This window comes from Schistocerca cancellata, chromosome 5, assembly GCF_023864275.1.
Source record: "Schistocerca cancellata isolate TAMUIC-IGC-003103 chromosome 5, iqSchCanc2.1, whole genome shotgun sequence".
NCBI lineage: Eukaryota > Metazoa > Arthropoda > Insecta > Orthoptera > Acrididae > Schistocerca > Schistocerca cancellata.
This window is the reverse complement of record NC_064630.1, coordinates 55,229,160-55,805,875: the sequence shown is the minus strand read 5'-3', so window position 1 is coordinate 55,805,875 and position 576,716 is coordinate 55,229,160. Positions and strand designations below refer to the sequence as shown.

The 576,716-nt window shown below is 44.4% G+C and overlaps 1 protein-coding gene and 2 non-coding genes across 3 annotated transcripts; 1 reads left to right on the top strand and 2 right to left on the bottom strand.

Annotated features, from left to right (window-relative positions):
• Nucleotides 1-155,891: 155,891 nt before the first annotated feature.
• On the bottom strand, nucleotides 155,892-507,214 carry LOC126188361 (protein apterous-like; the record flags this gene model as incomplete). Its single annotated transcript, XM_049929960.1, has 6 exons — nucleotides 155,892-157,599; nucleotides 193,269-193,483; nucleotides 273,648-273,798; nucleotides 273,910-273,966; nucleotides 274,057-274,294; nucleotides 507,006-507,214. Coding segments are annotated over 6 exons (1,086 nt in total), but the record flags the coding sequence as incomplete, so codon positions are not given.
• Trnat-ugu (transfer RNA threonine (anticodon UGU)) lies at nucleotides 161,847-161,921 on the bottom strand. The gene has a single exon. It is a non-coding gene; the product is annotated as a tRNA-Thr (tRNA).
• Nucleotides 279,173-279,246, top strand: Trnat-ugu (transfer RNA threonine (anticodon UGU)). The gene has a single exon. It is a non-coding gene; the product is annotated as a tRNA-Thr (tRNA).
• Nucleotides 507,215-576,716: the final 69,502 nt, after the last annotated feature.

The window sequence follows — 576,716 nt, the reverse complement described above, 5'->3', positions numbered from 1 at the left end:
TTAGGAATAAATGATTTTATCTACAATTTTCTCTTGTGTTCCGAGATTACGTTTTTGCACCTAAGCCACGCACCTCGTAGCTTTCCCGTTAGCACATCCAATGCGTTTACTTATGCACAGGTCCAGTGATTAGTCTCCTCTTGTATTTCATAACAAATTCCTTAGGTTAAGTCTTATTTTCAGGTGTGTTGCTGGGAGCTGATCTTATGCAGTGTTCATGCATTTTCTATTTTATTTTAAATGTTTGATTGTCGTGAACAGTGCACGGGCAATACTATTAATTACATCGTATCCGCTATGAGCGACCTCACAACGTATGCATTTTTGTGAGTTTTTGGTCTGTGATCAAATTAATTTATTTTCCGACTCGACCAAACCTTCGATTAATTGTATGGTTAGAGTCGGTGGCGACCCTAATCTTCTCAAGTTAACTTCACAAGCAATAAGCATTTACATTCCCAATAATAACGTAATAACCCGTAGTAACCGGTTAGTTACAGTGTGAGCGAAGAAACAGGACGATGGATTTGGGACGGGACAGGCGGAGAATACAACGGAAAAGAGCGGCGCTTAGCCACCAGCGCAACCGGTGCCTCAAGTGTTGTCTTCGTGGAAGCTGGGACGCCAGTTGCCGGGCTCAGCGGTAGCGGACTATTGTGTAGCCCTGCCCAGCAGCCAAACTGCGGCCGGGCTGGATCGCGAGCAGTAGGTGACCGCTACTTTCTCACGTTTTGCCGACAACTTTGTGAAGATAATTATCAGATGCTTTTTTAAAGATACGCAGAAAATAATGGCACAGTCTCATGAGCTTCTTTCTATTTTCACAGTGTCTCTGATGCGAGGCTAGTTGCTGGGGGCGAGGAAGCATCGTTGGTAAAGTAGTTAGTGACGTCACGGAGACGGAGATGAAGCGGCCGTTTTTTAGAAGCGGAAGGGCATTTTTTCGAGACGCGTTGTGTTGGTGAGATTTTGTGTTGGGAGGAACCGCGTTATAGGGCCATGGCGTTTTGCATTTTTTTTTTTCAGCGTGGGCGGGCAGGCTCTGTTTGGTGGGAATACATAGCAGAGCACAAGCACCAGCTAAAACTACAAAAGTCGGTGGATGGACATGCAGGTGAGTGCATCGAAGGGGTCCGAGCGAAGCCGCAAACGAGTGCGGACTGGAAGACTTCATACGAAGACGAAGCAGAGAGAGCATCTTAGCAGACGACCGGGAACAGGAGTTGTGGCAACAGCAGTGCACACTCGTAACACAATCGGACAGCTACTCGCACGACGGCGTGGGCCGCAACGGGCGTCGGTGAACAACTTAACGGCGAGTATAAATAGCAGCACCGACGTAATAGGACATTCTTGGTCCGCAATTCGGAATTCTGAACAATCCCCTGTCTCAGATCCAGCATCGCTGTACTGAGTATATAAGCTTCTTAATTTGCCAGTAGGTTTATACTCACTGTTTTTCGTTTGGGTTGAACGAGGTTTGAGACTAATTTTCTAATCGATATTTGCGTCAGGAGGGCACTGTTTCATCACTGAATCTGCTCCCATTAACTATGTCTTTACTCAGTAAATTATTGTATTAAGTGAAAGACTGTGTCTACTAGACACCTTCTGACGTATTAAAGTATTTATTTTGTGCAAATTCCCACATTAGTACCCGTAGCTAGGCCCTTAAAAAAACGAGTTATCCATTAAAGTTGCCGACTCACAGTTAGTTTTCTGAGTCAGGGTAACTTTCACATACAGTGGGTTTCACAACTTGTTACCGTTCGTGAGATATGGGTCCACAACTAAACGACAAAAATGAAACAGCAGTCGAAAGCCAGTAGCCCTCCACGAATACAGGGAAAGTCAGTTTCGTCTGCTGTGAAGTTTATTACTAGTGTTATTTGGAACGCAAAAGCAGTATTTTACTGTCCTGTAGAGGACAAAATAATAACTCTGGACTAATGGATCACTTGAATGAAACAAAACGCGACAAGAGACCTGAATCAGCGAAAGAAAAATGTCTTTGGGGATAAGAAAATTGGCGGATGTGAAGTACGAATTGTTCTAACATATAAACTATTTATTATGTTTATTGTACTGCGACTTCGACTTATTCCTAAGCCTAAAGGAATATGTGGCTCGAAAACGTTTAGAGCCCAACGGCAGCCGTAAATGGTGATTTTGGTTCAAATGGCTCTGAGCTCTATGGGACTTAACATCTATGGTCATCAGTCCCCTAGAACTTAGAACTACATAATCCTAACTAACCTAAGGATATCACACAACACCCAGTCATCACGAGGCAGAGAAAATCCCTGACCCCGCCGGGAATCGAACCCGGGAACCCCGGCGTGGGAAGCGAGAACGCTACCGCACGACCACGAGCTGCGGACTAGTGATTTTGCAGACCTTCTAGAATCCTACTACAAGGGTTGTGTCTTCCGACTAATAAGGCTTTGGAGAGAGTGCTTCGACCACAAAGAGACTATACGTTAAATAACAATTGGACTGTGGACCCTGAAAGGAGTAATCCACTGAATTAAGGCCCATATAATTAACGCCGATATGCAGCAGGACGCCCATTATGAATTACCTCGAAGAAAACGGCCCATTGAGACACAGTGAACACGGATTTAGAAAACATGGTACTTGTGAAACACAGCTAGCTGTTTACTCGCACGAAGACTTGAGTGCTATTGGCAATGTATTTCTGGATTTCCGGAAGGATTTTGACACTGTACCACACAAGCGGCTTGTAGTGAAATTGCGTGCTTATAGAATAGCGTCCCAGTTATGTGATTGGATTCGTGATTTCCTGTCAGAGAAATGGTTCAAATGGCTCTCAGCAGTATGGGACTTAACATCTATGGTCATCAGTCCCCTAGAACTTAGAACTACTTAAACCTAAATAACCTAAGGACATCACACAACACCCAGTCATCAGGAGGCAGAGAAAATACCTGACCCCGCCGGGAATCGAACCCAGGAACCCCGGCGTGGGAAGCGAGAACGCTACCGCACGACCACGAGCTGCGGACTCCTGTCAGAGAGGTGACAGTACGTAGTAACTGACGGAAAGTCATCGAATAACACAGAAGTGATTTCTGGCGTTGTCCAACGTAGCGTTATTGGCCCTTTGCTGTTCCTTATCTACATAAACGATTTGGGAGACAATCTGAGCAGCCTTCTCAGGTTGTTTGCAGATAACGCTCTCATTTGTCGACTAGTAAAGTCACCAGAGAACCAAAACAAATTGCAAAACGATTTAGAAAAGATATCTGTGTGGTTAAAAAACTGACAATTGACCCTAAATAATGAAACGTGAGAGGTCATGTGCATGAGTGCTAAAAGTAATCCGTTAAACTATGAATCAGTCAAATCTGAAGGCCGTAAATTCAACTAAGTACCTAAAAAAAAGCACTCAGTCTTCAGTCCACGAGTGGCCTATCGGGACCATCCGACCGCCGTGTCATCCTCAACAACACGTGAATATTTAACTAATGAGTTACATTAAATCGAATCGAAATGCCAAAAAGTCTGTAATGACGTAAAAACACAAATTTGTGAGCATTCCCAACCTATTTTTTCGCGTCATAATAATACGTTACAGAATCACGAAGCAGCCATAAAAGAACTGCGAACTATTGTTCATGAAAATCATGAGACCTTGCAAGCTAAAATTGACTCAGTTGCATCTACCGATTCGCTTACGCAACTTGCAAAAACTCAGGAAAACTTAAAGGACACAGTAGATTCGATTTCAACACAAATGGACACTCTGAAACTTGGTTCAGAAAAACACACTGAGGAAATAAGTACACTGTCGGAGAAAGTAGCCGAACTTTCGGATCAGTTCACTAACTTATCTACAAAGGTAGATGATGATGTGAATGACACAAGACCTGTAGCCATTACTGACACAGAAGAGTATGAACAAATTAAGAAATTCAAACAAAATCAGAATCAAATTAATACGCAACACAAAAGAGAAATCCGGGAAGTGCAAGATCAGTTGGCACAAGTAATACAAAAATTACATATTTTAGAGGACACTTGAGCTCCAACACGGGAAGAGGGACTTATAAATACGGAAAAGCTACAAAATAATAACACAGGGCATTTCGGAAATTATGAAAGAAATTGGCAAGGTGCACCGAATTTTGAGATGGAACCGCCGACACGACGTAACAATGACCGATATGCGACTCGCCGACACGATGATTTTGACTATAAGCTGTTCATTACTACACGTAAATTCAAAACATTTAAGAATTCTGGCAACGAGATTCATCCACTAGCGTGGCTCCATCAATTCTCTCATTGTTTTCCTCCCAACTGGTCATTAGAGCACAGATTAGAATTCATGTGTGGCTACTTAGAGACTGAACCAGCTGAAAGAATGCGATCGGTTATTCACGATTGTCACAGTGAAGGAGAATTTTATCATGCCTTCCTCTCAGCATATTGGTCTCAAGCTACACAAGACCGAGTAAAACATAGCATCATAATGATGAAACATTTCGAACAATCTGAGTTTTCCAGTCTTGTGAAATATTTTGAAGACACGTTGCACAAGAATCAGTACCTGTCAAACCCTTACAGCCCCTCAGAATTCATTCGCATTTGCTTAATGAAATTGCCTGAACATTTACGACATATTGTTTTGGCAGTACGTTGCAAAGACGACATTGAAGCTTTTCAGGGACTGTTACAAGAATTGGAAATTGACACTGACAATCGCAGAACGCGAAAACAGGAGCACAACAATTACAGATCACATCCGTCACAGTTCCGCGATGACAGAAATAACAAATGGACACAACAAGGCTATTCTTACAACGTAAATCGTGACCAAAACAGACACCACCCATATCACAACCGTTGGCAGAGTAGTAATAATTACAGGGAAAGATCACCTCTCCGCAGTAATGACTATCACAGAGACAATCAGAGAAACAGACAATATGGGAACCATAATACTTATTATCAAGGGAGACAGAATAACTTCAGGTGCAATGGTCCAGCGCGCAATTACGATTCAGGGAGAAATACTCCACCACGCGACCGACAAGAAAGAAACTATGGAATCTACCGACATGACGACAGACGATATGATCATAACGACAGACCTGAATTGCATCAGAACTGGCGGGATTCAAACAGGGCAGGGCCCTCTCGACAAGGTGAATTTGTAGAAGTTAGGCCTCCTAATGCCAATAACGATGCGCGCCAACAAAGAGACAGTAGGCAATGACTCACATAGCTGGCAGCTACAATATGTACTTATGAAGCTGACGACGTAGCTGCCGTGGCCAGTAATTACGTAAAAATGGAAGACATTAGGGACATCTTACTCCAGGAACACGATGTAAAACATAACAACATTGCATATCCTGTGATTCACATTACCGTAAATGACGTAAAATTAATTAAACAGCTTTTAGCAAATGCAACAAATCGAACGATTGCCCCACACTTCCTTTATGTAAGATTAAATTACAAGGTGCAATTTTTGGAAAAAGTGTAGATGTACGCCGACAAACCAAATTAGAATTCTTTTGTCAAAGCCACAGTTTCTCTATGAACTTTCTTATTGTTCCATTATTGTCGACGGAAATTATATTGGGAGTAGACTTTTTGAATGAATACAAAGCAATCTTAAACTTTCACGATGCTGAAATAAGTTTAGAGAAAGAAGGTAAGTCAATTGTTCTGAAATTTGAAGATTGGCTCTCAATCCATGACGAGGAAATTAATCGGCTTTACCTTCTGTTAGACAACAGTTCGGAATTTTCGACGGAACTAGACACTAACAATCACTCTGCAAGTACTGACAGGGATGATATCGATGGCGCGTTTGATACTAATGAGTTAATTCAGAATAAAATTCTAGCAATTGAGAACTGTAATGACATTGATAGGCAGGACCTTTTTGAGATTTTACAAGCACATTCCACAGTTTTTACTCACAAAACAGGAACAATCAAGGGATTTCAATACCAATTTCGTGTTTGTGAGCATACTAAATTTTGTGTTAGACCATACGTAATTCCAGCACATTATAGGGACCATGTTAGAACAGAAATACAATCTATGCTTGACGAGGGCATTATTGAGTCTGGAGTAAGCTCATACAACAATCCATTACATGTTGTTGAGAAGAAAAATGGATCAATCATACTTGTCTTAGATTCAAGTCAATACTATCATCATTCCTGAAAGACAGGCCGCAAACGTTGGAAGAATTTCTTCAAAATTTTAATGGTGTAAAAGTGTTGTCTTCTATTGATCTCAGATCTAGCTTTCATCAGATCGAACTCCATCCAGAATGTAAAAAATACACAGATTTTCCTTTGTTTCGGCGTTTGTTATCAGTTTCGGAAACTTACTTTTGGTTTGAACATTTCTTCGGCAGTGTTCATTCGCGGGCTAAATTCCATATTACCTGATTTCTTAAAACGTCACATCACCTTATATGTGGATGATATTCTAATAGCAGAAGCCTCATGGGAACAACATAATCGCATCCTCAACAGTTTGTTACGTATTTTTGCAAAATCTGGAATTACAGTTAACTTGGAAAAGTCTGAATTCGGTAGGTCAAAGGTGAGGTTATTGGGACATATTATTTTTTCTGAAGGCATTCAGCCAGCTCCTGAAAAGTTAGAAGCAATCAAAGCCATTCGAGTTCCATCCACAAAAAAACAAGTCTGCAGTTTTCTAGGTCTCGTAAATTTTTACCGTCGTTTTCTGAATATGCAAATTCTAGTGACACCAAAACTTTGTTCTCTCACTGGAAAAAATACTATTTGGAACTGGGACGAACAAGCACAGTTGGAATTCAATTCTTTGAAAGAATCACTACTTAACGCGCCAATACTAGCTCATCCAGATCTGTCACAAGATTTCTGCCTTAGCACGGATTCTTCTAAAGTCAGTCTTGGTGCCCATTTATTTCAAGAAGCCATAGAAAATGACGCTACTGTTCAGAAAACCATTGCTTTTGCTAGCCGAATGCTAACAAAACCTGAAAAAAATTATTCCGTTACTGAATTAGAAGCTTTAGCTATCGTTTGGGCATTTAACAAATACCGTTTCTTTCATTCTGGTAAGCACGTAAAAGTATACAGTGATTATCCTGCATTACAATTTCTTATGTCTTCAAAATTAAATCATGACAGGTTAAAACGTTGGGCATTTGGGCATTATTTCTGCAAGAATTCCACTTCACAATAGTCTACATTCCCGGCAAGGAGAACATTGTTGCGGACGCACTGTCACGCGCACCTGCTGGGCTTGCGAAAAGTAACACAGAAGGCAACCTCGAGAAAAATTTCAGTATTCTTTACATTCAAAAAGTCGCCTTTGATAACTTCATCACCACATCTTTAAAGGACATTGCTCATGAACAAGATAAAGATCCGATTTGGAAAGACATCAAAAGTAAATGGCATGAAAAGACACACAGATTCGGCATTATTATCTGGTTAGAAACAACATACTCTTCAAACGCTGCACTGTTGATGACAAGCTATGGGTACTTTGCATTCCACACGATTTTGTTAATAAGCTCATTTGGTACATTCATTTCAGCTACGCACATTTTGGTCCACGAAAATGTTATCATATTCTTCGAACGACTTGTTATTTTAACAATATGGAGAAGAGAATTCGAAGAGTCTTGTCTACAGGTAAACTTTGTCAAAAGGCGAAACCATCTACTATCTCACATCGTGATCCGTTGTTTCCTATCATTCCTTTTAAATTAAAAGAATTTGCTGCTGTTGATCTCTTGGGACCCCTTGTCAGAACATCGAATGGATTTTCGTACGTTCTAGTCGCTGTTGCACTTACTTCAAAATTTGTTTCTTTCACTCCGTTACGTAAAGCTACTGGACGGTCTGTATCCAACGCCTTTGTTAAAAATTTCTTACGTGAAGTTGGACACGTTAGTAAAGTCATTTCAGGTAACGGACCGCAATTCAGATCTGTTTGGTCACGCACGTTTCGGAATCATAGAATCAAACCAGTTTTTATTTCATTGTACTCACCACATTGTAACCCGCCTGAACGGATTATGAAAGAAATCAATAAGCTTTGCAGACTTTATTGTCACAGAAAGCATCAGCATTGGGACAGATATTTACACTTATTTCAAAACGTGCTGAATGAAATGCCTCATGACTCCACTGCTTTACCACCTATTCTTGTACTAAAGAATGAAGAACCACCGAACAGAATCAGAGAGCTTGTACCTTTTCCGAACACACGTAAACTTCGACACAAAGACATAATTGATTTGGCTATTAAAAATATAAAATCTGCAGCAGACAAAAGGAGAAAACTACACGGTAAAGCAAATGCAAAGAAATTATATATTGGTCAGAAAGTTCTCATTAAAGCTCGTTCATTGTCACATAAGAAGGAACACTAGAGTCACAAATTCTTTCTAGTTTACAATGGACCTTACAGAATCCGACGTATACCACATGATAATTGCGTTGAAGTTGAAACTCTGCGTACTAGGATGAGTAAAGGCTTACACCACATTTCACATGTAAAACCGTTTATTGAAGGATAATCTGCAATGTTTGAAGTTTAATATCCAGTCAAGAACCAAGAGAACTTATTTAAACAGAAATTACGAATGCATTGTTATAGTGAACAGACGACACAGTGTTGTTATTTGTACATTCTTGCTTGTTAGTTGCACGATCACGTAACGACTATAAGGCTCACATATTTAGAACATATACTGGCACTGCTAATGAGATTTTCATCCAACATTTTGGTTTACTTGAAAAGACATTCTTTATTTGAAGTACTTTCTGTGGGATTAAAGATTGCTTAGCATTTGGTTTCTTTGACAGCTACACGATTGTATCACGACGCTACTAATGTGTGACACAATTTACATTGTTGCTTTTGTGCTGTATCTGCTTTATATCTGCACAGTTTTTCTGAATTCTTCTGGAAAGTAAAACATGTTTTAGTAGTAACTTTGTGGTATAGCTACAATAAGACAGCCTTTTTTGTATCACAACAATACATTACAATGTAGTACTTTCTTGATCACGGTACTGTACGTAATAACTACGATATCTATATGCATAGCATTTCGCTTTTCTTTATTACGAGGTAAGTACATTGACTTCCACAGAACTTTGCTTACGGATGACGGTAATTACGACACTTGGTACATTTTTTTACCCTTAAGTAATGACAGAGATTATGTTACAACATGACGCACAATTTAGCGCTACAGGACACGCATTCGAGTGATTAATCTTGTACTTAAAACATTTATTTTTAAAGATTTTTGAATTACAAAGAAAGATTTCCGTGATTCATTTCATTCCATTGTTGTAATCTGTAACACCTGAGCGTATAATTACATTAATCCTCATGGGGTACACGCCTACTTTGTGTACCATGTGTCTGGCAAGCACAAGGAGCCCTAGCTGATATGGTATTTGCTTATACAACTTTACACATCGGTACCGTATTTCTCTAACACATAAATTACACAGCTATCTGATCATTTAACTGAGAGATAAACATTTTTTTTACTACATCAGTGAGACATGTTTACACAATTACACAGTTGGATAACTTCACACTTATGAAACTGTATTTTGTCTGTACTGTGTGAACTGTTCATATTTTTTCGGAACCATTGTGATACTATGAGAGCTTTGAATGATGTATTTGGTATGAGATCATGATTTTTAAAGTACGTTTGAGGTAGATGACACTACTGAAATGAGCAGAGAACTTTTTTTTTAGGTTTTGAAATTATTGCAGAAAGCTACGACGTTTTTGAGATTTGACTGAGGTGTTATGATGTTATTATTACGACGACGATGTGTATTATGCTATATGACGAACCTGATTATGCTATGTATTTATTATGATGAAATATTAAAGACATGTTGATGAATATGAATATGTACATGTGTAACAAGGTAAGGAATAAGGAGTAGTGGTTAGGGACTCTGATTTATGAAAAGGATGTTGGAAACCAAGAATTTTACTTTAAGAGTTGTGAAATTTGTGTACATATGTGAATGTTAGTTACCACAACACTGACAAAACTTTATGGACACTGTTATATATGAGATTTTGTTTCTACACACTTCTAATATAAATTTCTAACCTTTGAATTTTTTATTTTTTATGAGACTGTCACTGTAGTGGAAACTGCTGTCGTAAATATTTCGGTAAAGAAGGTAGATGACCTTGACGTAATGTGCTGTGGAGGCCCATCTGAGCGACAGTCACCTGGAAAAAAAGACATTAGTGTGTGCCTTTCAGAGGCACAGGTGGAGAAAAAAAGGAGGCCATTATCCCCGCTATTGATATTTCTTTGTAGAAAGCATCGCAAATACGACACGCTCAAACTTGAAAACATATGATTACACTATAGAGCTCTTAATTTATGATATTTACTAAAATGCCTAATGAAATGATGAGAAACATTTTACATCTATTGTCTTTCTAGTTGAGAGATATTTTTCGCCTTTGGAGACGCCATTTGCCGAGTGAATGACGTTTCATATGTTGCTTTATATATATATTTGCTCATTTTGTTTAATATCTAGTTTCTAGCTGCACTGCAGTGTTGGTTAAAATAAAATTTAATAGATGTACTAAAATCGTTATTTTATGCCTACAGATCCAGTAAATAATAATTTTATGATCTACTTCCAAGAAAACGAGGGGAACGTAAATATACATTTCCCTTCACAGGAATTGCATCAATAATTTTTTTACGATTGGTAACTTGTCTGCTAGAGTAAGTTATTGTGATGCACCACTCTAGTGTTAAGATGTGACATAGTTATTAAACATGGCAATTTTTACTGTAACATTTTTTCTGCTTAAGCTTTGTCGTGTTTAGATATAAGTTATTACATTTGCTGCTGCTGTTTGCCAGGCATAGTGCTACTGAATTTCACTTTGTATTACTCTGTTAAGCCAGTTTTACTACTGATTTATTTTTCTTGTTTGCTGCACATTGCTTTATATTAGGTGTAATGTTGCAATTACTTTGCTAATTTAGATATACTGCTGCTAGCTTTGCCAATTTGCATTTTTTTCATTGCTGTTTGTATTAATTGTTTTGTACTGCTGCATTGCTGCGTCCCTTAGTATATATACCTAAGCTCAGTAGATTTAAGTTAGTTTAAGAGGGGGTATACTATATAAGAAACTGACTATGGAGAATAGGGAAAGAATGCATTGAGAAGTTATATGAAAAAGATTTGGGCCAAAATGAGTATTGTACAACGAAGAATAATTATTTTAAAAGAGGATGAATGGAATACATACAGCAGGCTTAGATAGGACTTTTTGGGAATAATTATGAACGAAGGGAGATCTCCATGCAAAATACTACAGTAAAACAGACCCTGTCCTTTCCTTTTGTATTATACCGCTATGTGTTTGTGTACCCTTGTGTATTTGTGTTCTTCCTGTCTTTATGTGTTTAGCTGATACGAGTTATGTTGTAGAATTTTTCTAATACTATGTTATTTACTTTGTAAAGATATTTAGACATTATTTATCTGTTCTGTTTTGTTGCTCAAGTTGATGTTTCAAAAGTTATTCTGATCTTTTATGTATGTACTTTTGTCATAATTCCTGTAACACTGATGTATATGTTATTTCGATTCTTTTGTAAAGCCCGTATTACTACAAATGTTATCTGTATTATTATGTTCTTTAATGATGTATTTTGTACCTTTGTTATTGTATTCTCATGTTATAAAATTGTATAGAGACCAGTTCATCATATTAAGTTACATTTCACTGCACACTGTTTCTGTTGGTCATAGTATATGCACAATATGTAAAAAAAAAAACAGAGGACTGTTAGTGTTTGGACGTGTGTTAATAATTCAGCAAGGGACTGATTAACAGCATTGCTGGTTCTAAGGACAATTCCAAAGACTTTGTGCGTGCATAAGTGGTGGTTTATGGACTTGCTATATTGTCCGCAAGACTCTTCGATGGTGATTGTGCACCAGCACAGTCGTACCTAAAAATATTACAAACATCATCACTGTAACTTTTTAGCGCTTTGCAGGCACGCATAAGTTCTTGGAAGAAATACTGTCTAACACAGTGGGTCTGAATCTTTGATGGCCCATCAATGCCGTTATTTCTATAAGGACTGCAGTGGATCTGCACCTCTGGTGGCCCACCAATACCGTAATCTCTAACAAGACTACAGTGGTCTGCTCTGTGATGACCTACCTACCAATATTCATCAACTTCGACTGACTCTGCGCTGGCCGGAGTGGCCGAGCGGTTCTAGGCGCTACAGTCTGGAACCGCGCGACCGCTACGGTCGCAGGTTCGAATCCTGCCTCGGGCATGGATGTGTGTGATGTCCTTAGGTTAGTTAGGTTTAAGTAGTTCTAAGTTCTAGGGGACTGATGACCTCAGATGTTAAGTCCCATAGTGCTCAGAGCCATTTGAACCATTTGATTTGACTGACTCTGCTGTGGGTTTGCTCTGTTCTGGCCCCTTACCTGTCAGCATGTCAAGAGTCAGCACTGTCTTTCCGTCAGAAGGACTGTCTTTATGGACTGTGAGAAACTTTTAGCTTTTGATCAACATTGTATCGATAAGTGTGTTCATTTGATTTCTTTGTTACTGTAATTATGAAATTTTTTTTTTCAAATATGTATTGGCCACTGCCCGAGACAATTTGTACAATTTTTTGTGGGGAGCATGGGGGCTATGTAAGTAGACTGTTTAGGTTCTTATATTGGTAACGCCACCGCCACGTAGCGCTCTGTATGAAAATCACTGGGTGTGCTGTGTGCAGTCTGTGGCTAGTTTGCATTGTTGTTGGCTATAGTAGTGTTGGGCAGTTGACTGTTAACAGCGCGTAGCGTTGCGCAGTTGGAGGTGAGCCGCCAGCAGTGGTGGATGTGGGGATTGAGATGGCGGAGTTTTGAGAGCGGATGATCTGGACGTGTGTCCATCAGAGACAGTAAATTTGTAAAACTTGATGTCATGAACTGATTATATATATATATATATATATATATATATATATATATATATATATATATATATATATATAATGACTTCTGAACACTATTAAGGTAAATACATTGTTTGTTCTTTATCAAAATCTTTCATTTGCTAACTATGCCTATCAGTAGTTAGTCTCTTCAGTAGTTTGAATCTTTTATTTAGCTGGCAGTAGTGGCGCTCGCTGTATTGCAGTAGTTCGAGTAACTAAGATTTTTGTGAGGTAAGTGATTTGTGAAAGGTATAGGTTATTGTTAGTCAGGGCCATTCTTTAGTAGGGATTATTAAAAGTCAGACTGCGTTGCGCTAAAAATATTGTGTGTCAGTTTAAGCAGCCATTTATAATTTTTCTAAGGGTACGTTTCAGGTGATCGCACGGCAACCGGTGTAGCCACTGTGCCAAGGCCGTTGCCCAACTTAATACCTAGGAATTATAATTATGAACATCTTAAACTGGAAGGAAAATATACATAATGTCGTCGGGAAGGCTAACCAAGACTGAATTTTATTGGCAGGACACTTAGAAAATATAACAGATCTACTAAAGAGACTGCCTACACTATGATTTTCCGTCCTCTCTTTGAATATCACTGCGCGGTATGGGATACTTACCAGACAGGATTGACGGAGTACGTCGAAAAAGTTGAAATAAGGACAGCATGTTTTGTATCGGGTGAAATATGCGAAAGAGTGTCACTGAAATGATACAGGATGTGGGGTGGACATCATTGAAACAAAGGAGTTTTTCGTTGCGGCGAAGTTTTCTCACAAAATTTCATCACCAACTTTGTCCTCCAAAATCTAAAATATTTTGTTGACGCAGACCTACATGGGAAGGAACGATCATCATACTAAAATACGGGAAATCAGAGCTCGCACGGTAAGATATAGGTGTTCGTTTTTTTCCGCGCGCTATACGAGATTGTAATAATAGAAAAGTGTGAAGGTGGTTCGATGAACACTCTGCCAGTCACTGAAATGTGATTTGCAGAGTATTCATGTCGATGTAGATGCAAAAAACTTTTCGTCTTGTTCTCGTTGAGTGGAGAAATTATCGTGCATAAAGTCAGTGGAAACGTAGACAGTTCGTTCAGTCCTGTACGCTCTATGTGAAGTACCATCAGTACACTGCAAGAAAATATGGAGAGCGTCTTTATCTCTGCGGATGCCAGTGCGGCGAAATGATTTCGGATACAGTCTATAAAACGTCTAGTATTTGAAGAAATTTTAATCGCCAAAACTTAGCCTGCATAGAGAGCACAGTTAGTGAATAGACTGCATGTCACCGTCCTTAGACGGCAAATATCTGTGTGTATGAGCTGTATTCCAGATACAAATTTTAAGCTCTGTCTGTCAACTTTTTGTTTCGCCTGATGGGGAAGAAGAGGAAGGAGGAGGAGGAGGTGGGGGGGGGGGGTGGAGCTAAATATTAAAATTTTCAGCAGCATAAGAAAGCATTTCATGGTTGAATATGAGTCACCAGCTAACACGCACCCCTTAGTAATGCAAGCAGGTTCGTTACCCTCGCGTCGACAGTTTTACCGACGGATTAACACGAATTCATCTCTAACAATGATAGAGGTACCAGGTAACTGCTTTTGTAGCTGTGGCGACAATGTACAGTTTCCTAACACGCTAGGTAGGGTTGTTAGAGGATTCTGAGATTTTCCATTGGCCGTTGTGTACTATTTTGCAGGTGACATTGTATACACGTTCAGACAAGCAGTGGTGAATACGCGGTGTTCGGTCACGTGTGCGCCAGTGGCGCAGCCTGACATGGCATCGATGAATGGTAGCGACGACTCCTGTTGCACAGTTTTCTCGCCCCTTTTGTCTTACGGGGAACCAGGAAGTTTCCTGGCGGGCATGTCTAATTCGAGAGCGCTGAAGTATAATGCTGTTGATGAAGAGGGCAACAACGCGGCAGTGGCTCAGAAAGGCACCAACACACGCACACGCTACGTTTCCCCGGCTTTCGGCGTGCCACAGAGCCCCGTATGCATAATACCCCAAAGAGGTTTTGTGCCCACTTCACACACAGCTTATCCGTCTCCTCCGGGAAAGCAAGCCACACATATTCTCGTTTGCTGCACCCGTTACACCTGACCAACTGCGTACTGCTGTAGTTATTTAACAAAGATGGAGACACCAACGTGTTGAGTATTATGAGAATTAGTATTCTGACGAAAATTATCGATATGCACTGTTAAATTCCTGTTTCGATGGCCAACTTGCAGCACAGCTGTGTTATAAAAGTTATTGTTTAGCTTTCCTTTCGTCTTAAGCGTGCTGTAAATTGAAAATTTCTTTCCCTGGGACGCATAGTAACAACATTTGCTCATATTCAGGTTAGATATTTAATCAAAAATTACGGGCATTATTACTTGGTGTGATCTATCCTCAAGGGCAATTTAATCAGGAACACGTTTCGCTTTCAGCTATGTCGGCGGCCCGATTCGATGAGAAACCGAAATTTTTGAGGATCTTAACTTTAACTTTTGCGCTAGTCAAAACAATAGTAAACGTTTTTCTTTTCCAAATGTAAATCAGTGGTCTTGGGAGTTTTAATACCTGTAGGATTAACAACAGGACATAAATGTGCTGATAAATCTCCATAAATATTTCAGAACTACAGTAAATATTCATTAATAGTATCTGTCTCCAGTAGGTAATGACGGAATCGGTAATCATTTAATGCCTGTCTCTTAACAGTCACACCTAGATTATTGAAATTTCTTGCATGGATTGATAGCATAGAAAAGACTTAGCTCCAAATGACAAGCATAATCTATTTCATTTTCTGTTATTATTGGAATTACAATGGGTACACCCTTCTTACTTACATTCCGCATTGCCACTCCTGAGATGCTATAATAAGCTTGTTTAAAGTCGATATAAAGTCGGTCTATGTTAATTTGATGTTCGTAACATCTTTCAAGTATTATGCGTAATGTGAATACCTGGTCGGTTGTTGACCTACTTCTTCTAAAGTCACTCTGATAGTCTCCAACTCTCTCTTCACATAAGGAGTAAGCCTGTTGGTTAGTTGTTAGGAAATGGCTCTCTGCAATGCAAATGAAGACTAGAGTTGCCAAGAAGAAGCCATTTTCAACTTTTGCAGTTGGGGAAACAGAGGCTGGCATGGGCCAGACTGCACGTAAAAAGGGCAAGCGAGCAGTGGAGAACTGTGATATTTTCAGACGAAAGCCGATTTTCCATGATGAGTGACCGACCACATCTAGTCAGATGTGAGCTCAATGGAAGGACCCCGACTACCTTGTGCGAACCATGAAACATGCTCCATCGGTAATGGTGTGGGGCGTAATGACTTGTCAAGGTGTTGGAAGGCTGTAATTCGTTCAGGGAACACTGGACAGTCATCACTACGAAGTAATGGTTCGATGCCCTCTGGTTTTCGCTGCACGTGATGCTTTCCCGGATGTTCACTGGATTTTCCAACAGCATTTGGCTCTATGCCACACATAAAAAAAGGTTAGTTTTGGTTATTCTATTTTTGTAAAACAATTTCCAGAGTTACTGCTCTGAGCACTCCGTATTCTGGCCACAAGTGCCCCACCGGGATCGTCCGACCGCCTTGTCATCCTCAGATGAGGATGCGGATGGGAGGGCGTGTGGTCAGCACACCGCTCTCCCGGCGGTTATGATGGTTTTCTTTGACCGGAGCCGCTACTGCTCGGTCGAGTAGCTCCTCAGTTGGCATCACGAGGCTGAGTGCACCCCGAAAAACGGCAGCAGCTCATGGCGGCCCGGATGGTCACCGATCCAAGTTGGACAGCGTTTAACTTCGGTGATCTGATGGGAACCATCATTTCAGATTCGTTCTGTCATGACTGAATTAGGTATCACAGAACTTTTGTGGCTAAGCAATTCGGCGGATCTGGTTGCGAATGGGGCTCAGAAGAAGAGCCTGCAACAGAATAGGAGCTGTTGGACGAGAGTATGAAAGTATTCCTCCGCGAATCTGATACCAAAACCATTAGAAAATTGATCGACTTCATGCCTGACAGAGTGAAGCCTGTTGTAAGAGCCAAGAGGAGATCAACAAAATACAGGGTGATTCAAAAAGAATACCACAACTTTAGGAATTTAAAACTCTGCAACGACAAAAGGCAGAGCTAAGCACTATCTGTCGGCGAATTACGGAAGCTATAAAGTTTCATTTAGTTGTACATTTGTTCGCTTGAGGCGCTGTTGACTAGGTGTCAGCGTCAGTTGATGCTAAGATGGCGACCGCTCAACTGAAAGCTTTTTGTGTTATTGAGTACGGCAGGAGTGAATCGACGACAGTTGTTCAGCGTGCATTTCAGCAGGATGGAGCGCCACCACATTGGCACTTATCTGTCCGTAACTACCTGAACGTCAACTACCCGAGGCGATGGATCGGCCGCCAGGCAGCCCGTGACAGAGCACTTCATCACTGGCCTCCAAGAAGCCCTGATCTTACCCCCTGCGATTTTTTCTTATGGGGGTATGTTAAGGATAAAGTGTTTCGGCCACCTCTCCCAGCCACCAATGATGATTTGAAACGAGAAATAACAGCAGCTATCCAAACTGTTGCGCTTGATATGCTACAGAGAGTGTGGAACGAGTTGGAGTATCGGGTTGATATTGCTCGAGTGTCTGGAGGGGGCCATATTGAACATCTCTGAACTTGTTTTTGAGTGAAAAAAAACCTTTTTAAATACTCTTTGTAATGATGTATAACAGAAGGTTATATTATGTTTCTTTCATTAAATACACATTTTTAAAGTTGTGGTATTCTTTTTGAATCACCCTGTATTATAATCATTTAAATTATGACTACCGAATAATGCACTTATGATACACAATATTTTACACTGTGACCAAATTAAATGGATATTTCATCAAAATATCTTCGATATCATCAGTGCCATGGCATGTCACTGAACACATATGTACAAACTGTTAATATATTTTCTAGAATTAAAATATCAGAAATAGTCTTGTTCTTCATTATAAAGTCCATTCTCACTTGTAGCCTATCCTTCTTCTCAAATAGCCCGCATCTCGTGGTCGTGTGGTAGCGTTCTCGCTTCTCACGCCCGGGTTCCCGGGTTCGATTCCCGGCGGAGTCAGGGATTTTTCTGCCTCGTGATGGCTGGGTGTTGTGTGCTGTCCTTAGGTTAGTTAGGTTTAAGTAGTTCTAAGTTCTAGGGGACTGATGACCGTAGCAGTTAAGTCCCATAGTGCTCAGAGCCATTTGAGCCATTTTTTTCTTCTCAAATAGCGAGCAAAATTTATTCCAGAATCTTACTCGTAGTGCAAAACACTCGTTCTGCGTTCCATGCAGAAAAAGTACTAAAAGTTTTAAATTATTCATGCTGTTCATTCAAAGAAAATACAGATATATACAGATTATGTACTTTATCATTCACGATACATAGCTAATTCTTGTTTACTAGAAACCTATCTATAATCATATGTACCTGCCGGCACTTCAACACTTGGCGAAAATTCGACAGAGCTTATCGTCAAGTAAATTTGTAGCTTTATTGGGGTAATGATTTTCAACGTACGATGCAAAGGATTTCCATGCTTTGAGCATTTCTCGTATTGCGCGAGAATATTGCTGCTTTGCTGTTACCGCCTCCTCCTCCTCCTCTGAAGAACCCCTCTCCACAGCTTCGTGCTGTGAAACACACTGCAACTCCATAAGCTCTTCGGTGGTCATTTCTTGGTTTGATCTTCAACAAACTCATTAATATCGTTGTGAACCACTTCTACTGTAGTTCCATGCTCTTGACCAAAGACACAATCACGTTGACTACATGGCAACAGGTACTGACTCAAATGCCTCAGAGTCGCATCCGGCAACGCATTCTGGCCAAAGCTTCTTCCAAGCAGAAGTGAGAATTCTCTTGCTAGCCCGTTCCTACACCTTTCAATCATCTTGATGTAGGCAACGATATTAAAATGATGTTTCCAAAGCTCTCTAAGAAGGAGATTGGTAGCTTAGTCAACTCAAATTAATGCTCGAAGAGTACTTTAGAGTAGACCTTCTAACAGTTAGAAATAATCTGCTGGTCCTAGGTTGGAGGAACGAAGTGCTATTGGGAGCCAGAAATTGGATCTTGATGAACTGAAATTCTTCAAGGAGATGATCTTGTAAACCTGGAGAATGGGAAGGAGCATTGTCCATAATAAGCAAGACATGGAGTGGCAGATTCATCTCAAGTAAATATTTGATCACAAACACTTAATTGATACAATCACAAAAAAGATCACTTGTCAACCAAGCCTCGTTATTGTACGTGCACATTTAACCTGCTCTTCTGGAATTTACGGTTCTTCGAGGCTCGTGGAACCTCTGAATGGTAGATAAGCAACGGTTTAATTTTCAAGCCACCACTTGCATTGGCAGAGAATAGCAATGAGTCGGTATTTCATGATTAAGCTTATCCATTACGGATATTTTAGAACCTGTGACTGTTTATTGAATGTAAATACATAGAACTGCATCCAGTGACTTTGTTGAGCAGTTATTTATTATTCCACGAACTGCTTTTCGAAGCTTTTCAGGTTCATCTTCAGATGGTTTTCTGGAAGTTACATCACTATTTCTAGCACGATGCTGGATGGTGGCTTGCGACAGTATGGGCAGCTTTTTTCGTTAGTGTCATCTGTCTGATTCCATTTTGATGGCCAGCTGGTACATCTCTTCACACACTTTTACACAATCTGTATTCACTGTCACCGTGTACATGAATGTTTTATGTACTTACAGGTCTTTCATTGGCATGTGACCGGGAAATGCACTCTCTTCTGCTGGTATAACGGTGCGCTTTGGCATATTTTTACAGAACATATCCGTCTCGTCACAATTAAAAACCTGTTGCGGCAGATAACCCTCAGAATCTACGAGCATCTTCAAGTTGCTGATGAGGTTCCCTGCTGCCTTTGTGTCGGAGCTGGCTGCTTCGCCGTGCCTCACAACGCTGTGGATGCCGGTTCTCCTCTTAAACTCCTCGAACCACCCACGGCTTCCCTTAAACACTTCTTCCGCTGCTGTTGATCCAGGCGTCTTCTTAACGAGTTCGGCGAAATTAATTCTCACTTTCTCACAAATGATGGTTTCGTCAATAGTGTCACCTTGCACTTGCCTTTCATTTATCCATATAAGGATTAACCTTTCGACATCGTCCAGAATATGAAACCGTTGTTTAAATACTCTTATTACTCCCTTTGAACCATCTACCTCCTTAATCTTGTCCTTGGTCTTGAGGATAGTTCAAATAGGTGATGTAGACCGATTGTATGTGCGTTTTGCAATGATTTTACGTTTCATTGTGTGTACACATGTTTAGAAAAACGTGTGATCACGAGCTGCACTACGATGGTAGCAGAAAGAGCTCTAAACCCAGACTGCAGTACGTATTAAAGATATTTTTCATATGCCGCAGCCGACAACGAAAGTTGTTCATATTGCTGAACGTTTCTCCCGCCACGCGCGAATGGCTGGTGACGTCACACTAAATGCTCCTCACTCGTTATGCGAAAGATCACTCTTTATGGGAGTAACTTTTTTTACAATTTGTTCCGCTCGTTATGAGAAATGCGCTTTATGGGAGATGATCGGTAAGCCAGTTTCCATTGTATTTGAAATACAGTCCATATCTCAGTTTCATAGCTTCTTCTGATATATGGACTGTGGCGCTACAGAATCGATGAGAAGTCTTTATCTTTGAGCCACTGTGATCGATAGTTATATTTTATCCTTGAAAATGTTTATGTCTGCTATCACGTGAAATCCAGACCATGCCCACTTTCCACGGTGCTTAAGCCGTTCTTCGACGTCCGACCCGTCAGTCGGCAAGACTCAGCACAACCAGGAGCACCTCCGAAGATGTCCAACGTAGCTTTGGACGAAACGTCAGGGATAGAAGAGTTCTATGGACCACGGACATACAACCCGGAAGAATTCTCGGCAGCTGAAACATCCTGTTGGGAAAGCCTTCACTGTATGATCACATGCGTAGTAATAAGACAAGCTGTAAAGGGGCAATATGTGGTTACTGCACTGTACGAACTGGTAAGTATTCGGCTTCAACGTACAACTCCTTAAGGAATGATGAAAATATTGGCTTTTCAAAGAGACTGAAGTTAAAATTTTCAAAGAGGAAAGTCCGATAAACGAATAACAATCGAATGAATTGATGACATTTATCTTCTACCTGCATGTGTTGCTCATATTTCACCATCCATGTTTCTCAATGAATTTTCGTTTTTCACCTGTTACATTCAACGCCAATATACGATTCCCCAAATGATATAAATTATGTAATAGCATGAACAGAAAGAGTAAATATAGAAACCATCCAGTACGCTGATGATATGACTGTGCTAGCAGAAACGGAGAAAGAGTTCCAGGTAACAATGGAGAATACTGATGATGATGATGATGTTTGGTTTGTGGGGCGCTCAACTGCGTGGTTATCAGCGCCCGTACAATTATCCAATCTTTGCTCAGTCCAATTTCGCCACTTTCCTGGATGATGATGAAATGATGAGGACAACACAAACACCCAGTCATCTCGAGGCAGGTGAAAATCCCTGACCCCGCCGGGAATCGAACCCGGGACCCCGTGCTCGGGAAGCGAGAACGCTACCGCGAGACCACGAGCGGCGGACATGTAGAATACTATGAGTGTGGATGAAGAGTTTGGAATGAAGGTTAACATTGACAAGACGAAAGCGATGGGAATCAGAAAAGAAGACGACAGGGTTAATATATCACTAAGTGGAATGGTATTAGAACAGGTTCAGTCATTCCAGTCTTTGGGAAGCTTGATAATGAAAGCAAGACTAGCAGAAGTTGTACAGAGGAAGTGAGACGTAGGTACTTCATGGGACAGGGAGCTTTCGAGAGAGTAAAAGTTTTGCTAACAGCCAGAAGCACCCCCTCTACACTTCGGAAGAGGCTGACCAAATGTTTTATGTGTAGCGTGACGTCTTAAGGCCAGAACTGTTGACAGTCAGGCACAAAGAACAAAAATATCTAGAAAGTATTGAAATTTTATTGTAGAGAAAAGTGAAGTAAGGGAAACAGCTCGACAAAATGAGAAATATGGAGGCTCTGAGCAGGGTAGGAGAGGAGAGGAAATTCATGAGGATGATACAGAAGACGAAAATATCTTGGATGGGACACATACTACGGAGCATTTATCTACTACAGAGAATCATGGACGAAAAATTAGAAGGAAAAAGAACGAGAGGAAGAAGGAGAATTGAAATGCCCACAAATGTGAAGAGAGGAAGAAGTGGCAAGCTAACGAAGGAGGATTCTTAGGACAGAGAGACACTGAGAACGTCTAGTGGATTCTTGTCTGAGGACACATTTACTGAAACAAGAAGTAGGAGCGTAAGTAAAACACTTGTGTTTGGCGCACAGATAGCAAGAAAAAATATTAAAACATCTGAAGCAGTTCTTAAATTGAATAAGCTGGTACATGTGCTTTCCATGAATGTTCAATCGTGATTTCTGTTCACGTGTTTCTGCTTCACAGAAAACTGTGGGAAAATGTAACTGTTTGTCAGCCACAGTGATACATTACGACTCACTTTCATGAATTTATGATGACAAGTAACCTATTAACGGAAGAAACGGGTGAGTTTCAAAGACATGGAAAATGGCAAAACTCGAAGAGTCTTTCTGCCCCCATTGACGGGTCAGAAAGCGCAGCGTTCTAAATTTCCGAGTATGCTCCACGCAGCGCATGCGCAGAGCTAAGGGATTACATCGGCGCCTGCTAACGTCGGAATTTATGACGTATTCTGGTCGATCTCACTCCTATTATACAAAAGTATTATGTGCTTTCATGTCGCCTTAATCTTAAAATGCTGTTTGCTATGTTTCGTAGCACATTAAAAAGTTACACATGGTACTGCTATTTTTTTCTACCTGTTAGTGATCTCCTACAAGAGAGAAGCAAAAATGCTTTTACTTTTTTCAGAGAAAAAACCTGCACTACGCATGAATAAGAAAGTAAATTGATAAACGTGTTTTAATGAAAATTATTTCAGCTGTGAAAAAGTCTGAGTTATTGGACGATAAAAATAATTTTCATTGTTATTTGGCACTTAAGGGGCTCCGGAAAGGCTCAAAATCATGAAAAGTTCAATTTTTACTTTTTGCGTTTTCTGAATCTGCAGACTATTACCTTATAATAGATATATAATTTATTCAATTCCGAAGACTACAACTATTTTTAAATTTTTTTTGAAATGTGTTCTACATGGGCGTGACCCACTGTCGCGCTGTTAAACTGCTGTCAAATGGTGTTATTATTAACGTCCGTGTTCATCAGGTACATTTTAGTGATGTGAGATAAAGTATGTGTTGTGGCTAACCTGTGATGGTTCAATATATATCGCTGGTATGATTGTCGATTGTTTCATGTTTATTTACTCTGTCGTTATCTCGAAAATATTCGTAATTAATTCTGTTTCTTGAGTCTCTGTTTTGTTGAAATATAATAATGAGTAAAAGTAAAGTTGCTGTTGCGACTTTCAATGATGGCAACATTGTAAGGTGCAAGGTATTTAGAAATATGGGAATGAAGATAGGTTCTAACATGGTACGAGCGATGCTTGCTTTAGACAAGGAACTCCTTCGGGCTGCAGACAGGGCTGTAAAGAGTCTAGAAATACAAGCAAGAGTAAACAGGAGGAGGAACAAGAGAAAGCTGGAGGAGGAGTTTGCAGAGGATGAAGATAATCCATCCTATGGACCTGGAATGCACTAAAAAGTTAATCCAATCTTTGTCGCTCGATTCCCAAAACTTTTATTTTCTCATACTAATTACATGTTTTCTAAGGATCTTCCAAACATATTTGTTTCAAACTTTCAGTAAATGTTACACAGTACCTTCTGCATAATTTAACACAGCCTTTTTCCAAAAAACTGTATATTTTTGAATATATAAATAAAAAATTGCAAAAAAATGTTGTGAATTTTCATTACAATTGAAAAAAAATCATCTTTAATAACTGAACTAAAATTTTGTAAAATCCCTGCGTTAAGTTGTAGCCCATATTCCAATAAATAATCTGTAAAAGGTTCAACTTCCTACCTCAAATACTTTGTGAGGAAAGATGTAATTTATAAGCGTTATTTTAACATTGCAAGTATAGGGCGTTCCGGAGCCACTTAAGAAAAGATACAAAGGATAAAGCAAAATGCCGCTATTTACTGCGTTCTACATATCGTCTGATGTGTTTGCAAGTACTATTTTCTCGAGCAAGTACATGTATGTGTTCTGATATTTTTGGATGACACTTTTCCTATTCTTTAAGTTCTCAGGAGTGTAGAAAATTTACTACACGACTTTTGTCAAGAACTTCCACTATGAACTCTGCTTTGCTCACTGATAAACACTACTGTCACTGTCTGGACAGCAGACAGCTATCACAACACCGGCTATTTTTGCACTGACGTGTAAAGGAAAATTCCCACTCAAAACAGGCGAGATACGGGAATAACACGCCAGGGGAGCTGCAGTAGACGCCCTTGTCTCGAGCAGCCAACCGACAAGAAAGTCGATAGTGTAAAAGGGGCTTCACGGCAGCGTGAGTTTTCTTGCTGGGGCTGCGGCTCTAATTTTTTCTTTTTTGAGTCATCAGTTTTTTGACTGGTTTGATGCGACCCGCCACGAATTCCTCTCCTGTGTCAACCTCTTCATCTTAGAGTAGCACTTGCAACCTACGTCCTCAATTATTTGCTGGTTGTATTCATATCTCTATCTTTCTCTACTGTTTTTGCCCTCTAGTACCATGGAAGTCATTCCCCAATGTCTTAACAGATACCCTATCATCCTCTTCCTTCTCTACATCTACATCTACATCTACATCCATACTCCGCAAGCCACCTGACGGTGTGTGGCGGAGGGTACCTTCAGTACCTCTATCGGTTCTCCCTTCTGTTCCAGTCTCGTATTGTTCGTGGAAAGAAGGATTGTCGGTATGCCTCTGTGTGGGCTCTAATCTCTCTGATTTTATCCTCATGGTCTCTTCGCGAGATATACGTAGGAGGGAGCAATATATTGCTTGACTCCTCGGTGAAGGTATGTTCCCGAAACTTTGACAAAAGCCCGTACCGAGCTACTGAGCGTCTCTGCTGCAGAGTCTTCCACTGGAGTTTATCTATCATCTCCGTAACGCTTTCGCGATTACTAAATGATCCTGTAACGAAGCGCGCTGCTCTCCGTTGGATCTTCTCTATGTCTTGTATCAACCCTATCTGGTACGGATCCCACACTGCTGAGCAGTATTCAAGCAGTGGGCGAACAAGCGTACTGTAACCTACTTCCTTTGTTTTCGGATTGCATTTCCTTAGGATTCTTCCAATGAATCTCAGTCTGGCATCTGCTTTACCAACGATCAACATTATATGATCATTCCATTTTAAATCACTCCTAATGCGTACTCCCAGATAATTTATGGTATTAACTGCTTCCAGCTGCTGACCTGCTATTTTGTAGCTAAATGATAAAGGATCTATCTTTCTGTGTATTCGCAGCACATTACACTTGTCTACATTGAGATTCAATTGCCATTCCCTGCACCATGCGTCAATTCGCTGCAGATCCTCCTGCATTTCAGTACAATTTTCCATTGTTACAACCTCTCGATACACCACAGCATCACCTGCAAAAAGCCTCTCCTTCTCAGTGTCATCCACAAAGTCCTTTCCTCTCCGACTCTGCGCAGAACGTTCTCAGAATTTTCAGCATCCCTCTATGTCACCACACCTGAAATGCTTCGATTCTCTTCTATTCCCGTTTTCCCACAGCCCATGTTTCCCTGTCGTTTAATGCTGTTCTCCAAACGTACATTCTCAGCATTTTCTTTCTCAAATTAAGGTTCAAAATGGTTCAAATGGCTCTGAGCACTGTGGGACTTAACTTCTGATCTCATCAGTCCCCTAGAACTCAGAACTACTTAAACCTAACTAACCTAAGGACATCACACACATCCATGCCCGAGGCAGGATTCGGACCTGCGACCGTAGCGGTCGCGCAGTTCCAGACTGTAGCGCCTAGAACCGCTCGACCACTCCGGCCGGCTCAAATTAAGGCCTATGTTTGATACTAGTAGACTTCTCTTCGCCACAAACGAACTTTTTGCCAGTACTAGCCTGCTTTTGTGTCTCCTTACTCCGTCCGTCATTGATTATTTTGCTGCTCAGGCAGTAGAACTCCTTACCTTCATCTAATATTAAGTTTCCCGCTGTTCTCACTTATTTTCTTTGATTTACTCTCGATTCATATAATGTAGTAATTAGACTGTTCTTTCCATTCAGCAGATCATCAATTGCTTTTTCACTTTCTTTCAGGATACCAATGTCATCAGTGAACCGTTGTTGTTGTTGTTGTTGTGGTCTTCAGTCCTGAGACTGGTTTGATGCAGCTCTCCATGCTACTCTATTCTGTGCAAGCTTCTTCATCTCCCCGTACCTACTGCAACCTACATCCTTCTGAATCTGCTTAGTGTATTCATCTCTTGGTCTCCCCCTACGATTTTTACCCTCCACGCTGCCCTCCAATACTAAATTGGTGATCCCTTGATGCCTCAGAACATGTCCTACCAGCCGATCCCTTCTTCTGGTCAAGTTGTGCCACAAACTTTTCTTCTCCCCAATCCTATTCAATACTTCCTCATTAGTTATGTGATCTACCCATCTAATCTTCAGCATTCTTCTGTAGCACCACATTTCGAAAGCTTCTATTCTCTTCTTGTCCAGACTATTTACCGTCCATGTTTCACTTCCATACATGGCTACACTCCATACGAATACTTTCAGAAATGACTTCCTGACACTTAAATCTATACTCGATGTTAACAAATTTCTCTTCTTCAGAAACGCTTTCCTTGCCATTGCCAGTCTACATTTTATATCTTCTCTACTTCGACCATCATCAGTTATTTTGCTCCCCAAATAGCAAAACTCCTTTACTACTTTAAGTGTCTCATTTCCTAATCTAATTCCCTCAGCATCACCCGTCTTAATTCGACTACATTCCATTATCCTCGTTTTGCTTTTGTTGATGTTCATCTTATATCTTCCGTATCTCTCGTATATCCTTTCACCCTTAATTTTAATCCCACTCCTGAATATTTCTATTATTTCCATCATTGCTACTTCGACGTACAGATTGAACAGTAGGGGCGAAAGACTACACCCCTGTCTTACACCATTTTCTGCGAGCACTTCGTTCATGGTCGTCTTATTATTCCCTCTTTGGCTCTTGTACATCTTATATATTAGCCGTCTCTTCCTATAGCGTACCCCTCTCTTTCTCAGAATTTCGAACATCTAGCACCATTTTCCATAGTCGAACGCTTTTTGTGGGTCGACAAATCCTATGAACGACTCTTGATTTTTCTTTAGTCTTGCTTCCATTATCAACTACAACGTCAGAATGGCCTTTGGCTTCCTAAAGCCAAATTGATTGTCATGTGACACATCCTCAATTTTCTTTTACTTCCTTCTGTATATTATTCTTGTCAGCAACCTGGATACATGAGCTGCTAATCTCATTATGGGATAATTCTCGCACTTGTCAACTCTTACAGTCTTCACAACTGTGTGGTTGATAGTGTTTCGAAAGTCATATGGTACGTCGCCAGACTCATACATTCTACACATTGTAAGACGTCATAGTCTCCTGACCTTTATTGCTTACATATTCCGCCCTCACAATGATATTCCGCACATCAAGACGCTTCATTCGAACCCAAACCCGATAAGATAGTCAGTGTTGTATGAATTCATGCAAACGATATGCAAATAACTAATAAAGTGCGCACCGTGGTTGAAATACTCGAGGCTGGCGTACACACACATACAGGGTTATTACAAATGATTGAAGCGATTTCACAGCTCTACAATAACTTTATTATTTGAGATATTTTCACAATGCTTTGCACACACATACAAAAACTCAAAAAGTTTTTTAGGCGTTCACTAATATTCGATATGTGCCCCTTTAGTGATTCGGCAGACATCAAGCCAATAATCAAGTTCCTCCCACACTCGGCGCAGCATGTCCCCATCAATGAGTTCGAAAGCATCGTTGATGCGAGCTCGCAGTTCTGGCACGTTTCTTGATAAAGGAGATTTAGACACTGAATCTTTCACATAACCCCACAGAAAGAAATCGCATGGGGTTAAGTCGGGAGAGCGTGGAGGCCATGACATGAATTGCTGATCGTGATCTCCACCACGACCGATCCATCGGTTTTCCAATCTCCTGTTTAAGAAATGCCGAACTGGCATTCTGCTTTAGCCTTTTCCGTAAGATTTTCCAAACCGTCGGCTGTGGTACGTTTAGCTCCCTGCTTGCTTTATTCGTCGACTTCCGCGGGCTACGCGTGAAACTTGCCCGCACGCGTTCAACCGTTTCTTCACTCACTGCAGGCCGACCCGTTGATTTCCCCGTACAGAGGCATCCAGAAGCTTTAAACTGCGCATACCATCGCCGAATCGAGTTAGCAGTTGGTGGATCTTTGTTGAACTTCGTCCTGAAGTGTCGTTGCACTGTTATGACTGACTGATGTGAGTGGATTTCAAGCACGACATACGCTTTCTCGGTTCCTGTCGCCATTTTGTCTCACTGCGCTCTAGAGCGCTCTGGCAGCAGAAACCTGAAGTGCGGCTTCAGCCGAACAAAACTTTATGAGTTTTTCTACGTATCTGCAGTGTGTCGTGACCATATGTCAATGAATGGGGCTACAGTGAATTTATGAAATCGCTTCAATCATTTGTAATAGCCCTGTACATTCCAGACACGACGGTCACAGGAGCTTTTAGTTCGAGAGTGGCAACCACACTCCAGGAGGCCGGTCCCAAACCATCTACGTCGGCCGGTGACCGCCCGTAGAGCAGACAGCGTTTGCCCGAGTGAAAGGACGACCCCGTGTTCGGCTTAAAAGCAAATTCCGCTACATTGTGTGGGAGCGGCCAGCCTACGCATTCTTTACACATATCACGCAGTTTCAGAGATTTTCACAGGGAGACTGCAAACGCCAAATGCCGATACTATAGATTTCCGGATTTGTCGCCTTAAACGAAACGTCATTCCCCCGTTTTAGAAGAGCAATGCTGATTGGCAGACGATATTTCTGGCCGCTTGAGCTGAAGCAGTAATGGAAGAGACCGAAAGATATACCCCTTCACGTCTGGCGTGGAGAGGGCCCGTTCCGTTGTCGCTCTTGGAGCGAGAACACGTAACGAGAGCGTGTGCGCTCGTACGTGTACTCAAAGAGAGAGGTTTAGATTAGATTAGATTAGATTTCCAATTGATCCGTAGTGAGGAGGTCCTCCAGGATGTGGAACATGTCAGAAAAACAACATTACATGACAAATATTTACAACTAAAACAAATAAGCTAATGTACCATTCCACAGGTCCCATGTAGAATGATCGTCATTTTTTAATGAACACTAAGAGTCATTTTACAAATACTAATGCACTGAATTTAAAATAAAGTTTTTTATTTATTTATAAGGTAATAAACATGTAATACAACTACTGTAATACTTATTTACAATGAACACATTACTGCACTGAAATGGTGCAGGAGTTATATTATACTTACACACACATACACACACACACACACACACACACACACACACCACCCACCCACCCACCCACCCACCCCCCCCACACACACACCCACACACCCACACATCCACACACCAATTTTCAATGAAAACATTACTGCACTGAACTGAAATTGTGCAGAAGTTATGTTGTACTTTATATACAAATCAGTTGGTTTTACTAAGAAATTCATCAATGGAGTAGAAGGAGTTGGCCACCAATAAATCCTTTAGGCTTCTCTTAAACTGAATTTCATTGGGTGTTAAGCTTTTTATGGCTGCTGGCAAGTTATTGAAAATGTGTGTTCCTGATAATGCACACCTTTTTGTACAAGACTAAGTGACTTTAAATCCTTGTGAAGATTATTCTTATTTCTAGTATTGATTCCATGAATTGAGCTGTTGGTTTGAAAAAGTGATATATTTTTAATGACAAATTTCATTAAGGAATAAATATATTGGGAAGCAGTAGTTAGTATGCCTAGTTCCCTAAACAGGCTTCTGCAGGATGTTCTTGAGTTCACACCACATATAATTCTTACTGCACGTTTTTGTGCCCGGAAAACTTTAGCTTGGCTTGATGAATTACCCCAAAAAATAATCCCATATGACATTATGGAATGAAAGTAAGCATAGTATGCCAGCTTGTTCATTTTTATATCCCCTATGTCTGACAAAATTCGCATTGCAAACAGAGATTTGTTAAGACACTTCAGCAGTTCTGTGGTGTCCTCCTCCCAGTTGAATTTATTATCAAGCTGTAATCCCAAGAATTTAACAAGTCTCTCCTCAGTACTTCACTGGGAGAGCACCTCTGTCGAGAGCGAATCGAAGTGCGACTCTATATTGAGTCCTTGCAGTTAAGCGTTGTTCACTGTGTTGGCTGCCACACTTATTGTGCGGTGTGAATTGACAGAGTTATAGTTAAACGCCTGAGAGCAAATTTTTGAGTGGCATTGCGGTGGACTTGTTATCTGACTGGTGAACCACGCCAGCAGTTAGACTAGGGGCGAATAGGAGCCCTTGACTTCATCAAGGCGTAGGGAGAGTTTGATTGGCGAAGGTCAATCCAGATAGAACGAGAGTTATCTTATTTGTCAGTAGCGAGCGGCGCAGACAGCAGTTATCGCAGCTTACGGTATTGTGCGCTACAGCAATTTCGAGCCCCACATTTCCTCCACAACAGTACCCTTCACTGCATTTCACACGCGACAGCCTCGACTGTACCCAGCAACATTCTAACGGATAATTATTCAAGTTGAGTAGGCACTGCTCTCAGCCATTCTGCCAAGTCAATAACAATCTTAATATAACTTGTTCAATTCATAACTAAAAGTGCCATTGTGATTTCTCAGAATTTTTGCAAAATAAATGGTGGTTCATGGTGTGGGTTCCTGTAGTCATGTCCTAGTTCATGAACCACGGGCAACGTATGAGTGGCCAAGTAAGTGGTCCCGACAGTCGGGATACCAATTACTTTGGAATAAGGCTGGGCATCTCGGACATATTCTGAGTCGTGGTCACCTTTGTGCTCATACGGCAAAGACTACCAAATCCACCGGTTAGTCCCTCAGCCGTTAGGGGTAAAATCCAATGGGACTCGGGGCAAGTAAGGCTAGCAACCTGCTTCCCTGGTACTTTAAATATGATGCTGGCAACAATCAGAGCAAAGATGATGAATAATAATTTTCGTTAGTTTCATGTTTTTCTTACACTAACAAGCACTACTCCAGTACCCAAGTATCCCACTGGTTACGTAAGGAACTTTGTGAATTTTTGTGTCATTTCCTTACAGCGGACGACTCCAGAAGATATTTATTGCTGAAAGTTTTTCACGCATTTCTCTTTAGAACGTTAGGAGCGTCTGTATGACTTCTGTAGTAGTGTGGGGGTGGAAATTGCATCTTGCAGGAGTCACAGGGTAAAGAGTACATCTCAGATTAATCCGTTGCCCAGAATGACAGAATAGCCCCCCCACACACTCATCACAACATGAAGGTAAATTATCGTTTTGTTGCCACTTCCCCCAATTCTGATGTAATGTTATCTATCCCTTCTGCCTTATCTGATCTTAAATCCTCCAAAGCTCTCTTAAATTATGATTCCAATACTGGATCCCCTATCTCTTCTAAATCGACTCCTGTTTCTTCTTCTATTAGACAGACTAAACTTTGATCTCACAGAGGCCTTCAACGTATTCTTTCCACCTATCCGGTCTCTCCTCTGCATTTAACAGTGAAATTCTTAATGTTAACAGCCTTGATTTTAATTTCACCGAAGGTTACTTTGACGTTCCTACATGCTGAGTCTGTTCTTCCGACGATCATTTCTTTCTAAATTTCTTCACATTTTTCATGCAGCCATTTAATCTTAGCTCCCTTGCACTTCCTATTTATTTCATTCCTCAGCGTTTTGTATTTCTTTATTCCTGAATTTCCCTGCACATTGTTCTACTTCCTTCTTTCATCGATGAGCTGAATCATTTATTGAGTTACCCATGGTTTCTGCTCAGTTACCTTCTTTGTAGCTATGTTTTTCTTTCCAATTTCTGTGATTGACATTTTTAGAGATGGCCATTCCTCTTCAACTGCCTGCCTAACGAGCTATTCCTTATTGCTCTATCAATAGCCTTAGAGAAGTTCAAGCGTATCTCGCCATTCCTTAGTGCTTCCGTATCCCACTTGTATGCGTATTGATTCTTCCTCACTAATCTTAAACTTCAACCTACTCTTCATCATTAATACATTTTGATCTGAGTCCATATATGCCCGTGGGTACGCCTTACAATACAGTATCTCATTTCGGGATCTCTGTCTGACCATTATATGATCTAACTAAAATATTCCTGTATCACCCGGCCCTTTTACAAGTATACCTCCTCCTCTTGTGATTCTTGAACAGGGTATTCGCTATTACGAGCTGAAATTTGTTACAGAACTCAATCAGTCTATCTCCTCTCTCATTCCTCGTCCCAAGCCCATATTCTTCTGTAACCTTTTCCTCCTTGCGTTACCACTGCATTTCAGTCCCCCATGGCCATTAGATTTTCATCTCCGTTTACGTACTGTATCACCCTTTCAATACCCTCATATGCTTCCTCTATCTCTTCATCTTCAGCTTGTGACGTCGGCATAAATATCTGAACTATCGTTGTCGGTGTTGGTTTACTGTCGAATCTGATAAGAACAACCCTGTCACTGAACGGTTCTCAGTAACACACTCTCTGCCTTACTTTCCTATTCATAACGAATCGTACTCCCGTTAGACAATTTGCTGCTGCTGTTGATATTACATTATACTCATCTGACCAGAAATCCTAGTCTTCTTTTCACTTGACCTCACTGACCCCTATTATATCTATATTGAGCCTTTGCATTTCCCTTTTCAGATTTTCTAGCTTGCCTACCACGTTCAAGTTTGTGACATTCCACGCCCCGACTCGTAGAACGTTATCCTTCCGTTGATTATTCAATCTTCTTCTCATGGTCACGTCTCCTTTGGTAGTCCCCTCCCGGGTACTAATCCGGAACACTTTGTCAATGGACAGTGCATCATGACACTTCTTCAATTACAGGCCACATGTCCTGTGGGTACATGTTACGTGTCTTCAGTGCACTGGTTTCAGCTGCCTGCTGCATCCTCATGCCCTCGATAATTGGTGCTTCTTCCACCTCTAGGGGCAGTTTTCCACCCCAAGGCCATCTTTGACAAAGCCGTTGGCAGAACGAGGCAGAAGTCTTCGGCCGCCATTGCTGATTATTAATCACAATGTAAGGGGTGGCGGTTTTCCAACCCGGGACCGAGGACATTTTGATTATGAATCAAAGATCCTACCTCTTTTTTATCTCATTTTGTTCATTACTGCTCGTTGCTTTTGCACAGGACGGACGTCCCACGACACCCGTTCAAGATCATCACTCATCCGCTCACAAGGTTTTTTGCTGTACAGAGACCAGCTAACCCTCTCACCGGACACGCTGAACTATCGTGCCCGCATCCGGCTCGCTTGGTGCAGGTTGGCGTAATGTTCTTTACAGCCATTGTGCATCTTTAACATGCATTTCATCCACGTTGAAACCTAAAGTTCATTATTCAGTGAGGTGGTTAGTTTCGAAGTACTTCGTACAGAATTGGGTTTCCACTACCCCATCCGAATAACAGGCGTGTTGAACTCACTATACTGTTATTTATTAAATGTTTTCGGCACATTCCAATGCATACTGAATTCCTGTTGTTTCATTCTTTCTTTTGTGGTAGTCCACTGTGCCATGTGTTTCAGGCAAGGACGATTGTATCGATAACTATGTCTAAGATTGAACTGAAAATAGCTTATTATTTTATTGATATTCCTGTACCATTGATAAATTCTATTACTTAGGTACTATTGTATGCTTGTTGCAACCTGCATCTAATTACGGCACATTGTCTACCTTCGGCAACAATACTGTTCAGTGTGAGCCACGGTTACAATCAATATTTTAGTAGCTGCCTGCAGACCCGTTCTTGCCCCATTGGGCTTTACCGGTTTCGTGTATTAAACTCACGGGACATCACTTCCTAACCAACGCTGAGGTGGGGCAAGCTGTACGACAATTCCTTGTATCGCAGGCACTGTCTTACCAGAGTGTATTCTTCAAATTGATTGCACGCTACGACAAATGTCTCGGTCAAGATGAATAGTTTTTTGATGCCGTGGTGCATTTCTTTTTGGCAATAAAGTTTCCGCTTGAGAAACAATGACTAAACTCACTGGCGCCACGTCTTTCATAAGCTTGTGAGTAAACACGAAATGGAGATAAAAACGCTTCCTGTGTTCGCAGATGCCGGTGCGCTTTCTCTGAAGCGGCGCTATCTTGACGGCAGTGACGCGGCTGGTATTCACACGTCGGCCTGCCCTTTACCTGTCACAGACCCAGCCATGCTGGCGGCTCCCGATCATTTGTCGGCGGCGTGGCTCGTGAGATTCCATCGCCGAACGGTTCTCATCACGTCTTCCGCGCCAAGCAAGATTACGCCCCACGGAATCTGAAAATGATTGCTCACCACAGGAGATTAGCGGATGTGAAAGAAACGCAGAGACGGGTTCCCGGAAGGGGCAGGCGCGAGGAGTGACTCGCGAGCTCCCGTTGCGCCAGTTTAGATGCGGCTGCCGGCTGGGTCTGGTTCTCCATCTTCCTCCCACTCCTGCGTTCATGCTGGTCCAGTGAAGAGCACCTCTGGCACCATATGATGCAGACGGTTTGTGAGCTCAGTCTGGAGATTGCGACCGTAAGTGTGGTATCGCAATATGCACTTGGTGTGGACCACGAAATACACTCCTGGACATTGAAATAAGAACACCGTGAATTCATTGTCCCAGGAAGGGGAAACTTTATTGACACATTCCTGGGGTCAGATACATCACATGATCACACTGACAGAACCACAGGCACATAGACACAGGCAACACAGCATGCACAATGTCGGCACTAGTACAGTGTATATCCACCTTTCGCAGCAATGCAGGCTGCTATTCTCCCATGGAGACGATCGTAGAGATGCTGGATGTAGTCCTGTGGAACGGCTTGCCATGCCATTTCCACCTGGCGCCTCAGTTGGACCAGCGTTCGTGCTGGACGTGCAGACCGCGTGAGACGACGCTTCATCCAGTCCCAAACATGCTCAATGGGGGACAGATCCGGAGATCTTGCTGGCCAGGGTAGTTGACTTACACCTTCTAGAGCACGTTGGGTGGCACGGGATACATGCGGACGTGCATTGTCCTGTTGGAACAGCAAGTTCCCTTGCCGGTCTAGGAATGGTAGAACGATGGGTTCGATGACGGTTTGGATGTACCGTGCACTATTCAGTGTCCCCTCGACGATCACCAGTGGTGTACGGCCAGTGTAGGAGATCGCTCCCCACACCATGATGCCGGGTGTTGGCCCTGTGTGCCTCGGTCGTATGCAGTCCTGATTGTGGCGCTCACCTGCACGGCGCCAAACACGCATACGACCATCATTGGCACCAAGGCAGAAGCGACTCTCATCGCTGAAGACGACACGTCTCCATTCGTCCCTCCATTCACGCCTGTCGCGACACCACTGGAGGCGGGCTGCACGATGTTGGGGCGTGAGCGGAAGACGGCCTAACGGTGTGCGGGACCGTAGCCCAACTTCATGGAGACGGTTGCGAATGGTCCTCGCCGATACCCCAGGAGCAACAGTGTCCCTAATTTGCTGGGAAGTGGCGGTGCGGTCCCCTACGGCACTGCGTAGGACCCTACGGTCTTGGCGTGCATCCGTGCGTCGCTGCGGTCCGGTCCCAGGTCGACGGGCACGTGCACCTTCCGCCGACCACTGGCGACAACATCGATGTACTGTGGAGACCTCACGCCCCACGTGTTGAGCAATTCGGCGGTACGTCCACCCGGCCTCCCGCATGCCCACTATACGCCCTCGCTCAAAGTCCGTCAACTGCACATACGGTTCACGTCCACGCTGTTGCGGCATGCTACCAGTGTTAAAGACTGCGATGGAGTTCCGTATGCCACGGCAAACTGGCTGACACTGACGGCGGCGGTGCACAAATGCTGCGCAGCTAGCGCCATTCGACGGCCAACACCGCGGTTCCTGGTGTGTCCGCTGTGCCGTGCGTGTGATCATTGCTTGTACAGCCCTCTCGCAGTGTCCGGAGCAAGTATGGTGGGTCTGACACACCGGTGTCAATGTGTTCTTTTTTCCATTTCCAGGAGTGTATAACGCAATCTCTCTCAACAACTCGCCGGAAATGAAAGTTCTGAACTGTGCTCAAGTCCTTCATCAGCTCGGTGCTCGAACGTGTTGCAGTACGAAAAGATTTACCGACACATTACATAACACAATCACTTCAATGGACCCACGTAAACGTGGTTGGACTTACACATTTGGCTGCGTTTCGTCTATGGGACGCCAAGTCACATTCGATGCAATGTACCCAACGTTCCAAAAAAGTACCGGGTGATCAAAAAGTCAGAATAAATTTGAAAACTTAATAAACCATGGAATAATGTAGATAGAGAGGTAAAAATTGACACACATGCTTGGAATGACATTGGGTTTTATTAGAACAAAAAAAAGTTCACAAAATGTCCGACAGATGCGCGTCGTTTGGTGATGATCGAGCGATCAGCCGCCACTTTCGTTATGTTTGGCCTCCCAGCTCCCCAGACCTCAGTCCGTGCGATTATTGGCTTTGGGATTACCTGAAGTCGCAAGTGTATCGTGATCGACCGACATCTCTAGGGATGCTGAAAGACAACATCCGACGCCAATGCCTCACCATAACTCCGGACATGCTTTACAGTGCTGTTCACAACATTATTCCTCGACTACAGCTATTGTTGAGGAAGATGGTGGACATATTGAGCATTTCCTGTAAAGAACATCATCTTTGCTTTGTCTTACTTTGTTACGCTAATTATGGCTATTCTGATCAGATGAAGCGCCATCTGTCGGACATTTTTTGAACTTTTGTACTTTTTTCGGTTCTAATAAAACTCCATGTCATTCCAAGCATGTGTGTCAATTTGTACCTCTCTATCTACATTATTCCGTGATTCATTCAGTTTTCAAATTTATATTGTGTTCTAGCAGTAGTGGACACCAGAAGATCCTGAGGAATATCCCAGCAGAGGGGTCGAAACGTCGATCATTTTAGAAGAAACACGAAGCGGCCTAACAACCCGGGAGATTTTAACTTCAGTGACAACGGCCACGACAGCCTGCAGACTTACATATATACGAATTTCTTATCTCGGAGACGTCTTACTATAGTGGACAATCAATCATCTGCTACAGTCTGAAATTGGAAATTTGTGGTAAGGTCTTATGGGACCAAACTGCAGAGGTCATCGGTCCCTAAGCTTACCCACTACTTGATGTACCTTAAACTAACTGACGCAAAGGACAACACACACAGCCATGTCCGAGGGAGGACTCGAACCTCCGACGGGGGGGGGGGGGGGGGGGGGGGAGACGCGTGGGCCGTGAGAAGGCGCAGGCGCCTCAGACGGCACGGCTGCCCCGCGCGGCTGCTACAGTCTGACAATGGGTCACGCTTTGGATTATAAAAGAAAATCAATTATTTGTTAGAATATGCATTTCTTATTTGGAACTGGAAGATGACACTTAGCTGTGGATGGACTGTAATAAAACGTTACAACATCCTACTCAGTTTCTTTTCAGTTGGAGATGAAAAACGGCTGGTGTTGAAAAATATCGTTACATTGACAGATGTTTTTATGTCTAGGTTTGCCGGACACAGTGTAGATAAAATACTGGAGTCCATGACTGGGTGAAGTACACTACTAGCCATTAAAATTGCTACACCAAGAAGAATTTGCAGATGATAAACGGGTATTCGTTGGACAAGTATATTACACTAGAACTGACATGTGATTACATTTTCACACAATTTGGGTGCATAGATCCTGAGAAATCAGTTACCAGAACAACCACCTCTGGCCGAAGTAACGCCCTTGATACACCTGGGCATTGAGTCAAACAGAGCTTCCACAGTTCATCAAGAGTAGTGACTGGCGTATTGTGACGAGCCAGTTGCTCGGCCATCATTGACTAGACGTTTACAATTGGTGAGAGATTTGGAGAATGTGCTGGCCAGGGCAGCAGTCGAACATTTTCTGTATCCAGAAAGGCCCGTATAGAACCTGCAAGATGCGGTCGTGCATTATCCTGCTGAAATGTAGCGTTTCGAAGGGATCGAATGAAGGTAAGACACGGCTGGGGTGGCCGCGCTACAGTTTGGAACCGCGCGACCGCTACGGTCGCAGGTTCGAATCCTGCCTCGGGCATGGATGTGTGTGATGTCCTTAGGTTAGTTAGGTTTAAGTAGTTCTAAGTACTAGGGGACTGATAACCTTAGAAGTTAAGTCCCATAGTGCTCAGAGCCATTTGAACCACTGAAGGGTAGAGCCACGGGTCGTAACACATCTGAAATGCAGTGTCCACTGTTCAAAGTGCCGTCAATGACAACAAGAGGTGACCGAGACGTGTAACCAATGGCACCCCATACCATCATGCCGGGTGATACGCCACTATGGCTATGACGAATACACGCTTCCAAAGTGCGTTCAACGCGATGTCGCCAAACACGGATGCGACCATCATGATGCTGTAAACATAACCTGGATTCACCCTAAAAAATGACGTTTTTCCATTCGTGCACCCAGGTTCGTCGTTGACTACACCATCGCATGCGCTCCTGTCTGTGATGCAGCGTCAAGGGTAACCGCAGCCATGGTCTCCTAGCTGATAGCCCATGCTGCTGCAAACGTCGTCGAACTGTTCGTGCAGATGGTGGTTGTCTAGCAAACGTCCCCACCAGTTGACTCAGGGATCGAGACGCGGCTGCACGATTACAGCCATGCGGATAAGATGCCTGTCATCTGGGCTGCTAGTGATACGAAGCCGTTGGGACCCAGCACGGCGCTCCGTGTTACCCTCCTGAATCCACCGATTCCATATTCTGCTAACAGTCATTGGATCTGGACCAACGCGAGCAGCAATGTCGCGATACGATAAACCGCAATCGCGACAGGCTACAATCCGACCTTTATCAAAGTCGGAAACGTGACGGTACGCATTTCTCCTCCTTATACGAGGCATCACAACAACGTTTCACCAGGCAATGCCGGTCAACTGCTGTTTGTGTATGAGAAATCGGTGGGAAACTTTCCTCATGTCAGCACGTTGTAGGTGTCGTCACCGGCGCCAACCTTGTGTGAATGCTCTGAAAAGCTAATCAGTTGCATATCACAGAATCTTCTTCCTGTCGGTTAAATTTCGCGTATGTAACACGTCATCTTCGTGGTGTAGCAATTTTAATGGCCAGTAGTGTATAAAATGAGAGTAGTTCATGACTTTGTCCAGTGGAGTCCGGCCACACAGGAGCACTTTACGGACTACACAGACGGAGACAGGCGCCTCACATCAGAGGAGGCCGCGCTGTTTCTCCCGCTACCGCCGCAGCACCTTCCCCTGACTGTCGGCCCGCGGTTGCGTTGCGGGCCCGCCGGCTGGCGCACCGCTGTCACTCGAATCGGCGGACCGTCGCCGCGAGCGGTAAATCACCCGCGGGTCAGGTCAGCGCGCCATCCATCACGCGGCGCACACATGGAGGACACGTGTGTGCAGTGCGGCCACCTTGCGCGGGGGCGGCTAGCGCCATCCGCGGCCGCCGAGCTGGGCGGGTGTATCGCCATATTTCATCCCTGCGCTCGCGCTACGCTGAGGGGACGGATCGTTAAAGGCGTTTCGCCCTTTCGGCCGAGTGGAAAGAGCTGAACAGAAGAGGTCCCGAGGTTTCAGCTTTACGGGAGTCGGCAACGCGGCGTGTTTCCGGGGCGCCCCAAAGGTTGCCACGTCGGTCGAAGAATTACGAGGGCTATTCGGAAAATAAGGTCCGATGGGGTGCGAAATGGAAACCACGGTGATAATCCGATGAAGCTTTGCACAGATTTGTTGGGCAATGTCTCTAGTATGCCCGTCGCTCGCGTCAAGTCGCTCTTTTCAGTTCTGAGCGCACAGTGAGCACGTAAAGATGTCTAGAACAATAGTGTCTCTCACCAAGTATGAGGGCCTGGTGTGAGATTTCGCCTGATGTCATGCAGCCCACATAACATAGCTGTCATGCGTTTCCTTCTGCGTGACAATTCTCGGCCACCCTCTGCAGGGGCGATGAAGATGCTTCTGCAGCGTTTTCGATGGGAAGTGTTTGATCACCCACAACAGAGCCCGTAATCCGATGAAGCTTTGCACGTATTTGTTGGGCAGTGTCTCTAGTATGCCAGTCGATCGCGTCAGGTCGCACTTTTCAGTTCTTAGCACACAGTGAGCACGTAAGGCTGCTTAGAACAATAATGTCTACCGCCAAGTACGTATGAGGGCCTGGTGTGACATTTCGCCTGAAGTCATGCAGCCCACATAACATAGCTGTCATGAGTTTCCTTCTGCATGACAATTCTCGGCCACACTCTGAAGTGGCGATGAAGATGTTACTGCAGCGTTTTCGATGGGAAGTATTTGATCACCCACAACAGAGCACGTAAATGACTCTCCCTGAGTTTCATCTCTGCTCACATGAAGAAGACAACGTTCTGGCCCAGACGGCGAGCTGTAGACCAGAGTAGAGAATTGGCAGGAAGCACAAGCGGCTTCCTTTTATGACGAGGGTATTGGAAATTTGGTACAACCCTACGTTGTTGTTGTTGTGGTCTTCAGTCCTGAGACTGGTTTGATGCAGCTCTCCATGCTACCCTATCCTGTACAAGCTTCTTCATCTCCCAGTACTTACTGCAACCCACATCGTTCTGAATCTGTTTAGTGTATTCATCTCTTGGTCTCCCTCTACGATTTTTACCCTCCACACTGCCCTCCAATGCTAAATTTGTGATCCTTTGATGCCTCAGAGCATGTCCTACCAACCGGTCCCTTCTTCTTGTCAAGTTGTGCCACAAACTCCTCTTCTCCCCAGTTTTCTCAATACCTCCCCATTACTTATGTGATCTACCCATCTAATCTTCAGCATTCTTCTGTAGCACCACATTTCGAAAGCTTCTATTCTCTTCTTGTCCTAACTATTTATCGTCCATGTTTCACTTCCATACATGGCTACACTCCATACAAATACTTTCAGAAACGTCTTCCTGACACTTAAATCTATACTCGATATTAACAAATTTCTCTTCTTCAGAAACGCTTTTCTTGCCATTGCCAGTCTACATTTTATATCTTCTCTACTTCGACCATCATCAGTTATTTTGCTCCCCAAATAGCAAAACTCCTTTACTACTTTAAGTGTCTCATTTCCTAATCTAATTCCCTCAGCATCACCCTACTTAATTCGACTACATTCCATTATCCTTGTTTTGCTTTTGTTGATGTTCATCTTATATCCTCCTTTCAACCCACTGCTCTTCCATGTCCTTTGCTGTCTCTGACAGAATTACAATGTCATCGGCAGACCTCAAAGTTTTAATTTCATCTCCATGGATTTTAATACCTACTCCGAATTTTTCTTTTGTTTCCTTTTCTGCTTGTTCAATATACAGATTGAGTAACATCGGGGAGAGGCTACAACCCTGCCTCACTCCCTTCCCAACCACTGCTTCCCTTTCATATCCCTCGACTCTTATAACTGGTTTCTATACAAATTGTAAATAGCCTCCCTGTATTTTACCCCTGCCACCTTTAGAATTTGAAAGCGAGTATTCCAGTCAACATTGTCAAAAGCTTTCTCTAATCATATTAACAGAATCTTCCGTCGGTTCTTGGTAGAACAACATTATAATAATAAAGAAAAAGCACCAGTTTGCTTTTGTTCTACAATATTGTAGAACAAAAGCAAACTGGGGCTTTCTCTAAGTCTACAAATGCTAGAAACGTAGGTTTGCCTTTCCTTAATCTTTCTTCTAAGAGAAGTCGTAAGGTCAGTATTGCCTCACGTACTCCAATACGCTATAACGCTACGACAAATGTCTGAATCGGAGCGGCGACTATGCAGGGAAGTAGCTGGAAAGCGTAGCTAACTGTTGGAAATAAAACACTTTTTATTTTTACAGTGGTTTGCATTTTGCGTCCGATCGGACCCTACTTTCCGCATATTCGTCGTAGTTTTGTTCACTGTGGTTATCTAACTACACTGATGCTATTAGCTGGTCAAGGCAGCGACCGAAGACTTTGAAAGGTGATCTTCTTCCTCCGATGGTCTGGATCTGATAAATATGAACCAGGATGCTTATATCAATATTTTCGACGACCAAGTGCTGCCCTTTCTTCTTTATCTTCATGCTCAGTATGCTGTGGACGATCCTATCTACTAAGATGACAATAGTTGTATCCACAGCACTGTACGCATGCGTTTCTGGTTTGACGAACACTCAGGCACACTCGCAACTCCACTGGCGCGCTAAATCAACCGACGCTAATCCCATAAAAATATGCGGGACAATTTGGAACAGTAGCTGAAGTATGACAGTCGACTTTCTGAACCAGTTAGAAGGTCTGTGGGATCTAATGGCTTCTGATGTATAGGGCATACATGAATAAAGTTGTGGACTCTTCTCGTCGTCGAGTTGAGGCCGCTCTATAATTTCAGGTGATGTTTGAGCCCTTCAGGTGATGATTAATTTTTTCGTCTAACGTGCAAATTTAAACATTACGTTCTTTGAACGAATAGATGAATATTTATTTAAATCGTATCTTTGCGCCGGCTTTGGACACGTGACGTACCCAGGCGACTTTTCTCAGTGAGTACGACTTATGGCGGTAGCCGGGCATTTGTGAAAGTGACCTGAGGGGAAACCTGCTGAATCCCTTCAGCATACCAGGAGCTCTCCTCAGCTGCTACGAAGTCAACTGATGACTTCGTAGCAGCTGAGGAGAGCTCCACATACCATCCTCCAAGGAAGCTATGGGTCTGAAGATGGTTATATAAATATAACCGAAACCGGTCACCTATGTTATTGAGACATAAGTGTTGTGATCAAGACTGAACTTTAGTTAAAATATGATACTCTATTGATCACCGTTTCCAAAAATGTTTACCAAAATTGTAAAATGTAGACTTTCACGGCCGGAAAGTAGCGAGCCAGTGGGTGTGTTGGACTTTCCATCGAGCTACAGACCCCGTTGAAGATGTCCTCCGAAGACGGGGACGAAACGTTGGGAATTAGAATTCATCAACCGACCACGGCATAACAGCCTGGATAATCATAATGGACGTTCCTTCTTCTATCGCATCAGACAACTCTTCTCCCTCGTAGAAGCCACCAATAACTCTTTCGACCTATTCGCTCTCTTCTCTGCATTTAACAGTTGGATTCATGCGGCACTCTTACTGTTACCACCCTTTCTTTTAATTTCATCGAAGGTTGTTTTGGCTTTCCTATATGCTGAGTCATTCCTTTGAACAATCACTTCTTTTTTGATTTCTTCAAATTTTTCGTGCAACCGTTTCGTCTTAGCTTCCCTGCACGTCCTATTTATTTCATTCCTCAGCGACTTGGCCGCGGTAGTCTAGCGGTTCTAGGCGCTCAGTCCGGAACCGCGCGACTGCTACGGTCGCAGGTTCGAATCCTGCCTCGGGCATGGCTGTGTGTGATGTCCTTAGGTTAGTTAGGTTTAAGTAGTTCTACGTTCTAGGGGACTGATGACCACAGATGTTAAGTCCCATAGTGCTCAGAGCCATTTGAACCTCAGCGACTTGTATTTCTGTATTCCTGAATTTCCCTGAGCGTTTTTGTTCTTCCTCCTTTCATCGATCAGGTGAAGTATTTCTTCTGTTACCCACGCTTTCTCCACAATTACCTTCTTTGTACCTATATTTTTCTTTCCAACTTCTCTGACTGTCCTTTTCAGAGGTGTCCATTCCTCTTGAACTGTACTGCCTATTGAGCTATTCCTTATAGCTGTGTCTATCGCTTTAGAGAACTTCAAGCGTACCGCGTCATTCGATAGTACTTTCGTGTCCAACGTTACTTGTTGATTCTTCCTGAGTAATCTCTTAAACTTCAGCCTACTCTTCATCACTACTACACTGTGATCTAAGATTAAATCCTCTCCTGGTTGCACCTTACAATCCAGTATATGATTTCTGAATCTCTGTCTAACCATGATGTAATCTAACTGAAATCTTCCCTTATCACCCGGCCATATCCGTATACACTTTCTCCTCTTGTGATTCTCGAACAGAGTATTCGGTATTACTAGCTGCAGTTTCTTACAGAATTCAATTGGTGTTCTCCTCTCTCGTTCCTTGTCCCAAACCCATATTCTCCTGTAACCTCTCCCTACAACTGCATTCCAATCCCCAATGACTACTAGATTTTCATGTCCTTTTACGTATTGTATTAGCCTTTCAATATCCTCATACACTTTCTTATCTCTTTATCTTCAGCTTGCGATGTCGTACGTGTACCTGAACTATCTTGTTGGTGTTTGTTTGCTGTCTATTCTGATAAAAAGTACCCTATCACTGAACTCTTCACAGTAATACACTCTCTACCCTAGCGTCCTATTCATAATGAATGCTACTCCTGTTACACCATTTTCTGCTGCTGTTGACGTTACCCTGTACTCATCTGACCATAGATCCTTGTCTTCTTTCCATTTCACTTCACAGATCCCTTCTATATCTGTATTGAGTCTTAGCACTTCCCTTTTTAGATTTTCTAGCTTCTGTACTACGTTCAAGTTTCTGACATTCCACGCCCCGACTCGTAGAGCGTTATGCTTTCTTGGGTTATTAAATCTTTTCAATTTAAGTTGTTCGTAATTGTAATTCCTTGGTATAGTCGAATTGACAGGCTTTAAATTCGTGTGAGTTATCGCAACCTTTCTTTTTTTAATTCGTATGGATGACCTCACATTTTTTCTTGCTCCTTCTCCTAGCATTTAAGGGAGTTTTTTTATATCCTGTCCTTTTCCTATCCGTTTTCCTTTGTTTTTATTTTATAAACTTTCTTTAGCAGTCGCTTTCTGTCAGTTTGTGTGCTCAGATCACTTTTTGATTTGCTTCCTCTTTCTTTTTCCTTCCGGAATTTATGGTTTCTCTAATAATTCAAGATACGTTTTTAAAACTGTATTTAAAAACACCACTTTACTTTCTGCACTTACCGAGCTTTGAGCTTCATCGGATGAGGAGATCTTTAAACCACAGTGCACTTATGCACACTTGCAGCAGATAAAAAAAAGCACTCCGTCTTCAGGCCACGAGTGGCCAACCGAGACCATCCGACCGCCGTGTCATCCTCGGTGGAGGATGCGGATAGGAGGGGCGTGGGGTCAGCACACCGCTCTGTCGGTAGTAAGATGGTATTCTTGACCGAAGCCGCTACTATTCGGTCGAGTAGCTCCTCAATTGACAGCAAATAAAGCGAAAGGAAATTTTACAGCCAGCAAAATAGCTTTATGCCTGTCCTCATTTAACAAATGTTTCTGACAATGCTGACGAATCAGATAGCTTGAGGCTTATGCTTACGTGTTACAAATAAAGGGTACGAGGAAAAGATAAAGCTCATTCATACAGCAAGTACAGGCTCGGATTTCTACTTTTATTTTTGAAGCTTGTGCTTCAGTTATAGTTGTACGGCCAAAAACACACCATTTGTCTCCAATGTGTCCGTACCATGAAGCGGGAGAGATTTCGAAGTCATCCGATTCTCTAAATGATTTTAGATCCAAACAGTACATTTCTAACATGGGTTTCTCATCAAAACTTCATCTATAAGACCCCTCTACAACCACTAGAAGGCTGTAAAAGGAATTTTGAATCATCCTGTATATTGTTATAGATTCGGTTGCACCATTGCTCTTTCATTTGCACAGATTAATCTCAGAAATCTGTATTCCTACAAGTTACTTTGTTGTAATTAGAAAAACAAGTTCTCTGATTACTCAGAACTTCGTTACAATTCAGCTGACTGAAAATAGATTTACGATATCTTCAACGATTTCGGAAATACTTGTAGTTAACGATGGAGGTGACTAAGTGGCCGTTTTCATCGTTTGGGAAGAGTCCTCGCCTCGTGATCTACTTTCATAATCGCTGCAGGGAGGAGAGGGGGGAGGAGGGGGCAGTGTTACGCGCGGACAAGTGTGGTGTCGGCAGAGATCGGCCGCGGCGGCCAAACGCTGCCGGTGGCCCGGCACAGCACAGCTCAGCACGGCGCGGCGTGCTGCTTCGTTGCGTTGCGTTCCGTTCCGTTCTGTTTGCCGGCGGCAAATATTTGAGCTGCGGCCTGCGGCTGGACCGCAACCCCCGCCCCCGCCCCATTGCGGCCATCTAATACGTTTCGTTCGGCCGTGCTCTCTCAACCCTAAGCGCAGCGTCAATATTTATATACGGTCGGCTAATGAGAGAGCGACACACCGCAATTGACAGAGTGCGCCTCGCGGATCACCGATGATTCGCTGCGCAAAATTGTTGTTTGCCGTGTGCGTTACGTTACTGCGCTAAGCCCGCCCGTTCGCTGCCGCCGGTGTTTACCAATGCGCTCGGGCTAAAGAGATACGAGGCGGCAGGGGGATGGGGGTGGCAGGAAAAAAATGTTAAAAAAAAAAAAGAGAGAGTGAATACGGGACTCAGATCTATATGTGTGCCTCCGTTTCGCGCGATCTGTGAGCTGTACTAATGGATTTTGAGATGTGATATGCGGTCGTGTGTTGAAACCGTTCACGAGGAATGAAAGGCCGCTTTCAAAATGGGGTGAATGCGAGCCCGCCCTCTGCACATCTTTTACGCGATGAAAGCTCTGCATCAGCCAATTGATGTATGCTGCACTCGGTAAAACCGTATGCAGCCGCTCGGCTTCCTACGTTTGCTAGATACAGCCATCCACTCCGTGCGTCGGAATAAACGCTTTTATTTTGCTGCTCTTGCTTTATTTTCGAATATTTGTTGACCTGAACGTCCGAATTCCTATCGGAAATGCGGATCTTCCATAACACAAAAGACAGATGTGCAGAACAAGTGAACTCGACTCAAAGCAGTAAAATAACAAACAGAACTAAAGATCTATAGTGATTTTGGTTATAGTAAACTGTGGGTGACCTTTCGTTGAGACATAACATATTTCACATTATAACAGCTTTAGGAACATTCGTATGGAAACGTACAGCAATAGCGTTCTACCCAAAAATCTAGTTTTCATGAATACCAGACATCAATCAAGCGCAGGTGCGATGGGAAGGTGCATGGCCTGGAACATTCAGTTTTCAACCACCCGTCATTTCGTGAGACATATTTGAAAGTAATTTCGCATTTTTCCTGGACACAATCCCACATCACGGAATTTCCATGAACAAGTTATAGTCCGATATGACCAGCAAAACGGACCTAAAATTTAATAAATTCATATCAAAAGTATATACTGCTCCAGTGGTTTCATTTTGAAATCACTCATAACAGTAGAAGTAGAAACTCACATTTACGTTACAATACATTTAAATATACCTACTGTCACTGTCAATCATCTCCTCAATATGTCCGCTCAAAAAAAAAGTACGAAACACAGCCGTACAGTCACGTAGCACGATTTCCATGCCGAGTGTTGCTTTGCACGCTGTGACGGTTACAATCTTCGACCGTAGATGCTAGTAGACTGGCCTTGGTGTGCAGAAGCTATGGGGCTAGTGTGGCTCCAACATAAACCACGTGACTGTTGGCAAAACGTGGCGGGATTTCAAATCAGCGGTCTGCTATTCTATGTTTGTATCGGATTTTCCCCACATTTCTCAATTGACTGCCAAACGCTTCCAACAAAAACTACTTTTTTATTTGTGAAAAATTATGCCAGAACTGCATTTGACCTGGATTTGTTCAAAGTACCATTCACAAAATCTAACAAATACATCGAACGCCACTCTGGTGGGCAGCGGGACGAAATTACTACAAACTATCAATTATAGTAAAATGTCGTTAAAATTCTTTTAGAACAGTAAGAGTGGGTTCGTGTCAAAACTTTAAACATTGTATTCGCCACGTTTCGAGCTCTAGTCACTTATAAAAGAAAATGGGCTATGGGAATTATTTCAACTATAGGTGTCAAAATTGTTTACTTAGGAGCAGGTCCATTTTAGAGTATCAATTTTAGGTGCACTTCATAGGTTCAGTTCCCACTATTTTTACAAAAGTTTAAACTGTCGGTTTAAAAAAATGATATTTTAGATGAAAGGTGAGACTTTGCAGTTTCAGAAAAGAATTTTGGAGCCTAGGTTTAAAAATGACAGACACTGTAAATACAAATTAAAGATATACATTGTAAATAATAACTAACCTATCAAAACACTTCTCCGCGAAGTGCTTCGAGCAAATGGCTTAAAGTTTTTCCGTTTCAGGGCCCGTATCCAAAGCTGCCTTCGGTTTTCATCCTTACGGAACCTATGAGTAGGAACGAGAAACGATTATACTTACTTCTGTAACCGAATTATGACCGATACTTTCCGAAATGTAATATGAGTCTGACTTTACAGGCATCACTCTCAACACTTTAATTTACGTGATACTCTGTTTCAAGTGTAAAAAACATATAAAAGTCACTTCAGCAGATTTCAATAAACGCATCTGCACTATCATAGAAACACTTACACGTGAAATGTAATGCCATTTCCCCAACAAAACGCTGAGTACAGCCATAAGCACAACACGAAACAACCATGTTTTGCCAACATTCACGTGACTTCTGCCCAGAGATGTTGGAGCCACGAAAATGACGTCAGGGCCAGTCTATTATATTTATGGTCGAAGGTTACAATGCACTACATTCATAGAAGTACCTCTGTGTACCACTAGATGTCTCTGTCTTGCAGTAGCGTTGGTGGTTTGATGCGAAAGGCAGTGCTACTTTACAAAAAGATTAACGAACTAGTGGTTTCTCCGTCGACCGTATCTGGTAAGCGTCCCACACCACACAGCTGTACTCCAGAAGAGGATGGACAAGCGTAGTGCTGACAGTGTCTTTTAAAAGATCTGTTCTACCTCCTGTTTGCTCCATGAATAAAACGCAGTATTTGATTCATCTTCCCCATGAAATGATCGTATGGCATTTATTGGCTGGGATATCCCCTTCGGGGCTCCGCCGTCGTATTGCAAGTCTTTTTAGTTGACGCCACTTCAGCGACTTGCGTGTCAATGATGATGAAAATGATGATAAAAGACACACAACACCCAGTCCCCTGCCGGGAATCGAACCCAGGCCCCCTTGCGTGGTAGGCGGTAACGCTACCGCTGCGCTACTGAGGCGGACTTCCCCATAATTCTTTTTTTATGGTTCCAGCTTAAGGTGTTTGTATTTGTAGTCCCTAGGAATTCAATTAACCGATCGCTTCTGCGTTAGTGTAACTTATCCTATAACCGACATTTAATGGAAATTGGAGAATCGTTCAGGATCAGTTGTTACTTTTGGCAGTAACATGAACGTTTCTGATTAGTTACGAACAAGAAGTGCTCGAGATGGGAACCAACATGTTTGATGCGCTAATAGCCTCTGTGCACTAAGTACTGTTAAGGGGCTCCGGAAGGCCCTATACTTGCAATGTTAAAATAACGCTTATAAATTACATCTTTCCTCACAAAGTATTTGAGGTAGGAAGTTGAACTTTTTACAGATTATTTATTGGAATATGGGCTACAACTTAACACAGGGATTTTACAAAATTTTAGTTCAGTTATTAAAGATGATTTTTTTCAATTGTAATGAAAATTCACAACATTTTTTTGCAATTTTTTATTTATATATTCAAAAATATACAGTTTTTTGGAAAAAGGCTGTGTTAAATTATGCAGAAGGTACTGTGTAACATTTACTGAAAGTTTGAAACAAATATGTTTGGAAGATCCTTAGAAAACATGTAATTAGTATGAGAAAATAAAAGTTTTGGGAATCGAGCGACAAAGATTGGATTAACTTTTTAGTGCATTCCAGGTCCATAGGATGGATTATCTTCATCCTCTGCAAACTCTTCCTCCAGCTTCCTCTTGTTCCTCCTCCTGTTTACTCTTGCTTGTATTTCTAGACTCTTTACAGCCCTGTCTGCAGCCCGGAGGCGTTCCTTGTCTAAAGCAAGCATCGCTCGTACCATGTTAGAACCTATCTTCACTCCCATATTTCTAAATACCTTGCACCTTACAATGTTGCCATCACTGAAAGTCGCAACAGCAACTTTACTTTTACTCATTATTATACTTCAACAAAACAGAGACTCAAGAAACAGAATTAATTACGAATATTTTCGAGATAACGACAGAGTAAATAAACATGAAACAATCGACAATCACACCAGCGATATATATTGAACCATCACAGGTTAGCCACAACACATACTTTATCTCACATCACTAAAATGTACCTGATGAACACGGACGTTAATAATAACACCATTTGACAGCAGTTTAACAGCGCCACAGTGGGTCACGCCCATGTAGAACACATTTCAAAAAAAATTTAAAAATAGTTGTAGTCTTCGGAATTGAATAAATTATATATCTATTAAAAGGTAATAGTCTGCAGATTCAGAAAAAGCAAAAAAGTAAAAATTGAACTTTTCATGATTTTGAGCCTTTCCAGAGCCCCTTAAACGTATTCAAAAACATTGGGGGACTGCGAACCATTTATGCCATACCCATTATAACGCTTACTACCATGTCTGCCTCCTACTAGACACGATGATGATGATGATGATGTTTGGTTTGTGGGGCGCTCAACTGCGTGGTTATCAGCGCCCGTACAATTTCCCAACTTTTGCTCAGTCCAATTTCGCCACTTTCCTGGATGATGATGAAATGATGAGGACAACACAAACACCCAGTCATCTCGAGGCAGGTGAAAATCCCTGACCCCGCCGGGAATCGAACCCGGGACCCCGTGCTCGGGAAGCGAGAACGCTACCGCGAGACCACGAGCGGCGGACAACTAGACACGAGATTGATGGGTGTACAGTGTTCGTGGTACCATGCCTTTCTAGAACTGTACGAGAGTACAGTGAATCATCTCTGACTCCTACGCAGGGTACTCCTGGGTATACATGTTTTCTTCCTACTGTAGAAGAGACTCGTGGGTACACAGTGAACCATTTCCCCTGCACTCACCACGAGCCGTGCTATCATGACTCCCTCCCACTATATACGGAACTCTTGGACGTACGGTCGTGATGGTACTACGTTTTCCTGCTACTACAAAGGGGACTCGTAAAAAAGACTCCTCACGATTGTGTAATACCAAGAGAACGAATGCTTTTAAAATATAGTGTGACAAAAGAAAGCACAAGATTAGAGGGATTTATCTGATAACCATTAAAGAGGCATGAAATGTAATGAGAAGAAAAACTGCACAACTTGGTAAAAACAAGGAGTTGTAAGATATGTTCAGTTGGTAAGATGGGGTAAAAATTGTAGATGGAGACCAAGATTTTTATGCAACGACCACGTACAAACGGATGTAGGGGGCGGTTATAGTTAATCGCTTCTTAAGCCAGTGTAGATGGAAATTTTTTTACCCGATGGATACCCAGCTCTATAGGAATGATGTTCAGGCTCTGCACTGCAGGAATTGAGTTATTAGTAGTGCTAGTGTCATTACTTGCCGTTAGATGCCAGTACTGGTACGGCGACGTAGAGTTGAAATACAGGCATCAGTTGTGCTGCAAACAGTCAGCATGAGTATGGAGAAGGTGAGCAGGGCTTTACTCGTAAAGGTGTTTTATCAAGACAATAGTAACAGTGCTGCTGGTATTCGCGAATATCGACGCATTAAAGGAATAACAGAGAGATCCTCTTTCCACACCGGGATTGAGGTTTGAATAAACTTGCGATTTGGGAATTGCTCCTGGGACGACCGACGGCCAATTGCGCCATAAATTGTTGAAGAAGTTAGTGTTAACATGGCTGAGAATGCTGGACGCAATGTGCGATCTTCAAGCAGTGCACTTACTGTGTCATGGTAGCTGGACATTCCATGATCCACCATTGTTTTGGGCAGCAGTAGAGCAATCTTTGGTGCGGCTCAAGGCTGTCGTGGATGGAAATGGTTGTCACACTGTAACGTTAGTTCTTTAATTTGTGGTGTAAACGGTGCAGATTGACAATAAAAGCGGTTTAAAAGCTGTGAGCTATCTGAGGAAGTTAACCTTGCATTACGGCGCAACTGTTTCACCAGGTATCCAGTCTAGCTTATCAAATTCCCAACCAGACTAACATTAATTATAATCTTTTAATAGTCATACGGCAACCGGTGATTTATATATATATATATATATATATATATATATATATATATATATATATATAAGAGAAGTTAAATAAAAAGAAATAAATCAGTTTATATTTGGAAATTTATTTTAACATTGATCATTGAAATTTCAGCATATTAAACTTGAGTCGTAACTAAGCTGGTGCCTTATTTAGGATTGTGAAAATGTGAGATTGTAATCTTACGGAACACATCAAATATGGAGCCAAGATTGGGAGACTGCATACAACACTGCATTCATAAAATAACACACGAAGAACGTTGAAACATATGCAAGAGGAAATTAACGACAACCAACCGATTCAATTTACACCCAAAGAAGTTACATTCTTAGCACAGCCCTGTCCGTCATGTAATTATCACACACTGGTATACTAAATTCATACTAACTCTCTGTGAAATCTTCCCGAAAAGATTAGCTGAGGGCTACTTCGATGATTACACCACATGCTTCACCTGTTCAACTTGGTTTACACAAAGCGTGTAACTCCACAATAATTTTGATAATTAAAATAAATTAGATCGAAAAGCAATTTACAAAAGAAAAACCTCGAACTGGTTACTATCGTTTTACTATTAACCTGATGGGTCAAACAATTGAATAAGCACGTGGTACTGGTCTCACAAAGTACACCCCACGTGGGTTGAACATAAAGAAAAGTTGCTATATTGAAAAATATTGTCAAGACAAGACGTTATAATCTCATGCACATTTGCACTGAAGATTGATGATGCTAGTTAGAGTTACTGATCAACACGTGGTTCCACTTTACACACAAAGTAGTGACAAAGCAACTACCGGAATATATTCTGAACTTCACACTCGAATTACACTGCGTTGCAATTTAAGATAACATTGTATATTTTAGAGCTAAACCTGAAATAAAGGTGATTAAATTTTCAGTTAGGCTGAACTTAAGAAATCCATTGTCCTACGGACTTAGCAGACACGCGCTTAGCCGGAGATCTTACCACTTCAGACGCTCGCCACGGACAGACTGACCTGGTCCCTTCCTGAGGGTGGCTCACAAACAAACTGAAGTGGCCAGAGGGACAGCTTCCTATACCAACATGACAAGGGACGGACAGGACCATATTAAGGATAGAAACCTCTTTGCTTTTAGAAAGCGTAGCTACCTGTTCCGACGTTGGTCCTACTGTTCTCTGGCAGACAGGCTTGTCTGCTACCATCCAGCATGCAACTAGAAATACATTTGCTCATTCATCCTCTCACACAGAAGGGAAGGGGGATGACAGTACCTTATCATACACAGTATATGAAAGAAAGCGGATGTTGGTTCCGTATGAGACTGTGTGACATGAATTACATATAAACTGTGTTTTAAAGTGTAGTAGTGTGACAGATCGTTCTTGTTTATGTGTAAAAGTAATACGTTTCACTGCTCAGTCTCCGCCCAGATAGTCAGAAACCCCACAGTAAATTTAGAAGAGGAATTTATGCCGTAAATGACAACAGATTTAAGAAATTAACATGAAAGGAATCCAACAGAGACCTTTCAACACTGAGCATCATTTGTAACCGGAATGTAAACACGGTACGCTATTAACAAAGGTTATCCTCTCATGTGGAAATTTAAATATGTTTCTTTCAATGGTTTATTCGTTATCTCTCTCCAGCATGTCCCCGAGCGGTCTAAGGCGCTGCAGTCATGGACTGTGCGGCTGATCCCGGCGGAGGTTCGAGTCCTCCCTCGGGCATGGGTGTGTGTGTTTGTCCTTAGGATAATTTAGGTTAAGTAGTGTGTAAGCTTAGGGACTGATGACCTTAGCAGTTAAGTCCCATAAGATTTCACACACATTTGAACATTTTTTCCAGCATGTCCTTACAAATGTTTCTACAAAGTTTCGTTGTCCTACGATGACTCGTGTGTCATGGACACTCTCTCAAATACTGAAAATTTAACTATAAGTACCCTTTAGATTGCAGTTGCCACACAGAGATGTAAATAAGTACAAGGGCTAGACAAGTGTGGGGAGATTCATCATACCACTCTGTAGAGACTACAACACGACGTGATTGAGGGTTACAAAGTCGTGTGCCTATCCAGGATTCGAATATAATTTGAGCCCTCAGACGTCTTTGCATGACGTAATACAGAACGCGCTGCCCGGGAACGGAAGGGCTTCGAATCCCGGTTTGGCACACAATTTTGACTTTGCTCGTACAATCATTGCAACAAATACTCATCTGAGACAAAAGGAATTAAGTTGTCAACACCGCTTATGTCACATCACAAGAAAAAATCTAACGAAAACAAATCCTTGGATGACGACTACAAAGCATGTAGTCCACCTAAACCCACCCATCTTTCTCCAATTGCTGCATCGTCATGGTCCCAGATAGCAACTGCGAAAGCTGCTTGCGCGCCATTCTATTCAAATCACTTTTTTTCTCCAGTGTTCAAAGGCACATATTGCATGAACTACATCAGGGTTTCTTGCAGGAAAATCAGCTACCTCTGAAACTTAAGGAGGGGCTGGGGGGGGGGGGGGGGAGGAAATAGGTAAGATCTAATTGCAACACCAAATGTGTGCTGAATCCTAGGGACGGTTGGGTACGTGTGTTCATATCGTCGTAAATGTGACTGTTCCAACTACAGTAAAGAGCTCCCTGCTGATATGTATGGGTGGATATAATTCGCCTCGAAACTTGGGAACGTCCACACAATAATGGTGGAACAAACTACAGAAACTGAAAAGCGGATCAGTTATGATCCGTACGATCTGTCAGCAGTAAAGATAGAGTTGCTTCATATACAGTCCACCAGACAGTATTAAAGGGCACATTCGCGTTGTGTACAGTAGCTCAAGCTAATGGGGTCTGGTTCGCGTCAAACTACTTATCCTCCTTATTTCAGAACGATAAATTCTTAGGACCATAAAACATGTTTGTCGAAGTAGAAGAGGAATTAAAGAAGGCCAAATGGTAAGTAAAACAGAATTATCAGAAGTATATAGAGGAATTCAGAAACAAATAGATTTAAAATTAGGACAAAAGATTTCCCACAGATGAACTGAGCACCAAAGATATTCTTATGAGTGATTTATTGAATCAAAAAATTAAAAACTATGGTATAGATACTATAGTAATCGCAGTCGTAATAATAACTACACTCCTGGAAATTGAAATAAGAACACCGTGAATTCATTGTCCCAGGAAGGGGAAACTTTATTGACACATTCCTGGGGTCAGATACATCACATGATCACACTGACAGAACCACAGGCACATAGACACAGGCAACAGAGCATGCACAATGTCGCCACTAGTACAGTGTATATCCACCTTTCGCAGCAATGCAGGCTGCTATTCTCCCATGGAGACGATCGTAGAGATGCTGGATGTAGTCCTGTGGAACGGCTTGCCATGCCATTTCCACCTGGCGCCTCAGTTGGACCAGCGTTCGTGCTGGACGTGCAGACCGCGTGAGACGACGCTTCATCCAGTCCCAAACATGCTCAATGGGGGACAGATCCGGAGATCTTGCTGGCCAGGGTAGTTGACTTACACCTTCTAGAGCACGTTGGGTGGCACGGGATACATGCGGACGTGCATTGTCCTGTTGGAACAGCAAGTTCCCTTGCCGGTCTAGGAATGGTAGAACGATGGGTTCGATGACGGTTTGGATGTACCGTGCACTATTCAGTGTCCCCTCGACGATCACCAGTGGTGTACGGCCAGTGTAGGAGATCGCTCCCCACACCATGATACCGGGTGTTGGCCCTGTGTGCCTCGGTCGTATGCAGTCCTGATTGTGGCGCTCACCTGCACGGCGCCAAACACGCATACGACCATCATTGGCACCAAGGCAGAAGCGACTCTCATCGCTGAAGACGACACGTCTCCATTCGTCCCTCCATTCACGCCTGTCGCGACACCACTGGAGGCGGGCTGCACGATGTTGGGGCGTGAGCGGAAGACGGCCTAACGGTGTGCGGGACCGTAGCCCAGCTTCATGGAGACGGTTGCGAATGGTCCTCGCCGATACCCCAGGAGCAACAGTGTCCCTAATTTGCTGGGAAGTGGCGGTGCGGTCCCCTACGGCACTGCGTAGGATCCTACGGTCTTCGTGTGCATCCGTGCGTCGCTGCGGTCCGGTCCCAGGTCGACGGGCACGTGCACCTTCCGCCGACCACTGGCGACAACATCAATGTACTGTGGAGACCTCACGCCCCACGTGTTGAGCAATTCGGCGGTACGTCCACCCGGCCTCCCGCGTGCCCACTATACGCCCTCGCTCAAAGTCCGTCAACTGCACATACGGTTCACGTCCACGCTGTCGCGGCATGCTACCAGTGTTAAAGACTGCGATGGAGCTCCGTATGCCACGGCAAACTGGCTGACACTGACGGCGGCGGTGCACAAATGCTGCGCAGCTAGCGCCATTCGACGGCCAACACCGCGGTTCCTGGTGTGTCCGCTGTGCCGTGCGTGTGATCATTGCTTGTACAGCCCTCTCGCAGTGTCCGGAGCAAGTATGGTGGGTCTGACACACCGGTGTCAATGTGTTCTTTTTTCCTTTTCCAGGAGTGTATTTTTCTAAAAATAAACGAAAGACATTCCATTGTCACTGAAGCCTATACACCAACTTGCTGGTGAGTAGGTAAAGGTCTATAAAAAGAGTTACTGAAACTAGTTAATGGAAGAAAGTCTCTCAGATATTGAAGAAGAATTTGGAAAACTTCAGGTGTGATACCGGAAATGACAGAAGCCATATACTGTAATGTGTAGGGGAGAGTTGTGTATATTGTGCTGACTATTAATTTCTACAACTACCATAAAACAGCATGCTCTGACTCGTGTAATTCGCTCAGTCATTACGTTTGAGTGAGTGAGAGGCGCCGACTTGTTCAGAGAGCAGTTGGATGCAACAATAACTGTTGCTCGTGATAAAACAGCGAGTGTTACGGGAAGGTGGAACTGTTACCGCAAGAGCTTAGGACTGGAAGTATTCTAGCCAAAACTCCCGCAAACGCAGCACTGCAGAGGTTAGTGGCAAAACGGTGCGACACGAGCCCTGTAGCGAGTATAAACCATAACGATCCGAAAAGAGTTCGAAGACCAGAAAATAGTGTTAGAATGAAGTAACGACTGGAACGAAGTCCGACGAAATCTCAACACAGTTTATTTGTGCAAGTGAGAATTACGAGGCCGTCGTGTCGAAATATTATCAAGAACGACCTGAATCTGTATCCTTACAAATTTGGTGTTGAGTATGAGTTTCTGAGTGAAGTGGAGTCGGGACCTTCAGATCATCAGGTTTTCATTTCTTCAGATGAGACGTGGTTCAGCCTCTCAGGGTAAGTGAACTCACAGAACATACGCCATTACGAATGGTTCAAATGGCTCTGAGCACTATGGGACTTAACATCTGAGGACATCAGTCCCGTAGAACTTAGAACTACTTAAACCGAACTAACTTAAGGACAGTACACACAGCCATGCCCGAGGCAGGATTCGAACCTGCGACCGTAGCGGTCGAGCGGTTCCAGACTGAAGCGCCTAGAACCGCTCGGCCACACCGGCCGGCTACGCCATTACGCATCAGTACGAGGTGCATTCAAGTTCTAAGGCCTCCGATTTTTTTTCTCCGGACTGGAAAGAGATAGAAACATGCGCATTGTTTTAAAATGAGGCCGCGTTCATTATCAATACGTCCCAGAGATGGCAGCACCGTACGGCAGATGGAATTTTACAGCCAGCGGCGAGAATGAGAACTGTTTCAAATACTTAAAATGGCGACGTTTTCCTTACTTGAACAGCGTGCAATCATTCGTTTTCTGAATTTGCGTGGTGTGAAATCCATTGAAATTCATCGACAGTTGAAGGAGACATGTGGTGATGGAGTTATGGATGTGTCAAACGTGCGTTCGCAGGTGCGACAGTTTAATGAAGGCAGAACATCGTGTGACAACAAATCGAAACAACCTCTGGCTCGCACATGCCAGTCTGACGACATGATCGAGAAAGTGAAGAGAATTGTTTGGGGGATCGCCGAATGACTGTTGAACAGATCGCCTCCAGAGTTGGCATTTCTGTGGGTTCTGTGCACACAATCCTGCATGACGATCTGAAAATGCGAAAAGTGTCATCCAGTTGGGTGCCACGAATGCTGACGGACGACCACATGGCTGCCCGTGTGGCATATTGCCAAGCAATGTTGACGCGCAACGACAGCATGAATGGGACTTTCTTTTCGTCGGTTGTGACAATGGATGAGACGTGGATGCCATTTTTCAATCCAGAAACAAAGCGCCAGTCAGCTCAATGGAAGCACACAGATTCACCGCCACCAAAAAAATTTCGGGTAACCGCCAGAGCTGAAAAAATGATGGTGTCCATGTTTTGGGACAGCGAGGGCGTAATCCTTACCCATTGCGTTCCAAAGGGCACTACGGTAACAGGTGCATCCTACGAAAATGTTTTGAAAAACAAATTCCTTCCTCCACTGCAACAAAAACGTCCGGGGAGGGCTGCGCGTGTGCTGTTTCACCAAGACAACGCACCCGCACATCGAGCTAACGTTACGCAACAGTTTCTTCGTGATAACAACTTTGAAGTGATTGCTCATGCTCCCTACTCACCTGATCTGGCTCCTAGTGACTTTTGGCTTTTTCCAACAATGAAAGACGCTCTCTGTGGCCGCACATTCACCAGCCGTGCTGCTATTGCCTCAGCGATTTTCCAGTGGTCAAAAGAGACTCCTAAAGAAGCCTTCGCTGCTGCCATGGAATCATGGCGTCAGCGTTGTGAAAAATGTGTGCGTCAGCAGGGCGATTACGTCGAGAAGTAACGCCAGTTTCATTGATTTCGAGTGAGTAGTTAATTAGAAAAAAAATCGGAGGCCTTAGAACTTGAATGCACCTCGTACTTTGAGGAGCTGTTGCTTAATCTCAAGATTGGTGTTTGGTGTGCAATGTCTGGGATCCGTATAATAACATGACTTTATTTCCACCAAACCGATATGTCCAAAACCTGTTTAATCCATATGTGGATCAATTCAAGTAAGTAGAATGACTTCATCGATGTTTTCAGCAAGACAGAGCGCCAGCACACACTGCCTTGACAACCTCGTTAAAAGTGCATGAAGAGATCGGTGAGAAGAGGACAGTTAACAGAGGCAGTGCCGTCTCCTGGCCATCTCGATCACCTGATTTCACCTCCTCAGATTTTTACTTGTGGGTCAATCTGAAACGTTAGGTGTACCCAAATAATCCTCGCAAACTGGATGAGCTACAGCAAAACACTGAAATCCCTACTGCTGATACCCCTCTGGTAGGGCTACTACCCGCATCACACACTTTGATAAATCGAGTACAACTCTGCAGCGACGTCAACGGTGGCCATTTCCAGCAGCTTCGCTAATCATAGTATGAAGGTTTCACGACCGGATGACATATCTTCTGGTAAACCTTCCGCGATGTAAGGTCGTGGTCCATGAAACTCTTCAGCTCCTAACGTTTCGTCCAGAGCTGCGCTGGACATCTTCAGAGGGGTGTTTCTCCTCCGACAGTGGGCAAGACTCAACGGAGGAGAAACACCCCTCTGAAGATGTCCAGCGCAGCTCTGGACGAAACGTTAGGAGCTGAAGAGTTTCATGGACCACGACCTTACATCCCGGAAGGTTTACCAGAAGCTTCGCTAATGCTCATTAACAAAAGTCCATCACGCGTCACTTGTAAATACACTGACGGAAGTTGGTAGGCGTGTTTCTACATCTGAAAGATGAAACCTGTTAAAATTTCACCCCAGTCCCATAAGAGTAGTGCTAGGAGCGCTGCTATAAGGATGCAAATCAGGTTTGCTTTAAATACACGCCGTAATAGTCTCGAGCATATTAGTTATCTGCGAGACTGGACATGATGAGCTGATGTTAGCCAAGAATGCCTTTAAGTCGACGAAGGCGTCTTTGACAACACATGACGGAATTCGAAGGAGGTCGTGTAACGGGGTTACGAGAAGTTGGATGTTCCTTCTGCGATAATGCAAGAAGATTAGGCAGGAATGTAGTCGCTGTATGTGACTGCTGGTAGCGGTAATCACAGGAATCGTAAAATCCCCTTAGAAAAATTTATAACGACAGTGCTGGTAAAACTCATACGTTATTTGATTTTCAAACGGCTGAGCAAAACTGAACGTACTCTGACATTTCTCTCTTTACTTATTCTGATCAACAGTAAACTGACACACAACATTTTTTTTAGCGCAATGCAATCTGACTTTCAATAGTCCCTACAAAAGAATGGCCCTGACTGACAATAACCTATATCTTTCATGAAAAACTTACCTCTCAAAAAATCTTCATTACTCAAACTACTGTAATACAGCGTGCACCAATAGTGCCAGCTAAATAAAAGATTCTAACTACGGAAGGTACTAACTACTGATAGGTTCAGATGGCTCTGAGCACTATGGGACTTAACATCTATGGTCATCAGTCCCCTAGAATTTAGAACTACTGAAACCTAACTAACCTAAGGACATCACACACATCCATGTCCGAGGCAGGATTCGAACCTGCGACCGTAGCAGTCGCGCGGCTCCGGACTGAGCGCCTAGAACCGCTAGACCAACTGATAGGCACAGTCAGCAAATGAAAGATTTTGATAGAGAACAGCCAATGTATTTACCTTAATAATCAGTTTATGACATCCAGTCTTACAAATTTCCTTTTTCTGACGGACACACATCCAGATCGTCCGCTCTCAAAATTCTGCCATCTCTCTCGCCACATCCACCACTGCTGTCTCTCCCCTCACAACCACCACTGCTGGCGGCTCACCTCCAACTGCGCAACGCTGCGCGCTGTTCACATCCAACCTTCCCAACACTACAATAGCAACTATCCCAACAATGCAAACCAGCCACAGAGTGCACACAGCACAGTCAGTGATTTTCATACAGAGCGCTACGTGGCGTTACGAACATAAAAACCTAAACAGCCTACTTACAGAATGTACGGTCGCATGAAGATAGAGCTCCGAACAGCCACGGGGGTGGAGGGGTGAGGGGGGAGGGGGGGGAGATTATCGTGTTCGGGCCATGGTGCATCGTACTGCATCTGCAATAGCGTTTTGAGCAGAAGACGGGAACACGGTGACACAAAGAACGGTTACAAATCTGTTAGTCAAGGACAGCCCCGAGCCAGTTGTCCTGATGCGTGTATTCCACTAACGCAAACCACCACCATTTACGACTTCAATGTGTAACCTCCCCCCTCACTTAACGACGTTAATGACAGTGAAAAAAGAAACCGCGTGTACCTAATGGGAATTTGGGAAAAGCAATCGTCACCGAAGTTAATTTGTCGGTAAAGAGGGAGGAAAGGGTTACATCTAAATGAAACGAAAAATGCTAATGAAACTGGTGGAAATTAATTTTGAAATAGGGGTAAAGTTAATAAAGAAAGCAAATGTGCGGCCGTTACGTTAACAATCAACTAGCGGTAATTAGATATTTGAGATTTGGGGGAAATTACGGTCGCCAGTCCTAAGGACAATTACTATAGTAACTGAAAAGGAAAGATTATTACACATATAATTAGCACTAGAAGCGTGGCAACTGAAGGTTGACAAGTGTAGTGTGAAAACTGAAAGTTTGTCAGAAGTAATAAATTTCGCTACACCCTGACTTAATTTAGCAAAAGAATTAATAAAACCGGAAAATCGAAAGTTAATTTAGTGACTGAAGTTAATAGTGAGCTTTCTTTCTGCAGCACATCGAAATTCAGTAAAATTCGGTTAGTCTTGGACTACCTCAACAATCATTTCAAAAGCTACTTGAATCTACGCAATTTAGAAATAAGAAATTTAACTTTGAACTTGAATTAAATGATTCTGAACAATTAACAATAGTAACATTTAGTACGTACCAAGCTGAGCTGCAGTCACAGGTAAGCTAAAATATGGTAACAAAACTCGCACTCTTAATTTGTGCTTGTGTAATCTGAATATTGTAGCCAGCTATGAATACTTTAACTGAACTTTGAAATTAAAGCAGTGAAATAGAATTAGCTATATTACTTTAATGCTGGCGTTTGAATTTCAACGACACTCGGGTTCATTTCGGAAAAGGAAGGGACCCTGCTTGGTAATGCAACTGGGACAATGAGCAACAAAGGTTCATGCTACGTTGCTGTAATTTTGTGATTTGAACAGTTTTAAAAGCTGAGGTCTGCCATACAGTTCTAAAACTTTACGTGCGTCCAGTCTTCCTTGTTGGTTGATTGAAGGTTTGAAGCTGTCGATCGAGGAGGTGGCGACAATCACTCATTGTCGGCCGTCGCTGTTGCAGAAGCTGGATGTTGGCGCGCCTTCTTCTCGACACGGTCACAAGACGAAACGGGCTCTTGATGTGCGCCAGCTAATGCTTCCCGTCCGCAACACCACGTCAGAAACTATCATCGCAAGTCGAGTGCAATTACACGCTGCCAAACCCCGAAAGCGCGGCAACTCGCGGGAGCTTCACACAACACACCTGCTCCACTCGCTACTCCAGCCAGACTCTCTCTGCCCAGCCCGCGCTCCACGCGGCAGAGTTAACCCTACCAAAGATCCTAAACACTTTCGTTCTTCACATGACCTATCGATGTAATTGTTCGATAGCAGTTTTCCCTAGGCAAGACCCAGCGTAAAAATACAAATAATATTTACGAAACAAACCAATTATGCATCGACATAAATGCATAAATATATATATACAAATAGTAACACAATTACAATATACGAAGACACAGAAATGTTATATATTCAAGTAACAAAAATTAGGAAAACAAATTTATAGTACAATAGATGGAAATAGGAGGATATGCATTTCCGGCGTTACAAATGGCGTCAAACGAGAGCTCATTGTACGTCAGGGAAGGACCTTGTTGTGTTTCTTGATGAAAGCTGGTTCCGCCGCGGTGCCAGTGATGGCAATACGTTTGAAAGGACGAGGTCAGCTAAGGGCCTGCAGCCAACGTGTCTGCGTGCTAGACTCACTGCACCTACAAACCGCAGTTACGGTCTAGGGTGCGATTTCATATGACAGCAAGAGCACTCTCGTGGTTATCCCGCAGACTCTGAATGCAAATTTCTATGTCTAGTCTGGTGATCCGACTGTTGTGCTGCTATTCATGAACAGCTTTCCATGGGGTATTTTCTAAAAGGACGACGCTCGCCCAGGTATCGCTGTTGTAATCCAACGTGCTCTACACAGGGTCGATATTTTGCTTTGGCCTGCACGATCACGTGATTTGTCTCCAATCGAGCACGTATGGGACCTCATCGGAAGACAAATCCAGCGTCATCCATAAACAGCATTGACCGTTCCTGTGTTGACTGACCAATTGAGACAGGCGTAGAACTCTATCCCACGAACTGACACACAGCACCTCTACATCACAACGCATGCATGTGAACCGTAAAAATTTACTTTCAAAATCTTTTCTTTAAAAAGAAATTTACTTTATTTACTAGCGATTCATCAAGAACATTAACACACTATGTAAGCGTGGAAGTAGTTGCCGAGGAGTAATTGACGGAAACAAATTAAATTTCAACCAATAGAAATTTTATTCATAAAAGCTTTTTCAAAACAGATTTAATATTATAAGCAGAAAAGCACCCTCGAAATATCAAGTTACAATTATTCAGAGGCAGAATATATATATATATATACATATATATAATTTTTTTTTTGTTACAGTAGGAGCCTTCGGGCTGAGAAGCTTCCGCTCCCTTTGAACACGGCCGTAGTCGCGACCGCTCACAACGACCTCTGAAAAACTACACTAGTGCAAATTTGCAACACACCAGATTACTTTAAACTAAAAATTTTAACAACTCAAACATATTAACTATGCACGCCGTAAGAGGGATGTAAACGGATCAAACACTCACACTACGAAATTATTTTCCACCAAAAGCGCAATTTGTTTTTAAATGGGCTCTTACAGTGGAAAGGTTGGTTCAAATGGCTCTGAGCACTATGTGACTTAACTGCTGTGGTCATCAGTCCCCTAGAACTTAGAACTACTTAAACCTAACTAACCTAAGGACATCACACACACCCATGCCCAAGGCAGGATTCGAACCTGCGACCGTAGCGGTCGCGCGGTTCCAGACTGCAGCGCCTAGAACAGCTCGGCCACTCCGGCCACAGTGGAAAGGTGGCAACTTTATAAAAATGACTATTTAAATAAAACCCATGAAATTCAGACTTACATAAAATGTACAACATGCTCTACATTACACATTACCGCCCAGGAAGATGATAGGCAAGATAAAACATTTCAGGAATTCGGCCTATACCTTAATTCTATGTTAAGTTCCATAGTGCTCAGAACCATTTGAGCCTTAATTCTATAAATTCGTTAACACCGAATCCGACAAACATGACGTATGGCAGACCGACGGACAGACAGACAGACAGACTGCCTAACAAATGCGGACGAGAGGCTGACCAAGAAAACAAGTAGAATATAAGAAATAACTTGAAAAACGTATGAGCAATCACTTAACTTCTACTGAACTGCGATTTCTGGCGTACACCCGGCGCAGCAACCCAGAACGCTCTCCCGAACCGTCCGCTGCCAGCCGCTTCAACGGACGCAGGAAGGCGCGCCGATCTCCCGTCTCACGGCGTCGCAGCTCGCGCCGGCCAGACCGATGTCGTGGGTTGAATCCTGTTGCTCTCGTGTCGGCCGCGAAGCCACCACGCCTCGCTATACGGCGCGGCCACTGGACTCACGTGGCGACCTCACATGCGCCGACGCTCCAGGCGGACGAGTCATCTTGTGTCCCAGTGCGCGACCGACCAACCGATCGATCCAACGGCCAGTGCCCACTGCCTGAGCAAACTCGAGCAGACTGGCGGCCTAACACATACTAACACTCCGGACGACCGACAGACACTAACCGCCTCGCCAATGCGGACGAGAGACAGACCCAGACTAAGTTGGCTGACCATCTGACCAGACTCGCCGAGGCTGACAGACTGCCCTGGCTGACCAACGGCCTGCGACTGACTGACCTCAACGTACGGCAGACCGACAGACAGACAGACACTGACTGCCCGACACAGAGCCGACTGACCAACTGACTAGACTCAGACTGACAGACTGCTAGATTGCGGAGTTGTTTTTTTTTTTTTTCCTTTATTGATTTTCAGTTCTCCCCGAAGGGGGCGGACTGGCAGCAGCTTAGTACGCTTCTCCACAGCCTACAGACTTTTATTTTAAAAAACGGAAGAAGAAAAGAAACAAGAAAAACAGGCGATAAAACGGTGTCGTCAAGTGTAAAACGGCGGAAAAATGCGGAAAGTTAAAACAGAAAGCAAAAGGGGTTGGCAACGTTAATAAAAGACACAGGAATCAGACAAGTAACATAGTACACACGCAATTAAAAAACACGGCGACAGTCTGGTTTCTGAAACTCCCTGGCAGATTAAAACTGTGTGCCCGACCAAGACTCGAACTCGGGACTTTTGCCTTTCGCGGGCAAGTGCTCTACCATCTGAGCTAAACTGCAAGGTTCGCAGGAGAACTTCTGTAAAGTTTGGAAGGTAGGAGACGAGATACTGGCAGAAGTAAAGCTGTGAGACCGGGCGTGAGTCGTGCTTCGGTAGCTCAGATGGTAGAGCACTTGCCCGCGAAAGGCAAAGGTCCCGAGTTCGAGTCTCGGTCGGGCACACAGTTTTAATCTGCCAGGAAGTTTCATATCAGCGCACACTCCGCTGCAGAGTGAAAATCTCATTCTGGAAAAAGTCTGGTTTCTGTTCGCAAGAGATAAAAGGCACACCCAGCGACAGTATGATGGCCGTTCGCAACACTTCCCAAAAAAACACAACACGGAACACTCACTGTAAAACACTCACTGTAGAACACTCAATGTAGAACACTGCACGAAAGTGGCGGCACAAAGATGACACTCCTGAGCCAAAGGCAGATGGGGGGGGGGGGACCTGGAGTAGGGGGAAGAACAAGGAGGGAGGAAGGAAAAAAACGAAAAAGGGGGGGACCAAGGAGGGAGAGGACTAATAAAGGGGGAGAAGGGCAGACGCGAGGGAGAATGAGAGGAGGCAGAGGAGGGAAATGTAAAAGGACTCGGGGGAGAGAAGGGGGCAAAGAGAGGGGAAGTGGGGAAAAAAGAGGATGGAAGTGGGGGAGAGGGAGCTCAGGAAAATGACAGAGGAAAGGAGGGGGAGTGAGGATCAGAGTTGATAGGAGGGATAAATGGAGGGAGAGAGGGCATCATCCGGGAGGGGGAGTTGATGGAAGCCACCTTGGGAAAGGAGATGTAGGGTGTAGAGATTGGGGTAGGGGGGACACAACAGTGAAGACGTGGCAGGGGGCGGGGATGGGACAGGAGAGGAGCAACCAGGGGGTGAGGGGGTTCAAGGCGGCGGGAGGTGTAGAGGATGCGGATATGTTCGAGGAATAGGAGCAGATGGGGGAAAGGAATGAGATCATAGAGGATCTGCGTGGGGGACGGGAGGCGTATATGGAAGGCGAGGCGGAGTGCATGACGCTCAAGGATCTGGAGGGACTTATAGAATTTGGGGGGGGGGGGGGTAGCAGATATCCAGGCAGGACTGGCATAACAGAGGATGGGACAGGTTAAGGATTTGTAGGTGTGGAGGATGGTAGAGGGGTGCAACCCCCATGTCCGGCCAGAGAGGAGTTTGAGGAGTCAGAGGCGGTTGTGGGCTTTGGATTGGATGGAGCGGAGATAAGGGGTCCAGGTGAGGTGAAAGTCAATGGTGAGGCCAAGGTACGTGAGGGTGGGGGTGAGGCGGACAGGACGGGCGCAGACAATAAGGGAGAAATCCAGGAGCCGGAAGGAGCGAGTGGTACGACATATGATGATGGCCTGGGTCTTGGAAGGATTGATTGTCAGGAGCCACTGGTTACACCATGCAGCAAAAAGGTCAAGGTGATTCTGGAGAAGGCGTTGGGACCGTTGGAGGGTAGGAGCGAGGGCGAGGAATGCGGTGTCATCAGCATATTGCAAGAGGTGTACTGGAGGGGGGGGCGGGGTTGGGGCATATCTCCCATGTACAGGAGGTAGAGGAGAGGGGAGAGGACAGAGCCCTGGAGCACACCTGCAGAGGGGTAGAAGGTGAGGGAATTGGCATTATGGATGGTAACATAGGAGGGGCAGTGGGAGAGGAAGGTTGGTTGGTTGGTTTGGGGAAGGAGACCAGACAGCGTGGTCATCGGTCTCATCGGATTAGGGAGGGATTGGGAAGGAAGTCGGCCGTGCCCTTTCAGAGGAACCATCCCGGCATTTGCCTGGAGTGATTTAGGGAAATCACGGAAAACCTAAATCAGGATGACCGGACGCGGGATTGAACCGTCGTCCTCCCGAATGCGAGTCCAGTGTCTAACCACTGCGCCACCCCGCTCGGTGGAGAGGAAGGAGGCCATCAGACGGATGTAGTTGATAGGAAGGGCGTAGGTTTGGAGTTTAAACAGGAGACCGGGATGCCAGACACGGTCGTAGGCCTTTTCGAGGTCAAGGGAGACAAAAATGGCGGAGCGACGGGAGTTAAGCTGGAGGGAGAGGAGATGTGTGAGGCGGACGAGTTGGTCATCAGCAGAGAAGGAAGGTCGAAAGCTACATCGGGTGTTGGGGAGGAGGTGGTTGTGGCGGAGGTGGTGGTGGATGCGCCGGGAAGGGATGGATTCCAAGAGCTTGCTGAACACCGATGTGAGACAGATAGGACGATAGGAAGAGGCATCGGATGGAGGCTTGTTGGGTTTGGAGAACATCAGGATACGGGAGGTTTTCCACGGGTCAGGATAGAAGCCAGTGGCAAATGATGACATTGTAGAGGGTGGCAAGGATTGCGATTGCGGAGCTCATAGCGCCCCTTAAATGCACGTGAACAGGCAACCTTTCCCCTTTTCCATCAGAGGGAGATACCAAAGCTGCGACTGCCACAGCGGCGCCACCGCCAGAAACGGAGGGCGACTGCTTCACACTAGGCGCTGCGGCGTGCTCTTCAAAACAGCAGATGTTACCACGGCTCAGCATGTTTGCATGCTTGCACTCAACATTCTGGCGGTTGTACAGGTTATTATTGTGCCAGCGTTTCATATTTGCAGTGGATTAACTCGCGCTTACATTACCCTGTGACCGTGCAATACTAATCAGTTACATATGTTAGATACAGTAATTTACTCTCGTAATTTCATTACTGTACGTTAACTATTTTTTGGTGTTGCTTCTTTTCAAGTGGCTCTGAGCACTATGGGACTTAACTTCTAAGGTCATCACTCCCCTAGAACAGAACTACTTAAACCGAACTAACCTAAGGACATCACACACATCCGTGCCCGAGGCAGGATTCGAACCTGCGACTGTAGCGCCTTGAACCGCTTGGCCACCACGGCCGGCGCTTCTTTTTTCCATCAGTGTAATTTCCGTGCCAGTTGTATTTTGCCAACCTTATATAATATGTCCCCTTTTACGTTCTGCGTAGGACGACCCCAATTAAAAATTAACTCACCAGCTGGATGCTGAGGAGGCAGATGCACCCAAAGTAACATCTCTGTTACGCCTACACTGCCCAGGTTACGTGACAGATCCATTCGAACAGAGTGAAATGACAAATCTTGAACGAAAAAAAGTAGAATCGTATTTAATTAAAGCTTCACGTTAGTTGCCCACCCTTCAGCTGCGCTAAAAGAACGTTAAAACACGAGACAGAGTTTTGATTACTGGTATGAGATATGTCCAGCGATATTTCTGTACGCTGCGCAAGGTTTCTTCCTCTAAATAAATATTTAGGCGAATAGAATGGAGCTGCCAGGCGCGGCATTAAGAGAACAGATTGCAGAGCGCGGCCGCCAAGAGCCGTTACCGCTGAGAGATTGCGCGCTGCGCATCTCGTCTGTGAAAACAATAACTCGGCGACTATGAAACATAACTTAGCGAGCGTACGGCCGGGCCCGTGCAATTAACATCGCGGCCCTGTTAATGGGCGGCCCGCCGCGGGGGCTGACGCTCCCCGTCGTCAATATATCTCACTTAGGCCTCAGTATTTCACCACACGCCCACCGCCGTCCGGGGCGCCATAACCTTCCAGCCCCGTGGCCGTCTCGGTGAGGAAACTTTACAGCGCAGCGTTGAGGCACGCGGCGTCAACCCCTGCCGTGTAATAAGCTGCGGAGCCGATGTTGCGCAGGTGAGAACTCGACAAGATAAACAGAATTCTGTGGTCTCCGCATCATGACCCTGCGCGACCATCCTTGATGATGTGCACACCAGGCACCTGTCACATTGTTGGTTGGCGAAGGGGATTTGGAGCAGGTAGGGTGCAAATGAAATAATCGTATAGGAGCTTCACTTACATTGTTCAATAAAAAAAAAAAAGAAACCTTCGCTCAAAAGAGGAAAGGCCGCTGAACCTGATGGGATACCAGTTGGATTTTACACAGGAATCAGCGATCATAAAGTGGTTACGGCATCGATGATTTCAGCCGTAAATAGAAATATTAAAAAGGGTAGGAAGATTTTTCTGTTTAGAAAAAGTGACAAAAAGCAGATTTCAGAGTACCTGTGGGCTCAACACAAAAGTTTTGTCTCAAGTTCAGATAGTGTTGAGGATCAGTGGTCAAAGTTCAAAACCATCGCACATTATGCGTTAGATGAGTATGTGCAAGCAAGATCGTAAGAGATGGAAAAGAGCCACCGTGGTACAACAACCGAGTTAGAAAACTGCTGCGGAAGCAGAGGGAACTTCACAGCAAACATAAACATAGCCAAAGCCTTGCAGACAAACAAAAATTACGCGAAGCGATATGTAGTGTGAGGAGGGCTATGCGAGAGGCGTTCAATAAATTCGAAAGTAAAGTTCTATGTACTGACTTCGCAGAAAATCCTAAGAAATTTTGGTCTTATGTCAAAGCGGTAGGTGGATCAACACAAAATGTCCAGACACTCTGTGACCAAAATGGTACTGAAACAGAGGATGACAGACTAAAGGCCGAAATACTAAATGTCTTTTTCCAAAGTTGTTTCACAGAGGAAGACTGCACTGTAGTTCCTTCTCTAGATTGTCGCACAGATGACAAAATGGTAGATATAGAAATAGACGACAGAGGGATAGAGAAACAATTAAAATCGCTCAAAAGAGGAAAGACCTCTGGACCTGATGGGATACCAGTTCGATTTTACATAGAGTACGCGAAGGAACCTGCCCCCCTTCTTGCAGCGGTGTACCGTAGGTCTCTAGAAGAGCGTAGCGTTCCAAAGGATTGCAAAAGTACACAGGTCATCTCCGTTTTCAAGAAGGGACGTCGAACAGATGTGCAGAACTGTAGACCTATATTTCTAACGTCGATCAGTTGTAGAATTTTGGAACACGTATTACCTTCGAGTATAATGACTTTTCTGCAGACTAGAAATCTACTCTGTAGGAATCAGCATGGGTTTCGAAAAAGGCGATCGTGTGGAACCCAGGTCGCGCTGTTCGTCCACGAGACTCAGAGGGCCATAGACACGGCTTCCCAGATAGATGCTGTGTTTCTTGCCTTCCGCAAGGCTTTCGATACAGTTCCCCACAGTCGTTTAAGGAATAAATTAAGAGCATATGGACTATCAAACCAATTGTGTTATTGGATTGAAGAGTTCTTAGATAATAGAACGCAGCATGTCATTCTGAATGGAGAGAAGTCATCCGAAGTAAGAGTGATTTCAGGAGTGCCGCAGGGGAGTGTCGTAGGACCGTTTCACAGTATATATAAATGACCCTGTGGATAACATCGGTCGTTCACTGAGGCTCTTTGCGGATGATGCTGTAGTATATTGAGAGGTAGTAACAATGGAAAATTGTACTGAAATGCAGGAGGATCTGCAACGAATTGATGCCTGGTGCAGGAATGGCAACTGAATCTCAATGTAGACAAGTGTAATGTGCTGCGAATACATAGAAAGAAAGATCCCTTATCATTTAGCTACAATATAGCAGGTCAGCAACTGGAAGCAGTTAATTCCATAAATTATCTGGGAGTAGGCATTAGGAGTGATTTAAAATGGAATGGCCATATAAAATTAATCGTCGGTAATGCAGATTCCAGACTGAGATTCATTGGAAGAATCCTAAGAAAACGCAGACCAAAAATAAAGGAAGTAGGTTACAGTACACTTGTTCGCCCACTGCTTGAATACTGCTCACCGGTGTGGGATCCGTATCAGATAGGGTTGATAGAAGAGATAGATTCGACGGAGAGCAGCGCGCTTCGTTACAGGATCATTTAGTAATCGCGAAAGCGTTACGGCGATGGTAGATAAACTCCAGTGGAAGACTCTGCAGGAGAGACGCTCAGTAGCTCGGTACGGGCTTTTGTTGAAGTTTCGAGAACATATCTTCACCGAGGAGTCAAGCAATATATTGCTCCCCCCTAGGTATATCTCACGAAGAGACCATGAGGATAAAATCAGAGAGATTAGAGCCCACACAGAGGCATACCGACAATCTATCTTTCCACGAACAACACGAGACTGGAATAGAAGGGAGAACGGATAGAGGTACTCAAAGTACCCTCCGCCACACACCGTCAGGTGGCTTGCGAAGTATGGGTGTAGATGTAGATACTAGCGTCTCCAGAATTGTGCCATCTTGCGAAGCCACAATACTAGAGACGATTTCTACAAATTCTGCTCCTATATACCACGTGTATACCCTGGATATAAAGGCAAAGGTTGAAACTGGCGACAGAATGTTGGAAATCTGATAAAGCATATCTTAGGAATATTTTTGGTTGTAATAAATCGTCTATAGTCGCAGTATTTTATTACACTGTTAGCTGAGTGCTCAGCACTGCCCAGGTACGTATTTATTCCAAGCTTCTATTAGCTCATGTCCCTCTTCCTCGTCACTTCGTTCACCTTTTCCTCTCCCTTTATCTCCTCCTAACCCTCTCAAACCCCTTCACCTCCTCCCCCACTCCACCTCCTCCACACACATATATCTGTCCATCTCCTCCTCTCTCTGTCTACTCCTTTCCCCATTCTGGCTGTTCATATACTCCTCCTCCTCCTCCTCTGTTATTCTCATTTCTCTGTCCATCTCCTTTTCTTCCTTCTCTCTGTCCATCTCCTACTCTTCCCTCCAGCTGTCAATTTCCTCCTCCCTCTCTCTGCCCAACACCTCCATCTCATTCAATATCTGCTCAATCTGCTCCCCACCCCCTCAAAGTCCAAGCCCCTCTTTACCCCTATCTCCGTCCATCTTATCCTCTTTCTTTGCTCTGTTCATCTCATTCTCTCCTCTCTCACTGACCATCTCTTCCCCTTCTTTTTCTGTCCATTTCCCCCCTCCCATTCTCTCTGTTTATCTCTTACTCCCCCCCTGTCTGTGTCCATCTCCTTTCCACTCGCTGTCCTCCTTCCCCTTTCTCTCTCCATGTTATCACCTTACCCCCAACAGGAAATTGCTGCTTCTTAAACCCCACAGTATTTCTTTCCAGACAGAAATAAACATTGTGCCAAATTTTGGTTGATCTATCCAAGACTATAGGAGGACAGTTTTACCCTTGGTTTTGCCCGTGTACGAAAATGTCACATATATTTCACATGTTTCGCTCATGTTTCTACACATAGTTCACCTATAAACTTACCTAATTTCGCCTTGTAGAGTCGGTTTCATGTTTCTCAATGTTCATGACATCACATCTCCCTAAACTATGTGTCGTACTATGAGACCATTTTGTAGGTACATTCAGCGACATAGGTGAATACGGCCCGCGAAACGTGTTGCGAACAGAGTTAGCAGGAAAGCATAAATAAATTTAGATATCATGCATATTGCGGCAGTTTTTCGGGCATCTAAGTGTTTATGACATCATATCTCTATTTCTCGGACAATAATATAATTTTTCAGCTACATTCAGTGATGTATGCGAATACCTTCTGTTAATGAGTCGCGAGTACAGCTAATACTAAAGAAGTAATAGAGTAAAACGTCGCATCTGATGCGAAAGTACTAGTACATGAACAGCGAAAATCAAGTAAGGGCTTCAGATGGCTCTGAGCACTATGGGACTTAATTTCTGAGGTCATCAGTCCCCTAGAACTTAGAACTACTTAAACCTAACTAACCTAAGGACATCATACACACCCATGCCCGAGGCAGGATTCGAACCTGCGACCGTAACAGTCGCGCGGTTCCATGCTGCAGCGCCTAGAACCGCTCGGCCACCCCGGCCGGCTCAAGTAAGGGATAAACGTTTTTCGTTCCATCGTGTTGTGAGGATTTCCAGCGATAAGAAATTTCGTAAAGGATTGAAATTATGTACAAAGTTTGTTACAAGTCATAAAGTGCTCTCATTTTCAGATAATGGATGAATCAAGTCTCGGTATTCGAGCGTCTTGGCCTACGCTTCTTTCCCACCCCCGCCCCTACACCTCTAGTAGGTTGGCAGTTCTCACCCTACAGTGGCTCTTTCCAGACAGTAAGTGATATGTGGACCACGTTTGGTTGAAATCGGTGGAGTGGTTTAGGGGAAGATGTGCAACATAAATACACTCCTGGAAATGGAAAAAAGAACACATTGACGCCGGTGTGTCAGACCCACCATACTTGCTCCGGACACTGCGAGAGGGCTGTACAAGCAATGATCACACGCACGGCACAGCGGACACACCAGGAACCGCGGTGTTGGCCGTCGAATGGCGCTAGCTGCGCAGCATTTGTGCACCGCCGCCCTCAGTGTCAGCCAGTTTGCCGTGGCATACGGAGCTCCATCGCAGTCTTTAACACTGGTAGCATGCCGCGACAGCGTGGACGTGAACCGTATGTGCAGTTGACGGACTTTGAGCGATGGCGTATAGTGGGCATGCGGGAGGCCGGGTGGACGTACCGCCGAATTGCTCAACACGTGGGGCGTGAGGTCTCCACAGTACATCGATGTTGTCGCCAATGGTCGGCGGAAGGTGCACGTGCCCGTCGACCTGGGACCGGACCGCAGCGACGCACGGATGCACGCCAAGACCGTAGGATCCTACGCAGTGCCGTAGGGGACCGCACCGCCACTTCCCAGCAAATTAGGGACACTGTTGCTCCTGGGGTATCGGCGAGGACCATTCGCAACCGTCTCCATGAAGCTGGGCTACGGTCCCGCACACCGTTAGGCCGTCTTCCGCTCACGCCCCAACATCGTGCAGCCCGCCTCCAGTGGTGTCGCGACAGGCGTGAATGGAGGGACGAATGGAGACGTGTCGTCTTCAGCGATGAGAGTCGCTTCTGCCTTGGTGCCAATGATGGTCGTATGCGTGTTTGGCGCCGTGCAGGTGAGCGTCACAATCAGGACTGCATACGACCGAGGCACACAGGGCCAACACCCGGCATCATGGTGTGGGGAGCGATCTCCTACACTGGCCGTACACCACTGGTGATCGTCGAGGGGACACTGAATAGTGCACGGTACATCCAAACCGTCATCGAACCCATCGTTCTACCATTCCTAGACCGGCAAGGGAACTAGCTGTTCCAACAGGACAATGCACGTCCGCATGTATCCCGTGCCACCCAACGTGCTCTAGAAGGTGTAAGTCAACTACCCTGGCCAGCAAGATCTCCGGATCTGTCCCCCATTGAGCATGTTTGGGACTGGATGAAGCGTCGTCTCACGCGGTCTGCACGTCCAGCACGAACGCTGGTCCAACTGAGGCGCCAGGTGGAAATGGCATGGCAAGCCGTTCCACAGGACTACATCCAGCATCTCTACGATCGTCTCCATGGGAGAATAGCAGCCTGCATTGCTGCGAAAGGTGGATATACGCTGTACTAGTGCCGACATTGTGCATGCTCTGTTGCCTGTGTCTATGTGCCTGTGGTTCTGTCAGTGTGATCATGTGATGTATCTGACCCCAGGAATGTGTCAATAAAGTTTCCCCTTCCTGGGACAATGAATTCACGGTGTTCTTATTTCAATTTCCAGGAGTGTACATACATATGTTATACGTGCATCCATCTTTATACGTAATATGTATGGATATTAATCCAACACCATAGAAACTACATTTTCAAAGAAGACAGTGACGTTTCTTGGACGTTGCGTATGTTTAATTTTATCACCTAGTAGTAAATCAACGACCAACATGTATCGTGCACAACTTCAATGTAGTCATTGAAAATGGAACTGTACCTCCGTAGAACGTTGGACTAGAACAGGATAATAAAAGATAAGGCATTAATAATAAAAAGGTGCCTAACTTAGAGTCACGGACACTCCTTGATGAAATGTCTCTTAGTAAAGTTTATGTTGTTACAGGTTATAGTGTGACAGCCGGGTTGTCCATGAAACTATCAACGTCAAACTTATTAATCCGTAGTAAGACAGATATGAGAATACAGCGTCTGTTACAAACTAGCAGAAAACTGTTATGCCATTAGTAAGATATATTGACTGAGGTAACGCAATTAAGGTATTGCTCTAGTAATCGCAGGAAAGGGATTGGTCTGTCAATGACAGACCGTTCTTCTTAGTTACGTAATATAACGTAGGACTCCTCTAACGTTCAATATCAAACAAACAAACCAGAGAGAATAAGGTTTGCTCGTCACAAGTTGTGATTACTCCAAATATGTAAAGGGCAGTCAAATGAAAACGCGACAGACGGAAAAGTAAGTAAATTGTTCATTATTTCAAAAGTAATCACCATAACAGTTAATAAATTTATCCCAAGATGAGACCAGACAGCCAGTGCCATCATGGAAAAATGTTTGCGGTTGCCTACGGAACCATGATTGTACCCTGGCGTGCACTTCTTCATCTGAAGCAAATCGACGGCCACACTTCAACTCTGCAAAAATATGGAAATCGCTTGGGGAGAGATTGGGGCTGTACGGCGGATGTGTAAAGACTACCAAGTCAAACTTCTGCAGCTTAGTCAAAACAACAGCCAAGCCGTCTCCGGGAATATCATGACGACCTTTTCCTATGACTGCAAGGGCCGATTGCTCATTTCTGGAACACGGCGCTGCAATCAACGCACATCGGTACGTGGACACTTTGCAAAAATTAAAGCGCCCCATAATGTCCTAACACCGTAGAATGCTGACGGATGGCATCATTCTGTTGCAGAATACTGTCAGCTTGTGTGTTGCAAAGGCTACAGAAGTTTCGCTGGGAAGCCCTTTCACATCTGCCATACAATTCCATATTTCTGGTGCCCTGTAGAAAGACCGGCGTGGTCGTCGATTTGCTTCGGACGGAGAGATGCACGCCTGCGTACGCTCATCGATTTGTAGGCAACCGGAAGCATTTTACACTAAGGCCTTGACCGTGTTGTCTCACAGTGGGAAAAATGCATTAACAGTTACATCGTTTATTTTTGAAATAATGAACAGTCTACTTACTTCGTTTCTGTCTCATTTTCGTTTGATTGTGATTTATATTTCTTTGCAGCACTTTCCTGCACGCTGCTGACGAATTTTGAGCTACGAACCGATAGCGGCTACCCGACCGAGGCGTCTAATTGCGTTATTTCCGGAAAGACGCATTTCATTTTCCTGTGGTGCGCTCTCGGTTTTAGGTTTTTCCATGTTTTCCAAAATCCACAGAGGCTAATGGCGAATGCTTCCGTCAATAAGGCAATCAAGCGAGGTATAGTGCCACCTGTAATAACATCGTGTAGAGTGGGTGTTAAATTCAAGCCTTCCTTCGCTTCTTTTCTAATCGTACGATAATAAACGCAACATTCACGACAGCTGGCCATTTCCCTTCGTTCAGATGCTTTTAGTTAATCATCAGCTTATGTTTTTCTTGAAGAAGTACGGTGCTTTCTAATATAACTTTCAGCAGTCGTAGATAGCAATAAGAAAACATAAACAGCCTACTTACATAAAGAAAACATAAACAGCCTACTTACAACTTCAATAGGAATTATCTCAATAAACGGTGACTGGTAACAGTAAACTTGTTGTTTCATTTAATGTCAATAACAGTCACGGTAAAGCCTAACCTAAAATGTTCGCATTTAAAAAAAAAGTGTGTTAACAGGTGTTAACAAAGACAAACTGAAAGTAATATTCTCACCGTAGACCTCATGCATCTATTAACTACGAATATCAATAAACTGCATGTGCAATGTAGATGTTTTTGTCTCAGGACCCTACATGAGTGGAGACCGAGATTAGATGGCATAAGGGGCTAGTTCGCATATATCTTCTATTTCCCGCCACCGTCGAGCTAGAGCCCTGTCATCGTACTAGTGGAGAGTGTACCATCCACCGTAATTTCAGTGTGCTTGGAAACGTCATTGAAAAAGGACCCTTGTCTCATCGTTTCTCTGACTGGTGACGAAATTATTATTATTTTTCTTTTTTCCTTGGTGAACCTGTACATTGAACTGAGGTGTTACTAACGGCGGTTTCCGAAAGAGTGACTAACTGTGGTTCCATGCATGTACCATAACGTTTTGAGTCTGAGATTGTGTGGTATCCTTCAGGTTTCTGATACCCCCTGGGGCTATTTGTCATAGTTAGGCACAGCGGCCAGTTGGCATAGCTATGACAAATTGTCCCGCACCAATGCCAACTAACTCATCCATAATTGTTAGTTAAAAAAGAAAAAAATTCCTGTAAAAATGAATAAGTACACATCACCCCAGAAGAAATCCACCATTGACAGCTATCCAACCGTCAAATGTCTACCGCTATTCAGACATACCCATCCACGATAAAATCGCATCTGAAAAGGCCATTAAGAAGAAAAAGCCATGTACAGTCAAGAATGGCAACGTGGCTAAGATTGACAACTCGAAGAAGAAGAAAAAATTCCAGAAAACGTCGCTTTGAATTTTCTTCCACGGACTCTGATGGTGCTGTGGCGTGCATCAGATCTGCCGAAACTGACGACAGCTCGGCCTTCCTTAACGACGGTTCAGGGGCTGAAGAGCCCTTCCACAGTCAAAAGTTTTCACCCGCAGCCTCCTGACAATACGATAGCGAGGATTCTCGGTCGGCAATTCCCAACAACATTGGTCGGACAAGACCAATAACGAGCCCTCCACAGTCTCAAGGGTCCCCTGACCACCCTGAACGCCATGTAATTGACTACTTTTGTGAACTGCCATCCTCGCCAATACCCTGGGAAGATCGTAGAAACCTGTGACAACGTGACTCAGTGTCGACCATGGCCAGAAGGGAAAACATAGAGGTAAACAGACGAGGATGATTCAATTTAACATCTTATATTACTGCATTTCCGTAGCTAGCGATATGACAATAGTAACAAGCATTCGTGCAAACATTCACACAGCCTACATTACTTTACACGCACAAAATGACACTGTTATTAATATAAATTTATACCTTGCAGTTATTGAAAGTCTGATACGTGACTATAATGGCCTTAAGAAATATTGTCATAAATATTTCGTCCAGCGAAATAAGATAATTTTACAGCCAAATAGTATTACTTCATCAAACTTGTTTTTTCACTTCGAAGCGACAACTTATATTGTTTTATGGTGACACGTTTTAAAACAAATTATTAAGAAAAAGGTAATTTCGTCGTAATCACATTTTACTTGGTTAAAACCAAACAAGTTCAGCAGAAGTCATTTGGACGCTGCACTTTGCAAAAGTGCTACAAGTCAGTTGATCATGACATGTACATTTCGGAACCAACAAAAATAAAGTATTATAGATCTTAAAAATGATAGACAATTGATGTCGTCCACCCTCACCGTAAATGATTTCCTTGTCACTTTTGTTGATTTAAAATAAAATAAGAGCCACCTTAATTGAGCTGCCCTGCTGTACTCTTACTGCTGGAACCAAGGGAAATAGGTTTACCCACTGAGGATAGCCGATAAATACGAGGCACTGCACGTAAGGAACCTGATCCAAGAACAGAAACACAAGCACCGTAAGGTGACTGTCACGTTGGGCAGGTGTTCATCATAACGTCTACCTCTTAGCAGACGACAAATAAAGCAGCGATCTACGTTACTGCGGATCAATGCATGCCTATTTGTTTAGCCAAGTCTTTCTCTCTCTCTTGTGAAGTGCTTTTGTAAAGAATGGGTCGCTCTTTGGAAAGCTGGACTATCTCTGGCTTACACAAATGACAGTTGAGACCAGTTTGCGATAATGCATCATAATTCTTAAAACTAATACGGCGTGACGTCATAGGTACTTCTGCACTAGTCTATGCGACGAGCGAAAAGAGAACACAATTTGACGGGCTACGAACGAGGCAGACTGAGTCGGCAAATGAGTGCAGACGTCAGCGTGCGGTCCGACGTCCGTTAATTACGAGCATGGCTCAATAAGAATGTAATAAATTTTTTTCTGAAAGGAAATCGGGTTTGAAACTTCCTGGCAGATTAAAACTGTGTGTCGGACCGAGACTCGAACTCTGGACGTTTGCCTTTCACGGGCAAGTGCTCTACCATGTGAGCTACCCAAGCACGACTCACGCCCCGTCCTCACAGCTTTACTTCTGCCAGTACCTCGTCACCTACCTTCCAAACTTTGCAGAAGCTCTCCTACGAACCTTGCAGAACTAGCACCCCTGAAAGAAAGGATATTGCGGAGACATGGCTTAGCCGCAGCCTCGGGGATGTTTCGAGATAGAGATTTTCACTCTGCAGCGGAGTGTGCGCTGATATGAAACTTCCTGGCAAATTAAAACTGTGTGCCGTACCGAGAGTCGAACTCGGGACCTTTGCCTTTCGCGCGCAAATGTACCACTCTAGAGCACTCTAGAGCACTTGCCCGCGAATGAGATTTTCACTCTGCAGCGGAGCGTGCGCTGATATGAAACTTCCTGGCAGATTAAGACAGAGTGCCGGACCGAGACTCGAACTCGGGACCGTTGCCTTTCGCGGGCAAGTGCTCTACCACTCTACAGCACTCTAGAGCACTTGCTCGCGAAAGGCAAAGGTCCCGAGTTCGAGACTCGGTCCGGCACACAGTTTTAATCTGCCAGGAAGTTCCATATCAGCGCGCACTCGGCTGCAGAGTGAAAATCTCATTCCAGATTGGGTGTGTTCAGGATTCGAACCCATCATATTATTCCCCAATCTTTTGTGTAAAAGACATTTTTCAACGTATAATCTCCGTTCAGTGCAACGGTCGACCGCGACCTCACTGGGACGGCATCTATGCCTGCGTGGCACCGCTCTACTGGTCGACGTCGGCGCCAGCGTCTTGTTGTGTCAACAATTGGCCCGTCATCACGTACTGCTTCCCGCGAAGTGCGTGCTTCAATGGGCCAAACATATGGAAGACGCAAGGAGCGAGATCCAGGTTGTAGGGTGGATGAGTAAAAACAGTCCAATGAAGTTTTGGGAGCCCTCGGGCGCGCGGACTTGTGCGAAGCCTTGCATCGTCACCGAGAAGGGGAAGTTCGTTTGCGTTTTTGTGGCGAGTGACGTTGTTTCTTTAATTTCCTGATGGCAACACAAGACCCTTCAGATTTTATCGTTGGACCATGAGGGAGGACATCAAACAGAATAACTCCTTTAGAGTCCCAGAAGACCATCGGCATGACGTTCCCGGCTGAGGGTGCGACTTTGAACTTTTTCTTCGGAGGAGAGGTGATGTGGCTGCGTTGCATGGATCGCCGTTTTGTTTCCGGGTCGAAGTGATGAGCCCACGTTTCATTACCTATGACGATATTCGGCAAACGATTGTCGCATCAGCCTCGTATTGCGCAAGCAATTCCGCAAAGATGATGCTTCGTTGTTCTTTATGACCCTCAGTTAGGTAGCGAGGCACCCAACGGGCACACACTTTTGAGTACCTCAAAAGGTGGGCCGGCTGGAGTGGCCGAGCGGTTCTAGGCGCTTCAATCTCGAACCGCGTGATCGCTACGGTCGCAGGTTCAAATCCTGCCTCGGGCATGGGTGTGTGTGATGTCTTCAGATTAGTTAGGTTTAAGTATTTCTAAGTTCTAGGGGACTGATGACCTCAGCAGTTAAGTCCCATAGTGCTAAGAGGCATTTGAACCATTTCAACAGGTGGACGAGTGTGTCAGCAGTAGCAACAGACAAGTCCAGCTGAACAGCGATGTGTGTGATTCTGATCCGTTGATCACGTCGAATAAGAGTATCTACACATTCCAGCAATGCACGAGTCACAACTGTGTGAGGCTGACAGGCACGCGAGAGATCGAACAGGTTTGGTTCAAAATGGTTCAAATGGCTGTAAGCACTATGAGACTTACAATATTGGCTATTAAAATTGCTACACCAAGAAGAAATGCAGATGATAAACGGGTATTCATTGGACAAATATACTTCAATATTTTGACTAAAGTTCAGTCTTAAAAACACCATTTATGTTTCAATGACATAGGTAACCGGTTTCGGTTATTTTTACATAACCATCATCAGACCCATGGCTCCCTTAGGATGGTAGGCGGAGCTCTCCTCAGCTGCTACGAAGTCAACTGATCAAGACTGAACTTTAGTCAAAATATAATAATGTATTGATCACTGTATTCCAAAAATGTTTACCAAAATTGTAAATATATTATACTAGAACTGACATCTGATTACATTTTCACGCAATTTGGGTGCATAGATCCTGAGAAATCAGTATCCAGAACAACCACCTCTGGCCGTAATAACGGCCTTGATACGCCTGGGCATTGAGTCAAACAGAGCTTGGATGGCGTGTACAGGTACAGCTGCCCATGCATCTTCAACACGGTACCACAGTTCATCAAGAGTAGTGACTGTCGTATTGTGACGAGCCAGTTGCTCGGCCACCATTGACCAGAAGTTTCCAATTGGTGAGAGATCTGGAGAATGTTCGGCAGTCGAACTTTCTCTGCATCCAGAAAGACCGTACAGGACCTGCAACATGCGGTCGTGCATTATCCTGCTGTAATGTAGGGGTTCGAAGGAATCGACTGAAGGGTAGAGCCACGGGTCGTAAGACATCTGAAATGTAACGTCCACTGTTCAAAGTGCCGTCAATGCGAAGAAGAGGTGACCGAGATGTGTAACCAATGGCACCCCATACCATCACACCCGTTGACACGCCAGTATGGCGATGACGAATACACGCTTCCAATGTGCGTTCACCGCGATGTCGCCAAACACGGATGCGACCATCATGATGCTGTAAACAGAACCTGAATTCATCCGAAAAAGTGACGTTTTGCCATTCGTCCACCCAGATTGGTCGTTGAGTACACCATCGCAGGGGCTCCTGTCTGTGATGCAGCGTCAAGGATAACCGCAGCGGTGGTCTCCGAGCTGATAGTCCATGCTGCTGCAAACGTCGTCGAACTGTTCTTGGAGATGGTCGTTATCTTGCAAACGTCCCCATCTGTTGACTCAGGGATCGAGACGTGGGTGCACGATCCGTTACAGCCATGCGGATAAGATGCTTGTCGACTCGACTGCTAGTGATACGAGGCCGTTGGGATACAACATCTCGTTCCGTATTACCTTCCTGAACCCACAGTTTCCATATTCTGCTAACAGTCATTGGATCTCGACCAACGCGAGCAGCAATGTCGCGATACGGTAAACCGCAGTCGCGATATGCTACAATCCGACCTTTATCAAAGTCGGAAACGTGATGGTACGCATTTCTCCTCCTTAGACGAGGTACCACAAGAACGTTTCACCAGGCAACGCCGGTCAACTGCTGTTTGTGTATGAGAAATCGGTTGGAAGCTTTCCTCATGTCAGCACGTTGTAGATGTCGCCACCGGCGCCAAACTTGTGTGAATGCTCTGAAAAGCTAATCTTTTGCATATCACAGCATCTTCCTCCTGTCGGTTAAATTTCGCGTCTGTAGCACGTCATCTTCACGGTTTAGCAATTGTAATGGTTAGTAGTGTAACATCTGATGTCATCAGTCCCCTAGACTTAAAACTACTTAAACCTAACTAACCTACGGACATCACACACATCCATGCCCGACGCAGAATTCGAACCTGCAACCGTAGCATCAGCGCGGTTCCGGACTGACGCGCCTAGAACCGCGCGGCCACAGCGGCCGGGAACAGGTTTGCACGACCTTGTTAAGATGATGACAGACTTCTCGCCCAACGACTCAAAGTACTTTTGTTCACTGCCAGATGTCCTTCCTAGGAATACCTGCAGTGCTCTAGTTTTCCATCAAAAGAAACTGAATGACAGCTTTCTGCTTGGAGCGTACCTCCTTTACAGAAACCATTCTGAAAGTTACATACAGCGCCACTGCCTGTTGGAACTTGGTAAAACTGTAGAGGCTGAAGTGGGAATATTGAACGATGTCCCACAATAAACTCTGCATTTTTCGACCGAAATTGGCCGAGAAAAATATGTGTTGTATCGCCTATTGAACACCTCAAGTACTTTCTATGAGGACCAGGTAACCATAAATGAAAATAATCTGTTAAATCTGTTTCAGTGTTCAGTTGTATTTGTCGTGATATGATTTAAATTAAATATGGGAGTTTGTAGATTTGTTGGCAAAATCACGTGTGGCAGGCTATGGGAATTTCTGTTGCTTTATTTTTACTGACCCTCTCTTCAAGTTTAGTGTTGTCCCGAATGCCCTCACTCGCTCGCTCGCCGCCTCCGCGCTGCCCAGCCTCGTGATGCTCGAGGTCGCAGCGCACTTTTACGAGTAGTTCCTCCTGACGGCGGGCACTTGTTAGCCTGAAATCGGTGATGAATGTAAATACAAAAGCCTTGCAACTGAAGCGGTAATTTCCATGTACGAGGGCAGTTCAATAAGTAATGCAACACATTTTTTTTCTGAAACAGGGGTTGTTTTATTCAGCATTGAAATACACCAGGTTATTCCCCAATCTTTTAGCTACACAACACTATTTTTCAACGTAATCTCCATTCAATGCTACGGCCTTACGCCACCTTCAAATGAGGGCCTGTATGCCTGCACGGTACCATTCCACTGGTCGATGTCGGAGCCAACGTCGTACTGCATCAATAACTTCTTCATCATCCGCGTAGTGCCTCCCACGGATTGCGTCCTTCATTGGGCCAAACCTATGGAAATCCGACGATGCGAGATCGGGGCTGTAGGGTGAATGAGGAAGAACAGTCCACTGAAGTTTTGTGAGCTCCTCTCGGGTGCGAAGACTTGTGTGAGGTCTTGCGTTGTCATGAAGAAGGAGAAGTCCGTTCAGATTTTTGTGCCTACGAACACGCTGAAATCGTTTCTTCAATTTCTGAAGAGTAGCACGATACACTTCAGAGTTGATCGTTTGACCATGGGGAAGGATATCGAACAGAATAACCCCTTCAGCGTCCCAGAAGACTGTAACCGTGACTTTACCGGCTGAGGGTATGCCTTTAAACTTTTTCTTGGTAGGGGAGTGGGTGTGGCGCCACTCCATTGATTGCCGTTTTGTTTGAGGTTCGAAGTGATGAACCCATGTTTCATCGCCTGTAACAATCTTTGACAAGAAATTGTCACCCTCAGCCACATGACGAGCAAGCAATTCCGCACAGATGGTTCTCCTTTGCTCTTTATGGTGTTCGGTTAGACAACGAGGGACCCAGCGGGAACAAATCTTTGAATATCCCAACTGGTGAACAATTGTGACAGCACTACCAACAGAGATGTCAAGTTGAGCACTGAGTTGTTTGATGGTGATCCGTCGATCATCTCGAACGAGTGTGTTCGCACGCTCCGCCATTGCAGGAGTTAGCTGTGCACGGCCGGCCCGCACGCGGGAGATCAGACAGTCTTGCTTGACCTTGCGGCGATGATGACACACGCTTTGCCCAACGACTCACCGTGCTTTTGTCCACTGCCAGATCACCGTAGACATTCTGCAAGCGCCTATGAATATCTGAGATGCCCTGGTTTTCCGCCAAAAGAAACTCGATCACTGCCCGTTGTTTGCAACGCACATCCGTTACAGACGCCATTTTAACAGCTCCGTACAGCGCTGCCACCTGTCGGAAGTCAATGTAACTATACGAGACGAAGCGGGAATGTTTGAAAATATTCCACAAGAAATTTCCGGTTTTTTCAACCAAAATTGGCCGAGAAAAAAAATGTGTTGCATTACTTATTGAACTGCCCTCGTATATAGGCGTAAGGTTCCTTGATTGCTGCATCATTGCATTTTAACTCGATTCTGGTGTTGGTGTAAGTATTACAAGGCTTAGAGTAGCACTAAAACGCACGTGACGGTCAGAGTAGATTGAAGCTGTCAGCGTGCTTCCCTAGTGAAATTTGTACCACGCTATTCGAGATAAATATGTTTTATGTTCTGGCGATTTGTAGAATAAATGTGTGTGAGCCTCCAGCAGCAGTATCTATTTCGCTTTTTAAGTTGTCTAACAATTGTGGAGAGCGAATTAAAAAAAAATGTTTCAAAGTGAAAAATCAGACATTTCTTAGGAGAATGAAAGTAGAATGCATCTCTATTTGTACGCAATTGATTTCTATTCAAAAAATTGATTAGGCATTATAGACCACAGAATAATAGTGCTCATCGCATAAAAGCAGAAAACAATGACCCAAATAAGAAAATAAATACTTTATCAACAACGCTCTAATTGGCATAGACCGAGCGAGGTGGCGCGGTGGTTAGCACACTGGACTCGCATTCGGGAGGACGACGGTTCAATCCCGTCTCCGGCCATCCTGATTTAGGTTTTCCGTGATTTCCCTAAATCGTTTCAGGCAAATGCCGGGATGGTTCCTTTGAAAGGGCACGGCCGCTTTCCTTCCCAATCCTTCCCTAGCCCGAACTCGCGCTCCGTCTCTAATGACCTCGTTGTCGACGGGACGTGAAACTCTAATCACCACCACCACCTCTAATTGGCATACCAGGGAAATGACTAGTTTTAAGTGCCAGCAAGAAAGTTTTTACAAATTTATTGATGCAAGGAAGAAAACAGTAAAAATTTTCTGATCATAATGCTATTGTTTACACAAATGAAACCATTACGTATTGCGAACAGAACTAGGTTCATCTTCAGACTACTGTTCAAGTTTGTGTCATATTGTTGTTGTTTACTTATGGCTGTTTCTGTGCAATCTGACTTTCAAAAATCCCTACAAAAGAATAGGCCTGACTAACATTAACCTTTACCTTTCACAAATCACTTACCTCACCAAAAATCTTCGTTACTCGAACTACTGCAAAACAGCGAGCGCCACTACTGCCAGCTAAATAAAAGATTGAAACTACGGAAGGTACTAACTACTGATAGGCACAGTTAGCAAATGAAAGATTTTAATAGAGAACAAACAATGTACTTACCTTAATAGTGTTGAAAAACCATAATATACATGTTCATGACATCCAGTCTTACAAATTTCCAAACTCCGCCATCTCTCTCCCCACATCCACCACTGCTGGCGGCTCACCTCCAACTGCGCAATGCTACGCGCTGTTAACATCCAGCTGCCGCTGCCCAACACTACAATAGCAGACAACAATGCAAACTAGCCACAGACTGCACGCAGCACAGCCAGTGATTTTCATACAGAGCGCTATGTGGCGTTACCAATTAAAAAAACCTATACAGTCTACTTACACCATTACGTATTGCGAACAGAACTAGGTTCATCTTCAGACTACTGTTCAATTTTGTGTCATATTGTTGTTGTTTACTTATGGCTGTTTCTGTTCCAACAACTAATGTAAATAACAAGAAAGTAAGCTACTCCCATGCTTATCAGACCTGCAAATTTCTTATCCGCATCCGCAAATCTCTCACGCGCATCCGCGGATATTAAGATAACGTATACCAGGTTCACAGGAGATCTGACGGTAGGCTTTCGCCACATCCCAACGTTAGTCTGCTGAACACGGACGGAGCGAGACGGGTCACTGTTAACACACTAGTCTCTCATTCGAGAGAACGATGGTTCTAATCCTGGCCAGCTTTTACTTTTTCTTTTGCAGCCGAACTTGGTAATTATTCAATCTCCATAGAGCAATATAGAGGCCGTAGTGAGCACTTCTTAATACAACGTAGCGTGTCATATTGTTGAAACGATCCTTAAGTTACAAATTTATGTCGTAATCACTGAAATTGTGTGAAATTCTCTGCGGAATATTTCCTCGAAATTAGGAAGTAAAATGGAGTCATGTTTCAAATTGTCGTCGCAACGTGTGTACTGTTAAATATTATCTAATGCACGTTAATTCACCGTAATGTTAAATAATGTTCAGATGCTACACCTCTGAACTTAATAAGCTCTTCAAAAGAACCACTGATAGTATCTCTTATTTTATACTGAACATTACCTATGTAGTGTGGGATACACGGACAGGAGTCAAGATAATGTTTGCAGTGTATGGAGTGACCTCGAACAGCGTTCAGTTGGCTTTGTGGCATCTCTCGGCAGTTACGCAGGTCGCCCCCATTCATGCTAACGAAACAGGAATGACAGAAGAAAGGCAGCTGCCGGTATGTGTAAGAGTTGTGGAAAATCATAAATATCGCCAGGTCGCTTCTTTACTCCTTACAGATGTAAACAATGAATCTACCGTCTCTCGAATACAGCAATTATGAGTCAATATAGCAGCATCGCGTCCCAAGTGGTTAGTAATAAATGAATGAGACAGTAATAATCGTTACTATCAATGGACTTTAATGCAAAAGTAGAGAATCTTGAAGTTTTCACTGTCCTTTAACCTTTGAACACACAGGCGTGTATGGCTCAAATGGCTCTGAGCACTATGGGACTCAACATCTTAGGTCATAAGTCCCCAAGAACTTAGAACCTAAGGACATCACACACACCCATGCCCGAGGCAGGATTCGAACCTGCTACCGTAGCAGTCCCGCGGTTCCGGACTGCAGCGCCAGAACCGCTAGACCACCGCGGCCGGCGAGCTGCCTAAAGACCGACCGTCCGCTTTCGCGTCTGCATCCGAACTGTACGCTTTGGTGTCTCCAGCCGAAGTGTCCGCTTTCGCATCTGCACCCAGCACCTTTGATGTCTGGGACAGAACTGTCCACCTCGGTGTCTCCAGCCGAACTGTCCCTCTGGCCGTCCCCGGCCGCACTTCCCACGCGCCGAAGAAACTCACTAAACTGACTGGTGCAGTTCCCTTTCCTGAAGCCGCCCATCTGTTTGGCTACAGCTTATTCTACATTATTTTACATTTTAACATATTTAAATAATCAAAGCTCGACCACTTTCACGTTCTAAATGAAGTAACAATAATATCCATTACATAATAAAAGTTAAATTCTTTTACATAAAACCAATACAATTTCCTTCTTAGCTTTGAATGCCTCGGCCAGCAGACTTGCACCAGTATGGTTTCAGGCAAATAGATAGAGAACAAAAGTAACTATTATGCACTAAACTTTACAACAAATATTCTATTACCTAATGGTTCAATAAGGTGTCATGCTCTCATATTTCAATGTGTTTTGTGTGGAGGAAATGATGATCTGATGCTTAACTGTAAATACTGATAATTTAAATTTACTATATCTTTTAAACGAATAAAGTTACAGAGTTGATATTTACAACGTTTGTCATTTTAATGATGCGCTTCTACGTGAAATGCCGATCGTTAACATAGACCAAAGCGTTCAGATTTTAGCATTCAGGCCTTTGCTAATAAACTTGTTAATTTCACTTTAACAGTAAATCCTAAACTATGTAAGTAGGCTTTTTAGGTTTTTATATTGGTAACGCCACGTAGCGTTCTGTATGAATATCGCTGGCTGTGCTGTGTGCAGTCTGTGGCTAGTTTGCATTGTTGTCTGCCATTGTAGTGTTGGGCAGATGGATGTGAACAGCGCGTAGCGTTGAGCAGTTGGAGGTGAGCCGCCAGCAGTGGTGGATGTGGGGAGAGAGATGGCGGAGTTTTGAAATTTGTAAAACTGGATATCATGAACTGCTATATACATTATGACTTTTGAACACTATTGAGTAAATACATTGTTTGTTCTCTATTAAAATCTTTCATTTGCTAACTATACCTATTAGTAGTTAGTGCCTTCCGTAGTTTGAATCTTCTATTTAACTGGCAGTAGTGGCGCTCGCTGTATTGCTGTAGCTTGAGTAACGAAGATTTTTGTGAGGTAAGAGATTTGTGAAAGGTATAGGTTAATGTTAGTCAGGGCCATTGTTTTGTAGGGATTATTGAAAGTCAGATTGCGTTGCGCTAAAAATATTGTGTGTCAGTTTAAGCACAGTCTTGTATAAATTGTTCTAAGGGGACGTTTCAACTATTATGGATACAAACAATATTCAAGTTTTATTGGGATTACCATGAAAATTTATGAAGGATGGTAGATTAAAATTACTGCAGTTTCGTTCCCTGAATTACTACAGAATTAAATAGTTTTCGTTTCCCTTTATGGCCGATCTTAGGTCCGTCATATTTAACACTGCTACATCTCTCTGGCCACAAACGCCTTCTACCGGGTTTCTCTATGACGACTGTTCTCGTTTGTCTCACTCGCACACTACAGTGCTTAGGCTCAACAGACAATAAATGCCTGTAGGTTTCCCAAACTCGTTGTGAATCTGTGCACTTTGTGGCACACGGTCTTGGACGACAGGGTTCGTTTCACAGTTCCTGTAAGCTGACTCTTTCGGCAATATGAGGGAGCAGTGCTTATTAACTCTCAAACCCCTCTGGCCTGGATGCACGCACTGATTCGGTTGCGAAGGTTGTCGTCAAGCCGTTGTATCTCCTCTGCTGAGGCAAGTTGGCCAGCAGCTGTTGCAGCTGCTCCTTCACGACCTGGACGCTCGCACTGGTCCCAGACACGTTATGTCGGTGACAGATCTGGCGATCCTGCTGACCATGTGGGTACCTCACTAACGCGCACACAATTCATAGAGACACGTTCCACGTATAGCCGAGCATTGTGCAGTTGGAAAATGCCACCAATACTGTCCCACGGGAGGTAACACACGAGGACGCAAGATGTCCGCAATGTACCGTCAAGAGATCCCTCAGTTGCTACCAGCCGTGACCTGCAATCATACCCGATGCCTCACCATATCATGACGCCAGGGCTAACGTCGCTGTGCCTCTCCTAAACATTGGAAGAGTGGGACCTCACCCTCGGGTCGTGCACAATCGTGATTCATCGCTGAACGCCATTTATCAGCAGCCCGGTCACCACACCCGGTCACCACACCATTCGAAACGCATTCGTTTGCGTTGCTGTGTTAACTGCAGCCTACATTGTTGTTGTTGTGGTCTTCAGTCTTGAGACTGGTTTGATGCAGCTCTCCATGCTACTCTATCCTGTGCAAGCTTCTTCATCTCCCAGTACCTACTGCAGCCTACATCCTTCTGAATCTGCTTAGTGTATTCATCTCTTGGTCTCCCTCTACGATTTTTACCCTCCACACTGCCCTCCAATACTAAACTGGTGATCCCTCGATGCCTCAGAACATGTCCTACCAACCGATCCCTTCTCCTAGTCAAGTTGTGCCACAAACTCCTCTTCTCCCCAATTCTATTCAATACTTCATCATTAGTTATGTCATCTACCCATCTAATCTTCAGCATTCTTCTGTAGCACCACATTTCGAAAGCTTCTGTTCTCTTCTTGTCTAAACTATTTATCGTCCACGTTTCACTTCCATACATGGCTACACTCCATACAAATACTTTCAGAAACGACTTCCTGACACTTAAATCTATACTCGATGTTAACAAATTTCTCTTCTTTAGAAACGCTTTCCTTGCCATTGCCAGTCTACATTTTATATCCTCTCTACTTCGACCATCGTCAGTTATTTTGCTCCCCAAATAGCAAAACTCCTTTACTACTTTAAGTGTCTCATTTCCTAATCTAATTCCCTCAGCATCACCCGACTTAATTCGACTACATTCCATTATCGTTGTTTTGCTTTTGTTGATGTTCATCTTATATCCTCCTTTCAAGACACTGTCCACTCCGTTCAACTGCTCTTCCAAGTCCTTTGCTGTCTCTGACAGAATTACAATGTCATCGGCGAACCTCAAAGTTCTTATTTCTTCTCCATGGACTTTAATACCTACTCCGAACTTTTCTTTTGTTTCCTTTATTGCTTGCTCAATATACAGATTGAATAACATCAGGGATAGGCTACAACCCTGTCTCACTCCCTTCCCAACCGCTGCTTCCCTCTCATGTCCCTCTACTCTTATAACTGCCATCTGCTTTCTGTACAAATTGTAAACAGCCTTTCACTCCCTGTATTTTACCCCTGCCACCTTCAGAATTTGAAAGAGAGTATTCCAATCAACATTTTCAAAAGCTTTCTCTAAGTCTATAAAAGCTAGAAAGGTAGGTTTGCCTTTCCTTAATCTTTCTTCTAAGATAAGTCGTAGGGTCAGTATTGCCTCACGTGTTCCAACATTTCTACGGAATCCATACTGATCTTCCCCGAGGTCGGCTTCTATCAGTTTTTCCATATAGGATGGTAATTCTCTAGTCCGGCTGCTGTCAATCTCTGATGAACGGTGCGTGATGACATAGAATGTTGCAATGAGCCCATTACTAGTTCCCGGATGGCAGGCGCAGATGTGAATAGGTTATGGTGTGCCTGATACACAGTGCGGGCGTTACTTCCTTGTGGTGGGCAGAAGTGGTCTGTTGGCACCTAGACGTGTTGTATGTCCGCCCTCACGTTCCCAAGCAGTTCAATATCGGGCCCCTATGGCATCCGATGCACGATTCGACCAGCTGACCAAACGGAAGTCCACAATCAGACCCTTTTCCAACTCTGTCAGAAGCTTATAACGCTGTCTCACACGAGTATGCGATATCTCCGTGTCTCCCATGATTATGACTCAGCATCTGACCCTGTTAACTCCGTTTATGTACCGTGCCAAGTCTGGTAACAACATTACATACGTTAATGCATTCTAGTAGCCGTTCCAGCTTTTACAGAGAATTACGACTCATACCATTTGTATACCTAGAGATGGTGTGTACGTGTACAACTGTCACACTGACCTCCGACCATGTCTTTTTGATGCTTCATATTTTGTTTTTGTCAGGCAGTATATTTGCTCTTATCAGACCATTCTGATTTAACTCATTGTTTACCATTAAACATTCATTACAATTTTACCGTTTTCAACATATCTACAATCAGTTATACTCCAATTAACAGAAATACAAGTATTTTCAGCAAGTTATGTTTTACATCGTCTTTAATGTATATTTTTCACAGGGAAAGCAATGGCTCAGAAGAGATTGTTATGTCTCTCTCTCTTTCTCTCGCTCTCTCTCTCTCTCACTCTCTCCCTCTCTTTTTGTGGTATTTAATCTTTAGTCTGTAGTCTGTCAGAGTCCAACAACACATTTCTCGGATATACATTTACTACAACAGGGGTATCTCACTGTGCTACACGACGCATACTTCCTTGATGTTGCCTACGGCCGGTCGTTGGGACGAGCGGTTCTAGGCGCTTCTGTGCGGAACCGCGTTACTGCTGCGGTTGCAGGTTCGAATCCTGCATCGGGCATGGATGTGTGTGATGTCCTTAGGTTAGTTAGATTTAAGTAGTTGTAAGTCTAGGGGAGTGATGACATCAGATGTTAAGTCCCATAGTGCTCAGAGACATTTGAACCATTTTTTGTTGCCTACGTAGATGTATAGGGTGATTCATCTGCCCCTAACGATGTCGTTTCATGCAACCCCTCATGACAATAATTTTGTTGAGTAGTTCGTCCCGGAGACGTGAAGCACATTGTCAAAATTTCGCAGAATAACTGGTACAGTATACAAAGAGACCTCAGACCTATTGCACAAATTTTGTTTGTGAAACTACTTTAGCGCATTAATGCAGTGAGTCACGTATTCATCTTTTCATTGGGTTACTTACCAGAAACTTCCCATTTCGATATATCCTGTCAATTTCTTTGTTTCCGAAGGTGAAATACACTTTGTAAGGCAACGTCTCTGAGCCATTTACGAAAGTACCGAAAACTGTATGACTACGCCGCTAATTATACAAATGAATAAGTATGGCAGAAGTAACGTATATCTTGGTCCAAAAATACTGTGTCACTGATGGCCAGTCCTCACTTGTATTTTTAACATTATTACTCTGTTTGAAACTTCCTGGCACAGTGAAAATCTCATTCTGGATTACTCTGTTAACAGTCGCTCAAAACCCTGAGAGGGATTACGTGGCTGTAGCCTTTCTGGATATCGTTTCTGATAAAAGCATAGCGCAAGATGCATAAAACGACAATGGTAGGGACGACTGAATTACCTTGTGTATGCTGCCCCAGCAACCCGTTTAGTCTGTCGAATGTGCGCTTTGTAACAGCTGATGCTTACTGCTTTATTTGTTCTTGTTGTTGGCAATCAAATTGATATTCCTACAAGCTCTGCAGGGATAGAAACTCTAAAATCATTCTGTCATTTTCTGTCTTCTGCATTAATTTGGTTGAAGATAATGCTGGGAGTCTTTATAACCGTACCACGAAAATGCTAGATCTACGTTATGTGGTGCTACCATTTCACTTTCGTTGTCACTCTAGGCGGTTACTGACTTCTTATCACCTGGTAATTCATTCAGTACAGTACGTCAGTGACCAGGTCAGCAGCACACCGATTTCCATTCGTGAGGGGATGATTCGACTCTTAGTTTCCAATGACTGAAGACTGACATTACACATGATTATCTTGTTTAGTACGAAAGCTGACTCGTAGTAACGACTTTGGGTATACAAAACGTGATTTTAAAGACGCGTCAATACTTACTATCTACAAAATTCGAAATTGATTGAACTCTACAATCACAAACAAGAACCAACTTACAGACAGCGGACTGCTACAGAAGCTCGAGCTGCGCAGTCAGTCTCAACGCAGAAAAGGCGCCAAATGTGTGTTTTTCAACCTCGAATGGAGGAAGTGGCAGCTAGTGGTCAGTAGCTAATAGTAAATTATATGATAATAAATGAGATAATAAATGAAAAGCACCAGTTTGCTTTTGTCCTACAACATTATTTTTATTGCTAACCGGTTTTCGGCTTACAAGGCCATCTTCAGACATTTACTGAGTATTATCACCAAAGAAGTTAAATGTTAGCAGACAACATTGGAAGAGAAGTAACACATCTAGAGTGAAGTAGAAACATACAGTGAGTAACATCTTTGAAATGAAATAGTAAAAACTGAACAGTACATAAATAACAATGGAGTTGACCGCAAAACCTTTAGCACAAAATAGGAATAGCATGACTACATAACAGTTTCTATTAATAAACGAAACTAATGAAATAAGATAAAATTAGTACTAATAACAATGGAGTTGACAGGAAAACCTTTAGCACAAAATAGGAATAGCATTCCTACATAACTAATTTTATCTTATTTCGTTAGTTTTGTTTATTAATAGAAACTGTTATGTAGGCATGCTATTCCTATTTTGTGCTAAAGGTTTTCCTGTCAACTCCATTGTTATTTATGTACTGTTCAGTTTTTACTATTTCATTGCAAAGATGTTACTCACTGTATGTTTCTACTTCACTCTAGATGTGTTACTTCTCTTCCAATGTTGTCTGCTAACATTTAACTTCTTTGGTGATAATACTCAGTAAATGTCTGAAGATGGCCTTGTAAGCCGAAAACAAGTTAGCAATAAAAATAATATTGTAGAACAAAAGCAAACTGGTGCTTTTCATTTATTATTATAATGTTGTTCTACCAAGAACCGACGGAAGATCCTGTTAATATGGTAAATTATATGGTTCCGCATTCACACCGTGAGTAGGCTGGATAGTCGACGTGTAAATGATGGTGTTGCACAGTACCGCAGGCAAAAAAAGGAGTAAAGGAAGAACTGACATATCCATTTAGAATTGGATGTGCCATGTACTACACAGTGCAAAGTTTATTGGAAAGCACCAGACGTGGAGGAGGAGGAAATTGGTGTTTAACGTCCTGTCGGCAACGAGGTCATTAGAGACAGAGCCGAAGCTCGGATTAGGGAAGGATAAGGAAGGAAATAGGCTGTACCTGGGTTTGAACCGTCGTCCTCCCGTATGCGGTCCACCAGATGGGCACTTTCAATTTTTCCGTGTAAACAGAATCGAATCTATGATGATTCTACTATCTAGGGAGGCCCTTCCATTCACCTGCGACGCTGCGAATTCATTGCATTCAGCAGGACAGTCTGCTTGCTCGAGAAGCGTGTGATTCACCAGAGTCCAACATTCATGTGCCGCTAAAAGTACACTGCGGCATTGACTGGGCGGAATGCACACGTCTAACAACACACGATTGATGTCAAGCGTACTGATTGAGCCGCGCTGGTAGAGACAGCGGTCATAAGTTATATCTTGATTGGTTGGTTGATTTTGGGGGAGGGGACCGAACAGCGAGGTCATCGGTCCCATAAGATTAGGGAAGAATGGGGAAGGAAGTCGGCCGTGACCTTACAAAGGAACCATCCCGGCTTTACCTCAAGCGATTTAGGGAAATCACGGAAAACCTCAATCATGATGGCCGGACGTGGATTTGAGCCGTCGTCCTCCCGAGTGGGAGTCCAGCGCGCCACCTTGCTCGGTGATACACCTTAGATCAATACATTTTATAGTAACTCAAGAGTAAAAATTTCAGTATTCACGAAACCTCAATAAAAAATCCCGTTTTATGTGTAAATACCCAGGAAAGTAAAATCTTTTTGCCGATAGCTGGTATACGTCTCCGCACATTTGTTTACGTAACATTTATGACCTATCTTGGTTTGTAAACGTATGAGGCGTGTTTTTTAAGTAAGTACCGTTTTGAAATTAAAAAAAGACGTGCTAAGATTTCGCAATAATTTTTCTTTTTACATGAAAGCCTGTACCTTGAAAGGTCTCTGTTGGATTCCTTTCATGTTTAATTTCTTAAATCTGTTGCCATTTATGGAATAAATTCCTCTTCTAAATGTACTGTGGCGTTTCTGACTATCTGGGAGGAGACTGAGCAGTGGAACGTGTTACTTTTACACATAAACAAGAACGATCTGTCACACTACTACACTTTAAAGCACAGTTTATATGTAATTCTTATATGTAATTCATGTCACACAGTCTCATACGGAACCTACATCCGCTTTCTTTTATATACTGTATATGATAAGATACTGTCATCCCCCTTCCCTTTTGTGTGAGAGGATGAATGAGCATATGTATTTCTAGTTGCATGCTTGAGGGTAGCAGACAAGGCTGTCTGCTAGAGAACAGTAGGACCAACGTCGGAACAGGTAGCTACGCTTCCTAAAAGCAAAGAGGTTTCTATCCTTAGGATGGTCCTGTCCGTCCGTTGTCATGTTGGTATAGGAAGCTGCCCCTCTGGCCACTTCCGTTGGTCTTTGTGAGCCATCCCCAGGAAGCATGCTCGGCAGTAGGCAGTTGCAGTGTGGCCGTGGCGAGCGTCTGAAGTGGTAAGATCTCCGGCTAAGCGCGTGTCTGTTAAGTCCGTAGGACAATGGATTTCTTAAGTTCAGCCTAACTGAAAATTTAATCACCTTGATTTCAGGTTTAGCTCTAAAATATCTAATGCTATCTTAAAGTGCAGCGGAGTGTAATTCTCGTGTTAAATTCAGATTATTTTGCGGTAGTTGCTTTGTTACTACTTTGTGAGTAAAGTGGAACCACGTGTTGATCAGTAACTCTAATGTGTAATATTGTTACTTTAATGTGGTATGCTGGAATGTAATATTGTTACTTTAATTTGGTATTTCTCGCTTGTAAATTCCACTGTTTCGATCTAAGATAAAAATTTGTTTTGCGTGTGAAAAAGTGCGTACTAGGTTGGGTATCTTTCGTGTGACTGTCGTAATTTTTGTGGGACACATTTATTTTGATTAGTGTGTCGCATACCGGTTATAAATTGCACTAATGCAGACACGTAACCAAACTAAAAGTAAGCGGTCCGACAACCTAACCAACATGGACCAAGGGGATAATTTAATTTCGAATGTTAACGCGTCGGGCGGTTCCGAAAATGCAATGGGGAATACTTCAGACGAAATGCAAGACAGGACGAACGGGCTCACATCAGAACCACAAATTAATTTGCCTCCAACTAACCAAATTGATTTGGCAGAACTCATGAAAGCCTTATTGCAACAAAATAAAGAATCATTTGAAAAATCGTTCCGAGAACAAAAATAATCATCCGAAAAATCGATCCGGGATCTAGGGGAACAAATAGACGAAAAACTAATCCAGCAGACAAATAAAGTCGATGCAGAGAGTGTCCGATGATATCTCACAAAGAATAAACATTCTGGCAAGTGAGATAAAAAGTGATATTATGAAAGAATTAGGCCGTACATTTGAACAAATCGATGATCGTCTGCAAGCCTTAGAACAGAGCAAGCGGAGGGGCGATGCCGAATCTAAAGAAAGCGAAGAACGGCTGCTTAGGAATTTCCTAGAGCTGAGGGAAGAATGCCAAAGGGAGCACCAGCAGGTACTCTCGAGTGTCCAAGAGGCGGAAATGCATTGTCCCACGTCCGTTAGAAACACAATAGCGGACAACAGTTTAGCGATCCACGCGTTGGAACAGCAAATAGAACAATTGAAGCAGACTGGGGCGGAGGACAAGAGACAAATTGATGATAAGATTGCGGCATTAGCGGACATTGTAGGCAAGATGAAGCTGACGGAAAGCGAGAACAATACTACACCGGTAGCGGCCGCAGAGACCGAAGAAGTGCGTTCTCTTTTGAGATTTCAGAAGGGACAGTTCGAAGTGAACAGGCAAAACAGAGCTGTAACAGGCGAATTGCAAGAACGCGTGACGCATCTGGAAAACCGCATGGCGTGTGATTCCGAACTCGTCAATAGCATTAAAAATAGCCGTACGAACAGTGCAGAGAGGGACTCCGGCCATGAGGGAGATTTTGACGACAGGGAAGAATGTAATTTGAGGGGCAGACATGAGAATAATAGAAACATTCAAGGGCCTCGCCAGGAGGAAATGCGGGGATTTGATTTCAAACATTTCCTTACGGTGAGAAAGTTTGAGATATTCCGAAATTCGCAAAAAGGAATACATCCACGAGCATGGCTCGAGCAATTTGAGTTCTGTCTTCCTCCCGACTGGGCAAGTTCACATAAGATAGAATATATGTGTGGCTATTTGGAAGGCGAACCGGCGATTCGCATGAGGTCGGCAGCGCGTCACTGCAACTCCACTCGGGAGTTTCGACAAGCCTTTCTGTCCGCCTATTGGTCGGAAGCGGTACAAGATAGGGTCAAACATGGCATAATTATGCTGCCAAATTTGAACCAGTCTGGTTTCGGCAGCCCTGCACGTCTATTCGACCACATGCTGCAGGCAAATCAATTTTTATACGACCCATACGGGCCTGCGGAACTAATTAGGATATGCATCACCAAATTGCCGATGCACTTGCGTCACGTCATTCTTGCGGGACGATGCAAAGAGGACGTGGAAACGTTTAAAACACTTCTCCAAGATTTGGAATATAATACAGCAGAATGCCCGCCTAATCAGGCACAAAGTTATTACGGGGCACAGCAGCGCGATCGCAGTCGTGGCCGTAGTACTAATCAACGGCGTGACTGGTCGTCGCGACGCGAACGGAACAATAATCGGGACAGGCCGTATAGAAACTGGGGTAACAGTCGCAAACACAGGTGGAACAACAGAAATGATCGAGGACGTGGACAGGATCGTGAACGCTACAGGTACGGCAACCAGAATCGACACTATGATGAATACGGTGGGAATAGGACTGTAGGCGGAGCACCTCATGATGTGGAAATTCGGCCGGCTAACCCTAGACATAATCCAGCAAATGGAAATGAACGAAACCGGCAATGACAAACGATCAGCGCAGAAGGCGCCCAATCGGAACAAATGAGCGACATGGCAAATGACTAGAAAGGACAGTGAGAAGTAGAGAGGACGGTGAGGAGAAAGAATTGATTAGTTTAAATTTGTGACGAATGCATTTTGAATAATATGTTGGTAAAAATTAATGATAAAGATGTTTCTGTGTGATGTATTGAAGTGATGTTTTAATTTTTTTCTCTCCTTGTGCAATTAGGATTTAGCTTGATTCAAACGTGAAGATAAAAGGTTTCTTCGTGAACGAGGAAAATGCTGTTTATGTTTTTTTGTGTGTAAATTGAAAAGAGTCGCTCCTGAGGAAAGCAAGATCGTTGCTGAATTAGCGCATAAACTCAGGGGAATATCCGATCTGTGGGTATTATGGGTCTGGCAAACCCAGGTCCCCAGCTGTTAGTAGCCTTGTTTCCGATTTTCTGCTTTCAGTGCTACTATCTATCTATTACTATTCTATATCTGTCAGTATAAATGAGGATCTCTTACTATAGTATGCGTGCTGTATGAATATTTTAAGATAGGAGAACTCTGAGAAAGGAATGAGTAAGTTTGGAATCTTGAAAACAGGATGCGATAATACGATTGTTGAACCATTGGCTTCCAATATGCGATGATATGTTAATATTGATGATATATGTCTTTTTTGTTCTTTATAGCTGAGTACGTAAAGTGCTGTCTGTGGATTTCGTAAGTACATTGATTCCCTTCAAGGTGAAAGAAGAATTGTGGTTTGTGTAATTTACGTGGCTCTGAAATATTATTGTGGTAGTCAAATACGAGCAGCTTTTCAGGAAATGGAGAATGGAACGGAAATATGGATCCTTTTTGTAGTCTTGATTGATGTTGAGCCAAAGCCTAAAAAAAAAAAAAAAAAAAAAAAAAAAAAAAAAATTATTCTGCGTTAATACTTGTCCTGGAAAAGCGACGTTTATGTGTTTTGCTGATGCTGTGAGCATTACAGCTTACTGTTTTCGCTGGTGCGGGATGCACTGCAGCCTATATGATTTGTACTGAGGAAATTTCCCTCTTGAAGGTAGAGGATGATTAAATAATTTTGATTATGGGAACGAAGGAAAGCTTGGTTTAAGGTAATAAGGATAAAGCAAAACATTTGTCATTTAAACTACAGGAGGATTCGGATCTTTTGTGTCTGTTGTAAGTTCAATATGTTAAGATGATACTGTTTTACAGAATAGAGGTGACCACAATTTTGCCATTCATGAGAAATGAATCCAGAATAACCACCACAGGCGAAATAACTGATTTGGAAGCGAAAGGTAACGTAAAGAAGGAACGAAATCGCAGCAAAATGGGTAAGAAAATGTAATATAACCTGTATAATACAAATATTTTTAACCTTCTCAGAGTCATCTGCGTGATTAATTGTTGTGATAACGTAATTTTAGGTGAAATTTTCTTCTTGTTTTATGTGTGAATATATGAGTGTGATAAATGTATAATTGCGAGTCTCTTTTCAGGTGTGCGAACTGGTATAAATGTTTTGGCGTGTAAATAACCATTGTTCTTTTTAATGTGTATGTTTAAGGAAAGTTCTCCATATTTATCATGTGACAAGACGTATGCCACGAGCGTCAAGAAGAGGACGAATTAGAACAATGTTGTAGTGGTATATACACGGTGTTGAAATAGCATTGAAGTAGCTTATTGGGTTAACTAGTAGTGGATAGAAGTAGAATATTGAGTAATGCATGTTTATGGGTAGTTAGTTTGTAGAATAGACAACAGGTGTGCATGTATGTGTGTGTAAATAACATGTGAACCCTATGCTGTCCTGACCTATACTTGCACAAGGCATAATCCTATTCATTTTAGTGAATTAATAAGTAGCATTTGATTTATTAAAACGTAAGTGAACCACATTAGTGATGTGGATTTAAATATTATATTGTCAGTTTATTTAACTTTTATTTTTTTACATTGTAAAGTCATTTCACTTTTATTTTTTTTTTACATTGTCAAGTCATTTAAACTTTATTTTATATTATCGATTCATCTAATTTTTAATTTAAAAAAAAAATTAAGTCTCACTTTGTTCTTAAAAATTGTGAAAGACAATACTAAGTGGTATTATGTATGACATTGTGTAATCACATAAGGATGATGAATAATTTCTGTGAATGCAGTTGAGAACGTGAAAGCGAACCGGCAAAACTCTTAAGAGACAGCGGGAGCAGCCGGACTAGTTGTAAACTGGCGGGTTTCCCAGCGGGACACGCTGTCATCCGGGCCACTTTGGGAGCGCGGCCGACAACAAAAGGAGAGTAAGCGGCAAACACTTTCCCTTGTACCTGGAGCTAATGGGCGGCCGCCCCGGGCGACCCTTCCTCGAGGCGATGACCTGAGATGGGCGAGCGGTCCACCGCGCGGAAAACCATCTGCTGGCAACGCACCACACGCACGCGACCGTGACGAGACGGCCGCGGTGAAACAACACAAGGGGCGTGGAGCCTTTTGACAGGTACTGCCCAGAGAAACTTGCAGACGTCAACGACGCCTATCGACATTTCCTGATGGATGCCTACTGTCAAGCGACAGTAAATCATGGTTCGATGTTCTCTGGTCGCTAAGGGTGGCACAAAAGAAGAGCCATTAAGTGTCATCCTTGCCCAGGAATATCAAACCGGCGAGCCAATTGAGGATAACCCAAGAATGTAACAGCACAAAGGGCGTGGAGCCTTTTGACACATACTGTCCAGAGTAACTGGCAGACTTCAATGACGCCTATCAACATCTCCTGACGGATGCCCACTGTCAAGCGACAGTAAATCACGGTTCGATGTTCTCTGGTCGCTAAGGGTGGCACAAAAGAAGAGCCATTAAGTGTCATCCTTGCCCAGGAATATCAACCTGGCGTGTCAAACGAGGATACCGCACGAATTTGACAACACTAACATGGAACCAAATCGAGATGACGTGACACGGGAGAAACTTCATGAGAGGGCAGAGACGGCGGGATCGCACGCAACAGATGGACAAAAAAAATCCCTACTGACAGCTGCGGCGACGAACCCCCCCTCTTTCCCCCATATTGTGCCTCGGAACAGTGGAAGTACTGAGTGTGTCAGTGAACAGTGATTATACGGTTCTTAGTCCAGTGCATATATGTGTGTTTCTGTCAGAGAAACTCTGACTCGTGTGTTTTGCAGGAGTTCGATTTATTGGTGTTTATTAGACTGACTCTTGTATTTTGCAGGTGTTCTATTTATCTTTTTTAGACTCTGACTCTTGTATTTTGCAGGTGTTTTATTTATAGGTTTTTTTTGTTTTAGATGTTGACTATTGTACTGTTTTATTTATCAATGTTTATTTTTGTGTGATGTATTAGATTTGTGATATTTTGTTTCGTAAATTCATTGCTGTGGCATTGCTTCGTTTATCAGTCAGATAGCTTTTTATTCTCATTGAACTGTGATCGATTAGCCTTTGCATGGGGCATATTTACTGTGAGGAACCCCTTAAGAGTAGCAATCACATAATTATTGTAGTTTCAGTATAATGACACAGTGCTCATTGTTTGCTAGCTAATTGAAATATAGTAGAGTGATTAAATGAGTGCCACATAGTTATTTTAATTCTACAAATTATTAGTTTTATACGATATAGAATTTTTTTGCGATAACCACTTTGTAAAACATGTTTTTTTCTCTTATCATTTTGTTGCTTTTGCAGATTGTGCATTGTTATGTTCTGCTTTTTAATACCGATGTTATTTGATGTTCTTTTTTTAATTGCTGTGGCACCTATGCTATTTTCATAAATTTTGCTTGTTAATAAACAGTAATAAATTCTCCTGTGATCAGTTGGCTCTTGCAATGAACAAATACTGGTGAACTCCATAAGGGTAACAACCAGAAATTGTTTCCATATTAATGACACAGGAACCATTGTTTTTACTTGCTGACCGAATTAGGTCTACACTACCTTTTAAATAGGAGTCACAGATTGTGTTCTTTTTTTTTCTGTTTGAAATTGGTAGATTCTAAAGATGTGTTGAAATTATTGTGTTTTAGCAAGTAGCTGGTGTCCTTTTGCCTTTTCTTTTACACTTTTGGTTTAAGTAGGGTGTGAGAAGCCTGCTTGGGAATGTCCTAGCATGGCCAGAAAATTCCCTGCACAGTCTTTTCCCGGAGCGTTGGGGTTATGAAAGGTCTCTGTTGGATTCCTTTCATGTTTAATTTCTTAAATCTGTTGCCATTTATGGAATAAATTCCTCTTCTAAATGTACTGTGGCGTTTCTGACTATCTGGGAGGAGACTGAGCAGTGGAACGTGTTACTTTTACACATAAACAAGAACGATCTGTCACACTACTACACTTTAAAGCACAGTTTATATGTAATTCTTATATGTAATTCATGTCACACAGTCTCATACGGAACCTACATCCGCTTTCTTTTATATACTGTATATGATAAGATACTGTCATCCCCCTTCCCTTTTGTGTGAGAGGATGAATGAGCATATGTATTTCTAGTTGCATGCTTGAGGGTAGCAGACAAGGCTGTCTGCTAGAGAACAGTAGGACCAACGTCGGAACAGGTAGCTACGCTTCCTAAAAGCAAAGAGGTTTCTATCCTTAGGATGGTCCTGTCCGTCCGTTGTCATGTTGGTATAGGAAGCTGCCCCTCTGGCCACTTCCGTTGGTCTTTGTGAGCCATCCCCAGGAAGCATGCTCGGCAGTAGGCAGTTGCAGTGTGGCCGTGGCGAGCGTCTGAAGTGGTAAGATCTCCGGCTAAGCGCGTGTCTGTTAAGTCCGTAGGACAATGGATTTCTTAAGTTCAGCCTAACTGAAAATTTAATCACCTTGATTTCAGGTTTAGCTCTAAAATATCTAATGCTATCTTAAAGTGCAGCGGAGTGTAATTCTCGTGTTAAATTCAGATTATTTTGCGGTAGTTGCTTTGTTACTACTTTGTGAGTAAAGTGGAACCACGTGTTGATCAGTAACTCTAACTAAGTTCATCAATCTTAAATGCGAATGCTCGTGAGATTATAACGTCTCATCTTGAGAATATTTTTTTTAATATAGCAACTTTTCTTTATGCTTTTCTTTATGTTCAACCCACGTGGGGTGTACTTTGCGAGACCAGTACCACGTGCTTATATAACGGTTTGACCCATCAGGTTAATAGTAAGACGTTAGTAACCAGTTCAAGGTTTTTCTTTTGTCAATTGCTTTTCGATCTAATGTATTTTAATTATGAAAATTATTGTGGAGTTGTACGCTTTGTGTAAACCAAGTTGACCACGTGGAGCATGTGGTGTAATCATCAAAGTAGCCCTCAGCTATTCTTTTTGCGAAGACTTCACAAAGAGTTAATATGAATTTAGTATACCAGTGTGTGGTAATTACATGACGGACAGGATTGTGGTATGAACGTAATTTCTTTGGGTAAAAACTGAATCTGTTGGTTGTGGTTAATTTCTTCTTGCTTATGTTTCAATGTTCTTCGTGTGTTATTTTATGAATGGAGTGTTGTATGCAGTTTTCCAAATCTTGGCTCCATATTTTATGTGTTCCGTAAGATTACAATCTCACATTCTTTTCAATCGTAAATAAGGCACCAGCTCAGTTATAACTCACGTATAAGATGCTGGAATTTCAATGAACAATCTTATAATAAATTTCCAAATATAAACTGATTTCTTTCTTTTTATTTAAATTCTCCTTTTTATATATATATATTTTACCGGTTTTGTATGACTACTAAAAGATGATCATTAATGTTAGTCTGCTTGGTAAACCTAGACTAAATATCTGATGAAACAGTTGCCCAGTAATCCACGGTTAACGTCCCCAGACAGATCACGGCTTTTAACCCACTTTCATTGTCAATTAGCACCGATTTCAGCATACCAAATTAAAGTAACAATATTACATTCCAGCATACCACATTAAAGTAACAATATTACAACCTTAATCTACGCACTGACGCCGTTACAGTCTGATTCTTCCTTGTTTCCGTTGTGTACTGAGCGTTTAAAATGCCTCCGATAATCGTGAGTCCCGCCGACTGTGAAGTACGGGCTGTTCTAAGATTTCTTAGTGCTAAAGGCCTAAAAGCGATCGATATTCGTTGTGAGATCTATGCAGTTTACGGAGAAAACATTATGAGTGATGGAATGGTAAGAAAGTGGGAGAGAGCATTTAAAGATGGCCGCACAAACATGCATGACATGCATGATGAACAACTGAGTGGGCGTCCTTCGGTCGTTAATGGAAGTTTGGTGCAGGAAGCGGACAATAAGGTGAGAAAAAAGAGACGCTTTACGATTTCCTCCTTACGGGATGACTTTCCTAATGTTTGTCGTAGTGTTTTGTATGGCATTGTGACCGAGCACTTGAATTACCGAAAATTGTGCGCACGTTGGGTACCGAAAATGTTGACGGATGTGCACAAAACCAAACGTTTAGACAGTGCATTGACTTCCCTTGAGCGGTACCACAACGACGGTGATGATTTCTTAAGCCAAATTGTTACGGGCGGTGAAACATGGGTGGCCTACGTCACACCAGAATCAAAGCAACAGTCCATGGAACTTGAGCAAGGGCATCGTTTTGCTACAAGACAATGCCCGTCCGCATGTGGCGAATCAGACCAAAGATCTCATCACATCTTTCCGATGGGAAACTCTAGATCATCCTCCGTACAGCCCCGATCTTGCGCCCAGTGACTACCATCTGTTCCTGCACTTGAAGAAACACCTGGGCGGTCAGCGTCTTCAAGACGATGACGAAGTCAAAACAGTGGTGATGCAATGGTTAACAAGTAAGGCGGCGGACTTCTGTGAGGAGGGTATTCAAAAACTGGTACAACGTTATGAGAAGTGCCTCAATATTGACGGAAATTATGTAGAAAAGTAGATTAAGGTACAGGCTTTCATGTAAAAATAAAATTATTGAGATATCTTAGCACGTCTGTTTTTAATTTCAAAACGGTACTTACTTAAAGAAACACGCCTCGTATTTCGGACTCGACTGCTAAAGCGATCGCCGTATTTTGCAAGTGGCATGAAACTTACGAAACTTACTGCACGATACACGCTTCCTTTCATTTCGTTTCGAAAAAGACGAGTACTGTGAGAGGAAAACAGAGAGACAGAGAGAGAGAGAGAAAGAGAGAGAGAGATTGTTACGGGCGATGAAACATGGGTGGCCTACGTCACACCAGAATCAAAGCAACAGTCCATGGAAGTTGAGCAAGGGCATCGTTTTGCTACAAGACAATGCCCGTCCGTATGTGGCTAATCAGACCAAAGAGCTCATCACATCTTTCCGATGGGAAACTCTAGATCATCCTCCGTACAGCCCCGATCTTGCGCCCAGTGACTACCATCTATTCCTGCACTTGAAGAAATACCTGGGCGGTCAGCGTCTTCAAGACGATGACGAAGTCAAAACAGTGGTGATGCAGTGGTTAACAAGCCAGGCGGCAGACTTCTATGAGGAGGGTATTCAAAACTGGTACAACGTTATGAGAAGTGCCTCAATATTGACGGAAATTATGTAGAAAAGTAGATTAAGGTACAGGCTTTCATCATCATCATCATCATCATCATCATTTAAGACTGATTATGCCTTTCAGCGTTCAGTCTGGATCATAGCCCCCCTTATACAGTTCCTCCATGATCCCCTATTCAGTGCTAACATTGGTGCCTCTTCTGATGTTGAACCTATTACTTCGTAATCATTCTTAACCGAATCCAGGTACCTTCTCCTCGGTCTGCCCCGACTCCTCCTACCCTCTACTGCTGAATCCATGAGTCTCTTGGGTAACCTTGCTTCTCCCATGCGTGTAACATGACCCCACCATCTAAGCCTGTTCGCCCTGACTGCTACATCTATAGAGTTCATTCGCAGTTTTTCTATGATTTCCTCATTGTGGACACCCTCCTGCCATTGTTCCCATCTACTAGTACCTGCAATCATCCTAGCTACTTTCATATCCGTAACCTCAACCTTATTGATAAGGTAACCTGAATCCACCCAGCTTTCGCTCCCATACAACAAAGTTGGTCGAAAGATTGAACGGTGCACAGATAACTTAGTCTTGGTACTGACTTCCTTCTTGCAGAAGAGAGTAGATCGTAGCTGAGCGCTCACTGCATTAGCTTTGCTACACCTCGCTTCCAGTACTTTCACTATGTTGCCATCCTGTGAGAATATGCATCCTAAGTACTTGAAACCGTCCACCTGTTCTAACTTTGTTCCTCCTATTTGGCACTCAATCCGTTTATATTTCTTTCCCACTGACATTACTTTCGTTTTCGAGATGCTAATCTTCATACCATTGTCCTTACATTTCTGATCTAGCTCTGGCTTTCATGTAAGAATAAAATTATTGAGATATCTTAGCATGTCTGTTTTTAATTTCAAAACGGTACTTACTTAAAAAAACACGCCTCGTATTCGGACTCGAGTGCTAAAGCGATCGCCGTATTTCGCAAGTGACACGAAACTTACGAAACTTACTGCACGATACACGCTTCCTTTCGTTTCGCTTCGAAAAAGACGAGTACTGTGAGAAGAAGACAGAGAAAGAGAGAGAGAGAGAGAGAGAGAGAGAGAGAGAGAGAGCGCTTTCTGTGGTCCGTAGCGGCTCACGTTTTCTCCGCGGGAGGACTTTTGCACCTCAGGGGAGCAGAAGTAGACACCTGCGTAGGCGCTGCGCTGCCGGCAATAAATCCGGCACAGCGGCAACAAAGAATTTTCGACTGCAATTAATTGAGAGAGTGTTCCGCCAGCGGGGTGGGGGTGCGGCGGGGGTGTTTTATGGCGGTCGTGAGACGGCGCTTTAATGGATAAGCCGCCGCCGCCGCCGCCGCTTCGTTGCTCTCGGCCGGTCGGCAGCGGCAGCCGCGCACGAAAAACAAAATGCGGCGGGAATTACATATCGCGTGTGCGCCGGGCTCTTACCTCTGCCGCGGCGGCGCTCTCCTCGAATTTGTGTGTGAGTACCTCGGCGGTCCATCCGGCAGAGAGTGCAGGCAATGACGGAATTAGCGATGTCACGCTCCGTCATAGTCCTCTCCACTTCACCACATCGCCGGTGTCGGCGCGTTTCGACTGGTGCGAATTTTTTCAGCACTTTATATTCTGACGCTCTTCTGCAAGCTGTAGGGTCGGTCCACGAAGCAAAAATTTCCCCTGATAATAGTGCTCGCAACGACGGTCAGCGGAGATTTCCTTCTACCAGTCAATTTTCTTCCGGTAACAGCACTGACAGCTTCAATGCCAGAAAAGGAGAACAGCGCATCCAACGTGCACATTCTAGAATCAAAAGTTAATTTATCCTCCCAAGATAGCTACTTTTCGACATACACTCGGATAGCCGCCTGTGTTAGTACGCCGCTTCTGGGATTCGGTGAGATTCTCCGACAACCAGATCGAATCCACCTAGCGAATTAACGACGAGCTCATGTGTGCCAGCCTGCGTGCATGTAGGCTTTACATCTACATTTATACTCCGCAAGCCACCCAACGGTGTGTGCAGGAGGGCACATTACGTGCCACTGTCATTACGTCCCTTTCCTGTTCCAGTCGCGTACGGTTCGCGGCAAGAACGACTGCCGGAATGCCTCCGTGCGCGCTCGAATCTCTCTAATTTCACATTCGTGACCTCCTCGGGAGGTATAAGTACGGGGAAGCAATATATTCGATATCTCATCCAGAAACGCACCCTCTCGAAACCTGGACAGCAAGCTACACCGCGATGCAGAGCGCCTATCTTGCAGAATCTGCCACTTCAGGTTGCTAAACATATCCATAACGCTATCACGCTTACCAAATAACCCTGTGACGAAACGCTCCGCTCTTTTTTGGATCTTCTCTATCTCCTCTGTCAACCCGACCTGCTACGGATCCCAAACTGATGAGCAATACTCAAGTAAAGGTCGAATGAGTGTTTTGTAAGCCACCTCCTTTGTTGATGGACTACATTTTCTAAGGACTCTCCAAATGAATCTCAACCTGGCACCCGCCTTACCAACAATTAGTTTTATATTGTCATTCCACTTCAAATCGTTCCGTATGCATACTCCCAGATATTTTACAGCAGTAACTGCTACCAGTGTTTGTTCCCCTATCATATAATCATACAATAAAGGTTCAAATGGTTCAAATGGCTCTGAGCACTATGGGACTTAACTTCTGAGGTCATCAGTTCCCTATAACTTAGAACTACTTAAACCTAACTAACCTAAGGACATCACACATTTCCATGCCCGAGGCAGGATTCGAACCTGCGACCGTAGCGGTCGCGCGGTTCCAGACTGTAGCGCCTAGAACCGCTTGGCCACCACGGCCGGCTACAATAAAGGATCCTTCTTTCTATGTATTCGCAATACATTACATTTGTCTATGTTAAGGGTCAGTTGCAACTCCCTGCACCAAGTGCCTATCCGCTGCAGATCTTCCTGCATTTCGCTGCAATTTTCTAATGCTGCAACTTCTCTGTATACTACAGCATCATCCGCGAAAAGCCGCATGGAACTTCCGACACTATCTACTAGGTCATTTATATATATTGTACAAAGCAATGGTCCCATAACACTCCCCTGTGGCACGCCAGAGGTTACGTTAACGTCTGTAGACGTCTCTCCATTGAGAACAACATGCTGTGTTCTGTAACTCTTCAGGCTTTCCCGGCGATCTAATGACATCTTGGGTTGTCGGGTGTTCTGCCGGATATCAGCGTCGTACTTGCACGATATTTCTGTCACGTAGCTCGTGGCCTTCATCAGGTGCGACAGTCTCAGGTCGCACCTGATGAAGGCCACGAGCTACGTGACCGAAACATCGTGCAAGTACAACGCTGATATCCGGCAGAACACCCGACAACCCAAGATGTTATGCTGTGTTCTGTTTGCTAAAAACCCTTCAATCCAGCCACACACCTGGTCTGATATTCCGTAGGCTCTTACTTTGCCGGCCGGTGTGGCCGTGCGGTTTAGACGCTTCAGTCTGGAACCGCGTGACCGCTACGGTCGCAGGTTCGAATCCTGCCTCGGGCATGGATGTGTGTGATGTCCTTAGGTTAGTTAGGTTTAAGTAGTTCTAAGTTCTGGGCGACTGATGACCTCAGAAGTTAAGTCGCATAGTGCTCAGAGCCATTTGAACCATTTGAGCTCTTACTTTGTTTATCAGGGAAAGGTGCGGAACTGTATCGAACGCCTTCCGGAAGACAAGGAAAATGGCATCTACCTGGGAGCCTGTATCTAATAATATCTGGGTCTCATGAACAAATAAAGCCAGTTGGGTCTCACACGATCGCTGTTTCCGGAATCCATGTTGATTCCTACAGAGTAGATTCCGGGTTTCCAGAAACGACATGTTCTAAAACTCTACAACAGATCGATCTCACAGATATAGGCCTATAGTTTTGCGTATCTGCTCGACGACCCTTCTTGAAAACTGGAACCACCTGTGCTCTTTTCCAATCATTGGAACCTTCCATTCTAACGGCTGTTAGAAGGGGGGCAAGTTCTTTAAGTCGTTTCCCACGCGCGGCTGGTCCAGTACCAGGCTAGTACCCACATCTCGGCTCGCACGATTAGCAGACTTTCCGGAAACGTTCTCACAGTTTCACACGGACAGCGTTGGTTGGTTGGTTGATTAATTTGGGGGAAGGTACCATATAGCGAGGTCATCGGTCCCATTGAATTAGGGAAGGATGGGGAAGGAAGTCGTCCGTGCCCTTTCAATGGAACCACCCTTGCATATCCCTGAAGCGATTTAGGAAAGTCACGGAAGACCTAAATCGGGATGCCCGGACGCGGGTTTGAACAGCCGTCCTCCCGAATGCGAGGGATAGCATATGCCGAAGCAAGCTCTGTATCACTGTAAGAGATACAGAGGCGAGCAACTGTACGTGGACTTACCTCATTTCACTACGCCAGAGCCACGTCATCGTAACGCGCAAGTGCTTAACAGACAAAGGACTACAATTAATAAAATATTCCGGGCTATTATGCTGTGGTCGAACGGATTTCACTTTAAAACTCGACGTTTCAAAATGGCTCAAATGGTTCTGAGCACTATGGGCCTTAAATCTGAGGTCATCAGTCCCCTAGAACTTAGACTACTTAAACCTAACTAACCTAAGGACATCACACACATCCATGCCCGAGGCAGGATTCGAACCTGCGACCGTAGCGGTCGCGCGGTTCCAGGCTGAAGCGCCTAGAGCCGCTCGGTCACACCTTCCGGCACTCGACGTTTCGTCCCCACCTGCGGAGGACATTTTCAAGGGGGATTGTAGCTTTCTTGAATGTCCGATTCACACCCTGGCTCGCTACTGAATCAGTGACACTTTGTGCTAAAGGATTACAACAGCAGAAGGCCCTGTCATGCTGGAAGAACGTATCCAACCTTGAAGCCAAAGGAACGTCTGCCAGTAACGCAGTAAGCTCGTTCCAAAGAAAGTGTATATAACAATGGTCCATAAAATAGTGCAGTAACACAACAGGCCAGTCAGCTGACTGTCTGTCACGCCACACGACGCATCTGTCGAGAAGCGTTTCTGAAAATGTGCCTCCAGTGCCTCGCGTAGTTAATAGGATGAACCAGTCACTCAAAAAACGTGTAAAAATCTCCGTCCTGTTAAATTGGACTGAAGTTCTGACGCCTTAAAAATGTTAACAGTTTTATTGCTAATGTCTCACTATCGCCTAAAATTGAAGGTAAGTCTATTGATAGACCAAAGCCTTTCCTCTTGACAGCAAACAAAACACACGACCTTAAAACATGATGCGCCGTGAGTGTTACATCACATAAACTGCACTCCTGTGGATATTCGTGCTGCAAGAGATAAGCATGTGTCGTTGGGCATATCAAATAGGAAGGCGATTGTGGAGAGCTCTGTCCGTTCTTTGAATTCGAAAGGAAGTTTGCCTTAGTCGAATGGTTCATTTGACCGATTGCAGCTTCTTGTTGGCCACTTCCACCAACTCTGTTACACCCGAATGGGGTGTTGGGGGGGGGGGGGTGGAGGGGAGGAGGGAAGGAATGTAGCAGGTCGTTAGAACGATGTATGGTGTTTTCGTGGCAGGCTGCTTTTGCTCTTAGTCGGCTTGCACGATTCCATTGCGTCCAGGTAAGCGGCAGATTCCACCTCTTTCTTCTGTCCTGGACACTCTGGACAACACTCCCTAAAATGTTCACTATTCCTCCTGAAGAATCCTTTGTTTGGTGTCCCAACTCTTCGGGATCAAAGTATATTGACCGGACAGGATCCCAAACTGGCTATTTCGGAACAATGAACCAATGAAGATTTCAGGTGGTACGACGTTCTGGACGAGAAGTGAACGTAACGCACCCGGCTATTTCATGAGAGACAACTGTCTTCCAGAGTCACATTGCTGGTGGAAGCTTGGAAAACAACACACAGGCGCCTGTGATTTGTTCGCCGTGGGAATTACCACTGTTTACAGGTTTTGAATGATTGTGCAAGGTGCAGCATTTCTCGAGGCAGTAAATTACACACTTGCGTTTAGTGTATAGCGCCCCAGGATGTAATACCAGGACAGCACAGCGAAAACTTTCACGGTAGGCACCTCCTTAACCGGAAGATATTCATCGTCATGGGTAGAAACTTGAGAGAAACTGTGAGAGCGCTGGCCAAGGCATTACACGAAGAGTTCTTTGGAGAGTAGAATGTGAGGAAATGGTGTGGGAGAAGACCCATCTATAAGCACGCGTTAACTTTACAGTGAAAAGCACACTCCTAATAATACTGTGTGGGGACTGCTGATGGTTTAGCAGATATACCTCTGTCGTAAACAACGTATCCAAACATAGGTACCAAATTTTTATATGTACAGTTGTATTGCATGCAGTAAGACTTGTAGTTGTCGCTGAACGCCTCGTATGAGCGTATGTTGCTCAATATGGTTTAAGTTCTTTATGTTGTAAGCCGCCCTCCTACCTCGATTAGCTATGAGTGGTCATGTAAAGTGATGAAAACACTTTATGTCCTGAAGTTTATCCCCGTAAAGTGAATGTGGCCATATAATAAAGCGACTTCACTGTTTTACTAATGATAGATGTCAAGCTCACAAAAATCGCAATGAAACTGGAGAAGTTACTCGTAAGTAACACAACTAAATCAATCACATCAATGAAACTGTCACCAACATTCAACTCAACCTCCAGGTGTGATCACTCGCAAGCTATAGGTCCGATCTGTGAAAGAAAAAATGTCTCTTGTCTGTTGTCTACCTTGCTCAATACCATATAAATATTTAGTCTGAATAGTGAATGCAGTGGTTCGGAATTCACGTAGTCTCAGCTGTTGGATATCTCAGAGTAACTGCAGGAGCGTCGATCGACGTTGTTTCCTGAATATCGTTTGTAAATGAAGAAATCCTAACAGGGAATACATGTGCAATGTAATCCTGAATCAAGTCCAACACAAATGCAGGAGGTACACCATCAATGAAAGTACATGAAAATTCTTACATGGAGGCAAATACACATGACTGATATTGATAATACGAGGAAAACGTGTGAGTTAATGAAGTCACGAAATCTAAATGTAGTACATAAGAAGAGTAACTGACCAGCAGATCTGTTATACAACTTCGTAAAGATGGCAATGAAGAAACACAGAGTAACTCATATTCCTTCCGAACATCATCTCAGATTCCCAAAACAGATAACTTTACAGGTCCCGTGAAAATTTCGTCGCGAGCGGAGATAGTTACTTGGAAGTTACTTGAGTTTACAAATTCCTGGCATGGGAAATATTTATGGTAACCATGTGTTCTGCATCAAGTAAAATGTGAACAAGAATCCAGCGTTCTGCAGGTAAAATATGCACACAAGAAAACATACGGGAACGGGACAGCCTTAGCTAACCCGATTCCTATCAGTTCTCAGGCACATGATAGTTACTACAGTTTTTATACCGTTGCTTGCTGGTCGAGTGCGTTCATATTCACGCAACGTCTGCAATCCTGTTCTCTATAACGTGCTGCCCTGGGCGACGAGCAAGTAATAGAACGTGGGGGAATGGAACTGTATTCTGCCGTCTAGGATACTCATTGGCCGCAGCACTTCAAAACTCTCCCCTCAGGGTAAGACGCCTTTAGGCTTATATTTTCTCAGTTTCGCAAAGATCTACATCTACGTGATTACTCTGCTATTCACAATGGAGTGCCTGGAAGAGCGTTCAATGAACAACCTTCAAGCTGTCTCTCTACCGTTCCACTCTCGAACGGCACGCGGGAAAAAAGACATCTTAAATTTTTCTGTGCAAGCCCTGATTTCTCTTATTTTATCGTGATGATCATTTCTCCCTATGTAGGTGGGTGCCATCAGAATGTTTTCGCAATCGGAGGAGAAAACTGGTGATTGAAATTTCATGGGAAGATCCCGTCGCAACGAAAAACGCCTTTGTTTTAATGATTGCCACTCCAATTCACGTATCATGCTGTGACACTATGTCTCCTATTTCACGATAATACAAAACGAGCTGCCCTTCTTTGTACTTTCTCAATGTCATCCGTCAGTCCCGCCTGATGCGGATCCCACACCGCGCAGTAATACTCCAGAATAGGGCGGACAAGCGTGGTGTAAGCATTCTCTTTAGTAGACCTGTTGCTCCTTCTAAGTGTTCTGCCAATCAATCGCAGACTTCGGTTTGCTCTACCCACAATATTATCTATGTGATCGTTCCAATTTAGGTTACTTCGTTATAGCGGAAAGAGGCCAAGGTGACTGAATGTGATCAAACATTGACTTACCCCGAGCGTTGAGCAATCCTGCGATACGTGAAAGACGCCCCCCGTTCCCAAAACCACTGCCTTTCAACGTCAACAGAAAATGAAATACTGATTTCCGACTTTTACTTTCTCACTTAAAAGTACTCAATTCTGGTTCATCTATCCTGAGTAATTTTGACATAAGATTATAGGCTACACCTAGAAGCTGCCTACACATAAATTGTTCTATTAATGAAGGATCGCAGCTCTGCTCAGTGTATCGATGTGAATAACTGAATTCTCTCGTTGTTCATAAGAGTAGTTCGATGTCGTACCCTGAATGTGACACCGAAAATCACACTAGTCAAAATGCAGGTAAAGTGGAGTGTCTGTCGTCTTTCCACAGAAAACATTTGATGGCTCTACATCTACATCTACATCTACATCTACATGACTACTCTGCAATTCACATTTAAGTGCTTGGCAGAGGGTTCGTCGAACCACAATCATACTATCTCTCTACCATTCCACTCCCGAACAGCGCGCGGGAAAAACGAACACCTAAACCTTTCTGTTCGAGCTCTGATTTCTCTTATTTTATTTTGATGATCATTCCTACCTATGTAGGTTGGGCTCAACAAAATATTTTCGCAGTCGGAAGAGAAAGTTGGTGACTGAAATTTCGTAAATAGATCTCGCCGCGACGAAAAACGTCTTTGCTGTAATGACTTCCATCCCAAATCGCGTATCATATCTGCCACACTCTCTCCCCTACTACAAGATAATACAAAACGAGCTGCTCCCATTGTTTCCAGACATAAATGCACTCTTGCCTCTTTAAACTCAGTTTTGAAATCTGAAAACGGTAAGACGCGATTAGGGATACAGATCTATAAAACTTGCAAACAAAGAGTAAAACAACAATATCGTTACGGTATAGTACATAACAACATGATATCGGGTAATAGTACTGGCAAAGAGGCGCGTATCTTTCTTACATAGATAATACTTACAACGTTACGTCCATGTATGCGAGCTAATCGGCAGCCTAGAATTGCTACGAGGTGACATGACTTGCCGGCCGCTGTGGCCGAGCGGTTCTAGGCGGTTCAGTCTGGAACCGCGCTGCTGCTACGGTCGCAGGTTCGAATCCTGCCTCGGGCATGGATGTCTCTGATGTCCTTAGGTTAGTAAGGTTTAAGCTGTTCTAAGTTCTAGGGAACTGATGACCTCAGATGTTACGTCCCATTGTGCTCAGAGCCATTTGAACCATTTGAGATGAATTTGATGTACAACTGAACGCTAGCGGGCCCGGGGTTCAGGGCGGACCGCAGTGGACTCTCCATCACAGCCGGGGATGATGCGAGCAGCGCGTGGCCAGAAATGAGAATATCACTGAATGGGGAATTTGGACGGTGCGTCGATCGCTTCAGAGGGCCAGCTACGCTCCCAGCAATGGTGGGCTAAAACATCACCGATCTCAGATAAATGATGCACATCCAATGACACAAGAGCATTTCAATATCCTTAAAACAACAAAGTTAATATTTCACAGTGAATAAAAATTTACACAATGAGTCTGTGAATTAACAACATGCGATTTCAACAAACGATATCTCGGATGACAGCATTACACTTTAGCTATCATCCCTGAAATCTACATCTACAACTGCATATATACTCCGCTAGCCACCAAGGGGTGTGTGGTGGAGGGCACAAGTCGCGCCAAAGTCATATTCCCCACCTCTGTTCCACTCTCGAATCGCTCGAGGGAAAAACGACTGTCTGAACGCCTCAGTACGAGCTCTAATTTCCCTCATCTTTGAATGCAGATCATTGCGCAATTTGAAAGTTGGTGGTGATAATATATGCTCTACATCCTCGGCGAAGATCGGATTTTGGAATTTAGTGAGCAGCCCCTTCCGTTTAGCGCGCCGTATGTCTGCAAGTGTGTCCAACTTCAAACTTTCTATGAGATTTGTAACGCTCCCGCGATGGCTAATTGTACCAGTCACGAATCTTGCCGCTCTTCTCTGGACCTTCTCAATCTCTTGAATCAGACCCAACTGATATGGGTCCCATACAGACGAACAATACTCTAAGACTGAACGAACTAACGTATCGTAAGCTATTTCCTTTGTTGAAGGACTGCATCGCTTCGGGATTCTACCAGTAAACCGCAATCTAGAGTTTGCGTTACTCGTGTAATCTGATCATTCCATTTGAGATCATTTCGAGTAGTCACACCCAGATACTTGACGGATGTTACCGCTTCCAAAGACTAGGCATTTATTTTGTACTCGTACATTAATGGGGATTTTCGCCTTGTTATACACAGTAGGTTACACTTACTAATATTGAGAGGTAACTGCCAGTCATTACGTCACGCATTTATTTCCTGCAAATCCTAATTGATTTGTTCACAACATTCGTGTGATACTAATTTCCTGTAGACTACAGCATCATCGGCAAACGGTCTAATGCCGCTGTCAATACCATCAACCAGATCGTTTATGTAAATCGTAAAAAGCAGAGGACCTATTACGCTGCCCTGGGGCACACCTGAAGTTACGCCAGTTTCTGTTGAATCCACCCCTTTCAGGACGACATACTGCTCCCTGTATGTTAGAAAACTTTCTATCCAACCGCATATGTCATCGGATAGACCGTAAGCGCGCACTTTTGGCAGCAAGCGACAGTGCGGAACTGAGTCGAAAGCCTTTCGAAAGTCGAGAAATATAGCATCAACCGGGAGCCGGTATCCAGAGCCTGTTGTATATCATGCACAAAGAGGGCCAGCTGTGTCTCGCATGACCGCTGTTTCCTAAAACCATGCTGGTTTCTGCAGATGAGCTTCTCAGATTCTACAAAGGTCATTATGTCTGAACACAAAATATGTTCCATGATTCTACAACAAACCGATGTCAGTGAAATTGGCCGGTAATTATGTGCATCCGATTTTCTACCCTTTTTACAGATCTGTATCTATTTTATTTATTGAATTACGACGTCTTTTATATTTTCTTTGTGAAGCCGATGTTTGTCAGAACACCATATTCTACACATTTACACAGCCAATGAACACAGCATTACTACCACATAATTTGTCATACTTGTGTAGTTATTTAATGAACAGTTTACTATTTTGTCAGTAAATTTATTTAAATGTTGATTGTAAGTGTGCTTATTTAAGAGTAGTCATACGCATATTTCAGCGGACATCGCAATTGAAACGATGACCAAAGGACACATTTCTCAAGAAGGCATCAATAATTATTTAAATAATATTTAAGGACAGTGTGTTGTCATTTATTGTGAACACGAGAATTCTGGCTTAATTATTTATGAACCAACTATTACTTACATTTATTGTAAACTATCTGAGTATAACCGAACGTTTATTACATTTCTTTATTTAAATATTGTTGTAATATTTTAGTTTAGTCTAGGAAATGGTCAACTTGATGATGTATTTTTGCTGGGGATGGCCTTCAGACAACGGAAAAGCTGATAATAGCGGAGCACTACAGGAGTCAAGTGGAGACTGGGACGTTTCGAGTGAAGAGCTCAAGCGAGCGATTCTGCACACTTTATGTCGAGTTCTTAAAGAAGGCAGACCTCCCTGCAGTAACGTGCTTGATTCAATTGTGAAGGTGTTTGATTCTGGGTGGTAAACGTTCGCTGTCGTACTTCTGAGGGGACCATAATTCGAGAGGTCTGAATGTGCTCCAGAATAGGACCCTAACTTTTTCCGCTTGTAATATGGAACAGTGCATAGACTGAGTATGACTTACCATTCTTTATATCATATGTGTTAATTTATGAATCATCATGTTGAACTCTGAACTATTTTGAACTGGTGCTTTTCAGTTTTTGGATTTGCTATAATTCTTGTAACGCTCCCAACGTAACCTAACTGCATTTGATAAGGGTTACATTCTGTCTGTATTTTAAATTAATATCATAGAACCACTTTCTCTTTAATTGACATTTCCTTTCTTGAATAAACATTATTGAACATAATCCGCTGTCACCTTCACCAATTAAGACATTAGGATGGTACCCTTGTTATTAAATTATTCGTTTAACTTTATTTTGTATTTCTGTGTATTTTATTAACTCGCAATTCTAGGCAGTGCATAGCCTATCTGAGTACAGGATCACGGCTTCTGATTATTTTGCAACGAATTAGCTGTATGGCATGAAAGCAGGCGTGTGTGGCTCAACCTACGACTACATCGAGCTATTCTTTTTAAACAGAGCCGTGCATTGCCCAAGTATCTAAAGTACTGGTTTGCTGTTTGGAAGAGCAACAACTACACATCAGTTGTCCTTAGGTACAGTCACATATTTTAACTCCTGCCTCATCCTCGGTATTGAACATTTTTTTAAAATGGAACAATGTAGTTTTTCTGCAGATTCGAAATCTCTTCAAAAGACAAATACAATGATATAACACTAGTTAATGTTGGCGGATTTTTTTAAACATAAAAGTTTATTAACAAATAGTGATTACATACACGAAAAATCAGAATACAAACGTTAGCACTTCATCTTCAGACCACAAGTGGCCCATCGGGAGCATCCGACCGCCGTGTCATCCTCAGCTGAGGATGCGGATAGGAGGAGCGTGTGGTCAGCACACCGCTCTCCCGGTCGTTATGATGGTTTTCTTTGACCGGAGCCGCTACTATTCGATCGAGTAGCTCCTCAGTTGGCATCACGAGGCTGAGTACACCCCGAAAAATGGCAACAGCTCATGGCGGCCCGGATGGTGACCCATCCAAGTGCCAGCCTCGCCCGACAGCGCTTAACTTCGGTTATCTGACGAGAACCGGTGTGTCCACTGCGGTAAGGACAATACAAATGTGCCCTTAATAATTTAAATATAGCAATAAAATGTTTTTGAGCAATAGAACTAATTTGTTTGCAAACTTAAATTTCTTCTTGTAAAACATATTGCTCGCTTCTCTACATTGGTTCAGTCCTCGAATGGATTATCCGATTCCTAAGTAGTCAGCTGTTATTTCCAGCATATTGCCAAATTATTTTTTTGTGTTACCAACATGACGTGTCATGGACTCGACTAATGTCTGAAGTAGTGCTAGAGGGAACTGACACCATGAATCCAGCAGGGCCGTCCACAAATTCGTAAGAGTACGAGAGGCTGGTGTTCTCTTGTGAACAGTACGTTGCAAGGCATCCTGGACTTGCCCGGTAATGTTCATATCTGGGGGTTTGGTGGCCAGGGCAAGTGTTTAAGCTCAGAAGAGTGTTCCTGGAGCCACTGTGTGGCAATTGTGGACGTATGGGGTGTCGCATTGTGCTGCTGGAATGGCCCAAACTCGTCAGAATTCACAATGGACATCAATCGATGCAGTTGGTCAGACAGAATGCTTATGTAACTGTCACTTGTCAGGGTAGTAGCTAGACCTATCAGAGATCCCGTATCACACCAACTGCACACGCCCCACACCATTACAGAGCCTCCACCAGCTTGAATATCTTGAAGATTCCCCTGCTGACATGCAGGATCCATGGATTCACGAGGTTGTCTCCATACCCGTACACGTCCATCCACTCGATACAGTTTGAAACGAGACTCGTCCCACCAGGCAACATATTTCCAATCATCAACAGTCCAATGTTGTGTTAATGGGCCCAGACGAAGCGTAAAGCTTTGTGTCGTGTGGTCATCAAGGGTACACTAGTGGCCCTTTGGCTCCGAAATCCCGTATTGATGATGTTTTGTTGAATGGTTCATACACTGACACTTGTTGATGGCCCAGCACTGAAATCTACAGCAGTTGTGGAAGGGATGCACTTGTGTCGTGTTGAGAGATTGTCTTCAGTCGTCGTTGGTGCCGTTCTTGCAGGATCTTTCTCCGGCCGTGGCGATGTCGGAGATTTGATGTTTTACCTGGTTCCTGACATTCACAGTACACTCGTGAAGTTGTCGTGCCGGAAAACCCCCAATTCACCGCTACCTCGGAGGCGCTGTGTCCCATCGCTAGTGCGCCGACTATAACACCAGAGCCATTGTAGCAGCAGTAACCGATCTAACAACTGCGCCAGACACTTGTTGTCTTACATAGGCGTTGCCGACGGCAGCGCCATATTCGGTCCGTTTACATATCTCTGTGTTTGAATACGCACGCCTGTACCAGTTTCTCTGGCGCTTCAGTGTATTTCGCTAACGTATGGTGGTGGACATTTTTGTATGTTTCGCATCGATCTTTTTATAGACGCACGAATATGTACTACCTTTTATCTGTCGCCACTTCGGTGTCATTTTATTTTTTTTTTCAATCGAGAGCTTACAGTCTCCGCTTGCTCAGCATTTTCCGAATTTCGTTATTAAACCATGTCCGGTCTTTTCCGTCCTTAATGCACTTACTCGACACATAATTCTCCAGAACGCGTATTGCAGTTAGTTTAATCTTCGCCCATAATTCCCCTACGCCTGTCATACTGGAACTAAATGACGTGAAATTATAGTATGATGATAACAACTGCTCCATTGCTCGCTTCCTAAGATACTGCCAATGTAAATTCCTAGAGCGTGCTTTATCTGCTTCTTTATGAATCATGGGAACTATTTAAATAAACTATAGCAGTCTTTCAAAAAATGGCTCTGAGCACTATGGGACTTCACATCTGAGGTCATCAGTCCCCTAGAACTTAGAACTACGTAAACCTAACTAACCTGGCGTGATTCGAACCTGCGACCGTAGTGGTCGCACGGTTCCAGACTGAAGAGTCTAGAACCGCTCTGCCACACCGGCCGATCTAGCAGTCTTTCTTCACAAGTAAAAATAATACACTACTGGTCATTAAAATTGCTGCAACAACCAGAAATTCAGATGATAAATGGGTATTCACTGGACAAATATATTATACTAGAACTGACATGCGATTACATTTTCACGCAATTTGGGTGCATAGATCCTGAGAAATCAGTACCAAGAACAAGCACCTCTGGCCGTAATAACGGCCTTGATACGCCTGGGCATTGAGTCAAACAGAGCTTGGATGGCGTGTACAGGTACAGCTCCCCATGCAGCTTCAACACGATACCACAGTTCATCAAGAGTAGTGACTGGAGTATTCTGATGAGCCAGTTGCTCGGCCACCATTGACCAGACGTTTTCAATTGGTGAGAGATCTGGAGAATGTGATGGCCAGGGCAGCAGTTGAACATTTTCTGTATCCAGAATGGCCCATACAGGACCTGCAACATGCAGTCGTGCATTATCCCGCTGAAATGTAGGCTTCTGCAGGGACAGAATGAAGGGTAGAGCCACGGGTCGTAACAAATCTGAAATGTAACGTCCACTGTTCAGAGTGCCGTCAATGCGAACAAGAGGTAACAGGGACGTGTAACCAATGGCACCCATACCATCACTCCGGGTGATACGCCAGTATGGCGATGACTAATACACGCTTCCAATGTGCGTTCACCGCGATGTCGCCAAACACGGATGCGACCATCATGATGCTGTAAACAGAATGAACCTGGATTCATCCGAAAAAATGACGTTTTGCCATTCGTGCACCCAGGTTCGTCGTTGAGTACACCATCGCAGGCGCTCCTGTCTGTGATGCAGCGTCAAGGGTAACCGCAACCATGGTCTCCGAGCTGATAGTCCATGCTGCTGCTAACGTCGTCGAACTGTTCGTGTAGATGGTTGTTGTCTTGCAAACGTCCCCATCTGCTGATTCAGTAATCGAGACGTGGCTGCACGATCCGTTACAGCCATGCGGATAAGGCGCCTGTCATCTCGACAGCTAGTGATACCATAAACCGCAATCGCGATATGCTACAAGCCGACCTTTATCAAAGTCGGAAACGTGATGGTACGCATTTCTCCTCCTTACACGAGGCATCACAACAACGTTTCACCACGCAACGCCGGTCAACTGCTGTTTGTGTATGAGAAATCGGTTGGAAACTTTCCGCATGTCAGCACGTTGTAGGTGTCGTCACCAGCGCCAACCTTGTGTGAATGCTCTGAAAAGCTAATCATTTGCATATCACAGCATCTTCTTCCTGTCGGTTACATTTCGCGTCTGCAGCAAGTCATCTTCGTGGTGTAGCAATTTTAATGGCCAGTAGTGTAACTATGATATACACACCAACGTCCAATAATGTCATAAGGTATTTTAGCGAATGTGCTTATGATGGACCACGATTCATGTAGTAAACAATTATTTGACAAGGTTGATTTAAAAGCTGATGAGGTGCAAGGATAATTATTTGCACAAGAGGGAAAAATACAATACATAACGCAATTGAAGAGTCACTACTTTGAACCTAGTCATTTTCTCCCATTGCGACACCGGAGTTGGAAATTTGGCCCGAAGGTTCCTGCAAAAGTCTTCTGTAACGGTGCAAAAGCGTGGCCCCCTTTGACATCACCTTCGGGCGCGGCGACGCTGCAAACAATAAGGTGTCGACACACACGGAAAAAAGGGACAGAGCTGATAAGTCAATGTGGTCAATGTGAGGTGTGAGGTAGGCTTATGATGAAACATTGCACCAAATTTCACCACAATACTGCCCAATGTTACTGTAAGTGTGTAAATGTGTCACGCAATGGAAGGGTCGTCAAACCGTCCACCCTCCTAACCCAGCAAATACCCTATCGTTTGACGCCTCTGGGATGGAGGACAGAAATCACTTTGGTTCCTTGATTTTTTTTTCTTTTACTGCTTAAAGAGATTGCAGCCTGCCCTGACCATGCTAGTGGCGCCAGAAGAGATTTTGGTATAAATCGAGGATTTTTTGGTAATTTGCCTTTTTTCCTGTACGTAGTTCTTGCTTTCTTGCAAAAAATGGTTCAAATGGCTCTGAGCACTATGGGACTTAACTTCTGAGGTCATCAGTCCCCTAGAACTTAGAACTACTTAAACCTAACTAACCTAAGAACATCACACACATCCATGCCCGAGGCAGGATTCGAACCTGCGACCGTAGCGGGCGCGCGGTTCCAGACTGTAGCGCCTAGAAGCGTTCAGCCACTCCGGCCGGCGCTTTCTTGGACACTGGAGGGATTTTGCGAGGTTTGTGTATGCATACATTGGAAGTAATATTCATAATTCATATCTTTGTTGTGACCAGATACGTAATTATTGATTACAGACACTGTGCAATAATTACAGTGGTGTCTAAAATCAAAGCAACAAACCCCTACTTCCCCGTCCTGTGTTTAATTCACGATATAATCATACAAACTGTCAATAGATGTCCATACGATTGTGTTCTGCACGGAAGATGGCATTCCGGTCAACGGATAACCACGCCAACGATGGTGTCAGGCACCTCTCAAACGGCTTAGTCCCACATACACAACAGCCGTGTATACAGTCACAAACAGTGCACAATGACAGAGAAAGGCGTCTATCAGACTGTCTGTGGTGAAGGGTTCCAGGAAGAATGGAAGCAGGACAGTCGCAAATTGATGTGGTCCGATGGCTTAATGTGAATCATTCTGTTGTTTCTCAGATGAGGCGACAATTTATAGACACCGAAACTGTATGCCAAAGACTAGGACAGAGCAGACCATGTGTGATATCACAGAGAGAACCGCTTTTGGGCTGTAAGGGCATGGCGGTACTGCCTTAGTACTACACGGCAACTGGCTTCTGACCTCGCAGCATCCACTGGACGTGTTGTATCGAGACAACCGGTGTACAGTTGGCTTCGGCAGAGTGTCCTTTATTGTCGGAGACCCGCTGTATGTCAACCTCTGACGCGCCTTGAGAGAAGGCAACCTCTAGAGTGGAGTCGTCAACATGCCACCTGGACGGTCGAACGGTGGGCCGATGTTCTTCTCACAGATGAGTCCCGATTCCATCTGGAGAATGACTCTCGATGGATTCGCATCTCAAGTGAACGTGAAACACGATTTCTGGATTCGGACGTTGTGTTAACAGATCGGAATCGAGGCCGATCCTAGTGGTGCGGGCAGGCATCATGTTGAGCAGTGGGGCACCTCTCCATGAAATTGTATGGGTGAATCAGCAAGACTTGACTGCTGTCAGGTATAGCGACGGAATCTTGGGAACTTCATATGCTGTTGTCTCTAGGTGCTATGGGTCCTGACTTCGTATTGATGGACAATAATGTTCGACTTTATAGAGCACAGGTGGTTGATCTTGCCTTGGAAGATATTACACACACGGTGTGGCCTGCTCGCTCTCCCGATTTGAACCCCACGGAACATGTCTGGGATGCACTAAGGAGACGCGTTGCATCAAATCAGCATCCACCAACCACACTCCAAGAGTTGCGAGCAGCTCTGCAGGAAGAACGGGCGTTATTGCCTCAACGTGAGACTGATGACATCATTTACAGCACGTTCCGTCCTTGTCCGGCCTACACTGCTGCCAGAGGTGGTCACAACCCATACTGAGCATATTAACCAGTTGTCAGAATGAGTGTGCAGAACCAACAAGTTGGAAAAAACAAAGAACATGATTGTCCACTTTACTATCACCTGTGTATTCTGTTTGTAATGTTGTTGCTTTAATTTGTTATGAAAGCGGTGCTGATAGACAATAAAAGCGGGTTAAAAGCTGTGAGCTGTCTGGGGAAGTTAACCTTGCATTACTGAGCAACTGTTTCACCAGGTATCCAGTCTAGCTTACCAAATTCCCAACCAGACTAACATTAATTATAACCTTTCAATAGTCATACGACAACTGGTGATATATATATATATATATATATATATATATATATATATATATATATAAAAGAGAATTTAAATAAAAAGAAATAAATCAGTTTATATTTGGAAATTTATTTTAACATTGATCATTGAAATTTCTGCATATTAAACTTGATTCATTACTAAACTGGTGCCTTATTTAGGATTGTGAAAATGTGAGTTTGTAATCTTACGGAACACATCAAATATGGAGCCAAGATTGGGAGACTGCATACAACACTGCATTCATAAAATAACACACAAAGGACGTTGAAACATATGCAAGAGGAAATTAACCACAACCAACCGATTAGATTTTCACCCAAGGAAGTTACGTTCGTAGCACAATCCTGTCCGTCATGAAATTACCACACACTGGTATACTAAATTCACACTAACTCTCTGTGAAATCTCCCCGAAAAGAATAGCTGAGGGCTACTTTGATGCTTACGCCACATGCTTCACGTGGTCAACTTGGTTTACACAAAGAGTGTAACTCCACAATAATTTTGATAATTAAAATAAATTGCATCGAAAAGCAATTTACTAAAGAAAAACCTCGAACTGGTTACTATCGTCTTATTATTAACCTGATGGGTCAAACAATTGTATAAGCACGTGGTACTAGTCTCACAAAGTACACCCCACATGGGTTGAACATAAAGAAAAGTTACTGTATTGAAAAATATTGTCAAGACGAGACATTATAATCTCACGCACATTCGCATTTAAGATTGATGATCTTAGTTAGAGTTACTGATCAACATGTGGTTCCACTTTACTCACAATGTAGTGACAAAGCAACTACTTGAAGATATTCTGAACTTCACACTCGAAATACACTGCGTTGCAATTTAAGATAACATTAGACATTTTAGAGCTAAACCTGAAATAAAGGTGATTAAATTTTCAGTTAGGCTGAACTTAAGAAATCCATTGTCCTACGGACTTAGCAGAGACGCGCTTAGCCGGAGATCTTACCACTTCAGACGCTCGCCACGGACAGACTGACCTGGGCTCCTACCGAGCATGCTAACACATACAAACGGAAGTGACCAGAGAGGCAGCTTCCTATACCAACATGACAAGGGACGGACAGGATCATGCTAAGGATAGAAACCTCTTTGCTTTTAGAAAGCGTAGCTACCTGTTCCGACGTTGGTCCTACTGTTCTCTAGCAGACAGGCTTGTCTGCTACCCTCAAGCGTGCAACTAGAAATACATTTGCTCATTCATCCTCTCACACAGAAGGGAAGGGGGATGACAGTATCTTATCATATACAGTATATAAAAGAAAGCGGATGTAGGTTCCGTATGAGACTGTGTGACATGTATTACATATAAACTGTGTTTTTAAGTGTAGTAGTGTGACAGATCGTTCTTGTTTATGTGTAAAAGTAACACGTTCCACTACTCAGTGTCCTCCAGATAGTCAGAAACGCCACAGTAAATTTAGAAGAGGAATTTATGCCGTAAATGACAACAGATTTAAGAAATTAACATGAAAGGAATCCAACAGAGACCTTTCATGTTTTGTGGCAAAAAAACGTAACCTTGAAAAATTTCCGTTTGTTGCTTTAATTTTGGACACCAGTGTATTTTTTTTCTACTCAAACTGTCTACGGAAAAGAGAAGCCTGAGTAAAGGTTGTCAGTGTATGAATCTTCAGTTTTCAGAATATAATAAATTAAAAGTTTTTATTGATTCCTTTCATTTTCTGCACTGCTTAAGGCTTGTTGATCATTTGATCTTCATAAAAATAAAACAAAGGAATAGTTGAATCAGTAGTTGTGACCATGCATTGCACTCCGCATGGATCAGAGTATTTCTTTTCAAATATTTTAGCATGTTCCTGGATACAATATATTTATGCAGTTGCAGTGGCAAGATGATGTAAGTTGTCTGTTGCGTGCAGGAGCATTGCAGTATAATTGTTAGACGTTAGATAATATTTTTAAAAAAATACAGTCAGATTCTAGAGAATTGATTATCCATGGTTTACGGGCGAGTAATTAATTTCTGTTTTTGTTCTCCATCAGAATACCGACACGTCCGATAGCTGGTTCCAGAAAGTGTTTGAATACTGACATGTCGGAGTAAGAGTTTTCATAATCTAAGTTGTACGGCCACGTATCAGATTTTATGATAAAGATGACACAGTTTCACTAGACTGCGTTGCGGTTTTTAGAGAAAAAGCGCAGGTAACGATAATATTGTCAGAGATAGAACTTTAAACATTTCTGTACGTCTTTCACCACGCGAAAATAAAAATAATTACACTTCTTAATAGAAAAACACTGCCACTCAGAATCTGCACGAAAGGACCAGAGGTGGCACACAGGCCGTCAATCAAACCATCACCCCGTTGAGGCGTTGATTTACACACGTTTCGCAGCGGAAAACGACAGTTTGCAGTGCAAATTGCAGCAGAACGACGTTCTTGACAATCTTACACATTGCTGACACAACCTCTGACGATTCAGTCTGTCTCTGAGGACATCAGGAGGTGCAACGCCTTTGACTTTGACCGTGATTGCACCCGTTTGGAGTGGAGCGCGACCACAGCTTTCGTTCTGGTGTACGAGGTGGAAGCACTAGCGACGATTCCTAACGATTTGGCGAACGTGATCCGAAGCAGCAAATTGTGTTTATGCCTTTTCTTCGCTCCAGTTTCGCGTCCTCCTGTGGTCTGATCACAGTGAGTGCGATATTGACAAGCGCATGAATAAAAGACCGAAGAGTCCCTCTAATATCCCCAGTTTGGCAACACCGTCAGTGCCAGCCGCACACCTATGACGTGCTTATGAAAAATGTCCCCGTGCAGAGAATGTTTCAAATGGCTCTGAGCACTATGAAACTGAACATCTGATGTCATCAGTCCCCTAGAACTTAGAACTACTAAAACCTAACTAACCTAAGGACATCACACGCATCCATGCCCGAGGCAGGATTCGAACCCGCGACTGTAGCGGTCGCGCGGTTCCAGACTGAAGCAGAGACATGCATTGACCGATGACTGTGTGCCGGAGGATTACGCCACGCTATCGACGTAGCATCAGCTACGTATCTATGATTTAGCGCCTGCTGGCAGCATGCGAAATCCGAAGGGCGTCGAAAGTGTTGCCTGTCATGGCGGCTCGTAGTGATTGGTGACGGCATGTGTCCGTACAAGGAAATTTTTAAAGTGCTCAACAAAGGTGCGGGAATCGCATCGATGGAGTTGCCGGAGTGGGATGGAGCCTTTGAGAGAGTCTTTGGCGTTTTTTATTTTTTTTTTCATGCACACGTCAATGTGGCAGTCGCACGTGGTCATGCCAAAGGACGGCGCGAGACTTTACAAGGAGGTAAATGACAGGATTATCTGCAAACAGTCTAAGAGGACTGCTCAGTTTATCTTCTAAATCGTATATATTTATCGGGAACAGCAGAGGACACTTGCTTCAGGAACTCCGGACATCATTTCTGTTTTAATCGATGACTACGTCAGTTACATCGAATATTGATCTTTATGACAGGAAATCAGGAATCCAGTTGCACAACTGAGAAGATACTCCATAGGCAAGCAATCGCACTAGAAGTCACTTGCAGAGGAACGGTGTCAAAAACCTTCTAAAACTCTCGAAATACAGAATCAGTTTCAGGTCCCTTGTCATCAGAACTCATTACTTTGTGTGAATAAAGAGATAGTTATGTTCCACGAGAAAGGTAATAGATCGTTTGCTTCAAGCTAATTCATAATTTTCGAACACAGTATGGGTTCCAAAACCACACTGCAAATCGACGTCGCTGATATGGGTTTGTAATTCAGTGAATTACTCCTGTTACCTTTATTGAAGATTAATGTGACATGTGCAACTTTCCGATCTTTAGGTACGGATTATACGTCGAGCGAGTTTTCATATTTGAATGCTAAGTATGAAACTATTGTATGAGATGCTCTGCAAAGAGCGTAATCGGTATACAATATGTGCTGGAAGACTAGCCTTTATTCACTGACTTAAGCTGCTTCACTCACGGAGAATATCTACTTCTAATATACTCATGTTGGCAGATGATTCGAATTCTGGAGTATTAGCTCAGTCCTCCATGGTGAAAGAATTTTGAAAAACTGTGTTTAGTAACTCCTCTTTAGTGGCGTTGTCATTAGTAATATTACTGTTGCTATCATGCAGTGGTGGTGTTGATTGTGTCTTGCCACTGACGAAATATACTACAACCAGAGACTCTTTGGGTTCTTGTGTCAAATTCTGTCACAGTGTTTCGTTGTTGAAACATGAAAACATATGGCATTGGTGTCCGCGCTAAAGTTTGAGTTACAGTAACACATGGCTAATCTTGATAATATTACTTTCTATTAATTCGGTAGACTTTTTCATTGCTTCTGCAACAGTGTTATTGCATGTTTTGTAAACCAATTGGAGATCATTTCCGTCTCTTATTAATTTATTTGCTACCAATCTCTCCACTGCTGTCAATACAGATAGGAAGGAACGGAGGCTATCTTTTAGGAAGCCATGAAGCGAATTTTTATCTGCTTTTCCAAATAAAAATATTTTAGGTTTACTTCATGTGGGTGTGAATGTTAAGTTATTCAGTCTCACATCAGCGACCTTGTGGTCAGTAAACCCCGTATCTGTCATGATGCTCCTAATTTCCTCAGGATTATCTTTTGTTAAGTGCTCAAGTATGTTTTAGAAACCATTTACACTTCGAATGAACCCCTGAACTAAATGTTCAAACTAATTTTGAGGAAAAGCATTTAGTGTACACCAGATTTAAATACGTATATTCGAACCGGCCGTTGTGGCCGAGCGGTTCTCGGTGCTTCAGTCCGGCGCCGCGCGGCTGCTACGGCCGCAGGTTCGACTCCTGCCTCGGGCATGGATGTGTGTGATGTCCTTAGGTTAGTTAGGTTTAAGTAGTTCTAAGTCAAGGGGACTGATGACCTCAGATGTTACGTCCCATAGTGCTTAGAGCCATTTGAACCATAATATGTATATTCGCCATGATACCGAGGGCACATTGAAGTCACAACCAACTATAACTGTATGAGTAGTGTACCCATTTGAAATGAGACTCAAGCTTTCTTTGACCTGTTCGGCAGTTGCATCATTTTAGTCGGATGGTCGTTTGTCAAGTACAACTTCTAGCCATACTAAGTCACAGAACCATCTGCTTCAATTTCACCTCAAGACGGTTGGTTGTCAAGTACAATTTCTAGCGACACTAACGCACAGGAACTTTCTGCTTCAATTTCACTTCAAGACAAATTACCTCTAACAGCAATAAACACTCCACCATCAACTGTATTAAATCTAACCTATATGACGACCGTTAAATCCTTTTTTAAAAAATTCGGTTGAACTTATATCCAGTTCTATCCAGCTTTCAGTACCTATAATGGTTTGAATTCAGCGCTTTCTGTTAGCGATTGGAACTCTGGCGCTTTCACAGATGCAGTTTACAGCTACAAGACTTGTTGGTTTTAGGTCTATCCTCGTCCTTTGTTTGCTCCGCATACTTGGAGATGGGAGCCCTTTCTGTATTTTCCCCAAGACTCTGTAACCTAAAGAACCGCCCAGTCCACTGCACACAGCCCATGCTACCCGTGTAACTCCCTGCTGTGTGTAAATGACCCGAAACCTATTAAGCCGAACCTCCAACCCCACCGCCCTACGGTGCAAGTTAAGGAACCTTCAGACTACACAATCGCAGAAACGTCTGAGCTTCTGGTTCGGACCCTCCACTCGGCTCTGTGACAAAGATCACGGCTCTGTCCCTGAAAAGCTTACGCCTGGGACGTCGCTTATTAAGATTCTAATTGATAGAAATAATGCAATAACACCTCCTAGCTTATTAGGAATTGATCGAAGAATTGCGTATGCAAATAAGAAATATCATTCTGGTTGAATATGAACGGGGGTTACTAATGGGTTAGCAGGTACAAAATTATCTGGATCTCCTAGGAGGTAAGGATTAATCAAGCATTTATCTTTATCTCAATTTTTATTATAAGACTATTTAATAATTTTATAGGATTATTCCCTTACATCTTTACTAGAAGAGTTAAACTTCTAGTTTTATGTTTTCAAAACATATGCTTTTCCTAAGCTAATTAACTTATTATTCCTTAATTAGGTTATCTCATGCGTTTGCAACATGGACATTAATTAAGAAGTATGTAAAGTAAATAATTGTTAAGATTTGTCCTGTTATAATATAAGGTTCTTCAACAGGTCGTTTACCAATTCATGTTAATAAGCATACAACAACTACTATAATTCAGAATAAAATCCGATTAATAGGATGGAATTGAATACCTCGGAATGGTGTTTCATTATAAAATGGTAAAATTATTAAGATTCTAATTGATAGAAATAATGCAATAACACCTCCTAGCTTATTAGGAATTGATCGAAGAATTGCGTATGCAAATAAGAAATATCATTCTAGTTGCATATGAACGGGGGTTACTAATGGGTTAGCAGGTACAAAATTATCTGGATCTCCTAGGAGGTAAGGATTAATCAAGCATAGTATGATTAATAATGATGTTATTAATACAAATGTAACAGAATCCTTGAAAGTAAAGTATGGGTGAAATGGGATTTTTTTCGATATCTCCATTTAGGCCTAAGGGGTTATTTGACCCTGTTTGGTGGAGAAAAAATAAATGAATTGCTGCCATGGCAGCAATAATAAACGATAGTACAAAATGGAATGTAAAGAATCGATTTAATGTTGCGTTATCAACAGCAAACCCTCCCCACACTCATTGAACTAAATCTGTTCCTAAATATGGGATTGGTGATAATAAATTAGTAATTACTGTCGCACCTCAAAATGATATTTGACCTCAAGGTAAAACGTATCCTATAAATGCAGTTGCTATAACTAAGAATAAAATTACTGTGCCAATTATTCAGGTGTGTATGTATATGTAAGATCCATAGTAAATTCCTCGTCCTACATGCAAATAAATACAAATAAAAAATATAGAAGCCCCATTTGCATTATTAAACTGCTTACAGAAGTGAATATTTAACGAAGAGCAATGTATCTCAGTATACGTCTTCCAAGAGATAACTAAATTAAATAATGAATTAACTGAAACTGCTGCCCTAATTGCTACTGCTTCCGACTACTCCACATAAAAACTAGCTAACCTGAAGATTTTCCGTCTCGTTGACGGTGACAACGTTGGGGATCGAACGTGTTTCAGCCAGATAATGTTGTAAAATAAGGGACACGGGGAAGGCTACAGTTACGCAACAGAAATTTTGAAAATTTGTGGTAAGTTACTATGGTGGGACCAAACTGCTGAAGTCACTGGTCCCTATGGTCCCTAGGCTTACACACCCATACCTGAGGGAGGACTCGAACGTCCGACGGTGGTGGGGTGGGGGGGGGGGGTGGGGGGGGGGGGGAGCGGGGCGAACCGTACAAGGCGCCTTAGATCGTCCGGCTATCCCGCGCTGCACCACGCAACAGAAAGTTAATAGAATATATAAAGATACAGATCATTAAACGGAATAATAAGTCACAGGTGTTGACAGATGTGAGAATTACCGAACAATCAGTTTAATAAGCCACAGCTGCAAAATACTAACGCGAATTCTTTACAGACGTATGGAAAAACTGGTAGAAGCCGACCTCGGGGAATATCAGTTTGGATTCCGTAGAAATCTTGGAACACGTAAGGCAATACTGACCCTACGACTTATCTCAGAAAATAGATTAAGGAAAGGCAAACCTACGTTTGTAGCATTTGTAGTCTTAGAGAAATCTTTTGACAATGTTGACTGGAATACTCTCTTTCAAATTCTGAAGGTGGCAGGGGTAAAATACAGGGAGCGAAAGGCTATTTACAATTTGTACAGAAACCAGATGGCAGTTATAAGAGTCGAGGGGCATGAAAGGGAAGCAGTGGTTGGAAAGGGAGTGAGACAGGGTTGTAGCCTCTCCCCGATGTTGTTCAATCTGTATATTGAGCAAGCAATAAAGGAAACAAAAGAAAAATTCGGAGTAGGTATTAAAATCCATGGAGAAGAAATAAAAACTTTGAGGTTCGCAGATGACATTGTAATTCTGTCAGAGACAGCAAAGGACTTGGAAGAGCAGTTGAACGGAATGGACAGTGTCTTGAAAGGAGGATATAAGATGAACATCAACAAAAGCAAAACGAGGATAATGGAATGTAGTCAAATTAAATCGGGTGATGCTGAGGGAATTAGATTAGGAAATGAGACACTTAAAGTAGTAAAGGAGTTTTGCTATTTAGAGAGTAAAATAACTGATGATGGTCGAAGTAGAGAGGATATAAAATGTAGTCTGGCAATGGCAAGGAAAGCGTTTCTGAAGAAGAGAAATTTGTTAACGTCGAGTATAGATTTAAGTGTCAGGAAGTCGTTTCTGAAAGTATTTGTATGGAGTGTAGCCATGTATGGAAGTGAAACATGGACGATAAATAATTTGGACAAGAAGAGAATAGAAGCTTTCGAAATGTGGTGCTACAGAAGAATGCTGAAGATTAGATGGGTAGATCACATAACTAATGAGGAGGTATTGAATAGGATTGGGGAGAAGAGGAGTTTGTGGCACAACTTGACAAGAAGAAGGGACCGGTTGGCAGGACATGTTCTGAGGCATCAAGGGATCACAAATTTAGCATTGGAGGGCAGCGTGGAGGGTAAAAATCGTAGAGGGCGACCAAGAGATGAATACACTAAGCAGATTCAGAAGGATGTAGGCTGCAGTAGGTACTGGGAGATGAAGAAGCTTGCACAGGATAGAGTAGCATGGAGAGCTGCATCAAACCAGTCTAAGGTCTGAAGACCACAACAACAACAAAACGGAATAGAATGTGAGTCAGTCTTTACAGATTGGGATGACATAAATCTACAATTCCGGATTGTCTGTCGTATTCCCAACCCTCCAGTGGAAGAGTTTATAATATAGTATTATTAAAGATGAATAAAAGATTCGTCCAGCCCGTAGAGCGTCCTAATTAGTAAAAAAGGAGTGAAACCAGCTTAAGGAGAAGATTAGAGATATTGCTGAATACGAGAGAAACGAGATTCGAAAGCTGAGCAAGGCGGTCGCGCCGCCTCTTACCCAAGCACCATCGGTGTGTGATGCGCAGTCAGCTCACAGACCATAGACCGCGAAATTTCGACAATCGCGACAGTCTAGTGCAGCTCGCTGTACCGCGACCGGATTTCATCGATTGCTTTATACGCAACTGACTCGAAAATAATGTACACAAGTAGCTGGTAAGCAAATACGGCGGCAACTTCTATGCTAATTCTTAAGAGCAATCTCAAAACCAAACTGCACGATCTAGTAACTGCCTTAGAGTGGGCGCAGAGAGAGTGTGTCAGCTTTATTGTCTCGGTAAAGACACTGCACTGTGTCTCCACTGGTAAAAAGCAGTTCATGCAACCAACTATATAAGAGCAGGCTGCGCTGACCTCTATTGCAGCTTTTTAGGCGATATGCCGGGGCAGACTTCCCGGCTCTTAATGATCATTCAGCAGATGCCCAGCTTGGACACTCCAGAAAAAATAATTCCTCTGTCACAGCGTGGTTGTGGAACCATTTCGGCTCTTTTCTTCAACTATTTACTCGCCTTGGTGCTTTCCTGCTTGGTGGGTATTAAAATTACTTTGACGTCACCCTCCAATGGTCCTATACCTAAACAACTCATCACCAGATACGAAATAACCAATGAAATGGATATCATAGCGGAAATTTGTATGTTAAGTTTTCCGACCTATTAAATGCTCACGCAGAGTACCCACGATTGCAGTCATCAGATTTGTAATGAATCTGTGTTTGGATTAATTCTTAATCGAATACTTAGGTACAGTTTTTTATATGGGCTGGACGAAACAGCCGCTTAAATGGCTCTGAGCAGTATGGGACTTAACATCCGAGGTCATCAGTCCCCTAGAAAAATGGCTCTGAGCACTATGCGACGTAGCTTCTGAGGTCATCAGTCGCCTAGGACTTAGAACTAATTAAAGCTAACTAACCTAAGGACATCACACACTTCCAAGCCCGAGGCATAGACTGAAGCGCCTAGAACCGTTCGGCCACAACGGCCGGCGAAACAGTCGCTTAGGTATCTCCACTTGTCTGAGAAACACTGAGGAAAAGTCTCATATTTACTAGCAAAAAAATGGTTCAAATGGCTATGGGACTCAACATCTTAGGTCATAAGTCCCCTAGAACTTAGAATACTACTTAAACCTAACTAACCTAAGGACATCACACACACCCATGCCCGAGGCAGGATTCGAACCTGCGACCGTAGCAGTCCCGCGGTTCCGGACTGCAGCGCCAGAACCGGTAGACTACCGCGGCTGGCATTTACTAGAACAATCACTACTTTGGCGGCTGGTATCAAATACACTGCAAGACAAAAAGAAAAAAAAAACGACCCACCACGAATGAATTATCCAAATGGGGCGGAAATTGGTAGACACCATTTACATGTGCAGATATACGCTGGCTGCCGTCCATACTCTTTAATTATGCTGCTCACCTTATGGTATGAAATTTCACTCATCTAACTGTATAATTCCGACACGCCACTGTATGTCGTCTCTGGTGCATCCCATTTTATACAGTCGTGACAGCACCCCACTATCTCCCAGCACACTCTTACAAATCCTTCACTTCGGGCAAGTTGCCTGCTAGGGTGGCTGAAATTTACGTGTGTATGTAGCACTTTGGTGACTTAGGTGCTTGTGAGTCTTCCAAGTTGTATATCGTCGTTCAGGAAACTTTCCCGTTCCTAATGTTTCGTCCAGAGTTGCGTTGGACATCTTCAGAGCTACTCGTGGATCCGCTCAGCCTTGCCGACCGACGGGTCGAAGGTCTGAGAGCTCTCAGGCATTTCACGTTTCGTCCGGAACTACGTTGGACATCTTCAGAGCTACTCCTGGTTCCAATCAGACTTGCCGACTGAAGGGGCGAAGGTCTGAGATCTCTCAGACATCTCATCTGGCAAGGCTCAGCGGAGCAAGGAGTGTAGCCCTGAAGATGGCCAGCGCAGCGCTGGACGAAACATTAAGAACGGAAAAATTTCCTGAACCACGATAACACAACGCGGAAGATTCACCAGCAGCAAAGACATCTGGTCGTGAAAGCATTGTATGGCTGTGCTGACTTACTTTCTGGCCATCCAATTTACTGTGCAATGCCGCTCCGGTGTTTTGTAACTGATGCGAGGTAATTTGTGTCGTAATTTGCTGTTCCCAACTTCCACTAAGAGATGAGGGCTGTTCGGTAAACGAAGACTAAGAGTTGGGCCAGCAGCGAGGAGAGCTCAGCAGACGGATGCTCGGGCACTTTTTCGAAAGAGACGGGCGCATCTGTCCCTTGACGGGCGGCCATACGTCGGCTCCGGGGCATTTCAAATGAAGACAGAGCTTTAACAATGATGACGACGTGGTAGCGGCGGCGCTGATGACGGCGCGGCAAGAAGAGGCGCCTGGTCTGGCACCGGCGCGGCCGCTGCTGGCGGCAGCTGAAGGCGACACGCGTTATTTAGCCGCGGGGCGATACGTCACGCCGCCCCGCCCGGGAGTTTGCCCTCAAGTGAGCCGCGCCAATAATAAACAAGCGCAGCAGGTGGCGCGCTATACGTCTGGCGCGCCGGTGCCCGCGCCTTATTAATTCCCCCTTCACTGCTCTTAGCGCCCGGCTGCGGGCACACGTTGTTGCTTAAGCGCCAAGCAACCTCCCGGGGTCTGGCCGTAAGAAAAAGAGGCGCGCAGCATTGTTTCAAAAAGGGCGGATACGATAGGATAAGCGATATAATGGGCACAAAAGCCTCAGGGATCAATGAAATAAAGGCATGCATTGATAGCGGATGTTTGGTTGGTTGGTTGGTTGATTTGGTGGAAGGGACCAAAAACAACAAGCTCACATATCCCAACGGATTAGGGAAGGACGGGGAAGGAAGGCATGCCTCATGATGACTGGGTGTTGCGTGATGCCCTTAGGTTAGTTAGGTTTAAGTAGTATGAGGTATTAAGCGAAATTAGTGACTTGATTCAAGATTTTTTGGTAGGGAAGACACGGCGTGCAATCTTGAATAGAGAGTCATCGTCGGACGTAGAAGTAGGGGACTGATGACCATAGATGTTAAGTCTCATAGTGCTCAGAGCCATTTGAACAATTTTTTTTTTTTTTTTTTTTTTTTTTTTTTTGGAAGGAAGGCACCCGTGCCCTTTCAAACGAACCATCCTGGCATTTGCCTGAAGCGATTTAGGGTTGGTTGGTTGGATTGATTTCGAGGGAAGAGACCAGACTGCGAAGTCATCGATCTCATCAGATTATGGAAGGATGGGGAAGGAAGTCAGGCGTGCCCTTTCAAACGAACCATCCTGGCATTTGCTTGAAGCGATTTAGGGTTGGCTGGTTTGGTTGATTTCGGGGGAAGAGACCTAACTCCGAGGTCATTGGTCTCATCAGATTAGGGAAGGATGGGGAAGGAAGTTGGCCGTGCCCTTTCAAACGAACAATCCTGGCATTTGCCTGAAGCGATTTAGGTTTGGCTGGTTTGGTTGATTTCGGGGGAAGAGACCAAACTGTGAGGTCATCGGTCTCATCAGATTAGGGAAGGATGGGGAAGGAAGTCGGCCGTGCCCTTTCAAAGGAACCATCCCGGCATTTGCCTGAAGCGATTTAGGGAAATCACAGAAAACCTAAATCAGGATGGCCGGACGCGGGATTGAACCGTCGTCCTGCCAAATGCGATTTAGGGAAATCGCGGAAAACCTATAGCAGGATGGCTGGACGTGGGTTTCAACCATCGTCCTCCCTAAAGCAAGGCCAGAGTGCTAACCACTGCGCCACTTCTGTCGGTGATAGCGAATAGCAAGAAATCTGGCACTGAGTGGAAAACAGGGAGGAGAATCTACGAGTTCTTCCTGAACATAAAAAGAGGCAAAGGCTGTCATTCTTCCTTCCGACCAAGGGAGGTAGGCATTAACTGTCACGACATGATCCACGTCTCAACCATTTACTGAAAATACGACAGCTCATCACAGACACTTGAGAATTTAGAGCAGTTGGTTCAAACGGTTGTGAAATCTGATGGGACTTAACTGCTAATGTCATCAGTGCATAAGCCTACACACTACTTAACCTAAATTATCCTAAGGACAAACACACACACCCATGCCCGAGGGAGGACTCGAACCTCCGCCGGGACCAGCCGCACAGTCCATGATTCGAGCAGTTGGCAACCTGCGCCACGTCTTCTGACTATGCTTCCTAAAAAAGCCTTACGCAGTAGTTGAAAGAAAACACGGGTCACACCCGTTTACTAGAAGGATAGCAGAAGTGTTTCACAGAACTCCAGTGTCCATGACACTGAATTGTTGTAGAATTTTAGAACACACCCTGATCTGAAATTCTATGAGATATTTTAGTACTTCCAACATTGCAGCCCAGTCAGCAATCGTGATGATCTAACATATAAGAAACTATCAGCTTCGATTGCGGTAATGAAACCAACCTTTACCTACGTTTCAGCCCAAGTAATTGAGCCGTCTTCAGAAGATATACTTGATTCTATAATATGTCTATGAGGCCATGGTCTAGTAATAAAACTTAAAAAAGCCTGAATAGGCGTAGTCACATTTTAAAAATGCGGTAAATAGGTACTGAGTCACCACCAAGACTTAAGCTCCGGCGAGCGGCTCGTCTCCATGGACGCCGTGCAGTGGGCCTCGGGAGCTCACGTGAAACTGATAGTTTCTTACATATTCTATGAGATATCTCGAACATTCTCCATGACAACCAGCACGGATTCCGAAAACAACGTCCTTGTGAAACTCAACTCACATCCTTCTGACATTATATACTGAAAGCTTTGGATTAATGCAGTCAGGTAGACGCAGTATTATTTGATTTTCTAACAGCATTAGACACAGTTATAACAGTATGAGGTAATAAGCGAAATTAGTGACTTGATTCAAGATTTTGTGGTAGGGAAGACACGGTTTGCGATCTTGAATAGAGAGACGTAAAAGTCAGTTCAGGTGCGCCCCAGGGAAGTATGTTTATTCCCTTTATGTACATACTGAACAATAATCACCTTGTAGAGAATATTAAAAGTAAGCTCAGACTTTCTGCAGATGAAGCAGTTATCTATAATGAAATACTGTCTGAAAGAAGCTGCATAAATGTCCAGTCAGATCTTAGTAAGATTTCATAGTGGTGCAGAGATGGGAAATTGCTTTAAATGTTCAAAAGTGTAAAATTGTGTACTTCACAAAACGAAGAAACAGCATGTCAGCAGAGTACTGCCTAGTTAGATCTGAATATGGTATGGAGTGACCGAAACACGTCATCTAATTAAAAGAGCGCAACTGAGACTGAAGAACAAATGGCAATTATTTCAAATATCAATATAGTTGATGATCCTCTGAGGACGAATATATCAGTTGTACTGAAATCTGGTTTTGTTCCGATATCAAGTATGGTAGTGTGGTGCTGTGTGGAGTAATGTAGTCTAGAATCATCAATTACTGTAGATAGCATGGGCCTTCTGGATTCTGAATAAGCTTATATCAGTGCACCCCAGGTGCACAAAGGTCAGTATGTAAATTTTAGAATCATCCTTTTTTAAGTCAGTGTTTCATGTAGATTTATTTCCCTTCAATATCACAATGTTTAGTTATACTAATCCTTTGTTGTATTTATAAACAGGGTATCCAAATGATGCTGTGACAAACTTTGAGAGGAGGTAAAGCTTGTCACGAGGAAAAACTCTAGGATAGGAACGCATGTCCAGAGACGTCATCCGACGACTCTGCACACCGTCGAAGTTACAGGTGACGGCGCCTGCCAGTAGGCCAGCCCTTCGGCAGGAAACCTGACTTCGTATGCTGACGGGCCTCAGGCGCCACGCCTCGCAATGCTGTTTGTTATTCAGTGATCTGACTGACTGCCATGACCGCCTCTGGAGAAGATGGACCTACCTGTTGCGTGAAAATGGCTTGTCTCCTATGAATGCTACACTGCATTGCCTCTGTGGATAATGGTTTTGGACATGGGTATCCATCCACAGTTTATTTACTCCTGGAACGCTCCGAAATCTCCGATGTTTTTTGCTTTACAGAAGAAAAATCTACACCTACATGGATACTCTGCAAATCACATTTAAGTCCCTGGCAGAGGGTTCATCAAACCACCATCACAATTCTCCATTATTCCAATCTCGTATAGCGCTCGGAAAGAATGAACACCTATATCTTTCCGTACGAGCTCTGATTTCCCTTATTTTATCGTGATGATCGTTCCTTCCTATGTAAGTCGGTGTCAACAAAATATTTTCGCATTCGGAGGAGAAAGTTGGGACTGGAATTTCGTGAGAAGATTCTGTCGCAACAAAAGCGCCTTTCTTTTAATGATTTCCAGCCCAAACCCTACATCATTTCTGTGACACTCTCTCCCATATTTCGCGATAGTACAAAACGTGCTGCCTTTCTTTGAACTTTTTCGATGTACTCCGTCAGTCCTATCTGGTAAGGATCCCACATCGTGCAGCAGTTTTCTAAAAGAGGGCGGACAAGCGTAGTGTAGGCAGTCTCCTTAGTAGGTCTGTTACATTTTCTAAGTGTCCTGCCAATAAAACGGAGCCTTTGGTTAGCCTTCCCCACAACATTTTCTAAGTGTTCTTTCCAATTTAAGTTGTTCGTAATTGTAATACCTAGGTATTTAGTTGAGTTTATGGCTTTTAGATTAGACTCATTTATCGTAACCGAAGTTTAACGTGTTCCTTTTAGCACTCATGTGTATGACCTCACACTTTTCGTTATTTAGGGTCAACTGCCACTTTTCGCACCATTCAGATATTTTTTCTAAATCGTTTTGCAGTTTCTGTTGATCTTATGATGACTTTATTAGTCGATAAACGACAGCGTCATCTGGAAACAACCAAAGACGGCTACTCAGATTGCCTCCCAAATCATTTACATAGATAAGGAACAGCAAAGGGCCTATAACACTATCTTGGGGAACGTCTGAAATCACTTCTGTTTTACTCGATGACTTTCCGTCAATTACTACGAACTGTGACCTTTCTGACAGGAAATCGCAACACCAGTCACATAACTGAGCGATATTCCATAAGCTCGCAATTTCACTACGAGCCGCTTGTGTGGTACAGTGTCAAAAGCCTTCCGGAAATCCAGGAATTCGGAAGCGATATGAAATCCCTTGTCAATAGCACTCAGCACTTCACGCGAATAAAGAGCGAGTCGTGTTTCACAGGAACGATGTTTTCTAAACCCATGTTGACTGTGTGTCAATTGACCGTTCCCTTCGAGGTAATTCATAATGTTCGAGCATAGTATATGTTCTACAATCCTGCTGCATATCGACGTTAACGATATGGGCCTGTAATTTAGTGGACCACTCCTGCTACCTTTCTTGAATATTGGTGTGAGCTGTGCAACTTACCAGTCTTTGGGTACCGATCTTTCGTCGGGCGAACGGTGCATATGATAGTTAAGTATGGAGCTAATGCATCAGCATACTCGGAAAGGAACCTAATTGGTATACAGTCTGGACCAGAAGACTTGCTTTTATTAAGTGATTTGAGTTGCTTCACTACTCCGAGGATATTTCAAATGGTTCTGAGCACTATGGGACTTAACATCTATGGTCATCAGTCCCCTAGAACTTAGAACTACTTAAACCTAACTAACCTAAGGACATCACACACATCCATGCCCGAGGCAGGATTCGAACCTGCGACCGTAGCACCGAGGATATTTGCTTCTACACTACTCATGTTGGCAGTTGTTCTCGATTCGAATTCTGAAATATTTACTTCGTCTTCTTTTGTGAAGGCATTTCGTAAGGCTATGTTTAGTAACTCTACTTTGGCAGCACTGTCTTCGATAGTATCTTCATTGCTATCGTGCAGATGGAAACCCATGTCCGAAACCAGCATCCACCAAGGTATCAGAGTATCGCGTTCATATTAGACAAGCCCTGTGTATGCGGCAGCTAGCTCCATGATCTGCTCCACTGGCGATCGTCGTAGTCATTCGCGATCTCTGAACAACAAACAATATCGCGAGACGTTCCGTTTATTGTCTGTCGGCGAACGAAGTCGCACGTGCTGCCGAAGGGATGGCCGAGTGGCGGACGCCGGCGCCTAGAACTTCGACGCTCTGTATATACATACATACATTAATCCTTGTTCCATAGATCATGAATACGACATTTCGTAATGATGTGGAACGTGTCACTTTAACATAAATTTTCTTTACACAAAATAATTAATTAATTAATTAATTAATTTTTTACAGTTACTACTTCATATCTAGGAATTCATCTGTTGAGTGAAAGGAGTTGTCATTCAGAAATTCTTTTGATTTACTTTTAAATGTTGGTTGGCTATCTGTCAGACTTTTAATACTATTTGGCAAATAGGCAAAGATTTTTGTGGCAGCTTAATTTACCCCTTTCTCTGCAAAAGTGAGATTTCATCCAAAATAGTGAACATCACCCTTTCTTCTAGTGTTGTAGCTATGTACTTCGCTGTTATTTTTGAATTGGGTTGGGTTATTAATGACAAATTTCATTAGTGAATATATGTATTGCGAAGGTGCTGTGAATATCCCGAGTTCCTTAAATAAATGTCTGCAAGGTGATCTTGGGTGGGCTCCAGCTATTATTCTGATTACACGCCTCTGTGCAATGAATACTTACTCTCTTAATGACGAATTGCCCCAAGATATGATGCCACACCAAAGCAGTGAATGAAAATAGGCGTAGTAGCTAATTTACTGATACGTTTATCACCAAAATTTGCAATAACCCTAATAGCATAAGTAGCTGAACCTAACCGTTTCATCAGATCATCAATGTGTTTCTTGCAGCTCAATTTCTCATCAATGCACACACCCAGAAATTTTGAGTATTCTGCCTTAGCAACACACGTCTGTTCATAGTCTATATTTATCAATGGTGTTATGCCATTTACTATACGGAATTGTATAAACTGTGTTTTCTCAAAATTTAGTGAGAGCCCATTTGCAGATGACCACTTAATAATTTTCTGAAAAACGTTATTTGGAGTTTCCTCAGCTGATTCTTGCTTCTTGGGTGTGAGTACTATATTTGTATCATCAGCAAAAAGAACTAGCTTTGCATCTTCGTGAATATAGAGTGGCAACTCGTTAATATATATTAAGAACAATAAGGGACCCAAGACTGAACCCTGAGGGACACCATCTTGATACCTCTCCAATTGGAGGGCTCTGCTGAGTTTTGCAGACTATCTGTACTGTTAATTTCAAACTTCTGCATTCTTCCAGTTAAGTGTGAATTAAACCATTTGTGCGCTGTCCCGCTCACATCACAATACTTAAGCTTATCTAGAAGAATTTCGTGGTTCACACAATCAAAAGCTTCGTTGGTCGACGTTTCTGGACAACGGTTCCCACCCTCAGTTTCCTCCGCAAGAAAGTTTCTACAATCCATCGAAATTTGTATCAGCTTTTTGGGACAAGCTGTATATACCAATTAATGCTCAACATTCGTCTTTTCTTTCATTTAGATGACAGACAGAAATAAAATAGCAAACAAACAAATAATGATCCCCAAAGTCAGAAGTCTGGAGGCTGAACAATGACACGAGTAGAAGAGACATTCCGATCGTTGTCTACTTGGCAATGAAAATACAAGGTTAAAGACTTAATGGGAAAAATTACATTATGTCTGTGGTGAACCGTGATCGCAATGCTCACTGAAGGAAATATGCGTCACATCACGGACATCAAACTGATGTTCCAGTATTTTCTTGCCCCTGGGATATGTCGACTAAAGTTTCATCCTAATAAGCCTTTTCTGTGGAGGAAAAGGCCCCTACAAATGAAGAATGGGATGAGTACATCACGGCTGTTGAGTTCGTCTATCATTGCTGGAACTTTACAGGTGCAGATGGTAGCACAGCATGTCCAAAAGGCGTGCATGTGTTCTTTATCGCCAGCTCTGCGGTTTTGAGAAACGTCTAAGCAATGGCATGAGAGACATGAGAGCGTCATACCGACAGATTGTATACACAGTTAGCTATTGTGCAATCACTGCAGTACGAGTGCTGACGAAATGGACTTGAGACAAAAAGAGTAGCAAGTAGAGTGCTCATGGGTCCTTCTACGAAGACTAACCCACGAGAAAATCGAAAAATTTGTCAACTTACTCTGACGAACAGACAGGTGATAACAGCTTAAACCAGAGCAGACGCTACAGGCACTGTTTCCACCACGAACCGTCTAGAACATATTACTGAAAGATGAATCGAGATCTCGAAATGTCTTGCGACTTTCACGGCTTATATCCCACCACAGCCACCACACACGGACACACCGTACAAAGCTAGAATAAGTTGGAGCACTGACTGGCATTTTGTGCTGTTCAGCAATAAACGTTGCTTCTTTTTGTGGCGCTCAGATCATCGCGAACACTCGGTAGACGAGCTGGTGAAAGGTCGCAGGAAGCAGAAATTCTCGAGACCCATACCTCTGGAACTCCTGGAATCACGGTGTGTGACGCTATTCGATATTGCGACAGGACTGATTTCATAAATGTTGAAGGTGGACTGACCGTTCGCCGACATGTCACCAGAATGGTATGCCCTGTTGTCATACCACTCATAACTAGCGTAAGAAATGTCGTTAAAATATTTTAAAAAATAAAAAGATGCTACTTCTGTCTGCTGTGGCAAGTACAACATCAACAAAGTTTATCTCAATGAATAGAGCGATTGAAAGTCAAATATACTCGTAACAAAGCATACACAGTTTTATCTTCACAATTCTGGACTTCAGTTCAAGTTTGACCTTCTTATGTCCCTGACTGAAAAGTTAGTAAAAACACTGCGTAGTGCAAATTTTTGTAACTGTTTATATTGGATGATCTTGATGACATTTGACTACTTTTCCGAACTGAACGTATTTGCACATGTAAGTACGTGTCGTTCCAGCGCCATGCGAACCATTTAGGTACACTCCTGGAAATTGAAATAAGAACACCGTGAATTCATTGTCCCAGGAAGGGGAAACTTTATTGACACATTCCTGGGGTCAGATACATCACATGATCACACTGACAGAACCACAGGCACATAGACACAGGCAACAGAGCATGCACAATGTCGGCACTAGTACAGTGTATATCCACCTTTCGCAGCAATGCAGGCTGCTATTCTCCCATGGAGACGATCGTAGAGATGCTGGATGTAGTCCTGTGGAACGGCTTGCCATGCCATTTCCACCTGGCGCCTCAGTTGGACCAGCGTTCGTGCTGGACGTGCAGACCGCGTGAGACGACGCTTCATCCAGGCCCACACATGCTCAATGGGGGACAGATCCGGAGATCTTGCTGGCCAGGGTAGTTGACTTACACCTTCTAGAGCACGTTGGGTGGCACGGGATACATGCGGACATGCATTGTCCTGTTGGAACAGCAAGTTCCCTTGCCGGTCTAGGAATGGTAGAACGATGGGTTCGATGACGGTTTGGATGTACCGTGCACTATTCAGTGTCCCCTCGACGATCACCAGTGGTGTACGCCCAGTGTAGGAGATCGCTCCCCACACCATGATGCCGGGTGTTGGCCCTGTGTGCCTCGGTCGTATGCAGTCCTGATTGTGGCGCTCACCTGCACGGCGCCAAACACGCATACGACCATCATTGGCACCAAGGCAGAAGCGACTCTCATCGCTGAAGACGACACGTTCCATTCGTCCCTCCATTCATGCCTGTCGCGACACCACTGGAGGCGGGCTGCACGATGTTGGGGCGTGAGCGGAAGACAGCCTAACGGTGTGCGGGACCGTAGCCCAGCTTCATGGAGACGGTTGCGAATGGTCCTCGCCGATACCCCAGGAGCAACAGTGTCCCTAATTTGCTGGGAAGTGGCGGTGCGGTCCCCTACGGCACTGCGTAGGATCCTACGGTCTTGGCGTGCATCCGTGCGTCGCTGCAGTCCGGTCCCAGGTCGACGGGCACGTGCACCTTCCGCCGACCACTGGCGACAACATCGATGTACTGTGGAGACCTCACGCCCCACGTGTTGAGCAATTCGGCGGTACGTCCACCCGGCCTCCCGCATGCCCACTATACGCCCTCGCTCAAAGTCCGTCAACTGCACATACGGTTCACGTCCACGCTGTCGTGGCATGCTACCAGTGTTAAAGACTGCGATGGAGCTCCGTATGCCACGGCAAACTGTCTGACACTGACGGCGGCGGTGCACAAATGCTGCGCAGCTAGCGCCATTCGACGGCCAACACCGCGGTTCCTGGTGTGTCCGCTGTGCCGTGCGTGTGATCGTTGCTTGTACAGCCCTCTCGCAGTGTCAGGAGCAAGTATGGTGGGTCTGACACACCGGTGTCAATGTGTTCTTTTTTCCATTTCCAGGAGTGTATATTCCAACTATCATGAAGCGTCGTAAATCCTGTAACGTAATTCATTTGTTCTTTGGTTACCTTACGAGGACTTGAAATAATCTGTCGAAGGATTCCATTTAAACCTAAGAAATATCGATAGTCATATTGTTTATCGTTCTCTTTCTGATTTCCCTTTAGTTGTGACGCCGACTATTCCTCGGACATATCATTTCCTTATTGCACCATACTTCATTTCATTTATTCGAGAATAAACTTGTTCGCAACACTATACTCACACGTTAAGCCTCTCGTCATTTTCTTACATTGTGTTTCCTCTACCAGTTATCTATTCTTAACGCTCCTCATCTGTCCTACAGCCTCTTCTGACGTCAATCTGCCGCCAAACTTTCCAGTGTGTTCAATACCCGTCTCCGCCGTCCTCCGCCCATCTGGCGTGGCCGGCCGCTGTGACCGAGCGGTTCTAGGCGCTTCAGTCCAGAACGACACTGCTGCTACGGTCGCAGGTTCGAATCCTACCTCGGGCATGGATGTGTGTGATGACCTTAGGTTAGTTAGGTTTAAGTAATTCTAAGTCTAGGGGACTGATGTCCTCAGATGTTAAGTCCCACAGCGCTTAGAGCCATTTAAACCATATGGCGTGGACTCAGGATGTTCATACGTACGTAGGACGCTTCCGTGGCGTAATGACAACACCCAAGCCGCTTGTCACTTATTACACAATGTGTGTCCATTTCATACAACTGTGCCTTCTGTGTTTATTGTTATTAGTACTTGTCGTTTTTTGATGGTGCCTAATCCTATCTCAACTTCTACATAATTTGGAGTTTTGAGTTCAGGTTTGTTATATCTACTAAGACATCGGAGTTTAATGAAGATACTGGTCTGTTTAAACCGCATTCCTGCAGAATAATGCAAGACACCACATTGTAGTTCATACCACAAACCCTTGACTAACCTTTCTAGTCCCCTGATGTGCGACATGAAATTAAAGTTTAACCATTTAAAGCTCGTTATATGATCATCTCCACAATGTTTCATTAATATTGGACAGGTGCTTCATGGTGTAAAACTTCCTATTTCTATCACGTATATTTCTTTTAGACATAATCATGGAACATGTAATTTAATTAAACGTGATAGGTTTTCCCCATATGTTGGCTATCCTCAGCACGTATAGTGGGGAAATCAAAACAAAAGTCGACCCCAAAATCTTCCAAAATTTTGCCAGTTCTACCTAAAAGCGATATGTATTTTTATTTTACGCCACTTTTTGTTTTTTCTGGTGCACTAACGCAATTCCCACGTACTTAAACTTTTCCTCGTCTCTGGCGTGAGATGATACACTGATGACCACTGCCCATGTCGAGGGCGGATGTTGCCTGGTGCCGCTGCAGGCAATTGGCGCAGAAAGGACAATACGCAGGGTATTAATGGTATAAATGCAGTAATGTGATCATTGCTCTCTTACTATGTACCCACTTCAGTGTATTAGTTGTTTTTTCTCTGTGTCGAACATTCTTCTCGCAAACACGTCCCAACGGCACCACTAAGTAGACTACATCTCTCAGTAGAGACTTACCGTTCTGTGTCCACGTTTCAATACCTGAGGTTCTGCATATAATTGTATGAACTAACCAACTAAAAAACATAATACAACTAATGGCTATAATTATTAGTCTGCAAATAAGTAAATAGTAATATACGAGGTGTGGCTAGAAAAAAACCGGACTAGTACTGGTGAAACAATAAAACGAATGCAATAAGGCTGAAAGTCGCGTGGCCTGTCACGTGACTCTCGCTCCGCCTACTGCTCGAGTTTCATCTGCCTCCTGCACTCAATCTGCCCGTGGCGTCTGTTTTAAGTAGTTGACGTTTTGTCTGTGCGTCGGAAAATGTTGAGTGTACAGAAAGAACAGCGTGTTAATATCAAATTTTGTTTCAAACTAGGAAAATCTGCAAGTGAAACGTTTGTAATGTTACAACAAGTGTACGGCGATGATTGTTTATCGCGAACACAAGTGTTTGAGTGGTTTAAACGATTTCAAGATGGCCGCGAAGACACCAGTGATGACACTCGCACTGGCAGACCATTGTCAGCAAAAACTGATGCAAACATTGAAAAAATCGGTAAACTTGTTCGACAAGATCGCCGTTTAACAATCAGAGCAGTGTCTGAGTTAACAAGTGTGTTCAAAAATGGTTCCAAAGTGTCTCACAATTGAACAGAAGGAACGCCGAAGAATGATTTGTTCTGACATCCTGGAAAACATTGAAAGTGATCCCACCTTCTTACAAAATGTTATTACTTGCGATGAATCGTGGTTTTTTACTTACGATCCCGAAACTAAACGCCAATCGATGCATTGGAAAACTCCTGGTTCTCCACGACAAAAAAAGCACGAATGTCAAAATCGAAATTCAAGGCAATGATGATTGTTTTTTTTTGACATCAAAGGGATTGTGCACATTGATTGGGTACCAGAGGGACAAACAGTGAATCAGCATTACTACATTAGCGTCCTGGCTACCCTACGTGAGCGAGTACGGAGAAAACGGAACGATTTGTGGAGAAAAAAGTCATGGATCCTTCACCAAGACAATGCCCCAGCTCACAGTGCGTTGTCAGTGAAGACGTTTTTGGCAAAACACAACATTCCCATCTTAGATCATCCACCCTACTCACCTGATTTGGCCCCCTGTGACTTTTTTCTTTTCCCTAAAGTCAAGTCAGCTTTGAAAGGAACTAGATTTGAGACTGTTGAAGCAGTAAAAGAAAAAGCGACGGAAGTAATGTATGGACTTACCGAAAATGATCTGCAGCATTGCTATGAACACTGGAAAATTCGTATGGAGCGGTGTAGAGACCGAGGAGGAGAGCACATTGAAGTAGATAACATGAAATTGTAAATAATTGTAAATAAATGTTTTTTCCAGCATCAGTCCGGTTTTTTTCTAGCCACACCTCGTAATGTTGTTCAGTACACTGTCTTCAATCACTAATAAAAATGTTTCCACTTGTACCCGTAACACTTTGTATAAACAGAACAAAAATCAAATCGGGAAATGCAGTGACGTAAGCGACTCTGACAAAGGGCAGGTTGTTACGGGCCGCCGACTCGGAACAAGTATCTCACAAACGCCGAAGCTGGTCCTCTGTTTGCGTGCTATGGTCGTAAGCTTTTATGAAAAAGTGGTAGGACCCTACAACAACGAGTCAGGCAGAAAGAGGCTGAACGTCCATGTGGAGGTTGGAGACTTATCCACACTGTAAAGCAGGATAGGGCTATGTAAACATGATTGTGGACCACCTGCATCCCTCCGTCTTCCCGACGGTAATGGCATGCTCCCTCCACCAGGTTAAGTGTCCATGTCACAAGACCAGAATCGAGCTTCAGTTGTTTGAGAAACATGAGAGTGAACTCACGTTGATGTCTTGCCCACAAAAGTGTGCAAATCTGCACGGGATGGAACACATCTGAGGCGGTATCGAGTTCGCTGTCAAACATCACATTAGATGAATTTAAACAATGTTTTGAAAATGGAATAAAGGAATAGACAACTGCATTAGTTCAAGTGGAAACTACTTTGATGGAGATTGAAGCTTTGTGCTTAAAATTTGAATAAAGAAGTTAAAAAAGTAAGTTAAAAATAAGTTCGGTTTCTTTTTCGTACCCCTTCGTATATACCGGTGATTTCATTAACGTTCAAAAACCCACAAAGCAATGTAGATAAGCCAAGTAATTTGATATGACACATGGGGCCGCAAATGTGGGAGGACACCCCAAAAGTCGATGACAAATATTGATCATGTGATTTCACCGGGTAACATACCTCACCGTACATACCGCGGTTGGGTTTGTCAGTTCTACCCTCGTCGGTAGGGGGCAATGCTACACATAGGTCCACTAGGGTACTTTGTTTTCGTTGTTTCATTATCCGATGTGACAGGGCATTGCTCGCGATTGTGGTAATACGAGACTATGGTGAATCGGTTTACACTTAGGAACACGAAGTGTAGCCTAGCGGAGTGATGTGTAGCACTGCCCCCTACCAGCGACACGACGAACCGCTGCAGGTGGGGCTAGGTACGTCAGCTAGTGACGTCACATGTTCAAAATTTGTCATCCACTCTTGGGGTATTTCCTGGCATTTGCAGCCCTATGTGCCTTATATTAAATTATTTGTCTCAGCGTAATCTACGTCGCTTTCGGGGCTTTTAAACGTTAACAAGAATCACCCTTGGTAGTAAACTGTCGAATATTCGTGGCCAAATTATTTGTTTCGTGGGTTATCCAGACGTAACTCTCCCATATTTTCTCTCTTTTTGCTGAAATTTCTTCTTTAACCCGGAAGTGATCACGGGTGAGCGATAAGCTCACGTTACAGTGTGGCAATCAGTGTGTTTCTCAACATTGCATGCGCCTGACTGTAGTTGCATAAAATCAGCATTGGTTTCCGTTAGTGCCGAACAGTATCTTAAAAATAAAACCGCAGAACCTGGAAATAAAACACAAAATCGAAGACAGCAGTACTGCGATACGAGATCTGGCATTGATTTACAATGTGACAAACTACAACCGTGATATTCGGAAAAACAACGACAAAATAATTCATTTTGCTAGCAATTCTGACTCATATGAAGGTTTCTGAAAGCGGGAAGGTTCAAATGGCTCTGAGCACTATGGGACTCAACTGCTGTGGTCATAAGTCCCCTAGAACTTAGAACTACTTAAACCTAACTAAACTGAGAACATTACACACATCCATGCCCGAGGCAGGATTCGAACCTGCGACAGTAGCGGTCGTGCGGTTCCAGACTGTAGCGCCTTTAACCGCTCGGCCACTCCGGCCGGCGAAAGCGGAAAGCTATGAAAATGTCTACATACGCAGAACTGTTACAAGCCGTATTGGAATGGTTTCAACAGAGACGAGCAAAGGGCATACAATTATCTGGACCAATAGCCGCAAAAACAGGCCCAGTTATTCTGAAACTTCTTGGGGACTCAAGGAGATTTTAATGCATCTTCTGGCTGATAAACAAGATTCAAAGAGCGTCATGGTATCCGGGAGATTACCGTCCAAAGAGAAAATGCAAGTGTGGATGATAAGGCTGCTTCTCAATTTTGTAATCATTTCCTGGAGTTTATTGCACAAGAAAATCTAGCACTGAGACAATTGTACAATGCGGACGAAACCGCGTTGATCTGGAATCGTCTACCAACAAAGACAGTAGTCTTCGAGACAGAGTGTACAGCATTTGGTTATGCATCAAGCAAGGAAAGAATAACTGTGTTGTGTTGTGCTAATCGCACGGGATCCCCTAAAATAAAGCTTGTTGTATTAGGTAAAGCTAAATAACCGCGCTGTTTCAAAGCAAGAGAAATTTACGATTTACTTGTCCATTTTTCATCGGAAAGGGACCTGGACCGACTGCACAATATTTCAAACATGGTTCCGTAATTGCTTTATACCACATGTTCGAGCCCGCATCTCGTGGTCGTGCGGTAGCGTTCTCGCTTCCCACGCCCGGGTTCCCGGGTTCGATTCCCGGCGGGGTCAGGGATTTTCTCTGCCTCGTGATGGCTGGGTGTTGTGTGCTGTCCTTAGGTTAGTTAGGTTTAAGTAGTTCTAAGTTCCAGGGGACTTATGACCACAGCAGTTGAGTCCCATAGTGCTCAGAGCCATTTGAACCATTTGAACCACATGTTCGAGAACATTTAAGGCTGAACGGTCTACCTGCAAGCCCTGTATTGTTACTGGACACTGTGCCATCGGACTCTGAACGAAAATGTTCTGAAATCGTATTCCTAAAATATTTATCCCCTAATGTAACAGCCTTGTTCAGGATGGATCAGGGTGTCATCGCTGCCATGAAGAAAAGTTACAGAGGAAGCCGGCTACAAGAGCTTACCGGTCAGGGCAGCAAGTCTCAAACGTTTTGGAAACAACTGTACTAGACGTAATCTATAAAGCCTCGAAGGCGTGGTGAAAGGTAAAAAAGCAACTGCAGCCATGTCACGGAAAACTAATCCTAAACTTGTTGAAGTCAGTAATTTCTGATGACGAAGAAGACTGCTCATCAGCAATATTAGCTGCTGTTTTGGAAAGTACTCCAGGGTATGACAAAGAAAATATTATTCTTAATGGTTTGACATCGACCGCACAGAGTTAGACTATGAGATGTTGAGTGACAAGTGCTATTACTCAGTGATTACAAGAGAAATCGGAGGAGGTGAAAGACCATGACAAAGATGAACACTCTGCTCTAATTCCGGAAATAGTATTCAGTCATGTTATACATCAGTCATGTTATACATCAGTCCTTCAATAGACCAAATGGTTACTGGACTACTTGGAACAGCAAGAAGACGCTCCCCTTTCTGACAAGTTGGTGATGTGTAAAATTCTCAGTGCGATATGTAAAAGACGGGCCACCTCAGTGAGGCAGAAAACAATTCAAGAAGATTTTGTTTCATGAAACTGGATCCTACTGTATGCTTTCTAAGTACTGTATTTTCTCACATACTATGCTGTTTAAAGTAGAATTTATTGTAAATATTATTTTAATTGCTTATTCGTAATTAATTTTTGTTTTCGAGCAACCCGAATACATTACTGTGTACTTTAACTGTTGATTATCCATGAAATCGATTTTCCGCCATTTTCAAGGCCCAATTACCGGAGATATATGTACTCGTATCACCTGATTAAATTACTGATACAGTGTTCAACCAAGCGTATACAATTCTGAGCAATGTTGATTATAATTTGTGTGACAGTTAAAAGATTCAACATCCGTAGAGTGGAAAATTTTATTACACCCAAAATAGTATATTATCTGATGCACACCATCTGTCAAGACATCTGCAGTGTTAACGAAGTGCTTCAGTCTGAAACCGCGCGACTGCTACGGTCTCTGGTTCGAATACTGCCTCGGGCATGGATGTGTGTGATGTCCTTAGGTTAGTTAGTTTTAAGCAGTTCTAAATTCTAGGGGACTGATGACCTCGGATGTTAAGTCCCATAGTGCTCAGAGCCATTTGAACCATTTTTGTTAATGAAGTCGGCTATCTGTTGTGAATACATGCGTGACTTTACTACAATGTCGTTGGTAGTACAGACTTTAAATGTCCTGAATGAAAATCATCTTCAGTGGATGCACGACGATGGTTGAATTCAACAATCTACGTTTAACGGTAAAAAAAAAGTAGAGGATGAATTCTGAATTCTCTTTATGTCAAATGTCAATTCTGCTTACCCTTGTTCTCCTTAAAAGTTGTCACAGTATGTAAACCGCACACACACACACACACACACACACACACACACACACACACACACACACACACACACACACACGTAGTCTTTTTGTTCCGTGGCACGTCTTGAACTGTCCTCTGTAGCATCCCCCATTAAGACCAAAACACTAAACATCTATTGTAATACAACTATGTAATCCATGAGTTATTGTTTTCTTATTCTTAATTGTATCTTTTTACGTATTTCAATATGAGGAACTCTAAAAAAATGGTTCAAATGGCTCTGAGCACTGGAACTTAACTGCTGAGGTCATGCGACCGTAGTCGTCGCACGTTTCCAGACTGTAGCGCCTAGAACCGCTCGACCACCCCCGCCGGTGATGAATTCTAGCCAATCTTAAAAGCTGTAAGGGAGCTGTCTTTGTATATCTGATGGGTGTTGTTCGTATAGTTTCGTTATTTGTTGACTTTCAACCATAAAGAGAAATACATTACTTAGCTATGCCGCAACACTCAGTCTTCATCTGCGTAGTACATCTCGCCGCATTTAATGACGTTGTTCAGCGTCTTTGTCCATGCTGCCTATGGGATGATGGACATTTACATTGATGATCTAGTTCTCGTCGAGTCTGAGAAATCTTTTCAGTTGCCTTTGAAGTCTGCCAACGTTTGAAGAGTGTGGAAGTGTGTAGTGTGAGTGATGTACTTGACATGATGAACTCATCTAGCGAAATTGCCTGTGAATTGTACTACTATTTCCAATCATCCCAGTCATGTCATAATTTATTTTAAATTTAACATAATGTTATAAGTTTTAAGGTGTTTTACAACAAGGACATTTTTCAGGGCATATCATGTGGACTGAGAAGTGATAGTTATGTCGTGTCATCTTGTTAATGTAGGCATTTCACAGAAAAATAACTCTGACATAAATTTTGTATGAAACTTTAACAATAGAACTTTATTGCTTCGCTAAGAAAGATTAGCCACCTCCATTCGAATATCATGATATATTCATGTAACAGTTATTAATAAACTAGATGTGATAAATACTTACGATTATGATCATAGTGGGATGTAGCCTTTTTGCAAGAGAAGAATATTCGTAGTGTCGTAAAATTATCCACAGCGTAAAGAGGGAAAGGTGATAGGAAATTTCTTGCATAAACCATGTTTCAAAATTTACATTATAATTATTTCCTTTGACAAATTATTTAACAAAAAGATATGAAAAATCCCAAGTGAATAGGCCCTAAATAATAGTAACTGCAATAGTATGCACATATAAAATCAGTGTTAGGTTTGTGAGGTAGACCTATTCCAACTGGCGCCGGTTCTATCATTTTCATATCACTCAAGGAATCTATTATACATGAAGACACGTTCTTCATCCGAATTTACATGGAGTAATGTCATTAAATTAAATAGACAGTTATAAAAATCCGTACGTTGTTTTTTTCCGATATTTACACATGAATGCACGGCGTTCACAATTTCACCAAGTGTCCATAAATTCGTTGCCTTTTTTGTCGAACTACTGTAATCCAATGGATCTTCTTTGTTCACTGTTGCACACAAACCATTTTCGTCGGGAGTATCGTAAAAAGAAAACTACACACGCTCATTTATGTATCACAATAGACTGAATTTCATAGTAATCCCAAACGAATTGTTTTATAACGTAATCGAAAACAGCACAACAAAGTATGAATTACTCTTGGCGTCAATATGAAATTTCTCTTGTGACTTTTATTATTTACACGTTCTAAATTGCATTCTTATTTTGGGTAATTTAATGAAGGTGCACTATCGGATACATCTTAGATATCTAGATGTTATCTTCAGTAAATTAATAGAAATTTTACAGTAGATTGACATCAATGAAATTTCGTAACTATTCCTTGCACAATATTCTCTCGTTCAGGATTACTATAAAACCAATTTCTCAGTTGATAACAATTAATAAATAAGGTGAACGCACACGTGTGCTACACAATGTTATTACGGAAGCCTGTTCGTTCGTGTAACATCAGTATTTCGTAGTTAAATGTCTTCACCATCTTTCTTCTTCGTATTAAAGCTTAATGTCTCGGCGCCTGGACTGTCAGTGGATACTTTAGGATGACAGTTGTTCGTCGCACAGTCTTGGATTCTCCAGTCCGATCATCAAAACGAAGGCTTATAGCTGGCCTTCAAACCAGAAAAGAGCTGGAATGATAATGTTGTTAATACGTGTTAAGACTAACTATAGTCTTCTCCCTTCTTCACAGCGTCTGAAAGATTCTGCAGATATTCCGCACAACTGGATTACACTGATGGGTTTCAGGAACGAACTATTTCTTATCAGCGATATTTTGTTCCGCTAGGTGCAATGGTGTGGCCATCGATACTGATACCCTCAATGCTTGCTTCATGTGGTATTTGCGCCTCAAGCCGCAATTTCATCACCCGGCTGTTGAGGTCGGACATCACTCAACTGTCTGGTATTGCAGTACTACCTGGTACTGCAATGGAAGAATCACGAACAGCAAACATTCCGTTGGTGAGTGAGTGCGGATGTGTTGAAAACGATTTGGCTCCGAGGCGGATCATGAGGTGATGAACCTGGATTTTATTAATGCGTAAGTTAAATATTTTTACGCGATCAGTACCAGTCTCTTCATGTAGATACGATGAGCTCCACTGGTTAGCTGCAGGTCTCTCGAAGAACTTAGGCCAATTTTTCTTTGGCCGACACCGGACACTGTTGCGACTGTCGACAGAATGTGCATCTTGCTTCTTATAGTTCGTTCGAGAGCTATCGACTGTCGGTTAAACTAGATTAAGACCGATGGACTGCGTAGTTTCACCACCGCATTCTCTGTATCTGAGCCGAAGAGAGATGCTCCTGTCGGTGACGTGACGTCACTGTGCGGAGTGCTGCCGAGTGTCGCCGGGCAACGCTCGGTCAGTCTTGAAATACGTCCGGTGCGGTCCGGGCTTGGCGCCGGGGACTGGAGGCGCGGTCGGTGTGTGCTGGGCGGCCTAAGAGCACTCGAGAGGCGAGGGGCTGGTGCCCAGCATGAAGGGCGGGCTGATGGGCCCCTGCCGGTGGTAGTCGGCCGCCGCGGCCGCAGCCGCCGCTGCCTGGTAGGCGTCCAGGCCAGAGTCGCCGCCCCCGCACTTGTCACCACCGCCTCCTTTGCCTTCCTGCTTCAGCACCATGCGACGCCACTTGGCTCTCGCGTTCTGGAACCACACCTGCAACAAGTCATCAACCATGAATCACTCATGTATCAGGTCCAGTTGCTGCTGCTGCTGCTGCTGCTGCTGCTGAGTGGGGGCAGGAAGGTTACGTTCTGTGACCACCACAACACACACACACACACACACACGAGAGAGAGCGCACGCGTCGAAATATCTGATACATGTCTATGACAAAAAAATGGTTCAAACGGCTCTGAGCACTATGGGACTCGACATCTGTGGTCATCAGTCCCCTAGAACTTAGAACTACTTAAACCTAACTAACCTAAGGACATGACACACACCCATGCCCGAGGCAGGATTCGAACCTACGACCGTAGCGGTCACGCGGTTCCAGACTGAAGCGCCTAGAACCGCACGGTCACACAGGCCGGCCATGTCTATGACAACGGACAACACTGTTCTGCACTGGAAAAGGGATATTACAAATGATTGAAGCGATTTCATAAATTCACTGTAGCTCCATTCATTGACATATGGTCACGACACACTACAGATACGTAGAGAAACTCATAAAGTTTTGTTCGGCTGAAGCCGCACTTCAGGTTTCTGCCGCCAGAGCGCTCGAGAGCGCAGTGAGACAAAATGGCGACAGGAGCCGAGAAAGCGTATGTCGTGCTTGAAATGCACTCACATCAGTCAGTCATAACAGTCCAACGACACTTCAGGACCAAGTTCAACAAAGATCCACCAACTGCTAACTTCATTCGGCGATGGTATGCGCAGTTTAAAGCTTCTGGATGCCTCTGTAAAGGGAAATCAACGGGTCGGCCTGCAGTGAGCGAAGAAACGGTTGAACGCGTGCGGGCAAGTTTCAAGCGTAGCCCGCGGAAGTCGACGAATAAAGCAAGCAGGGAGCTAAACATACCACAGCCGACGGTTTGGAAAATCTTACGGAAAAGGCTAAAGCAGAAGCCTTACCGTTTACAATTGCTACAAGCCCTGACACCCGATGACAAAGTCATGTCGGTCGTGGTGGAGATCACGATCAGTAATTCATGTAATGGCCTTCACGCTCTCCCGACTTAACCCCATGCGATTTCTTTCTGTGGGGTTATGTGAAAGATTCAGTAATTAAACCTCCTCTACGAAGAAACGTGCCAGAACTGCGAGCTCGCATCAACGATGCTTTCGAACTCATTGATGGGGACATGCTGCGCCGAGTGTGGGAGGAACTTGAATATTGGCTTGATGTCTGCCGAATCACTAAAGGGGCACATATCGAACATTTGTGAATGCCTAAAAAAACTTTTCGAGTTTTTGTATGTGTGTGCAAAGCATTGTGAAAATATCTCAAATAATAAAGTTATTGTAGAGCTGTGAAATCGCTTCAATCATTTGTAATAACCCTGTACAATGAAGAGCCAAAGAAACTGGTACACCTGGCTAATATCGTGTAGGGCCCCCGCGATCATGCAGAGGTGCCGCAACACGACGTGGCATGGATCGACTAATGTCTCAAGTAGTACTGGAAGGAACTGACACCATGAATCCTGCAGGGCTGTCCGTAAGAGTACGAGCGATGGAAATCTCTTCTGAACAGCACGTTCCAAGGCATCTCAGATATGCTCAATAATAAAATTACCAAATAAGCAGCACCCAGTCGCAAAATCTTGTTTTATTTATTCACTTTTGCAAATCTCTTTCAACTGATTAACAGCCATTATCTGTCGTTTCAACGAATATGTGCCCTGAGTAGTAATACTGTCTTAAGCACAGGTCAACCATAAAGTGATCACTTTATGTTTGACGTGTGCTGAAGACAGTATTACTACTCGTTGAAAGCACCGATGATGGCTGTTAATCAGTTGAAATCGATCTGCAAATTGAATAAATAAAACAAGATTTTGGGAGTGGTTGCTGCCTATTTCGTAATTTTATGGTTTACGGTCGCTGCACAACTTTGGAACCACATGGAGCCCACCATTCATATCCTCAATAATGTTCATCTCTGGGCAGTTCGGTGGACAGCGGAGGTGCTGAAACTCAGAAGAGTGTTCCTGGAGCCACTCTGTTATTCTGGACGTGTGGGGTGTCGCCTTGTTCTGCTGGAATTGCCGAAGTCCGTCGGAATACATAATGGACATGAATGGATGCAGGTGATCAGGCAGGATGCTTACGTAAGTGTCACCTGTCACAATCGTATCTAGACGTATCAGGGGTCCCAAATCACTTCAGCTGCACACGTCCCACACAGAGCTTGAACAGTCCCCTGTCATCATCCAGGGTCGACGCATTCATGAGCTTGTCTCCATATCCGTACACTTCCATCCGCTCGATACAATCTGATACGAAACTCGTCCGACCAGTCAGCATGTTTCCATTCATCAACAGTCCACAGCCGGACGGTGTGGCCTAGCGGTTCTAGGCGCTTCAGTCCGGAACAGCGCGACCGCTACAGTCACAGGTTCGAATCCTGTCTCGGGCATGGCTGTGTGTGATGTCCTTAGGTTTAAGTAGTTCTAAGTTCTAGGGGACTGATGACCTCAAATGTTAAGTCCCATAGTGCTCAGAGCCATTTGAACCATTTTGAACTAAAAGGAATCTGCTGATATCGGTTACAGAATACAAGGACCGATAACTTCAGCAGTTTGGACCCATAAGACCTTACCACTACCTACCACTACTGAACACAACACACAAATCTACAGCTGTAAATTCAACTACATACTTATTGATTATAGCTGCGAATAATGTACGTTGGAACGATGACATAGATAATTTTGTAGGGAAAGCAAACCAAAAACTACGATTTATTGACAGAATACTTAGAAGATGCAATAGGTATACCAAAGACACTACTTATACTACGCTTGTCCGCCCTCTTCTGGAGCACTGCTGTGCGGTGTGGGATCCACATCAGGTGTAACTGACGGAGCACGTCGTAAAAGTTCAGCGGAGGGCAGCTCGTTTTGTATTATTGCGAAATAGGGGAAGAGAGGTGTCACCGGCGTGATACGCGATTTGGGGTTGGCAGTCATCAAAGGAAAGACGATTTTCGCTGTGGCAGGATCTTCGCACGAAATTTTAATCACGATCTTTGCCGTTAGAGTGTGAAAATATTTTGTTGGCGCCGACTACAAAGGAAGGAATGATCATCATGATAAAATAAGAGAAATCAGAGCGCCCATGAAAAGATTTAAGTGTTTATTTTTCGATACGCTCCTCGAGAGTGGAGCGGTAGAAAAACAGGTTGAAGATGGTTTGACGAACCCTCTGCCAGAGTGAATTGCTGAATTCACTTAATTGTGAATTGCTGTATGATCATACAGATATTGATGTACAGTGACTCAGCTCTCCCAACTTCTTCTTCTTCTTCTTCTTCTTCTTCTTTATCGTCGCCTTGTCCCACGTCACGTAGGGTCGGCGTTGCTCGTCTGGATCCTTCTCCTCCATAGTACTCTATCCATTACCTCTTCCTTCTTCCATCCTTTCTCCCTTAGGTCCCCGGATATCTTATCCTTCCACCTCATCTTCTCGCTTCTTCAATCTTTATATCTTCAACTCTGTTTCCGATCTACTCTTACCCTTTTCTCTTTAAGTGTCCGTTCCACCTTAGTCTGCTCTCTTGTATCTTTTTCCCCATGGGTCAGCTCCTCTAACAAATTCATTTCTAATCCTGTCCTTCCTTGTTACCCCACACATCCACTTCAGCATCCTCATTTCCACCACTTCCATCTTCCTTTCCTGGGCTACTGTGATTGGCCATGTCTCTGCCCCGTACATCGTAGCAGGCCTTACCACCGACTTGTACACTTTCCCTTTCAACCCAATTCTCCCCTTCTTGTCGCACAACACTCCACTCATGTTCCTCCAGTTGTTCCAACCGCAATTTATTCGGTGTTGTATCTCGCTTTCCAGTCCTTCGTCCTTCTGTATGTACGACCCCAGGTATTTAAATTTACAGACCGATTTTAGCTCATCATCCTGGATCTTGCAAGACCTCATCTGCACATCCTTCAGTGCTAAATATGCTGACTCAGCTCTCCCAACAGACCCACTCTGTTATCGCCGTTTCTCTACTGAGAATATGCTCCGCCCCCTTCTATAATGGGAGATCTGCCTCTCGTGGTCGTTACATAGAGATATTTACTAAGATGGTATCTGTTCTTTCGGACAGGTCCGAAAGAACAGATACCATCGGTGACCAAGCAGCTCGTTAGAATGAATTTACAATGAAATGAACACCCTTAGCTGCTTACAGGCGTTGATATACGTCGACGGGGACAGATGAAAATGTGTGCCCCGACCGGGACTCGAACCCGGGATCTCCTGCTTACATGGCAGACGCTCTATCCATCTGAGCTACCGAATGCACAAACAAAGCCCGAACTCTTACGGGAATCGGCAACGCGCCGCGAGTAATGAGTATAATGGGCGGGGGCACTACGAATGTAGTGCGGGACAATACGTTGAAAATGTGGGTTTCGCGGGAGGCGTGCCAGAGATAAATCCCTGCAGTCGCGATATCCTCTATGCGAGCGTCTGCCATGTAAGCAGGAGATACCGGGTTCGAGTGCCGGTCGGGGCACACATTTTCATCTGTCCCCGCCGATGTACGAGGCGTATTCAAGTTCTAAGGCCTCCGATTTTTTTTCTCCGGACTGGAAAGAGAGAGAAACATGCGCATTGTTTTAAAATGAGGCCGCGTTCGTTGTCAATACGTCCCAGAGATGGCAGCACCGTACGGCAGATGGAATTTTACCGCCAGCGGCGAGAATGAGAACTGTTTTAAATACTTAAAATGGCGACGTTTTCCTTACTTGAACAGCGTGCAATCATTCGTTTTCTGAATTTGCGTGGTGTGAAACCAATTGAAATTCATCGACAGTTGAAGGAGACATGTGGTGATGGAGTTATGGATGTGTCGAAAGTGCCTTCGTGGGTTCGACAGTTTAATGAAGGCAGAACATCGTGTGACAACAAACCGAAACAACCTCGGGCTCGCACAAGCCGGTCTGACGACATGATCGAGAAAGTGAAGAGAATTGTTTTGGGCGATCGCCGAATGATTGTTGAACTGATCGCCTCCAGAGTTGGTATTTCTGTGGGTTCTGTGCACACAATCCTGCATGACGACCTGAAAATGCGAAAAGTGTCATCCAGGTGGGTGCCACGAATGCTGACGGACGACCACACGGCTGCCCGTATGGCATGTTGCCAAGCAATGTTGACGCGCAACGTCAGCATGAATGGGACTTTCTTTTCGTCGGTTGTGTCAATGGATGAGACGTGGATGCCATTTTTCAATCCAGAAACAAAGAGCCAGTCAGCTCAATGGAAGCACACAGATTTACCGCCACCAAAAAAATTTCGGGTAACCGCCAGTGCTGAAAAAATGATGGTGTCCATGTTCTGGGACAGCGAGGGCGTAATCCTTACCCACTGCGTTCCAAAGGGCACTACGGTAACAGGTGCATCCTACGAAAATGTTTTGAAGAACAAATTCTTTCCTGCACTGCAACAAAAACGTCCGCGAAGGGCTGCGCGTGTGCTGTTTCACCAAGACAACGCACCCGCACATCGAGCTAACGTGACGCAACAGTTTCTTCGTGTTAACAACTTTGAAGTGATTCCTCATGCTCCCTACTCACCTGAACTGGCTCCTAATGACTTTTGGCTTTTTCCAACAGTGAAAGACACTCTCCGTGGCCGCACATTCACCAGTCGTGCTGCTATTGCCTCAGCGATTCTCCAGTGGTCAAAACAGACTCCTAAAGAAGCCTTCGCCGCTGCCATGGAATCATGGCGTCAGCGTTGTGAAAAACGTGTACGTCTGCAGGGCGATTACGTCGAGAAGTAACGCCAGTTTCATCGATTTCGGGAGAGTAGTTAATTAGAAAAAAAAAATCGGAGGCCTTAGAACTTGAATGCACCTCGTATGTCAACGCCTGTAAGCAGGTAAGGGTGTTCATTTCATTGTAAATTACATAGAGATGTCCGGTCACTTTCGATCAGATAGTGTACGTCTCGTGTCAATGTTTCTGCCTGCTGGCGAACCACGCTGAAAATCGCGTCCGCGTTCAGATCGCGTACGGGAACGGCTCTTCTCGTATTCTTACGGTTTCTGAGCGTTTCCTAACACGCTCCCACTGGTGTGGTGCAGTGTGAGAAGCAGGCGGCGTGTCCATCTGCGGACAGCGCCGTATTTCTGTGGACAAGGTAGTTTGCGCCCCGAGGCCCGCGCCGGCCGGAAGTGCGGCGTGCCTTCGCTGCAATTAGCGGAAATAGACGCCCGCGGCGGCGGAGGCGGCGGCGGCGGCGGCCATCCGTCACCGGCCGCCCTCGTTTGTCCGCGCCGCCGCCGCCGCGGGCGTCGTGCCAGGCACGCGCAGGCGACAACAGCCGCCGGCCGCCAGACGGGAATTACACGCGTTCGACAAAGTAGTGTAAACACCCGCCCGATGCCGAGCGAGGCCACCTTCGGCATCCACAACAGCCTCAACATTCCGACGGATCGGCGCATACGAGATGTCCCCGAGGCCTGTAGTCTGAAGGGACAAAATTATAGGGACGGCGGAAGGTCCTAAAGTAAGTTCGCCGGCCAAAAAAAAAACATCAGCCCAGTGCGCGCGTACGGCTGATTCGTTACGCCTTAAGCCGTCTGCACACGGACCGTGCATACGAACGTTCAGCGTTGAGCGTGCCGTGTTTCTCACATCATAGCGTGGAATAGCACGTTCGGGGGTCTTTCAGAACGTGCAGAGCAATATCTACCATGTCAGATATTGTGAGCGTGCGTCTGAGCGTTGACCAACGAGATGTCACTGTTTTGTTGGCTGAAGAGCCAACACCGTGTTACGAGAGGAGGCCAAAATGCACGCGTTTTAGCTCACGCAGGCTGGCATGAGGAGGGAAGGACTATACTGACGTGAGGTCTGGAACATGACAAGGAATTAGAATTCAGAAAGCGGACGTAATTAGTTTGATACTTAACTTTAATCCATTAATCATGAACGTCGCTCTTGACGGCACAGGTTTCACAATATTCTCTGTTCAGAATTAATTCTAATTAGTGAATATGGCGCCTTGCTAGGTCGTAGCAAATGACGTAGCTGAAGTCTATGCTAAACTATCGTCTCCAAATGAGAGCGTATGTAGGCAGTGACCCATCGCTAACCAAGTCGGCTGTACAATTGGGGCGAATGTTGGGGAGTCTCTCTAGACTAGACCTGCTCGGTCTGCAATCACTGATAGTGGCGACACGCGGGTCCAACGTATACTAACGGACCACGGCCGATTTAAAGGCTACCACCTAGCAAGTGTGGTGTCTGGCGGTGACACCACAGTCACAATGCCACCTACGTCACATGCACGCCATCTCCCTTCAGCACAGAGCTGTGAGGCGACATATTGACATTCAGTTCAAGCCTATACGTATATATGCCGTTTCTGAGCACCAGCAAATTGAGAATCACTCGAAAATCCGTTTTCAACTGTGTGATTCGTTGCAATAAAGTAATGGGAAACATCATATTCGTGGCAAAAAAATTATTGTAACTTGCGTATTATGGGAGTATGTCATTTGAAAGTAGCGACACATTGAGGACCCACCAAAAACACATTGTTCTTGCTACAATTTTTTATAATTAAATTTCAGTTAAACATAGCTACTATTAAAGCATTTAGCAAGTGGCAACACGGTAGACGTAGCCAGAGGCGATTTGTTACTCTAGTATGCCGGCACGGTAGCTCAGCGTGTCTGGTCAGAGGGTTAGCTGCCCTCTGTAATAAAAAAACTGAGTTAATAGATTAACAACGAACTTAAAAGGATGTCTTACGATCTTACGACGTCCGCCCCGATCAGATTCAACGAACAAAAAAAATACAGATTAAAAAAAGGCGTGTTCTGTCAGAGGGTTGCATGCTCTCTGTAATAAAAAAAAAACTGAGTCAAAGAATCAACGATCCAGTTGAACGGATGTCCTGTGACATCCGCCCAGACCAAACGCTACGAGCAATATCGAACAAAATGAAAAAAAGAAAAATAGTGTAGTGAGTAGCGTAAGTGATTCACAACTAGTTACTTGATATAATGATGGTTCACGACTCACCAAGTTTAAATTTTTTTGCCTCACATTCGCGTATTTAATAGGTTCTGATGCTTTATTATTAGTTTAATGTGAGGATATACTACAATATTTGATGTTATGTAAAAATAAGTTCACTCTTTTTTAGGAGTGAGTTTCATCGATTGACTTAATCTAAAGGATAGCTTGCGCTACTTGGATGAAGATATTTTGTTCCTATTTCTTTCGAGTTTCGTAATTCACACGTTGTAAAGATTCTGCTACTGGGTAGGAACAGTGATCAAGTAAGAATTACCTTAGGGTTTTACTAAAAGGTGGGAAAGATAAAATAATGTTTATCTTAATGTGGAGAACTATTGCAAATTTGTGTCGCACAGTTTGTAATGGAGCTCTTATAAGCCTGTGTCCTTATTGATTGGACATGGTACTTTCCTTTTTGTCTTAAAACATGTACATCGATATTGAAGTTTTTATTTGCCCGCATCTCGTGGTCGTGCGGTAGCGTTCTCGCTTCCCACGCCCGGGTTCCCGGGTTCCATTCCCGGCGGGGTCAGAGATTTTCTCTGCCTCGTGATGGTTGGGTGTTGTGTGCTGTCCTTAGGTTAGTTAGGTTTAAGTAGTTCTAAGTTCTAGGGGACTGATGACCATAGATGTTAAGTCCCATAGTGCTCAGCGCCATTTGAACCATTTTTGAAGTTTTTATTTGTGTATATTACAAACACAACAACGTGACTAGGATATGGACAATGGAGGAAATGTGCGTTTTAATAGAGCTAACGTGAGAATTTTACGCGCGCCCGTTGAGTAAACAGTGTGATTTACGAACTAGAAACATCCCACAACTGTCGCTGGAGTGCTTTGCGATCGCGTATATCACGTTGGGGCCCACGTACCGTATGCACAAGCTGCATCGTTCCTGAGCGTTCAGCAGCACGTTGAGCTCAGCACGCTCAACGTTGTTCGACAGCACGGTCCGTGTGCCGACGGCTTTATGGCGCAGCGATCCAGTCAGTTGCTGAATCGCACGCGCACTGCCTCTATGTGAAGCGTAAGACGGTAGCGATCAGTGACACATTTACGTTTGAAGCGGCCATTGTAGGTAAACGTGGGTAAGTGTAAGAACGTGACAGAGTGGCAAAAAGGGGCAAACGTATGAATTTGCTGGATTTATTGGTGTTTCACGGCGGGCTGCTTAACGTATCTAAGGCTGTGGTACAACACACATGACCACAAAAAGCGGCGTCAGAATTGTGATCTGGGAAAGCTCCCGACTCCGAGACAAACCTGGGAAGCTTGTGAATCAAAACCGTTTCCCAGGCCGACAGGATGGCTCTAGGTAGTGAATGAAGATCCATCTCAACCGGTCGGCGAGAGAACAATCGAAGGGAACTGCACGCAGTGAATACGTCTGGACTCCGTCGCCCTGCAAGAGGTCATTGCTCACAAGGACACATACAGACCACAACAGCCGTGTTCAGTGGGCTGGGTTTCTCAAGACTCCCCCACACCCGACGGGCCTGCAAAATCACCTGACTGGAACCCCGTAGGAAATATGTTGCAACAGCTGGTGAAACATCGACATCAGCATCCCCGAGATCAGATCCTTAGCCGGTGGTTTAACCTGGATGCGACGTAACTCAAAACCTTGAGAATTAACTTCCTACCCGAACCCAGGCAGTCATCGAGTCCAGGGGCGGAACTACAAGGTATTTATGACGCTTGTAATCATTTCTAGCGGTGACTAATCCTTTATGCGGTGAGCTTATTTTGAGATGTGTGGAGCCAGTGGTCATAAATGTATATGTCAGGTGGTACCAGCTTTTGAACGAGCAATGCGTGTCAGTTACAAATATGTTTTGAAAATTCGGCTTTGAACAAAACACAATATCTTGCCTTCCTCTCTCCACTCATGCACCTCTAAATGGTTCAAATGGCTCTGGGCAGTATGGGACTTAACATCTGAGGTCATCAGTCCCCTAGAACTTAGAACTACTTAAACCTAACTAACCTAGGGACATCACACACACCCATGCCTGAGGCAGGATTCGAACCTGCGACCGTAGCGGTCGCGCGGTTCCAGACTGTAGCGCCTAGAACCGCTCGGCCACTCTGGCCGGCAACAGACAGAAGGCCTCACTTCGTAAGACACCGTGGAGAGGTGTGGAATTTAATACAGGACACTGGCGCAAAGACGTGACCGGGAACCTTACACCACCACCTCTCCTCCCATTGTCCGTCAAATACTGAGAGCGAAAAATTTTCCACCGCCAAGATTCCAACCAGCGTACCCCTGAGTCGAGCGCCACCGCACAAGCGTGACTTACCGAACTCGGCTTTTTAAGTGGGTAATATGTGTGGTGAAGAGAGAAAATCAGGAAACTGTGTTTTACTCAACAGTAAATACTCAAGGGATATTTATTGATGAAAAAGGATGCGCATGGTGAGCTAACAAAGAAAAGCCACGTCTAGTGGAGTGCGTGTGAAGCTAGTCTCTAATCGCTTGTGATTCACGTACAGATTTACAAGAAACTGCGTCGTTAAAGTAACTGAGAACTGCACAAGTTTTTCGACACAACAGAATTAGAATATGCGCTGCAGGACCGTACAAGAGAAGAATCATCGATTTGCACCAGTTAGATTGCCGGTGAAGGGCACACTTAGAAGGCTGCAATTTGGAGAGTACTGATGGAGCTTTAGCTATAAACCTACCAGAAACAACGTCTCCAAGTACTAGGATCAAATAATTTTCGAACCCAATGTTGAATTCCGGAAATAATTCATCCAGTGCAGCACTGCAGTCCGTAAAATCCTAAAGCTTGTACTGTTCATAGAACTCCATAGCAATCGCCATAAATGTTTAGGGAATCCATAAATCTGGATGGATAGACGGATATCTGAACCACACTCCTACGAAATTTAGAGTTCAGTGTGTTAAAATCCACGAGAGATATTTGTAAAGTGTAATAGCTTTTTAATGGTGCTTCCAAAATAGACAACGATGATCCAGTACTGTTCAAAACAGGCGATGTTTCACGTCGTGGAACACATATTGCTTCATTCTATCGACCATGAGACTAACCTTTGAGATTTGCAGTATGTTACGCTGGAAAAAGTAATTAATTCTCTGCAGGCACGACTCTAGCACTACTAAGAAAACTTTGCTAGTCATATACCTTTCCGGTTACAACTGCATGATGTATTAGCACACAGAGTGAACAGAGAGTATTGGCGAGATCGCCGTTTGTCATATTTGTTCATATTTTTCGCGGCGTAATAAATGATTAGCTAAAACAGCAAAACACACCATAACCATTCACTGAGGTTTATATTTATCTGTGACAACGGGTGTAAGGTATCAACCTACCATTTTAATGCGACACAGTGTATCAGATGTTTACAATAATCGTATCCGCCAAAGAGTAAAGTGGGAAAACCGAACAACAGTACATTAGTATTGTAAAATACGGTTACGCAATATGATTCAAAAATATGCTTGGTTGTAAAATAAAGCACTAGTCTTGAGATTTGTGGCATGAGATTAATAGCAATTCAGTTTCTATACAAATCACCATGTCTGCGTTTTCCAGACGGGTTTGAACACGCATTTAGATCAATAAATTGCTGGATTCCCGGCCTCAATATAAAATACACTAAAGCATAAGAAGTGCAAAAAAACTAGTAAACTGTCAGTATGATGGATTGGTGTTTATGTTAGAAAGAAACCTGTTTTTACTTCTTCTAACAGTTTTTTTCAGTATTACGCTGACAGCTTCAGAGTAATGATATCGTCGTTACGGATTTCAGACTACTATGTCCCAATGACAGAGATCGCAGACACTTTATAAAGAATATTCTCCATTACAATATATTTTGCTTTCGAGGTGCCCAGAACTCATAAATCATTGAAAAATGTCAGGACCTGCTGACAAATAATTCTTTATTTACTTCCGGGTTCACTCTGAATTTTATCTTGAGACATCTTAAGGTTATTTATAAAGTCTTTCACTGCAATAATAATACCGTAGCGTCACACATAAAATAAACCCTAAATCGACTCGTTAACTTGGTCTACTGTAGTAATCCGGTTCCATCCTTTCGTCTGGTACGGAAGCATTCTACATACTGGCGATTACAAATGATTTCCGTTTACAAGTGGAACGTGATTATAGCGATAGACTAAGATGACAGTTGAAGCAGTACGGCTTTTATGCTATTTGACGCCACAGTATTAATTTTGCGATGTGGAATGTTGTAATAGCTATATATCGAAGATAATCTGAAAACCGAAACCGGTTGGGGACAAAGAATAATTCGTCAACCGCACTTGGTAGTTGACATAAGATGGTTTTCGCCACACCAGGGAAGGAGGTCAGTCTCGAAAACGACATTCGACAATAAATATTGTCACAGTTTTGTTTAAAGGTATACGTACGTACACGATCGCGTCGTAGACTGAGAAACAGCATTAAAGGATACTCGTACATCAAACTCCGGTAGGCTCCACATTGTTAGTTTATCAAAGTATGGGGGTTGATAAAGCCTAAAACGGTGTAGGGAAACCATTGGGATTCAAAACAGATTCCAGTCGACTTAGAATGAATAAATAGAGATCCTGTATGGTTTTCAAGGGAATGTTACACCATTCTTCGTGAAAAACAGTGTTAGTCTCAGGCAACGGTAATGTTGAAGGACAGCAATGGCGCACCCTCTCCAACGTAGACCACAAAGCCTCAGTTCAGTGATATCTAGTGACTATGATGCCCAGGGGAGAAGCGACAGTTTATCTTCGTACTCACAAACCAGTTCAGGATGAGAGCTGTGTGAACAGTGGACGTGATGTCTTGGAACACAGCATCGCCACTGGGGAATAAACACTGTACTATGGGAGAGGAGGGGTGTCTGATCAACCAAAATGGCCACGTAACACTCGGCAGTAATGCGATCTTCCAGAGTAACCATTGGGCCGACGAAGTACCGCGACATGGCTATCCAAATCGTCACCGAACCTGCGCCATGTTTCACTCTTGAGACGTATACACGGCCATAAGCTGCTGGCTGTGGTACAAAACTCATCTGAACAAATGACATTCTTCCATTGCCTCCATACTCTAAGTTTTACGGCTTCGACACCACGTCTTCCAGTTTTGGACATTTGCATCTCTGATGACTGAGGGGTTCTGGAATTCCAGTGCGGCTTGCAATTCGTTGCTTCTGGAGTTCCCCTCGTGGTGTTTTGGTGCTGACAGGGTTCGTAAGAGCGACATTCAGAGTTTTGCTATTGAAAGGTATGTGCTAAGGTATGATCAGGGTAGATCCAGAAAATAAAGTCGATAGTTGGCAACCGCAAGGTGAATAATATCTTTGAGTAGGAGGATCTTTGATGGTTAAGAGAGTCGGGCGCGCGCAGTAAAAAACAGAGTGGTCGCAGCTAGGTGCCCGGAGGAAGCAGACGTGTGGTGGCAGCTTTTAGGTAGGATTCGCGCTGCGCAGTTTACACTGATCAAACTTTAGCACGTTAATGGGAGAAGCTATATAATGATTTCAAAATGGTTTTTGTTAGATAATGTTCAGAGTTAGGATTTATATGTCCAAGGTTTGACGCAGTAAGCGTTTTGTAAAATTTTTTGTAAGAGTGATTCGTGCTACAAAAATATTGGAAATGGTAGTTTTTGTGTAGGACTTACATTTTTAACAAAATATATATGTATTGAGATTAACATTGTGTTTAAATCTAACAGCCTGAATCATAATCCACATCCTTTGCTTGTACTGAATATGAAAATGAGTAGTAAAGTTACCCAGCAATGAAAGAACGTAAAGAAAATGAGGCCTCTATGCAATATATATGTGCAGTTCATGGTTTGAAATCGATTTTCGTATAACTAAAGTTACCAGAGCATGGTTATTTCAAATAACAAATTTTATTCCATTTCACAACTGACATTATTCAAGGCAAGATATAATTTCATAAAGTAAACATCAGGACCAAAAGTTAATTTTTCAGTACCATATTAATGCCATTGTACAAACAACCTTATTCTCTTAAACTTCATTGATGAGTCAAATAGGGGTGGCCGAGCGGTTTTAGGTGCTACAGTCTGGTACCGTGCGACCCCTACGGTCGCAGGTTCGAATCCTGCCTCGGGCATGGATGTGTGTGATGTCCTTAACTTAGGTTTAAGTAGTTCTAAGTTCTAGGCGACTGATGACCTCAGAAGTTAAGTCCCGTAGTGCTCAGAGCCATTTGAACCATTTTTGAGTCAAATACATGATTTATTGCTGTCAAAATGGAGGAGTGCAAGAAACAAGTTCGCGGACGCAGTCAGACGCAGGTTTGTTGAATAATTAATTTGGAACAAATTTATCTTTGATACTCTCACTAATTAAAAAGGAAACAATTTTAGTTAGATAATGTCACTATTTAAGATAAAAATTATCTATGATACTTTCACTATGACTTTCGTAGTTGTGGTTTTTGTATTTTTCGTCACAATCTTCTTCAATGACCTTCCGTCACGATCTACTACACACACCGTTTTACCCCCATTCTGACTTTAGGCGATGCATTTTTTCCGCTTTGCTGTATGCAGTATGGATGATACGGTGCCTCTTGAAAGACTATACTACCTGGTTCACGGAAGCATCCACCCTACGAATACTAACAATCTGTCCACGTTCCAATTCACTTACCCGCGACATAATGCGCTTACACAGAGCCCTGTTGTGACCACAACTGACAGTTGCAAGGTATTGAGAGTACTGCACAAGTGTCGTTCGTGGTCGAACACAACAACAGAGCCGGCCGGGGTGGCCGAGCGGTTCTAGGCGCTACAGTCTGGAACCGCTCGACCGCTACGGTCGCAGGTTCGAATCCTGCCCCGGGCATGGATGTGTGTGATGTCCTTAGGTTAGTTAGGTTGAAGTAGTCCTAAGTTCTAGGGGACTGATCACCACAGCAGTTAAGTCCCATAGTGCTCAGAGCCATTTGAACCATTTTCTGAACAACAACAGAACTTGCCGGCTTGTATAGCATCCGCGTCTACGTTGAAGCACGCATTTATCGTGGTACTGCCATCTTTTTGTCCAAGCGACGGCGTGCTCCTACGGCTAGTGAAACAGAACTCTGCGCCACGTCTTTTCAGACGTATTAGCAGTGAAGTTTCGGAACAGCGGCCACAGAAAACTACGACATACGGGGGGGAAGACGTATGATAAACTGCTGTTTAGCCTTCACCGATTACTTGCTGTCTCGGGATATTTCACTGCGTCAGCTCCCGAACGTCTCGCGCTGTTATTTACCGGCGACGGCGCCGTTTCTCTTCGTCTCCTTGCCTCTTTTTCCTTCCTTCCTCCCTTCCTGCTCCCAGCCAGCTCCGCGCCCTCTGCGGGTCGGAACCAGCCGAGGAGCGGAAAGAAGGTGCCAGGGCGCGCCTCTAAGGCGGGTGAAATATGCGCGCCGGCGGCTGTTTTTGTGCGCGCGCCGCCTGCGGCGTGTCACTGATTATCCGCAGGCCGCGCGCGCGAGCGTGTGAGTGTGGGTGTGAGTGAGTGAGTGTGTGTGTGTGACACACGCGACGGCGAGATCAGACGGCGGGTGCGAGGCGCGGGCCGCCGCCCGTATAAACGGCGCTGCGCCCCATTGCGCCGCGGCGCTGCCCGCCTGCGGGCGTCGCGCCAGACGCCGACGCCGACGGCGACGTCGCAGGAGCTGCGGCCGAGGGCCCAATTACGCGACGCCCACGCGCCGACGCCTGACGCCGACCGGCTGCGGCTGTAGCGCCGAAGCGGGCTCTGCCGGCAAACTTTCCGTGCCTGTTTGGGGCTGCTGGCAGACTGTTTGGGTACAGCCTGACTCGCTGCAGAGCCGGTGCCGCGTTTCCTTCAACCGTGTCAGACGTTTTGGTAGACTAAAAGAAACAGAGAATCTTCCGACGTTTCTGACTGACATACCTTTGGATCACCTACCACGAACCACAGACCTGTCCCGCGAACAGATAGCGTAGTAGCATAGCTATCAGAGCGTCATCTTTGTGTAGCATTTAATAAGGAATGCTCACAGCCAGAAGGTTCACTTCGTACACGCCAGAGTAGCCGAGAGCGCTAATACGCTGCTCCCTGGACTCGCGTAGGCGCGCCAGCCCCGGATCGAATCCGCCCGGCGAATTAACGACGAGGTCCGGTACGCCGGACAGCCTGGATGTGGTTTTTAGGCGGTTTTCCACATCCAGATAGGTGAATACCGGGCTGGTCCCCAAGTTCCGCCTCAGTTAGACGACTCACAGACATGTTCGCACTCTTTCATGACTTACACTAGACGCAGACAGCTGGGGTTCACTACTTCCGTTCCAGGGGTTTGGGGTCGCGGCAGGAAGGGCACCCGGCCACCCTCTGCCCTTAACACTACCAAATCCGTCATAACGAAGCCGACCCCGCATTGGAGCGGGACAAAGGCCCGAGAAAGAAAGATAGAAAGAAACAGCCAGAAGGTTCACTTTGGCGCAAACGTGTGAAGCAAACAGGCAACCAAGCCACGGTTACGCACTCGTGCTTCGTACAGCCCACTGACCCACTTTGAAAGAGGTCAAATTGTCGCCTTCCAAGCGCCGGGATGGTCCTTTCGGAGAACTGCCATACAAGTTGGCCGAGCTGCGTCAGCAACGATGCTGGTATCACACGGACATTCTCGCAGCCGCAGACGATGCTGTTGACATCCACACAGCACAGTCCATGCAGCACTTGTCAACACGAACTGTTGCAAACCAGTTATTAGCAGTGGGACTACTGGCACGCACACGTCTACCCCATCTCCCACTCACGCCACACCATCGACGTGCACGACCCGACTGTTGCCGTCAGAGGATCACTTTGGAGGTGCAATGGCTCGCCATGGTCTTCAGTGACGAAAGCAGATTCTACCTGCAAGTGACGGTCGTTTGCTCGTACGACGTAGACCTGGTGAGCGTTATCCCATAGCGTGCATTCGTCCGAGGCACTCTGTTGTAACTTTTCGCACCCCAGGCCATTAGCCTTGCGGTGCGAAAGCTACAACACTCGTTCACCTTTGGTATTTCTGGAGGAGATGCAAACCACCACTCGGAACATACAGAATGTTGTTAGACCCGTTCTTTTGCCGTTCTTGCGACAGGAGGATGGTGTCTTATTCGAACAAGATAATACTCGCCCACACACTGTCCATGGGACCAAACGGGGTTCTGCAACACGTGCAGCAACTTCCCTGACAATTACGATCTCCGGAGTTGTCTCCAGTCGATATGATGGGACGAAAAGTTACTCGCGCGACTCGTCGGCCATCAACTGCGTGCACAGGTCGGGTAGATATGGAATAACGTATCCCAGGCCAGTTTTCGCCATCTCTACGAACGACTGGATGCCAGACTCTGAGCATGCACTGCCGCCCTTGGAGACTACACCACATACCAGTATGGGTGTCTCAGGAAGGGTCGATACCTCATATTTCGGAACTTCTTGTGCTGTTCATCTGTAAATGTAATCACTTCATGTACTCCATATGCACTGTTGCAACAATAAATCTTGGGTGAATTGGAAACCTCTAAAAAGGTATGCTAAATTTATGCGCGGCGGTGTATGACACAGGCGAAAAATCAATAGACTACAAGAGAAATGTGATCATTCCTACTCCAAAGAAGGCATTTGAAGGCAGGTGTGAGTGTTACCGAACCATAAGGCTTCAGAAAGAGACGTTCGTTTAACAATAATCTATTTATAATACGACAAATCGTTGAAAAACGTCGGAAATATTAGAATTTTTTTATTGATTAGAAGAAAGCCTTGATAAGGTAAAAGGATCCCTTTTGTGGAAAATACTGGCAATGGAAAGGTTTTCCTGTATACCCTTTTAATACCATAAAAGTCTTAATGTACATACGAAAATAACTGAAAATTCAGATACGAAGAAGTCTGATCTAATTTTAAGAAACCAGGGTGTTCGGCAAGGATATAGTCCGTCACCCACGACCTGGTTATGAACTCGAAAGACGAAATATAGGAATTAAAATAGGATCTAGCGTACCATTACATATTCTCTTACATGCAGATGACCATATCTTATCCAAAACGCAATGCACTACAGCTTAACTACACTCCTGTAAATTGAAATAAGAACACCGTGAATTCATTGTCCCAGGAAGGGGAAACTTTATTGACACATTCCTGGGGTCAGATATATCACATGATCACACTGACAGAACCACAGGCACATAGACACAGGCAACAGAGCATGCACAATGTCGGCACTAGTACAGTGTATATCCACCTTTCGCAGCAATGCAGGCTGCTATTCTCCCATGGAGACGATCGTAGAGATGCTGGATGTAGTCCTGTGGAACGGCTTGCCATGCCATTTCCACCTGGCGCCTCAGTTGGACCAGCGTTCGTGTTGGACGTGCAGACCGCGTGAGACGACGCTTCATCCAGTCCCAAACATGCTCAATGGGGGACAGATCCGGAGATCTTGCTGGCCAGGGTAGTTGACTTACACCTTCTAGAGCACGTTGGGTGGCACGGGGTACATGCGGACGTGCATTGTCCTGTTGGAACAGCAAGTTACCTTGCCGGTCTAGGAATGGTAGAACGATGGGTTCGATGACGGTTTGGATGTACCGTGCACTATTCAGTGTCCCCTCGACGATCACCAGTGGTGTACGGCCAGTGTAGGAGATCGCTCCCCACACCATGATGCCGGGTGTTGGCCCTGTGTGCCTCGGTCGTATGCAGTCCTGATTGTGGCGCTCACCTGCACGGCGCCAAACACGCATACGACCATCATTGGCACCAAGGCAGAAGCGACTCTCATCGCTGAAGACGACACGTCTCCATTCGTCCCTCCATTCACGCCTGTCGCGACACCACTGGAGGCGGGCTGCACGATGTTGGGGCGTGAGCGGAAGACGGCCTAATGGTGTGCGGGACCGTAGCCCAGCTTCATGGAGACGGTTGCGAATGGTCCTCGCCGATACCCCAGGAGCAACAGTGTCCCAAATTTGCTGGGAAGTGGCGGTGCGGTCCCCTACGGCACTGCGTAGGATCCTACGGTCTTGGCGTGCATCCGTGCGTCGCTGCGGTCCGGTCCCAGGTCGACGGGCACGTGCACCTTCCGCCGACCACTGGCGACAACATCGATGTACTGTGGAGACCTCACGCCCCACGTGTTGAGCAATTCGGCGGTACGTCCACCCGGCCTCCCGCATGCCCACTATACGCCCTCGCTCAAAGTCCGTCAACTGCACATACGGTTCACGTCCACGCTGTCGCGGCATGCTACCAGTGTTAAAGACTGCGATGGAGCTCCGTATGCCACGGCAAACTGGCTGACACTGACGGCGGCGGTGCACAAATGCTGCGCAGCTAGCGCCATTCGACGGCCAACACCGCGGTTCCTGGTGTGTCCGCTGTGCCGTGCGTGTGATCATTGCTTGTACAGCCCTCTCGCAGTGTCCGGAGCAAGTATGGTGGGTCTGACACACCGGTGTCAATGTGTTCTTTTTTCCATTTCCAGGAGTGTACATCCGCAAATAAGACGAAGATAACAACTTTCAAAGGGAAGAATGCAGCCAGATCCAAAATAATGATAATGAGAAAATTTTCGAACAAGTATCCTACTTCAGTCATGTAGGATGTGAAATTAGTTTTAAGTATGACAAAGACATTGCGAATAAGATTAATAAATATCAAGCTATCTGCGAAACAACTGAAAGAACCTTAAGACGAAATGAAATAAAGGCAACATTAATGAAGATTTATCAAGTTATCGTTGTACCTATTCTCGTATATGTTCCCCAATCATGGACGGCAACAAAGTAAGAAAAATCATGTGTACTGGCAGCAGAGGCGACGTTTATGAGGTATGTAAGGGGCTGTGATAAAATGGATGGAATAAGGAATGAAACGGTACTTTCAAATATAGAAATCTTTTCAGTTAATGACAAGAGAAAAGAGAAGAAAATGAAATGGAAGGATCATGTTGATAGAAGATGTTGTTGTTGTGGTATTCAGTCCTGAGACTGGTTTGATGCAGCTCTCCATGTTACTCTATCCTGTGCAAGCTTCTTCATCTCCCAGTACCTACTGCAACCTACATCCTTCTGAATCTGCTTAGTGTATTCATCGCTTGGTCTCCCTCTACGATTTTTACCCTCCACACTGCCCTCCAATACTAAACTGGTGATTCCTCGATGCCTCAGAACATGTCCTACCAACTGATCCCTTCTTCTAGTCAAGTTGTTCCACAAACTTCTCTTCTCCCCAATCCTATTCAATACCTCCTCATTAGTTATGTGATCTACCCATCTAATCTTCAGCATTCTTCTGTAGCACCACATTTCGAAAGCTTCTATTCTCTTCTTGTCCAAACTATTTACCGTCCATGTTTCACTTCCATACATGGCTACACTCCATACAAATACTTTCGGAAACGACTTCCTGACACTTAAACCTATACTCGATGTTAAGAAATTTCTCTTCTTCAGAAACGCTTTCCTTGCCATTGCCAGTCTACATTTTATATCCTCTCTACTTCAACCATCATCAGTTATTTTGCTCCTCAAATAGCAAAACTCCTTTACTACTTTGTCTCATTTCCTAATCCAATTCCATCAGCATCACCTGACTTAATTCGACTACATTCCATTATCCTTGTTTTGCTTTTGTTGATGTTCATCTTATATCCTCCTTTCAAGACACTATCCATTCCGTTCAACTGCTCTTCCAAGTCCTTTGCTGTTTCTGACAGAATTACAATGTCAGCGGCGAACCTCAACGGTTTTATTTCTTCTCCATGGATTTTGATACCTACTCCGAATTTTTCTTTTGTTTCCTTTACTGCTTGCTCAATATACAGATTGAACAACATCGGGGAGAGGCTACAACCCTGTCTCACTCCCTTCCCAACCACTGCTTCCCTTTCATGTCCCTCGACTCTTATAACTGCCATCTGGTTTCTGTACAAATTGCAAATAGCTTTTCGCTCCCTATATTTTTCTTTTGTTTCCTTTACTGCTTGCTCAATATACAGATTGAACAACATCGGGGAGAGGCTACAACCCTGTCTCACTCCCTTCCCAACCACTGCTTCCCTTTCATGTCCCTCGACTCTTATAACTGCCATCTGGTTTCTGTACAAATTGTAAATAGCTTTTCGCTCCCTATATTTTACCCCAGCCACCTTCAGAATTTGAAAGAGAGTATTCCAGTCAACATTGTCAAAAGCTTTCTCTAGGTCTACAAATGCTAGGAACGTAGGTTTGCCTTTCCTTAATCTGGTTTCTAAGATAAGTCGTAGGGTCAGTATTGCCTCACGTGTTCCAACATTTCTACGGAATCCAAACTGATCCTCCCCGAGGTCGGCTTCTATCAGTTTTTCCATTCGTCTGTAAAGAATTCGCGTTAGTATTTTGCAGCTGTGACGTTGATAGAAGACAGACTGCAGAAAAAGATAATGAATTATCGGCCAACTGAAAAAGAGAGAACTAAGTAGACCTCATAAGAGATGGCTGGATGATACAGACCGGAACAGGTGACAATACCACGTCAGTGGAAGGAGATGACGACGATCAGATTAACCTTTCTATTACCAGTCTTCTTTTTCAGTAAAAACCACTAACGTGCTGCTATTTTAATTATGGTTGTAGTCAGAAGAAACAATATTATAATATTTCCCGCCTTTTTGTTTTGAAATGTTGGGATGGATGGCACATACACAATAATCCACTGTTACCTCTGAGGATTTCGGAAGATTTCTGCTCAAAATCTACAAGACTTACAGCAAATATACACCCATCAGTGAGTGGGCAGAGTATCTAACCAAGTTCTCAGCTCATACTAGGGTGTTCAATACGGGCATCTTTTGTGACAAACGTTAATACATGTCTGAAAGAACGGACACCACCCAGATTCCGCAGGTGTTGTACATTATATGTAAACTGAAGATGGAGAGGGCAGCAAAGGAAAGGAAATGGAGGGGATCACTGCTGTCAGCCGGGTCGGGTCATTACGCGAAATCAGCGGCGGCGAGTGAAAATGAGTACTGGACCGGGATTCGAACCCGGGACCTCCTGCTTACTAGCCACGTGCGTTAACCACTGCGTCATCCGGGACACATTGTTATCGCAACTGCACGGACTGTCTCGACTCGCCTCACGATCGATCTATATTCCCATCGATCGCCACCTACCTGAAGGCCCTGTCCATTTCCTCCATGTTCGCTCTCTCTGACTCCCACGCAAGGTCGGATGTATCTGTGTATTCGGAATGAAGAAAGTGGATCCAATGCCCAGCTAGGCCAATCAAATAATATGAATGCATACTGTCTGTTCTTTGCAATTTCCTGAGGGAATCTCAGAGAGCGAACATGGAGGAAATGGGAAGGGGCTGCGGAAAGGTAGATATTCTCGTCATAAATAAAGCACACCAGTGGCAAGACGCAATCAATACCTTCACTGCGCGATAACAACGGTGAAGTCACTGATGACAGTGCCACCAAAGCAGAATTATTAAACACGGTTTTCCGAAACTCCTTCACCAAAGAAAACGAAGTAAATATTCCCGAGTTCCAATCAAGAACAACTGCCAAGATGAGAAACACAGAAATAGGTATCCTCGGTGTAACAAAGTAGCTTAAATCACTTAATAAAGGCAAGGCCCCCGGTCCAGATTGTGTACCAGTCAGGTTCCTTTCAGAGTTTGCTGATACAATAGCTCGATATTTAGCTATTACAACCGCTCGCTCACAGAAAGATCCGTACCTAAAGACTGGAAAATTGCTCAAGTCACACCAATACCCAAAAAGGGAAGTAGGATTAATCCGCTGAATTACAGGCCTATATCACTAACGTCGATTTGCAGTAGGATTTTGGAACATATACTGTATTCGAACATTATGAAATACCTCGAAGAAAAGGATTTATTGACACATAGTCAGCACGGTTTCAGAGAATATCGTTCTTGTGAAACACAACTAGCTCTTTATACTCATGAAGTAATAAGTGTTATCGGCAGGGGATGTCAAATTGATTCCATATTTTTAGATTTCCAGAAGGGTTTTCGACACCGTTCCTCACAGGCGTCTTCTAACCAAACCGCGTACCTACGGAATATCGCCACAGTTGCGCGACTGGATTCGTGATTTCCTGTCAGAAAGGTCACAGTTCGTAGTAATAGACGGAAAGTCATAGAATAAAACAGAAGTAATATCCGGCGTTCCCCAAGAAAGTGCTATAGGCCCTGTATTGTTCTTGATCTATATTAATGAGATAGCAGACAATCTGAGTAGCCGTCTTAGAGTGTTTGCAGATGATGCTATCATTTATCGTCTTGTAAAGTCATCAGATGATCAAAACGACTTGCAGAATGATTTATATAGGATATCTGTATGATGCGAAAAGTGGAAATTGACCCTGAATAAGAAAAAGTGTGAAGTTATTCACATGAGTACTAAAAGAAATCAGCTACATTTCGACTGCGCGGTAAGTCACACAAATCTGAAGGCTGTAAATTCAACTAAATAGTTAGGGATTACAATTACAAATAACCTAAATTGGAACGATCACATTTATAATATTGTGGGTAGAGCAAAAAATGGTTCAAATGGCTCTGAGCACTATGGGGCTTAACATCTATGGTCATCAGTCCCCTAGAACTTAGAACTACTTAAACCTAACTAACCTGAGGACATCACACACGTCCATGCCCGAGGCAGGATTCGAACCTGCGACCGTAGCAGTCGCGCGGCTCCGGACTGAGCGCCTAGAACCGCTAGGCAGGGTAGAGCAAACCAATGTATATAGCGTATCAGTTGTTCATTGTCAGATGACATCTGAATGCAAACTGACTCACTGTACGTACCGAAGTATTAGGTGAGAAAGACGGCAAGATGGCAGTACTATACAGGATTAATGAAAATATTTTTATGTTCCGAAATACTGAAAGTACTGCTACAATATACTGATAAAATGCAGTTTTAAATGACAAATAAAATTATTTTGTGTCTATTACATCATCCAGCTTATCATCTAAAAAAATGTGGATTCAAGTATCAGGTTTCTTGAGTCCCTTACAAAAATGGTCGCAACTTCTCACAAAGTATTTAGGATTTTGCTGCCATACAAACATAACTAACATCGCTACCCTGTTCGCACAATGTCTTGTTGATTCCATCCAGCAACAGCTTAAGACTGTTAGCTATACGTTTCTCGAACCACTGCTGACATCGTAGAGAAAGACAGCGGAAATAGACGAAAGAAAAAGTATCAGTCCCAAACAGTTGATCCTTGTTTTGCTTCAGGGAAGGGTTCTCTGGCCACTTTGATGCAGTATCTACCTTCTTCTCACGTCGTTCCACATTACTACAGGACGAAGTACGCTCGCTCCTCCACTCCTGCCAGTAACACAGCGGCGGAAGCTTTTCAAGGCACCATCACGCCGGGCCAAATGTACAGTGAAGAGAAACTTTATACGAAGAGGTCTCGTCCCCGGTCGGCCCAAACGACAGCTGTTATTTGTATACGTGTGCATTAGCAACCTCTAGCGGCCGAGGTCCTCTCCACACTCGTTTTTCTGTCAAAAAGAAAAAAAAAAAGAGCGAGGAAAACATTCGTACAAGAGGCAGGAAGAAATAAAAATGAAGGAGCGAAGCGGCGAGCGGCGGCGTATTATTTGTGGGGGCCGGAGCACTTAGCACAGTTTTACGGCGCCACTTGCCGGCCGCCGGCCCAGCTCCTTATCATTAAGGAAGGCCGTGCCGTCCGGTGCCCCTCCGCCTTCACTTATCGGGCGCTTGCCCACCCAACCGCGAGACTTTAATGGCGACATTATCCCTCGCGACGGCGGACCGGCCGGTGACGAAACCCCGTGCGCCCCGCGGCGCGCACTTTATACCCCCTTTTACTGTCGGCGCTTTCTCCAGAAATCAAACGAGCTGAAATGAAAAGAAAGGGGAGCAGGCCGCGAACGAGGCGAGCCCCGGCGCTTTGTCCGAACCGTGTCTCGTTTCGCCGACTGAGACACACTTCTTTTTCCTCTCTTCGTCTCTTTTTGCAGGTACGTATACCGCATCGGTTGCTACAAACAAACGATTCACGCTACCATCATAGACTCGGCGTATGATCCTTTATTGTATAATTATATGATAGTAGAACAAACACTGGTAGCAGTTACTTCTGTAAAATATCTGGGAGTGTGCGTGCGGAACGATTTGAAGTGGAATGATCATATAAAATTGTTGGTAAGGCGGGTACCAGGTTGAGATTCATTTGGAGAGTCCTTAGAAAATGTAGTCCATCAACAAAGGAGATGGCTTACAAAACACTCGTTCGACCTATACTTGAGTATTGCTCATCAGTGTGGGATCCGTACCAGGTCGGGTTGACAGAGGAGATAGAGAAGATCCAAAGAAGAGCGGCGCATTTCGTCACAGGGTTATTTGATAAGCGTGATAGCGTTACGGAGATGTTTAGCAAACTCAAGTGGCAGACTGTGCAAGAGAGGCGCTCTGCACCGCGGTGTAGCTTGCTGTCCAGGTTTCGAGAGAGTGTTTTTCTGGATGAGGTATCGAATATATTGCTTCCCCCTACTTATACCTCCCGAGGAGATCACGAATGTAAAATTAGAGAGATTCGAGCGCCACGGAGGCTTTCCGGCAGTCGTTCTTCCCGCGACTGGAACAAGAAAGGGAGGTAATGACAGTGGCACGTAAAGTGCCCTCCGCCACACACCCTTGGGTGGCTTGCGGAGAATAAATGTAGATGTAGGTGTATGTCGGCAGCGTGTTGTCCGTATGGTGAGTCATTCGGCACCGAGCCGGCCAGCCGCATACGCTATTCTTGTCTTTGCCAACGCTGCGAAGATTTACGCACTGACGAACGTGAATAAAATCGCTCCACATTCTCAAACGGCATGTTCCCAACCTTCACGTTTGCTTTCAGACAAGGTACTAGAGCAGCGGTTAAATGACTAAGCCAAAGTCATAACAATGATTCTACGGCACATAATTCGTCGCAAAGACGATAGGATTCCACATTTGACACTTCCATCTTCAGGTAAAAAAGACTCTGCGCGCTTTGTTTTATAAACCTATCCCACAATTACAATGGAGCGCTTACGAAGATCCACCTGCCTCGCGGTAGAACGCTAATGGAGGACAAACTACCTGGCATTTCTACACTTACATCTACATGGATGCTGTGCAAATCACACTTAAGTGCCTGGCACAGGGTTCACCGAACCACTTCCACAGTATTCTCTACTATTCCAATCTCGTACAGCCCACGGAAAAAACGAACACCTACATCTTTCCGTGCAAACTCTGATTTATCATACTTTATGATGATGATGATAGTTTCTCCCTATGTAGGTCGTTGTCAACGAAATATTTTGGTATTCTCAAGAGAAAGTTGGTGACTGAAATTTCGTGAGAAGATTCCGCCTCAACAGGAAACGCCTCTGTTTTAAAGATGTTCACGCCAAGTCCTGTAGTATACCAGTGACACTCTCTCCCCTGTTTCTCGATAGTACAAAACGTGCAGCTCTTCTTTGAACTTCCTCGATGTATCCTGTTAATGCTATAAGGATCCCAAATCGCACGGCAGTACTCCAAAAGAGGACGGACAAGCGTAGTGTAGGCAGTCTCTTTAGTATACCTCTAACATTTTCTAAGTGTTCTGCCAATAAGATGCAGTCTTTGGTTTGCCTTCCCCCGAACGTTTTCCACGTGGTTCTTTTTTTTCCAATTTCAGTTGTTTGTAATTGTAATTCCTAGGCACTTAGTTAGAATTTTCGGCCTTTAGATTGTCCTGTAACCGAACTGAACAACGTATGTACTTCTCGTCGCCATTGCAACTGACATTGCAAGCTATTTAATTTCAACTGTTTATATCAGCAGGAGCCAGAAATGGCAAAGAAGCCGTATCGTGAAGAAGCAAAATGGAGAGCGAAAGGAGAGGCTTATACGGGAGGAAGTAACCCTTAAAAAACAAAAATAGTGAGCAAGCGCCAGATTGCGGATCCAAGGGGCTGACGTTCGAGCCACATGTGTTCATAGATTTTTTTTACAGTTTTCTTTTATCACTTCTTTCACCTCTGGTAATGTTAATGTGAAATGCACCGTCGTCGGAGTTCGTGATAAACTTTACGCCCCCTATTACTAGCTGAGTAAGTCAGATCTAAAATCGAAGTAAATTACAGGTATATCACTCCAATAAAAGGCGCAGCATTGATGTGTACAAAATAACCTTCAGGATGATGGCAGTTTTACTTTCAAGTGTCCATTAAATCAGTTATATTTACAGTAGCTATAACTACTAAGTTTCATTAAGTGACTTGTTGCAACTGTTTGTAGATATAAATTAACCACCTGCTAAAGTTGTGGTGATTCCAGGAACGTAATCAGCCCATCAAGTGACACTAACACTGCCACACCTTGTATGACGATGCCGACCCTTTAGAGAAAATGGGACAAAGTAAAGCAGAAGAGAAAGAAGGAAGCTTAGGTGTTGAAATACTGCCGACAACGAGGTAGGTCATTAGAGACGGAGCAGAAGCTCGGATTGTTTCAAACATGGGAAGGAAATCGGCCGCGCCCTTTCGAAGAAACCATCCCGGCATTTGCCTGGAGTACAATTACCCTCTACCAAAACTAGAGGTCGGTCTTTTTGGTACAGTACATAACTGACGTAGTAAATGGTAGGATTACCGGTATTATTGGTAGCATTGGTAGGGAGAGAAACATAAATTAACGCGTGAGAGAGAAAGTGGGAGCAGACGACATCTGTTTGTTTTGCACATAATTAGACCCGCACAATAGCCGGCCGGGGTGACCGAGCAGTTCTAGGCGCTACAGTCTGGAACCGCGCGACCGCTACGGTTTTTTTTTATCTTTTTCGAAGAAACTGCGTTTTCTAGTTTACATGATATATGTCTTTTTTTTCTGCAACGTCCCCCCATTTCACGTTACAAATAAACACTTTTCGAATAAAATCTGAATTAAATACTGACAATTTCAATTTTGCTATAAATAGTGTTTATTTGTAACTATGTAGAACAAAAATTTTTCGTAGCTTATGTGGTCCTTTATTTATCCTCACACCGTTTGTAGATGGTTTACCACTTCCAGTTTCTTGGGGAATCTAATAAGACAGTGATCGCACAGGTTCAAATGGTTCTGAGCACTATGGGACTTAACTTCTTAGGTCATCAGTCCCCCAGAACTTAGAACTACTCAAACCTAACTAACCTAAGGACATCACACACATCCGTGCCCGAGGCAGGATTCAAACCTGCGACCGCAGCGGTCGCGCGGCTCCAGACTATAGCGCCTAGAACCGCTCGGCTACCCCGGCCGGCGATCGCACAGGCAAACAAAGCGTTCGAAATTAGGTAACACCCGATAGGTATACAACACACCTAACATATAGATACAGCGGCTACGATATTAACGGACCAAAGCTACTAGGAAGACTACCGTAGTCTACTGTAGCCTACGGTAGTTTTACAAATGTAGCCTAGAGCGATTTAGGTAAGCCACGAAAAGTCTAAATGTAGATGCTCAGATGAGGATTTGAACTGCCATCCTCCTGAATGCCAGCACTACCTGCTCAGGAAGAAAGGGAAGAAGAAGAAGAAGAAGAAGAGGAAGAGGAAAAGAAGAAGACTAAGGATTGCACTGAACCTTCGATGACTCCAGTAGTATAAGAAATCGAGTCTGCCTTAATGCAAAACACCCTGTTATTCGTTTATTTCTTTATTCTCACATACTAGCAATTCTGAATCAGGAACCAAGTGCGAAAGTTTTGTTTTTCTGTGTATAAAAGCAGCTACATACAATACAACGAAGATGGCATGATCTTCGACAAGTAAAAAAGGCAACAGACAGAAAAAAAGCCTACAGAAAATATGTCGCAAACAGTGACAATAATTGCTTAAAACATGCTGTAACATACAATAAATAAGAATTAAAAAAAACACTGATGATGGTGATATTTGTCGCCGAAACTAGTTTGGGAGAATAAAGAAATAAACGAATAACAAGGTGTTTTGCATCAAGGGGGACTCAATTTCTGATATTACTGTTTTTCTATGCAAACACGGACCAAATGGAAGAGTTCCAAGATAAAATTATTGTCTTCGATGACTAATATGTTTATGTCACTCACCACACTAAGTACTTTTGAATGTGCAGCATCTACATGAACATGGAAAATGAAACACGAGAGACGTGGCGAATTCAAAGAACGCAGAATTACGCTTATCTAGGTCACTAGAAAATTTTCGGCAAATTCAGGTGCAAGAGCGAGAAAATTAAGAGAAAAAATATTCCATGCCTAGAAGAAGCTAATTATGATAGGCATCGCTAAAGAAAAAAGATAGGAAGATTACGGTATGACATCCGGTAGATGATGCCATTAAAAACGAAGTACTGGCTAGGCTCAGAAGAATAGGGAAGTAAGTAGGCCATCTTCTGTGTCAAAAGACCGATTCCGGCATTTCCCTCAAGCAACGTAAGGAAACCATAGGAGACCTACATCTGAATTCCAATAGACGTCTTTAAGCAAGTATTCAAGCATGCACGTGTTCCGTTAACTCACTCCCATTGTGTGGGCCCGTTCGGGAAGCAGATACGCCAGGACCTTGGGGAGAGGATGTCAAGGGTCACGGAGGGCGGGGGATACGTAGCGTTCTTAGTCGCAATTTCTTGTGTGCCACACATTTAACACAGTGTTCCTAGTTCGTTAATCGTTATCTGTTACATGACAGTTGTTAAACCGGACTGCCTATTTTTTCACTGCCCGCGCTATTTTCGGCGCGTCGTAAGATTCGGCTTTCTCGTTAGGACCGGCAGGCCTTTCTTCCATCGCGTGGCGCCGCCACTGTGTGGGATGTTTTTGGCGCAGCGCGGCGCTTCTTTCGTAGGCAGCTCTGCTACGCGGGCGGGCCATTCGGGTCCTAACAAAGTAGCAGCTTTTTCGGGGACATTTTTCGGAAGGCTGATAACGGTTGTTTATGGTCCCAGCTGGCGATACAAAGACGCCTGTTATGTATAAGGCTACTTGACGTCAGAAACTGAAACACACTATCTCGAAAAGAGGAAAAGAAACGGAGAACACACTAGTAAGGATTACGAGCTTCTTGTGTTATTCTACAGGTATTCGACTGCTGTAGTCGCGCCATTTCTGACACTGGTGTGTCGAGACAAAATTCATGACGACACACTCAAATCTCTGTGGGATTACGCAGTGCGAAACATGTCGAGTAAAACTGGAAAGGTGTTCGTGGAAAAGTCTACCTGGTAATAACTTAAAGCTTCCAAACTATTTTTGATAAATTCTTTTTTCACATACTAAGTTCGTCAACAGTACTAATCAGTGGTCGTGGTTATTTAAAATCTATCCAGTCAGCAAGATGTTAACTTTTGGAGATTAATAGCACACATGTTAAAAGAATTACTAACATTAAGATACGTGAACACAAAATAAGCAATCTCGCATATGCGAATGACTTAGTTGTGATGGCAGATTCGATTGAAAGTTTGCGAAGTAATATTTCAGAGCTAGATCAGAAATGTAAGGGCTATGGTATGAAGATTAGCATCTCCAAAACGAAAGTAATGTCAGTGGGAAAGAGATATAAACGGGTTGAATGCCAAATAGGAGGAACAATGTTAGAACGGGTGGACGGTTTCAAGTACTTAGGATGCATATTCTCACAGGATGGGAACATGGTGAAAGAACTGGAAGCGAGGTGTAGCAAAGCTAATGCAGTGAGCGCTCAGCTACGATCTACTCTCTTGCGCAAGAAGGAAGTCAGTACCAAGACTAAGTTATCTGTGCACCGTTCAATCTTTCGACCAACTTTGTTGTAGGGGAGCGAAAGCTGGGTGGATTCAGGTTACCTTATCAACAAGGTTGAGGTTACGGAGATGAAAGTAGCTAGGATGATTGCAGGTACTAGTAGATGGGAACACGGGCAGGAGGGTGTCCACAATGAGGAAATCAAAGAAAAACTGGGAATAAAGTCTATAGATGTAGCAGTCAGGGCGAACAGGTTTAGATGGTGGGGTCATGTTACACGCATGGGAGAAGCAAGGTTACCCAAGAGACTCATGGGTTCAGCAGTAGAAGGTAGGAGGAGTCGGGGCAGACCAAGGAGAAGGTACCTGGATTCGGTTAAGAATGATTTTGAAGTGACAGGCTTAACATCAGAGGAGGCACCAATGTTAGCACTGAATAGGGGATCATGGAGGAATTTTATAAGGGGGACTATGTTCCAGATTGAACGCTGAAAGGCATAATCAGTCTTAAATGTTGTTGATGATGATGATGATGATGATGATGATGATAACATAATGAGGCAGCAACTGATTCACTTTTCAGTTGCAAAAGATTTTATCGACAGATATCCATCATGTTGCACCCTGTTTCAAATTCTCTTGAGCTTAGTTTTTTGCGATATCTCCTTTCAGTTGTGGCATGTAGAACAGTTCTAATAAAAATTTCTCCACAGTAAAACAATTTAGATGGGTGACATGAAAACATCGTAAGTTCCAACGAACATTAGCAATACAGAGCCAGGTTATGCTTTTGTTGGGAGCTACTTTAGTTGCTGGAAATTTGTCCCTATATCAAGTGTACTTACGTTATTTCGTTTAATGTGGGCGCGGTAGAAAATTAAAATTCCAAGTCTGGACTGAAAAGTAGTTTCAGGGAAGGTGAAAGTACCATACGTGCAAGTGATACTGCAGATAATATTAGAAGGGAAAGTGATGGAAACTCAGATCTTTACATGGCACATGTGGATTAAAAAAAGAGTTTTTGTCAGCACCATAAAGTGCATTTAAAATGTTTAATATCCAAACCGGTCTTTGGGTGTATAACCCACATTCACTGGCTTACACTAGTTTATGTATGTCTATATAAATGACATGTACAGTTCAACTCGATATTGCTGTGAAATCTTCAATGGCGACATTTCTTGGTCACACTGGACACAGTTGAAAACACTGAATTGAGCAAAATATTTATGACTGAAATGAGGGCTGGGAATAGACGAGTAATTTACTGGCTGGCTCTGAGCACTATGCGACTTAACTTCTGAGGTCATCAGTCGCCTAGAACTTAGAACTAATTAAACCTAACTAACCTAAGGACATCACACACAGCCATGCCCGAGGCAGGATTCGAACCTACGATCGTAGCGGTCGCTCGGTTCCAGACTGCAGCGCCTAGAACATCACGGCCACTCCGGCTGGGAGCAATTTACTGCACCTACAATAACTCCACTTCGGGGAAAAAATGACAGAGACGAGTCCGTGGCGGAAGCAAACTGATGGGTGGAAGTAAAAGAGCAGATGTTTAGGTTCACTAATGTTATTGCCTTTTTGTATGAAAGTAAAACAAAATATACGATTATGGCTAAGAAAAATTGTTCAAATGGCTCTGAGCACTATGGGACTTAACATCTGTGGTCATCAGTCCCCTAGAACTACTTAAACCTAACTAACCTAAGGACATCATACACATCCATGCCCGAGGCAGGATTCGAACCTGCGACCGTAACGGTCACGCGGTTCCAGACTGAAGCGCCTAGAACCGCACGGCCATACCGGCCAGCTTATGGCTAAGAGAAAGAAACAAAGAGGACCATAAAGGAGAGTAACAAACCGAACGAAATGGTGACGCTATGGTCAAAGTAGCAAAAACAAACCCTATTAGCTAGAGATGAAGGTTACACAAGTTGTGTGAAACGTGGAACACGTACGCAGCAAACTGGGACACGCGAAGAATGCGGAGTTTTGCTTCGAAAGAAAGTTGCTTGTACAAAACTCAGTGGAGAATTTCTGAAGCAATACGTGCAGAATTCAGTGCGTGCAGAAATTCCACGCAAGCGATTGGACAACTGAAAAAAGTAGATCAATTGGAATTGTGACGTTACAAGTACGCGTAAAGCTTGTTTTCCACATAAAGTGCAGAATTAGAAGATGTCCGGCGAAACAGGTGATAAAAGTACGACCGCAGAAAGAAGGGACGGGTGTACCGTTACGTTCTCCAGCAGCAAGAAATAAAATGAGATTGTAAGCGCACCATTTATACAGGAACCAGGGTGTTTCCATTGCTTGGTCACTGTGGTCCTGACTATGCGAAGTGTGGATATCGACCGCATGTGAGTTTTCAAGTAGTCATTGTGTCGCTGAAGTCTAGTGGACGTATTAAAAATGTTGAGAAACAGAGTTACTTGGATATAGCCTATTACTGGACACAAAATGTGAAATTAATGTAAACGAAAGATAAGCAGGGGAAAAGTGATGACAGGAAGAAGAGCAAGCAATAACACAGAGGAAAATATGGTAACAAGTAGCAGTTTAGCAAGTAGTTTTACGGGTGTAAATGATAAGACACAAGCACTGTATTATATGTTTCATATAACAGTTCTAGTTACTTGGCACTCACCAGTATGATTACAAAACTGTTGTCGTTCTTGTTAGTGTCGGTCTAGAATATTCTCCATGTGAATAATAATAACAGTATTGTAATCATACTGGTGAGTGTCAAGTAACTAGAACTGTTATATGAAACATATAATACAGTGCTTGTGTCTTATCATTTACACCCGTAAAAATAACATTATTATTATTCACATGGAGAATATTCTAGCCCGACACTAACAAGAACGACAACAGTATTGTAATCATACTGGTGAGTGCCAAGTAACTAGAACTGTTATTGTTGATTTATTCGCTGTCAGGCCTCGTATCCACAGTTGCAGTTATATACGTAATATAATGTAGATTGTACACTGTCTTTTACGACCATAACAAAAGCCTTATTTAGGCCGTACGTGTTTAGCTTCATTTCAAAGCATCTTCAGTGCTATAATTCTGTGGTTGTATTCCTAACGTTCTTTTACACGTAGGTTATCGATTTTTAATACCCTGCCCTTCACTGCATTATACTAAAAGTGAACACCTATGTGTAGAAGAATATTAGGAATGATGCAGGAAACGAAAAATCTAACCACTGAAGGTGGTATATACCTGAAAGTACTTGTACTTCATATTTTGTTCGTCTGAATTATTGAATGTAAACCATGTGCATTCCGTTATCTATATGCATTGAAAATAATAGTAAATGAAGCTGTATTTAAAGGGAACAAGGTTACTGGAAGGGTAGCTACTAGGCACATGGTCACAGCTCTTATCTTTCTCGTGTATCCCTGTGTGTGTGTGTGTCCCCTCTCCTCCAGTAAATAATTCTGAGCGTTGTTATGGTCTTCAATCCGAAGACTTGTTCGATGTACTCTCCATGCTACTCTATCCTGTGCAAACCTCTTCATCTCCAAATAACTATTGCAAACTACATCGTACTGGATCTACTTAATGCATTCATCTCTTGGTCTCCCTTTACGATTCCCTCCCCCCACCCCCCCCACCCCACCCCCCAATACCAAATTTGTGGTCCCCTGACGTCTCAGAATGCGCCCTATCAATCGATCTCTTCTTCTAGTCAGGATGTGCAACAACGTTCTTTTATCATCAGTTACATTCAGCATCTTCTTATTAGTTACGTGGTCTATCCATCTAATCTTCAAATATAACCAGTTTATCGTCGACGTTTCACTTCCATACATGGCTACACATCAGCCAAGTGCCTTCAGAAAAGATTTTCTAGCATTTTAATCTATATTCGATGTTAACAAATTTCTCTTCTACAGATCGCGAGGGATTAGCCGAGTGGTCTAGGGCGCTGCAGTCATGGACTGTGCGGCTGGTCCCGGCGGAGGTTCGAGTCCTCCCTCGGGAATGGGTGTGTGTGTTGTCCTTAGGATGATTTAGGTTAAGTAGTGTGTAAGGTTAGGGACTGATAGCCTTAGCAGTTAAGTCCCATAAGATTTCATACACGTTTGAACATTTTTCTTCTACAGGAACGCCTTTCTTGCCGTTGTCAGTCTACATTATATATCCTCTCTATTTCGGTCGTCATCAGTTCTTTTGCTCCCCAAATGGCTAAACTCATCTACTACCTTAAGTGTATCATTTCCTAATCTACTTCCCCCAGCATCGAAGGATTTAATTCGACAACATTCCGTTATCCTTGTTTTTCTTTTGTCGATGTTCATCTCACATCCTCCTTTCAAGACACTGTCTATTCCGGTTAACTGCTCTTCCAAGTCCTTTGCTGCCTCTAACAGAATTACAATGTCATCGGCAAACCTGAAAGTTTTTATTTGTTCTCCCTGAACTTTGATTCCTACTCTAAATATTTCTTTGGTTTCCTGTATTGCTAGCTCAATGTACAGATTAAATAACATCGGGGATAGGGCACAACCCTGTCCCACTGTCAATCACTGCTTCGCTTTCCATGCCCCTCGACTCTGATAGTCTTCAATTAAATTTGCGACTGGTGATAGGACTAGTTTGGGTTGAACTCTCCAAGCGGTGGAGTAGAATGGCAAATCCTGTAACTCAGTTGTATGTAGTATATACCGTGGGAAGAGGATGAAGCAGACGACAAAAGAAATCGTCATGTTTAAGCAGATGATGTGACTTTTGTGTGAAACGTTTAGCCCTTGCCCGCAAGGCGAGTGTTAGGAACACAGTCATAGTCAGCTCACCTGCAGCACCCTCTTGGGCAGCCCCGTCTTCTGCGACAGCTGCTTCAGGTCCTTGGCGTCGGGGTTGTGGTTGATGGCGAAGTAGGACTTCATGGTTCGCAGCTGGTGGTGCTTGAAGGAAGTGCGCATGCGCTTGGTGCGCTGCTGGCCGTTCACCACCCCGGGCGTGCCCGGCCCGCGGCCAAACGGCGTGTCCAGGTAGTCCGCGTTCAGATCTGCAACCGCGGGAACACAACAAGGTCAGGACGCGAATACCGTGCGCAAAGAACGGCACGTTTTTGACATAAGTGGCGCTTGCCCACGAAATACACTAAGGCAAACTACATTTAACAAACACTAAGAGCTGCTGGTGAAGTAAATCCCTACTCATTACTGCACTACTGGCCATTAAATTGCTACACCAAGAAGAAATGCAGATGATAAACGCGTATTCATCGGACAAATACATTATACTACAACTGACATGTGATTACATTTTCACGCAATTTGGGTGCATAGATTCTGAGAAATCAGTAGCCAGAACAACCACCTCTGGCTGTAATAACGGCCTTGATACGCCTGGGCATTGAGTCAAACAGAGCTTGGATGACGTGTACAGGTACAGCTGCCCATGCAGCTTCAACACGATACCACAGTTCATCAAGAGTAGTGACTGGCGTATTGTGACGAACCAGTTGCTAGGCCGCCATTGACCAAATGTTTCTCAATTGGTGAGAGGTCTGAAGAATGTACTAGCCAGGGCAGCAGTCGAACATTTTCTGTATCCACAAAGGCCCGTACAGGACTTCCAACATGCGGTCGTGCATTATCCTGTTGAAATGTAGGGTTTCGCAGGGATCGAATTAAGGGTAGAGCCACGGGTCGTAATACATCTGAAATGTAACGTCCATTGTTCAAAGTGCCGTCAATGCGAACAAGAGGTGACCGAGATGCGTAACCAATGGCACCCCATACCATCACGCCGGGTGATACGCCAGTATGGCGATGACGAATACACGCTTCCAATGTGCGTTCACCGCGATGTCGCCAAACACGGATGCGACCATCATGATGCTGTTAAGAGAACCTGGATTCATCCGAAAAAATGACGTTTTGCCATTCGTGCACCCAGGTTCGTCGTTGAGTTCACCATCGCAGGCGCTCCTGTCTGTGATGCAGCGTCAAGGGTAACCGCAGCCACGGTCTCCAAGCTGATAGTCCATGCTGCTGCAAACGTCGTCGAACTGTTCGTGCAGATGGTGGTTGCGTTGCAAACGTCCCCATCTGTTGACTCAGGGATCGATACGTGGCTGCACGATCCGTTACAGCCATGCGGATAAGATGCCTGTCATCTCGACTGCTAGTGATACGACGCCGTTGGGATCCAGCACGGCGTTCCGTATTACCCTCCTGAACCCACCGCTTCCATATTCTGCTAACAGTCATCGGATCCCGACCAACGCGAGCAACAATGTCGCGATATGATAAACCTCAATCGCGATAGGCTACAATCCTACCCTTATCAAAGTCGGAAACGTGATGGTACGCATTTCTCCTCCTTACACGAGGCATCACAACAACGTTTCACCAGGCAACGCCGGTCAACTGCTGTTTGTGTATGAGAAATCGGTTGGGAACTTTCCTCATGCCAGCACGTTGTAGGTGTCACCACCGGCACCAACCTTGTGTGAATGCTCTGAAAATCTAATCATTTGCATATCACAGCATCTTCTTCCTCTCGGTTAAATTTCGCGTCTGTAGCACGTCATCTTCGTGGTGTATCAATTTTAATGGCCAGTAGTGTAGATTTAACAAACACTAAGAGCTGCTACTGAAGTAAATCCCTACTATTTACTTGTTTCGATCAACAAAGCCTCATCAAGTAACACTTATCTACATCAGCTTGTAGGGTAGCCATCCTTCAACAGCGCAAAATAAATATATAAAATAAACGGCCATATTACGTCAATAAATATACTATCAACAGTAAAATGCACTTATAGCATTAAACAATGGAAAATCTAGGGTGGAATAATGACAATACTATGAAAAGGACAGAGTGCTATTCATCATATAGGGGAGATGCTGAGACGCAAATAGGCAGAACAAAAATAGTACTAAACATGTAAAATTTCTGTCAGAAGGCTTTCTTCCGAAACAAACATCATACACATATACATCCACATAAACGCAGCTCACACACAGTCTTTTTGTTATGCCTGTCCGCAACTCAACATCTCCTTTTCGTAATACTGTCACTAATAAAATTAACGACTTTAAGAACAGGTTCCTTTATCTGTGTTGAGTCCTTTCTTCTTCAAACGACTCTCTTCAAATACAGGATGGGCCAAACTGAAACTGACCCAGAAAATATTTCATGCATTTTAAAATAGGCAACCCAGCTTACAGCATCTGCCTTGGGAGAATATACTGTTAGTTGGGTTGCCTATCTTAAAGTGCTTCCCGGGCCAGTTTTAAAATGTTCAAATGTGTGCCAAATTTGAGGATAAAATAGAATTAAACGAAAGAATGATCTGACATACGAATATCTAAAAACATGGTATTTGCATGTATACGCGAACACATTTTAAGTTGCATAGTTACATTTTTCCGTAGGAATACTGCGGTGTTTCCTTGAAGAAAGTAACGCATGGTTTATACTCCTCTTTTTCTCAAACCTGAAAATGTTTTTCATCTTTAGAGACCTCACAACATACGAAATACAGAAGCATGGAACAGCTATCATAAACTTATTAGTGCAAAAATGCAATAGAAATATCTTCCATTCCGCCGGCCGACGTGGCCGAGCGGTTCTAGGTGCTACAGTCTGGAACCGCGCGACCGCTACGGTCGCAGGTTCGAATCCTGCCACGGGCATGGATGTGTGTGATATCCTTACGTTAGTTAGGTTTAAGTAGTTCTAAGTTCTAGGGGACTGATGACCTCAGCAGTTAAGTCCCATAGTGCTCAGAGCCATTTGAACCATTTTCTTCCATTCCTTATTAGTAAACGCACATGTCTTCATAAGTACCTGAAAGTGAATTACTTTTCAATTTTTTACTTGATGTTTAATGTGATTTAGCACATGGAGAATATTTTTGACAAGTTAAAACTGTCTGTGCAACCGGGACACGACCAACCACACTTATGTTACTTAGGAGGTGCTCCTGTAAAGCCACAGTTTATTACTGACTTTTTACGGGCAAGATCCCGGGTTCAAATTCCACTTCGTAGTACAGTTTTTATCTGGTCACAAAGGATGGAACAACATCTGCCTCATTTCTAGCCTTGATGGTTTGGTGGATACGCTCTACGCCTTTACTGGTCCCCTGGGAGTTTTATTCATGCAGAATAATGGATGAGACTCTACTTAAATCAGAATGAATCGAGAAGAGATAGCGTTACGCAGGAATTTGAGTTTCGGTCCATTGAGGATGGTCAGGTACGTCACTCAAGAAACGGGTGGGTATTAAAAACGGCTCACAGTTCTACTGGCCACAAACCGTCAGAAGCATTATGGAAACGCATCTTTCAGAAAATTAAATAAACTAAATCACAATAAACTAAAGCACGTGTAACCAGCTTCCTACAAGACACTGACCTGAAAACCGACCGATACATCGTCCTGTGCTCAAGGAGTTATTGAACGGCAGAGTTGAAGGTGTCTGTAATCTGCAAACCGCTTCCCCAAACACTAACATATGCTTTCAGAACAGGCCCACTATAATTTTTTTTAACAGCTCTTAAGTTACTCTTGCAAGTCTGAATGGACTCCTTTCCACTCCTCCAATCGAGGAAAAATTGGTTAGTGGTATTAGGAGCACAATACAAGTATCCATGGTGATGTCAGATATGCTGACCTTCCAGTCACGTATACCAGGTAAAGAAAATTAGCAAGGGTGGGAATCGACCCAAACCGTCACCCTCACTGGCTTCCTTCTACAGAGTGACCTGCGAGGGACGAAGACAGCGGACATACACTCCTGGAAATGGAAAAAAAGAACACATTGACACCGGTGTGTCAGACCCACCATACTTGCTCCGGACACTGCGAGAGGGCTGTACAAGCAATGATCACACTCACGACACAGCGGACACACCAGGAACCGCGGTGTTGGCCGTCGAATGGTGCTAGCTGCGCAGCATTTGTGCACCGCCGCCGTCAGTGTCAGCCAGTTTGCCGTGGCATACGGAGCTCCATCGCAGTCGTTAACACTGGTAGCATGCCGCGACAGCGTGGACGTGAACCGTATGTGCAGTTGACGGACTTTAAGCGAGGGCGTATAGTGGGCATGCGGGAGGCCGGGTGGACGTACCGCCGAATTGCTCAACACGTGGGGCGTGAGGACTCCACAGTACATCAATGTTGTCGCCAGTGGTCGGCGGAAGGTGCACGTGCCCGTCGACCTGGGACCGGACCGCAGCGACGCACGGATGCACGCCAAGACCGTAGGATCCTACGCAGTGCCGTAGGGGACCGCACCGCCACTTCCCAGCAAATTAGGGACACTGTTGCTCCTGGGGTATCGGCGAGGACCATTCGCAACCGTCTCCATGAAGCTGGGCTACGGTCCCGCACACCGTTAGGCCGTCTTCCGCTCACGCCCCAACATCGTGCAGCCCGCCTCCAGTGGTGTCGCGACAGGCGTGAATGGAGGGACGAATGGAGACGTGTCGTCTTCAGCGATGAGAGTCGCTTCTGCCTTGGTGCCAATGATGGTCGTATGCGTGTTTGGCGCCGTGCAGGTGAGCGCCACAATCAAGACTGCATACGACCGAGGCACACAGGGCCAACACCCGGCATCATGGTGTGGGGAGCGATCTCCTACACTGGCCGTACACCACTGGTGATCGTCGAGGGGACACTGAATAGTGCACGGTACATCCAAACCGTCATCGAACCCATCGTTCTACCATTCCTAGACCGGCAAGGGAACTTGCTGTTCCAACAGGACAATGCACGTCCGCATGTATCCCGTGCCACCCAACGTGCTCTAGAAGGTGTAAGTCAACTACCCTGGCCAGCAAGATCTCCGGATCTGTCCCCCATTGAGCATTTTTGGGACTGGATGAAGCGTCGTCTCACGCGGTCTGCACGTCCAGCACGAACGCTGGTCCAACTGAGGCGCCAGGTGGAAATGGCATGGCAAGCCGTTCCACAGGACTACATCCAGCATCTCTACGATCGTCTCCATGGGAGAATAGCAGCCTGCATTGCTGCCAAAGGTGGATATACACTGTACTAGTGCCGACATTGTGCATGCCTTGTTGCCTGTGTCTATGTGCCTGTGGTTCTGTCAGTGTGATCATGTGATGTATCTGACCCCAGGAATGTGTCAATAAAGTTTCCCCTTCCTGGGACGATGAATTCACGGTGTTCTTATTTCAATTTCCAGGAGTGTAGCTCAGATCTGGCACACGGGGTGGCTTGACATCAGCGGACACTTCGCTAATTAGTGAAGGTTTAGGTCCGGACTGCAGATGTATTTCATTACGGAGGTTTCACGACACATTTATTTCGCACACGAAACTTAGAAATGCTCTCAGTTAGCTACTGAAATGTGAGGAGGAAGGGGAGTTATTTAGATCCCTCGGGGCGCCACTGTAAGTTGTGGAGCAGACGTTAGGCAACAAGAGTTGTGACTACACGCCTATTAAATTAAGTTGAACGTTGTTCAGCTACGGGGCGCCTTGGGCAACTCCGAGGCGCCGGGCTCACGGGAACCAGCGGAGTCCTTTGATCCGTGATGTGTGTGAAACAAGTGTCGCAGCTGTATCCGCACGGGACCCGCTTCCATCACAGCTGACTTGTTTTCGGCGCGCGCCCTCGCGACAGCGCGAATGAAGACGGAGCATGCGGCGGTCTGGAAATGTGCCATCAAATCGATGTTTACTCACTTCTCTCTCTCCGCGGCTTGACGATTTAACAGCTCTCGCCGGCAGAGCTGCGTCCAAGCATCGCGCCACTGCTCCTGTGGGACTGCCCTGAGGAATACTGAGGTTGCAACTTTTGAAATGACAAAATTTTTGCCATGGATTGGAGTGTGAATAAATATTACACTTTGTAACACCACGCCATGTTTATTTGTCTGTATGTTAAGGCTGATCTCGGATGGTACTGTAGGAATTTTAATTCGGTTTTCATTAATAGGTAAGACTCATTCACAAGGAAGATTTGTGTGGCTGAGCGGTTCTAGGCGCTTCAGTCAGGAACCGCGCTCCTGCTACGGTCGCAGCTTAGAATCCAGCCTCCGGCATGGATGTGTGATGTCAAGTAGTTCAAATGGGTCTGAGAACTATGGGACTTAACTGCTGAGGTCATCAGTCCCCTAGAACTTAGAACTGCTTAAACCTAACTAACCTAAGGACATCACACACATCCATGTCCGAGCCAGGATTCGAACCTGCGACCGCAGCGGCCGCACGGTTCCAGACTGTAGCACCTAGAACCGCTCGGCCACCCCCGTGTGATGTCCTTAGGTTAGTTAGGTTTAAGTAGTTCTCAGTCTAGGGGACTGATGACCTCAGATGTTAAGTCCCATAGTGCTTAGAGCCATTTGAACCATTTTTTGAAGATTTGTGTACATAATTTATTAACGCTACACCGGAGATGTTGCCCAACCATACATACGAGGTGCATTCAAGTTCTAAGGCCTCCGATTTTTTTTTTCTCCGGACTGGAAAGAGATAGAAACATGCGCATTGTTTTAAAATGCCGCGTTCATTGTCAATACGTTCCAGAGATGGCAGCACCGTACGGCAGATGGAATTTTACCGCCAGCGGCGAGAATGAGAACTGTTTTAAATACTTAAAATGGCGACGTTTTCCTTACTTGAACAGCATGCAATCATTCGTTTTCTGAATTTGCGTGGTATGAAACCAATTGAAATTCATCGACAGTTGAAGGAGACATGTGGTGATGGAGTTATGGATGTGTCGAAAGTGCGTTCGTGGGTGCGACAGGTTAATGAAGCCAGAACATCGTGTGACAACAAACCGAAACAACCTCGGGCTCGCACTAGCCGGTCTGACGACATGATCGAGAAAGTGGAGAGAATTGTTTTGGGGGATCGCCGAATGACTGTTGAACAGATCGCCTCCAGAGTTGGCATTTCTGTGGGTTCTGTGCACACAATCCTGCATGAGGACCTGAAAATGCGAAAAGTGTCATCCAGGTGGATGCCACGAATGCTGACGGACGACCACACGGCTGCCCGTGTGGCATGTTGCCAAGCAATGTTGACGCGCAACGACAGCACGAATGGGACTTTCTTTTCATCGGTTGTGACAATGGATGAGACGTGGATGCCCTTTTTCAATCCAGAAACAAAGCGCCAGTCAGCTCAATGGAAGCACACAGATTCACCGTCACCAAAAAAATTTCGGGTAACCGCCAGTGCTGAAAAAATGATGGTGTCCATGTTCTGGGACAGCGAGGGCGTAATCCTTACCCATTGCGTTCCAAAGGGCACTGCGGTAACAGGTGCATCCCACGAAAGTGTTTTGAAGAACAAATTCCTCCCTGCACTGCAACAAAAACGTCCGGGAAGGGCTGCACGTGTGCTGTTTCACCAAGACAACGCACCCGCACATCGAGCTAACGTTACGCAACAGTTTCTTCGTGATAACAACTTTGAAGTGCTCCCTACTCACCTGACCTGGCTCCTAGTGACTTTTGGCTTTTTCCAACAATGAAAGACACTCTCCGTGGCTGCACATTCACCAGCCGTGCTGCTATTGCCTCAGCGATTTTCCAGTGGTCAAAACAGACTCCTAAAATAGCCTTCGCCGCTGCCATGGAATCATGGCGTCAGCGTTGTGAAAAATGTGTACGTCTGCAGGGCGATTACGTCGAGAAGTAACGCCAGTTTCATCGATTTCGGGTGAGTAGTTAATCAGAAAAAAAATCAGAGGCCTTAGAACTTGAATGCACCTCGTACTGCTACCCGTGCCAAGCCGTGGGAGGTCGCTAGTGCACCATAATTTCTACACGTTCAATTTTCACTTTTAATTTATTTTAAAATGCTTAAGATGCCGGAAACACTGCAGTTGTTAACAACAGTGAAATAACCACAAAAATTATGAGCTTATTTACTAATATTGACACCTCCTGTGTTTCCAGCACCGCGGTCACTTAGAAGTCGAAATTACAGTTATGGCAATTATAACGAATAGCGAAGTCCATCGCGAAAATGTTTTCATTTAATAAAATTCAACGAGACTATGAACCCACAAGAAATAGAATGACATCCGATCAGAATGGTCACTGAGATACATTATCAACATCCTTTCGCCTAATGATGGATAAAACCGTGGTATATCGCTCTAGCACTTCAAATGAGTACCGATCAGCGGATACAAAATTTCGATACGGGATCGTTCCGTGACGATGTTACAAACTTTCAGACATGATTGAGGAAGGGTAAATCTATCAATTTAAGGTAAGGGGGTGCTGGTTTGGGAACAACCGAGCCGGAAGTTACAAGCAAAATCATTTTGATCCCTCTGACAGAGGCACACATGTGCCGGTACTGTTGTTCCTAACATTGTAGGGTAGGATACTATCAGAGGTGATTTAGTATGCACCAAAACCAGAAAGACATCTCTGGTATACATGGGCATGGGCAGCTGTTCCTGTACACGCCATCCAAGCTCTGTATGACTCAATGCCCAGGCGTATCAACCCGTTATTACGGCCATAGGTGGTTGTTCTGGGTACTGATTTTGTGGTGTCACCGCCAGACACCACACTTGCTTGGTGGTAGCCTTTAAATCGGCCGCGGTCCGCTAGTATACGACGGACCCGCGTGTCGCCACTGTCAGTGATTGCAGACCTAGCGCCGCCACACGGCAGGTCTAGAGACACTTCCTAGAACTCGCCCCAACTGATAAAGGCGCCTTGCTAGGTCGTAGCAAATGACGTAGCTGAAGGGTATGCTAACTATCATCTCGGCAAATGAGAGCGTAATTTGTCAGTAACCATCTCTAGCAAAGTCGGCTGTACAACTGGGGCGAGTGCTAGGAAGTGTCTCTAGACCTGCCGTGTGGCGGCGCTCGGTCTGCAATCACTGACAGTGGCGACACGCGGATCCGTCGTATACTAGCGGACCGCGGCCGATTTAAAGGCTACCACCTAGCAAGTGTGGTGTCTGGCGGTGACACCACAGATTTCTCAGGATCTATGCACCCAAATTGCGTGAAAATGTAATCACATGTCAGTTCTAGTACAATATATTTGTCCAATGAATACCCGTGTATCATCTGCATTTCTTCTTGGTGTAGCAATTTTAATGGCCAGTAGTGTAGTAATGACACAAAATTTGTCCTTAAATGTATCTGTGGCTGGACGCATTCTTCGCCAACGGCCCTGTAAATTAACTGGTGTTTGACCGAGAGAATAAATGAAGCCGGAAATATGGCGAGAATTTAGTGAAATCCTCCGAAGCAAACTTCCGGAAGATCAACGCTATTTCAGCACCGGAGCACTCTCTCTCTCTCTCTCTCTCTCTCTCTCTCTCTGTGTGTGTGTGTGTGTGTGTGTGTGTGTGTCTGTGTGTGTCTGTCTGTCTGTCTGTCTGTCTCTTTCTAACAAAGGCACGAGAAGGGCTCGCCTGGCGGTATGAAGTCCCGGCTGCCAATTTCATGGCGCTCTGCAGGAAACGGCTATCGGCGATAGCTATGGAAGCCCGAGGGGAGCGGTGGGTCAGGTCTCGCGCCGGCTTCTGGAAGCGGCGACGTCGCCCGGCGGGACGCAAGTCGCCCCGCAGCGCGCGGCAGGGATTACCGGGCGCGCTGTCAGCGGCAGGGACAGGGGCAGCGGCTGGGTGGGGGCCTGCGACGCCGCGCCGGATACCGGCTAATTGGGCGCCGCGGCGGCCGGCGGATCAGCGCGACGCAAGCCGCTTTGCCAGCGCCGCGCGCTGATTGGTTCCGCTGTCAGCCGGATTAGGCGGGCGTCGCCGGGGGCGGCGCCGGCTGCAGGCGCGCCGCCGGAAGCTCCACTCTCTTCCGCCCCCTGACCTGCCGGCAGGCCGCAGCGTGCAGAGCCGCTTCCACGTTCTACTGGGCCGCCAATGCGATCAAAGTACGTGACGAGATCCCAGAAAAATACTCTAATCTTTCGCAGAAAAGACGTTCTGCCTAAGTGGACCACAGTGGCCAGTTTGTAAACAAAATTTGTTATTGTATTTTCGACTTAGTGTCTCGCAAATGGCTTCATTCATAGTGCCGACTTCTTAACAAGTCAACTGTGTACTTCCGGGCGTTTATGCGCAATATTTAAGGGGTCAACCCAGACCACTTCTTCACGGGCTGCGACTTAAGCCTCCCTCTGTGCCCGCAGCCTGGGCTTCTAACAATCTGTCTTTTTTTTTTTTTTTTTTTTTTTTTGTAGTTTTAGGGCGCAAAACTACAGTGGTCATTAGCGCCCAGACTAAGTTATGAATGCACTACGAGGTACAAGGTTAAAACAGCAACTAAAAAGGACAACACTATAAAAGGCACATTAACAGGCAATGGATTAAAAGAAAACAGCATAATCAAATGTCCTTAGACAGGTTTGTCAAGTGGATAAAACGAAGAACGCGAGCAGCTGCTCCTGGGTCACCCTCTAAAATGTCATCCAGAGTACTTGGCAGGCCAAGATCAACGCGCAGTGTATTAAAATTCGGACAGGACGTTAAAATGTGACGTACCGTCAGCAACTGCCCACATGGGTACAACGGCGCCGGCTCAGCCGTCAGCAGATGGCGATGGCTGAACCGGCAGTGTCCAATCCGTAACCGGGCCAAAACGACCTCCTCCCGCCGAGAAGGGCGTGAAGAGGTCGTCCAAGCCGTGGGGAGAGGTTTCAAAGCCCGAAGCTTGTTTTCAGTAAGTGTAGACCAATCGGCATGCCACGGCGATAAAATGCGCTGACAAATGATCCTGCTAAAATCAGATGGAGGTACACAACAAGAAGCTGTCCGAGGCTGGAGGACCGCAGCCTTGGCCGCGGCATCTGCAGCTTCGTTCCCAGGGATACCGACATGGCCAGGAACCCACATAAAGGTAACTGGAGAACCGTCGTCCGCCAGCTGCTGAAGAGAGCGTTGGATCCGGTGCACGAATTGGTGAACCGGATACGGATCACGGAGGCTCTGGATGGCGCTCAGGGTATCAGAGCAGATGACATAAGCAGAATGTCGGCGGCGGAGGATATAAAGAACAGCCTGATAGAGGGCAAATAGCTGTGAAGACCGAACAATGGCCATGGAGCCGCTATTTGAAACTGTGTGCCCCCAACAATAAAAGAACACCCGACACCGTCGTTGGTCTTACATCCATCTGTATAAATGATGATCGTATTAATGAACTTCGAACGAAGTTCGACAAACTGCGAGCGGTATACCGAAGCTGGGGTAACCTCCTTTGGGAGCGAGCTGAGGTCAAGGTGAACGCGAACCTGAGCCTGGAACCAAGGTGGCGTTTGGCACTCGCTCACTCTAAAGGTTGACCTCTTGCCCCCTGTTCACGGCTGAGTTTCACTCCCGATGCTCATTACGCCCTTTGACGCTCTCGTTTTCCAAAGACTAGGACTACTTAATGTGACTTTTCAGGCTTTCCCGACGGATCTGTTGTCAACAGGCTTCTCGAGTTTTCTGTCGGATCGTACCGTGTAAATACAATACCACCATATTTCATCGATGTAACCGCTCCATCTTCAGGTGGTGGTAGTGGGCGGGCCTTGCAGCGGTGACAGCAGCAGCTGCAGCTGCAGCTACCACCAGTTGCCTCGATTAAATATTGTGAGATTTACACAATACGATCGCCGGCCGCTGTGGCCGAGTGGTTCTAGGAGCTTCAGTCTGGAACCGCTACGGTCACAGGTTCGAATCCTGCCTCGGGCATGGATGTGTGTGATGTCCTTAGGTTAGTTAGGTTTAAGTAGTTGTAAGTTCTAGGGGACTGATAACCTCAGATGTTAAGTCCCATAGTGCCCAGAGCCATCTGAACCATTTGAACGATCCGGCGAAAAATCCGAGAAGCGTATTTGCGAGGACTACCTCGTAGTGTTAAAAGACGATCCTAATCTCCACAAGCTAGTTGTGTACCGGATACCGTACGGTAGTTGCATGTCTAACGTGCTTCGGCTGATCAGGGCAGACAAGAAGAGGCAAGGAATATCAGCGTCACACCCGACTAAACCAGCCAAGGAAATCAGCTGTCTCCGAGCCCTGTCTCGAATACACTATCAGACCAAAATGTCCTAGACTGATTTTATCCTCGGCTTGTACCCAACGCCAGCACCGCAACCAAGGTGGCAGCTTGAAGTAACAATTGTAAGCAGTTTATCTGCATTCCACCAGTCACATGTGAGCAGGCGGTATTAAGTAGTGGACGTGCGACTGTAGTATGTCAACGTTATGGTGTCACAAACCGCAGTATACCGACACCTCTAAACCAAGTGTTCAAGACATTCTCGACACCCAATACCTACCATCGGATCGCCAGATTGTATACCGTGATTCATCACTCCACACAACGTTTTTCCGCTGTTCAATCGTCCAATGCTTACAATCCTTACGCCAATCGAGGCGTCGTTTGGCATTTACCGGCGTGATGTGTGCAGCCCCTCGACCATGAAATCCAAGTTTTCTCACCTCCCGCCTAATTGTCATAGTACTTGCAGTGGATTCTAATGCAGTTTGGAAATCCTGTGTGATGGTGTGGATAGATGTCTGCCCACTACACATTACGACCCTCTTCAACTGTTGGCGATCTCTGTCAGTCAACAGTTGAGTTCGACCTGTACGCTCTTGTGCTTTACGTATCCCTGTACGTTTCCGCTTCACCATTACATCGGAAACAGTGGACCTACGGATGTTTAGGAGTGTGGAAACCTCGCGTACACACGTATGCCCACGTTCGAAGTCTGTGAGTTCTGCGGAGCGCCCCATTCTGCTCTCTCACGATGTCTAATGACTACTGAGGTCGCTGATATGGAGTACCTGGCAGTAGATGGTAGCACTATGCACCTAATTTGAAAAAACGTATGTTTTTGGGGTTGTCCGGATACTTTTGATCATATAGTGTAGCTTCTCAGCGTTGACATTTGAGATGTAGAACGAACACTTAAAACCCTTCTTTAGCAGTTTTGTACGTGGCATCAGCGTAAGAATATGATGAGTAAGAAAGTGTTTCATTCGCAATATTTGACAGTAGATATACGAGCCATATATACCTGTTGGTAGATTCTGTCGAAATGAATGTGCGATATGCATTGCATTCTACTCTTTATTTTAATAAACTTTCATTACTATCTTGTGAACCTACATAGTTAATTCGACATTGAAAATTGGAATGATTTGCCGCTTTATGCAGTTCACTGCGGCTGGGTGATACTACGAGGCCAATCCAAATAGAGGGATTCCTCGTTCGGCCAGCTGCTATAGCCCCCTTCCTTCCCAGATTTTTCAGGTTGTGTGTGCGTGTGTGTGTGTGTGTGTGTGTGTGTGTGTGTGTGTGTGTGTTGTGGCGGGGAGAGTTAGGGGCGCTTAACAATGAGGTTATCAGCGAAATTAGTAGAAAGGAAATGTTTAAAACGGAGAAAATGAGAGAAAAGGAGGGAAAAAAGTGTCTCAGATAAAATCGCTCTCACTTTCCCCAAATCTCACCCATGATCAGCCGCGCAATCACACTAACTCACATCATGAAAGACACGGCGCTGGGTCGCTGCATCTTGATGTTGATGACAGCCCTTAGTAAGTTATTGCTGTTGTCACTTTAGTGATCGGCCTGGTTGCGAACATTCACTATAGTTTTCTTTTATGAAGGCTGTGTTCGATTTTATGTTACTGACTGAGGAGAGTTGACAGAAAGCAGAACAATCGCATCCCGAAGGCTTTCCACGCCGATATCATCGGTCCCACTTTCACTGATAATGTCTCATCGTTTCGGATGACGAGACACGTGTCATCTGCCTCTACAGTTACGCCGTAAAATATTTTCACCCTAGTAGTGGCTCACGTTTCATCGAGCGTGCAGATGCAGTTGTAGTCCGTGGACCTGCACGACATTATGTATTCTTTTATATCGAGTTACGTTCCATTTTTTACACATTTTCACAAGAAAAAAAGACTCCGCATGCATCGATCGAAACAGTAGCACTAAGTTAACAGTCCTACAGAAAACAACTCTATACTTTTGCACTCGTTAGAAAAAAACTAGCAATACACATATTAGTAAATCTGTGAAAACAAACAACATACTTTACTATAGTCTACGAATACGGTACATCAGTATGGTACCTACGCTAACAGACCTGTGAAATAAATGTGTAAGATATCGCTTTGCCTGTTCCGTTGTCACGTACTTAGGCAAGGTCACAACACTAGGTAACATGCAACGGCTGAAGTTCAGGATCTTCAAGAAACATTTCATTTCCACGACATTCGTTTATCTGGGTGATATAGCTTATATAACCTTGACCTTCACGCCAAGTTACATCCCTAAGACCACAGACATTCGACGATATTTCATAGCCCGAGTTTTTCGAGTTACTGGGGCACAGGATTCAGTCTTCACATACGATCAGCTGAAAACTGGGTAGAATCTTATTATTGTGTTTAGGCTTTGCTGTGTTTGTACCCTAATACAAATATTCTCATCACGATCTCTTATTTCAGTTCTTTCATTATATCTCTGTGAGCTCACCAATACCACAGAAACAGAAATTTGGTGTTTCTTACACGTCGATAGCAATGGAATCGCCAAAGAACGGGATCTAAATCGATTTCAAAAATGCCCGTGGAAAGCAGTTTATAACTTCAATACTTATCTCTACATTCTACAACAATACAAAGTTGTAGTGTTAAGTCTTCAGCCGGCCGGTGTGGCCGTGCGGTTCTAAGCGCGTCAGTTTGGAACCGCGTGACCGCTACGGTCGCAGGTTCGAATCCTGCCTCGGGCATGGATGTGTGTGATGTCCTTAGGTTAGTTAGGTTTAAGTAGCTCTAAGTTCTAGGGGACTGATGACCTCAGTAGTTAAGTCCCATAGTGCTCAGAGCCGTTTGAACCATTTGTTAAGTCTTCGTGAATTAAGTAGCACGTTTCTAGGACCACAAGTAGAAAACACTGTCAGCTGATTAACGTTTTAATACAAGAGTACACGAAACTCAGGACAGAAATGTTGCTGATCAGATTCCTCCCTCTCTATTTCCTGTTTCATACTGTGAATTCCAGAGCGATGTAATTTCATAGATTATTCAGTAAGTGTTGGCTACAGCTACATTGTTTCTTTAATGCAACTAGGAACTTTTACAAGAATTTAGAAAGCGTAAATGATGAGTTGTCTGGAAGACGGACGTCTAGCGTGAAGAACACATCGCAGAGCAGATCTCACGTGCACGTCCGACCGAACCCGTCCGTTGCACTGCGCTTCAAAGCGCTCGGCCGTAAGGAACGGAGTATCTTCCGCCTCCTTTCGCTTGTGTTCTCATATTTCAAATAGTTGATACGTGAATATGTAACATTAATGTATAAGCCATTCAAGCTGCTGGTCGGATAAGTCGTCAATTATGCATTAATTGTCTTTGATAACGCATCATGTTTGCGTACGACATAATAAAATTCCAGAGATATTCGAATAAGTGATAGTTTTGCACGTGTATTAAAACAGGGCCAAACAGGCGTGTTGGCACACTCAGAGTCAAGCTGCTAACATTACAGTGTTTGCTGTGTTTAACGACCCATGGACGGCATCACTGGAGACGAAGCACAGGTGTCGGATTGGTAGAGGATGGACAAGGAAAGCGTTCCTGTCGTTTTCAAAGGGCTTGAACTATGTAGAGACGCCACACAAAACCTATATCTGGATGGACGGAGCGGGTTTGAAACGTAGTCCCCCCCGAATTCGAGTCCGCTGCCTTACCACGGTGCCAGCTCGCTCAGTAAGGTCTTGTACAAGGTATCTTACTCGGATTCGATTACTGGCTAATTCAGCGATTTGTGTGGAAACGTACATTGTAACATGGAATAGTAACCGAAGTGAACTTTTATTCACATACCCAAATCGCAGTACCACACGCATAACGTTTTTGAGTGCCAATAAAAGCCACAGTAGAGATCGCAAACAAACTTGTTTTTGATTCGCAATATGACTTCCCGGGAGTCACAGAACCACTACGTTGTAATTTCACCGACCTCACAGAGAGTACTTGTTATTCTATCAGGTTCTTGACGTCGGATATCACCGAAAATCCATATATAATGCAAAGCCAAGAAAACAGTTGCCATTGAAAAGTTGAAGATTAAGTTTTATTCGAAGCAAGGTATTTTCGTGATTGCCAAGCGAAAGTTGCCACTTTAATGTCTACATCCTTAGAATTGGAGATCGAGCTACGCGATATAAATACGCATACATTTCTCGGAGTTTGAGAACACCATCGCATAATAGTGCGCATCTGAAATCGATATTCGCTAAAGGACCACAAAGGGTAAATCTGATATGTTGCAAATCAAACGGACACATACCAATAGCTTCCCGCCCACTGTTCGCGAACAGAACTGGGACGGTAGGAGAAGCATCGTCCTCCACTTGCGGAATCTTAGTGCAGATTAAGGTACGGAAACCTCACTCCATTCTAAAATATCGGAGAAATATTTTATCTGTATAAAAATTCGGTTATTACTTTATTGCCTTTCGAACAGAAGTGTGTTGTTTAGAATTAACATCTATTCAAGACAAAACTCAATCGAAGAAAATGACGAAGAAGTGTCTTGTCTGTTTTTAACATTCTGTACTGTCGAACACTTTAAATGATTGCGCAAATTCACGGAAAAGAAACGAAATCAGGATGACGAGATTCGGACTCGAAGTTACCTCCAGTGGCATATGAGTCCATTGCTTAGCCACTGTACCAGGGTGCGCAGTTCAAGGTGCTGCCGTTATAGTCTCTGGGTTCAGACAGTCGAAATGTCTAGCTGAAATAAGCTTTCCTATTGAAAGTTTGATGCTACCAGTCGCTGTTTATTTATTTCTACAACGCGTTGCGGAGGTTTAAACCTCCCACCCAGCAGGTGTATTTATGATGTATTAATATGGCATGTATGGGTTGTATTACAACGTCGTTGGACCGCGTAGCTGCCCGATCTGTCGTTACGGTGTTGGACGAGTTGGCTTCCTCTGAGATGACGAATGGCTAATTCAGCGAATTGTATGGAAACGTAAACTGAACGTCAATTGCAAGGTGCAACAATAACCGAGATGAACGTTTATGCACATATCCAAAACGCATGTAAAACTTAGCCGAGTGCCAATAAAAACCACAGCAGAGAACGCAAACGAAATTGTTTTTGTTTGGTCATACGGCTTCCCGGAATCACAGAACCACGAAGCTGTAAATTCAGTTGCTCCCATTGTTCCCCAATGACATGGAGAGCGACACGTGTTATTCTATGCGTTTCCTGACGCCAGCTATAAGGAAGGACTCGTGTATAACGCAATGCCGAAAACAGTCGCCACTGAATTGATGATTTTAGCTTTAGTCTAAACATAGTTTTTTTTTTCCTGGCTGCCAATGTTAACGTACTTCGACGTGGAGATGGAGTTATGTAATGCTAATACAGATATTACTCGTGGTTTGAGTATCCCACCTGAAATCGATATTCGCTGAAAGACCACGAATTGCAGCTCAAGCGGAGATTTCCCGATAGTTTACCACGCACCAGCCGCGAATGGAACAAGAAGCGTGGGAATGATAATTGGTACCGGATGCATCATTTGTCACTTACAGAATGTAGGTGTCAATATAGATATAGATACATCTCTCCTTTCTAAAACATTGGCGAAATATTTCATTTGTGAGAGTAAAACGTCGATATAGATAAATCTTTCCATTCTAAAATATCTGTGAAATATTTTATTTGTGAGAAAATTTGCTTATTACTTCCTGCCTTTTCGCAGTCTTATGGTTTGAATGGAAGGACGCTGTCTGGGATTTAACGTCGCATATATTGCAGACAGAAAACCAACTCGGTTGAAGGAAAATGACAGTAAGTGCCCTGGCCTTTTTTAAGAGTCCATCCTGTCATAGACTTTATCTGATAATGTGAAACCATGGAAAAGAAAGTTAAACTGGACGACGAGAGCGAGATTTCAATGTACCTCACGTAGAAAGTGAGTGCAGTGCCTTAGCCACTGTACCACATTGCTCAGTATTCAGTGAAAGTTACTGTCATCATCATAGTCTCTGGGTTCATGTAAGTGAGGCTCTCCATTCGAATGAAACATCAAGATTACTGTTACAAGTCACTATTTATTTATTTCCAGAACGCGTTTCGGACGTTTAAAACTCCATCATGAGGTGGATTTATCTAGATTAATATGGCATGGATGTATGTATTGTGCTACGTCTTCGGGGTAACCTGTGGCACAGTCTACTAGAGAAAAAAATAGAACACTGTTATTTCTCTCTAGACAGTGTCACAGGTTACCACAAAGTCGTAAAACAGCATGAACGTATCATATTAATCCATCTAAACCCATCTGATGATTGATAATTAAACATCCGAAACGGGTTCAGGAAGCAAATAAATAGTGGCTGGTAGCAAAAAACTTACTGATTTGTTCCATATCGATAACAATCACAGAAAAAGCATAAACCAAAAGTTTTCGCGTTAAACGCTTTCCTAGAATTTGCTTCGACAGTATGGCACACAACGGAATAGCTCGAAGAGAGCAAAAAAATGAAAGTCGAATGGTTCAAATGGCTCTGAGCATTATGGGACTTAACATGTGAGGGCGTCAGTCCCCTAGAATTTACAACTACTTAAACCCAACTAACCTAAGGACATCACACACATCCATGCCCGAGGCAGGATTCGAACCTGCGACTGTAGCGGTCGCGCGGTTCCAGACTAAAGCGCCTAGAACAGCTCGGTCACTCCGGCCGGCTAATGAAAGTCAACATCTCTGCACAGTCTGGAATGGTATCAGGGTTTCTACTGTAGAGGCAAGCTGTCCTCGATTAGTGTTTTCAACGACAGGTGCTTACGATGCCTTCGCGTTATAAACCACATGGAAAGCTCTGCCGACCCAAAAGGGTCAGCGCACCTTCTACCGCCTGCCAAAAGCCCCCGCGATGATAATTACGGGTCCAGCGCAGCACCCACGTCGAGAGATGCGGGAAGAGCAGGAAGGCTCGGCCGCACACGCTGCCGGCGAGTGATGGGTTCTATGACCAAGTGCTGCAGTGGAATCTGACCGAGAGGCCGATATAAATAAACAGGGTCGGGCCCCGGGTTATCGGGGCGACGGCCAGCGCCTTGCACCGCGGCGGCGTCGGGCGAGCAGTTCCTGCCCGGAGATGCCAGCGGCTTGCTGAAACCGCCGCATCCCGAGTCTGGCGATGCCCATCCGTCCCACTCCGGATACGATCAGAACTGTTCACCCGTTCATTCCTGGGATCCGGGCAAAAAGCTCTCCCGTTCCCAGCACGGTGGCAGCGTTGAGAGGCCTCGACGTATTGGCAAGTGTCACAGCCATCATCTTCTCGCGAGGGAAAGACGGTGAACAAGACACTTGTTGGAATGTCGCGGAGTCTCAGCACATACCGTATTCTGTAATGGTCACGACAGTATCTACATCTCCACAGATACTCCGTGAGTCACCGTACGGTGCGTGGCAGAGGGTACCGTGTACCATTACTAGTCATTTGCTTTCCTGTTCCACTCGCAAATAGAATGAGGGAAAAACGGCTATCTATATGCCTCCATATGAGCCCTAATTTCTCGTATCTTGTCTTTGTGTCCTTACACGCTGTCTATGTTGGCGGCAGTAGAATCGTTCAACAGTCAGCTTCAAACGCCGGTTCTCTAAATTTTTTCGATACTGTTTCTCGAAATGAACGTCGCCTTCCCTCCAGGGATTCGAATTTGAGTTCTCGTAGCATTTCAGTAACACGTGTTGTTCGAACTACCCGTAACAAACCTGACAGTCCTCCTGTGAACTGCTTCGATGCCTTCCTTCAATTCGACCTGATACGGATCACAAACACCATTCAAGAATAGGTCGCACCAGGGTCCTATATGCGGTCTCCTTTGCAGATGAACCGCTCTTTCCTAAAATTCTCCCAATAAACCGAAGTCGACCATTCGCCTTCCCTACCACAAACCTGCAGCGAACCTGAAATGCCAGTCCTCCTTCCAACACCGTACCGAACTATGCGTGTTCCGTGTCAGTGACCGACAATGCCTCCATGCCTTAATGCAGGCACGAAATTAAAAGCTAAGGAGAAAAGCAGTGCTGTCATGAAACCTAAATTCAACATAAAGTGCCGAGAAAATTGATCCTAAAACCGTCCGATTAATGTGAGAAAAAAATGGCTCTCAGCGCTATGGGTCTTAACTGCTGAGATCATCAGTCCCCTAGAACTTGGAACTATACACCTAATTAACATAAGGACATCACACACATCCATGCCCAAGGCAGGATTCGAACCTGCGACCGTAGCGGTCGTGCGGTTCCAAACCGTAGCGCCTAGAACCGCTTGGCCACTCCGTCCGGCATTAATGTGATTAGCACATATCGATTTTCTCAATGAAACATTACATTAAGGATCAATAATCTAATCCAGAGCTCTCTTGAAACTTCCGATGATTATGGGTTGACCTCAGAGTAGCCTCCAGCCTTTCTGATAGCAGCGATACGATACTGATATTCTCCAAGTACCTCTACCTCCTTATTAAAGGCTGATCTGCCACGAAGGCGTATGTGGCTTGTGAGCAGCCAGTATGCCTTACTGTCAAGCGTTGCAGCTGCAATCGTCATCTTAAAACTTGGCAACAGCTAAATTATCGCCTCCATGTAACGTAACGCCGGCCGATGTGGCCGAGCGGTTCTAGGCGCTTCACTCTGGAACCGCGCAGCTGCTACTGTCGCAGGTTCGAATCCTGCCTCGGGCATGGATGTGTGTGATGTATTTAGGTTGGTTAGGTTTAAGTATTTCTAAGTTCTAGGGGACTGATGACCTTAGATATTAAGTCCCATAGTGCTCAGAGCCATAAGAACCATTTTTTGTAACGTAACGTAAGAAACACATCTTGCACGTCTGATTATGATTTGCATAATAGCTAACTTTGTCTTATTTTACCTTACGACTCGGTAGTTTCATTATATTAAAAATAGGTCTCCCTTTATCAACAGAAGGTCTTCAACCTTTCGTCACGTTAAAGCTCTGGCGGTGTGAAAACTTGGTTATTTATTCAAGTGCAGCAAAGAAAAACGCTACAGAGGAACGTATAACATTCTCTCTACCGCATATTAAAGCGTTCACTCATTTCATTGTGAAGTTAATTTTCAGATCTCTGGGGGTTTTGCACGACTTACAGAAGTCTTACAAATAGGGAAGGTTTAGTACGAAGAAAGCGGCTTTTGATTAACCTTGAATTGTGAGTGGTGTCCTGGTCGGAAGGAATTCCCAGAAATTCTATTTATAAATCCACATTAACAGAATCATTGCAAAGTGTGTAGCAGTGGGTAATTTTTACTGTACAATTCCTTGTGTCTGTGCATGGTCTATTCACGAACACAACGGAGCAGCTTGCGAGCTCTGACCTTCCTAATTTTATCTGCTCTGTACGGGGTCGATTAGTATAGAGGTCGGAAAAATTCGTTGTTTCTGTCCTAAAAGCTGATTCTTGGCGTTTTCTAAGCAAATTCTGGCGAGATGTGGGTGTCCTATCGAAGTGCATAAATTGAGCATCAGCGCCGAAAACCGTTGCACGTTTCTCTTACGTTATAGTAAAATAAACAATTACTGTTTCTACACGGCATTTCATCTACTTCTTTGTTATAATACTTTGAATATTAATCAGTCTTCTGACTTGTTTGATGCGATCCGCCAAGAATTTCTCTCCTGTGCCAACCTCTTCATCTCCGAGAAGTACTTGCATTCTGCGTTCTCATTTATTTGCTGCATGTATTCCAATGACTGTCTTCCTCTACTGGTTTTGCCCTCTACAGCCGCCTGTATTACCACGGAAGTTGTTCCCTGATGTCTTAACAGATGGCCTATCATCCTTTCCCTTCTCCTCGTCAGTGTTTTCCACAGATTCCTCTCCGATTCTGCACAGAACCTTGAACTGCTATCGTCGTATTTGAGAAAGGGCGCTCTTTTTTATGGGCTCTGACCTCCCTTCACCATCGCATTATGTATACCCAGGAGCAAAATGGACACCTGCTATCAATCTCAGGAGGTAAATACTTCAGTATGTGACACGTGTGGGTATGTTCTTGTAAGGCAGTAATAATATAACAGGTGCAGTCATTTGTATTCCAGCTAGCCGCCCGGGGTGGCCGAGCGGTTCTAGGCGTTACAGTCTGGAACCGTGCGACCGCTACGGTCGCAGGTTCGAATCCTGCCTCGGGGATGGATGTGTGTGATGTCCTTAGGGTAGTTAGGTTTAAGTAGTACTAAGTTTTACGAGACTGATGACCTCAGATGTTAAGTTCCATAGTGCTCAGAGCCATTTTTTGTATTCGAGCTGCCGTTGTTATAACAATAACAACTCAAATAAGATGAAAATTATCCGAAGAAAGGTACTGTACAATCCTTTTTTTCTGAATACCTAGACGTATGTCGACCATGTCTCAAGTTACTAATTGTATTGAAAATTTTTGAAACTGCAGAAGAGATCAAATGGTTCCGAGCACTATGGGACTCAACTGCTGTGGTCATCAGTCCCCTAGAACTTAGAACTACTTAAACCTAACTAACCTAATGACATCACACACACCCATGCCCGAGGCAGGATTCGAACCTGCGACCGTAGCAGCAGCGCGGCTCTGGACTGGAGCGCCTAGAACCGCACGGCCACCGCGGCCGGCGTAGAAGAGATCATTTGAAGTATTATGGGAATGAAAATCAGACCTATCTTATCTGATGCCTAGAGCACGGTTTTTGGGGAGTTTGTAAACTACGAAAAAAGGTTGACGGTGCGGGGAGTAGATAGTGGATTATGGATACGTCAGGTTCTGCAGATATTGAAGTGAAGAGAGACTTTGGCGGGCAGCGTCACTGGCTGCTACTGGCATAGAAGCGATTAAGTCGGACGTATCGAGCAGACTGGCAACACAACGAAATTATCCGGCACACGCTTTAGCCTGAATCGGCCCTCAAATCCGCAACACACAACACAAACACACGCTCGACGCACGTGAGCGGCGAAATCCCCGGTGGCAACAAACTCTATTCACTCGATCGCAATTTGTTCGGAGCTTACGGCCAACCGGCAAACCGTCCGCGCCAGACCGACGGCAGACCAGATCGGATTTCGGGAATTAATCACAGATTACAGGGACGGCAGATCGCTCCACTGCCGTGTGTATGAAAGCGGGCGCGAGGGCCGCGGCGTTGCAGCGGGACAGGTTGGCGGCATTGTGCCACGCTGCGGCGGCGCGCGGTCGAAAGTCGGGGGCGTCCACTGTACATATTTGCACGTTTTTGCTGCCGTTCGCTTTGTTACGCCAGCGCACGGCGCACTAGCCGTGTGGCTGGCGGAGGGGTTGTGACACACGGGGTGGGTTGGGGGCGGCGGGGGTGCTCGGGAAAGCGCAATTGTATTCATCGGCAGTCGGCTTAGCAGCTCTAATTGATGGGGCAGCCGTCAAGAGGCCGGTAATCCAGGGCGGCGCGGCCGAGCCGACACACCGCACAAAGCGACGCCGGCGGGCGCGCGTGCGTGAGCGCTGTTCCCTTGTTTGCGTACACGTCACGGGCACGTGATTCGGTCAGCGAAACCGGAGCTCCCGACAGCCCATCAGCTGTACTACTGGGGCACCGGCGCCACACCACTGATGTCATGAAACTGGAGGACGTCCACACGAGCAGTCTGTCAACAGTACTGAACATGGGACAAGAGGTTGGTTATTTAACATATTCGGCTAAGCAAAAGCTAGCCCGCCCTCCTTCAATCAACCGCTCACAAAGGAACCGCTTCAAAACATATTTTTTTTTTCCACGACGATTACCACTTTTGTTTTGTGGAAGATGGATCAGGTAGTTGGGTGGTCGAGGCAAGGTGGGCAGGGGTCGCAACCCGAGGCCTGACCACGATGTCTCCTCGCTCCCATGCTGGGGATATGGTACAAAGGATGCAGTTGGTGTACTATTGTGATTTTATTTATTTATTCATTTATTTATTTTTAATTCTTTTTTAACTTTCTTTTTAACAGTAAGGAACTGAAAATTAGTAAGTGCACTCGTCGCGTCAAGTTGGGGACGCACATAACTAAAAACATGCTAATAGTTGTAGAAAAAGGCATAAAGAAAGATGGCAAAGTGCGGGGCTAAGGAAACCACGAAACAAAACTCAAGGGTGGAATCCATACCACCATTAACCAGTGCTACGTCTTGCACCGGATGGGAAACAAAAACTGCGAAGACCCTCTCACACCGGGGACAAAAAGAGGAAAGGGGGCAAATACTGCTACAGAGTGTGAGGGTTCACGACGAAACTCTCCATTTGCTGTATCATCCAGGTACCACTTCTCGTAGTGACCAAGGTTGATCCCACGTTGTACCGTGTAGTGTTCTATCATCGTCTTGTAATGTTAGCTTCTCGTACCCGTGATGTTCCAGCTACATGGAGGGTCGCACTCCACAAAATTGGAAAAATATTGTCGATACTTTGAGTTACGGAGGATCTAGCGACGTCGTTCCTCCTGCAAATAGTTCCAAAAGTCTAAAGTGTCCTTACTACCGTCTTGAAACAAATAATGCACTGCATGTCCACGAAGCCACGTCACTGCATTAGTTGTTTTTTTTTTTTGTCATCAGTCTACTGACTGATTTGATGTGGCCCGCCACGAATTCCTTTCCTCTGCTAACCTCTTCATCTCAGAGTAGCACTTGCAACATACGTCCTAAATTATTTGCTTGACGTATTCCAATCTCTGGATTCCTCTACAGTTTTTGCCCTCTACCGCTCCCTCTAGTACCATGGAAGTCATTCCCTCATGTCTTAGCAGATGTCCTATCATCCTGTCCCGTCTCCTTATCAGTGTTTTCCACATATTCCTTTCCTCTCCTGATTCTGCGTAGAACCTCCTCATTCCTTACCTTATCAGTCTACCTAATTTTCAACATTCGTCTGTAGCACCACATCTCAAATGCTTCGATTGTCTTCTGTTCCGGTTTTCCCACAGTCCATGTTTCACTACCATACAATGCTGTACTCCAGACGTACATCCTCAGAAATTTCTTCCTCAAATTAAGGCCGGTATTTGATATTAGTAGACTTCTCTTGGCCAGAAATGCCTTTTGCCATAGCGAGTCTGCTTTTGATGTCCTCCTTGCTCCGTCCGTCATTGGTTATTTTACTGCCTAGGTAGCAGAATTCCTTAACTTCATTGACTTCGTGACCATCAATCCTGATGTTCTGTTTCTCGCTGTTCTCATCTCTACTACTTCTCATTACCTTCGTCTTTCTCCGATTTACTCTCAAACCATACTGTGTACTCATTAGACTGTTCATTCCGTTCAGCAGATCATTTAATTCTTCTTCACTTTCACTCAGGATAGCAATGTCATCAGCGAATCGTATCATTAATATCCTTTCACCTTGTATTTTAATTCCACTCCTGAACCTTTCTTTTATTTCCATCATTGCTTCCTCGATGTACAGATTGAAGAGTAGGGGCGAAAGGCTACAGCCTTGTCTTACACCCTTCTTAATACGAGCACTTCGTTCTTGATCGTCCACTCTTATTATTCCCTCTTGGTTGTTGTACATATTGTATATGACCCGTCTCTCCCTATAGCTTACCCCTACTTTTTTCAGAATCTCGAACAGCTTGCACCATTTTATATTGTCGAACGCTTTTTCCAGGTCGACAAATCCTATGAAAGTGTCTTGATTTTTCTTTAGCCTTGCTTCCATTATTAGCCGTAACGTCAGAATTGCCTCTCTCGTCCCTTTACTTTTCCTAAAGCCAAACTGATCGTCACCTAGCGCATTCTCAATTTTCTTTTCCATTCTTCTGTATATTATTCTTGTAAGCAGCTTCGATGCATGAGCTGTTAAGCTGATTGTGCGATAATTCTCGCACTTGTCAGCTCTTGCCGTCTTCGGAATTGTGTGGATGATGCTTTTCCGAAAGTCAGATGGTATATCGCCAGACTCATATATTCTACACACCAACGTGAATAGTCGTTTTGTTGCCACTTCCCCCAATGATTTTAGAAATTCTGATGGAATGTTATCTATCCCTTCTGCCTTATTTGACCGTAAGTCCTCCAAAGCTCTTTTAAATTCCGATTCTAATACTGGATCCCCTCTCTCTTCTAAATCGACTCCTGTTTCTTCTTCTATCACATCAGACAAAAGGCTTTGAATGTATTCTTTCCACCTATCTGCTCTCTCCTCTGCATTTAACAGTGGAATTCCCGTTGCACTCTTGATGTTACCACCGTTGCTTTTAATGTCACCGAAGGTTGTTTTGACTTTCCTGTATGCTGAGCCTGTCCTTCCGACAATCATATCTTTTTCGATGTCTTCACATTTTTCCTACAGCCATTTCGTCTTAGCTTCCCTGCACTTCCTATTTATTTCATTCCTCAGCGACTTGTATTTCTGTACTCCTGATTTTCCCGGAACATGTTTGCAATTCCTCCTTTCATCAATCAACTGAAGTATTTCTTCTGTTACCCATTAGTTTTAGTGCGTGGATAATACGTCTCATCTGGGAATAAGATAGTCTTGGATTCGATATGATTCGGCGTTACTCGAAGGAAGTATGCTGACATTTGCCTAACTAAGTGCCACACTGCCGCAGACTCGCCACAGCTAAGACGGTGTTCATCGTTGTCTTGAACGCCACAGCTCGTGCACGTGGGTGAGTCTACCACGTGGATCGCATGTAGCCTTGACTGGTCATCTGCTTACCGTTGACAGTGATATACCACAACGCCGTGACGTCAGTGTCCAGTATTACGTGGTGAATTGTCCTCCACACTACTCGCCAGTTCACTTTCGTGTGCTTCCTCTCCACGACGTTATCGGGTCGTCCACGTTGCAGGACCCTATAAACCGTCTTTGCCGTCGACAGTTGAGTCGCTGGTAAGTCAAGTCGAATGTAACTGAGTTCGAGGTAAAAGACACCGCTGTAGAAGAACGAGGAGGGGACGTGGTCTATCGGCACAGGTGGTCACAGGGAGGGTGGTGCTAGTTCTTCTGTTAACAAACTCGCCAGACTGTCCGGACGGCAGTGCCATAGTTTGACTAATGTGCTCACAAATAGGGCGACCGCTCTGTCATGAACGTGATAAAGGCCAAGCCTTCCCCGATCCGGGGGAAGGGTGCGAGTCTCATATTTGATCTTGACCTACTCAAGCACGACTCACGCCCCGTCCTCACAACTTTACTTCCGCCAGTATCCTTTCTTCCAGCAGTACTAGTTCTGCAAGGTTCACAGGAGAGCTTCTGTGAAGTTTCGAAGCTAGGAGACGAAATACTGGCGGAAGTAAAGCTGTGAGGACGGGGCGTGAGTCGTGCCTGAGTACCTCAGGTGGTAGAGCACTTGCCCGCGAAAGGCAAAGGTCCCGAGTTCGAGTCTCGGTCCGGCATGCAGTTTTAATCTGCCAGGAAGTTTCATATCAGCGCACACTCCGCTGCAGAGTGATAATCTCATTCTGCATCACAGCACTGTTTCTTATAGCGAAGATTCGAAACTCACTCAATGAGACAGATCCTAACAGTTTCATTACCCCCCTCTCCTTTCGCCGGCCGGAGTGGCCGAGCGGTTCTAGGCGCTACAGTCTGGGACCGCGCAACCGAATCCTGCCTCGGGAATGGATGTGTGTGATGTTCTTAGGCTAGGTTTAAGTAGTTCTAAGTTCTAGGGGACTGATGACCTCAGAAGTTAGGTCCCATAGTGCTCAGAGCCATTTGAACCCCCTCCTTTCCCCAATCAGTACTTCTACAACGGTGTGCCGCAAAATAGGGCAGGTGAGAGTAAAGCCTCGCCTGAAGTAAGAACACGCACCGAGTTTTTCAGCAGACTGCCATCGATTCAGCAGTTGACCTCCAGGTGGTAGGTCTATTTTATCGCACCTCATTGTTCGATGAAAGTTCGTCTCGGCAGGTCGCTCCAGAGGTAAAATGAGGTAAGTCTGCTTTTTGCTACTCGCTTGTCACTTTTCTCAAAAATGGTTCAAATGGCTCTGAGCACTATAGGACTTAACATCTGAGGTCATCAGTCCCCTAGAACTTAGAACTACTTAAACCTAACTAACCTAAGGACAGCACACACTGCCATGCCCGAGGCAGGATTCGAACCTACGACCGTAGCAGCAGCGCGGTTCCGGACTGAAGCGCCTAGAACCACTCGGCCGCAGCGGCCGGCCATCTATATTCTGAACATGTGTTTTCGTGGCACTTGGGTGACCATACTTTCAGTCTTTTAGTCCAAATTCTGTGTTTGTCTGTCTTCGCATGTGCCTCTGTTGCCCGATCTGCCACCGCTACTACTGTCGTCTGCCTCGCTAGTGTTTTCTGTAGAACCATTTGTAGCTTTAGTTCATTGCCGCCTCTACTCCCGCCGAAGCAAGTACTCTTTATTCAGCGCTGTAGATCCCGTCTGCACATTCCCTGAGATCGGTACACAAGGTCTGATTTCTAAGCGTGTTACGTAGTTGTGTGGGCTCGCTAGTCGTCTTTTCTCCGACCAACACACCGAACACAAACGTACGTGTGCTGCCGTCCCCCCCCCCCCCTCCCCGTCTCTCTCTCTCTCTCTCTCTCTCTCTCTCTCTCTCTCTCTCTCTCTCTCTCTCTCTCTCTTTCTCTCTCCCTCCCCACAAGTACTATTAGCCTATTAGCCCCTCGACCAAGATTTATCTGCAGCAAGCAAATGAGTGGGGGTATATCCCAGGTATATCCCTTTCTATTGCTAGTTGTGCTGTTCTGTGCTTTCAGTCATTCACTTTGCAGTTGTGAGACGTTTGACCCTGTCTCGCGGGTCAAAGCGAGGCTGGCGATCCTTAGTTAAGAGTGATTGATAGTGTAGTAAAGAAGAGAAGTAATCCAGCTCCGCCAATAAACATTTCCAGTTAAATCCCTGGACGAGGTCGCGAGTGTGACGCAACGCAATCGCCGAGGCACGGACGAAAGGAACGCTTCAACACTTTCTTGAATTAGCGAAATAAAGTGTTTTGAAAACTACCAAGCGAAAGAGATTTAATAAATGACCACTTCTACAGATAAAATAATGAACAAACGCTAATACGATGGAAATTTCTCCAGCGTGGGAGGTAGCGGGTAGTGGCACGTAGCAGACAACGGGTAAACGCCCTTGGCCAATTCTCTAGCCTCTCGGACCTGTTCCACGGAGCGGGGGCACGTAATACCAGTGGTCTGCATCCGACAGTCCGAGACGATGAGGGAAACAAAGGCAAATGTTGGGCGGTGCACAATCACTAAAACTACAGCGGGCCGGCGAGCGCCGTGCGGCCGCCGAAAGAAAGACCGATGAACGGCCAGTTGTCACAGCCGAGTGCCACTGACGGTGACAGCGGCTGAGGTCAGAAAAAGCGCCGTCCGGTACCCGCGGTAGTTCGGCAGGGCCTCCTGGAGTCCCGTTTTCCAGAAGACACCAGCAGTTCCAGAACAGCTACGCGACTTTTTCGATATCAAGAAAGTAATTTCTCAGCGACTGCTCCAACAATTAAAGTCTGATTACGTGTAAAACTGTGTCGATGATGACGTAATGGAGATGACAATGACGGCGGTAATTTTAACACTATTTTTGTTGCAAATGGGTCAAAGTCGAAGTATATTTTATGATAATAACTGATGATGGTCGAAGTAGAGAGGATATAAAATGTAGACTGGCAATGGCAAGGAAAGCGTTTCTGAAGAAGAGAAATTTGTTAACATCGAGTATAGATTTAAGTGTCAGGAAGTAATTTCTGAAAGTATTTGTATGGAGTGTAGCCATGTATGGAAGTGAAACATGGACGGTAAACAGTTTGGACAAGAAGAGAATAGAAGCTTTCGAAATGTGGTGCTACAGAAGAATGCTGAAGATTAGATGGGTAGATCACATAACTAATGAGGAAGTATTGAATAGGATTGGGGAGAGGAGAAGTTTGTGGCACAACTTGACCAGAAGAAGGTATCGGCTGGTAGGACATGTTCTGAGGCATCAAGGGATCACCAATTTAGTATTGGAGGGCAGCGTGGAGGGTAAAAATCGTAGGGGGAGACCAAGAGATGAATACACTAAGCAGATTCAGAAGGATGTAGGTTGCAGTAGGTATTGGGAGATGAAGAAGCTTGCGCAGGATAGAGTAGCATGGAGAGCTGCATCAAACCAGTCTCAGGACTGAAGACCACAACAACAACAATCTGCTGCAGTGCCTGTCGCAACAGTATTTTATCCTTTTCCATAGCGCGCAGTCACAAGTGTATAGCATAACCTGTCAGACGCACAACTCTCCATTATTGTATGACAAAAGTAAATTTTAAGTGTAAGCCAAAGGTGTCCGTTTAACGGATCGAATTGTAGCTCCTTCTACATCTTCCTCAGCATTTCTACATCTGCTTCTATCCTCCGCTAGCCAATTCACGGTTTGTGGCGGTTGGTACGTGGAGTACGGTTCCCCCTTCTCAAGCTCCAGGCGTCAGTGATCCGCTGGAAGAACGACCGGTAACCCTACTTAGGAGTCCGAATCTCTCTAACTTTACTTCCGTTGCTATATCGCAAGATACACGTAGAACGAATATATACTGGTGGACTTTTCCAGAAACGCGCACTCTCGGATCTTTCACAGTAAAGCACACATTGATACAGAGTGCCTCTATTGCATTGTCTACCACCGAAATTGGCTCAGCATCTCCGTAAGGCTTCCGGGCCTAGTAAATAAACCTGGAAGGAAAAGAGCTGTTCTCATTTGTATCTTCTCTGTTTTCTCTACCAGTAGTATCTGGTATGAATCCCAGGCTCACGAGCAATATTCAAGTTTACAGATCTCATGTCATCAATTGTCCGCCCCAACAGCTGAGTGGTCAGCATGACGGATTGACGTCCTAGGGGCCCGGATTCGATTCCCGGTTGGGTCGGGAATTTTCCCCGCTCAGGGACTGGGTGTTGTGTTGTCTTCATGATCATTTCATCCCCATCCGGCGCGCAGGTCGTCCAATGTGGCGTCGAATGTAATAAGACCTGCACCAAGGCGGCCGGACCTGCCACATAAGGGGCCTCCCGGGCAATGACGCCAAACGCTCATTTCCATCTCATCAATTGACAATATTCAGTTACTGGGTGAACGAGGATATTTTTTAAGCTACCTCATTTTCAGGACTACATTTCCTCGGGATTCTTCCAGTAAATCGGAGTTTGGCATCTGCCCTACCTGCATTTAGTTTTATATGATATTTCTACTTTGTCGCTCCATAGACATACACCAGGAACTATATGAATGTGAAACCTTCCAGTGATCGTTCTGCAATCGTATAACCATACAGTAATGAGATTTTCTGGCTGTTATCCGGAATATGGTAAATTCAATGTTGAGCATCAGCTGCTGCTACTCCTGCACCAAGCGTCTGTGTTGCTGCTCTTCTTGCACTTCCTTAAAATTGCCTACCGTCCCGACTTCACTGTGTACAACGGCTTTACCCACGAAAAGCCTCATGCAAATTCCGATGCCGTCCACTAGGTTTTTTAATATATATATATGGATGTGTGTGACGTCCTTAGATTGGTTAGGTTTAAGTAGTTCTAAGTCTAGGGGACAGATGATCTCCTCAGATGTTAAGTCCCATAGTGCTTAGAGCCATATGAACTATTTGAAGAGAGAATAGTGTAGAGAAATATGAGGAAATTGTCACTGATTAGAACAAAAATAATGCTCCATTAACGTTAATCTCCGATATAAAGAGTGATTTGAGGTGTTTTTTGAAATTCTCTTGTTTTCTTATTTCGGATTCCTATCAGTTTCAGCAATACTTTCCTGTCTTAACTTAGAAGCTGTTACAGATAAAGGGTACCGTCGGTACACCTACCAAGCAGATAAACGGATACAAATTCTTCCAATCCATATGTGGCATACAGCAAACTAGTGCTCAACAGTATTGGTTAAAAACAGTCTTGGTTGCAACCAAAACTGTTTTTAACCAATACAGATAAACGGATGTTATAAAGAAACCACTGTATAGAGTAATTTTTTTCTACCAGTAGTCAGACATCTTAAAACTGACTGTAGTAAACCATGCGCTTAAACTTGATATGGGCATGAGAATTTATGCGTAAGTTTAAATGCTGCTTACAGAATAACATACTTGGAAATTGTCAAGTTCTCTTAACATTTACCCGTCAAATGATTTTTCCGGTCTTAATCTTCTAACAGACTGAGCGGCTCTAGAGTAGTATACGTTACTCAGTTTCCTTCGTACATCAACTCGTTAAGCACAGGCGCTTGTTGAAAAGTAATGCCATCCAGATTTTTACGTTATAACTATTAAAACCTTTTTTTAATAAGACAAGCGTTACTAACATTCTACACCGTTACCCTTCATGTTTACAATGTGGTGTCACCACCAGACACCACACTTGCTAGGTGGTAGCCTTTAAATCGGCCGCGGTCCGCTAGTATACGTCGGACCCGCGTGTCGCCGCTGTCAGTGATTGCAGACCGAGCGCCGCCACACGGCAGGTCTAGAGACACTTCCTAGCACTCGCCCCAGTTGTACAGACGACTTTGCTAGCGATGCTACACTGACAAATACGCTCTCATTTGCCGAGACGATAGTTAGCATAGCCTTCAGCTACGTCATTTGCTACGACCTAGCAAGGCGCCATTACCAGTTAATATTGAGATTGTAAAACACTTACCTTCAAGAGTGATGTACACCAATTATGGAATAAAGTTAAGTATTACTTCAACTACGTACTTTATTTGCTACTATAATTTCCCTTAACTGTTCCAGACCTCACGCCAGTCTGCGTGAGCTTAACGCGTGCATTTCGGCCTCCTCTAGCAACACGGTGTTGGCTCTTCTGCCAACAGAATATACACTTTTTCAGCCCTCTGCCACTAGACGGCTCCGAATTGTAGCGTGGAACATGGCGGTGCGTAACGTAACTGAGTCGGTGCGTGACAAATAGGCTGCTGTAATCGAGCTTCGAATTGTCAGAGTTGGTCGACACGCGGAGCACCCGCCAGTTCATTATGACAACGCCGGGCCACACACGAGCGCGGTGTCATCACAGAGCACAGAAGATGCTCTGTGGGTGTCATCTGCCTTTGGTTCGCTGTCATCGGTCATCCTCTTTCAACTCCCGGCTTTGCCCCATGCGATTTTCATCTGTTTCCAAAACTTAAAGAACGGCTTCGAGTACTACACCATGACAGTGATGGAGCGTTACAAGCGGAGGAGAGTTTGTAGCACCGCCAACAAAGTTATTTTATAGTGACGCTATCAACAAAAAAGTCTCTCGTTGGGAGGAATATGTTCGTCGCCAGAGCAGCATTTTAATTAAGTTTGTTTTCTTTAAGAACTTTTAAGAATTTTCACCTAAAAAATTCTGAAGCATTATCTTTTAGCACGCCGTCGTACGAACACTGTGCCTTGAAGTTTATCTGTCATATGCAGATGGCTCTGCTGTAAAAGCGGGTTGTTCTGCCTTAACTGTACTTTATGTTGATGAAGGAAGAGAGTAAAACCCGATACCGACACATATCCTGCTCCTCTCGAATAGCCCCAAGACGGCCCACCGGTTTAATTTCCGGATGGATCACAAATACTGTCTTATGCACTCACTCACCAGGCAAGCGTTTGCAACTGTTATTTCATTCTATAAGAGTTCTGCACTTATGAGGTATACCAATAGTATCTCAATAATGCCTCACATATTTATTGTATATTATTTCTCTGCACATTATTCCCAACCCACGGCGCATGTCAAGTTCGAACGTGGACACGATGGTTTTCTCGTGTCATGACAACAAACTGTTTTAGTGCGTTACCTTGTTTTCTCTTGAACAGAGTATATTTCAACTAGTTTCGAATACGAAGCTCTTTCCTCCAAATAGCGGCAAATGCGAGATCCACGACGCAGTCATTCGTCCGAAAAAAGAAAGCGAAAGCGTTTCGAAGAGCAGGCTAGTTTCTGTATTTCGAAACTCAGTTCGCAGATAGAGAAATTCGTACTTTACAGGCGAAACTTGGACGCCGTCGTCATGAAAGGTGCGGAACACAGTCATTGAAATTAATGCTAGTGATTTATCACTCTCCTGTCAGATCCGGAATGTTTGCAACCTACTGACAAGAACTGAAATTATTTTTTGCTACAAATGAAAGAAAACAAACGTTTTCAAACCTGAAAAACTAGGTATGAGTGCGTGAGAAGATAAAATGCAGTTATTTTATAGCTAGCAAATTATTTAAAACCGGTTTAAGATGATGTGCTCTTCTTTTTGAGCCATGTAATTGACTCGGACTGTGGTTCAGCTGACAGTCAACTAATCTACATTATAAAGGGTTAGTAATGTTAATTGGCCACTGTATGCTTTCGTTATTATTCCAGCTAAATATTCTGAGGTCATGTGAGTTTACATTATCAATTACTGACCTTGTGTGACTAGAAATAGTATCGGTATGATAGTCATAGCTCTACGACGCCTATGCGTAAGATATGAAATTTAATCTAGCTGGTTCATTTGAGGAGAGATTCTAGATAGTTTTGTATCATAAAATATTTCCTTCTATCGCATAGAATATGCGCATAAAAATGAAAACAAATATTTTACATGTAGATTTTGATATAAGGGAGAGCGAATACCCGATGATCGAGAATCGTATCTAGGAACGAACGGAGGGAGTAAAATGAAATATTTAGAAAGACATTACGAGTTTCCTCCAGAATATTTTACTTCGTATGAATGACTGAATTAGTCACTGCTAGATGTTCGAAATCGCTGCACTGTTTTTATGTCGATGCCAGAAAGATCTCACGACTAAAAGGCAATGTAGAGAAGAAAATAATGTATCCCGTCCCACATTTTGATACTACTCAACTTCGCCCATACAACTTAATATTGTAAACGCATCAAAAATAATTTCTTAAATTTTCAATATGAGACATTCATTCGTTCAGCGTACTTTTAGTAAAGCTACTTTCTTGTTTTCACTAAACGTCAGATTTTCTCGGTCGCCTCATACCACTTAATACCTCAGAGTGCTGTTTAGTTGTTACAAAATACACGATGAACGGATGAACGTCGGTTCGGTTTCGTCAACAAAGCCACGAAATAAGCCTTCGATTACGCTCATATAAGCATTTCTAGAGTGGTGTACAAGTAAAACGGCAGGTGGGTAATGCACATCACGTAGAAATGAATAATACCACTAGTGCTGTCTGCCTCTGTGTCTCGCCACACACTCCTGCCATGGCTTACTCCGGTAACGGGTAATGCTGAGTGCCAAATCGGCCTCCCAATTTCTGCTTCCGACTCTCTCAAGAGAAATTCTATGCTACGAAATAGGTAGCCGCCCCTTTCTAACGCTACACTTGACATTTTTGCTTCATGCTACTCACAACGAACACTACAATTGCTAAATATCTTATGTCTAAGCTAACGTGAAAATCAATGGTTCATATTATACGCACACCCGAAGCGCACGATACAGACGGACGCGCCTGAATGATGCCATTGCATGGTGTCTCTCTCCTTAGTACGTCGCATAGCCCGCAACCTTCCTTCTTAGGTGCATCTCAGTATAGTGCTACGTCCCTAAAAACATCTGTGTCAAGGGTACCTTAAACTTCGTATTTCCGCTTCTTTGTCTCTCACCACAGGGCAAATGTGAAATATCATGAATATTCTGAATCAGACCGTGGCACGGCTCCAGAATACACACTGCAAGGCAAGACTGACTGATTCACGGAATGCTGTTTGTAAATAGCACTTGAAAACGAGTGTAGCGGTCATGGATTGGTGGCATAACGCTGATAACACGTCCACGAAAACGCGTCGGCGACACCTTGTCGCTGGCTGTTTTAGTGTTTGGTCCTGATCGGTCACAGAGGGCCACAAATAAACCTAATCCCCCAGAACTCATTCAGTTTCCTGGATAAACTCATATCTCAGGACTACTTCACAATGCGAATGCAATTCTACACTGAAGCACAAAGAAACTCGTCTAAGCATGCCTATTGAAATACATGTAAAATATGTAAACAGGCAGAATATGGCTCTGCCGGCCACTGTGGCCGAGCGGTTCTAGGCGCTTCAGTCCGGAACCACGCGACTGCTACGGTCGCAGGTTCGAATCCTGCCTCGGGCATGGATGTGTGTGATGTCATTAGGTCAGTCTGGTTTACGTAGTTATAAGTCTAGGGGACTGATAACTTCAGCTGTTAAGTCCCAAAGTGCTTAGAGGCATTTGAACCAAGAATACGGCTCTACCGTCGGCACACCCGTATAAGACAAGTGTCTGGCGCAGTTGTTAGATAGATCACTGAAGCTACAATGACGGGTTATCAAATTTAAGTGAGTCTGAACGTTGTGTTATAGTCGGCGCAAGAGCGATGGGACACAGTATCTCTGAGGTACCAATGGTGATTTTCCCTTTCTACCATTTCACAAGTGTACCGTGAATATCAGTAACCTGATAGAACATCAAATCTCTGACATCGCTGCCGCCGCAAAAAAGATCCTGCGAGAACGGTTCCGACGACGACTGAAGAGAATCGTTCAACGTGACAGAAGTGCAACCCTTCCGCAGATTGCTGCAGATTTCAATGCTGTATCATCAACAAGTGTTAGCGTGCGAAGCATACAACGAAACATCATCGATATGGGCTTTCGGAGCAGATGGACCACTCGTGTACCCTCGATGACTGATATGATACAAAGCTTTACGCCTCGCCTGAGCCCTTCAACACCGAAATTGCACTAATGATGATTGGAATCATGTTGCCTGGTCGGACGAGTCTCGTTTCAAATTGTATCGAGTGGATGGACGACGACGGCTATGATGACAACCTCATGAAACCATGGACCCTGCATGTCAGCAGGGGACTGTTCAAGCTGGTGGAGGCTCTGCAATGGCGAGGAGCGTGTGCAGTTGTAGTGATACGGGACCGCTGATACGTCTAGATACGACTCTGACAGGTGATACGTACGTAAGCATCTCGTCTGATTGGGAAATTCCAGCAGGATAATACAACATCCCACACGTCCAGAATTTCTACAGAGTGGCTGCAGGGACACTCTTCTGAGTTTAAACACTTCCGCTGGCCAGAGACCTCCCAAGACATGAACGTTATTGAGCATATCTGGAATGCCTCGCAACGTGCTGTTCAGAAGAGATCTCCACCTCCTCGAACTCTTACGGATTAATGGACAGCCCTGCAGGATTCATGGAGTCAGTTCCCTCTAGCACTACTTCAGACAACAATCGACTACACGTTGTCCGCCGCTCGTGGTCTCGCGGTAGCGTTCTCGCTTCCCGAGCACGGGGTCCCGGGTTCGATTCCCGGCGGGGTCATGGATTTTCACCTGCCTCGAGATGACTGGGTGTTTGTGTTGTCCTCATCATTTCATCATCATCCCGGAAAGTGGCGAAATTGGACTGAGCAAAGGTTGGGAAATTGTACGGGCGCTGATAACCACGCAGTTGAGCGCCCCACAAACCAAACATCATCATCATCATCCACGCCACATCATGTTGGGGCAGTTCTGTGCGCTCGCGGGTGCCCTTACACGTTATTAGCCAAATGTATCAGTTTCTTTGGCTCTTCAGTGTATATAAACTCTAAGGTACCTAGCCAGAGTGCGCCAGAGTGCTTCACTAGGCCAGTCGCGGATTAAAGAGCGTTGGGAGAGAGGGGGAAGGGGTTCATTTACTTTTACATGCAACGATTTCCAAATTTCTCAGCTAACTTTCGGCGAATAAAATGGCGGTAAATCTGTCTCGAGAATGGCAAGTAGTTCTAGAAATTACAACCGTCTTTGATCCTGGATACTTGGCCACTTGCTTGCGTGAGAGACTGCCCGTTCACGTAGATAGGTTTGTGGCGCACAGACAATTTTCCGGCCAGGAAAAGGTAGCCATTACCAGGTTTTCTGTATCTGCTCTCTACAACGATTCCGAGCTGAGTCCACAGGCAGAACTACACGAAGCTGACTACAATTACATAGTAAGCAAGTAACTCCCAGATTTAAAAAAGCAAAGGAAAACGTAGAAAGACAAACTTCCCGAACGAAGGTGGAAACGACTGGAAGGAACAGTACTTTCCCCTTAGTCATTAGTCTGCTGAGGTGTGTTCACAGTAATTATGATAAGTCTAGTACTGAGAACGAAAAACATCCAACGAAAGTGCTTTAATAACAAAATTCGAAAAATGCTGAGGAAGTAGAGAGTGTTGCGCTCTCGGTTCAAAAAAGGATTCAAATCCGTAAATGTCGACAGGCAAAAGTTAGTCGAAATTCATGCGTCTGTAAATCGATGCGACAGCCACACAGCTATCATCGTCATTTAGCGAAAGATATCGCGAGAACCTAAGAAAATTCTCATTATACATAAAATCGCTAAGCAGTTTGAAGGCCTCTATCCAGTCATTCTTTGACCAGTCTGCTGTGGCAATACTAGACAGTCATGCAGGATTCATGGGGTCAGTTCCCTCCAGCACTACTTCAGACATTAGACTAGCCCATGCCACGTGTTGCGGCACTTGTGCGAGCTCGCAGGGGCCCTACACGGTATTGGGCAGGTGTACCAGTTTCTATGGCTCTTCAGTTTAGATGTGTTATGGCCACAAGGCCCCCGGAGTAGACAACATTCCATTGGAACTACTGACGGCCTTGGGAGAGCCAGTCCTGACAAAACTCTACCATCTGGTGAGCAAGATGTATGAAACAGGCGAAATACCCTCAGACTTCAAGAAGAATATAATAATTCCAATCCCAAAGAAAGCAGGTGTGGACAGATGTGAAAATTACCGAACAATCAGTTTAATAAGCCACAGGTGCAAAATACTAACACGAATTCTTTACAGACGAATGGAAAAACTAGTAGAAGCCGACCTCGGGGAAGATCAGTTTGGATTCCGTAGAAATACTGGAACAAGTGAGGCAATACTGACCTTACGACTTATCTTAGAAGAAAGATTAAGGAAAGGCAAACCTACATTCCTAGCATTTGTAGACTTAGAGAAAGCTTTCGACAATGTTGACTGGAATACTCTCTTTCAAATTGTGAAGGTGGCAGGGGTAAAATACAGGGAGCGAAAGGCTATTTACAATTTGTATAGAAACCAGTTGGCAGTTATAAGAGTCGATGGGCATGAAAGAGAAGCAGTGGTTGGGAAGGGAGTAAGACAGGGTTGTAGCCTCTCCCCGATGCTATTCAATCTGTATATTGAGCAAGCAGTAAAGGAAACAAAAGAAAAATTCGGAGTAGGTATTAAAATCCATGGAGAAGAAATAAAAACGTTGAGGTTCGCCGATGACATTGTAATTCTGTGAGAGACAGCAAAGGACTTGGAAGAGCAGTTGAACGGAATGGATGGTATCTTGAAGGGAGGATATGAGATGAACATCAACAAAAGCAAAACGAGGATAATGGAATGTAGTCGAATTAAGTCGGGTGATGTTGAGGGTATTAGATTAGGAAATGAGACACTTAAAGTAGTAAAGGAGTTTTGCTATTTGGGGAGCAAAATAACTGATGATGGTCGAAGTAGAGAGGATATAAAATGTAGACTGGCAATGGCAAGGAAAGCGTTTCTGAAGAAGAGAAATTTGTTAACATCGAGTATAGATTTAAGTGTCAGGAAGTCATTTCTGAAAGTATTTGTATGGAGTGTAGCCATGTATGGAAGCGAAACATGGACGGTAAATAGTTTGGACAAGAAGAGAATAGAAGCTTTCGAAATGTGGTGCTACAGAAGAATGCTGAAGATTAGATGGGTAGATCACATAACTAATGAGGAGGCATTGTGTAGAATTGGGGAGAAGATGAGTTTGTGGCACAGCTTGACAAGAAGAAGGGACCGGTTAGTAGGACATGTTCTGAGGCATCAAGGGATCACAAATTTAGCATTGGAGGGCAGTGTGGAGGGTAAAAATCGTAGAGGGAGACAAAGAGATGAATACACTAAGGAGATTCAGAAGGATGTAGGTTGCAGTAGGTACTTGGAGATGAAGAAGCTTGCACAGGATAGAGTAGCATGGAGAGCTGCATCAAACCAGTCTCAGGACTGAAGACCACAACAACAACAACATGACCACAACGGCCAGAAGCCGCTATTCGCCGTCTTGTGTCGTGTCCGTCGCAATCGACTGTGGACACGGGCTCGGTAGCGGATCGGCGGACGCGTCCCGAGGTGGGAGCGCGCCGTGCTCGGCTGTGCCGCCTACGCCGTTGACGGGGGAGGCTGCCCGCCACAGATAGCATCTGCGGCCGCGAGTGAGAAAGCCGCCCGTGGATATCGGGAGGGTCAAGAGCGGGGCCCGGCCCCTGGTAATATACCTTTATAAAGCTCCATTCCGGGACAGGCAGTATAACGTTTATTGCGCGGGCTGTAAACTCGGGATAGCATCGGGTCGGCCGCGGAGCAAAGTGGACGCGAGGCCGTACAGCCGGCGCCCAACCATCCCCCGCACCCATACCCGATTTTTTTTACGACCAAACGTCCGAGCACTCTCGTTCCTCCCTCGCGTCCTCCTTTCTCTCATTGTCTTTTAGTTTCTCCCGTTTCTACAGACTGCGGTATTCGCCGGTGTAAAAGCCCTTGTAAAGATAAGAAGAGTTCTCGAGGTACCGACACCTATAGTACAACCTTGCCTTCGAGTAGCGACGAGATAAGAGATGTTTGGTCCAGACGCATTTGTTACCTAATAATTAAACCAGCAGCACTGGCAGCAAGAACATTTCGTTCTTGTGTATCTCTAAGACCAGGATGTGGGGGAATACAAAATCCTAGAAATTCCAATGCTTTTAGGAAAATGTTCCTGACGGTACCAGACTGCTATCATTCAACATATAAACCATACGTTACCTCTCGTGTAAAAGCCAAGTGTGGCACGTCAATTTCGGGTATCAATTTTGTGAGCGAATAATAACATAAATAAAAAAAGCAGTACGTAATCACACATTAAAGTTACTTTCTTATGGAGCGTCTTGGAGGATTCGTTGCATCGTCTTGTGGAAGTTCCAACATTTAGTTCAGGTGTTTTACTCCTGAGAAACGAACGACTTCAAAAAAATCTAGAACTTTTTAAGTTTATTACATTCTACATATTTTGCCATCGTCCGTTTTCCAGGAACAGTGCACCTGAACTAAACACCGTAACTGTCACATGATGGCTTGGTTCAAATGGCTCTGAGCACTACGGGACTTAACATCTTAGGTCATCAGTCCCCTAGAACTTAGAACTACTTAAACCTAGCTAACCTAAGGACATCACACACATCCATGCCCGAGGCAGGATTCGAACCTGCGACCGTAGCAATCGCGTGGTTCCGGACTGAGCGCCTAGAACCGCTAGACCTTCGCAGCCGGCTTGTATCACATGTCAAAGCTTACGAAACGAGCTGCAAACAACAAATTAAAAACGAATGACTGGTACTTTGCTTTGTTATTTGCAGTTTAAGCAGACAGTCACAAACAGCTTCCGGAAGCTGTTTCATATGCCTTTAACCAGAAACAGCCTAATAACACACTGGCAGGTTTCTATATTATTTCTATTTACAGTTGCCGTTTTCTGGTACCTTCCGGAGCATAATCGTTAAGAGATGTGCTAAAACTTTTCATTTCAACCGCTCATTTCTTAGTCAATGACACCGAGGTGATGTGACGTTAGAAACTCTCAGTAAAGTTATATGAATGTGCGTTGATGATAAACCATCCCAGAACAATAACGTTTTGATTGTTTGGTATGGTTCAAATGGTTCTGAGCACTATGGGACTTAACTGCTGTGGCCATCAGTCCCCTATAGCTTAGAACTACTTAAACCTAACTAACCTAAGGACAACACACACATCCATGCCCGAGGCAGGATTCGAACCTGCGACCGTAGCGGTTGCGCGGTTCCAGACTGTAGCGCCTAGAACCGCTCGGCCACTCCGGCCGGCGATTGTTCGGTATTTCGCCGAAGTGGCCGTGCGGTTCTAGGCGCTGCAGTCTGGAACCGCGCAACCGCTACGGTCGCAGGTTCGAATCCTGCCTCGGGCATGGATGTGTGTGATGTCCTTAGGTTAGTTCGGTTTAACTAGTTCTAAGTTATAGGGGACTAATGACCTCAGAAGTTGAGTCCCATAGCGCTCAGAGCCATTTGTTCAGTATTTCCATTTATCAATTTGAAAGAAGCACACACAACCCGACTGCTGTAAAAATCCGTTTAACAAAATTATTTCATAGATAATGTAGACACTTCAGTTAAGTTACTTCACGACTTGCAATCTCTGTGCCAGAGGATTTATCGTTGCCAAATAGTGGCAACAAATAAGCATCGGCTCCCACCCTTCACATTCGCGGGGAAGAATGAGTGGTGTAATTGACACTGCTACAAGATGTTAACACAACGGGAGAGGGCGTTTAGAGCCGAATTGTGAGGGCGACAAGCAAGTAGGGCAGTCGGTCCGGCTGAAAGCTGTCGCCAGTGTCGTCTACAGCTCCAGCTGCGGAACACGGCGACTGGAAAAAGCCCGCTCAGGGCGCTTCTTGCAGAGACGTCGGGGGCCTTTCCACGAGCCACGAGGCTCTTCTTGCTCCTCCCTCCCCACAGTGACTCTGCTTGCGACTCTGGCCAACCATGTCTCCACGTTGCCTTTTTCTTAAGTCCTTTATAGCAGCAGGGCAAGAGTGGTTCTGTGACACTTCCCTGGGGCACTGTCACGAGGAAGTTCTTTCGGATGAATATCCGCTGTCGGGGACAACACCCTCTGTTCTGTTACTTAAGAGGTCCTGGAAGCACTCATACATCTAGCGACACATTCCATATGCTCGGACCTTCGTTAAGAGTATGTAATGGGGCTCCGTGTCAAATGCTTTTCTGAAATGTATAAGTATGGAATTCGCTTGTTGCCTTTCATCAAGGACTGACGGATGTCGTGCGAGAAAACGGTAAGGTCAGTTTCACACGAGCGATGTTTTATAAAACCGTGATGATCTGTGAAGCTTTTCTGTCTCACTGAAATTTATTGTATTCAAACTTATGTATATACGTACGAGGATTTTACAGGATACCGATGTTAAGGATATGAGTCTGTATTTTTGGAGGTCCACTCTTTCAGTTTTTTTTGTATACAGGAGTCACATGGGCTTTTTTTAATCGCTTAGGTCTTTTCGCTGGGCGAGAGATCCGTTATAAATGCATGCTAAGTAAGGGGACAGTACCGTAGAGTAGTCTCCATCTGGACATGGCAACTTATTTATTTTCAACTCTTTCAGCTGCTTCTCTTGTTGCCTATTTCTACGTCCTCCATACTGGAGCCGTTGTGATGATTTGTCTCTGCTTCAGTTACCTATTTTCTTAGTGTGACACGTGGGCGCAATTCCACCAGGAAGTATTCAGTCTCATAATGGATAATGGTGATAATGTAGGGTGGGCAAAATAAAACTGAGGTAGAAAATATTTCAGGCACTTTCAGGTAGGTAACGTAACTTAACATCATCTGCCTTCCCCCACCTGCAGATGTTGTCACAAAAGTCGTTGTATCAAATGTCTAGCAGTGTTAGATCACATCTTGGGGAACAACTTCTATCTGAGACAAGATTTTCGCTGTCGCTTCTTGGCGTCATTAACGCCCCTCTTTTATTGGATATGACCCTGAAAGGCGATAGGGCGTGGGCACTGTGCAACATGTGTATGCCTTGTGTATTGCCTATAATCCAGTCATCTGCCCCGAATGAAAAAGGGTAGGCCCAATAAAATTAAAGATCTTCTAAAATACCTTTCTCCACTTAGAGACACACATTCTTTAGCTTTACTTGTTGAAAACCACTATCAGTTTACTGGGGAAGGTAGTATGGATCACACCTGGTTAGTAGGTCCTGGTAGTTTGGTCTCATGATGGATAACGGTGATAATGTCGGGTGGGCAAAATAAAACTGGGGCAGCTTGAGGTAGGTAATCCTGCCCTGCGCCGTCGTCCCAGGGCTACCGAATACTAAACCATGCCCAGCATCGGCGAGAAGCGTCAGCAAACATTTTGTCTCTAACAAAATGTGTCCTCCATGATATTATCTGTCACCCCGCAGGGTTAGCCGAGAGCCCCGGCCGGCACTGTAACTCAGCGTGTTCGGTCAGAGGGTTACGTGCCCTCTGTAATAAAAAAAACTGAGTTAATCGATCAACAACGAACTTCAATGGTTGTCTTACGACGTCCACCCCGAGCAGATGCAATGAACAAAAGCGAACAAAATGAGATTTTAATACGCTGCTTCCTGGACTCGGGTAGGCGCGCCGGCCCCGGTTCGAATCCGCCTGGCGGATTACCGACCTCGGTCGGTGTGCCTGCCAGCCTGGATGTGGTTTTTAGGCGGTTTTCCACATCCCGCTATGTGAATACCGGGCTGGTCCCCATGTTCCGCCTCAGTTACACGACTCGCAGATACAGGGTGTTTCAAAAATGACCAGTATATTTGAAACGGCAATAAAAACTAATCGAGCAGCGATAGAAATACACCGTTTGTTGCAATATGCTTGGGACAACAGTACATTTTCAGGCAGACAAACTTTCGAAATTACAGTAGTTACAATTTTCAACAACAGATGGCGCTGCGGTCTGGGAAACTCTATAGTACGATATTTTCCACATATCCACCATGCGTAGTAATAATATGGCGTAGTCTCTGAATGAAATTACCCGAAACCTTTGACAACGTGTCTGGCGGAATGGCTTCACATGCAGATGAGATGTACTGCTTCAGCTGTTCAATTGTTTCTGGATTCTGGCGGTACACCTGGTCTTTCAAGTGTCCCCACAGAAAGAAGTCACAGGGGTTCATGTCTGGCGAATAGGGAGGCCAATCCACGCCGCCTCCTGTATGTTTCGGATAGCCCAAAGCAATCACACGATCATCGAAATATTCATTCAGGAAATTAAAGACGTCGGCCGTGCGATGTGGCCGGGCACCATCTTGCGTAAACCACGAGGTGTTCGCAGTGTCGTCTAAGGCAGTTTGTACCGCCACAAATTCACGAAGAATGTCCAGATAGCGTGATGCAGTAATCGTTTCGGATCTGAAAAATGGGCTAATAATTCCTTTGGAAGAAATGGCGGCCCAGACCAGTACTTTTTGAGGATGCAGGGACGATGGGACTGCAACATGGGGCTTTTCGGTTCCCCATATGCGCCAGTTCTGTTTATTGATGAAGCCGTCCAGGTAAAAATAAGCTTCGTCAGTAAACCAAATGCTGCCCACATGCATATCGCCGTCATCAATCCTGTGCACTATATCGTTAGCGAATGTCTCTCGTGCAGCAATGGTAGCGGCGCTGAGGGGTTGCCGCGTTTGAATTTTGTATGGATAGAGGTGTAAACTCTGGCGCATGAGACGATACGTGGACGTACAGAATGGCGCACCCACAGACTGCGTTGTCTTCTATATCTTTCACATCACTTGCAACGCCATCTGTTGTTGAAAATTGTAACTACTGTAATTTCGAAAGTTTGTGCGCCTGAAAATGTACTGTTGTCCCAAGCATATTGCAACAAACGGTGTATTTCTCTCGCTGCTCGTTTAGTTTTTATTGCCGTTTCAAATATACCGGTCATTTTTGAAACACCCTGTATCTGCACACGTTCGCACTATTCCGTGAATTACACTAGACGCAGACAGCAGGGGTACACTAATTCCGTCCCGGGGGGTTCGGGGTGGCGGCAGGAAGGGCATCCGGCCACCCCTTTCCACTGACCTTGCCAAATCCGTTCCTAACAATGCCGACCCTGCGCCAGCGCGGGACATGGCACCAGTGAAAGAAAGAAAGAAAGATGACATTATCTATCACCCCCACACGCTTGATACCAATGCTTCCAAAAGCCCTTTATATTCAGTATACTGAATCTGTGTGGCTGGTACAATTGGAAGTACTGGTACGAAACACGCTTATCGTAACCAGGTAGCACCAAAGTGGTTCCTCGGGCTTCCAGTGGGCCTCTGAGGCGGCAGAGGCTCTCTGGAAATCGGGGTCCAGGCGGATTCCTTTCCGCAGAGGCGACAGTGCAGAACTGAAAGCTGCGGCCGCGGCGCGCGTGTGGGCGGCGGGCCCGGCAGGAGCCACGGAGCGCGTCGCCGCCCGCCCCCTGTTGGCTGTCGGCGGCCGCTGCCGCTGCCGGCCGGAGAAAACCTCGGCGAAACCGCGACGCTCCGGCGGTGCCCGAGCACCGTGCGCCACGGCCACACCGCCCGCTCTCTCGGGAGCGCTCCGCACGCATGTAAGAGGCATGCACGCATGCACTACAAGCACGTATACACACAAAATATACACTGGAGCGTCAAAGAAACTGGTACTGGCATGTGTTTTCAGGTACAGGTAATACGACACAGGCGGAATACGACACTGCGGTCGGCAACGCATGTATAAGACAGCAACTGTTGGCGCAGTTGTTAGATCAGTTCTGCTACAGTGGCAGGTTATCAATATTTAAGTGCGTTTCAACATGGTGTAGTAGTCGGCGCACGAGAGATGGGACACAAAAATGGCTCAAATCGCTCTGAGCACTATGGGACTTAACATCTAAGATCATCAGTCCCCTAGAACTTACAACTACTTAGATCTAACTAACCTACGGACGTCACACACATCCATGCCCGAGGCAGGATTCGAACCTGCGACACTATCGGTGGCGCGGTTCCAGACTGAAGCGCCTAGAACCGCTCGGCCACACAGAGATGGGACAGAGCACCTCCGAGGTAGCGATAAAGTGGAGATTTTCCCGTAGGACCATTTTACGAGCGTACCGCGATTATCAGGAATAAACATCAAATCTCCGACATCGCTGCGGCCGGAAAAAGATCCTGCAAGAACAAGACCAACGACCAATAAAGAGAATCGTTACAGCTAAAGAGAATTATTGTGACTTAAGTGCCACCCTTCCGCAGACTGCTCCTGATTTCAGTGCTGGGCCATCAATGTCAGCAGGCGAACTATTCATCGAAACGTCATCGATATGGGCTTTCGGAGCCGAAGGCCCACTCTTGCATCCATGATCACTGCACGCTGCGAAGCCTTACACCTCACCTAGGCCCGTCAACACCGACATTGGACTGTTGATGACTGGAAACGCGTTGCCTGGGCGGACAAGTCTAATTTAAAATTGTATCGAGCGGCTGGACGTGTTCGGGTATGGAGACGTCGTCATGAATCCATGAACTCTTCAAGCTGGTGGAGGCTTTGCATTGGTGTAGGACATGAGCAGCTGGAGTCTAGATATGTCTAGATATGACTGACAGGTGACACATACGTAACCATCCTTTCTGATCACTTGAATCCGTTCATTCCTATGTGCATTCAGATGGACTTGGGCAATTCCAGCAGGACAATGCGACACCCCACACGTCAAGAATTGCTAGAGAGTGGCTCCAGCAACACTCTTCTGAGTTTAAACACTTCCGCTGGCAACCAAACTCCCCAGACATGAACATTATTCATATCTGGCATGCCTTGCAACGTGCTGTTCAGAAGAGATCTCCACCCCCTCGTACTCTTATGGACAGCCCTGCAGGATTCATGGCGTCAATTCCCTTCAGAACTACTTCAGACGTTAGTCGAATCCATGACACGTAGTGTTGCGGCACTTTTGCATTTTCGCGGGGCCCCTACACGAAATTAAGCAGGTGTAACACTTTCTTTTGCTCTTCTGTGTAAGAAAATGTTCAAATGTGTGTGAGTTCCTAACGGACCAAACTGCTGAGATCATCGGTCCCCAGACTTACACGTTACTTAAACTTATGCTAAGAACAACACACACAGCTATGGCCGAGGGAAGACTCGACCCTCCGGCGGGATCAGTGTAAGAGAATAAATTGAAGAAAATGTGAAACATTTTATCAGATTCAGTCTGGCAATAATCAGTTTCTCTTCATAAACTTCGAAGTGTTTTTTCACAATTAATTTTTTTCCTTTCTTCTTTTTCTCCTTCCTTAGCCTATCATCTGAGCTGTAACACTTATTTTTGACTGCTCATACTCACAAACAGCCTCTCTGTTCCAGCACAGCCGAAGTGCACGCAGTTCGACAGCACAGACTGTCAAAGATAAGCGTTCCGGGTTAATGCCACCAGGACTGCCAATGCAGTTCGTCGCCCCGGAGGCAACAGATGACGCCAAATTTTTTAATCTTATTTTTCCAAGGCCTCCAGCAGGCCAGCAATGTGGCCAAAAGATGACGCCAAGGTCTCGACGGTCGACAGCGCCGACTGAGTCTCCACAACACGCCGCCTATCTCACAATGACCCGACGCTGCTGGTACTCAACTGACTGTCCGATAATCACCTCGCTGCGCGCCACACACTGCGTCGAAGGACACGCATTTCTTAAAGATATACTGTAATACGTCTATCGTATCTAAATGTATGGTGTTACCGGTATTAGAAATAATGTAGGATTTTGTAACAGGAACTACTGGTAATTACGATATTGGGGCTTAAAAGATCCCGCAGGTTTGAGTTTTACGCAAAAGATTTAGATACTACGCTCAATAATCTCGCGAATTAGCGACATGTTCAACACTGTTTACACTCGAAAGCCTTCGAGTTGATGAAAGGTTTACTTTTACTAATTATCATATTTATTTTCATTTATTTCACTCCAACTGTTTCTCTGTTGTGCAACCTATTGCTTTCTTAATCTCTAGTGCGGGCACAAATAAGACTTCCTGGCTTCTTAGAAGCCATGTGCCATAAGCTCTTGCAGAGACTACTCATTATAAAGCGTTTCTGTTTGAAATCATGTTCTGCCAACGAGAACTTAAATTCTTGATGTGAAGTTGCTTTCCTTGGTAACATTAAAATCATTGGAAGAGGAAAGTGGCGTAACAATTGGAGAAGAAAAGCTAATGATAATTATGTATGTGGTTGATCAAACAGTATTGGCTGGGCACGAGGGTAGGACTAGAATTTATGACGGAGGGTATCGTGAAAATGAGAAAAGCGTATGCAATAAGGATAAATGTCAGATAGACCAAACTAGTGAGATTTACAGAAATTAAGTTCTGTCTGTCATTTATCACTGGAAGGCGCCACTTTGGCACAAGAAAAACTTTTTAGACACTTGAGAAACTTGATGGTAGAAAAAAGGGAGCCGTTCGAAGTAGAATATCTGTGGGCAAAAGCGCTTTCGAAAAAGTGAAAGGAAGGTTTATAGACAGCAAAAAAAAATCTGAATGAATCAAACAAGTATTTCGCCAAGCCCGTTTGAGTGTAGTACTGTATGTCAGCGAGTAGTGAACAGTCAAAAACAAAAAATACTTGGAGAGTTTTCAAGTATGGTTATGTTGACAACAGTGTTGACAGTGAAACTGACAGATAGAATGATGAACGAAGAAGGACTTCTAGAAACTAGAGGAATAAGAAAACTAATGAGAATGATAAAAATTAGGAAGACATCTCTGATGGGACGTATAATATTCTGCGAAGTAATTTCCTGAAATGGAGAGTCACTGAAGCGAAAATCACAGGGAAGACACGAGAGTTGAAGCAAAAAGTTTGAAATGCTGGATGACGTGAAAAATGGACAAAGTTGTTAGGAGAGTAAGGAAGTTGCAGAGGACAGAAGAAGGAGGGGAGCGCCCACTCGGTACCTGTCGTAAAAAGTTAAAAGTCGTATGGCATGATTGCCTGGGAGATCCCGAATGGCTGCTTCCGTCGCCTTACTTGACATGTTTTTCCTATATTTTCCGCACGCCGACTCCTTTCTTTCTTGAAGCGTGAAAGTTGTGTGTTGAAGTCCAGCTGACTGGAAAGGGTGTATGTGGTATGGTGTCACGTTTGCGTTGGATGAGAACGATGAGGCAAGAGAGAGGGTGTAACACTGTGCTGGCACGTAACTTTCTCCTCTCGAACAGCACGAAGCTTATCGTTACCATCCAACGGTTGGTTCAATCCAGGATTATGCCGCAGACCGGTGGTCTGGAATTTTACGTCACCACCTCTCATCCCCCTCTGACGAGTTACCTGTCGTATGATGGATATAACAAAGAAGAAGAACAAGAAATCATCACTTATTGTTGCCGCAGCAGAAACGTTAAAGTACAGCTGTTTTCCAACGGTTTGAGCCCAGTTATTTCAGTTCTGATGGACATAAAGATAACAATTTAGGTTATTGATATTAACGCTCTTGCGCAATGTTAAAAACGTTTCACACGAAAAATGTTAGTAACCACGTAACAAAAAGTGTCTGTGCTGCGAAATCCCGGATCGCTGAGCGAAACCAGTAGCTCGCCTGTAATTTTTAAAAAACAAAGACAAGTGAGTTGCGCAAAGCTCTGATCATGAGACATTTCTTGTGTTAGTATTCTTCCCTGGGTGAACATTTCGAAGCTGTCATTCAGTGGAGAGGGGCAAGGTAGATTTGCGGAAGGAGTGAGTATCTTTTGGCAACGTCGAGAAACCAGGGTTCAGCAAGGTCTGACCGTTCTTAAATGGCTCGGAGCACTATGGGACTTAATTTCTGAAGTTATCAGTCCCCTATAACTTAGAACTACTTAAACCTAGCTAACCTAAGGACATCACACACATCCATACCCGAGGCAGGATTCGAACCTGCGACCGTAGCGGTCGCGTGGTTCCAGACTGTAGCGCCTAGAACCGCTCGGCCACCCCAGCCGGCTGACCGTTCTTAGTTCTTCCCTGTTCTCTATGTTACCTAAGTATGACTTCACCATGGAACAAACGTACACACACACACACACACACACACACACACACACACACACACACACACACACATATCTCCACTTGTTCAAAGAATAGCGCAGTAGTTTATATACCTCGCGAAATACCCGTGAGTCTAACATTAGAGAAACCTGAGATGGTACAGAAATGCTTACCTACAGTTGTTTCTTTCTCATTTTGACAAATGCAACAGGGAAAGGAGACGTACTAAAGTGACATGGAGGGTACAGACGCAGATGTAGAAGTAGACAGTGACAAATGATGGCATTTACTAATTTCAGTGTTGACTTTTAGACAAAAACGACTATAACATTTTCTTCTACAAAGAAGCTTACAGGTTGATTCAATATATAACAACTGGATGTACATATATTTTTATACATGTACATCTCCTCTTAAACCACTTTACCAAATTCAATCGAACTTCATATCACTTATTGTCTGAAACCACAGAAGGAGACCAACTGCGGCGTCATGTATGATACTTTAATTTATGAGTTCCTTACTATTAAATCTATTCGCATCACTTTTCTCAGTCTCCACATATGCCGCTGAATGTACCTAGAAAAGAATATATCATTGCACGATATATAGTTTAGGAAATATAGCGTCAGATACTGAGATGCACAAAAAACTGCACTATCGTGAATTATGTTTTAATTCATTAATTGTTTCCTATTAATTCTATTCACAACACATTTTGCAAACTGTATCCACATACACCGCTGGATGCATCTGCAAAATTATGTCACTGTACAGCAATTAGTTCAGCAGATACATCATAATTAATATCAACTAGCGTGAAAATGAAACTGCATGGCGAAATTCGCTAGAGATGCTGGTGAGCTGTATGTACATATACGTGTGAAATATGTTAAATATATATGAAATATGTTTGACATGAGCGTATGTGGGCAAAGCCATGGATAAAAAGGTCATTCTACACCCCTAGAGGCGTTTGACCAAAACTGGTACACATACTCGAATGAGTTACAATCTAAAAACGAAATACTGTGGTGGTAAGAACCACGAGCCTCCTATAGGGGGAGGGGAGGGGGGGGGGAAGAAAGGAAGAAGAGAAGATGGACAGACAGAAAAGGGGTTGAAGGAGATGAGCACAGACGTAGATGATGGGCAGAGAGAGTGGAGATGAGGAGATGGGCAGAGAAAGAATAGAGGAGGAGGTCACACAGACAGAGGAGAAGATGGATAGAGATATCAGGAATGAGGGGATTGACAGAGAGAGGGGAGGGGGAAATGAATAGACAGAGGGGAAGGAGGAAGTGGACAGAGAAATGAAAGCGGAGGAGATGAACAGGGGGAGGAGGAGATTAGAGTGGAGGAGGAGATTAGAGTGGAGGAGGAGATGGGAGAGGAGAAGATGGACAAAAAGAGGTGAATGTGGAGATGGAATTAGAGGGGGGAGAGAAGGAGATGGACAGAGGGGAAGAAGCAGACGGACAGAGGAGTGAGGAGCAGACTGATTGAGGGGGAAGGGAGAAGAACATAGCAAGAGATGATTGAGAGTGGGGTTGGAGGATCTCTACATACATAGAGGGTGGAAGAGATGGACAGGGATAGCGTAAAGGAGACTAATTAAAGATTAGAATAAATACGTACCCGGGCAACATCGGGTACTTCGCTAATGCTAGACTAAAGCGCGCAGTGTGTGTTGGAGCAAACAGAGCGTAAGCAGCCGTGGACAGTGTGAGGCGCCGCTAAACCACCATTTGCCCGCCGGCGTCGCGTCTGACACGGCAGGCGGAAGCAGTGTTTTAGCGTCCTGCGTCACAGTGGCCTGGTGATGCTGCACGTTTCACACAAAGGCGCGCAGCGGGGGGCATTATGCCGTAACAAAGACGGGGTCTCACTGCGCGGCGACACAGAGGCGCTGGTTTTGTTACACGGCCGGAAAACGGGCGGACATTTGAAAATCACTGCGCGCTTCTTCTTGTCGCAGATTCCCTCCTGCTCTCGTGCCCCGGTCTACGGGCTCTTCTTTACACTGCTACCGCCCGCCCACGAACATGACTCGGGACGGCTTGAGTGTACTTTTGAGTCCTTTTTAACACTAAGAGCGACAGCTGCTCAGCTGCTTTGTGAAAAACGTATCTAACGGATTTGCTGCGGTCCGTTCCAAGTTGATAACGAATAACATTTTACTCCAAGCACACATTTTGACTCTATTTCCTAATACCACATGCCCGATTAGTTTTTTTTTTTTCTCGTCTAATCGGGTTACACTATATGATCAAAAATATCCGGACACATATTAGTGGACATTAGCAATGGTTTGTCCTCTCTTCGCCGTTGTGACGCCTTGAACTCTGCTGCGGACATTTTAATGTCTACGGAGAAACGGCAGCCCAGTCTTCCCCAACAACCGAAACCAGAGAAAGTAGTACTGTTGGATGCCGGGGCTGGAGCAAATTCGACGCCCTGACTCATCCCTAAGCTGCACGACTGAGTTCAGGTCGCAACTCTGGGCAGGCCAGTACATTTCAGGAATGTTGCTGTCCACGCACCATTACCTAGCACACGTTGCTTTATGAATGGGTGCATTATCATCCTGATACAACCGTCGAGTCCGAACTGTTCCTCTACTGTACACAGTACACAATGCTACACAATGTGTTCATATCCTTCCGCATTTAGCGGCTTCTCGAGTGCAAGAACGGGACCTCACCCTAACCACGAAAACCACCCTCAAACTGTAACACTAACTCCTCTGTACTTCACCGTTGACACTACACATGTCCGCAGCTCGTGGTCGTGCGGTAGCGTTCTCGCTTCCCACGCCCGGGTTCCCGGGTTCGATTCCCGGCGGGGTTAAGGATTTTCTCTGCATCGTGATGACTGGGTGTTGTGTGATGTCCTTAGGTTAGTTAGGTTTAAGTAGTTCTAAGTTCTAGGGGACTGATGACCCATAGATGTTAAGTCCCATAGTGCTCAGAGCCATTTGAACCATTTTTGAACACTACACATGACAGCAGGTAAAGTTCTCCAGGTATTCTCCAAATCGAAAGCCCTGTATAGGACTTCCACTGGGTATAACGTGATTCATCATTCCTGATCTCTCGTATCCAGTAATCCACCGCCCAATGGCGACGCTCTTTCCACCAACTCAAGCTTAACTCAGCACTGCTAGCAGAAATACATGCCCTGTAAGGACCCTCTCGACAATTGTACGCCATTCTTTGCAACTCCCTAACCCCAGTCATTGTGCTACCTGGACTGCTGGTAGCACAATTGAGCTTTCGAGCGACTCCTTCCGCTGATTCCTCGTAAATTTCTTATTTCCACCCTCTACAATGCTCCACAGTCCCTGTCCAGCTCCACATGAGAGTTCTACCAGGTCCTCATTTATCACCAACAGTCGAACAGCTTTACAAGGGCTGAAATGTGCCTGATGGATTCGTTACTGTGATGGCATTCAATGACTAGACCACGTTGGAAGTCTCTTCCCGTTCCTGATCGGGCCGTTCTGCAGTTAGCACTTCTCCACTGACAACACAATAGGCCTACTCCGCGTCTCCTCATATATTGGCGGGTCCACCTCTCATTTCATCTCGTGGTAAACTTCGCATTACACAGGGATGTTCGCAAAGTTTTGATCAGATAGTGTGCGTCTTCTACGCTGTCGCAAACAGGAGTAACCTGTAGCCGGCCGTGGTGGCCGTGCGGTTCTAGGCGCTGCAATCCGGAACCGCGGGACTGCTACGGTCGCAGGTTCGAATCCTGCCTCGGGTATGGATGTTTGTGATGTCCTTAGGTTAATTAGGTTTAGTAGTTCTAAGTTCTAAGGGACTGATGACCTAAGATGTTAAGTCCCATAGTGCTCAGAGCCATTTGAGCCAGTAACCTGTATTTCATGCAATCGTTTGCGACTGTTATCTTTTTAAGAGACTGCAGACGTATGGGTAATCATTTGTGCAATATTCACCGCGCGAGGAGTCGCAGCGAACTTCCATTTGGAAGGGCTTCGGTTCAAACTCCTGATCGGCCACGCAAATTTATCGTGGTTTTTGTAAGCCAGTTAAGACGTACGCCGGAATGATTTGGTCTGAAAAGGATATGGTCGATTTACTTCACCATCCTCCCCAGTTCGAGTTTGTGCCTCTTGTCTAATGACCTTGTTGTTGACTGAATGTTAAACCCTAATCCTCATGGTGTCTCGAGAACCGTGTGTGACCTCCGGTCACTAATGGCTGTTACTGAGCGAACTCTGGCAGTACTCGTACAACAGTGCCACATGGACATAGTGCGTCCTCACGTGTTACCTCTCATGTGGCACTATCTTCGCACCATTTTTCTACAGGACAACGCTCGTCCACGCATGCCGCGTGGCTATGAAGAGTCTGCGTGACGCTCAGGTACAGTCGTGGCCAGCAAGACCCCCAGATCCGTCCCAAAAGCACACGCGTGGGAACCGCTCGGACGACGTCAAGTCTGTCCCAGCGATGGTATTCGGATTAAGGACCAGCTGCAACCGTTGTGAGGAAGCTAGACTCAGGAGGGTTTAAAACAGATTTATGGCACCCTTGCCTACGGAAACAGAGCATGCATCCAGGCCAAGTTCTTTCTAATCAATTTTATACTAACTCAACCATCGCATACCTTCTCAATCCGTTAAGTTTGATTTCCTTTACTACTCTCCTACATGTACATCTAGATACATGCACCGCAAGCCAGTGTATGGTGCGTGGCTAAGGGTAGCTTTTACCACTACTAGTGATTTCCTTTCCTGTTCAGCTCGCAAATAGAACGAGGGAAAGTCGAATGGCTGTATGCCTCGGCACGAGCCTCAATGCCTCTTTCTTTGTAGTTCTGACGTAGGCGGCAGTAGAGTAGTTCTGCAGTACAAGCTTCAAATGCCAGTTCTCTAAATTTTCTGAACAGTGTTCCTCGGAAACAACGTCGTCTTCCCTCCAAGGTCCCCATAAGAGTTCACAAAGCATCTAGCGAATACACGCGTCTTAATCGAACCTAAAGGTAGCAAATCTCGCAGAACTCTTGGGAACTACTTAGATGTCTTCCTTCAGTCCCAAAGACTCGAGAAGTACTCAAGAATGGGTCGTACTAGTGTCCTATACGCAGTCTCCTTTACAGATGAACCACACTTCCCTTAATATTCTCCCAATAAATCGAAGTACACCAATTACTTTCCCTACTATAATCCTTACACGCTCGTTCCATTCCGTATCAAATGAAACTTTATGGTTGCAGAGACATTTTCAAGTCTCAAACAACAATGATGTACACACGCAGTCTGAAGCGACGGATGAAAATTTGTACCAAGGTCGGGACTCGAAAGCGGGTCTCGTGCTTACTGGCAGAGGCACTGTGCCAGGGTGGCACAGTGGTTAAAGTATCCGCCTAGTGAGCAGAACAGCCGGGTTCGAAACCCGACCTTGGCACAAATTTTCATTCGTCGCTTCAGTCTGCGTTTCATATCGCGTTGCAGCTTTACGTCTAGCTATTTAATCGACATTACTGTATCAAGAAGTACACTACTAGTGCTGTATTCGAAAATTACTGGTTGTTTTTCCTATTCATGCGCATAACTTACATTTATTTTAATATAGAGCTCTAGCTGCCATTCATCACACCACCTAGAAATTTTTGCGAACAAGAGGTGGTCCCCAGTGGTGTTACAGACTTCTTGAAAGTATCTATACGTTGATGTAAGTTAATATCCCAGATATCACACATTGTAGCCATTCACCCTGGTGGGCCCCCATTTGCGAGTAACTAACGGAAAAAAACTAGCTTTGTTTGATGCTCAATAGCTATAAAAAAAAGTTGCGTCACATAACCTGGTTGTGTGGCGAACGCATAGGATAACAGCTTCCCATGCATAAGGTGGTCGGTTCGGATCTCATCAGGAGCAGTACGTGTTCTTTTATTTTTAAATCTTTATCGAAATGATTTTGATCATCAGTTTTATTCAGTTAATTGACTTACATGGATTTTTTTTAATTCCATACCACTGTCACACAGTTTTAATCATAATATCAACTTCTTCATTTGCTCTAATTTTTCTCCACCTGAACTCTTTGTTCAAGTAATTTTATGTATCAATTACGATTTAATTTCTTTTGTTTTATCACCGTGTTTTTTTCGTAAACATTATTGCGTTCGTTACATCTATTTCTCATTTGCCATGAATTTAGTTTTATTTATAAACCCGTTCTTCATTTGAGTTTTCATCTTCGTTAGTCTGTCCGTAGTGCAATAGGTATTTAGGTAATATTTTAAATGTTTGTATGACGATTACTGTGCAAAAAAAAAAATTGCCCATTTGGTAACAAAATATATTTTTCACATCATTGCACAGATATAAACAGATTATTTCGTCTTTTGTTTTTTAACAGATAGATCGGGATTTTCAAATAACTGAATGTTATACTAGACAAATTTAATAAAATTCATATTCGCAAAAATTCCGATTGGAAAAAGATTGAGACAAAGAAAAAATAAAAGAAATGAAAAAGTTCTTACAGTGATTAAAATGATGTCACAAAGCAACAGAAATAAAAAAAATTACATTTGAATCAGTCAATTGAATAAAATAATGTTCGAAATAATTTCGACAAAGATATAAAGTAAAAAAAAAGAATATATGCACCTGATGAGGTTCGAACCCACAATCCCCTGCATGTGATGCTGTCCGCCTTTTTTTTTAACATCCCAAGTTGGTTTATTTGTTACCACAGAGGACAATAATTTCACATGTTACAATTCTTTCAGTGATGAAAACATACATATAAACTGCATTGTGGTCAGAATATAATTAACTGCAGTATTAATATGCAATCATTCATACATTACTCATTTTGTCTCTATGAATAATCATAATCGTCTCATGGCATGTGACGGCTTTGGACTCCTCCTTGCGTTGACCGTCGCCCAGGTGACGATTCAGTACGGTGAAGGAGAAGAACAATAGTAGGCTGCTGTGTCATTTGTCCTTCCTAGCTACAGCTACAAAAAAGTTTCATTCGGGCCGGACTCGAACCGGCGACCTATGGATTTCTGCTTACAGAGTCTCTACAGTCCATCTAAATTCTTCAAGTCTTTGGTTCGAGTTTTAATTTCTTTATGAGTGTCATTTCCGTTTATACGAGAGTGAGTGAAATGAAGACCTTAAATATTTTTTTGAATATTATTTATTATGCGCAAGTGGTACAAAGCTGTATCACTTTTCAACATAATCTCCCCCACTCTCAATGCAAGTCCTCCAGCGCTTACAAAGTGCATAAATTCCTTTAGAAAAAAATTCTTTTTGTAGTCCGCGCAACCACTCATGCACCGCGTGGCGTACCTCTTCGTCAGAACGGAACTTCTTTCCTCCCACTGCGTCTTTGAGTGATCCAAACGTATGGAAATCACTTGGGGCAAGGTCTGGTGAGTATTGTTGGATGAGGAAGACACTCAAAATGCAGGTCTGTGATTGTTGCAACTGTTGTGCGGGCAGTGTGGGGCGTTGCATTGTCATGTTGCAAAAGGACACCTGCTGACAGCAATCCACGTCGCTTTGATTTGATTGCAGGCCGCAGATGATTTTTTAAGAGATCTGTGTATTATGCACTGGTGACAGTGGTCCCTCTAGGCATTTAATGCTCCAAAATTACGCCTTTTTCGTCCCAAAAGAGAGTCAGCATAACCTTCCCTGTTGATGGTTCTGTTCGAAACTTCTTTGGTTTTGGTGATGAGGAATGGCGTCTTTCCTTCCTCGCTCTCTTCGTATCCGGTTGGTGGGAGTGAACCCAGGTGTCGTCCCCAGTAACGATTCTTGCAAGGAAGCCATCACCTTCTCGTTCAAAGCGCCGAAGAAGTTCTTCATAAGCATCAACACGTCGTTCTCTCATTTCAGGAATCAGCTGCCGTGGCACCCATCTTGCAGACACTTTGTGAAACTGGAGCACATCACGCACAGTGTGGTGTGCTGACCCATGACTAATCTGTAAAAATGTTGCAATGTCATTCAGTGTCAGTCGGCGGTTTTCCTTCACTATGGCTTCAACTGCTGCAATGTTCTGCGGAGTCACAACTCGTTATGCCTGACCTGGACCAGGAGCATCTTCCACTGAAGTCATACCATTTGCGAACTTCCTACTCCATTCGTAGACTTGCTGCTGTGACAAACATGCATCACTGTACTGAACCTTCATTCGTCAATAGGTTTCACGCCTTCACTACGCAAAAACCGAATAACAAAAAAATGGTTCAAATGGCTCTGAGCACAATGGGACTTAACATCTGAGGTCATCAGTCCCCTAGAACTTAGAACTACTTAAACCTAACGAACCTAAGGACATCACACACATCCATGCCCGAGGCAGGATTCGAACCTGCGACCGTAGCGGTCTCGCGGTTCCAGACTGAAGCGCCTAGAACCGCTCGGCCACACTGGCCGGCACCGAATAACAGAACGCTGTTCTTCCCTGGTGCAAGTCGCAAATGGGGCGGCCATCTTTATACTGATACTGCGCCGGTTTGTGTGCATCTGCACTATGCTTCCACCTACAGGCCATTCTAAACGCTGTTTGTAGCACGCTTACCAACTTACAGGATAACGGCGCGAAATTTCGATTTGTTATTACAAATTTAAGGTTTTCATTTGACTCACCCTCGTAATCACTTCCAGTGTCGCCTGATCAGCGTGTAAGGACTGACATTTCAGGGTTCTGCTGAGGCCTTCACGGCTACCGTAACGGCCTCGGGGCGCACGAAGTCCCACCGTAATTCGCGCTCAGTAGCTATCCCCTACTTATTGCCGTCACCCCTACACGCTCCACCACAATAAATTGGGCAGCTACATGTTTCTTATCATTACACCAGGCAACCAGATTATTTAATGCAATTTGTAACGCTATTGAGTGTCACACATAATTCCGATTTTTTTTTTCGTCAGCTACTCGCAGTGACCCACCAGTGTGTGATACCTGGGATCTTAACCTACATCACCGGACAGTTAGTTTCAAAAAGTCGATCGTACCGCTAGGGACCTCTCCTGCTAAGTTATCTTATATCCCCCTCCAGTCATTCAGCGACGGTGACTTCCTCTACACCACAGCATCGTCAGCAAACAGCCGCCGACTGCTCCTCACCCCTTCTGGGTACTTGACTGTTCTTGAAACTTTCTGGCAGATTAAGACTGTGTGCCGGACGGAGACTCGAACTCGGGACCTTTGCCTTTCGCGGGCAAGTGCTCTACCGACTGAGTTACCCAAACACGACTCACGCCCCGTCCTCTGCAAGGTTCGCAGGAGAGCTTCTGTAAAGTTTGGAAGGTAGGAGACGAGATACTGGCAGAAGTAAAGCTGTGAGGACGGGGCGTGAGTCGTGCTTGGGTAGCTCAGATGGTAGAGCACTTGCCCGCGAAAGGCAGAGGTCTCGAGTTCGAGTCTCGGTCCGGCACACACTTTCAATCTGCCAGGAAGTTTCATATCAGCGCACACTCCGCTGCAGAGTGAAAATCTCATTCTGGAAACATCCCCCAGGCTGTGGTTAAGCCATGTCTCCGCAATATCCTTTCTTTCAGGAGTGCTAGTTCTACAGGATTCGCAGGAGAGCTTCTGTAAAGTTTGGAAGGTAGGAGGCGAGATACTGGCAGAAGTAAAGCTGTGAGGACGGGGCGTGAGTCGTGCTTGGGTAGCACAGATGGTAGAGCACTTGCCCGCTAAAGGCAAAGGTTCCGAGTTCGAGTCTCAGTCCGGCACACACTTTTAATCTGCCAGGAAGTTTCATATCAGCGCACACTCCGCTGCAGGGTGAAAATCTCATTCTGGAAACGTCCCCCAGGCTGTGGCTAAGCCATGTGTCTGAAATATCCTTTGTTTCAGGAGTGCTAGTTCTACAAGGTTCGCAGGAGAGCTTCTGTAAAGTTTGGAAGGTAGGAGACGAGGTACTGGCAGAAGTAAAGCTGTGAGGACGGGGCGTGAGTCGTGCTTGGGTAGCTCAGTTGGTAGAGCACTTGCCCGCGAAAGGCAAAGGTCTCGAGTTCGAGTCTCGATCCGGCACACACTTTTAATCTGCCAGGAAGTTTCATATCAGCGCACACTCCGCTGCAGGGTGAAAATCTCATTCTGGAAACGTCCCCCAGGCTGTGGCTAAGCCATGTGTCTGAAATATCCTTTGTTTCAGGAGTGCTAGTTCTACAAGGTTCGCAGGAGAGCTTCTGTAAAGTTTGGAAGGTAGGAGACGAGGTACTGGCAGAAGTAAAGCTGTGAGGACGGGGCGTGAGTCGTGCTTGGGTAGCTCAGTTGGTAGAGCACTTGCCCGCGAAAGGCAAAGGTCTCGAGTTCGAGTCTCGGTCCGGCACACACTTTTAATCTGCCAGGAAGTTTCATATCAGCGCACACTCCGCTGCAGAGTGAAAATCTCATTCTGGAAACTTCACTGTTCTTGTCGGGCAGTGCAGCTGTGGAGCGTCCGCTAGGCGAGGACCGAGGCAAAGGAGCGAGCCCTGAGCCCCGAGTCCTCAGGGCAGACGGGGTTCCCGGCCAGGGCTCGGCGGGGAGCCGGCGAGATAGCGCGCGCCGTGAAGCATTGGCTGCGATAGTGGCGGCACCCGGCAGCGAGCGGCGAGGAAGAAGCCGCCAGCCAGCCAGGAGCAGGGCAGCACCCCGCGGCTGGCCGCTATCTTATCCCGCGCCGTCGAGGACTATTCCTTACGCCGCCCGCGCCCTATCTCGACAACGGCGATAATATTTTGACTGAGGGGGCGCCTTTGTTTTTTCGCCTCGCGCAGTGGCCGCTTTTGTGCCCAACCTTCTCCACTCTGATAAATTTGTAAGCGCCTTATCTCCCAGTAAATAATGTTGATTTGTATCACGATACAGCTACTGAAACCCTATATCACGTAGCGTTTTTTGTTACGCCCGTATGTCTGAGTGTTAAGAAGGAAGACAAGCCCAGCACAAGTTGACTGCTGCATTAGCTGCTGTCTCGCTTCCCGCCTCATGCATTCTGTTCATCCGGTGTGCTTTACACTGCATAACAGAGCTTAGACAAGACGGAGGAGACCTTTTGATGTAATAATTTCTCGAGATTACTATCTTCTGTATGTCTTTTCTGTGTCTTTGCGTGTCGACTGCGACTGAGGAAACTAGGTTCCTCACAGGATCACAGAGGAAAAGACTTGGTCATACATGCTAATCGGATTTACAACGGGACAAGACCAGCAAGCGTGATCGACAGTTGTCCAAACCGAATGGCTGATCAACTACGCCAGAGCCTCGTCATGGTGAAACCACGTAGGCATACAAATCACAATATATATAAATGACCTAGTAAATAGTGTCGGAAGTTCCATGCGGCTTTTCGCGGATGATGCTGTAGTATACAGAGAAGTTGCAGCATTAGAAAATTGTAGCGAAATGCAGGAAGATCTGCAGCGGATAGGCACTTGGTGCAGAGAGTGGCAACTGACCCTTAACATAGACAGATGTAATGTATTGCGAATACATAGAAAGAAGGATCCTTTATTGTATGATTATATGATAGCGGAACAAACACTGGTAGCAGTTACTTCTGTAAAATATCTGGGAGTATGCGTGCGGAACGATTTGAAGTGCAATGATCATATAAAATTAATTGTTGGTAAGGCGGGTACCAGGTTGAGATTCATTGGAAGAGTCCTTAGAAAATGTAGTCCATCAACAAAGGAGGTGGCTTACAAAACACTCGTTCGACCTATACTTGAGTATTGCTCATCAGTGTGGGATCCGTACCAGATCGGGTTGACGGAGGAGATAGAGAAGATCCAAAGAAGAGCGGCGCGTTTCGTCACAGGGTTATTTAGTAACCGTGATAGCGTTACGGAGATGTTTAACAAACTCAAGTGGCAGACTCTGCAAGAGAGGCGCTCTGCATCGCGGTGTAGCTTGCTCGCCAGGTTTCGAGAGGGTGCGTTTCTGGATGAGGTATCGAATATATTGCTTCCCCCTACTTATACCTCCCGAGGAGATCACGAATGTAAAATTAGAGAGATTAGAGCGCGCACAGAGGCTTTCAGACAGTCGTTCTTCCCGCGAACCATACGCGACTGGAACAGAAAAGGGAGATAATGACAGTGGCACGTAAAGTGCCCTCCGCCACACACCGTTGGGTGGCTTGCGGAGTATAAATGTAGATATAGATGTAGAGTGAGGCACACGTTACAGTTAAGTATGGGAAGGCGTGGCCACAGAACGCTTTGTAGAATTCTCCGCTCAGTCTCTACAAACATACAACTACCACAATTGCATTTCTCATATCAAACAACGTACTGGACGAAAGTGGACAGCTGACGCTGTATACTTAACCTCCTGAGCCCCACGGTCCAGTATACTGGACTACGCACAAAAGCAATGCTTGAGACCCGAAGTTCAGTATACTGTACCAGCCATTCTGAAAAAAGTAAAATTACAAAAAAAGTCCTGATTTAATATGTATTTTAGGCATATCTGTCCCCAAACACAGTATATTCTAAATCAAATTAAAGAAAAACCCCTTTGGGCCTCAGGAGGTTAACATAATCCCCGTATTTTACATAATAAAAACCACTGTACCAACGTATTTCGACGGTCCCATTCCAGTTTCTACAGAAATACAACTACCGCAACTGCATTTCACATATCAAACTACGTATCGGACGACACTCAATAGCTGAAGCTGTACAGTTAACATACTCCCCGCATTTCACATAATTAAATCCGCTGTACCTTCGTATTCCGACGGTGCTATTTCAGTTTGTGTTATGGAAGCCACACTACCGCCGTGTTCAATAGCGCTGTAGCTTTTAACCGATCGGTCCAACACTAAAATTATCAAAACATAGTTTCTGAGAAGCTACAGTAAACGAAGGGCTGAATAAATAGCTGCATGGTAAATAATCGTTACTCCTTGGTCTATCCAAATACTGAAACAACAATCGCTCTTTTTACTCTGAATTATGAATTTACTTTGATGATTTTGTAGCTGACCTTTTCGTCAAATCCGCTCCCACAAAGAAGTGATCCTTTCAGTTAAAGCCGTGAAAATACTGCATGCATTTTCCACGTTGCCAACTTGACCGTACGAACTTTCTCTCTCCGGTTTCATTGATACTGACATGGGTGTGTAGGGCACGACAATACAGGGTGTGCATAAAATCCTGGAACACTTTCAATTATTTATTGCACAAGAACCAAAAATTGTACAGATATCATACATATGTGATTTTGAAGAGAAACCCTGGAAGTTTTTTTTTCTTTCATGTATACCGCCTCAGAGTTTTGGTAATTTGCCAGTAGTCAGCGCTAGTCGCAAATATGGCCAGTTCAGGTGCAGGGGCGAGCTTCCTGTGTGTTGGAATTCGACAAAAACAAGTGTGCTACAGCTGTCCAACGGATGTTTAGGACCAAGTATGGTACGAAGCCACCAACAAGGAAGGCGATTTACCACTGGCACAACAAATTCGTTACGACGAAACCTGTACGGGTCATTCTTCTTCGCCGACACCACTGTCACTGGATATTCCTACTTGGACTTTGTTGCAACAATGGCTGATGCCTCAAATGCAATCGGACTCCCCGTTCATCTGTCAGCAGGATGGGGCTCCAACCCATCTCCATCGTGAAGTTCGTGGGTACCTGAACACGGAGCAGCCGCATCGATGGATCGGCCGTGCTACAGAAGTGGACAGCTGTTTCATGAAATGGCCTCCCCGATCACCAGATCTCACTCCGTGTGATTTTTTTTCTGTGGGGACACATTAAAGATCTGGTGTATGTACCGCCTCTACCACGTGATGTAGCAGAGCCCAGGGAGAGAATAAGGGAAGCGATGCCATGCTTGGACGGGTATGGCAAGAATTAGATTACCGTATTGACGTCTGCCGGGTCACTCACGGTTAGCATATAGAATTTTTGTTAAAAAACTTTCAGAGTTTCTCTTCAAAACGCAATATGTAAGACATCTGTACAATGTTTAGTTCTTGTGCAATAAATAATTGAAAGTGTTCCCGGACTTTATGGTACACCCTGTATACAGGGTCATTTAGAAGTAAGTGTACACACTCCGCGCGTGTAATTACCAATCAAAATAAGAGTAAAAAGTTAAATAAAGTTTTGTCTGAAATTAAGTTATTTGAGAGCTATGGAGCAATGGAGGGATCACAAGTGCAACACAAATAACACAAAATAAATTATTCGTAGAAAGCATCGACACGCAGTTCAACTCAACGGCATACTGAACGTTTACCACAAGGCATGTTCAAAATGATGTCCATATAGACGAAGACAGTGCAGTGATCGACTTCTTACCACTCTCGGAATCTTGCAGGCTCCTTTCATCTCAAACGAAATTAGAATTATTTATTAATACCTTCAGCTGCTGACGGGCGTTGGTAAATATCAACGGGGACAGGTGAAAATGCGTGCCCCGACCGGGACTCGAAACCGGGATCTCCTGCTTACATGGCAGATGCTCTAGTCATCTGAGCCACCCAAGGGCATAGAGGATAGTGCGACTGCAGTCTCCAGCGAGACCCACATCTCTTATATGTCCACACACTACTCCTTTTCTTTCGGATTGTATTAAGCAAATCTAGATTTCGGTTAGTGCTTAATAAAACTCAAAAGAAAAGGACGACTGGTTGCTGTGCTCCACCATTTTGAAACCAGGTTTTATGGCTTCGGCGACAGGTTTTCCTATTTGGTTCAAATGGTTCAAATGGCTCTGAGCACTACGGGACTTAACATCTGCGGTCATCAGACCCTTAAAACTTAGAACTACTTAAACCTAACTAACCTAAGGACATCACACACACCCATGCCCGAGGCAGGATTCGAACCTGCGAGCGTAGCGGTTGCGCGGTTTCAGACTGAAGCGCCTAGAACCGCTCGGTCACAGCGGCCGGCTATTCCCACTTTTGTAGCGAGCATTTATGTTGAACATTTGTTTGAGTATTAGTAGTCAGGAGACCGAGCGAGGTGGCGCAGTGGTTAGGCACTGGACTCGCATTCGGGAGGACGACGGTTCAATCCCGCGTCCGGCCATCCTGATTTAGGTTTTCCGTGATTTCCCTAAATCGCTCCAGGCAAATGCTGGGATGGTTCCTTTCAAAGGGCACGGCCGACTTCCTTCCCCGTTCTTCCTTAATCCGATGAGGCCGATGACCTCGCTGTCTGGTCTCCTTCCCCAAACAACCCAACCCTAGTAGTCAGGGCAAAAATCAAGTTGGTAAGAACTTACCGTAGAGGTCGCATCTAAACTGCTAGTTGTGCTGTTAGAATAGAAAGATTTACTACAATTAAACGTAGTGAATTTCGAAGTGTTGTACGTGAGAGACATTACTCAAGGTTTGTACCAACTAGAACTTAATAGTTTCATTTAAAATCATAGTCCTGATCCCGCTAAGTAGAAGGAGAATAGAAACATTTCCTTCACTGGGCTGGACCAAAATGTGCCCGTGCAGACTGGAAACTAAGGTTAGTATGTTCTCCATCGCTTTCTGGCTGACCGCAAAATTAGTTGCCAGGCTCACCTGAGAAAGACGACGTACTACATACAACCAACTAACGTGTTATTCAAACCCGCCGCCCCACACGAGTCCTGTTTAGATGGGGTTTGATACGATGGTGTGTTGGTACTGTTGGGTCTTCCGAGATGTGTTCAGACGGAGTATAGTTTTCATTCGTTTCTCGCTTTGCTTCCATATTTTTGTCCAGCCCTCGTATATCGTATCAGGAAAGTAATAGTGTTCTGGATCTGTTTGTAAGCGGGGCAGTGACTACGTTTAAAACGACTGTGCAAAATTCTCTGCTTTCTCAGCAACTTCCTAATATTTTTGTTGTACCAAGGAGGATCCTTTTCCTCCCATATACTTTTGCTAGGCACCTACTTCTCTAGCACGTGGTGGACGATACCTTTAAATTCCGACCAGAGATGCTCAATATCTTTGTGTCCCGCTGTGACTGCTTGGAGCTGACTGTGAAGATATTCATTAATGACACCTTTATTTGCTTTCCCAAACAAGAAAACTCTACGCTGTTTCTGTGGTTTCTTTGGTTGTGTTTTTTTTTTTTTTTTTTTTTTTTTTTTTTTTTTTGGCAACTTCCACTGACATAGAAGCCACAACGACATTATGGTCGCTAATACCTTCTTCTAGATTAACTTTCTACAAAAGATAACGTCTGTATGTCGCCAAGGTATCTAGTATGTTCCTAAAATGGTTCAAATGGCTGTTAGCACTATGGAACTTAACATCTAAGGTCATCAGTCCCCTAGACTTAGAGCTACTTAAACCTAACTAACCTAAGGACGTCACACACATCCATGCCCGAGGCTGGATTCGAACCTGCGACCGTAGCAGCAACGCGGTTCCGGACTGAAGCGCCTAGAACTGCTCGGCCACTGCGGCCGGCAATATGTTCCCATTTCGAGTTGGTTTTCTAACCAATTGCTCAAGGTTGCCCCCCTGTGATAAACGTGTAATTTTCCCAGTCAAAATGGTTCAAATGGCTCTGAGCACTATGGGACTTAACATCTATGGTCATCAGTCCCCTAGAACTTAGAACTACTTAAACCTAACTAACCTAAGGACATCACACAACACCCAGCCAACACGAGGCAGAGAAAATCCCTGACGCCGCCGGGAATCGAACCCGGGAACCCGGACGCGGGATTTTCCCAGTCAGTGGATTCTAGATTTAAAGTCTCCACCTATAACTAATGGATAATTTGGATATTTACTTCCTATGTTCAAAATGGTTCAAATGGCTCTGAGCACTATGGGCCGGCCGGAGTGGCCGAGCGGTTAAAGGCGCTACAGTCTGGACCGCACGACCGCTACAATCGCAGGTTCGAATCCTGCCTCGGGCATGGATGGGTGTGATGTCCTTAGGTTAGTTAGGTTTAAGTAGTTCTAAGTTCTAGGTGACTTATGACCACAGCAGTTGAGTCCCATAGTGCTCAGAGCCATTTGAACCTTTTTTTTGAGCACTATGGGACTTAACATCTGTGGTCATCAGTCCCCTATAACTTAGAACTACTTAAACCTAACTAACCTAAAGACATCACACACATCCATGCCCGAGGCAGGATTCGAATCTGCGACCGTAGCAGTCGCGCGGTTCCGGACTGTACGCCTAGAACCGCTAGACCACCGCGGCCGGCACTTGCTATGTACTCAAGACTTTCCCTGAAACGTTCTGCGACGTTTGCTGCGGATGCTGGTGGTCTATAAAAACATCCTAATACAATGGTCAATCCTTGTCTAATTGACAGCTTTATCCAGACTATTTCACATTCCGACCCAGTATCGATCTCAACGGCGTTTGAACAGCTTTTAACTGCAGTGAACACACCACCTCCCATAGCATCAGTCCTATCCTTCCTAAACATTGTCCAATCCGAGTTCCAAATTTCACTGTTTTTTATGTCTGGTTTCAACCAGCTTTCGGTACCTAATACAATAATGGCATTGCTACTGTTTATTTCGGAGATTAGATCGGGGATCTTGCTACAGGTTACCGGTGTGATGTTTTCCGTGCCTAAGTATGATCGCTGAAGATCGAAAATGGGAGCTGAAAGGAAGTGAGTCGTGTTTGCTGCAAACGGTGTTGTTGATAATACTTTGCTGAAGTCTCTCGGTGTCTATGCGCAGTAACGAGGACGTGCAGAACCAACACCGACTCAAAGGAAGGCCTCGGCGCTTGTTCGTGACGTCACGTCAGCTAGGCACGGCGAACGCCAGGTCTATTGTAGGCATAGTCATAATGGTGGTGTCTCCCTCCCTGACACAGGAAAATGTGAAACTATTGGCGGTAGTTGACCAACACACATTGTTCTGAGAGATTTCTGCAATCAATTAACTGTGCAATTCATTACACTTCTTAATAAATAGTGTACCCGTGAACTTAAATTTCCACCTGTTTTAAGGATTGACATACAAAAACAATTTCATGGTCCAGCAGCAACAGAATTCGTGCTTCTTTACCTGATTTGTAAATGTGAGGAACTTACGTTTGTACTTGGTTGCTATTACAAGGAACTGTGAACATATTGGTGCTCTTCTTTAGGTATCTTGGTTGTACACGTTGGGGGAGGGGGTTGGGGACAGAAGAAGAGGCAAAAGAGAGATACTTGTTTTATCATATAAAATTTGTTTATCTTTTCTAATGGTCATGTTTAAAAAAGTTTAAGCTCAGCAGTATTTTCGATGTATGAAGCTATTTTGTTTCCTGTTTAGGATTCCTTTCGTTGAAAACGACTGTAGTCTAATGACTGGCAACAGTTGGACATTTACACATGTAAATTAGTTCACATTTCCAGTGACGATGTCAAATGAAAATAAATCAATAAAAGAAATGAGTTCATTGTAAGGGGGTTGGTAAGTTTCGATAACAAAATGGATCAAGTAAATATAGTTCCCTAGTGCTCAGAGCCATTTGACCCATTTTTTTTTATAGTGATAAGCACGCCCAGGCGTTTCTGCCTGCAACAGACCTGTCGTTCGCCGTGCCTAGCTGACGTGACGTCACCAACAAGCGCCGAGGCCTTCCTTTGAGTCGGTGTTGGCAGAACACGGCTGCGGGGCTGTGGTGGGCAGGTAGCGCGTGTGCTGGCCGCTTTTTCCCCGCCACGCTACGCCACCTCGGGGCAGACACGTCCGGCGCTGCGGTGGCGGTGCCCGCCCCACGTGTTGACAAAACACGCCACCCTGATTGCCCCGGCAGAGCTCGCACGCACCGCTTCTGCGGCCGCATCGCGGTTTCCGTATTTCCTTTTTTCTCCTCTCCCCGCCCGCCGAAAGTAGTTTACCGGGATGATAGTCTCAATCACCGGCATGTTTTGCTGCAGCTGGAAGGATCTGTTTCCACCGCAGTGCTTGCGGATAGCCCAATTGAAGATGTCAAAACGGATGTAAGACAAAAAGAAACCGGCGAGTCGAGGCAAAAGAGTACTAAACAAACACACGCTGCGATCCGTGGAGACAGGTAGCGCGGACTCCCGCGCTACGATCAGATGACGCCCTGCGTTTCACATTAAGCTGTCTCTCTTTATCACTCGGAGAACTTGAAGTTTCTTTGCTTCAGAGAACAAGAGAACATGATTGTAAATTCTGACGAGCTCATGTTTGGCGTGATTAAACTACACCACATTGTACTTTGCCATCATAAACGAGTAGTAAGAATCATCACAAACACCAGTTTCTTTCGTCATTCGCTCCAGCCAACTTCATTCTCAGTTTCATTAAATGATATACCGGGTGTTTCAGAAGTGGTGGTCAATATTCAGAGATATGACAGGAATGAGCATTCGAAACAAAAAAAGTCAATCAAACAAGGTCTTAAGAGCTATAAGCAATTCTTGATCTTCGGTGCTGTGAAACAAATCTTTTCTACTACACGCTCTCTGCTTTCCATATCTACATCTTCACCATACTCCGCAAACCAACTAATGATGTGTGGCGGAGGGTACTTTTGGTACCACTATCTGATCTCTCCAAGCCTGTTCCACTCGCGAATAGTGCGTGCGAAGAATTATTGTCGGTAAGCATCTGTATTGGCACTAATTTCTCGAATGTTCTCCTGATGTTCAATATGCGAGATGTATGTGAGAGGAAATAATACCGACTCCTCCTGAAAAGTGCTGTCCCGAAATTTCAATGGTAAATCTCTCCGTGATGCACAATGCCTCTCTTGTAACGTCTGTCAGCGGAGTTGGTTTAGCATCTCCGTAACGCTCCCTCGCCAGCTGAACGATCTTCGTTGGATATTCTCCTCTATCAGTCCTACCTGATAGGGATTACAGATAGATGAACAATACTTACAACATATTGGGAAAATTTCCAGTGCTCTAAAATGCATACCTTAAGAGCTATGAGCACTTGTTCATCTTCGCTACTTTGAAAAACAATTCTTTTAACGAACAAGTGCTCATAACTTTTAAGGTATGCATCTTTACTGGGCAATTTTTTCTTGTTTTGGTCCATACCCATACTTCCCAAAATATTAAAAGCAAATAGCTTGCAAAAGAAGAGATTTATTTCACAGTATCGAAGATCAAGAATTGCTTGTAAGATATGCCTTTTAGATCCCATGTTAACTTCTATCGTAACCCTGAATATTGACCATCACTTCTGAAACACCGTGTATAGGAAAAACTACCGTTGTACCTGCGTGAGTTGCAAACCATCACGACACGTTTCAAAGACCATTTCTACTTTACAGGCAGCTGTAATCAGACGCTTAATCAAATACCGATTAAGTTTTTCATTAATACTTTCAAGTATTTCAGGCTCAACTTGAGACGAGGGGTACAGTTATTCTTAATACATCTTACTAGGCACTAAACGTCCCTTAATGAAGAAAGACGGAAAAAACATTTAATGTAGCGTATTGTGTGGTAGTTATTACACAGTTAAGTCGAAATTTACATCTACTTACTCAGTGAAGTAGATGGAGCCTGAAATGGCTTTAAACTAATATTTTAACCTTTAACGGTATTTCTGTAGGTGGCAGCTACTATGTGTTTAAAAATATCGATAATGTGTAAGTTTAATTTATTTCTACCTTCTAAGTTGGGAGTAAAACCGACTACTGTTCTTGCTTTTCGGTTTTTATTGGGTGATGTTATCGATATGTTCTCATGGAGCGTGTATGAATGTCCTGCCCAAAATGGAGAAAGTGACATTCAGTAGGCATATCACACCATCCAACGCTTCTGGAGCGCCGGCCGCTTCAGTCTGGAACCGCGCGACCGCTTCGGTCGCAGGTTCGAATCCTGCCTCGGGCATGGATGTGTGTGATGCCCTTAAGTCTGTTAGGTTTAAGTAGTTCTAAGTTCTAGGGGACTTATGACCTCAGATGTTAAGCCCCATAGTGCCCACAGCCATTTGAACCTTCTGGTGCAGAATCATCGTGGGACGAGCGAACGAGAACCGTCTCAGACTACGAACAAGAGTAACTCTACAAAAAATTTTCTGCGTACGACGGTACACACACGTTGAGCAAGATTCCATGAAAAAAATCTTGATGGCGACTGCATTTCCACAGAAAACTGCAAGGATTTCAGCAAAAAAATATTTTCTTGAAAATGAAATACCTGCACATTTACCGAGCGCGTCACCACATTGCCCTTGACGTCCATTATCATTCTTTCATTGCCGATCTTAACTAATGCAGTCTAGTTATGCTGCTGTTTCCGCGATAATTGATGTGCTGAATTAATGAGAATTTTCACTCTACAGCAGAGAAAAGAATCTCAGACGAGTCGAAGTGTAGCAAGGACAGCGAGATAATGTCTGCAATACCTGGCACTGGGACATTAATGCTTCTGATCGTTATGCGAGGAGTACTTCCCGCTCTAGACTCATTTCACCTGTTCTGTAGGCTCAGTCGGTTTATAAGTTTCGCTGTTATTTCACTGCGTCCACATGCAGCGAGGACAATACAGAAAAAAAAATGTTCAAATGTGTGTGAAATCTTTGGGACTTAACTGCTAAGTCATCAGTAACTAAGCTTACACACTACTTAACCTAAATTATCCTAAGGACAAACACACACACCCATGCCCAAGGGAGGACTCGAACCTCCTCCGGGACCAGCCGCACAGTCCATGACTGTAGCGCCTAGGCCGCTCGGCTAATCCCGCGCGGCGACAATACAGAGGCAGCGTAAAATTTATAGGAGACAGGTTAGGATGCAATGAGCGGCGACCTTCCTTAAAGGGAATTCCAGGCATTCGCTTCTTTTATTTGGCAAACTTATGCAGTGCAAACTACGATTGGGACTCTCTAACCACTCTTCCTTAATTGTAATTATATGTCTTCACTGTGTACAATTTCACCCCGAGATCCGTCGTATGCACCATAGCAGCACACCCATGTTTGAGTGCAGCAAAAGCTACGTTCTGCGTTTGAGTTGCAGAAGGAACTGAGTCCAAGTCACTGAAGAACACCTCTAGTGACCCACGCGTCTCTACTAACAGCTTCCATCAACGACAAAAACAGCGACAAACCACGAAGTCCAAAGCTGCCGATTGACTGCGATTTTTATTACGGCCTACACTTAAACAGTACTCCATAGGCTCTACGTTTGGAAACGAGTTCAAAACTGCGATCGAACCTCGGTCTAGAGCGTTTCGCAACTATCCGCGCTGCGCTGCGTTGGCCCAGAAGTTTTATCTGTGAGAAGCCGCGACCTTACGCGTGACCACTCACCACGAATGGGTCTCACAAGTCAGAAAACGTCAAGCTGCACATCCCTCGTTCTTCCTATAGTCTGTCTCCGGAGACGCTTCGAGATTTGAATGCTCCTGCCCCAGTGTCAAGGAGGACACACAAAATACCTCACACCTCTGTATTTCTCAGAAAGAGGAACAACTACATTTTACACTTTTACCAGGCACAACTGTCAATAAGACTTGTAGAGGTAAGAAAGGCAAACCTATGTTTATAGCATTTGTAGACTTAGAGAAGGTTCCGACAATGTTGACTGGAGTGCTCTCTTTCAAATTCTGAAGATAGCATGGGTAAAATACAGGAAGCGAAAGGCTAAATAACTGGTACAGGAACCAGACGGCAGTTATAAGAGGTGAGGGGGATGAACAGGAAGTAGTGATTGAGAAGGGAGTGAAACGGGGCTGTAGCATATCCCCGATGTCATTTAATGTGTACACTGAGCAAGCAGTAAAAGGAAACCAAAGAAAAATTTGGAGTAGGAATTAAAGTTCAGGGAGAAGAAATGAAAACTTTCAGAGACAGCAAATGGCTTGGAAGGGCAAATAAACGGAATGAACAGCATCTTGAACGGGGCACGTAAGGTGAAAATCAACGAAAGCAACGAAAGGATAATGGAATGTAGTCGAATTAAATAAGGTGATGCTGAGGGAATTAGTTTAGGAAACGAGGTACTTGAAGTAGTGGATAGGTTTTGCTATTTGGGCAGCAAAATAACCAGCAGTGGTGGATGTGGGGAGAGAGATGGCGGAGTTTTGAAATTTGTAAGACTGGATGTCATGAACTGCTATACACATTATGACCTTTGAACACTATTGAGGTAAATACATTGTTTGTTCTCTATCAAAATCTTTCATTTGCTAACTATCCCTATCAGTAGTTAGTGCCTTCCGTAGTTTGAATCTTTTATTTAGCTGGAAGTAGTGGCGCTCGCTGTATTGCAGTAGTTCGAGTAACGAAGATTTTTGTGAGGTAAGTGATTTGTGAAACGTATAGGTTAATGTTAGACAGGGCCATTCTTTTGTAAGGATTTTTGGAAGTCAGATTGCGTTGCGCTAAAAATATTGTGTGTCAGTTTAAGCACAGTCGTGTATAAATTTTTCAAAGGGGACGTTTCACATGGAGTTCACCAGTAACGCCAACAGTCAATCTTCCCGCTCAAGATAACCAAACAAAAAGCCTGCTATCATCACATTATGAGTGATTATTGGGAAGGGCTTCGGGAGTGTGCGTTATTGATAATGTAAGCCGAATTAAGGAGATCCCATTTCAGCTGTAACTGTTCCTGATGTCCTGGAGGTGTGTGTGTGGGTATTTGAACTAAATTTGCTGTACGTTTCAGCTGACCTGTTCGTAGAGCATAAAGCGCAGCGCCATAGCTTATGGCAGGGAGGTGGGACGGACCTGGATCGAATCCGGTGGGGGGGGGGGGGGAGATTAACGATGGCGGTATCGTGTACGGGTCAACATGAGTATGGTTTTTTGGCGGTTTCCCAAGCTCGTTTGGACAGGCACTAGGCTGCTGCTCAACTTCCTCAGAGAACACAACACGCAAACAGTTGCAATACGATAACTCAGACATCAAAATTTTACACGATTCACTGAGAGAGGGAGCACAGGGCATCCCTCCCTTTGGTGACCTCGAAATCTGTGGAGTCAGATAGGGTATTCGGTTACAAAATTAAAGAATAAAAACTAAATTTACCAAATCCTGAAAAAGAGGACTGGTACTAGACTGCATAACCGCTAAGGAATAGAAGAAAGATAAATTTGCTTCAGATTTCAGACTGGCCTTTGTGATGTGCAATCCTTTCTACAATATACGCGCCAGAAGTTGCAGCATCTTGGAACTTGTATTGCACAGGGCGGTTCCCTGTTACCGTGCCTCCTCGAGATGTCTTTGACCTATAGAAATCACTGCAGTCAAGCTGTTACGAAAGGACAAACGAGGAGCAATACGTATTTTGAAGAAATCCACTGGCAGAAAATGGGGATCAAACACTACTGTTCTCAGAACTATTGATATGGCCCTGTACTTTTCCACTGCAGAGTACGCCTTCCCAGACTGGACTGGATCTGTCCATACGTGAAAAGTGAATGTCATCCTGAATGGAATATAACGTTTGATTTCAAGTTACGGATGCTCCAGCTGGCCGAGACAAAAAGACTGGTGCCTTTCAATATGCCATGATGGTCGGTACTTGGCTGCGGTCCAAACAGTAATCCGGTTTCGAAAATTTTACGCGAGAAGGAAGCTGATAACTCCATTGGAATGAATGCGTAGCAGCCACTCCCTCCAACTCACATGGCACAGGTTTCAAGGACTATCGTTTCTGAGAAAGGAATCAAGGACACGTCAATCACTTGCTGTTTTGCTGCAGTTTCTCCGAAGCTCAGCGCAACTGCTTACTGCAAAAACTGAGCCGTGGGGGCTCGGTTTGCTGGCCTACCCACCTCTGGAACCGGTATCGATAGTCAACTCCTGGGCTGTGAACGGCACGTGACGGAAGGAGGAGGCTGGAGCACCAGTGCCTGGCGAAGGGGTTTGGTTGGGCCGATTTGGGTTTGACAACTCATGTACCCAACCGGATCACCGAGCCACTTGTCGAAAGTTCGGCAGCGGCTAAGCAAGGCGACGAGGGTCCTGCTCTGGAAGTCTGGTGATGGGGACCTCCTTCTGTTATTTGAAAAGGAGTTAAAAGGATATTTGACGGTGGGGAGAGTGTACCGTAACATACTGCCTATTGATATTCTAGCCCTGTGGCTCTATTGTTTAAATTAAAATTGGGGCAATGTTATTGTGCCTTTTTCAGTGAGTAATGTGTATTTGTTTGTTCTGCAGTGTGCCTTGGCTTGAGAATGGTCAATGGTTGTTAGTGCGTCTTCTTTGAAGCCACGTGATTTTGTTGATTGGTAAACAGCTTGTATGCACCCGCTTGGGTGCAATGTTATGAACTGAAGTGGTAATATCGGTTAGTGGCACTGTACCCGGTGGCAATGTCATGCTACTGTACCATGTACTGGGTATGAATTTGAAATCTAATTGTGATTTAGTATAGTGTATTTATTCTAACCTACGTTCGTGTGTTTCAGTCACAATTGAACTACTACTGAGTGAAATTTTCTGCTTTGCTTAAGCTCACCTTAACCAGTGTTTCTTAAAGCGTTTCAGCAATTCTGATTCATTCCTCAAGGAGGTGGGGGAGGTTTAACTGCAACTGCTCTATTTGTACCTGCACTTTGTCGGTTACATGTACTCGCCTATCAACTTACCTAGACAGAGGGGTATGTATTTATTGTGTACGACAAAATCCATTCAATTATATCTGTCAATCTTGGCAAGTTTCCCCTGACCTGATTGAAAGCCTTGTGAAGGCGAATGGCTTTAACTATATGTTTTATCTAAAGTTTCGAGTTGTACTTAAATTGCTGAAGCAAGAGCAATCATTTCTGAGTGTAGATTCTGTTATAGTTTGAGGGTGCTGCCTCGCGTGTGATTTATGTTCACAGCTGATTGCAAAACAAGCGAGAGTACATTGGTGTTTGCAACCGTGACTTCTGGGTCGTTACCTTGGCGGCATCCAGCCCAACGCCCGAGGGGTAAGTTATTGCTGCGTGAGCGCTTTGCCGCGTCGTCTGTCATACCAAGCAAATGTTGAGAGGTTGTTTATTCCTTGGAGCTATACCTGGGTTGCGCGACTGCCACCCCGGTTGTAGGCCGTGGAGTTTAGCGGGATTAACTCATGAACTTTTGTAAATTACTGAACGATTCAAATTTCATTCTTACTGCCCATAAACTCAGAGGCTTTGTGTTTATTGAACACTGTTTCCTTTTGCTTATATTGGTAAATTTCAGTAGTATGTCTCTTTATGTCACTATAGTTCTAATGGTTTTCATGTTGTTATTAACCTGGAATTTTAGTTGATGAGTATGTTTTTCTTAAATAAATATTAATTTGGTGAAAACGACGAACTATCTGATGGGTCTCCCTCCCACGTGTTGATGTTTGATCGTTTTCTATCCTGAACCTCTTACCTGGGTTTCAAAAACTCTGTGAAATTGACGATGATCCTTCCAACAAATGCTCCTGATTCGTTAAGAGGTCACACAGTCACCTTGAAGACAACAGCACAGCTATCTATTGATTTCCAATATGTGGAAATTGAAACGGCCTATGATCGCAAATTTTTGTTATCACTGACTAATTTGACGTGCACATATTGCTCCTGAGTTATGCAAGGACCGACGGAGGTGGCGCAGTGGTCAGCACATTGGACTCGCATTCGGGAGGACGATGATTCAGGCCCGCGTATGGCCATCCTCATTTAGGTTATCCGCGATTTCCCTAAATCGCGTCAGGCAAATGCCGGCGTGGGTCCTTTGAAAGGGCACTGCCGATTTCCTTCTCCATCCTTCCCTAACCCTCGCTTGTGCTCTGTCTCTAATGACCTCGTTGTCGACGGGACATTAAACACTAATCTCGTCCATTTGTGCCAAGAAGATCCTCAAACATACAAAGCTCCTTTTGTTGTAACGTTTGTATATGAAATTTGGTATTATACTTGCTGTTGCATAATCACTCTGATCTCCAGTTGTATTTCGCAATCCATACCGAATTCTCTCTTTTATATTCTGATTGTTTTGTATTTGTATTCATCAACAGTCGCAGCCCTCATAACGCCGTCCCTTACAGACGAAATTTTCGTATAAAAATGGCTCTGAGCACTATGGGACTTAACATCTGTGGTCATCAGTCCCCTAGGACTTAGAACTACTTAAACCTAACTAACCTAAGGACATCACACACATCCATGCCCGAGGCAGGATTCGAACCTGCGACCGTAGCGGTCGCGCGGTTCCAGACTGTAGCGCCTAGAACGGCTTGGTCACACCGGCCGGCTGCAGCAGCAGTAAGCGATCTAACACCTGCCCAGACACTTGTTGTCTTATAGAGACGGGTGCCGACCGCAGCGCAGTATTCTGTCTGTTTACATACCTCTGTATTTGAATACGCTTTCCTATACGAGTTTCTCTGGCGCTTCAGTGCAGTTGCGTTACATGTCGTCCATCCCCGTATGATGCGCGCGTGGCCGGCACAGTCGCCGTGGCGGTATGAAGCCTCAAGCGCCACCCCAGGCTGTGGGTCGCCGCCACAGCCTGTGGGCAGCGCCCACGCCACGCGTTCCGTGCCAGCGGCTTCCTTCCTTTCCGGCCTGCCGAGCACGGCGGGACTTCTTGCCGACCGCTGGACAAACACTGCGGACGGAGGGTGCCTGCCGTGTTTTTCTGCCGCCACCACACGCGTCACGCTGGGCGCGTGTGCGGCCGACAGCGCCCACCCCCCGCTCGCTTTTTCGGGCGGCGTCACCCTCGGGCGCGCACAACGCGGGCTGCCCTCACCGCTGCCGCTGTATCCACTTCCGGTAAGAAGCCCGCGCAAGAACTCCCCCGACCGAGAAGTGGTGGTATGGCGAGGCATGTCGTGTGAAACTGACATCTCTCACCAGGGTGCACCTTTCGAGCCTAATATGTGAAACATTCCCTCTCCCCGAGCCTCGGAGTCTCCGTGGCATCGCGACCGCGGTATGAACCCACAGCCGGCCGAGGTGGACGAGCGGTTCTAGGCGCTACAGTCTGGAACCGCGCGACCGCTACGGTCGCAGGTTCGAATCCTGCCTCGGGCATGAATGTGTCTGATGTCCATAAGTTAGTTAGGTTTAAGTAGTTCTAAGTTCTAGGGGACTGATGACCTCAGAAGTTAAGTCCCATAGTGCTCAGAACCCACACCCCTTTCGCGATGTACGGTACGTGAGGGAAATTACGTGACGTGCTACTCCGTGGATCAGCTGGTAACGTTCACTTGCGGAGCCCCATTAATTATCTGCACTGCTACATCACCAAATCAGTCCGCAGCTCGTGGTCTCGCGGTCGCGTTCTCGCTTCCCGAGCACGGGGTCCCGGATTCGATTCCCGGCGGGGTCAGTGATTTTCACCTGCCTCGAGATAACTGGGTGTTTGTGTCGTCCTCATCATTTCATCATCATTCACGCACGTGGCAAGATTGGACTGTGAAAAGGTTGGGAATTTGTACGGGCGCTGATAACCGCGCAGTTGAGCGCCCCAAAATCCGAACATCATCATCATCTCTACATCACCAAATCAGTCCCTTGACCCTTTCAGAAGCTCTGGATACACTAACTTCCCCCTATGTATTTTTCCAAAGTGGAAACCCGAGCTACACATTTGTGAAATTTCAACATTTTCATCAAGTTAAAGTGCTGCACCATGAGTACTTGTATTTTAATCATTTCAGCCAGTTGCGCAGCAGTACGTAGCACGGAGGCTTTCCGGCAGTCGTTCTTCCCGCGAACCATACGCGACTGAAACCGGAAAGGGAGGTAATGACAGTTGCACGTACAGTGCCCTCCGCCACACACCGTTGGTTGGCTTGCGGAGCATAAATGTAGATGTAGATGAACCACCTGGAAATGTCACTGTGCCGTTTTGCCAGGTGACTTACAAAACTTAAGAGAAGCCTATCTGCCTGCATACGTTGGCGCTTTCCTAGTAATGTTAGTGTCATTACTGCAATGGTTTCCTTCGCAATGAGTGAATTCGCGAGTTCGACTCCAGTCCACCACCAGCAATGGAGGGGAAAGCATTGAGAATACTAGCCACTCGTGCTGTTATCAAAAAAGCGTCCGTATGAGAACTCGTGGCAGAAGCCAACAGGCAGTTTGTCAAAACCTTATCAATTAAAGCTTTATGATTAGCTATGTATGAAAGTGAAACATGGACAATAAATAGTTTGGACAAGAAGAGAATAGAAGCTTTCGAAATGTGGTGCTACAGAAGGATGCTGAAGATTAGATGGGAAGATCACATAACTAATGAGGAGTTACTGAATAGAATTGGGGAGGAGTTTGTGGCACAACTTGACAAGAAGAAGGGACCGGTTGGTAGGACATGTTCTGAGGCATCAAAGGATCACAAATTTAGCATTGGAGGGTAGCGTGGAGGGTAAAAATCGTAGAGGGAGACCAAGAGATGAATACACTAAGCAGATTCAGAAGAATGTAGGTTGCAGTAGGTACTGGGAGATGAAGCTTGCACAGGATAGGGTAGCATGGAGAGCTGCATCAAACCAGTCTCAGGATTGAAGACCACAACAACAACAACATCGTAGGTTTACGAGCCTCGTGTTAACTGGCTCTCTGGTTCAGTGCAGGACTACACGGGTTCGAGTGAGCGTTCACAAAGTGTTGCAGCAGCAGCAGGTAGCGGGTACTCACCGAGACTGGCGGTCATGTGCTCGAGCTCTTTGGTCTTGCGCTTCCGCGGCCGGCCCTTCTGGCGCGCCGTCGTCGCGCCGCCGCCCCCGCCGCCGTTGAAGAAGCCGAGCTTGCTGGGGTCGTGGACGGGGGGCGGCGCCGCCGCGGGCGGCGTCGGGACGGACAGGGGCGGCGGCCCGGCCAAGCCGTGCGGGTGGTGCGCGTGCGGGTGGGGGTGGACGTGCGGGTGCGTGTGCGTGTGCGTGTGGGGGTGAGCGTGGCCGTGGTGGTGCGGGTGGGGGTGCGCGTGCGGGAGGAACTCGGGCGACGGGAACGGCGGCTGCTGCGTCGGCGGCGGGGGCGGGGGCGGCGGTGGCGGCGGCGGCGGAGGGGCCGGGCAGGCGGGCGGCGCGAAGTGCGGGGGCGGCGCCGGCAGCGGGCCGGGGGCGGGCGCGGGGGCGGGCGGCGCCTCGCAGCGCAGCTCGTAGTGCAGCCGGCAGAAGACGGCCGCGTCGCGCATCCCGTAGTGGTCGCCCTTGGTGAGCAGCGCGTCGCACGCGGCGCACTTGAAGCAGTGCACGTGGAAGACCAGGTCGCGGGCGCGCAGCACCAGCTCCGTGGGCAGGATGGCCGCGTGGCAGCGCGCGCACCGCCGCACGCCGAACAGCCTGCCGGCAGAGAGGAGCGCACACTGAGCGCGGGCACAAGTCGTGCGGGCTCGTACGAACAGTAAACTAGACAGCTACGACAGCAAAACAGTCACAGATTTAAAAACAATGAAATCTAGGCACTGTCAGAAACAAATCGGAAAGAAGACAGGGAACGTACACATTGCAGTAGCATGACCGAAACATACTGTGAACGAGGAGCCCACAACACTGTGCAGTGGCGCACTGTTTGTATACATTTTAGGGACTAAAAAAAAAAGTCACGTGTGAGTAGGACTCGGGCTCAGACGTATAAACTTTATTATGTATATAGGGTGTGATTCTTGAGTTCCCTTAAGGGGGGGGGGGGGGGGGGGGTAGGACGTCAAACGGGCCGACTTGGAGCAGGAGGGGCACCACAGGACATTTTAATTTCCACTGTCTATACTTTTACAAGTAAATTCATAAAACTTTATCAGCATGACCAGGAAGGATTCACACTCGTAGCAGCGGAAGTTCAAAAACATAACAATATTTTTTTTAACACGTGAAATTTCATCATTTTTTTTCACTTACTATTGGCTGCATTTGTTGCTATAGGTACACTTTTCTTCATAAGTAAGAGAGACTGTTCGATGAATTTTGCACAGCATACAAACCATACTTACAGGTGTCCGAAACTCTAGAATCTATTTAATTTATGAAAAAATGAATGAGCTGTTACGTTTTAAACTTTATGTTTAGAAAAAATCAAATTTTGTAGTTAAATATCTCAATTTTTACCACAGTTTTTAATAGATTTGGAAAATTCTAGAGTTTCACACACCTGTAAGTATGGTTTGTATGCTGTGCAAAATTCATCAAAGAATTCTCTTATTTGTGAAGAAAAATGTACCTATAGCAACAAATGCAACCAACAGTAAGTGAAAAAATGATGAAATTTCATATCTAAAAATTTTATTTTGTTATGTTTTTGCACTTGCACTGCTACGAGTGAATCCTGAATCCTTCCTGGTCATGCTGACAAAGTTTTATGACTTGATTTGTAAAAGTATAGAGAGTAGAAAATAAAATGTCCTGTGGTGGCTCTCCTGCTCCAACTCGGCCCGTTTGACGTCCTACCCCCCTTAACGGACTTCTAGGACTTGTAGATATGAGTGACTATGTAGTATCTTGAATAGGAACTCATGTCTAGAAACGTGCCGTGGAAGAGGAAATTGTAGGACGGTTCAAATTCAGATGTTTAACTCATCTACTTGTGCTGAAGGAAAGAGAAAAGTCTCAAGAGTTGCTTGTCGTGGTTCGCAGTAGGATACATAGGATGACGTGCCACTGAATGTCCGTCAGGAAATGTGGTTTCAGCATGAGGATGTACCATCTCGATTCTCACGTGTGGTTCGGAGACACCTCAACACAGCATATGGTGAAAGATGGACACGCAGAAGTGGTCCCACCGCGTGTCCGCCGCAATCGCCGGGTTTACCTCCTGTGGACTGCTACTTGTTCAGACTGGTTCAAATGGCTCTGAGCGCTATGGGACTTAACATCTGAGGTCATCAGTCCCCTAGAACTTAGAACTACTTAAACCTAACTAACCTAACGACATCACACAGATCCATGCCCGACGCAGGGTTCGAACCTGCGACCGTGGCAGTCGCGTGGTTCCGGACTGAAGCCCTAGAACCGCTCGACTACAGCGGCCGGCGACTTCTTCTTGTGCGTACGCTAAGTTTACTTTACGAAACTCCTGTAGAGACATAGGAACATCTGCTGGCACGATTTTTGGCCGCTACACTAGGAAATGAAGAGACACCAAGAGGGATGGAGAGTACCAGAATACGCTTCGCAGGTACAATGTCTGTGACGCCGTTGGTAGTCGCCATATCGAGTCGTTGTTGTAATGCATCAGTACGGTCCGTACGTACAGTATGCTGGGTTCTTTTGTGATTTGCAATAATGTAAACACGTAATGTTCAAGTGTTAATAAAAACAAATATGATTACTTCTTAAATGGATGTTGCGTAATCTTTCCTTTCGAATTGTTACCAAATAATTGTGCTGCACTCGCCTAATTCAGTTCTTCAAGCAGTAGTGAATGAGTTAAACATCTGGACGGAAGCCGTCGTAGAACGAAAACGGCACGTTTCCGGAGATGGGTTCCTACTAAAAATATTATATACTCACTCCCCCTCTACAAGTGCTAGAAGTTGGTAACGGGAATTTTCGAACACACTGTATAGACAGTTAATCCACCCCGGGAATGCAGAACCTATCCTTGTTATCGAATTTGATACTGGCAAGATATCGGTCCTGGAAATGCTAAGACTTTCGAGGACTGAAGTCGGATAACGAATGACAAAAGAATTATTTGTTTCGTGTGATATAATTACAAATCAACAATTTTCTGATTATTTGCTTTACTTCTGCTGTAAAACCTTGCTTCTTGCCAAATTCCATGATTCTAGGCCATCTGTAAATACCCTATGGGTTTCGATGGCTTGAGTTTGCTAGTATCAAAATACCTGTCATAAATGGCCTCAACTTCTTATTACATTGACTTAGAATCTTCAGTTGTTTACTCTGCCAACACCTTAATGTGTGGCACTCGGACGAACAGCCCTCTTCCCCATAGAGAGAGAGAGAGAGAGAGAGAGAGAGAGAGAGAGAGAGAGAGAGAGAGAGAGAGAGAGCAGTGATTATCCACTTCGCAGCACTGTATAAGAAAATTTTGCACGTCCGTTCATTGTAAAAATACACACAGAAATGCTGAACATATTTTTAACAACCACTCTAGCCAAGGTACACAACTTCTAACCACACAAAAAAAGATGTTTATGTAGTCGTTGTGTGTTCGTCCCTGTATTACTTCAAAAATGGTTCAAATGGCTCTGAGTACTATGGGACATCTCAGGTCATCAGTCCCCTAGAACTTAGAACTACTTAAACCTAACTAACCTAAGGACATCACACACATCCATGCCCGAGGCAGGATTCGAACCTGCGACCGTAGCAGTCGCGCGGTTCCAGACTGTAGCGCCTAGAACCGCTCGGCCACATCGGCCGGCCTGTATTACTTGACCACAGTATTATTGGACTTGGGATTAGGGCGTTTCGTTCGGCTTGTCGCCGGTCAGTATCGGGGTTGGCAGTATACGCACAACTGATCTGCAAGCACTGACCGGTTGATACCTTCTCCTTATTCACATTTCTTTACGGCAATGTTACAGCCTGTTTCCAATAACGGCCAAGTGCAGTTATAACGTGGTTGAGTTATACATGTGCTGTTTTGTTTTCTTGTGAACTTTGTTTGGGGACTGAATTATGAATCAATTCTGTTAGTTGCGACAAAGGGCTTTTCTTCATTTACTTGTAATCCGATGAACCTCCTGCCAGGCACTTAATTGTGAATCGCAGCTTGCGTGTCGGAAGCGGTTACGTTTCCAGCTATTCCTCTAGCCCATTTTGTGAATAACACGCTACATGTTTACGTAGATGAATATATATTACGCTCCTAAAAGCTGATGATGACGTAGTGCGATTATTTTACCAAACACTGATCATGCCAGTCCAATAATAAAAAATTATGAAGTCAGAAAGTTTACTTACATCCATATAGTGCGATTTGCTCCATTTATGTACCTAAGGTTATATTTTAAAAATGACTCAAGTTAGTTTACGCAGCCTTCAGCGGCAACGCGATTCTTTCCGTAATGTCAAGTACAGTATATTTAACGGAAACATAGGTAAACATAATGAAAAGAACACACAAAAGTTACAAATAGAAATTAATAATTATTATCTTCGACTATTGCTACTCTGTAAAGTGATTTAAGCCCACTATTTTCAGTTTTTCCCCAGCTACGTACTTTCTTAAACTTGATATACTTAAAATGTATGCAGTTACAAAATAGCGGCACGACTTACAGATACGCTGAACTTAACATCATAAACAGAATCTCGTGCCCTCATTATAAATCTACATATACACTCCCCAAGCCACTGTAGGGAGTACGAGCGCTATCTAAATGTTTGGTATTTCACACGTGCACAACGAACGTTAACGATTTCGTCTACCAAGATTCGAAAGATCTACCTCCGGGCCGAACGCCATCACACAAAGGTAACTCCTTCAGCAGTGAATACCACGTAACATAATTTCGGCCGCAGAAGTTATATGTGAGAGATGATCTTGACAGCGTTACTAGAGTACGTCAGTATATTTGAGTACAAATGGCGGGGGGAGGTTGTGAGAGCGGGTTGTCGGGTAACACAAGGAGCACACATTGAAGGGCAGTAGACTGACAAGAAAAATATGTACGAGATTCACGTATTAAGTGAGGGAAAAATGACTGATTATATGACTCTGCACTCTCCCGAACCTCTCTTATCTCATACACATGACGAATACGCCAAGTGTACGAAGGTGACATCGTTCATCGAATACAGGTTCTCTAAATTCGTCCACCAGGGTTTCATGATACCTACATTGCGTTTCTACCAAGGATTTCCATTTAAATTCCGCGAGTATTTGTGATACTCCGAACTGTAACTACCCTGGCAGCGCGTTTTTAGATTTGTTCGATTTTTGTTGTGTCATGCCTGCTTGATAATTGCTCCAAATTCACGCTAAGATGGTATTTGTTCTCTCACACATGTCCGAGAGAACAGATACCATCTTAGTATATAGTTAAGGCTCCCCGGCCACTTTACCATCTTCTTCTTCTTCTGTGCGAATGCACAAACAGTGCCCGAACTCTTACGGGAATCGGCAACGCGCCGCGAGTAAGGAGTATAATGGGCGGGGGCACTACGAATGTAGTGCGGCACAATACGTTGAGAATGTGGGTTTCGCGGGAGGCGTGCCAGAGATAAATCCCTGCAGTCGCGCTCTCCTCTGTGTCCTCGGTGGCTCAGATGGATAGAGCGTCTGCCATGTAAGCAGGAGGTACCGGGTTCGAGTCCCGGTCGGGGCACACATTTTCGTCTGCCCCGTTGACGTATGTCAACGCCTGTAAGCAGCTAAGGATGTTCATTTCATTGTAATTACTCCAAAAACTGAAACAACAGAGCTGACCGCGCTAGAGTCTTATTTGCGGTTTCCTTTACAAAGCATTTCAGTTTCCCAGAAGGTTTCTTACAAATACGTTAACCATTCTCCTTCCCTAATACTGCTTTTAGGTGACTGTGCCAATTGAAATCCCTTCTTACAGTTAATATCACCTTCAAATACGTTTGATTCCAAGTGGTTCTTTTTCTTCGAAATCAAATGGCTCTGAGCACTATAGGACTTAACATCTGAGGTCATCAGTCCCCTAGAACTTAGAACTACGTAAACCTAACAAACCTAAGGACATCACACACGTCCATGCCCGAGGCAGGATTCGAACCTGTGACCGTAGCAGTCGCGCGGTTCCAGACTGAAGCGCCTAGAACCGCTCGGCCACACCGGCCGGCTCTTTTTCTTCGTTGCAGACATTTTTATTAAGCTTCGAAACTGCTGCAAAAGTCATGTAGTCTAATTTCCAATCACCACCGTTACCTTTTTATGAAGGTGCTCACTGATATTGTATCCCTTCATTAGGAAATATTACGTTCGCACGTCAGTCGTAAACGCGCTGTCAACAGCTGGTTACACGGCAAAGAGAAAGCATGAAAGAGCTGCTCCGACGCGGAGTGGCTCGGCGTCGGGCTGTCAGATTAGAATGAGAAGTGAAAAGGGAGGCGGGGGAAACGGCCGGCCGCCGCAGCCGGCCTGTGTTTCGTCAGGCGGGTAGCAAGTAGCCGGCACCCTGCAGAGCGGCCAGCGACCAGCAGGTAGGCCGAGGCTGCATCGCAGCACGCCGCCGCCACTGCCACCGCCGCGATTTAGAGCAGCTGTCTGCCGGCTCGAGACTGCATTTGCATACGTCCGTCCTATCGGCCGCCATCTGCCTCGTAAACCTGCGGCCGCTGTCCACTGGCCGATCTGGAAGCCAGGACCCCCGCGTACCGCAGTTTCCGCACACCTGTCGCCTCGCTGTCGGACACTGCTCACTTTCGGTCTGCTCAAAGTGCGATTTAAAGTAGTCGGGATCTGACAGGTAGCGCGCCTGCCTGCTGCCGCCAGGAATACACCAATGGGAGCCCGGTATTGTCTGTACCGACTTTACTGCTACTCAAAAATGGCTCTGAGCACTATGGGACTTAACTTCTATGGTCATCTGTCCCCTAGAACTATTTAAACCTAACTAACCTAAGGACATCACACACATCCATGCCCGAGGCAGGATTCGAACCTGCGACCGTAGCAGTCCCGCGGTTCCGGACTGCGCGCCTACAACCACTAGACCACCGCGGCCGGCTTTACTGCTACTCCTGCTGCGCAAAAAGAGCACTATTCTCTTCTCTAACCGTGAAGATAGACTCATATTAAAACATCCGTCCTTTGCCACACGTGTACAGTAGGCAAATCCTTTGTTTCCATTTTATTGTGCTTTACTGCATCGTAGACGACTCACATAACATGGACGATAAATAGTTTAGACAAGAACAGAATAGAAGATTTCGAAATGTGGTGCTACAGAAGAATGCTGAAGATTAGATGGGTAGATCACATAACTAATGAGGAAGTATTGAATAGGATTGGGGAGAAGAGAAGTTTGTGGCACAACTTGACCAGAAGAAGGGATCGGTTGGTAGGACATGTTCTGAGGCGTCAAGGGATCACCAGTTTAGTATTGGAGGGCAGCATGGAGGGTAAAAATCGTAGAGGGAGACCAAGAGATGAATACACCAAGCAGATTCAGAAGGATGTAGGTTGCAGTAGGTACTGGGAGATGAAGAAGCTTGCGCAGATAGAGTAGCATGGAGAGCTGCATCAAACCAGTCTCGACCACAACAACAAACAACAACAGACTACTCACACTAGAATCTTAACGTTCCGAAGTACAGCGGACAATTTAGAATTGTAGGTAGGCTGTTTAGGTTTTTATATTGGTAACGCCACGTAGCGCTCTGTATGAAAATCACTGACTGTGCCGTGTGCAGTCTGTGGCTGGTTTGCATTGTTGGAATATTCTAGTGCTGGGCAGTTGGATGTGAACAGCGCGTAGCGCTGCGCAGTTGGAGGTGAACCGCCAGCAGTGGTGGATGTGGGGAGAGAGATGGCGGAGTTTTGAGAGCGGATTATCTGGACGTGTGTCCATCAGAGAGAGTAAATTTGTAAGACTGGATGTCATGAACTGATTATACGTTTCAAAAAGGTACGGCCAAACTTTCAGGAAACATTCCTCACACACAATGAAAGAAAATATGTTATGTGGACATGTGCCCAGAAACGCTTACTTTCCATGTTAGAGCTCATTTTATTACTTCTCTTCAAATCACATTAATCATGGAATGGAAACACACAGCAACAGAACGTACCAGCGTGACTTCAAACACTTTGTTGGAGGAAATGTTCAAAATGTCCTCCGTTAGCGAGGATACATGCATCCACCCTCCGTCGCATGGAATCCCTGATGCGTTGATGCAGCCCTGGAGAATGGCGTATTGTATCACAGTCTCTACATTGGTACCGGGATTGCGTTGACAAGAGCTTTCAAATGCCCCCATAAATGAAAGTCAAGAGGGTTGAGGTCAGGAGATCGTGGAGGCCATGGAATTGGTCCGCCTCTACCAACCCATCGGTCACCGAATCTGTTGAGAAATGTACGAACACTTCGACTGAAATGTGCAGGAGCTCCATCCATCATGCATGAACCACATGTTGTGTCGTACTTGTAAAAGCACATGTTCTAGCAGCACACGTAGAGTATCCCGTATGAAATCATGATACCGTGCTCCATTGAGCGTAGGTGGAAGAACATGGGGCCCAATCAAGACATCACCAACAATGCCTGCCCAAACGTTCACAGAAAATCTGTGTTGATGACGTGATTGCACAATTGCGTGCGGATTATCGTCAGCCCACACATGTTGATTGTGAATCGAGGAAGTACAGTAGATACTGACGAAACTAAAATGAGCTCTAACATGGAAATTAAGCGTTTCCGGACACATGTCCACATAACATCTTTCCTTTGTGTGTGAGGAATGTTTCCTGTTATTATGACTTTTGAACACTACTAAGGTAAATACATTGTTTGTTCTTTATCAAAATCTTTCATTTGCTAACTATGCCTATCAGTAGTTGGTGACTTCAGTAGTTAGAATCTTTTACTTAGCTGGTAGTATTGGCGCTCGCTCTATTGCAGTAGTTGGACTAACGAAGATTTTCGTGAGGTAAGTGATTCATGAAAGGTATAGGTTATTGTTAGTCAGGGCCATTCTTTTGTAGGGATTATTGAAAGTCAGATTGAATTGCGCTAAAAATATTTTGTGTCAGTTTAGTGATGATCAGAATAAGTGAAGAGAGAGTAATGTCTGAGTACATTCAGTTTTGCTCAGCTGTTTAAAAATCAAATAACGTAAGAGGTTTATCAGCACAGTTGTTCACTTATTTTTCTAAGGGGACGTTTCAGAATGATTACAGGCATTACAAACGGCTGTAACTTCAACGCGATACATCGATCAGAATTTAAAAAAATTTAAAACAAAGTTCAGTTTTTCCCATACATTTTATAAGTGCTCTATACCGTCCATACGACTTCTCTTGGTTACACGGACAACATCAAAACGATAATGCCTTCCACACCATACGGTCTGACGTATGTAAGGAGCGATAGAGGGCGAGCGCCTTAGAAATGCGTATTTTAATGTCTAGAACTGTTTTCAACAACGAAGGCAAATACTCAAGGTCCTTCTGATAACCCCACAGAAAGAAAACAACGGGTTTCAGGACCGAGGATCTCGGTGACCAAGAGCAGGATACAGAGCTTTCGTGTCCAGTACATCCGATTTCACATTTCTGGAGATGTTGGTTTAAAATTGTGCCAGCTTGCATACTCGATCTTGTTGAAATATTTAATCCGTGGAATCGGTATCAAGCTGTGGCTTGTATATGTCCACTCACTGTCTTGCTAGCTAGCGCAATGGTCAAAAATTTTATGAAGTATCGCTATGCATTAAATAGTTATAACCGTTTGTAACCGCTATCTTAATTTAGAGCTGTTCTGTGTTTCAAATGAAGGCACAGCACACCATTCACGAATGCTCTGAAAGAATGTTTTGGATGCCTAGTTTAGGGCACTTCGTAATCCTGTCAAAATGTTCTTGACATCGTAACTTATGAAGTGAATTTTGTGTTTTTTATGCGTCGCATTGTTTGTCCTGGTAAGATTTCGTGATTAACTGCACTGGGAATCTCTATATTTTCGTATGAGATTCTCCCCACGAAACAAACACAATGTCTGAAAATGAAATATCGGTTTTGATTTACAAAGAATAAGCAGAGACAAAGCCTTGGCTGATAGTTAAAAGAACACAAACAGACGTCCTGATAAGCGTATTATGGGCATTTTTCGGCGTCGTAACAGTCGCCTCACTGTTAGACGGTTCACGTCAACACTGTTTCACATCTGAAAGACAACAAAACGCGAAAGATAAAAGGAACAAAGTGTACTGCTTTCGAGACATTTATGTTTTCTATTCTATATTTGTAATCCAAATAAATGTTTGTTCTAAGCTTTTCCTTTGCTTTTAACTCACTGCAATAGGTGAAATATCTCCTATGATATTCGTCAAGGGCATCGAGTGTGAATTTTGTTCTGGGTCCTATATGCAGCTTCAACCGCGGGTACTTTAATGTTGAAACTAGATTTGGATTTATTAAAAGACGAATTATCTTCCAAACCTTTCATTCTTCTCTTTTAATTACCTTTGTCATCTTGAAGGGACATACTTTCTTTAGGCTGCAATTTCATGCTGAAACAAACATCGCCTCAGGGACTCATATAGACGTCTGCACTTACAATATTCGGAAACGTAGCTTTAGCGATTGTGATGGCAGGGTCGATACAGCCACAGTAACTCACAGAGTCTGATGTTGTTCCCAGCTGGCCAAACATGGCAAACGCTAGAACGTTTTCTTTCAGTTTTGACTTCAACATAGCTGCTCTAAATTCTGACCGTTGCTTTTTAGCAATGTAACTTTCCGATTTATCATAATTTCATTCCGATGAAGGCACCCTTAGTAGGCGTCAAAACCTAGGACAATGTACCTACCAGTTATGTGCAAGCGGTTGGCTGTGTAATCCTATGTTGGACCTCACAGAGTACTTATCGCAGGTGGTATGAGACAACGTAATGTAAAGTAAGGGAGCTCATCTTTTTTACGATCCATACATTATTAAATACAATGTCAAAAATAGTTATTTTATACAAGCGCATGTCTACTCTGTTTGCAGCAAAGATAAAGATGCGAAACGGAGAGAAATTCTCAGGGACGACCCTGTTAGGTGAGTATATGCTTATGTTATCAATGAAGTGATCATCCTTTGTCCAATCTTTTAGTGTTTACAAGTGTTGCACTACGTAGGAGCGGTTTCCAAGCAGAAACTCAGGCTTCCGCGGTTGAAACTACGTGGGACGTACAGATAGGAAAGATTCGTATTCCACACGGCGCTCGTCAGAAGTTGAAAAGTGGCGTGTCCGCTTGCAAACGCGTAAGATTCTGTGAACTAAGCACCAGCTTGTAGAAGTAAAGGATCAATAACCGAAGCTCTACTTGAGGGCGGAGGAACGAAGATTGGAGTTTACCGTGCTATCGTCGGCAGCCTTATGCGAAATGGAGCACAAACTCCGATACGATAAGGATGGTGGAGGACTTCCATCGGTACCTTTCCAAAGATAGCACCCTGGCTTAAGCCTCGAAAGAGCGGATAAACTTGTACTGCACGGTCGGATGGAAATTTGAAGCTCGCTACCTACGAGTGTGAGCCCATGGCGTTACCAGAGCGCAGTCAGACTCGGTTCCGTGAATACCGCCACACTTACAAGGCTCTCGCAGCAAGTGTGTTACTGATGGTTTCTTAAGTCTGCTTCCTCCCAGAAGCGTGGTGCGACAACCAACAGAAAGCGCCGACAGGCAAAGGACGACAAATCACTGATAACTAATGAAGCTGTTAGCCACGAGTGAATAAACAAGCTCCGGAATGACGGCTGGTTGATGCGGCACTCTTTTCTGGAAAGAGGGTCCGTTATCAACGTCACCACAGGGATAATGAATCACGCTAACCACTGATAAATTCATAATTTTTTTTTCTGTAGCCATCTTGACCTCAGGCGTGGGGCGCAATATTTCCGGCCTCCTAAGGAAGGGCTAGTAGGTGATCTACGCGTCATTTTAATGTGTTGCTGCTATCTGAACGCACAAATGTAAGAGTGCGGCGCTTCGTTTTCAAACGTATCGTCGTTGCCATTTTCGAAATGAGAAACACAGCTACAGTTCATTAATAAGAGCATCCAAACTCTGCGTCTGTACAATTTGAAGCTTTCCTTGTCTCCGTAATCCATTTACTGAAAGAAATGTAATTTACCCACATTATATAATTACGACCCTCTACGATACCTTTTGGCTACGTTCCCGTTACGTACCAGAACGGCTCCGTATTGTATTTCCAACGGCAGAAACAATTTAAAATATTTCGTTGGGGCCGCTAAGTTTTCCCCGTGTTAAGTCGGGTGAACCCTGAGCTCTGTTCCCGTCAAATGCCAATTTGAGAATCAAACATCCTTAATTCGACTCAGTTTTACGTTTGTATGCTCGCACGCAAACGTCGGCGTGCCCATTCACGAAATTTTCAAGAGGTTTATAGCGTTAAGAACCCCCGTCGCGTGAACTGAATGATTTAGAGATCCCCACGTGATTTACTGCCGAATTCAGGAGGAGGATTTCTTTCACCATTGACTCCGCTACGTAGTACTGTATAGCACGACGGTACAAAAACTGCTAACAGTAGTTTCCACCTTACGGTCCATATCTTCACATCCTTGGGCTGCACTCACTCAGAATCACGCCAACTGACGGCTCCAACACGCGTATAAAATGCATTTCGTGAGGGTGAATTTTTATCAATTCCATTATCGTTGTCATATTTACAATCTCTACTAAGATGTCGTCAAAACTAGTCGCATTCGTTTTTGACGAATAAAAAGTCAATACAATGAGTAAAATTAAGATAATAATACACTATTGCCCATTAAATTGCTACACCACGAAAATGACGTGCTACAGACGCGAAATTTAACCGACAGGAAGAAGATGCTGTGATATGCAAATGATTTGTTCAGAGCATTCACACAAGGTTGGCGCCGGTGGCGACACCTACAACGTGCTGACATGAGGAAAGTTTCCAACCGATTTCTCATACACAAACAGCAGTTTACCGGCGCTGCCTGGTGAAATGTTGTTGTGATGCCTCGTGTAAGGAGGAGAAATGCGCACCATCACGTTTCCGACTTTGATAAAAGTCGGATTGCAGCCTATCGCGATTGCCGTTTATCGTATCGTGACATTGCAGCTCGCGTTGGTCGAGATCGAATGACTGTTAGCAGGATATGGAATCGGTGGGTAATACGGAACCGCCGTGCCGGATACCAACGGCCTCGTATCACTAGCAGTCGAGATGACAGGCATCTTATCCGCATGGATGTAACGGATCGTGCAGCCACGTCTCGATCCCTGAGTCAACAGATGGGGACGTTTGCAAGACAACAACCATCTACACGAACAGTTCCACGACGTTTGCAGCAGCATGGACTATCAGCTCGGAGGCCATGGCTGCGGTTACCCTTGACGGTGCATCACAGACAGGAGAGCCTGCGATGGTGTACTCAACAACAAACCTGGGTGCACGAATGGCAAAACGTCATTTTTTCGGATGAATCCAGGTTCTGTTTACAGCATCATGATGGTCGCGACCGTGTTTGGCGACATCGCGGTGAACGCATATTGGAAGCGTTTATTCGTCATCGCCATACTGGCGTATCATCCAGCGTGATGGTATGGGGTGTCGTAGGTTACACGTCTCGGTCACCTCTTGTTCGCACTGACGGCACTTTGAAAAGCGGACGTTACATTTCAGATGTGTTACGACCCGTGGCTCTAACCTTCATTCGATCCCTGAGAAACCCTACATTTCAGCAGGATAATGCACGACCGCATGTTGCAGGTCCTGTACGGGCCTTTCTGGATACAGAAAATTTTCGACTGCTGCCCTTGCCATCACATTCTCTAGATCTCTCACCAATTGAAAACGTCTGGTCAGTGGTGGCCGAGCAACTGGCTCGTCACAATACGCCAGTCACTATTCTTGATGAACTGTGGTATCGTGTTGAAGCTGCATAGGCAGCTGTACCTGTACACGCCATCCAAGCTCTGTCTGACTCAATGCCCAGGCGTATCAAGGCTGTTATTACGGCCAGAGGTGGTTGTTCTGGGTACTGATTTCTCAGGATCTATGCACCCAAATTGCGTGAAAATGTAATCATATGTCAGTTGTAGTATAATATATTTGTCCGATGAATAGCCGTTTATCATCTGCATTTCTTCTTGGTATAGCAATTTCAATGGCCAGTAGTGTAAGTACGCACAGTACAGAAGAGACTTTCTGTTCTTTTTTTCTTAATTGCAGGTGATAGCTGGTAGAATGCTCCCACGTGCTTCTACCAGCATCCTGTCGACGTTAAAGAACTTCGCAAGGAAGCAGGAAACGGAAATTGAGGAAGAGATTCGACATTCCGTTAAGGTATTAAAAAATGTGGAGGCTGAAGAGCTTTTTGTGCACCCAAACCGTAAGAACTCTTTGGTAGCTGAGTTTACGGAGAAAATAAAATGCCTGGGGTAGTTCTGCTTCACGGAAAAGGAGGAAAGTTTGAAATTTAAACAGGATGGAGGGGAACTTGCAGCGATAGCTTCCTCAAGTAAAATGCGCAAGAGAGAACATCAGGTAAAACGGACATTTTTTCTTACTCGTTACTTCTGCGTCGGTTAGAAGACGGCATTTTCCGTGAAATATTTTCTTTTTTTAATTTTTTTTCTCACAAGCGATTTCATACTTCGATTAAACTTGGTAATCAGCCTGTATAAAGCGAAAAACAACGCAATGTCTGGTGACATAGTTTCCCCATTACGTAGTTCTGTGCGTATCATAGAGTCCAGGCTACTGCTGGCTAATTAAACGTAAGCTCTTTAAGCAGGAGTGATTTAAACAAGCAACTACATCACAGTGAATGCAACTATTTACCAGAAGTGAGCCAGAAGATGTATCATAAATATTTAAGGGCTGGTCGTAAGATAACACGGAAGTTAAGAGTTGTGAAGGAGTGTGTGATTCCATCGATTTCATTACTGGGTTTTATATAATGGGGAAAATGGCGTTTGTACGTTTCAGGTGCTGACTAAGAAATTCCCTGACTGATATGAAGAGCTGTGGTATTGTTTTGATGCCACTGAGTTCGCAGGAAATGCAAAAATGATCATTCATGTCGATAAACCTCTGATTTCATACCTAAGAATAAATACGGAAAGAGGACATTACGAACGATGGTGGTTCTTCTTCTTTTTTCCTTCCGGCGAGCTGTGGGCCACGTTATTTCGACCGTGTCTTTCTTTGACCTTCAATACGCATCCACAACACATTCATTCGTTATCTGTGGGCCTGCTTTCCTTCTGTCTTGTCAGTTTTCTACTTTGCCTTTTCTCTGAAGTGCTAGTTTATTCCATGTTTCTTCTCGAATAGGTCATGGTCTTGGATGACTTCATTAGTGTTCCCGAGTACTTGACGACTCCGCTCAACCTCTGTGAAACAGGTGCTACTGATATTTTTGTGGAGAAAACAGGTAAGAATACACTTGCTCACTGCATTCTGGCTCATACGCGTTATCTGTCCATAGAAAGTAGTCCTATTCGCTTGGCGTCGACCACACTTTCCACATGCCAGCACAATTCGCCGTTGTGCCGTCTTATAAACCCAGTTTTCTCTTTTACTGGGGCTAAGATCTTCCTTAAAGTATTTCTTTCCTTTACTTCTAACTTCTCGTTCCGACCTTTCCCATTCATCGTGAGGCATTCTGCTGCGCTCACTGCATCAGACTGACTACCTCATCATGTGGTCTGTACAGGCACCACAACTCTACTTCTGTCAGTACTGTCCGTCGGTAGCTTGCGAAGCTTCATAGAAGTTCTACTGCGTACCTTGCGAGACTAGCACATCTGGAAGAAAGGATGTTGCTGAGAAATGATTCAGTCACAGCTTAGGTACGCAGGAAAATTTATGTGAGGTTTGGAAGGTTGGAGAGAGGCCCTTTTGGAAACAGAGCTGCTGGGATGTCTGGATAACGCGGCTATTCTCCTCGAAATGGCGTACACAATTATCAGTAATACTAACGACAACATAACTAAATATCTCTACGAATCTTTAGACGAGTAATTTGACCCATCACTGCCTCCACCCATCACTGTACGAGAATACGTTGTCATTTACTATGAAGCACTGAACAAACAGGGCGAGCGAATGCCAGGTAGCTCCACACCATTAATATAAATCATTAGTCCTCTTCCCCCCCCCCCCTACCCCAGCGACCAAGTTCCCGCAGATAAGTTGGACAATATATGGAGCAATGTTTTCCATCGAATGAAACCTTCGTACAGGCGATGTGGTATGAAGCCGTCACCAAAACGTGAGACGTTGAACCTGCCCGACCTTGCGCAGATGTGACTCTGCAACCATTGGCATATTCCAGACCCCATCGAACATCGTTTCTTGTATCGCAAGCAAAATGTAATTAGAAATTACGTGAAAGGAACTGGCTCTTATCACCAGGACGCCGCCTCACACTATGACGACATAACACTTGTTACAACCGCATTGGAGATTCTTCCCACTCGCGAAACATTACAGCTACGTTTGGCAGGCTGTTTACTTAGTGTACTACGCCCTAAGACTGCACAGTCCCATCCTGAAGACTGCAGCGCCCACCTTGAGTCAACTTTCTCTAATGAAGCGGTTACAGGTTATTGCTTGAAATAAGTTACGAAATAAATGTGTGAACGTACTTTTCCTGTATAGTTTCGTGTATAGTTCAACTATACTTGAACCGAAACAGGATCTTTATACGTTTTCCTCTTGTTAATATACAGATATGAAGGTGTGGCTATAACGCCATGGTTTCAGTTGGACCTCAAACAAATGTTTATCACACCGCTGAAGCGGTATTTTTCCATCATGATACAAATCTACAGCTGCGGACGCTCACAATACAAAATTTTCTGACTGCAAACGAGATACAAACCTACTTCCCAATCTCCATATCTACAACTGAAAAGAATTTGCGGCTTTAACTTTCTTTTCTTATAATTAATTCCAACACATTATGCATTTGGGCTATTACTGAACTGGCAAAAGGAGTGCAACGCATATTCGAAAATTCAACTTATCAAAGTGTTACTTTGCATCATTTTAACGCAAAATTTCTTTAATTCGAACATCATCAAAGCACCATCGACAGTGGTGGACGGAACTCCTTGCAGATGATGCAGTTACTTTTGAACACCTTGTTTGAATTGACGATCAAAAGTCTAGAATGGCATAAAAAGCCGATGTCGATGAAAGCTATTTTGGAGAGCGAAAAAAGAAAATAAAAAGATAGCTCAGTCCGTAAGAGCATTGTCCGTGAGATTTAAGGGTCCGCGTTCGCGTACCGATCTGCCACACACATTTAATCAGCACGTAAGTTGCAAAACACAGCACCGTTCAGTGCAAAGGGAGAGATACATCCTGGAAACTGTGCAACAGTGTCTCATTTGACAAACTGCCTGTTGGGTTCTCCCTCGTGTACTTCAGCCGACGTTTGTTTGGTGATTTTTCTCACGTTACGCCAGCACGAATGGCTGGCACTGTCAATGCTTCACCCTCCATTACTGGTGGTGGACTGGAGCCGAGCTGGTGGCCGCAGACCTGTCACATGATGCAACGCCCTTATCGACGTTCTCATGCATCGACCGAAAAAAAAGGAAGAAGACTGAATATGTTATATTTTGTTGTATTTAATGTTTTTTTTTAATTTTTTTAACTAACATTCATTTGTATATGTTTAAATGGTACCTTGAAGAACTCTTGCATAGTGAACATATATGTACTTTTAGTTTGTTCAATAAAGATTATTAAAAAAATAAAAAGGGAAGAAAATAGGATGTTATATTTCGTTGTATTTAATGTTATTCTAATAATTTGTTTACCTAACACTCATTTGTATATGTTTAACTGGTATCTTGAAGAACTGTTGCTTTGTGTATATACATGTACTCTCAGTTTGTTCAATAAAGATTTTTTTTAGAAAAAAAAAGCAAGGAAGAAGGTCTGGGTTCGAGTCCCGGTGGCAGCACAAATTTTAATTCATTTTGTCTGCTGCGATCATCATGATAGATAATAAAAAGAGACTTAAATGTCGAAGGGAAATATTTAATTATAAGACGTGAGGGCTGTTTACGTGGAACGGAGTGGGTCCTCTGGTCCAACTGAACCGATGGAGACCATTTGCAGCCATTCATGAAAAAAAGTTGGTAGAGCGCTTGCCCGCGAAAGGCAACGGTCCCGAGTTCGAGTCTCGGTCCGTCACACAGTTTTAATCTGCCAGGAAGTTTCATATCAGCGCACACTGCGCTGCAGAGTGAAAAAACCTCAATCATAGTGAGATTTTTGTTAGTAAAAAGCACATTTTATTATGTCTCTCTCACTTCTGACAAGTTGTAAACATACTCTTTTGGCTTCCTGTACTTCCTGGCTGTGTTCTAAGGAAGGGTGTGGCACTGTGGATAATTTACGGTCACTGTGTCTTCCTGCCGTAAAGCACGTCGGGGAACTGGCCTCGGGGAAGCGCGTCAGTTGACAATAAAAAGTAACGTTACATACGGCGACAGCCGAGTCGTCGCCGACAGCGGCGAGATACGTCTGACGCACGCCGTCTGCTTATGACGAGTGACAGCCGCGACAATTAATTTAGTCAACAACGCGGAAAATACCGTCCCCGGGGCGAGCGCCGGGCCCGTCCGCGAGCACTTGTTGAAGTCTGAATTAGGCGAGAATCCCGGCGCCGTAAAGCCGGGCACTTGATGGGGCGTCAGGGGCCGCGCACGCGCAGATAGCCATCAGCGACGCCCGTAATGGCCGCTCTAAATTACGCTGCGCCAGTCGTCGTCACCGAGGATCAAATTACTCGCGCGGTGGCGGCAGCAGGGAGGGGGAGGGGGGGGGGGAGAGCAACCGCCGCAAAAACACCACCGGCGGAAAATTAAATAGCAATTGTCTCTGTACGCGAGAGCAATTAGACGAGTACTTTACTTCCTTTTTTTTGCGTCTAACGAACGCGGGAGCAGGTTGTTCTTATCCCGTTGGGTAAGCTCGTCAGAAGCCGTGGGTCGCGACGTCACGGCGACGCCGCACGATAGCGTCTGGTGAGTGCTGCTGCCGGGGGCGGAGTACAGGAACACGGCAGAGTAGCGGGCGTTCAATTAAGATCGTCCACACGTGCATTTTATCTGCACAAGGGACCGCGCAGCTGGAGATGCAGATAAGTCGCCGCGTAAGGACTGCGGAACTATTACATTGCAACTGAGTGAAGAGGGAACATGCAGTTGCGGCGCTGAAGAAAATGACTTTACTGCACTGTGCAACGACGCAAAGAGCTTAAATGAGATTGTACTTTGTCTCTACTGCAGAATATAGAATTCAATACCGATCTGTGATTACGCTTTCTTTTTCTTTTCTTTTTTTTCCAATTTCTAGGTTCTGTCGGCTGTGGCTATACAGGGTGCTACATTGATAGTGACCGGGCCAAATATCTCACGAAATAAGCATCAAACGAAAAACTACAAATAACGAAACTCGTCTAGCTTGATGGGAGAAACCAGATGGCACTATGGTTGGCCCGCTAGATGGCGCCACCATAGGTCAAACGGATATCAAATGGTTCAAATGGCTCTGAGCACTATGGGACTCAACTGCTGAGGTCATAAGTCACCTAGAACTTAGAACTATTTAAACCTAACTAACCTAATGACATCACACACATACATGCCCGAGGCAGGATTCGAACCTGCGACCGTCGCGGTGGCGCGGTTCCAGACTGTAGCGCCTAGAACCGCTCGGCCACTACGGCCGGCAAACAGATATCAACTGCGTTTTTTTTTAATTAGGAACCCCCATTTCTTATTACATATTCGTGTAGTGCGTAAGAAATATGAATGTTTTAGTTGGACAACTTTTTCGCTTTGTGATAGATGGCGCTGTAATAGTCACAAACGTATAAGTACGTGGTATCACGTAACATTCCGCCAGTGCGGACGGTATTTGCTTCGTGATACATCACCCATGTTAAAATGGACGTTTACCAATTGCGGGAAAGGTCGATATCGTGTTGATGTATGGCTATTGTGATCAAAATGCCCAACGGGCGTATGCTATGTATGCTGCTCGGTATCCTGGACGACATCATCCAAGTGTCCGGACCGTTCGCCGGATAGTTACGTTATTTAAGGAAACAGGAAGTGTTCAGCCACATGTGAAAGAAGTGTTCAGCCACATGTTAAACGTCAACCACAACTTGCAGCAATGATGATGCCCAAGCAGGTGTTTTAGCTGCTGCCGCGGCTAATCCGCACATCAGTAGCAGACAAATTGCGCGAGAATTGGGAATCTCAGAAACGTCGGTATTGAGAATGCTACATCAACATCGATTGCACCCGTACCATATTTCTATGCACCAGTTATTGTATGGCGACGACTTTGAATGTCATTTACAGTTCTGTCACTAGGCACAAGAGAAATTACGGGACGGTGACAGATTTTTTGCACACGTTCTACTTAGCGACGAAGCGTCATTCACCAACAGCGGTAACGAAAACCGGCATAATATGCACTACTGGCAACGGAAAATCCACGATGATTGCGACAAGTGGAACATAAGCGACCTTGGCGAGTTAATGTATGGTGCGGCATTATCGTTTGTTTCAAATGGCTCTGAGCACTATGGGACTTAACATCTCTGGTCATCAGTCCCCTAGAACTTAGAACTACTTAAACCTAACTAACCTAAGGACATCACACACATCCATGCCCGAGGCAGGATTCGAACCTGCGCCCGTAGCAGTCGCGCGGTTCCGGACTGAGCGCCTAGAACCGCTAGACCACCGCGGCCGGCGCGGCATTATGGGAGGAAGGATAATTGGCCCCCATTTTATCGATGGCACTCTAAATGGTGCAATGTATGCTGATTTCCTACGTAATGTTCTACCGATGTTACTACTAGATGTTTCCACTGCATGACAGAATGGCGATGCACTTCCAACATAATGGATGTCCGGCACATAGCTCGCGTGCGGTTGAAGCGGTACTGAATAGCATATTTCATCACAGTGGATTGGTCGTCGAAGCACCATTCCATGGCCCACACGTTCTCCAGATCTGACGTCCCCGGATTTCTTTCTGTGGAGAAAGTTGAAGGATATTTGCTATCGCGATCCACCGACGACGCCTAACAACATGCGTCAGCGCATTATCAATGCATGTGCGAACATTACAGAAGACGAACTACTCGCTGTTGAGAGGAATGTCGTTACACGTATTGCCAAATGCATTGAGGTTGACGGACATCATTTTGAGCATTTATTGCATTAATGTGGTATTTACAGGTAATCACGCCTGTAACAGCATGTGTTGTCAGAAATGATAAGTTCACAAAGGTAACATCTATCACATTGGAACAACCGAAATAAAATGTTCAAACGTATCTACGTTCTGTATTTTAATTTGAAAAACCTACTCGTTACCAACTGTTCGTCTAAAATTATGAGCCATGTGTTTGTGACTATTACAGCGCCATCTATCACAAAGCGAAAAAGGTGGTCCACCTAAAACATTCATATTTCTTTACGTACTACGCGAATACGCAATAAAAAATGGGGGTACCTATTTCAAAAAACGCAGCTGATATCCGTTTGACCTATGGCAGCGCCATGTAGCGGGCCAACCATAGCGCCATCTGGTTTCCCCCTTCAAGCTACACGAGTTTCGTTCTTTGTAGTTTTTTCGTTTGACGCTTATTTCGTGGGATTCTTGACCCGGTCGCGATCAATGGACCACCCTGTACAATCCATGTACCTTCGATACTGAAAAGTGCTCTTTTTTTTAAATTTTGGTTCAGTTCCAGAGGAGACAAAACCTAGAGTTTCAATACAAAACTCTGAGCTTTCACTGTACTGTGCAGACGAAGGAACAGGTAAACTGAGCAGTGCGACGGCATAATTAGTAGGTTTTGGATCCGTGTGCAGCATGTGCTTGAGTCACGGAGTGTGGTGCCAGTGCGACCCCAAGTCCAGGGTTTTAATCGTCTAACACGTTTCTGGAGCGGCCCAGAGCGATTTTAGATTTGGTGCGGTACACGAGAGATAACACTCCTGCTTCCGTTTTTAATGCAGTCTTTTCTGCCGTTCTATCTGAGCACTACGACCATGTAGCTTCTTTTTACGGATGAGTCTAAGCAGGGTAACTCCGGTGGTTGCTCTGTTGCCTTCCCGGATCGTGTCCTCAAGGTCAGACTGCCTCCCGAATTTACCATCTTTGACGCAGAATTATATGCAATCTTGCGGGCACTGGAGCATGTGAGACATTCTCCAAGTGTTAGATTTCTCGTCTGCACAGATTCTTTGAGCGCCCTTTACTCTCTCCAGCATTTGTACCCAGTAGATAAAGGAACCCAGACTATCCAGGACGCCCTCATCCAGCGACTGGGGAAGGAGGTGTCTTTCTGCTGCGTATCAGGGCACGCGGCATTTCTGGGGAACGAAAGGGCTGATCGAGCAGCCAAGGAGGCGTGTCGTGACCGTCAGGTCTTTCAGTGTGCTATCCCACGGCATGCCCTCACCTCGCTGTTGCGGTATAATGTCCTGTGTCACTGGGGACATGAGTGGCTAGAGGTGACCGACAACAAGCTCCGTGTCGGCAAGCCCACAACTCGGCCGTGGCGTACTTCCTTCCAGCCACGTCGACGTGGTTTATCCATACGATAATGTAACAGAAATGCTTGTAGAACGTGAATCAGCGTTACAGGAGAAAATGGGACGTTGTTATCACAGAACTTCACTGGATAAATTTAGGGAATATTTACCAGACAAAGACTATGCGATCATCCTGCTGCCGTCATCGGTTATCATGAGAATAACGTTATGGCGCACACAGACCGCCATGTTTCCATCGCACAATATACAAAAACGAGGACGTGCAAAAACGTAATGCCTCCAAGTTATTTATTTGAAAACTCCAGACGCATTTTAAATAAAACCAAAGTTATTAACATTCTACATCTTCATTATTCACGTCTACATATTTGCAGCCTTCTGCCGCGAGAGGGATTCGTATTGTAGAATTTAACATAACGGTTTGTTGATTGATACAGGTGGTGGTGGTGGTGGGGAGAACCAAACAGCGAGGTCATCGGTCCTAATGGATTATGGAAGGATGGGGAAGGAAGTCGGCCGTACACTTTCAAAGGAACCATCCCGGCATTTGCCTGAAATGATTTAGGGAAATCGCGGAAAATCTAAATTGGGATGCCAGAATGAAATTTTCACTCTGCAGCGGAGTGTGCGCAGATATGAAACTTCCTGGCAGATTAAAACTGTGTGCCAGACCGAGACTCCAACTCCGCACCTTTACCTTCCGTGGGCAAGTGCTCTACCAACTGAGTTACGCAAGCACGACTCAAGACCCGTCCTCGCAGCTTTAGTTCCGCCCGCACCTCGTCTCCTACCTTCCAGACTTCACAGAAGCTCTCCCGCGAACCTTGCAGAACTAACACTCCTGGAAGAAAGGATTTTGCGGAGAATGGCCGGACGCGTCCTCCCGAATGCGAGTCCAGCGGTTTGTAGCATAACTAAGTCGGTGATTGAGAAACATCGTACTGCAATCGAGTTTAGAGTTCGAAGAGTTCGTACACGCATGGAGTGCTCTCTTGCTCAACACAGCAACGCCAGACCACACACGATCGTTGCGACATCTGCAACAATCCAAAGCCTTGGACACACAGTCCCGACTTGGCCACAACCGATATTCCTGTGCCTCCAAGACTTAAACATCTTCGACGTCTTCACTCTAAAAGAGATGAATCGGTGCACGCAGATGTAAGTTCTGGCTCTGTGAACAGACTCAAGGCCGGCCGCTGTGGTCGAATGGTTCTAGGTGCTTCAGTCCGGAACCGCGCTGCTGCTACGGTCGCAGGTTCGAATCCTGCCTCGGGCATGGGTGTGTGTGATGTCCTTAGGTTAGTTAGGTTTAAGAAGTTCTAAGTCTAAGGGACTGATGACTTCAAATGTTAATTCCCTTAGTGCTCAGAGCCATTGGAACCATTTGAACAGACTCAAACATTCTACAGTGACGGTATCAACAAAATGGGGTGTCTTCAGGGGAAATGAGTTCTTCAGCAGGGTAATTATGTTGAAAAACAAGTATGCAGGCATGAAGAATAAAGACGTACAATGTTAAGACCTTTTGTCTTATTTAAAAAAACTTGACGAGTTTTTACATTAAGAAATTCGGAGGCGTTACTTTTCAGCACGTCTTGGTAGACTGAGACCTAACACGACAGTCCAAAAAGTGTGGACTGTGCTGTGTTAATGAAAAATAGAGAACCGTTAACACAGTGGTTTTAATGCTTCAGGTTTTACACAGTATGCCTTCCCCCACATAACTACAACACTCAGAACGTTCATACTAATCCGAAATTGTTAGAAAAGTCATTATTTTGGATGTCGTTCAACTCGCGCCTCATATCGGCTTGAATGTCGGCTATGTCGTCACAGCGTTGACGCTTGATATAAATTTCTGCACTTCGTCGTTTTGTGATAGATTCATATTGAAAATACGAAGTCTCGTTACGCATTATAATTTTTTTTTCAGATTTTTCCCCGTTGTCCTTTGCACTGAAGTCGCGCGAGGCATCCAGGCGTCATTGTTTTTCTTCGGGATTCAAGACTGCTGAATAAATGTTTAAGGAGAGCAAACATCTAAGGTAACCAGTCTCCTACTAGCACCAAGTGATGGAATAAGTGTACTCTGTCTGCGTATAGACTAAATTCTGTGTGCTATGTTGAGAAAGTGTATTAATTGTGTAGCGTGTATTTGAGGCGAATCGCAGAACATGGGAACCATCCCAGTACTCACCTAGCGGTACGAGTGAAACAGTCTAAAACCACTTCCAGGCTGCCCGGCACGCTAATACCTCGCCGTTAATTCGCCGGAAGGATTCGATCCGGAGCTGGCATACCTCCCCGTCCAAAAAGTGGTGGCGTTAACACGCGCGGCTACCCATGCGGGTGGGAGACTGTGCGGGGAAAACTTTGCACACATTTTTCTCTTCTTCAAAACATTCTTGAACACCTAATTTAGAGACTTTGCTGCACTGCGAATTGTGACAGAAGAACTTTGACACGTCACGGTAGCACGTCCACTACTTAACAAATGGTTCAAATGGCTCTGAGCACGCCGGCCGTGGTGGCCGAATGGTTCTAGGAGTGGAGTCCGGAGCCGCGCGACTGCTACGGTCGCAGGTTCGAATCCTGCCTCGGGCGTGGATGTGTGTGCTGTCCTTAGGTTGGTTAGGTTTAAGTAGTTCTAAGTTCTAGGGGACCGATTACCTCAGCTGTTGAGTCCCATAGTGTTCAGAGCCATTTGAACCATTTTGGCTCTGAGCACGATGCGACTTAACTTCTGAAGTCATCAGTCGCCTACAACTTAGAACTAATTAAACCTAACTAACCTAAGGCCGTCATACACATCCATGCCCGAGGCAGGATTCTAACCTGCGACCGTAGCGGTCGCTCGGTTCCAGACTGTAGCGCCTAGAACCGCACGGCCACTCCGGCCGGCCACTACTTAACACTGGCTGATCCGAAGTGACTGGCAATGGACCTTTGTTGTTTACAGGTGTTAATTCAAGTTGCCGCCGTAGTTACTGCACTGAAGTGAGTTATACGCTAGAAATAAAATCAGTCTGGGAAGTTCTTGGACAGACGGTGTTAAATCGCTAGTTTTGGTGCGAATTACCCTCAGCCAGGCACTGTTCATTCGCTTGCGTAATGAACTGAAATCGTCTTATTAGCGCTTTCGAACAACGGACTACCGTGTCCAACTAGAAAGCTAAATTCACTGTAGTAGGTTTCAGTCAGCAGAAAAATTATGATGGTGTGAATGCTGGTAGCTACTTCCAACATTTGTTGCCCAGCCTACAAGCAGAAGTACATTGTTCTGACAACGATTAGACTTTCTCCGATAAAATTGCGCGCGCCGATCTGCGATGTATCGCGCCGATGACCTTACAAGGCGACCGGCGCTCCACTTTCCCTGAGTTACGGGTCACGAAGTCCGTTATAACATCTACCGGCGATGTAAAAGACGGTGTCAGCCGCTCTCGCATTTCAGAAACACGCGTCCAGCGCCGTGAAAGGCCGCAAGCGGGAAGGAGAGGGAAATGTAAAGCAAAATAAAACGTATTAACGTCAGAGGAGAGAGAAAATAAGGCCGGATAATGGTTTTACGGCGGCAGTAACTTATCGGGCGGGCTGACAGCAGATGGCCCGGTCGGCTGCGGCGCCGGCAGTAGGGCGAGATAACATCGGCACACACGCGGCGAGGCGCGGACTCGTACTTCACAGGCGCGCGACCGCCGCCGTGGCATGTCGGTCACGTGCTCACACGAGCCCGCCGCACACACACCGCATACGCGTCAATAAACCCTCAGGTGAGAGCGAGTCAGGTGTCACCCAACCCCAATGAACTGGTCGCCACGCAGCTAGAAACGAGACAGGTACCGCACTCTTTCCGGCAGCACTTGGAAAGCTCGCCGCCGACTCGGTTTGCAGGTCAGAGGCTACGAATATGGTCGGAAATATGCGCTTCACGTTATTACCACGTCTTTTTACACTGAAGCGCCATGAGTATTCGAATACAGAGAAATCTAAACCGGCAGAATACGGCACTGCCACGGCGCCCCTATAAAAGACAACAAGTTTCTGGCGCAGCTTCCGCATACTCTACACCTCCCGCCGCCTTGATCCCCATCATCCCCTTGTTGCTCCTCCACTCTCCAACCCCCGCCCTCTACCGCGCCGTCACTGTTGTGTCCCCCCTACCCTCCATCTCTACACCCTTCATCTCCTTTCCCAAGGTGGCTTCCCTCAACTCCCCCTCCCGGATGATGCCCTACCTCCCTCCATTTATCCCTCCTATCAACTCTGATCCTCGCCTCCCCCTCCCTTCCGCTGCTCTTTTCCTGCGCTCCCTCCCCCCCCCCTTCCATCCTGTATCTTCCTTGCCTACCATCTCTCTGCCTCCCTCCTCTCTCCCGAGTCCTTTTGCATTTCCCTCCTCTGACTTTCCCCATTCCCTCTCGCGTCTGCCCTCCCCCCTTATGAGTCCTCTCCCTCCGTTGGTCCCCCCCCCTTTTGTTTTTCCTCTCTTCCCCCTTTTTTCCCCTCATCTGTCCAGGCCGCCCCTGCCCCCCATCTGCCCTTCGCTGTGGTGTGTTATCTTCGTGCAGACTTTTTAGTGCAGTGTTTCCGGTGACTGTTAAGTCTTATGCGTCTTTTCCGAAATGTTGCGAACGGACATCATAGTGTCGCTGGGTGTGATTTTTATAGCTCTTGAGATCAGAAACCAGACTGTCGCCGTGTTTTTTAATTGTCTGTCTACTAATTTACCTGTCTGCTTCCTGTTCCTTTTATCAGCATCGCCCACCCTTTGGTTTATGTTTTAATTTTCCACAATTTTCCGCCGTTTTACAATTCAAGTCACCGTTTTATCGCCTGCTTTTATTGTTTCTTACCTTCTCATGTTTAAAAATTCTGTAGGCTGAAGAGCAGCGTACTAGGCTGCTGAGAGCCCGCTCCCTTGGGGGGGGGGGGGGTATCGAAATTCAATAAAGGAAAAAAAAATGGCGCAGTTGTTAGATCGGTTACTGCTGCTAAAATGGCAGGTTATCAAGATTTAAGTGAGTTTGAACGGGATGTTACAGTCAGCGCACGAGCGATGGGAGCCATCTCCGAGGCAGCGATGAAGTGAGGATTTTTCCGTACGACCATTTCACGAGTGCACCTTGAATTTCAGGAATCCGGTGAAAAATCGAATCTCCGACATCGCTGCGGTCGGAAAAAGATCCTGCAGGAACGGGACCAACGACGGCAGAAGAGAATCAAGCAACATTACACAAGTGCAATCCTTCCGCAGACTGCTGCAGATTTCAATGTTTTGCCATCAACAAGTGTCAGCGTGTGAACCATTCAACGAAACATCATCGATATGGGCTTTCGGAACCTTGACGACTGCGCGACACAAAGCTTTACGCCTCGCCTGGGCCCCTCAACATCGACACTGCATTGTTGATGACTGGAAACATGTCGTCTGGTCGGACAAGTCTCGTTTCAAATTGTACCGAGCCGATAGATTTGTACGGGTATGGAGACAACCTCATGAATCAACAGACCCTGCATGTCACGAGGGAACTGTTCAAGCTGATGGAGGCTCTGTAATCGTGGGGCGTGTACAGTTGGAGTGATGTTGTTGTTGTTGTGGTCTTCAGTCCTGAGACTGGTTTGATGCAGCTCTCCATGCTACTCTATCCTGTGCAAGCTTCTTCATCTCCCAGTACCTACTGCAACCTACATCCTTCTGAATCTGCTTAGTGTATTCATCTTTGGGTCTCCCCCTACGATTTTTACCCTCCACGCTGCCCTCCAATACTAAATTGGTGATCCCTTGATGCCTCAGAATATGTCCTACCAACCGATCCCTTCTTCTGGTCAAGTTGCGCCACAAACTTCTCTTCTCCCCAATCCTATTCAATACTTCCTCATTAGTTATGTGATCTACCCATCTAATCTTCAGCATTCTTCTGTAGCACCACATTTCGAAAGCTTCTATTCTCTTCTTGTCCAAACTATTTACCGTCCAGGTTTCGCTTCCATACATGGCTACACTCCACACAAATACTTTCAGAAATGACTTCCTGACACTTAAATCTATACTCGATGTTAACAAATTTCTCTTCTTCAGAAACGCTTTCCTTGCCATTGCCGGTCTACATTTTATATCCTCTCTACTTCGACCATCATCAGTTATTTTGCTCCCCAAATAGCAAAACTCCTTTACTACTTTAAGTGTCTCATTTGCTAATCTAATACCCTCAACATCACCCGACTTAATTCGACTACATTCCATTATTCTCGTTTTCTTTTTGTTGATGTTCATCTTATATCCTCCCTTCAAGACACCATCCATTCCGTTCAACTGCTCTTCCAAGTCCTTTGCTGTCTCTGACAGAATTACAATGTCATCGGCGAACCTCAAAGTTTTTATTTCTTCTCCATGGATTTTAATACCTACGCCGAATTTTTCTTTTGTTTCCTTTACTGCTTGCTCAATATACAGATTGAATAACATTGGGGAGAGGCTACAACCCTGTCTTACTCCCTTCCCAACCACTGCTTCCCTTTCATGTCCCTCGACTCTTGTAACTGCCATCTGGTTTCTGTACAAATTGTAAATAGTCTTTCGCTCCCTGTATTTTACCCCTGCCACCTTTAGAATTTGAAAGAGAGTAATCCAGTCAACATTGTCAAAAGCTTTCTCTAAGTCTACAAATGCTAGAAACGTAGGTTTGCCTTTCCTTAATCTTTCTTCTAAGATAAGTCGTAAGGTCAGTATTGCCTCACGTGTTCCAGTATTTCTACGGAATCCAAACTGATCTTCCCCGAGGTCGGCTTCTACTAGTTTTTCCATTCGTCTGTAAAGAATTCGTGTTAGTATTTTGCAGCTGTGGCTTATTAAACTGATTGTTCGGTAATTTTCACATCTGTAAACACCTGCTTTCTTTGGGATTGGAATTATTATATTCTTCTTGAAGTCTGAGGGTATTTCGCCTGTTTCATACATCTTGCTCACCAGATGGTAGAGTTTTGTCAGGACTGGCTCTCCCAAGGCCGTCAGTAGTTCCAATGTAATGTTGTCTACTCCGGGGGCCTTGTTTCGACTCAGGGCTTTCAGTGCTCTGTCAAACTATTCACACAGTATCGTATCTAGTTGGAGTGATATGGGACCCCTAATGGGTCTAGACACGACGCTGACAGGTGACACGTAAGCATCCCGACTGATCACCTGCATCCATTCTTGTCCATTGTGCATTTCGACGGACTTGGGCAATTCCAACACGACAATGCCACAACTCACACGGCCAGAATTGCTACAAAGTGGCTCCAGGAACACTCTTCTGATTTTAAACACATCCGCTGGCCACCAATCTCCACAAACATGAACATTATTGAGCAAATCTGGGATGCCTTGCAACGTGCTGTTCGAAAAATATGTCCACCCTCTCGTAGTCTTACGGATTTAAGGCCAGTCCTGCAGGATTCATGGTGTCAGTTACCTGCATTACTATTTCAGACATTGGTACAGTCCATGCCACGTCGTGTTGCGACACTTCTACGCGCTCGCCTGTGTCGTACACGATATTAAGCAGGTGTACCAGTTCCTTTGGCTCTTCAGTATATATTTTATTGTAAATGAAGAATTTACAATAACTACATATTTTCTTGTTATTATTGTTTATGTACCGGGCATCTATGCCACGCGATGACAAGTGATATTAGGAGTATAGAAGAGACAGCAACAAAATTGTCACAGAACAGTGCGCTAGACTGGCGTCTACAGGTATCTACGGTGCCACTGAGCTAGTACACTCTGTTCTTCCATCGACGTTCAACTGCTCTATCCAGCCCATAGCAGGGGAATGTACAGTTCAATGTCGACTGCAAACTACGGTGCAGCTTGTCATTTTCCACATTAACAAAAATGTTGTGTGGCGCGAAAGAAAAGAAATCCTAGGACTGACCGATGGTTGAACGCTGGATTGCTAGATTTGAATTGGGGCCCATATCCACTGAATCAGCGAGCCACATGACTATCCGGCACACTCTCAGTCATTTCAAAAGTAACTCAACAATACACTGCTCTCAACACAAACCATTTTATTCGCATTTTCTAGCCTCAGACCACACGGTACAAAAAGGGTTATTTGCAAGTACCTCTGGGGTTTCAGAAGACAGCTGTGCGAAAACTACAAAGCGTACAGAAAATAGGCACATTTCAGTGTATGTCGCAACTCTCCGAATTTTTAACTGGAGGTGCTAAGTATCGGCACTGTTCGTGGCGCGCGAGACGTCTATAGGTGGGAATGCAATGGTTTTATATCGTTAACCAGGGGAAAGGGCGACATAGTCCGCTGTTTACTTGGTTGCCTACCTGCAGGCGGGAACAAATTCAATGCGCAAATAAGGGCCACGTGATTTACTACTTGTTTTGACACGTCGGCTCGCTGGTGCAATTACATCAGAAATTTATCCTGTGGCACTTTACGATGACTACAGATGTTACGACGGTCGTAGAAACCCAAACCAGTCACTTTGTTATTGGCTTGAAAACGGGATGGCCAAGAACTATTATACCGCAAACGCCGCTGATGTATCTATGTTTGCCCTAAAAAATTACTTGTGTTTCGTATACGTTCCATCTAAGGACCTGACCCTTATACATGTCTGTCCTTACCGTCGGGTGACAGTCATGTTTCTGTGTGCTCTATATTACTGTAATGGATGCTTGCGTAGAGTAATTTTGTATTTGTGAGTTGGAAGATTACAGAAGTGAAGACAGACTGTGAAAGCTGATGCCGTTTCATAGTGAACTCTTAGCAAAAACCACCAAGAAGAGTGGCGAGCTTATTGCCGAGCAACCGATGATGTTATTTTGTGATATGTTGCAGGGATGTCTGTTGCTGAATAATGGACGTGGGTGCACGCGGACGATTCGTTGTCTTACTTTTATTAGAATACTCTCTTATACGATTATTACTGATGTAGTTAATGTAACATTCAGACGTAAGTCAAACAGCGAAACATGGAATACAGCCGCTTAAGGATTAAACTTTTCAGTGAAAAACAATAATTACAGAACTGGAAAGTTACAATAAAACTATCACTGTCGCAAAATAAGGCATCCAAAGCAAATACTCTACTAAATAATTCTGTCTAAAGTGACATACTTGTAATACAGAATATTATACGAACAGCAGCAAATCGTCAAATGAACCTAAGGAGAAAGAAGGCAACCTACGATTGTTTCTTGTCACACTAATCATAACAATTTTCCCCAACACCAATTATAACTCGGATGAATTTATAAACTGATGTAATTAAAAGGAAATCGTCCTCGATATCTAGAAAGTGGAACTGAAACGAAAAGTATAGTTACGTTTTGAATATCTGTATCATTGTGTTCTTGGCGAGAAATAAAATATACCAAACTTACGTCTCCAACAAAGTTTACAGTCCAACTTATTTTGTTCAAAAGAGCCACAGATCGACTTAAGTTCAGAGTGAAACACACGTAGCAAACTGTGCTGCTACCAAAGTTCATAAACCTTACAATCTATAGTCGGGCAGAAAGTTAAACTGATATTTCTATGTGAAATATGAGTTGAAAAGATGATATCACTGGTTGGACGAGACAGCCGTTACATGTAGCGACTATAAAGTTGTCCGATGTAATGGCCAGCGCCAACTGAATTCGTACTCCGGTGGAAAACGGAGACGCGTTGAGTGTCTGCCAAATGTGTCCGCTATTTTCTGTGTTGAAGTATATACAACAGCAGAAGAAAAATAAAAGAGAGTGAAAGAGAGGGCGAGTGTGAGGGGAAGGGAAGGGGGAGAGAGAAAGAGGGGACGGTGAGAAAACGACTGGTGCTGTTGAAAAGTGTAGCAGCTAGGAAGACCAATATGCGCCGTCAGACGTCATGCTTGGCTCACGCTATGGAATGGTGTTGGGAATTTATGGATGCGCCGCTATAATTTCACTTCACCGTTCTCACATATTTGTTGTTCGGTGCCTCTCGTGGCCCGTCCGCTATGTTTTTATTTTTCGTCGGTGAGGCCGGTCGCTAAATGAATGACTGGCGGGACGGTCTGCCTTCCAAGGGGCAGCAGGCACTGTGCCTTCCACACAGCCAGCCCAAAGAGCTAAGTGGGGATCGCGATTATCACTACAACAACCGGTTTTTGGTTACATTAGTTTTTTCAGCGCTAGTTTAACCGGACCATTAAAACCGCTCAAAACAGACGGTATGTAAAATAACTCATTTTCGATTCTTTATTCCTATTCTTACCCCTATTAAACGTAGATATCGAACAAAGATTGAAAAATTTTGACTCCATCAGTTTTGAGATACACAGATGCAAAATATTAAAATAAATAGGCACATAAAAGGAAACTTAGTCCGTCCATTGTCCGCTGCTTTTCTCGAAAACTGGTAAGTGGTTGACTACTACAAAAAATCACCAGTATTCTCCTATTGATTCTAGTCTCTTGAAGCTCTGCTCAAAATTCATGCTATCGAGGATCATGCCACTATTTGGACGTTACAAATAGTCAGTCTTAAAGAGTGAAAACTGAGGATGAAGAACTCTATATTTCGTACAAATTTATCCGTTTTCAATTACTGCAAGCAGTTAAACATATATTACAGAAACATAGGCAGCAGAACAGCTGCTTTCTCTTTTTATTGTAAACTTCGAATCAAATGTTGAGTTTTATGTTTTCTCGTAAAATTATAAACAAGTTAGCTGTGGCTCCTCCCGTTTGTAATCTTTTACAGCAGGTAGAGCATTGTAATTCATTGATAAAACTTCCAGACTACAGATGGCGCCATTCTGTAATACAACTGATGTCCGACGATGACAGTGAGAAGCTATAATATGGACCAGATGGGGCAAGTCTTACACACTGAGTGTACACATGTACCGTCTAATGTGACACACCACATGGTAACAGGTACATTAATGTCTCAGCAGTGCTGTATCAATTCTTATGTCATGTGTTTGTTGCTCGTTTCTGTCAGCAATGTTATTGAAATAGAACTGGTCGACTTTCCCATTTTCTATGACAGTGCAATAATTGAAACAACTCAAATTTTAAGAATATAAATTACTCGTTTTTTTTTTAAAAAAAAAGGTTTATTTAAAAGCGAAACATTTTAGCACTGCTGCTATGGCTAATTGATAATTCGGTTTTCTTGCCCAGTTATCACCAAAAAATAAAAATTCCTGTTATATCCGAGCGCAAACCACTACCGAAAAATACCGGTTATTTAGAACGAAAATACCGGTATCGTTTTTAACCGATCGATTTTCTTATCCCTAGGGCTAAGTCCGACTGCTGCCTTGTTAATTCAGTGAAGGCGAGGATAGCAGCGCGAGTGGTTGTAGGGAAACAAACCGCCACGTCGAATTATCCCTCCAAACTGTTCGAAATAACCGACTCACGTCTGTGTTCAGCAGAACTATGAAGTGGACAATGAAAATGATCCACTACAGTTAGCCCTCAATATAAAGAAGTCAACGTATTGCCCATGAATAGGCGGAAGGAAATATGTATGATGGCAACACTGCCGAATAGTCACTGTCAACAATCAGACGCATTAAGAATGTGTAAGGATGCAAACGGAACAATTTAAAATCGAATGACTGTACAATAGAATCATAAGGATGACAGATATTAAACTGCGACTGATTACAAAGCGTCCTCAGAAAGTATCTCATCCAAATACAGTGCCAGCCAGACGTTACAAGACACCTGTTAAGCATCACAGTATGGTTTACTGGAAAAAATTCTGAGAGCATCCGTCCCTACAAGACTGAACTAGAATGTTGCTGCAAACCTTAGTTTCCATCGCAGTTGTCGCAATCGTATGAAGTGAATTATCTCGCTTTTAGGTAGAGAGATTTGGACATTATACAATTTAAAATCATGAGCGGTTCGTTGAGGGCCGGCCGCGGTGGTCTCGCGGTCCTAGGCGCGCAGTCCGGAACCGTGCGACTGCTACGGTCGCAGGTTCGAATCCTGCCTCGGGCATGGATGTGTGTGATGTCCTTAGGTTAGTTAGGTTTAAGTAGTTCTAAGTTCTAGGGGACTGATGACCATAGACGTTAAGTCCCATAGTGCTCAGAGCCATTTGCACCATTTGGTTCGTTGAGGCCTAGTGAAATTATTGCCTAGTTTCATTTGGCAGAGTAAAACTGAGCCCTTGTCACAGCCCCATGTTACTATCGTTCTGTTAACAGTGTTGATTTTCTTCCATTTCGTAAAATTAATTGCTCTCTGTGAAATGGTCGTTATACTCAAGAACTCTCTAACTTATTTTCTGTCAACTCAAGTTCTGTGCAATTTTTACATTATCCTGGTACAAAACTGACTGAGTATCTTAATTTTTAAGCATTATCTTTCCCTTGCATCACTGTAGGGCTTGAGAGAACACTTAAGTCGCACGGAAGTCGAGACAGCTCGGCAGGAAATGAAGTATGAAAAGTTAGATGTTAGTGGCCCTCCGAGATCTAGGTCAGCAGATACGGTCGGCAGGAAATAATCAATTCAGCGATAAGGCTTCTACTACATTGTTAGACCGTGGACGATGTTGCAACTTTTTTAAGTTTTTGACATCATTTCTAGCAACATGAAGTCGTAAGTACAATTAGTTTTATTGGATATAGTGCGTGTTCGACTCATGTACGAGATTTTATGTTACATTGTGAGAGCGGTGCAGAACTGATCAGAAGTATGTCAGGTAAGTGTGATGCTTCAGAGAAAGCAAATTATCGTATGTTACCCGAAATTAATACTTACAAGAAATGGTTACATATTCACGACTTATCTTTCTCGAGGTTTTATTTCTGTCTTACCTCTCTATACCGAAGCATTGAGCCTTGAACGCTGTAGTTTGGAATTCTGTTATGGGAAATCGAATTGCTAAAACACACTATTCATTCATTCATTCATTCATTCATTCTAATATCCATATATTTTGTGGACATTTGTGGAATAGGCGGCATTGAATACTGGGATTCAAATTCCCGTCCTGACATCCGGATTGACCCTTTCCCCAAACGGCTTAACTAGAATGCCAGGATGGTTCGTTTGAACAGAACACGGGAGCTCACTGACCGTATCCAGTCCGGTGTTGCGTTCTGTATCTAACGACGTAGTCGACTAGACGTCAAACGCTAATGTTCCACTTTCTTCTTATCTGTTGCCGTTCTTGCGAGCTTTAGTCCGAATATTGGTTTGATGCAGCTCTACACGGTTGTCTGTCCTATGCAAACAAATGGTTCAAAATGGTTCAAATGGCTCTGAGCACTATGGGACTTAACTGCTACGGTCATCAGTCCCCTAGAACTTAGAACTACTTAAACCTAACTAACCTAAGGACAGCACACAACACCCAGCTATCACGAGGCAGAGAAAATCCCTGACCCCGCCGGGAATCGAACCCGGGAACCCGGGCGTGGGAAGCGAGAACGCTACCGCACGACCACGAGATGCGGGCCCTATGCAAACCTCTCAACCTCTACTTAACTATACAATCTACATACATTTAAATCTGCATGTTGTACTGAACCCTTAGCCCCTTCTATATTTTTAACCCTCACATTTCCTTCAGCTACCAAACCAACTACTGCTTGATACTTGAGAATGTGTTCTATCGACCGAAGCCTTCTTTCAATCAACTTCTGCCCCAAAGTGATTTTTTTCACAATATCTCCAGTGCTTCTTCAGTAATTTTTCGATCTACTTATCTAATCTTCAGAATTCTTCTGCAGCAACGCATTTCAGAAGCTTTAGTTCTGTTCTTGTCTGAACAGCTTATTGTCCACGTTTCAGTTCCGTACAAGGCTTCTCTCTAGACAAAATACTCCCAGAAAACACTTCCTAACATCCAAATTTATATTCGATGTAAAGAAACTTCTTTCTTTTTCAGAAACGCTTTTCTTGCTGTTGAAAACCTGTGTTTTCTATCCTCTCTGCCTCGTTCATCGTTAGTCACCTTGCTGCCCAGACACCAATACTGGTCTCCTACTTTTAGTGTCACGTTCCCTAATCCAATTCGCTCAGCATCAAGATTTAATTCGATTACATTCTACTACCCTTGTTTTCCTCTGGTTTGTCTTCATCTTATAATCTCCTTTCCCAGAAACTATCCATTCCGTTTAACTGTTCTTCCAAGTCCTTTGTCGTCTCAGAGGCACTCCCAATGTTACAGGTGTGGTATCAGCGTTCGATATCACACTTGTTAAGGGTTGCAGATATCGATCGCGGTCCGTAAAAGATATCGCTGGACCCGCGAGTCGCGATAAGCGCCGCTCCGCGAATTGTGACAAGGTTGGCATAAGTGATGCCTCTCTAGATATCAGTTTGTATTTACATGTATGCAGCATATAAAGCCGCCCGTAACACTAGTTAAATACAATATATATTATTTTTTACCAACGACTACTAATTATTTCAGTAGTTGCAGATACCGAAGTGCTGCCAGCTCCTTACCGACTTCAGTGCCAAACCTGCCACATATGTTTCTATTAAGCATTGGCCACATGTCCTCATAACAACTGACGACGAGAATCGTAACAACAGGCAAACTTCAAAGCTTTCATTTCTTCTCCCCACTATGTTATTCTCACCCCAAATTTTTCCTTGATTTCCTTTAGTGCTTGCTCTATGTACAGATCGAATAACACAGGCAGAAGCCACAACTCCGTTCCACTCCCTTCTCAACAGCTGTATTCCTTTCATGTACTTCAGCTCTTACCATTATCCCATTGAATGCGTGCGTATAGTTTGTGTGTGTGTGTGTGTGTGTGTGTGTGTGTGTGTTTGAATTATGTTTCACAAGCTGCGACATTGTCGCGAAGAAACAGTGACTCGTATATGTAGTAAGTTTCCTTTAATTTACGTCTATGGTCACAAACTTTTTGTCAAGGGGGGTAGGACGTCAAACGGGCCGACTTGGAGCAGGAGAGCCACCACAGGACATTTTATTTTCTACTGTCTATACTTTTACAAATCAAGTCATAAAACTTTGTCAGCATGACCAGGAAGGATTCAGGATGCACTCATAGTAGTGCAAGTGCAAAAACATAACAAAATAAATTTTTTATTTATGAAATTTCATCATTTTTTCACTTACTGTTGGCTGCATTTGTGGCTATAGGTACATTTTTCTTCACAAGTAAGAAAGATTCTTCAATGAATTTTGCACAGCATACAAACCATACTTACAGGTGTATGAAACGCTAGGATTTTCCAAATCTATTCAAAACTGTGGTAAAAATTGAGATAATTAACTACAAAATTTGATTTTTTCTAAAAATAAAGTTTAAAACGTAACAGTTCATTCATTTTTTCATAAATTAAATAGATTCTACAGTTTCAGACACCTATAAGTATGGTTTATATGCTGTGCAAAATTCATCGAACAGTATCTCTTACTTATGAAGAAAAGTGTACCTATAGCAATAAATGTAGCCCATAGTAAGTGAAAAACTGATGAAATTTCACATGTAAAAAAAAAATATTTTTGTTATGTTTCTGAACTTCCGCTGCTACGAGTGTGAATCCTGAATCCTTCCTGGTCATGCTGACAAAGTTTTATGAATGTACTTGTAAAAGTATAGACACTGGAAATTGAAATGTGCCTGTGGTGTCTCTGCTGCTCCAAGTCGGCCCGTTTGACGTCCTACCCCCCTTAACATACTACCGGTTGCGGTCTTTAATGACCATCATCAGATCTGCAGCAAAAATGTGAAAAACATAAATACACTCGCAAACTGTCTACAACTTGTCTATGTATTGTTCTTAAGTTGTAGACAGTTTGCGAGTGTATTTCTGTTTTTCACATTTTTGCTGCTGATCTGATGATGGTCATTAAAGACCGAAACCGATAATCTGCTAACAAAAAGACGTAAATTAAAGGAAACGTATTTGAATTATGTTGCATCGCAGGAAGGAAAAAGACGTAAATTAAAGGAAACGTATTTGAATTATGTTGCATCGCAGGAAGGAAGGAAAGTTTTTTAATGTCCTGCAGGTGATAAAGATGGCCGGTTGGAGCTTCTCCCAAATGCGAATCTAACGTTACCTCATATGAAGTTACATGTAGCAAGCTTCTAGGAAAATACTGTTGCTGCATTAGCTCTCGATAGAGAAGAATTTGACTGCCCACTGCGTGCAGACAAAGCACCATTCCGTCTGTTGTGGACTGGCGGTGACTGTCAGTCCTCGAAAATATTTTCGCGGTTTTGTGCCGCTCTCTAACGCCTTACAAAGTTGGGAACCGATCTGCACGACTGGAAACAGAACGGCCGGAAAGCGCGCCCCGCTGGAGTGGAGTAGAGTGACTGGAGAAGGCGCGCGGGGCGTTATCTCGTGCATCTGACGCGGGCTGCGGTTCCCAGAGCGTGTCTCCGTCAGCGCTGGCATGGGACCGCTCGCTCCCCGTGCGACCTCTCCAGACCCGAACCCACGAGCGTAGTCGCACTCCCAGTGTTCGACGGCCCCCACCAGCACGTCAAACATACAGAGGCAGTAATGTGGAAAATGTTAAACGGAGCGGAGCACGTGTCGCTGCAGGTATCTTCGCTGCTGGAACGACACTAAGATGTCAAGTAGGAGAGGAACACACTCAAGAGTCCTGTGTCACCGTACACTCCCGCACTTATCAAAACTACAACAAGGCTTGACTCAACAGCAGGTTAGGTTCCCTCTCACTTAATGGTATTAAGTAGTTGAGTGTCACTGAGTTAAAGGAGATTATTACTGCGCCTTCACAGAGAGTGTGATTGCGAACCACTCACCCGAACATTTTCGTTTTAGGATTCCGCCGCGCGGGATTAGCCGAGCGGTCTATGGCGCTGCAGTCATGGACTGTGCTGCTGATCCCGGAGGAGGTTCGAGTCCTCCCTCGGGCATGGGTGTGTGAGTTTGTCCTTAGGATAATTTAGGTTAAGTAGTGTGTAAGCTTAGGGACTGATGACCTTAGCAGTTAAGTCCCATAAGATTTCACACACATTTGAACATTTTTTTTTTTAGGATTCCTATCTCTCAGTGGCCACAGTATCAAACCGGTTAAATAAAGAGAAAACAATTTCATGCGAAGGTGACAGTAGGTGTGGACGCCCTGCCACCCAGGAATGTTGAATATACACACAGCGTATACCGTTCGTAAATACATCATAGTGAGCTGCTTGTGAATCCTGCGTAAGACATGATCAACCGAGGAATGCTGAACGAGCGCAGTAACTCACTTGAATGACTCCATTGTACACTTTTCTCTAATGCTACGGTGTGTGGCGGATACCAGTATAAGAAAAAAGAGATGGGAGAGTGTTCGAATGTGTGTGAAATCTTACGGGACTTAACTGCTAAGGTCATCAGTCCCTGAGCTTACACACTACTTCACCTAAATTATCCTAAGGACAAACACACACACATACACATACACCCATGCCCGAGGGGGGACTTGAACCTCCACCGGGACCAGATGGGAGAAGAAGGAAAGAATTGGAAAAGATTGGGGGGAGGGGGGTTAAGCGCAAATCTCCGTCTACACACTTCTATTTACATTTTCCATCATTTTCCTAAATTACACAAGCAAAATTTTGAATATACTCCCTGAAAAGGGTCAACGACCTAAACCCTGCCTCATCCTTGTACAACTGACCTGGTTCTCGTCACTAGTAACAACGACGTTGACGTGATGTTAAAACCTAAACTTCTCTAATTCGTTCTGACTCTTTTCTGTACAAAAGCGTTAGCTGCAAACAATTAGTTGACAGAATTCTTTGCACTTGCAAGCTCATGAAGAGAGTTATATCACTATATACAAGAAATCTGTTACGAGATCTGTGACCTTCTGGCCATGAATGGAAGACACGCTGGTCTTACTCGCCAACGTAATTTTTATTCATCATCTCATCTCACCATTACGCGTTTCGGCACAACCCCATCATCAGCTCTGTCAAAATCGTATACAGTACCCTATCGCATAATACAACATTCCAGAAGATCATCAGTGCCAAAACTAATGGACACCGATGGTCTTTCGGAATGTAGTAGGGAGCGAAAGGGTTCTATATATGGTTTTGACAGATCTGATGATGAGGTTGTACCGAAAAGCGTAATAATGAGATGATAAACAAAAACAATGCGACAGCAGCCACAGTGGGAAAAAGGACATGTAACATGGACGCCAGAGATGTGGAACAGAGCACTCTTTTCAGAGGAATCTAAATTTCATCTGCATGGGTCTGATGGCAAAGCGTTCGTGCATCCCAGAGTAGGTGAAGAATTTTTGCCTTCGCTAATAAGACATGTAGTCAAACATTCAGCAGAACAAAAGGTCAGGGGATGAATTTCTACCCACGGAATAGGACGTCTGGACTTCCATAAATGGCATAGTCACTGTAAATGTATACATCAGCAATCTTGAAAGGAAGCTTATGATCACATTAAGTAATGTTTCCAGTTGCATTTACCAAGTTGATTTTGCTCCTTGCCAGAAAGCACTGAAGGTAAGTCCTGTGATTAACGTTTGCATCAAGCGTTAGGCGGGTGATGTTTCAACTTAATAGTTACGCGTTTTTACATTTCTGTTAAAACCTTTCCGCCGGCTTGGTGGCCGAGCGGTTCTAGGCGCTACAGTCTGGAACCACGGGACCCCTACGGTCGCAGGTTCGAATCCTGCCTCGGGCATGGATGTGTGTGATGTCCTTAGGTTCGTTAGGTTTAAGTAGTTCTAAGTTCTAGGGGACTGATGACCTCAGAAGTTAAGTCCCATAGTGCTCAGAGCCATTTGAATCTTTACTAAGACAAAATGGAGTTCAGACGCTAGAATGGCCTGGAAATAGCCCCAATCTGAATCATATTGAGAACTGTTGGAAGGTTACAGGAAATGGTGTTGCGAAAAAGAAGCCACGGAATAAACGTGAACTGTTGGAGACACTTGTGCGTGTGTGGTTTCATGAACTGATTGAGAAGTCCATTAATACGTTAATTGTCTCAGTGCCCACAGGATGCAAAGCGGTCATTGAGGCACGTGGAGGACCGATTGACCGATTGAATGGCAACAGTGGGTACAGATGAGGTAACTGTTTGTGTACAAGCACTAAAAATAATCATTGTTAAGTCGTAAAATTGTGGCCGTGTGGTTAAAGGCGCTGCAGTCTGGAACCGCAGGACCGCTACGGTCGCAGGTTCGAATCCTGCCTCGGGCATGGATATATGTGATGTCCTTAGGTTAGTTAGGTTTAACTAGTTCTAAGTTCTAGGGGACTAATGACCTCAGCAGTTGAGTCCCATAGTGCTCAGAGCCATTTGAACCATTTGAAGTCGTAAAATTACAAGTCAGTATTTCTTACGTGATTAACACTTACAGTTCAAAAGAAAATACAGACCACACAATACATGCAATTCCACCCGTTCCTTAAAAAAGTGTTACAATGTAAATAACTCATTAGCCGGCTGGAGTGGCCGAGCGGTTCTAGGCCCTTCAGTGTGGAACCGCGCGACCGCTGCGGCCGCAGGTTCAAATCCTGCGTCGGGCATGGATGTATGTGATGTTCTTAGGCTAGTTAGGTTTAAGTAGTTCTAAGTTCTAGGGGACTGATCACCTCAGAGACATTTTTGAACAACTCATTTTATAGAAACAAAACAAGAGAATAAAAGAGAAATGATACAAATTATTGTGCATCATATTTTGTTCCTACAGAAAGAGAGGGAAATCAAACTAATTTACCTAAAATATTCCACGATTATATCATAAGTATTGAGTTATAGAAGGTGATGCAATAAATAATTGAACCACTGTACCATTATAGCTACTAACAGAGACACTGCTAGAAGATCACAGGATACATGCATCTCTTTCCTCGCAGCTGTCGAAACCGGAAGCCACGGTCACTGTGAGACTGGTTACAGCGGCTAGAGTTTCACCGTTTGCAGGGAAGCCCTCCACAGCAACTGATACAACAGTACGTCGAAACCATTAACTGCCGCTATTATGCCATCTCTTTGTGTGTTTCCAGACCACAAGCGAGTGCTCCCATTTTTTTGCGGTTTCACTGCCGGGGGAAACCCCTTCACCTCCCTCCTCCGGGAGGAGGACTGCGCGGGCACCACTTCGGTAGCAAGTGCTCCTCGACGGACGCTAAATGAACCGAACTCGATACACTTCTGTATATCGGATCTCCCCCCGCTCCGAGCGGGTCGCGGAAGAAACGAGGGGGCGTGTCGGCGGGGAAAGGAGCGAGATTACGCCGAGCAGGCGAAGTGATGTAAAAACGGCGGGCCGCCGCGACTGGTTCGCAAGGGCGTGTTTTTGTTGGCGGCACGGCGGCAGCGGCGCTACAGACAGGAAAAGCTGCCCCCGGGGCGAGGAAACAGAGGCCGTGGGGCGGTCTGCCCCCTGCGGGCAGGGGTGGCCTCTCAAAGCTGGCAGGGGGAGGGAGGGGGAGGGGGTGCGGCCGGACGGCGCTCCCCCGCGGCGCTTTTGTAGCTGCCGAATTGTTGCCACAAAGCGCATACCTCTCTTTGCATTTTAACGTACATTTTTATTGAGGTCTGCTACATAGTGGCGAGGACGCACTCGGCACACGTGTGTTCTGTAGCTGAAGCGATTTGGGCTCGCGCGCCGCGCACTGTGCGGCCGGAGAATAGGCGAAGTCTGTATGGGAGAGCGCAGCGACCGCGCCAGGGAATTCATACGTTTCCAATTCCTGCAACAGTTGCCGCTGCTAGCTTTTTTTAAGGGGCTCCGGAAAGGCTCAAAATCATGAAAAGTTCAATTTTTACTTTCTTGCGTTTTCTGAATCTGCAGACTATTACCTTTTAATAGATATATAATTTATACAGTTCCGAAGACTACAACTATTTTTAAATTTTTTTTTGAAATGTGTTCTACATGGGCGTGACCCACTGTGGCGCTGTTAAACTGCTGTCAAACGGTGTTATTATTAACGTCCGTGTTCATCAGGTACATTTTAGTGATGTGAGATAAATTATGTGTTGTGGCTAACCTGTGATGGTTCAATATATATCGCTGGTGTGATTGTCGATTGTTTCATGTTTATTTACTCTGTCGTTATCTCGAAAATATTCGTAATTAATTCTGTTTCTTGAGTCTCTGTTTTGTTGAAGTATAATAATGAGTGAAAGTAAAGTTATTAGAAATCCTCTGAAGGATGGCAACATTGTAAGGTGCAAGGTATTTAGAAATATGGGAATGAAGATAGGTTCTAACATGGTACGAGCGATGATTGCTTTAGACAAGGAACGCCTTCGGGCTGCAGACAGGGCTGTAAAGACTCTAGAAATACAAGCAAGAGTAAACAGGAGGAGGAACAAGAGGAAGCTGGAGGAGGAGTTTGCAGAGGATGAAGATAATCCATCCTATGGACCTGGAATGCACTAAAAAGTAAATCCAATCTTTGTCGCTCGATTCCCAAAACTTTTATTTTCTCATACTAATTACATGTTTTCTAAGGATCTTCCAAACATATTAGTTTCAAACTTTCAGTAAATGTTACACAGTACCTACTGCATAACTTAACACAGCCTTTTTCCAAAAAACTGTATATTTTTGAATATATAAATAAAAAATTGCAAAAAAAAGTTGTGAATTTTCATTACAATTGAAAAAAATCGTCTTTAATAACCGAACTAAAATTTTGTAAAAATCCTGGGTTAAGTTGTAGCCCATATTTCAATAAATAATCTGTAAAATGTTCAACTTCCTACCTCCAATACTTTGTGAGGAAAGATGTAATTTATAAGCGTTATTTTAACATTGCAAGTATAGGACGTTCGGGAGCCCCTTAAGGTTCTCCTCTATAGTATTTACTTGTGTCCTGTGAATATCACTGTACGATGACTAGGGAATGTAGGTCTTCACTGTACCGGTGCCGTACAGTACAGCTTCCTAGTGTTCCACTCACGGACGGAGATTTATTTTGTGTCATAAATTTTATGGTTCTTTACCTTCTAACAACCCTACCACAACAAAGGTCAAAAATTAATTATGATTGTAGTGTTGCTCACGCTGCTAAATATTGCATTTTCGGGCAACAAGAAAGTTATATTATGTGTCAGTTGTCATTAGAGCACAGGTAATAAAGTCATTTCTTGAAATAAAGGGTAAAGTAGGCACTCATCTTTCCGTGTTTCCCACGCTGGTCTCGTTGTAAACTCACGGCTCAATCGTCGAAAATCTAGGTAGTGATGATTCCACGCTCGGATGCAAAGAGGCCTAGGTGTTATTCTGCGATATTCAAAAGTTTTATAGATGTGTTTCATAAACGATTCTTGAAGATTAAACTTTTGCAAGTTAGGACAATGGTGATGTAAAAAAAATATCAGCACTCCGAATTTAAGTTACACTTCTTTTTAATTACTTTTGTTGCAACATCACTTCACAATATAAAACATACTTGAAAATATCTTCCTCACTGTTAAAATTCACATTTCATAAACTGACTATAATTTCAGTCTTTTCAACGTGACGACCAAGACTTGACTCTCCAATAACCGCTTACGCGCCCAAAATTCAGTGTTACAAGTACGTCAAAGATCATAGTGACAAAAGAAAGAATACACGTAAGAATATCATTGCAATATAAACATATCGATGTATCAAAGTACCTCTAAAATAATGAAATCAAATCTGAATGCTGTCACACAAATATGTTTATTATTATACAGCAACACAGTAGAATATTGCTGGTATCGAGAGGTTGAGGTGAGGTGCCGTAATGGTTACGTAATTCAAGTACCATTACAACCTATATTAAAGAGCAGGACACCTATTTTAAAACAATCATGGCATACTGATTCGTGGTTCATTTTACAATTATGTTTTCTTTACGATTTTATATGACAATTCTGAAACTTTTATTAAACGACTAGTAAGGGAAGTACTAGGTTAACACTGGTGTAATGACCGAATCATGAGGGGTTGCAAAACAAAAACAGAATCTTCTAACTGCGAATATTAGCTGAAAGCTTTGTAACTTAAGCAGATACGTACAGTGCAAGCCGCTTTCATCAATACACTCAAGAGGTCATTTCACGCTCACTGATTGCGAATTGGAGGTAAAAAGCGACGCAGTCACGTACAGTCTGTAAGCAAACAGCCTCCACTAAGGAGGACTTGCAAAGCTCGCCGTCGCATATCCCTGGGCTATGGTTATTAGTTTCCATCGTGCATCTGACTACCTTTTACCTACGTCTCTGTGTCACTTACACTGTGACGAGTACTTGAACCTAAAGGTTCGGTTAAAGGAGTAGAAACTGGCACTTCCGTGGTTCGTGGTCAGTAGTACCGTATGTCACTGCGTCGTTCCAAAGTTACAGGCTGGCATGGCCATCTGCTCTAGTAAGCCTTATTTGTGACTTTATAAAGCAGTTCCTGTACTCTCCTGCGTGTTCACTGCTAACACGGGAAGAAGCGATAAAAAGCAGACCAATAAGCCTAACCAAAGTCTCATTTTCCCTTTCATCACCTTATCTACCCACTTTACAGATCGCGCGGGATTAGCCGAGCGGTCAAAGCGCTGCAGTCATGGACTGTGTGGCTGGTCCCGGCGAGGTTCGAGTCCTCCTTCGGGCGTGGGTGTGTGTGTTTGTCCTTAGGATAATTTAGGTTAAGTAGCGTGAAAGCTTAGGGACTGATGACTTTAGCAGTTGTCCCATAAGATTACACACACACACACACACACACACACACACACACACACACACACACTTTACCCTGACCCTGACATACATCCAAGTCTTTCTGTCGCCAACCACAGAGATCTAAAAATCTCGGCTCCGTCACTGTTCCTCGTGTAGCTAGAAACGGATGACCAAAAATCTCGCGTCAATTCTGATCAGAGAGTCAGCTTACACAGTTAAGTATGTCGCGGCCCACGTCGGGTTACGACAATGCTGGTTGACTTTAAGAATAAAGAAGTCAGGAAAGGAAGAAGTTGTATTTTCCAGTGCTCGTAGAGCGGCCTTACAGAAACTTCTTCCCTGTGTTCCCGTGGACTACACTACTTTGTCCAATGTCGAATTTACACAAGGTTATTTCCTAAATGTCTGAGGGGCAAACTTATTTTCTGAAGAAAGATGCAAACGACGCTCCGCACAAAGTAAAAATATGAACTTGAGATTGGTGTAATTTGAGAGTGTGGGAGACTGCGTCAACAGAGTAGTTCGTCTCTGCTCCTTCAGCTTCTTCCGTTTGTGTGCATCTCAGACAAAGTAAAGGCGAATGCTGTTGAGTTTGTCCGTATACACAGGGCTCAGACCGGTATAACGAACAGCCATTCCGTCCGCAACAGCGAATCACTGTGACAAGCCATTGTTAGGCAAATGACCTCCACAACTTCAAACCGGCAGTACCAGCATGCGGTCGCACATGCAAAGATGCGGGTTCCGCGGCTTCTATTCAAAGGCTTTAGAATATTCCAGAGTAATAATGTGTCATTCTATGTACGCTACACGGAGAAAAAGAAAAAAAAGAAACACACGTTCTACATGCGGGCAGACAAGATGTTCATTCACCCCCACTTACGCCAACTATAGATGCAGCGAGAAATTATGTATTTCCTTCCTTTCATGTTTGAGTTCTGGTTACATGAGATTGAGTTCGATCCATTTTGCAGTAATAGATACATTTTTTGCCGTGCGTCAACAGCATGCTAGGTTTCTCATTTCTGAAAGTGACACAGAAGATCTGGTGTTGACCTGTTTCCTGCTCAGAAACAAAATGGTCATTCCTCATCACAAAAAAAACACAGCATGATAAAACTGTGTGACAGCTTCATCGCTTCTGAGAGAAGATACATTGTCCGCCTCTTGGATACAATGCTTCGGTAAGGCTTCACATATGAAGACTTAAGATAACTCTACCAACTAGCTTTCTTAAGGGGCAGCCAAATAAAAACAAAACCGGTGGAAAAAGTAAGAAACTGTTTATTATTACAAAAGTGATTCCGCTGTGAGACAAGACGATCAATGCCGTAATAGAGCCGACCGCCGTGGCCGAGCGGTTCTAGGCGCTTCAGTCCGGAACCACGCGGCTGCAACGGTCGCAGGTTCGAATCCAGTCTCGGGCATGGAGATGTGTGTGATGTCCTTAGGTTGGTTAGGTTTAAGTAGTCTAGGAGACTGATGACCCCTGATGTTAAATCCCATAGTGCTTAGAGCCATTTGCACCATCTGAACCTTGATGGAAAATTGTTTACAGTTACCTGCGGAACCATGATTGTGCCCATGCGTGGACCTCTTCATCCAAAACAAATCGACGGCCACTTACCTTCATGGCTCCAAAAACATGGAAATCGCACGAGGAGAGATCACAACTGTACGGAGGACGTGTAAAGGCTTTCCACTGAAACATCTGTAGCGTAGTCGAAGCGATCTTGGCAATACGCAGGAGGGCATCCCTAGGGATTTGAATCTGATGGCGCTCTTCAGTTGTGGTGCCGTGTTCCAGACAGTCAATGAGTGGCGTGCACTTGGAGTCAAAGAAAATGGTCATAATGGCTTTCCCGGAGATGGTTTCCACAACTCTGAATTTTTTTTGGGGGGTGGTAGGGGGAGGACGGGGTGAACCTGAATGCTCTTCTGTTCATAATGATGGCACCATGCTTCATCTCCAGCGACAATGTGGCACAAGAAACGATATTCTTCATTGTGATACCGTGCCAGGTGCTGCTAGGTGTGTATTCAACTTCTGCTCTTCCGTCAAGCTGTGGGGAACTCACTGTGCTCAGATTTACACTCCTGGAAATGGAAAAAAGAACACATTGACATCGGTGTGTCAGACCCACCATACTTGCTCCGGACACTGCGAGAGGGCTGTACAAGCAATGATCACACGCACGGCACAGCGGACACACCATGAACCGCGGTGTTGGCCGTCGAATGGCGCTAGCTGCGCAGCATTTGTGCACCGCCGCCGTCAGTGTCAGCCAGTTTGCCGTGGCATACGGAGCTCCATCGCAGTCTTTAACACTGGTAGCATGCCGCGACAGCGTGGACGTGAACCGTATGTGCAGTTGACGGACTTTGAGCGAGGGCGTATAGTGGGCATGCGGGAGGCCGGGTGGACGTACCGCCGAATTGCTCAACACGTGGGGCGTGAGGTCTCCACAGTACATCGATGTTGTCGCCAGTGGTCGGCGGAAGGTGCACGTGCCCGTCGACCTGCGACCGGACCGCAGCGACGCACGGATGCACGCCAAGACCGTAGGATCCTACGCAGTGCCGTAGGGGACCGCACCGCCACTTCCCAGCAAATTAGGGACACTGTTGCTCCTGGGGTATCGGCGAGGACCATTCGCAACCGTCTCCATGAAGCTGGGCTACGGTCCCGCACACCGTTAGGCCGTCTTCCGCTCACGCCCCAACATCGTGCAGCCCGCCTCCAGTGGTGTCGCGACAGGCGTGAATGGAGGGACGAATGGAGACGTGTCGTCTTCAGCGATGAGAGTCGCTTCTGCCTTGGTGCCAATGATGGTCGTATGCGTGTTTGGCGCCGTGCAGGTGAGCGCCACAATCAGGACTGCATACGACCGAGGCACACAGGGCCAACACCCGGCATCATGGTGTGGGGAGCGATCTCCTACAATGGCCGTACACCACTGGTGATCGTCGAGGGGACACTGAATAGTGCACGGTACATCCAAACCGTCATCGAACCCATCGTTCTACCATTCCTAGACCGGCAAGGGAACTTGCTGTTCCAACAGGACAATGCACGTCCGCATGTATCCCGTGCCACCCAACGTGCTCTAGAAGGTGTAAGTCAACTACCCTGGCCAGCAAGATCTCCGGATCTGTCCCCCATTGAGCATGTTTGGGACTGGATGAAGCGTCGCCTCACGCGGTCTGCACGTCCAGCACGAACGCTGGTCCAACTGAGGCGCCAGGTGGAAATGGCATGGCAAGCCGTTCCACAGGACTACATCCAGCATCTCTACGATCGTCTCCATGGGAGAATAGCAGCCTGCATTGCTGCGAAAGGTGGATATACACTGTACTAGTGCCGACATTGTGCATGCTCTGTTGCCTGTGTCTATGTGCCTGTGGTTCTGTCAGTGTGATCATGTGATGTATCTGACCCCAGGAATGTGTCAATAAAGTTTCCCCTTCCTGGGACAATGAATTCACGGTGTTCTTATTTCAATTTCCAGGAGTGTATTTTCCGGAACTTCGGTTGCTCTGTCAAGATGGCGTGAGCGGTACCATGAATGACGACTGCCCCTTACACATCGACGTAGAACATTATGAACGCCCATCTGATAGGCACAGTTGTAGGTGGGGCAACAACAGCTATGAGTATTCACCTTGGGTATTAATAACCGCTTCAGCTGTATTTGGTCCTCTATTACCTGTACTGGCACAGTAATAAAGGACCAAATACAGCTGAAGCGGTTATTAATACCCAAGATGCCCAATTAACAGCAGAACTAGAACAGCAGCATTTCGCCTATTCGCTGGTCTACGATCATTTTTCGCACGATTATGGGAGTAGGTTTCACCACTGACCAGTCTCACAGCCCAACACTATTTTTATAGGTTACGGTCATTTGGGGCGTACGCTCACACCTGAGCCTAATTACAATCCAGGTTTGTCAGATATGACTAATATGAGGTCGTTTTCAAGACCAGGATATCAACTGAATATGTTATTACATTTGACAGCCTACTGCATCGTGTTTCTGATTTTCTGGCATGAAAAAATCATTGAAAACACTGTAGAAGTGATCAGCAGTACGAATGGTGTGTTTGCAACGTTTGTAGTGCCACATGAGCAACCGTAGGTCTTAGGATGGCGCAGTGAATATCTGCCACAGCACAATCACTGTCAACTTCTCGCAAAATATGAGCACAGTTCCTACTTGTCTGCTGGAATGACTGATTTACTACTGTGGCGGTGGTAAGTGCGTTATAAACAATTGTACCTTCGAAACAGTACCCCGTTGTCAGTATCGTTACAGATAGTAAGCAAATGAAATGCTAGTTAAGAGTTTAACGTCCCGTCGATGTTGAAGGCTTCAGAAACCGTAAGCTTAAATGTGGCAAGGAATACGACGACGTAGGCTATGAATTTTGTAAGAAACCATTTTAGAATTTATCTCAAGCTGTTCACAGAAACTACAGAAAATCTAAACGTAGTTCGTATGACTGGTATTTAAACCACGCTGTTATTGAACATCCGTATCGTACTACTGCGTCACCTCGTCTGTGAAAGAGAAGTAAGGGTAGAATTTGACGTCTTGTCACCATCGTGGCAACACGGAGCACCAAATCAGATCACGCAGTGCTGAGATGGAAGCGACAGGATCTGTTGAAAGAAGTATTTCGGTTGGCATTCGCCTCGGTACGTGGGAGGTAAGAGTGACACCAGTCCAGATCCAACATACAGCTTTAAACACAATTCAGTTTAAATCAAGGACGGTGATTTAAACTCTACACCTCCAGAATACGAACTAATGCCTTGTGTTGCCTCTTTCTGTGCGTCGACTGCTGTGTCATTAGAGATGGCATGCTCCGAAAGTTTTACAGACAGCAAAAAATTAATCACGAGATGTGATTTGATTTATTGCACATTTCGAGACGTGTTGTCTTACATTTTATAACAGGTCATTCACTTTACAGCTTTCCACGTAGATTAAAAGAGATATTCCGTGTTACAAACAGCAGTTACTGTTTCCAGTAATTACAATGGAAGTAATAATAAATTAAAAATACATTAGGAATTGAAAGAAAGAAAACAGAAAACATATATTCAAATTTTAAGAAGATATAACGATAGATGATAGGAAAGAAAATGGTTCAAATGGCTCTGAGCACTATGGGACTCAACTTCTGAGGTCATCAGTCCCCTAGAACTTAGAACTACTTAAACCCAACTAACCTAAGGACATCACACAATCATGCCCGAGGCAGGATTCGAACCTACGACCGTAGCAGTCCCGCGGTTGCGGACTGTAGCGCCTAGAACCGCTCGGCCACTCCGGCCGGCGATAGGAAAGACTTGGATAGTAAGACAGAGATAGAAATGTTACTCTATCTGAGCCAGCCTGGTCTGAAAGCGTCGGAACTATTCGAGCCTTGCAGAACCCGTTCCGCACGAGAACAAAGTCTACGAAACTGCTGCTGCTGATTAAGGGTTTAAAAAGACTAAACGTCTACCGTCACTAGTGTAGTGTTTCACTTACAACAACCCCCCCCCCCTCCCGGCGCGTTCTCTCCGCCAGAAACCCAATTGTCTACGTCTAGTATGGCTCCATGTGAAAGTGTGAGAACGTTTTCTAAATATTTCCGTTGCGTGCATCTGAGGCTGGACGTGGGTACCAGCCCGGTATTCCCTCAGTGGAATATGGGACAGCGCTTAAAAATCACATCCAGCTGGTCGGCTCACCAGGAGCGGATTGGATCCGGGTCAGGCTCGGCCCCCCCCCCATGTCCCAGAAGCGGCGCGTTTGTGCGCTCGGCTATCCGGGCGGGTTCTAAAATACTGTTATAGCTATCATACACAGTTATTTAAAGCAATAGTGAGGACGCAAAATTAGGATGGATGCAACCTAATCCGATTCGTCGCATGACCAGTCACGAGATCAAATCACTCTGTCGCGCAATGGGAGAACGGAGGGTGAAACGGCACAGTAGCGCGAAAGCCAGTTTTAGTGGTGAATGCAAAACGATGACTAAGGATGCAATTGGGAAGATGGCACCGTAGAAAAATAAACCAAAGACGAAAACAAACTGCAAGAGGTGTACCAGGAGATTAAGAAAGATACTGTCCCGTTTATGACTGGATTATTCAGCAGAGACCCCCTGTGGCTTGAATTACTGCTCGAAAGACCTCAGCGCTAGGCACACACACACACTAACAAACACACACACAGAAAGGCGATGTGGTGGCATCCGTGTCAGTCTCCACTACTCCCCCAACGCGGGCCGCAATTTTACGTCGAGGAACAAAAAGAAAAAGACAAAAATTGTCCGGCCGGCACTTGTCATATCTGGACATCAGGTAAATTGTGTCGCGAGCAGTTATCGTATGACAGCTGAAACAAGAGCCCGGCGAGCGGCCGGAGATGCTTGTCTGTCCGGCGGGCGCGGAGTGGCGACCGCGCCAGGATAGCGAGCGAGCGGCCGGCGCATCGCGGAACCGCCGCGGCCGTGCATATTCATACCCGTCGGCAGGATTTGTGAGTGGCGCGCGGCGCTGTATCGCGTTACCTGGCTCGAGACCCGCCCTAGCTGCGCCCGCGCCCGCCCTAGCTGCGCCAGCGCCACCTACGTGCGGGCACGCCGCGCCGCCATGAGCGACGGCCTGCGCGCTCCGCGGGGAGTCCCCGTGGCCCGCGGCAGCTCCCACACAGATAAGCCGGCGGGCTGGGCAGTCCGTGGCACTGCGATAAGGGTGATCCGACCGCGAGCACGCAAAGCTCGGAGCTGGTGTTCCGTCACAGGGCACGCAGCATTCCACTGTCGGGCCGTGACTCGTTCCGTCACCCAATCCGGCCGGTCGTCAATGAACGGAGAAGCAAAAATCAAACAGCGATGTATACATTTGTATGATGAGTAATCAAGATTACTTCGCAAACTCAAGATGTTTTCATGAAACATGGTGACAGTGTACACGGCTACCCTACATGTTCAACCGTCAATGTGATACAACTGTCCCAACGACGAATAATTAGAGATCTCACAAGGAATCTGAGTTCGCAAGAGGTCAAAGATGTTTATGGCATTCAATTTCCCATATATTGTCTATCGCCCAACGACAATATTGGCTGAGGGGCAGTGGAGATATGCAATTGTTATTTAAAAAAATGTTCAAATGTGTGTGAAATCTTATGGGACTTAACTGCTAAGGTCATCAGCCCCTAAGCTTACATGCTACTTAACCTAAATTATCCTAAGGACAAACACATACACTCATGCCCATGGTTGCAGCGCCTGAGACCGCTCGGCTAATCCCGCGCGACGCAATTGTTATAATCAGGAATAACGCAATGAACACACTGCATTGCCAAAGAAACTGGTATAGGCATGCGTATTTAAATACACATTTGTAAAATAAAAATGGCTCTGAGTACTATTGGACTTAACATCTGAGATCATCAGTCCCCTAGAACTTAAAGCTACTTAAACCTAACTAAACTAAGGACATCGCGCCCGGGTTCCCGGGTTCGATTCCCGGCGGGGACAGGGATTTTCTCTGCCTCGTGATGACTGGGTGTTGTGTGATGGCCTTAGGTTAGATAGGTTTAAGTAGTTCTAAGTTCTAGGGGACTGATGACCATACATAAGTCCCATAGTGCTCAGAGTCATTTGAACCTAAGGACATCACACACATCCATGCCCGAGGCAGGATTCGAACCTGCGACCGTAGCAGTCGCGCGGTTCCGGACGGAAGCGCCTAGAACCGCTCGGCCACCGGGGCCGGCACAGATTTGTAGACAGGTACGGCGCTTCGGTCGGAAACGCCTACAGAACACAACAAGAGTCTGGCACAGTTGTCAGAACGGTTACTGCTGCTAAAATGGCAGGTTATCAAGATTTAAGTCAGTTTGAACTTTGTGTTATCGTGGGCGCATCTCCGAGGTAGCGATGACCTGGGGATTTTCCATTACGACCATTTCACGAGTGTACTGTGAATATCAGGAATCCGGTAAGACGCCAAATCTCCGACATCAATGCGGCCGGAAAATGATCCTGTTACAACGGGTCCAACGACGACTGAAGAGAATCGTTCAACGTGACAGAAATACACCCCTTCTTCAGATTGCTGCAGATTTCAGTCCTGGCCCACCAACAAGTGTCAACGTGCGAACCATTCAACGAAATATCATCGATTTGAGCTTTAGGAGCCGAAGGCCCACTCGTGTACCCTTGATGACAGCACGACACGAAGGTTTACGCCTCGCCTGCGCCCGTCGACACCGACTTGAGACATGTTGCCTGGTCGGACGAGTCTCGTTTCAAATTGTATCGAGCGGATGGACGTGCAAAGGTATGGAGACAACCTCAAGAATTCATAGAGCCCGCATGTCAGCAGGGAACTGTTCAGGCTGGTGGAGGCTCTGCAGTTGTGTGGGGGCGTGTGCAGTTGGAGTTATATGGGACCCTTGATACGTTTAGATACGGCTGTGACAGGTGACACGTACATAAGCATCCTGCCCGATCACCTGCATCCATTCATATCCATTGTGCATTCGAACGGACTAGCGCGCAATTCCAGCAGGACAATGCGACACCTAACAAGTCCTAACTGCTACATAGTGGCTCCAGGAACACTCTTCTGACCTTTTTTTCCAATAGTGAAGTCACAGTCACAGTACATAACATTTTTCTTATCAAAATTTAAATTATACAGGGTGATTCAAAAAGAATACCACAACTTTAAAAATGTGTATTTAATGAAATAAACATAATATAACCTTCTGTTATACATCATTACAAAGAGTATTTAAAAAGGTTTTTTTTTTCAATCACAAACAAGTTCAGAGATGTACAATATGGCCCCCTCCAGACACTCGAGCAATATCAACCCGATACTCCAACTCGTTCCACACTCTCTGTAGCATATCAGGCGTAACAGTTTGGATAGCTGCTGTTATTTCTCGTTTCAAATCATCAATGGTGGCTGGGAGAGGTGGCCGAAACACCATATCCTTAACATACCCCCATAAGAAAAAATCGCAGGGGGTAAGACCAGGGCTTCTTGGAGGCCAGTGATGAAGTGCTCTGTCACGGGCTGCCTGGCGTCCGATCCATCGGCTCGGGTAGTTGACGTTCAGGTAGTTACGGACAGATAAGTGCCAATGTGGTGGCGCTCCATCCTGCTGAAATATGAATTGTTGTGCTTCTTGTTCGAGCTGAGGGAACAGCCAATTCTCTAACACCTCCAGATACTGTAGTCCAGTTACAGTAGCTTTCTGTTGAGCGGTCGCCATCTTAGCATCAACTGACGCTGACGCCTAGTCAACAGCGCCTCAAGCGAACAAATGTATAACTAAATGAAACTTTATAGCTTCCTTAATTCGCCGACAGATAGTGCTTAGCTCTGCCTTTTGTCGTTGCAGAGTTTTAAATTCCTAAAGTTATGGTATTCTTTTTGAATCACCCTGTATTATATTCACACTCTTCTGAGTTAAAATATTTTCGCTGGCCACGAAATACCCCAGGCATGAACATATTGAGCATATCTGGAATGCCTTGCAACGTGCTGTTCAGAAGAGATCTCCACCCGCTTGCACTCTTACTGATTTATCGACAGCCGTGAAGGATTCGTGTTGCCAATTCCCTCCAGCATTACTTCATACATTAGTCGAGTCCACTCCACGTTGTCTTGTGCCACTTCTGCGTGCTATCTGGGGCCCTACATGATATTAGGCTGGTGTACCAGTTTCTTTCGCTCTTCAGTGTATACCACCGTTCTACTGTTGATTGTCACAGCACTGGTACAAAATATTTCTAATACCAAACGTCAAGCTGTTTAACAATTTATGGACATCATATAAGCAGAATTACGGCGGAAATCACAAGTCGGTGACGTACTAAGAGTAGGGAACGTTGTAGTTCCAGTATAACATTCGGATTCTAAATCCAGAGCGGAGCCAAATCAACATCGATCAGCAAGTCCACGCAGCGTAGCACTTCCTAGATGTGGAGTAAGAACACAGCACGATGAGAACTGGATTGTAGACGTCTGGAACAGCAGTACGTAAGGCTCCGTAGTTAACGGAACCGACGGCTGGACTCGCTGCATATTCTGGGCGGCCAATCGCTGAGTGTTATGGGTGGGCAAGGGCTGTGAATTGAACCACGCGTGCGCCAATGCAGCTCACGGGGAAATGCGGCCAACGATCCGTTTCTCGGCCGCGCATAGTGGAGGGCGACGCTGCTCGATGCGGAGACGTAGTAGTGCTGGACACTACACCAATATTGAGCACAGCACGAGGTTACGGAGCGTAGTTGAACTTCTTAGTCGACGAGTAACGCAGCAATGCTGCAGTGCTAGTGGTGTTGATACAAAAAAAAATGGTTCAAATGACTCTGAGCACTATGGGACTTAACATCTATGGTCATCAGTCCCCTAGAACTTAGAACTACGTAAACCTAACTAACCTAAGGACATCACACAACACCCAGTCATCACGAGGCAGAGAAAATCGCTGACCCCGGTGTTGATACAAAGCAGAGCAATGACGATAGACAAAGCAAACATCGCGTCATATCTATGACAACGACTGCCGAACTTGACAGTCCGTCAGAAAGGAACAAAAAGGAATTTCGCAGAGTGAGAAAGAAGTGGCGGATAAAATGTTAGAGTTTCTGCAAGATGCGTATACAGTCGACTAAGCGGACAGTATACATGAGGAGTACAATGATGCTTAACATGTGAAAGTGGTAACGAAACAGGTGTCGAGCATTGTAGTTCATTGTCCGCAGCTCGTGGTCGTGCGGTAGCGTTCTCGCTTCCCGCGCCCGGGTTCCCGGGTTCGATTCCCGGCGGGGTCAGGGATTTTCTCTGCCTCGTGATGACTGGGTGTTATGTGATGTCCTTAGGTTAGTTAGGTTTAAGTAGTTCTAAGTTCTAGGGGACTGAGGACCATAGATGTTAAGTCCCATAGTGCTCAGAGCCATTTGAACCATTTGAACCATTTTAGTTCATCCTCCTTGCCGGACAGGAAGCCACAAATCACGTCTCCTGTGAAAAGTAGTTAAGAACAGTCGTTGTCCAAGGCGCGACTATTAAAAATAATTACATACATGGAACGTCATCAGCAGTATAGCAAAAAAGAAGTTATGAACAGATGTCAAAGAAGTCCACCGCAATATGATCGTGTGGTGCATTAGGAAAACTACGAATATTCAACTGAGGAAAAGGCGCACTTGTTACAAAAAATGATGACTGCTCTTTTCAAGGATGTTCGATAGAATTTACAGGATGTGCATCATAGTGAGCTATTACGTTACGCACATCATTTTACAGCGACTTCAAGAGAGGAAGTGGAAGAATGTCTAACTGTAAACGATGCTGCAGTATTGGACGACGTAAGAAAACGAAATTTCAAACAAAGCGTCGACTCAATGATCCACAGCAAGCTGCGAAAGCGGCCAGAAAATTTGGAAATGAGATAAACAAACTTATCCCATCGTTCAGTAAGGAAACTGTTTTCAATTCAGATCAATCGGAATTTGAAGAGCGAATGCATATGGAATTTCAGATACCAAGAGAGTTGTATCAAAATCAACTAACATCAATACCTTACCGCATTTCTATACAATTTCGCCGATTGGTTATCTGGATGATAAACTGGCTGGAAAGTTATTTATTGTGCTGCGAAACGGTTGGAGGCGCTGTGCAGCCGACGATTCTTTCTCGCGTGCCTTATCTTTCAGGGGCAGTGGGGACATTTACGTCACAGCATGCAAGAGTGAGAAAGTGGGCGTAAGAGAACTACAACTATGGTATGAGTGCTGCCTTTGGTCAATAGCTGGTCAGAATAACTTTTGGTCAGCTTATAAAAACCATACTCCTTTAGAGCAAACGATCTCTCCTGAAAAGTGTGTGACATTACACTTCATGCCACCGGAAACGACTGGACAAATTCAGCCTCTGGATGTTTGTTTCTTCCGTGCCGTGCCAGTATCACGATAAGCACCACGACAGACTGTTTAAAATTCAGTTGCATGCCGTCACATTCCGTCTGTTTTCATCATCCCGTTACACGAACGTGACTTGTATGCAGTCTTTAAGAATGGATACATAGCTGAACATTCTGCACGGTTTGTAACTCCGAATGAGTTCGCCTTCGATCTTAAAGGGTGCAAACTTTCGTCATCACTGTGACGCGCTGTTTCTCATTCAATGTTCATGATGCAAGTTAACGGTTTGTTTTGAAAATTTTTTGAAGGTTTATGATGTCCATTTCGTGAAGTGTAATACGTACATTCTATAGAAGATTAATCTCTGCACCTCCCCGATACTCACTTCCAGCCACCCTCATGATGCACATGGTGAGTCATTAGCAGCTAATATCTTTCCTGTCATAACTGTTAACACAACACTTTGGAATGGGCCTTACTAAAGATTGAACTTTCGACCTCGCACTCATGGGTTCCTTGTCAGTTGCAGATGTATGCAGTTTCGATGTTCAGGAAACGTTCCAGCTTGAAAACTAACTAATCATCATTCTCGAAAAGCCTGCCACGAATTGGCGTTGTGCGCGCAAATCGAAGCTACCCACCATAAACGGTGTCCCCAAACGTGTTGGTCGTCTAATTTCATAACACCGAACACGAGAGTTATAAAAAAAAATTGGACATAGCACGGTAGCATGGATCAAACCCGAGCCAATGGTTGAGCAAAAAATGGTTCAAATGGCTCTGAGCACTATGGGACTTAACATCTGTGGTCATCAGTTCCCTAGAACTTAGAACTACTTAAACCTAACTAACCTAAGGACATCACAAACATCCATGCCCGAGGCAGGATTCGAACCTGCGACCGTAGCAGTCGCACGGTTCCGGACTGCGCGCCTAGAACCGCGAGACCACCGCGGCCGGCAATGGTTGAACAGCCTCGAGAGCTACCGCCTACGGTGTGAGAATAACTACATTAATTGCACTGGCAGGCTGCTTGAATCCGCGCATGTATCGACCTGACTGGCTAACTTCAGTCTCAACTAAATCGGAAGCGGGGCAACTTATCGAATTTTTTCTTAACAATTATTTCTCAGCGAAACATACCCTGCCACACCCTTCCAAGCTTTTCAGACTGTCTGTGGCCAATCGACTGTCCGTGGCCAACCTCTGCAAAGTGTTCTGAGTTCAAAAATGGTTCAAATGGCTCTGAGCAACTATGGGACTTAACATCTGAGGTCATCAGTCCCCTAGAACTTAGAACTACTTAAACCTAACTAACCTACGGACATCATACACATCCATGTCCGAGGCAGGATTCGAACCTGCGACCGTAGCGGACGCGAGGTTCCAGACTGAAGCGCCTTGAACCGCTCGGCCACACCGGCCGGCCTTATCTGAGTTACCGCGGACGCTTCATGGCCGTACTAACGATACCTCCCCGTTATAAACGACATTCTGTCTTCTGTTTGCTGGGACATACAACATTCGTTCCTATATTCCGTAGGCGCGTACTTTGCGTGATATTCATTTCTGATTATACTTAGATCAAGAAACGAGTGACTAAATCGCAATGCTCAGCTTTCCGTGATAGGAAAAAAATTCAGAAATTTCACTCTGTAATTTTGACTTCGCCTTGCTAGAATTTGTAATGTCCTCATATCAGTGAGACGTGTTTGTGTGTGTATATATATATATATATATATATATATATATATATATATATATATATATATATATGTGTGTGTGTGTGTGTGTGTGTGTGTGTGTGTGTGTTTTACAGCAAAGTGGAAGAGGTGATTTACGTTAATTATTTGAACACCTAGTACACTATACGAGCTAATTACTGACTCCATTACTCGCCTATGTATCGCGACAGTAAGCGCCATGCTTAGGCGCTGTAGAAAAACAACACTGAATTTTATGGGCAGTAAACATGCAGATTGAGATGCCTAGTTACGTCTACGGTGCAACTGTTAACACGCCGTTGTTTTATTATCACCTACTAAGCTTATCGAGCACCCATGACACGTCCGACAGCCTCATGACGTCACAGATACAAACTTATTGTCGCAAGGATATGGACATAACGGACTGTTACTAGTATTGCGACTTTGCGACTGGTACCTCCTTTCACGACTATAACAGGTATGTTATGACATTGATGATACTGAAGTGCCATACTCCTTGGGGGAACGGTGCGGGAGACCCTCACCGCCGTACTAGACAAGGTCCTAGTGGAGGTTGTTTGCCATTGCCTTCCTCCGACCGTAATGAGGATGAATGATGATGATGAAGACAACACAACAACATCCAGTCGTCTCGAGTCAGGCGAAAATCCCTGACTCCGCTGGGAAGCGAACTCGGGACCCCGTGCTCGGGAAGCGAGAATGTTACCGCGAGACGACGAGTGGTTATTCTGCCATATTTCGGTGTATGGTTACCACTGAATGAAAGGACTACTTTTTTTCTTTTTTCTGCTTTCTTTTTCTCAAAATCTCACTCGGATGATCGGGCGAAACTGGAAAGTAAGCAGATATGTAGCTTAAGATGAAACAGTCACATTATTAAATACTTTACGACGAACTGTGTTCTCTAAGCTGCAACTCCAACTGACGAGAAAGTTCTAGCAAAGCTACCTGCGTAACGAAGTGTGAATGTCTTTAGCCTTTGGAATTAACCCTGTGGACAGTTTTTAATGGTCCCTTTGTTGTGATTTTTAATCAGTCAGGAGGCTGGAGGCTGGAAATGCTTGCACGGCACAGCACCAGTAGTAAGTACCCACTGCAGTGGATTGTGCCCATTTGTAGCCTCAAACAGCCGGCCTAGGTGGCCTAGCGGTTCTAGGTTCTACCGTCTGGAACCACGCGACCGCTACGGTCGTAGGTTCGAAACCTGCCTCGGGCATGGATGTGTGTGATGTCCTTGGGTTAGTTAGGTTTAAGTAGTTGTAAGTTCTAGGGGACTGATGACCTTAGCAGTTAAGTTCCATAGTGCTCAGAGCCATTTGAACCATTTTTTTTGTAGCCTCAGGTCCGACTGGAAACGACAAAGAAGTGACTGTTAACAGCTGTTCACTGTAGTGGACGGTATGCACCACAGGAGTCATCTAAGAAGTATACTGTCACGTCATAACTCCGGTAAGTGTGTACGTTACACACTGAACGATATTAGTCTTTGCTGCAAACGCATTCCTCATGCTAAATTCCGACCGCTGGGAGGATTCCTACTATCCATATTTATACTCCGCAAACCACTTTATCGAGTATACCGCTAGGTACTTGTGGTACCATTATCAATTCTACCTTTAGGCCTATCTGTTCCGTTTACGAACGATGCCTGGAGATGAACGATTGGCGGCAAGCCTTCGTGTGAGCTCAAATTCCTCTTATTTTACCGTTGTGATCATTTCGCGAGATGTTTGCGGGAGGTATATTACCTAGCTCAGCGCCTCTTGGAAAGCAAGTTCGTGCAATTTTGGCAGTAAAAGCCGTGACGCGTAATGCCTCTGTAGTAGTCTCTGCCACTGGACGCTTAATGAGCATTTCTGCAACGCTCTCGTGCCTACTAAATGAAACCATGACTACATTAGCCTCTCTTCTTTACATTTTCTCTATTAAGATTAGCGTCTTCAGGTCGTGTTCTACTATATGAACTATCAAGATACTTCTCACAGTGCTTCAACACACAACCAAACATATAATCGCTTTTGTCTTGAACTATAATTTGAAGTGTTAGGAGAAACAGAGCTGCCAACTCAGTATTCTGAATAAATGTACTTTGCCGGGGTATCACTAAGAGACAACGCAATAGGAGGATGAAGGGTCAATTAAGAATGAATGCAGCTGTGGTGAGAATGACGGTCTTGAACCTTCCGAACTACGCAGGTTGTTGTTTCATCAATCAGGCTAACGAAATCTCACTTCGTTTCCAGGAATTTGAACTCCAAGGAATCCAAATATATCTTACTAGCTGTAAGTCATGGCTGTGCCCTCCATACCAGTAGTTTGTTTTACTATGATGAATGATGAAGAGTGAGCTAACAGTTTCTAAATATCTGGGTAGTCTGGGTATGCAGACCTATGTGTATATGTCTAAATGTATAATTGCCTGTGTATAGGTACATAGCGATTGTGTTTCTATTATTTTGCTATATGCTGAATGTTCCTAAAACGACTAATCGATGATTAACATAATCAGCTAGTAGATCATAATCAGATGCAGCATCACTAAAAGTCCCCAGTGTTCTACGTGTAAAGACACCCGTCCCTTTGTTGTAGTGAGTCTGCAAGCGGCTGAAGAAGCTGAAGAGACGCGTGATCTCAGAGTTTAAAACTGCGACGGGCTTGTGACTTCTCTGATGTATGTCTAGCTCTTACGGCCGCATAACGTTCTGCATCTAAGTTTGGATATCATATTGCTCCGAGATCTGTTGGGTTCGAGGAGCTTTTGCAGCTCGAGCTGTCTTACAACTATATGCTAAATCAGACATGTTTGCGAGGCATACAGTAAAATAAATAACATTAATAATATGTTTCTTAAGTCTTCCCAAACACAGTAGTCTTAAATATGGCTTAACGGCGAATTTTATTATTGTATTTCGACAATATTTCACCGAAAAAGTGTCTAGCTTCTCAAGGCGGTTTAGTGTAGCAATTTTTTTTTTTAATTTCGGAAACCGTACGCACGAGTATACATTGGATTCTCAATGTCATCGAATACTGTAATCGATAAACAGCAATGTATACCATATTTAAAAGTATCGATAATACTTATTACTTTCTTGCTTTCTAAAGTAGCCTATGTTCGTCAGTGTTCAAGCTACCACCTTAATAACTTTCATAAAAATCGATTCAACGGTTTGTTCGCGTAAATGTAACAGATTTACTTTCCCATTTATAATATTAGTATGAAAATAGGCATTAGTCAAGAATATTTTTACAATTTTCCTTCTTCGTGTCACAAGTAATTCAAAATGCCAAGGTGGTAGTACAGACAAGCGAAAATAACGCAACGTCTTTCCGGAAAGCAGCTGACAGAGTTCATTATTTCATATATATACAAAATTTATGATAATCAAGTGTCCAATGTGTTGATCTGTAGTCAATTTTTTTTTGTCTGTTTATTCTTATTCGCATTTGTTCTTTATTTTCGTCAGTTGTCGGCGTATCTGCTTGATAAAAGATGAAAACGACGATTTGCAATTCATTTCAAAAGAATAGAGAGTTTTAATATTGACTTTGATTTACTTCGTCGAGAAAATAAATTACCTCTTGCAAGCAAAGCTAGATGCATAGTTTCTGCAATTCTGACATACTCGTAAATATCTCCTTGCCTTTCAGCAAAAACCTTTTTCTAAAAAACTTAATAAAAAAAGGTTACATTAAGCGAACTGCGTTCTTGACTCTTGAAGTTATTTACGATTGTTCTTTCACCTACGAAGTCGAAAGACAGGTGCACTTAACTTTACAACGAGTGCTTCATTTCAGTCCAGGAACCGTATCTGAAGCGAAGCCGTGTTTCTTCAGGACGGAATCGCGGGTACTTCGCTCCGCGCACAAAGTGTGTTTAACGACTCAAGAACTGCCCTGGCCCACAGCACACGAAATGCGTTCCGCAATTAGCGGGTATTTAAATCAGAGTCTGCAGATTTACTGCTTCGCAACCGGTTCTTAAAGTCAGCCCTGCTTCTTTGTATCACTTCTTCGCTTTATCAGATCGAAAATCCAGTAAACTGCTGTAAAATGTCTGACTTTAAAGATTTCTCACCAGCAAGAAATCATTAGGGACACGTGAAATCTCTACCGCACAGGGCTAATACGTGGCGCTTGAATGTATCATAGAGGTTTCAAAACAAATGGCACACATATTACAGTTAAGCAGAAGAAGGCAGGTATGAGGTAGATAGATTTCACGTTCCGCCTATCAGAACTATTGCTTTCGGAAAATGACAAGTGATAGAAGCTGTTGGCTACTGATGTTGAGCCGGCCGCGGTGGTCTAGCGGTTCTGGCGCTGTAGTCCGGAACCGCGGGACTGCTACGGTCGCAGGTTCGAATCCTGCCTCGGGCATGGGTGTGTGTGATGTCCTTAGGTTAGTTAGGTTTAAGTAGTTCTAAGTTCTAGGGGACTTATGACCTAAGATGTTGAGTCCCATAGTGCTCAGAGCCATTTGAACCATTTTACTGATGTTGAGATCCTTCGTTTCCCAGTAATCTATGATTTTTCCGCGTTAGGAAGTTCTGGCATTGTTATACTGACTGAGATAGTACGACATTAACCATGCGATCTGCGGCAACTCGAAAGGCTTCCAACTGGCTGTAAGTTATACCACCTTCCTTTTAATTTTTTTTTTTTTTTTTCTGTGGCGATCAATGGCACGTAATGTCAGATTGATCTTAAAATTACTTGAACTGCCATAATAATGAGTAACTTACTTTTTAAAGTCCTCTCGTAGTTTGGAAAGAAAGATTATACATGTCAAGCAACGTGCCATGGAAGTCGTATATTTTAGATGAAAAAAGTAAAGCTGTCATGAAACCGGAGATTGGCTTGAATACCACAGTGTCTTTCTGTGCATGGTCCTGTTTGAGGTGGTTTGACGTTTCGTTTCTCCGACCTTTGGACGAACTTATCCAGCCATTTATAGGGGTACCTGCACTCCGAAACAGAGTGCAACTCGGCGTTTTTCAAACCAATAATTCTTGCCAGAGGTGAAAAATATCCTAAGTGAGAGATAAAAATCCTTGTGCTGACCAGAGAACGAATTCGAGACCTTTGGATTCCGACTGCGACACACCGAGCCACACATACACATACACATATTGCATAAATCCCCATAAATTTACTGCAAATGAGCGTACTTAGCCCCACAAGTCTTCCCGAGATAGATTCCTGAGAGTACGAACAAGTGGCAGCAGCTGAGACTGGTACTGACATTTTGTCTGTGCTCCGACAATCGAACGGTCAGTGTGTCTTGACAGCAGCAGGGAGGATCCGGGTTCTAGCCCCGACATCACAAAAAAAATTTCTCTCGAGGGAAATTTGGAACTGAAGGCAGCTGAAGAGCTAGCTTGAAGACAAAGATCACGCGAAGTCCCAATCCTTCTGTAAACAAGTGATTAAGTAGCAACTGTTTTTCCAATATATTTACTTCTTTACGAATCTTATCGTAAACATGCACTAAGGACGGCAAAAAATACTGCTTTTGTAAATGTAAAGCTATGAATAATTACACAATTTTAAACATGGCTGAGCAGTAACCGTGAAACAAATTTTCAATTATGAAATATACAGCCAACCTGTTTCATACGTTTAATGTGAAAACTCTGATCAGGTTTCGATAACACTAAGAGTATCTTCTTCAGAAAAAAGTCACATAAATTACTTGACGTTTACATTAAACTTATGCAATCAGTGGTCTGTATACTTCATATACTGAAAAGCTATGATCTTCAATACTTACGACTAGACTTTAGTATAGAAAGGAGCAAGATATCCACCCATAAAAGTGTCCGATTGTCTCCTAGTAAGACACGACAGAATGTCCTTCAAAATCAAATAGAAACAATTTTTATTTGACAGTTATCCTTATTTTATACAGGATATGTGGATATTCATTGCTCTTGTAGAGCAGCCGATACTTTCCACATAAGTGACAATTTATGAATAATATCCTCAGCTTCTGGCAACATTTGACACGCTAAGGGAGACAACAGCGAACGCTGTAATGACAGATTTTCTCCTAGGTACAGATTATGACGATAATGAAAATGAAGGTGAGATTTGCAAGACATTTGGCCCGGGGAAAGCATGCAGATTGATCCAGGAAGTTCTTTGACGCATTCCAGGAGTAAAAAAAAACTACAAGACGACACTAGAGAACATGCAGAACCAGCACGGATGTGTATCGCTAATGCAAGCACGAGTCTAGACGAGACATCCTCATCGTTAATTCTCGAAGGTACATGAGGCAAGGGAGGTCGGGCTTGAGATGTGGAACTTTAATGCACGGCAGTAATCAAACACACAAGAACGGCAGCGTGTTGCTGAAATTTGCCATACTAAACCCGTAAACAGTAACTGAAACAAAACAAAAAAGTCTTTAATTCATCTTAAATCACCTCATAGTGTCTCTTTTTATTTATTATGGATTCCTCACAGTCTAAGATTTTTCTACAGGCTCAGCGTATAAGTTTGACGAATACTGGCATGCGTGAACATATTTTTTGTTCTATAAGGTTGTTTTAATATGACTTATTATCTATTTTTAGCAAGTTTACTTTGCATCGCACTACTGGTGGAAGATTGCTTTACTCTGTTTGAGACAATATCTACCATAATACGGCAGAGTTGCTGCTAAAGTCGTATCTGACGAAATGTGTCAGGCAAAGGCTAAAATAAAACGAAATAAAATGCTTCTCGTATTCTCTCCTACAGGTAGGGAAGACTGGGACACGTTCGCAAACGGGGAACGTTCACGCAGAACGCTTTCCTCGGTAACCACTCTTGCTGGAGCGCTGCCGACAGTGGAAGATTGGTACTGACATCAATACAGAGGACTCTCACGAACGTCACAGCACCAGTTGAGTGAACGGCTCTGCGCAAAGATTATAGCTGTCTTTTTGTGATAAGTGAGTAAATTTGTTACTCAAATATCGAAGTTCCTAGGCAGCATACCTTTTAGAAGTGAAAATACATAAATACATGTTCGTTTGCAAGGGACTATTGTGCTTTATAAGGTACATTCGTATAGTTCGACTGACTGACAGTTATTGCCATAGGTTAGAAACCAGTTCAAACATGGCGATAGACCACTTTTACGAAGTTCCGTTGTGGCACGACTAAGCACTATGTTACGTTGCCATCCTAACTGATACACCACTCAGTTCGAAACGCCATCTAAAAAATTAGGGCACTGGAGAATAAAAGGTAGAAAGGCTGTTTGAATCAAGGGAATCTCATGTAGAAAGAATAAATTCTGTGAGAGCAAAGACCGGTAAGTGCAAGAAATTGGTAAAAGCGGGAACAAGGAAAAAAGCGGATAGGTCTACTTCTGACGTCATAATTAGTGTTTTTCCCAAAGGCAGGTTTTCATATGGTAACTCTCAATGCTCTGCCATCCTCCTTGGGTCCACGTAATTTCCGCTTCCCTTTATGACGTCTATTATCTTTTATCTCCTCCTTCCCCTCAACATCCTCTCACAATCTAGCCCTTTCAAACGGCCTGTTTTTAGCAACCACTCCCGCCTCTACGAGTGTTCCACACAGTTCTTCTTCATTTCTCTTATAACCTGCAGCAATCAGACGAAAAGGATGAAAATTGTAAACGTGAGCTTCCGACGACTGTGCCACAGAAAACACATTATTCTCTCTGTGTATAAATTGCACCTCGGACAATGATAGTGAATAGGCCTTTAATTAACATGCAGTCATCTGCAAATATGAACAACATTCAAACATCTACTTCGGCCATATCATGCTGGCAGGTTGAAGTTGCCAAAAAAAGTGTTTAATGCCAGTAAAATTATTATTTTTAACATGTTAATTGGTGTAAGAAAGACTGTAATTTTGCTTATCGCGAAGAAAATCAGCAGTGTGTTTTTTACACTTTACTGGGTTATGTGATATGAGTAAACGTGCTCCGGAAAGGTGCGTAAATGCCCCACACCCCGGACACGTTTAAGCGCCCGACTTGATCCTAAACAAAATTACTTTGCACTCTACACTATGTGACAAATGTCACGCCGTAGCGATATGCACGTATACGGATGGCGGCAGTATCGCATGCACAAGGTGTATGCATTGGCGAAACTGTCATTTGTTCTCAGGTAATTCATGTGAAAAGGTTTCCGACGCCATTAAGGCGCAACGGGAAGAGCCTTTGAACGCGAAATGGTAGTTGGAGCTAGGCGCATGGGAAATCCCATTTCGGAAATCGTTAGGTAATTCGATATTCAGAGATTTACAGTGTCGAGAGTGTGCTGAGAATACCGAATTTCAGGGATTACCTCTCACCACGGACAACGCAGTGGCCAATAGACTTCACTTAAGGGGCTCTGGAAAGGCTCAAAATCATGAAAAGTTCAATTTTTACTTTTTTGCGTTTTCTGAATCTGCAGACTATTACCTTTTAATAGATATATAATTTATTCAATTCCGAAGACTACAACTATTTTTAAATTTTTTTTGAAATGTGTTCTACATGGACGTGACCCACTGTGGCGCTGTTAAACTGCTGTCAAATGGTGTTATTATTAACGTCCGTGTTCATCAGGTACATTTTAGTGATGTGAGATAAAGTATGTGTTGTGGCTAACCTGTGATAGTTCAATATATATCGCTGGTGTGATTGTCGATTGTTTCATGTTACTCTGTCGTTATCTCGAAAATATTCGTAATTAATTCTGTTTCTTGAGTCTCTGTTTTGTTGGAGTATAATAATGAGTAAAAGTAAAGTTATTAGAAATCCTCTGAAGGCTTTTAAGAAAAGGAGAAATGTTGGAAAGCCAAATATGGGAATGAAGATAGGTTCTAACATGGTACGAGCGATGCTTGCTTTAGACAAGGAACGCCTTCGGGCGGCAGACAGGGCTGTAAAGAGTCTAGAAATACAAGCAAAAGTAAACAGGAGGAGGAACAAGAGGAAACTGGAGGAGGAGTTTGCAGAGGATGAAGATAATCCATCCTATGGACCTGGAATGCACTAAAAAGTTAATCCAATCTTTGTCGCTCGATTCCCAAAACTTTTATTTTCTCATACTAATTACATGTTTTCTAAGGATCTTCCACACATATTTGTTTCAAACTTTCAGTAAATGTTACGCAGTACCTTCTGCATAATTTAACACAGCCTTTTTGCAAAAAACTGTATTTTTTGAATATATAAATAAAAAATTGCAAAAAAATGTTGTGAATTTTCATTACAATTGAAAAAAAATCATCTTTAATAACTGAACTAAAATTTTGTAAAATCTCTGTGTTAAGTTGTAGCCCATATTCCAATAAATAATCTGTAAAAAGTTCAACTTCCTACCTCAAATACTTTGTGAGGAAAGATGTAATTTATAAGCGTTATTTTAACATTGCAAGTATAGGGCGTTCCGGAGCCACTTAAGGTGCAACGGGAAGAGCCTTTGAACGCGAAATGGTAGTTGGAGCTAGGCGCATGGGAAATCCCATTTCGGAAATCGTTAGGTAATTCGATATTCAGTGTGTGCTGAGAATACCGAATTTCAGGGATTACCTCTCACCACGGACAACACAGTGGCCACACTTAACGACCTAGCTCTTATCCTACCTGATGGTAGGACAAGACACTGTGTAAGCTACTGGTGGCTCCATAATAGTGTAGGCTGTGTTTACATGCAATGGAGTGGGCTCTCTTGTCCAACTGAACTGATCACTGACTGGAAACGGCTATGTTCAGCTACCTGGAGAGACCAATTGCAGCCATTTTTGAACTTCATGTTCCCAAACAACGATGGAATTTTTATGGATGACAAAGTATCATGTCACCTGGCCACAACTGTTCGCGACAGGTTTGAAGAACACTCTGTATAATTCGAGTGAACGAGCTGGCCGTCCAGATCGCCCAACATGGTTGGTTGATATGGGGAAGGAGACCAGACAGCGTGGTCATCGGTCTCATCGGATTAGGGAAGGATGGGGAAGGAAGTCGGCCGTGCTCTTTCAGAGGAACCATCCCCGCAATCGCCTGGAGTGATTTAGGGAATTCACGGAAAACCTAAATCAGGATGGCCGGACGCGGGATTGAACCGTCGTCCTCCCGAATGCGAGTCCAGTGTCTAACCACTGCGCCACCTCGCTCGGTCGCCCAACATGAATCCTATCAAACGTTTATGAGACATAATCAAGAAGTCGGCTCGTGCACAAAATCCTGCACCGGCAAATCCTGCACTTGCGGACGGCTCAATATTTCTGCAGGGGACTTGCAACGACGTGTCGAGTCCACGCCAAGTCGAGTTGTCGCACTACACCGGGCAAAAGAAGGTCCGACACGATATTAAAAAGCGTCCCATGACTTTTGTCTCCTCAGTGTAAAAGTCAATTTTGAGTTAGAAGCATATATACCAAATTACGCTTTTATAACAATGTTATTAGACCAAACAACCTTAAAAACGGTAAATATAGCCAAGCAGTTTAAAAAATTCAGAAAATAAATCCACGTAATGTGCTCCAGTCTACCTTACTTACCTCTCGGGGATGGGGGCGGGGTAGGGGTTTTGAGAGGAGAGAAGGCGTACTCAGAAGCCGAGACAGTGAAATAATATTGTCTCAGAAAGCACAGTCACCGTGGTGTAGTGGTTATGATACTAGACTGTTGCATGAAGGGTCGTGAGTTCAGAACTCACCTGTGTCTAGGGTACAAGCATTACTTAGTGGAAAGTGCCAACTACTCATAATTTTTTGTAATGATTTCCTTTACTATGTGCCCTATAAAATTTATACTGTTTACTCACACTTTCTTCTCTGCTTCTCTTATATAATATGACCTAATTTTTCTCTCTTCTTCAGTTTATGTATAATCTGTAGTATATGTAAAAAAGTTTTCATCCACTTCTGCTCCAACTATCATGGTGATGTTTCCCTCATACTGACCGACCTAACAGTGTAAACTAGAGGAAGAGATCAAACCAGAATGCACAATGTGCCTGTGGCAGCACAAGTGCATGACATACGCAAATTTGAACTCAAAATCAATGTGTCGATGCTACATATAAATTATTATGCCTGTCCTGCAATGTTTTACCCAAAAAAGACGACAATTGGCCATGTAAAAGGGTTTAAGGGACAACAATAAGAGAAAAACGAAGAAGAAAAGAATACACAAACGAAAACCTATAAAATGACAGTAATGTTAACCAATACTAGGAATATGACAGGTTAATAGAATGAAATGGTTTTTAAATGTATTGTTGATAATATATTTAAATAAACATACATGGTTACAAAAAAAACTGTAAAATTTTAATTTCTATATTCGGTTCGAGTACATTCTAGAAGAATCTACAAATTTGAAGTATCATTGTACTGGAATGTTCTGTAACTGTACATATACCGTATGTGTTTTGGCCGGAGGCAGTTCGCTCCGCGCTCTTGTATGTGCAAGTGCTCAATAAACCTTCAGTAAGTAAGGTTAGTGTTCGTCATTCATCTAATTACACCTTCTTCTACGTAACAATATCAGTAGAATAGGATCCCTTCATCAAAATGGACGGATTGTCCTTCTCGTCATTTCTGTCGTATTAATGACAGTTCTCGACTACCGTGAAAGATCATCGACTGTAATGACACTGTAAAAAAAACGATTCCAGGACACTGTGAAGTCCAAATTAGAAAGAACGCCTCCACTTGCAATTACCTTATCCTCCAAGAAGTCAAGATAGCTTTATGCGAATGCGCTACACGCTTTTTTCCAGGACGCAAGGACTGCCTCGCTCCGCACTATGATGAATGCTTACACTCCACTAAACGCGGCCGTAAATGTTTTAACGCACCACTGAGCAGGTGAAATTCCAGAGTTCAGGTTTAAGATTTAGAGCACTTCCGCAGCGTCCGCCCTGTTGCTTTTTTCCCGTTTCCCCCCCGTCTCGCTACTCATCTTCTATTACTTCTCTTCCTTTCTTCCTCTCTCCCCATTTTCTTCCGCTCTGCCCCAAACGCCTGCTCGCCTCTCGAGGTGGGCGCCCAGCCAATACGTCCCACTGACAGTCTAAATGGCTGCGCGCGGCGGCAACTGGGCCGTGTGTGCTACAAAACGCGCGACGTAGCAAGCTCGTGTTTCCCGTCATTTCTGCCTGCTCCGCATATGTTACGCCCTAGGAATCGGGCACTGCAGCGCTGTGTGACAGACGCTAGGCTCCTGCTGCCACCGCAATAACGGTGCACATTTATCTGGAGGCCCGTTTAGGTGTTGCCGATTTGTTCCACGTTACAGAGACCGATGTTGCCGGAGTAGCTTACAGGCTTACTACATTTCATGTAAATGAAGACGTTTTTGACGCGTATTTCGTCAAGTAGACATTACTCGACTCATATGTGAGAGAAATCTGACACAAATCGAAGTGCCCGCATCTCGTGGTCGTGCGGTAGCGTTCTCGCTTCCCACGCCCGGGTTCCCGGGTTCGATTCCCGGCGGGGTCAGGGATTTTCTCTGCCTCGTGATGGCTGGGTGTTGTGTGCTGTCCTTAGGTTAGTTAGCTTTAAGTAGTTCTAAGTTCTAGGGGACTGATGACCATAGATGTTAAGCCCCATAGTGCTCAGAGCCATTTGAACCATTTTTGAACAAATCGAACTACAGTGCTAGCATTCCAGGAGCTGTTTTCCAACAGGATAACGCTCGTCCACATACTGCTGTTGTAACTCAACATGCTCTACCGTTTAAAGCAGCAGATATTTTCTACAACGTTTCAGAAGACTATACAACAACAGAAGAAAATCACTGCAGCAAAAAATAATGCAGAGTAATGAAATTTAGGGAATACACCTGTCTAGGTAACATATTTAAGTGATTAACTTCGCAAGGTCACAGTACAATGTAAGCGCGAGATAACCCATTGCAAATGTGAAATGCTGGTTCATTAATAACCGGTGTAACCGTCAGAAATATGGATACAAGCATGCAAACGTGCATGCATTGCATTGTACAGGTGCTTGATGTCAGTTTGTGAGATGCAGATCCATACCTGACGCACTTGGTCGGTCAACACAGGGACGTTAATGCTGTTTCTGGGTGTCTCATACGTGCTCGATTGGAAGCAGATCTGGTGATCGCTCAGGCCGAGCCAACATTTCGACGCTCTGTAGAGCATGTTGAGGTACAACTGCAGTATGTGGGCGAGCGTTATCCTGTTGGAAAACAGCTCCTGGAATGGCAGCACAACAGGTGGAATTACCAGATCGACGTACAAATTTGCAGTCAGAGTGCGTGGGATAACCACAAAAGTGCTCCTGCTGTTATACGAAATCGCACCCCAGACTACAGCTCCAGGTGTAGATACAGTGTGTCTCATATGCACACAGGGTGGCAGCAGACTCTCATCTGGCCTGCTCCTAACGAACACACGGACACCACTGAAACCGAGGCAGAACCAGCTTTCATTCGAAAACTCAAGAGACCTACACCCTGTCTTCCAATGAGCTCTCGCTTGACACCACGGGAGTCGGTGTGGGGTCGGTCAGTGGAATGCACGCCAAACGGCGTCTGGGTCCGAGCTGCCTTGGAGTAACCGATTTATAACAGTTCTTTGTCCCATTGTGGCGTCAACTGCTGCTGAGATTGCTGCTGCTGATGCAGTACGATGCGCCAGAGTCATTCGCCGAACAGGATGGACTTCCTCCTCGGAAGTGCCACATGAGCGTCCGGAGCCCGATCTCCTTGGGACCGTAGATTTCCGTGACCACCGCTGCCATCACTCATGTACAGGGCTATTACAAATGATTGAAGCGATTTCATAAATTCAGCTCCATTCATTGACATATGGTCACGACACACTACAGATACGTAGAAAAACTCATAAAGTTTTGTTCGGCTGAAGCCGCACTTCAGGTTTCTGCCGCCAGAGCGCTCGAGAGCGCAGTGAGACAAAACGGCGACAGGAGCCGAGAAAGCGTATGTAGTGCTTGAAATGCACTCACATCAGTCAGTCATAACAGTGCAACGACACTTCAGGACGAAGTTCAACAAAGATCCACCAACTGATAACTCCATTCGGCGATGGTATGCGCAGTTTAAAGCTTCTGGATGCGTCAGTAAGGGGAAATCAACGGGTCGGCCTGCAGTGAGCGAAGAAACGGTTGAACGCGTGCGGGCAAGTTTCACGCGTAGCCCGCGGAAAATTGGCTCATGCCAGAACTGGAGACCGACAGCGCCGACATCATCTTTCAACAGGATGGTGCTCCACCGCACTTCCGTCATGATGTTCGGCATTTCTTAAACAGGAGATTGGAAAACCGATGGAACAGTCGTGGTGATCACGATCAGCAATTCATGTCATGGCCTCCACGCTCTCACGACTTAGCCCCATGCGATTTCTTTCTGTGGGGTTATGTGAAAGATTCAGTGTTTAAACCTCCTCTACCAAGAAACGTGCCAGAACTGCGAGCTCGCATCAACGATGCTTTCGAACTCATTGATGGGGACATGCTGCGCCGAGTGTGGGGGGAACTTGATTATCGGCTTGATGTCTGCCGAATCACTAAAGGGGCACATATCGAACATCTGTGAATGCCTAAAAAAACTTTTTGAGTTTTTGTATGTGTGTGCAAAGCATTGTGAAAATATCTCAAATAATAAAGTTATTGTAGAGCTGTGAAATCGCTTCAATCATTTGTAATAACCCTGTATATGGCATAACGGCTTCTTTATAGCATTTAGTCTCTTCTGCTTAACAGTACTCATTACATAAAAGAAGTGATGCCTTATGCAACTGATAATCATTCGAGCATGATTTTATTTTATTGTACGCCAGTACAGCTTTAACAAATTATAAGTAGGCCTATAGACATCCGATCATTGTAGGACTAATAACACAGTAAATTCCATTATAGCGGATTCCAGTAGAAGATTCAGTTTTAGTTCGTACGGACGTGCGCAGTTACGATGATACAAGTATAGCTATCACACCCGACAGACAAGAATTAACTGTTTTTCAGAAAATCATTGAGTGGTTCTCTGCAAATGGGCTCTCATTAAACTTTGACAAAACACAGTATATACAGTTCCACACTGTAAATGCAATGACCCCATTAATAAATATAGACTTCGATCAGAAATCGGTAGCTACGGTAGAATATTCAAAATTTCTATGTGTATGCATTGATGAGGGGTTGAACTGGAAAAAACACACTGAGGATCTGCTGAAACGTTTGAGTTCAGCTACTTATGCTATTAGAGTCATTGCAAATTTTGGCGATATACATCAGAGTAAATTAGCTTACCACTCCTATTTTCATTCTCTGCTTTCGTATGGCATGGGGTAACTCATCATTGAGTAAAAGAGTGTTCATTGCACAAAAGCGTGTAATCAGAATAATTGCTGGAGCTCATCCAAGATCATCCTGCAGACAGTTATTTAAAGAACTAGAAATCTTCACTGTAGCCTCACAATATATATATTCACTTATGAAATTTGTTGTTAATAATCCGAACGAATTCAAAAGTAATAGCAGTGTACATGGCTACAACACTAGGAGAAAGGGATGATCTTCACTACTCAAGGTTAAATCTAACTTTGGCTCAGAAGGGGGTAAATTATGCTGCCACAAAAGTCTTTGGCCACTTACCTAATAGCATCAAAAGTCTGACAGATAGCCATATAGCATTTAAAAGGAAATTAAAAGAATTTCTTATGGCAACTCCTTCTACTCATTAGATGAATTTTTGGATATAGTAAGTGGGTAATTTCCCAACCTCCACAAAAAAAATATTGTCATGTAATATTTTGTCTAATGTAATATCTTGTATAGATACCTTTTATTAACCTGACACGTTCCACATCATTACGAAGTGTCGTATTCATGATCTATGGAACAAGTACTAATCTAATCTAGTCTAGTTAACAGGAGTAGAAACGTAGTTTGCCTGCTGACGTGAGCGAGTGAGCGAGCAAAGGTCTACCTTCATGACGTACGAGCTGCGACCTGTCTTTCTCGTAGGCCTCGGAAACTACCGTACAGACCAGGTGCGGGCGAGTCTTGCACTTTGCACGTACACACGTACCTTGAGCCACGACACGCGGCAACAGGGACATGCTGTACCAATTCTTACCATACGCCATGTGTTTGTTGATCATTTCTCTCGGCATTGTTATTAAAATAGCACCGATCACTTTTCCTATTTTCTATAAAAAATATATTTCATAGATATGCAAATTTTGCGAATGAAAGTTACTTAATAAAAAAAATAAAAAAGCATCTGTTATAACAGAGACCATACAAATACCGAATAATAATACCGGTTACTCGAAAATTAAATACTGTTAACGGTTTTACCGGGTCGGTTTTTCCCATCCGTACTACCGCTAAGGATGAAGAAGTCTACAGAGCACACAGTTATACATCGTTGCTCATGATGCTGTGATGTACGGGAAGCTGTCGTCGTTGAGTGACTGTAGGAGGATACGAGATGACTTGGACAGAATTTGTGGTTGGTGTAAAGAATGGCAGCTAACTCTAAATATAGATAAATGTAAATTAATGCAGATGAATAGGAAAAAGAATCCTGTAATGTTCGAATACACCATTAGTAGTGCTGCGCTTGACACAGTCACGTCGATTAAATATTTGGGCGTAACATTGCAGAGCGATATGAAGTGGGACATGGGACAAGCATGTAATGGCAGTTGTGGGGAAGGCGGATGGTCGTCTTCGGTTCATTGGTAGAATTTTGGGAAGATGTGGTTCACCTGTAAAGGAGACCGCTTATAGAACGCTGGTGCGACCTATTCTTGAGTACTGCTCGAGTGTTTGGGATCCCTGTCAGGTCGGATTGAGGGAGGACGTGGAAGCAATTCAGAGGCGGGCTGCTAGATTTGTTACTGGTAGGTTTGATCATCACGCAAGTGTTACGGAAATGCTTCAGGAACTCGGGTGGGAGTCTCTAGAGGAAAGGAGGCGTTCTTTTCGTGAATCGCTACTGAGGGAATTTTGGAGAAGCAGCATTTGAGGCTGACTGCAGTACAATTTTACTGCCGCCAACTTACATTTAGCGGAAAGACCACAAAGATAAGAGAGATTAGGGCTCGTACAGAGGCATATAGGGCGTCATTTTTCCCTCGTTCTGTTTTTGAGTGGAACAGGGAGAGAAGATGCTAGTTGTGGTACGAGGTACCCACCGCCACGCACCGTGTGGTGGATTGCGGAGTATGTATGTACGAGGGCAGTTCAATAAGTAATGCAACACATTTTTTTCTGAAACGGGGGTTGTTTTATTCAGCATTGAATACACCAGGTTATTCCCCAATCTTTTAGCTACACAACACTATTTTTCAACGTAATCTCCATTCAATGCTACGGCCTTACGCCACCTTGAAATGAGGGCCTGTATGCCTGCACGGTACCATTCCACTGGTCGGTGTCGGAGCCAACGTCGTACTGCATCAATAACTTCTTCATCATCCGCGTAGTGCCTCCCACGGATTGCGTCCTTCATTGGGCCAAACATACGGAAATCCGACGGTGCGAGGTCGGGGCTGTAGGGTGCATGAGGAAGAACAGTCCATTGAAGTTTTGTGAGCTCCTCTCGGGTGCGAAGACTTGTGTGAGGTCTTGCGTTGTCATGAAGAAGGAGAAATTCGTTCAGATTTTTGTGCCTACGAACACGCTGAAGTCGTTTCTTCAATTTCTGAAGAGTAGCACGATACACTTCAGAGTTGATCGTTTGACCATGGGGAAGGACATCGAACAGAATAACCCCTTCAGCGTCCCAGAAGAATGTAACCATGACTTTACTGGCTGAGGGTATGGCTTTAAACTTTTTCTTGTTAGGGGAGTGGGTGTGGCGCCACTCCATTGATTGCCGTTTTGTTTCAGGTTCGAAGTGATGAACCCATGTTTCATCGCCTGTAACAATCTTTGACAAGAAATTGTCACCCTCAGCCACATGACGAGCAAGCAATTCCGCACAGATGGTTCTCCTTTGCTCTTTATGGTGTTCGGTTAGACAACGAGGGACCCAGCGGGAACAAACCTTTGAATATCCCAACTGGTGAACAATTGTGACAGCACTACCAACAGAGATGTCAAGTTGAGCACTGAGTTGTTTGATGGTGATCCGTCGATCATCTCGAACGAGTGTGTTCGCACGCTCCGCCATCGCAGGAGTCACAGCTGTGCACGGCCGGCCCGCACGCGGGAGATCCGACAGTCTTGCTTGACCTTGCGGCGATGATGACACACGCTTTGCCCAACGACTCACCGTGCTTTTGTCCACTGCCAGATCACCGTAGACATTCTGCAAGCGCCTATGAATATCTGAGATGCCCTGGTTTTCCGCCAAAAGAAACTCGATCACTGCCCGTTGTTTGCAACGCACATCCGTTACAGACGCCATTTTAACAGCTCCGTACAGCGCTGCCACCTGTCGGAAGTCAATGAAACTATACGAGACGAAGCGGGAATGTTTGAAAATATTCCACAAGCAATTTCCGGTTTTCTCAACCAAAATTGGCCGAGAAAAAAAATGTGTTGCATTACTTATTGAACTGCCCTCGTAGATGTAGACGACAGTCACTCGTACTAAGGCGGATGCTTTTTGGCGAATTTCCCTGGAAGTTAGAGGAACAACTTCAGGTCGCTTGCTGATGACGGACGGCCACAGTCGACCGCCAGTAGGTGCAGGAGGCGGCCAGAAGACGAAAACCGGCCCGGGCTGTCGGCGGCTATGACAAGTATCGGAGGAAAGCAGGCTTCGGGCGGCAGGTGGGGCCGCATCTGCCGCGACACGTGCGCTTCCGCAGGTGGCCGGCGGCTTAGCGCTGCTGACACCGCAAAGCACTCTCCAACCTGACCGGCAGCCGGAGCTGGACTGCAATGGGCTGCTGCCTTTGTGCGCAGGGAGATGCTGTCCACTATTAACGACGCTCTTAACAACGTGCCTGTATTACACTACACGACGCGAAACGCCGTCTCACCAGCTCTCCTTCGTAGCACTGCGTTAATGGTCATAATAGAAATAAGCGACAACGTCTATATCTGTTAACCCAGTAAAGCTTCACATCTGCTAAACACAATCAAAAAAATGGTTCAAATGGTTCTGGGCACTATGGAACTTAACATCTGAGGTCATCAGTCCCCTAGACTTAGAACTACTTAAACCTAACTAACCTAAGGAGATCACACACATCCACGCCCGAGGCAGGATTCGAACCTGCGGCCGTAGCCGGCCGCAGTGGCCGTGCGGTTAAAGGCGCTGCAGTCTGGAACCGCAAGACCGCTACGGTCGCAGGTTCGAATCCTGCCTCGGGCATGGATGTTTGTGATGTCCTTAGGTTAGTTAGGTTTAACTAGTTCTAAGTTCTAGGGGACTAATGACCTCAGCAGTTGAGTCCCATAGTGCTCAGAGCCATTTGAACCATTTTCCGACCGTAGCAGCGGCGTGGTTCCGGACTGAAGCGCCTAGAACCGCTCGGCCACAACGGCCGGCTAAACACAATCGTGAATCCCTTTTTTTGTGCAGCTTACACTCTACACTTCTTTCTTAACCTTCATTGATTTCATTTCTGCTCTCTAAACTACGTTTTATCATTTTCATTCCGTGCCAATCCTCCCAGAAGTACCTGCAATACATGCACCAGTCCACAATATTGCCAGTTAGGATGAGCATCATTCTGAAGAATACTGACCTTCGCAAGGAAATATAGCATTAAGAATGGTTTACATTTAATAAACTAGTTAACGTTCCAACAAATGCAACATTAGTCTCTCTTGATCTACAGGGTTGTTTTGGGGGAGGGGACCAGATAGTGAGGTCATCGGTGTCTTCGGATGAGGGAAGGAAGTCGGTCGTCCCCTTTGAAAGGAACCATCACGGCATTTGCCTGGAGCGATTTAGGGAAATCACGCTTAACCTAAATCAGGATGGCCGGACGTGGGATTGAACCGTCGTCCTCCCGAATGCGAGTCCAGGGTGCTAACCACTGCGCCACCTCGCTCGGTTTTTGATGTACAAAGCTTGTTCTGTAGCATTCCTGTGAAAGACCGTCTAAATACTGTGTCACGATCATTGTATTTACACATTAATGCAGAAGAACAACCGAGCAAAATTAGTTCAGTGGGATGTTGTTTAAATCCAAATATTTCTGCTTTCAAGCGAGCCATTATAAGCAAGCAGATGGTATGGCACTGAACTCACCATTATCCCCCTTGCTAGTGGGCACATAATTTTTTTAAGATTGAATCATTGGCAAAACATGTTGCGTACATATGTTGATGACATTCTCAGTATGGGGAAAGGTTCCACTAGACAACTCCGTAAGTTCGTGGATAACGAATCAGTGGCACAATGTACACAGCAAACAGCAACGTCAAATTTAATATTTAGCGAAGAGGCTTCTTTATCCTCACTTTCATCAACATCCTACAAACATGCGGCATTTCACATAGTCCACCATCTCCTTTCTATCCCCATTTCTGTCCAAAAGTCAAGCCGTCGTTCTGCCTTTGCTCAACGTAGAAACCGTTAAAGTTGTTCGTCGGTCATTTGTACTTTTATCGAGAGATGTCTTCCTGATTCACTTCAATGTTATTGAGGTCCTTCCTTACTTCCTTGAACCATTTACCACAAACTTTAGGTCCGTTGCCCAATACCTTATAAAAAACTGCTTCGTTAACCGGGTTGCACCCTTTCTGAACGGATGTACTTACAACTTCAGTCGTAGAGGCACAGCGAATGATACAATTTAGTCAGTGATATAGATACTGTTCTTGCAAGGAGTATCTGCTAGTACCGACAATATTTCTTGTTTAGCAAGAGTAAGATAATTAGGACGTAAGACTGTTTTTGTAAACTAAATGTTAATTTTAAAAGCTCTTTGTTTCCTGTATATCTTTCCGGTAAAAACATTCTAGGTTTCTAGAAGATTAAATCAACATCCTTCTTCCTCCTACATATCTCGCTGAAAGACCGTAAAGGAAAGAAGCAAAGGTTCGAGATTAATCGGTGGCTTATCAACGGTCGTTCGTTCATCGTAGCCATTCATTCGTGATTGGGACGGAAAAGGGATGAAGTGGCAATGGTACGTGAAGTAGCCTCCACCACACACTTTAAGACGGCTTGAGGAATGTAGACATGGATACAGATAGAAAAATCGTCGGTACTACCAGAAATCCAAATACACAGCTTGCTATTAATACTGCAACACCAGGAAGGAAGCAAATAACGAACATTTACTTGAAGATCGAGTATACTACAAAAAGAGGACTGCATGTATATGATTTAGGGGTATACAGGAGCTGAATTTAGTACATGCAGCTGGCAGCAACAATTGCTCAAATCCGTCTTGGATGACAGATACCGGTACGTCGCTCCAAGCTGCTTCAGTTATATGTTCACTTCATCAATTATAGTAGCTAATTAGGGTAAATTTCCGGATATGAGTTACTTATCAAGACTTGATCCGCTAAGCCCCCTCCACAACACCTAGAAGCGTGTAATAAGAATTTTGAATCAGCCTGTATAAAGCAAGATTCCTTGACGGTGTTAGAAACTTTCAGGGATGATCGAGATCCGTAAATGTATCAGTTGAGGTAGGGGGCCAACTCGAAGATTTTAACCGAAAATCCTTCTGATATCTACAACAGTGGATCTCTTACAGTGCAAGATTTCTTCCTTTCCGTATTATCACAGGTGGTTGTAGGGACCAAAACCAGAAAGCGATGTCCAGTAAACATGGACTCCAAAGTGCATATCCTAAAAGCTACGAGCGCTGGTTCATCTTCGCTACTGTGAAACACTTGTCTTTTACTGAAGAAATCCTCACAGCTCTTAAGATATGCATTATAGAGCTTATGTGTAATAGATAATTGTTTCTCGTTTTGGTCCATACAGCCTCCTCCCAATATATGGAAAGCAAAGAGCTTGCAGCAGATGTGGTTTAACGTCAGAACCATCAGAACGAATTTCACTTATAATTTTTGAGTCGGTCGTTTACGGGCCAGGGTCACTTACCTCTTACTCTCCGCATCATCCCTCAAAAGTTTGTAACATCATCACGGAATCACCTAGTAGGCAACTTAATTGCCGGCCGCTGTGGCCGACCGATTCTAGGCGCTTCACTCTGGAACCGTGCGACCGCTACGGTCGCAGGTTCGAATCCTGCCTCGGGCATGGATGTGTGTGATGTCCTTAGGTTAGTTAGGTTTAAGTAGTTCTAACAAGGGAACCTCCCCATCGCACCCCCGTCAGATTTAGTTATAAGTTGGCACAGTGGATAGGCCTTGATAAACTGAACGCAAATCAATCGAGAAAACAGGAAGAAGTTGTGAAAACTATGAAAAAATAAGTAAAATATACAAACTGAGTAGCCTATGCGCAAGATAGGCAATATCAAGGATAATCTGAGCTAAGGAGCGCCGTGGTCCCGTGGTTACCGTGAGGTCCTTGGTTCAAGTCTTCCCTCCAGTGAAATGTTTATTTTTTTTATTTTCAGTTTATGTGACGAACTCTTATGTTTTCATCACTTTTTTGGGAGTGAGTATCACATGCACAAGAAAACCTAAATCGGGCAAGGTAGAAGAATCTTTTTACCATTCGCCAAGTCTACAAGTTAGGTAGGTCGACAACATATTCCTGTCATGTGACGCACATGCCGTCACCAGTGTCGTATAGAACATATCAGACGTGTTTTCCTGTGGAGGAATCGGTTGACCTATGACCTTGCGATCAAATGTTTTCGGTTCCCATGGGAGAGACAGGTCCTTTCGTCTACTAATCGCACGGTTTTGCTGTGCGGTCGCAAAACACAGACATTAAACTTATTACAGTGAACAGAGACGTCAATGAACGAACAGACAGATCACAACTTTGCGAAAATAAAGAAAGTACACTTCTGACTCGGGAAAACTTGAACCAAGGACCTCTCGTTCCGCAGCTGCTCACGCTAACCACGGGACCGCGGCACTCCTGCGCTCACACTATCCTTGATGTTGCCTATCTTGCGCATAGACTACTCAGTTTGTATATTTTGCTTATTTTTTCATAGTTCCACACAACTTCTTCCTGTTTTCTCGATTGAACTGTGTTCAGTTTTTCAAGGCCTATCCACTGTGCCAACTTATAACTAAATCTGACGGGGGTGCGATGGGGAGGTTCCCTTGTAAGTTCTAGGGGGCTGATGACCTCAGATGTTGAGTCCCATAGTGCTCAGAGCCATTTGAACCAACCTAAGGACATCCCACACATGCATGCCCGAGGCAGGATTCGAACCTGCGACCGTAGTGGTCGCTCGGTTCCAGACTGTAGCGCTTAGAACCGCTCTCTGTACCCTTACACGGCACCAGTTTCTCCTTGTTGCACACAGGGTAAGACGATCTACTCACAAACATAAATGGTTCAAATGGCTCTGAGCACTATGGGACTTAACATCTATGGTCATCAGTCCTCTAGAACTTAGAACTACGTAAATCTAACGGCATCACACAACACCCAATCATCACGAGGCAGAGAAAATCCCTGACGCCGCCGGGAATCGAACCCAGGAACCCGGGCATGGGGAACGAGAACGCTACCGCACGACCACGAGCTGCGGACACTTACAAACATCCAACATTCAAGTACAATACCTGAATCAGAAACTAGATGCAAATAAATCCTTACATACAGACTGTACAAGGCGTTACTTCCAAGTACAAATGATATCAATTCATGATGCACATTTCATGCAGATTTGACGTTCCTTGCAATTTTAACTAAGTTATCTGTGCACCGTTCAATCTTTCGACCAACTTTGTTGTATGGGAGCGAAAGCTGGGTGGATTCAGGTTACCTTATCAACAAGGTTGAGGTGACGGATATGAAAGTAGCTAGGATGATTGCAGGTACTAGTAGATGGGAACAATGGCAGGAGGGTGTCCACAATGAGGAAATCAAAGAAAAACTGGGAATGAACTCTATAGATGTAGCAGTCAGGGCGAACAGGCTTAAATGGTGGGGTCATGTTACGCGCATGGGAGAAGCAAGGTTACCCAAGGGACTCATGGATTCAGCCGTAGAGGGTAGGAGGAGTCGGGGCAGACCGAGGAGAAGGTACCTGGATTCGGTTAAGAATGATTTTGAAGTAATAGGTTTAACATCAGAAGAGGGACCAATGTTAGCACTGAATAGGGGGATCATGGAGGAACTGTATAAGGGGGGCTATGCTCCAGACTGAACGCTGAAAGGCATAATCAGTCTTAAATGATGATGATGATGATGATGATGATGCAATTTTAATGACGAACACTTCAGTTCGCCATGGGTTCTAGTAAGTCTTATTTGTTGTGCGCCTGTACGGTAGTAAGATGAACCATACCGTGCAGCATCCGAACACGGAAGGCAGCGAGCGAACGACCGTGCCGAGCGGAGCTGGTGGCCGTTGCGTGCGCACAGTAGATGAGGGAGGGGAGGGGGAATGGCTGCGCCAGTTCCGGTGAGCGGCCGACGCGCCCCCCGTTGCGCGCGGCCGCCGCGATAAATAGCGCAAAGTCGCGGCGCAGCGATTATTATTAAATTAGATGTCCGCCGCGGCGGGGAAACACCTTGTAGTTATTAGGCGGCTCCGCAGGCGGCCCCCCTGGGCCGGCACCTGTCCTTGCGTGTCTCTACGGCGGCGCCGCGGCTGCCGACTATGTCGATCGCGAGCGCCCTATATCACTTTCACCCGCCGAGCAGCGCCGCTGAACACTGCACATGTCGGTGGTGAATTTTCCGGAATGTATGTGTAGTATCACGTATCGATACCACATCCTCCCCCCCCCCCCCCCAGGCGTAATAGCAATGGAGTTGCAAGTTTTCTTTAGATGTAGGCAGATGTCGTGTGGGATCCGGCGAACCCAATGGAGCACGCCCGCTGAGCCACACCTCCGTTGGGTCCGTCTCAGTAAAGGACGGCTGGCGACAGCCTCTCAGCACCCTCGCGCTTGGAGCCTCATCCTTGTTGCTACTGTATGAGATGGACTCCATTTCTTGTTGCATCATTTTTAATGAGGCTATCTACAGGGTGTTTAAAAAATGACCGGTATATCTGAAACGGCAATACAAACTAAACGAGCAGCGATAGAAATACACCATTTGTTGCAATATGTTTGGGACAACAATACATCTTCAGGCAGACAAACTTTCGAAATTACAGTAGTTACAATTTTCAACAACAGATGGCGCTGCGGTCTGGGAAACTCTATAGTACGATATTTTCCACATATCCACTATGCGTAGCAATAATATGGCGTAGTCTCTCAATGAAATTATCCGAACCCTTTGACAACGTGTCTGGCGGAATGGCTTCACATGCAGATCAGATGTACTGCTTCAGCTGTTCAATTGTTTCCGGATTCTGGCGGTACACCTGGTCTTTCAAGTGTCCCCACAGAAAGAAGTCACAGGGGTTCATGTCTGGCGAATAGGGAGGCCAATCCACGCCGCCTCCTGTATGTTTCGGATAGCCCAAAGCAATCACACGATCATCGAAATATTCATTCCGGAAATTATAGACGTCGGCCATGCGATGTGGCCGGGCACCATCTTGCATAAACCACGAGGTGTTCGCAGTGTCGTCTAAGGCAGTTTGTACCGCCACAAATTTACGAAGAATGTCCAGATAGCGTGATGCAGTAATCGTTTCGGTTCTGAAAAATGTGCCAACGATTCCTTTGGAAGAAATGGCGGCCCAGACCAGTACTTTTTGAGGATGCAGGGACGATGGGACTGCAACATGGGGCTTTTCGGTTCCCCATATGCGCCAGTTCTGTTTATTGACGAAGCCGTCCAGGTAAAAATTAGCTTCGTCAGTAAACCAAATGCTGCCCACATGCATATCGCCGTCATCAATCCTGTGCACTATATCGTTAGCGAATGTCTCTCGTGCAGCAATGGTAGCGGCGCTGAGGGGTTGCCGCGTTTGAATTTTGTATGGATAGAGGTGTAAACTCTGGCGCATGAGACGATACGTGGACGTTGCCATCATTTGGACCGCAGCTGCAACACGGCGAACGGAAACCCGAGGCCGCTGTCGGATCACCTGCTGCACTAGCTGCGCGTTGCCCTCTGTGGTTGCCGTACGCGGTCGCCCTACCTTTCCAGCACGTTCATCCGTCACGTTCCCAGTCCGTTGAAATTTTTCAAACAGATCCTTTATTGTATCGCTTTTCGGTCCTTTGGTTACATTAAACCTCCGTTGAAAACTTCGTCTTGTTGCAACAACACTGTGTTCTAGGCGGTGGAATTCCAACACCAGAAAAATCCTCTGTTCTAAGGAATAAACCATGTTGTCCACAGCACACTTGCACGTTGTGAACAGCACACGCTTACAGCAGAAAGACGACGTACAGAATGGCGCACCCACAGACTGCGTTGTCTTCTATATCTTTCACATCACTTGCAGCGCCATCTGTTGTTGAAAATTGTAACTACTGTAATTTCGAAAGTTTGTCCGCCTGAAAATGTACTGTTGTCCCAAGCATATTGCAACAAAAGGTGTATTTCTATCGCTGCTCGTTTAGTTTTTATTGCCGTTTCAAATATACCGGTCATTTTTGAAACACCCTGTATATTTGGAGAAATACAAGTTGGGCAATTCTTCTGTTTTCTGTGTTACTTGTTCAGTAATCATTTGTGCTCCTGTCCAGCTTTCCTACGAGACAGTTGCCACATCACTCTGTGGTCCACATCCCCCTACCGTTGTGTACCAGGTCGTACACGATGGTATGTTCAGGGCCCGTCGAACTTCCATCACGTTATGTCCAGACCAATACCAGAGTCGGCGAGACTCAGACGAACCAGCAAAACCTCTGACATCGTCCAAGGCAGCTCTCGGTGGAACGTCAGGTACAAAAGTGTTTCATGGACCGTGACCACAAAATCCAGAAAACTCACCATCGACTGAGACAAGCGGTTGTGTAAGGCTTCACTGTGTAGCCTGCATACATTTCCAACCTGTGATCTGTTTAATGAGACAATGGTGACATGTGGAGGTAGCTTATGGGGAACTGGCATTGGAGTGCTGCAGTGATAGAAAGTGTGGATGCAGATTCCTGGTCCTGATTCAGACAAGCAAATCCTGATCTGATTGTCTCACAGTCCCATGCTTTAATACACCCACATGCGCTGGTTACAGGGAGAGACAGGGGGCTGTGCCAGGACCAGGGGCTGAAACGGAGTGCTGCATGTAGAAACATCGACGTACTTAGAATGAGATTTTCACTCTGCAGCGGAGTGTGCGCTCATCTGGAACTTCCTGCCAGATTAAAACTGTGTGCCGGTACGAGACTCGAACTCGGGATCTTTCCCTTTCGCAGGCAAGTGCTCTACCAACTGAGCTACCCAAGCACGACTCACGATCCGTCCTCACAGCTTCAATTCTGCCAGTACCTCGTCTCCTACTTTCCAAACGTCACAGAAGCACTTCTGCGAACCTTGCAGAAGTAGCACTCCTGGAAGAAAAGATATTGCGGAGACATGGCTTAGCCTCAGCCTGGGGGATGTTTCCAGAGTGAGATTTTCACTCTGCAGCGGAGTGTGCGCTGATATGAAACATCTTGGTAGAGCACTTGCCCGCGAAAAGCGAAGGTCCCGAGTTCGTGTCTCGGTCTGGCACACAGTTTTAGTGTGCCATATCAGCGCACACTCCGCTGCAGAGTGTAAATCACATTCTGAAAACATCCCCCAGGCTGTGGCTTAATAGTTTCATCCATCGTTTAACCAGTATTCATGTTATGTACTTCATAATAGGTTTGTTCCTTGCTGAGCTTGTTACTTGTGCAAATTCCCTCACAATGACCAATCCGCTATAAAAATATCTGAATTATCTGTCGTTCTACCGTGCCTATATAAGAAATGAGGTTACTCAGTTTGTGTATGTATGTTTATTATAAGACGTATAAATACATCAAAAATATTCCTCTCCACTTTCCCATTGGTGAAAACACCAAAGGAATCGAAAAATTTTGAGACGAACTGCTTAAGTACTATTTAATTTTATCCGTATTTCGGAGCTTCAAACGTGACTGTATTGAATATAATGGAACTATGAATTAAAAAACGCCTTCAGTCACAACTTTTCCTGTTTTATTAAGTACACGATGCATTTCGGACCGTGTGGCATTTCGGACTGTGTGGACCCATCATCAGGTGTAATTTGTCTTAATTCATGCTTAAAACAAATTACATCTCATGATGGACCCACAGGGTCCGAAATGTATTGTGTACTTAATAAAACACGAAAAGTTGTGACTGAAGGCGTTTTTTAATTGATAGTGCCAGTGCTTCAGTACGGTTTTCGACTTGGAAGAAAAGCATTTGCACAAAACTGGTTTGATGTTAATAACTACTTTCATTAACGTACATTTACAGTACACAACTGAGCGCCGGCTGATTCCTAATTGTTTCTGCCGCAGTCTATGACCCATCTTTTTCTTCGTTTGGGGTCATTAGGAAATCTAAACATGCGAAAATCATTTCTGCAGCAGTTAGTGCAGTTCACCCATATTTACGACGAATTCTTCGATATATGTAATTGGTAATTACCACTCGCATCGTGAATCGTATATAAACAAGTATGAATATCCTATACCTTAGGTGAAAATGTGGCGGACAGTTCAGCTCAAGTTACAGAAGTCTTAGCCGTGGCTCGTACGTCACAGCACGTGACACTGCATATCTTACGAGTGCCAGCAGCCATCTCCGGCGGGGAGGGAGTAACGATTTCAGACGAATTCAGCAATTTTTGACTGTGTGTGTAGATCCTTGGATGCTCTCGACAGCACGCGACAAACTTAAGAACTTTATTGGCGCTTTTTCAATTGAATGCTGGTTTCCCGTGAGCCCTGCGCGCAGCCGAACGTTCACGAAGTGTGGCAGAGAAGCCGCCTAGTGTGACGTCCCAAGTTCGTAGCGGGATCCGTATATCTCGTTGGCCCCGGGCTCGGTATAGAACCTGCATCACTATTGGATACAGTAACTTCGATCCGGCCATCCTGATTTAGGTTTGTTTGTGACTTCCCTATATCGCTTAGGTAGAGTGACTGGATAGTTCTGCCGATTTCTTTCCGCAATCCGAACGCGCCGTCTTTCTTTAATGGTGCTATTGCCGACGGGACCGGTCGATGTCGTCAGCGGTGTGCGAACATTTGCCACGATTTTACCTGCTCCGAAAGGTTGGGTTCCTTGTCTCTCCCCCCCCCCTGCCCCCCTCCCCCCTCCTGCTCCTCACTCGCCGCCCGACCCGCAGTACAGGTACTTACTGAACCTTTCCTCTGGTTTTCTTAACATAGGACCAGAATGTCTATGGATTTTTCGCCACATTTCTAGAGAGAGTTTCGTTGTGGGGAAACTATTAAATGCATCTCGCATTGAAATCCGCACCAATTTTGAGCCACAGTAAAACTTCGCCAATCTCGGAAATTTTGCGCTCGTCTAAATTATACGTGCCTTTTTCGGTGCTCCTGCAGCAGCTTTCTGTCGTGTTTTGTGTACCATGGGGTCAGATCCGTCTGATATTAATTTATTTGGTATGAATCTCTCGAGTGCTGTTGATACTATTTCTTTGAACCTAAGCCACATATGGTCTTCACTTACATAGTTTGGAAGGATTGGAGACTGTCTCTTAGAAAGACGCCAACCGAATTTTTAGTTGCTTTTAAATATATATATATTTCGCGTTTAGTTTTGGTAAATTTCTTTGTTACGGAATTGAGCCTCGCTACGACTGTGTGTTCACTAATCCCTGCACCCGTCGTGATGATCAGGATTATTTGTGGCTAAGAGGTCAAGTGTGTTTTCGTAACCATTTACAATTTGAATGGCCTCGTGAACTAATTGTTCAAAATAATTTTGAAAAAAAGCATTTATAACAATTATGGAAGTTGTTTTCTGTCTACAGTATGGTCTGAAAATGTATTTTTGTCAACATACGGGAGGTAGATTGAAGTCACTGCCAACTGTAATTGTATGAGTAGGGTACCTATTTGCGATGAGACACGAGTTTTCTTTAAAATGTTCAGCAACTGTTTCATCTGAGCCTGGGGTTGGTAAAAGAACCCAGTCATTAATTTATTCCGGTTGTCGAATATAACCTCTGTGCATACTAAGTTACAGGAACTATCTGCTTCAATGTCGCTTGTGAGCTGGAACACGAATTACATTACTTTTCCGTAAGTTGTGCTTCTTGTTTCTGTTGTAGAGGAGATCATTACAATTACGGCTTTTCCCTCCAAAACCTAGGATGCTTTCTCTGTGACCCTGTAAATACCAGAGCTAAACAATGTAGAAGAACAACGTACGATACAAGCACAGCATTCTGTATTACTTCATTTCCTTATTTCTAACATTTTAAAATTGTACGTCGACTTTAGATGACATGAAAATCATAGATGTTCTTATCTCTGTTCATGAACGTGCTTTCAGTCATGTTTTGAACATTGTCCAGGTACACTTTATTAACTAATGTTTCGCCGAAAGGGATATCGGATTTTGAGTCAATTAATATGGAGTATGTCGTCCTTCTTTTCAAACATTCACATAGCCATTTCTTCTTTCCTTGTTGTCTTTTGGGCATGCAGTTGTAGTAATTAAAGTAGGCACAAATGCAGCGATCAAAAAGAAATGATTAGCGTACATTCGCATTCGGTTTACAGCGTTCCTTTCTTGTTGCTCCCATGGCGATGGACTGTTTCTTTCATCGCAATCAGTAAGCGTGAAAGGAAGCTACCGTACAGACAGAGGAATCTATATTTATACTTGGTAGAACTAATTACACACTGACATAATCATCGGAATCGCTTTCGTTTCCCAAAAGATATAAATATTTTGATTTCGGAAAAGAAGCTCTGTATTTGGCGAAGATGTCGAAGAAGAAGGTCCCTTAAGGCCGGTCCACACGCAACGATCTGTCTGCGCAGACATCGGGGCAGATGTCTGTACATGCAAAAGATCGCTGCAGATGTGGTGTGTTCACTCGACACAAACCCCAATCTGCTACTCGCCCGCCATCTGTCGGCGTAGAAAAGAAATATCAGTGGCAAGCGTCTACGCTCCCCGTAAACGTCAAAAATTTAATTCAGTTATTTTGAAATATAGAAATGGAGGAAGTTGTGTTGCAAAAATCATTCAGACCAACCGCAGGAAACAGAGAAAGCGGTCAAAATGGTGTAGACAGTGGCTGCTAAAGCGAAAGCAGTTTTCTCACGTAAATTTACTGCGAGCGTTGCAGGGCGAACCTAACGATTGGCGAAATTATTTGCGGATGGATGTCGAAACTTATAATTATCTCTTAAAGCTTGTAACCCCTCATAATATGAGAAAAAATTCTTGTTCGAGAAGGGCAATTTCTCCTCGTGAACGGCTGGCGGTAGCATTAAGATTCCTATCAACAGGAAGGAGCTACAAGGATTTGGAATTTTCAACTGCAATATCGAAACAAGCGTTGAGTGAAATAATACCCAACACATGTGAAGCTATTTACGCTGTCCTGAAGGATGAGTTCTTGAAGGCAAGTCAAGTAAATTAAGTCTGTCAAGTTACAGATAATATTTTTGGTGTTGTAGACGTATTTGAAACACAGTAGGCCTATATTATTAGAGAGCCAATGAGCTATTGTTTACTTTGTTTCTAAGTAGGCATTTTCAGTTCGCTACTGTGTAGAAGCAACCTGTTACAAACTTTTGTTCCAGGATACAAAACTCCACTCTGAATTCTAGACAGAGATTCGTTATCTGCCTGAAAAGTTTCACTTGTAGTACTGTGGTTATGAATACTATATTTAATCTCTAAGTTACTACTGTTATGAACTTCTTCCACAGACATGGGTGGTTTCTATATATTTCAATGAATTCACTTACAAACTCTCGAGAACACTGAGTATTAACCATTTTAATGCCCTGTGCGCACAAATACAAACACTAGACTGAGCAAACAGCTGTTTCGCGTCAGATTTGCGGCGATCTCCTGTCCACACGCTCCAACTTGTCTGCGCAGATGTGGTTTGAACCCACAGATTTGAGAGGTTTCGCTCAAACCTCCAACTCCAACTTCCAGGTTTGCACACACCTCAGGTTGGTACAAATCTTCTGTCACACGCAACGATCTGTCTGCGCAGATGTGATGTGCGCAGTCGTTGCGTGTGGACGGGCCTTTACGTACTGGTTGTATCGAGTAATATGTAGCGACGGCGGTTTGAAAGCGGACGGAAGAATTACGAGGAAGGGCGTCCTTTTTTTTTGTTATTTGGCCTTTGAGTTTCTACTCAATTTAGCCATCGGCGACACATAGTGACAATGTACACATAATTGAACAAGCAAATACAGAAATGCATATTTACAAGAGTAAAAAGCTTAACTGTTACAGTTTTTACGTAATGTTTTAAAAATTGAATTGGAAAATAATTAAAACTGTCTTTGCTTACAATTCACACCAATTCTCAAATATCTTCATCAGCAAGACATACTTAGAATTTACGTACACCAGTAAAACCTACAGATTGTAACCAGTACTCTTGAATAAGTTAACTATCACTTTATAGAGACGAACGTCTTTAGGCCACAAAAGAGAAGAAGCTGATTGAGGAAGATGGTAGCCCATACTCAGCAATGTCTTCAGAAAGACCAACCGTTCACGGTCAAATTTGGGGCACATAAATGTGGTTGACATCAGCTTCCGACTCAGGATCACACTCACATGCTGGTGAACTGTAAACGTTGATCCGATGTAGATGTTGTGGGAAAGAGGCACGATTGAAGCGGAGTCTTACGATGGTAGAAATCGTGGATCGGTCCAGATGTGTCCTCATGAACCACGGCTGTGAAGGAATCCGAGGTTGGAGCACTGCGTAATAACCGCCTTTTGTCTGTTGAGAAACGTTCCACATTTCCTGCCATTGTTGTCTTGCGTGAACCTTGACTTCACGTAAGTAGTCTGTATAAGGAAGGTGCAGATCCAGGACGGTGCCTAAGGTTGCCGCTTGTTTGGCTAATGCATCAACTTCATCATTATAGAGGATACCAGAGTGGGAAGGTACCCACGACAAATGGATCGTACGGCCCGTGCGTCTGCTGCGAACATACACTCCTGGAAATTGAAATAAGAACACCGTGAATTCATTGTCCCAGGAAGGGGAAACTTTATTGACACATTCCTGGGGTCAGATACATCACATGATCACACTGACAGAACCACAGGCACATAGACACAGGCAACGGAGCATGCACAATGTCGGCACTAGTGCAGTGTATATCCACCTTTCGCAGCAATGCAGGCTGCTATTCTCCCATGGAGACGATCGTAGAGATGCTGGATGTAGTCCTGTGGAACGGCTTGCCATGCCATTTCCACCTGGCGCCTCAGTTGGACCAGCGTTCGTGCTGGACGTGCAGACCGCGTGAGACGACGCTTCATCCAGTCCCAAACATGCTCAATAGGGGACAGATCCGGAGATCTTGCTGGCCAGGGTAGTTGACTTACACCTTCTAGAGCACGTTGGGTGGCACAGGATACATGCGGACGTGCATTGTCCTGTTGGAACAGCAAGTTCCCTTGCCGGTCTAGGAATGGTAGAACGATGGGTTCGATGACGGTTTGGATGTACCGTGCACTATTCAGTGTCCCCTCGACGACCAGTGGTGTACGGCCAGTGTAGGAGATCGCTCCCCACACCATGATGCCGGGTGTTGGCCCTGTGTGCCTCGGTCGTATGCAGTCCTGATTGTGGCGCTCACCTGCACGGCGCCAAACACGCATACGACCATCATTGGCACCAAGGCAGAAGCGACTCTCATCGCTGAAGACGACACGTCTCCATTCGTCCCTCCATTCACGCCTGTCGCGACGCCACTGGAGGCGGGCTGCACGATGTTGGGGCGTGAGCGGAAGACGGCCTAACGGTGTGCGGGACCGTAGCCCAGCTTCATGGAGACGGTTGCGAATGGTCCTCGCCGATACCCCAGGAGCTACAGTGTCCCTAATTTGCTGGGAAGTGGCGGTGCGGTCCCCTACGGCACTGCGTAGGATCCTACGGTCTTGGCGTGCATCCGTTCGTCGCTGCGGTCCGGTCCCAGGTCGACGGGCACGTGCACCTTCCGCCGACCACTGGCGACAACATCGATGTACTGTGGAGACCTCACGCCTCACGTGTTGAGCAATTCGGCGGTACGTCCACCCGGCCTCCCGCATGCCCACTATACGCCCTCGCTCAAAGTCCGTCAACTGTACATACGGTTCACGTCCACGCTGTCGCGGCATGCTACCAGTGTTAAAGACTGCGATGGAGCTCCGTATGCCACGGCAAACTGGCCGACACTGACGGCGGCGGTGCACAAATGCTGCGCAGCTAGCGCCATTCGACGGCCAACACCGCGGTTCCTGGTGTGTCCGCTGTGCCGTGCGTGTGATCATTGCTTGTACAGCCCTCTCGCAGTGTCCGGAGCAAGTATGGTGGGTCTGACACACCGGTGTCAATGTGTTCTTTTTCCCATTTCCAGGAGTGTATTCAGATATCACATCCAAGAAGGGGCGTCCCTTACCTGAGGGATCGCTACCTGGCGAGAGGGCAAATGTGGCAAATGTCCGGCATTCGTCGTCAGCGCGGCTCGGCGTAGAGCTGGGGGAAGCCTACTCTTCCCTTCCAGCTGCGGTCGCCGGGAGACAGGCGCCCAGCGCAGAGCAGCGCAGCTCGCGTGCGCCGGCGTGCCGGAAGCGAAGGCGGCGGGCGGGCAGGCGCGGCGTGGCGCGGGCCACATTCCGCGCATGGGCGGCCGCGCACGGAGGCCGTGTTGCTGTAGCCCGGCCAAGCCGGCGCCCGGCGCTGCTGCCCGCGAGACACGTTTACGGCGCCGCCGGCCACCGGCCGTGTCCGCCGACAAGGCACGTGCGCCGCCCGCAAACTCTGCCCTCGGCCGCACCATCGCAGCCATCGGCGTTTTCGTACGTTGTCTGCTCAAATGTGTCCGGACACTAATACGGGCTGTGTCCACCTTTGGCCTTAGTTCTTGTTGTTGTGGTCTTCAGTCCTGAGACTGGTTTGATGCAGCTCTCCATGCTATTCTATCCTGTGCAAGATTCTTAATCTCCCAGTACCTACTACAACCTACATCCTTCTGAATCTGCTTAGTGTATTCATCTCTTGGTCTCCCCCTACGATGTTTACCCTCCACGCTGCCCTCCAATACTAAATTGGTGATCCCTTGATGCCTCAGAACATGTCCTACCAACCGATCCCTTCTTCTGGTCAAGTTGTGCCACAAACTTCTCTTCTCCCCAATCCTATTCAATACTTCCTCATTAGTTATGTGGTCTACCAATCTAATCTTCAGCATTCTTCTGTAGCACCACATTTCGAAAGCTTCTATTCTCTTCTTGTCCAAACTATTTACCGTCCATGTTTCACTTCCATACGTGGCTACACTCCATACAAATACTTCCAGAAACGACTTCCTGACACTTAAATCTATACCCGATGTTAGCAAATTTCTCTTCTTCAGAAACGCTTTCCTTGCCATTGCCACTCTACATTTTATATCCTCTCTACTTCGACCATTATCAGTTATTTTGCTCCCCAAATAGCAAAACTCCTTTACTACTTTAAGTGTCTCATTTCCTCATCTAATACCCTCAACATCACCCGACTTAATTCGACTACATTCCATTATCCTCGTTTTGCTTTTCTTGATGTTCATCTTATATCCTCCCTTCAAGACACCATCCATTCCGTTCAACTGCTCTTCCAAGTCCTTTGCTGTCTCTGATAGAATTACAATGTCATCGGCGAACCTCAAACTTTTTATTTCTTCTCCATGGATTTTAACACCTACTCCAAATTTTTCTTTTGTTTCCTTTACTGCTTGCTCAATATACAGATTGAATAACATCGGGGATACGCTACAACCCTGTCTTACTCCCTTCCCAACGACTGCTTCCCTTTCATGTCCTTCGACTCTTATAACTGCCATCTGGTTTCTGTACAAATTGTAAATAGCCTTTCGCTCCCTGTATTTTACCCCTGCCACGTTCAGAATTTGAAAGAGAGTATTGCAGTTAACATTGTCAAAAGCTTTCTCTAAATATAAAAATGCTAGAAACGTAGGTTTGCCTTTCCTTAATCTTTCTTCTAAGATAAGTCGTAAGGTCAGTATTGCCTCACGTGTTCCAACATTTCTACGGAATCCAAACTGATCATCCCCGAGGTCAGCTTCTACTAGTTTTTCGATTCGTCTGTAAAGAATTCGTGTTAGTATTTTGCAGCTGTGGCTTATTAAACTGATTGTTCGGTAATTTTCACATCTGTCAACACCTGCTTTCTTTGGGATTGGAATTATTATATTCTTCTTGAAGTCGGAGGGTATTTCGCCTGTTTCATACATCTTGCTCACCAGATGGTAGAGTTTTGTCAGGACTGGCTCTCCCAAGGCCGTCAGTAGTTCCAATGGAATTTTGTCTACTCCGGGGGCCTTGTTTCGACTCAGGTCTTTCAGTGCTCTGTCAAACTCTTCACGCAGTATCGTATCTCCCATTTCATCTTCATCTATATCCTCTTCCATTTCCATAATATTGTCCTCAAGTACATCACCCTTGTATAGACCCTCTTGGCCTTAGTAACGAAAAAAAATCTACTGGGGACACGTTCAATAAGCTGCCTGGAGGTCTGTGGAGGGTTAGTCATCCATTCTCCTCAAGAGCAGAAACCAGAGGCAGTAGTGGTGTAGGACGTTCCATTCGGTTCAGGTTGGCACTCTGGGGAGGCCAGATTTAGCATTTTCTTAAGCACGGTAAGGAGACGACACTCCAACCACGAAAACCATTCCCAAACTATAAGACTACTGAGCCGTGGTAAAAGTTGCTGTTTTGAAGAGCGCGCCGCAGCGCGTAGTGTGAAGCAGTCGCCCTCCGTTTCTCGCGGTGGCGCCGCAATCGCAGCTTTGGTGTCTCCCTCTGGTGGGAAAGGCGAAAGGTTGCCTGTTCACGTGCATTTAAGGGGCGCTATGAGCTCGCCAGGCGGTCAGTATGGGTCTGTCTCTCGTCCGCATTTGTTAGGCAGTTTGTGTCTGTCTGTCGTTCGGTCAACCTTTAAAGCCGGCAAAATGAGAGTCTTTCCACAAGTTAAGAGTACCGTGGAGAGCTGCAGCACATTATTCTTCGGACTGAAGACCACGACAAGTACAGGGTTATTACAAATGATTGAAACGATTTCACAGCTCTACAATAACTTAATTACTTGAGATATTTTCACAATGCTTTGCACACACATACAAAAACTCAAAAAGTTTTTTTAGGCATTCACAAATGTTCTATATGTGCCCCTTTAGTGATTCGGCAGACATCAAGCCGATAATCAAGTTCCTCCCACACTCGGCGCAGCATGTCCCCATCAATGAGTTCGAAAGCATCGTTGATGCGAGCTCGCAGTTCTGGTACGTTTCTTGGTAGAGGAGGTTTAAACACTGAATCTTTCACATAACCCCACAGAAAGAAATCGCATGGGGTTAAGTCGGGAGAGCGTGGAGGCCATGACATGAATTGCTGATCATCATCTCCACCACGACCGATCCATTGGTTTTCCAATCTCCTGTTTAAGAAATGCCGAACATCATGATGGAAGTGCGGTGGATCACCATCCTGTTGAAGTCGGCGCTGTCGGTCTCCAGTTGTGGCATGAGCCAATTTTCCAGCATGTCCAGATACACGTGTCCTGTAACGTTTTTTCCGCAGAAGAAAAAGTGGCGGTAAACTTTAAACCGTGAGATTGCACAAAACACGTTAACTTTTGGTGAGTTGCGAATTTGCTGCACGAGGATTCTCTACCGCCCAGATTCGCACATTGTGTCTGTTCACTTCACCATTAAGAAAAAATGTTGCTTCATCACTGAAAACAAGTTTCGCACTGAACGCATCCCTTTCCATGAGCTGTTGCAACCGCGCCGAAAATTCAAAGCCTTTGACTTTGTCATCGGGTGTCAGGGCTTGTAGCAATTGTAAACGGAAAGGCTTCTGCTTTAGCCTTTTCCGTAAGATTTTCCAAACCGTCGGCTGTGGTGCGTTTAGCTCCCTGCTTGCTTTATTCGTCGACTTCCGCGGGCTACGCGTGAAACTTGCCCGCACGCATTCAACCGTTTCTTCGCTCACTGCAGGCCGACACGTTGATTTCCCCTTAGAGAGGCATCCAGAAGCTTTAAACTGCGCACACCATCGCCGAATGGAGTTAGCAGTTGGTGGATCTTTGTTGAACTTCGTACTGAAGTGTCGTTGCACTGTTGACTGACTGATGTGAGTGCATTTCAAGCACGACATACGCTTTCTCGGCTCCTGTCGCCATTTTATCTCAGTGCGCTCTCGAGCGCTCTGGCGGCTTCAGCCGAACAAAACTTTATGAGTTTTTCTACGTATCTGTAGTGTGTCGTGACCATATGTCAATGAATGGAGCTACAGTGAATTTATAAAATCGTTTCAATCATTTCTAATAGCTCTGTATATCAACATTGGGTAACAAAGATACCACATGGGAATCGGTTTTTTGTAGATTTTTATATTTACAGTACGTGGAGTTCAGAAATTAAATTCCAATCAGCCAAAGCAGTTAAACGCAACTTTCAAACATTTTCGAGGAAACAGACTTTGAATGAAGTTTTGCGAGCAACTTTAATAAAACGAAGTGCGGATGATGTTTTGACAGGTACCGTGGCTCTGTGGTAGGAAGCTCGCGTCATGGGTGGGTGTCCCTGGTTCTGTTCTCAGCAATAGTAATTTTTAAACAAAGGTGCTCGTTCCATAAGTATTTACGTGAAGCACGAAGATGAAGAAATTTAAATTGTATTCTTTACAAATCTGTATTAACAACCTTTTATAAAATCTCGGTAATTAAGAATTTATATTTACAGGAAAACTGTTTTCTGTGCAATATGTCCTCTACATATATGTAATAAAACTGTAACCGGCCGATGTCTGTACACTGGACTAGATATATAGATAACACCACACCTATGTATACAAATGTACTCTATAGGTTCACTACTTTCAACTAATGAAGCGAAAGCAGACTTACAAAAGAAAAGTGCTATAAACTTTGATACGTCCTTTTAGATGTCAGAAAAACGTTCTCCCTTATAACAATTCACGCGTAAACTGTTAAAAAAATACCCACTCAATGGGTATTGAACTCGGGACCGTCAATCCGACAAAAAAATGGTTCTGAGCACTATGGGACTTAACATCTGTGGTCATCAGTCCCCTAGAACTTAGAACTACTCAAACCCAACTAACCTAAGGACATCACAAACATCCATGCCCGAGGCAGGATTCGAACCTGCGACCGTAGCAGTCGCGCGGTTCCGGACTGAGCGCCTGAACCGCTAGACCACCGCGGCCGGCGTCAATCCGACAATCTGACACACTGTCAACTCACCTATCAGAGACCTCCATGCTGGATGTTGAGAGATACGCTTCACTTATACTCCGTAGTTCTGGCGTTACTTTTAATTTTCGTTTACGTATGTTCTATTGGACGACAGTACACAGCACTAACTAAATCGGTGTTTTGATTGATTATCGACAAACAACGTCTGATACCTATCTGAGTGTCTGACATCTGGAGGTTTGGGTGTGAGCGCTCTGCTCTGAGTGCCGTAGCTAATGCGAACATTACATATCGTAGCGAGCTGTTCAGTGAATTTTTGTTACATCTGTTACGAGCTGTCATCGCTGATGTTGGTAGTAAGAGATACATTCAGAATCGAGGGACTTAATTTGCAGGACACAAGCTTTTTTCAAGCGCAACGCCTGCGCGTACCACAAGTGTTGCTTGGAATGGTCAAGAGTGGGGAGCTCGCCCGTGCCTCGACGTGCGCCAACTGCCGCGCTATACCACCGTAGCAGAGCACAGCACCTAATACACTACTGGCCATTAAAATTGCTACACCACGAAGATGACGTCCTACAGACGTGAAATTTAACCGACAGGAAGTTGATGCTCTGATATGCAAATGATTAGCTTTTCAGAGCATTCGCACAAGGTTGGCGCCGGTGGCGACACCTACAACGTGCTGATATGAGGAAAGTTTCCAACCGGTTTCTCATACAAAAACAGCAGTTGACCGGCGTTGCGTGGTGAAACGTTGTTGTGATGCCTCGTGTATGGAGGAGAAATGCGTACCATCACGTTTCCGACTTTGATAAAGGTCGGATTGTAGCCTATCGCGATTGCGGTTTATCGTATCGCGACACTGATGCTCGCGTTGGTCAAGATGGTGGTTTCAGGAGGGTAATACGGAACGCCGTGCTAGATCCCGACGGCCTCGTATGACTAGCAGTCGAGATGACAGGCATCTTATCCGCATGGCTGTAGCGGATCGTGCAGCCACGTCTCGATCCCTGAGTCAACAAATGGCGACGTTTGCAAGACAACAACCATCTGCACGAACAGTTCGACGACGTTTGCAGCACCATGGGCTATCAGCTCGGAGACCATGGCTGCGGTTACCCTTGACGCTGCATCACAGACAGGAGCGCCTGCGATGGTGTACTCAACGACGAACCTGGGTGCACGACTGTCAAAACTTCATTTTTTCGTATAAATCCCTGCGAAACCCTACATTTCAGCAGGATAATGCACGACCGCATGTTGCAGGTCATGTACTAGCTTTTCTGGATACAGAAAATATTCGACTGCTGCCCTGGCCAGCACATTCTCCAGATCTGTCACCAACTGAAAACGTCTGGTCAATGGCGGCCAAGCAACTGGCTCGTCACAACACGCCAGCCACTACTCTTGATGAACTGTGGTATCGCGTTGAAGCTGCATGGGCAGCTGTACCTGTACACGCCATCCAAGCTCTGTTTGACTCAATGCCCAGGCGTATCAAGGCCGTTATTACGGCCAGACGTGGTTGTTCTGGGTACTGATTTCTCAGGATCTGTGCACCCAAACTGCGTGAAAATGTAATCACATGTCAGTTCTAGTATAATTGTCCAATGAATACCCGTTTATCATCTGCATTTCTTCTTGGTGTAGCAGTTTTAATGGCCAGTAGTGTAGGTTCAGAATAGGAATAGCGTAGTCACAGAAACACGCTTCACATTGAGCGCGCGCGCCGCTGACGACTCCATTGCGGCTGGGCAAGGGCTCTAGGTAGAGTTGCTCGCCGGACGCGGAAGTCCGCAACAGCTGCCGGACGAGGTGTGGAAGGCGGCCGTTCGCGGGCGCTCATCTCCGCGGAGATGTCCCTGAGCTCGTAAATCACGGCGCTGCGTAATGCGGAAGGCGCCGGAGCGGTGGCGTGCGGCGCTGTGCAGCGGCGCGTAGGCGGAGGCGGAGGCGGCGCTGGCCCGCAGATGTCGGCCAGGTGCGGCCGTGACGCGGCGGCCCACAGCAGACGGCCTGCTGCAGCCCCTGTCCGGCCCGGTCCGGCCTCATCAAACAGCGCTTAGCCGCCCGCGCCGCCGCCGCCGCCGTAACGCTCTCCCACGCTCTCAATCCGACACACCGCTGGCCGCCTAAACACGGCGACTCGCAGTGGAGACGCAGAAACGGTGTTCTGCATTCGATGGCCATTTAATGGCACACAGAACAGTGCAGCGCTACCTTCCTCCATTATGAACTAATTCATTTGCTGCAGGGCGTATTCGGGAAGTAAGGTCCGATTAGGTCCAAAACGGGAACCACTGTAAAACTCCGATGGAACTTCGCATTGTAGCAGTGTCTTTACTGTGCCTGTCGATCGCTTCACATCACTCTTTTCAGTTCAGAGCGCAAAGTGATCACATACAAATGCCTAAAACTACAGAATCTCCCACCAAGTATGTGGACCTGGTGAGAGATTTCGCCAGAAGAAGAACAAGAAGAAGAAGAAGAAGAAGAAGAAGGAGATGATGATGAGTTTTGGAGCACTCAACTGTGCAGTCATCAGCACCCGTACCAACTCCCAATTTTCTACACAGTCCAGTTTCTCTACACAGTCCAGTTTCTCTACACAGTCCAGTTTCTCTACACAGTCCAGTTTCTCTACACAGTCCAGTTTCTCTACACAGTCCAGTTTCTCTACACAGTCCAGTTTCTCTACACAGTCCAGTTTCTCTACACAGTCCAGTTTCTCTACACAGTCCAGTTTTTCTACACAGTCCAGCGCAAAGTGATCACATACAAATGCCTAAAACTACAGAATCTCCCACCAAGTATGTGGACCTGGTGAGAGATTTCGCCAGAAGAAGAACAAGAAGAAGAAGAAGAAGGAGATGATGATGAGTTTTGGAGCACTCAACTGTGCAGTCATCAGCACCCGTACCAACTCCCAATTTTCTACACAGTCCAGTTTCTCTACACAGTCCAGTTTCTCTACACAGTCCAGTTTCTCTACACAGTCCAGTTTCTCTACACAGTCCAGTTTCTCTACACAGTCCAGTTTTTCTACACAGTCCAGCGCAAAGTGATCACATACAAATGCCTAAAACTACAGAATCTCCCACCAAGTATGTGGACCTGGTGAGAGATTTCGCCAGAAGAAGAAGAAGAAGAAGAAGAAGAAGAAGAAGAAGGAGATGATGATGAGTTTTGGGGCACTCAACTGTGCAGTCATCAGCACCCGTACCAACTCCCAATTTTCTACACAGTCCAGTTTCTCTACACAATCCAGTTTTTTGCACAGTCCAGTTTTTTGCACAGTCCAATCTTTTGCACAGTCCAATCTTTTGCACAGTCCAATCTTTTGCACAGTCCAATCTTTTACACAGTCCAATCTTTTACACAGTCCAATCTTTTACACAGTCCAATCTTTTACACAGTCCAATCTTTTACACAGTCCAATCTTCCTGCTGTCACGACTGATGATGATGAAATGATGAGGACAACACAAACACCCAGTCCCCGGGCAGAAAAAAAATCTTCATTCCGTCCAGGAATCGAACCTGGGACCGATTTCGCCTGAAGCTAAGCAGCCCACATAACACGAATGTCCCGCTTTTCTTTCTTCCAGACATTTTTCAGTCGAATTCTGCTGGTTCTACGATGGGAAGTGTTTGATCACTCACAATACAGCCTTAATTGGCTCCCTCATCTCTGCTCACACGTACTGCTGTCACAAATAACGAAAGTCAGACCTGCGTAGAGAATTGGCGGAAAGCACAGGTGGCTGCTTCCTGTGACGGGGGTACTGGAAAGTTTGTACAACGCCACGACAAACGTTTAAGTCGGAGCGGCGACTATTTAGAGAGATAGCTGGAAGGTGTGGCTAACTGTTGGGAATAAAATAATTTTGATTTTTCACTGTGGTTTCCATTTCGCGACCGATCGGACCTTACTGTCCGAACAGCCCTAGTACAACGTACTCGGATGGTGCATAAGTTCGTAGCGAAGTTTAATAAACAGAACAGATACAAAATTGTTCAGGCTTTCGTGGCCAGTTGTTGACAAACTGCCTATTTGCTTGTGTCTCGAGTTCTTCGGCCGACGTTCGTCTGATGATTTTACCGACGGTTCGCCAGCACGAGTGGCTAGCATTGTCAAAGCTTCACCCTCCATTGCCGGTGGTGAACTGGAGCTCCAATTCCTAGTTTGCTAACCCTCTGAATACTTTCATAGGGGAAATGTGACCGCCTCATGATGTACAATTTCCTTTCGGTTCGGCTACTGATGCAAGTGTCATCTTGAAGAAGGCCGCACGTAATTACGGTCGAACTGTTGGAACATCATACACGCCCGCATCTCGTGGTCGTGCGGTAGCGTTCTCGCTTCCCACGCCCGGGTTCCCGGGATCGATTCCCGGCGGGGTCAGGGATTTTCTCTGCCTCGTGATGGCTGGGTGTTGTGTGCTGTCCTTAGGTTAGTTAGGTTTAAGTAGTTCTAAGTTCTAGGGGACTGATGACCATAGATGTTAAGTCCCATAGTGCTCAGAGCCATTTTTTTGAACATCATACACGATGAAGTCCGACAGCAAACAAAGAATCTACGACCTTATTAAAAGCAACCACAGCTAGCACGCTATTAGTGCTTAGACATACTTTTCACTTCATTAAAACATGCCGAGGATGGCCATCGGTAATGAGACCTTCCCAGGGCCATCACGGCAGCAAATAAAAAATGGCTCTAAGCACTATGGGACTTAACATCTGAGGTCATCAGTCCCCTAGACTTAGAACTACTTAAACCTAACTAACCTAAGGACATCACACAGATCCATGCCCGAGGCAGGATTCGCACCTGCGACCGTAGCAGCAGCGCGGTTCCGGACTGAAGCGCCTAGAACCGCTCGGTCACAAAGGGTCGGGGTTGGTTTGGGGAAGGAGACCAGACAGCGAGGTCATCGGTCTCATCGGTTTAGGTAAGGACGGGGAAGGAAGTCGGCCATGCCCTTTGAAAGGAACCATCCCGGCATTTGCCTGGAGCGATTTAGAGAAATCACGGAAAACCTAAATCAGGATGGCCGGACGCGGGATTGAACCGTCGTCCTCCCGAATGCGAGTCCAGTGTCTAATCGGTCACAAGGGCCGGCGGCAGCAAATAAGAAGAGAATAAACTATACGGCTGAAAATAACAGTTCTGTAATAATTCTTTTGACGGAAACGGAGGGCTTAAAAATTCCCGCGAGCATACAAGCATTGCATCGCTCCAGAATACGGACGCCATAACGTTAGGTCTCTTATGTATCGAAGCACTGTGCACTCACGGGCGCTGCGGGCAAACATTCGACCTCATTCCGTGCAAACAATCGAGGATCCGGCTGACGCGAGACGCCGCCATACTGTTCCGAAAGACAATGGTGCGGATTCCACGGCGCAAGCGGCGCGATTCTTCCAGCCAGCGGGCCTATTTCGCATCCTGAAGGGCGCAGCGAAAGAACAAGGAAGCAGAGCACTACGCCTGCGGCATTCACTGCGCACTACAAAAGGCCCGTGGCCGCCGGCTGGTTGGTCTCGCCTGTCTTCCGCGGGACCGCAGCGCAGCGCCGGGGCGTCAGCTGATGACGGAGGCTATGGCGGCGGAGAAAGAGGCGGCGACCGCCCCGGGCTTTCTGGACAGCCGGCCGCGCTCGTTTGTCCGTGTTTACCAGACCGGACAGGTGCTGTACCGCCGCTCCGTCTAATGCGGCTCGACGCGACGGACAAATTGAGGAGGATGACGGCGGTGAGATGCTGTTAGGTTTTTGTCGTCGCGATTCAGCTGAGGAGCCAACCTATTCCGCTACAGTCTTTTCTTATACAAACAGAATAAGATGACAAGCGTCTGGTGCCCATCTGCTTCGTTCACGAACAGCTGTTGAAAGTCTGCAAGTCCGGGATCTGCGCAAAGTCACTGAAGTGAGGGAGCTTCTCGGTGTAAGACCTTTCACGCTGGGGAAGTACTTCAAACAGATGCGTCTGCAAGCATGGATAGGGAGTAACAGCAAAAGCGGTTATACTGCGAACAGCGATGTTATGACTCCACTGTGTGAGAGGTTATAGAGTACAGGAAAGAAAATAACCTGACTCTAGCAGATGTTAGAAGACCAATCACCTCTTGGCACTTCTGGGCCCCAGTCAGCAACTACCTGAAGGCGAATCGAAACTGGACTACCAGAATTGCTGCAATCTCATCCGAAATGTTCTGCTGTACTTCTAGAAGACTAAGACGGTTGTTGCGATACACTTTAGACTCGAGGACTCCCCACACAAACTAATCGTACTCTGACAGGTCAGGTGACCTCGGTGGCCAGACTGCCCTTCAGTAACAACACTGTCAAGCGTGAAGACTGTGTAAATGTGCTCCGAAGTTCGTTTGGTTGTACGAGGGTCACTTCAAAAGAAATGCACACTATTTTTGTAAATCCCTCTTTTAGTCTACACCTTTGAAAGTTTTACAGTGTGTAGATATATCCTTTAGGAACAATATTTTCATTTCTCCACATAATTTCCATCCCTCTCAACTGTCTTACGCCATCTTGGAACCAGCGCCTGTATACCCGCACGGTAAAATTCTGGACCAAACTGTTTGGCAGCGTGCACAACGGAGTCATCATCTTCAAACCTTGTTCCACGAAGAGAGTCTTTCAGTTTCCCAAAGAGATGATAGTCACATGGAGCAGGTCAGGACTGTAAGGCGGGTGTTTCAGTGTTGTCCATCCGAGTTTTGTGATCGCTTCCATGGTTTTTTAACTGACATGTGGCCGTGCATTGTCGTGCAACAGCAAAACATCCTGCTTTTGCCGATGTGGTCGAATAAGAACCCACTCGAGCTTGAAGTTTCTTCAGTGTCATCATGTATGCATCAGAATTTATGGTCGTTCCACTTAGCATGATGTCCACAAGCAAGAGTCCTTCGGAATCGAAAAACACCGTAACCATAACTTTTCCAGCAGAAGGTGTGTTCTGAATTTTTTTTTCTTGGGTGAATTTGCATGATGCCACTGCATTGATTGCCTCTTCGTCTCTGGTGAAAAATGATGGAGCCATGTTTCATCACCTGTCACAATTCTTCCAAGAAATTCTGAAACATTCTCGTACTGTTCCAAAACTTCGCTGCATACCGTTTTTCTTGTTTCTTTGTGAGCCACTGTCAACATCCTGGGAACCCACCTGGCACAAACCTTTTTTAACGCAAACACTTTCAGTATTCTGCGTAGCGTGACAATTCGTTCACTGTGATGCGTCTGTCAGCAGTCACCAATTCGTTAACTCTCAGCACATTGTCTGGAGTTGCGCAGTACGAGGCCGGCCGCTGCGAGGACAATCCTCAATATTGCCGTGCCCGCTTTCATCACGTAACCAGCTTGCCCACCGACTGACTATACTGCCATCGACAGCAGGATCTCCATACACCTTTTTCAACCTCTTGTAGATGTTTCCCACTGTCTCGTTTTCACAGCACAGGAGTTCTACAACGGCTCGTTGCTTCTGACGAACGTCAAGTGTAGCAGCCATCTTGAAGACATGCTGTGACGGTGCCACTCACGGGAACAGGTTGAACTAAGTTTGAAAACAAGCGGGAAGGATGTCTCTACACACTGTAAAATTTTCACACATGCAGAATGAAAACTGTATTTTTACGAAAATAGTGTGCATTTCTTTTGGAGTGACCCTCGTATAATCAGTTGCTCCATCCTGTTGGGAGTAACTGTAGGTCTTTTCCTCCTCCGTTAATGGTGCCACAAATTTGACAATGTAACGCACCGAAATCAGCATCTGATGAAACAAGAAGAGACCAATAATGCTTTATAACTACTTAAACCTAACTAACCTAAGGACATCACAGAACACCCAGTTATCACGAGGCAGAGAAAACCCCTGATCCGCCTGGAATCGAACCCGGGAACCCGGGCGTGGGAAGCGAGAACGCTACCGCACGACCACGAGCTGCGGACTTCGCCGGTTTAAGCTAGGATGCTGATGCTCGACTGTGAAATAGTTGTAGGAAACATAAGATATATTCATCACCATAATTTAATGTGATCTGTCTGTCAGATGAGGACGCTGAAACAGACAACACTCTCGGAGCTTCTATAATGCTGTAGACTACATCAGGATCGCGTTTTGCTTCCCCTACCCCTCCACTCGCGCTTCAATGCTGAACTCGAATCATTTCAGCTACATCACAGCATACAGCTCTCCACTGCATAAAGTCACACATCGGGCATCTACATGATACAGACGCATACTTCATGACAGTTCACAGGAAGGCAAAGAGAAATCGCTGTGACTGTGACCTTATCTATATCGGCCGTGAGCGATGCCTCTATCCTCAAGGCCGAGTGACAACTATCGGACACATTGACTGGGTGTGACCTTTTCCTTCTCTCCCAAGTTCAACCACCAAGTGAGCTGACTCAATGGGAATACACTGAACTCGCATTTAGCAGGTCGGCGTTTCGAATCCTCATCCATGTACACAGACTTAAGTTTTCCGTAATTTCTCCAAATCAGCTAAGGTAAATCTAGGGATGGTTTAATTAAAGAGGACACGCCCATTGTCGTTCCCCGTTCTTTCTCGGTTCGACCGTATGTTTCCTCTCTAATGAACTCTTAGTCCAACGTACGATAAGACCGTAGCAGTCCTCCTTATAATGTTGGTGACTGAGAGACTTCTGCCTAGTCGTGTGCTTCCTTTGGATCATAGGTGTGCGTAATATGAGCAGACGAATACTTTCTCCAAGGCGGACGGAAGAATGAGCAGTTTCTCTGGAAGGCTCCTTCCTTTCGGAAGTAACTGCGCTTATCGTGATCGGCGGCCCCACTTTGCACCGATGCGCCAGTTTTGATAGCGCCGGCTCGCGCAAAGAAGGATCGGGCAGTGGCCCAGTAAATAACGGGGAAAAACTGGTGGGCCCTGACAGCGACATGCGCCTCGGCGCTTGTGACGTTACGTGCCGAGCGTCGGAAGTCTGTTTCTACGCCTTTAAGGGAAAGGCCGCAGCGGCATCAGGAAGCGGGCGGCGTGCGAGCCGGCCGCATCGCACGCATAGTGAGCCCTCATCAACGACACTGCACCAGGGACGTTCACTAAGCAATGCAATAATTTTTTTCCGAAACCAGTTCCGGTGGAAAAAATGCGGAGTTTGTTGTGGTACACCGTGGAATAATCCCGCTTCAGCCCCTCTTTCATGAAGTCCCAGCAAGTGGCGGCTATATAACCTCCGTATGGCTTCTATAAGAGGGGGGTGTTTCAAGCAAACAGCTGTCATCGAGTTTCTTTTGGTGGAAAACCAGACAATGCAGATATTCATAGTCGTTTGCAAAATGTCTACGGAGACCGGACAGTGAAGAAAAGCACGGTGAGTCGTTGGGCGAGGCCTCTGTCGTCATCGTGAAGAGGTCGTGCAAACATGTCCGATCTCCCACGTGCCGACCGGCCGCACACACCTGTGATTTCTGCACTTTTGGAACGTGGCTCAAATGGCTCTGAGCACTATGGGACTTAACATCTTAGGTCATCAATCCCCTAGAACTTAGAACTACTTAAACCTAACTAACCTAAGGACACCACACACATCCATGCCCGAGGCAGGATTCGAACCTGCGACCGTAGAAGTCCCGCGGTTCCGGACTGCAGCGCCTAGAACCGCAAGACCACCGCGGCCGGCTGTTGGAACGTGCGGACATTCTCACTCGGGATGATGTACGGATCACAGTCAAACACCTGCACAGCTGGACGTCCGTGTTGATATCGCTGACACTCTCATCTAGCAGTTGGTGTACTCAAACCTGTATGCCCGCTGGGTTCGTCGCCGCCCAATAGAAGACCATGAAGAGCGACGAAGGAACTGCTTGCGCGTTAGGAGGCTGACAGTGACAATTTTTGTCGAATATCGTCACAAGCGATGAAACATGGGTTTATCACTTGGAACCGGAAAAAAACGGTAATCTATGTAGCTTCGCCACGCCACCTGTCCTCATAAGAAGAAGTTCAACGCCGCACCTTCAGCCGGTAAAGTCATGCTGACGTTGTTCCCTGAAGCGATTATTTTGCTCGATGTCCTCCCTTGCAGTGCAACGATCAACTCTCAAGTGTACTGCGATGTGAAGAACCGACTTCAGCATGTTTGTAGCCGGCCGGAGTGGCCGTGCGGTTCTAGGCGCTACAGTCTGGAGCCACGTGAACGCTACGGTCGCAGGTTCGAATCCTGCCTCGGGCATGGATGTGTGTGATGTCCTTAGGTTAGTTAGGTTTAAGTAGTTCTAAGTTCTAGGGGACTGATGACCACAGCAGTTAAGTCCCGTAGTGCTCAGAGCCATTTCAGCATGTTTGTGGCCACGAAAATGTAAACGAACTTTTTCGCCTCCATATCGTAAGGCCTCACAGAAGTCTACGCACCAGAGAGAAGTTCACGAAACTCACTGGACTGTTCTACCTTATCCACCCTACAGCTACGATCTCTCACCTGCCGACTTTTATCTGTTTAAAAAAATATGGCATTTCAGTCTTTGATCACTATTTTTTATTTTCAATGACCGGTTTCAGGCTAGCTGCCCATCTTCAGATCATATATTGCAGTTACACAGTAACTTGTCGGTACAGAACTATCGGTTCACTGTCATGCCGGGTTGGTAGCCATTTTCACTCTCGGATACACGCCACACAAGCATCTGGGAAACCTTCTCGCATTTGAACATGAGACTTGCTATTCATGCAAGCACATGGGGCACACACGGAGGGCATCTGGTCACAGCCACTGCCAAAACCCGTATAAATTAAAAATTTGTGGTAAGATCTAATGGGACCAAACTGCTGAGGTCATCAGTCCCTAAGCTTACACACTACTTAATCGAACTTAAACTAACTTACGCTAAGGACGGTACACAACACCCATGCCCGAGGGAGGACTCGAACCTCCGACGGGGGGAGCCGCGCGGACCGTGACATGACACCTTAGACCACGCGGCTACCCCGTCGGAAAAAAAAAAACGAAAAAAAAAAACGATGCCGACCCTTTAGACGCTCTGCAGTCGCACATGGGAATATTTGGAAGAAAAGACCGCGGTTTCGTCCTTAGCGGTGAATCCGTTGCCTTGTAGATGTCAGCGCAGCACACAAAGGTGGGGGGGGGGGGGGGAAAGAAAAACAAAAGTAAAAAATAAAACAAAGATATCGCAGAGGACGATGTCACCCCTGAAGGACCTGTGGATCATTAGAACATGAAGTGAAGCTGTTAAAGCGCAGGGATGTGGGCTTAACAGAATGGCTACGCCGTGCCATTAACTTCGCATGCTTATTGTTGAACTCCGTTTGTAAACGAAAAGTTACAAAATGTGGGATGGGTTTGATAATAACATCGAAAAAAGGTGGCCAGGGAAAAATGTCGCGTCCGTATTTTCTGCAGTTTTCCTTTTCTTCGGTATACCTCGTACGCCACGGAACCAAACGCGGAGAAGCTTGCGCTAAATGGCTCACGAAGGTCTCCACTAAGGAAGTAAACACGAAAGCCACGCCGCGTAGCTCAGGTGGAGCAACGTCGTCACGTCTGCGTCATCAAACCCGCTCCTGAAAAAACCGACCGCGACGGATCGCACAATTGCCTGCAGCCCGCTGCCATTGTTCAGTCACGCACCCGGCTGTCCATACAGAGGCGAATGCGGCGCCTTTGATGGTTCGGCGGAGGCCGGAGATGGGTTTTGCAGCCGCGGCGTGCCGCTCTGCACACCGTTAGCGGCTTTTTGCCCTTTATATTTCCTTTGCTGCTATGATATCATCGCACAAATAAATATTTGAAGCATCTTTGCTGATTGAAAAGTATAAAACGTCCAGCCACGGAGAGAGAAGATCTCAAGGAACGAGTAGTAGGTTTACTACTTGTTCATCGCAAGAGTAGCTTTCAGTAACATTACGTGGTCATAAACTTACAACCATTTTCTTTGAACGTCAGCATTTCTATGACAGTGTAGTTCAAATACAAATTTCACTATTTTTATACTGCTCCTTCTGTGATACTTGATACCTCAATGGCTAGTTGTTAATTAGCTTACTAATAATAATGTCGTGTGACTAGGGCCTCCCATCAGGTAGACCGTTCGCCGGGTGCAAGTCTTTCGATTTGACGCCACTTCGGCGACTTGCGCGCCGATGGGGATGAAATGATGATGATGATGATTAGGACAACACCCAGTCCCTGAGCGGAGAAAATCTGACCCAGCCGGGAATCGAACCCGGGCCCTTAGGATTGACAGTCTGTCGCGCTGACCACTCAGCTACCGGAGGCGGAACTAGCTTACTGATAATCTGTCGGACTGCTTGTATATTATCATTTACTGCCTTACGAAAATCCTGATTTAAACTTTCGAGCAAGAGGCTACAGTTACGAATCACGTCCTAATTGCTAAGGTTTCGTTGCAGACCTATTACGTGAAAGCGAGGGTGTTCTAACGGCATGGAGCACAACCACCGTACGCATACTGTGAGGAATGTTGTGAATTCAGTTAACTCAGACTAACTTCGTTACGTTGCAACAGAGACTACAGTGTGACTGTTACAACACTGTGCATCAAAAAGAGCGGCATCAATGAACACTCGGTGCATATGTTAACCACAGAGAGCAAAATTCGTTATTTTCATGAGTGCCTAAGAAATATATTTAGAATACGAATAAATCATTAAGCAAGCTATAAAATACATCTTATTAAATACTTTGCTTGGGCATGTAATAGAATGCCGCGTATGTTTAAGGCAAAGTATGAGAGAAAGACAATTTAAATATTTCGACAGTTGCAGGGTCCTCAGACTTCATTCAAATAACTGTTTGAGTCCCCGTCAGGTTGAGTTCGTTGTGTAACAGTGACACTTACTCTAAAATGAAGGTTTCATGTGATGAGCGTGAAAATGTTATGGTTGAATGGCTGATGGTCGTGCAAATGCAATAAAATAAAAAATTTATAGGGAGTTACAGGTAATGAGGAGTAATTGTCCAAGAAACACTTGTTCACTAACACACGATACCTATAAGGAAATAATAAGGATATGAATACGGCTCAAGACGTGGAAAAGAAGCAATCTCGTCATTATTGCTTAATGAAAAAGTACAGTGTGATAAACGTCCAGCGAACAAGTAAATTGACAAAACCGCTGAATCAAATATGTGATGCAATCAAATTTTATGCGCTGAACTAAATATGAGGTGCAATAAAAATTTTACATACCGGATGGCGAACTGTTTAACACACTTTACGAGATCATTTTTTCTATTGGCCATGGGGGGGGGGGGGGGAGCGACAATATCACAAAGGAGTTTCTCTACTAGGTTTGCTAATTAAAACTTTATTAGACTATTAATACTTACTAAAATAACTAATAAAACACATCTGCTACAGGATAAATCAATTTTCAGACACACACAATTGTGATAATTTTTATTTTTAATTTAAATTCCGTGAAATACATAAATCTTTAGTCTGAAACTGTTATTTCATTGTAATATTATGATTTGGCTGTGTCCAAAAAAATGGTTCAAATGGCTCTGAGCACTTTGGGACTTAACATCTGAGGTCATCAGCCCCCTACAATGCAGAACCACTTAAACCTAACGACATCACACACAACCATGCCCGAGGCAGGATTCGAACCTGCGACCGTAGCGGTCGCGCGGTTCCAGACTGAAGTGCCTAGAACCGCTCGGCCACTCCGGCCGGCGGCTGTGTCCATTTCGCATTTTAAAAAATACTTGGGCATTTTATGAATTTCTTAGGAAAAAGTGGTAAATTATAACTGAACAGCTTCCCAGAAAGGTCTAGCATTCTACACTGAGAATCAAACAAACTGGTACACCTACCTAACATCGCGTAGGACCCCCGCGAGTACGCCGAAGTGCCGCAACATGACGCGGCATGTACACGACTAATGTCTGAAGTAGTGCTGGAGGGAACTGACACCATGAATCCTGCAGGGCTGTCCATAAATCCCCAAGAGTACGAGAGGGTGGAGATCTCTTCTGAACACCACGTTGCAAGGCGTCTCAGGTATGCTCAATGATGTTAACGTCTGTGGAGGTTGGTGGCCGGCTGAAGTGTTTAAACTCGGAAGAGTGTTCATGGAGCCACTCTGTAGGAATTCTGGACATGTGGGATATCGCATTTTCCTGCTGGAATTGCCCCGTCGGAATGCACAATGAACATAAATGAATGGATGCAAGTGATCGGACAGGATGCTTACGTATGTGTCACCTGTCAGAGTCGTATCTAGACGTATCAGGGGTCCCATATCACTCCACCTGCACACGCCCCATGCCATTACAGAGACTCCACCAGCTTAAACAGTCCCCTGCTGACATACAGGGTCTATGGATTCATGATCCGCTTGATACAATTTGAAACGGGATGCGTTCGACCACGCAACATGTTTCGAGTCATCAACAGCCCAATGTCGGTGTTGACGGGCCCAGGCGAGGCGTAAAGTTTTGTGTCGTGCAGTCATCAAGGGTACATGAGTGGGCCTTCGGTTCCGAAAACCCATATCGGTGATGTTTCGTTGATGGTTTGCACGCTGACATCGATGGCCCAGCGCTGAAATCTGCAGCTATTTGCGGAAGGGTTGAAATTCTGTCACGCTGAACGATTCTCTTGAAGTCGTCGTTGGTCTTGTTCTTGCAGGATCTTTTTACGGCCGCGGCGTTGTCGGAGATTTGATACTCACAGTACACTCTTGAAATGGCCGTATGGGAGAATCCCCACTTCATCGCTACTTCGGAGATGCTGTTGTCCCATCGCTCGTGCGCCGACTGTAACACCACGTGCAAACTCGGTTAGATCTTGAAACTTCCTGGCAGTTTAAAACTGTGTGCCAGACCGAGACTCAAACTCGGGACCTTTGCTTTCGCGGGCAAGCGCTCTTCCAACTGAGCTATCCAAGCACTGATGTGTGACCCTAGACTCCAGCTGCAAAACCATAGTCGAGGATTAGTTGCCGGATGCTGCTTGCACAGTACCTGAAGTGCGACCTGGTGGTGGTATAAGTAAATCCGCGGGTCAAGGACCAAACAGTGAGGATACAAAAATATTATATTTTTTATAATATTTGATGAACAAAACTGGTATACTGGTACTACTGTACTCAAAAAGTAATGTCCTGCTCATCAAAATAAATAACTTTTGGGAGGTGATAATAATAAATATGTTGCATAAAATAAAATTTGGTCTTTCATTAGCTTCCATCAGCTCTATGACTCATAGGATTGTCTACGAAAACAATTTTAACACAAATAAATCGCGCATTAAGGGATTAAGTATGAAGAAATACAAGCATAAAAAAGAACTGTATGCTTTGTGATTTTTTAAAAAAGCTAATGAAACTTTAAAACGTAAGACGGGGCAATGTTTAGGCTCGTTAGTGTAGTTACTTAACATAGCTAACTAGCATATAGTTCGGTTCAGACTGTTTGTATTTAGTGTCTTTCGAAATATATGCATATCCTGTATATTACTTACCAGGTTGTGATTGAGTGAACTGCGAAAGCCGACACGCACAGTGCACACATCTAAAAGCGACTTGCCTCCTACATTCCGTTTTTCACTACAAACGTAACCACAACTCATGGATTATGCCTTACGTTAGTTCCGACTGGCTGAGAGCTGCCTACAAGCTAGTACAAGGAGCGGTCCATGGTGGTGTGACATGTGACCAGCATGTCGCCAATCCCTCCAGCCGTTATTGCCAGTACATAAATATTGCTGATGCCACTGATTCTTCACTCAAGCAACTTCTCAGTGGGCATGATGAGGGTGAGTGGACCCCGTACCAGACCACCCAACCATAGAGTATCTAAGGTGGTATCAGCTACCGGAAATCGAAATCAGGTCCTTCAGTACCGAAGGCCGCGAAACTAACCATTCAGCTATGGAGGCGATTCTCACTACATACGACGACAGCATGAAACGAACAAGCGGGCAGGTGTGTGGGGTGATACTACCCTGGAATAGAGGTCGCTGCCTGTCAGTACTTGAGAGAGGGGTAGAAGTTTAGACACTGTTAAGAAAACAGTGACGTGGCAGTAATATTACAACAATTTAATTCATGCAGCCTTGTGTTCTTGAAATGTACAGTTGCAGCATGTACTGAGATTATCTGTAGTTCATTGGCTGAACGACTTTCTATCGTTCTGTATTCTGTCTTGGTTACTGCCTTTGACATGTTCAGAGACCTAATTTGGAACTTTCATGTACTCGTCCATTTTGTAATCAAATATGCTTAACATTTCGAATTGTTTGGACATTTGATATCGCATGTAAGACTTATGCAGTACAGGTTATGACATCTGTCAAAGTCGAGATATTCCGCCAAAATCGGGACGTCTGGTAACACTAGATAGGAATGACATCCCCATCCAGCTAACCAGATTCATGTTTCAAACAGTTTCCAAGATACTCTTCAGAGTGAATGCCTAGATACTCATTGTTCACATGTAATTTCCCCAGATCATTTGTTTTACACACACACACACACACACACACACACACACACACACACACACATGTACACATTGTATATATGAAGAAGAGTGTAGGTGTGTATGTCCAGAATCTCCTCCAAAATCTGTGAACCAATTTCAACCACATTTGGCTCAGAAACAGCGTGCCTCACGAGCATCAGTGCTGTGGTGTTCGTAATCTACTAGCTCAAACAGGAGCAGAGGTACGGGCAAATATGTGTAGTTTCCAGCCCCTGGTGTATAGACTCCCATGCACAACAGGAGTGTTGTGTGAGAACAGTATCAGCCTGTCAAATCAACCTGCTTTGTAGGGCAGCCTAAATGCCAGGGGCAAAAAGCTGTTTTCCAGGTCCTGACATATAGGCAGCCCTTCATGACAGGTATGTCATGTTGGAGTTAAATTGGCGCACTTTATCGACCTGTTCTACAGGGCGGCCTATATGTGGATGGTGAATAAATGATTCTCAAGCCACTGATGTGTAGCCTGCCTTTTGTGATGGGTGTGTAGTGGGAGTAGTATTGGCTTGCTTTGTCAGCTGCACTGCAAGGGCTCCACATGCTGATGAGTATGACTGGCGTCAGGTTGAAATGTATACAGGACAGGATGGGCAGAAGAGGAGGAGGAGGAGAGGGATAGAGTGAGGGGATGAGGGAGGGGTATTTGAGTCAGATGGAAGGTGTAGAGGGGTAGTGAGCAGGTAGAAAAGGAGGCAAAACAAAGATATAAGGCAGGGGAGAATGGGAGGGGAGGAAGATATGGTCAGAGAGAGGGGATGGAGGAAAAAGGCCAACAGAGGGAGAGGAAGATATGCACAGACAGAGTGAGTGGGGAGGAGAGGACAGATAGAGGTGAGGAGATGAGGTGGACAGACAGACAGGTAGGAAGAGGTGGACACAGAGGTGGGGAGTAGGAGGTGTGTTCAGCAAATATGTCGAAAGCATAAGCGCGCGAAGCTGTGCAGTAAAAGGCTAGTTAAGGTATAAATCCCTTCTATGTAAAAGTTTCTGCGGCAATGTATTACGTGTTCCTTTTAACGTCTTTCTGCTCGAATGTTAAGACTCTGGCACACAATATTGCCGAGTAACAGCACAACCTATCCCTCCCTCACTATCACTGCGTGTTTTACGACGAACTGAAGCGACAGCCTTCCACAGGCACTTCCAATGCGGACACGGTTCACGACTGCGGTGCGTATTCGACGGGAAAAATTTTAGGTGCAGTAAACACTTATCTTTGCTACAAAAACACTGGCGAGCGGACATTCTGTCCGACAGATCTCAGTAACGGCTCGAAACAAGGCGCGCGAGGAAGACATTAAGACGCTGAAATAGCTATATATAACGCGCGGATTAACGGCCCGCGTTATCTGGAGATTAAAATAACCAGTAATTAAAAGTCGATTTATACGCGGGGAGGCGAGTACAATGTAACATCAAGACGCTGTAACTGTAAATCTGAGCGGACATTTACGCGTGGCTCTTCGGGCGAGATAAGAGCGCTAACGCCCGCAGTTCGCCGTCAGCACGGTAGGGCAGCCACTGCTAAAGTGGCTCGCAGAAGTTACTGGCCACAGCCGCGCAGATGTATTTCTTTTTCTTTCTTGGCGTTCATTCACTCCGCTGTTCCGTTCGCTAGCTCGTACAGCTGGAAGATCATTCAGATTTCCCTCGCATTCGGTGAAGTCCAATTTTATTTTCCGTCTCAGCGGGTGAAAACCGCGATGTCAATTTGAGACCATTATAAGAGGAATCGCCACGAACGAGGAGATGATAGTTCGTGGAACGCAATTCCCATCGACTGTACTCTCCAACGCTGTTCAGGATTACATTCCTTACGTCCCAATACTGTGCCCTCCGTGTCCCACCCTGGGCAGGAGCCGTATGCCGTCGCGTCTTTGGCATGTTTCACACTACATTAGCAGCCTGGTTAATCTAGTGGATAAAGAGAGATCAGGATTCGACGTCCCGTCGGCTACGTGATCACTCTCACCGCACAGCTGTGGTTGACCGTATTCTTCGCCCCGTTTTGTTGCCCTTTATTGCCAGCCATCCTGGGCTTACGTTTCAGCAAGATAATGCCCGACCGCACACGGCCAGATTTTCTACTGCTTGTCTTCGGAATTTCCAAACTCTTGACTTGGCCAGCAAGGTCGCCGGATCACGTTCGCAGCATTGTGGGCAGGGCACTCCAACCAGCTCGTGACTGTCTAACGCGCCATTTGGATAGAATGTGGCACGATATCCCTCAGGAGGGCATCCAAGTCAATGAATGCCAAGCCGAATAACTGCTTGCGTAAGGACCACAGGTGAACCAACGCGTCAGAGTCTTACTCAATTTATGAAGCTCTTTCCCTTGAATAAATTATCCAATTTTTATGAAATTTTTTGTTTGTCAGCACATGTTCGTGACATCCACCGATTCCCCTGCGAGAAATCGCTCCGTGGTGAGTCTTTTTTTTTACGTTGCCTGTAGGACGGCCACTGTAGACTCGTACTGTGCTATCCTAACTCTTTCCCGCCTGCCCACGTGATTGGTGAGTTAAATCCGCCAATCACTCGCAGCATTAAATTATTACCCTTATTAATCTTTGTAGGTCGATTTTGAATAACTGAAATTGAAATTGTATAAATTGGATAAAGTCTAGACAGTTTCCTAATCATTTAAATGTTAACCAAATCCAACAGAATTACCTGCTATTTGTTGACGCTCCCCGGACAACGGCGGTGTACCCGCATAGCTTTCCGACGCTCCCAATCCATATGGCATGACCACTTGTTACTTGTGAAGTGGGTAACGTCTCGTTCCTACCGATTCGCACAGTTACAACAGCTGTAGCAGTTACATATCATATGATAGTCATCGCCCACTACTTACTTGGTCACAAGCGTCTCAGACGGCTGTTGACACGAAATTGAGCATTTGTCTGGGTGTGTTTCGCTGATGCTGTACTCTGCCTCCTTTGACTTTCCTGTACGGCGGATGCGAAAAATGTTGTATGAGCTGCACAAGGTCCTGAGAGATAACAGCTTTGCGTCTAGTTGATATACAGGGTGATTCAAAAAGAATACCACAACTTTAAAAATGTGTATTTAATGAAAGAAACATAATATAACCTTCTGTTATACATCATTACAAAGAGTATTTAAAAAGGTTTTTTTTCACTCAAAAACAAGTTCAGAGATGTTCAATATGGCCCCCTCCAGACACTCGACCAATATCAACCCGATACTCCAACTCGTTCCACACTCTCTGTAGCATATCAGGCGTAACAGTTTGGATAGCTGCTGTTATTTCTCGTTTCAAATCATCAATGGTGTCTGGGAGAGGTGGCCGAAACACCATATCCTTAACATACCCCCATAAGAAAAAATCGCGGGGGGTAAGATCAGGGCTTCTTGGAGGCCAGTGATGAAGTGCTCTGTCACGGGCTGCCTGGCGGCCGATCCATCGCCTCGGGTAGTTGACGTTCAGGTAGTTACGGACAGATAAGTGACAATGTGGTGGCGTTCCATCCTGCTGAAATATGAATTGTTGTGCTTCTTGTTCGAGCTGAGGGAACAGCCAATTCTCTAACATCTCCAGATACTGTAGTCCAGTTACAGTAGCACCTTCGAAGAAAAAGGGACCAAAAACTTTATTGGCTGAAGTGGCACAGAAAACGTTCACCTTAGGCGAGTCACTTTCATACTGAGTTGTTTCCCGCGGATTCTCAGTGCCCCATATACAGACATCGTGACGGTTGACTTTCTCGTTAGTGCGGAAAGTTGCTTCATCACTAAACACAATCTTTGAAACGAAACATTCATCTGTTTCCATTTGAGCAAGGATAAAATCACAGAAATCGATTCTTTTAATCTTATCAGCTGCAGACAGTGCTTGAACCAATTTCAGACGATAAGGTTTCATAACTAACCTTTTTCGTAGGACTCTCCATACAGTTGATTGTGGAATTTGCAGCTCTCTGCTAGCTCTGCGAGTCGATTTTCCTGCGCTGCGAACAAATGCTTGCTGGAAGCGTGCTACATTTTCATCACTCGTTCTCGGCCGTCCAGAACTTTTCCCTTTGCACAAACACCCATTCTCTGTAAACTGTTTATACCAACGTTTAATACACCACCTATCAGGAGGTTTAACACCATACTTCGTTCGAAATGCACGCTGAACAACTGTCGTCGATTCACTTCTGCCGTACTCAATAACACAAAAAGCTTTCTGTTGAGCGGTCGCTATCTTAGCATCAACTGACGCTGACGCCTAGTCAACAGCGCCTCAAGCGAACAAATGTACAACTAAATGAAACTTTATAGCTCCCTTAATTCGCCGACAGATAGTGCTTAGCTCTGCCTTTTGTCGTTGCAGAGTTTTAAATTCCTAAAGTTGTGGTATTCTTTTTGAATCACCCTGTACTTTCCGTGCCAAATCCTTGAAGCTACGAGCTTCGTGGTTCACCGACCCAGGACGTAAAAGATGAGTAGTGGTTTCAACTACCCAAGCCACATCTACATCTACATCTACATCTACATCTACATCCATACTCCGCAAGCCACCTGACGGTGCGTGGCGGAGGGTACCTTGAGTACCTCTATCGGTTCTCCCTTCTATTCCAGTCTCGTATTGTTCGTGGAAAGAAGGATTGTCGGTATGCCTCTGTGTGGGCTCTAATCTCTCTGATTTTATCCTCATGGTCTCTTCGCGAGATATACGTAGGAGGGAGCAATATACTGCTTGACTCTTCGGTGAAGGTATGTTCTCGAAACTTTGACAAAAGCCCGTACCGAGCTACTCAGCGTCTCTCCTGCAGAGTCTTCCACTGGAGTTTATCTATCATCTCCGTAACGCTTTCGCGATTACTAAATGATCCTGTAACGAAGCACACTGCTCTCCGTTGGATCTTCTCTATCTCTTCTATCAATCCAATCTGGTACGTATCCCACACCGGTGAGCAGTATTCAAGCAGTTGGTGAACAAGTGTACTGTAACCTACTTCCTTTGTTTTCGGACTGCATTTCCTTAGGACTCTCCCAAAGAATCTCAGCCTGGCATCTGCTTTACCGACGATCAACATTATATGATCGTTCCATTTTAAATCACTCCTAATGCGTACTCCCAGATAATTTATGTTATTAACTGCTTCCAGTTGCTGACCTGCTATTTTGTAGCTAAATGATAAAGGATCTATCTTTCTGTGTATTCGTAGCACATTACACTTGTCTACATTGAGATTCAATTGCCATTCCCTGCACCATGCGTCAATTAGCTGCAGATCCTCCTGCATTTCAGTACAATTTTCCATTGTTACAACCTCTCGATACACCACAGCATCATCTGCAAAAAGCCTCAGTGAACTTCCGATGTCATCCACCAGGTCATTTATGTATATTGTGAATAGCAACGGTCCTATGACACTCCCCTGCGGCACACCTGAAATCACTCTTACTTCGGAGGACTTCTCTCCATTGAGAATACCATGCTGCGTCCTGTTATTTAGGAACATTCATGTTGTGTGGTTCGCCGTTGAGGGAAGTTGTCCTGTGAGCAACACTGAGTGTTTCTATTGCTGAAATTTAGCCGCCATGTGGTGCAATTAACTATGTTGGTTGACTACAATTCAAGTGCACCAGCTGCATTTTTAGCCTTGTGGCCGTTAATAATTTGGTTACGTGCCCTGGCCACTAACGTAAATTCAGGCAGTGTTCCTTTTGGATGAAGTTAACTATGTTACCATATTTCAAATTCAAGTATACCAGCGGAATTTTCTGCTTTGTGGCCGTTAGTGTTCGGGTTACCTGCCCTGGCCACTAACGTAATTTCAGGCAGCGACCTTTCCTCACCTGTTGTCACTGTCCAACATGGCGTGTAGTTTTGACAGCTAATAAATATTTCATTGTGGATAATCACGTTCGTAACTTTTGTGTTTGAGTTCTCATGTAGCGATTGGTGGCAAGCAAGTCTTTGTGTCGGTCGGTCCGCGGCTGCCCCCTGGTTGGGTTCCGACGGATCAAGTGTAGCTGGGCTCGCCACCTGTCTCACCTACGTGAACGAGGGCAGACCGACCGCCCCGGAGGCTTCTGAGTGCCGTTTTATTTATTGTCCTTCTCACCGGTGTTTAATTGCCTGTTTATAATCTATCATAGTCAATGATTTTTTTAAAAATCTTGTTTTACAGGAGTTTATGTATTTCTGAATTTTGGAAAATCAGTTGTGGGCCTTAAGCCGCTTAAAACCTTATGCCAGATACCAGACTGAGCTTCACTGGAAGAATCCTAAGGAAAAGCAATCCGGAAACAAAGGAAGAGGTTACAGTACGCTTGTTCGCCAACTGCTTGAATACTGCTCAGCAGTGTGGGATCCGTACCAGATAGGGTTGATAGAAGATATAGAGAAGATCCAACGGAGAGCAGCGCGCTTCGTTACAGGATCATTTAGTAATCGTGAAAGCGTTACGGAGATGATAGATAAACTCCAGTGGAAGACTCTGCAGGAGAGACGCTGAGTAGCTCGGTACGGGCTTTTGTCAAAGTTTCGAGAACATACCTTCACCGAAGAGTCAAGCAGTATATTGCTCCCTCCTACGTATATCTCGCGAAGAGACCATGAGAATAAAATCAAAGAGATTAGAGCCCACACAGAGGCATACCGACAATCCTTCTTTCCACGAACAATACGAGACTGGAATAGAAGGGAGAACCGATAGAGGTACTCAAGGTACCCTCCGCCACACACCGTCAGGTGGCGTGCGGAGTATCGATGTAGATAAAGATATTCTTGAAATTACCCTTTAAACAAAAACATTGCGCCCTTCTGCCTTAAACGATTATGGTAATATATTTTAAAATTTTAAAATTTAATTGTGGCCCTCAGCAGCTTGTATTGCACCTTGCATATGTTTGTTCTATCTACTTTTGCCCTGAGACTTTCCAGCCTAGCTGTGATACCATGTATATTTTATTTGCTACTTTAACTGCATTTTTATTTTGTTGATTTTTAAGATTTCTTGTTTGGAGGCATTCAGAAGTGAAATAAATGCCTTTTAGAAACTCGTAGTTCTAAAGGTTTGGCTATGTGCCGTTTTGGTTTAAAGGTGTTATTAAATTACAATAAATTACAAGTTTGAGTGAACCTGACCAACAGCTTATTTGGCCCTTTCCACAATCCTAATCACCTGTTCTGCCTTGCGGGTTTACCGGGCGTCTCACCCTTTATGTCCTCAGTTTTGCATGTTGAATACCATACGACGTTGTTACTATACTGATAACCAGGAAGATTCCACCGAACATTTTATGTGTTAATCTTCACTAAGAGCGTGCTCAGCGCTTGGGGATTGAGATAGTTTGAACCGTGAGATTATTTTGATAGCGTCAATATCAAACAGTAGTCCCACGGAAGAAAAGCGCTTTCGGAGGGAACGACATTTTATTTTTTGAGTTGTTCGCAGCTCCTCAGCCGGGTGGTGTCGTCCAAACACTGCAGCATTTACACATTATCATGCAACTGAATACTCGATAAAAACTGAAAAACGTCGCGAAAGACTAAAATCACACGACATTTTAAGGGGCTCCGGAACGCCCCATACTTGCAATGTTAAAATAACGCTTATAAATTACATCTTTCCTCACAAAGTATTTGAGGTAGGAAGTTGAACTTTTTACAGATTATTTATTGGAATATGGGCTACAACTTAACACAGGGATTTTACAAAATTTTAGCTCAGTTATTAAAGATGATTTTTTTTCAATTGTAATGAAAATTCACAACATTTTTTTGCAATTTTTTATTTATATATTCAAAAATATACAGTTTTTTGGAAAATGGCTGTGTTAAATTATGCAGAAGGTACTGTGTAACATTTACTGAAAGTTTACTCCTGGAAATGGAAAAAAGAACACATTGACACCGGTGTGTCAGACCCACCATACTTGCTCCGGACACTGCGAGAGGGCTGTACAAGCAATGATCACACGCACGGCACAGCGGACACACCAGGAACCGCGGTGTTGGCCGTCGAATGGCGCTAGCTGCGCAGCGTTTGTGCACCGCCGCCGTCAGTATCAGCCAGTTTGCCGTGGCATACGGAGCTCCATCGCAGTCTTTAACACTGGTAGCATGCCGCGACAGCGTGGACGTGAACCGTACGTGCAGTTGACGGACTTTGAGCGAGGGCGTATAGTGGGCATGCGGGAGGCCGGGTGGACGTACCGCCGAATTGCTCAACACGTGGGGCGTGAGGTCTCCACAGTACATCGATGTTGTCGCCAGTGGTCGGCGGAAGGTGCACGTGCCCGTCGACCTGGGACCGGACCGCAGCGACGCACGGATGCACGCCAAGACCGTAGGATCCTACGCAGTGCCGTAGGGGACCGCACCGCCACTTCCCAGCAAATTAGGGACACTGTTGCTCCTGGGGTATCGGCGAGGACCATTCGCAACCGTCTCCATGAAGCTGGGCTACGGTCCCGCACACCGTTAGGCCGTCTTCCGCTCACGCCCCAACATCGTGCAGCCCGCCTCCAGTGGTGTCGCGACAGGCGTGAATGGAGGGACGAATGGAGACGTGTCGTCTTCAGCGATGAGAGTCGCTTCTGTCTTGGTGCCAATTATGGTCGTATGCGTGTTTGGCTCCGTGCAGGTGAGCGCCACAACCAGGACTGCGTACGACCGAGGCACACAGGGCCAACACCCGGCATCATGGTGTGGGGAGCGATCTCCTACGCTGGCCGTACACCACTGGTGATCGTCGAGGGGACACTGAATAGTGCACGGTACATCCAAACCGTCATCGAACCCATCGTTCTACCATTCCTAGACCGGCAAGGGAACTTGCTGTTCCAACAGGACAATGCACGTCCGCATGTATCCCGCACCACCCAACGTGCTCTAGAAGGTGTACGTCAACTACCCTGGCCAGCAAGATCTCCGGATCTGTCCCCCATTGAGCATGTTTGGGACTGGATGAAGCGTCGTCTCACGCGGTCTGCACGTCCAGCACGAACGCTGGTCCAACTGAGGCGCCAGGTGGAAATGGCATGGCAAGCCGTTCCACAGGACTACATCCAGCATCTCTACGATCGTCTCCATGGGAGAATAGCAGCCTGCATTGCTGCGAAAGGTGGATATACACTGTACTAGTGCCGACATTGTGCATGCTCTGTTGCCTGTGTCTATGTGCCTGTGGTTCTGTCAGTGTGATCATGTGATGTATCTGACCCCAGGAATGTGTCAATAAAGTTTCCCCTTCCTGGGACAATGAATTCACGGTGTTCTTATTTCAATTTCCAGGAGTGTATGTTTGGAAGATCCTTACAAAACATGTAATTAGTATGAGAAAATAAAAGTTTTGGGAATCGAGCGACAAAGATTGGATTAACGTTTTAGTGCATTCCAGGTCCATAGGATGGATTATCTTCATCCTCTGCAAACTACTCCTCCAGCTTCCTCTTGTTCCTCCTCCTGTTTACTCTTGCTTGTATTTCTAGACTCTTTACAGCCCTGTCTGCAGCCCGCAGGCGTTCCTTGTCTAAAGCAAGCAACGCTCGTAACATGTTAGAACCTGTCCTCATTCCCATATTTCTAAATACCTTGCACCTTACAATGTTGCCATCATTGGAAGTCGCAACAGCATCATACACACCAAAGTGAAGTGTTTCTATTCTAACAAATACAGTCTTGGAGATTCTCGACCATATAACACTATTTACACTTTCATTGGGGTTTTGAGTTTTTCCGTGAATACACTTTTTCAACAGTTCAGGTGCTGCTAAGTCTCTGAAAATAGGTTAGCCACAACACATACTTTATCTCACGTCACTAAAATGTACCTGATGAACACGGACGTTAACAATAACACCATTTGACAGCAGTTTAACAGCGCCACAGTGGGTCACGCCCATGTAGAACACATTTCAAAAAAAATTTAAAAATAGTTGTAGTCTTCGGAATTGAATAAATTATATATCTATTAAAAGGTAATACGAGCACAGTTCAATAAGTAATGCAACACTTTTTTTTTCTGAAACAGGGGTTGTTTTATTCAGCATTGAAATACACCAGGTTATTCCCCAATCTTTTAGCTATACAACACTATTTTTCAACGTAATTTCCATTCAATGCTACGGCCTTACGCCACCTTGAAATGAGGGCCTGTATGCCTGCACGGTACCATTCCACTGGTCGATGTCGGAGCCAACGTCGTACTGCATCAATAACTTCTTCATCATCCGCGTAGTGCCTCCCACGGATTGCGTCCTTCATTGGGCCAAACATATGGAAATCCGACGGTGCGAGATCGGGACTGTAGGGTGCATGAGGAAGAACAGTCCACTGAAGTTTTGTGAGCTCCTCTCGGGTGCGAAGACTTGTGTGAGGTCTTGCGTTGTCATGAAGAAGGAGAAGTTCGTTCAGATTTTTGTGCCTACGAACACGCTGAAGTCGTTTCTTCAATTTCTGAAGAATAGCACAATACACTTCAGAGTTGATCGTTTGACCATGGGGAAGGACACCGAACAGAATAACCCCTTCAGCGTCCCAGAAGACTGTAACCATGACTTTACCGGCTGAGGGTATGGCTTTAAACTTTTTCTTGGTAGGGGAGTGGGTGTGGCGCCACTCCATTGATTGCCGTTTTGTTTCAGGTTCGAAGTGATGAACCCATGTTTCATCGCCTGTAACAATCTTTGACAAGAAATTGTCACCCTCAACCAAATGACGAGCAAGCAATTCCGCACAGATGGTTCTCCTTTGCTCTTTATGGTGTTCGGTTAGACAACGAGGGACCCAGCGGGAACAAACCTTTGAATATCCCAACTGGTGAACAATTGTGACAGCACTACCAACAGAGATGTCAAGTTGAGCACTGAGTTGTTTGATGGTGATCCGTCGATCATCTCGAACGAGTGTGTTCGCACGCTCCGCCATTGCAGGAGTCACAGCTGTGCACGGCCGGCCCGCACGCGGGAGATCAGACAGTCTTGCTTGACCTTGCGGCGATGATGACACACGCTTTGCCCAACGACTCACCGTGCTTTTGTCCACCGCCAGATCACCGTAGACATTCTGCAAGCGCCTATGAATATCTCAGATGCCCTGGTTTTCCGCCAAAAGAAACTCGATCACTGCCCGTTGTTTGCAACGCACATCCGTTACAAACGCCATTTTAACAGCTCCGTACAGCGCTGCCACCTGTCGGAAGTCAATGAAACTATACGAGACGAAGCGGGAATGTTTGAAAATATTCCACAAGAAATATCCGGTTTTTTCAACCAAAATTTGCCGAGAAAAAAAATGTGTTGCATTACTTATTGAACTGCCCTCGTAGTCTGCAGATTCAGAAAACGCAAAAAAGTAAAAATTGAACTTTTCATGATTTTGAGCCTTTCCGGAGCCCCGTAACTCGCTTGGGGTGCAAATGACGTAAGGTAGTGTCAGGAAGATCCTGCGACACGCGGTTACGGCTGGCTGCAAGGTAGTCCCCTGGAGGAGCAGGAGTGACGTAGTGTAATGTCCGCCGGTGGCCGCGACTCGGCCCGCAGGCATGCCACCCGTCACGGCGGACGCGTCGTAAGCAAGCTGAGGAACGCGCCGTGGGCGCCGATGGAGACGCGGGGCGCATCTGCCACCGGCCACCCGGGAAGCCGGCCGCTGTTAAAGGCGGTAGGCGCACAGCACGCGGCCTGCCGTGGACACCCACCACAGCGCGAGGCGCGGTCGGAAAGGACCAGGTTACTACTCGTACAAACTACTGAAGAGATTTCACAGATACGCTGCTGATCTGCTGCTATATTATTTCACATATTGTCTCATATTATGTACACACACAGAAAAACAAAAATTTGATTCACGAGGCGTGTTTTTTACATAACTACTGTTTTGAAATTAAAAAAAAAAAGACGTGCTAAGATACATCAATAATTTTATTTTTACATGAAAGCCTGCCCCTTAATCTACGCACTGACGCCATTACAATCTGATTCTTCCAATTCGGTTTTACAGAGAGTACTCTACTGCATTGGCTCCTTACTTAGCTTTCATTTATCGCGAATCTCTTGCCCAACGTAAACTCCAGAGCGGCTGGAAAAAAACGCAGGTTCAAATGGCTCTGAGCACTATGGGACTTAACATCTTAGGTCATCAGTCCCCTAGAACTACTTAAACCTAACTAACCTAAGGACATCACACACATCCATGCCCCAGGCAGGATTCGAACCTGCGACCGTAGCAGTCCCGCGGTTCCGGACTACAGAAAGCGCAGGTGACGCCTGTATATAAGAAGGGTAGAAGGACGGATCCTCAAAATTACTGACCATTATCCTTAACATCGGTTTGTTGCAGGATTCTCGAACATATTCTCAGTTCCAATATAATGAATTTCCTTGAGACAGAGAAGTTGCTGTCCATGCATCAGCACGGCTTTAGAAAGCATCGCTCCTGCGAAACGCAACTCGCCCTTTTTTCACATGATATCTTGCGAACCTTGGATGAAGGGTATTAGACGGATGCCATATTCCGGAAAGCGTTTGACTCGGTGCCCCACTGCAGACTCCGAACTAAGGTAAGAGCATATGGGATTGGTTCCCAAATATGTGAGTGGCTCGAAGACTTCTTAAGTAATAGAACCCAGTACGTTGTCCTCGATGGTGAGTGTTCATCGGAGGTGACGGTATCATCTCGAGTACCCCAGGGAAGTGTGGTACGTCCGCTGTTGTTTTCTAGCTACATAAATGATCTTTTGGATAGGGTGGATAGCAATGTGCGGCTATTTGCTGATGATGCTGTGGTGTACTGGAAGGTGTCGTCGTTGAGTGACTGTAGGAGAATACAATATGGCATGGACAGGATTTGTGATTGATGTAAAGAATGGCAGCTAACTCTAAATATAGATAAATGTAATTTAATGCAGATGAACAGGAAAAAAGAATCCTGTAATATTTGAATACTGCATTAGTAGTGTAGCACTTGACACAGTCACGTCGATTAAATATTTGGGCGTAACATTGCAGAGCGATATGAAGTGGGACAAGCATGCAATGGCAGTTGTGGGGAAGCCGGATAGTCGTCTTCGGTTCATTGGTAGAATTTTGGGAAGATGTGGTTCATCTGCAAAGGACACCTATTATAAAACACTAATACGACCTATTCTTGAGTACTGCTCGACCCTAAACGGGTCCCTATCAGGTCGGATTGAGGAAGGACATAGAAACAATTCAGAGGCGGGCTGCTAGATTTGTTACTGGTAGGTTTGATCATCACGCGAGTGGGAAATGCTTCAGGAACTCGGGTGGGAGTTTCTAGAGGAAAGGAGACGTTCTTTTCGTGAATCGCTACTGAGGAAATTTAGAGAACCAGCATTTGAGGCTGACTGCAGTACAATTTTACTGCCGCCATTTAGCGGAACGACAACAAAGATAAGAAGAGAGAGATTAGGGCTCGTACAGAGGCATAGAGGCAGTCAGTTTTCCCTCGCTCTGTTTGGGAGTGGAACAGGGAGAGAAGATGCTAGTTGTGGTACGAGGTACCCTCCGCCACGCACCGGATGGTAGATTGCGGAGTATGTATGTAGATGTAGATGTTTACGTTGTGTACTGAGTGTTTAAAATGCCTCCGATAATCGCGAGTCCCGCCGACTGTAAAGTACGGGCGGTTATAAGATTTCTTAGTGATAAAGGTCTAAAAGCGATCGATATTCGCCGGCTGGAGTGGCTGAGCGGTTCTAGGCTCTACAGTCTGGAACCGTGCGACCGCTACGGTCGCAGGTTCGAATCCTGTCTCGGGCATGGATGTGTGTGACGTCCTTAGGTTAGTTAGGTTGAAGTAGTTCTAAGTTCTAGGAGGCTGATGACCTCAGAAGTTAAGTCCCATAGTGCTCAGAGCCATTGAACCATTTGATCGATATTCATCGTGAGATCTGTGCAGTTAACGGAGAAAACATTATGAGTGATGGAATGGTAAGAAAGTGGGTGAGAGCACTTAAAAGATGGCCGCACAAATGTGCATGATGACCACGGAGTGGGCGTCTTCAGTCGTTAATGAAAGTTTGGTGCAGGAAGTGGACAATGAGGTGAGAGAAAACAGACGCTTTACTATTTCCTCCTTGCGCGATGACTTTCCTAATGTTTCTCGTAGTGTTTTGTATGGCATTATGACCGAGCACTTGAATTACCGAAAATTGTGCGCACGTTGGGTACCGAAAATGTTGACGGATGTGCACAAAACCAGACGTTTAGACAGTGCATTGACTTTTTTCTTGAGCGGTACCACAACGACGGTAATGATTTCTTAAGCCAAATTTTTACGGGCGATGAAACATGGGTGGCCTACGTCACACCAGAACCAAAGCAACAGTCCATGGAAGTTGAGCAAGGGCATCGTTTTGCTGCAAGACAATGCCCGTCCGCATGTGGCGAATCAGACCAAAGATCTCATCACATCTTTTCGATGGGAAACTCTAGATCATCCTCCGTACAGCCCCGGTCTTGCGCCCAGTGACTACCATCTGTTCTTGCACTTGAAGAAACACCTGGGCGGTCAGCGTCTTCGAGACGATGACGAAGTCAAAACAGTGGCGATGCAGTGGTTAACAAGTCAGGCGGCAGACTTCTGTGAGGAGGGTATTAAAAAAATGGTACAACGTTATGATAAGTGCCTCAGTATTGAAGGAAATTATGTAGAAAAGTAGATTAAGGTACAGACTTTCATGTAAAAATAAAATTATCGAGATATTTTAGCACGTCTTTTTTTTAAATTTCAAAACGGTACTTACTTAAAAAAAACACGCCTCGTATTACAAGGGTGGATCTCAACGGGCGGATGTCCGCCCCGGTAGCTGAGTGGTCAGCGTGACAGACTGTCAATCCTAAGGGCCCGGGTTCGATTCCCGGCTGGGTCGGAGATTTTCTCCGCTCAGGGACTGGGTGTTGTGTTTGTCCTAATCATCATCATTTCATCCCCATCGACGCGCAGGTCGCCGAAGTGGCGTCAAATCGAAAGACCTGCACCCGGCGAACGGTCTACCCGCGGGAGGCCCTAGCCACACGACATTTCCAACGGGCGGATAACCAGTGTGCGACGACAGAGTGTCGTGCAAAGACCGGTTGTGGTGTTCAAGCTGAGTTAATAAATCCTAGCACATTTCAAGGCTACATGTTAGGAAAATGCGCTTCTCCTCTTTTTAATGAAAGTGGTATTGAGAATTGGTTTGCTACTTCTGCGGCGTTTTGGGAATTAGTTTTGCTGCTGTTGCGGCATTTTTAACTGTTATAAGACAACAATGTAAGCTAGTTTCAAATTTATTCTGTCCCACTTGACCCGTTGCTGCAAATTTCACAGATTGTGTGAGATTTTTGCTACGAAACACTTCTTCCTCCGTTTCGCTTTCGCAGTACAAGCTGCAATAAGAACCATCAGGATTTTCTCATTCTTGCAAAATGTTGACAGGGTCCCGACAGACGTGCTTTACAATTACATTCACCTGTGGTCACCTTCTTGTCACAGCCTACCCGAAAAAATGACATACTGCAGATGCCACTTATTAATGCTATATATAACATCGTCATAATATGCAATTCCCATAAACATATTTACGCAACTGACTTTGTTTTTAACCGCATAACGTTGCTGATTAACCTTAGCTTCTCTTAAACATTTCACAGACACTTCCTCCTCAGCATTTCCTTAACTTAAAAAACAACTGTTTTGAAGGTCTATGCCTTTCTTTATAATGGAAGACCTGGAATACGACGAGTTACATACTCGAAGCCATAATAAACTATTCCTGTGCTGTCACACGCCATACCCAAGGCATGCACTGGAACACAACTGACCTGGTCTCTCATTCACAAAGTTTTCCGCTCCTGTCGCTAGAGGTGCTCAAAGTCACAAATACTGCATTCGCACGCGCCCTGTAACAGCGGTCCCGACAAAATACTGATTAAAGTCATCCGTTTTTCTTTTAACACGACCAAAAATTGTGTAAAACGAGAAGGTTTCGCTCCTCGGACCAACAAATATGCCTGCTGTGTGCAGTCGCCAGAAAACTCTGATTATTTTTAACCTTATTTGAAACGAACAGTAGCTCCTACTGTTACTATGTTACCGCTTCGAATTAGGTGCTGCCACTGGAACAACATTTGAATTAGATGATAAGCGTGTCGACGTCGATAAAGTGCGCCAAAATCAGTGAGTTTGGTGTGGAATATTTAATTCATTTCAAGCAGTTACAGGGAATGTATTTTTTATGGCACATTGCAAGGAAATCGATACCCGCCGGAATAGCTGCGCGCGCTTGCACGCCGCTTCCGGGATTCCGGAGGTGCCCCGGTTCCCGATCGAGTCTGCCCGGCGGATTAACGACGAGGACCGGCCAGCCCGGATGTGGGTTTTAGGCGGTTTCCAACATCTGACTAAATGAATACCGCGTTAGTTACACGATTCGCAAATATTTGAAAACGTTGAGACACTTTCACATTGAGTAACACTCGACGCAGTATACAAATTACGTCTAGGGTGGGAGGGGGGACGGTGGGGGGGGGGGGGGGGTGGTAACAAGAACATCTGGCTACCTCAGCTAACACTGCCCAATCCGAACATGCCGACCCCGTCAAGATACGAGATAAGACCAGAAAAAAAAGAGCGGCAGAGAACTCGGAGAAGTTTCTGCAACATTAGTGTTCTACAGTACAACAGATTAATTAGGTGCAGTCAATGATGAACGTGCGTCAACTGCACCGACTATAAAATGCGATGAGGTTCTGGAGATCGTTCAGAGCCCAGAAGGTAGTATCAGTATGGATAAAGACAAATAATTTAACAATTAAATCAACAATACAGTTCATGTTCTCACTGCAACAGAAACGCGGAGAATCGTGAAAAGTACGTCCAGATATTTAAATGCACATTCGAATGAAGAGAAGGATTATACGATGGTCGATATCAAACGGTTAATCCAGTTTTATGCTGAAAGTGAAGCAGGGAAAAAAAACAGATATTTTCCAAAAAACAATAAATACTGAATAGCGACTTTCAATCTACAGTACATACCTACAACAATAAATTTTAGAAGAAAATCGGATTACTGTATGGTACTACAACGAAATTCAATGACATCGAAAGCAGTTCTTTTTTTCGTGTGCATCACTTAACACGCAATTCCTGTAACACGAATAAATGCATCTGTATCCCAAAAAGAGTTACATGTTAAACTTTTTCACTGTACATACACTGTACGGCGGCAGGGCAAAAGGCTTGCGACAAAATTAAGTAGCAGCCAACATACTAAGCTACTATGGTGGCAGAACGAGAAATGCGCTGTCAGGGGGCGGGGGGGGGGGGGGGTGAGAAAGAGGCGAGAATCAGAGACCTAGCGACAAACGTCACCCATCGCATTGTAAGTGTGGTGATGATGATGATGATGATGATGATGATTATGATGTGATGATTATTATGATGTCTAGTTTGTGGGGCGCTCAACTGCGCGGTCATCAGCGCCCGTACAAAACCCCAATCTTTACACAATCCAATGTAGCCACTTTCATGAATTATGGTGAAATGATGAGGACAGCACAAGCATTCTGTCCGCGGGCGCAGAAAATCCTCACCAGACTGGGAATCGAACCCCGGACGCCATGATCCAGAGGCAGTAAGTGTGGTAAGTGGAGCAATGTTACAGGTAGTTGAGGCCGTAGCGCCAGTGCAAGCCATCAGCACTGCAAGCTGCAGCGACTTCCCGCGCTACTTGAGACGGGAAAAAAGATTCACGAAAAGCTATAGTTTAAGACAGCTGTGTATGGGTGCAATTCATGGGCAATTGGGAATACAGAAAAAAACTATTAGAAGTCTTTGCAGTGTGAAGTTACACGACACTGCTAGGGACCGGTCGAATACGGAATGTAGATATTCTGCAACGAGTTTGCGAGAAAAAGTGTGTAAGAGAAACACAACGTATCGGAGATATCAAGAATTCCTGAAAACTGTAGCGGCAAGATAGTGGAAAACAGCTATTTCAGGGGCTGGTGGTCTATATGTGGGTATGTACTGGAGAATGTCGATTATGTGGAATGCAGCGGAAAAACTGAACTCAAGACGATACCAACAAAGGTGTAAGACTGCACCAAACCAACCCTGGCCTTGATTAGCGAGACAGCAAATGCACAGTTAGTTATTAAACTTAAATGGCATTACTCTGTTACACCTTTATCTTCACCGTCTTTGTGGCTGGCTCTGACCACTATGGGACTCAACATCTTATGTCATAAGTCCCCTAGAACTTAGAACTACTTAAACCTAACTAACCTAAGGACATCACACACACCCATGCCCGAGGCAGGATTCGAACCTGCGACCGTAGCAGTCCCGCGGTTCCGGACTGCAGCGCCAGAACCGCTAGACCACCGCGGCCGGCCACCGTCTTTGTGTTCTAAACATCTGTTGAGCTGGGGTATACATACTCGCGTATCTGCAGCTAACGGCCTTCCTCTTTCAAACATGACATCCGTCAATTCATTGTCGTTTGAAAAATTCTTTCCGTGCAGATGCCCCTTAAAAAGGTGAACAGGTAACCATCACAAAAACAGTAACTTTGTCGTCAACTGGGAGGTTGGTTTAATCACCACCAGTCCCTCACTAGGCGTTGTCCTACTGGAGACGGATTTTTCATAATGACCCAGGCAATTGTAAGGGCACCTGGAGCTTGCCTGCGACTCCAAACCATAGCGGAACTTGGCATTCTTCAAACTAACTAACTCTGCCAGAGGTGGAAGGAGTGGTAAGTCACAGATAAAAATCCGACGGCTGGCCGGGGATCCAGCTCGAGATCTCTAAATCCGTTGTATGATTCTTTACCACTGAGCACCGAGCCACAAGAAAACATGTGAAAATCGAGTTAGATGGTCGTAGCGATCTATAAACTACGGATCTGTACGGCGGTGCAGGCGTGGGACGGGACGGCAAAGGCGTTCACACCGCCTTGCCACTTTCTCGCGGGTGCAGCTCCCGCCGACGCAACGCGATGCTCAGCTGGAAAAGCAGCCGATAACATCGCCACGGCGCTCCCTGACTTAACGTCAGCAGCTTCCGCCCGCAGACCTCCGTCGCGCTCGTCAAGATAGACGTGCCTCATTCTACTCGTTCATGGGTTCCACTGCGCAGCGGATGGCGGCGTCCAGCAGCTCGATTCCTGTTCAAAGAGACTTCTCTGCCAGGCTGTTGTTGAGTGGCACGGAGACTTCTTAAATAACAGAACGCAGTATGTTGTCCTCGACAGCGAGTGTTCAACACACAAAAGCATGCCGTCAGGTGTGTGATAGGACCGCCGCTGTTCTCTATTAAAATTGATACACTACTGGCCATTAAGGGTCTCCGGAAAGGCTCAAAATCATGAAAAGTTCAATTTTTACTTTTTTGCGTTTTCTGAATTTGCAGACTATTATCTTTTAATAGATATATAATTTATTCAATTCCGAAGACTACAACTATTTTTAAATTTTTTTTTGAAATGTGTTCTACATGGGCGTGACCCACTGTGGCGCTGTTAAACTGCTGTCAAATGGTGTTATTATTAACGCCCGTGTTCATCAGGTACATTTTAGTGATGTGAGATAAAGTATGTGTTGTGGCTAACCTATTTTCAGAGACTTAGCAGCAGCTGAACTGTTTAAAAAGTGTATTCACGGAAAAACTCAAAACCCCAATGAAAGTGTAAATAGTGTTATATGGTCGAGAGTCCCCTGTATTTGTTGGAATAGAAACACTTCACTTTAGTGTGTATGATGCTGTTGCGACTTTCAATGATGGCAACATTGTAAGGTGCAAGGTATTTAGAAATATGGGAATGAAGATAGGTTCTAACATGGTACGAGGGGTGCTTGCTTTAGACAAGGAACGCCTTCGGGCTGCAGACAGGGCTGTAAAGAGTCTAGAAATACAAGCAAGAGTAAACGGGAGGAGGAACAAGAGGAAGCTGGAGGAGGAGTTTGCAGAGGATGAAGATAATCCATCCTATGGACCTGGAATGCACTAAAAAGTTAATCCAATCTTTGTCGCTCGATTCCCAAAACTTTTATTTTCTCATACTAATTACATGTTTTCTAAGGATCTTCCAAACATATTTGTTTCAAACTTTCAGTAAATGTTACACAGTACCTTCTGCATAATTTAACACAGCCTTTTTCCAAAAAACTGTATATTTTTGAATATATAAATAAAAAATAGCAAAAAAATGTTGTGAATTTTCATTACAATTGAAAAAAAAAATCATCTTTAATAACTGAACTAAAATTTTGTAAAATCCCTGTGTTAAGTTGTAGCCCATATTCCAATAAATAATCTGTAAAAAGTTCAACTTCCTACCTCAAATACTTTGTGAGGAAAGATGTAATTTATAAGCGTTATTTTAACATTGCAAGTATAGGGCGTTCCGGAGCCACTTAAAATTGATACACCACGAAGATGACGTGCTACAGACGCGAAATTTAACCGACAGGAAGAAGGTGCTGTGATATGGAAACAGGTTAGATTTTCAGAGCATTCACACAAGGTTGGCACAGGTGGTGACACCTACAACGTGCTGACATGAGGAAAGCTTCCAACCGATTTCTCATACACAAACAGCAGTTGACCGGCGTTACCTGGTAAAACTTCGTTGTGATGCCTCGTGTAAGGAGGCGAAATGCGCACCATCACGATTCCGACTTTGATAAAGGTCAGATTGTAGCATATCGCGATTGCGGTTTATCGTATCGCGACAGTGCTGCTCGCGTTGGTCGAGATCCAATGACTGTTAGCAGAATATGGAATCGGTGGGTTCAGGAGGGTAATACGGAACGCCGTGCTGGATCCCGACGGCCTCGTATCACTAGCAGTCGAGATGACGGGCATCTTATCCGCATGGCTGTAACGGATCGTGCAGCCACGTCTCGATCCCTGAGTCAACAGATGGGGACGTTAGCAAGACAACAACCATCTGCACGAACAGTTCGACGACGTTTGCAGCTGCATGGACTATTAGCTCGGAGACCGTGGCTGCGGTTACCCTTGACGCTGCATCACAGACAGGAGCGCCTGCGATGGTGTACTCAGCGACGAACCTGGGTGCACGAATGGGAAAACGTCATTTTTTCGGATGAATCCAGGTTCTTTTTACAGCATCGTGATGGTCGCATCCGTGTTTGGCGACATCGCGGTGAACGCACATTGGAGCCGTGTATTCGTTATCGCCATACTGGGGTATCACGCGGCATGATGGTATCGGGTGCCATTGGTTACACGTCTCGGTCACCTCTTGTTCGCATTGACGGCACTTTGAACAGTATACGTTACATTTCAGATGTACCCGTGGCTCTACCCTTCATTCGGTCCCTGCGAAACGCTACATTTCAGCAGGATAATGCACGGCCGCATGTTGCAGGTCCTGTACGGGCCTTTCTGGATACAGAAAATGTTCGATTGCTGTCCTGGCCAGCACATTCTCCAGACCTCTCACCAATTGAAAACGTCTGGCCAATGGTGGCCGAACAACTGGCTCGTCACAATACGCCAGTCACTACTCTTGATGAACTGTGGTATCGTGTTGAAGCTGCATGGGCAGCTCTACTTGAACATGCCATCCAAGCTCTGTTTGAGTCAATGCCCAGGCGTATAAAGGCCGTTATTACGACCATAGGTGGTTGTTCTGGTTACTGATTTCTCAGGATCTGTGCACCCAAATTGCGTGAAAATGTAATCACATGTCAGTTCTAGTATAATATATTTGTCCAATGAATATTCGTTTATCATCTGCATTTCTTCTTGGTGTAGCAATTTTAATGGCCAGTAGTGTACATACTCAGGCAGCCTCGGATACCCGGCCAGTAATTAATAAAATACCTAACGAGCCCCACACAGAAATATATCGCACACCATGGGTCATGCACAAAACCAAGGAACACCATTTCTGATACGTAAATGCGAATGCTGTCATTTCATGTCATCCGTTCCTCATCACTTCGAGACTAGACAATAAAATTCACGCCAAACTTCGCCTTGTACTTTCACTGTGATCATTCAATAGACGCTCATTCTGTCTGATGAATGTGTAAGTTTCGTTTAAGTTTTCCTTGGTTTCGCTGAACTGCTGCAAGCGAGACTCACGGTGATGTCGTCTAAAAACATAAACACTGTAAGAAGTGTGTCTGCAATTAGATAACGATTAAAATCTTTGGCGAGAGGCTAAAACACGAAGAAAAAATTCTCAATCAAGTTACGAGATTGCAATCGTACGAAGTTACCAAACAAGTCAATGTCATTCGTGGAGTAATATGGGCGACCCGGTATAGTAGCGATACGCTTACGCACTAGTTCGAACTCCAACTTTCTATCCATTATGTAATGTGTGATTTTGACGAATACTTACATGGAGAACCCTTTTGACATTTCATAGTCTGCACGTATTAAATAACAGTAATGAGACCGTCGAATTTGACGTCCCAATCTGATAAATGAATCATCATCAACAGCGTCACTGATGAATATGAATCGGAACGCCATCACACTTGAGCATTCCAGCAAATTCAACTGCGGCAGCAAGCGTACTGACAAACCGTTACTTTCGTTTTACGTATGTTTCAGATAAATGACATTTCAGTTCAGAAAAAGTCTCACAAACAAAGGTGCCTTAGCATTTGCACAACTAGAACTATTGTCTTCAGCGACCATCAAGAAAATGAAACGGAAAAAATTAGCTTCCGTAAATAAGAAAATGTTTCTACGTATAGTATACGGTGACCGGAGAGCTGGGTAGCGAAGCGAGAGCAACGGAATGCCGGCAGGAAGCGGCGTAGTTGGTGCTCCCCAACGCGTGGCGGCAGGCACTTCATTCCCTGTCTACCCGTTAACTCTGACCGATCTCGTACAATTCTTTACAGCCGGCGCATTAAATCGCTTAATTGTTCGTTACTAAAGTGCTGGTGTAGAGCAAAGACATAGTTCAGGCGCAGGGGGTTTCATTGTAACGTAGCTACTATCTCATTCAAATATGAAATCTTCGTCAAATGAGAAAAATAAATTTAGTGCACTAAGTGACAGCTTCTCCGATACGAGAAACAACACTGACAGCATCAAAAATTCGTTTACTGTCTCAAACGATGAGAAGTCAAAAAGTAAAGGAATTACTGTGAAAAGGAATATTTATTCTAAAGACAGAAAACTGAAACGTGCATTGGTTTTCTACATAACCTCCCTGCACTTCAACGCACTTTGTCCAACGTTTCACAAGTTTGTTGATTCCGTCGGAAAAAAGTTTTTAGTTGCAACTGTAATCAACTTGGCACCGCATCAATGACGTCTGCATCGGTTGCAAATCTTCCTTCCCTGAGCGCTTCCTTCAATGGTAAAAACGTATAGAAATCGCTTGGAGCCTGGTCTCGACTGTACACCCCTATGGCTGGTGTTGCAGCAATTCGAATCCCAACTCCTTTACTGTTTCGACCGTCAGTTGGACAGGATGCGGTCGAGCATTATCTTGCTGCAGGATGACACTATTTTGCACTTTTCCGCGACTTTTGGATCTGATTGCAGATTTCAGTTTAGTTCGCAACACATCACAATAATTCTCAGAGCTGTTCTGAGTTTCATCTGTTGGGGTGAAAGGAACGGCTCTTCCACGTCCCAGAATAGTGTTAGCATTACCTTACCAGCTGATGGCTGAAGTTTAAGCTTCTTAACTTCTGGTAGTGATGGATGTTTGCAAATCATGCTCGCAGCCTTTCTTCCCAGTTCGTGATGATGCATCCAGTTTCATTTACAGTAACGATTTCCTGTAAAAATCTATCTCCCTGGTGATGATAACAGCCCAGATGTTTGCTAGAGATGTCCATTCTTTGCGTCTTACGCTGCGCTGAAAATTCTTTCTCAATCCACCTTGCACACACTTTCCGAAAATTTAAGCTGTCGTTTAAGATGGAATACGCTGAACCGTGACTGGTATGTGAAGTACTGGCGATTTCGTCCATTGTGATTCGTTTGTTTCCCGTCACGATACCCTCAACAAATTCCAAATTGTCTTCAGTTGATGACATCGACGGCTTGCCCGATCGTTACTCGTCACGTGGGGAAGTTTTTCCCTGTTTGAAGCGCTCTATCCATTCGAAGATCTTGTTTCGCGATCAACAGCTGTCACCGTACTGAGCTTACATTTGACGAATAATTTCCGCAGGTTTAACAACTTCCGCAAACAAAAAGCGAATCATTGCCCTCACTTCCTCTTTGGTGCAGATCGACAATGGAGCTGACATATTTCACGGTCTGCTACAATACGACGACTAACGCGGAAATAAGAGTAACACGTTGTATAGAACTGTTGCCTAAGGCCATACATCAACTCTGGATACTGGCAGTGTTACCATCGCCGGCCGCTGTGGCCGAGCGGTTCTAGACGCTTCTGTCCGGAACCGCGCTGCTGCTACGGTCGCAGGTTCTAATCCTGCCTCGGGCATGGATGTGTGTTAGTTAGGTTTAAGTAGTTCTAAGTTCTGGGGGACTGATGACCTCAGATGTTAAGTCCCATAGTGCTCAGAGCCATTTGAACCAACACTGTTTGTGAATCAATTGCGAGTGATGTAACTTCAACTGCCAGATGTCTTTGAAAAGCCAAACCTGACTTGCAGTACAATTTTGCTAGAACTCTTGGTGTTAGTAATTCACTATAATAAATACCCTTTGTAGGTAATATGTTTTTCTAAGAAGTTGGATTTCATTTATCAGCCAAAAGAATTTCATGTGCATTTAAAGTATTTTGGACAGCATTGCACACCGGCTGAGCCTGTAGCTACCATTCATATTTTGTTTTATGACAGACCAGAATATATCGCGTCACTCCATTGCTGCTTTAGAGGTAATACGTACAATTTCATTTGTGTGTTACGTGCACAGGGACCAAAGTTATAAGTTTTGTAGAGGGCCATAGGATTCAGTGCCTAAGGTGCTGAATGTATTTTGCAGTGACTATATTTCTTTATTGCTATTGGGAGTTGCATTGCCCAATCGATTCGTATAAAGTTTTGCTACCAATAACACAGAGTAAGCACACTACTTGCAGTTACAACACGCTGCACGATAATTCGAGTTCAGTACTCATTCCACGGATCAGACATTCATTCAACGTAATAATAAACTTCTATTTCTTTTTAAAAGAACGTTGCAAGTTATTTGGCTACTTTTATATGAAAACAATTTCTTTGCAAACAAGTTAATGTAGGAAGATTGGAATTTAACTTTCCGTCGACGGCGAGACCATTAGATTCTGAACATATGCTCCACGGGAAAAAAAAAAAAAAAATCGGCCACACATTTTCATCCCACCATTTGACCAGAGTGATTAACCAAGCCTAAATCTGGACGACCGAATGGTAATTTGCGCCGCTGTTCTCTCGAATACTAGTTAAGTCTTAGCCTTGCGGCACATAGCTAGACGTTAGTATAGGTTTTTGAACAGCTGCGATTTTGTATGGTGCTCCAAATACGATTTTGAGTAGTTCTCTTGATACATTTTTTTAATAATGGAACTGTGTCCGGTTTTCCTGTACAAATGTCCTAATCTTACCGTTTTCGTACATACTTCATCACGTATACATCGCATTTTTAAAGATTCGCTTCTGAAAATGTTGCTGTTTACTCTGAGTATTTACTATCTGTTGTGTGACCTACGGTCGTGGTGCGGTGGTCTCTTTTGCCTGCGTTATTGTTGGCTGTACAAAAAATATGCGGTTCATTTTTCATTTATTTGTTTGTTCGTATGTGAGTGTGTGTGTTGGCTGTACAAAAATATGCGGTTCATTTTTCATTTATTTGTTTGTGCGTATATATATATATATATATATATATATATATATATATATATATATATATATATATATATATGTGTGTGTGTGTGTGTGTGTGTGTGTTTGGGGGACAAAGGTTTGATGGAGGTACCGAGGGAAGAAGAAGAGGAAATCGCTAATATTGTTTTTGTGGCAATCTGTGTTCTAATTTTATGTAAGAATGATACTAATGGCGCTGAGACTGAATGAGTTATAACTTAGTCTGGCTTTGTTCTACATCCCGGTTCGGTATGACTTCCGTAGCTTGTCTACAGTAAAATACTAGATACTGTAGCAGAAACAGAAATCGTGTTCGGAATAGGACTGGAGGGCGTGTAACACTATTCTCGCGCTCTGGTCGCAGCAGCTTGAACGCAGATCAGTTCGCGCCGAAAGGAACTGCCTCAGCTACAAACATTGGTTCGCCTCCACCAACACTAGCCCACTTAACCACACCAACAATGAGACAGAGATTGTTTGCCGCTAGGACACTGCTACTCGTGTTGTAGGTGCTCACGTGGTACTTTGATCGTACCGTGCCCCTTGCTACTCAAGACAGCCCGAGAACAGGTGCTTTGATGGAGTGTTATTTACTGTTATTTAATGGATAGTAAACAGCTGTGAAAATACACTTGACCTCTTAACAACAAGTAATCCTGAGCTAATAACGAGCATGAAAATTGATACAGACATTAGTGAACACAGGAGTGTCGTAGCGAGACTGAATATATTAACTCCCAAATCCTCCAAAAATAAACGAAAAATATATCTACTCAAAAAATCAGATGAAAATTGGCTTGACGCCTTCCTGAGAGACACTCTCCACTTCTTCTAATGCAGTCATGGACTGTGCGGCCAATCCTGGCGGAGGTTCGAGTCCTCCCTCGGGCATGGGTGTGTGTGTTTGTCCTTAAGATAATTTAGGTTAAGTAGTGTGTAAGCTTAGGGACTGATGACCTTTGCAGTTAAGTCCCATAAGATTTCACACACATTTGAACATTTGTTGTTCCTTACTTTTATAAACGATTTAGGAGACAATCAGGGCAGTCGTGTGAGGTGTTTGCAGATGATCCGTCGTCTATCGACTAGTAAAGGCTTCAGATGATCAAAACACATTGCAAAACGATTTTGGAAAGATATCTGTATGTTTGGGGAAATTGGCAATTGACCCTAAGTAAAGAAAAGTGTGAGGTGATCCACCTGAGTGCTAAATAGAATCCGTTAAACTTCGGTTACGTGATAAATAAGTGAAATCTAAGGCCGTAAATTAAACTAAATAGCTAGTAATTATAATTATGAACAACTTAAACTGAAAAGTACACACACAAAATGTTACTGGGAAGCCGAACCAAAGACTGCGTTATTGGCAGGACACTTAGAAAATGTAAAACATCTACTAAAGAAACTATCTATACTACACTTGTCCGTCCTCCTTTAGAGTATTGCTGCGCGGTGTGGCATCCTTACCAGATACGATTAACGGAGTACATCCAGAAAGTTCAAAGAAGAGCAGCACGTTTAGTACTATCTCAAAGTAGGGGAAAAGAGTGTCACTGAAATGATACAGGATTTGGGGTGGACATTGTTAACACAGAGGCGTTTTTCGTTGGGGCGGAATGTTATCATGACATTTCAATCACAAACTTTCTCCACCGAATGCGAAAACATTTTGTTGACGCCGACTTACATAGAGAGAAACGAGAATCATAATAAAGTAAAGGAAATCGGAGCTCGCACCAAAAGATGTGGGTGTTCGTTTTTTTCCGCGCGCTGTTCAAGATCGGAATAACAGAGAATGATTGCGAAGATGGTTCGATGAACCCTCTGCCAGGGATTTAAGTGTGATTTGCTCCATTTAGATGTAGTACCAGTCAGTGTCACCAAAATTGTGTGCATATCTTCTGAGCTGGCATCCAATATTCTCTGTGATATGATAAGAATTGCAAGCACGAGGCACTGACAGGAGCACTGTCCTAGTAGGCGAGTGTCCAGCTCCATGTTCAGTATGGCTCTATTTGAGAGGAGTAAGTACTCGGGAAGGAGTATACGGCATCATCTAAATGTAAGCTACAAACGCGCACGTGTGATGTTGTCGACAGAAAAACGAATATAAGTACATAATACCAGTAAATTTTACTTCTGTTTATCACGACATATTGCAGTTACTTTAATAGGGTAAACGTCATACGAAAGGGCGAATCTTACGTCATTTATGGTTTGAAGGGTGTCGTAATTCTGTGAATTCTCGGAAAAGTGGAGCCTAGATTGGCCTAATTAATAAAATAACAGTCATTATTTACAGCCTGAAATTGCTTTTAATAATCTCCAAGTGGGAGGAGGATTTAGAGGTACGCACTTGCGTAGACGCTCGGCAGCACATGACGAAGGCTAATTACACATTTCGTTCTGCTATGCACGGCGCACGGGAAACCGTAGCAGCAGCAGCGTGAGATGCTCCGCGTGTCACGACAGCCTGGTCACGAGCGTCTGCTCTACGTCTTGTTTATACTCCGGAGCAAACACGGGCGCACCGCCGTTGCGCTAATGCTGCAGAGTAGGATAATCTATGGCGCCTGCACTCACAAGTGAAGAGCAGAATTTTTGACGCCAACTTAAAACGCCTCCAAATTCACATATTATATGGCCTAAGGTTTGCCACTAAGCGTCCTGTATATTTTCAGTGTCGTTAGACCACTAGCACAGGTACGGTGGATTTTGTTCACAAGTCCCATAAACATCCTAACAATTTGCTTTTTGTGGAAAGGAAGGTATTTCATTTTACATTTTGTTAAATATGTTACCTATAATCCGTCTGGATTGCAAAATATTGATTCAAATGACAGGTTTCGGTCCCTCTAGAATAGGGTGACCAAATTATTTTCGTTGAAAACCGGGACACATTCACCCGGGTGCCAATGGACACCTCATTCCACATGTACCCAGGTTTCTTAATTTTAAATATTAATGTTTTGTTGATACATTTCGTTAACCCGATTATTATAACTAATAAGAGGATACAAAAGATTGATATTATCTAGATTATCTGTATAATTAATGACATTTAGAAAGCGTATACAGTAATAAAGAAATGTATTACGATTTTACAAAATTTTACAGCCATTCAACTTTTAATCAATTAATATTAACATGAGCGTTAATATTACTGAGCACTTGTAGATGGAATTGACTGTCCTTGGAGAAAAGGCTATTTTTCACTGCCTCCAGCCTTCTTGATCATGTCTCTGTTCTTTGAGACACAGTGATAAAACTCGGCACAATCCATTTTGTAGTTGTACAGGATCTGCAGGATTGCTTCAAGAGAGTCGACCTCCATTCTGTTTCTTTCATCAGTCCACTGGATATTCATGAACGAAAATATTCTTTCCACATTGGCATTATGGGCTGGGATTGCAAATAAATACCTTGCAATTATTACCAACTCAGAGTAATGCTGAAGACAGTCACAGCTTTTAAAAATACTCACCCACTTCTCATGACATTCCAATGGTGTTTTTCCTTTTCATCATTCCACTTGTGAAGACTTTCTTCAACAAAATTTGTCAGTATGCCGAACTGACCAAAGAGAATAGAATCATCGATTTCAATCTCTTTACTCTTCAAATAAGAAACTGTCTCTTCAACACTTTTCCATTTTGGCACTCTCTTCAGTAACATCCAATCAAACACCGGCGATGAGGGCAAATATGAAACGCTCCACTTGCTGAGAAATTCTACGCAAGTGTCATAAAACTAGTTAACTTCTCTAAAACTCCTTTCCGCTGCTTCTGATACTTCTGCTCTTTTAAGGACAGATTTAACATTAAAAGAAATGAACTGCTGTTCTCTCCTCTTAGTAACAGTTTCCAGAGTATTTTTCAAAACATCATTTACCTCTATTACACTTTTGGTGCTTCCCTCAATTTCCTGTATCCCATGCTGCAAAGTGCTAAGCTGACTGTGAATGAACCATAAGTAGGCTTCACTTAAAGGGTTACTGAAAAACTGAACCAATATTTTGGGGGCTTTGTCTTCATTTAGGGAAAAATCTTTTAACGGTTCAAACAGGCGGATTACTCTTTCAACTGCTGGAAACAGTGATAACCAGCGAGTTTTCGAGTGACACTTTACATTCATATATTCAGTTCCCACATAATCACAGAACTCCTTAAACCTCTCTGTTCTAACAGTATATATGTAAAAGTGTGAGTATACCTTCATGACGATAGTTTAAACATCACAGCTTAAACTGTCAGCAGATGTCTGCACGCTATTCTGTAAAACATGTGCAGGGCACCCTATGCCTTCAATTTTTTCATGCAATGTTGCGTTTAATTTGGTAAATACGTTGCATTTGCCTTGTCTTTTTAAACCACCAAAGTTTGCGTTGGTGTTGTCTCCACAAAATGCCACACATTTATTTTTCTCAAGATCAAACATTTCGATAGTATTCATACAAAATCCTGAAATTTCGTCAGATGTTTCATTAGGTAGGGAACTCACCTTCAAAAGTTTGGTCTGAATTCCCTGATTAATATCAAAAAACTGAACAACAAACGGAAATATTTTAGTGGTCTTTTGATTGCTGGCGTCAGTGGATATCCCGTAGAAAGAAGACTTTTTGATGTATTCAAGGCTTTCCTTTACACTCTGGGGAGCAATAACTACTTTCACTAAGGCTGACACTTTAGTTCTTGCTGAACTAAACTTTTTTGCAATGGAACAATCATCAAACATAATGCTGTTAAGCTTATTAGTACAGTCACTAGATCTATAAGTTTGGTGATGTTTTACCGTGCTAGTGTAAGCTCCGCTGCTCGAACTTTCGTCTCTTCACTTGACCGATGTTTCACAAAATAATTTTGTAGAATTTTACTGCAGCTCGGTGCACTGTATTTGTTAACGTGTTTCTTTGACCTGACGTGATCAACTATATCGGAACGTCCACCATGACTTATACTAATAAAACAGTTACATACGGAACACTCTGCTTCGTAATCAAAACGACCTTTCTTAATGAAATCCCATTCCTTGGAATAACAGTCACTGAACTTGCAGGCACGTTTCGGCATTGCGTTTCACGGTACTGCAGCAATAATACCACTAATATTAGAAAAAACTATTGCAGTTTCTCTGACAAAACATCAACTACTACACTGTTCTGACAATGAGTGTGTGAGTAAGTGGCGCGACAATCGGACGGTTTCATAGCTCTGTTACAATAATACAACTTACTACTTGATGGGCAGCAACTACAGCACACAATGAGGAGAATGGGCGCAGAGGAAGAAGACTCACAAGATCGAAACACCTGGAGAAATATTTTGAGAATATAGTTTAAGAACGTTTATTGTTTGTATTGTAATTTCCAAGTAAATTATTATGTTGGAGATAAGCCTCTGTAATGAGGAAAAGCTCAAAATAATAATAAATAATAATATACTTGATGGCCAAAGTACTGCTCAAAGTAAATTATTGCCTGAGTGTATCAATACTGATACTGTGATTACTAGTATGGGCCAATGGAGGTTTTAGACAAATAAGCTAAAATATATTAATTTCTTGTGTTGTATTCCCTTTAATATAGCGAAATCCCAAAAATTTGATAAAGTTTCACGAAATGTATTTAAAAACTGAATTCCGGGACTTTTGAGCGTCCCGAAACAAATTTTCGGGACACCGGAACACAGGGATGAAAACCGGGACAAACCCGGTTTTCCGGGACATTTGGTCACCCTACTCTAGAACCATCTTCTGATCTGCAAATTTCTGTTACAAGAGTAACCCGTCCATACTCAGCAACTTTCACATGCGAATGTGACGCAGCATGTGAAGGTTGCTGAGTATGGACGGGTTACTCCTGTAACCGAAATTTGCAAATCTGAAGATGGTTCTAGAGGAACCGAAACCTGTCATTTGAATAAACATTTTGCAATCGAGATGGATTATAAGTAACATTACATAAAAAAGTGATTGCGGTATCCCTGCAGACATTATGCCTGTTTTTTGCAAAATTTTGTTAACTGACTGAGACCACGCCTGGTGGACGGCTGCGCGCGCTTTCTGCTTGGAGTTTCATGGGAAATGATTATTGGTTGACAAGATATTGTTGACCTATCTGCAAGCACTCAGCCCTTTGTCCTTGAGATCCCATAGTTGTTTGTAGCAGTGTGTGCACTATTTGTGAAAATTTGGTATATATCAATGAAGTTAAGAGCAAAAACTACATATCACTTTTTAAGCCAATAATGTTGCCCACTCGTTATGCATCGCACTTACTTTTCTAACTTACGTAACAAAAGCTACAGCTTAAATTCTGCAAGGAAATTCTTAGCACCTGTGTTTGTGAAGGTCAAGTTAGGCGAAGTCCGCCGTTTTGCGATACAGCTAGTGTTGCCAGATGTCCCGCAATTCCCGGAACGTTCCGCTTGCCCGCTATAATTTTAAATGTCTCGCAGGGACAGGCTCTGTCCCGTATTTCAGTCTTGCTCGATTATTATTGCGATGTCCCGTATTTCAGTCTTGCTCGATTATTATTGCGAAATCTTTCGTGATACGGTTGACAAGTACGTATTATCTACGCACGCACCGCATGAAGATACGACTAGCTCGGTTATTAGTCTATGATTGTGCAGGGCGGGGCCGATATTCGCCGATTCATACGCTTTTGCGTGGGGCCGTGCGTCTCTTGTTTTCCTCTGTTTTACATTTTTTTACTTGTTTATTATGCATCTTACTATCTGTCAATAATTCTGTGTTTAACATTTTCGTTCGTTTGTTAACTCGTTTAAAAGCTTTGCCAGTGCGTGTTAACAATACTGGGAGGATTTTTTAATTCCATTTTTGATTGTCATTCTACTTTAAAATTTCGTTCATTGTTTTGCGAGAACTGCTGAGTGGTGAACGTTTTACGCTTGTGAATTATTTATAATACTACAGACGAATGAGTGATTTAAGCGACAGTTCCACAAAGTTGTGGAATACCTTAAATCAAAAGGTTTAGTAATTATAATCCTAACTGGGAAAACAGTTAGTCCTGGTCAAGACAAGTAAAAGAAAACTCGTACAAGGCGTACTGTGCAATATAAATTATTCGTGTTCCCATGGAGTTCGTGCTGATGTTAAAAACAGCCGTCTACTAAATCTCGCATGACTGTTGTTACCAATAGCGCATCAAATACCTTATTCAAATAGTCCTCGAAGCCTGAACATCTGCCTCGGGGACGGACAAAATTACTCCTGGAGCACTCGCATCTGTTTATCACACGGTAAAGCATTTTAGTTACGATAGTATGGATTGTTCATAGAAATATTATCATTATCTGCCGTTATTCGAAATTCGATCAAACCTTTACCTGCGGAATAACAAAAGCGGAAGATATTGTATGCGAAGTATTGGCCAAAGAATCTTAAAATATTTTAAGATCATCCAAGAAAAAAATCTATGCGTTTCTATAGCGACAGATGCGAGTAATTAAAACATAGGAAAATGTGTCCAATTTGCTTACGATTCTTTAATTACGAAACTGGTGTTGTAAACCGTCTACTGGAATTTGCGGAATGTAAAGATGAACGCGCATACCAAGATTCGAAGTCATTAGTAGACAAATTGGAACAGAATATATTGTCTTTAAACAAAGTTTCGGCATTCGCCGCTGACAACACTAATGTAAACTTCGGCAGAAACCGTTCCATTGAAACACTTCTTTTAGCTGAAAATGATAACATTATCAAAGCTGGTTGCCCGTCCTTATTCTCCAGAACGCTGCAAAATACAGAACTGATAAACTGGATGCGGATGTAGGAAGTTAGATACTGAAAATATGTAGTCACTTCAATAGATCTTCGAAATGAAGAACGGACTTGCAACTCCAATTTGAAGCGAGTGAGATGCAATGGGAAGACATTATAAAACATGTTGCCACGAGATTTTCGCCATCTCTTGGTCCTGCTGTCGAAAAAGGTATTAAAAATATGGCCTGTACTAAAACTCATTCCCTGAATCCCTCGTCTATTATAAAACGTAATCACATGTGGAGAAGAAGAGGAAAAAACTTCAATAATTTGTAAACAACGGGAGAAGGTCGGTCTTGCGTTAGCGCAAAATGTGGACAGAGGTATCAGAAAGCAAGGGGCCTAACCAAGTTTGATAGTACGATCTGCTCACTCTATGTATGTTGCTAAGCCTCGGATCAGTGAAATGTTTTATCTTACGGAACTAAAAATTTTCTATTAGAAAAAATATCTGTTAAAAGTCTTCTCTCTCTGAGAACATAGCACACACAAATACACAGCAATACAGAGAAATATTTTAACATATAAAATTATTTTAATGCATTATTGACCCTGCTTCTGTGAGGATGTGGAGTCACAATTGGTATATCGCAATTCGCAACAGCGGTAAAGAATGTGGTCTTATGTATTTGTGTATCCGTCTGTCTGGAGGGGGCAAAAACTAATGGCGACTGAACTATCAATCCGCTCACGCAAAGGGAAAAAAAAGGATAACCAAACTGTTACTTTAGAAAGACTTTGTTCGGAGAGAAGTGTATATGTGTCGAACTCGGCATTTACATTGTGAAACACGGTTTTCATGATTTTTCCATATCCACTGCATATTTTTCTTTGTGGCTTATGAACGGGTCGTATTTACACTGCTAAATAACGACAGTGGTAAGGGATTATTTGCATCTTAGTAACATTTCACCAGACAACCCCCCTCCTCCAACAAAAAAAAGAACAAAGAGAAACACACTAGAAAACGATACGTACAAGTGTCTTAAAAACATAAGAAATTCCATTGCTCGACTTCTAAGTACTATGCTGTACAGCTTGACACAACAGCTAAAAATGAAATGAGTGCGAGTCAACATTGTTGAAATACGTTACAGTGAAGAGTATTTTACGATAAATATTAAAATGCGACATACGTAAAATTTTACATTACTGATGCCATGAATGATGGCAACAGACGACAGATCATGCGAAATCATGACAGTTACAAAACGATAATTACACATTTTGCATTCTAGTACATACAAAATTTTATACCTCGATGATAAAATTCAGGTCGTTTCGAAAACGTTATTATCGACTGTCGTAATCGACAATCCGTTGTTTCTCAATCTCGCAACCGGTTTGTACCGTTGGACGGTATGTCTTTGCCACTGAAGCTATTTTATACTAAGCAATGGTGAATACTACGTGTATTTAAGTTTGTTTGGAAAGGTTTTACGATGAATGATTGTGCGTATATGAGTAACTTTCGTTCATATGAAACCGCTTTAGTTACTCCTTTAGCGTAAACAACGGAAGCACATAAATTTCATCAGCAAAGCGCGTGTTTCAAGAGAAAAGTAAGCATCGAAACTTCGGACCGTATGCTTAATTTGTCAGTGTTTTCTGTAGATATTATCACTAAGAAGAACCTATTATGCGGAATTAATCAAGGTAACATCAATAGAAAGAAGCAGTTCTCAGAAATTAATAAAGCTGTCTTTGTTAATCATTAGCTACAGATAATCTGGTATACTCTGAGCTTACAGTAGCGATAAAACAACACAATAAAATTATCAGAAATACGCTATTAAAAACTGCTGTCGATTTTCAATTAATACTAAGAGGATGTTTTTGTTTTACATTTTCTTTCTTATAACCATGTGCATGAAATATTAATGAGAGACAGAATAGGGAATGTGAAAGACGCTATTTCTAAATTATCTGAGTGCAGAATAGTAATATTACGGCATGCTATAGACAATTCAAAAATGCTGTGGCCACTGTTTTACTTTAAACGGGAAGTAGAAAGAGGAAATTGAAAAGAAAAAGTTTTAATATCTGTTGTGAGAAAACTACTGTCTGCGACTCGATCGAAATACAATTACATCGGAGATAATAATTTCAGCTGCTGCGATTACTTTGAATCCACTGCCGCTTCATCTTAAGATCAGAGTAAAAATGATTCAGATAAATCTATCTAATCCTCTATATAATCCGTGGCAACCTATTTGGCTATGGTCAGGTAATCTAAATTATACGTAGTAAATAGCATTACAGACTATTTACAAAACAATGTTGTATATTAAAAAGCATACACATTTCCTTTCCTTTCAAGTTAAATTTTAAAATAAAATCTTTTGTCCGTCTTCCTCGGAAACTGCCTTTGTCAGCAATTTTGTAGAACCAGTACATATCTTTTGCAGAGCCGAGGCATCGGGGCTTCTTGGCAGAGTAGTGAATAAAGTCCTCGAATTGAATGAGACTAAAATGTGGAGAGGACCGTACTTTTCGCAAAGCAGACTGTATTTGTTCCCCGCGGACTACATCACTTATAGCAAGGTAATGTCACATGGATTTATTTTGCAACAATAATGATTCATAGTTCACAGTAATATTTACGGGATATCTGTTTGTCACTAATTTTGTTTATACTTTTCTGCTTGAAAAACAGTGCTCGCTATTCAGCGGTGCTATTTTCTATAATAATGAGGTCACTATTTTGGAACAGATTGAATCACTGTGTTGAAAGAATGTAGAACATGTCATTATCGTTTCTTCTCTGTAACGCTCTATGAATTTTAACATTATTAGCAATTATACAGCAACACCAATGTATGAATCTGTGTTGCCTTTAAATTAAAATAGAATTCTATTACTGCTCGAAAAAACAAAATTTTATTACTGAGACACTTTCGATCTGAATCGACGGAAACGTAATTAGAGGGCACACTGAGCATTTTTTGCTGAAGATTTTTATAGAATTGATGAAGTCGCTCTCAGATGTTAATAGTGTCTTGTCTCCGCGCATAGTAGCACCTCGTTTCCTCTATGTATCTAATTTTTAAATGAACACACCTCCAATTGACGGTTTGCTGTTTATTTAATTACGACCCCGGTTTCGGCCTTTTATGTCATTTTCAAGTGATTGAGTTTTTGTCATTAACATACATTGCAGGTCATCAAGTTCACAATTGCACATAAAATTGGGAAAAATTGTCGCTGCCCCTGAAATGCCAGATGTAAAGCCATTACCTAGTAAAAAGATGAGTAAAAAATAATGGGAGCACGTCATTACTGATCTTTTTTACAAGTTGTTGATGTTACGTCTGGCGTTTCGTGCAGATCGAAAATGTTTCCTAATTTTATGGCCAATTTTGAACTTGATGCTCTGCAATATATGTTAATGATATAATGGGTCGTAATTAAATAAACTGCAATACCGTCAAGTGGTGGTGTGTTCATTTAAAATTTATTGTATGACTGTGGGTCAGCTACATCATAATCTGTCTAAGTGTAATGACGTTTCCAGTGAAATAAAATTCTTCTTTCGTGGTAACACCTCATGGTTTACAAGGCTTCATCAAAGTCGAAAGAAGAGGGATGAGAATTAGCATTATTGCTTTTGTATTTAGATATTCATGATTTCTGAAATCACTTCCGGTAGATGAGGTACCTCTGTTTCTTCAAGAAGGCCACTACCCCTAGCTTGCCGTATCTTTCTCCATGTGAACTAAGATTCTATTTATGGCCTCCTTGTTAACAAAGGATTAAAATCTAACAATCTTGCTTTTCTTCTTCGAGTAGGACTGCTGTCCACAATGCTTATCGTTTCATGGTAATGATTATTTTGCATTTGTTTGTTGATACAAATTTTTTAATATTTCTCTGAGTGGTGCCATTACTGAAAATTTTATGTCAAGTTTTTGACGAATACGTATTTAGAATTTTTAAATCTTAAAGTGTACCTCAAAGTTGGTTTACAAGTGGCAAAATGGGACAGACACAAAAAAACTCTGAATATAAATGCACCAAATCGTATACTGCAGGCCACTGTAGAAGAAAATACATAATGTAGACTTATGAAATCATGAATTTAATCGTAGAGACTACTCCTATACAAAAGGAAAAATCACAATTTATTTCGTTGATTAAAATGACATTATTAAGTCATGTATCACAAGCATGCAATGACTGTTGGAAGCCCGTTTTCCAGCGACATCACATGACCTCCATAGCGACGTCACAAAGAACATACCTAATTGCCCACATACACATTGTTGTCGCGTATTCTGAATAGTAATGCGTCTTTTGTAGGCAGGCAGTCAATAAGGAAACAATGTGCTCGTTGAGCCTAAAACAAACTTTCATATTTGCGGTGGAATTATTTCGAAATGACTGAAGGTTAAAAGCAAGACAGAGAGCCTTTGACTTGAGATATAAGGGACGTCTCCTCAGATCCCGCGACACGGGTAAGATCTAGCGGACAAGGCAGAACCTGCAAGTACGAGCTATTGTCTAGACTTACGTGAATGAAAAAGAGGCAGAATTATGAAATTTCCTATTTCATCGTCGGATGACAGCTAAACTCTATTAACGCTCTATCCATTCGTCTGACTATACAGCAAAAGGCGACGTTCCCCGACACATAAGCCAGTTGCAGCACGCAATTAACGTTATTTGCTGCCCACCGCAACATGTGCAGTGCGTAAACTGCGCAGTAATTGCAAGGCGTAATCAGGCAATGTGTTTGCCGACGCGTCGTTAAGCGCATCAGCACGTGCTTTACGCCGAGACTCTGCCAGCGCTTAATGAGACAAATTATTTTTTAATTGTCGTACATAGCGCGCTTGTTGAACACACCGGACCGACAGTTTAGAGTGTGCCCCTCCGCCAGGGCCAGTTTTTGGAATGAATGTGTTCGCATTTACATTTTGTGGCCGTAAAGATAACACTACGTGTTCTGAGTAACAGGCGGAAACGTAATTGTTTGTGTGGTTGTGAACAGGTCTTAGATGTGTTTTACGGGCGGCAGTGGCAATATTTTCGTACCGCAGCGCGCTGGGAGGAATTTTTCTGAAAACTCTTTCGTGGAAGTGAAAAAAATATTATCAAATCTCTAATCCAGTGGGGAGCGCGTACGAGGTTATGGTAATCAGTGAATACATTTCAATTTCAGATCCATTCACGTGTAGCTTTAAGAACTGTTCAGTGATTACTTTTAATGAATGTTTACAGGTGGAGTCTACAGAAAGAAAACTTTTACTGACAGGTCACTAACTTAAATATATTGATTTACTGACCAGAGTTCGAAGTCGACAGTGTCCAGAATAATACCATGATTGGTAAAACCTGAATCCAATTTTATTTCTCGTTTAAGAGGATATTCTGCACCACATTTACTCTTGTCCTATGATTAATAACATTTGGATAAAAAGATAAGAGTTGGTTAGCAAAAAGTTTCGGATGGAGAGCCGTCTTACACGGACATTATGAAGGCACGAAAAACATTTAGTGTATGATTCCAAGATGCAGATCTGGAAGAAAATCAAAGGGGGTGATCTGGAAGTAAGGATTGAGTAGCTTTTAAAAATTTCAGGGAAGGCAGTGACGAAGGACAATAAAAAAAATGATGAGCGAGGTATTCGGTAAGAGTAACCTGTATAGTGAACGATTGTTTAAACGGAAATAAAAAAAAATTATGGGCGAGGTATTCGGTAAGAGTAACGCCGCTTTCACACTATACGGTTTTGACCGTACGGCAAAAAGCCGTACGAGTTTTAGCCGTGCCTGTGTTGCTTTCACATTACACGGCTTTTTGACGTGACCAGTTGTTGGTGTCTATTCAGTTTGCTTAATGTGTGTATCAAGATGAACCGTAAACGAGTTGTTGCTTTGTGGTTGCTTCATCGTCGCCGCAAAAGAAAAGGTCGTCTTTTGTGGGTACACCCCATTAACCAGAGAAGAGACGAAGTGGGTTTATTTTATACACTCTTTGAAGATTTGAGGAACGACGGAAATAAATTCTTTAACTATTTCCGAATGTCTATTACCTCGTTTGACGAATTACATAGAAAACTAAAGGATGTGTTACAACGACAAAACACACAATTCCGCAATTGCATCCAACCTGTTCAAATGCTGGCTATCACGTTAAGGTAATTTAATACATAAAAACTAGTTCTGTTTATTTACTTATTTATTTGTGTTTTACATTTTTATTACGCTCAGATTATGAAGTAGAAAAGTCAATATCAATATCAGCAGTTGAAACCAAAGAGTTTGTAGCAGGACTGACTGTACTGTCACTTTGTGGCGACAGGCTCTCTGCAAAAACGTTGTAGAACTGCGTTGTTGATGGTGGGCCTTCATGGCTACTTGTGGAAGGCGAAGGGTATGGTGGTGGCACTTTATTAATTCGTTGATAAGAACTGCGACCTTGAGAAGTCTGTAATGGTTGTTCGAGAAAAGTAGTTGGGTTTGGTGCAGCTGGAGGAGGACGAATCTGATGCGTATGGTAAGAGGATATTGGAGCAGCATTTTCCATAGGTGAATAAGAATAAGCTTGAAATCTATTATTATAGGGCATGGGAGGTGTGTAATGGGTAAATGGAGGAGGTTGAGCTGTCAATATATTTCTCCTTTCATATATATTTTCTATAACTTTGAGGACTCCCATCTGAAACTGAAGATAATCCTGTTCATCAAATTTTTCCAGATGAGGCTTCAGACTAAGTAAAAATGACATTTTGCTGCAAGGTTTGTCTTCTTCCAGAGCTCGTAATATTTTCATTTCGATTGCATCAGGTTTTCTATGTTTTCTGTTTGTATGGCACTCGCTTTTGGATGTTTGTTGTGTGGGTGCTGTATCAAATGGCCCAGAAACATTCTCAGTATTTTCGACGGAGCCCTGCGTTTCTATATCTTCTTCCAGTCTGGCGGTGCGTTCCGATTGAAAACTGTCCTCCGTCTCTCGAGCATCATACAGCTTTTTTAGAAACTGCAGCTGATCAGAATATACATACTTTTTCTTTTTCTTTGCTGCTGAGCCACTTTTTTTCGCAGCTTGAATTTTTATGTTTGACTTCACAAAGGAGTCTCGTAGATTGGTCCACCTCCGTATTACTTCTATACCTACATCAAAAGGAAACAAAACTGTATGAAAACATTTTAATTTTGTATAGAAAAAAGCAAAACTGTAACAAAAAATGTCCACTGCAAACTAAATGTCACTGATTTTTTTTCGTTTTGTTCAGGTATCTGGCAAGCGGTTGTTCCTTCACTGACTTACATTTCCAGTACAGAATTGGGATTTCTACAGCAAGTAAAGTGGTTAATGATGTATGCACAGCAATTTGGTCATCACTGCGGGAAGAATGTATACAAAGACCGACCAAAGAGGTATGGGAATCAATAGCGGCTGGATTTGAACGTACTGCTAATTTCCCCCACTGCTTAGGAGCGGTGGATGGAAAACATATCCGTCTTACTGCCCCATTTAATAGCGGATCAATGTACTTCAATTACAAAGAATACTTTTCTGTGGTTCTGATGGCTGTAGCGGATTCCAACTACAGGTTCATTTATGTCGACGTAGGAAGTTATGGCAAAGACTGTGACTCTTCAGTGTTCAGACGGTCCAGTTTATGGAAGTCAATAGAAAGTAATTCCCTGGAATTTCCAGACGTCCAATGTCTGCCTGGTACGGAAGGTCCAAAAGTACCCTACTTCTTCGTGGGAGACGCAGCATTTGGCCTACACACGCATTTGCTCCGGCCTTTTGGGGGAACAAACTTGACAGTTGAGAAACGTGTATTTAATTACCGTTTGTGCAGAGCAAGGAGGTATGTGGAATGTGCTTTTGGCATCCTCACCAATAAGTGGCGGTTGTTTCACCGACCTTTAAATGTTCATCCAGATTTTGCAGTAAAAATGGTTAAAGCTTGCATTGTTTTACACAATTTTGTACGTCAGAGAGATGGATTTATAATTGAAGACACCACATCCTTCACTGGTTTGGAAGACTTAGCCCAAGATGCCAACATAAGAGGAGGACTGACAGCCAACGCCATAAGGAACACTCTTTGTAAATATTTTATGACAAATGCTGGAAGCGTGTCATGGCAGATGTCAAAGATATAAATTAACAAGCCTTTTCCTTTTTGTAGATTGTTTGTGAAAGCCTGCGACTGTATAGTAAATAGTTTTCTTTATAAATAAATTACTGCTACCACTCACGTTTTTAATCGTTTTGTTTATATTTTGTACGACGCGTTTCGGGAAATAATTCCGATCTTCAAGTGCGTTTTTTTCTCTAAGTTTTCATTATGTGTAGTGTTTTTTTATTTGTGAGGTCTTGTGCGTGTTTCTCTTATAAATTACAGTAAAGAAAACAGAATGCAAGACCTGACACATAAAAAGACACCACACATGATGAAAACTTAGAGAAAAACGCACTTAAGGATGGGAATTATTTCCCGAAACGCGTCGTGCAAAATATAAACAAAACAAAAAAAACGTGACTGGTAGCAGTAATTTACTTATAAACAAACGATTTACTTTTAGAATAAAATTTATAACGTTAAATAAAAACTGTTTAAAACGTATTAAATGTAATATTAATATATTAAATAAATACTTACCAAACGCATTTTTATCTTTGTCTTCCATCTCATCAAAATCTTGCTTCAGTGCTACGCAAACTTCCCGCCAAGCATTCTTTGTAGCAATACGATCTCTATACGCATCTAGAGTTTTGTCCCACAGAACAGGTCTTACTTCCACCAAGGTTATCAAAAGTTCAGTATCAATTTCATCCATTCTTCTACACTTTTCAGTAAACAAGAATAAACACAAATGAATAAAACGACACTACAACGAACTAGTCGACGCCGTACGGCTCAAAACCGTCCAGTGTGAAAGCATGCACTTAGTCACGTAGGCCACTGTTGTCGAACTTGCCGTACGGCGACCGTCTGTTGTAGTGGCAAGACACGGCTGCAGCACGGCACGGCAGCGGCATTTTGCCGTCGCCGTATAATGTGAAAGGCGCCATACATTTCTTCACACCTACAGCCGTACGGCTTTTTGCCGTACGGTCAAAACCGTATAGTGTGAAAGCGGCGTAACCTGTATAGTGAACGATAGTTTAGACGACAATGTCAAAAATAGAGAATATATGAACTAATAGCTTATTGCTAAACTAAAAGGACTACGGAGAAGAGGATACAATGGAGAAAGCTAAGTTGGCCGGCCGGAGTAGCCGAGCGGTTCTAGGCGCTACAGTCTGGAACCGCCCGACGGCTACGGTCGCAGGTTCGAATCCTGCCTCGGGCATGGATGTGTGTGTTGTCCTTAGGTTAGTTAGGTTTAAGTAGTTCTAAGTTCTAGGGGACTGATGACCTCAGAAGTTAAGTCCCATAGTGCTCAGAGCCTAAGCTAAGTTGGCAGTGATAGACATTCTCCTAGGACAGTAGTAATGGTGATGGTTATGATGGTGTTTTTTACTCGTAAGGTCATTCTGATTAGGGAGCTCTGAAAAAGCCAGAAAGTGCAGGCAGTTTCCCACTATAATAAAATTAATAATTACTAATTTTAAATGAAACGAGTAGCTGACAAAGATGCTTTCATTATTCAGATGTCGGGTGACCAAATCGAGAAACGAAGGGTGAAAATCAATAATTCGATACGTGCTGCCAGTAGTGTAGTTTTACAGAAACACACCGAAAAATTAGAACAACTCGGACATGTTTAAACAATGATAGACGCTTTCTAATAATTTTGTATCATTCCGTATATTTAAAACTCAAAACCTTTACAAAAGTTGTGGATGAGAATACATGTTATTATGTAAACACTGCTGTACAGTGATTCCCTATGCAAACTGACTGGCTCGCTTTCGGCTTATATATCCTGTGTGATTTAAGAGGGATAAAGGCGTTTAATGATATGCAGCCTATTGCCAAGATACAAATATCAATCCCAAAAATAAACAGCATTAAGAATCAACATCCAACAATGGCGCTACGGTATTTAATGCGTGAAGATGCTGTTCATACAGTGGTCCCACTTCTGCCGACTGAGAACTGTGGGCCGAAGGCAAATAATGTTCACGGACAATGTTTTACTCACTAATATCGATGGATACCGTTATAAATATTCTCTCTTTTGAATTGTAAGTAGTCGCGCGAACGGCCAGATCGTTGCAGCATAGACGCTCTATGTTTCGACAGCAAATGGATTTACCATCAGCGCTGCCTCTGCTTGTTCATCTACATCTACATCCATACTCCGCAAGCCACCTGACGGTGTGTTGTCGAACTACTGTGCACGCATGCTATCAGGTTCCGGCAGTTCATCCAATATCCAATTCCGGAGAAACTGAAGAAGTACATTCACTCAGAGTAGGGGTAAAATGGGCACACAAAAGAAATTTCATTCTGAAGCTCACTACTAATAAAACAGCAGAATTACTTAGTTTGGTCGTTCATGAGAGACGACACAGATGTTCGCGGGTTTATCGGTAATAACAGCACGAAGAATTGCTAACAGAAAGAATTAAACTAAATGAGTTTGCAGTTGGAAGACTCTTACATTGACACTTGAGGCGTAGCGCCTTCGCATCGCTCCTGTCACTTGTTAGGACGATATCGTTATAGGCATGAGTCATCGACAGATGTCACCAGCTGACATGGACCTGAGTTACAGAGCTGCACGTAGTTGTACTAGGAGGCGGCAGAGGTCAGCAGTTGTCGGACAGTGCTAGCAGTCGTAATCAAAACAATGTTGTAAAGTTATGTTTGATTAATATTTAATGTATTTCCATAATTATAATTGTTTTATATGTGTAGTAATTAGCAGTGTGAGTGTTGTATGAGTGAAGAAGAACAGAAGTAAATGAAAATTGTTTTGTTTATTCACGAAGTACCAGTTAATCTATACAGGGGATTTACTATAATTAAACGTGCAGTCAGTTTATGGTACTAATAAATCGCGAGTAAAACACAAGTTAACCGATAATTTCAGAAGGAGGAAATTTTATATTTGATACTTTTCTAAATTTATTTATTTAGCAATTGCCATAGAAAGATATGTTTTACTATCATTGGTCATTGAAGTAAAGCGGGGGATAATACTGCAAACTGATTTGCTGTTTGTGATATCAGCCAATCAGAAAAATGCAGGCTCGCGCCAATCTATGCTGGGAACAAAGCCTTAGGTGTGATCTAGGGGAGTCGGGGGCTGAGGGTTCGAAGTAGTAACATCTCATTGAAAGCAGCTCCGACGAAAGTACTGTAAAATCGCGGAAAAATGCTAATTACGAGTTCGCGAAGTAGTACAAAGTGTATTTAAGTGAATGGTATAGTGGAAGTCGTGTGGAATTTCGGACGGAATATCAAAATTATTGCTTTTGACAGTTAGTTAAAACCGCGTGGCGTGTTATGCGATCTAAGACTGGAACAGGTATTACGTGTAGAGCAGAGCGCACAACATTTGAGCGGGCATTTTCATAACTAAACAATCCTGTGAACTCTATTATCTTCGGTAACGGGTGTAAATACCATAAACTGGCTACGTGTGTGATTGCGGTGTGCGTGTGAACTTCACATTGTATTGCCACTTAGTACGGACTTGGCAGTATTAACTGTGATCTTTATCGTAAAAATGCACCTGAGAATTTACATTGCCAAGTTAAAACTTTTATTTCAGTAGCTAGCCACATCCAGTTTACTGGACAATTCTATGTATGTTGCGACCTGCAATAGACAGTAGTGGTCTAGTATTTTCTACTACAGCTTTTAGCTAGACAAATGAACATTGCTGGACACTGGCAGGGCGGTAAAATAGTAACGTGCCGCACTGCACACTCTTTAGAGTGTTCTGGGCATCTCATTACCTCGAGGATTAAAGAACAAATTATATATAGTTAATGATCATGTATAAGAATATTTTGAAATTTTTGTCAGACATTGTAGCTTTCATTACAGTTTCCCTTGTAATCATTCGAATTTGAAGGTTTTTTCTGTGCAAATTTTCCAACGTTAACAAGATTACTAAAGTTCCATTGTTTGTATTCATGTGTTTCGCCCTGCCAACAACGCTGGGTGCATCGGGACTACCACACATGGTTCTCTCAATTTTGTGCTGGCATAGTCACAACAGCACACCTGAATTCTATTTTCAGCAATAAAATTACTCCGTCTTCTTTTGTTCGTATTCCTGTATCTTTTGCACCACACTCTACTGCTCTGTCCATCTCGCACAATGCATCAGTTTAAATGCTAGGTGTGTGTATCCATGTTATCGAAATGTGCTGTGAAGAGATTTTTCGCAGGCACTGACTGGACTCTGCTGGGCCTAATCTACAGACGGCCCTCAATGCTTCCTCTGCGGCGAGTCTATGTACGTGATAACAGCAGATTATGTGAGACGATGTGTCATGCTAGATACGAAATCCTGTCAAGGTCTCATAGTTGAAAAGTTACCATCAGGGAGCCTATGGATACTGGTCTGGTAAAGAAAGTAGACGACACATGTCCTCATTAGTGACACTTGCAAGCTCTGAGGTATAGTAAACAGTTTCTGTATGACTTATTTGAAAATTCACATCAGAAGGTCTTCATTTAAGAGAACTATAACAATTTACTTTGTGTTCTTCCCCTGTCGTTAAACAAATTATCTCTCGCAAAACATCAATGGTAACACAAATGGTGAATTGTTTCACAATTCGCTCATTTCATCCATATGTGGGAGCTATAAACATGAAAACAACAATATAAAAATGAATTTTTGTAATGAAATAACTGCTCGTGCGATTGTAATGGGAGGAACTACTCCCTCAGGGGTCGTTTCATTACTATAACGGCTACTTCTTTTAAAGTAATATGGTAGCCGTTGTTTCCCGGTTTTCATATATTAAAAATATTTTTTTAGCATAGAAAGGGTTTATAAGAAACAAGAGGTCATGCTAAAGGACGAGGCAGCAAGCTCGTTCAAATAATGTGAGCGTAAATTTTCTTCGGGCGTATGTTTGAATCATACAACAAAGGATATAATCGCTCTGCAACCGGTACTGCGCCCTACTTGTTCCGCAGGGAAGAGACAGGAGCGCGCAGTTTTTTCTGACATTCAAAGGATGACAACACGAGACACATACGGCGAGAGGAATGTACGGACGAGGAAAAAATTTACAGTTCCGTGTACACCGTCGTGCGCCAGACTTCACCGCATACAGCAGCAACGCAAAGGAAGCAGCCTATTTTGCGTTTTTTTTTCCCTAAAAAAGGCTGCCTCGTCCTCAGTTACCGTTTCGTGTGTGTTTGTATTTTGTGCAGAAGTGACCGAGCGAAAACGGGAGACGGCCATGGTAGGAGGGGACCACCCCTTGCTGCCATTTTCGTGTGTAAAATTGTAGGCTGTGGACTTACGCAAGAGCGACAAGGGGCCGACCGACCGCGAAGCGTGTTCAGGCAGCAAACATCTGACAGGCGCGGCAAATCGTAGAATAGAGGGCGCTGTCGGGGCTTGCTTCATCCATTCCTCTCCCTCCCGCCGGGACGTATATATGTGCAGATCGCGTGCGTGTGCGTAATGTGCGGACGGCTTTTTCTTTCACGTAAATGACCGAGTATGTTCGGTTTCGTATCAAGTACGCCTCTTTCTTCCACGCCGATAGCCGGTTTGCCATTCGTGAGCGCGATTAGGAACACATCGGCAAGCTTCAGACGGCATTTTGAAAGCTGTGGCGTACAATTTATCACGTGACTTCTTCTCTATAAGGCTGGGAATCGCATTTCCTTGGCTCTCTCTCATTAGCCATTCGAAAATATGGCTACTCGTTTAACTGACTTGGACTCACCTTGACGGTGTACAGAAATGAAATACGCCAGTGTACAGAATGTATCGTGTTACGTGGTAACCCATATATTTAATAAATTACTCAAACTATAAATTATTGTCTTTGGACAAATGATATTTCTTCTTTATTTACTGAAGCGATTATGATTTCCTTTGTAATACAACAATGTTCTCTTCTCAGACATTCATTAAGTCTTAAAACTACTCTCAGTCGTACAGACCATACCAGTCTTCACACAGGAACTTTTCTCACAAAATAGGTGGGAAACGTGTTATTCCGTACGATCACTTCTTGAACGTACCACGAATACTTACGTCGTTCATCTAACTTCTGTGATAAAAATGGCGATTTAAAAAGACAACATTGACTCGCCGATGTAAGTTTATGTTCTCCTGGAGATAAATTTCACACGATTAAAGAGAACTGATAAATCTTCCGCAGGAATGATCTCTGGCTCCTACAGTCTTTGAGTAAGGGTAATACTTTTTTGGCGGCACCTGCTACTGATCTCCATTAATGTTGTGAGTACACAGAATACAGTGGGAAATAAGTCACTTAAAAACAAACATTTCGCTATTTCCTCTGCGATGACGCCATTTTATGAAGACATAACCTCCATTGGAAAAATTGCAGGTAGAATCCCGCCTCGCCTCATAGAATACATCAACCCATCAACTTACTAGCTATTGGCTCTGAGCACTATGGGACTCAACTGCTGAGGTCATTAGTCCCCTAGAACTTAGAACTAGTTAAACCGAACTAACCTAAGGACATCACAAACATCCATGCCCGAGGCAGGATTCGAACCTGCGACCGTAGCGGTCTTGCGGTTCCAGACTGCAGCGCCTTTAACCGCACGGCCACTGCGGCCGGATTACTAGCTATTGATTTTTGCAAATGATAGAAACAGAGTTATGTAGTACTCCTGCTGTTTAACGCACTGGTAAGGACAAGATTGTGGTGACTAGAAATTTCCGCCCTACGTAGATGGTAGGTCAGGTGTTAACTCTGGCTACCTTTTCATCAACTTTTGTCCGTAAAATGTACATGAAACCATGCTTCGATATTTGGGGTGGCCATGGAGTGCTACATTACCTTCTTCTTCATCTTCGTCTTTCTTCGAGTTTTGTAAAACATGCAGCGTCTCTCGCATCCATGTTTCCATCTCCTATATTGCCAGTTGGATTCTTGCATGAGTTTTCCTCTTTTTTTGTGTGTGTGTCGTGGAAGCCTCCAGTGCGATATTTTTCAAGGCCATCTTTCCTCTGGCACTAATCTGAGATGTCCATACCATATTAGGAATATGTTTTCAACTGTGTCTACAATATCCCTCGTAACTCCCATCTGTTCTCATAGCAATTCATTTCCTATTTAGTGTCTTCTAGTTACTTCTCAACCTAGTCTCCTAAAATCCAGTTTCATTGCTTTTAATTTCTTCTCACTGACCCTGGAGCTTACACAGAGCAATGATCTCAACCATAGTTTTGCGTATCCTCCTTTTCAAATTTTTTGACGTGTTTTATTCCAAATAATGGAATGCAGCTGTCTAATGGTCACCTTTGCCTTTCCTATTCTGTGTTTTATTACCTAGCTGCTTCCACCTTATGATTGTCCCTAAACATTTATGACCCACTACACTTTACTATAGCCCCATCATACACAACAGGGTCCCTTCCTATACCACCGACGGCAAAGTACACTGTCTTTGCGAAGTTTATATTCACAGCCCACTGCTCATATTCTCCTTTAAGCTCTCTTAACATATAACATACGTCCTCCTCTTCCGCGGAAAAAAGGCTGACTGTCGGTGATATTTAGGAAGAACATGTTGTCTTCATCCATTTTAAATCCCACGTTTTAGTTTCCTTTTCCAGTACTTCGTTCAAAAATATTTTAAGGAGGGTACGCGGTAAGAAGCATTCTTGTCTCATTCCTTTGGTAACCTAACATTTACGGATGTTCTGATTGTTCATCGCTTCCCACATCCTAGAAAGTGGTTTTTACACGTTATGTGCCATTCTCTTGTCAGTCACCTGTCCACCTTTCCAAACACACTAATAAGGAAAAAAAGACGCATCATGAAGCAGTTATCCGTACATGTACAGACAAACAGATGATTACAATTTCAGAAAAATTTGTTGACTTATTCACGAGAAAGAGTTTAAAAAATTGGAGAAATCAGTAACGCACTGATCCACATCTACCCCTTATGCATGCAGTTTCTCGACTTGACATTAATTGATAAAGTTGTTGGATGACCTGAGGGATATCGTGCCGAATTCTGTCCAACTGGCTCTTTATATCGTCAAAATCCCGAGCTGGTTGGAGACTCCTGCCGATAACGCTACCAATGTTCTCCACTGGGGAGAGATCGGGCAACTTTGGTGTCCCACGTAGGTCGTGGCAAGACGTCGCCGTATGCGGCCAGGCGCTATCTTGCTGAAATGTAAACCTAGGATGGGTTGTCATGAGGGGCAACAAAACGGGGCGCAGAATATGATCGATTTACCCTTATTCTGTAAGGGTGTCTCGAATGACAACCAAAGAAACTCTGCAAGGAAAAGAAGCGACATCACAGACCAACAGTCCTGGCTGTCGAGCCAGGAAGACTGGTATCCTATAGGTGTCCAGGACGTGTCCTGATACGTCTTAGGACTAGAATCTGAGTGGCTAGAATCCAGTTTTTTTACAGTGATGAGTGCTGCTTCAAACCAGCGAAGACCTTACTGGAGAAGCACTATACAGCGGTGGGGTACCAACCTGACTGTCGCCCACCTTATGACCCAATAACCAGGAGTAATGGTCTGGGATGCCACTTCTTTTCATAATAGGGCCACTTTGGTTGTCATCCGCGGCACTTTAAAGCACAGCGGTACGTTTATGATATTTCTGCCCCGTTTCGTTGCTCTTCATGACAAGCCATCCTGGACATACACTCCAGCAAGATAACGGCTGCTCGTCAACGGCGAGAGATTCTACTTTTTTTCTTTTTTGGTCAAGCTTTTCAAACTCTACCTTGACCAGAAAGTTCATCAAATCTGTACCCAACTGAGAACGTTTGGAACATTATGGGAAGGACCCTCCAAACCAGCTCGGGATTTTGACGATCCAACGAGGCAAGTGGTCAGAATTTGGTACGATATCCCTAAGATGCACATGCAAAAACTCTGTCAATGCCAAATCCAATAACTGCTTGCGTAAGGGCCAGAGGTGGACCAACACGTTAGTGACTTGTTCATGTTTTGAAAGTCTTTCTCGTGAATAAATCCTGCAGTTTTTTCTGAATTGTAATCATTTGTTTGCATCCACGTGTACATCGTATCCACAGTTTTGCGTCCTATTCGTGGTGCGTCGTTTCCTTTTGCCTTACAGTGTATTATCAATACAAGACCAGCCTGCCCAGAAGCGACTCTGTTCTTCCGCTTCCTCAGTTTCCCCATCAGTTCAAGTTGCATGCTACCATATAATCTCTATACAGAACTGAGAAATGTGATGCCGCATTTAATCTGGAAACATACCATACGTTTCCGGTAACTCATGTAATCAGTGCATTAAAATTCTCCATCGTTTTAGTTGACATTATCAATGCGCCATTTCAGCATGTGTGAGGTCTCGCATCAGAACCGACGAAACGGACGTAAACGATTCGTATTCCACGTCTCTCGGTGAGACCTCCAGCGGAGCTAGCCCAAGTACCCCACAGCGCGCTGAGAGCTGCGAGGCAGACAGCTCGGGCTTCACACGGAGCCAGGGAGAAGCGTTTCTCCGGCGCGCTGAGAAGCCCTCGCCCGCCGGGGTCACACACTCACGGTCCACATATCACCACCATCTGTGCCACATTCCCCGCACCGCTGTGTCGCGTCTCCCAGGTGGGCCAGCTTTCCTAACACCAGCCACCGTACGTTTAGCTGGTCCGCGCCTCTCACCGACAACGTACAGGCGAGCAACACACACGGTCTCTCGGCTGACCGAAAAGTGTTCCTCAAACATTCTGCTGGCTCCGTGTGAAGTGACACTACGAGGGCAGTTCAATAAGTAATGCAACACATTTTTTTTCTCTGCCAATTTTGGTTGAAAAAACCGGAAATTTCTTGTGGAATATTTTCAAACATTCCCGCTTCGTCTCGTATAGTTTCATTGACTTCCGACAGGTGACAGCGCTGTACGGAGCTGTTAAAATGGCGTCTGTAACGGATGTGCGTTGCAAACAACGGGCAGTGATCGAGTTTCTTTTGGCGGAAAACCAGGGCATCTCAGATATTCATAGGCGCTTGCAGAATGTCTACGGTGATCTGGCAGTGGACAAAAGCACGGTGAGTCGTTGGTCAAAGCGTGTGTCATCATCGCTGCAAGGTCAAGCAAGACTGATCTCCCGCGTGCGGGCTGGCCGTGCACAGCTGTGACTCCTGCAATGGCGGAGCGTGCGAACACACTCGTTCGTGATGATCGACGGATCACCATCAAACAACTCAGTGCTCAACTTGACATCTCTGTTGGTAGTGCTGTCACAATTGTTCACCAGTTGGGATATTCAAAGGTTTGTTTCCGCTGGGTCCCTCGTTGTCTAACCGAACACCATAAAGAGCAAAGGAGAACCATCTGTGCGGAATTGCTTGCTCATCATGTGGCTGAGGGTGACAATTTCTTGTCAAAGATTGTTACAGGCGATGAAACATGGGTTCATCACTTCGAACCTGAAACAAAACGGCAATCAATGGAGTGGCGCCACACCCAAAAAAAAGTTTAAAGCCATACCCTCAGCCGGTAAAGTCATGGTTACAGTCTTCTGGGACGCTGAAGGGGTTATTCTGTTCGATGTCCTTCCCCATGGTCATACGATCAACTCTGAAGTGTATTGTGCTACTCTTCAGAAATTGAAGAAACGACTTCAGCGTGTTCGTAGGCACAAAAATCTGAACGAACTTCTCCTTCTTCATGACAACGCAAGACCGCACACAATTCTTCGCACCCGAGAGGAGCTCACAAAACTTCAGTGGACTGTTCTTCCTCATGCACCCTACAGCCCCGATCTCGCACCGTCGGATTTCCATATGTTTGGCCCAATGAAGGACGCAATCCGTGGGAGGCACTACGCGGATGATGAAGAAGTTATTGATGCAGTACGACGTTGGCTCCGACATCGACCAGTGGAATGGTACCGTGCAGGCATACAGGCCCTCATTTCAAGGTGGCGTAAGGCCGTAGCATTGAATGGAGATTATGTAGAAAAATAGTGTTACGTAGCTAAAAGATTGGGGAATAACCTGGTGTATTTCAATGCTGAATAAAACAACCCCTGTTTCAGAAAAAAAATGTGTTGCATTACTTATTGAACTGCCCTCGTAGTTAGACGTTCGACGCTGCACCACATCGTCGATTGTTAACGAAGTTTGTGGCGGGGGCCGATATGGGGAAAAAAATACCCTGGGCCCTCCAACCAGTGTAGCACAAGAACGCCACAAACCCTACTCGCAGCTTTCATCGATGCGATGATGGCTGCAATCGACTCGAGGTCTCCGGTCCTGTAGGTCACTTGTGCTGTCAGCTTGTGTAACCATGTGTTGTTGTTGTCTTCAGTCCAGAGACTGGTTGGATGCAGCTCTCCATGCTGCTCTATCCTGTGCAAGCTTCTTCATCTCCCAGTACCTACTGCAGCCTACATCCTTCTGAATCTGTTTAATGTGTTCATCTCTTGGCCTCCCTCTGCGATTTTTAACCTCTACGCTTCCCTCCAATACGAAACTGGTGATTTGTTGATGCCTCAGAACGTATCCTGCCAACCCATCCCATCTTTAGTCAAGTTCTGCCACAAATTCCTCTTCACCCCACTTCTATTCAGTACTTCCTCATTAAGGAAGCATTCTTCTGTATCGCCACATTTTGACAGCTTCTACTGTATTCTTGTCTAAACCATTTATCTTCCATATTTCACTTCCATACATTGCAACACGCAATACAAGTATTTTCAGAAAGGACTTAGTGACCAATCTATACTCGATGTTAGCAAATTTCTCTTCTTCAGAAACGCTTTTGTTGCCATAGCCAGTCTACATTTTATATCCTTTCTACTTCGACCATCATCAGCTATTTTGCTCCCCAAATAGCAAAACTCATCTACTACTTAAATTGCCTCATTTCCTAATCTAATTCCCTCAGCATCACCTGATTTAATTTGACTACATTCCATTATCCTCGCTTTACTCTTATTGATGTTTTTATTCTTGTTGATGTTCATGTGTAATCATGTAAATACTAATAAACTCAAACACGTCTTTACAGCGTCGTATTTCTAGTGTAAACAACTTCTAGAAGTCGTTCATGACTGGCGTTGGACTTATTTTTACACTATTCCCATCCTTAATTTCATTGGCATTCACAAAAATTAAGAGTATTGCAGATCTACGTGATCTAGCGGCGTCTACTCAAAATATATTCATTACTGTGGACATCGTGTCCTTCAATGTACTTGCGACCATGCTTAGCTCAAATAATATTTAATCTTGTTTTAGCCGCCAAAACTGTTTCGCTTTCACTCCCTACCCGTTTCACTATGCAAAATCTTGAGGTCTTGATTAGATACGCAGTACCTAGTCAACAATTAAAATCAGTAGCCAAACACTGACTAATTACTGTGTACCCATCGAGAGCTGAAAATGCTATATAGCGAAATGCGTCAGGGGTAAAAATAAATCAATTTTGGAGACTAAGACAAAAGTAAATTACTTCAGCAAAATTTATTTAAAGACATCCGTCTCCCCACCAGTTTACAGGATGTTATATCACATAATGACAACTAAAATTTTACTTAATAATAGAATTAAACTCTCTGAAGGCTAACTCTATTTTCATTTATATTAGTTTTAACTTAGAAGAGTTTTCTGTGTTTATGTGTAAAGTGTCTCAGCTTGAAGAAATTTTCGTGTTGAGGCCAAAACTGTTCTTCGATTTCGATTTTACAAGCCCGTAATATATCTGAAGTATGGAATATTTAATATTCTGATTTATATTATAGTAATATTAATTCGTCTTATTCGTTTAGATTGCAGCTGCATATATAAAACATCATCCTTGCCCTTCGGCGTCTGCTGAATGAACGTTACTTGAACACAACAGCTTTCCTTCCTCCCATACGATAAAATTTTGGAAAACTCCTATGAAATCTGTTATCCGACTGTGGTCTTTAGTTGCTATCGTTCCTCAATTCGCGATAGCGAAATATGGGGTGATCAGTTAAATTGGTTTCAATATTCGAGATATGAATTTCTGACAGGAGTCCAAACATACGCTTTCGAAAGGATTTGGTGGTATCAATGGGTTCAGCAATCAATCAAGAATGTTATACTGTTATCATAAATATATAGTATGCACAAGGAAAAATGAAATTCACTTCAAACAAATTTCTGTTGGGTTTAGCGAGTTTGTTGTTAGATATCTCGGTCGACTTTGCTTCGAAATCGATTACGAAATTATGTAACAACATACAGTCATACAATCTTTGCAGATATGTGACTGTGTCGAAGAATATTTGACCAATAGAACAGAGTACGTTCTACTGGACAGTACACGCTCCACACAAACAAAAGCAATAACAGATGTCTCCCGAGAAAGCGTAATAGGAACTTAAATAGGTGCAGGATACGTAAATGTTTATCAGAAAGGATGAGCAATACTGTAAGATTGCTCCCTGACAAAGCTGTTGTCTACAGGGAAGTATTGCCGATGAACTGTCGTAAGGAACTGCAGAAAGACTTGCCCAAAGCTTTCACGTGGTGCATGAATAGCAGTTCTCTTTTAAATGTCGTTAAATGTAACGAAGTGCCTGTCGCAAAAGAAAGAAATCGATGGTATCTGATTACAAGATTAGTGGACATCATCTTTAGCCTGTCATATTGTAGACTCATTTAAGGATATTGCTAAGAAGCGACGTGAAGTATCATATACAATCAGTATTCGAGAATGTGTACGGTAAACTTAGATTTGTTGGAATGGTTCCGCGAAAATTCACTGGATCTGTGAACTAATTCGCATGCGAGATCGTTGTGGAAGCGCGTAGAAAGTTGTGTTCCAGCGTTTGGAGTCTTTTCAAGTAGGCATGACAGAACACATCGAAAGCTGCAGAGACGACGTAACAGGTCAACATAGCTCACACAAAAGTGTGACAGAAATTCTCGGGGAAATTAAACGCGAATCAGTGGAAGAAAGATTACGTTGGTCTCCGAAACCCTTGTGAAACATTTAGAGCCTGCATTCGAAGAGGGCACTGGAACTATTATGCTACCACCGTCGCATACCTCGCGTACGGTTCGAGAGAAAAATATACGAGAATTAAGATGCGTAGAGACCCATATACACAGTCAGTTTAATTCGCTCAATACTCATATGAAATAGAAAGAAAATTATAATGTTGATGCGATTTACCCTCTGTCATATGCTACAGCGGCTTAGTCGTGTCAGCTATTAATATTTATTGCTGTCTGATATTACGATTTTTGTAAGTGTACATAGCAGTCAGTAACACTGACTACACGCCGGGGGTCCCGGGTTCGATTCCCGGCGAGGTCTGGGATTTTCTCTGCCTCGTGATGACTGGGTGTTGTGTGCTGTCCTTAGGTTAGTTAGGTTTAAGTAGTTCTAAGTTCTAGGGGACTGATGACCATAGCTGTTAAGTCCCATAGTGCTCAGAGCCATTTGAACCATTTGAACACTGACTACGGTATCCTCCGATTCTAGTCTCTTTCAGTGACTTTAATTGCTTGCAGGTGCTTGCAGTAATTTAATTAGTTATCACGATACTCGATGGTTAGTGAACTATAAATGGAAGACGCAGCATGTTACCATATGAGCAAATTGTGTAAATAACGCAAGGGTGATGTGGAAATAAATTATTGACTAACGTTGCAACACATGAGCCCTTGCCAAGAGCTTCTCTAGTTAAATGATTTGCTCAGTTATGCAATGGTCGTTCCATTTCAACTACGACAATAAGAACAGATATTAAACTTAACGATGCATAAAGCATCATATTGACATAGAAACGAGCACGTTTCGCGGTGCGCGTTTCAAACCATTAGCTGGTGTTAAGTTCCCATGGGACCAAACTGTTGAGGTCATCGGTCCCTCGGCTTACACACTACTTATTCTAACTTAAACTAACTTACGCTAAGGACAACATACACACCCATCCCCGTGGGAGGACTCGAACCTCCGACGGGGGCAGCCACGCGAATAGTGGCAAGACGCCCCAAACCGCGCGGTTACCCCAAGTGGCGACAACCACTAGTAGTTCAGTTTACAAGAAATAGAGAAGAAGAAATGTGAGAAAGAAAAGTGTTACACAACGTGATATGAAACCGTTGGAGGTTTTCGATGATTTCAGTTGAAGTAAACATTGGTTCTACGTTGAAGCCTTGCCCTCCTGCACAAGCCGGCCGGTGTGGCCGTGCGGTTAAAGGCGCTTCAGTCTGGAACCGCGTGACCGCTACGGTCGCAGGTTCGAATCCAGCCTCCGGCATGGATGTGTGTGATGTCCTTAGGTTAGTTAGGTTTAATTAGTTCTAAGTTCTAGGCGACTGATGACCTCAGAAGTTAAGTCGCATAGTGCTCAGAGCCATTTGAACCATTTGAACCTCCTGCACAAAACCCGTTCTTGTAAAAAAAATAATGTTATTATTGTCATGTTTGTATCGTAGGATGTGAGGTATCTCTTTTTGTCTGCTTAAAGTAGTTGGTGAAATAATTTAAGCTACGTCTGGAACTAATTTGAAGATTAGTTTGCGATTCACCTGAATGACTCAGAAAAATCACTAACCTTAATTTTTAACTGGTTTACGTTGTTTCCTTTAATTTGTATTTAAGTCCAAGGAATTTAGACAAGTTTGATTCCACCTTCAATCTCCATACTTGTGTAATCTTCTCTCTTATATCGTGAACGGTAACACGCCTTTGGGTTTATAAGTCCTGAGTCTGGTAACGTTCCAAACGTAGTATTTTGTAATAAGCGAATTACCTCATGACTCTTATGGACGCTCGCATTTCTCCAGCGAGTTCTACTGCTGGAAAATGACCTTTGGAGCGGAAGTCACGTGAGTTACAAATTAAAAATGCTTTATTTTAATCCGCTATTAAAAACGATTTCAGAGTTTTAGCGGCGCTTCGGAGAAGGTATTTTCATCCCGCAGCGGGTAAAGCGAGGCACAACCTCGGTGCTACACATATTCGAAAATGATAGCTGCTCCATCCGGTGTTACGGCTGAAAACACGCGGCCACGCCGCGAGCGTACGCGGCCAGCGCTTAATCCCCGTGGCGGCCGGCCGCTGCGCCAGGCCGTATCGCGCCGTTGACATTTGCGTCCAAATGGCCTCCGCCGCGCCGTCTATCTGAATTTGATTGCGCAAAGTGGAATACGATTGCGGCCTTCCCGGCGCAGACGCGGCCGGCGTACATCTCCATTTGATGAGCGCGCCGCTGCGAAACTTCCTTCCCAAAGTGCCCGGGCGGACAAACGGTTTGCCAGAGCAAGCAGAGCGGGTTCCCAGCGACCGGCGCGCGTCCGCAAACTGCCGTCGCTCCCGCGAACAAACTGCCGCCTAAAGTCGCCTCACGCAGATGCAATAAAGCTATTTACTAGACCAGCTGCGGATGGAAGCAGCCATCAGCAAGCGCTACTGTCCGTCTGCAACCTTTCTGCAGCGCAGCTTCGAGGACGTTCAGTAAACGTTACCGGAGTCATGCCGCTGCACGAATGTAATCGACAGTAAATTACCGGATAAGCGGACATCTACGAGCCATGCATCATGCAAACAGTCGACAGGACGGAAAGCATGACTCGTTACATCTTACCAGCTTACGTTGGCGCACTACTATACGCATATCTGCACAGCCAGTTCAGCCGAAGTTTCCCGCGCTGTTCCTCCGTTCTCTTTGGTTGACAAAATGACCTGGCGGATACGATAATCGCCATTCAGAAAAGGTCGAGGAAAGGTCATCTAATATGCCTACAGGTAGAAGGGCGAGTATATGAAATAAAATGATCGTGTGGCACTGATGGCCTGGAGACACCGTCCGGGGCAGTTCGGCCGTCGGGTTGCAAAAAAAAAAAAGGTTCAATTCAAATGGCTCTGAGCACTATGGGACTCAACTGCTGTGGTCATAAGTCCCCTAGAACTTAGAACTACTTAAACCTAACTAACCTAAGGACATCACACACAGCCATACCCGAGGCAGGATTCGAACCTGCGACCGTAGCGGTCGTGCGGTTCCAGACTGTAGCGCCTTTAACCGCTCGGCCACTCCGGCCGGCGTCGGGTTGCAAGTCTTGTTTCAGGTGACGCCACATTGGGCGATTTAGGTGTTGGTGATGATGAGATGTTGATGAGGACAAATGGTTCAAATGGCTCTGAGCACTATGGGACTTAACATCTGAGATGATCAGTCACCTAGAACTTAGAACTACTTAAACCTTACTAACCTAAGGACATCACACACATCCATGCCCGAGGGAGAATTCGAACCTGCGACCGTAGCAGCAGCGCGGTTCCAGACTGTAGCGCCTAGAACCGCTCGTTCAGTGGTGTTCCGTAAAAATATTGTATAATTTCAACGACATATCCGCCGAGAATCTTAGCAACATTAATTAGATAGGACGAGTCTTAAATTGCGCAAACAGCATCTGTCGTTCAGAGCCGATGATCGGAAAACCAGCCTGAAATTGTCATGACAGTTATATACATACCGACTAAATACAGTATAGTGTATTGAGACAGTTCGGTTTTGGCAACTTACCTCTCCTACCGCCATTATCTGACTATCTGTTCGTAAGCGACAGGAATGGCCTGTCACTTGGCGTTCTGAAGAGAGGAAATGTTTCAAAACTGTAATTCTGGAATGACTGACATCCTAAGCGACTCAACTGTGTTCAGAGAATTCAAAAATAATGCACTCTGTCACCCTTGTTTGGATAACCACGATAGCTATGTGCATAAATGAGAAGGGAGTGCATCGTTCAGTATCTTATAATAAATTTCTGACCAATATGTTTCCTTACTCTATATCGGCCCTTATTTTGAGACGTTTGAGGCTCTCAGACTGCAAATTCAAAGGTACTAATCCAAGGGTAGGTACTATGATTGTTTCTGTTACCTAATTTTTTTCTTTCTTCTCTAGCGCGGAATATATATGTGAAAGAGTTGCCCCTTATTGCACTATCTTGGACTGTCGACTTAAGTCCACACGCTGCAAGCAAATATATTTCTTGTAGGGATAGTCTTTGTGAAATTCGTCTTTTTTAATATTTAATATTGAACAACAGTTAAAGTTTCCCACTGACACTGTGTTATAATACACTACTGAATATGGATACTACATTATGGTGCGAGGGAATTTCTCGCTTAATTAAACCGCCTTAGGTAAGCTATAACATCACGTACAAATTCCGTAATAGCCACAAATTACTGTTTCATTTACGCCGTTTCTGTGAACTTCTCCGTAAATTGAACTGGGTAATCAATGTTATCAACACCGCAGAGATATCGATATTTCACATTTGTACTTTTAACAAAAATTTAGTACGAATTATGATCTGTCTTACGTATCAATGTCAAACGCTGCAGATGCTGTGCACATAATTTTCTCCCGGTCATAACGTTCAGATTTCGATATTTTCAAATGCTTGTCCTCGAACCTGACTTCTTTTGACGAGGCAATTTGTAGTTATATTACCTTCGTTTGTTGTTTTTAGAGTAACTGCAGTGTGAATCCGAACTCCACCGACAACATTTTTTTTTTTTTTTCGTGGTTGTTCAGGGGTATTTACTGAGTAGTTTTTAATAAGAGGCCTTTTCTCCCCGATGTCTCCTTACATAGTGATTTCTAACCCCCATTTATCTCTACATTTGGAGAGATATTAAAACATACGCACATCATTGCAAATGTCGACGGGATGCGCTGTGTATCATAAATGAAAACAAACTCAATCCATTCACGATGTAGCGCAGTGTGTAAGCGTACTGTCATATCGCTGGCTTAGCTGCGGAGTATCTTTGCGGGCAGCGCGTTTGCAGAGTCGAACACGGAACTCTTGTGTTGTGGGTAGCTCTGCATGTGAGAGGCATTGTTATCATGGAAGTTCAAGTGTTACTACAAGTGCTATTACAGTAAGGTGATGAAATATGGAAGTGATTCAGAGGAAAGTGCGTAATATGTAATCAAAAATGAGCAATGCTGCCGATAACGTATTTGTGAATCCTCTCGTTGCGTGTCGCACAGCATCAATCATCCACGCCGGGTTCGGTCTCTCAGACTGAACTAATGTGAATCAATAAAAATTAGTTACCATAAAAGAGTGCGATCAAGTGCCAGTGTCTTGAAGCGAACGTGAGAACATCCGTTCGGTCATCGCGTTTCCGCATCATCAACAATCAGCCGCGCCGCGACGGTTACGCGCAAGCTCGTACAAGTGAGAAATGAGAACCGAAAAATTAACTCTATGAACAGTGTTATATCATTACTAATGTCAAGGAGGACTGGTACCAAATATCTGTGCATGCGTGACAGGCGTAAGAACTTTCGTTCGATCATTCGGCTTCCGCATCATTAACCATCACCCGCGTCGCTTCGGTTCCGCGTACGCTCGTCCAAGTGATATTGTGGATAGATAATCATCAAGAATGTTAATTGGGATAAGCAGTTATAAGTTAGAATCTAAACAGTGCAACCTGTGATATCTTATCGTCTCGGAATATAGATGTTAATACCAGACGTAGGACAGTGTTGTGCTTAACGTTGAGTGGCTCCGCTAAGCCCGCTTGCATGTTTGGATACGTAATTCAGGCAAGTCAGCAGCAGTGTGGAGCAGAATAGTACGACCCCCGCGGAATCAACGGCCGGGGTGGCCGAGCGGTTCTAGGCACTTCAGTCCGGAACCGCGCGACCGCTACGCTCGCAGGTACGAATCCTGCCTCGGGCATGGATGTGTGTGATGTCCTTGGGTTAGTTAGTTAGGTTTAAGTAGTTCTAAGTTCTAGGGGACTCATGACCACTGATAGTAAGTCCCATAGTGCTCAGAGCCATTTGAACAGGCGGAATTATTAGGTACGTTGTGTGGACAGGGCGCGGTCAAGAAACGAGAAGCAGCAAGCACCCATAACAATTAAGGGACCCCCCACCATTTGTACCCCCGCTAGTGTTACAAGTGGATAGCACACTGGACTCGTGGGAGGGCGACGGTTCACGTCCGGCCATCCAGATTTAGGTTTCCCCTGATTTCCCTAAATCGCTTAAGGCAAATGCCGGGATGATTGGCCGGCCGCTGTGACCGAGTTCTAGGGGACTGATGACTTCAGATGTTAAGTCCCAAAGTGCTCAGAGCCATTTGAACCATTTTTTCAACCGGGATGATTCCTCCGAAAGGGCACGGCCGCTTTCCTTCTCCATCATGATGACCTCTTTGTCGACGGGATGCTAAACTCTGATCCCCTCCTTCTCTTTCCATTCACTCGATGTACTTGGTATTGCCAATAGTAACGCCCACTGTATTCTTCGCTCTAAAATTTGCATTCGTTCCTCATCGTGTGCGTCTCGGGTTTGTTTTTGCGGCGCTATTGTACATTAAGAGAGATATAAGCAGTTTAGCCTACAGGAAAATTAAAGAGACCTTTGGAGAAAAGAGAGCCACTTGTATGAATATCAAGAGCTCAGATGGAAACCCAGTTCTAAGCAAAGAGGGGAAAGCAGAAAGGTGGAAGGAGTATATAGAGGGTCTACACAAGGGCGATGTACTTGAGGACAATATCATGGAAATGGAAGAGCATATAGATGAAGATGAAATGGGAGATACATTACTGCGTGAAGAGTTTGACAGAGCACTGAAAGATCTGAGACGAAACAAGGCCCCCGGAGTAGACAACATTCCATTGGAACTACTGACGGCCTTGGGAGAGCCAGTCCTGACAAAACTCTACCATCTGGTGAGCAAGATGTACGAGACAGGCGAAATACCCTCAGACTTCAAGAAGAATATAATAATTCCAATCCTAAAGAAAGCTGGTGTTGACAGATCTGAAAATTACCGAACTATCAGTTTAATGAGCCACAGCTGCAAAATACTAACGCGAATTATTTACAGACGAATGAAAAAAACTGGTAGAAGCCAACCTCGGGGAACATCAGTTTGGATTCCGTAGAAATGTTGGAGCACGTGAGGCAATACGACCTTACGACTTATCTTAGAAGAAAGATTAAGGAAAGGCAAACCTACGTTTCTAGCATTTGTAGACTTAGAGAATTTTGACTGGAATACTCTCTTTCAAATTCTAAAGGGCAGGGGTAAAATACAGGGAACGAAAGGCTATTTACAATTTGTACAGAAAGCAGATGGCAGTTGTAAGAGTCGAGGGGCATGAAAGGGAAGCAGTGGTTGGGAATGGAGTGAGACAGGGTTGTAGCATCTCCCCGATATTATTCGATCTGTATATTGAGCAAGCAGTAAAGGAAACAAAAGAAAAATTCGGAGTAGGTATTAAAATCCATGGAGAAGAAATAAAAACTTTCAGGTTCGCCGATGACACTGTAATTCTGTCAGAGACAGCAAAGGATTTGGATGAGCAGTTGAACGGAATGGATAGTGTCTTGAAAGGAGGATATTAGATGAACATCAACAAAAGCAAAACGAGGATCATGGAATGTAGTCTAATGAAGTCGGGTGATGCTGAGGGAATTAGATTAGAAAATGAGACACTTAAAGTAGTAAAGGAGGTTTGCTATTTGGGGAGCAAAATAACTGATGGTGGTCGAAGTGAGAGGATATAAAAATGTAGACTGGCAATGGCAAGGAAAGCGTTTCTGAAGAAGCGAAATTTGTTAACATCGAGTATAGATTTAAGTGTCAGGAAGTCATTTCTGAAAGTATTTGTATGGAGTGTAGCCATGTATGGAAGTGAAACATGGACAATAAATAGTTTGGACAAGAAGAGAATAGAAGCTTTTGAAATGTGGTGCTACAGAAGAATGTTGAAGATTAGGTGGGTAGATCACGTAACTAATGAGGAGGTATTGAATAGGATTGGGGAGAAGAGAAGTTTGTGCCACAACTTGACAAGAAGAAGGGATCGGTTGGTAGGAAATGTCCTGAGGCATCAAGGGATCACAAATTTAGCATTGGAGGGCAGCGTGGAGGGTAAAAATCGTAGAGGGAGACCAAGAGATGAATACACTAAGCAGATTCAGAAGGATGTCGGTTGCAGTAGGTACTGGGAGATGAAGGAGCTTGCACAGGATAGATTAGCATGGAGAGCTGCATCAAACCAGTCTCAGGACTGAAAACCACAACACAAGCAGTTTAGACCAGTTTACTGATTAAGAGTTAACAGATAAATACTTGGTGTGTAGGTTCACTGAATGCAATGGAATATAGGCCATTGAGAGCTGTTCCTCAGCGGCGGTAATCACGTCACGATTCTGATTCTGTGCATACTCACTCTGTGTTTGTGCTGCACGTTTTTTGGTGGTTGCCTATCACACGCTATTTCGCTGTCGCTATTTGGACAGAAACATAAGGTAACTTGGGTAACACATCGCATAAATCATATCTGTTTTATCTCTGTAACGTGACAACACCAGAGACCACGAGTCCCTGATAGGAGGGAAAAAAACATCCCACTTGATATATCTACCCCTTATCTACATTAGAAACTGTGTCTGTGGAGTTCGGGTTCACTTTAAATAAAATACATGAAACTTAGATATGGATAACTTATATGACCTCAGGGATACGGCACGAACCAATTTTTTCACGTATATTGACTGAGTGGGGGAGATAGGGAGGGGGGGGGGGGAGGGTTGGGCGGGATTGAAGCAACGTCGCGCACGCGACGCCGTACCAAGCCCCGAGACACACACGCGGCAGCGGCGGCGGCGATTGTCTTCCAGGAAGGCTTGCATTTGCGTGGCGCGCTCAATTACACACCTCGCTGCTGGCCGCGAGGCAACAGCGGCGCCGCTGGAAAAACGAAGGAAAGCTGAGGGAGGGCGCGGGCGGCCTCAGTTCCCACGCGACCCCGCTACCTGGCTACCTGTGTCCTACCGGCGACCGCTCCTCTCCCCGAAACACTGGTGGCGGCGCCACCGGCGCACAGAGGTTCAGAACGGCGCAATCCCTGGCCAAAAGTCGAAAAGTGAGAATAATAATTCCAAAATCTCCAGTTTTAGGTTTTTGGGGTCGCTGATTACGAATTTGGTATCAGCCTTATGAAACCCAAAATGGGGGACAAAAAAATGGTGGGACATTTTGGAATAGTAATCACTTTATGGGTCCGAAAATTTGCACCAATATGTAGCAACTTGCTACGAATTTCTCGTCCAAATTTAAAATTTCTGCTGTTGACGCAGCGTTCTCAAAAAAACGTCTGGCTGTATTGTCGTCGTTTGTGTGCTACAGAAGAATGCTGAAGATTAGATGGGTAGGTCACGTAACTAATGAGGACGTATTGAACAGAATTGGGGAGAAGAGGAGTTTGTGGCACAACTTGACGAGAAGTAGGGACCGGTTGGTAGGACATGTTCTGAGGCATCAAGGGATCACCAATCTAGTGTTGGAGGGCAGCGTGGAGGGTAAAAATCGTAGAGGGAGACCAAGAGATGAATACACTAAGCAGATTCAGAAGGATACAGGTTGCAGTAGGTAATGGGAGATGAAAAAGCTTGCACATGATAGAGTAACATGGAGAGCTGCATCTAACCAGTCTCAGACCTGAAGCCACAACAACAACAACAACAACAACAACAACAACATGTATTCGAGGTCGCTGATTACGAATCTGATATCAAAATTATGAAATCAAAATGGCGGACATTTTGGAAAACTTATCACTTCATCGGTCCGAAAATTTGCACCATTGGGTTTTCGTAGTCGCTGATTATGAATTTGATATAGATTCATGAGATTCGAAATACCAAAATGAAAAACAATATTGTAGAAAATGTAAATTTCTATTTTATTTGACGTACATAATTCCATACAATACATTGGATTAATTATAAATCATCATCTGGGTCAGATGGATCCGTCGTATATGTTTCGATTTGTGCTGAGGCTAAGCTATTATTTGTGACATACTCTTCTGGTGTTTCCAGTAGACGTTCTAGTACATCAGAAGGTAATAATGGACTATTTGTCATTTTTAGTTTTTGAAAATTAGTTAACAGTGGGTCCGAGGATGCAAGAAGCCGACGAAGACGGTCAGACATTGTCTTCTCTTTGGTACATTTTCGAGAAAAAATCTCGCGGTACTGACGATTGTCCTTGTTCCTTGCTTCTTGAATGTCCTCAGAAACTTGTCCGATTGGCAAGGCACTCATTTCAATTATTGCGTAGCCATGAATTAAAACGGGATGTACCAATGTTGGCATTCGGGTACCACGAATATAGCTCACCATATAGTTTCGCGAGGTCTAAGCAAAAAACCCTGAACTTTTAGATACGTACAGCGAAACCGCTCGTCATTGTCTGCAAAACTACTTTGCAACTTGCTACGAATTTCTCGTCCAAATTCAAAATTTCTGCTGTTGAGGCAACGTTCTCAAAAAAACGTCGGGCTGTATTGCCGTCCTAACTGCCAAATCCTTGCTTAGGCATATCGATATTTAAACCTAAAGCAGCCTTAAATTTCTTTTGTATTTGAGCCTTACGATCTTCAACTACTTTCTTTTCATCCACTGATCGCGCCTACCATTTTCTCGTTCCGCCATTCAGTTTATATCCAATGTGAAGCAGCCATTCCATAAACCTTATCCACGCGTGTAAGGAAGAAATTCCAAAATTTTGTTTCGAGCTATCACATTCTGTTTGTTACACCAATTGTAATTTGTTCAACATTTTTCGACATCAAATTACATAAATAACATCTTTGCGCAGATTTAGTGTCAATAATAGCATTTCTCACCTTTCCATCTATCGCTGTAAACGATAAGTCATATTTTACTTCAACGTTAATACCCTCCGTTACTGTAGCGAATGTGACGAGAGATGCTACTTGCTTATGAACGATACTTTTTTCATCAACAATTGACTGCAAAACGGTTTCGTTCAAAAATTGCAATTTCAACGGTCTGCAGTAACGGGGTGAAGAAGGCCTTGGGTTCTTCGAAACGACAAGTTGCTGCTCAGATTTGTCGTCTGAAGCTAGCATTTGTAACGGAACCACGGAAGTAAAAAATACGTGAGCGTCATTGTGTGTGTGTGTGTGTGTGTGTGTGTGTGTGTGTGTGTGTGTGTGTTTGTGTGTAATCTTATGGGACTTATCAGTCCCTAAGCTTACACACTACTTAACCTAAGGACAAACACACACACCCATGCCCGAGGGAGGACTCGATCCTCCGCCGGGACCAGCCGCACTTTCCTCATGTCAGCACGTTGTAAGTGTCGCCACCGGCGCCAACCTTGTGTGAATGCTCTGAAATGCTAAACATTTGCATATCACAGCATCTTCTTCCTGTCGGTTAAATTTTGCGTCTGTAGGACGTCATCTTCGTGGTGTAGCAATTTTAATGGCCAGTAGTGTATACTCATCCAGTATTTTTGATCACTACTTACAACAAACTTCATACATAATTTGAAACCTTTATGAAACTTTTTCGCGCTTACACCCCCCTGTTGTATCACCTCCTCAAAGTAATCACGAGACTGTTCTGTGTGATTTCTTCTCCAAGATAAAAATCAAGTTGAAGAGGCAAATAATTGATACAGTGGACGAGATTTAAGCAGAATCGCACAACTTATTAAGGCGAAATCCAAGAATGCATTCCAAAAGTGGCAGAAACGTTCGAATGGCTGATCTGCTCACGAATGGACTACCTCGACGGTGACGGTGCAGAATAACATATTGGTAGCACGCAAGAATTTTCTTTAATATTTTACGGGAACATTTTTTATCACGTATTATCTGAATCATTTTCACATCCAGGAAAACGTGAATACCTGAGTATACAAGCCGTGTCAATGAACTAAACGGCTGCAGGGCTCGCTTCGAATCGGTTGCTTCCCGCCTTTCGAGGGGAGTTCAAAATGGTTCAAATGGCTCTGAGCACTATGGGACTTAACATCTGAGGTCAACAGTCCCCTAGAACTTAGAACTACTTAAACCTAACTAACCTAAGGACATGACACACGTCCATGCTCGAGGCAGGATTCGAACCTGCGACCGTAGCGGTCGCGCGGTTCCAAACTGAAGCGCCTAGAACCGCTCAGCCACTCCGGCCGGCTCTAGGGGAGTGAACTCCGGTGACTCCTTACCGTTTTTTCTTCATTTGCTCACACGCAGCTGAAACGTGGCACGATATTACTTTTCCTTCCAGCCCCGCCTTCCGTGTTCTACGTGCGTGGTCACTCAGCTGTGACCTCAACAAACAATGCTCTGGCGTTCACCCAACCTCGTAATATTTCGGCCAATTACGTGGGGGGGGGGGGGGCACCCCGCGCGGGTTTTCAATAGAAGCCTCACCTGAGCGGTCGCTGTCACGGAAGCTCAGGGAGGCGTCACGCGAACTTCCGTAAGGCGTGCCAGCTGCCGCCGATAAGGCGCGAGTCGCGGTCTGGCGCGTTTTTGTCGCTGGGGTTGGCGTGCTGTCCGCCGCCGGGGCCTACCTGCCGACAGAGTTCGGCGCGCCATTAACCCACGCCACGAGTGAGACCTCAAGCGGACAGTGCTCTGCGGGGTGCGTGATCTGGCGGCGGCGGCGTCACACGGGTTCTGGCCTCATTATGTAGTTGACAATTATTTGATGTTTCTCATACGGTACGCTATCTGCTTTTTTGGGACGCTCCGGGATCGCAGGTGCATAATTTGCGGTTTCCGGAACCGAAAGAATCTACTAATGTTCGGTGTTAGTCGCTGCAGTCTATTTACCGAGAGCTGGGACGAAACATGAACAGTGTCACGTGAGCGACTACGCTCGTTTCCAGAGAAAGCATTCGGTGTTCACGTGATAGGTAGGGGTGTGGAAAATCCTAGGCGCACGCTTTGCGGCTGGCGGCGTCCGGCTGGCTGCCGAGTTGTCAGAGCGGACTGTGAGAAACCTGGGCAACAACGTACGAAATAAATTTAACAATAATGTTACACTGAGTTCATTCTGTCGAAGCAGATTTATTTTCATTCAGGTTGCTAACAAAACGCTACATTCAAACACAACTAATTGTTAATTTTAATAACAATACCAGTAATAATAATGATAAAGGACGAAACAAGGTTCACTCTGTCGAACTTGAACTGTTTTCATTGAGGTTTATAACAAACCGCTCATCTCTCTCCTCTATAATGCAGTCTAATTTCCACATTTGAGTTTCCACTCATAAAGGGAAAACGGTTGCACCCATCGCATTCGGAAAAAACTACAAAATTAAATTCCAACCTTTCTGAAACTTTTTTCGCTTACACCCCCACAAAAAAATTTAAAGAGGAAAAATTTGTCGCGTACTATATTTCGGATGATGATTTGGTAAAAGTTTTGCATCAGACATGAGATTTTAATTTATTACTTCACTATTACTGACTCTATTGCGCAGAAAATTTGCGGACGTCATCAACATACGGTACTGAAGGGAATTATAAAAATATTTTGCTGTGCGGCACACAGTTTAGGAGATATGGCGTGATGAATATAGAGTAACGCGAAAAAACAACTTTTCCTGAAAGCTTAAATATTTCTCTTTTTCAATGACAATAAATTTTAATGTAATGTAAAAAATGGTGTCGGAAGGTAGTTCTCGGATTACTTTATCATGTTCAGGTGCCAAATTAAAAAAAAAAAAAAACACGACTTTCATTTTTTAATTTCTGACGCCCCTGCCTTGTACACCCTTCGATGGCAGCGCTGTGGTCACGCGCCTTGCCGTGTTTACGGTACGTCTCTTGTTTCGGTGAATGGAGATAGCTAATTCGGTTGCCTGTCTGTCGCGTGGTAGAACACACACGAACAGCACTATGGTGGTCGTAAACGGCAACAATTAGCTAGAGGTATCTGCATAAGAACACTGAATCGTAAGTCCCACCTAAAAAAATCACCCTCCCTTCCCGTCTGTAGTACGAGCACTAATACCAATGTATCCATTTCGGAATGGTTCCAGACCTGCCACACAATAAATACGCAGCGTACATTAGCGAAATTTGACTTCTTTCTAGAACTACACATAATATATTCCATTTCTGCCGGCCAGTCTGGCCGAGCGGTTCTAGGCGCATCAGTCTGGAATCGCGCGACCGCTACGGTCGCAGGTTCGAAACCTGCCTCGGGCATGATTGTGTGTGATGTCCTTAGGTTAGTTAGGTTGAAGTAGTTCTAAGTTCTAGGGGACTGAGCCGGCCGGTGTGGCCGTGCGGTTCTAAGCGCGTCAGTTTGGAACCGCGTGACCGCTACGGTTTAAGTAGTTCTAAGTTCTAGGGGACTGATGACCTCAGTAGTTAAGTCCCATAGTGCTCAGAGCCATTTGACCATTTTCTAGGGGACTGATGACCTCAGATGTTAAGTCCCGTAGTGCTCAGAGCCATTTGAACCATATCCCATTTCTCCTGACCTCTCATTTAGCTGATGAATAAGCTTTATTTTAATTATGATAAAATATTAAAAATGTAAATGACGAATGGCATTGTTGTCTGGGAAATTCCATAAGGGTTCAATAGTCTACCCTCTGTATGTACGACCCCAGGTATTTAAATTTGCAGACCGATTTCAGCTCATCATCCTGGATCTTGCAAGACCTCATCTGCACATCCTTCAATGCGAAATATTAGGACAAAGTCAGAATATTTAGCACTGAAGGATGTACAGATGAGGTCTGGCAAGATCCAGGATGATGAGCTGAAATCGGTCTGCAGATTTAAATACCTGGGGTCGTAAATACAGAGGGACGGAGGACTGGAAAGCGAGATACAACACCGAATAAATTGCGGTTGGAACAACTGGAGGAAAATGAGTGGAGTGTTGTGTGACAAGAAGGTGAGCATTGGGTTGAAACGGAAAGTGTACAAGTCGGTGGTAAGGCCTGCTATGATGTACGGGGCAGAGACATGGCCAATCACAGTAGCCCAGGAAAGGAGGATGGAAGTGGCGGAAATGAGGATGCTGAGGTGGATGTGTGGGGTGACAAGGAAGGACAGGATTAGAAATGAATGTGATAGAGGAGCTGTGAAAGTGGGACCCGTGGGGAAAAAGATACAAGGTGGTACGGGGGAAAAAGATACAAGGTGGTACGGACACTTACAGAGAAAAGGGGAAGAGTATATCGGAAACAGAGTTGAAGATACAGTATAAAGATTGAAGGAGCAAGGAGGAGAGCAAGACCGAAGATGAGGTGGAAGGATAAGATATCCGGGGACCTAAGGGAGAAAGGATGGAAGAAGGAAGAGGCAATGGAGGAGAAGGATCAGAATAGCAACGCCGACCTTAAGTGACGTGAGACAAAGCGACGATAAAGAAGAAGAAGAAGAAGAAGAAGAAGAAGAAGAAGAAGTAGAAGTAGAAGTCTACACGAGAAATACTTTCTAAATTTCATCCAGTGGGAACGTATTTTTGCAACTTTGACAGCTAAGGGTAGCTGACTGATGAATCCATGTGTCTGTCCTCTCTCAAGGGAGAGGATGCAACTATATGTCGATGCGTAGCAACAAAGAAGCTACCGAGCGTAACGCTCCTACCTGAGGACGAGTCACCATCAACAGTGTCCTATGCCGGAGAAATACTAGTGGTGAAAATTTCTTCCACCCTCGGAAATCGCATGTGGAGCTCGGTTTTACAAGTTACATTAGCGTCAGGACTTAAGGAGGAAAGTGGACTAAACACAGCTCTTTTTGTTGTTGCGGTCTTCAGTCGGAGACAAGTTTAATTTAATTCTCCACGCTTTACTATCTTGGACAAGTCTCTACATTTTTGAGTAACTACGGCAACCTACGTTCACATGAATATGTTTACCGCAGTAACATCTTGGTTTCGCTACACAATTTTTAACTCTAGCTTCTTCCTTCACATAAATTAATGATTTCTGAATGCCTCAAAATATGACCTGTTACCCTACCTCTTATTTCAATCAAGTTATACCATAAATTTCTTTTCTCTCCGATTCGATTCAGTACCTCTCCGTTAGTTATCTGATCTATCCATCTACTCTCCGTGCTCTTCTCTAACTCCTCGCTTTTCAAAAGTAATTACATTTTTCTTATCTGGACTGCTTATCATCCAAGGATAGCTTCCGTAGGAGACATTCCTACAGACAAAAACGTTCAAAAATACTTCTTACCACTAAAACTTGTGTTCGATGTTAACAGGTTTCTCTTCTTCAAAAAAGGTTGTCCTAGATACTTCAGTCTGCATTCCATATCCTCTTCGGTCGTCTCACTTATTTGCCTGGCCAAATTGCATATCTCACGTACTACTTTTAGTGTCTCATGTCGTAATTCAGTAACTTCAGCATCATCCGATCTAATTCAACTACATTCCATTAACCTTTTATTAATTTCATTATTGTCTAATTTGTTTTCGAAACCTAACAATTCCTTTCAACTGATCTTCCAAATCTTTTGCCATCTGAGACAAAATTATAATTTCATCTGCAGACCTCAAACCTTTTATTTCTTCCTCTTAACTATATCTCCTCGGTTTACACTAAGCAGAGGCTGAATAACATGGGTGAGAGGGTACAACTCCATTTAACTCTCTTCTCAATACTATCTTTCATATTCTTCGACTCTTATAATTGCGGTATGATTATATGGTAGCGTACGACTTGAAGTATTCGTTACGATAGAGAGACGCACAAGGTCATGATTCTGCAACCGTACGACATAAACAGAGGTCTGTCAAGACTTGTTTGTTAAAGAAACTGAAATGTTCCTCATACAAGTAAGAAATACGAAACGCTACATTTACCTCATAAGAGCACAAAGCCGCCTTAAACAGTCGTATTGTGAAGGTAAATCATCACGATCTTTGATGACGTTAATTAACGTAGTTTATTTCTATATTACTTTCTAACACCATCTTCAATGTTACCAGCTACAAAAGTTATTAACAGTGAAAATTTAATCATTTGTATGTGTTTCAAGCGAGTGAAGGCATTTATTATCCAGACTTTGCATATCTCCTGTACTGATTCTATATTCTAAATTAACTTGTTCGTTCCAGTTTTGGGCAAGTGTCGTTGACAAAGTCTTGTACTATAATAAAGTTCATTGCTCTTTTATAGCCTCTTTGTAGGTCTCTGCTATTACGTAGTATAAAAGAGAAATGTCGGTCCTATTCATGCAGGGCCACTCAGTTTCCTGACACTCCTAAAACCAATCGCCTAAGTCAACATAGCAGGAACAAGAGCTTAATAAATGCTGATGTGCAGGTGAGCGTGGTAGCCGCCAGCTGTGGAAACGGCGGACATCAGCCACACTGCGAGAAATGTCGGCGTACTGTGAAATTACAGTAAGTAGCGAGCAGCCGAGGCTGTCATTTGGCCCGCTTCGCGGAAGGCTCCGCTCACGTCGACGTGAACTAAAAGCGAAAGTAGAAATAACTACACTGACGGAAGTGCTCGATGACGACAATCCCTCATATCGTTTCAAAGAGTCAATATAATCAGTCTAGTATGGTTTCCAGGTTAACTGCTGCTTACCCATACTACCACGGTGACCCCTCTACGTACCACAAAATTATGTTCGTTACTTATGTTATAAATGGCATATACGATCCGCCACAGTATCTAGACGGCTGCTCGCCAAGCTCATGCGGTAAATACAATCTTAAGGCTGTCTTGTTATCGGGACCGGATACTTGGTCGTCAGTTTTCGACCTAAACTATCCGTGGGCGTCAACGAAAGCTGTTTCTTTTTGTGTTCCTAGTCTGGAATCGGCGAACGCCTTGACGTCTCCTACATCAATCGATGAGTTGAGCGAATACTTGAAGATCATTTATAAGCGCGGGGGCATTTCAGTTGGGAGAGAAACAATGAAAATGGATGAGGGGGTAATTCTGCTGAGCTCCTAAAATTAATCTAGAAATGACGAAACATTGTTATCATAGGATAGGAAGTGAATGTGCATGGACCATTCTTAGCCGCTCAACAACGCAGATTTTGATATCCGGAAGACATGTACAGTGGCATAAAACCAGTTAGTTAGATGTTCCATAGCCCATTTGAACGATTCTTTTACCGAAATGATGTGGAACGAGTCAGTTGTTCAGGAGAAATGATTTTACACTAGATTTGAAACTTGCTTCGCTGCCTGTCAGACACTTTACGTTATTAGACAAATTATCAAAAAAATTTTATCGCTGCATATTGAACTTCTCTCTGAGCCACTGACGGCTTTAACAAAGGGTAATAAAGGTCATTTTCCTTCTAGTGTTGTAGGTATGTGCCTCACTGTTCTCAAATTGTGATAGATTGTTTATGACGAATTTCATTAGCGAAAATGTGTATTGTGACGGCACTTTTAAAATGGCTAGCTCTGTAAAGAGGTACCTACATGACGCCCGTGGGTGAACATCACATTTTATTCTTCCTGCTCGCTTTCTTTCTAATGATGAGTTACCCCAGAAAAGTATTCCGTACGACATTATTTAGTGGAAATATGCAAAATTTACTTCCAAGATTAGCAATTATACGAAGATCGAAAGCAGATGAATATAATTGTTTGAGAAGCTCAACAATATGCTTCATTCAAGTTTTCATCAATATGTATACCCAAAAACTATGAGCATTCCACCCATTTATTGACTGCAGCTCATATGCTGCATCAGTTGCTGGTATTACTCTATTTGTTGTAAGAAATTGAATGTAGTGTGATTTTACAAAATTAAAGGAGAGTCCATTTTCCGAAAACCACGCAATAATTTCTTTCTTCGAATAGCCATCTTCCGGATTAAGCTTACTGCAATTTCATTAAAGAGAGCTTTACACCAGATGCGTTTCGCTTTTATTTATAAAGCGTCTTCTGTGGTTATTCTGTAAATTGGATACATATGTTTGTAAATCTTTGGTTGTTTTAGAGTAATTTGTATGTCAACGTTATACACAAAATTCTATTTTTAATCTAAAACAACCAAAAATTTACAAACATATGTATCCAATTTGCAGAATGACCACAGGGGATGCTTTGTAAATAAAGGGCGAAACGTATCTGCCCTAAAATTCTCTTTAATGAAATTATTCCAAGATTAAAACCGAGAAACCAACAACTAACACTAAATAATTCTTTGGAAAATATCATTTACCACCCCTTCTACTGCTTTCTCTGTTTCGGGACGAATTACAACAATAATATTGCCTGCAAAAGTGCCAGTTTTGCTTGTTGAATATTAATTGGAAGGTCGTTCACATATTTAAGGAATAGGAGTGGCCCCAGAATTGAACCTTGCGATACTCCATTATTTTATCCCATTCACTAAAATTTTCCACCTATCCGGTGCTTACTGAATTATTCAACACATCCTTTTGCATTCTGTTTGTCAAGTATGGTCCAAACCAGCTGTGTGTAAAGCCATCAATTTCATAAAACGTCAGTTTTCTGAGAGAGTATCGCTCTCTAGACAATAGAAGCCCTTTGAGAGATCACAAGAAATGCCAACTGGGCATGTATTATTATTATTATTATTTAAGGCTTTTACTATTTGATGAGTGAATGTATAAATACCATTCTCAGAAGAGCAACCTTTCTGGAATCCAAACTAAGATGTGCTAAGTAAATAGTTTCCACTTAAATGTGCTACTACTTTTGAATACATTACTTTTTCGGAGCAAAAATCGATTACACGGAGTTCATTAAAAAGGAGAAAAAAAGAATCAAAACATGTCACTCCTACTAACATTAGCAACGGGCTCATGCTGCCGTGCGAGCAGACCTGAAGTTCGTTTCAGGGCTCTCGCAAACGAGACGACTGATGGTCGGTATCTGTAGGTTAACTTCTTTTACTTCTTATCTTGGTTTTATTCATATGGCAGTTCATTTTTTACCGTCAAGGTTGATTATTAGTTTTTTTCTGTTAGTTTTGTTAATCCTTAGTGTAATAAGATGTACCATGGAAGTCATTCCCCGACGTCTTAACAAATGTCCTATCATCCTGTCCCTTCTCCTTGTCAGTGTTTTCCACATATCCCTTTCCTCTCCGATTATGCGCAGAACCTCCTCATTCGTCACCTTACCAATCTACCTTATTTTCACAAGTCGTCTATAGCACCACATCTCAAATGCTATGATTCTCTTCTGTTCCGGTTTTCCGACAGTTCATATTTCGGTATCATACTATGCTGTGCTCCAAACGTACTTTCTCAGAAATTTCTTCCTCAAATAAAGGTCTCTGTTTGATACTAGTAGACCCCTCTTGGCCAGGAATGTCCTTTTTGCCAGTACGAGTCTGCTTTATTTTTCTGAGTATGTAGTAGAATTCCTTAACTTCATTTACTTCGTGACAGTCAGTCATGATGTTAAGTTTCTCGCTGTTCTCATCTCTGCTACTTCTCGTTACTTTCGTCTTTCTTCAAATGGTTCAAATGGCTCTGAGCAGTATGGGACTTAACTTATGAGGTCATCAGTTCCCTAGAACTTAGAACTACTTAAACCTAACTAACCTAAGGACATCACACACATCCATGCCCGAGGCAGGATTCGAACCTGCGATCGTAGCGGTCGCGCGGTTCCAGATTGTAGCGACTAGAACCGTTCGGCCACTACGGCCGGCCGTCTTTCTTCGATTTACTCTCAATTCATATTCTGTACTCAAAAGACTGTTCATTCCATTCAGCAGATCATGTAATTCTTCTTTCTACACCTGTTTTGTGTTGTTACTTCGTTTCACATACTGCTGTGTTACACCTCGAAAAGGACAAGTGTATTCGAATTCGCTCTGGATGCGCTGAACAGTCCGTTGTGGGTCTGAAGCCACGCGTTCCGTGCCGATGTTCTGATGATAGTTACACGAGTACCTCTTGTAATTGCAATCTCGCGCTCTAATTACACACGACTACACACAACCGGACGCGTACACCGGGAGTTGTGTGTGCTCCGCGTCCGTCGCAGTAACGTAATCCCCTCCCCCCCCCCCCTCCATCTGAACCTCCTCCCTCACGCTCCACCAGCAATCTTTCACAGTAAATAATCGAGTGATTTATTCATCCTGTACGCACAGAATACTGTCTACAGCGCGGCAGATGTGTGTATCGGCATGTGCGAATGTGTTCACACACTATGCGGAGCGCAAACGGCCTGAGACGTGTGTTCGCAGTAGCCGCTGAGGAGCACGCCTTGGACGCTGCTCGCGCTCGGAAGCTGAATAACCGGTCTGGGGACTCGAACCCACGCCTACTACCGCGTCCAAGAGAAAAAGAAGAGGAGACGAAAGCCGTACAGGATTGGACAGCTGTCGCGCCGGCCTCGGCCGGGCGACACGGTGTAACAGACGACGAGCGACCACAGGCGCGCGCCCCGCCAAACTCCCCGCGGTCTCTGCCGGCGGCTGGTCGCTCGGCTAGTTCATCACGCGCCTTGGCTCAGCTGAATTACGACGGAAGACCGAGCAACGGTTATGGCATCGACCGGCAAATTCCCCTCTCGCACGCGATCCTCTACAATTTTTTTTCTATCTTCTTCATTTCAAGGTCAACTTACTCCCTACAAGTGAAATTCAGTAAAACTTTACGCGATCACGCGCGGTCAATAAACAGTCCGTCGCTCTTAACTTTTTCCCCTTATTCATTTATCTCAACAGTTAACTTTCCTAGACATTTATGTTTATGACCACAGCGCACGTTCGGTCATAAGTCTACAGACTGGTTGAAGGCCTCTGCGGAGACTTAAATGGCGCTGCAAGAATATTGAAAGCACGTGAAAGCGCACGTACATAAAACTGCTTCGTTTTTAGGTTTTTTGGCTCCTGTAAAGCGATTTTTCTCATTTTCTTTCCTCTTTTGAAGGTTCACTACGCTGTTATCAAAGAAACCAGTTTCCACGGTGGTCCCAAGCAGACGCTGCAGCAGACTTTTATATGAATATACTGGCCAAAGCAGGCTGGTATTAACTTCTTCTTAACACGACGTTATCCTTCTTATCTGTTGTTTTATGGTATGGTAATCAAGAAAAATTCTCGTTTAGTGTTTCATCTATTCAAATTAGCTTCTGGTTTTATGACAGCGCCGGTCGTTGTGGCCGAGCGGGACTAGGCGCTTCAGTCCGGAATCGCGCTGCTGCTACGGTCACAGGTTCGAATCCTGCCTCGGGCATGGATGTGTGTGATGTCCTTAGGTTAGTTAGGTTTAAGTAGTTCTAAGTCTAGAGGACTGGTGACCTCAGATGTTAAGTCCCATGGTGCTTACATCCATTTGAACCATTTTTTTGTGACAGAAATAGAAAAAGAGAAATCTCAATCTTAATTTAGACAAATAAGAACATCTCTATTTTAGGAAGACGAATATTTTCAGCGCTATTCATATAGAAGAGAAATTCATCTTATAGTTTTTCGTAAGACTGTGTTATAATATTGTATGAAATACCGTTCCTTAGGCTAGTTCTTGGGTTACATTTGTCCTTTTTCATGTTTCATCCCATGACAGGGGGAATTCTGGCAGTTTTCCACCTCATATAATGCAGTTAAAAGCAGATATCAATTGCCAAGGGGATATATATATTTCCATAAATAAAAGCCTGATACAAATTATAGCGCGAAATTAAACACTGCTAATGATATTCCGATTGAATATGAAAAAAAGGTGGATACTTCTGTAGATGTTCCAACTACTAGTGGTCACGGGTTTATTTATCATGTCGATTGCATTAAGAAGGAAAGTGAAAAAATTAAAGTGAGAAATGGTCACAACAAAAAAGCAAGTATGGATTATGAAAAATCTAAGTACTGTATCAAACCCGGATACTAATATTATGAAACATGGAAGTGTTAGTCTAAATCAGGCTTCTAATTTTCAAAATTTTCCCCGGAAGGGCCGGAACCCCGCCTTCCTCCTCCCTCCCCTGCCCCCTCCCCCTACCTCCATATTTGCCATGTGGTTTCGAAAGCCTCTTCTCAAGGTTGGTAAACCATTATCTTTTTTGTGTGATTCATCTTCTCGGATGGAACGCTAAAGACAGTCATCAGTATTTTATTAGTGTACTGTACCTGGTCAATCCACTCAGCTACTTCATGGGTGATATTTAATTCGCACGATCGATTTAGAAATTATACAATTTAATCTTCACACATCCTTGTAGCAGTTCACTTCAGTCGGAACAACGAAGTAAATAAAATTATTCAAAACGTAACGACATCAAAAATCGGTAGTTCTGCTACAAGCTTACGATACACCAGTTGTGTGCACCCATTATGAAGGACGAACACAGTTTCATGCCTGTCCAACGAAAACTTTAGTCGGGACAAATATAAAAAATGTCGGTTACTGGCGTAATTTATGCTTACAATAGTAATTTTTCGACGTTGTAACGTTTTGGATCACTTACTTCACGTCCGTAGTCAGATGGGTTTGTCTAGCACAAGTATGTCTAAAAATCAGACTGTGTAATTTCGAAGTCGATCATTTGAGTCAATTACCATTAATGAAACGGATTATCCATTAATAGTAAATTAACCACTTCTATACCTTCAGCGATTTGGCGGAGAAGCACCCTGTATACATTCACAAGAATTTGTAATGGACGCTCATTAAAAAAAAGGTCGGCAAGAGAACTGGCCGAAATTCTATCACAATTAGAGAGATTTTGTTGCAACTTTCAACGGAAAACAAGGTGTTCAACAAAAAAAAATGGCTCTGAGCACTATGGGACTTAACATCTATGGTCATCAGTCCCCTAGAACTTAGAACTACTTAAACCTAACTAACCTAAGGACAGCACACAACACCCAGCCATCACGAGGCAGAGAAAATCCCTGACCCCGCCGGGAATCGAACCCGGGAACCCGGGCGTGGGAAGCGAGAACGCTACCGCACGACCACGAGATGCGGGCAGGTGTTCAACAACAGCAGGAACAAAAGCGGTAGAGGTTGTAATGTAAAGCGGGGATAGCACTGACATTGCATTAACAAGGGTAGCGACGCTTTTCTTGTAACAGAAAACACAGCTGGGAACCTTTTCGTGTGTGAAGAAAGCGGTAAATGGTGAGCAAGTAGCGCCCGCTGAGGCCGTCCTGATGAAGTTATTAGGCGCCCGGGGCAGAGCCAGGCGCTATTGTTCGGCTGGCCACAATGCCTCGATGCGCGGATAAAGCAGGACGCGAGCAGCTCAGTTCTGAGACTCCGTCCATCCGCCAGCGCTCTGCGAATGCCGTGGCGCCTGCCGAACGACGAGTCGCCCGGCGGAATCCTACCGGCGCTATTCCGAAGCTCGCCAAGCAAAAATATCTCACTCATTTCGAACTTTATTCACCTAATAATATTTTACCCAAGAGGGTAAAATATTCCGGAGGTAAAATAGTCCCCCATTCGGATCTCCGGGCGGGGACTACTCAGGAGGATGTCGTTATCAGGAGAAAGAAAACTGGCGTTCTACAGATCGGAGCGTGGAATGTCAGATCCCTTAATCGGGCAGGTAGGTTAGAAAATTTAAAAAGGGAAATGGATAGGTTAAAGTTAGATATAGTGGGAATTAGTGAAGTTCGGTGGCAGGAGGAACAAGACTTCTGGTCAGGTGACTACAGGGTTATAAACACAAAGTCAAAAAGGGGTAATGCAGGAGTAGGTTTAATAATGAATAGGAAAATAGGAATGCGGGTAAGCTACTACAAACAGCATAGTGAACGCATTATTGTGGCCAAGATAGATACGAAGCCCACACCTACTACAGTAGTACAAGTTTGTATGCCAACTACCTCTGCAGATGACGAAGAAATTGAAGAAATGAATGATGAAATAAAAGGAATTATTCAGATAGTGAAGGGAGACGAAAATTTAATAGTCATGGGTGACTGGAATTCGAGTGTAGGAAAAGGGAGAGAAGGAAACGTAGTAGGTGAATATGGATTGGGGCTAAGAAATGAAAGAGGAAGCCGCCTGGTAGAATTTTGCACAGAGCACAACTTAATCATAGCTAACACTTGGTTTAAGAATCATGATAGAAGGTTGTATACATGGAAGAAACCTGGAGATACTAAAAGGTATCAGATAGATTATATAATGGTAAGACAGAGATTTAGAAACCAGGTTTTAAATTGTAAGACATTTCCAGGGGCAGATGTGGACTCTGACCACAATCTATTGGTTATGACCTGTAAATTAAAACTGAAGAAACTGCAAAAAGGTGGGAATTTAAGGAGATGGGACCTGGATAAACTGAAAGAAACAGAAGTTGTACAGAGTTTCAGGGAGAGCATAAGGGAACAATTGACAGGAATGGGGGAAAGAAATACAGTAGAAGAAGAATGGGATGAAGTAGTGAAGGCAGCAGAGGATCAAGTAGGTAAAAAGACGAGGGCTAGTAGAAATCCTTGGGTAACAGAAGAAATATTGAATTTAATTGATGAAAGGAGAAAATATAAAAATGCAGTAAATGAAGCAGGCAAAAAGGAATACAAACGTCTCAAAAATGAGATTGACAAGAAGTGCAAAATGGCTAAGCAGGGATGGCTAGAGGACAAATGTAAGGATGTAGAGGCTTTAATAGGATTGGGGAGAAGAGAAGTTTGTGGCACAACTTGACCAGAAGAAGGGATCGGTTGGTAGGACATGTTCTGAGGCATCAAGGGATCACCAATTTAGTATTGGAGGGCAGCGTGGAGGGTAAAAATCGTAGGGGGAGACCAAGAGATGAATACACTAAGCAGATTCAGAAGGATGTAGGTTGCAGTAGGTACTGGGAGATGAAGAAGCTTGCACAGGATAGAGTAGCATGGAGAGCTGCATCAAACCAGTCTCAGGACTGAAGACCACAACAACAACAACAACAACAACACCTAATAATACGACCGTTTTACATTACGTAATTTACGCGTTCCATCCATCTCACGGAGAGTGGCCCCTGGAATGTGGAAAGAAGTAAAAAATCTATGTTTCATTTATTTCAGGTACGATACAGTGAAACAGGTAATCTATTTGGCGTAGATGCGAAGTTCAAACCTCTGCTCAGCGCAAAGATGATTCGTTCGTCAAGATTCTTGTATGACAAGTTGGTGATCGCGTGCTGATCTCGCTAGGTAACACTCGTGCTTGTTCCTGCTGAAGGTGCTCAGATATGTTTTTTCTCCGTAATTTTGCTAACGAGGAGAACACGGCAAGTGCCATAACTCGATTTCCCACAAACTTAGCTAAGTGGAAGAGGAGTCAAAATAACCGAACACGGGTGTCGGTTTATCCGTAGATACTTGTCCGTTTCTGAGAAAAAGACGGTCAAAGTTTTCGAAATACTCTGTGCACCTATTAGTACACGGTAAGTTCGACGGAAGGGGTGGCACAGTGGCCAGATTTGCGGCTTCACAGTTTTGCAGCACGTGTTCGAAACCCGAATATTGTTTTTAATTTATCCACCCACGTCCGTAAAAAATTACTTTACGAATATTTTCCAATGTATGTTGAACTAACATTGTCCTTACTTTTCTGCTAATTGTCTGTCTGTTGAGTGAATTATAAAATAAATAAATAAATAAAAGAATAAGAATTGTTTTCGGTAAAATTCTTGTAGTGTATCTTGATTCATAATCAATTGTAAACACCAGTTTTGGGGAACATGATCCGTTATGCGTGGTTTACCGCGAAATATTTATCAACGTATGAAATTTGCAGCAATGTGAACGACATTTATTTCCAGCGATTCATCGGAGAAATGACGCTGCGGTAAACCTGCCTTCGCGCAATGCTCGTAGTGTTCGTAATTTGTATGTTCCCAATGTTCCTACGATCGCTGTCACTCAAGGGAAAATGCACCACATTTTCCTGAAGAATAAATATAAGAATGAAATGAAAGAATTAATATAAGAATATCTATATACGAACGAAATTTAAAAGTACGACAATTTAAAACCAGAAAATAGCATACACCCGTATTTTATATAATGTGTGAAACTTTTTGTAAAACACAACTGTAACTTTTTAGTTATGTAACGCCCTTGTATTCCCTCATTTGATATAAAACATTCCTGTAAAAACTTTCCACGAACATGGGTAAATAAAATAAAATTAAAAACTGCGTCTCGCACAAAGGGCACAAAAGGGTGAAACTGCGGCGCTAGCCCCTACGCCATCAATTTGGCTAAATTACTCATGTGCGAAAAGTCCTGTAATAACGGCGTAAGATCTGGCCGTCATTTTCTCAGGAACGGTCGAATATCTACGGATAAGCCGAGATACATGTTCGCATATTTTGACGCCTCTTCTAATGAAAGAAGTTACAGGGAAATTGGGTGATGGCAGTTGTTGTGTATCCGTAACATAAGCCGCGGTCATACCAACCATTCCCAGTCGATATGGCTGGAGCGGAGCTGAAATTGTTTCTGATAGGGGCAGCTTAACTGCGAGATCAGATACGTGGAAACTGTATTGCGACAGATCGGCAATAGTGAAGGAGATACTGAATGAGTCATCTCTATAAACGAAAACACGGAGATAATCATCAAAAATACATACAGACTATAGCACTCTTTTCTTTCTCCGGTGCTACAAGAAATAAAATAGTCAGAATCCTGGGTAGACACGGAATTCAACTATCCAAGAAAGCTGAAAAGAGAGCCTTGGTCTCCTTTTCTTTTGAATGCGGCAGCAGTTACATTGGTCAATCAATACGAACGATATCACAACGCTGCAAAGAGCACCAAGGTCATAAATATCACTATTTCCTTAAATCTGCTGTTGCCTAACATTATCTCATGAACAACTATACCATTATGTTTGACGAAACGGAAATCATATCCCGTGCATCTTCCTTCCGAAATTGTGTCCTCAAAGAAGACGTTGAGATCACCGGGACAGCGGCAATATCTTTAGTGATAGATGAAAACGCGCGCTTGATGCTGAAAGGCTACAGAGAAATCAGCTGAGTAGTTCACCATCAATTACATCAGCATCACCGCCAACGTGTCTATCACACTCATCGACATAATATCCACTGATGCTGAATAAGTATTTAACGAGACCTAACAGCGAAGGTCATCACTTCGTCAGTCTCCTATTCACCCCCCCCCCCCCAACTCCATCTCCCCTAGGAATAGAAGCGCTATACCCAATCTGTCTGCGAATAGAGTAAATTTTGTATGCAAGTGTGAGAAAGGGTTGTTCTAAATCGTTGCGTAGCGTGAATCTGAGGTGGAACATGGGAACGAGTCCAGCATTCACCTAATGGGAAGTGGGAACACGCCTAACAATACATACAGACTGGCCGGAACACTGACCCCTGTGGTCGCGTTAAAACAAGTGGCTACCTGAGCGAATGACACATTATCGTAACATGTATCGTAACATGTATCGTAACATGCGGAAGATCCGTGACCTCGTGACCGCTCCGTAACATAATTCGGCCAACTGAAGAACGACATGGCCTACCGATGGAGACAGAAGAAGTCGAAAGCTTGAGATTACATATGACACTGACGCAGCAACAGATCCGACAAGCATTTATCCAAGCCCTGGTTCCGTTTAACCAGTCTCTGGAATCGCTCATAGCTTTCTAAAATTTGTGGATGTCCATAGTGAATAATGTAAGATGGACAAAGATGTCAATATAGTTGTAATTATAGCAGATATCACATACATTCATTTGAAAAATGAAAGAAGATGGCAGTAAAGAATGCTGAAGACATCACTTGCAGAACTCTAGTTTTCTCTACTGTTACGAAATTTTCGTTGGTCCAAGACGATACCAACCTGGACTACCAGAAGCGATGGTGAAAGTGGAAAAGAACAGTTGTCTCCGGTATGTTTAGCCATCTAGAGAGCATGGCAGAAACATTCAATAATCTCCACAGCGAGACTCTCCAGAAATCTACGTGCGTCACGAAAATTGAATTTTGGAGAGCTTAGAAAATTAAATGGGCGAGAGCTTGTACGGGTGTATATTGATAATCGCTCTTCGCACGCTTCATTCGCGAATCGATTAGGAGGGCGTAAAATGATAACCTAGACAGCAAGACCATAATGTGTGTGTTTTTCCTTGCCTACAACACAGGATAACGAAACAGGAACTAAATTTGCAGAATAGTCCGTCCCTAAATTTCCAAAGTTGCCAGGCAGATGAAACGAAGTCCGTAGAGTGCTATTATTTCTAATTTGCGACGAACACAGATTGACGTTTTTGCACTGCAGAAGTCTCATTTTGGCAATAATGTAGTGTAATCATTCTCCTCATGGTAACTTTATCTTCATACCACATAACAAGCATCCTAGACTGATCAGGGTTTCATCACACTGTGTACCGAAGCGGCTGAAGAGCTATCTGTGTGGCGATAGAGCTGGAATCCGGTTCGTAAAGTCTTAAAGTAACTGCGTGTCTGCCCGTGCCAACACTCCACGATATAAAAGACAAAATTATCACATAATATTAACTGGATACTCGAACCATCGAAACATGACTGTATACTCTCGTTGCGATCATAAAACATATCAGAATGTTCTGATGTAATTTGAAAGCTATTTTCTATATACTACTACTACTAGTAGTAATGCTGTCACGCCAAGAAATACTAGAGTAGTAACAACATATTTTAGAATATTTGTCGTACTAATTTTTACGTAAGTAGATGTACCATTCGTGATGGTAATGATTCGTTCTGTCCAGTAACATACGCACAAAAAGGTAAGTGTTAACGGTTGCATTAAAATATGTGATTTGTGCTTTTGCGATTGTCGCTTCGAACTAGAGCAGAAAATTGCAGTATATATTGTATCAGCAATGTAAAGCAAATTTGTATCTAGGAGTAAACATCCAAGCGAGCTAAGTAACTGTCAAAACTTTAAAATTCAGCGACTTATTAGAAAAATGTTATTCGAAAAGCGACGGTTTATGAATTATTATTGCAAATACGTTCCGAAAAAGATAATATTACTTTTTCTAATATTTAGGTGATATATTAAGACTTGATTTAACATTTTACTGAAAGAGATGAGTTTGATGTCTTTATGTTCTTGTTGTAAGACATGTATTTAAATTCTTTCATGTGTAAAATGTTGTCTCGTAGGGAAAGATATGTTTCTTGTGAGCATAGTCCGCAGAACAGCCAAGGGTGTCTGCTTCAATCAAATGTCAGGATATGTTCCCATCTCACGCACATCAGAGCTAATTATTAAACAATGTTTGTTTACAGGGCAAAACATGTTTCTCCAATCAATAGCAGCAGTTATTGATCTTTTTTATCACGTAAGGCAAACATGAATTCTAGCACAATCAAGGGTTGTATAAGAAACAAAAATCGTTACAATGATAGAAATGTCGGGTATCTAACCCGAGAGTTGTCAGGCGCCCGTTCGACAGAGCGGTCCTAAGTTATTCTAGTGCGATATTCGTATTAACAGCGACAGTAAAACACGAGAAACAATCAATACTCCAGCAGCATCGCTGCATTATGACGGAAAGCCCACAGACGTCGCTACTGGAGTATTCATTATTCTTCTCGTTTACTGTTGCTGTTGATACATACCTATAAAACGAACACCGTGGTAGACTAATCTGGGGCCGCTCTATCGAATGGGCACGTAAAACTACGCTCTAAAAGTAATTTTACTCGTAACAGGAAACGAACCGATGTTTTTGGTCAACACTGGGCGACGTATGAAAGTCGTAATGAGCACTATTTGTTTGGGAAGATTGCGGGTATACACTGCAACAACAAAATTGCACATATCTGCCGAAACACCAGAGAAAATGTGACGATGACTATTAGGAGAAACACCCTGTATTAACTACGAAATTTGTGCGGTGCTTACCGCACTTTTTTGAATTTGTTAACTTAGCGAAGTGGTGCTGACATACAAATTAGAACTTTCTTCTGTTCTCAACAATAAGCGCAATCAAGGTTTAAATTACGTCCTCCGTCCTGCGGCTACTGCACACTTTCGGTAGTGAGTCAGCAAACGGTAACTACTTAGTAAACTGTTCTCTGTGGTACATTATATTCAGTTTGTGCTATGTCCTCATTGGACTGTTTTCAGAAATATTCTCGATAATGGTGTAACAGGTGTCATCTTCGCATGAAGGCTCCAGAATTTGTGGCCGTAGTGGTAAGATCCTCGTTGTGCATTCTGAACGTGACTGGAGAACATTTGAGAACACGATTACCGTTGAGCAGGGTCTGGTCCCGTGCGCCTCGCAGATGGCAGTCTTTCTTTACCAGGAGGCGGGTACGCGGCTGTCATCTCGCGAGCAGGTGCTTCGCAATGGACGAGGGCACTTGCAGTGCAGCACACCCACCGACCACCTGCCGCGGGTAAACGCATCACTGAAATTCTTTGTTACCGCTCAAGAGCCGTTTCCACTGAAAGGAGGCGCGGAATAAGATTCAACGAGTCTTGACACCAAGATTTCAAGAAGTAAATATGACATTTTGTTAAGGGTGGAGAAAGAGAACGTGATGATACTGTCACAGTGGGATAATGTAAGTAGGCTGTTTAGGTTCTTATATTGGTAACGCCGCCGCCACGTAGCGCTCTCTGTATGAAAATCACTGGCTGTGCTGTGTGCAGTCTGTGGCTAGTTTGCATTGTTGTCTGCCATTGTAGTGTTGGGCAGCGGCAGCTGGATGTGAACAGCGCGTAGCGTTCCGCAGTTGGAGGTGAGCCGCCAGCAGTGGTGGATGTGAGGAGAGAGATGGCGGAGTTTTGAAATTTGCAATACTGGATGTCATGAACTGCTGTATATGTTATGACTTTTGATGACTATTAAGGTAAATACATTGTTTGTTCTCTATTAAAATCTTTCATTTGCTAACTATGCCTATCAGTAGTTAGTGCCTTCCGTAGTTTGAATCTTTTATTTAGCTGGCAGTAGTGGCGCTCGCTGTATTGCTGTAGCTTGAGTAACGAAGATTTTTGTGAGGTAAGTGATTTGTGAAAGGTATAGGTTAATGTTAGTCAGGGCCATTCTTTTGTAGGGATTTTTGAAAGTCAGATTGCGTTGCGCTAAAAACATTGTGTGTGAGTTTAAGCACAGTCTTGTATAATTGTACAAAGGGGACGTTTCAATAGGATACGGTGAATCGAGCAATATTATCCAGACAGAACCTTGTCCCACAAGAGAAACAGAGAAAACACTGAAGCAAAGCTAAGAGATCGCGCAATAACATAGTACAGAACCAATAACATAGTACAGAACATTAGGGTGTTCTTCCTTAGGACTTGTCTGCTCAACTGCCGAATACAATGCTGCGTAGGGCTTAATAATTCACATGTCAGAAAAATCAGTGTTCAGTTAAATGCAGCAATGAGGCCTGTAACAGGAAGTATCAAGCCTACTTCTCTTCACTGGTAACCAACTCTAAGCATCAATGCCTCAGCAAATCTGCGAAGTCAGAATGACATTCTGAAGGAATTTGAATAATTATTAAAAATTCCCCAGTTTCCAATTCATTCTGAAGCCCCTGCCCTTGGAATGAGCCGACCAAAAATCCGGACAGTACGTTGCCCTTGACGATCAGTGTTCATCAGAACAAGGGTATCGTCAGTAGTGTCGCAAAGAAGTGTGATAGGACGGCTCTTCTTCTCTCTATATACGTATAAATGGTCTGAGGCTCGGGGTGAGCACAATTCTGCGGCTGTTAGCTGATGACGCTGGGGTGTACCGGAAGCTATCGTCGTTGTGTGACCGTAGGAGGATACAGGAATACGTACACTGGCGGCGTGCTCTAAACGTAAAGTGTTGTTGTTGTTGTGGTCTTCAGTCCTGAGACTGGTTTGATGCAGCTCTCCATGCTACTCTATCCTGTGCAAGCTTCTTCATCTCCCAGTATCTACTGCAACCTACATCCTTCTGAATCTGCTTAGTGTATTCATCTCTTGGTCTCCCTCTACGATTTTTACCCTCCACACTGCCCTCCAATGCTAAATTTGTGATCCCTTGATGCCTCAAAACATGTCCTACCAACCGATCCCTTCTTCTGGTCAAGTTGTGCCACAAACTTCTCTTCTCCCCAATCCTATTCAATACCTCCTCATTAGTTACGTGATCTACCCACCTTATCTTCAGCATTCTTCTGTAGCACCACATTTCGAAAGCTTCTATTCTCTTCTTGTCCAAACTAGTTATCGTCCATGTTTCACTTCCATACATGGCTACACTCCATACAAATACTTTCAGAAACGACTTCCTGACACTTAAATCTATACTCGATGTTAACAAATTCCTCTTCTTGAGAAACGCTTTCCTTGCCATTGCCAGTCTACATTTTATATCCTCTCTACTTCGACCATCATCGGTTATTTTACTCCCTAAATAGCAAAACTCCTTTGTGTGTAAGTTAATGAAAGTGTGTAGGAAGAACAAACCTGTAAAATTTGAGTACAGTATTACTGACTGGAATACTCTCTTTCAAATTCTAAAGCTGGCAGGGGTAAAATACAGGGAGCGAAAGGCTATTTACAATTTGTACAGAAACCAGATGGCAGTTACAAGAGTTGAGGGACATGAAAGGGAAGCAGTGGTTGGGAAGGGAGTAAGACAGGGTTGTAGCCTCTCCCCGATGTTATTCAATCTGTATATTGAGCAAGCAGTAAAGGAAACAAAAGAAAAATTCGGAGTATGTATTAAAATCCATGGAGAAGAAATAAAAACTTTGAAGTTCGCTGATGACATTGTAATTCTGTCAGAGACAGCAAAGGACTTGGAAGAGCAGTTGAACGGAATGGATGGGGTCTTGAAGGGAGGATATAAGATGAACATCAACAAAAGCAAAACGAGGATAATGTAATGTAGTCGAATTAAGTCGGGTGATGTTGAGGGTATTAGATTAGGAAATGAGACACTTAAAGTAGTAAAGGAGTTTTGCTATTTGGGGAGCAAAATAACTGATGATGGTCGAAGTAGAGAGGATATAAAATGTAGACTGGCAATGGCAAGGAAAGCGTTTCTGAAAAAGAGAAATTTGCTAACATCGAGTATAGATTTAAGTGTCAGGAAGTCGTTTCTGAAAGTATTTGTATGGAGTGTAGCCATGTATGGAAGTGAAACATGGACAATAAATAGTTTGGACAAGAAGAAAATAGAAGCTTTCGAAATGTGGTGCTACAGAAGAATGCTGAAGATTAGATGGGTAGATCACATAACTAATGAGGAAGTATTGAATAGGATTGGGGAGAAGAGAAGTTTGTGGCACAACTTGACCAGAAGAAGGGATCGGTTGATAGGAAATGTTCTGAGGCATCAAGGGATCACCAATTTAGTATTGGAGGGCAGCGTGGAGGGTAAAAATCGTAGGGGGAGACCAAGAGATGAATACACTAAGCAGATTCAGAAGGATGTAGGTTGCATTAGGTACTGGGAGATGAAGAAGCTTGCACAGGATAGAGTAGCATGGAGAGCTGCAACAAACCAGTCTCAGGACTGAAGACCACAACAACAACAACAATTACTGGTGTGCTGCTGGACACAGGCACATCGATTAAATATTCAGGCGTAGCGTTGCAGAGCGACAGCGGAGAGCCCCAGGGCTAACGGAGTCTTTAGGGCCATACGAAAGGTCCAGAAGAATCTGCAGCCTAGGTGTACAACACGGAGATGTACGTGAATAGATCTCGAGGAGAGGTGGTAAAGGGAAGGACTCTAGTTCAGACAGAAGGCACCCGACGCGAACCGCAATTGTAAGCCCTAACGGGCCGCCAATACGGGAGACGAACTGCCGTGGTTGGGACAAGGAGACAGTAACTCGGATGCGCAGGAGAACGACGAACGTGTGCAATGTAAGTGGCTTGCAGTTGTGCATGGCTAAACTTCAATGGACGGACTCCGGCCTCTACCAGGACACAGGTCACCGGACTCGTTGTAATAGCTCCCATCGCAGGCGAACGCCACAGTGGTGCACTGGATAGAGTAAACTTAACGCTGAGGGCGCCGCCGAACCGTAAACCAGACTCCCGTAGTCAAGGTGGGATTGAACAAGGGCTTTGTAGAGCTGCAGCAGCGCAGAGCGATCTGCACCCCAGTTGGTGTTGCTCAGGCAGCGAAGGGCATTGAGGTGCTGCCAGCACTTCCGCTTAAGCTGACGAAGGTGAGGTAGCCAAGTGGATCGGGTGTCGAAAACCAGGCCTAAGAATCGATATGTCTCCACAACAGTGAGTGGATCGTCATTAAGGTAAAGTTCAGGTTCTGGATGAACGGTACGAGGCCGACAGAAATGCTGAAAACTGGAAGCCGTGGGCTAGAGCCCATTACTGTGGCTTGTGAATGGATCACTGAAGCGCCGCTAAGCAACACTAGTATTGGAGGAGCAGTACGAAATGCAGAAGTCATCCGCAACAGAGAAAGTGAAAGCGACGGCCATAGAGCTGCTTCTAAACAGTTAATAGCCACTAAAAATAGAGACACTCAATACTGAGCCATTCTCCTGAATATGGGGGGAACTATGGGAAGCACCGACTTGGACATGGAAAGTACGGAGCAAGTTTTGGATAAAAGTTGGGAGTGGGCCCCGGAGGCCACACTTATACAATGTGGTAAGGATATAATGTCGCCAGGTCCTTCGGTTGCTTTACGTAAGTAAAAAAAGACAGCAACCAGATGTTGGCGTCTGGAAAAGGCTGTTTGGATGGCTGACTCGAAGGACACACTATTATCAGTGGAAGAGCGACCCTGGTGGAAGCCGCCCTGACATGGAGCCAGCAGGCCACGTGACTCCAGGACCCAACCCAACCGCCGACACACCACACGTTCCAGCAGCTTGCAAAGAAAGTTGGTGAGGCTGATGGGCCGGTTGCTATCCACAGCAAGCGGGTTTTGACTGGGTTTGAGCACCGCAATGATGATGCTCTTCCGCCATTGCGATGGAAAGACGCCATCGCCACCAGATCCAGTTGAATATGACGAGGAGCTGTCGCTTGTTGTCAGAGGAGAGGTGTTTAATCATATGACTGTGGATCCGATCCGGCCTAGGAGCTGTGTTGGGGTAATGTGCAAGAGCGCTGAGGAGCTCCCACTCTGTAAATGGGGCGTTAGGGGGTTCACTGTGGCGTGTAATGAACGAGAGGACTTTCCTTTCCATCCGCCGTTTGACCACCAGCAAGAGACGACGTACTACGCTTTAAGGCGTGTCATCCGCCCTGATGCCACCCACTCCGACCAGTGGCCCTCCCCATGGGCGCCATCCAGCCGCAGCAAAGGCTACCTGGCAGGGTTGCCATTGCCGGGAGTCCCAATGCCCAGGGTGACGGGCATCTACTCCTTGGCATACGTGGGGAGTTAACGGCGCAGGCATCAGCAGAGCGATCCCTGTGTGGTCAGGGGGCTACAACCAACAGGGTACATGGCGACCCCACCACAACGGACTGGCTACCGTGCTGGATATCAGGCGCAAACGAGCTAAGAAGTCCTTTATCGTCGACAGCGCAGAAAGTGATACTGCACATAGGATTGAGGAAAACGCACCCAGGAGGGTGACCTCGCTCAATCGCTGGAGGATGAGCGGAAGTGCAGATCCACGCCGACGAAGGATGCGAGAGGTCTCAGCGCATGATGGACACTATGCACCATGTAAGGCGCGCTGCCCCACTTGGCTCGCTCTTCGGGAAAATTTTGAAAAATGGAGTTTAAACCTACAGCGGACCATCACACAAAGGTTGAAAGGTGTGAGACTCCTTTTAGTTGCCTCTTACGACAGGCAGAAATACCTCGGGCCTATTCTGACCCCAGGTCCCGCCGGGGGGAGAACAATTTGTAACAGTGCGTTGAGTTACTGTAGTGCCAACTGATGCTCAAATTGCTGCTGCAGATGGATTACGATGCGCCAGAGCTATACGCAGAACGCGATGGTCTTCCTTCTCGTTAGTGTCAAAAAAAGCACTATGGGACTTAACATCTATGGTCATCAGTCCCCTAGAACTTAGAACTACTTAAACCTATATAACCTAAGGACATCACACAACACCCAGTCATCACGAGGCAGAGAAAATCCCTGACCCCGACGGGAATCGAACCCGGGAATCCGGGCGCGGGAAGCGAGAACGCTACCGCACGACCACGAGCTGCGGACTCGTTAGTGTCACTTGGCCGTCCGGAGCCCAGTCTTCTTACGACCGTGAATTCTCGCGACTGTCGCTGCCTGTTATCATGTCCAGTGGCTACGTTCCTACTAAGTCTTTCTGCTTTATCGTAGAAGGAACATCCAGGTTCTCCTAGCTTTATTACACGTCCTCATTCAAACTCTGCGAGGTACTGATAATCTCGTCTGTGTCGCCCTAAAGGCTTTGTTGATTAACTCATCACGTGCATTCTCAAAGGTAACGAACTCTCACGATCGTTGCAGCGTATATATAAAGCAAACCTGATTTGCATCCTCATAGTGGCACTACTAGCGCCAATCTTCCGTGACTTTCGCCGAATTTCATTAGACATCAGATTTCATAAGCAGCGAGATGCCTACTACCTTCCGGTTGTGCCGCACAACTCCTTCCCCGTGTTGTGATTTTTTTGTCCGTCACTGTACTGTATATACAATCATTCAAGTGCACATAGTTTTGCTTTCGTGTACAAAGAAGGGCAGCAGGTGTGGTGATAAGATGTTTCGCACATGGGAGTGCGTCTCGAATAAAAACTGAACTAGCACCCATTTGAAGATGGGGACAAACAATCACGTTACAGCCTACTTACAAAATTTCGAGGAGCTCCTTTGAGTGAGCAGTCAGCTAACATTAGCCCCTGAGTATCGCGCTAGAACGGTAAGAAACCTTAGCTGTAGTCTTAATAAACATGAATTAAACTACACAGCCACCGAAAAAGAACTATTGGCAGTAGTATAGAGTATTCAAAAATTCCAAACACTAGTATGGAGGTCAGAAATATATGTATATACATATCGTCAAGCTCTATCCTTTTCAATGAGTAGTCGATTGTTACATAGTAGATTAATGCGAGGGATGTTATTCCTACAGAAATGTGACATTAGGATACGGTATGTAAAAATTGTACCTGACGATTTGTCTTGGTTACCTGTAGGCATGGACGAATTAAAACGTACGGAAGGACTCGGCGTAATTTTTGCAATACATTTTATGACAGTAGTATATCTGCATACCAGGGTACGAGAGATGGCCCAAAGAATAACCGAAAACATCCATCATGATCCCTACTTTATAGAAATATTTGCTGTGTGTATTAGGAAGTCTTTACCTCCTTATCAGGCAGGGAGAAGAAGGTTATAGGGAATAATTTGTTTTGGAGATACAGTATAACATCGCAACGTTGGTGTTTATGCATCCCGAAGTCAATGAAGGACGAGATTGTGTGGTATGTTCATACTGGATATGGACACTTTGGTATAAAGAAATGTATAAGCTCATATGAATAAATTCTATTATTTTAAGAAGCTAGGACATAAAGTAGCATCTTTAATTAGGACTTGTGAAATCTGTTAGAAGTTGAAAGAGAGGAACACTCATGTTAAATACAAAATGTATCCACTCATTCCTAAGGCGTTACAAGATCTAACAGCTGCAGATTTCTTTGGACCAATTCCGAAAGGAGAGGGAGGATTGTTGTACATTTTTGTCCTCATAGAGTGTTGGTCAAAGTATGTTAAGTTGTATCATATCAAGAAAGCAAATACACCAACCGTGATCCACTGTCTGCAACAACACCTTCTCGAGGTAGGCAAACCAAAATGATTTCTCACAGACAATGGGCCACAGTTTTTCAGTAACGAATTTAAAGAACTTCTAGCATGGGAAGATATTTGTCAAGTATTAATATCCAATTATAACCCATCTTTGAATCCATGTTAACGAGTAATGAAGGGGATTGGAAAATTGTGCTGCAATGAGAAGTACCCTCTGCCATACACTTCACGGGTCATTTGCTGAGTATAGCTGTAGATGAAGATGTAGGAACACAGCCAGGTCCATTTGCCTTTCCTCTACTGAGTGACTCCTGCGCAGACCTTCTAAAATGCGACACATCGAATGCAAAAAAAAACATAGGAAAGGATGCACAGATAAGCAGCAGACAGGCGTGGGCGGCGCTGCAGCTCAGCGGCGGCTGCCGGCTCGCTTCTCGGTGTCCGCGGCTTCGGTGCCCGACTGCGACGCAAAAAACGCCCGCAGACGGCGTGGGACGGAGGATTCGCATCTCGTACGGGCCGCCGCTGCGCGCGCGCATTAAGGGCGCTAATCACGTGTATCTGCTATGTAAATGGACGGCGGGCTCGTGTAATTGGGACTGCCCCTCTCTCTGATTAATGCGGCGACCGAGCAAGACGTATTGGGCGGGCGGTCTGCCTCGTGGGAGGTACGGTGGCGGCGCGACCCGGCGGTGCTGTACTGCGGAGGGCCGGCGAGTCGGCTCCAGGGGGCGCCACCGTATTAATCATGCGCCTCCAGATACCGCGGCCCGTAACGGGGCGCAGCCGCTCACTTCCCAGTTCGAGGACGGGCTTCGAACCTAGGTTCGCACAGTGTTGCATCCATTACGGGTACAATATTTCGGTTCTGTTTCTGGTATCATTTTTACAAAACACGATGTTTGCGTATGTGAGCCATGAGATCTATCCCTACCAATACATTTTTCATCGCACGTGAAGACACGTCGCCGGCCGCGGTGGTCTAGCGGTTCTAGCGCTGCAGTCCGGAACCGCGGTACTGCTACGGTCGCAGGTTCGAATCCTGCCTCGGGCATGGGTGTGTGTGATGTCCTTAGGTTAGTTAGGTTTAAGTAGTTCTATGTTCTAGGGGACTTATGACCTAAGATGTTGAGTCCCATAGTGCTCAGAGCCATTTGAACCATTTTTTGAAGACACGTCACTGCCGGGAGAAAATGCAACACCTTCAAGGGCAAGGTCATCTTATTGATAAGTGAGTTGACATTTAGTGCCTCATTTGCAAGATTGTACAATAACAAATTCAGGCCAAGTGAAACAGAAACGTCACAGTAAAGGGTGCCCAAACAGTGGCATCGATAGGCAATGTGCCCTATGGCGACAACGTAGCCCTGTTTTCTCGCACGCGAACGATCATAAAGCTGCCGAATGTCATCCTGCGATAGATCGTCCCAAGCACCTTTCGTTTTTTCTTCAGTTCGGGCATGGTTCTTGCAGGCTCTGGAGAACGAGTACGTTCAAGGTACATCATGCGCTATCATTTCCAACAGGAGAGAGATCTGGCCATGTTGCCGGCCACGTCAATTGTTGTACACCACGATAAGGACGTTGCGTAGCAGCAGTAAGCGACCGTGCTAGTACTACCGAAAAAGCATGTCGCCTTCGTGCACGAGGATTATGTCTGTTCCTTTGGACATGTCTGGAAGAGAAGACAACACACATTCATATAACTAATTAGCCAAGCTGGGCAACGAATCCACCTTCTTCTGTGCGGATGCGCACATACGTCCGACGGGTCTAGTGCAGCAGGGGATACAACCCGTCGGCTTTGAACAATGACGTCACAAGTCGCCAGAGAGCATGTATTACAAAGATGAAAGAGCTGAGGGGAATGTTGAGAAACAAAGGAATGCGAGAGAGATAAACATTGATCTTGTCAAAAGCCGAGAAGCGATTCTTCTTAGTGTTGTAGCTCCCTTCAGTAGCTAATAAGTGTTTTTTTGGCTTTTTTTAAAAAAAATCTCACGAGATAGAATAAACTGATCCTACTTTATTAAGCAATTAGTAAAAAAACGAAATTGAAACATAACAGCAAAAGCTGTTATGTTTTAGTTTAGTTTTTTTTATTGATTGCTTAATAAAGTAGGATCAGTTTATTCTATCTCGTGAGATTTTTTTTAAAGCCAAAAAACACAATCCACATTACCTCAATATCATTACGAAAAATATTAAGTACCGGCCGAATAAAAAACAAACAATTAAGTTAATTAAATCACACGTTTAATGATGTACCGAATATCAAGCGATCGCTATTATCTATGCCTCGAAGTGAAGACATTACGATCTATGACTAAGGAATGACGTCACTGTTCAAAGCCGACGTGTTGTATCCCCTGCTGCACTAGACCCCGTCCGACCTGCTGTGGGAAACTCAGAGTACCGATCTTGGAGGATATGGACAGGGACTGCGGATAGCTGGTGCTCGTTGGGAATGCGGATAGGCCGTGAAGCGTGTCGAGATAATCCGCGCAGTTGCGATAATGCTGTATCCCAGATGGTACAGTGGTTAACGCACCTTCCCAGCAAGCAGAAGATCCCGGGTTCGAATCCCAGTCCGGTACACATTCTCACTCGTCGTCACTGAAACCGCGTAATATCCCGATGCAGCTGACAGCTGTTACCCCCTCCCCTACCTTTCCTTTCTTCCCCTATCCACCTTCAATTTAGCCGGCCGCGGTGGCCGAGCGGTTCTAGGCGCTTCAGTCTGGAACCACGCGACGGCTACGGTCGGAGGTTCGCATCCTGCCTCGGACATGGATGTGTGTGATGATGTCCTTAGGTTAGTTATGCTTAAGTAGTTCTACGTTCTAGGGGACTGATGACCACAGAAGTTAAATCCCTTAGTGCTCAGAGCCAGAGCCACCTTCAATTTACATACGGAGACAAACGCCTGTGCAATGCAGAGGGCACTGGTTAGTTTACCAGTAAATGTGACCAAGAGCTGTAGGTGATAGTCCCCTACCCCACGAAGCCTCGGGTGGAACCTGTGTGTCGTGGGTGAATGCACTCTTGGATCGGTGTCCGCCGCTCGTGGTCTCGCGGTAGCGTTCTCGCTTCCCGAGCACGGGGTCCCTGGTTCGATTCCCGGCGTGGTCAGGGATTTTCACCTGCCTCGAGATGTCTGGGTGTTTGTGTTGTCCTCATCATTTCATCATCATCCAGGACAGTGGTGAAATTGGACTGAGCAAAGATTGGGTAATTGTACGGGCGCTGATAACCACGCAGTTGAGCGCCCCACAAACCAAACATCATTAACACACTCTTGGATCGGCGGCTCACTAGGTCTACGCCATTCACTGTACGTCCATCGCTCGGATGCAGACAGAGCCTGCTCTGATGTCAACATTGTGTCATTCCACTCTCCAGGCAACTGTTTCGCGACGCCAGATGAGCCTGCTTGGGGATGTCGTTGTGTCAGTGGTTGCCTGACCAGAACCACGCGTGATCACAGTCGTGCTGTAAGCAGACGGCTGCGATGGTCCTCGGTGATACAGCAGGTCTAACATTTGTTCTGATTTACTCCCTGAATGATACTGGCCACCACTGTGCACACAGTGCGGCGATCCTGACGCTCATCTGCACTACGCGGACCTCCAGAACCTGGTCTACAGGTATGGGAATGTTTCACAGACCGCCTCTGAAATCAGTGATACACCGCCGATACATTGTTACCAACATGTGCAGCTATCCGCCGATACCCCCATCCAGCTTTACACAGGTCCACAATACGAACCTGTTCAAATGTCTGACACTGGTCAAGAGCACTAGTCAGTTGGGCACGGTTGTGTCGTAGAATGAAGGTTGCAAAACCTTGTTCACCTTCTAAACTCAGCACAGCTACTTCCTGCAGAGTTAAAGCAGGACGAGGAGATCAGTGTTGAACGTCCCGTCTACAACTAGGTTATCAGAGACGGAGCACAAGCTCGTATTAGGGAAAGATGAGGAAGGAAATCAGCCGTGCCCTTTCGAAGGAACCATCCCGACATCTGTCTGAAGCGATTTAGGAAAATCTATATCAGGATCGCCGGACGCTGATTTGAACCGTCGTTCTCCCGAATGCGAGTCCAGTGTGCTAACCACTGCTCCACCTAGCTCGGTCCTGCAGAGTTAAAACACACAGGTCCTAAGTGCCACCTGATCGCCGATGACAGTGGCAAATCTACTGCTAATGCTACAGCGCCTTAGTTCCCCATACTACGTCCCAGTGCCACTGGACACAGTCCTTGCAGGTGTTCCTTTTTTTTCGGCAGCGTATATACATACAAAATAATAGCACTAGGTAAAAAATTTCTCCCCGAGGCCCATGGCTTGGAAATTTGGCAGTGCGTGGTGAGATACTGGCAGGTTTTATTAGCTATATACCGGTAAGATGATATCAGACGCGTCATTATCATCCAAGACTGATAGGTCGTGCACGGCCTTACCTTGGCCTCCAACATCATCTGACCTCAACCCCCGGGACTTTTCTGTCTCGCGTTATCTCGAAAGTGAAGCGCACAGCAGTCCTGCTGATTCTGTCGAAGAACTAGGGCAGCGAACTGTAAATGGGTGAAATCAGAGCCCAGTTACTTAATCGAAAAGCGTTTGTACAAACTAGGACAACATTTCGTATTTATTTCGGAAGTACGTTGCGAACGACACGTCTGCGGGCGGACTAGTGTTGACTGGAACGATTTTGCTTTTCTTGTCGTATGTTTTCACCACAGTGAGGCCGACCGCGGTGGCCGCGCGGTTCTAGGAGCTTCAGTCCGGAACCACGCGGCTGCTGCGGTCACAGGTTCGAATCCTGCCTCGGGCATGGATGTGTGTGATGTCCTTAGGTTAGTTAGGTTTAAGTAATTATAAGTCTAGAGAACTGATGACCTGAAATGTTAAGTCCCATAGTGCTTAGAGCCATTTGAACCAGTGTGAGCTTTCATTGTCAACACTCTTTACTGCACTACGTGTACTGCCTCACAGAAAAAGTGAAGCACGCAGATGACGCGGCTGCATGTCAATGTAACTCCGAATACGTACTCACCATCGACAGGTATGTAAGTGACAAGACATGCAATTCCCTGTGGCACGCGTAACGGCCACCACACTGCGTTAGTGTTGTTCGTGTTTATTGTTGTTACCAGACCTGGTAGCGTACATATGGTACCGACATATATTATTGAATGATAACTGTGAAGTACCGCGTACTGATGTGAGACAGCATTATCAGTACCTGACATTTTCTGAAAGGACCGTCATTGTGAGTCCCCATGAGGCCGGCTGATCGAGTCGTGCAATATCCATATTTATGGGCATACAGGAGTGACAGCGGCCCAATGCTGAACGTGAGGGCAGGCATACGCATCGTCAAGCTTCCAGTAGACAACTTCTCATTACTGCAAAGGACTATGCCGTGTTGTGCCCCAGACACATGGAAAACCTTTGACTTCTGCATCTGGCGTCCGAGAGCATATAATGAACTACTGCAGCATTCTGTCTCATGCCGCACCACTGGTCGCAGACAGGTAGTGGCCGGACCATGGTACGGTACTACCACCCCACGCGTGGCCTGCCATTAACACAACACAACCGGTTGCGTTTGGCATGCCTACGATGAAGCACGTACTACTGATGATACTACTGATGAATGGCGTTGCATTGTGTTCAGTGATGATGCGCGATTCTACACTACTGCGGGTGACCATCGACAGAAAGTACAGCGGCGACCTGGGGAGAGGTCCCATTCTTGCAGTATTTTGGAGAAGCACAATGGTGTTTCTCCTAGCGTTATGGGTGGGGAGCAATCGGGTATGACTTCAGGTCACGGCTGGTAATGACGACACAACGGTACACCGTGGACATTCTGCGTCTACGTGTGTTACCCCTCATGCGCCAGATTTCAACAGGACCATGCTATTCCACACTTGGTATTTGTTTCAAAAATGGTTCAAATGGCTCTGAGCACAATGGGACTTAACTTCTGAGGTCATCAGTCCCCTAGAACTTAGAACTACTTAAACCTAACTAACCTAAGGACATCACACACATCCATGCCCGAGGCAGGATAAAAACCTGCGACCGTAGCGGTCGCGCGGTTCCAGACTGAAGCGCCTAGAACCGCTCGGCCACTCCGGCCGGCCGGGTATTTGTTTATACGAACTGACTGTGTGATGTCGAGGGACTCACCTGTCTGGCAAGATCCCGTACACAACATGCATTGGATCACGTCGGACGTCAACCCCACTCCACCGCCAGTAGTCACGATATGAAGGACCATTTACAACTGTTGCTGGCCAGCTTACCTCAGGAGAGGATCCGTCGGCCTTATGACACCCTTTCCAACCGAATCACTGGATGCTTCCAGGCCACAGGGGGTGGAACGTCATACTGACGAGTGGGCCTATACTCTCCAAGTTCTTTCAAAATGTGACTCGATACTTTCATCACTGAAATAAAATCACATTCCCTCTCCACGCGTGAAGTTTCATTTCATTTCCTCCTCCCATTTTTGGTGATTCAATTTTGTCAGGCAGTGACGTAGGGGAGTGTACGTAGTGCCTTTATTATCAGTTTTCTGTCCTGATCCACTCGCGCAGGAGCTATAATCGACCGTGGCAGCAGATTGGTCGTACTATCTTCCTCGAATATATAGCAGCGCGCCCGTGAGTTTTTCCGATGTTTGCTATCGTGTCTATTTAATAAGGACCTCAAACGCTTCAACAGAACTTTATATAACTGGTCGAATTAAGATCTTGTGTGCGATTTTCTTCACTGCACTTTCCAGAACCCTTCCAACAAAACGAAGCCTCTTATTCACCTTCCATTTCGCTTTATCCCCAAGTACTTATTCGTGGTCAAGATGTTAATCTCCTATCTTGTTATCCGATTCTCTCTGTTTGGTATACGTATTATCATGCATTTATACATATTAAAAGGAAGCTGCCATTCATTACACCAACTTATGGTTCAAATAGCTCTGAGCACTATGGGACTTAACATCTATGGTCATCAGTCCCCTAGAACTTAGAACTGCTTAAACGTAACTAACCTAAGGACATCACACAACACCCAGTCATCACGAGGCAGAGAAAATCCCTGACCCCGCCGGGAATCGAACCCGGGAACCCGGGCGCACACCAACTTATGCATGCAAGAAATGGGAACGAAGATGTAATATTGATCCTCTAGGTGCCATACTTCGCAATACTTTCCAGTTATAGTACTAATAATTATTTCGTTTGAGATGCTACAACGGATACACTACTTTTAAATGCATAACAAAATAGCTGCCGTGCTCTGGATTAAAGTACTGTGCGGAAATATCGACAATAAAACGGTAGAGCCACTGGTTTAAGAGAGCTGTCTGAATCGGCGAATTAAAATATCGTAGATAGCAGTTCACTTCCTTTACATCAGCCGACCGGTGTGGGCGAGCTGTTCTAGGCGCTACGGTCGCAGGTTCGAATCCTGCCTCGGGCATGGATGTGTGTGATGTCCTTAGGTTAGTTAGGTTTAAGTAGTTCTAGGTTCTAGGGGACTGATGCCCTCAGCAGTTAAGTCCCATAGTGCTCAGGCCATTTGAACCAACCTTTCATCACTGAGGTGCATTCCGGGACAAATTTGAACTGTCTGTTAAAATACTACAGTAAGGGTATACGAAACGAAGCCAAATTTTCACAGTAACATTTTCTCCATGACGCTTTAACCATGCGAACGCCCCTTCTTATAGTCTCTGAAGCCTGAAGAGCTATGGATTACTGTTTGGCATGCACATATTAATTCGTTTCTCTATGTCCTTAATTAAGTTGGCCGAATGTCACGCACATAAAGTGATAATCGTATCTCCCTTCTCAGTCCTAAGCATCAAGTGTTATTCAGCCGAGTACATGACTGTTGTACCGCTTGAGACGCAAATGATGATTGTAGTTGCTGGGGTGCTCAATGTCTTAATGACTCATTAAGAGAAACTATACTAATAAACATTTTTTCAATTGTAAAAAAGCGAATATCTTAGAATTAATTTTTAAGTTGTATAATATGGAAATTAAAATTTGTGTGTGAGCAGTCTACAGAATATTAGTGGACAGCAAAACAACTAACAAAAGTTGAAGTGTGTATCAGATAAAGCGTTTCCAGTCACAGCTGAGCAGGAAGACGAAAAGACAATACCAAAAAGAGCAATGAGAGGACATGGCGGCGCGAATCCGTTCCACGCTCACTGGTTTCCTTCTATTATTGTGTTAGCCACTTCTCAGTACAGATGGATCTACTGTCGTCTCACTCCTTTGTCCTCTGATGTGCGCTTATTCTTTTGGCTGTTGATGTTTTACAGGTCAGTGTGAGTACAACTGCTATAGCCGTTTATGGTGTTACTCTTCTTTCTTGGACATCCTCGTCTTTTTATGATCACTTTTATTGTTTCTTACAATAGTGCTTTGAGATGAAAGAAAGTATTTTTTTTTAAATAAATTCTGTTAGTACATTCCTGGCGGTTTACTTACGCATGCAGAGCACTATACACTATTTGATTATTATATGATACACAAAGATTCGACAGGTTACCAACGGACGTGAACCTTTATTGTATTTCTAAAATCGTATGTTGAAGAGGGAGCACTGAGTCGAAGAAATCTCGACGGAATGCACGATGTCCAAGTCACGCACACGGACGCGTTCGGGCGCACACACACACACACACACACACACACACACAGAGAGAGAGAGAGAGAGAGAGAGAGAGAGCGAGCGAGAGGCAGTACTCTTCAACAAGTCACGCTACACGCAGACTACCGCCCAGAAAGGTGCCATTACGGCACTGTCAACTAACTGCCTGTAACTGAACGCAATGTGAATGCACCACTTTTCGGCAGCGACTTGGAATTTAAGACACGGTGAGCAAAGGCACTGCCCACTCACTAGAGAGGAGAGGGATGACAGCCATCTTTGATGTCAGAAGATGAATACGACGCTATTACAAACTTTATCTATCGGGAAGAGCATCGCCATACGGACAAGTGGAAATAAACGGCGTTCGGACAGATCTCCGAAGTAGAAAGGCGAGCCAGGATGACAAGTGAATTGCAACGTAAATAACCTGTTCATTGGAAGACCACCACACGGGAAGGTAACTGCTTAAAGGCGTGCACACACACACACACACACACACACACACACACACAGGCGCGTGCAAGCAACTTCTTGCAGAAAAAGAGAAAGCCTGTAAAATAAATAGGCCCAGAGAAAAAATAAGCAGCCTATCGCAGAGAAGGGCCCGAGTTCTCCCCACAAAGAAAAAGTTGCCTTCAAAGACGAGCTGAGTTAAAGAAAAATAGAAACAGAAACAAAATAGCAGGGCATGGAAGAAAAATAAATGCCGGTCTTGGCGCGTTCAAAGAAAAGTGCGCGCGGCGGCCTCACACGCCCAAAATCCCCCCCCCCCCCCCCCGCACCTTTTACGTCTTCCACAAGACAAAAGACCGGACGCGCAGAGAGGAAGAGCGTGCGCACAAGTTTATGGAGAGAGAGAGAGAGGTGGGAGAGGGAGTGGGGGGGGGGAGAGGGAGAGAGAGAGAGAGAGAGAGAGAGCATAAAGCTCTGCTGCGTGACGTAGCCGTGGAGGCCCGACTTTGAGACCCACCGGGCGGCAAAACTAACTCGCATTCGGCTCGCCGCTCCGCCTTTCGCGGCTGTGTAGGCAACGTGCATGTCCCGAGTTTCAACTGTTCCGGTCCGCTGCCGTCGTTTATGGGGGCCCGGGTCTCGTTCAGCCGCCGCTGCGGTAACCGGGCCTCCGCCGTGTGCTCACGTCGGGACACGCGTGTCTTCAGGTCAGCCGAGCTCCGAGCAGCTGTCACGTGCCCGGTTGGATTTCCTGCTTAGCGTCTAGTCAGTGCGGTGTGCCCAGCAGAGGCAGCTTAAGAAACTAAATAGTATGCAGTGTGCGGAACCGTAGGTCGCTCTTAATTTCCCCACGATATCGGTGGTTGGTTCCCTGGCCGTCGGCCACACAGCATATGTTGCGCTGCATCAGTGAAACTAGACCTGTCTTTGCCACGCATATGAATGTGGAAACAAGAGCTACGAGTTAAGAATAAAACGCAGCTGCAGTAGACAAAAACTTTTGTGTTGGTGAATATATAAATGTACTACGACAACGCAGATGTCTGAAACTCGTCTAGGCGTAAATAAAGTCTTGTGAATAGTGAGTGGTTGCTGTATTTCAAGTAACATAGCTCACTATCGCTATTCCCGGAAAAGTCCATAGTTATCGCTACACACTACTCTTATGGCAAGGAGATTCATTCCGTTTATTATCCGGTGCAAATGCACACCTAACTGTTCTGGTTTTTCATCACGAAACAACATAGTAAATTTTGTGTCCGTATACAGTAGGCCTTAAAGGGACATACACACCGTAAGTTTCACTGTGGACTTTATCTACATCTACATTTACATTTATACTCCGCAAGCCACCCAACGGTGTGTGGCGGAGGGCACTTAACGTGCCACTGTCATTACCTCCCTTTCCTGTTCCAGTCGCGTATAGTTCGCGGGAAGAACGACTGCCGGGAAGCCTCCGTGCGCACTCGAATCTCTCTAACTTTACATTCGTGATCTCCTCGCGAGGTATAAATAGGAGGAAGCAATATATTCGATACCTCATCCAGAAACGCACCCTCTCGAAACCTGGACAGCAAGCTTCACCGCGATGCAGAGCGCCTCTCTTGCTGAATCTGCCACTTGAGTTTGCTAAACATCTCCGTAACGCTATCACGCATACCAAAACCTGTGACGAAACGTGCCTTTCTTCTTTGGATCTTCTCTATCGCCTCAGTGTGACACCATGTCTGTGCGATTAATTGTACTATTATCCCGGATAATAGTACAAATCAGACAGGTCGTCCGCCGTCTGGAAAAGACACTTGCCTTTTGCGACGACAACTGCGCAGTTCTCTCCGGTAACCGCACAGTTTGCACAGACTTGTCGTTACCAGTCACTTGAACCTCCACCTGTTGTCAACATGACCTCCCTGAAAAAGAGGGAGGGAGGGGAAGAGAGAGAGAGAGAGAGAGAGAGAGAGAGAGAGAGAGAGAGAGAGAGAGAGAGATATGGTGTTTTTAGAAAGAGAAGGAAAAGCAGCCACGTACGAAGTTTTATTAGAAGGAACTGATATTCCTGAAGCCTGACTTGACTGGTGGTAGTGAATGAAGGAAACGAACGATCTTCGAATCGCTCTTCGAAAAGAATTATGAAGACGCAGCGTAGCTGCAACGAGGCGAGGCAAGGAACTTGAGCTCTTCTTTTTCTATCACCGCTCGTCTCTTTATTCCGAGGGACAGTGCGCAGAATGACAGAACTGAGAGAAAAATGACTGTAGCTTGTCAGATTTCAGTTCTGGCACCTACAGGTTTTGACTTGGACGGATAACTGGGCAGCTGGACTTCAGATGTGTAGGCTCCTTAGCGCGAGGCTGTTAAGTCGGAGAAAGCAACAAGCAAGCATCATCCCCATTTTTTCTTTGATCGTTTCAGTTTAGCAAGAAGTTAAATCGTCCCATGTATAGATGTGGTGTAAATGTGGGAAATGCAAAAACCGAAGACAGTTTTTTAAAATGTAGGTTTTTACCAATTTCATCTACAAATTTAGTTAAGTATATCGACATCAGGGACCGCCAGTTGGCTTTAAGCACTATATGTCTTAACATCTGAGGTCATCAGTCCCATAGGCTTATAACTACTTAAACCTAACTAACCTACTAAGTACATCACACGCATCCATGCCCGAGGCAGGATTCGAACCTGCGACCGTAGCGGTCGCGCGGTTCGAGACTGAAGCGCCTAGAACCGCTCGGCCACAACGGCCGGCCGGCTACCTGGACTTTCAGCCACTCTCAGAGTAAAATTAACGTAAGATGTGTCCACTCTACTTGATTACTTGTATTTACACCTGTGACGAGTAAACTAAAAGTCAAGGAAATGACAAATCTTTAAATGTTGAGTGATAAATCAAGTGAGATAACGGAGTGTGACATAGTTCTCTGTTCCTAAGATGTAAAGAGCAAATTCAGATCAAAATGTGAAATAAAGCCCTTTCTTTTAGTTTATATATGAGCTTAAAATAATGTTTAGTCATATCTGGACATCCAACAGTGCGGCATACTTAATTTTCCGGGAACTGCAAATTAAAAAATAATGATTGGCCGTCATCAATATAAATTTTAGTGTCTGCTAGTACCACATACTGTAGTACTGTACAACTGCATAATAAATGATTTTCGCAATACGCTAGAAAAAAAAATCGTGTTTAGGAAAAGGTATAAAAGTCATAGGAAATGTTAGTCTGTAATCGTACAATGCAATCCTAAAATTCAGTTTAAAGAAATCGTAGAGAATATCATGATTAACCGGCTACGCTGTTCAACAGAGTATGAATGATACCCACTGGTAGTAGAATACCCCGGCAAAATGACGTCAGTCAATCACATCCTTGTGGTCCATTACTAAAACAGCAAATGATTCATACAGGTCCTGATGATAAGAGTTACTGATTTAGACAGCAGTCGTTTGAAGATTTACATTTTCTTGTACCTTTGTCACTGAATTTTACTGGAAAACAATATTGTGCAAATCATAGAAATTTTGCTGAAATTAAATGATTTTTTATTGTTTTTGATAAAAACATGACGTTAGGCATGGAACTGTAGAGCAGGCGGTAGGGTGGAAAAGATCACGAAATCTTTGTAGGGAAGAAAAGCCTGTTAAGACTCTACATAAATAAAAAATAGCATGTAACTCCTTAGCCCCGATATCTAATCATATCAAACCTCTTGCAATACTTTTCAGCTATCATCTTAAAGTCGACTCTATTAATGACTCTTCTGGGAGTGGTATTTGATTCAAGCGCCACTTCCAAAAACTAATCCGAGGAAAGACAATGAACGAGAAAGACTTTAAAACGAACAAACCTGCTCTTTGATGACCGCGAGTGATTCAAGAGGATTCTCAAATTACGGAACAGGAAGAGAAATACGACTCTCATGAATCTCGTTACTGCTGGTGCAGCGAGCGATTTTATGTATTCCGCCCGCTTACTCTCAAACGCGTAATACTTACAGAAATCAGGTACTCTCGGATACGGTTACCATAATAAACAGCGGCGGGCATGTTTACTTTAATAGCGACCTAATAATCACAATTTATTTTACATTGTAGATTAATCAATTTAATTTTGAAATTCCCATCAGATGCCGGCGGGCCGCAGCCGCCGCGCCGTAGCGCACTCCGTGCGTAACGCGGGGCATTTCCCGATCGCCTCCGAATCGATAGGAGGAACTGGTTCTTCCCTATCCCATTAACGAGCACTCTGAATTTAGATTAATCTAACAGCTACTCGACCGGCGTATTAACATACGATTATTATAATTGTGATTATTACTGACGCGGCGATTATGGTAATTTTGACAGACGACGTGGCACGAGGAGGAAGTCATCCCGTCCGTGTTCTCTGTGACGTAACGGGAATCTCTGGCTGCGCGACCTTGAAGAGGCCGACCCGCCTTCCCGAGGAGTGGGCCGCTACTTGATTTCCGCTGGGAAGTGATTATACGTAAAAGCCTTCAGTTCCTCCCGAAGCTAGGTCGCTGTATTTTTAACCTCGTGTCCTTTTTTCCTAGTGTACATAAATGACAAAAGTAATGGCATGCGACAAAGAAGATCAAGTGAAAGTCCAAGTTCATGTAGGCAATGAACTGCTTGAACAAGTTGATAAATTTACTTATCTGGGCAGTAATATTACCAGGGATGGAAGGAGCAAGGCAGAAGTGAGAAGTAGAATAGCTCAAGCAAAGGCTGCTGTTAACAAGAAGAAAAACATATTAACGTCTAAGAGCATCAGCCTTGAAACCAGGAAAAGATTTTTGAAATCATATGTGTGGAGTGTGGCATGCTATGGGTGTGAAACATGGACTCTCGGGACAGAGGAACAGCAGAAGCTAAATTCTTTTGAAATGTGGTGCTATAGACGCATGCTCAAAATAAAATGGATTGACAAGGTCACCAACGAAGTGGTTCTGGAAAGAGCAGGTGAGAAGAGAAGCTTCCGGAGTTTCATTGTTAAAAGAAGAGTGCAATTTACAGGCCATCTATTACGACATAAAGGACTCCTGAACACAATCATAGAGGGATATGTCGAGGGAAAAAGACCAAGAGGAAGACCACGACTGAGGTACATGGATCAAATCGTGAAAGATGTGGGATGTGACACCTATAAAGAAATGAAGAGAAAAGCTGAAAGACGCACAGAATGGAGACAAGCTGCCATTGTAGCTGTTGCAAACCAATCCTTGGATTGACCACTACAGAAGAAGAAGAAGACATAAATGACGTTACTGGTCCTGCCTAAGTAAAAATAAGTCAGTATAACATTCCGGAAACAATTACGCAGAGAAAGTGAATGTGTTTTACAATACCTTTGAGCTGAAACTTGATCCGTATTGTCGCCTCTTCAGATTCATAGACAATGCTGTATCTTGGGTACATTTTGTGCGTTTTATTTAAAGATACATATTAGGGCATATACGTCTGCGGCATTTCTTTCGCACACAGTTCGGAAAGTTTAAGTTCATGCTCTATAAAACGCCCTGTACTTAAGACACAAGACTCGCATTTGGGAGAACGGAGCATCAAATCCCTAAACAGACGTCCAGGTTTAGGTTTCGCGTTGCTTCTCTAAATGACAAAATGCAAATTCGGGCATGATTCTTTGAAAAAGAGACAGCCGATTTCCTTTCAAATTCTAGTCCAGTTCTGCCCTCAAAGGGGCGTTAAATCCCAATTTCCCTTCGTTCTTCCATGAGAAGAATATCTGTTGATTAAGGTCTAGAAGGCTTCGAATAATGCCCACCCACCCACACAGTCAGACATCTGTAAAAGAAGTAACTCGGCGGATAGATAGCAGACAGGATCTCACATTTGAGACTACTGTCGGAGACTTTAGTAACCTCAGGTAGCGTCGTTACCCATCACAAACCGAATGGTATTAAGTTCACGTTCCGCTTGTGACGCGAGTAGCTGATCTGCAGAGTTGTACAATGAAGAGACAGCTGTGTGTGTGTGTGTGTGTGTGTGTGTGTGTGTGTGTGTGTGTGTGTGTACAGAAAACGACATAACTGAATGTAGTATTAGTGTGTAAAGCACATCTGTGGTTAGTGACACTTTGACACCCTTTAGTTCAAAATGGTTCAAATGGCTCTGAGCACTATGGGACTAAACATCTGAGGTCATCAGTTCCCTACAACTTAGAACTACTTAAACCTAACTAACCTAAGGACATCACACACATCCATGCCCGAGGCAGGATTCGAACCTGCGACCGTAGCAGCAGCGCGGTTCCGGATTCAAGAGCCTAGAACCGCTCTGCCACAACGGCCGGCTGATATTTTGTTCATTTCAAAAATGTTTATTATCTTCTGTCTATTCATCTAAAACGAAAGAATCTTGTTTACTTTAGAAAACGTTATCCGAATTTATTATATGCCTTCAAGTTACAATATGTCATACGCTCTTCTCTGTCTTCATAAATTCCTGTCTTCCATGCATAAATCGCAAATTTTAAGATTTTTGTTTCTTAATTTCTTTTAAGTTTATAAGTATTTAGAGCTGCAATATTATTGATCCTTACTAAAAGTAACAGCCGGCCGATGTGGCCCTGCGGTTCTAGGCGCTACAGTCTGGAACTGCGTGACCGCTACGGTCGCAGGTTCGAATCCTGCCTCGGACATGGATGTGTGTGATGTCCTTATGTTAGTTAGGTTTAAGTAGTTCTAAGTTGTAGGGTACTGATGACCACAGATGTTAAGTCCCATAGTGCTCAGAACCATTTGAATCATTTGAACCTTGAAGACATGCTGTGACGGCGCCACTCGCGGGAACAGGTTGAACTAAGTTTGAAAACAAGCGGGAAGGATGTATCTACACACTGTAAAACTTTCACACATGCGGAATGAAAACTGTATTTTTACAAAAATAGAGTGCATTTCTTTTGGAGTGGACCTCGTATGTCCCAACTTTTCCTCTGCGCATCTCACGTCCATATAGTTTCTGTCTTGCGCAGTGAAGCTGCAAATGTGAAACATTTGGACACTAGGATGCGGCCGCGGAATGAGCCTTGGCGGTGTGTGGTTCCACGGATTCCGTCACGGCGTCGCGGGACAATCATGTTAAGGGGCTCCGGAACGTCCTATACTTGCAATGTTAAAATAACGCTTATAAATTACATCTTTCCTCACAAAGTATTTGATGTAGGAAGTTGAACTTTTTACAGATTATTTATTGGAATATGGGCTACAACTTAACAGAGGGATTTTACAAAATTTTAGTTCAGTTATTAAAGATGATTTTTTTCGATTGTAATGAAAATTCACAACATTTTATTGCAATTTTTTATTTATATATTCAAAAATATACAGTTTTTTTGGAAAAAAGGCTGTGTTAAATTATGCAGAAGGTACTGTGTAACATTTACTGAAAGTTTGAAACAAATATGTTTGATAGATCCTTAGAAAACATGTAATTAGTATGAGAAAATAAAAGTTTTGGGAATCGAGCGACAAAGATTGGATTAACTTTTTAGTGCATTCCAGGTCCATAGGATGGATTATCTTCATCCTCTGCAAACTCCTCCTCCAGCTTCCTCTTGTTCCTCCTCCTGTTTACTCTCGCTTGTATTTCTAGACTCTTTACAGCCCTGTCTGCAGCCCGAAGGCGTTCCTTGTCTAAAGCAAGCATCGCTCGTACCATATTAGAACCTAACTTCATTCCCATATTTCTAAATACCTTGCACCTTACAATGTTGCCATCATTGAAAGTCGCAACAGCGTCATACACACCAAAGTGAAGTGTTTCTATTCCAACAAATACAGTCTTGGGGATTCTCGACCATATAACACTATTTACACTTTCATTGGGGTTTTGAGTTTTTCCGTGAATACACTTTTTCAACAGTTCACGTGCTGCTAAGTCTCTGAATATAGGTTAGCCACAACACATACTTTATCGCACATCACTAAAATGTACCTGATGAACACGGACGTTAATAATAACACCATTTGACAGCAGTTTAACAGCGCCACAGTGGGTCACGCCCATGTAGAACACATTTCAAAAAAAAATTTAAAAATAGTTGTAGTCTTCGGAATTGAATAAATTATATATCTATTAAAAGGTAATAGTCTGCAGATTCAGAAAACGCAAAGAAGTAAAAATTGAACTTTTCGTGGTTTTGAGCCTTTCCGGAGCCCCTTAACGGTCGCGGCAGAATCCCCTCGCGAGCGACCGGCAAGCGTGCAGGTGATAAAGGAGCGCTGCTTCGTAATAACCGTAACTCGCGACCGCAGCCGCAACAGAGAGAGAGAGAGCGGCGCCTCGAGACAATGCCGATCAGAGGGCGCTGGCGGACCGGCCCGGGCTGCGCTGCGCTAGCCGAGTCGCTTCTTGCGGCGTCCGCCGCAGCCACGGCGGCCGTGGATCCGGCTCGGCCGTCGGTAATAACAAGGCGGGCGTTTGTCGGCTCGGCGCATTATGGAAAAACAAACACGATGGCGATAGCATCGCGCGGACAATGGGCCCCCCGGGGGCCGCCACGCGGGCTGCAGAAGGATCGGGATAGCGAAGGGGGGGGGGGGGGGGTGATGGACATAGCGACGGCGCGCGTGCCCTCCCCACACACGGCGCGCCCGGCGCCGTTTCCCTCCATTTAACACGCTATCTCCGCGGACGGACGAGGAAGAGCGAGCGCGGCGCGCGCATGCGAGATCTCCGTCCGGCGGGCCGCTGCCTGGAAACGGCGGCCCGGCGGGTCCGCGATCCTGCTCCCCTGATACCGCAACATCGCGATTGCTAAAAATGTACTGCGCGCCCGCGGACGGCCCCGCGCGGCCAGTCTATCTCTCTGTCTGTTGTTACGGCCTCGAGCTGTCTGCCCCGTGCCGTGCTGGGTCTCGTCCGTCATTAAATTCGGCGACTGTCGCCTGATACCTATCGTGCATGAGGTTCCACTCCATTTCCAGTTAAAACACTTAATCTGCTACTTACCTCTCAATCCAACATAAAATTAATCCGTCCCTCGAAATAATGGAACGCTACGGTGCACGCTCCTGACTAAGCAAAATAATATTTTTATTCAGTCATGATTGCTAGTTAATACCAAAATTGACAAACTGCCTATTGGCTTCTGTCTCGGGTTCTTCGGCCGACGTTCATCTAATGATTTTTCTGACGTTTCGCCAGCGCGAGTGGCTGGCATTGTCAAAGATTCACCCTCCATTGCCGGTGGTGAACTGGAGCCGAGCTCGCGGGCGCAGACTATATGTCCCTGGCGCGCCAACGTCAGAAAAATCATTAGATGAACGTCGGCCGAAGAACCCGAGACAGAAGCCAATAGGCAGTTTGTCAACAAGTGGCCACGAAAGCCTCAACAATTTGGTAATACCAAAATGTTCAGCAAGTGTTTGTCATCAACAAATGCGATATGAATATCCACGGAAACATTCGCCCAAAACTAAAAAAAAAGTTGAACGAAACATTTTGTAAATACTAAATCGACATTTTTCGATGACAATGACTTCCTGCAAACAGCAGTGTCAAGTTTTCTGTAAGAATTAGTGACACAGACAAAACGGCCCGCCAGGATAGACGAGAGCGCTAACCCGCTGCTTTCTGGACTCGTGCAGGTTCCCTAAAACTAACATTGCCAAATCCATTGTAACCACGCCGACCCTGCGATCGCTGCGGGACTATGGCGTATGCGAAAGAAAGAAAGAAAGAGACAGACAAAATAACAAAAATAAATGAAAATAGTTTTCTGTAGGCAAATTGGAAGTTGTGACATGCGGATAACAGTATACTAGTCTTTAGAATTTCCAAAATATACGTAAAGAACTGGTTGGTTCGCACAGTAAATTCACGACAGATTGAATGTTCCACCCCTATTCGCCTGAACTAATTAATGGCGTCTAATGATCTCGGTGCAAAGGCGATGTATCCTGTTATCCTTCCTTTTTACAGGGGCTGATGCCGCGGATCAGGATGATGAAACTCCTGACCCTTTGGGTGCATGTACGATTAGACTTCCCACATACCCTCTCGATTATCTACCTGCTTATTATCGCTTTCTGGTTCGCCGTAAGAAGATGTCTCCAGTAAATTGCTAGCCAGCTTCTACTAAGTAGATTGATCTTGAATAAATTTTTCGCTGGTAAAAGTCGAGAAAGAGTAGCCGATTATCTCTCTAAGACAAATATTTCCTTTGTAGTACACCGACGGAAAAAAAAATCTTAACACAAAGAGGGAGTTGTGCGACAAAACGAAGCTGGCACTGCCACTACAAGGATGCAAATCATTCTTTCCTTTAAATCCACGTGTTAGTTAACTTTAAGATTGGACGTGGTGAGTTGATGTTAGCCAAGAATACCTTTAAGGCAATAAACATGCCCTTATCAACATCTCACAGAATTTTAACAAGAGATCTACGAGAACTGGATATTCCCTCTGTGTTACTGCAGAAAGACTTGGCAGGAATGTAGCCACTGTTCGTGACTACTGGCAGCGGTAGTCACGAAAACGTAAAGTGCCAAGATGGCCAGGCTCCGGACCGCGACGTGGCACAACCGAGAGGAAAGACCATAGTGTTCGGGGTATGGGTCTGGCCTATCGTACTGCATGTGCAGCAGCAATTTGAAAATAGCAGTTGGCAGCAGAGTGACACAACGAACTGTTACATCAAGGACAGCTCCGAGTTAGACGCCCTGTAGCGTGAATTTCACTGACTCCAAATCACCACCATTTGGTTCAGGGGTGTCAAGCGAGATCTCACTAGAGGGCAGCGTATAGGTTTGTTGTGTTTTCTGATGAAAGCTGCATCTGTCTCGGTGCCAGTGACGGCCGTATGTTGGCTAGGGGGAGGCCAGATGACGACCTACAACCACCCCATCTGCGTGCTGGACACACTGGACTTAACACCTGTGTAAGTAGGCTGTTTATGTTTTCTTATTGGCAACGTTACGTAGCGCTCTGTACGAAAATCACTGGCTGTGCTGTGTGCAGTCTGTGGCTATTTTGCATTGTTGTCTGCCATTGTAGTGTTGGGCAGCGGCAGCTGGATGTGAACAGCGCGTAGCGTTGCGCAGTTGGAGGTGAGCCGCCAGCAGTGGTGGATGTGGGGAGAGAGAGCGCGGAGTTTTGTAATTTGTCATGAACTGCTATATATATTATGACTATTAAGCTAAATACATTGTTTGTTCTCTATTAATATCTTTCATTTGCTAACTATGCCTATCAGTAGTTAGTGCCTTCCGTAGTTTGAATCTTTTATTTAGCTGGCAATAGTGGCGCTCGCTGTATTGCAGTAGTTCCAGTAACGAAGATTTTTGTGAGGTAAGTGATTTGTGAAAGGTATAGGTTAATGTTAGTCAGGGCCATTCTTTTGTAGGGATTTTTGAAAGTCAGATTGCGTTGCGCTAAAAATATTGTGTGTCAGTTTAAGCATAGTCTTGTATAAATTGTTCTAAGGGGACGTTTCATATGTCGACCCTTAGCCGAGGATACCTCACTCGAATCTTCTGATTTTTTTTGTAGTTTGTGTAATTAGTGTAGCTTTTGTTTATTGCTAGCGCGTAATTATAGACAGAATTTCCTTGGTAGTTGTGGTTTTTCATTGTTGCGCAGTAAAACAGTTGTGGCATGCATGTAGATTTGCACCAAGTATTTCGCAGCTGCAATTAATTAGATATTATTTTCAGTGCTATGTTAATGTGTTCTCTTATTTTTGCTCTTCAGATTGTGCTTTTCTGTGTTGTCGTGTGAAATATTGTGACAATAATGGCGTGTGAAAAACGTAATACTAGGCTCCAAAGTAAACTGAGAAATGACAGTGAAGACGAAAGCAGTGTGTTAGCGCCACTATTGCCAGCTAAAGAAAAGATTCAAACTACGGAAGGCACTAACTACTGATAGGGATAGTTAGCAAATGAAAGATATTAATAGAGAACAAACAATGTATTTACCTTAATAGTCATAATATATATAGCAGTTCATGACAAATTACAAAACTCTGCCATCTCTCTCCCCACATCCACCACTGCTGGCGGCTCACCTCCAACTGCGCAACGCTGCGCGCTGTTCACATCCAGCTGCCGCTGCCCAACACTACAATGGCAGACAACAATGCAAACTAGCCACAGACTGCACACAGCACAGCCAGTGATTTTCGTACAGAGCGCTACGTAACGTTGCCAATAAGAAAACATAAACAGCCTACTTACACCTGGAGTAATGGTGTGGGGTGCGATTTCGGGTGACAGCGGGGACAGTCTCATGTTTACTCCACGCACCCTGACTGCAAAGTCTGTTGACTGGACCTGGCGTGCTGCCACTCACGAACAGCATTTGTTCTCTAACGCTCGGCGACATACCTCTGTTGTAACCCAACATGATCCAAAGAGTGTCGATGTGCTGCCCAGGAGTGCTCGATCACCATATACGTCCCCAATCGAGCAGTCCCCAATGGAGCACATATCGTTGGACGACAACTGCACCATCGTCCACAACCAAGTGTATTGACCAACCAAGTGCAACAGGCATGGAACTCCATCCAACAGATATTCGGCACGCATGAGCGTTTGCATGCTTGCATTTAACATCCTGCCGGTTACATCGGTTATTAATGTACCAGCTTTTCACATGTCCAGTGGCTTATATCGCGCTTAACCTGTGATCTTCTAATATTAATCGCTTAAATATGTTGCATATATCTTTCCGGTAATGTGATTAATGCCTGTTGTAGACCGCCCCCCCCCCCCCCCCCACACACACACACACAGAGAGAGAGAGAGAGAGAGAGAGAGAGAATGGTTCAAATGGCTCTGAGCACTATGGGACTTACCATCTGAGGTCATCAGTCCCTTAGAACTTAGAACTACTTAAACCTACCTAACCTAAGCACATCACACACATCCATGCCCGAGGCAGGATTCGAACCTGCGACCGCAGCAGTCACGCGGTTCCGGACTGAAGCGCCTAGAACCGCACGGCCACCGCGGCCGGCAGAGAGAGAGAGAGAGAGAGAGAGAGAGAGAGAGAGAGAGAGAGAGAGGGAAACAGGTATCACTTTAACGACAAATCGATTGGCATTGATGATGTATGTGAAGAAACGGTCTCTCTGCTATAAGCAATAAAAAGGGAAGAGTGGGAGAAACAAGAAGGAAACGGAAAATAGAAAACTTTGCGCTGTAGTTTTTCGGGGGTGCTCTCGTGAAAGCAGCAACACACATCATTAGTTCGTTTATTTCGTGCAGTACATTCATATAAACCTGTCGGTAAATGGCATTAATGCGGAAATTCAATATACTCGCGACTTCAGCATTTAAGAACACGGAGGCGACGCTAGCGTAAAAAAAGTTCTTAATCTCGCTATCGAGCGTAAGGGAAAATTTTTTCTGCGGAACCTTTTAGATTTAATTTGTAACGATCGAATTTCTGAAGACGTAGATGCATTCATAATGGAATTTAGTGGCGAAGTACTGATCGAACCATCTGTTATTAGTTTGGCAAGTTTCGTATCATTGTCAATACTTTTGTAATCGAGCAGGTAGTAAGTACCAGGTGGTCAAAAAGTCAGTATAAATTTGAAAACTAAATAAATCACGGAATAATGTAGGTAGAGAGGTACAAATTGACACACATGCTTGGAATGGCATGGGGTTTTATTGGAACAAAAAAAAAAAAGTAGTTCAGAAAATGTCCGACAGATGCACGTAATTTGGTGATGATCGTGTGCTCAGCCGCCACTTTCGTCATGCTTGGCCTCCCAGGTCCCCAGACCTCAGTCCGTGCGATTATTGGCTTTGGGGTTACCTGAAGTTGCAAGTGTATCGTGATCGACCGACGTCTCTAGGGATGCTGAAAGACAACATCCGACGCCAATGCCTCACCACAACACCGGACATGCTTTACAGTGCTGTTCACAACATTATTCCTCGACTACAGCTATTGTTGAGGAATGATGGTGGACATATTGAGCATTTCCTGTAAAGAACATCATCATTGCATTGTCGTAATTTCTTATGCTAATTATTGCTATTCTGATCAGATGAAGCGCCATCTGTCGGACATGTTTTGAACTTTTGTAATATTTTTTTTTTGTTCTAACAAAACCCCATGTCATTCCAAGCATGTATGTCAATTTGTACCTCCTTATCTACATTATTCCGTGATTTATTCAGCATTCAAATTTATACTGACTTTTTGATCACCCGGTAGATCTTACAACCCTGGCGGTAACCTGTTCTAGAGCATCCCAGTGCGGAAATATTTAAGACGATATGAGAAAAGGGAATGGCGACCCTCTCTTCCCTCGATGGCGCCGCTTATAAGTAGGCACAGACGGCGTCCTACCTGTGGTAGTCCTTCTTGCAGTAGATGGAGCCGTCCTTGGCGAAGCAGGTGCCCTCGCCGTCGAGCGGCCTGCGGCAGGCGTAGCATATGAGGCAGTTGGCGTGCCACCGGCGGTCCACGGCCAGCAGGTAGTAGCGGTCGCAGATGCGCCTGCCGCAGCCGGCGCACACCACCGCGTCCGCCTGCGGCGTCGCCGGCGGCGGCTGCGGCGCCTGCGACGGCGGCTGCGGGGGCGGCGTCGACGACGCGTCGTCGAGGCCGCGCCGGCCGGCGCTCAGCTGCGACGCCGCCGACGAGGAGGAGGGCGTGCTGCAGCCGCTGCTGCTCGCCTCGGCGTCGCCCATCGAGGACGAGTCGCACGAGGTGAGGGGCAGGTTGGGCGACAGATCGCGCGACGGGTCGTACGCTGCGCCGGCCGCCTGCTGCTGGTGCTGCTGCTGCTGGAACACAAAAAACGCGCCACGTCACAGCTTGGCCTAATGACGACGGTGATACTCGTTGAAGCCTTAAATGTCCAAGCTACTTGCAGATTGAGCTGTGCGTGGCTCATGTTCCCGCCATAATGTATTTTACACCCTGTTTATAACGTACTTCCACCTCACAAATTACTACAGTCACTGAGTTGCTGCTTTGCCTGACCGTGACCGGCGCCAGCGCGTATCGATATATTCCTTTCTAGTAGTACCTTAGCCAGACTGCTATTACTTCCCGGTCGTTGTCTGTCATGATTGAGTTCGGGTTGCGAGTTCGCGTCTACCAGTCAGTTGGAATGCGGCTGGAGCGCAGTCAGGACCTGCCAGTCGGGGAGTTGTAATGAGGCACTAGCGCAGTCGGGTTGGAGCAGTGAGGTCTGCGTCGACGTGGCTCGCCCGACAAATGCCGCCACGCATCACTTGAGCCCACTTGAGCCGGGCCACGCCCTTGGTGGATCGTCGGTCAGTCGTCCTATCGGACGATGCGTTTTGGCTCACCGATCGTTCATGAGTCGGCTGTGTGTGTGTGTGTGTGGGGGGGGGGGGGGGGTGCATCGACTCCCTATTTGTCTTCGTGCGTGCTTAGTTACGGTTGGGTATCGTTTAGGTCTTCGCGCAAGTATTTGTCAGGTTCTGTGCGTGTATTTGGCGTTATTTCCACTGACGACTTGTTTAGATGTCGGCATTCTGTGAGAGTCGGTCGGTTGCTGCGGACCGGGGAAGTTACCTACGTGCGGTGCAGTCGGCTGCGTCCGCTGGCGGTTCTTACGCAGTGTCGGAGCGTGTGGGGAGCTGTCCGATCGCTATGAGCTTCGTGGTTCACCGACCCAGGACGTCAAAGTTGAGTAGTTCTTGCAACTACCGAAGCCACGTCCATTCATGTTGTGTGGTTCGTTTCGGTGGTTCGCTGTTGGGGAGGTTTTCCTGTGAGCAACACTGAGTGTTTCTATTGCTGAAATTTAGCCGCCATGTGGTGCAATTAACTATATTGGCTGACTACAATTCAAGTGCACCAGCGGAATTTTCTGCCTTGTGGCCGTTAGTGTTTCGGTTATCTGCCCTGGCCACTAACGTAATTTCAGGTAGCGTCCTTTCCTCACCTGTTGTCGCTGTACAACATGGCGTGTAGTTTTGACAGCTAATACATATGTCATTGTGGATAATCACGTTCGTAACCTTTTGTGTTTGAGTTCTCATGTACCGATTGGTGGCAAGCAAGTCGTTTCGTCGGTCGGTCCGTCGCTGCCCCCTGGTTGGGTTCCGACAGATCAAGTGTAGTTGGGCTCACCACCTGTCTCACCTACGGGAACGAGGGCAGGCCGAGGTGTTTAATTGTCTGTTTATAATCTATCATAGCCATCGATTCCAAAAAATTATTGGTTTTACTAGATTTTATGTACTTTTGAATTTTAGAAAATCAATTGTGGGCCTTCAGCCACTTAAGACCATATTAAAAAAAATTTTATATATATATATATATATATATATATATATATATATATATATATATAAATTTTAAAATCTTGAAAATTTTATTGTGGGCCTTCAGCCGTTTGTATTGCATCTTGTTTGTGTTTGTCTGTTCACGCTTGCCTTGAGGCACTCAGCCTCGATGCGTTAATTATTTTATTTGCAATTTTATCTGCATGTTTTTACCACTTGAGATTTATCTTGTTGCTTTAAGATTTCTTGTTTGGAGATGTTACTAATTACAATAAATTACAACTCTGAGTGAACCTGACCGATACCTTACTTGGCCCTTTCCACAATCCTAATCACGTGTTCAGCCCAGCGGGTTTCGCGTGCGGTTCACAGATTACGAGCTTTTTTTTTTTCTTTCTTCTTCCTTGAAGTAAGAATAGAAACCTAGAAAAAAATAGGGTCGCGAATACTCACGGCTGAGAAACGCTGCTGCACGGAATTACAAACGGGAGTAGAGCTTCACGCACAGGTCAGTACTTCGCTGACATGAACGCTTCTGCACAAGGGTGACCACTGACAAAAAGAAAAAAAAAGGTAAGTGTAAAAAAATCTGTTACTTCAGATATGTTAAGACTCATCTCTGCTTTTTTTCCTTGTCCACGTTAATCTTGATCGCTTTCCTCAGGATTCATGCTCTCTAAAGGAAAGGCGAACAAGTGATCGTCCGCCCCCGTTTATCTTAATATTCCTCTCCACTCTCGCACAATAACAGAGCATCACAGAGGATCAAAAATACTATGCTCTTCGTAACAGACTAAGAAATTCGTATTTCATGGCAGACTTGTCATATCAGCCGAAATGGATCTAATTTCACATATATGTGGTATCAAAACTAGAGTCTCCAGATGAGATGATGTTCAAAGTGATAAATACGTGAGGAATTATGATAATTGTTAGACGTCCCTCTTGGATTATGGAAAGATTAGAGAAAATGGAAACCTACTTTCGAGAGAATCATTCTGGGATTTGCGTTAATCCTTTCGGGAAATTACTGGAAACGTGATACCGAATGCCTAGATAGGAAATGAATTACTATCCATCCGAATACGATTACACACTAGCGATATACAAGGATGTTCTGATATACTCTTACCATTCGTTAGCTGTTATGGTGAAAATTTAACCATGACTATTAGGAGAAAGAACAATTGTCCTTGTCTGTTTTGGACACCTCTGCTTGGTTTCATAGGAACTGATGGAGATATCCAACATTACTTCATTTTAAATTATCTTGTGAACGATGGAAACAAGTAATATTTTGTTTATTACTTAACTTCCTAAACCTAAATGTAATCACATCGACGGAAAGCGTGTAGAAGTTTTTTAAAACCATAGAGTAAAAGTTTTATGAAATTATTGCGTGAATCGCAAGGAAAGCCATAGCTCATAATTTCTTGAATTGCCAGGCTGCTTTAAAAATTATATGGATGTTATCTCCCTTCATATTTATTCTTTTAATACAGGGAAGTAGTCAAAGGTAAAAACAGAGTTACAAGATCATAGTGTTAAACATTCGATTTCATTGTTATATAATGAAACGCAGGTGATTTACCAAATGCTTGATAGACTCACGTAAGTTCATGTTCGTCACAAGATGGCAAGCGTTGAAATGTGTTAGTATAGAAAATCATTAACCGTATTACGCCTCAGTGAATCCTAGAAAATGTAAGGTTATCGCTGTACCGTGAAACTGCTTCGAAATGCGAGTACACGCTCCATTTGTTGGATCAAACACTCGGCCCTGTTTCCATGAATTATGAGCTGTTTTCTAGCTCGAATGGAAGTAGCGCACTATTTCATTCTCTGGATGTTAAATTTTTGTTTGTTTTTCCTTCGTCTCATTAACTCCGGCTACATTTTCGCCACAAGCAACGACTGCGATGTTCTCCACTGGCATGGCGGGGACCGGTATGCCGAATACGGGCTTGCTTGCAGCCGTACAGGAGCAGCTCGTGTTCACGTTGCTCCACGTTTTCCTGCCGTGTCTTTCCTGTGCCCTTCAGGCGGATTACACCACACTCACTGCTCTCTCTCGTCAGCGTTTGCTTCTGTAAATCTCTCTCTGCAAATTCACTGGGATTTTCCATGAGGCTTAAAAAATTGCACTTAATTAATATAATGTGCTGTCCAGAGTTCCGTGTATGCGCTGTATGTGTAAGTATATATCTGAAATTGAGATCCAAATAACTAGCGATTAAGTATAGAGAGATTCTGGGTCGCTCATAGTCCAGTTTCTATTTCTGACTTGGACAAAGCATTGGAAAACTTCGTAATCGAATAAAATAAATTTCATTTAAGCATACATTATTTTCTATAACACAATACTGAATTACGTATTTTTGTACTCTGTGCCTGATCGAGTGATTTACAGCAAAGATGAAGAGAACAACAGGATGTCAAGAGGTTGCAGATTCCGAGTGGTTGCCTCGTCGACACAGAGGTCATTAACGTTGCAACAATTTTGTTTCTGAGGGATGTTTCTCAAAAGACAATGCCGAAATTTAGAGTTAAATGAATAATGAAAATGTAATTGTCTGCAGCTGAATAGAAAAGTGGAGAAGGCGTGGAGCTTCAAAATAATTTCCTTTCCTATTTAAGACGCACGACTTATCCGTATATCTGGGATTCATCCAATAGTTATCTGTATGTTTAGATTGATACTATTTAGCAAGTGTTGTAGCTAGGGATGTTATAAGAGTCTGCAGGTATTTGCGATGTTTGAAAGTAATAACAAGCCACCGAGCGAGAGGTCGTTCGGAAATTCAGAACGAAACGCAAATTCCACCATAGGAGTGCTTTTTTAAGGAAAGATGTTTAACTGCTTCATCTTCATCATCCTTGCCTTTTACCGTTACCATACAAGGTGAAAGGATATCAATGATACGATTCGCTGATGACATTGCTATGCTGAGTGAAAGTGAAGAAGAATTAAATGGTCTGCTGAACGGAATGAACAGTATAATGAGTACACAGTATGGTTTGAGAGTAAATCGGAGAAAGACGAAGGTAATGAGAAGTAGTAGAAATGAGAACAGCGAGAAACTTAACATCAGGATTGATGGTCACGAAGTCAATGAAGTTAAGGAATTCTGCTACCTAGGCAGTAAAATAACCAATGACTGACGGAGCAAGGAGGACATCAAAAGCAGACTCGCTATGGCAAAAAAGGCATTTCTGGCCAAGAGATGTCTACTAATATCAAATACCGGCCTTAATTTGAGGAAGAAATTTCTGAGGATGTACGTCTGGAGTACAGCATTGTATGGTAGTGAAACATGGTCTGTGGGAAAACCGGAACAGAAGACAATCGAAGCATTTGAGATTTGGTGCTATAGACGAATGTTGAAAATTAGGTGGACTGATAAGGTAAGGAATGAGCAGGTTCGACACAGAATCGGTGAGGAAAGGAATATGTGGAAAACACTGATAAGGAGAAGGGACAGGATGATAGGACATCTGCTAAGACATGAGGGAATGACTTCCATGGTACTAGAGGGAGCTGTAGAGGGCAAAAACTGTAGAGGAAGACAGAGATAGGAATACGTCAAGCAAATAATTGAGGACATAGGTTGCAAATGCTACTCTGAGATGAAAAGGTTAGCACAGGAAAGGAATTCGTGGCGGGCCGCATCAAACCAGTCCGTAGACTGATGAAAAAAAAAAAGAAAAACGGGGTCTGCACTGATATATATGGGCTGAAGCAATGTTAGCGTGACAATGATTGGCCGGATGCTGTCCCTAACGTGACCACTCAGTCACCCCCCCCCCTCCCCCTCTCGGGCATTTCGAACTGATCTACTGTACCTCACCTGTCTGCGTATGGAGGAAATCTCATCTTCTAGAGGTAGATAATTTTACAAATGTGTGCCTATCGTATTATGGAGGCAGGACGTGGACAACGGGTCAGTGTTTATATAGCTGGCTGTTGGAAACCGCCGGCCGGTGTGGCCGAACGGTTCTAGGCGCTTCAGTCTGGAAACGCGCAACTACTACGGCCGCAGGTTCGATTCTTGCTAGCGGTAGCAGGTTCGAATCCTGCCTCGGGCATGGATGTGTGTGATGTCCTTAGGTTAGTTAGGTTTAATTAGTTCTAAGTTCTAGGGGATTGAAGACCTCAGATGTTAAGTCCCATAGTGCTCAGAGCCATTTGAACCATTTTTGTTGGAAACTACCTAAACATCACAAACCACATCCAAGATGACCAGCACGCCGTCTTTTGTCGTTGATTTTCCGTACGGATTCGATCCGGTGTCGGCGTAACTCCCCGAATCCCGTTAGCGGAGCGTTAACGCAGTCTGGGCGGGTGCCTAACTACTCTCTCTCGTGAAACCCTGCATTACATCAAAATCTATTCACAACAATATAATGAAGATACGGCCTGGACCACTACTTCTGAAAATAAGTAAACCTAGATTAGGTTCTCCACAAATTACCATATGCTATTATTGTGTTCTTATAAGAAACGTATGGGGACGAGGGATGGGGGAAGGTCGGAACCTGCCAAGCAATGTACGTTTTATTAACTTTTTGGCATTGCCGAGGGCGTGCTGAAAAGTAATGCCTCCGAAGTTTTTATGTCAAAATTCTTAAAGCTTTTTAAATAAAACGAACGTCATTAAAAGAGTACGTCTTTATTCTTCATGTCTACCTATTTGAAGCCCGCTGTCATTAGAGTGCTCAGAATTGTAGCGTGTAACATTGCAGTGTAACGGAACTATGTACGTGCGTGAGAACCGGCGTGCTGTAATCCAGTTTCGAATACCAAAAGTTTGTCCACATATGGAGCAACCTCTCCTTCAGAATGACAACATCAAACTACACACAAGCGCTGGGACAGTCTCAGCAGCTCGATGCCTTGGGTTCACTGTCTTCGATCACCCTCCATACAGTCGCGACATGGCCCCATCCGATTTTCATCTGTTTCCAGAACTTAAAGAACACATTCGAAGACTTGACTTTGATAGTTATGAAGCGGTGCAACCAGGATCGAGGTTGTGGCCCTCTCAATGAAGTCAGATATTCTACAGTGGAGGGAGGCATCATCTCTCGGTGGGACGAAGGTGTTCGTCGCCATGGAGAATATGTTGAGAAATAAATACACTCACTTGACGAATAAAGATGTAGAAAGTAAATTTTTTATTCAGAAACCTTTAAGAATTTTCGTATTAAAAATTCGGAGACATTACTTTTCAGCACGCACTCGTACGTCCAGAACCTTGAAATGCAGAAGAATAGGTAATGAAATGTAACTGAATTGTTCGATAATGTACTGTCTCATTTTCACAACACGCGGAAGTTGCTAAGACCATCAAGATGGTATCACAAAACAGATTAGAAACTAAGCACGGCCTAAAATTTTCATTGTGCAGCCTCACCCTTAGTGTTCTCTGTCCTAACGCAGTGTGTAATACCGCCGGACAACTACACTCCTGGAAATGGAAAAAAGAACACATTGACACCGGTGTGTCAGACCCACCATACTTGCTCCGGACACTGCGAGAGGGCTGTACAAGCAATGATCACACGCACGGCACAGCGGACACACCAGGAACCGCGGTGTTGGCCGTCGAATGGCGCTAGCTGCGCAGCATTTGTGCACCGCCGCCGTCAGTGTCAGCCAGTTTGCCGTGGCATACGGAGCTCCATCGCAGTCATTAACACTGGTAGCATGCCGCGACAGCGTGGACGTGAACCGTATGTGCAGTTGACGGACTTTGAGCGAGGGCGTATAGTGGGCATGCGGGAGGCCGGGTGGACGTACCGCCGAATTGCTCAACACGTGGGGCGTGAGGTCTCCACAGTACATCGATGTTGTCGCCAGTGGTCGGCGGAAGGTGCACGTGCCCGTCGACCTGGGACCGGACCGCAGCGACGCACGGATGCACGCCAAGACCGTAGGATCCTACGCAGTGCCGTAGGGGACCGCACCGCCACTTCCCAGCAAATTAGGGACACTGTTGCTCCTGGGGTATCGGCGAGGACCATTCGCAACCGTCTCCATGAAGCTGGGCTACGGTCCCGCACACCGTTAGGCCGTCTTCCGCTCACGCCCCAACATCGTGCAGCCCGCCTCCAGTGGTGTCGCGACAGGCGTGAATGGAGGGACGAATGGAGACGTGTCGTCTTCAGCGATGAGAGTCGCTTCTGCCTTGGTGCCAATGATGGTCGTATGCGTGTTTGGCGCCGTGCAGGTGAGCGCCACAATCAGGACTGCATACGACCGAGGCACACAGGGCCAACACCCGGCATCATGGTGTGGGGAGCGATCTCCTACACTGGCCGTACACCACTGGTGATCGTCGAGGGGACACTGAATAGTGCACGGTACATCCAAACCGTCATCGAACCCATCGTTCTACCATTCCTAGACCGGCAAGGGAACTTGCTGTACCAACAGGACAATGCACGTCCGCATGTATCCCGTGCCACCCAACGTGCTCTAGAAGGTGTAAGTCAACTACCCTGGTCAGCAAGATCTCCGGATCTGTCCCCCATTGAGCATGTTTGGGACTGGATGAAGCGTCGTCTCACGCGGTCTGCACGTCCAGCACGAACGCTAGTCCAACTGAGGCGCCAGGTGGAAATGGCATGGCAAGCCGTTCCACAGGACTACATCCAGCATCTCTACGATCGTCTCCATGGGAGAATAGCAGCCTGCATTGCTGCGAAAGGTGGATATACACTGTACTAGTGCCGACATTGTGCATGCTCTGTTGCCTGTGTCTATGTGCCTGTGGTTCTGTCAGTGTGATCATGTGATGTATCTGACCCCAGGAATGTGTCAATAAAGTTTCCCCTTCCTGGGACAAATAATTCACGGTGTTCTTATTTCAATTTCCAGGAGTGTATATGGTGCCTGCAGTAGTATTCAGCTGTGCCCTAATATTACGATTTTTCTGCGATTTGCTTTAAATAGTTTCTGTCAAATATTAAAATGATGCCTTCACGAAATACGCAGCCACGTTCCTGCTCCATTTCTGTCAAAAAAGTTTAAATGTGTGTGGAATTTTTTGGGACTTAACTGCTAAGGTCATCAGTCCCTAAGCTTACATTCTACTTAACCTAAATTATCCTAAGGACAAACACACACACTCATGCCCGAGGGAGGACTCGAACCTCCGCCGGCATCAGCCGCACAGTCTATAACTGCATTTCTGTGAAATTCGAGGTAAAGCTATTTCACGAACGACATCGTCGCAGACGGGACGTTATACTCCACAACCCATCCACATTCAACCCAGGCAGCCTGATAACTGAGGACCCCCGTTGGCGCCCCTCATGTGGACAGCCGAGGACAAATTACACGACCCAAATGCCACCTGTTGCTGGGAGGCTTTCAGCCCGTGATTGATGGAAGCCGCATGCACGCACGCCCCGTGTGGCTTCACCCCAGTGGCAATCACCGTACAAGTCAATTACTTGGCGTTTGGTTTCCTTAAGTACTGTACCGGTGTCGATAAACCAGTATGGGGCACAGTGTGGGTGTCATAATGCGAAAGGACGGCAACACCACGATTTGACACCTGATCGACGACGAGATCGCTGATTACAGAGATTCATTTCGCAATGCGGTCATCCTCATTCACGCTTATTTATATTGATTGAGAGGAATGTCGAGATAGTTCTCCTGAAAAGAAAATGGCCAATTTACTTCTCATCCTTACCTAACATGAGTTTGATCTCCATCTGTGCTAAATGAAGAACGATCTGCAGAGAATCGACGGTAGATCAAGAACTAGCACTTGACACTGAACGTAAGTACGTATAACCTATTGCGCGTAAATTGGCGAAGTCAGCCTAATGGCTGCCAGCTCAAGCTATTGGTGAAAAAATACTGGCAATGGCAACGAACGTAAAATACCTAGGAGTAACCGTCTGGGGTGAGACAACTGTAATGACTGTATAAAAGAAAATTTAGAAAACCAAATATCCAGGCTGTAATTCCTGCCGGCCGGGGTGGCCGAGCGGTTCTAGGCGCTACAGTCTGGAACCGCGCGACGAGCTACGGTCGCAGGTTCGAATCCTGCCTCGGGCGTCGATGTGTGTGATGTCCTAAGGTTAGTTAGGTTTAAGTAGTTCTAAGTTCTAGGGGACTGATGACCTCAGCCATTTTTGAACCTGTAATTCCACCGATTCTGTACTGTTCATTAGTCTGGGGCACTTAACAAATAAGAGTAACAGAAGAGATTGAGAAGATTCAACACTGCAGAGGGGCGCGTTTTGCCTCGGGAGCGGTTAGCAAGTTCGAGAACATTACGAAGCTGTTCAACAGACTCCAATGGCAGAAGCTACAAGAAAGGCGTTGGAGAAGTTGCTGTTCGAATACCGAGAAAATAAGTATGAATAAGAATTGTGCAACATATTACTTCCTCCTACACACGTCTAGCCGCGGTGGTCTGGTGGTTCTAGGCGCGCAGTCCGGAACCGCGGGACTGCTACGGTCGCAGGTTCGAATCCTGCCTCGGGCATGAATGTGTGTGATGTCCTTAGGTTAGTTAGGTTTAAGTAGTTCTAAGTTCTGGGGGACTTATGACCACAGAAGTTAAGTCCCATAGTGCTCAGAGCCATTTGAACACATGTCTAGCGAAATGACCACGACGAAAAAAATTCAGAGAAATTAGAGCTCAGGCGGAAGATTATCAATAGTCGTTCTTCCCACGATTAGAAAATGAAACAAAGAAGGGGGAAAATATTAGTGGCACCGAAGGTACCGTCCACCACACACCGCAAGGTGGCTTCCGGAACAAACATAACTTCCTCGTTAAACCCTTATTTTTCTTCCTTTAGAAACGGAACTCAAGTAATGATGGTGGGGAACGTAAGTGACCGTGATCTTTCGAAAGCAACCCATCTGGTATTTGTCTGAATTGATTTAGGGGAAACCACTATACCCTAAATCTAGACGGTCGCATGGCTGTCAGAACCCCGTTTATCCACATGTGCGACCAGTGCACTGACGATTGACACATCTTGCCCGGTAGAGCAATGAGGACCTCGTAAAATGATGCAAAGGGAATCATTCAAGGAAATGTACAGAATAACAGATGGCAGTAAGTGTAAGGTTCAAATGGTTCAAATGGCTCTGAGCACTATGGGACTTAACATCTATGGTCATCAGTCCCCTAGAACTTAGAACTACTTAAACCTAACTAACCTAAGAACAGCACACAACACCCAGCCATCACGAGGCAGAGAAAATCCCTGACCCCGCCGGGAATCGAACCCAGGAACCCGGGCGTGGGAAAGTAAGTGTAAGTTAATGAAAGTACTTCTCATGTTCTCTCTGGTGTGCCTAAGATTCTGACTGGTACACTGGTACGCTGTTCGATGTTATCTTTTCTAATTTACTCCGAAGATGGCTGAAATTTTCCATCTCGTTATACGAGAGTCACAAAATTCTTCTGCATTTTACACCGCGTCATATTACGAAATGTTGAAGCAAAGTGTCGACAATTATTGCAAGTGGCATTACTACGTTACATATAGTGACAAAGACTACGTAGAGTAGTGACTGAGACGTTTGTTGATCGTATAAGAATAAGACGCGCTCTGCAACCCAGAAGAGTTTTATGGAAACTGACACGGGCTGCGAAAGCTTACGAACGGACACAGTATACGACTGCTCACAATCAACGTACACAAACTGAGTGAATATGCAACATGTTGCATGAAAAGTAATATCCCATTCTTTGTAGATGTTGTTCCACAATTAGACACAACAAAGTCAAATTCCACCTTTCGAATAGCAATGGCCGTAACACCAACCACCGACTAAAAGCCTGACGAATATTATGAGTGTTCTCTAAGAGCAGTGTACATCATTTGAGACAGAGATTAGACTCAGAACCACACGAAAACCGACGGGGAAAATATTAGTAATCTTTAGATTTAGTGGTCATCAGGGAAAAAATTTTCTGCCCGCTAGCTTTATCCGGATCATTCATATTTTCATAAGAGCACCAAATTTGGGCAACAGTAGCAAAGATGCTGAAAAAATATAACTTTTCCGTTCATTTGTCGCTCCTCTGCTCTGCAGCTAATAAACTGAAAAGCTAACTACGGGTTTCACAGAATTTGTGTTCATGTGTGTTTTCAGTAGGCAATAAAGGTGAATATTGACCACGCAGCCACAGTACACTTTAAGTACACAATAAGAGTTCTCAATATTGAGAGCGATGTATTTTGCCGTCGGAGGAATTCTGTCCACTTTTGGTAGGCTTCCCCCAACCACAAATCTCGCCCAAACGACACCCACTTCATCACAAACGATTTCCTATAAAGACGGCAATTTACTATGTCTAATTTTGCTTGTTTCGTAAATCAATTTTACTCTTCACCCAAATTCCAGTGTTCCTGACAGGTGCTGTTTGCAGGTTTCTGATAAATTTTCTTCGTAAATATTAACTGGAGCGGTGGATTAAGAATTAATACGACTGTAAAGCTTGAATCGGAGATAAAGACTTCTCTAAGCAACTGCCGTTTGGTTTTAAAGCTGTTTCTGTGGTTCGTGAAGTGACTTTCAGTTTCCGAAGTATTTCGCGTAAGAGAGAAACGACAGCGTAGAATGCAAAGTAAACTGTTGGTTTTTTGGTCTTCCTATGCACACTGCACATACGATCGATTTAACACTCTACACACACAAACAAAATACACTTTCGCACACACTAGGCTTTCATGTTTTTTGACTCAGTCGTGAGGAGTAATAAAAAACAGCTCACATCCCGCGGTTTTGACCTGTTTTCGGGAGGTCGCCTTTCAAATATTCGCGGTTGGGACTCCGTCTGCCCCTATAGTAGTTCGCCGAGTATTCGGCTGAGAAGTCTGGTTCTGTCATGGCCGCTCTACGTGCAGAATGAACAGTACTTGGGTAATGGATGAGTTAGGTGGTTCTCATGTCACAGAAACACAAGGCGACTATCACCTTCAATCGAACCAACGTTGGAAAAGCATTGCTGGTTTCAAACCAACCTCCGGATTTCTAATCTTCTTTACTTCATAATCTTTCTTCCTATATGGGGAACCGTGTCGGCAGATGTCGTAATGTGTTCGTCAGTCAGTCTTTTGAACGGTGCCGCGGAACGTCAAAAGTTCACCGGGTCACGGTTTGTGGCCAGCGCTCCCCCGGCGCCCGCTTCACATCGTCACGGTGTTTCTGCTTGACGAGAGGCTTATGCACTCCCGCGTCCGGAGTGATTTTCGTTGCAGTTGCGCGCCCCTTGGGGGAGAGCGGCTCCCCTGCGTGTTTTGGACTACATTATATACGTTCTGACAAATGATCACCCGCGGCCACACGGGTCAGTGGGCACAGTGGGTTGGTGCTACTGGGGGGGTTCCCGTTGTGTGCTGTGTGCGGCGGCCCGGCCCGGGCGCACCAGGTACGTGGCGCAGGGTAGAGGGTGCTCACAACGGCGAAACCGGCATTCACGAGCCGTCACCGCACTTCATCAGTCACAACACGATTACCGCTGTGGCGATGCACGACGCCCTCTGTCGCACGCCGCCGTTTCTTTTCCCCTAAGCCTGACATTTCACTTATGCGTTGAACTTCACAACTCACCAACGACAGCTGGACTGAAAGTTACTTTTTTCCAGCGCTTACAAGAGGCCTAGGTAACAGTTCAGGTCCTGGCGGTAAAAAGCTGTAGCTTTCAGCCGCAAAATGCACAATCTTTTTTACATTATTCCGTTTCAGGCACTTTGGCCAGTGTTTTTCCTTTCAATAAATAAATGCCAATCCTCCAGAGCGATTCTCTAGCGCCCAAAAGTTGTTAGTTACAATTTCAGTAACCCATCTGAACAGCTTTTTTATCGAAATGACGTGGAACGAGTGACTTTATGGGTATGTTTATATGATTAGTATCAACAGTAACGAACATATAATATTTCAGTCATATTCAAGCAGCTACAATTAAATTTTTTTCTTGCTTTTCTTATTTTTTATAGCCTACTAGTTTTTAAATAAAAAAATCGTCTGTTGAATAGGAATAGTCCAACGAAACAGTTTTAGATTAGATTTAAATCTTACTTTGCTACCCGTCGAACTCTGTGTTGCTGGGCATCAGATCAAAAATATTTGTTGATACATATTGAACTCACAATTAATAAAACGTTCCGGTCTATTATGCCGTGGTCGAACGGATTTCACTTCAAAACATACTGAACGCCTTTCTGAGCGACTGACAGTTTCCGTGGGTAAAAAGTAATTTTTTCCTCTAGTGTTGTAGTTATAGATATCACCATTCTTCTCAAATTGTGATTGATTGGTTACAACAGATTTCATTAGCGAATACCTATGTTGTGAAGGCACAGTTAAAATGCCTGCTCGAAGACATACCTGCTAGATGGCTGCAGGAGAACATCACATACGTATTACTATTCTTGCCGTTAGTTTTATGCAAGCAGTATTTTCTTTCTAAGTTATGGGTTACCCGAGAAAATTATTCCGTAAGACGTTACTGACTGGAAATGTTCATAATACGTTAGAAGACTGTTTCAAGACTAGCAACTATAGAAAGAGCAAATCACATAAAGTTGCTAATTTGTCGAAACTTGACATGGTGCAACCGTGGCTGTATACAAATACAATTTCATTTTTAGAAAATACAGTAATCATTTTAATAATGCTATATCTTAAGAACAATTAGAGCCGTTACCATTATCGAAACGACAGGTTTACAAACAGACGACTGTTCACGTTCAAAATTACACATAGTTTGTCCTATACATGTGATGTTGGCTGATTTTCACTGAGGCGAAAGTTTTTTGGACTGTTACCACAACCTTTTCACTTGACGTGTTCTAGCCCTCAATTTGTTACTAGTAGGTGGAAGCAAGAGGCTGCCGAGTCTGGTCAATATCGTAGACACTCCCACAGTTCGTACACCAAATTCTCAAGTTTTCCCGTTGCCAAGACAATTTTTGATATTCTGGTGAATGAAGATTAATTTTTGTTGTTAAACAATCAACGTCCTTTCTCGCGTATTTATTGATATATTTGATGTAAGAGACCTGCATCGCCTCCATTTATTTTTTGATGCTTTACAGCGTATCAAAACAGACGAATCGAAATTTCAGCCAACAAATTACTGTGCATAATCTTTCCGATAGTTGAGGTCGAGTTTGCCTTGTTTATTTCATGGAGTGCGGATCCTGCCCGCCCATTTGATCGCTGCGACGTGATGAACGCTTGTGTCCTCCTCGCAGTAGCAAATTGGCTGTGAATGGTCGTTGACGTCCAACATGGGCGGTGGTCATGCTACTGTGAGTGGAGCATACGGACTATATGTGCAGATTTGTGACAGGATTCGCGACAGGACCAAACTGATAGATGTAAAAAGTTCCAATGTATCTCAAGGGAATGTTATAGGATCATTACTGTTTACAAAATACAGAGTGATTTGAAATTCCTATTACAAATGTCTAACGGTCGTAGTGTTTATACGGAACGCAGGAACGGAAATGTACCGTTTGGATATAGAATAAATTTGAAGATCGGTTCGCTATCAGATCTCCCATTTCAACGTAGACACACAAGATAAGAGAACACTGTCATCTGCCCCTTTTCTAATTATGACATCACGTGACACCTTCGTCCGACAACCACTGCTGAGAGAAACTGTTATGTTCGAAACTAGATAGGTTCACTGTGGCCCTTCACAGCCGCGCTACAGTCCGGTAGAAGAGAACCTGAGGAGAGATACTGGAAACATTGCCATGCCATGTACTCCTACAGAACACAGATCAGAGTCCAGTATCTCCGGGGTGTGCATACCGTGAAGCGGGAGATTCTGATGTGATCCGATCCACAAACTGATTTTATGTCCGAACGGTACATTTTCGGACATCGGCTTCTGATAAAAACCTCATCTACTAAGTACCCTCTACAACTTCTAGAAGCCACAGAAAAAGTGGGCCGCGCGGGAATAGCCGAGAGGTCTTAAGCGCTGCAGTCATGGACTGTGCGGCTAGTCCCGGCGGAGGTTCAAGTCCTCCCTCGGGCATGGGTGTGTGTGTTGTCCTTAGGATAATTTAGGTTAAGTAGTGTGTAAGCTTAGGGACTGATGACCTAACAGTTAAGTCGCATAAGATGTCACGCACATTTGAACATTTTTTAGAAAAAGTGGCTTACAAAATAATCCACCGATTCTGGAGGACTGTTCAGAACAGATAGGAAAGATTTTAGAAGAGTTGCACGTTTCGTAACGGGGTTATTGGTAGGTCGCTTGATTTGGAAGAGGGACCAAACAGCGAGGTCATCGGTCTCATCGGATTAGGGAAGGAAGACGGCCGTGCCCTTTCAAGAAAACCAGCCCGGCATTTGCCTAAAGCGATTTAGGGAAATCATAGAAAACCTCAATCAGGATGACCGGACGCGATTTTGAACCGTCGTCCTCCCGAAAGCGAGTCCAGTGTGCTAACCGTTGCACCACCTCTCTCGGTCGGGTTTACTTGTCGGTGCGAGAGCGTTATGGGGAGCTATGCAAAGTGCATTGGTAGTCCCTGTAAGAAATCAAATCAAATGGCTCTAAGCACTATGGGACTTAACATCTGAGGTCATCAGTCCCCTAGACTTAGAACTACTTAAACCTAACTAACCTAAGGACATCACACACAGCCATGCCCGAGGCAGGATTCGAACCTGCGACCGTAGCAGCAGCGCGGTTCCGGACTGAAGCGCCTGGAACCGGCCGGCTGTCGCTGTAAGGGAGCATGAGTGACAGCAGTAGTGATGAAAGACCAAGAGTCGGGTAACATATTACTTCCACCCACATATGTCTCGCGAAATGACAAGGACCAGAAAATTAAAGAAATTGTAGTATATATTAAAGTTTGGGTGGGGGGGGGGGGGGTTTGATTTGATGGGAAGAGACCAAACAGCGAGGTCATCGGTCTCATCGGAATAGGAAAGGATGGGGAAGGAAGTCGGCCGTGCCCTATCAATGGAACCATCCCAGCATTTGCCTGAAGCGATTTAGGGATATCATGGAATACCTAAATGAGGATGGTCGGACGCGGGATTGAACCAGAGTCCTCCCAAATGCGAGTGCAGTGTGCTGATAGCTGCAACACCTCGCTCGGTTTATATGTGTTGTGTACATAGTTCCACGTAGTCAGCGCGTACACAACTTTCCCAGTAGAGCGTGCCCCGGTAAGCACAACAGCGCAGGCGCAGCGCTCGTCCGTCTCCGCACTACGAGATGGCGCTGCCATAGAGACGGACCAAATTCTGTTTCCGCCGATCCGCGTATTAATATGTAACGCAGCCAATGAGATTGCTGCTAACGTAGAACTTTTTCTCCTCGCGTATCACACTCGCGCAGTGATACATGAATGCGCGAGGTATTATAGCGAGTGTACAGACCTCCGATTAGTCAGTCTGCATTTGTCTGCACTAGTCTGTACCAGTCTGTACGAGTTCTACATTCGTCTGTACTAGTCTATAGTCAAGTTTTAGTCTGCGCCTAATAAGATTACCATATTTCTGTACATAGCCATGAAGATAAATGTATAGACACTTTTGTCAGGTATCAGAGATATATGTGAGAATAAGATTAACGTACCAATACCAAAGGAACTTCAGATTGTCAATTTAAATAGGATCCAGAACCAAGTTAAGTAATTTTTATGCTTGTTATTATTTTAATAAATGTGTGTGAAAATTAATCAAGTTCTGTTTAAAGTTGGTCACCGTCAATCTGCTACTCTAAGCGTGCAAGTGGCATTTCTATCGTCTGACCTAACGGCACAAGATAAACACGCCACGATAAGACCACGAGACATATTGCTAACACTCGCCTACTTCGTTAGAGCGACAAGTCAAATAATGTGATGGTGTGTGTACAGAAAGTCTTACAGTACGCACACCACAATATGAAAGTTTACATGCAGTCGGGTTATTCCTACGCACCATTCGCGAACGGACCAGAGAAGGGGGAAAATGGTGGTTGTGCAAGAGGTATCTTCCGGCACACACCATACGGTGATATGTGTAGTATGGATGTAGATGTAGGTGACGTGATGGAGAAGAACAAGAGTAGCTTGTTCAAGTGTAGAATGGGCAGGTTTGAAGCCAGCAAGTTGTACGCACGAGTTCGCCGTGCCAGCCTCGACGCGAGTTGTTTTCCAGTACCGCGGGCGAGTGGTCTGTGGAGAGGTAACAAGAGGTTTCCGCCAGATACACACTGGGACAGCATTCGCAAACAGCCGCAAACCCGGCGATCGCCTTTCACGCCGGAACAGAACCCTGGGTGTGCGCCGGAGCGGACAGCTATCGCCCACACGCACCAAGTCGAGCACACAGCAGTGAGGCTCGGCCGCGTTTCGCATTTCGCGTATCGCTTCAGAAACGCCGGCCGGCCGGGCCGCGGCTTCCGCCCGCCGCGTCCCGCCGAGTCAATGACGGTGTTTGGGGGCTCAAGTGGCGCGAGCTGAATGAGCCGGCTGGCGCAGGGCCCATTGTGGCGGCTGAAAGCGCGGCGCCCCGCGGCCGCTGATACCCCCGCAAGTTATTCTATAAACGCGCCGCGCACCGCCTCAAAGCCCGCATTGTCGACACTGTCGTCGGAGGTCCGCCCGCCGACGACTCACTCACTCCCCTCCCCACCCCGCCGCGCCGCGCCGCGCCCAGCGCTGGGAACCGGCGCAAACACGCCACCTCCGTATTATAATCCGCGGGGAGCACATGTCGAACGTGGGAAAAGCCTCGCACTTGACGCGTAGGGCCCTCCGCATTGACGCGACATCAATATCGCACCCCTGTACGCTGCGCAGGAACAGTGAACATAAAAGTCAAATTGTGATTACTCCTAAGCGTCACGAATCCACTTAATGCAGGGTGCCGACTTTGTTCTGACAGTAGACATCCCCGAGATTTCCAGGCGTTTCCAAGACCAGATTCCAAATTAACAAGCACCAACTTTTTTGTAGGTGAGAGCGAGTTTTAATTTTATTGATTGGCGACTCCATGTTGTCCTGTGCACTACGACCAGATAACAGGTATACTTGAAAAAAGAGACAGCATTGGTCGTAATTTTTTACTATCGCAAAATCGATTTTCTGTCACTGAGTGACCATCTTCAGTGCTATATTGTATAACTTAAATTAGGATGCACTGTTGTCAATAAGCTTACGGCAATCACATAGTTTTGATTTAGTAATTTTCACAGCAACAAAAGATTTCTGAGTTGCAATTGTAACACGTCCGTATTTTATGTATCCCGTACGATCGGGATCTAATAGCAGCCCAAATAAATTATTAATTAATGTGACCGTGTACCTAATGGGGCTGGCAATCGCAATGGACTGCTACGGAGTTGTTACATTCCATTTTCTCCTTCTCAAATGCTGCAACAATGATATGTCTGGGAACAAGAAGAACACCAACACAATTTCACTAATCAAGAACCTATATTCGTCTCAAAGGCACAAAAAGAAGGAGACAGCCACTGCCTTCGTCATACACTTCTAAATACGGCTAATCTCAGCACAGGCTTCTCCGTTATTCAATATCGTCACACCCTAATCCCATCACTGCAATCCAACACTGCAATCCAAATGATGCCGGCGCGGTCGACGCGAAACCAAGATATCGGCACTGAAATAACACTGACCACTCTCGTAATTATACTTCCTCACTTTCCCGTATTATTCTAACACAAAGGGGTTAAACCGCGGCGATGGCCACTCCCTTTGTCGGTAAACCTTGCATTACAACAACTGCTGGCTTCCGCACAGCTCGGCCCGCCACACGGGATTACTCCCTCAACTCTCCACTCGCTCTCGCAACACGACACACTAATCGATAGTTTGCCCTGTCGACCTGTGCCGAGTGCAAGCTTATAGTAAGGGCCTACGGACCCCTTACACAATATAACTTATTCTTAACGGAGAGAAATTTTCTTGAATGAAAGTAACTACTAGCGTGCGCCATGGGAGCGTTATAGGACTATTATTTATCGCTATAGGCACAATGTGTTCATAAATCTTGCGCAAACTAACGGATACGATGAAACTTCCTGGCAGATTAAAACTATGTGCCGGACCGAGACTCGAACTCTGGACCCTTGTCTTTCGCGGGCAAGTGCTCTACCGACTGAGCTACCCGAGCACGACTCACGCCTCGTCCTCACAGCTTTACTTCTGCCAGTACCTCGTCTCCTACCTTCCAAACTTTACAGAAGCTCTCCTGCGAACCTTGCAGAACAAGGGAACATCCCCCACGCTGTGGCTAAGCTATGTCTCCGCAATATCCTTTCTTTCAGAAGTGCTTGTTCTGCAAGGTTCGCAGGAGAGCTTCTGTAAAGTTTGGAAGGTAGGAGACGAGGTACTGGCAGAAGTAAAGCTGTGAGGACGGGGCATGAGTCGTGCTCGGGTAGCTCTTGTCCGCGACAGGCAAAGGTCCCGAGTTCGAGTCTCGGTCCGGCACACAGTTTTAAGCTGCCAGGAAGTTTCATATCAGTGCACACTCCGCTGCAGAGTGAAAATCTCATTCTGGTAACGGATATGATACCGGACACAACAACACAGCCGGCCGCCGGTGTGGCCGAGCGGTTCTAGGCGCATCAGTCTGCAACCGCGCGACCGCTACGGTCGCAGGTTCGAATCCTGCCTCGGGCGTGGATGTGTGTGATGTCCTTAGGTTAGTTAGGTTTAAATAGTTCTAAGTTCTAGGGGACTGATGACCTCAGATGTTAAGTCCCATAGTGCTCAGAGCCATTTGAACAACAACACTCCATTAAACAACCAGGTGTCGGATATTGACGGAAAAATAGCTCGTTCTATCCTTGGTTAAGGCTGTCATTGGCTCGGTAAGGAGTTCAGTATGCAGCCACCAAAATTTCTCTTATATACCCAATGACATATGTCTGTCAGGTAGCGAAGCAAGTATTAAATTTAATTTGCAATCATGTATCCCGGACACCACCTTCAATTTCAGTGACGAATTTTTTCCTAAAAACTGGTAGCCAGTAAAAATTGCCTACATGTCCTGTGAACTGACTCGTTCCTCATCATTTTGATAAAAAAATTGTTCAAATGGGAGATGTAACTAAGTACGGAGTATCAGGCAGGTTGCTGGGTGTGATTGAGAATAATACAACGTTAAATGTACATCACTTTATTATGGACTTCTTACATCTTTAAGGCAAGCGACCTTTTCATATTTGGCAGAAAATACAATTATGGAAATTTCTTGGTCGAAAATTAATTTAATCAGCAGTACGCCTTTCGATACATCTGCATCGGAGCACAGAATAAAATAGAAAGCAAACCTCGCGAAAATGAGCACATAAGTCGTTGAAAATAAGATTCTCACACCTAAGGAGTCAAGTGCCAAATGTTACATGTGTTTAAGCCCTTTATTGTACTGTCCAATGCCACAATAAATGTTCTAAATGATTATCATTAGCCGCGCGGGATTAGCCGAGCAGTCTAGGGCGCTGCAGTCATGGACTGTGCGGCTGATCCCAGCGGAGATGCGAGTCCTCCCTCGGGCATGGGTGTGTGTGTGTGTGTTTTTGTCCTTAGGATAATTTAGGTTAAATAGTGTGTAAGGTTAGGGACTGATGACCTTTTTGAAAGCATACGACGCTGTTGATACTGATCTGATCTTCGCAATGCTCGATGGCCCCCACAGTGCCTTTCGAGAAAAGAAGGCTAAATGCCTGGACCCGTAACCACTGTAACTCAGATTAAAAAAAAAAAAATGGTTCAAATGGCTCTCAGCACTATGGGACTTAAGATCTATTGTCATCAGTCCCCTAGAACCTAGAACTACTTAAACCTAACTAACCTAAGGACAGCACACAACACCCAGTCATCACGAGGCAGAGAAAATCCCTGACCCCGCCGAGAATCGAACCCGGGAACCAGGGCGCGGGAAGCGAGAGCGCTACCGCACGACCACGAGCTGCGGACCTCAGATTTCATCAACGACAGAAACATGGTATCGTACGCTGCATGCACTCGTGGCAGCCAGTGACACAGAAGAGATTCGTTCATCATACAGTACTCAACGTGACGCCACAGTACGCGAAGGGTTACACTTTCCAGTTTGGCGGGTGAACGATACCCCAGCCAGCAATACCACACCACTCTATTTTATTTCCGAAAGTCGTACTTCCTACACCAGCACAACATTCTGTTCTGAAGCCAATGGAATTCATGGAAACCTAAGACAGTGGTTACTTCGACTATGTATTCACGTAGGTTTTTCAGCCAAGAAGACATAGATTTCTATTTACAAGACAACGAACAGTAAATGATGGTGTAGTCGATGTAGTTGATAATGCCTCACCTCAACTACAAACCGATCACTTTTTTGATCATTTGTCCCAATTCATTATGGAAAACAGCTGAAATAAATACATTTTAATTTGGTTATTTGGTTGCAGTTTTGTCAGTAAAGCACTTCGATTGCTAATGACATAAAAGTTTTTATCGGAAACAGAATTACAAGCGGTATCTCTTTGCTAAGCCTATGGAAGCTACACAGCGCGGAAAAAAAATCGCCGTATATACCTATACAACCAGCCGTTTAGGCGAACAAACAGAAACATCAGCCCCTTTTACACCACCACACAGCAAACAAAATCGGGCTATTAACAGTGGCGATAATTAGGTGCAGACTAATTCTGTTTGGCGAACGCGGGTGGGAGCTTTATCAAAAAGAGTCGAGACGGGGGTGGGGTGCGGGAAGAGGAGGCGCCAATCAGTAACGTAAACAACAGCGGACCGTCCGGCTGTTTATCTGATGCCTCGCTTATGTGGCGGGCACGCATTCTGCGCTCTGTGTGCGCGTGCGTAAGCGTTATGCCTACGATCTTCCACAAATACTCGAGCAGCGCCGGCAGTTTTTGTACATAACCCCCTTATTTATTACCGAATCGTGAGCGCTCTTAAGAAATAAATCTCGTCGGCGATATGTACAATTTATTTATGAACACCGGCCGGACGAGGTGTCGGGGTCTTCGTTTTTCGCCCGCAGCTCCCCTCCCGAGACAATTTCTTTCCATTACGTAATCGTTCCCGGTCTGAGATTCGGGCGGCGAGCACAGCGGAGCTATCTCCCGCGCGCCGGCCGCAGCGCGGATAGGGAAATCGTTTACGAAATTGTTAGCGTCCGTCCGGAGAGGCAACGGGCGGAGCGGCTAAAGAGGGCATCGCCAGCCCACAAGAATTCCCGGCCGGCATTGCACAATCGGAATATTCGATCGCGCCGTTCCGTTGCGCCAACGGCCGCACTGCTCGCGTCTCGGACCGGGCGCTGGCAGCTGGCGGGGCGCGGGTGGTCCCGGGGCCTTGCTTGCGGAGCACGGCTGTCCCCCTCCGCCGTGACTAGCCCTCCTGCACAGTTACAGCCAAAAGTTACGCGTTACATTTTAACTGTGCTGTTTTTAAGTTGCAGTCATGTGAAAGCCGACGATTAAAAGAAAATTAATCTCCATCTACATACAAGCTGTATGCAATTGAAAAGGAGACTACAATAACATGAAAATAATTTTTAATAACAATATTACAATCAACAATATTACAACAACAATATCATTTACGTATAAATAAATTTTAATAACAATATTACAATCAACAATATTGCAGTCAAGTTCAATCGCTCTCCTAAAGGGGAACAATCGTTATAATAATAATAATATTGCAGTCAACAAAAGCAAAACGAGGACAATGGAATATAGTCGAATTAAATCGGGTGATGCTGAAGGAATTTTTAAAAAAATTAATGACAGTTAATATACATTACTAGATATGCGCAAGGCTGCTTCTTTACCTTCTAGAATAATACTTATCCTCCATAGTCCCGACCAGAGCAGACTGCCGACACGCGCAGGCACGCGCCGACTCCTGTCCACGACAGCAGAGTACTCAAGTCTACTGCCGACTAGCGAAAAGCAACAACTAACTACATACTACTCTCTGGTCAGAGACTCTGCCATGCCTCGCCCATCGCCGGCAACGCATACACAGTTCATGTCGGTAGCGCCGAGCGCCGATTACGCGAGAATTTCCCCTCTCACGTCTCCGCCCACCGCAAACGACCAATCTTGTCAATTAGATTTTTGTTCATGATTTTCGGCAACTGTTTTCGAAAAATGTCGATGTAAAGAAATAAGACACTATGTGGGTAAATTTTCTTTTTTTTAACGCAACTTGTAGGCTGTTTCTTCACATCGGAAATCATCTTATTCAATTCACACCGCCACCCCTTCAGAGCGATCGGTGTTGTTCTTTTGTGTCGCATATACTTACTTCACACAGTTAGGTTAGGTTAGGTTACTGTTGTTTAACGTCCCGTCGACAACGAGGTCATTAGAGACGTAGCGCTAGCTCGGGTTAGGGAAGGATGGGGAAGGAAATTGGCCGTGCCCTTTGAAAGGAACCATCCCGGCATTTGCCTGAAACGATTTAGGGAAATCACGGAAAACCTAAATCAGGATGGCTGGAGACGGGATTGAACCGTCGTCCTCCCGAATGCGAGTCCAGTGTGCTAACCACTGCGCCACCTCGCTCGGTACTTCACACAGTCAAAGAGAAAGATTGGACGTCATGAAAGCTCAGAAAGTGGTAAAAATCCTTCCACACTGAAAGTAAAATCATATCCTATTACAATTTAAAAAGAACAACTTCAAATATTTTCCGAAAATTGTGAAAAAATATGATATAAAATGATAACACCTGCGCTCGATACTGCCGTTTTGATATAGATCTATCGATATTTCCGTGGAAAGGTATCGCCCTTAAAAATCGATAAATCAACTGCTCTTCGTACACCTCTTTCCTGTTGCCATAAATGTGTGAAGCATGCTTCCTTTCTGCGCGAATAAACTGGATAACTGTTCTTTGTGCTGACTAGGAGAAAACCCATCATGCAAAGGACGGCGGGAACAACCCTCCAGAAATGAGGAAATTGTAATGAGGTCATTGACTCCCCTAGTGCAAGTGGAACTACAGTGTTGTGTCCCCCCCCCCACACACACACACACACGCACACACCATCTCTCGGTAAAAACATTCACTTACTGAGATTCCATATACCTATGGCGCTGCGAAGGTCTTTTGAATTGGGCATACCTTATACGAACAATGGAAATGTCAGACATCCCAAGTGCTATTTTTTCAAAAACCTGTTTTGATGCTATTGTGTTCTTGCTACTCTGTTACATGTCCCTTGACTTGTTTCAGTGCTAAATCATGGAAAAAATGTTTCAGACAACCGTTGCTAAATGTCGCACGGTCTTTGTATCAAGCAGTACTCCCTCTGGAGTTCCAAGCATGCGCCCGGGTCTACTCCATTCAGTTAATGCCCAACCTGTGGTGGTTTCACGAGATAAGACACAAATCTTGGTAGGTGGTCACAGCTTTTTGATCTGTGACGAAGATTTTGCAATTAAAGAGAAATGAAGAAAGGTAAGCAAGGCCTTTGTTTCGAAAGGTTTACACAAGATTGTTGAGTCAACCAAAGCTACGAACCCATTCCAATGGAATTCCAGTACACACAACCGACTTGTTTCCAGAATAAATTTTCTCTCTTCAGGCTGTGGCTAAGCCGTGACTCGGCAATATAGCTTCTGCATAGAGTGCTAGTCCGGCAGGGTACGCAACAGGAATCTCGTGAAATTTGGAATGTGTGACACGTATTTGCGAAAGGAAAGCTTGATTGAGTATCATAGAGGGCCCTCAGGTAGCTCTGTGTCAGCTTTTGGTACTTCTATACGTAACCTCAGTTACAGCAAACAAAACAGGAATAACTCAGAAGTAAAGGAACTGCTGGTACGATGGCAGTACAATGTGCATGCAATTCTGTGCAAGGCCACTATGGGGCACGTGTCAGCAGCTTTAGCCCTTGCAGATCTCAACAAATCATCTACCGTCTAGTGCATAGACACATCGATGCCAATATACTGGCACTTCGCCTGAAGTGGGAAGTTCAAAAAAATGTTCAAATGTGTGTGGAATCTTATGGGACTTAACGGATAAGGTCATCAGTCCCTAAGCTTACACACTACTTAACCTGAATTATCCTAAGGGCAAACACACACACCCATGCCCGAGGGACGACTCGAACCTCCGCCGGGACGAGTCGCACAGTCCATGACTGCAGCGCCTCAGACCGCTCGGCTAATCCCGCGCGGCGAAGTGGGAAGTTCAAATGGTTCAAATGGCTCTGAGCACTATGGGACTCAACTGCTGTGGTCATAAGTCCCCTAGAACTTAGAACTACTTAAACCTAACTAACCTAAGGACAGCACACAACACCCAGCCATCACGAGGCAGAGAAAATCCCTGACCCCGCCGGGAATCGAACCCGAGAACCCGGGCGTGGGAAGCGAGAACGCTACCGCACGACCACGAGATGCGGGCTAAGTGGGAAGTAATAATGACTTAGAACAAATGTTATTATTACTAGATGACAAACTCAGAATTGCCCTCGTATTTATTTTGCTAATTTCCTATATTAGGAACGAAAACAAAAAATGAACTTCGTAGTGAAGCATCGAAAAACTTTCCGACGTATTCCTGAAAACACCTTTGAAATTATGAGTCGTAAAAACAAATACGCATAGCGCGCAAATGTATAAGCACAGTATGCAGATTAAGAAACAAGACCCCGGACGCAGCTGCTTCGCTTGTCTTGAAAGCCATTTTTGTAAACGTCTTTACGGCAACGCCTCTTCATAACTCTACAGACGGCTATTGTTTTCACGTACAACCGTTTCCGCTTCGCAGTTGTAAGGTGTCATACGCGCTGCCAGGTGTCAAATTTCCTTAATGTTACTGGACTGTACGAATGTCTTACCAGTAAAGAATAAATATTTTAAAACTTCGTGCATGATGCGGCAATTTTTCACACATCACACAGTTTATGGCGTCAATACCTCAAACTATGTCTCATAGAAGGATGTATTTGCGTAGGTACATTCAGCAGCGTATGTGGATACTGTCTGCGAAGTATGTTTTTAACTAGAAAGTACAGGGTGTATGAAAAAGAATCATCCGATTAAAAAATCATCACTATTATTTTATTTGAGGTATGTGTTGGAAAGAGCAAACTCTCGAGCTTTACATGGTTCCCGCTAGGTAGCAGCAATGTGCGCTCACTTTAGTTCTACTAAAAATGGCGTCGGGACAACAGAAAGCGTTTTGTTTTCTATGTTTTGCGCAGTGCGGGTAAGTATTAACTGTTCAGTGTGACTTTCGTACTAAGTATAGTGTGGATCCTCCTACACCACAGAGCATTAGTCGCTGCCACGAACAATTCCGAGGAACAGGTGGTCTGTGTAAAGGCAAATCGCCAGGCAATACCTGAGTGTGTGACGCAGACGTCGAACGCATCCGCCATAGTTTCACAAGCAGTCCGCAGAAATCCGTTCGCTGTTCGACATGCGGCTCCCCCCCCCCCCCCCCGCGATGTCCGTCTGCGGTGTGATGCGTCTACGTGTACACATGAACCCATACAAAATTCAGCTACTGCACGCCCTTCGTGAAGGTGACAAACTACAACGTGTAGAGTTCTGTAATTTCGTTCTTGGCAAGATGGAGGATGACAGTTTTCTTCCGCGCTTAGTGTTGAGTGACGATGCAACATCCCATTTAAATGGGAAGGTGAACCGTCATAATGTGAAAACATGGGATTCGGAGCAACCACATGAAGTTGTACAACATGAAAGGGACTGTCCAAAATTGAATGTGTTTTGTGCAGTTTCACGGGAAAAGGTGGATGGTCCATTTTTCTTTGCCGAGAGCACTGTTACAGGAAGCACATTATCTCGTAAAGCTTGAGTACTTTCTTTTCCCACAGTTGGAAGCTGATTCAAACAACTCAATTTACCAACAGAATGGGGAACCGCCACGCTGGGTCTGAAAGTATGGAAATTTTTAAATCAAAGGATTACTGAACGATGGATCGGTCGTACTGGACCAAATGATTCTGCCTTCGTCACTGGCCTCCAAGATCAGCGGACCTGACTACATGTGATTATTTCTTGTGGGCCGGCCGGTGTGGCCGAGCGGTTCTAGGCGCTACAGTCTGGAACCGCGTGACCCCTACGGTCGCAGGTTCGAATCCTGCCTCGGGCATGGCTGTGTGTGATGTCCTTAGGTTAGTTAGGTGTAAGTAGTTCTAAGTTCTAGGGGACTGATGACCTCAGTAGTTACGTCCCATGGTGCTCAGGGCCATTTGAACCATTTGAATTTCTTGTGGGGGTATGTAGAAGACACTGTTTATGTGCCTCAGGTACCAGCAACAATAAATGAACTGAGATATGGCGTAACAGCAGCTGTGGAAGCTGTAACTCAAGACACGCTCGATGCAGTGTGGAACAATTTGAATACCGCATTGACATATTCCGTGCATCTCAAGTGGGGGCATATTTAACACCCATGAAAAAGCATGAAAAAAAAAAAACTTTTTGAGCGCCCCGTTCATCAAAAAGCAAAATTCAGTGTGTATGTTCATCAGTCTCAGAAATATAGACGTGCCAAATCGGATGGTTCTTTTTGAAACACCCTGTATTACTGCGGATATCTGCTTTCAGGAAGATGTATAATTATCGTTATTCCAGTTGCCACGATGCGCAGAGAGGAGAACTCGGAGTCGTCTCTGAGAAACGCGGAGGTGGTGGCTCGTTACGCGCGCCAAGGTCCCGGGCGCTCGGGGAGCGCGTGTGGTCCGTGTCGGCTTCCGGGCTCCCTGACGAACAGCTGACAGACAGCCGCGAGCATTAACCGCCAGGAATGTCGACGCGGCCCGTTCCGTAGGCCTCGCCGTTTTAATTAGACACGTTGCCAACCTAAGTACAAGTTCTCCGTAGAACGTACGAAAAAAAGAGTCAAATGAGGACAGGAACGGGCCGGTTTATTTTTGTTCTTCTGACCGCCCCGAGCACGCTTGAATGTAAAAAACTGGAGCAGCGAGTTTTCATTAAAGGGACGAGCCCGCATTCTGAATGGGACGAAACTGTGCTTGGAGTACGCGTGATGCTACCGTTAGACCTGTCAAGACCAGCAGAAACAACTGCCTGCGCGGTCTGTGACGCTCTCATCGCAGTCACAAACAAAACTACGCGATGACGCGCCACGTAGTGAGATATCCACAGCACGCGAAGCTGCGAGAGTGTAGCAGCATCTTGGGCGACGTTAATTTCACTGCTGACATTCTAGCTAACAGCGAAGGCAGAGAGATTGAAGTTTAACGTCCTGTCGGTGATGAAATCATTATAGATGGTACGCTAAATTATTTTGAAAACGAGTGAGGCAAACAATGAGGTAATTTCGAACCAAGGAGGCTACGTCTAGAACGGGGTCATCAGAATTGGATTTCGGAAATTTACAATCTGGCATTTGATTCAGAAAATATTGGGGATACGAACCCTGTTCTTCCTTAATATGAGGACGGAACAGACCAGAAGCACTCCTCAGAACACGTATTGTCAGTTTAGTACAGTGAGATACGTCACATAACACTGTTTCGGGGAGCAGAAGAAAAGTTTTATCATCACCTCCAGGAATAGTGCTACGTAATTAAACCTTTGTTAAAAAGCTGGTTCAAATGGCTCTGAGCACTATGGGACTTGACGTCTGAGGTCATCAGTCCCCTACAACTTAGAACTACTTGAACCTAACTAATCTAAGGACATCACACACATCCATGCCCGAGGCAGGATTCGAACCTCCGACCGTAGCGGTCGCGCGGTTTCAGACTGAAGCGCCTAGAACCGCGCGGCCACTCCGGCCGGCGTTAAAAAGCTGGAAGCTTTAGTTAGTCTATAGGTTCACGTGAAAAGTCATGGCATATACTGAGATCCCCACGCCGTTACAGGAGCCCACTTACTAAGTCGAGATAATCGACGCCAGTTTCGGCTCTCCTAGCGCCTTAGTAAGGTATTGTGGCGCAGGGATCTCGATGTCTGTCCTGTGACTACTCACGTGTCCTATTAACTAACACATTATATACACAACTTTATTTTTGCAAGGTGACACTTCAAAACTTTACGACTACCTCGTGTCAACATAAGGGAATTATGCGACGTCATGCATCGCTGTTATCAGCTGTTTTAACCGTCTTGGTTTGACCGTTTATGAAAATATTTGCTTATTTGTGTGAGAAGGGTGTGAAAGAAAGGGTAAACGCATATTTTCCTAGCCTACTATTTTTGCAAAGTGTCGGCTTCAAGTGAAACATTATAGAGCAATAGACCGTCGATTACTGCACGGTTCCGTTCAACATTCACTATGCTCTGAAAAGTAATAGTACAACAGTCTCGTAAATTAAAAACTTGATCAGCCAGCAGCTGTTTTACTTAATGACACAGTACACCTAAAGCAATCTCTAAACTGGTCAAATACACAGTGCCGTATGACGAATACTCATGTTTCATTAGCCACACATCTCAGCCCCTCTAATCGCGAAACATCTTCTCTGTTCGTTATCCGCAGAATGAGCACATTAAATATAAACCAAACTACTGTTTAACTTTATTATATGTGACACAATCAGCGCCTCCTTCAAGGTGAAAATTTCTGTAAACATTACCTACTGAGAAGAAAAGTTTTATGTCTACCCGTAAGCTGGATGAAGTCTTTACACGTAATTTCGACAGATCCTTTATCTTTCAACAAGCCTTATCCTGTAAGAACAGCATATGTAGCATATGTAGAAAGAAAATTAAAGTCTTTTAACGACGATAGAAGAGTAACACTGAGCACTTCTAGGCGTTAAAAGACGGAGATCTTACTCAGTGAAATAAATATGGATGAAGAACTGAGAAATGGTACTTTCAAACGAAGTATTCCGACAGTATGGTATTGCCTGAGGATCGACAGGAAATCCAAATCACCATTATATGCTGATGAGTTGAATCATGCTTCGCCTATAGAGTCGAGTAGCGAACATCTGCGTCAGTCAAGAGCACCCACCTTGACAGAAAAATTTTACGTTCGTTGTCTATTGGTGCACGCTCCTACGATGGTGATATGTGATTTTATCTGTTGAGATATATTACAGACAGAAAATCCTTTCAGTAACTCCATGACTCCTGCTTCACCTGGAATTATGTCAACACTCAGAGCAATGACACCGAAGTGCTGCGCTTTTGAATGACATTTCAAGAATTGGGGCCAATAGTCCAGCCGCGACGCAAATGCTGGATAGTGTTGTCCTTTCCAAGCCATTTAAAATGGTATTATAGTGAAGGGGATTCTGCAACAGCCAAGCTGATCGCGATGGAGCAGTAGTACAAGGTCGGCACGGCAATTACAGATCGTGATGAAAGCTCCGTCTGTCGATCACGCAGACGGCTGCGGTCGAATTCCTCCTGCAGGGATCCATATTCCCAGCTGGCCAACAAGTCTTGGCGTTATCCTTTAGCGAAACGCGAATATGCAGCAAGACCCCGTCCACTATGCCTGCACGTGAATGTGACAAAGGTTGGCTTACAACTTCAGCAATTAAGTAACTGCATATTCTCGCTTTACGGCCTACGGTTCCCGTTGTGAGACGATGTCATACAAGTGGTTCAACCGTTTTTCGAGATCCACAGACGCATGATATTAAAAATACATAAAATCATTTTGTTTCAGCACTTCAAGGCGTGTGTTGACGATGGTTTTGTCTGCTGTTGCTATATGAGTTAATAAACCATGATCGGAGTCTGAAAAAAATGAGAATAGTTCAGTGTCGACAGCAACGATGACGTCTAATGAAGCGCTTGAAGTAGAACAGACCCTTCGGCAAAACTAAAAAGATCTGCTGTGTTGATTTGAAGTTTGTCTAATTCTCGGACAGACTGAAGTATAGCTCACTTTCATTCCAGAGTGACATTTCGTACGTCGGATGAAATATAAACTACAGAACAAATACATACCAATGTTAAACCTCACTCAAATGGCCAACTGAATCATCCGTCAACTGCCTCAAGTGTCAAGACGAAATAAGGAGATACTACGATCATGGTGCAGGCACTGACTTAGTGTAATATGAGGGTGATAGAGATTAGAAAGTCAGGTAATTTAATCAACAGGAGCCTTTGATTTCGAGTAAATCGAGACCAGGTGCTTGCTTTGATTTGATCTCGTCGGTAAATCATAGCATCAGTCCTATACAGAGGACGCTGAGACATAACTGCAATGAAAATTCTTACCTGGAAGTCAAAAAAATGGCTCTGAGCACTATGGGACTTAACATCTATGGTCATCAGTCCCCTAGAACTTAGAACTACTTAAACCTACCTAACGTAAGGACATCACACAACACCCAGTCATCACGAGGCAGAGAAAATCCCTGACCCCGCCGGGAATCGAACCCGGGAATCCGGGCGCGGGAAGCGAGAACGCTACCGCATGACCACGAGCTGCGGATTACCCGGAAGTCAAAAACAATCATAGTTATTGTGCAGCTTGTCCAGTTTATAGAGAAAAAAACGGAATTCTACAACAGTGCGCGCTGATTCGTTAACAAGGAGTGAAAGATAAAGGTAAGAAAGCTTGGACGGACTCCAGAAAACGGGCACCGAAATTACACCTGAAGACTACAGATATGGAAACTGTCGACATTTAGTGAAAAACGACGAAATTATTTTGGGTATAAACTTGTAGATCTGGAGATGAAAATTTACTTTGCGACATGTTCAACATCATTTTCATACTGCCTGCAGATCTTAATTTCTAGTTTGTTTTCGCATTTTTGTACAATTTCGGCCTCAGACTAATTTCAAGCACCCTGTGAAAAGTTTTTATAAAACAAAATAAGATTTTCACATCATTTTTAGTTAAAAACAATGAGTAAATAGCACGTCATTTGTGACAAACGGAATAACATATTAGATACATTAGTTAGCTGTCTGAAAACAAAAAATTCGCAGTGGCAGATGTTGGCAATTCAGCGGAAGGTGCTGTTACAAAGAACGTATTCCAGTGATAGAATGCACAGTTACTATGATGATAGACATATGCCTCATAGATATTCCAAACCCATCTCATAGTGCGGCTACTTTAATAACCTTGTAAGTAGAGCGGTGTACGATCTACTGTACGATCTACCGGTGACAATAAAATGATAAAACGTATGGTAGTTATTTTACGTCCATGTATTAAAACAACGTATTAAGATTAAGGCAACTTCATAACCTTATGTACCGTGTCTGTCTAACGGTGCTCCAAAACTTGGTCGTGTAACGTATACACTTACGGAGAGGTTTCTAATTTCGTAATATTTTCAGACTAATCTCTAAGATGGTTGTAAATTTCCATTTCTTCCATTAATATAGCTTTGTCTATTTCCTGTAGAACCTACATCAAGTCAGTGATGTCAGTGCTTTGTGTTCTGACGCCTTCAGTTGTGCTACAAACTTTGTCCTGAGGGTCTGAGGCTGTTAATTTGGGCCCCATCGGACTCCGCGATGCAGCGTCAAAGGGCCAAGTTGTTCCGCTCTTGTAGAATTTTGCTGCCGGGTCAACGATGATGGGTTTGCAGCCCTGTCCGTCCCGGTAGTTGCGGGGTGAGCGCGGCGGTTTGCTAGCCGAAGTGGCCGGGGTTCGACTCCCGGCAGGGTCGCAGATTTTCTCCGGTGGGGGATTTGGCGTTGTGTTGTCCCTACGTTTGTATCGCCGTAACTGACAAGACAATCGAATCCAATACACTGCCGAATCGTCTGCTTACTGAGGTGGCTGAATGGGCGCATACCGAGAGCCAATAAATTTAAATTAAAAAAAACTACCTAATTTTTTTTCTGTCTCATATATCAGGTTATGTATTCCTGCATCCTTCCGATTTTCTGTTATTGTGACGATCAATTTTATTACTTCGAGTTTAGCTTTACTAAGACATTAGTCGACTTCCCACAGCATAAATAGTTAATATGATAGGCTCTATTCTTTTAACAGCGAACAGAAATTTTATCTCGTGTGCTCTTATTTCTGAATAAATGTGGGTCTTTTATATAATAATTTTCAACAGGGTACTTAAAAATGGTCTTAGTCCGAAACTGTAAAGTGCAACAAAAATAAACAATAAAGTAAACTTCCAATCTGTATAGAATTATTCAAAACATTCTTAGCGACTGTGTGCCGAGGGTCAGAGAAAATCGTGGATTCTGACTTACGTGTAGGAAGGAACTTTTCGTACTATCCTAGTGGCACTGCTTACCTTTCATAATGTCACAAGGCATTGTTATTCTTCCACCGCTTTTTTGTGGATGGTAATGAATCTCGAGTGGTCGGGAACAGAAGCTGATTTATGAATGTTGTAGGAATAGTCACTAAGCGCATGTTGTGGTTAGATGTAAATGAGCTGCATGGGACCCTACTTAATGTCGAGAGAGAGAGATGTTAGGCAGCAGACCGTCGAAACAGAAAAATAATATAGCAGGAGGCACACAAAGCAAGTACCTGCCGCGGCGCTGTCCATGTAATGACGTGGCGAGGGGTAGGTGTGACAATGGCTTGTGTTTACGCTGGCCGGCCGCCAATGGACGCAGGCGGCGGGCACTCGACGCCGCCGCGCGGCTGGAGCAGGTCCTCACGAGCTCTCGACAAAGGGCGCTCCAGGTAGCGCCTCCAGGATTAGGGGCCCCGCGGACACTTCCACCCGGCGGGTTTCCCCAGGGACGGGCGCCTCCTGTCCTGTTGATGTCCACAGTTCAGGGAATTTCGTGTGTAACAAATACCACCAGCGATTTCCCCACTCTGGTCTTCCCGCAGCTCCCTGCGATGCGACCGCCGGTCCAACACTGGAGACAGTCAAAACGACCACACTCGCATACGACTTTCGCGCTCGAATCTAAAACGCTGTTCCTTGAATTTCTTTGTGATTCCTAGAGAAACAACGAATGGCTTCTTTGTCTTTCTCTTCCAGTCCTCCTAGGAGTCAGTGAGTGTCGTAATTGTACATCTGCCTCGACGAACGACATGGTCTATGCTTTTCTGCGACAGTATGCCGGCGCAACATTAACACTCGAAGCAGGCAGCTGCGGCTGTTGTATAAGAGCACAAGGGCACGTGAACACCCTAACTTTTTACACCTTCCGGATTTACTGGTTACTTTTCTTTGATGTGGTTAGCCACGCGGGATTAGCCGAGCGGTCTAAAGCCGTCGGCACACGGACCGTGCATCCGAACGTTGAGCGTGCCGTGTTTCTGACGTCATAGCGTGAAATAGCACGTTCGGGAGTCTTTCCGAACGTGCAGAGCAATATCTGGCATGTCAGATATTCTGAGCGTGCGTCTGAGCGTTGACCAATGATATGGCACAATGCCACCTACGTCACACGCACGCTGTCTCCCTTCAGTACAGAGTTGTGAGGCGCCATATTGGCATTCATTTCAAGCCAATATGTATATATGCCGCTTCTGAACAGCAGCAAATTGAGAATCACTGGAAAACTCGTTGTTAGTTGTGTGATTCGTTCCAATGAAATAATGAGAAAGTTCATATTCGTGGCAAAAGAATTATTGTAACTTGCGTATTATGAGAGTAGGCTATTTGAAGGCAGCGACACACTGAACATCCACCCAAAACGCATTGTTCTTGGTACAATTTGCTATAATTAAATTTAAATTAGTAACATAATTATCTACGATTAACGTTTTAGCAAGGCAAGTATAACTTGTCTCTTGTTGGTTTAGCGTAATGAATAGCGTCTCTGTCCGATAATGAGTCTTTGGAGGTGCGGTGGTTCGCGTTTTTATTAGGTTCCGATACTTTATTATTAGTTTAATGTAAGTATCTACTATAATATTTGATGTTATGTATATATAAGTTTACCTTTTTTGAGGGGTGACTTTGTTCGATTGGCTTAATCTACAGGACAGCTTGCGCTACTTGTATAAAGATATTTTGCTCCTTTTTCTTTTACGCTTCGTAATTCACTTGTTGCAAAGATTCTGCTACTGGGTAAGAACAGCGATCAAGTAAGACTGACCTTGGAGTTTTACTAAAATGTGGGAATGATGAAATAATGTATATCTTATGCGAAGAAGTATTCCAAATTTGTACCGCACTGTTTGTAATTAAACTTTTATAAGCCTGTGTTATTATTAGTTGGACATGGTACTTTCCTTTTCGTGGACGATGGAGGAAATGTGCGTTTTAATAGAGCTAACTTGGGAATTTTAAGCGCGCCCGTTGAGTAAACAGTGTAATTTACGAACTAGAAACATCCCTCAACTGTCGCTTGAGTGCGTTACGATCGCGTATACCACGTTGGGGCCCACGTACCGTATGCACAAGTCGCATCGTTCCTGAGCGTTCAGCAGCACGTTGAACTTGGCATGCTCAACGTTAACGTTGGACAGCACGGTCCGTGTGCCGATGGCTTAAGGCGCTGCAGTCGTGGACTGTGCGGCTGGTCCCGGGGGAGGTTCGAGTCCTCCCTAGGGCATGGGTGTGTGTGGTTGTCCTTAGGATAATTTAGGTTAAGCAGTGTGTAAGCGTAGGGACTGATGACCTTAGCAGTTAAGTCTCATAAGTTTTCACACACATTTGAACATTTTGTTCTTTGATGTGGTTAAACGTAACGTAGATGCGGTAATTTGGAATACACAGCACTAGACCTACCGCGCTGTGATACATTTCTTCTCTAAGACTCGTTGAAACCTGGCAACAGGGTCGCAAGCACATCTTTATTTGTGCACGCTTTAAGGAGATTCTGCGCATGCGCAAATGGAGTGACGTAATTGCCCTACCAGCCAAATACGTATGGATTTGATATACTATGTGCACGGTTCACGGCGTGCACTAACCCTTACCACGCAACTACAAGTTTACGTCAATGCCACCAGGTGGCAGCACACTGCAGCAGACTTCAGCAGACTTTTATCCACGTTCATTTAGCCTAAATCCCGGTAGGTGGTAGCGTACTCCACAGATACGCCAATTCACTCGCTATATACTAAAATTAGTTTGGTCATCAGTATATATCATAGTTATACTGATAGAAGAACCTATTTTGTGGGATTCTGAATGGGATATGGTACATTAATTTTTGGAGTTTATGATAAGTAATCCATTTGAGGCGCTGAGAACGATAAAGCACATCACTGTAGATGTGCGACTGTAACATTTATTCACGCTTCTGACATCAATCTTATGGTGAGTCAGGTTTATCTGTATTATAGGCCCACTTTGAACCTCATCTGAACATTCACGAAAAGCTGTCTCACTCGTTTCTCTGATATTCACTTAATATGAGGGAGTCGAAGACGGTGTGCTTTTGGCCCTTATGTCTGTCAGTGCCTCATTTGCATTCTAATGAAGTGTCCTTGTTCGTAGAGAGTACTATTTGAATTTAATAATATCCGCAAACGGCTTAAGTTGTTTGTTTACTGTGCAGATATTGGCTTTCCTGTACAATGCCAACGTGGACTCTGTTGAATCCGTATTAAGCGCTAACAGAAAAGAAAACTGCCAGGAAAAGTTAGCCGCAAAGTAAATAGGGCCTCTCAGGCAAGAACCGTTGCCTGAGAAAGTGACGAAATCAATTAAGCGAGACTACAAGCGAACATTTAACCAGGAATTGTGTAATAACCTTAAGTTGTGTGCGTGCAACGTAAGAACGCCTGATTTTCAGCCCGGAAATTGATTCGTTAACTAATACATGAATTTGGGATCTTATACGTTTGTCCAAAGAAATAAAAACAGCACGAAATCTCCCACTTACACAGAAATGCAAACCGGGAGCAGCGACAGCTTAAACATTATTTCGTTCTTGCCATAAACTGTACTTAATCGTGTACAAAAAAAAGAAAAATCCACAAAAACAATTCTTCCTTTCTTCAGACAAATTATGCATATTATTATTATTCTTTCCTTTCTCAGACGTTATGTCTGGTTAAAAAGTGACGTGGACCTTGATCAAGCGTGACTTCCTTTTAACTGTACGGTATGTGTTACATTACATTTAGGAACTTTCGGGTAATTGAACATGTATCAATAATTTCAGATTTCTGTAGTTGTATATATGTGTTTGGATGTAGCCGTATTGCGTTGATGTACTGGTGGATATTTTGTGGTATGACTCATGTACTTGATAGTATAATTGGTATAATGTCAACTTTATCCTGATGCCACATGTCCTTGACTTCCTCAGCCAGTTAGATGTATTTTTCAATTTTTTCTCCTGTTTTCTTCTGCATATTTGTTGTATTGGGTATGGATATTTCAATTTGTTGTGTTAATTTCTTCTTTTTATTGGTGGGTATGATGTCAGGTTTGTTATGTGGTGTTGTTTTGTCTGTTATAATGGTTCTGTTCCAGTATTATTTGTATTCATCATTCTCCAGTACATTTTGTGGTGCATAATTGTATGTGGGAACTTGTTGTTTTATTAGTTTATGTTGTACGGCAAGTTGTTGATGTATTATTTTTGCTACATTGTCATGTCTTCTGGGGGTATTCTGTATTTGCTAGTATTGTACATCCGCTTGTGATGTGATCTACTGTTTCTATTTATTGTTTGCAAAGTCGGCATATATCTGTTGTGTTATTGGGATCTTTAATAATATGCTTGCTGTAATATCTGGTGTTTATTGTTTGATCCTGTATTGCGATCATGAATCCTTCCGTCTCACTGTATATACTGCCTTTTCTTAGCCATGTGTTGGATGCGTCTTGATCGATGTGTGGCTGCGTTAGATGATACGGGTGCTTGCCATGTAGTTTTCTTTTTCCAATTTACTTTCTTTGTATCTATTGATGTTATGTGATCTAAAGGGTTGTAGAAGTGGTTATGAAATTGCAATGGTGTAGCCGATGTATTTATATGAGTGATTCCTTTGTTATTATTATTATTATTATTATTATTATTGTTATTGACAGCGGCTGAAGTACATATATGTTGATAAGCATAACTGTTATACAACAGATGCTATTAATTTCCCACTCTGATATTTATCTGAAATTCAAAATTTGTGAACTCCCAGAACCTATACCTACGAGCCGCCACTGGAAGCAGAGCACCTGGTGTAGGATCACTGAGAATTCTGTGGGAACAAATTTCAAAATTTGTGATCACTCAGAACCTGTACGTACCAGCCGCCACTGGGAGCAGGACACCTGGTGCAGGCTTATTGAGATCCCTGGGAGAACAAAACTATTCCACCTGTCACGCAATATACTGATATTGTCGGAATGGTACTGATGTTAAACGCATTATTAACATTCTACATCGATATTGTCGGAATGGTACTGATGTTAAACGCATTATTAACATTCTACATCTTTATTCTTCATGTCTACATACTCATTTATCACATTTCTCAATGTGGTTACCCTGACGACGAACAATCCCAATGAGTGACCAGTTTGTTGATATCTTCACTGCTGAATGTTTGCCTTCGCTGACGGCGCCACATCACCTCTGCCGGCACCGCTTCATTACTATCGAAGTGAGGTCCTTGAAGATGTTTTTTAAGCTATGGAAACCGGAGATAAACGGATGGGGCCAGGTCGGGACTGTATGGAGGATGATCGACGACCGTGGACCCAAGGCATAGTTGTAGCAGTCGGACCGCTCGTGTATGGTCTGGCATTGTCGTGCTGAAGGATGGGGTACTGCATGTGTGGACGAACTCTTCGAATTCGAAAGTCGATTACAGCACGAGAGTTTCTCATGCACCAGCACGATTACGTTACACACCTTCGTGTTACACATTACAATTCGGACCCCTATAGTGGCAGAGGGCTGCAAACATGTAGACGGGAAGAATAAAGATGCAGAATTAGTAACGTTTGTTGTACATAAAAAGCTATAAGATATATCACATAAGAAATTGGAGGTATTCTTCAGCACGCCCTCGTATTTTTGCCTTGCGTAAGGAATCAAGATACGATGATGTGACGGTTTCACAGTAGAAATAATGGGTCGTTGATCTAAAAATTTACGACAGTGCTTAACAAATAACTGCACAGTGTTGGTGACTGCCATTTGCTAAGGAATATTCCTCGTCATGAATGATGGTATTCGAACTAATTAATGCGAAGATGAAGAGGAGGATGAGGAGCGTGTCATCAGTAATGATAATGAATAGGACGAGGAGGAGGAGGAGGAGGAGGAAGATGAAGGAAAATTGGAAAATTAGGGAGAAACATGAAGAGAATGACCAGCAGACATTCTGGACGTTTTTCTTTGTGGTTGCCCTGCCAGTAACGGACAGAAAGAGATCGGATGGCGGACGATGTCTTCTGCATTGGCATTCATTCGAATGCAGATGCAGCAGCTCCCGGAATCTGTTCTGTTAGTTCAGCGACTTCGGTATGTCTGTTGAGACCACGAAGGACAGACCAGGTACCGAGTCTGAATATTCAAGGCCTCGTTACCGCCGCTGACTTCCACGGAAAACTCGACGTGCCAGCAGCTGCGTGCATAGCGAGCGGCGACGTTCGCAGGGGAGGAGGCATTTGTGGGGCGTCCTGTACTGACGGCGCACAGCGCAACCCACAGGGTGACACACAAGTCACGCAGTAAAACGCAGAAGGCAATCTGCGAAGTTGAATGAGAAGACAAATTGCTTGAGGAAAGAAAACAAGTGTTTCTGTGTCGTTGCGGTTGCATTAATATCGTAAAATATGCTTGATTGGTGACTCTATAGAGTGCTGTGTGCAGAACGACCATATACGTGAAATTAGAAGGAAGGTTAGCGTTGGCCGTAATATTGACGGTTTATTGACAGCAAAATGGATCTTCAATCACATAGTGATCATTTTCAGTGCTGTGGTGTACAAATTCTTACCTTTAGTTACTGATAACTTGACACCAGTGCCTATGAGTTTAATTTGTACAGCCGGCCGGAGTGGCCGTGCGGTTCTAGGCGCTACAGTCTAAAGTCGAGCGACCGCTACGGTCGCAGGTTCGAACCCTGCCTCGGGCATGGATGTGTGTGATGTCCTTAGGTTAGTTAGGTTTAATTAGTTCTAAGTTCTAGGCGACTGATGACCTCAGAAGCTAAGTCGCATAGTGCTCAGAGCCATTTGAACCATTTTTTAATTTGTACACCACAGCACTGAAAATGATCACTATGTGATTGAAAATCGATTTGGCTGTCAATAAACCATCAATATTAGGGCCAATGCTGACCTTCCTTCTAATAAAGTAAAATATGCTCTTAGCTGCTGCTTATAGTCCCATGGTAATTTTCATAGCCGGCGTTGTTAACGTTTGTGAGAAACGCATCAGATGAGTTCGAAATTGCGAATAATGACGTTGTGCTTGAAAGTCGCATGCCCGACACCGTATGATCAGTACAGGAATACACCTAATGGATTTGGGAGTATAGCTCGTAGACGTATGGTTGACGACACATGGAAGTCTGGGTCTTGCCGTGAGTCGTGCATGGATAGCCAAATGGTGCCGGCACGGTAGCTCAGCGTGTTCTGTCAGAGAGCTGGTTGGCCTCTGTAATAAAATACTGAGGGGAAGGATCATAAAAAAACGAAATTTAACGGATGTCGTGTGACGTCCGCAACGACCAAAAAAAAAAAAAAAAAAAAAAAAAAAGAACCGGGTTCGTGTCCCGGTCCGACACAAATTTTCATTGTCGTCATTCCATTCTACAGCTGATGGTACTCATTCTTTCGTGTGTGTAATTCTCATTATGTTCAATAAAGAACCGTTGAAGAAAAAAATGCGGTGTATTACTTTAGAGCGAATTACAAGCGTATGTTCAGCCTGGTATTAAAAGAAACTAAACTTTGAAATGATAAACTTCTCGCGATCAGCACCCTTAATGTTAGACGTAAACATTTATTTTAGCTGAACGAGAAGCGTAAAAATAGATATTCTGTAACATCAATCACATGCCAGAATCTGACCACTGTCTGGTGCAAGTCGTTGACTTGCTTGGTTCTTATCTCGGAACATCCGCCGTCGAAAAGTCCGTTTCCTATATCATTCTGAATTGGTTCCTTGGACGAGTTTCATTATCGCTCCGTAAGACCAAGCGATTTTCAAACTATGCAGTGACAGTAAAATATTAATTTCGAACAAAAGTGGACATGTCTGGCTATTGCACCAATGCCTTCAATAATCAGAAGGAAAGAGGCAAAGGCAATCATTCAAAACCTACTGAAGCTCGAGCCAAGTCACACAACTGAACTGAAGTTAGAAGTCTGAGGTATACGTGAGCGACGTAGTAAGAACATATGAAAATACAGAGTGATCCGTTTGAGATTTCAGAAAAGTATAACGTTATGTTTGTGGTTTCCGGGATGATTCTGCAAGAGCATGTTGGAACTGGGAATATTCCATCCCATCCACTCCCCCCACCCCCTGTAAATACTCCCACTTGAGAACCCATTTTTCACGCTCCAGTCTCGCTGGAATAAGATGCAAAGAATCGTGTTCTGCAAATGCTTGGTAAGAACTGGGAAAAGGAAAGAGTGATTTATGCTTGACAGAAGTATCCCAATTAACCTGGATGCGTAATACGTAAGCGCGGGTAACGAGATGTATTTACTTGCTTAGTTCACTTCTTTCCTTGTTCCTCGAGCGTAAATGTGGTTTGGAAAACGTTGCCAATCCAGCGAATGAATCGTGTGGATCAGGATTGTAGACCGCGTATGAAGACCAAGTACACAGGCTATTTTGTACCTGCTCAGTATTTGTCTCGTTAGAATTTTATCACCTGTATTACAGCGCGCTCAGCTTAACACAGAATAATTCTGAGAATTAAAAGCGTCGAAGTCCGTTTCTCAAGTTAACTATTGTAAATATTTTGCAGTTATCAAAATTGTTAGTATTTACGATGGTCCTCTGGGAATGTCCATAAAGCAACAGAAGTTACTGATTTTAGCAGCATTAATATCGACAGTAAGGTGTGCAAACTGTTAGCTGTTGCATTAAAAGCAAATTAACATGGGCAACAAATCATAATGATTTGTTAACAACGTACTGCCCGTTTAGAGATTCTCATTAGCAGGTGCTCCCAATGTATATTTGACCAACAGTGTCTACATTAATGTCCATCTGAGTGATGTCACCGTTTTTGATGAAATGCGCATACTGTTTTTCAGTGTAAGGTGTTCAAATGGTTCTGAGCACTATGGGACTTAACATCTGTGGTCATCAGTGGCCTAGAACTTAGAACTACTTAAACCTAACTAACCTAAGGACATCACACACATCCGTGCCCGAGGCAGGATTCGAACCTGCGACCGTAGCGGTCACGCGGTTCCAGACTGAAGCGCCTAGAACCGCACGGCCACACTGGCCGGCGACACAAGTGTATAGCATCAGTGCCGTCTTACCACTCACAGGGACTGATAATATTGCGCTGTGGAATCTCGATGCCAGAAGGAGGAGGAAAACCTAACAGCAACGTCAGGAAAAGCACTAGTCTGTTGACCAGAGTTACGTCATCATTTATTGTGTGTTCAGTTATGTTCTTGTAATGACTCAAGTTGACTGTAGCAGTAATCTTCTGCTGCTGTGGAAAAATTTGAAAGACGCGTCTTCTTCTACTTTACAGCGCGAAACGCCTTGCATGTATGAGGTACGATTAACGACGGTGGTCGAGGTACGATAGTCGTGTCGATATCTCTACAACGCTGTTGCAAAGCAAGCCTAGCACTAATTTAGATCTGCACTGAACTTCATTAATTTTATCCTAGTTTTGCTCCACTCGGTCCATTTTCTGAAGTCGAAATTGTTCTCCAGTCAGAGAAGTTTATGTAATCAGTCGTTACATTATTTCATGTCGTATAGTTGTAATATAATCCTAGCAGTAGTTTTAACGACACGAAAGATGGAATCGGTTTACATTTAACGGAGAGGCTAAACATCATCAAGTTAAGAAACTTATAGTTTAGACGAGAAGAGCATAAAAGCTTTTGAAATGTGCTGCTACAGAAGAACGCTGAAGATTAGATGGGTAGATCACGTGACTAATAGACTTGGGGAGCAAAGAAATTTGTGGTACAACATGAGCAAAAGAAGCGACCGGTTGGTAAAACACATTGTGAGACATCAAGGGATCAGCAATTTAGTACTGGAGGGAAGCGTGGGGGAGGGGGGGGATAAAAATAGTGGAGGGAGATCAGGAGATGGATACAGTAAGCAGATTCAGAGAGATGTAGGCTGCAGTAGACTCGCAGATGAAATGGCCTGCACAGGAGAGAATAGCGTGGAGAGCTGCATCAAAACAGTCTTCGGGTTCAAATGGTTCAAATGGTTCTGAGCACTATGGGACTCAACTGCTGTGGTCATAAGTCCCCTAGAACTTAGAACTACTTAAACCTACCTAACCTAAGGACATCACACACATCCATGTCCGAGGCAGCATTCGAACCTGCGACCGTAGCGGTCGTGCGGTTCCAGATTGTAGCGCCTTTAACCGCTCGGCCACTCCGGTCGGCACAGTCTTTGGGCTGAAGACCACAACAACAGTAGTGTTGACAATTTAATTTACCCGATAATAAATATGCGAACAGTCGTTTTTCTTAGTTTTTTGATACGATTTATTCAACCATAAACAAGTTTGCAAGCCACTGCACGCTCATCAGCAGATGGAGTTGTTACAAGAAAATAATGTTGTTTTCCAAGTGTAGGTAGGTGCAGTGCTGCTTTAAGTCACAGTCGCAGTTCGTCATCCACAACAGAGATACTGAAATCATAGTGTTGAGTAAATTGAGCTGTTGTCTGCTTTGAGTACAGTACGAGACTGAAGTAGGTGATCGATCCTCCGTTCGACTAGGTCGCGCCTCGTACAGACCGAGCGCGGCTTCTCGGCGCACGGCTCGGACTGTTGTGAAGCGAGCTGGGGCAGGCAGCAGGCGTAGGAAGGGCACCCTGAATACCTGTCAAAGTCGGCGGCCGGCCGCTCCGAACCCTTTTGAGGAGGATCCGCTTTTTGACAGTGTCACAACGACCCGGCAGTGGTCCGGCCGGTCGGCCCATCGGTCGACTTGTTGCGAGTGATCGATCCCGGCGCCCGCCGCCCGCCCTCTCCATCAACGTCGGGCGGCCGCAGCTGCCGCGGCAACACCTGCAGCTGCAGCGCGGCGCGCTCCTAGGAGCCTCCGCTGTCGCTTTCCCCTTCTACAGCCCGCCTCTCGCCGCGCAACAGCCGTTTCGCACTGCCCAGCGACCACTACGTAGAATACCTGTTCTGCAAGCTGAAGCGGCGTCATCGTGGTGTATATTATTTACGTCTCTTTTTTAGCCGAACGTGCTGCGCCAAAGCGATAAGCGTCTCAACTCGGTGGTAACGTATTCACCTGCTTTAGACTCCCTGTGGTGCAGTAGTCTCTAGCTGTGGCAGAACCATATTCCGACTCCAGTTTTTCCTCGTTCGCTCAACCGGGATGAATATTGTGATGGCTGAATAAAAGAAAGCGTTTACGTCTAGCTTCTCGCGATAAAACAGGAAGTACCTCCCTATTAGCCCACAAATGTGGTAAAAACTTTGGCTAGCCTGATACTACAGCTGTCTGTAATAATTTTTGACAGCATGCAGATCTACTTTTGAACCCTTCCGTAAACCCCTTACAAACATTTAAATGGCGACTTAAAATTGATCTACGCAAATGCTTCGAATTTCAAAACATTTAAAAGAATCATAAACGTTTTAATTTCAATTTCCGTAAGTCCAATCAGTGATTACAAACAAACTGTTGTCCGACTGCCGATTCTAGTCCTTTTTAATGACCATCTTCAGATCTGATTAAAACAGAAGAAGCCTTACATTGTCCTAATACGACTAAGCCAAAATGACGTATTAGGCTAATATAAGACTCCTTCTATTTTAATCAGCTTTGAAGGTGGTCATTATGGATCGAAATCGATAATCCGACGACAATTTGTTTGTGATACTTGTTTTAACTACAGAATTTCTGTACTTCCTGGATCACTGTGCTTGTTCATGATCATGTCACAGTTTCTTTCTTTCTTTTTTTTTTTAAGAATACTTAAATCATTCTCTTCCTTTACTGATATTTCTACCGTCTAACGTAGACGCTTTTGTTCCAAAGTAAGTAATTTCAAGACCTGTGACTGACTAGTCAGAAGCTATTGTAGGTGGCTTCCATTGACCTGAGAGCCAGTTTCTACAGTCGACAATACGACAAAAAACATTTTCATGCGCACAGACCGCCAGGAAAAGGAGATCCTAGTACCGACATAAAACTGATCCTTAATCTTGAAATGGTAAAGAAACCAAGCAACCACCAACCTGTAAGCAAATACTAAATTTCTGATCCATGGGAATACTTCTCTGCTGATTGCAACTTGCTGAAGCAGTGAAAAGTGAACATATGATAAAAATATAAAAAAATGGCTCTGAGTACTATGGGACTTAACATCTCAGGTCATCAGTCCCCTAGAACTTAGAACTACTTAAACCTAACTAACCTAAGGACATCACACACATCCATGCCCGAGGCAGGATTCGAACCTGCGACCGTAGCGGTTCCAGACTGAAGCGCCTAGAACTGCTCGGCCACCAGCGGCCGGTGATAAAAATATACGAAGAGCACCTTTTAACAAGAAGTTCTATAAATTTACTAGTGAACATGCTTAAGATTTGAAGAAGGTTTCTTCTGAACAGTAAAAATAAATTAGGAAAACAGTTCTGTAGGACTGCGACGTTATGTTCTCCTAGATGTGATGTTGTTTTGAACGCTGTCCAACGGTTCCGTTGTATACTGGCCGTTATAACACTGTAACATAGCGAAAGGCCTTTGCCTAAACATTTAGACCTGTCCCAGGCAAAAAAAAGACACTGCCTGGGCATGCATTAAGATCATTCTGGCTTCTCAGCGTTAATGGTTTTTCCTGTTAGGAGAACTAGAACTGTGTCCAGACTCGTGAGAATAGCTGAGCAGCTAAATGGAGGGCCAGAGATACTACCGGTTTAAAAAGCCTTCATTTATAGCTTGGAAACAAGTGTGAGAGTTACATGTCCGTCAAGTATTGGCGTCCAATGACGCCAAAAGAATAAGATGAAGCAGTGGTCCATCAGCTGTCTCGTAGGCTGTAATTGTACCGATAGCATCGTTTCTTTTTCAGTTCATGCTGTACCGTATGAAACAGTAGTTGGCCTTTGAAGTATAAGTATAATGACCAAATGGAGACAAACTGTCTCCCGCAAATTTCTTCTAAACTTGTGCATGTAAGTGCAGCTACTTTCATTATGCACGTTAACCTCGTGGTTGCTCCATTGGTCTCTCAAGTGCACAGCCATGTTTTCTTTGCTTGCAGTCTCATTGCCTTGCCATCTATATTCTATACAGCGATGAGCTTTTCGAGCACCACCCATAGGCCCATTGTCAACACCGAATGGGCTGGTGACCCCATTCGTTCCGCCATGTTTCCGTTGCAACAACGTAAGAAAGACGAAATCCAACTCGTCTTACGGCTACTCAAGGCTGTAAGCTGCACGTCTCTCTGACTTAAATGCCGCTGAGGTACTGGTCACTCAGTTGTCAGCCCGCCATGGCGTAACCTCCACGGTCGCGTGCAACACGACTTCCTACAATTGAAACAATGTTCTAAGGTAAAGTTCACCCATCGGCGATTGTATTATGCACGTTGCGACTTTCAAGCATGCTAGGAAAAGAAATATCTAGTTATAAAGGAAAAAGGAGTCTGTGCATAATTAGAAAGCGTTACGTAGTATCCTGTTCAATTTGTGTATCCATTCAGAGATGTCTAACTGGAAAGGGTTTTTGTCTATTCGTCCCCCCTCCCCACGCCTCTCATGCCCGCGCAATAGCGCCTTTGCGCATGGCACGTGAGATCTATATTTCAAGTGTAGGGGGCCGTAATGGGTGTGTGTATACCGCGAGGTCATTTTTAAAAGTAATGGTTGTGTGGATATTGCGGTGTCATGTTTATCATTTTATCATGATGAGAAGGGGACCCCCGAGATTAACGTCCATATTGAACGCACAGAACACCATCATCAATGTCTTCCAAATACTTGACAGGGCCACTGGAAGACTCCTAAGAAACGTAATTTATACGCAAAAGAGATGTCTTATGAAACTCTCATTCGCCCGAGTCTTAATACGGCTTTGTGCGTTCTTACTGTGTATGATTAATAGAGGAAATGGACACATTTCAACACTGATCTGTTTAGTAAACTCCAGGCCACCACGGAGATGTTCGTCCAGTTATACACTGAAGCGCCAAAGAAACTGGTATAGACATGCGTATTCAGAGATATGTAAACAGGCAGAATATGGCTCTACGGTCAGCAACGCCTATATAAGGCAACAAGTGTCTGGCTGATCATTAGATCTGTTACAGCTGCTACAATGGAAGGGTATCAAGATTTAAGGGAGTCAGAACGTGGTGTTATAGTCGGCGCACGAGCGATGGGACACAGCACCTCCGAGGTAAGGAGGAAGTGGAGATTTTCCCATTCGACCATTTCACGAGTGTAACGTGAATATCAGGAATCCGATAAAACATCAAATCTCTCGACAGAAGTGCAGCCCTTCCGCAAATTGCCGCATACTTCAGTGCTGGGCCATCAACAAGTGTCAGCGTGCGAACCATTCAACGAAATACCATCGATATGGGCTTTCGGAGCCGAAGGTCCACTCGAGTTGCCTTGATGACTAGACGAGTCAAAGCTTTACACCTCGCCCGGGGCCCGTCAACACCGACATTGGACTGTTGATGACTGGAAACATGTTACCTGGTCGGACGACGCCTAGATACGACTCTGAAAGGTGACGCATATGTAATCATCCTGTCTGATCACCTGCATCCATTCATGTACATTGTGCATTCAGACGGACTTGGGCAATTCCAGCAGGACATTGTGACACCCTACACGTCCAGAATTGGTACAGACTGGCTCCAGGAGCACTCTTCTCAGTTTAAACACTTCCGCTGGCCACCGAACTCCCCAGACACGAACATTATTGAGGATATCTGAGATGCTTTGCAACGTGTTTTTCCACCCCTTCTTACCCTTATGGATTTAAGGTGTCAGCTCCCTCCAGCACTACTTCAGACATTATTCGAGTCCATGCCACGTGGTTTTGCGGCGTTTCTGCGTGCCCGCGGGGTCCCTACACGATATTAGGCAGGTGTACCAGTTTATTTGGCTCTTCAGTAGTACAGCGTAAAGGACCATAAAACTATTTGCTACTGCAATGTCCCTAAAACCGAATCGTCCAAGAATGGTCAAAGATCCCTGTCGCTTTTCTCACCGCGTAACATACTTCACCATATACAGTAACGTGGATGAATGTCGGCAGTTACAATCGACTGTAATCGTCGATCGTCCAGTACTCGGTGCTTCCATCTGTGGTTGCAGTTTTGGGACGTCCTTCGTTCATGTCGATAACATTCAAAATGGTTCAAATGGCTCTGAGCACTATGGGACTCAACTGCTGTGGTCATAAGTCCCCTAGAACTTAGAACTACTTAAACCTAACTAACCTAAGGACATCACACACATCCATGCCCGAGGCAGGATTCGAACCTGCGACCGTAGCGGTCGTGCGGTTTCAGACTGTAGCGCCTTTAACCGCTTGGCCACTCCGGCCGGCCTCGATAACATTCGACGTTGGGATGAGCTTCTCATAAGACAAAGATTTTCTGTTAGTCACATTGTGAAAATTTGCTCAAATGAATATCGACTTTTAAGAGGAGGCTTACCAAAGCTATTCAGCATGTCAAGCTATCGCTTACTTATTGCGCAGCACGTGCTAAAAAGCAAATACAAACTTGATATCGACTTCATCTGTGAGGAACAATATTTTCATTTTGGTCTCGTAGTTTGGTGAGACGCAGGGAAGGAAGGAACCGCTGGAAAAGGCTCGCTCCAGAACTGGACGTGGCCGATCGGAGTGTGCGGAGCGGCGCTGTGAGCGGGGCGCGGGTGTAGCGACCTGGTGAGCAAAGGTCGGCCTGCCCGAGTCTTGGCCACTGCGACCGCTCAAGGCCGCCCCACCGCCAGGGGAACCCGCCTCGCCGGCGGGGTCATCCATCACGACGCCTCTGACATTTTCAGATTCGATTTTCTCCGTATCACCGGAGACAACAACTTAACGCTGAGAAAGTGAAACAAAGCGTAATTCCGAGCCGATAAGCGCATCCCCCGGCACGGCCGGCGCGCGGCTGGTTCCAAGCTCGCCCCGCTTAGTCGCTGTTTAGCCGCGTCTCTTCTTTTGAAGTTGTACGCAGCAATCTCTTGTCGCCGTATCTGTCATCGGAGACACTCGACAGGATGCATTAGCGATGAACTTATCCGAATACCCCTAAACGTGTACGAGAGCTAAATTGTACTCTTAAGTTAGTAACGTAATCCACTCACGCTCGTCGGGCGTAATTATTCCGCTACTTGTTAAACATGTGAGACGTCTAGCTAGACGGCACGCCTCTGGTTGCATGTACGAAGAGCTCCTGAAGACGTTAGACAAATAAGGAGGAGAATATTTATGGCTTATAAACTAATGATCAGTTGAACTACCAAGTTATTAAATGAAACAGCAAGTTTACTGTTACCAGTCACCGTTTTATTTATTTCCACGACGCGTCTCGAACGTTTAAACCTCCATCATCGGGTGGATTTACATTAGTTAGTATTACATATTTGCGTGTGTGTTGTGTTACGATTTTTGGAGGTACTTGTGGCACTGCCTAGTGGAGAAACAAGACACTATTTCACAATATGGTTTAGGATTACTTTTGACAAAAAATTAAACTGATATCTAATGGTTCATGGTGTGGGTTCCTGTAGTCATGTCCTAGTTTATGAACCACGGGCAACGTATGAGTGGCCAAGTAAGTGGTCCCGACAGTCGGGATACCAGTTACTTTGGAATAAGGCTGGGCATCTCGGACATATTCTGAGTCGTGGTCACTTTTGTGCTCATACGGCATAGACTACCAGATCCACCGGTTAGTCCCTCAACCGTTAGGGGTAAAACCCAATGGGACCCGGGGCAAGTAAGGCTAGCAACCTGCTTCCCTGGTACTTTAAATATGATGCTGGCAACAATCAGAACAAAATGCCTAGGACCTTTGGAGGTGACGGAGTCCCACCTCTAATTGACAAACCAGGGACTCCTAAGATACGACTCGGCAAACGAATGGTAACGAGATGGGGAGCTATTAATATCAAGAAGGTAGAGCTGGGAAGAAGGTAGAGCTGGCAGAGGCTGCAAGTAAGATGGGGTTGGAAGTTTTAGCTGTTAGTGACTTTCGGGTAAGGGGTGAGAAAGAAGAGGAAGTGGGAGAATACAAGGTTTACCTGTCAGGAGTCAAAGCAGGAATAGCACAAGGGGGTGTAGGGCTTTACATCAGGAAAGAAATGGAACCCAGCGTAGTTGCAATAAGGTATGTAAACGAACGACTGATGTCGATAGATTTGACAGCGTCTAGCAAGAAAATTAGGATTGTGTCAGTATATTCGCATTGTGAAGGGACAGATCAAGATAAGATGGATAGTTTTTATGAGGCACTCAGTGATGTAGTTGTTAGAGTAAAGGACAAGGACAGTGTTCTGCTCATGGGTGATTTTAACGCCAGGATTGGAAATCGAACAGAAGGGTATGAAAAGGTCATGGGTAAATTTGGAGAGGATATGGAGGTCAACAGGAACGGGAAACAACTCTTGGATTTCTGTGCCAGTATGGGCTTAGTAATCACAAACTCCATTTTTAAACATAAGAACATTCACCGGTATACTTGGGAAGGCAGGGGAACCAGATCTGTCTTTGACTATATAATAACAGATCAAGAATTCAGGAAGGTTGTGAGGGACACACGTGTATTCAGGGGATTCTTTGATGACACTGATCATTATTTAATCTGCAGTGAAATTGGGATTGTGAGGCCGAAAGTGCAGGAGGTCAGGTCCATATGTAGGAGGATAAGAGTGGAGAAACTTCAGGATAAGGAAATCAGGCGCAAGTACATAACAGCGATCTCAGAAAGGTACCAGTTAGTTGAATGTAGTCAATTACAGTCATTGGAAAAGTAATGGACAAGGTACAGGGACACAGTACTAGACGTGGCTAAAGAATGTCTTGGAACAGTAGTGTGTAAAAGTAGGATGAATCAAACAGCTTGGTGGAATGACACAGTCAAGGCAGCCTGTTAAAGGAAAAAGAAGGCGTATCAAAAATGGCTACATACCAGAACCCAGGTAGACAGAGAAAGTTATGTTGAAGAAAGAAACAAAGCCAAACAGATAATTGCAGCATCCAAGAAGGAATCTTGGGAAGACTTTGGAAACAGGTTGGAGACTATGGGTCAAGCTCCTGGAAAACCATTCTGGAGTGTAATTAGCAGTCTTCGAAAGGAAGGTAAGAAGGAAATGACAAATATTTTGGACAGGTCAGGAAAACTGCTGGTGAATACTGTGGATGCCTTGGGCAGATGGAGGGAATATTTTGAAGAGATGCTCAAGGTAGGTGAAAATACGATCAGTAATGTTTCAGATTTCGAGGTAGAATGGGATAGGAATGATGATGGAAATAGGATCACATTTGAGGAAGTGGAGAAAATGGTCAATAGATTGCAGTGCAATAAAGCAGCTGGGGTGGATGAAATTACGTCGGAACTCATCAAATACAGAGGAATGTCAGGTCTTAAATGGCTACACAGGATACTTGAAATGGCCTGGGAGTCGGGACAGGTTCCATCAGACTGGACAAAAGCAGTAATCACACCAATCTTTAAACATGGAAACAGAAAAGATTGTAACAACTACAGAGGTATCTCTTTAATCAGCGTTGTGGGTAAAATCTTCTCAGGTATTGTTGAAAGGAAAGTGCGAGTATTAGTTGAGGACCAATTGGATGAAAATAAGTGTGGGTTTAGGCCTCTTAGAGGTTGTCAGGACCAGATCTTTAGCTTACGGCAAATAATGGAGAAGTGTTATGAGTGGAACAGGGAATTGTATCTATGCTTTATAGATCTAGAAAAGGCATATGACCGGGTTCCCAGGAGGAAGTTATTGTCTGTTCTACAAGATTATGGAATAGGAGGCAAACTTTTGCAAGCAATTAAAGGTCTTTACATGGATAGTCAGGCAGCAGTTAGAGTTGACGGTAAATTGAGTTCATGGTTCAGAGTAGTTTCAGGGGTAAGACAAGGCTGCAACCTGTCTCCATTGTTGTTCATATTATTTATGGATCATATGTTGAAAACAATAGACTGGCTGGGTGAGATTACGATATGTGAACACAAAATAAGCAGCCTTCATATGCGGATGACTTAGTTGTGATGGCAGATTCGATTGAAACTTTGCAAAGTAATATTTCAGAGCTAGATCAGAAATGTAAGGACTATGGTATGAAGATTAGCATCTCCAAACCGAAAGTAATGTCAGTGGGAAAGAAATATAAACGGATTGAGTGCGAAATAGTAGGAACAAAGTTAGAACAGGTGGACGGTTTCAAGTACTTAGGATGCATATTCTCACAGGATGGCAACATAGTGAAAGAACTGGAAGCGAGGTGTAGCAAAGCTAATGCAGTGAGCGCTCAGCTACGATCTACTCTCTTCTGCAAGAAGGAAGTCAGTACCAAGACTAAGTTATCTGTGCACCGTTCAATCTTTCGACCAACTTTGTTGTATGGGAGCGAAAGCTGGGTGGATTCAGGTTACCTTATCAACAAGGTTGAGGTTACGGATATGAAAGTAGCTAGGATGATTGCAGGTACTAGTAGATGGGAACAATGGCAGGAGGGTGTCCACAATGAGGAAATCAAAGAAAAACTGGGAATGAACTCTATAGATGTAGCAGTCAGGGCGAACAGGCTTAGATGGTGGTGTCATGTTACACGCATGGGAGAAGCAAGGTTACCCAAGAGACTCATGGGTTCAGCAGTAGAGGGTAGGAGGAGTCGGGGCAGACCAAGGAGAAGGTACCTGGATTCGGTTAAGAATGATTTTGAAGTAATAGGTTTAACATCAGAAGAGGCACCAATGTTAGCACTGAATAGGGGATCATGGAGGAATTTTATAAGGTGGCTATGCGCCAGACTGAACGCTGAAAGGCTTAATCAGTCTTAAATGATGATGATGATGATCTAATGGTAAACATTAAATAAGTAAACTACAGTACGTCCAGTGGTCACAGGTTCCTTTTGCTGTCGTAACACATCACATGTCGCTACGGTCGCAGGTTCGAATCCTGCCCCGGGCATGGATGTGTGTGATGTCCTTGGGTTAGTTAGGTTTAAGTAGTTCTAAGTTCTAGGGGACTGATGACCACAGATGTTAAGTCCCATAGTGCTCAGAGCCATTTGAACCATTTTGAACCATGGATGTGTGTGATGTCCTTAGGTTAGTTGGGTTTAAGTAGTTCTAAGTTCTAGGGGACTCATGACCTCAGATGTTAAGTCCCGTAGTGCTCAGAGCCATTTGAACCATTTTTAGCGTTTTGGTTCAACATGGTTCAAATGGCTCTGAGCACTATGGGACTTAACATCTAGGGTCATCAGTCCCCTAGAACTTAGAACCACTTAAACCTAACTAACCTAAGGACATCACACAACACCCAGTCATCACGAGGCAGAGAAAATCCCTGACACCGCCGGGAATCGAACCCGGGAACCCGGGCGCGGGAAGCGAGAACGCTACCGCACGACCACGAGCTGCGGACTAGCGTTTTGGTTCAGTGATGAGTATTTATTAGTGCTGTAAGCATAGCCTACATAACATTTTATCGCTTTCTTACACTGATCAGAATTGGTGACAGTTATGAGTATTTCATTCGGTAAAACTATTACTTGCCTGCAAGTGTTTGGTAGAGAAGAAGTTATGAGAATGGTCCTGCTGTGAGCTAAAATGTAGGTTTAGGATGGGTGGAACTTTGGTGAAGGAGGTGAATTTTGCGAGACAAACGAGTGTTTATAAATATTTATTTAATGACCTTGATTGGACGAAAGAGGTCATTGAGCGCCCCACAACCCGTAGTCATCATCGTGAACAACATCAACGAAAGAGGCAGAAAGTTGGTAAATAAATACCTTAGCCTGGGCTAGCATACCTACTCTCCATAACTGTTATGCTAATACTTCGAATCTGTAAACTTGATATTTCTAATTATTAAAGTTATTTACTGAAGTTGGGTACCACGTTTTAAAAACACAGATGCCATGTTTGTAATAACATGGTTAAATTTTTGGCTATTATGAAGCATCATTTTACTAACGAAATTCTACAGTCAGCAGAGTCGCACTAAACATCGAAGCTCAGACAGAGAGCATAAAATAATTACGGATCTCATCTGCGTTAGATAACGTGACGATTACTTTAAAATTTGATTTTCAATTCACGCAGTGATTTACCCTCAATGCCTTTACACATAGTTTAGAAACTAAGCTGCTTATTGTACCAACAGCTATGTGCCACAAATTTGCCGGCGAAATTAAATATCAATATTTGAAATAGGGGACTCATGAAAGACGAAACGCTTGCCCACAGACGGTGGTGTTAAAATGATTTTGCCGATGTAAAGTGTTGAGCCTCTTTAATGCCGGAGAGCCGTGAAATATGAGACGAAAAGGTAGCGTAGGGAGGAATAAGAGAAATAAGAGAAGCGATGCGCGGCTAATGTATTGTAAATGGAAATGTGCGTACGACATTGTGGGCCGGGAGTCCCCCATTCAGGGAAATTCGGCCGCCGAGGGCAAATACTTATTGCATTCGACGCCACATTGAGCGACTTGCTTGTAGGAGATGGGGATGACATGATGATGAGGACAACACAACACCCTGTCCCTGAGCGGAGAAAATCTCCTGCTCCAGTCGAGAATCGAACCCGGGTCCCCTTGGCCTGGTATTCTGTCGCGCTGACCACTCAGCTACCGGGGGCGGACAATTAATTGTAATTTCATGTGTATGGAGACGAGAAAAATATACAGGGTATCCCATGAGAAAAGGTTGATATTCAGGGTTATGACAGGAACGATCTTTCGAAGCAAAAATGTCCATTCAACATATGCTCTAAAGTCTATACGTTAAGAGCTACGAGAACTCGTTCATCTTTGCTATGTGAAATACATCTCTTTACGTAACAAGTCCTCACAGCTCTTAAAGTATGCATTTTAAAAATGGTTCAAATGGCTCTGAGCACTATGGGACTCAACATCTTAGGTCATAAGTCCCCTAGAACTTAGAACTACTTAAACCTAACTAGTCTAAGGACATCACACACACCCATGCCCGAGGCAGGATTCGAACCAGCGACCGTAGCAGTCCCGCGGTTCCGGACTGCAGCGCCAGAACCGCACGGCCACCGCGGCCGGCAAAGTATGCATTTTAGAACCCGCGTTTATCAGACTATTCTGCTTCGAATAATCGTTCCTGTAATATCTCTCTAAATATTGACCATTTCTTCTGGGACACACTGTACGTGATGTTGCTCTGATTCGTGAACCTTTATGTTGGGAGTCAGCAATGTGCGCCCTTCAGCCGAGATAATGTCCACTGGGGATAGCCGTGTCTAGCCCGCTCTGGCTCTTCGGGCGCCCAGGACCGCCTCTCGATGAGCAAAACAGGCTGTTGCTATGCTCGGGTGACATCGGTTTTCGCTTTTCGTCCGAGAGGCACCCGGGCGAGAAGAATGCATGCCCTGGCGGGGGACTGTGTATTAAGACTTAGCTCAACCGAGCGTCGCAGCCACGTCTTATTTGGGCTTTTTTCGTCCATTGTTACTGGCTGAGACAACAGCATTCACAAAACATTGATTGAGGCAACGTACACTCGCGCTAGCGTCCACAATTGACCAGAGCCTCGGAGCTATGAATATTCGTTCGCGAAGTTCGTTGATCTTATTCAGTACATTTCAAAATACATTCGCTTAAGAATGTAACCATAATTGAATGTTGCTGAATAATTAGATGAACGATTAAGAAACTACATTTTACATATTTTTCTTGAGCAGGATTCACAGTCATGTAGAAAGTTTTGAAGAACAATATTTTTGTGACTGACTCAAATTTTAACCACTGCGACTGTATTTTCGGTATTGTGGTCATTTGCAATTGTACGAATTAGTACCTGCACACCTGTCAAAAGATAAATCTTGGCTACACAGACATTTCATGCCGTAGCACACACAGTACGAGCAGTGGAATCCCAACATTCCCGTACAATCTGTGAGTACGCAGGACTGCTGGATAACTACTGGAGAGGGATACTTGACAAATTGAGGGGAAAAAAAGAAAATACCGCGATATTCTCGTTTATGGTGGAAGTTCTAACAGGCCTTTGACATCTAAGTCACCAGCGTCTAGAAATGATTCCAGTAATGTGAAGTGGGTCGGTCGTGACATACCTGAAATCAGCAACTATCAAAGAAAGCCGCAGAGTGATTGATGTTCGAAAAGATTTTGGTGAAACGAAACAAAATGCAGAGTCAAGTAACATATTTTTATATTTATTTTTATTTTGTAAATCAGTATTTTTAAATACTTCAGTATCTTATTATTAGAAGTAAACTGAGGTGTATCCAACTGTACAAAAAAAAAAGAGTCTATTTCACTTTCAATGCCTTCAAATGGGGCGAATCTTTGTAGAAAAAAAGAACAATCGCTGACACCCAAACCTCCAGCGGTTCAGATGAACGCACTTCAAATTGGCCTTGTTTAGCGCTGGAAGAAGGCCATAGAACGGGATGGAGATTACGTGGAAAAATGGGATGCATAGGTAAGACACCATTCTTTCATGTGTGTAATTCCCATCATGTTCAATACAGAATTGTTGAAAAAAAAAAGGATATACGGTGCATTACTTTCTGGGCAACCCCCGTATGTTATAAGGAGGCAGTTGGGCGATAAAAATTGCGTTGTAAATTGGTGTGCCAATACTGTAAGGTTGAGAAACGCTGCTATCTATGCAAACTCGAAGACGACAAGTCTAACAATGTTCGCCTTTGAGTGTAGGCATGCGTACGACAGCGAATGACATCTTTCGTGTGTGTGGGGGGGTTGGGGTATTTGTTTTCTTCTCTGCTCGAAGGAGTGGAGCGTGTTGTCCTGTTCATGGGATGCAGCTCTTCTTAGCCAACATCGCAGGCTTCGGGTGTGGGCAGAGCGAGTCACAGTTGGGATTTTTGTAGATCACGACTTGTAGTTCCGGCATTTGGCGACTAACGAGGAAACCTCACAAAAACAACGATCGGAGCTGTGTCACGAGAATTGTTGTTGTTTGTGGTCTTCAGTCCTGAGACTAGTTTGATGCAGCTCTCCATGCTACTCTATCCTGTGCAAGCTTCTTCATCTCCCAGTACCTACTGCAGCTTACATCCTTCTGAATCTGCTTAGCGTATTCATCTCTTGGTCTCCCTCTGCGACTTTCACCCTCCACGCTGCCCTCCAATGCTAAATTTGTGATCCCCTGATGCCACAGAACATGAGAACTACACAAATCTATTTCTGGGTTGGTTTTATCCACAGTCACACATAAAAATCAAAATTTTATGTGCACAAGAGCGTGTTTATCTTGAGTGACTGACGGGTGGTTTTGCAGCTGGCTAAGTACGAGTGTAGCGAAGATGCGACTGGAAAGAATATGGGCTGGAGTGGTGGCGGGCGAGGCTGGTGAATCAGCAACTCCGTACTGGCGATGAATCGGCTGGCGCCGCGGCCGAACAATGTCGCGGGGAAACAGGTAGCTTAATCGATGCCCCTCCGGCACTCGGGCCTCTTCTCGCTGCCGAGTGTGAGAAACCTCACAGGGAGCGTGACGTGGGATTTCTGCTTTTTCTTTTTGCCTCTCTTCCGAGGGATCCGTCCTGGTCACTCAAGAGCTCTGCATCGTGCCTCCAAGACAATGCTGTATTTTTTCCATTCTTCATCGCTTTGTGTGCCCTCAGTAGAGATCTCTTCACAACCGGTCAGCATGTTGCTTTATTTCCTTTCTGACAACCGTCCTATAGTGTATGGTTGCACAGGTAAAATGTCGCAAGAAATTCGTCACACTTCGTGTAAAGAACAGTTTTGATATGTCAATTCGATAAAAAAAAAAGAGTGACTTCTCAGACACTACATTTCATAACAATTAGAAGATCGGACTGGGACTGTCTCCAGGAACACGTTTGCAACAGTAGCAATTTTGAACTTCCATGACAAATTAATATTCCGTTTCGATGAGCACTTGAATCTGTATCTAACCACACTGCAACACTAAACGTCTGGTTCGATAGGCCGAAAATTTTTGTCTTTTTCATCACGACTTCGGTTAGTAAATACGAAAGCGTCACGAAGAAGCTCATCAGTCAGCCAGTGGCTGACGGTCTAAGACAGGAGTAACGCATCACAGACCCAGTCATTTGGTGCAATCTACGGTGTTGAGTGACTTTTGTTCATGTCCTACATCAGTTGTTAGTATGACACCATTTGTGGTACACAACTGGACATTGTGTGTTTTACAAAATCTAGGGAGATTTCATTTTCAGAGAACCGCTTCAGAATGCTTCGAATCGCTGTCCTCATGAGTAGGCTACATGTGTAGTACCTTGCCACTGGCAGAAATATTTCACCGAGGAGGCGACTTAGCCGCACCGTCTACTACCCCTCGTGCACGGGGGCTGGTGCGAGACACAGGGAACTTACGCTAAACGTTAGAAAACTTTACAACGCGAGGTGGCAGAAAAATAAGAGAGCAGTAGAATAATCATTTATGTTACTTCAGCATTTGTCAATGGATGAAACAGAAACACTTCCATGGTTTATTGCCGAAAATAACATTGACTGGAAAGTTCTGAAAAAGAAAACAAATTTGGAAAAATTTCTGATATTCGTACAGTTTTCCAGTATTCCGATATCATCATCTTAGTCATCATCATCAGCCATTTGCCTTCCACTGTTGGGTAAAGGCTTCTTCTAGACTTTTCTATGCGTTGCAGTTTTCAACCGCACACAGCCACGGTCGCACCTTAATGTTTTCTCGGATTGTCTGCCTTCTGTCAGCGAGTCACCGCGGTCGTTTCTTATCCCTTGAAATCCAGCACAGAATTTCTTCTACTATCCGTTCACCGAAACTAAGTCCCCCCACCCCCTTCCTTTACTATTCAATTACTACATAAGTATCTCCACTGCCCTTTCAGCAGCTCTCACTTTTTGAATAGTTTGAGCGTGAAAAGTTCCTTTTTTCATTGTCATAATCAAAATTTGTAATACGTACTGATTACACACCTTTCACGCACTTGGGAATATGCACTGATCAAACAGAACATCATGACCACCTACCTAATAGCCGGTATTTCCACATTTGGCCCGGATAACAGGGGAAATGAGGCAAAATGTTCCATCGACTTCAGATCTGGCGAGTTGGGGGTCCAGCACATCAACTGGACCTCACCACTTTGTTCCTCAAACCACTCCGTCACACTCCTAGCCTTGTCACAAGACGGATTATCTTGTTGAAAAATGCCATTGTCACTGGGAAAAATTATCCTCATGAGGGGTGCACAAGGTCTGCAACCAGTGTACGATGCTCCTTGACCGTCATGGTATCTTCCACGAGCTCCACTGGACGGATGGAGGCCCACGCGAATATTCCCCAGAGCATAATGGAGCCGTCGCCGGCTTATCTTCGTCCCGCAGTACAGGTGTCCAAGAGCTGTTACACTGGAAGAAGACGAATTCGCGCACTCCTATCGCCGTGATGAACGAGATATAGGGACTCATCCGGTCATGCAGCGCCCATTTCAGTCGTAGTTGCCGATGTCGTGGTGCTAACATTGGCACATGAGGCGTCGTCGGCTGGACAGGCCCATTGTTTCGAGTGTTCTGAGCACTCTGCCCAGAATTGAAGTCTAATGTTAGTTCCACCACAGTTCGCTGCCTGTCCTCTATCACCAGTCTTCCCAGCCTACGAAGTGGACATCTGTAATGAGAGGTGGCCGCCAAACATCACGACCCCTGGACGTAGTTTCAGCTTGTTTTCGCCACGTGTTGAGGACACTAACCACAGCACTTCTTGAACACCCGAAAAGTCGTGCAGTTTCCGAAACGCTCGTGCCGAGCCTCCGAGACATCACAATCTGCTCTCGGACAAACTCAGGCAGATCACACGCCTTCCCCACTCTACACACGGACAGCACGTCCGCTGCTACTACGTGCACCGTGCGTATGGCTGACTAGCAGTCATTCTTCGCCAGGTGACACTGCTACCATCTGAACGTGTTTACATCAATAGTAGGTCGGTGGTCATAATATTCGGGGTCATCAGCGTAAGTTCTGAGAAACCTATTTAAATACCAAAAGCGCCCTCAGGCTGTTCTTTACAGTTCTGAGTGTGTCTTTTCGTGTTCGTCCTAACCTTCGAATTAAACACAACCGTTGGACAAGGGGAGATTTGCACATCAGTCTCTATAGCTGTCTGGACAGAAAATGTTTGATTTTATTTTCTTAATTTAACACTTTCGCAAGGGACCCCGAGCAGGACTCGTTCAGCGGTGGTTTTCCAGAGAGACGGCGCCCGACCGCTGCTCGTGCAATGTGTGCAACTTCGTAGCTGCCATTGTACTTTCTTCAGTTTATCGGTAACTATGTAGACAGGACAAGAAAGGATCTCAGCGTTGTGCTACCACGTAGTGTTCGAATTCTGACCTATCTGTACTCGAATACAGTGCCTTGTATGTGGCTGCTCTGTCAATAAGGAGCAGAAAAGAAAAAATTGCGGAAAAGAATTGTCCTGGTGGTGTATAAGTTGTAATGTAGCTCTTTGTATGTTCGCACGTTTCAAAACATACCACAATTGGGCAAATTGTATTTAAGAGCGGCATGTACATTTTTTTGGAATAAAAACATGGTCCGGTAAAAATGTTTCTAAATCTGCTAATTGTACTACCCCTTGACAATCTTTTACGAATAGTTAAAGCAGATTCCATCGTTTCGAATGATATCACAGGAATTTATTGCATATATACTTACAGCGCGATGGTCGTCGGAATATGTGCATTAAAGCAGCCGTCTAGTTGCCCCAACCGCGTTGACTGAGGCCCATCTGGAAAGTGTTAAAAGTTCTGTCGCTAGCGTTCGTGTAACCTTTGATTCTGAACCGGGTGACGTCCTCTGCGGCGAAGCCGAGGAGTTTAGCGGAGGAGGGGGTCGAGGAGTTTGGGGTGTTGTCCGAACGCGAAGGAACTCACCTCGACAAGTAACTATCGCTCGGGAACACCGACTGTGCCACTGTACTGTAAGGAAAGAGCGGCGGCATAACCCACCGTATTAGTTGCGACGGTTCCTGCAATGGAACACTTATCATCAGTTGTCCTGGAACTCGAGTGAAGCGCTGTATGCTACGGATGTACTAGACCAAGCCGTATAAAAGACATCTTGGGGCATTTGTTCGATAGTAAATGAATTATCGGGAGGTGTCATGTATGAAGAAACTATGCAGTTCACTCAGCTTACTAAATGAAAGTGATGAGCGAAAGTATCCTCTTTTGTATTGTATTTAAGTTGGTGATGTAAAACCACCACGTGTAACTGTAAGTCTGTAAGCTGCGGATGAGCTTATTTTACCAAGCAATGAAGGAAGCTACCCAGTGTATTACTGAAATCGGTCGAGCCAGGCTATTTAAAATATGAGTGAATATTTTTCTGTAACGCGAAACTGTCAGCGGTTTTCAGAATTTGTTAACATTAAGGTAATAAATGTTAACAAGTCATTCTGCACATTAATCATTCAGATTATCGCTCCTTTTACCTACCCGTTGAACAAAGTACTGCCTAATTTAACATTCACTCATTTCCTTTCTGGGGATTTAGCAGGCTTACTTCAGGAGTTTTTCCAGGAGACAGAGCAGTTGGTTGGCACAATGGGACTTAACAGTAACTCGCTTTCACCGATTCGGGCGATAAGTGAAGCCACCCTCTTAACGAGCTAGCTGTTGTGCCCGTTGGGGAGGGGTTAACGGAATGCTGCGTCGGCTGGCTACCTGGTGTGGAGCAACAAATGGCACAAGGCGGCAGCAGGCCGCTCACGTGAACAAAGCCGTTTGACATCCACTTCACAGTCTGTGTGGCCCAAACTCAGTTTTGATATTTTCTGTGCCACCACCGTAGCGTTTCCAGAAGCGATCAACAATCCAAGGAAAACGCTTGTAGACGAAAAGCAGTTTCTTTCATCTAAATTTGTCCCCGCTATTTAATCTGTGATTGTTTTAGATGAGAAATAAACCAGGAATTTCATGGCAAAACAAATATTCGGGTGTCAGTTATAGTAGAGTCAGACGAGGTGGTTTGGGCGGATTGGAAAGATATATCAAGGAAGAAGTGCTTTCGTAGACACCGTGGGGGCATTACTGTCGTTGGTAAATCGCAAACAACATTCCTGTGTGCAAAGTGTTCCCATTGGCTAAAGATCTGAGTTACAATTTAATGTGCTGAATAGCAGAAATGCCTCAAGGTGCCTTTCCAGGATCATTAATTATAGACGGACTGTTCGCCGTGTTCAGTCTTTCCTAAACGTTTAATGAAATCGCCTCCTATATTAGCTCAGCCTGAGTGAGCAGTTAGGTGTAGGAAATAAATCTTACGGCTCTGTTAGCTGGAAGCTCTCGAGCCACCAGAGATTTCTTGTTCTTGTCACACATGCCTATTTTACTGTAAATGACAGCGGTGACAGCGTGTTAAGCGTAGTGTAGCGTTTGTGATGATGACGATACGAAATCAGTCACAGAGTCTCCTCGTTGAGTTTGGTAAGAGATTTCCATTATTGTTTTCTCGGATGCTGACGTCATTAAATTAGAATGTACAGACTGTGACACGGATCATTACAAAGTTTTGTCACACAAAAAAGACTGTATTTGAGCCCATGACCCATTTTGGACTGTCAATTATTCCAGTCATTACATCTGAAGGGCAATCGAGTAAATCAGTTCAGCATTTTCTGTAGGCTATCCACTGTTAAAGGAATTAGCTCATTGTACTGCGTAAAGTAATGAAGTAATTCACAAAACTGGGTTTCGTGTCGTCTTCAGGCCTGCAGAAAATTTTGGATCTAAGCTTCAAGAACAAAATTTAAGAAATGGAGAAAGAAAGTACAATGTTCAGTACACCTAGAGAACATAGGGAGGCGGAGAACTAGCTTGGTTTCCGAGAATGGGAAAACATAATTCCGAGGATTTTTAAAGGAAACGTCCCGGGATTTGTCTGGCCTAATTAAGGCATCTCACGGAAAACATCTATCAGCACGTACAGAACGGAGGTAGATCCACTGTCACCCTGAATACCCGTTCATCGTCCTAAACTCGCAACACATTATTCGGTTTTACTATTAGGAACAGCATCTAAATTCATTTACTACCGTTGGAAAAGCTAGGTGAACCTAAATCGTCAATGATTCGCGCAGCAAACAAGTCAGGGGGCGAAGTAACTGCTGTTGCCCTATTGTGCACCGTTATACAAACAGTCCGGATACTAGGAAAACGACAAGCTTTACAATAAATAGCGTCGACGTAATTATTACAGTACGAAGTGTCGTGATACCTTATCTCTGTCAGAATGCGGAACAGCCAGATCTTATAAATTTTCCAGAACGCATCTTTCACTGTGCAGTGGAAGTAGCGCTGTTTTTGCAAGTGTACACGGGACATCTTCGAGGAAAGCCAATCCAGCAAAACACGTAGGACAGCACATACGAAATTAGAACCCTGGTAGGAACGTACTGACGGAAGTAAAGCGTGAAAGCGGGTCGTGATTTCGTGCCTCGATAACTCAGTCAATAAGGGTGGTTTCGTGCCTTGATAACTCAGTCAATAAGGGCATTGTCCTCCAAAGACAAGGTCCCTGGTTCGAGTCCCATTTCGACACAGTTTTAATCTGTTAGGAAGCTTCATATAAATTTTGACACTGGCTTTTCGCTTCAAAGAACGTAGACGTCATTTCCCACACATCTTCAGCTCATCAGATACTGTGAAAATCAACGTTTATGTGAGTAGCTCTGGACTCCTGATAGTGACTACTCTGAGTATTAGCCGAAACACTGCATTTTATTTTACGTTGCAACCCTCTTGAAATATATTATTTTTACGTCGGCAAAGTCTGTAGTGACACTGTTTCCCTGGCGTGTTTATTTATATGTTCCATTCTTTCCGTTTCCTTAATTAATATTGTCTATGTTACATTAAATATGTAAGTCGTATATAAGTGTTGTGCATGGTTTTGTATGAGTGTTGTGACCAGAATAGGGCCGATTCCAGAACGTCTTTCCACACAAGCGACTTATAATTTAGCGCCCCTTCCTTCCCAGTTTTCGTTCACACTCTTTCACTCGTGTCAGTTCAAATGGCTCTAAGCACTATCGGAAGTTGTCAGTCCTCTAGACTTAGAACTACTTAAACCTAACTAACCTAAAGACATCACACACATCCATGCCCGAGGCAGGATTCGAACCTGCGACCGTAGCAGCAGCGCGGTTCCGGACTGAAGCGCCGAGAACCGCTCGGTCACAGCGGCCGGCCGGCACAGTCAAGTACCATTACGGAGACTCCACCAGCTTGCACAGCGCCTTGTTGACATCACGTGTCCATTGCTTGATGTCCACACTCGAACCGCGTCATCAGCTCATACCAACTGAAACCCGGATTTGTCTGAGTAGGCCACTGCTTCCCAGTCGTCTAGGGCCCAACCGATAAGGTCACGGCCCAGGAGAGGCTCTACAGGCGATGGCGTGCTGTTAGCAAAGGCATGCCCTTTAATGGCAGATTTCGACGCACTGTCCTAACGGTTACGTTCGTCATACGCGCCACACTGGTTTCTGCTCTTATTTCACATAATTTGCTTGTCTGTTAGCACTGACCAAGCTACGCAAACGACGCTGCTCTCTGTCGGTAAGTGAAACCCATCGGCCATTGCGTTGTCCGTGGTGAGAAGTCATCCCTGAAATTTGTTATTTTCGGCATACGCTTGACACTGTGTATCTCGAGATACTGAACTCCCTAATGACCTCTGAAATGGAATGTCCCGTGCGTCTAGCTCCATCTAGAAATCCGCGTTCGACGTCTGTTAATTGCCGTTTTACGGTCATAATCACGTGAGAAACCTTTTAATCATCTGAGTAAACATGACAGCTCCGCCAATACACTGGCATTTTATACCTCTAGAACGCGATATTAAGGCCTTCTGCGTGCGTAGGTTGTGGTATACACCACTTCTAACAAACACCGAACAACGCGCTCCCTTACGCGGCCGCCAAATACATCGCTGGCCGCACTTCTCCGGGCGGCTCGCGGCTGCCATCGCTGGCCGCCTTCGCGCGCGCGCGTTTGTCAGCACACAGCAATTGGCTACGCCAGGAAACATTGCGATTGGTTTTCCCTGGAAAACAGCGACCCCAGCCGACGGCTCCATTAACTAGCAAGCCTTATATAAACCCGGCCGCCGCCGCAGACGACAGTTCTCATCGGGAAGTGCAGTACCCCGTGTTCCAGCTGCTTGTGGATGACTCGCCGCACCACTCGAGGTTACCTGGCTGCTCGGCGGAAAATCTTGCGACTTCACTCGGAGAGACTGAACTTCACTGGACTTGTGAATAATTACGGGACGTGCACCCCACCATGCACATTTGGACATTGGTATAACCAAACTTTAATTATGCATTACTTCCGAGTGTGAGCCTGGGTAGACGCTTGGCTAACATAATTGTTAAAAAGTGATTTGTGATTTAATAAACCAGACTGAAGATGTTATTGTGTTATTCCTGGTTATAACGTAGGTGAATGAATGAATGGCGTGTGACGAGGGCCTCCCGTCGGGTAGACCGCACGCCTGGTGCAAGTCTTTCGATTGGACGCTACTTCGGCGACTTGCGCGTCGATGGGGATGAAATGATAATGATTAGGACAATACAACACCCAGTCCCTGAGCGAAGAAAATCTCCGACCCAGCCGGGAATCGAACCCGGGCCCTAAAGATTGACAGTCCGTCACGCTGACCACTCATCTACCGGGGGCGGACATAACATAGGTGAATATCGCTGTCCCACTTGCCACCTCAGGGTAGTGTACTTCTGCACCCTGGTAGCCCCCGTATGTCCAGACCCGCGTGGAGTTCGTCGACCTTGTCGCGAGGTGCCCGCTATGTGGGTCGCCGCGAGACGGACAGGCGGCTATTACGGCCGGTCGACTTTATGCGGCTGTCCGCCCATTGAGTACGCTGTCCGCGCCGGGCCGGTATCTTGAATGAAGCGGAGCACTCTGGGGAGGTGTCTCCCGGCCGCCGCTAATGCGCAGCCCCCCCCCTGCCCCCCCCCACCCCCTCCGCCCACCACCCACGCCGGCCATGTGGCGGCGCAGGCGCGCCTCGCGGGCGGCCACTCTCGGCCCGTATCGCCTAATTTGTGGCGCAAGCGCCTCGGAGCGCCGTAACGCCGTCGCCGGCTGGGATGGACTGCGAGCGCCCCTATCGGCCGGTCACGGCTCCAGCTAATGTCGGCGCTGGCGTAATTGTCCGTGATAAACGAAAACAGCCGCAACAGCTCCTCGATGCCACCAAATGCCAGAACTTTTCGCGCAGAAGGCGCCTTTCTATCGCGAGAAAGTGCTAGCCTTTCCCCCGTGTTATTCGACCCGAACATTGAACAACATGTGAAGAAAATCACTTAACTATAAGGAAAGGCAATTCAAGATCAAGGAGAAGAAATAAGAACTTAAAGGTCTGACGATATTGTGGTGTCACCGCCAGACACCACACTTGCTAGGTGGTAGCTTTAAATCGGCCGCGGTCCATTAGTACATGTCGGACCCGCGTGTCGCCACCGTCAGTAATTGCAGACCGAGCGCCACCACACGGCAGGTCTAGAAAGACGTACTAGCACTCGCCCCAGTTGTACGAAGACTTTGCTAGCGACTACACTGACGAAGCCTTTCTCTCATTTGCCGAGAGACAGTTAGAATAGCCTTCAGCTAAGTCCATGGCTACGACCTAGCAAGGCGCCATTAACCATTTCTATAAAGAATCTCAATTGTATCTTCAAGAGCGATGTACCACAATGATGGATTAAAAGTTAAGTATTACAACCGCTACGTACTTTTCTTTATAGCATTCATTACGTATCCTGTTTCAGACCTCACGCCCGTCTGCGTTAGATTATAGCGTGCATTTCGGCCTCCTCTATCTGCAAGGTGTTGGCACATTTACCAACACATCAACATTGTGATTCTGTCAGCTCTTCTTTAACCCTGCTCCTTGCCTTTATAAAATTATATGTTTCACCGGATTTCTTCTTCTTCTTCTTCTTCTTCTTGCGTTACCGCCTCTGTAGGACCACGGGTAGCCCCTTCGTGGACTGCATTTTTCTCTTCTTCTCCCAGAACCTCTTTATTCTTTCTCTTCCCCTCTCCCGCTCTTCTTCCGAGATCTTCAGTTTCCGTTTCTCCTGGCGGCTCCGCTGGTGACGTTCTAATCCTTTCCTGTATTCTTCTCTGTCATTGATCTCCGGCATATTTGTCGGTGTATATTTGTTCCTCCAATTTTCCTTTCCTTCCCCAATTTCAACCAGTCCTTCCGAAGTTCAACAATGCACTTGGTTCCTGTCTTTCCCTATGTCCTCCCTGTTGTTTCCCACACGCTTTTCGTCATTCTGTCCATACTCATCCTAACTGCATGCCCAGCAAACCTTGCCCTTTAGAGTCTGATTTCCCCGGATATTGTTCTCATATTCCGGTACAATTCTTCCCTAGCTCTTCGCATCCACCTCTTTTGGGACCTAGTATCTTTCTCAGTATTTTTCCCTCTTCTTTCTCTAGTTGTTCTGCCCCATTTCTTCCTAGTGTCATCGTTCTCAGCAGCATATAATACTGCATTCCTCACAGTTGCCTTGTAGTGGCTTATCTTTGCCTCTGTGGATATATTCTTTTTATTGTATATCTCTATCATCATACAGAAGGCTGACCTCATCTTCTTCATCCTCTCTGCTATTCCCTCCTTGCTCCTGTTCCTTGGTGTTATAAATTCTCCCAGGTATTTAAATTTGTGCACCATTTGCACATTGCCTTCCAGTGTTTCCCAGTTTGCAGTGGTGTTTAATGTCTTTGTCTTGTAGTGGCTTTGTATTTAAGGCAAAAATTCTGAAACTATTTAAAGTTACAATAATGTCAAATTTAGGTTCTATTTGCTCATCTACAGTTATATTTGTGCAGCATACGTTTCAAAATTTTTTTTCGAAAAATAAGTTACCTAAAATACACTAGTTGAAGAGTGAAACAGCGAATCTTTGTTCACAAAACAACGTCATATAATAACAGTAGTACAACAGAAAAAGGGAAAAATGAAACTAAAAAATCCACAATATTATTTTCACAGATCAAGCATCAAAACAGAAAGAAGGTGTACTGCACTGAAAAAAAAAGCAAAATAGAAATAGTGAACGGTCCAAGAACAAGAAGTTGAGCGGTTCTAGGCGCTACAGACTGGAACCGCGCGACCGCTACGGTCGCAGGTTCGAATCCTGCCTCGGCCACGGATGTCCTTAGGTTAGTTAGGTTTATGTAGTTCTAAGTTCTAGGGGACTGATGACCTCACAAGTTAAGTCCCATAGTGCTCAGAGCCATTTTTTGAAGAAGTAGTCCAATAAAGAGCAGCCTGAAACAGCAGCGAAAAGTGGTCACTGTGTTGGATCGCCAAGAGGATGAGACATGTTCAAAACTCCGGAGTGCCATCTTTTTTTCTTCACAGCATTATGAACTGTCCGTCCGGTCACTGAAATGTTTGTTCTCTTTATATAATGAGTCATGTGGGATGAATACGTTATCGCCGCAAGTAAATGTGATCAATACTGAGAGCAGGCCAACATAGGCGTCTCACAGAAATGGAAACTACAAATAAAAGGGTAAA